This window comes from Lissotriton helveticus, chromosome 3_1 (assembly GCF_964261635.1).
Source record: "Lissotriton helveticus chromosome 3_1, aLisHel1.1, whole genome shotgun sequence".
Classification (NCBI taxonomy): Eukaryota; Metazoa; Chordata; class Amphibia; order Caudata; family Salamandridae; genus Lissotriton; species Lissotriton helveticus.
Genome location: NC_136061.1, coordinates 45,979,737 through 46,556,452, shown reverse-complemented (window position 1 = coordinate 46,556,452; position 576,716 = coordinate 45,979,737). Strand labels below are relative to the sequence as shown.

The 576,716-nt window shown below is 46.6% G+C and overlaps 2 protein-coding genes across 7 annotated transcripts in view; both read right to left on the bottom strand.

The window, feature by feature from the left end:
* Positions 1-190,164, bottom strand: part of NHEJ1 (non-homologous end joining factor 1) — a 1,839,518-nt gene extending 1,649,354 nt beyond the window's left edge. For 4 of the 6 annotated variants that reach the window (XM_078679206.1, XM_078679207.1, XM_078679208.1 and 1 more), the window contains exons 1-3: positions 190,011-190,164; positions 132,194-132,378; positions 32,750-32,959 (exon numbers count right to left, since the gene is read on the bottom strand). In XM_078679206.1, the coding sequence (XP_078535332.1) occupies positions 32,750-32,959; positions 132,194-132,373 (390 nt within the window). In that variant the 5' untranslated portion in view covers positions 132,374-132,378; positions 190,011-190,164. Of the gene's footprint in view, positions 1-32,749; positions 32,960-94,548; positions 94,655-132,193; positions 132,379-190,010 lie in introns of those variants that run through there. The other 2 variants (XM_078679209.1, XM_078679211.1) reach the window with 2 other exon arrangements.
* Positions 190,165-312,351: 122,187 nt separating this feature from the next.
* SLC23A3 (solute carrier family 23 member 3) lies at positions 312,352-576,438 on the bottom strand. The gene is made up of 12 exons (XM_078683500.1): positions 576,248-576,438; positions 479,759-479,910; positions 476,738-476,832; positions 455,681-455,739; positions 413,404-413,585; positions 411,157-411,280; positions 402,882-403,083; positions 372,095-372,348; positions 353,273-353,378; positions 346,281-346,448; positions 320,623-320,718; positions 312,352-312,966 (listed from the first exon to the last, which is right to left on the bottom strand). Exons 1-12 carry the CDS (start codon positions 576,353-576,355, stop codon positions 312,632-312,634), a joined length of 1,881 nt encoding a protein of 626 aa, XP_078539626.1. The 5' UTR covers positions 576,356-576,438; the 3' UTR covers positions 312,352-312,631.
* Between the last annotated feature and the right edge of the window lie 278 nt (positions 576,439-576,716).

Genomic DNA, 576,716 nt, shown 5'->3' with positions numbered 1-576,716 from the left:
ACCCCATTCTACGTTTGTATTCGTTTGATTTCAACAAAGCCTTCCGCAGCCTACAACCATTTACTTGCATTTAGGCAGTTCAAGTACGTGCTTTTCACCCTATTGCACGCACAAAATGATACACATCAAAACTAGTAAAGAAACTATAACTTGCCATGCCAAATGAAACGCATTATTGTATTCTGCACTACGTTCTTACATTTAAAATTCCATTTACCCCTATCAAGCCTCTAACAATTCACCATATTTCTACGTGCTTTTTACTCCATTTCACGTTTGTATTCATTTTATTCGCTTGCAGATGGGCAGTTCAACACAGCCTTCCCCCAGCCTGCAGCCATTTACTTGCATTTACGCTGTTCAAGACATCCTTTCCCCCACCCTACAGCCATCGACACTGTTTCCGCTTTCATTAGAAGTAGACTGTTACAAAGCACAGGGACACTTCAAAAAGATACTAAGCAGGCGCTGCCACGTGTTATTTCAGTTTAGTGATAAATGGTCACCCCATCACAACATCCGCTGCTTCGGATACAAGAAAACAATCTCAGCTGCGTGATCTCGACTTCCACTAACTTTACTTATGTACTTTTGTATTTATTTAGGCCTTTTAATATAACGCACACTTTACCCGAAGGGTGTTAGAGCGCTTCACAATAGGAACGAAAATAATACATGGTAAGAGCATTACACGAGAACTGATTACAAAAGCAGACGTTGAGTTACATGGCAACGGAGGTACTAACAGGGGTACTATGGCCTCCTGGGTGTCGGTGCAACTGCACTTGCTGCATTATCGATGCTCACTGACCGTTTGAGGACTGTTATGCGTGTTTCTGGGCCCCCATCATCGCCATGCCCCCTCCCAAGGCTGATCGAACACCCAGAGCGCGTCTGAGGAACAATATAAACTGCCCCCGCTTCAGGTTGAGTAGGCAGGCTGACTTGACACAATCTTACTCTCGTAGTGAGCTGCCTGCTGTGGCGGTGATAGTGGGCGCGGCAGTAATGAAAAAAAATGTGCGCACGTTCTCGCACAAACTGCCTCTATCCTACCAAAATCCAGCCCAACCCAGTGTCTTACAGTCCGCCCACCACAAACAAGGGTCTAAGGCTGCCGCAGCACACAATGCAGTACCACCATTAACAATTCTATGAATGCCTAAGACCCCTAGCTCGCATCCCCGCCACCCCACATATACTTGAGCCCCCACTCCACCTCATGGAAGAGCACACCTTTTACTCCTGGCTCCCTTTGCCCACAATCCCTCCAAACGCTTTCATATTTTTCTTCCCTGCGCCTGCAGCCTCCCGTGGGCCCGCCTTCCTCAGACATTGCACCTAACTTCCTCGTGCTCGTCCTCAACACCCCCCTCCCCGTCCCACCTACTGTTGTCTCCTAGACACCATGCCCCTTGCCCTGTTCTGACGTGACAGTACAGTACTACTACCAGAGTAAATTAGTACTAAACATACCTGTGGCGAACAGACTGACAAAGGCTCACTTGAGACAGCGGGAGGCGTGGGACGAGAGGCAGGGGCACATTCACACGGGCTGCAACAGCATTCACGGCCTTTTGTTTACTCATTATTAACCTGCCTCGTGTTACGCATACTAATTACTACGAGTCAGGTTGAGTAGGCAGGCTGACTTGACGCAATCTTACTCTCGTAATGAGCTGCCTGCTGTGGCGGTGATAGTGGGCGCGGCAGTAATGAAAAAAAAAATTGCGCGCGTTCTCGCACAAACTGCCTCTATCCTACCAAAATCCAGCCCAACCCAGTGTCTTACAGTCCGCCCACCACAAACAAGGGTCTAAGGCTGCCGCAGCACACAATGCAGTACCACCATTAACAATTCTATGAATGCCTAAGACCCCTAGCTCGCATCCCCGCCACCCCACATATACTTGAGCCCCCACTCCACCTCATGGAAAAGCACACCTTTTACTCCTGGCTCCCTTTGCCCACAATCCCTCCAAACGCTTTCATATTTTTCTTCCCTGCGCCTGCAGCCTCCCGTGGGCCCGCCTTCCTCAGACATTGCACCTAACTTCCTCGTGCTCGTCCTCAACACCCCCCTCCCCGTCCCACCTACTGTTGTCTCCTAGACACCATGCCCCTTGCCCTGTTCTGACGTGACAGTACAGTACTACTACCAGAGTAAATTAGTACTAAACATACCTGTGGCGAACAGACTGACAAAGGCTCACTTGAGACAGCGGGAGGCGTGGGACGAGAGGCAGGGGCACATTCACACGGGCTGCAACAGCATTCACGGCCTTTTGTTTACTCATTATTAACCTGCCTCGTGTTACGCATACTAATTACTACGAGTCAGGTTGAGTAGGCAGGCTGACTTGACGCAATCTTACTCTCGTAGTGAGCTGCCTGCTGTGGCGGTGATAGTGGGCGTGGCAGTAATGAAAAAAAAATGTGCGCTTTCTCGCACAAACTGCCTCTATCCTACCAAAATCCAGCCCAACCCAGTGTCTTACAGTCCGCCCACCACAAACAAGTGTCTACGGCTGCCGCAGCACACAATGCAGTACCACCATTAACAATTCTATGAATGCCTAAGACCCCTAGCTCGCATCCCCGCCACCCCACATATACTTGAGCCCCCATTCCACCTCATGGAGTAGCACACCCTTTACTCCTAACCTCCTTTGACAACAATCCCTCCAAACGCTTTCTTATTTTCCTTCCCTGCGCCTGCAGCCTCCCGTGGGCCCGCCTTCCCCAGACATCGCACCTAACTTCTTCGTGCTCGTCCTCCTAGTACTAAACTTACCTGTGGCGAACAGACTGACAAGGGCTCACTTGGGACAGCGGGAGGCAAGGGAAGCGTGGGACGGGAGGCGAGGGGCACATTCACACGGGCTGCAAGAGCATTCACAGCCTTTTTATTTACTCATTTTAAACCTGCCTCGTGTTAAGAATATTAATTACTACGAGTCAGGTCGAGTAGGCAGGCTGACTTGACGCAATTTTACTCTCATGATGAGCTGCCTGCTGTGGCGGTGATAGTGGGCGTGGCAGTAATGAAACCACCCCTCTAGTGACGCTACCATTGTTATATCAATAGATGCACGTTACATTAATGCAAGACATATTGCATTACTAATGCTATAGATGTCACATTTCCAAAAGTTAAAAATATTCGCATTTTACATAAATAAACTATTAAGTTAGATATTTTCAAAACTACCACAAAAATAAACAAATTGCTATTTACAATACTAATAACTCTAACTATTCGAATGCGAGACCTATTGCATTGCAAATGCTTGTTTTATTATGGGTTCGTTCGACCTGTCTGAAGAAGAATGTTGGGTTTGACCGAAAATTGAGATGGGCTGGGCAACTGAAAAGTGGGTTTTACCATCATGCGATACCTCTGGTGTGGATACATGTGATTGGACAGTTCGTAAACGTAAGGTATTTGTCTGGAATGTGATTTTTGGCATAAAAAGGGATGACTTGCTTTGTAAAATTGAGCAGTCTCCTGAGAACTCATACCGTGTTGACTTCTAGGACTTCTGTTACTGGCTGCAGCCAATAAATTTGACCTTTGACGCCACCAAGAAGAGTCCTGTGTCTCTGTGTTCTAAGACAGGTGATACCCGAAGACTTTGGGCGTGCCCCTGGCGCCGCCGGGTCTTAAATAACCCGGTTCTTCAGTTGGCGCTTCCAACGTGGGGCGACTTCAGTGGTACTGGTCCAAGCCTGAAGATCGTGAGGAGCTTCGTGAGGAAATTCTGGAGGACGGCCACCACTTCATCGACCCCGGCATGTCGAATGTGGACTGAAGGTCTTTTCTGCGAGGCTTCCCGCTTTCCTGACGGCTACGAAGGACTGCTGCCCTGACTGTCGCCCTGTCTTGGACCCATTTGTGATGCTTTGTACGGCGAGACGATAGACGGATCTTCTGGTGGCGTGACTGATACCTCAGTTAAGTATAAGTGGGTCGCTCCCAGTCCTTAGTTTTTGGTCCTTTGGTTCTTAGTTTGTTTGGTCCCTAGTTTTGATTTGAAAATTGCAATTTCCAAAGCCGAGGGTCTTGTATATTTACGAGTGTATCGGTAGAGATAATCCCATGAAGTTTGAAGCTCGATTAGTGAGCGACGATGCCTAATCGTAGCAAATTTGGTACTTGGTTTGGTTGTGGTTGCAACAGGGATTCCCGATTGGAGGATTCATGTCCGATACCTCCAGTTGGAACTCCGACTTATGAGCTCTACTCTAAACACGGCATGGGCCCCATTATGTTTATTGAAGTATGGGTCCGAAACACTAGGAAAGACGGTGTTTTAAAATGGCCACATCATGGTAGCTATGACACAGAGATTCTAGATAATTTGGAAGTTAAATTATTTAGGAAGAAAGCCCGGCCGGCAATGTTTGACTCCTTTCGCCTTTGGCGTAAAGAAGCCAGACAACGAGAAATTAAACAAGCTAAAAGAGATAAAAGAGAAAAGGATGTATCAATAATGCAAGCTGCTAGGCAGTTTAAGGAAGACGAAGAAGATAAAGCAATTGAGGTGTCAGATAGGCAACATAATATGGCTATTGATAAATGTTACCCATCATTGCCACCTATTCTTGAGAATGCAACGTAGGACCCTGAGAAGGATCCTTTGATGTCACATTTGTTGAGATTGCCACCCCCTTATGCACAGAGTGCTACGGCACCTCCGCAACCTCCAGTTGCACAACTTCTTGTTGCTGCTCAACCACCGGCTCCTCCTCAGCTGGTTTTTCCTCCTACGGCGCAGCCTCCTCTGGGGCCGCCGACTTTGCTATCGGTTTTGTCTGGAACTACTTTGCCTTATTCTCCTGTACCTTCAACTTCTCTTGCTACTAACCCTACGCTTCTATCGCCTCAAAATACTTTGTCTCCTGTCCTTATGACAGCTTCTCCTTCTGCTCGACAACAAATGACTGATACTGTTACTGGTCTTTTGTCTCCTTTCTTTGGGTCATTATGTATGACCCCTGTTTCTGCACGTAAACAAATGCGTAGTCAGCTACCTGGTCCCGAAGAACGGGCAGTGTTAGATCTCTTGGCTCGCAGATGGGTTTCGAATGTTTCAAGGTATAACTTAGAGTCAGTTATGGATGTTTTCCAGCAGTGGGAAGCACCCAAGCAAAGGTATATTTTTGATGTTATGTGTACTTTCCTTCGTGAGGAATGGGAAGATAATGATTTGGGTTCAGTTCCTGTAGAATTGCTAAATGTTCAGTCTGAGTTTGCGAAAGGGACGATAGTGGGTCCCGGAATTGAGAATGCAGTTGCGATGGTACTTGCGTTAATGAGCGATTTCCCTTCTCAGCGACTGTTTGAACCTGATTCCGCAGTTAGGAGGAAAGTGAGACAGTATCCGATGAGAGAAGTTCCTCCAGTGTGGCGTGATGCGGTAGCTGCTGGTCCGAATAATGTTCCCCCAGCTATACCAGCACATTTTCAAAAAGTATGGGTACATGTGCCATGGAAGAGAGTAGAAGTTTTGGCCCTTAAACAGTCTTTACCTGATCTCCTTAAAAATCCAGCTGGCTATTACAAAGAATTGTCCCAGACAGTTGACGCATGCATCATGAATTTAGCCGACATAGATATGCTGTTGGGTAATGTAGTACCTCAACCTCTGTGGGCAAAAATTCGTCATGAGGCTCATGCAGTTGAATTAGGTGACACATGGCTCAATATTGCTGCTGCAGACGCTAGACAGGTTGGTGGTGTTAAACCTGAGTCTTTAGTGGCAGATCTACCTGTCAGAATTATAGATCTTATGAAAACAATGATGCCAGCGTTACGAGTCAATTGGGACAAGTTAGCAGCTTGTAAGCAGAAGAAGGACGAAAGTGTATCTGATTTCTTTACTAGGTTTGAAGAGACATTTATAGATCATAGTGGTCAGGATATGAGTACGGAAGGTGAGCAAAGATTGTTCGTAGATAAGTTCGTCTTTAACTTACTGCCTGAACTATGTAATAAGTTGAAAGATTCTGAAAGTTCTTGGACTGTTTCTTCGTCGGCCCAAATATTGGCAACTGCACAGTACTATGAGAATAGGGATAAGGACGAGAAAGATAGAGTAGAGAAAAAGACTAAAGACTTAAAGACGAAGGTTCTTTTGCAGCAGGTGTATCCGCCTCACTCGAATCAGCAAGAACCACAGCAACGCCCACAGTTTCAGCAACCTCCGCCATTTCAGAGACCGCAACAGAACGTTGGGTATTTTCCTCCAAGACACCCTGTAAGGAGGAAGGTCATTATAAAAATGAGTGCTCTGTTTTACGACAACGCGCGAGTGGTATGCCGGCCCCGAGAGGCCGTGGTGGTTTTCAGCAAGTGTCAAGGGGTAGAGGACGTGGTGTGTTTCCTCAGAACAAACGTTCCTTTCCGCCGCAGAATTCTATGAATTGCTTTGATCAATAGAAAATTACATCTGGTCGGTCGACTCAGTACTATGCCGATGACTATTATGTCGAAAGTGAGAATGCTGACTATAATGATTGCTAGGACAGCCATGGACAAAGAGAGGGAGTAGTGTTGGTTCCAGTAGATCAGAGTGGGCCTTATGTTGCAGTAGCCACATCAGGTGTGGTAGAGCCTTTTCTTTTGGATACTGGTGCAGCGAAGAGTTCTATCATGCACTCTAAACTCCCTGGCGCACCTTTGTCTGGCTTAACTAATGTTTCAGTAGGATTCTCTGGCGCCCCAGTTCGTAACCCAGTTTCTAGTCCCTTCTCTCTTTCTATAGGGCCTTGTGAATTGGAAGCACCTCTCATTTTAACGACAGGTTGTGGTGAGAATTTGTTGGGTTTGGATTTGTTGAAAAGGTTGCATGCAACATTATGTTGTTCTCCTTCGGGAGTACAGCTTACATTGGGTAAGAAAGTGATCTCTCCGATGTATTTGTCTAAAGATCGGCTTCCACCAGAATTGCGTTCTCTCCCTGATACTCTTTGGGCTACTGGTCCTAATGATGTGGGTCTTTTGGAGATTCCACCTTACATTGTAACGCTTAAAGCGAATGTTAAAATGCCGCGTATTCCCCAATATCGGATTTCTAGCGATGGTGAAAGAGCGCTTTTAGCGATCATCTATGATTTGATTGGGAAAGATGTGATTGAAGAAACGAGAGGTAATGTGTGTAACAGTCCCGTTTTGCCTGTCCTGAAGCGCACTGACTCTACTCAGCCACCTGTTTATAGGTTTGTGATCGATCTTAGAGAGGTTAACAAGATTGTCGTGCCACAGTTTCCAGTTGATCCGGATATTACTGCTTTGTTGACTTTGATTCCTGCTTCAGCTGCCTGGTTTTCGGTTATAGATCTGAAGAATGCTTTCTTCAGCATTCCAATTGCCGAGGAAAGTAGAGATATTTTTGGCTTCTCATTAGGAGGCCGAAGCTTCCGGTTTAAGAGAGCTCCCCAGGGCTATTGCGACAGTCCTATTTATAGCCAGGCTTTGAAAACTCAACTTGATACACTTGTGTTGCCTGCTGGTGCTGCTCTTATTCAGTATGTGGATGATCTGTTAGTGGCCGCTGATGATGAGAAAACTTGTAAAGAAGCTACTCTTTCTTTGTTGCGACATTTGTCGGACTTGCATCATAAAGTGTCACCTTCTAAGTTGCAGTATTGTCGCCAAGAAGTGACCTACTTAGGTCATCTCTTGTCAAAGGAGGGAAGAAGGTTGACCCCAGAACGAATTCAAGCGATTGCGCAAATGACTGTACCAAGCACACAGAGAGAAGTGCGTGCTTTCTTGGGTATCACGTCGTATTGTAGACAGTGGATTCCAAATTTCTCTCTATTAGCGAAACCTCTGTTGACTTTGACTTGTAAAGATACACCGAATCCTCTTCCGTGGTCTGACGATTGTCAGAAAAGTTTTTCTGAGTTGCGTGATGCATTGTGTTCTGCTCCTTTGTTGGGTACTCCAGACTATAACAAGCCTTTCACATTGTATGTGCACGAGAGAGAGGGATGTGCGTTGTCAGTGTTGACACAATCTTTTGGGGACAAGCAGCGTCCATGTGCGTATTTCTCGTCGACTTTAGATCCGGTAGCTAGAGCATTGCCGAGTTGTTTGAGAGCTACAGCCGCAGCTGCCGTTTCTATTCGACAGTCTGCTGGACTGGTGATGGATAATACGTTGATTGTGATGGTTCCACATGCAGTGGATACCTTGTTAAATCTTACCAAGACTGAACACCTTACTAGTGCGATGTTGTCGGGTTATGAGTTGACACTTTTGGCTAGTCATGTGCATATCAAGCGATGCAATATATTGAATCCAGCAACATTGTTACCGACGTCTCTGGATACAGACGGTCAGGAACAGCATGATTGTTTTTTGAGGACGGAAGAGGAGACGAAGGGTAGGATTGACTTGAAAGATTCTCCTCTTCCGGATCCTGATGGTACGTTATGGGTTGATGGTTCATGCTACAAGCTTCCGAATGGTGATACGACTGCAGCATATGCCGTCACGGCATTAAGCACAGTTGTTGAGACTGCACGAGTGAGCTATAATTCAGCACAAGCAGCGGAATTGATTGCATTAACAAGAGCGTGTGTTTTGTCTGAAGGAAGGAGAGTGCATGTGTATACCGATAGTCAGTATGCGTTTGGTGTTGCCCATAGTTTCGGACGTTTGTGGAAAGAAAGGGGATTCCTCACATCCCATGGGACTAAGATTAAGCATGGACAGTTGGTGAATGAGCTTCTCGAGTCACTTACTTTGCCGAAGCAAGTGGCGATTGTGAAGTGTAGTGCTCATTGGAAGGTTACGGATGATGTTGGCCGTGGTAATGCGTTTGCGGATGAAGTTGCGAAAGACACAGCAAGAAATCTGATGAGCCGAATGTATGTTTCAGGCCCTGCGAGATGGATTGGTGATGTTGGAATGTGCGAAGATACGATTGAGTGTGTGAAATCAATACAGGCTGAAGCTACTGAAAGTGAGAAGAATGTTTGGAGAGAAACTACGGGTAGATTGGATTTGACTGGTTGTTGGGTTGAATTGTCAGAACACCAAAGATGGATGTTGCCAGATACGTACGTGCTTGCAGCGGTTACTATGGCACATGGTTTGTCTCACATTAGTGTGAAAGGGATTTGTAAGTTGTTGGCTCCAGTATGGCAGAATGCTGGAATTCCCAAATGAGCGGAGAATGTGGTCAAGAATTGCATGGTGTGTTTGATGTATAATCCTGGCAAGGGAACCCCAACTCCAGCAGGTCACTTTGCTCCTCCGACTTATCCGTTCGAGGTTTTGCAATTGGACTTCATCCACATGGAAAGGTGCAATAATTTAAAGTATGTCCTTGTAGTTGTTTGCGCCTTTTCTAGATGGGTAGAGGCATACCCCCTAAAAGACAATACGGCCTTGTCCACAGCTAAAGTCTTGCTCAAAGAATATTTCCCTAGGTTTGGGTTGCCAAGGATGGTGTGGAGTGATAATGGAAGTGAGTTCGTGGGGAAGGTGATGAGGAGAGTGTGTGAAGGGTTGGGAGTTCACCAGAAATTCCACGCTGCGAATCATCCCCAATCAGCTGGTTTAGTTGAGTGCTATAATGGCACGTTAAAGTTAAAACTGGCTAAGATTCAAGCGAGTTCTGGTCTTCAATGGCCAGATGCTTTGCCGTTGGCACTTTTGTCAACTAGAACTACAGTACATTCCCAGATTGGCCTTAGTCCCTATGAAATTGTTTTTGGCCGTCCGGAGAATGTGTGGGGAGTACCGAGGCCAGTGAAGTTTAGTGACATCGAATATCCTGTGTTGGTGGACTATTTGTATGATTTGACGGCTAAATTGCGTGTCTTGTATCAACAGGTTCATGAAAACTTGCCACCAGCATCGGTGGATCCAGGTCACACCATCAATCCCGGTGACTGGGTCCTAGTGAGGAATTTTCAGCGGACCAAAAACGAGCAGCCCCGCTGGACCGGCCCCCACCAAGTGCTCCTGTCCACAAGGACCTCAGTGAAAGTTTTCGGGAAAAAGAACTGGATCCACGGCGTACATTGTAAGAGGGCGCCGTTGCCTCTGCCGTACGACCAGTGGGTCCGTGAAGGTATTGCAGATTCAGAGACTGAAAGGGTGCCGAAGTTTGCACCATTTAGCGACGCTGAGTTGGTGTGGAGAGGCTCCAAGAAAGAAAAGGATGATGTCCTTCAAGAAGCTGTGCCTGTGTCTCAAAGATTAGACACTACTGAGCCTGAACGTTTGTTTCGTGATCACACAGTGCCTGGTAAAGGCCGTTATAATTTACGACCGAGAAACAATTGACAATTAAAGTTTAATTTTTTTCCTCCTTTTGCTTTTGGAGAACTGCACTCTCTCATCCAAGAAACTGTTTTGGCCTATTTTTCTTTTTCGAGCTGCCATCCGAGCTCAGCTGTAGGGTCGCGGTATAAAGACTTGGGATTGCAGGCCATAGACACAAGGTCGACGGTTCTGGTTGGTTTCAGGGGGTTCCCTGGACTGACAGACCCATTCCTTAGCACGGAAGAACCAACTGCCGCGAACAGCACGGTTAGAGGATGGAGTTTCCTGGGACAGAGAGAGCTGCTGAGAGAAAGAACTCTAAAATGAAACTGTGTAAATTAATGTACAGCAAATGTTTTCTGATAACATGTGTCCTGATGTTTTTAAGCATGACGTTAGCATTGGCGGGTGGGATTGTTTTCGCTACCCAATTGACTTCTGCACCCACCTCCCAGCCTATGTCTTTTTCTACTGCTACTTCTGTGCATTCTTTTCATGTCCTACCTGAACACGAGCAGATTAGAAGGTCAGAATTTGTACATAACACATTCATACAGCTACTACACCAGCATCAGTTGGTAGTGAACATTACTAATTGCTGGGTGTGTGGTCTTATGCCACATACTACAGGTAGAGTTGTTCCTGATCTGGCTTTACCGTTTAGTCAGAATGGGTCGATATGGGCTTTTCAGACTATGTTCATTTACGCCCTGGAAGTTTATCCTCTACATTCCATGAGAGATAACTTAAGTAATCAAGCTTTGGTGAAGGGAGTTATGAATATGAGCAGAGATATCGACACGTATAGGACTATTCCTTAGGAAGAGTTAGCGGCTTATGTTGGATGGAACACGACTGGTTACAGTGTTAGTCTGAGTGAAAGGCAGAACCGAAAGAGGTCACCTCCGATTTGGGTCGTACCCCACCGAGGTCAATTTTGTCTGCAAGGTATTGGCAAAAATCTGAAAGCTCAGCTGGGGAAGAGTGTTTGTACTCAGACGTACGTTTTTACGTCTCAATCTTCCCCGACGTTTTTGGCAGCTAAGAAACATATTTTGTTTGTTACAACAGAGCATATACATGGTTGCCCCCTGATTTTTCGGGAACGTGTTATGTTGGATACTTGTTGCCTCCTACGTATACTGTTGCTTCAGATTACCACAAGACGAGAGTTGTTAGAGGTGTCTTCGATCAGGAAGATACTGCTGGACAAGAAGTGGGAGACTTCTTTAAGGGTTTCTTACCGTTTTGGGGACCTATGGCTAACAGTAGAGGTTTACGACAATTGACGAGAGTGGTTGAATACACCATAAACGAAACTGCTGGTGCCCTTAGTAATCTGACGATTCAGAAAAGGGGGTGGTGATGAACAGAGTGTCTGAATTAAGCAGACCACTCTTACCCAGTCCAAAGATCAGGGCTTGATCCATCACCGTTATTTAGCTCACTGCCCCATCCCAGCTCAGAACCTGGCTATATGCAAATTAGTCTGTCCCTGGCCCAGTGCATCATGGGAACAGGGCAGACCAAACTACCAAGCCAATTCTTCACCAGAAAGGATACAAGCTACCGGGGACTGGTTTCTGGCATTTCAGCCTCGTCGGCCCGGCTTGCTTGAATCCTGATGGAGCAGTGAGCAAGGGACTCATGTCTGAGTATACCCTGCCACACCTATAGTGGCCAAAAACGATTCAGAAAAGGGGGTGGTGATGAACAGAGTGTCTGAATTAAGCAGACCACTCTTACCCAGTCCAAAGATCAGGGCTTGATCCATCACCGTTATTTAGCTCACTGCCCCATCCCAGCTCAGAACCTGGCTATATGCAAATTAGTCTGTCCCTGGCCCAGTGCATCATGGGAACAGGGCAGACCAAACTACCAAGCCAATTCTTCACCAGAAAGGATACAAGCTACCGGGGACCGGTTTCTGGCATTTCAGCCTCGTCGGCCCGGCTTGCTTGAATCCTGATGGAGCAGTAATCTGACAGCTGAGCTTCAAGCGGATCGCATTATGACGTTACAAAATCGTATGGTTTTAGACGTCCTACTCGCAGATCGAGGTGGAGTATGTAAAGTGATCCAATCGAGTTGCTGCGTTTTTATCCCAGATAATGCTCCGACAGTTTACGAGGTCATTTCCAGGTTACATAAGATCTCCGAGTCTATACAAGTGGACAAAGGAGATTGGTCGTTGATTGGATGGTTTTGGGAACTGTTATCGACCTGGGGATGGAAGATTCTGATGATCATTGGGATGGCTTTAGCGATTCTTTTCCTGTTCTGTCTTTGTGTGCAGTGCGCTCGTGCTTTATGTGGCCTCTGTGCTACTACATGTGCAAGGAGACCTGTCCCAAGAGGGGTACTAAGTAATAGGATTATGCTCCAGCAACATCTTGATGATCTGATGAATATAGACCTGGATTCAGATTGACGTGAGTTTAGGTTATTGCCTATGTAAGGGCAAAAGGAGGGTCTGAGGTTCCGTGAATTCTGAACCCGTTCCATAAAGGTCATGGTTTTGTTATAAATTTGATATTAGCGAACCGTAACTAGTTAGTGCGGCAAGTATGAGTGTTTGTCATGTTAGACTGATGGATTCACTACGTATTTAGGGATTTCGTTCTGAACCCTTGGGTTCCATTTTGCGTATGGCAGCCATTTTGTGGTTGCCCTCACATAGGCCGATGACTGTGGCTGAACAAGTCCTTTAAGTACATGTACCTCCATTTTGACCTGAGTGAACTGACCCTGTTGCCTGAAGCTGACCTTGTTAAACCAGTTCCTGCCCTTTAGCTGATCAAGATTAAGGATCAGCGCACAGGACATCGTAAAACTTTATTGCACACAAATATGCCTTATCCTACTCACACCTGTTTCTGCTCCTTTCTTTATGGTCTATTTACGATGGGGATGTGCCTTTTTTTATTATGGGTTCGTTCGACCTGTCTGAAGAAGAATGTTGGGTTTGACCGCAAATTGAGATGGGCTGGGCAACTGAAAAGTGGGTTTTACCGTCATGCGATACCTCTGGTGTGGATACATGTGATTGGACAGTTCGTAAATGTAAGGTATTTGTCTGGAATGTGATTTTTGGCATTAAAAGGGATGACTTGCTTTGTAAAATTGAGCAGTCTCCTGAGAACTCATACCGTGTTGACTTCTAGGACTTCTGTTACTGGCTGCAGCCAATAAATTTGATCTTTGACGCCACCAAGAAGAGTCCCGTGTCTCTGTGTTCTAAGACAGGTGATACCCGAAGACTTTGGGCATGCCCCTGGCGCCGCCGGGTCTTAAATAACCCGGTTCTTCAAATACCAAGTGAATGCCTTCAATTACAATGCACACTCCCACAAAAGTATCACAAATTTCAAGTCACCAGTTGACTTTACTTCACAGGGAGCTGATTGTGGTCTCGGCTAGTTTCATTGCTACTGCAGTTATAATGTCCTGGTGTGGGGTTCATCTGGGAGCAACCTTTGGGGGACCCCTCTCGAAACAGACTAGTTTTTTGTAAATTACCACCCAATGCTCTGCTATTTAAACACAGGTGCACTGAACCTGTAGTGTTAGAACGAAGAATGGGTTTGGATAGGTAGGACAAGGTCTATACATTCACTTCCCACGCCGTATCAGGTGTGTGGTCTGGTGGGTGCCCAATACAACTCTTACAACTCTACCCGAACGCCTTTAAAAAGACCCTGTTGAAGTCTGTTCACCAATCACAGTGGAGCACATTCAGAGTGATGTGATGTGTGATGGGACTTATATAGCGCGCTACCACTCCAAGGAGTATCTTGGCGCTTGGATTCAAGAAAATAACAGGTAGTGGATGAAAATCTACCAGTATAAGAAGCACATCATATGAGTCCCATGCATTCGGAGTTGGAGAGGGAGTAGATCCATGTTTTTAGGGACTTTCTGAATTTTTGTTCGGTAGTGGATTGATGCAGGAAAGAGGGAAGTTTGTTCCAAGCTTTCGCGCCAATGACTGCATGGATTTTCCTCCTCTAGTAGACATTTTGAACCTGGGGACAAGGAGTAAATTGGCTGTGGAGGACCTGAGTGATCTTGACGGATGATATTGTTTAAATTGTTTGCGCAAGTACAGTGGGCCGTGGTGGTGAAAGGCTCTGTAAGTAATGGTGAGAACTTTAAAAAGTATGCGCTTGTGTATAGGGAGCCAATGTAATATATCCAGAGCTGTAGAGGCCGAAGATTTCCTAGGCAGTCTGAGGACCAGTCTGGCAGCAGCATGTTAGACCATTTGGAGTTTATGCAGGGCTGATTTATTAAGTCCTGCATAAAGACTATTACAATAGTCCAGCCTAGATGTTATTAAGGCAACAGCTACTGTACGTCTGGCGCTCAGGGGAAGAAGATCAAAAAAAATTCTAAGACTCCTTATGATGCCGAAACATACCCCTGCTACTTCCTTGGCTTGTTGGTTAAAGGTCAGAGTGTTATCGAACTTTATGCCTAGGTTTCGGGCTGCATTGATAGTGTTGGGAGGGGCTTCTGCCTGTTCAGGCCACCAGTCTTGTGGCGAGAAGCAATTATTGGGTCCAAAAGGAATGATTTCAGTTTTGGACGAGTTACACTTCAAATGGTTCTGTGACAACCATTTAAAGGTTGCTGACAGACATTCTTTTAGTGTTTGTTCTGCGTTAGATTGATTTTTGTCAAGGGTCAGAACAAGCTGAGTGTCGTCAGCGTAGGCGACAGTACTAATGTTAAAGGAGGAAATTAGGTTTAGTAGGGGAACCATATACAGGTTAAATAAGGTAGGGCTTAAGCTAGAGCCCTGCGGAACCCCTGTTTTAATGTTTTTTTCTTCTGAAGAAAAATCGCCTAGCCTTATGATTTGGTGCCTGTGTGCTAGATAGTTTTTAAACCATTCGAACACGGTTCCTGCTATGCCTGCATTTGTAAGGCGATGTAAAAGGATAGCATGGGATACCGTGTCGAAAGCTGCCGAGAGATCTAGTAGGATCAGGACAGCATGTTTGCCCTGATCCAGGGCAGCACGAATGGTTTCAGTGGAGGACAGGAGTGCAGATTCAGTGGAGTGATGGGTCCTGAAACCTGCTTGACAAGGATGTAATATGTCATTTTCTTCAAGAAATGCCATTAATTGTTTATTTGCAAAAGATTCTGCAATTTTACAGATGGCAGGAAGAAGAGAGATGGGACATAGATTAGAGAGTGTAGTAGGGTCTTGTGAAACCTTTTTCTGTAGTGGTTTCACTATTGCTACCTTCCATTGAGGAGGAATCTCCCTAGATTGGAAGGAAGAATTTATGATAGCGTTGATATAGGGGTTAGCTTCCTGAGATATGGATTTAAGAAATGAGGGGGGACAGGGATCAGAAGGGGATCCTGATTTAAGGGTAGAAATTCCCTGTAGAGTGTCGTCAAGAGTGATGTGATTGAATTTTTCCCATCTGGGTTGATGGGGCTCGAGAACAGTTTCACTCTCAGGTTCTATTGTTAGGAATTGGGGAAAGTTGATGATGAGCGTTTCTATTTTTTGGGTGAAGTAAGAGGCTATGTCGTTACATATAGTCTAGGACGGGGGGGATCTCTTGGGTAACAATATTAGGTTTAGTGAAACGGTTGACGATTTTAAAAATGTATTTTTGATTGTTACTTGCTGCTTCAATACGGGAAGTAAAATGGTTAGTTTTTGCATCCTTGATGGAAGAGTGATATGATCTCCTCGCTGTCTTATATATTACTTTAGCATGATTGTCATAGTTCCGTCGCCATTTGCGTTCTAAGAGTTTAATTCCCACTAATTGCTTTTTTAGGGTGTCTGAAAACCAGGGGGCCGAAGTTTTTCTTTTTCCTATGGGATCTCTAGTTCTTTCTGGGTTTCCGATGTTGTTACCAATGTCAGTCATCCAGTTTTCAAATTTTTGATAGTCTGTGATGGTGTTTCCCGAAAGAGTAGGTTTGCTTTCCTTGGCCCAGCTCGTAAGATCGGGATGATTCATAATTTTTCCCCAATTGGGTAAAGCGTTTCCCTTTTTAGTTGCCTCTTTGGGCTTCAATTGGCTTCCTGTGAGTTCAATATGGAATTCAATGAAGAAGTGATCGGTCCAGGTCTGGGATCCTTAACCATCATTTTATCCAAATTAGAGCTAATGCAGTCAAGGGAATGTCCAGCCCTGTGAGTGGTTTTGAGAGTCTTGAGGGTTAGTCCTAGGATCCCAGAGTGGGATGATATCACTACAATTGTGTAGAGGCTGCAGAAACATGAGCTTTATCGATCCACAGCCTGGTCACCACACAATTCCAAGCTGTGAAGGTATTTCTTCTAATGTTTGAGAGGATATTTTGCCTCCAGCCATCCTCGCCATTCACCAGGACTACAGGCCCCGTTCATCCCTTCAAGATCAAGGTGAATGAGAGCCCTCGCCCCCCGACCAAGGGTCGGTGCTGCATGAGATGCTACTGGTGGTCTCTGCTCATCTGTGATGTTATCCTCAGAGTCCCGGCCAGACTCCATGCTGGACAATACGACTGAAGGAAATAATAAAATCAAGTAAATCACTCGCTGGTATTACTCATAATCCCTCCTAGGGTCTATTAAAAACTCTTACAGATCGCTCTTCGAGCAATTCCCCCGTTCCTTAGTTCAAGGTATGCAGCCATTGTATCCAATCCAATCCAATCCAATCCAAAAATTCTTTATTTCGGTCTTTTTAGACCATAAAAGATACATGCAAAATACATTAAAACAGCACGTTAAAAACGATTACATTAGTATAATACAATAATTAAAAACAATTGCCAAATTGATACGGACGTAATAAAGATAAAAAAAATAGATCATGGTTAGGAAAAGCTTTTCAAATCCTGATTAAGAGCACAATTCATACTTTTAAGAAACAGATTCATATTGTCAACATTTGTGCCTTTAACAGTTTTTTCCTAATCAACCACATAGCCATAATGCATTTCGCTACTGCAAAAACTATGTGGGGCAGGGTACTGGTTCTCAATACTCTGTACGCATGCATATGGCGCCTGAATCCCAGGTTCCTACATAGAGGGACCAGCCAGTACTTCCTTGGTCTATGATATGCAGGACAAAAGAAGAGAAAATGGGCTTCATCTTCGTCATGAGAATTACAACCTGGGCAAGTTTTATCGTCGCTCTGGAGCCATTTGCAGGTAAAGGATTTAATAGGCAGAGTGCCATGCCTCCACTGTATAAACAATTTCCTGGCAAAAATGGGGAAAATTATGTCAATAAAACATTCAAAATCATATGTGTTTTTGGATTGTAAAAAACGTTCGGTTAAGGTGCCGTTGTTAGTTGCGGTCAGGATAAGTTCTAGGCTTTTTTCCTTGTGAATTTGGACTAGGCGTTTACGAGAAAGCCTCTGGCATCCTTGTTCTGGAGCCTCCCAAAGCTCAGGCAAATCTAAGCGATAGAATTCCTTCTTGACAAATGCCAGCCAGGGAATTCTGTCCCGCTTATTCAGATCCATTACATGGGTAAGTTCACTCCTATATTGTGTAAGCTCACTGGTGGACCAGAGCCTATGCCAGAATCTTAATGGCTTGGACTCTAGCTCGGCAGCGATGGACGGTAAACCCACGTCCAGTCTTAAGGGAAGCAAAGGAGTGCCACGTGGAAGGGCCAGCAGACGTCTAAGAAAGGTGTTTTCCACTACCGCAAGATCTTTCCCCGCTTTATGCCCCCACAGCTCGCTGCCATAAGATGCTGCTGCTTTTGCTTGTGTCTTATACATTTCCAGAGCAGGACTTATGGGTTTGAAGGTGGAAGTATTTACGACCTTCAAAATTGCACCAGATAGTTGCGACAACTTTAGCCTAGATCTGGCTATTTGGGGGTCCCAGGATAAATTCTCATGCAGTGTTACCCCCAGATATTGGAAAGTTGTAACCCTTTCCAAAGTGGCTGAGCCCAGAATGGGATTGGGTCTGACTTTTGGGGATGAATTAAAGATCAAGAACTTGGTCTTCTCTGTGTTGATCTCTAGACCGTGTTGACTACAGAAAAGACCAAATCCATCTAAAATCCGTTGGATCCCCATTGGGGATTTGGAAAGCAGGAGCGTGTCGTCAGCAAACATAATAGCTGGCACCCTCCTGCCTGCCAAAAACGGGGCGTCATTGTCCTCAACATTATCAAGGTGGGATATAACGCTGTTAACAAAGAGGCAAAACAGGGTCGGCGCCAAGACGCAGCCCTGCCTTACCCCTCTGAGAACAGGAAACCTTGAAGACAATGCGCCGTCCCTCCCACACCTGACCTGCGCATAATTGCCATCATGGAGTCTAATTATGGCATGGAGCAGCTGGGATGGAACACCCAACTCCTTTAGGACCTCCCATAGTTTTTTCCGCGGGACCAGGTCGAAGGCTGACCTCAGATCCACGAACACCATGTATAGTCTCCCGCCCTCAATCCTCACCGTTTTCCAATACAGGAGGATGAGGCGGAAGATCTGGTCCATGGTGGACGTGTTCTTTCTGAAGCCAGCCTGGAGGGGACTCAGGATTTCATTTACCTCCATCCATTCGAGGAGATGGTCCAGAAGGAGCCGAGAGAAGAGTTTTTGGGGGACATCTATGAGGCTGATCGGCCTGTAGTTGGCTGGGAGGAGAGGAGAGCCCTTTTTGAAAATTGGCACCATCTCTGCTCCCAGCCAAGTACAGGGGATCTCCATACCTCCCAGGATGGCATTGAAGATAATAAGGAGGTACGGGGCCCAGATTTCAGGTTGATGTCTAAAAAGGTCACCAGGCAATCTGTCCAAACCCGGGGCCTTCCCCATTGCCAGTCTCTCTACTGCACTGACCACCTCTCCGAGTGAAAATTCCGAACCAGCTGCAGGGGTGGATGTATCATCACAGGCCACTACATGGGCGGGCTGATCAGTATCCTGATACAATTTGCCATAATGGGCTTCCCAGGCAGATGGTGCAATATTAGGCTCCACTGCGGGTTTAGCTTCTCCCGTGCCATTATTTACCAGGGACCAGAATTTTTTCAAGTCCCTGGTTTCCAATGCAGAGGAGAGATCCCGCCAGTGGTTCCAATCCCACTCCGACTTTGCCAGAGCCAAGGCTTCATTATAGCTACGTCTAAGATTGGCGACCTTTCCCTTGTCTGTTCCTGCTTTAATTGTGGCAATTAGCTCTGTCTTCACCTTTTTACAGGAGGAATTGTACCATGTTGGAGTTCGGGTCTGTTTTCGCCGAGGTACTACCGCTGGATGAAAAACCTCAGCTAGAGATCCCACAAGGTTTGCATGTATATGGCCGAGTTGATCGCCAAAATCAGATGATCTAGGTTGATTAATTAGTTCATCTATTTCTGCAAACCTTGGGAGCGCTATATCAAAGATCTTTCTTATATTTTCCTCTGAGCTAATTATTTTCGCCCATTTTACCCTTCTCCTATTAGAACTAAGAACCAGATTTCCTGGGTCGTCACTGGGATTGGTAGATAGAGACTCAGGAGCGGGAGCAGGATGTTTCATATCTAACATGAGTGCATTATGGTCGCTATCTATTCTAGGGGAAACTCTGAAGTCCTGAACCTTTGACCATAAGCTAATATCAACAAGGATATAATCCAGCCTGGATTCATGATCCCTCCTGTTAAAGGTACACACAGAGGGGCTGTCTGACGCAGTACGACCATTACAGGCCCTCAATGCGTAATTCAAAGTGAGGGACATGATTTGCAACGCAAGGGGTGACCAGGATTTGGGGTGGGGAGATGAGCAGGGTGGAACACCCCAGAAGTCATCTTCGGAGGTGAGGGCACCCTCCTTTAGACCTTCAAGAGGCTCGAAATGACAATTAAAATCTCCCCCCATCACAATTTTGTATTCGCTTGGCAGTGAGCACAGAAAGGATGAAAGGTTTTCCAGAGTGGGCGATTCCTTAGCTGCACTGACTGGACGGGAGTATACATTTATGATCGCCAATTTAACTGCATTGGGCCAACTAAGAGGTACACATTGGATGTCCCGCGAGAACGTAGGAACGTTTTCCGCAACACATCCAATGTGACTAGCCACCCAAATCGCCAGACCACCCAAAGGTCTCCCCCTTCCGCTCCAGCTTGCCTTAATTTCAAAAACTGCGAAACCCACTCTAGTCACATGGTCCCTTGACCACGTCTCCTGGAAGAGGCAGATGTCGCTGGAGCCTACAAGAAGATCCCATTCTGCCCCATGAATTTTGTTTGCGATACCTGCCACATTCCAAGAGAGGATCTTTAGGGTTTCAGTCACAGATTTGGAAGGGGGCCCCTCAGTTGTTCCAGATGCAGTGCCCATAGCAAGGTATGCGGGCAACCGTTCATGTGATTCCATGTTGCGGTCAGCAGTAGATGTTGTAATTGGGACACCTGGGGCCTGGGGAATTAGGATGGTGCCCATTTGGCTCAATGGGAGTGTACCTTCAAGGCCCCTGGGGCTAGGGGATTTCAGACTACCATCTTGGAGTGAGCCCAAGTCTCTGATAGCGATGTCAGCTGCCCCGATTCCAATCCCCTGATCAGCAGATTCAGCTGCGATGACCTGGAAGGACTGAGCGGGAGAACCCCTTCGAAGTCAATCCACCTCATCAAGGCAATTGAATCTGTTGGAATGTACATAATTTACAGTGGCAGGATGAGCGTTATACCTGGGCCTATATCTGGTCCCATCCACAGCAAAACCCACCCGAGTCCAGCCATCGTCCCTCCTCATAGGTGGCTTACATAAGTTAGGATAGAAATATGAGAGAGGGACCAGCTCAATGGATGAGTTACCCACATTTCCCAGCCAATTACATACATAGGTGACAACCTGGGGGCTCTTGAAGCTAACAATTATACAGTCCCCATCGCTTTTCTTGGCAGTATAGCCCACCCATGAGACCCTTCTAACCATAAGAACATCGCCTTTTAGGTTGGATGGTAGTGGCCTTTGGATGTTTAGCCAGCTAATTACCTTATTACGTAATGAATCGTAAGACTCAATGACGCCGCTGGCCAGTTCTGGGACCCCCATTAATATCACAGAATAACTCGCCGCCTCGGGGGGCAGGTTAACTGCCTTGTGCCTGGATTTGGGGTTATCCTGCTGGTTAGAAGTGAGGACTGGTGCATTTGGTAGTTTACCCTGAGTAGATGAGCTGGCCGGGGCTGTTTGCATAGGTCTCCTGGGGGGGAATGGGGGGCACTGACCTGGGAAGTGGTATAGGAGCGGTTTGAGGGACAGGAACTGTACTCATGTTACTAAGATCCCCCTTAGTAGTAGAAGGGGGTATTGGAGCAAGAACCATACTAATCTGGGGGCGGTATTGAGATCCACCAACACCTCCATATAATCCCTCTGGGCTTACTTCTGTCCCCAGGTGTCCACTATTGCCCACACTTGATTTCTCAATCGCTAGAAGTCTCGATTCTATTGAATCCAGCTTAAGAAAAAGGGGATCCAAAAGAATTTTGAAGGCAGCGGTGAGTGAGGCAGTGAGAAGATCTGTGGAGTTAGGGATAGCCCCACCAAAAATAAATGGCTGAGTGAGCACAGGTACAGATGTAGTGGGTGAAGTACTTGACAATACCCTGCCAATTTCCGAGCTATGAGAGTCTGGTACACCCAAGTTTTCCTCCAAAGTTGGTGTGAGGGAATCAATTTTAGCCCTTTTGGCGCCTTTACCCGATCTGGTTATTTTCCTTTTCGCTATAGGGTCCTCTTTGCGACCTGTATGCGCCAAGATATTTTCAGCCCCACCCTGCTTTCCCATCAATGTAGGCTCCACAACGGGGGAGAGCTCTATATCACTAATAATGAGCGATGTGTCTCTATCCCTTGGCAATGCTACCGGTGTCCGTAGTTGTTGTAGAACAGACTCAATTGTTTGATCTATACTGTCCAATAAGGATATGTGGGTAGCATCAAGCAAAAGCGGTGTACTAGTATTTGTTGATGGACCTGGCGATAACAAGCAAGAATCTCCTGCGCCCTCTTCATTCAGGCCATCAAGCACAGACATACCCTTACCCTTACTGGTTACAGAATTCGTTTTCAGGAGAAATTTGTCCAAGGTACCTGACACTGCAGATGCAGCCTTACTTCTAGTTTCCCTGCTGGCCATTGTGTAGCAACCTGCAATGGTACGACCGGCACAAACAATGCGCCTGGCCGGGGAGATGGGGCGTTAGGGAGGTGGCCAGGCCCGGTCTCTACCGTTCTCTAACGGCCTCAAACGGCCCGCCCTTTGCCCGGGCTTAGCCCGGCGCCAGCCCGCGCGCGTCTCGCGATGTGCGTCTAAGGGCGTAGTTCTATAGCCAATGGACTGTGAGGGCGTGTCAGCAGCCGCTTGGATTCCTGGGACTCGCAGTCCCGCTGGTGCGCCGATGGTATAATTTGCGCCCTTTCAGGTCCCCCCGCAGCCTCCTGACAGATGAGGGCCAAGTCCAGGGCAGAACAGCTTCCTCGCAACTTCGAGCGGCCATTGTATCCACACAAACCTAAGCGCATGTTGGCGCTATTGTTTTAATGAAATAGAAAGCATGAAGGAATCCATGTCTGCAGCGGTTCCCCCTGCGGAGTCTTCCTGGGGTCGCCTCTTTAGCAGCGCGCTCTTGTTCCCTCCTCAGTGTCACTGTGGCCAGGTCACCAGGGGTCACACTGAAGGGCCTTCAGAGACCGCTCACGGGCACAGACCACGGGGCTGCTTCATGGAGTCCACCGCTTCATAAAGAACATTAACTGCAAGGAAGGGAAGCCGTGGATCCTTCCAGGCCTGTCCATCATTGTGGATTCTGATCGCTGGATCCTCCGGTTACAACAAATCTCCACCCTCAGTCAAGCTTTCCTAAGTCACCAGGGACAGGTCACCTGGGCGGGCTCCTTCTGTTCAGCGTCCATGCCCACGGTGCGTGGGGCTGTCGGCACTTGCGGCCATCTCTACATTTATAATACGCACATCAGAATATTATTTATTCTGAAGTTGTGTAAATCCCTGGTTGGGCTCTTATCTTCAACTCTCTCCTTAGCTCTTTTGTACAGACCCGCAGTGGCTGCAGCAGAAGAGGCGCGACCCTCCCTCGACATGCTTCAATCCAGGAGCCCCAAAGAGTGAGATCGGCCACTGTTTACTCCAAGAGCTCCGTATTCACAAGCAGTGTCCTAAAGCGGAGGTGCTTCGGCTCTGCTGAGACGCGGGGTTCAGGGTGTCCCGGTTAAAGGTGAGATACCCCCAAGATCCAGTCCCCGTCTTTCACTCCCCACATCAATTATATTGCAAAATCTGCTCGCTACCAACTGCGCCTTCTTTGGGGAATCCGTCGCTTCTTCCCGGAGCAGGACCTTATAACCCTGGTGCAATCGCTGGTCCTCTCTAGACTAGACTACTGCAATTCTCTACTTACTGGCCTCCCCAAATCTCACCTGTCCCCACTTAAGTCTGTCTTCCATTCAGCAGCTCGTTTCATTTATGGGGCCAAAAGAAGCGATCACATCACACCGATGTTATCCACCCTCCGCTGGCTTCCCTTCGAGGCTAGAGCTATCTACAAGGCTGCCTGCATTACCCACAAAGCCTTGCACTCCTCATCTCCCAGCTACCTAGCGAATAAACTGAAACTCTCTGGTGGCTCTAGACGTTCACGCAATGCGGAGAATCTACTGCTTGAACCTCCCACTTTCAAGAAGGAAAGAACAATGGCCCAATCCTTTTCAGGCAACGCAGTGAGAATCTGGAACTCCTTTCCACCTCAGCTCCGGACCACCGCCTCCTCCCAGGCCTTCAAAAGGGACCTCAAAGTTCTCCTCCTCCAGAGACACCTCCAAAAGTAGCTCACGTCCTCTTGCTATTTGTGAGGAAGACTTCCCACTACTGATAATTTCTACTTTCCATGACCATGGAAGTGCCTTCCCAGTGTATGCCTGTGATTGGAGGGTCTGCCTTTTTGCAGTATTTTACATGTACTGGTGTTCGGTGCCCTTTTGTAACATGCACACACCACTCTGCCCTTGTAACACACGGCTGCTACCTCTCACATGTCTTTACCTTTGATACTTGCAAGTGCCACCTTGCTCACGTAACGCTTGTTCCTGAGCCTGAGTGTCTAGCACTTATTGCAGGACTATACCTCTAATTATACTCGTTTTTCTCTTATAACTGCACACTTGTCACTTTCATTTCCTCTTGTGCACTTTTGACTACCTCATGTATTTTGGTTGCTCACAATTGTCACTATTACCTTTACTACCGCATGTATTTTGGTTGCTCACAGTTTTTACTACCTCATGTATTTTGTTTGCTCACAATTGTCACTATTACCTTATGTAAGTAACGTATGTTTTTGCAATCTGTTCTTTTGTAATGTTTCTCATTATGTTTCATTTCTGTTCCTAATGTGAAGCGCTCTGACGCCTTCGGGTAAAGTCCGCGCTATATAAAAATGCATAAATAAATAAATACATTTCAGCAGTTGAAAGGGCGCTGGGAATCTGGTGCTGGAAGACGAACGAGCGTTCATGGTGGAGGGTGGGGGGGCGGGGGGGTCACCAGGCCCAGTTGTTGTCGGTTTAAAGGCCTTTGTTTCCGCAGCCGTATTGATGACGGTGCTTCTCTTGAAGGTAAGTCTGCCGTCCACCAGGAACTAGTCGAGTCGTTTTTAGGGCTGGCTTGGCAGTGTCAAACCTTCGCAGGCGCGTCTTGGGGACTTGGGGTTTTGGTGAACTGTGAATCAGCATCTTGAGCAGTAGAAGTCACATTACGGTATAAATCATGTACGGTATAAATCATGTACGGTGTAAATCATATTAGACGTTAAAACATAAACCATGTTACGGCATGAATGACGTCACGGTATACATCATGTGACAATGCAGTCGTCCGCGCGCCCACAGCAAGCCTCGCGCCAGCTCAGTCTGAAAGGATCGAGTACAGGAGTCGTGTGTTTGAATCCCGGCCAAGGTTCAAACTGAACCAAAATATCCCCCCTCTCAGCAGTGTCCAGCCAGACCCCGGCCCAGAGTCCGCAGCCGAGACCCGGAGCGTTCCGCCAGGACCCGGTGCGAGGAGGCAGCAGAGAACGAGGGGCCTGGAGCAGCGAGCATCAAACCCAGAGCCTCGGGAGGCAGTCAAGATGCTGCTCCCTCATCGGTATGAGGGATACCGGATGGGCTCACCCAAGAATCGCCCCCACCCCAGCAGGCAGCGGGTACCAGTCCTCCATGGCACAGAGCACCCAGCCCTGCAGCCCCCAGGTGGGCGGGGTCTGTTGCATCGTTTGCACCGGGCACGGGGGTCGCAGGCCCCTGGAATACAAAGCCCATGTCCCCACAGGGACGAAAAACTCCTGCAAGTGTCACCACTTCCTGTTGTAAGCACATCTCGAACAGATTCGACCTCCTCTGCACTTTGAAAACCGAATATACAGACGTCCTCTGGACCATCCTCTTCTGCAGGCGAGATATCAAATGTATTCCTTCTTTTACTCCCTCTTCAGTCCTATCTCCAGGAAACTTCAACAAAACCTGTATAGAAAGTGACGGAAGGCCACGTGTGGTCAGGAATAATTCACAGACAATGATGACATGCTGCCATCTACTGCTTCATTTAGGTAGAACTGAACACTAATGTGAGCACAAGAAGGAAAGATAGGGAACGCTCACAGGAGGCCAAGAACCCCAAGAGCAAAGGTCTGGCTTATAACTGAAAGAGCCTCTCTGGGACTGCTCTCAATAAGTCATCATAAAGGTCCCTGAGACGCTCATACTTTCACTCATCCGTCCATTCATTCATCCACTCACATATTCATGCATTCAACTCACTCTGCCAAACACAACAAGACACATACAAACTACAATAGGTGATCCTTAGGGTACATGGTATGCACGAGAGCCGCTGGTATCTGCGTCTCAGAGCACTTCTCACATTCTCGGAGTATTCATGAAAAGTAGAAAATGTAACCCAAACGTAACGCTTCGAGACTGCTACATTTGTTGGTTTTTCACAGGGCACATTCGTATATGGGGATCGATGAACGTAAACCAGCCTGCCAGTTGCGTGAGGCGACACTGCCCCTTGCTGGCCAAATGCAAAAACAACAGTTGATGGACAGAATGTAGAACAATGTCATACATTCACCCCAGTACAGAGATCTAGGCCTAAATCCATCGTTTTTTTGCTCACCATGCCATTCCAGTTTGTACCCAGCCATATGCAAATCAGCCTTGACCCTGTGCCCCATGGGAACAGTCCAGGCCAAACTGCCAAGCCAGGTCCTCCCTGGACTGGAAACAAGCATCCTAGGACCGGTTTCGGGCTTTCAGCCCTCATCAGCCAGGATAGCTTGACTCCAGTGGCATGGAGAGCACAGGACTGATGATGGAATAAACCCAGATCAGTTGACTGGGGGTGAGTGTTTGATTTGCTCAAACGCTCCGTCCATCATCCCCTTTGGTATCGCTTTGTTCGCCCTAAGTTGGCAGGGTATGCCCACACGTGGGTCCCTTGCTTACTTTGCCACTGGATTCAAGATAGCCTGACTGATGAGGGTTATGAACCCGAAAACCGGTGCCAGGATGCTTGTTTCCGGTCCAGGGAAGACATGGCTTTGCAGTTCGGCGCTGTACTGTTCCCATGAGGCACAGGGTCAGACTGATTTCCATATGGCCATGTCTGAACTGGGGTGGTGGAGTGAGCTAAAGAATGATGATGGATTACACCCAGATCAGTTGACTGAGGGTGAGTGTTTGATTTGCTCAAACCCTCTGTCCATCATCCCCTTTGGTAGTGCCTTGCTGGCCAAACACAGAACTTCACGTGACCCAAACAGCCACTGCACAGGACTACTTGAAGCACTCTGCGGCAGATGAGGTGAGAAAGCGCATACATTATTCTCCCAAAAATATTAAACCTTTTCATAGCTAGTAAGAACGCAGCCCGTACTTCGCAAAGTCTTCTGCACGTGAGTCTTCGCATTAAAACGGGGCGTTAAAGTGGCTTTTCTAATGTTAAAAAAATTGTCAAAATCAACCCAATTTTAAAGTCGCGAGGGATGATTGGAAAGTTAACTCACAAGAAACCGAGCATTTATTTCAAGCGCTATCTGCAGTTCCCGAGGAAGCGCTGTAAGCGTGCGGTGAAAAACGGCTCCAGGGCGTTAACACGGGAAAAGCAGAAAAGAGCGCGCACTGAGGGAGTAAACTCGGGGAAAGCGGGAAAGCACACAAACGGAGGGAGTAAACACGGGAAACGGAGGGAGTAAATAAGGGAAAAGCAGGAAAGCATGTGAAGTGAGGGAGTAAACACGGAAAAAGCAGGAAAGTGCGCGAACTGAGCGAGAATACACGGGAACGGCAGGAAAGCACGCAAACTGAAGGAGTAAATGCGAGAAAAGCAGGAAACACAAACGGAGGGAGTAAACATGGGAAATGCAGAAAAGCGCGCGGACTGAGGGTTGTCGACAATCGGAATGAACCAGATTACTAGGCAGAAAAAAAGTGCATGCCCGAACTACAGTGTGTAACAGGGACTGATCTCAGTTTGTGTCACTGCACCCTAGTGCCCCTGCCTGAGGTCAGACTAACATAAATGCCAACATTTTAGAGCAGACAAGTGGGAGATTTTTATAAAAAATAGTAGAGAGAATGTATTTTCCCACTGACTTACATTGAAGCAGAGGCAGCCAGAATCGTGTCTATTATATCAATCAACAAAAGGTCCTTGACAAGAAACAAATGCACAGTCTTCAAATAATTATAGGCCACAATCAGCACTATAATAGCTAAGGAGTCCAGCTGGACCCTGAGTTTAATCAATGACATAAATAGAAAACATTTAAAAACGACATGTATGTAGTGGGACACAATCCTGTATCCACAACAAACAACAGGGCTGAACAAACAATATACAAGGGTGACAGGCAATTTTACAATTTTTGAGAAGCTAGTGCAAGAGTGCACAAAATCAATCTAGATTTACTCTTGTAGTAAAAATGCAATTATGTGGCACAATAGGGAACTAGTGTTTAAACTACAATATCTGTCGACGGCGTTTCGATCCTAAAAAAATGAAGGATCATCATCAGGACAACCAATGCATTGCCTACTGTACAAGCCTATTTTAGGGGAAGATTCCAAGGAACCATGGATTGCATGTTGCTTGGATATGGGCCAATTCCGTTCTCGTGGTTCAGCTGGAGGGGGCAGGGCCTCGGGTACCTAGATGGTAAGTGAAGTCCAGATAAGACGCTGTGGTACTACTTCTGGAGGGGCCAGTGGAAAAGAATCCGCGTGCGATTAAGATTACAGGCGGTGGCAGATAGTGCAAAATTACAATTCCAAAAGGTTTTGTAAATGGCACCGTGGGTTGATGTGGGCCCTGGTTTAGGCGAGCCTAGATCGAGGACCGTAATTTACGTCCCGTCTAATGGAGCCGCTAAGGTCATAAAAATCCGGAGTATTCAATATTTTAATTTGCCCGGATACGTGTCAGCACATTTGTCCGCCCGGATTCAAGGCAGGACCTTTGTGTTCACGATGGAACAACAATCAACGTCTAGCGTGCAGAATCGTAACCTTAATATGGCCGCTCCTATGGAACCTTGTCCCATCTAAAAATGGCCCCAGATCCGACCACCACGTGGGTATTAGCCTCATTCATTATGGCCGCCGTACTATTTCTATGCCTTCTACATGCAACCTGACGCCTAATCGGTGCGATTCTGCACGCTAGCCGTTGATTGTTGTTCCATCGTGAACACAAAGGTAAGCTCAGTTCTGACGCTTAGCTCCTTCCATGCCATCCCTGATACGTTAGCCGTAATTACAAGCCTTTTATACTAACGTTGATTAAATCCTTTATGGTTATAGGCCCAGCCTTGAATCCGGGCGGACACTGCAAAATGTGCCGACACTTCTCAGGGAAAATTAAAATATTGAATACTCCGGTAAGCGCCATTACCTCCGCCTGTCCAACTCTTACTATCTAGCTCTCAGGTGTAATCCTAATCTGGTTGCCCTCTTCTTTTAGGATTTTTATGACCTTAGTGGCTCCATTAGACTAGGCGTAAATTACGGTCCTCGATCTAGGTAAGCACCCCGTTCCCTGTTGTCCCCACCAGTTACAATTACAAGGAAGCCCCAAGGAGTCTTGGCAGACAACTCCCATTCCTTTTTAGGCCCGCCTAAACCAGGGCCCACATCAACCCAAGGTGCCATTTACAAAACCTTTTGGAATCGTAATTTTGCACTATCTGCCACCACCTGTAATCTTAATCGCACGCGGGTAAGTGCAGCTATCATATAATTTTCAAGAATTTTTTTCCTACTCTCAGGCATATATCTAACTAGGTGACTTTTATAGATTCCAAGCAACATGCAATCCATGGTTCCTAGGAATCTTCCCCTAAAATAGGTAACTCCTAGCCCCTTGACTCCCGCCTTCTTCCCTCCTTAAATCCCCCATCCCCCAGTTTTATGCACAACATCACGCCCAAACACGGTATACTTATTATAGGTCGTTAGATCACTGGTAAGATACTATGGAAGAATGTCACTGGTTATTGCACTCACCTGCACGTATGACCGTGTATTCCACCTTAAGGCATGGCGTGAAAACTTTTTTGCTATGTACTACAGAATGAATTAAGAATTTAAACAAATGTCCTGTTTTTTTGTTTTCCCCATTTTATTCACAGGCTTGTACAGTTGTTTTCCCCATTTTATTCACAGGCTTGTACAGTAGGCAATGCATTGGTTGTCCTGATGATGATCCTTCATTTTTTTAGGATCGAAACGCCGTCGACAGATATTGTAGTTTAAACACTAGTTCCCTATTGTGCGACATAATTGCGTTTTTACTACAAGAGTAAAGCTAGATTGATTGCGTCCACTCTTGCACTAGCTTCTCAAAAATTGAAAAATTGCCTGTCACCCTTGTATATGGTTTGTTCAGCCCTGTTGTTTGTTGTGGATACAGGATTGCGTCCCACTACATACATGTCGTTTTTAAATGTTTTCTATTTCGGTCATTGATTAAACTCAGGGTCCGGCTGGACACCTTAGCTATCATTAAAAAAAAAAAAAAAAAATTAAATCGGTGCGATTCTGCACGCTAGATGTTGATTGTTGTTCCATCGTGAACACAAAGGTACTGCCTTGAATCAAGGCGGACACCGCCAAATGTGCCGACACGTATCCGGGCAAATTAAAATATTGAATACTCCGGATTTTTATGACCGTAGCGGCTCCATTAGACGGGACGTAAATTACGGTCCTCGATCTAGGCTCACCTAAACCAGGGCCCACATCAACCCACTGTGCCATTTACAAAACCTTTTGGAATCGTAATTTTGCACTATCTGCCACCGCCTGTAATCTTAATCGCACGCGGATTCTTTTCCACTGGCCCCTCCAGAAGTAGTACCACAGCGTCTTATCTGGACTTCACTTACCATCTAGGTACCCGAGGCCCTGCCCCCTCCAGCTGAACCACGAGAATGGAATTGGCCCATATCCAAGCAACATGCAATCCATGGTTCCTTGGAATCTTCCCCTCAAATAGGCTTGTACAGTAGGCAATGCATTGGTTGTCCTGATGATGATCCTTCATTTATTTAGGATCGAAACGCCGTCAACAGATATTGTAGTTTAAACACTAGTTCCCTATTGTGCGACATAATTGCGTTTTTACTACAAGAGTAAAGCTAGATTGATTTTGTCCACTCTTGCACTAGCTTCTCAAAAATTGTAAAATTGCCTGTCACCCTGGTCTATTGTTTGTTCAGCCCTGTTGTTTGTTGTGGATACAGGATTGTGTCCCACTACATACATGTCGTTTTTAAATGTTTTCTATTTCTGTCATTGATTAAACTCAGGGTCCAGCTGGACACCTTAGCTATTATAGTGCTGATTGTGGCCTATAATTATTTGAAGACTGTGCATTTGTTTCTTGTCAAGGACCTTTTATTGGTTGATATAACCAATACCCTTGGTCCTTGCTTACCGAGTGGGTTCCCTTGTTCTTCTTACTAGAATCGTGTCTATTGGCATGCTCGGTGACAGATAATCAGCTTGTCAGTTTAATAATAGAGTTCTGAAATCGGTTTGTGAAGCTGTCAAAAATAAAATGTTGTTTCATTAGATTTTACAGGATGGTATCGTGGGACGAATAGGGGAGGGTACTAGGGAGTAGAGTTCAAAGAAGCCGGTGTACTCACACTAAAATGCATTTAGGCAGTACTCCCATCACATCATGAGACACATGCATACTTCCACAGCACAACCCCACCCACCCCGGATGCCATATACAAGTAGGGTCATCAGGGATGTAGCTGGAGGGGGATTGGGTTATAACACCCTAATAAATGTATTCTCTGGTAAATAGTTGGGTACAGGTGCTCTCAGTTGGGTTTGGGAGGTGTCTGTCAGAATTCACCAGGACTTTTTACATACAGTCCTTAAAAACATATACACACACTCCAGCTCTCAGTTTTGAACGTTTTAAAAAATGTTGGTTATTTTAAAAAATATTGTGATTTCTCTTACTTAGTACCCCTACCAATCTGCATTCCTCTCCATTTTCACTGACCTTTAAGCCCCTCTAATGTGCCTCGCTTGTGGTATGTTTTTTAACATTATATTGTTGAAAAATCTGAAACTCACACCCCTAATCTTAATGACCAGGCTACACCCCTGAGGGTTATCATATGGGACCAAGGCATATAATGCATGTCCCGGGCATTCCATTTATAAACAAATGCATACTAAGAGTTGAAGACCACCTAACCCACCCCCACCGTCAAAGCTACTCCCTAAAGAACTGGCAGCCAGTGGAGTTAATATTCCCGTGCGTCTGACCAACGGGACCAGACTGGCGTCCTAATTTCCAACTATGGGTCAGGGCACCAGTCAGTGACTCCTTGGGGCTGGGCAGCCGTGTAAGGGGCACACTAACCCGACAGAATGAAGTGTGGCTCACTGGTTAGAGGAGGCAGACCCTGAAGCAGAGGTCAGACCCGGGACCAGGGTTCAATTCCCGACGCGGCAGGGTCTTGAGCCCAAATGTCCACGGACTCGATAATTCTCGCTTCGGTGCCCACTGGAATCACGGGTTCACACTCTGCAACTCTGGGCAACAGCTTGCTTAATCTCCACTATCCCCCCCCCCCCCTGTGGCGGGATGCCTGGCTTTCACCTTGGGGATGCCCAGTTCGGGTTATCTCACAGGGAAAAGCCAGGACGGCTTCCCAAAGCAAGCGCCTTGAGACCTTGCGGTGAAAAGGCGCTATATAAGAACCTTTGACATTTGACATCTCAAGAAAGAGGAAAAGCAGTCTGCAACTCCTGAAAATCACTGTCTTTGCTGACAGACTGACTTTCCATCCTCGACCAGGGGCAGTCAGAGTCTCAAACACCAGGACATAGTGTCTCAGGGGCAGCTGAGGTCACAATGTGCCAGACTTACCATTGCAACACTGGCCTCAATGCAGCGGAAATCCCAGTAGAAGGGCAGGCCTGAGAGCTCACTTTTCACACGGATGGAGAGCTTGCTGGGTGTCTGCTCACAGGTGAAGGAGGCGGACTCAGTCTGTGACCCGTCTAGTAGAGGGTTCATCAGCTCCGATAAGTGCTTCAGGAAGGAGGAGACGGGAGCCTTGAGGCGCTTGTTCAGTTCCTGCAGAGAGAGGAGACATGGAGACATTAGGAACTTTGAACATCTCAGTGGATAGAATACAAGTTTTAAGGATTAAAAGAAGTAGATGGTCCCATACCAGCAAACAGACCAAGCCCGTGGCCAAAAGTATATTTTCAGGGGGCATGGCCCTCAGCTATGATCAAACATTAATGCTGTACTCTATGGGTGCATTCTTTCACAAATACTGGTTGTCCGTTCTAAATATCGATCCCCAGAATCTCGTGGGGCAAAATATCCGAGGGAAGTGCATATAGGGAAGTGTAGATTTACTATTGCTCTACATCTTCATACCATGAAGATATATGCATATCGTGTAGGTACCTATATGTGGAGTAAGGTATAGAAAATGTGTACCTCCTTACAGGTCGATATATTGGATTGCATATTCAGTCATCAATATTCTGCGTCATCGGTATGCTGGTTTTGGTATTCAGGGTGCACACTGTGCAATTCCATGTGAAGGAATGCATGGATTTTTTAAGGTAAACAGTAAAGCAAGGCAAACACGAGGAGATGATGGATGGAGCACTAAAATGTTTCAGACACTCACCCCCAGTCACAGATCGGGGCTGAATTCAGCATCATTCTTTAACTCACTTCGCCACCTCAGTTCAGACCCAGCTATATGTAAATCAGTCTTGACCCTGTGCCTCATGGGAACAGTCCAGCCCAAACTGACAAGCCAGGTCTTCCCTGGACCGGAAACAAGCATCCTGGGACCGGTTTCGGGGTAACACCCCTCATCAGCCAGGCTAGGTTGACTCCAGTGGCAAAGTGAGCAAGGGACCCACGTCTGGGCATACCCTGCCAACTTAGGGCGAACAAAGCAAACACAAGGAGATGATGGACAGAGAGCTGAAACTTTTCAGACACTCACCCCCAGTCACAGATCTGGGTTGAATCCATCATCATTCTTTAGCTCACTTCGCCACCTCAGTTCTGACCCAGCTATATGCAAATCAGTCTTGACACTGTGCCTCATTGGAACAGTCCAGCCCGAACTGCCAAGCCATATCTTCCCTGGACCAGAAACAAGCATGATGGAACCGGTTTCGGGCTAACACCCCTCATCAGCCAGGCTAGTTTGAATACAGGGGCAAAGTGAGCAAGGGACCCACGTCTGGGCACACCATGCCAACTCAGGGCACACTCAATCAACTTTCCACAATCCAAAAGCAGAGGGGTGTTAGTTGTAAAGTAGGCTGACTCGTAACTTTGTGCATTTTCTAAACTGTTGATTAGTGAAAAGCAAAGGTTGTGAATCTTTTTTTTTCTTTCTTTAACATAGTTGGCCTCAGTATGAAGCCCTCCCTCCCACATCTCATAACTCATGGGGTGGATGTCCAGCCACCACACTCAACAATTGTTTTGCTGTAAGAAGTCCTATATGGGACACGCTGCATAAGGAAATCTTCACACCTGGAAGGCCCGAAAGGATAAACTTTACCTCATGTAAAAATAGGAAACTTCATCTGCTTCATTAAGTGTGGAGCTTCCTAACTCCACCCAACTTTGTAAGAGAAGTTTTAATATAACGCCCCACTAATTTAAAATAACCTTAGAGAACTTGGAGCTTATTTATCAGGATTAGCTCCAATCAGTGTTTTAAACATTTTCAGTCTGCAACAATGGTAAAAACTAAATAGAATGAAAAGGTCATTTTACCGGGGAGGTTGGGAAGGCCCCAAAATGAATTTCACTGTAAGGGTGAAACAAAAGATAGATAGTTCAATTACATTTGGTCAGCACCATTCAAAAGGTGCTGACCAACAGGAGGCCACTCTAGACATCCACAAGCAAAACAGCTAGGCATGGTAAAGTATAGGCGATTGTGTAGGCCTGGGATGGGTCTGTTAGAGGCCTGTGACCTGGCCAAGGATACTAGTTACATCTCCAGATAGAAGAGCCGTAGATGGGCATGCAGCAGCACAGTCTCCAAGGCTCTGATTGGTGGTTACACAGTTTGCATCTATGATCCTGCTCTGTGATAGCATCTCTTGTTGCTGCAGCTTGCATGGTACCTCATTTGGATGCTATAGCGTCCTCCACGTCTGGAATAATGGACATTCTCTATTCTTTAACATGCAGTAGACTCCTCGCATACAATCATCAAGGTGGGACCCGCTATGTGGTAACATTGTTTGGACAAGCATACACTTTTCTGAGTGGTGAACGCATAAAGCATAGTAGGTCTGCCAGATGTACTAGAAATGGAAAAGCATTATGTGCAGAGGGATTGCTTGGCGTTATTACAGGTGCAGATAAAAGTCAAGCTTCATGTTTTGAAACAGTTAAGAGATTTCCATATATAAATGTCCACTAGAGAGCAGAATCACCTGCTTAATAGAACATGGACTTCTCAGCAAGCAAGTTGTACTGTCGAGCAACTACACCAGCAAATGTAGACATGGCAGTTATGCATTAAAAGAGAAGGTGTCAGTACATCTCACCAAGAGTATGAATTAACAAATAACAAAGGGGAGGAGGGGGTGGGGGCAATGCAATGCATTTTGCAAAAAACACTGGATCAAGTAACAATGGTTAGACCATATAAGGTCTTTAAAGGCCACTATGTAAGGTGATTCTGTGATCTTACATTTAGATCCCTTTTAGAAAACAGCACAATTGTGCATTGAAATCACTTTGGGCCAGATGTATTGGCAAAAACATGATAGACCATTACTTCCACTTAAAATCTCAACTCGCCTTTTTCTCTATGTGTATCTAGTGCTTATTTTGCTCCTTTAGGCTCTCTTACTTTCTCTATTCTCTTCCCAACTCCTAATCTCTCTCCCCACAGCCCCCCACAACCTTTTCCCCACAACCCCTTTCTGTGTGCTGCCAGACCTATCTTCCAATTCCCACCTCTCCTGCTCCCCCTCTTTCTGTCTTTATTTACTCTCATTTCTCTCAATCTTCTCTGCTCTTCTAGAACATTTTCTCTATATCTTCTCTTCTATCTTTTCTGTACTTCTCAATAGGTTTTATTCTCTTTCTAGCCCTCTCCTCCGTAGACTATGCATGGCAACTGAAACATTTTCTTGGCTGTGCACGGCCATTAGTAGTACCTGCCACCTTTCTATGACCACTGCGATTTTCGTCATTCTCCACAAACCATCCTGTGGGCCTCCTAGAACTGTAGAAGGTCCCTGCAGCCATGGAACAAAGAAGTTAAAGCAATGTGGTCATCATGTCCCTGCAGCTGGTTATCAATTCTTATTGGATAAAACATCAGGCTGCATGGATTTGGTTGGTTTTAACTGATTTATGGCAAACAAAGACTGGTTGACCTCTACCTTCACAACCTTCACAGTGTGTTGGACTTCAAGAATTCGTCCATAGCACTGGAAAAGAAAATGAAACACCAGAAACATTTTCTTTTCCAAAATCAAAGTCAGGATGCGAGGGAAATGCTTCCCATGAGTCCCAAGTGTGATTTTTTTGTTTTGCAGTATTGTGCAGCAAGCTCTGATGTTACACAACAAAATAAAAGTGTAAGCAGGCTGTGAAATTGAAGTCTGTGGAGATCCACATTTGTCCTACCAAACAGTGTTCCTTCACTTCTCCCACCAACAACAGTACTTCATTTGTGTGATTCAGCTATTGCCTGTGAAATGAAAGGCTCCCCAAACCCTCAGGACACAAAGACACATCAAGATTTTGCCTTGCAAATCGACCCATTCTGGCAATATGGGCAACTACAGTATTTAGGCTAGGGCTCGGTCGGCACCCAGGAAAAGCCTGCGAGGCCATGACATTTCAGAAAACCAGCCAAATACTGTAGTCTGGGGTGGCTAGGTCTGCATGGATCCCAATATCTTTTCTTTCCCAGAATGCCCTGCAAACACTAAACTTTGGCTAAATCACAGCTTTTCCTTATATTTCTGTGAAGGAAAATTCTGTAATCTGTGAGGATCCATAAGATTCTTACCATCCAGCATTTCCACACTTCTCCCAATGAAAACGCTACCCCAAATGTTCACCAAGCATTATGCATTTAGTACATCGACTACAACCATAAATTAGAGATAGATAAAGCAGAATTTCAAATGAGTCAATACATTTCAAAAATACAGATTCATACTCCATAGATTAATTACAATATATAAAAATCAGAAAATGTTAGCCGATGTTCTGCGGAGATGTCTAGAGAGATCAATTATAATTCAAATGTTTTCAGTCTCGAATGCAGAGATTATGGTTTACAGAATATTTTGTTCAAGGAGATGAAACCTCAGCATGTTGAGCCTGGCAGGGTTGCCTAGATATTAAACTATTTTTGAAAGATAGATAGCCTGTCATAGCAGCTCATTGTGACATGGCAGGATGTCAAAGACCACGACAATTGGGAAAGAGGGTAGAAATACCATGTGGTGTACTCGTGCTCATTGTTGGAAAACGAGGTAGTATCTGTGAGGCCTGCACAAATAACATGACACATTTGTCCTTCACTGGGAACTAAACACCCTAGGGCAGCGCCTGACTCTCAGAGGGTAGCGTTGTGGAGGCGTCTGAGGTTTACTCAAGGGAGGTGGTGTGGGCTAGTAATCGCCATTACAGGTGCACAGCAAAAACACTCAATAATTGATTGTCCAGTCTGTACTTTGCTTTATAAAAGTAAGAGTACATTTATTAAACACACACACTACTGAATACTATGCACCAATTTACAAATATACATAAGCTGTTGGAATTACTTTTTGACCTTGCATAACATTTCCACCCTTCAACCAGGGGAGGTGAGGTCTAGCACCACCACTCCCATGATTGCACATCATCTTGCCCCCTAATGCAACTAGTTGAACATAACCTGGGGCGTGGGGCCTGCGCACTGGCATCATCCCAGTGGCGACCCACCCCATCACCTCAACAAGCATTACAAATGGGTACACCTGCCTTGGTGACACATAACCCTGATTGAACATCTACTATCGAGCAAGAAGTATACATCTCTACACCTGAGGGGCTATCAATCTGAGTTGTTCTTCACCTAAGCACATCAGCAAGAATACATGTTTAAGCATCACTTAGACTGGCAGTACTCATCACAGTTGTTAACCATTATCATGTATTGCAATAAAAACCTCTTAAAATGCATCAGAGATAAAATCACAGGTTTAAGTAAATAGAGTCAGACACCGTAGCAGGAATGTCTAGCCACTTATATCCACATTGCTTATGACTCCACCTTACACATGTACTTCACTTTACATATGTGACTTTCAGTCCCACCTAAAAAGAAATAACACTGGTCAGTATACGAAACAGAAATACCATTTAAAATGCACTTCTTGTGAAATTGCACCTCTTTGCCTCCAGGGGATGCCCTTCTCTAGACTTCCCCAACTCAGCCCTTCATCCCTTGGCAAACTTCTCCTCACACCACCAGCTGTAGAGCAAAAGTTCCACCCCAAGAGATGTTCAAATAACAGCGGAGCCCTTAAGGGGTTATTCTTTCTAGTCCCCAGGACACCTAGGGTGAGACTTTTCTTCTTTGGGATGCGGGGCTGTGTTGCTATTGCAGCTCCCCCTGCCCCTCCGACAAATGAGGGTCAAAGGTCGCCTACCATCCAGGGGCCATATCTCAGCCCCTGGGGGTCCGATCTTCTCCATTGTCGGGTCTTCTTGATCCTGGTGGCACCCCCCCTCGCCCCCCCAGCCACGGGGAGCACTCTCGTTCGCCCTCAGGGTCTCCAAGAGAGTCCCATTCTGCAGGGAGTGGTCTTCACTGGCTCTCTGCGCTAGCATTTCGCCTGTCTCCTCTCCTGCGCCACTCTTCTGCTTGCACAGGGGACCAGACGGCTGCTCACTGGTCCTGGACTCTTCTACTGGCGCTGTTCAGATTCCTGGGACAGTCAGGGGGGTGCTCCTTCGAACTGCCCATTGCGCCAGGCTCCAGCACCTTCTGCCTCTGCAGACCACACCCCAGAGAGCTTCTCTTCCTATGCAAGCACTTTTAAAAGTTTAGTAGGGGGGCTGGCAGGAAGTCTCTGTTTGGCCTATCAACCGGCGACACATCACTTCCCTGCCTCTGCTCCCTCCTTCTTGTCCAGCCTCTGGGTTTGTTCAAACATGGCATCTTCCAGTGTCTCTGGCCACATGCTCCCCTTCCCCCCAGTGCTGCCTTCACCTTTGTTCAGCATGGTGCCTGGCACCCAGCGACAGCGGGTGATGGATTGGCTTGTAGCTCCACCTATCTCCCTTCCTTGGAGGGAAGATCTTCGCTCAGGGAAGAAAGGGCATTAATCTAACCTGCTAGAGCCAGACCCCAGCCAGGGACTCTGAGAAATATGACATTTCCGGATGACCCGAAAACAGTACAAATATGACTTTGGACTCTGCAGAATACTTCTTTTCACCTCCACTACAATGGACTCTAGTGCGTGTCTGGAATCTGTAGGCCTGTGGAAGTCAATCTAGCCATGGGCCCCATAGGGGAATAATGAAGTGAAAACACAGTAAAACACACTGACATTCCCTGGCATGTTTCTTTCCAGTGTATAATGCCTATTCCAGATCACCACCCAATTCTGCCTAAGTCCTGCCACACCATTCAATTTGTAGCTGCTCCTGGACTGCGCACGCTAGGTATCTCCCCTGCGCAGCCCCTACACGTGTGCACACGCATGTACACATGTGTCTGCATGTAACCAGCCCGGTGCCTCATACTCCAGCTGCTGCGCAGCGGCCTAGTCAAGTCAGGGGTACACCAGTAAAATCTCCATGCAATCTCCTTCATTATGAGTTTACTGTGTGTGAGTCCCAGATTATGAGGCTCCCCCACAGTAAAAGCTCAACAATTAGGTGCTCAAAAAGCAAACATTCGGGCGGCCCTTCGTGTCAGAACCACCTTCTAACACTCATGCAATATTTGGCAGGTACTGATGTGTTTGAAAATATGGAAATAAACAACAGCATAGTGACTAATTTGAGCTGAACCTTGATAAATTACCAAAGGGACAGAACGTGGCGTCTGTCTATGAACTTATTAAATGGATTGTGGCATTAAATGGATTGTGGTACGTTGGAATTGTAAGAAATGTTTGAGCAACAAGAAGAATAAAAGATTTTAAAATGTAAATGACATTCTAATTGGATTTTTTTGTGTGGACAATGTTCTATTATGGAACAAATGAACTATATTTGAGATTAATATGATGTACTGAGTGCACATTATTTCTGATATATACCATATATACCATATGTAAAAGGGGAGAAGGGAGTTTAGCTAATGCCCATTGAATTCTTGGAAAACCCTCAGCAGTGACTGTGAACTGGTGTTGATACCACCTTTCTCATCAGCTCCTCACACACAACGCTGTGGCTTCCCTTCAGGGATCCATCTTATCTCCTATTTTTCAGCATCAACCAAAGTCTCTTATCAAACCAGATTAAATCTTTCAACTTCATGTTACAACTAATCAGGTGACACCCAAATCATTTAAAAAATGGATGGTCGGAAGACCTCTACAATTTAAAACTTGATGACTGCCTTTAGGCCAGAAACCCATGTATGAGGAATAACCATTTAAAGCTAAATACTTCAAAGGCAGAGTATGACCTGAAGACAAAAGCAAAATTACCAATCTACTGCCATATGGCCTAAGGAACGTGAAGCCCCTCCCACAATATCAAGAGAAATCAGAAACCTAGGGTTAACCAGGGATTCAGACCTATACTGGATACCACACAATGTCAAACAGAGTACCTCCACTCAATGAAAACACTACGCGGCTTCCTTGGATACCAATAGAAACTGTAAACCATTCACACACTGGTAGTCTCCTAGCTTGACTATGCCACCTTGGCAAGCCCAAAGTAATCAAATGAAAAATACAATTAATCCAAAATGCTTCTGAAAAATGACTTCTCACCTTCACCCTAGAAAACTCATAACTTCAGTCTTGCCATCACTCCACTCATTACCTATAGCAAGAAAGGCAGGTTCAAGGCTCTTTGCATTGTCCACAGAGCCTCCAAGGTAAAGGAGTGCTAGACCTAAAAGCTAAATGCAAGCGATGCAAACAAAACAGGACACTGCGTTCCAGGCTAGCACCACTTATCATACCATCTTACAGAAAGAAATCCAATGGAGGCACTACTTTCTCAGTGCAAGCCTCTGGAATTAACTACCAGCCAGAATAAGAAGACACCTGAAGCATATACACTTGAGAGTTGAAAACACGGCTATTTCCAAGACAACTACACCACCACACATCCCAGCAACAGAACCTGGAAAGACATTTGCACCCTCAAGCTCAATCTTCAGCTTACAATCCAAAGATTGGGAACAAACCAATTAGAAAACTACTTTTGATAGGCAGGTAAGGTATGAAGGGCTGACTATGGTTCACCAAAGGGGTAAGTAGCTCATTTCTGTCCCACACTAATACCATAACTCTCAGAGGTTGGAAGCCAACTGTAACTTACACCTCTTACATTCACACAAGACATATCTGCAGTGAGGGTCGTCCATTACCAGTACTGTAAATATCAACAAGAGAGAGGAAACCAGATTGAGCTAGTTTACTTCCTCACTCAGACATGTGTAATCAAAAAGAACTGGATAGTGAAATAATGGGGACCCCCTCTAGAGGTTACATTCAGGTCAGGGAGTAGAGGGGAAAGAAAAAGACAAAACAACTGAAAAATGCTCCCTCCTGACCTATAGGTACTTTTATCGTAGGAATAGTCTCTCAAACACAGGGCATACACTAAATGTCTACACAAAATGTAAAAAAATTTCATTTTACTTTATTTTACAAATAGAAAGATTCTTTTTTTCTTTTTTTAGCATCATTTTCCACTTATAGCATTTATAAAAATATATATATATATATTTTTCCACATAAAAGTTTCGTAGAAATATTATTTCACCACAATGAAACAATGCAAAATTATCTTTGGTTGGTCAGTTTTACATGAACACTAAATCAATTAATAATGCACAAAGCAGGTAGAGAGCCGCACACACACAACACATACATTCGAACTAAACATCCATTCCATTACACAAACAAATAATGTATCCTATAGCATTGGGTCTGATGTCCAATTGATGACCAAAGTCATTAGGTTTGAAAGAGGGGAGATGGTTGACGCGTTTCGGTGGAAGGAACAGGAGTACGAACCACCTTCTTCAGGACCAGTCAGATACAGTGCGATATAGGAACTCTAAATCTGGGGTGCAGATCTTTCAGAGAGACAAAGCGCGGATATAACGACACTACTCAAAATTGTGGGGACCTGTCACGCGATCTGGTCTATTGTACGAGGAGAAGGAGCCAGAATTCTGCTACTATATTGATAAAGAAATACGTGCAGCTGTTTGCTGTAGAATGTATTGGTAGTCACTAACAGGCAGGAGGCGGCTGACTGTAGTCTCAAAATTCGCCTTGTCTTTAGCTAAAGACCTTTTCAAATGTTTATCCGTAGCTATGCAAAGCCACAACCGTCTAAAAGCACGATATATCTTTAGAATGCCCACACGTCTGAAGAGCTTGAAGTTTCTAATCCCCTTTGTTGACCGCCACCGCCATCATCCTCGGGTAGTACGATACTCGGGTAGAAAGAACTGGCTGTTTGGGAAACCAATAGGTTTCTTACGAAAACCCTCACCCACCAACCGAGTTGGTGGCATGCTTCATCAACAGGTCCCACCCAAGGCGCCGAGTGCACCATGGGTATGCTTCAACGCCTGAACTACAGCGGAGGTTTTTTTTTGGTGTGTTGTGATAGGTGCAGTGATTAACGATGTTAAAACAATCTATAGAGTCCCCTTCAGATAGTAGAAAATAACTTTAATAGTGGGGCCGTATGACAGGGTTAAAAAAAATTGGCAGAGTATTATGTTTTGTCTCAAGTATCCTAAATACTTGTCTACATGTTTCAGCCAGACTGTATCCTACGCTGGCTTTCGTCAGGACCAGGGGTTAAAGGAAGTGCGTGACTCAATCAATGGAGAGTTTCCAAGACTGGGGTGCTAAAAGTGTGTACACGCTCAGGTATGGTAAGTTGGAGGGAAACGATTTGTTTCCTCCTGCTATTTCTTTGTAAATCCTGTGAAGAAACAAAACACACAAACAATAATCGTCGTGACACAAATGGGACATATACTATAAAACTAGAGACAGGCATGTACTCATGTGCCACACACGGTGTCAGGCTCGATCTATAAATGATCACATAGAGTGGTGACAAAATGTACACCCATGCATGCATCGCAATATACGGGTGTACGGGTAAATGTAAGCTCAGGTATCGTGATCCGTGGGGACTGAACCCTGCGCCTAGAGAGGAGTGGTTGGTCTATCTAACAAATGTAGCTATAGGCTTACTACTGCAGTTTTTCAAGTTTACAGCATGGATCCCGCCGGGGGGCAGTGCCTGTAGTCACACGCCGAAATAATAAGGAAACACGGTTAGCATGCCGGTGTCTGCTTAGTGACACACGGCGTGGTGCGATCCCAGTAGGTGAGACCGGGGGCTATACTTACATCATCAAGGTCCACTACCCTCCACTTATACCTGTTGCGGCCTGCTTTCTGGATCCCGAGAATATATGGCTGCTCAGGGGACCGTCTTTTAACACCGGGTTTCCAGCGGCCCGTCCTTGATGCCCGCATCGTGACGTAATCACGCTGGGGCGTGGTTTCGTTAGTAAGACCTAAAAGAAACACTCTATCTAGGGCTGTGTGCCTGTATTGTCACTATTCTCTCGACTATTTTAAATGTCACTTAGATTGATTGCCTGCTAATTACAATGAATACAATTAAATATGATTGAGTGAAAAAAATATACAAAGTAAGAACAGAACTTGAGTTAAATGTTAAGAAATAGATTTGGATGTTTCTAGTAGGGTGCATGTCTGGGATGGCATAAGCCAGGCAGTCTTTTCTAAGGTGTATGTACTCATGTAAGGGCATTAGGTATATTGTGCCCCAGGAATGAATTGAATGGTGAACATTTACCAATATCTTGCCAAGAGCCTAACTTGTAGCTCTTTAATAATGGATAGTAGAATACCAATGCGATGTGCAAGGTAAACTAGGATGTTAATTTTGTGGTATTATGTGTCCAAAATCTGAGGACGGTTCATTCAGATAATTATAGTGTAAAGATCTCATAGGGGAGTGTGCGTCTTTCTTGCTGTTCTTGGAGGTTTTATGTACCATGAAGTGAGTTCCAAGGGATGTTGTCATTCAATCCCTTTTTGTGGCTCGAAAGGCAGTAGATCCAACGTTGTTCCTTGATTAGTAACAGGTTCTCCATTGTTCCATATGTAACAGTGATCTGTTCTATGACAACCCATCGCATGTCGTTTGGTGTGTGTCCCCGGTTTGAGGGAATGGTCGGTCATTCTGGTGGTGTTCCTGTTGCAATGGATATTACTCCTGTGTTCTCCAATTCGTAGTTTTATTTTTCTGCTTGTCATGTCGATGTATCTTAGGCCACATGGGCACTCAATCATGTACACCACATGTGTAGAGTTGCAATTGGTGTGTTTCACCAAGTGCCAGGTCTTTCCTGGTTCAAGTTCCAGGGTATTTGTGGCTGTGGTTAGGTGGCATACGTCACCCCAGGGGAGTGGCCTGTGATACTAGGAAGGCCCCACGCATTGAGGACTGATGTATCTTTTGTTTTTGGAGTCAGTCTAGGGCATGTCGAGATCATGCGGTCTTTTAGTCTTTCTGCTCAATTGAATGAAAACAAGGGCTTTTCCCACTTCAGTCTGCCCGTATTCAGTATATTCCAATGCTTGCTAATGATTTTGATCATTTTGTTGGAAATCATGTTGTAGGTGGTCACGCAAGTTAGAGGGGTCGTTATGTCTGTCCTCTGGTTTTTCTTCCAGCAGTACATCCCTGTTCTGGTTCCTGGCTCTTTTTCTGAACCTTTCTATTATTCTGTTGGGGTAACCTCAATTTGACAGTTTCTCAGATAAATGTTTTGATTGGTCCCGGTAGTCCTCTAGGTTACTACAGTTCCTTCTGACGCGGAGGAATTGGCTGTATGGTAATTTCTCCCTCAAAGATCGCAGATGGAAGCTGCTGAATTTGCGGAGTGTATTTCTTGATGTTAGTTTATAAAAAGTAGTTGTTTTGAGGTGGCCATTTTTTTGCCTCAGGTTAAATCAAGGAATGTGAGTTTTTCCTTGTCTGCTGTGCTAGTGAAGTTCAAGTATGAGTCACATCCGTTAAGCCATTTTATGAACAACAAATCTAACCCCTTCAAAGTGCAAACCTTTTCCTAAAGATGATTAGATTGGAATTATATTATTTTATTTTGTTGTTTAAATTATTTGCTTTTATGTTTTAAAATGTAATTGTTTATATTATTTGTAATGTACTTTTATTTGGAATTCCTTTTTTCTAATATAGATATTTTATAATAAAGTTTGTTTAGCTGCTAATGTTTTTTTTTTAATTGTTGAAATATTTTTGCTATATATCCCATTTGTGTATTTAGTTTAAAGTATTAATTTTAACGTATTAAATCTATCTTTGTATGATCATTATATTGGTTAGATTAGATATTTATGCTAGTTAGGTATATGTTTGCTAATTATAACTATTATTAATGTTTTAATTTGAAAAGTTTAGTTATTGTAGGCATATTTTGTTTAAATATATATGTGCGAAAATTCATTAAAAATACTTAAAACAATTTTCTTTAAAATAGTTTAATAATATTATGTAAAGTCTATACTCATTAGAAAATGTTCAAACTTTTTTGGGGTGATATTCTGCATTACAATATTTTTTACACTCCTTTTTTTATTTACATTAGAAATATGACACTAACATGTAGGTCGATAATCTTGTTCACTATATTTTGTCTTATATAATTATGGAAATATTCTTTCCACTCAAGCCACTTCAATGGAGGCTCAGCAGATAAAGACATAAAAGGCACAGGGGGAGTAAGTGAAGATGTGTGGGAAGCACACATTGTGGTAAGAACAGTGAAAATATGGAAAAATACTTTACAATCTTAGTCTTAGTATGCTGCTGTATAGCAGAAACGATATGGAATTATGGTAAACAATACACACCAAACTAAATAGTCTCCAACCAGTAACTCCAAGATGTGACTAAGGAAAATGGCAATATAATACCTCATGCAAGAACAGTGGTGCGGTGGTGGCAAAATAATCATTAAATTCCTATTTCCGAAAACAATTCAGTTACGATGAACCGTCCAGAGGAGAAGAGATGAAGAAACTGCCTAGAAACAAAGAATCGGCCAACAAAACTGGCTGCTTGCTGGGGTCACGCAAAGCAACTGGCATAGAGACGTCTATTTACATAGGCCCAGGCACTGAACATGAACACTTTACATGTTCACAGTTAAAGTTTACACCTTCTTTAGATGATGATTCTTGACACATATTTCCTTGTGCACCCATATGGGATAATATTCTCTGAAATGGCTTTTGTTTACGTAGCCATATTGGGCCAGATGATGGACGCTCATCCGCTGACAAGTAGTCGGCGGTCCCACCCGCCAAATTATGATTCGATCTCTGAGTAGGCAGCCGGAATCATGTATTTTTCTGTTGCGGTTTGTGCTGCAGCCCAAAAAGGGATGTTTTTAAACATACAGGCACCAACGTGGTGCCTGACACACAGTGTATATATGTTGGGGAAGGGGGGGGGGGGCACCAACGGTGCCGCCCGGGTCTCATTGCAAAAGCCCATGGCCGACGGGAGCCTTGCCAGGTGCTCCCAAATTCCCTTTCCGACATCCTTTCCATGCTGGTCGGACCGCATGGAAAAGCGGTCGGAAAGTGACGGTGCCTGTAGGGAATACGATCCTACCGACTGGCTCCTTGAGCCTGTCAGAATCATCGGTCAGTCCCCCTGACCGATGCAGTCCGACCGACCACATCATAATGCGGCAGTTGGACTGCTCTGCTCGATGTCGGTTGGACCGCCACTGACGGCCTTTCGGTGGTAGTCTGAGCGCCATCCTAATGAAGCCAATTATAAGGGCCTTGAAAAGTCTGTAACAGGACTAAGTTCAATGTTGTTTGTGGTTATCTGTTTAGTGACAGCTCTGCAAGAGTAGAATAAACAATACCAGCCAGACTAGAACTCCGGCATAGAGAGAATGAGAATATACTTGTATAAAACACTCCCAGCCCTTTGTTTAAAGAGAGGAACATTTTGCAGCACTGTCGAGGTCACCCCATGAAGGAATTCTAGACCAGCTGAACTCTTCTGTGATCCTGAGAAGAAGGAAGGCCTGCTCTATGACAGAGGCTGGATTCACAATGACACACACCCTTAAGAAATGTCGAGTTTGACCACTCTAGGGCATTACGGATGATCCACAAGCCCTATGCATATTAGGATATGAACTGCTATGTGAGAGTATAGATGCAATTATATGTATTCATATAGTCAATGTAACAGCACAATGGTTTAACTGTCAATTTTCTTTACCAGTCTCGTAATGCTGATTACTCAGTTTTGTTTCCTTCTAATAATCATTGCAGCCCACGTATTTTGCACAAGAATCTTATTGCTTCAATAAATGTTTGAAGTGCCAATTTGAGTATTTCTCCTGTCTCCCTTTGGGCATGCCTAAGTCTTTAACGAAATGGTAGAATCTGTTTCCCAGATTTCCTCGGGAGTCAGGGTTATCATGTTCTGAGGGTGCACCTACCATCCGGCAACTAGTAAGGATTAGAGGTCCAGATGGCGCACTGTGAGCTAGCCAGGACGAAGGTCAACATATCCTGATGGTGTGCATGGACTCCGTCCAGCACAGTTTTGATGTTTATGTTGTACAAATTCACAGTCTTACTGGCACAGTAAGAACTGTACGACATGGCGCTACCAACGTTCTAGCTTGGGTACTTATTTAATGCGTCTCCCGGGTACTATTGCTTTTTTTGTGCCCAAAGCCCTACTGACCAATTGACTAGAGACATCCATAGTCTGAAGGAAAAATCCTCCTCAGCAGTGGTCGGAAACCCCTATTTTTAGCTGAAAGTTGTTCAAGCTTGAATATTTAAAAGAAACAGCCCGCAATAGCTACCCTCCCTGAATCCCACATATTTAAATGGCTAATTCAGGACAAGTAGTTCTATCAGTAAACTGCAGACATGCTTTCACCCAACTGTTAACATAACATGGACTCACTCAAGCGGGACGAGATGTTACCTTCGTGGTGGAGGCCCACCAAGTGTATACAACAGAGGTACTCTATCCACGGGTTACATTCCTGGCAGTAAATGCCAACACTGGGAATTTTCAACACATGCACTGAATGAGCAGTACTAAACACATGTAGACCACATGAGGATTTAGAAATTCCATTAACATATCGGGAACAAATTATTTGAGTCCTAGGGGCCCTGCTACATACTTTAGAAAATGCCAGGCTGGGTCGCCTCAGTAATGAGGGAGCCACATAGTCGGTCCTACCTAGCCATACACCATATCTACAACCAGGAGTTCTCACGGAAGCAGTACTGATAATACCATACACACAGTTGCACTATACAGACTACTAATTCAATTAGTTAAGCGAACAATAACCGCACTCTCAGCAACTGCTGTTCAAGCTGCACAACCACAATTGGCTATGCCCGGATTTGGTCCAGAAACTATTAATGCAATTATGGGTAAGGTTTCAGCCAGACGTGATGAGAGTTCATTCTCCACTGCGCGTGATGTCCTTTGCAGTATCTCTGCCTAAATGGAATAAGTCCTCTATTGGCCCTACTATCTGCTCCAGGAATTGGGCTAGGGCTAACCTCACAGCCTTCTGCAAGGACTTAAGTAACTCTCTTCCCGTTCCGAAGAAAAATATAGACGCCTCTACACAGATATTACAAGCTGGCTGACAGTGGCCAGTAGTGATCATGCACCCCCCCTAAATGGTTCTCAGGCGACCTGAAAATTGCCAAACGGAACCTCTGGCAAGCAGAAAGAATACGGCAGTCGAGATACGCGGCAGACCTGGAAAAAAAAAAAGTACACTCAACTTTGAAATTATAAAAATCTTTTGCGGCAAACTAAAGTAAGCTTTTTCACAGGTAGAATCATGAATGCCTCCAATAAATCTAAAGACATTTTCAAGATTGTCTCTGATCTTTCTAACCCAGACCAAGTCACCCACTAAATATTTGTGTGATTCTCTGAATGCCGTTTTTGTAAATAAGATTAAGGCCATTATGAACAGTATCCCTGTCCACCACTTAATAATCTATCCGCTGACGTGGTGAGTAGTCAAATGCTTACCTGCCTCCCTAACCTAATGGAAGAGGACCTAGTACTCCTATTGACAAAGGTTAAGTCTGGTTCACCAACTGACATCTGCCCCTGAAGGTCTTGAAAGCAGTATGTATTTGGTTGCCTGACCGTAATCTGTCAATTTGGGGGTGGTTCCGCAGTCCTTTAAAAAAGGGATCACTGCTCCAATCATAAAGAAAGTTGGGGCTGATCCTACGGATATGAAAAACGTCTGGCCCATCTCGGTTTTACTCTATTTTGCTACATTACTTGAGTCCCATATAGCCTGTCATCTAGGTCTATTCATTGAAGAGTCAGGCTTCTTGGATCCTGCACCAGCAGGATTTCGACCTGCACACTCTACAGAAACATTGATCTTGTCTGCTGTTAAAGGCATTCGTAAAGAGTTAGATAATGGCAACATCCTAATCTTAGTGTTATTGGACCTGTCTGCGGCCTTTGATACGGTCGACCATATCATACTGGCTGACCGGATTAGGGCCGCAGGCTTTCGAGACTCAGCACTGAACTGGCTTCTCTCCTTTTTGAAGGCCAGATCTTAATCAGTCAGGTTTCCTCCTTACTTGTCTACAGAGGTGCAACTGGATTGTGGGGTTCCTCAAGGCTCTTCACTGTCGCCCCATCTTAACATCTACATTTGCCCCTTATTAATGCCCCCAAAAATAAAGAAATCAGCATCTTCAATCATGCAGACAACATGCATTTTTTTTTAATGATTAATGACAGCTCTTCATCTCGCCACTTGTTTCAGGATACCATGCGGTTCATCCGAGATTGCATGAACAGCAATCATCTGAAGTTGAACCCTGATAAAATGGAGCTAATTCTCACAAAAAGTAAGGTGAACTATTGGTGCCCATCATTCTGACCCAGCGAGATGGGCTATCCCAAACACCCAAAAAAGGTGTAAAAAGCTAAGGTGTCATAAAAGATGTAGAACTTTCTTTTAAGCAGCAGCTAGGAGCCGTGACCTCTACTTTCTTCTGCCAGCTACATCGCATACAAAAGAAAAAAAAATACTTATTAAGGAGGCTTTGATCCAAATAATTGTAGCTCTAGTTATGTCTAGATTAGATTACGCTAATTCAATTTACTAGGGCCTTCCTAAAATCCTCCAGTGCAGGCTCCAGCTAATTCAAAACCAGGCTGCTTGTCTCATATACACCTTGCCCAAACATTGCCACATCTCCCAGGCAATGATGGGCCTTTAATGGCTGCCAGTTGTACAGAGATCCATGTTTAAAGCATGATTTTGAAGTCCCTCTACCTGACCTACCCTGCTTTTGTGAAGTCAAGCATCACAAAATACTGCCCAACCAGAGCTTTAAGATCTAGCAACTTGCCCCTCTTGACAACTCCGCCCTGGAAAAAACAAAGAATTGGAGGGTGCAGGTTTGCTGTTATTGCCCCTCGAGTATGGAATAGCCTGCTTTTGGACCCAAGGTCCTCCTCGAATTTTACTACATTCGGAAAACTCCTGAAAACACTGCTTTTTAGACAGGCTTATTACTAAGGGAGGTTGAAGTTGACTGGCTACCTAGCGCCAAGAGACAGTCTGGTGGATGTGCGCTTTATAAATGGACAGCAACATAACATAAAATAAGTGTATAAAAAACCCAGCTTGAATTGTTTCCCCATAGGGGACCCCAAAAAAATCATAGAATTGTCACAATGTGCCTGCCTTTAGGGATGGTTGGCCCGGTACATCATTAATGCCATTGCACATGGCACACCATCGATGGCTGCCTTGCCGGAGGTAGTAAAACAGATTTAAACTGATATAGAACAGCCCAGGCCCCTGATTCGGGGATACAATTAATGGGAACTTTTGCAACAGTATCCTCAATGATTTTAGAAGTCTTTTGTGCACTAGCACAACATTTCAACATGTACATCACAGTTCAATACAAATTAATTAATTATTTTACATAATTTACAGACTCCATGAATTCTTTTGGTAGAAACTTCTTTATTCATGCAAAGTTATCTTCTTAAAATGAATGTTTTCTGCCTTAATTCACATGTAGCAACCGCATTTCATCATGAAGACCGGACTCGTCCTGAAACTTTTCTTTCCCATAATCGCACATTGTAGGTTTATTCATTGAATGTCACTTGCAAGGTTTGGATCGATGACAACCTCTAATATACAGGTATCAGACAACACCTGAGCAGCTTTAAAGATGGTGTCTCAATAATCAACTTCCCGAATATGGATCTTGCTTTTTGTCACCATCCTTTTATGCAGATCCCAATAACACTGTAAGCTCAGTAGCTCTCACAACGCCAATTGGCATGTTCCCAGTTGAATTGCCTTGGCCTCTTTATGTAAAATGTCTGCAGTATCCTCAATGATCTTAAGTAGTATAAAAAGGGAAGCAGCAGTATTGGCAATAAGCCAACGCCTTGCACAGGTTGCACCGGGAGACCAAGGGCGTGAACTACCTAAAATAATTGCAGAAACTTATTCCTCAATAGTAAAAGATAATTTGGGAGCCAGACCTCATAAACCACAACTAAAGGGTAATTCCGATAAGGATAACTCGCAACAGGCACCATAGTCTTCTAAAAAATGCTGGGATAATAAGAACAATACAGAAAAGACTAAACCGTAAGGTGGATCTCCTCAAAAGGAATCCTCTGAGAAGCGCTACAACTTGCATAACCGTGAAATAATCAAACAACCTGATAGGCATCAGAATAAGGATATACAGGTTTCTCGTTCCTTTCTGGAATTGAACAAAATACACTCGGAGAGTGGAGGAAGATCAGCGCGCAAGTTGGAGCAATACATGAAACCAAACAAGGACTCACAACACTCTTCTGACTTCATAGTAAACAAGGAAAAAAAACTTCCATAGCAAAAGCCTCAGTTTAAAAATGAAGAAGGTAGCTGAGATAAAAGTTTAACATGTTCACCGGAGGATGGTTTTCATCTGGAGAGTTTTTACATAATAGGGAAGAGTACTTACTACTGCACACACACATTCCTTTTTATACTGTTTTAATGAGTTTTAAATTCCTTTTCTTTATAGGTTGCTCCTTCTTTAATCCATCAATGTTGTCCTGATGAAGACCCGCTTAAGAGGCTCATAGTGGGGGGCGTGATTTGGACGCCGCGGAAGATGGCGCCTTAGGACTTCACCTCCTCCCTTGGCGTTTATTCCCTGATGTAATCGTAACGCTAATAAGGGTGCTTTTCAGGTTTAAAAGGCGGATTATTAAATCGGAAGGCAAGGGCTTTAATCCGCTGTGTCTCCGAGCGAAATCCATAGCCCAGCGACCGGGAAACCAACGACCAGTGACCAGCCACGCCGCAGAGTTCTCACGAGCGCTCTCATGGGCATTGTATTGGCGGCATGTCCGGAGCAACTGGGCTGAACGGGAGGCAAGTAAGACGCTGACCAAGCACCGAAAGTAAGTGGAATCTATGCATCCAAGCGGCTTCACCCCTTGCACAATACCGACACAGAGTGTAGAAAGAGCCTCCGCAACCCGCGCGCCCATGACGGCAAACATTTATGTAATGGCGGCAGTGATCTGAGAAGGAAAGGCGCCAAACTCATATCTCGAGGTCGGAGATAAGAATTGGGGCGCTCATGGCTCTTATTTGAACACTGGGAAAGAGGCGCTTAGAATAACCCTGAAATCAGCACGAACACAGGAACAAGGCACACATAATGGCAGCAGTGTTCAGAAGAATGTAATCAGACACCCAGTACCAGATCAGAATAATGCCGTTTTTGCTACTACCTCTGCCCAGCTACTGTATTAAAACCTGCCGACACTAAGCAGAGTCGCATAGAATTTCCCTAAAAAACCAGCGCGACCACAGAGGCAAGGATGCACGTAATGGCGGCGGCGGCCGTGTTCATGTAGATCGGGCGTGCAGAATCGGATTGTGAGCACTGCTCCGGCTTACCCACTGATATAAAGCCTGTTAGTGAGATATTCGATCACATGAACATTGAAAGTTATGAAAATTATACACATGAAGGACCTTCCAGTCTCTCCAGATAAGACGTGGGGACAAAATGGCGGCTGCGCTGACAGGCTCACGTGTGTGTAATTAGGCTGACGTGGGCAGGTGAACACCCTCTGGATCTGCTAGTGTAGACAGAGGTTAACGATGTCAATGATGAGTGCACTGACTTATGTAATGGTCATACAGAGCCAAGTACCAAAGAGATAGCGAGCTGATAGAACAGCATTAGGAGCATCTGGAAGGCAGCAAAAGGGGCTCCTTCATCACCGTTGCCTTGTGGAAAAGCCGGCTAACATGGAACCAGAGAAGGCACATCGTGCGATAGTGGAATGATGAACAGGCTATTTTAGAGGCAACCAAATCACTTTGGTCTGGCTGAGGTGCTTCAAGGTATATCAAGTGAATATGGCACAGCTGGTGTTGGTGATATGAAATTGGGGTACGAATATGTGCAATTGAAATAACTAACCCTGGCTAAAGGTAGTTAGTGCATACTACATGCCTAGTTGAGACCCAGTCATTGGCACGGACCCGATACTGATCTCAGTTCAAGACAACATACAACACAACGCAACTCAATTCGCCTGTGAATACTGACATCCAGCAGTGTACTCCCTCGTTTCCGGAAGTTAGACAAGCGCCAGTTAACGAAACCCCTATTCGACAACAAAGACCCCAATGCTTCACCATGGGCATCATGGGTGAAAAGGTAGAGAAGAATCTCAAGAGGCTCAAAGCAGACCCGCCAGTGTCGCCCATTAAAGAGAAGAAAGACATTAATGAAACAATGGACATGATTTTGAACAAGCTGGCAGAAGTACATGAGGTGACCAAGTCCACAAAGGAGGAAATCATGGCCATAAGACAAGATATTCGGGATACCAACTCTAGGCTGTCGGAGTCCGAGTCGAGAATAAGTCAACTAGAGGATTCTGAGAAGGAAGTTTGTAGGTCCCTCAAACACCTCACAATGTCTTCAGATCATATGTCAAGGAGGCTATCGGAGTTAGAAGACCGCAACCGCAGGGGAATCCTACGCCTTTTTGGAATACCAGAGGGCTCAGAGGAGTCGTATGGATCCTGCATCGCCTGTCCTGAAAGTCTGGTTTGCAAAAGCCACCAACCTCAACTTCCGCCAGCCACTGGAGTTCGATAGGGCCCATAGAGTTCTAGGCAGAATTACTCCAAATCAAAGAGGTCCGAGACCAATCATCTGCAAGCCCTTAAGGTTCCAGCACGTTGAACAAATTTTGGATTTTGTGCGGAAGAATAATCATATTCTATGGAAGACGAGTAAGGTATACATCTCACAGGACTACAGCAAAGAAACAGTGGATATTAGGAAGGCCTTCCTTGCACTCAGACCGAGGCTAGGTTCCATGGGATACCAGTATGGATTTGTGAGGCCCGCAAAATACAGAGTGATCATCAAAGGCTCTCCACAGATATTCTCCGATCCAGCAAGACCGAAGAGTCTCCTGGATGGCCAGGACGAGCATATCATGGACACCTCAATTGCATCGGCACTTGATCCACCATAGTATCCTTGCAAAGCTTTTGCATTATACATTGTAATTCATTATTTTCTGTCCGTCTGTGACTGTATGGCAATAGGAATGTCCGATGTTCTACTTTATCTACCTGTTATACCCTAACTAGTTGGGTTCGAGTTGATTGTTCTATGCTAGCCACGGGCGCGATAGTCTTGTGCCTTAAATTACCCTAGTTGATTAGGCAATAATCTATAGCAGCTCTTCCATTGACACATGATGCCTACAGCGAAAGTTTGTCTCTTTCCCTATTACTCGTAATCCGAGTGCAATTCATGGTTATATGTATGTTTATGGAAACATGGTTGTTGAGGGTGTTATACGCCCTAAGGCTTCTGTAAGTTAGTCAGGTACAGGTTCAAATGCACCTAAATGATATTGCAGTTAGTCAAGTTCAGGTTTAGATCTTAAGATATCTTTGTGTCTATGCCAGGGGAGGGACGCCATTTTCCCTCGTCACCATACCTGCTAGACTAAAGATGGGTGGGATGGGTGGGCTGTAGAAGGTTGGGGTTAGGGGGTAGGGAGGGTGGGGGCTAGGGGAGGGAGGGTGGGGGGAGGGGAGGGGAGTTTCATTTCTGTTTGGTCGGTTTTCTTTATTTTACATGCAGTTGCTACAAATTGTTGTCTAGGTTGGTCGGTCACTGTACTTGGCGAGACTCGCGAGAAAGTCACTGCAAAATACGAGTGAATTCACATAAGGTATTGTGGGCAATAATTTTGACATGGGAAGTTGAGGACCCTTATTGGCGTGGGCACTGGTTCGTGATGTTGAAAACCGTTACTCAAGAATGTCTACCACTGGGTTATGTACACTATGTAATGTATGCAGTATTTTTGAATGGTGCACCCCACAATTAGTACACCGTTTGGTGTGTCCACTGTGGACAAAATGAAAATACTCTCCCTGAATGTCAAGGGCTTGAATCAGCCAATCAAGAGACAAAAGGTATTGGACTATCTGCGCAGGCAGAGGGGAGACATTGTCCTTCTGCAGGAAACTAAAATTGATGCTAAGCAGTTCTATACACTAAAGAATAAATATTACTCCGAGGTTGCGGGATCTGAGGCAGTAGGAAAAAAAAATTGAGTTCTTACGTTAATTGCGAAAAAGTCGAATGTTGAGCTGCTCTCGTCTACGGCAGACAATAAGGGGAGGTGGGTTACAGCTAGACTAACCAAAGACAACACGGAATTCTATGTCACAAATGTATATGCTCCAAACACCAGTGACTTACATTTCTGGTCGGACCTAGCTAAGCAGATTGGAACAATCCCAGACTCGGCCGTACACATCCTGGCCGGCGATTTTAATCTCCCCATGGACCCTACCCTTGATATAGACTCCAGGTGTTCTTTCCGACTAAATAAATCCCACAAAGCCTTCACTAACCTATGCGACCGTTTCCACCTTGTTGATTCCTGGAGATTACAAAATCCCACAGGTAGGGAATACACATTCTATTCCTCCCCACATGATTCTTATTCTCGTATTGACTATCTCCTTATCACACAGAATGGCATCCAGAGAATAGAAGACACCGTCAATAGAGCCGAGGGTCATGTCGGACCATTCTTGCATCTCCCTATCTATCACTAATGTGAAACCCTCTTCCCGACAATCGTCCTGGCGATTCAATGAAGAGATACTGGTAAAGGAGCAGCACCGGGTCACTATCCAGCCTGCTATTGAATCGTACCTAGCCCTTAATAAACAGGGGGACACTTCTGAACTCATCCGCTGGGAAGCCCTTAAAAGCACTATTAGGGGAGTATGCATCAAAATTCGGTCGGCAATGAATAAGGATCACACCAAGACACTAGAAACTCTAGAACGTGAAATATTGATCTTAGAAAATAAACATCAGACAGACAGGGATGGTGCGATGTTGAATACACTGGCTAACAAGAAGAATGAATATAATAAGATCGTGAGCGAAAGGGCTGGGGTATGGTTGGATAGAAGAAGGAGGTTTAAACTTTGTGAATCTAATAAGGCAGGTAAGAGCCTGGCCGCCTACTTGAAATTTAAAGTTCAGAAGAACACAATCAATACCATTAAAGATGCCTCGGGGGTCGCCTACTCAGAGCCGGATAAGATTGCGGAGGTGTTCAAAGACTTTTATGAAGCTTTGTATGCCAAAAATAAATCGGCAGAAGAGAACAAAATTCAAGACTATCTAAACGGGTGTGAACTCCCAAGTCTCTCCCCGGAAGAACAACTAATCCTTAACGCACCGATCGAGGCCACTGAAATTGAGAAAGCGATTAAATCGCTAAAGAGCGGGAAGGCCCCCGGCCCGGACGGGTTCTCGGCTAGATTCTATAAAGCCTTCCCTTCCCTCCTGATTGAACCTCTTCTCCACCTCTTCCAGGAAATAAATGACTCAGGAGAACTAAAAGGCACGCTCTCTGAAGCCATAATCGCGGTTCTTCCCAAAGAAGGTAAAGATCCCTCTCTCCCAAAAAATTATAGGCCCATTTCCCTCATTAACCTTGATTGTAAAATCCTGGCCATGATCCTCTCCACCCGCCTACAGCAAGTCCTCCCTAAACTAATTCACCCCTCGTAAGCAGGTTTCTTAAAAAATAGACTGCCCAGCGACAACACCAGGGTATTGGCAAATGTTCTGGAAAAGACGAAACTCCTTGACACCCCCACTGTGGCAATAACCCTGGATGCCGAAAAGGCTTTCGACAAAGTCGACTGGACTTTCCTGGAGGCAGTCCTAAATAAATTCAATCTGGGGAAAACGTTCACGAAATTAGTGATGTCCCTTTATTTCTGTCCCACGGCGAAGGTAAGAGCAGGTGGATCTTTCTCCTCCTCCTTACATCTACAACAGGGGACGAGACAAGGGTGCCCCCTCTCCCCCTCCCTGTTCCTGCTGGCAATTGAACCATTCCTCTATCGCATAAGAAATAACGATGCCATAGCTGGTATTCCATTTCAAGGCTGTAATATAAAACTTACCGCTTATGCGGGTGACGTACTAGTTGTTTCGGAGAGAGCGGAAGAGCCATTCCTGCACTTATGTCAACCATTGATGAGTTCTCTTGTGTATCGGGATACAAATTGAACAAAGACAAGACGGAGGTCAAATTAATTAACATAGGCAGCAGAGAGATCATTGGGGACTCTGGTCTCACTTGGCAGCCACGCTGCTTCAAATATCTAGGACTAGACTTTGACAAAGATCTACTCTCCACTTTAAAAATCAATGAAAAATTAATCCTGAAAAAGATCTCCACCTTACTGGTTGGATGGTCACCCAAATATCTATCATGGTGGGGCAGGGCAGAAACCCTTAAAATGATGTCCACGCCGTTGGTGAATGACTTGGCCAGCATGTTACCAATGACATTCACTGATGACTTCCTTACCAAAGTAGACAAATTGTTTAGTAACTTCCTATGGCAGGGCAAGAAAGCCAGGATATCACTGAAAAAGCTACAGCTAGCTAAAGAAAAAGGTGGCCTGGGTCTTCCCTCCTTTAGGAATTATCAGACAGCATTCCTTTGCAAACAGGGGACAGAATGGCTAATTGATGCCCTGTCTTATATTCCACTGTGGATAAATATTAAAAAATCCATCATCGACAACTCACCACTGCCGACCCTGCTGACCATGGACCTCTCTCGTTTGCCTCACTCCAAATACATTATGCTGAACACCAGGCGTGCTCTCTTGAGACTTGACCAGGCCCACAGATCAAATCTAAAAATTAAGAAATCCATGATGACATCCCTATGGCGGAACCCTTACCTTAAAATGGACAGCAAAACCCTATATTGGGACTCTTGGTCCAAGAAGGGCATTACTATGGTGAAAGATCTCTACGAGGGGACACAACCCCTACCCTTCTCCACACTTCAGGCTATACATGACTTAACACTCATGAACTTTTACGATTTTTTGAAACTGAAGGCCAGTATATCCGCACATTGCCTTACTCCCCACACACCCTGGCTCATGACTCACTTGCCACGACTCCTAACGGCTGGCCACTTTGTATCTAAAGTGTACAAACTGCTCCTCCCTCTACCTAGGAAATCACACAGACAAGTTGAACTCAAGTGGGAAACAGAACCCAACTCCACGGGCATTGTGCTTGACTGGGACACAATTCATAGAACTGCCTTCTCTAATAAGGTATCCCCAATCCTCTCCCAGACAAAATACATGTTACTGAATAGGACATTCTGGACCCCGGATAGACTATTTAAATGCCAATTACGAGATAGCCCCACTTGTTGGAATTGCCAGTCTGGAACTGGTGACCTAGCCCATATGCTTTTCCACTGCCCCTCCCTACAAACCTACTGGGGGAAAATCTTTGATTGTATACATGTTTTCAAGGTGCAACCTGTGAGGGAATTTGTATATGTCATATTGGGGGCCCTTGAACCGAAATTGCCAAATGCACAGGATCGCCAGCTACTAGACTTGATGCTCACACTGGCGTGGAAAGTGGTTTATTTAAATGGAAAAACGCGTCAGAGGTCTGCTTTAAAATCTGGCAGGACTGGCTATCCTTCCTGAGAGGAGCTGACAACCCGGCGTTGCACGCTTCCCCTTGGCGATCCTCCAACAAGAGACTCTGGAAATCACTTGACGCAACCTCTTTTCATTTTGATCCCCCGTGATATATCTCTTAATGCTGTAACCTTATACGGTACTAGTGTATAGCATGCTTTGTTCCAATGTAGATGAGTAACCTAGTGTATGACCCACTTACTATTCTGTCTCGCTTACATGTAACGGTCCCCTGTGCCTGACCTACCGTTGACAGCTTATATCTGCATATACCTGTACATTTATTTTATTTTTTATTTCATTTCATTTTGTTTTCTACGTCTCCATGTAGTTCTGCCTCCAGGCATCAACAGATTCTTGTATTTTAGATTTATTTCAGTTTTGTATTGTATTATCAAACAGCGCATTTGATCTAATTCTTGTATTTGATGCCTTATTGTATGCCTTTTCCTTTTCTTCAATAAAAACGATTTGAATAAAAAAAAAAAAAAAAAAAAAGAAGAGGCTCATAGTTACCCTCTAGGGTCGATACATCAGCATATTGTACTGCCTTGATTGGACAGCTTGTCCACAGCAAGGGTACGTTGATTTAATGAATGTCTATTGTTTATTGGAAGAATACTTTTAGTATGTAATATGTTTTCCAGACAGGCTTTATCGTATATAAACTGTATTTGCTAAGGGGCTGTCTCCTTTCTTTCCTTTCGTAAAAATTCATGCACAAGCACCCTTTCTGAGCACATTGTTATGTTCACTGGAGCGACCAATGTGTAAATAGTGTATGAATATTGTTGATTATCAATATATACTTTAGATAGTTGTTTTGGATTTATTGGAATTGAACACGGATATGTTAATTGATTAAATTATCTTGAATGTTTGGTAGGACTATTGTTTTCTGTACCAACTTTACCTAGGTTCTTCGGATTTCACTGATTTCATGGGATTAAAGTTAAGCATGCCACACATACGAGGACTCTGTTTCTGAATGGGGAGTGGGCTCGGACTCTGCTGGACAACGCAGCAGAAGTCACAATAATTTGCCAGAATCGTATGGAGTGTCTGGTGGCAGTATCAGCAAAGGACTACGTCTTGGTGGAAACACCAGACCAGAGAATTAAGGACCTCATTACAATGGTGACAGTCAGGCCGTCGACAGACCATCAGTGGGGGTCTGACTGAATGAATGAAAATTTATAGAGAGCAACTTAGCCCAAGGGCGTCAAGGCGCTTAAAGGATGGTACAGCTGCTAGTGATGTGAGAAGATGCGCCGACTACTGGTAGGCTTCTGAGAAAAGCCAGGTTTTTAATGCTCTATGAAAAAGCGCGAGCGATGTTTGCCCTTTTAGCTCAGCGGGAAGCGAGTTCCACAGTCTTGGAGCGAGGGAGGTAAGGCCCTCCCTCCCCATCTGGCTTTGAAAACTCGAGGGACAGACAAAAGTTTCCTATTGGTGAAACGTAGAGCCCTGCTGGGCGCATAGAAGGACACAAGGGACCTAATATCTTCTGCTCCAAACCCATGCAGGGCGCTGTGGGTGAGGCATAAGATCTTAAAGTTTATCTTGGACTGGTTTGGAAGCCAGTGAAGGTCTTTCCTTATTAGGGAGCCTGATGAAAGTCTTGGGCGTCAACGACAAACCTGGCCGCCGCATTTTGCACTATTTGTAGGCGTTGAATCAGCTTTTTATTTATGCCTAAGTATAGTGCGTTGCAGTAGTTTATCCTTGAGGAGACGAGGGCCAACGTAACCTGCTTTCGAGCTTCCGGGGTGAGATAGTGTGTAATCTTTCTCAAGATTCTAATAACACCACAACAGGTTGAAACCGTCCTACTGACTTGCTTGTCGAAGGAGAGCGCGGTGTCCAACATTACACCCCAGTTGCGAGCAGAGGGGGAGGGCAGAGGACAGGCTCCAAGAGCAGAGGGCCACCAATCGCTCGACCAGATCTCCTGTTTGCCCCCGAAGATAAGCACTTCGGTTTTCTCCCCATTTAATTTCAGGAAATTCTGAATCATCCAGCACGAGACTGCTTCCATACAATTCCTGAACTTAAGGGCGGTGGTACTCACCGGTTGGGAGAGGGAGACCATGATCTGGGTGTCGTCAGCGTATGACAACACTTCCAACCCGAATGATCTTACTGGCGAGTGGGGCCACATAGATGTTAAAGAGCGTGGGGCTCAAGGACGAGCCTTCAGGAACCCCACACTGCACAGGCTTAACGGGGGAAAGGAAGTCACCCAGCTTAACCCTTTGTTTTCGTTGGTTGAGAGAAGATGTTAGGAGGCTCAGTCCTGATCCATTCACTCCCATCTCCCTAAGGCGAGTAGCCAGAATGGAGAGGGACAGGGTATCAAACGCAGCTGTCAGGTCGAACAGTACCAGAAGGGTGGTCTGGCCACTGTCGACCTTAGTGCGGATGTTATTGATAACCACTTTGAGAGCGGACTCAGTACTGTGTGCCCTCCTGAAGCCATGCTGAGAGGGATCCAGCAGGCTGGAGTTATCCAGGAAGGCACTCAGATGATGGTTGAGATGGGCCTCGAGCATCTTAGCGGGGGCAGGAAGCAGGGATATGGGACGAAAGTTCTTCAGGATCACAGGATCTAAAGAAGCCTTTTTTAGGAGGGGCTTGACAATCGCCATTTTCCAAGAGGCAGGAAAGGTACCTTCGGAGATTGCTAAGTTCATCACCTCCAAAAGAGGGGGCAGCACTACCTCCCTGCACTCTTTAAGAATCTTCAAAGGACAGGGGTCAAAAGGGGATCCAGATTTGAGCTTATCCAGAAGCAGATTCAGTTGTTCAAAGGTGAGAGGGGGAAAATTAGAAAAGTTACTACAAAGTCCATTAGCTTGGCCTTCAGCTGTAGGATCCATCGGGGAAGCTGAGGCCTCTAGATCTAAATTTAGCGTCTCCAGGGCGGTATAAATATCCACTATCTTAGTGTGAAAGAAAGTGGAGATCTGGTCGCACAGTTCCTGGGAAGCCACTATAGGGTCTGGTGACTGGAGGGTGGACAGAGAATCTATGGTCTTAAACAGTTCACTAGGAGAGGTAAGGGAAGTCGTCAACTTAACAAAGTGGGCATTTTTTTCCGCAATCACCGCTGCTTTGTACCCCTTAAGGAGGCTTTTATGTTTTTCCTTCTCCCTCGGATCAAGATGCAACCGCTAAAGTCTCTCTTGTTTCCTACAGCCCTGCCTTAGCAGTCTGAGGGTGTCTGAGAACCAGGGAGCGGAAGGTCGTTTGCTAGCGGAATAGTGCTGTTTGACAGGGGCAAGAGTATCAACGGCGCTCACAATGGTATTAAAAAGATCAAGGGCAGCCGTGTTGGTGTCCCTCATCACAGAAGTCCGGAGACTGGACATGAAAGGTGCAAGTGCCTCATTATTAATTCCCCTATAATTCCTTTTCGATTCCCACTTACTACGGTCCGATAGGGACACAGAAGGATGGTGGAATGTAAGTTCAAGTGGGACGGTCATATGATCTGACCATGAGAGGGGAAAAGGGGAACCTATTGCTAGCCTAGAGTCGTTTGTGAACACCCCATCCAGTATATGTCCAGCTGAGTGGGTGGGGCTTCGCACTCTTTGTGGCAATCCACAGGAGGCCAAAGAGTCTACCAAAAGAGAGGTATCACCAGAGTTTATATTTTCCAAATGGAAATTAAAGTCTCCTAAGATGGTCATATTAGGTCTGTCGATATACGGTTCAAAGATTTTCAGTAAGTCATGACTGAATGCAGATCTAGGGCCCGGGGATCTGTAAATCAGGAGGCCAGAAAAGGAAACAGTAGGAGAGGATTTAAGAGAAAAATACATGGCCTGAAAGGAATCCAGAGGGGAGGGGAGGAGCTCAGTCCGGCATTTTATAGAACTTTTATACAATATGCCCAGTCCACCCCCCCCTACGACCCACTCTATCCATTCTTGCTGGGGCATATCCCTTGGGGATGGCATTTACAAGCTCGGGCTCTGTGAATTCAGATGCCCAAGTTTCAGTGATAAAAGCCCATGAGGGTTGTCTTTCAGAGATAAAATCCCTGAACGCAATATTGTTCTTAACTAGGGACTGTGCGTTGATGAGGAAACTAGTTTCCTTACTCAGTGAGGGAGGGTCTAGCTTCTTAGGCGTGGGCTGCTTTTTTATAGGGACTGAAGTGGTGGAGAAACTTCCTTTCTTGGTGCAACTACACTAAAAAGCACCGAGCAGCATCTCTGGAAGGGACGCATGATGACAGGGCTGCCAGAGGGGTTTTAATGCCTGTAGCTCCTATAAGGAATAGAGAGGACATACTAGGGCGTGGATGTGTATAGCGCCAGCCTCCCTTGTCCCTGGCGCTTCCTCGGCGCAGATGGGCGCAGACGGGCGCGACTCCGGCGCGAAGATGGCGCGAAGATGGCGCGACCGCTGCGCGGAGGCATGTCCGTCTCCTTTTATGCTGGAGACTAGACTGCGAACATGATGGCCTCCCACCTAAGATGGCCGCTGCAATGTTCCACCGCCCGGGTCCGTGAGACTCAGCACCGACCACATGCGGGGTAGATATTTAGATACTGGCGCATTTAAGACAAAGTGAAAGGTGAGCTTATAACAAGGTATTTAGAGCGAGTGGCACACAAAGGAGTCACAAACAAATTAACAGTAGGGCACACAGCACATCTCCAGCTTCCGCCTCAGGAGGAAAACAGCAAAGTCTTGCGCCTACCCTAGCTTGCTCCTTTTATGCTGGCGACTAGACTGCGAACGTGATGGCCTCCCACCTAAGATGGCCGCTGCAATGTTCCACCGCCCGGTTCCGTGAGACTCAGCACCTAACTCGGCTGGGCACCGACCACATGCGGGGTAGATATTTAGAAACCGGTGAATTTACGACAAAGTGAAAGGTGAGCTTAAAACAAGGTATTTAGAGTGAGTGGCACACAAAGGAGTCACAAACAAATTAACAGTAGGGCACACAGCACATCTCCCGGTTTCCGCCTCAGGAGGAAAACAGCAAAGTCTCGCGCCTACCCCAGCTTGCTCCTTTTATGCTGGCGGCTAGACTGCGAACATGTAGGCCTCCCACCTAAGACGGACGCTGCAATGTTGCACCGCCCGGGTCCGTGAGACTCAGCACCTAACTCGGCTGAGCACCGACCACATGCAGGGTAGATATTTAGAAACCGGCGAATTTAAGACAAAGTGAAAGGTGTGCGGGGTAGATATTTACCCCGCACATCCGCACTGACTGTCCGCCGCGTTCGACACGGTGGATCATAACATCCTTTTCCGCCGTGTCGAGCAGGCGGGCATCCAGGGCGTTGCTCTTGAGTGGGTCAAATCCTTCCTCACGGGAAGAACACAGGCGGTCCGCCTAGGTCCCTACACCGCCAAACAAAGGCCCACGTCCTGTGGTGTCCCTCAGGGTTCTTCCCTTTCCCCGCTCCTTTTTAATCTCTATCTCCGGCCACTAATTCAGTCACTTTCAAAATGGGATATCGTCACCTATAACTATGCTGACGACCTACAAATCATCTTCTCTCTCAACTCCCCACATGCCATCAAAACTTTCCATGGAGCCATGATCCACATCCAACTCTGGATGAACCAGAACCAATTGAAACTGAACCCCGGTAAAACCGAGCTCCTCCTCCCAGGGCTCAGCCACGCCTACTGGGGCCCACAGTCTGGCCGCCAGAGTTTGGATCTCCCCCTACCCCAGTAAAAACAGTAAAGAGTCTGGGTGTCATCATTGACACCGAGCTCTCCCTCAAGGCTCAAGTTGGAGCGGTGATTTCCTCCTGTATGTATCGACTTCGGAGGATTCGCAAAGTTCGTCACCTTCTTCCCCCGGCGGCACTCACCCAAACTGTTATTTCACTGGTACTTTCCCGTCTGGACTTCTCTAATGCCATCTACCATGGTTTACCGCAATTTCTGATACAACGCCTTCAAGTCGTCCAGAATCAAGCGGCCCGCTTGATTCATGGAACCCCCAGATGGCAATCAGCTAAGCCTTTGCTCATGAGCCTTCATTGGCTCCCAGTCGATCAAAGGGTCGCCTTTAAGGTGGCTTGCCTCACTTTTAAACCACTTCACGGTCCCGCTTTCTTAAAATCCCTCATTCACCCTCACTGCCCCACACGCAATCTTCGATCTGCCCACCGCGATCTGCTGATCATCCCCAAGAGCAAAACTAAGAGATTCGGCGGCCGCCGTTTCTCCCATTTGGCTCCTGTGCTTTGGAACCTCCTCCCTCTCTCTATCAAATCCTCCCCCTTCCTCCCGAACTTTAGAAAAATGTTAAAAACCCATCTTTTCCCCATCTCTGGCTAGATCTTGTCATCTCTGCTTCCCCCCATCTGTTCTGTCTATCAGCGCCAGGAAGCTTCGGTGTCAGTGCGCTTTATAAAATACACTTAACATAACATTTAGATACTGGTGGCCAGGCCCTAAGCTGTCAGACGCAAGACCGCTGGCTCCGCCAGGATCATATATCCAGACGGAGCGGTTGTCAGAGCACGTCCCTGAATGGTGGCGATCCCAAGGCAGGCACTGCCATCAGGATTACAATATGCCTTTCTGACAGCTTTTTTCATGGCGGCAAGGTTGTTGGAAAGAAATAGGAGGGCCCCAAACAGAGCCTGCAGCCATCATAGGCCACTGAAAAGTGGCCCTGGGACACGTAGTGCCCCCACTCAAATCAATGCCCCGTGGGCCATGCACGACATAGTACATGGCACAATGTCGTGCAAGGACGTGCAGGAGGTACTGCACGGTGTCTGCATATACTGTAGCCTTTTACCATGGTTGCAGCATGCCCCCAAAGATTTTCCGCCTGCCAGCCCGGTGGTCACATCGTGATCCGTCGGTCTGTTAAAGATTGCAGGGATCTGTTAGCATGAGCTGAAAGCCATTTTTTACATGGCAGCCATCTTAGTTAGCCATGTGCTTTCTCCCTCTTCCAGAGCCTTGCACATGCTCAGAGGGGCCTAGCTAGTAGAATGCACCTGCTCTTATATTATAACTGTCTTTCTGATGTAAGGAGAAATATCTCTTATCCCACTGTATTGAGCAAGCACATTTTGTATACCCATATTATTCATTTTGCATGCTGGTACATGCCAGGACCTCCCCTTCGTTTTATGCTGAGTAATGTTCCCTAAGCATATATAAGGCCCCTGTTTTCTGTACTCCTTAGAATGCCTCCTACAGTTGCCTGAGGGTTCTGTGTGACGTAGTCTCCCTCATGTGAGGTTAATAAATATGTCTTTTGATATTACAGCTTCTGTGCGCATCTCTTCTTTGTTGGTTTAAAAGGACCAGGTGTATCGTTAGACCCCTGAGAAGATTTCTATTTTCTTCAAATTGCGCTCAATGTGGGGCTCATCAGAGAAGCAGCTAGGGAGTGATCTTGACAGGAGACATGAATCTACGGAGGAGGACAGGACAGGACTCTACTAAGGAGGTACCCTGTGCACAGAGATTCTCGGTCTCTGCAGCAAAGTATATTTCTGATCTTCCTGGTTTGATCCTCCAAAATGTTTACCGCTCCTGACGGAGAACATTTTTGGCGTGAGTATTCTAAAAACGACTATTAGGTCATTCAGAACTTGGCAGTGAGAGGTTGGAGATTTGTGCTTTGAGAGCTTTGGAAAAGTCGTAGACGTGATTTGTTTTGGTTTAGGCCAAAGATTATGGGATATGGAAATATATGAATTGCAATTTGTGTAGGCAGGTAACGAAGAGATTTTTCTCTAAGTGCCACTGCTGTATAATATTGTATATTCTGCAATATTTTTGGGCATGCCTGTTTCAAGCGCACATCGAAGAATGTGTCGCTTTTTGGAGGTACCATAATGGGATTTGAACCAAATCAGCCGGCTATCCTAGAGGGGACACCTAAATTGGTTTAGGATTAAAAAAAAAACGTATTTCTTCCTTGGTGACTACATACCCCATGGAATTAAAAATATGTATATAAAAAGGATCCTATTCTGTGCACTTTTATAAGTGGAGATATGCAGAGCGTTTTATTTGTGTTCTGCCAGCCAAAACTAGTGAATTTGGTGTATTTTGGCTTCTTGAAAATTGAACAGTCTTTGGGCTGTTTCTTTTTTTGTGTGCAGTCTTTTGGGCTACTTTTGAGAAGCTTTTCTGGTAAATAGGACTTACAATTAGTATTTACAAACAGTTTGGTTTCAGTACAGTCTGTGGGCTGTCTTTTGTTTTGTCCTAAGTGTTGGCTTGTGGGCTAATCGTGTGTTTAAATGTCTACGTGATTTGACATCGGTGGCATTGTGTTAGTAAATAGCGATTGCGCTCTTTGTGCAAGAATGACTAGCCTTAAGCGTGCTGTATTGTGTGATCTGAGTGTATGACCCCCTTCTGTAAATGTCGGGAATGAGCTCAATGTGTTTATTTTTTTGCTGTCATCATTCGGTTATGCAAAATGTCCTTTACTAATAAATAAAAAATCCAGAAACAAATTATGTAACATATGCTAAATAGCTGCACGCTACCGTTAAATTTGACAAAGTAAGACACTATACATAAGTGCAAATTGCCACAATGCTAAAGATAAAAATAGAATTCACATTCAATAGGAATAAAATAGGCCTCAAAAACGAAATTGTGTACTTTGTAATAATTATGACTAACATACAAAATGTTACAGCATTTTCCTTAGATACATTGTATTACATATTAAAAGGCATTCACATCTGAGTGAATTTGGTTGTTGCTGAACTAAATACACAGAGAACAATAGATTTGATTGCTTTGAAATGCCTCAGTTTTTAAATAGACTGTGAGGTGCTTACTTTCAGCACTGGAGAAAAAAAAGCTTTCCAACAGCTGTGTTTAAACTGTCTCCTTGAGAAGAAGCTGTTTGACAAAACAAATGGGGATTTAACTCTGTTAGGGTATTACAAATACAGAAAAAAAGCTTTTTTTCCTGAGAAAGGCGTGAGAATTCGACGCCTGCTGGTCCCTTGCTCACTTTGCCACGGGATTCAAGCTAGCATGGCTGATGACGGCTGATTAGCCAGAAACAAGTCCCAGGATGCTTGTTTCCGGTCCAGTGAAGAAATGGCTTGGCAGTTCGGGCTGGACTGTTCCCATGAAGCACAGGGTCATACTGATTTGCATATGGCCATGTCTGAACTGGGGTGGTGGAGTGAGCTAAAGAATGATGATAGATTAAACCCAGATCAGTTGACTGGGGGTGAGTGTTTGATTTGCTCCAACGCTCCGTCCATCATCCCCTTTGGTTTTGCTTTGTTCGCCCTAAGTTGGCAGGGTTTGCCTAGACATGAGTCCCTTGCTCACTTTGCCACTGGATTCAAGCTATTCTTGCAGATGACGGCTGATTAGCCATAAACCGGTCCCAGGATGCTTAGTTCCGGTCCAGGGAAGACATGACTTGGCAGTTCGGGCTGGACTGTTTCCATGAGGCACAGGGTCAGCCAGATTTGCATATGGCCATGTCTGAACTGGGGTGGTGGATTGAGCTAAAGAATGATGATGGATTAAACCCAGATCAGTTGACTGGGGGTAAGTGTTTGATTTGCTCCAACGCTCCGTCCATCATCCCCTTTGGTATCGCTTTCTTCGCCCTAAGTTGGCAGGGTTTGCCCAGAGTTGGGTCCCTTGCTCACTTTGCCACTGGATTAAAGCTAGCCTGGCGGATGACGGCTGATTAGCCAGAAAACGGTCCCAGGATGCTTGTTTTGATTTGCTCCAACTCTCCGTCCATCATCCCCTTTGGTATCGCTTTGGTCAAACAACAGCTGCATAAATAGCATATGGCTATTTCTGATTGCAGGCCACAGCAAGGAATGCTAAAGTGCACTAAATCTTAAGTCAGTGCAAACACAGTATAAAACCCTGCATTTCAGACTGCTGTTTTCAAAATTAGAAATACAGTTTCATTATTTTGGACAAAAGTTAACAGATTGAAAGTAGGGATTTTCCTTTATTAATGCCTTTTGGCATAACCAAATCAGAGATTCTGATGTTAAATAAGAACTGTCCTTTAAAAAGTTTCAAGTTCGGCTTCTGTGCTTAGGGTTATAAATGAATGAGTTTATATATGATAGGGAAGGGATGAAGCTTGCTTTTCATATGTGGAACAATCAACAGGGTTGGAGTTATTTTTTTTTATTATATGAAAAAAATATATATTTAAAAATAAGTGCATTAGATTCGTTTTTTGATCTTTATAAAGTCTAATCATCATACTGTGAATTCCTAGCATCATAGTTGAATTTAAGCGGCGCTTTATCACAATGGGGGGAAACTTACATGAGAAATGTCACTTTACCCAGGCGTACAAAACTCATTTACCGTATATATTTCTGAATCCCCATCTCTGGGATATGTAGAGGACAATCTGGGTATAACTATTATGTAAAAACATTGTAGGATATTCATTTTTAAGTGCCCCAAACATCAAAGTCGAAATTGGGCAAAATTCACTATTTAAAAGCAGTTCTGCCACTCAGAGCAGCTTTCAAACTGCTCTTATGCTTCAGTAAATGCAAACATTTAAGTATAAAACAAATAGCTGACCTCTGTACTGCTAGAAAAGTATAACACAGACTGCTCACAATTGAAAATGAATATAAAAACCAGCAGAAGTTATTAAGCATACCTCTAAATTACTGGGAAACAGGAATAACAGGACTGCCTTTCAGCTGTGATTCTTCATAGTCACTTTGAATTGGAAAAGCAGCATGGAAACCCTTGCATACAAAATAGGACAGCTGGTAAAGGGGTAAAGGTTGAGTTCTACATTTAGACGCCTAGCAGGGCTCAGAACAAGGTTTGCCTTTGACATTTTGACCTCTGAAACTTTTTGAAAGACGAGGTGACAGCGCAGGGCGAGAAAAAGAAGTTTTGCTTAATTTTGTTTTGGCAAAAGCAAGTTTTTATGCACTCATATGATCAGAAGGCAATATAATGGTATATGTGAGCTATGATTAACAGATAGCTCTGCCATGTATACAGCATTAATGCTTTTAGTTTGAAGATTACTGTGCAAGGGCGGAGGCAATGGGATTTAGTTTGACTTCATGTGCCCTCATTGTCTAATTAGTATACTTGCTAAAGGGATTCGTGGTTGGTTATTAATGTTTCTAGCTAGCTCATTGGGTTATTTACCTCCATCAAGTTTGTTTATGCCCAGTTACTACAAATAGGGGTTGATAGTGAGGTGTGGCGCCGCGGCCAGGGTGACTGACTCCGGAATCTGGGGATCACGGTTCGATCCCCGGGGCCAGCGGCAGTTTAGCCCGGCACCATGTGACTCTGGGCAATAGCTTGCTTAATCTTCCCAACGGCCCCCAGCGCCTAGAGACCCTAACGGGTGATGGCTCGCGCTTTACAAATGTGGATGATTATAGTGTTGACAGAAGTGAAACCTGTTTCAGGGTTTCCTACTGTCAAAATGGGAGGAGGCTAGCTCCTCTACAAATTAAGGGTAGGCACATTTATGTTTTTTCTCTCTTTTTCTTACTTTTCTTTGAGCCTGTCTAAGCTGTCTGTGAATTAGCTATGAGACATTTAATTGGCTATTCAGTAATACGGTTTTAAAAATTGTTAGCATTAATACAATGAATACAATATATATGCTATGTTACTTCCCATCCTGTCTGATTTTTTTTATGAAAGGATGAGTAGTCTAGATTGCGGTTCCCTTATTTAATCTTTAAGGGGAACTAGATGTGGGCAGTTTTTGTTCTAAAATTCTCAGGTGACAACACCATAATTATTAGCTAGTCCGTGTAAATAAACTAATAGTTCTTATTAGAGCGGAGGTTGCATAGTTTTGATTGTGAAAAGTAGAACGCAGGAAAGACGCCCATGTGATCCTTAGTAAATATTTTTGAAGAAAATATTGTTTTATAGGAGTTTGTCACAACATGTTCTGCTGGAGAAAATGTACCCACTATGTTGAAGTTTGTTTTCTTTTAGTTCTTTATGTAATAAGAATCCCTGTTAAATTTGCAGTTTTAGATTTTCCTGCTGCTCCTAAAACATGAGCATGGTCCTAAGCATACAATGTAGGTGCTTTTATTAAGAGAAATCATTTTAGAACTGTCTGCAGTCCTGTACAAGTGATATAAAGTATATAAGTAAAAGTGTAGAACATTTCCTTTTTCTTGAGGGTCTTCAGATTAGTAATGTAGGAATGCACCAATGTAAGTATTTAGAGTATGTCTGTATTGTTTTTCTCTTTTCCTCAGAATTTAGTAAATGAACACAGACTTCCTTGGCTGCTTGGGATTGGGTGACTTATTACTCGTCAGTTCACTAAAACATTCCTTTTATATTTACCAATAGGTCCAGGCTGTTGTTTTTTGTACTCTCACAGATGAAAGTGGTTCTTGGGTGCCTTGCTAATGTATGGGGCGCCCCCAAGACTAGGAAGTATTCTGAGATTATCCTCTCTGTTGATAGACCATTTCTGTGCCTTGTCTAAAGACCTTTTGTTCTGTCCACCAATAGATATGTGCTACCTTACAACCATTGCCAGAGGGGCCCAGACATCAGATCCAGCCTGGGATCCAGCACCAGTCCAGCTTGAAGCCAAAGTGAAGGTAACCAGCACAGGCGTTGCTGCCAACTAGGACCTCAGTGAAGGCGGAAGCACTGGGATATAAAGTGTGTACCCCTGCCACTGTCTTGGGCAAAAGACAGGGTCACAAATCAGAAAGGAGGAATCGTGGATCAAGTTTTTGATGCCCAGCTGAGAGTCACAGACCGACCAGAACTGTGAGGAGGCTTTGCTTGAGGTGACCCCTTTTGAAACAAGGGTTGCTTCAGAGATCCCAGCATCAGGCCTCTGAATCCTGGTCCCAAAGTGAATGCAAGTTTGCACCTTTTTGTTTGTTGATCAAAAGTATCTGGGCCACTGGATGCAATTTGTGGCCCCAACAAAAGAGCAAGGCGCCAGCAGAGCAATATAGGAGTTAGAGAAGGACATGAGTTTAGGGTACAGGTGCTGTGTCTCTGGTGCCTGTTAGATTGAAGTGAAGAAAACTGGTGCACGGCCTGAGACACTGGGCAGGATCGCTGAGGGCATTTGCCCTGGGCCGGGGGGGGAGAGGGGAGAAGGGGGGCGATAGCCCTATCCTGAAAGAAGAAACTTTTCCCTTGAAACTGGGCTGTGATTCTTGACTTGCGAGTTGTTCAGCTCCACCGTGGAAACAACAAGAGCCAGCCCGTGAGGCTCAAACGGACACAGGGAGAAAACTCCCCTCTGGCTGGTTGTATGGCTGCTTCAATTTCCGAAGAACTTCTTTTTTGTTAATAATGTACCCCTTTGGACATCCCATTTTTGAGGAGGTGCAGCCCTTTGCGGCTCCTCGTCCTAATTCCTATGACCCTGTGAGGTCCTCCTGGTCCTTTGGAGCCAGGATTGTTTTTGTAATAATCTGTCTGACTTCCTTAATATTTGCATTACTTATAATGTTTATTCTACACAAATAACGTTTTTCTGAGCAATTGAAAAATGTTACTTTGCCCTCCCCCTAAAAATATGATTGATATTCTAGCCCTCATAAAACAAAACACTGGAAAAGTCTATTGAAAATGTTTTTATTAGATATGTGCTGTTCGCTCTTCTGAAATTGAAATCAATGGTCACTTAAATGCATAGGAGCCCTGACAATGTTTTTACTAGATGGATCTAGGATTTGCTTTTTGTTGAGGGCTGGAAAAAAATTGATAATTCTGTTTGTGATAATAGTCATTACTCTCTCCTTAATTATGACCCAATGCTCTGTTCCCTTTGTACTCCTGCTTATTCTTATATATATCTGCTTACTGGAATTTTTAGAAAAATACCCACCTAGCAATGAATTAGGATATTGATAAATTTATGAGAATAAATGTGCAAAATATTTTCTATGTTCCTATTAGATCATAGGAATGTCTTTAGCTCATGCTAAAAGGACCATATGTTAAAGATTGCAGGGATCTGTTAGCATGAGCTGAAAGCCATTTTTGACTTGGCAGCCATCTTAGTTAGCCATGTGCTTTCTCCCTCTTCCAGAGCCTTGACATGCTCAGAGGGGCCTAGCTAGTAGAATGCGCCTGCTATTAAGTTAGAACTGTAAGGCTATTTGTGCTGATGTAAGGAGAAATAGCTCTCCTCCCACTTTGTTGAGCAAGCAAATTTTGTATACACATGTGTCATTTTGCATGCTGGTAAATGCCAGGACCTCCACTTAGTTTTATGCTGACTAACGTAACCTAAGCATATATAAGGCCCCTCTTTTCTGTACTCCTTAGAATGCCTCCTACAGTTGCCTGAGGGTACTGTGTGACATAGTCTCCCTCATGTGAGGTTAATAAACATGTCTTTTGATATTACAGCTTCTGTGCCAATCTCTTCTTTGTTGGTTTAAAAGGACCAGGTGTATCAGTGAGACCCCTGAGAAGGTTTTTATTTTCTTCAGGTCGGACTAACCAGCATCGTAATGATGTCTTAAGTTTCTCAAGTCAATTGTATGAATATCAAATCCAAATGAAGGGCGATATATCTCTAACTATTAAACATTCTCTTTTAGGAGAATTTTTTATCTGGTTATGACATTCTCTTGATTGAAAAGGATTATCCACCTGAGTTTGTTAGACAAGTCCAATGGGGACATACATACAAGGAGTGGACCCTTGCACAAGCCCCAGCGTTATACCGCAACCACATAGATTCATCTTACCGTACAATACCCATAAGGTCCAGCCATCAAGTGCAACCACAATACTCAATTAAACATGAAGCCAAATAGGTTAGAGAAATACTCACAATCCGTAAATACCAGAGTGTAATAGAAAGTTGCACCTCACCAATGAACAATCCGTTGTTTCCAGTAATGAAACCAGATCATTCAAATCGCTTAGTCTTAGGCTGTAGACAATTGAAAAGGGCTAGACGCACATTTTGCAGTACAAAATGTGCATGGTGTTGCACTAATGAGCAACATAGTGCGCAAGAAATACAACACCATGTTAGAAATCTCAAACGGGGTTTTTCGGCCAAACATAGTGCCTGATAGGAGGTAGCTGACTTAATTTACCACCTTAGGCTCTCAAAAATTATTTTGATGATTGCTACAAGGATTTAAGAATGGCCCTGGGTTGTCCTCAGCCCCTATAACAGAATTGTTACAAGCTTTTGAAAACAAAGCATTGTCCTATTTCGATGACACATACTTAACAGGTGATGACTTAGCAACGCACTTTGAAAGAGTATATCATATAATCCTGGGATTTCCTCGATTAGGTTACAAATATTACTTTAAAAAATTGCCTGTGTCAGTGTCCTGCTCTTGGGATAAGAGTTGTCAAATGAAAGCAACACATTTCTTAGAGAGGTGTGCACTTTTACAACCATCAACAACAATAAAAAGGCTACAATCAGTTTTCTGAACTTTGATAGAACATATATACCAGATTATGCACAACAGTTTCAACCATTTTATGTACCGATTCATCCAGACTTCTCACATACATATTGGACACCAGTACCCACACAAATCTTGCGTTCATTACAAGCCGACATGCTAGTTCCAAAACACACACACACACACACACGTAAACACAACAAACTTGGTAATCCATGTCGTTGCGTGGACCACAGGATACATATATGCCACTTCAGCAAGGGTGACACTGTACCAATTGCATATACATTGCCTGTATATTCAAATGCAGAAATGTGTATTGCACCAGCAGAAGAAATTCTGACTGGTGTACAGACAACGGTAATGAAAGAAAGATTATTGGCTCAGGGAAATTGTGGTAACCCTGATTCCAGCTTTAGAGGCTGTCACGATAGAAAGTGTTTCCAATGCAAATGCCTTACATCCAAGATAGATACAGTGGGCCAACTCACTTATCTGCAACAGATGTAGAGTAGGTCTTTGACTATACACTACAAACACAAACATACCTACAATATTAACAAGAATATCATCTTCCCAGTGAAATAATGCCTCTAGATAGATATGCCTTTATAATTTATACTGATGGTTCCCCACGAACAAACTACCAATACTCTGCCGCTTGCACAGAGATAAAGGGCAAATTGAGGAATTAAAATTCCAACCTCCCAAAACATTCACGCAGAGTCTAGATGATTACACTGCACAGCTGGCTGAACTGAAAGCTCTAATTGTGGCACGTGGAAATACTGATCCTGAATTTCCCACACTTTTAGTGTGTGATTTGTATTATGGTGTCCAGTCTTATCATGAGTATCTTTACCATTGGAGCCAGAATGGATTCAGATATTCTAAAGAGAACTCTATCAAGCATAAGCTCCCGGGATAGGTGGCAAAACTTAAAGCAAGTTTGCCGCAGGCACATGTCATTCACACAACAGGGCTAAAAAAATATAAAAATGTTACTAGACCAGAGTAACCTGAATAATCTACTCAACCTAACTGTAATGTAGTTGACCTGTGAACTGGTCTCAAATTGTGTGATCCTAGGCAAATATGTTATCTTAAGGAGCCGCCCTTTTCTTTATTATCATATAAGAGAGCACCTTCAAATAGGCAAGTTCCCTATTTCTGCTGTACAAAAACTTTTTTTCTAGTCTATTTAGTAGACCAAATGTTTACTACATGTATAACAAGAATCTAGCCCATATATAAGGGTACTCAATTCCTGGTTTGCCTCTTAGTTCACTAACAGCATTGTCATCTGGTCAGGAGCAGTAATAATTCCCAGTTCATATTTAAAAACACATTTTTCATAAATATATTTCCAATGCATGATGTGGTAGTGCATTGTCATTTACAGATCGCATATTTTCCATTGAAATGGCCACAAAACCTCCCCACTAACATGTAGTTTTACTGATAATAGCGCATAAACAATTTTTAGAAATTGGGTTTCAGCAAAAAAAATTAACATTTGCACATCACCAAGTAAAGTGTTCTAATTTGTTTTGATCCTATACAAATATTCAACACAGAATTATCAAAAATGGGTCTTCATAACTAGTGAAATATATGTGAAATGTTTGAACAATTCACTTTGTTATTTCAGTGTTGTGTTAGAAAAGAACCTGACTTATTACAGCCTTTCATTTAATATGCTTTGCACAGTTCAATTGTCACACAGTTCATTTTACAAACTCCTCTGATTAAAGTCACAAAAAAAAATGTAATAGGATACGATAAATGTTGACCTCTGTCTCTAAAAGCCAGCAGATGTGACAAGATAACAGGATTTAATTGCATTTTTATAGCTCTTTCATTTTCATCTTGTCACATTTGCTCCAGAAGGGGCAAATATTCCCTAGAACCGACAATGCAAGTGGGCGAGGGGATTTTTCGAGCCCAGCACACTGAGCCAAAAACGTTTAGGAATATACATTGAAGGGAATTCAGCCGATGAATCTGCCAAGGCAACAGTGCAAACTGCTGTCGTAGCTGCAGTGACTCATTCCAGTACGAGGACAGATTGAGACATTATGAAGGCTGTCACATCTTCGTGCTGTACACCCCTTTCCAAAACATTTTCCAGCAAAATACTCCTACCAGCTAAGTGCACAAAACATTCCATTTGCTCATCTTCCTGGAGTGGAGGATAGAGTAATTTCAAATTCAGATCACGTTAGAATTAGTTCTAGCAGCACAAAGGTCTAGCATCTGCTCACGCAGGGGAGTCAGCTACAATGTAATTATTGCAGCAACACTACTGGTGCCCAGGTCTATACAAACAGACAATGGACTGTGTCTTTTAACGTAGCATTTGTCAGCAAATAAAGGTTTCCACCACAGGAAGCCTACCACAGACACCCCTCGTGATCGTAAACAATCCTCTGGCTTGTGTTTATTTGGAGAACTGCAGGTCCCTAAAAACTCTGTTGGCTCTTTTAAATACATCATGCTAGCAGTGGATTTCAGCTCTAGATTCCTATGGTTATGGCCACAGCGATCAGCCCACACTCGAACTGTTATAAAAAATGTCAAGTCTGTATCAGGACATATGCAGTAGCTGTATTCCATTCAGCCCAGGGTCCAGCGTTCGCCTCTAGGGATTACCAAGACACCATGGAAACATTGGGTGTGACTGTGCACTATTCCTTGCCATACCATTCGGAGGGAATCACGGTAGTGGAGAAGAAAAAACATGACTTAAAGTAGTCTTTAACAACTACAATATTAGGTTCAGGTCGTAGTTGGGTCCAACACCTGTATGGATGGTACCGAAAACCTTCTGCTAAGAAGATCCTTGAGTGGTTGAACTCCCGATAAAGTCCTTTTCCGGGGTTAAGATGTGGTTTCCAGACCTGGACAGTCCTAGTACAGAGGCGGCAGAAATGCCTTTTTATATCAGTGAACGTTTGGTTGTCTTACAGGAACTGAATGACTTCTGAGGCCAGCAAAGCAATGAGCTACAGAAACAGTCTGCCACTGGCAAAGTGCAGGCAGTACCAGTAGCTCCTGGCTGTATTCCGGAATCAGTGATCTACTGCAGGAGAGGATTGTGGAATTGGAAGGTATTCGGGCCATCCTACGCCTGTGTCAGTCCTGGCTGTTGAAGGTACTAGACTGTAATTTTACTGACCATTTCTGGTAGCAAACACGAGATTTGTGTCTATAGATCTCATCAAACCACACCATCTGGCCGGTTCTACATAGTAGGCCAAGAGGGCTCCCGGGTAGTTGCCTGCCTCCTCTCACTACCTTACAGGAAATCCTGCTACAAGCTTTAACCAACATTAAAGTTTCTTCTCCCCAGCAGGGGACATCTGACACTGTTGTTGTATTACATTCTGTTCTCTACTACCAATACAACACAATCAACATGTGTGAATTCAAAGATTTCAACAGCGCAAGAAAACAACAAAGTTGTTTACTATACACCACCAATGGAGTTCGACCAGTTCTACACAGCTTAACAAGCCCTCTACGTTTGCACAAACAGCATCAGGCTATTTTATCTACATTGATTACTTTTCTTCAGAATCATCAGACCCACCTCCGCAGCGGGGAACTTGTGCATTTAGAATTTGGCTAAGAAAGACATACTTTGTACCCCTTGGATTTAGATTTCCATTTCATTGCTTTTCCTTTTTGCTGGTTTGGTGGCAGTCTTCTTTTTGTTTCTAAATGGACACTATCTCCCAGAATGCTCAGTGGTTCAAGTAATTGACGGATTTGTTTGGGATAAGGTGCCCTATGATATATTTTGACCAACAGAGACATTGAACATTCCTTATGTTTTTACATTTCTTTGAGTGACTGCATCACTCCTGGCAACATCTCCGATGATTGGGATATTTGTACAGTAAAACAAATGCTTGAGAATTTAGAGTATTATACTGTATTTGAAAACGAAGATAGTAGTACATCAAATTATGATGACTTGATCTGTTTTTACCATTATGCACACCATTTCTTACACAAAGCAAGTACTCCATGTGTGGTATTTATTTACACACAAGGGGGACAATGCCCTATATACCCCAATTGATAGCTCCAAGACATCAGCACAGAAGTTTAGATATTTTTCTGGTCAACACTCCGTAAATCCTGACTCTTACTACAATAAGCTTCTCCCTTTCCCTGCAAAGAAAAATATGCTGACTGAGACACAGCTAATTTACTCAACTGCCATTATTTCCTAGTTGTTAATACAAGGGTATGACTTTTGGAAAGACAATGTTGTTTTAAAATTGGTTTTGAGAACTAAAGACTGACAAGATCAGGGCAATGAGGCTTTGTTTAAAGTATGCCTTATAACAAGCCAAATGATTTTCCTGAACAAAAAACTGCAGCAAATGTCTTGTCTCGGCTTAGGCAAGATAAAGGCTATAAACACACCAAATATTCCCAAATGTGCATGTTTTGAGAACGGTCAACGATTCAAAAATTACATGGAAGAAACATTCGACAACATGCTTCAGAATGGTACACAGAATTCTTTGCATTCCAGTCCAGAGGGTTGGTTAGTGTGGCCATTACATATTAATAGATGCCATGCATGTTTCCTTAACAGTAGTGAACAATGGTACGACTATATTATCCACTAGGATATTTTCGTTAAGTAACATTGTGTCATCTGCCATTGACACCGTAGAGTGACATGGCCCTTTAACAACATAGACAAATACAACTTAAATCTATCATGCTTTGGAGCTGGACTATACAGACTTGTGAAATGGTTGTGTTCCATGGAAGCATTACAATGCCACATGTCTATTTTTTGCCATACAATTTGACAAAAGAACAGATCATGGCACAAAAATACCCCAACTACACAATGTTACACACTGAAAAGCTAGAGAAGTTAACATTCACTGTAGCAGGGACTCACATCAGATGATTGAATAATACATGGCTTTATTTCTCTGCCAATTTCAAGCTTTCCCTTTAAGAATGGTTTACAACACTATCAGTTCAGTTCATAAACTTTATTCGGATACCTTGATGGCCATAAAAGCACAATATCATAACAAGAAAAATAACAATCTGAGAGTTTGAGAACACACAACGGAATAATATTACACAATGTTTTAATAATTTAAATTTACAGATTTATAATTACTTCATTGGTGATAACAAATTGATAAATTACTAATATATAACATTAAAATATTTTACAGTCATGCCAAAATAGAGTCTCAAGGATCAGACCTGGACTTACGTGCTCTAACAGCAATTCTGAGGAAAGTGCTTATACGAAAGATCAAATCTTCATCGTCCAGAGTTACTATACACAAATAGGCCTCATCCAAACTAATAGGCCGTCTCTTTTTGAAAAAAAGGTTTAAAAGCCACTTAGAGTATTTGATATAATATTTACAAAGAATAAAACATTTATAATTGATTGACCACTTCTCCCATCACAAGTACATGGTGTATGATTGAGGTTGGGGTGGTAGCCAAGAGGAAAGCACAGTGCAAATCTGACAGTTCTAGCTCTTAGACGGAATAACAGGCTCCTTTCCCAGCGGCTCATAGGTAAAGTGAGATATATATGCAAAGGGTGATAATACTGTACAGTGGACATATATTTAAGTACAGAAGATTCAGTGGATTCTCGATCCATCCTTTCTTTGTTGTATAAAGAATAAAGGGCATCTCTCAGTTCCTTTTTGGACATACGTTCGACTGTACTTGGATCTAAGAAAATATGTTCCTTGTTGATACTGCGCAAATTGTGTTGCACTCCACTCAACCAAGGGATATCCATCCCTTTCTCACACATGACAGTCGCTAATAATCTCTCGGGTAAGGGAGGCAGCCTGGTTCTTCCATACTGATAGCCAAACAAAAGAGCAGGTCAGGCATGTATAAAATCAGATATACAATTAAGATGGAGTTCACTGTGATATATATATATTGGGGTGTAGAGATAGGGATACTCAGCAGTTTCCTACAAAACCTATTTTCTTCCTGCTGGATGCATGAACTGTTTGCGATACCCCAAATCTCAGCCCCATATGTGGCCACAGAAGTACACTGTAGTTTATAGATTTTCTGAATAGCTAAGATGGCTCCAGTGGTCCTAGGACGGGGGAGACCCAGAATTGAATTGGTGGCCTTTGAGAACTTGCTCCTGGAATGGGATAAATGCTCACTACTGGAGCCGTTCGCAGCAAAGACCAACCCAAGATAAGGGAATGAACGAGCACATGTCAGTTTTTCGCTATCCACTGCGATAGAGCTTATCTCTCGCTTCCCAGGACCACAACATATTAAAAAAGATTTGTTTACATTGACACACAGATCCAAGCCATCCATAAACCTTACGACATTTTGTACTAAAATACGCAGAGAATTTGGAGTACGGCCTATGAGGACTGCATCATCTGTGTAAAATAGCACAGGGAGAGGTTTCCCATTGATTATGGGAACATCTTGGGTTACAGTTTTCAAAGAGCTGTTCAACCCTTTAATATAAATAATGAAGAGAAGGGGGGCCAAGACGCAACCCTGTTTTACCCCCCTTCCTACTTTGATACCTCCCGAAACCTCTCCACCCATGCTAATCCTCACCTGTGCCTGGAGATCTTTATGAAGGTACGCTAAAAAAGTTTAGCAACGGCTCATCCAGCACATTTGCCAGAAGGATTGGCCACAGCTTTGAACTATTGACAAGGTCAAAGGCTGTGGACAAATCCATAAATGCCAGATGGACCGGAGACTTCCGTGCAATGGTGTATTACCCAATAACCAAATTAAGATTGAGGCATTGTTCGAAGGTGCCCACCTTGCTCCGGAAGCCTAGCTGGCATGGCTCTAAAATATCATTTTCTTCTGTCCAGGTTAAAATTCTATTATAGAGAACTCTCCCCAATATTTTTTGGGTGTTATCTATCAATGATATTGGTCTGTAATTACTCAGCTGGGACATGTCTACTTTTTTAAAAATTGGGACTATAATAATCTTAGCCCATGTTTCGGGTATTAGTTAAACTATTAAAAACATTCAAAAGTAATGGTGCCCAAGAGTCTGTGTTCCATTTAATTAAGTCCATTGCCAACCCATCTGGCCCTGGTGCTTTGTTCCCTATACTCTGTTGGATGACCTCTTCTACTTCTATGACAGTTAGCTCTATGGTGGCCAGTGGACCGGGCTCGTAATGTTCTGTTTCTGGTTGGGGGGGTGGCGTAAAGTTTTGAAAAATGGTTTTCCCATGACTCGCTGGAAATATTACAGCTGATGGGGGATGATAACTGGCCCATTGAACGGAGGTCCCGTACTGCGGACCAAAAGATATTGCCATTTTTTATGCTAGCTGCCTCAGAAAGGGGTTCCCAACGTTCAGTCAGGAGGAATTTCTTCCTATTCGCAATCGTTGTATTATGTTCCCTCCTTGCCAGATGAACGTCTATAAAATACCTCGGATTGGCTGACAAGACCCTACGTAAATTCCTTTTGGCCAATGTACATTCTTGGTCGAACCATCTAGGAGTACTCCCTGCTGGGAGTGCAGGTTTTGTTAGCAGGGTTTTTGTGGCTTGACAAACTTTAGTAAAATCCTGAATTACCTCAGTATGTATAGGTTGAGATGACAAGCAGGAGTTAATAAGATGCCTATGTGCCTTAATTAGTTTCTTAAACACTTCGCCACTATCGACACCCTTCCATATTAGTGTTAGGTTATCAGTAGAGGGGATCAAATTCATGGCCCGCGGTCATTCTGAAACACGGGTCTGGGAGCAGAGCTCAATACTATTTTGATAGGATTAGGATCCCCATGATCCGTGCGATAACCTCTGCAGCCTTTAATTGGTCTTCGAGAGAAGGGGAGATGAAAACAAAATCTATTGTTGAACAACATCCCCTTCCCTTGATTGTTGGATGTTTACGGCCGGTTGCATTGTGGCCTCCCACCAGATCCATGACATTGACTAGATTATGTGATCTTAGGAACATAGCCAGTTCAGCGCCCCTGCGAGTAGATGGTCGAGAGTTGCTCATCCCCACATCGTACCCCTTGGTAGTAAGTTTGGCATTAAAATCACCCCCCCCCCCAACAAGATCCCATTAGGGCCCCCCATATTGAGCTGGGTATCCAAGTTTGAAATAAAATCAAAAAGCCCAATGAAGTTCTTATTAGGAACGGAGTAAAAGTCATTGTTATAAAAGTTTACCAGTTGAAAACAAACTCTCCTTTTAAAAAGCACAACTTGATAATTTTGGCTGTTGGTCGGAAGGGCCTTAAAACTACCGCCAGCAACCACATTAATCCCAATAAAAAGGCCCCCCGACGGTCTCCCCATTTTGGGACTTGGGGCTACCACACTGAAGCAAGGAAAATAGAAATTTTCGGAGGCCCAGGTCTCCTAGAACATGACTATATCATGTTCCTTTATTGTGTGCAACCAATCCTGATTGTCGAGCCTAGTTCGAAGCCCCCGCCACATTCCAGCTTAGGACGCTCAGATCTGTGCCACTGCTAGCCCTAGAAGTCACTTCCCTATCTGTGTGTTTATGGGATATGGGGCTGGTGCCCAATCTGGCCCCCTAATAGACCTGTGTTTTGGGCATCACGGTGGATGTCAGTCCTGAGCGTCCAGGTTGGAAAGTGCATGGAACCTATTGGCTGTCAGAACAGTTATGTCAGGATCCCTTACTGGTGTAACTAGTGGTTTATAGAAATAACCTAAGGGAAGTGCGCAAATATCTGTGTTGACGGCGAAGGACTGCTCTCTGGTGGTTAGTAAACGGCGGACCGTTTGCAGGTTCCGAAAGTTGAGAACAATACAGTCGCCGTTAATATTCTTACTTGATTGGCCAACCTACCCTGGCATAATAATTTCATCCATTGAGGAAGGGTTGAAGTTTTTATGTTTGCATAGCCAGTCTACAGATTTATTTCGTAGATCTGACCAGGACTCCCTCTGACCCTCAGCGAGATTTGGGACACCGGCCAGAACTAGCACATACGGACTAGAGGCAGGTGGTAAATTCAGGACATCGGTGTTTGGACTTGTGCGTAAATCCCTAAGGGGCTCTCTGGTGTTTTTAATGGGGTCAACTCGGTGATACCAGACTGGGGCTGGTTACGATTTACACTCCCTGCGACCGAGTTTAAATAATTTATATTGTCTAACCTTGATGTAACCTGGTTATCTCTCCCAATGGAGGTAAGGTTAGGCACAAAATGGTCTCCTCGGTTTCGACAAGATACACGAGGTAGCAAAGGGTATGTCTATGGGAGGGGCAATACCAATTGGTTGCAACTTGTTACCACATCTATCAGCTACAGATAAGTGTTATGGGGTTCCCCTCCCCCGCATCAGTAAAAACATTATTCAGCTTCCCCCCGCTTAACTTGTTCATGGCAGAGTTCAAGTGCGTTAGTTTCCCCCAAAGCAAGTCAAAGTTCTTGACAACTGCCTCCGTTATGCAATCCAGCCTTATTTCAAACGCTTCCATTGCAAGTCCCAAAGGTGCAGTACCCATATCATCCTCATTACGTCTGTTCTCCGGAGTAATATCTGTCTTGAGTCGCGAAAAAGTTTGTGCTGACAGTCTCGTGAACTTCCAGACTACTAGTTGGTAACCCACTTTTGGCATTTTTTGGTTTGGGTTTGGGCTTAGTATTTACAGTGTTTACAGCATTTGTCTTCCTTTTGACTGGTTGAACAGCTGGTTTATGGTGTCTGTGAGATTTAGCAGCATGTCCCCGAGTGTTAGTGCAGGGCATGCCTGAGGCGTCAATGTTAGAAGAGTCCAGAAGTGGCGAGGGTGGACTCAAAATAATAGGACTAGCTATGACTGGTGATGCGCTCACTGTGTCTGGGCAGAATGTATTGGAATCAACTTGGCCCCTCAGCGACAGACGAGACTGTAGCGTGGCTGGGTCCAAGGACAGTCGTCTGTCTGTCAACTGAATCTCATGCTTAAGGAGCGACTCAGCCCTTACGGTAAAAGCATCCAAAGTCCCGGTTACCCCTCTCTGCTTACTCATTGTAATCAATGATGGCCAGTTATCCCTAGTATAGCAGTGTAAATCCACCAGACAGCAAGTTAGAGTCAATTGTGTACAAAGTGCTTCACATTACCTAGCGCCTGAGTGTTCCTCCCGAGTCCAAAAACCAAATAAGGTGGCCCAGCCCAGCCTCCTTCAGCCTCTGTCGGGCCCGCCCTTGGTCCGGGCTTCGTCCGTGCTCCGTCCTGCGTCACGGTGGGAGAGGCTGCGCTATGAGCGCATTGGCCCCGCCTCCCCCTCACTCGCGGCAGATGTTTTGCACAGCAGTGCACTCTGGGGATTGGAGTCCCAGAGTGTGCAGACCTTCAATGGCGCGGGTTGCACAGCGGTGTCAACGTGGCCCCTGGGACCCTTGTCCCACCAGGGTGGAGTGGAAAATTGCGGGAGGGCAGCAGCAGCAAAAAAGCACCACAGAAACTAAAGGCAGTAAAAGAACACCCCAGAAGAGCAGAGTCCTCCTCTCTCACGAGGTGTAATTTTGAGTGAAGTAAAGTGAAGTGCAGAGTCCTTCTCTCTGCTCCTGTACCAAATTGGAGAGGGGAAACGCCAGTGGGAGCGCCCTCACCTGCTCCCCACCTCTCTCTCAAACTGTACACAAAGCAAAGCAGGGGAAAACGATAGGTGGTCTCCCAGTTCTTTTCCCGGCTTTGCGCTACTTATTTACTTAATTGGCTCCACTGTGTCACGTGTTCTCTTCCCAGCTTGCCCCCCTCGCACCTGCCCATCAGCCACAGCTACAGTGCTGCAAGGATTTATAGGCTGCGGGCGCTACATGCGCCTGGAGGCCTACCGGCTCGCTCAACCCACTTTGGCGTCCGGCTCAGAGGCTTGGAGGCTCGGGTAAAACAGAGTGATGTCCTCCTCGCTCTGGCGTTCAGCGCTGGTGTCTTTCTTCCTCGTCTCTCCTTCCCTTCCCTCTCCTCTCCTCTCACAGAATGGCCGACGCAGCCTGGAGCAACACTATCAAGTAGGCAGACATGAAGCGCTTAGGGAAAGATCTGTACATGAGGCATGGGTCCTGCCTTTCACTTACTAGCGTAGAAATGGAGGTACCGAGGTTATTCTTAGAAGTACAGACTGTAAGAACACTTTGAGCCATTCTCTAGTAAACTCCCCGGGCAGGTGTAATTCGTCCGGCATTCAAATTGCTTTCGAATAGTAGTTATTTGATGTTGAACGGCCAAGGCTGCTGTGGGATGAAACCACGAGTACCCTACGTGGTGACTGTTTCCCGGGTCGTTAACTATTGTACACAAGTGCTCTTTCCACCTGCCCGAACAGTCAGGGAAGCAATAATTTGGCCTTCAATTCCAATTTCAAATGTGAATTTTGATGGTTTAAGCCAACTGAAAGCCATTTTTTTTCTGAAGGAAGTGGCATTACCATCTGAATTGAAAATTTTTTGTTTTCAAATTTCAAGGTCTTTTTTAAAAAAAAACACTTGTTACTATGCACTAACCTCTCACACCATTTTGGAGAGCTTGTGCACTGCATTTTAAACACCTCAAATACTGCAGGAGTAGTACACTTTTTTAAAACAATTGGCTCCGATTTTCTAAGTACCTTCCAGGCTGTCTTTGAAGTGATTCCATCTTTCATACGGTCCATACTTGGAAGCATTTTTGGAGGCTTACTGCTTGTCCTGTTCCTCATTGTCGGGACACTAGCTTTATTTTATTTGCTGCTCCATGGATGTTCCATCACGCCGCCAAATAGGGATAGCACTGCCAAATGGGCTACTGTGTCGGGAAAGGACGATACAGTATTTTGGCGCACCCATGATTCAGGAACTTAATGATAACTGTCTTATCCTTTCGGCCTACCTGGTAACATCGTGTGCAGACTATATTCCACTATTTGCTGTGCACTTTCGAGCATGCCTTGGATATATTCCTTGGGATGCAACCAGTCAAAACTATGGGTCCGTTGAAAATTCATCTGCAAAGTTGCCCTGTGCAATTGCAGCTGCTGCAAAACACATATCATGAGCCTTTCTGGGATGCCCGGCACTTGGATTTTCAGATCCTGGCTCGTCCTTTGCGGATGCACTAATGGCTGTCACATCTTCAGTTGCTGCTGAAGGGGCTGGATTTGACCATGTTTGTGCATTAGAATTTGTGAGAGGGTTGTCAATAGAAACAGTCTGCAGCAGCTGGGAACAACAACGTTGTTTCCTATGCTTCTCAGAGTATTTAAATAATTGGGCATTTTTGAACAGAGCTTTATTTTAATTTGGCAATGTTTTACTTACAAAATTACTTTTATGCGCTTTTATAAAGTAGTTTTTTTAATGCACTTAGGCTTTCATTCTAATTTTAAAACTAAATAGCGCTGTCCTTTGAAGACTTTCTTAGCTTTAGTGACTTATTTTAGTACATGTTTTATGAATCTTTTTAGTCAACTTAAAAACAAGGAGTGGGTGTTGTGTGGTTACATAGGCCCCGGGCACTGAACACCAGCATTTTACATGTTCACGTTGATAGTTGACACCTTTTATAGACAATGGAGAGGCCCCATTACTATGGACCCCTAAATCATGGCCAGCCGATCTGGGTACCCCCCCCCCCCCCCCACCGCTACAGAAACCTGTGTTAAGAATCTAGGCATTTGCCTGGAACAGGCCCTTACTTTGAAGGAGCACGCTGCTCAGACAGCTGGTTCCTGTTTCCACACACTGGATTTGCTGCTCAGAGTCTTCCCTTTGCTCCCTGATTCAACTCGGAAGACACTGACCCAGGCACTTATTTAAAGCCGTCTGGACAACTGCAATGGTCTGTTGGTCTCTGCTAATGAGTCCTCACTTAGCAGACTGCAGATAGTCCAGAATACAGCGGCTCGTCTGGTCCTTAATGCCCCTTCCAGGACAGCCTCACATCCCCATCTCTATCAGCTCCACTGGCTCCCTATACGAGAACGGGTGAAGTTTAAAGTATGCTGTATCATACATAAGGCTCTGCTCAACCTCGGTCCCACTTATCTTTCTGACAAATCCATACCTTATACGCCTTAGAGGTCACTTCGCTTGGAATCCAAGTCCTTTCTTGAGGTTCCCTGAATAAGGAAGGCGAGATTGGGCGGGAAGTTCCTGTCCTACCTGCACCCTCGCTATTGGAATGAACTTCCATTACATCCGAGACAATTTTCGGAACATCTTCAATTCTGGAAGCAGCTCAAGACTACTCTCTTTTGTTTTTGATTCTCAGCAGATAGTTTTCTACATGCCGCCTGTCCAAGCGCAGATACCCCTTTGGGGGTCGATTCTGGAGGTATACAAATAAATAAATGACTCGACACACATTTGCTTCAGCACCCGTATTTCATAATATCCTCCTTACATTTACAAGTCTTCATAGGCAAATTATCAGGGCCTTGAACATTCTGTAACATGACTAATTTCACTGTGCAAAATGTTGTTTGCTGCGGTCTGTTCGGCAACAATTCTACAAGAGTAGAACGTACAATATCAACCAGACTAGAACTCGGACATTGAGAGTATAAGTGAAGATTATTATAAATACACCACCAGCCCTTTGTTTAGAGAGAGGAACATTTTGCTGGCACTGTCAAGGTCACCCCATGCTGCAATTCCAGTCCAGCTGAATCCTGTTACAATCCTGAGAAGGATGGTGTCATGCTCTCTGACAGAGGCTGGCTTACCAATGATACATACCCTCAGGTAATGGCGAATTAGAACACTCTGGGTCATTCTGGAAGATCCACTAGCCCTATGCATATTAGAATAGGAAACACAAGGTAGGAGTATAGATGCAATTATATGTATTCATATAATCAATGTAACAGCACAATGGTTGAACTGTTATTTTTCTGTACCATTCTCGTAATGCTGATTACTCTGTTTTGTTTCCTTCGGTTAATCATTGCAGTGCACATATTTTACACAGTAATCTCATTGCTTCAATAAATGCTTGAAATGCCAATATGAATATGTCTTGTATCTCCCTTTGGGCATGTCCAAGTCATTAATGAAGGGGTAGAATCTGTTTCCACGATTCCTTTACGAAGTCAAGGTTGTCATGTTCTGTGGATGCCTGCACATACCATCCGTTACCTTGTAAGGTTTAGACATGCAGATGGCACACTGTGAGCTAGCCAGGACAAAGGTCAGCATATCCAGAGGGTGTACATGGACTAAGTCTTGCACAGTCTTACTGACATAGTAGGATCGTCAGACAAGAGGTCATAAAAGGTGATTTAGATAAGCACGATGTGCACACACAAGTGCTACTCCAGAGTGGATGGACTCATGCTACGATCCTTCCGTGCACACTTCCCAAGCAGACGTGCAATATCAATTTCCTCTTCTACCGAATTTCTCTCATTCACCAGTATTGTATCACGCACATCACAGGCCTCGAAAAATCCACTTGCAATGTTGAGTGAGATTTTAGAAGGACAAGCTATTTTTAGCATTTACTTGACCTTGCTGGCAAATTAATTTAAACTTGAAGGGACAGGTGAACTGTTCATTCAGAAAGTGAATGAGCAATAAAGAGGCCCTTAAATCTTGTTTTTGTCTTGAGACATTTGCTGTCTGTTCAAGGACAGAGGTCAAATGTCAGTTGATGCTTATCTGTTCCTGGAAAATGTTTTTTACTTTTCTTTCTCTTATTATAGTTAGTGCCTTTTGTCAAGTGAGTTATCTGGTAATTGTAAACAAAAGGCTAAACATTTGTTAGTTTTGTTTGTAACATGACATTTAAACAGCTTGCAAACGAAAAGTACAATTATTTTAAAATATATCTGGAATTATGAAAGAACCCAATTTAGTAATTCAGAAGTGTGATGCAAACAAAGTTTACATAGGAGCAAAATACATCAACACTTTACTTGGTGATGGCAAATGACAAATACTTGCCGAAGTTTGATTTCAGACATAGTACACTATATAGTTTTAAAACAATCCTTGTGTGCATTTCAATGTACAATCTGCTGATTGCAAATGACTGTGCACTGATAATTTATGCTTTAGTTATGTATTTATTAAAAGTGACAGTTTTTAAACAAGCGTTCAGAAATATTCCTCCCCCTGCACTGATGACAATGCGGTTAATGAACTGAGGCAAGTCAGTGGTCATGTGTATCCTATATGTGGCAAGATTTGTATTATATATGGAGCGAGTCTTAGACTATTAAACTAAACAAGAGTTTTCTGTGAAGCACACAATACGAACTTGAGTATTTGAAGGTGATCCCATGTGAGAAAGAAGAAAATGGCGCCTCAGTGAATTAAAACACTTGCCTAGGATCACACAATTTGAAACCACTGTATGGGTCAAGAGCATTATAATTAGGTCGAGTAGATTATTCAACTCACTAAACCTGCAGGTCTAGTAACATTTTTAGGATTTTTCGAGGCCTGACATCAAATACAAAACAATCAAATTGAAGATCTGGGTGTTGTAAATTGGCAGCAATGGGTTAGCATTAGCAGAAGCCATCTATAATTAGAAGTTATCTTATCCGCTTTGTGAAAGCCAATTTGTATTTCTGGCAGCTATTTTGTTTGCCATGTGCTCTGTACTACCTTTCTGTTAACTGCTCTTGTAGTCTGCCTAGAGACAAACTATGTTTAGCATCTTCCACTTCTCTAGAATAAATGTCAGGCTATTTTTGCTGGTGTATGGAGAAGTAACTCTCCTCCCACTTTGTTGAGCAAGTAGATATTGTATGCCCAACTTAGTCATTTTGCATGCTTACATGAGCCAGGACTGCCCCTTGCATTTATGCTTAGTATGTAACCCTAAGCATATAAAAAGCCCCAGTTTTCTGTACTCCTCAGACTGCCTCATTCAGTGCTAAGGCTTCTGTGTGACGTAGTCTCACTCATTTGAGGTTAATAAATATGATCTTTTATATTTCAGCTTCTGTGCCAATTTCTTCTTTGTTGGTTTAAAAGGACTAAGTATCAGTAAGACCCCTGAGAAAGGATTTTTGATTTCTTCAGTTAGCGTTCCAACATGGATCTCATCAGAGAAGTGGCTATCTCAGGGAGCGCTCTTGTCAGGAGACATAAATCTACTGAGGAGGACAGGACAGGACTCTACTAAGGAGGTACTCTGTGCACGGAGATTCTGGGGATTCTCTGTCTCTGCAGCCCAGTATATTTCTGATCTTCCTGATTTTGATCCTCCACATGATGTCACCCCTGACTGAGAACCTTTTTGGCGTGAGTATTTTAAAAAGACCGTTAGGTCATTTAGAACTTGGCAGTTAAAATTTGGACAACCATTTGTTTGGTAAGAGCCGTTTTACGGCACTTGTAAGTTTGAAGCCTTGTATTTAGTAAGGTAGTTTAGAAATGCTTACTACGGCATTTGTATATGAATTGGCCAAATATTGAACTCGTCCTATGAATATGTAAATGTACTTGTCGCGATACATATAGGCAGGTAATGAGGAGATTTTTCTCTACTTCTAAGAATATTTGAACGGCTCAACGTACGAAGAGTACTTTACGAGCTTCTTTGATTATAATACTGCATATTTTGCACTATTTTTGGCATGCCTGTTTCAAACACACATCGAAGAATGTGTTGCTTTTTGAAGGTACCATAGTAAGATGTGAATTAAATTAGCCGGCTCCCTTGAGGGAATATTTAAATAGGTTTAGGTATAAAAACATATTTCTTCCTTGGTGATTCTGTATCCCCAGGGAATTAAAATATGACAAAATACATACAAGGATCCTTTTTCTGTGCAATTTTACGAATGGAGATATGCAGAGCGATTTTTTTGGTTTTCTGCCAGCCAAAGCTCGTGAATTGAGTGTATTTTGGCTTCTTGTAAATAAAACAGTTTGTTGGACTATTTTTAGTCTTTTGGAATACTATTGAGAAGCGTTTCTAGTAAATATGACTTACAACTAGTATTTACAAATGGTTTGGATTAAGTGCAATCTGTGGGCTGTCCCTTGTTTCTGTCCTAAGTGTTGATCTGTGGGTTAAATGTGTGTTTAAATGTCTATGTGGTTTCCCCATTAGTGCAACTTCTGTAAGTAAATAGTGATTGCGCTATTTACGAAATAATGGCTATTAAGCGCGCTGTATAATGTGTCCTGAGGGTTTGACCCCTTCTGTATATGTCTAAAATAAGCTCAATGCATGCTTGTATTTTTTCATTGTTGACATCAGTTTATTATGGAAAATGTCATTTAATTAATATTAAATAAAAATTAAATAAGAAATCCAGAAATTAACCATATGATATGCTAAAATAGCTATATGTTGCTATTTAATTTATCGAGTAAGCAATTATGCACATGTACAAACTGTTAAATGCTTAAAAGATAACATTAAAATTTACATTCAATAGGAATAAAAGGCCTCAAAAACGAAATTGTGTGTTTTGTAATAAATTAACAATTATAAAGCATTTTCCTTAGATACATTGTATTAGATATTAACAGGTAAACACATCTGAATAAATTGGATTTTTCTGTACTGCACACACATTTTAAGACTAGAAATGTCTCAGTTTTAAATAGACTGCCACCGTGCTCACGTTTCAACACTGAGAAAAGCTTTTACTGCCGCTAAGCAAACAGCTGTCGATTTTGTAGGCCACGAATAGACAGGAATGTTCACTCGGCCAGGACTTTCTCAGTTAAACACGGGGCAACATTTTGCATTTCAGAATGCGGTTTTAAAAAAGTTACAAAAATCAGGTTCATTATTTTAGATATGAGGAAAACGTTTAAGGTAGGGACTTCCATTCTTAATAGTTTTTTTTATAAGCATATTCTTGGTTCTGTTGCTAAAAAAGAAATCATTTTAAAAAAAAGTGGCACAAATGTTTTTCATGTTTTAAGTTAGGCTTCTGTGCTTAGGCTTGTGAATGAATGCGTCTAAAATGATGGGCAAGGGATGCAGCTTGCTTTTCCTATGTGGAATTATCAAAATGATTGGTTTTATTAAAAATAATTATTAATTATGGAAAAATTATTTAAAATAATAACTGCTTTTAAATTCGTTTTGAATATTTATAAAGCTTAATACTCATACTATGACCTCCTAGCATTACAATGTAATTTAAGTTGTGTTGTACTGCATAATGAGGACATTTGCATATGAAATTTCACTCTGCAAAGACGTAAAAAAACTCATTTTTATGAAGGTATATATAATTATTTTCAATGTCTTACTCCTGGGCTATGTCATGAACATTCTGATAATTAATATTATGCAAAGAAATTATAGGATATTCATTTTTAAGTGCCCCATTTATCAAAGTCGCAATTGGGTAAAATTTCACTATTTAAACAGTATTCTTGCCTTTTAAAGCAGCTTTTAAACTGCCTTAGGCTTCAGAAAATGCATACATTAGGTATAATACAAATAGCTGACTTCTATATTGTTAGACATGTATATTGTACACTGCTTATAATTGAGAATATATATAAAAAATGAGCAGAAGTTATTTTCCTAACTCTGGAACTGACAAACGGGAATAAGGTTGCATTCGCACACACACAGAATAGCAGCTGGAAGAGTTAAATGTCAGCTCTATATTTAGAAGCATAGCATGGCTCCAAGAAAAGGTTTGCATAACATTTTGTTGTTGGCAAAGCACGTTTTTATGCCCTCATATGAATATACCACGATACAATTGCATATGTAAGCTTTGCCATATTTATACAGCACTAATGCTTACTAGGGCTGAGCCAATTTAGTTTGAATTCATTCGCCCTCATGTTTTATTTGTACATTTGCGAAAAGGATTGGGAATTGGGTATTCATGTGTTTTTCTAGCTCTCTCAAAAGTGCTATGTACCTCCTATAACTTTGTTTATGCCTAGTTGCTACAAATAGGGGTTGACAGAAGTGAAACCTGTTTCAGGTTTCCTCAAGTCAAAATGGGGGAAGGAGGCTAGCTCCGCTACAAATTAATGCTAGGTAATATGTATGTTGCTCTCTCCTTTTCTCAAATTCTTATAGCACAAATATTTTTGAATAGCGCAGCAACAATTGTGCAGAAAAACGTTTTTAAAATGCGTCCACGTAGACCAGGTAAAATATTAAAAGAGGGGAATATTTGTCAAGAAATGTGTAAAGAAATATTTTATAAGTCAGAGGCTTTATAAAGTCAGGAAGGTGGCCAGGTTTACTCTCTGAATGAATTACAAATAAATCTCAGGAGTTTACAAAGCACAGAATAGATGATCTGAGGGGGTAAAATATTTTACAAATATATAAACATTGATGAGAACGCTTTAATGTCCAAGTTAATTCACCCATTGTGTAGCAAGCAACTAGTGTATTACTTCCTTCCACAGCTAAAAATTCTCATTAAAATCAGAGTTTAATGGTACCATCGACATTACAGGTTGAGAAAGTTATGAAACAGATCAGAATATTTGAAAATTGAGAAAATGCTCATCCCGTTCTGGTGCACTGTAGGGTTTTTTTGTTGCACTTATCTCCCCACTTTAGGCTCTTTTTTAGCTTTTAAATGCTGGTTTTCAACTCTGACAGTGCACTGAGGCCTGCTACCAAAACAAGATGACGTCTAATTATACTACAGGTGGCTTAGGACTAGCACCCCTTCAAGTCCGTAGTAAATGGTACCCCAAGTACATAGGGCCTGAGTATTAAAGAGGGTCCCAAAGGGCTGCTGCATCTCTTATGCCAGACTAAGGGGCAAGCACACACATTCCACATAGATGCCCATTGCAGGCTGCGTAACATAGTGCAAGCCATGAGTGAAAACATGACATGACACACTCCTGTGTGTCATGCCAATGTAAATGCTCACCCACACTACCACAAAAGCGAGCATTCGGGGTGTCCTTGTGCCTCTGTAATTCTGTTGGGATTTACACAGTGTACCTCTTTTGGGTCATCTATATAGAGCCAGCTTCCTGTATGCACCAGAAAGGAAAAAAAAAAGACAACCACCAAACCATTATTAAATGCTGCACATTCATCATAACACTGGGAAAGAAAAACTTATAGTAATACTGTTTTAAACATTGTTAGCATTAATAAAATGAATAAATATATAGGTTTTATTACTGCCCATCCTGTCAATGACAGGTTCAGTAGTCTAGATTGTTCTTCCCTTATTTTGATCTTTAAGGGGAATTAGATGTGGGTAGTTTTGTTCTACAAGTCTTAGGTGATTACACCATTATTGTAGTTGTTGCAAGGGCATTGCTAGTTTTGTTGATTAGCTAGTCCGTGTAAATAAACTGACAGTCCTTATTAGAACCGATGTTGCATAGTTTGGATACAAAGTAGAACGTAGGGAAGATGCCATTGTGATCCTTAGAAAAAAAAATATTTTGAAGGAAATATTGTTTTATGTCATGTCATGTCAAAGGTTCTTATATAGCGCCTTTTCACCGCAAGGTCTCAAGGCGCTTGCTTTGGGAACCCGTCCTGGCTTTTTCCCTGTGAGATAACCCCTACTGGGCATCCCCAAGGTGAAAGCCAGGCATCCCGCCTCGGGGGGGCCGTAGTGGAGATTAAGCAAGCTATTGCCCAGAGTTGCAGAGTGTGAACCCGTGATTCTAGTAGGCACCGAAGCGAGAATTATCGAGTCTGTGGACATTTGGGCTCAAGACCCTGCCACGTCGGGAATTGAACCCTGGTCCCGGGTCTGACCTCTGCTTCAGGGTCTGCCTCCTCTAACCAGTGAGCCACACTTCTCCACCATATATATAGCTAAGAAAACCTGTTAAATTAGCAGTTTTTGATTTTCCTGCTGCTCCTAGAACATGAGAGCATGGTCCTAAAGCATACAATGTAGGTATAGCACATAAATCTTTCACACCTATCTCAGTTCTGAGCACTGAAGCGGACTATGATTGTAATCATTTACATGTAGGAGTAAGGGTAAGATGTGTTAGTATATCTCTGCATTTTATGTTGGTTTGTAGACCTTGTATACCCTGTAAAGCACTCTGATACCCTCACGGGTCAAGACATTAAAATAAATAAATAAATAAGAAGAATCATTTTAGAAGTGCCTGCAGTCCCATTGTTAAATACAATGAATTGTTTTTGTACTAAATTGAAGGAAACTAACAGCTGTGTCAAGTTTTTATATCTCCAGGTTCTGCGGGATCTTCCAGAGTAAAAGGAAGAGTCATAATAACCTGCAGAACGGTGATAAAGATGAGTCCTAACTCCCATCAGTGACAGCTACAGATGAAGGGCAGACGTCTTGGACCTACAGTCCCAGCATCCAGAAAGTAGCAAGGCTGGACAGCGATCGCCAGCGCGCCATCAATGGCATCTCCAAAGCATCGTGCTTGCTCCATCAGACAGCATTGGACATCAGACAAGAAGGAGGAACTGGTGCCCTGTTTGCCACAGAACCAGAGTTTCAGTGCAAAAGAGCGAAAGAGAAGCATCCCTGTTGTTGATGGCAGGGCTGGTTTGAGGCTTTAGTTTTCTACCCGTCATGTGCTGGTAACCTCAGACAACACGCTGTCCCTTGAGCCCCTTGTCCTGAGTTTTGGCCACCCCCCTTTTCTTTGCTCCAACGGAAGGGCAGTGCACCGGAGGATCCAAGATTGGCAAAAGGCACTACATTGTGGTACCCATGTTGAAAGGAAAAATAAAATGAAAGAGCAGCCCGAGCGTCCTCTGACATTGAATAACGAGTGTTGGAGCCTGAAAATGTAGCTGAACAGGAAATGTTATTGCTTTTTCTGTTTAAGTAGTACCTGGTTCTGCATGTGATGTTCTGTGCCCACGAACAACGAAGAGCACAATATCTGTAGTGCCTGCCGCAGAGGAGAGACACTGGTGCACTGCATTGAGACATTGAGACTTTCGAGTGAGCTGTGAGTGTTTGCCAGGAGGGCACTCCAACAGATACTGAGAAGCATTATTTTCATGGAAGGCCTGGATTGAGAGGCCCAACATGGAAGAAGACAATGGAAGCAGATTTGATGGACGATAGAAGCCTCGCAAAGAGGCTTAGAACAGACTTTGGCATAGTTACAAGTGTTTCCAGTGCCACTGTATAAAGTGGGTGTTGGATATGTTCCCATTTGACTGAACTGCCATGGTAGAAGAATAGCCTCTAGTGGCTCCGCCCCTAGCATCCAAAATGGTCCACTAGAAACAAATTTGTGTGACTGTTCTTACTGTTCTGCTGGCATCGTTTTAAAGTAATGTTCTGTCTGTACTCTGATAAAGGGTATTCCCATTTCACCTGAGAGCATTGATAAGGATCGCCACTGTCTCACCGGAGTATATAATAGTCACTGAAATGCATAGGAGCCCTGAAGGTGTTTACTAGATGATTTTAGGATTTGCTTTTGCTTAGGACTAGAAAAATGATAATTCTATTTGTAATAGTGGTCATTACTTTCTCCTGCTATCTGAATGCTAATTATGAGCCCATGCTTTGTTCTCTTTGTAATCCTGCTTATAGCTCAGGAAAATGCCCACCTAGCAATGAATTAGGATATTGATAAAATTATGAAAATTAATGTGTAAATATTTTTCTATGTTCCTACGTGATCATAGGAATGTCTTCAGCTAATGCGTAAGCGGTCGTCTGTTGTAAATTGGCAGCAATGGGTTAGCATTAGCAGAAGCCATCTGTAATTAGAAGTTATCTTATCCGCTTTGTAAAAGTCAATTTGTATTTCCGGCAGCCATTTTGTTTGCCATGTGCACTGTCCTACCTTTCTGTTAACTGCTCTTATAGTCTGCCTAGAGACAAAATATGTTTAGCATCTTCCCCTTTGCACATGCCCAGAAGGGCCTAGCTAGTAGAATGCACCTGCTTCTCTAGTATAACTGTCAGGCTATTTTTGCTGCTGTATGGAGAAGTAACTCTCCTCCCACTTTGTTGAGCAAGTAGATCTTGTGTGCCCAACTTAGTCATTTTGCATGCTTACATGAGCCAGGACTGCCCCTTGCATTTATGCTTACTATGTAACCCACATTCTGTCCATCACTGTTGTGTTTGCAATTACCGCTCCAAGTGTACTGGGGATGCTCAGACGTGAGTCCCAGGCACTCCACACCACTGGAGTCAAGCTAGCCGGGCTGATGAGAGGTGTTACCTCGAAACCGGGCCGGTCCTCGGATGCTTGTTTCCGTTCTGGGAAGGACATGGCTTTTGTAGTTCGGACTGGACTGTTCCCATGGGGCACAGGGTCAGCGCTGATTTGCATATCGCCATTTTCTAACCCAGGGTGGTGTGGAGTGGAAAAACGATGGATTTGGGCCCAGATCTTTTGACTGGGGTGAATGTGTGAAATTGATCCACATTCTGTCCATCACTGTTGTGTTTGCAACTATGTAACCCTAAGCATATAAAAAGCCCCAGTTTTCTGTACTCCTCAGACTGCCTCATTCAGTTGCTAAGGCTTCTGTGTGACGTCGTCTCACTCATTTGAGGTTAATAAATATGATCTTTTATATTTCAGCTTCTGTGCCAATTTCCTCTTTGTTGGTTTCGACACACTGATCCGCCAGAGCTCGGGATTCCCTCCTCTGTTTGAGGGAATCTCCTACGCAACAGAGTGCGCCCGCCGGGGCGTGGTGCTGGCCCGATCGGGGCTTCCTGCTGACCGCTGTGCCGTGGGAGAGGTGATCCCCCCCCTGGTCCCGCAAGATGGCGGCCGCCCCGGAGCTCTGGCGGCCCCACTACACTGTGTCTACCGGGAGCGACTTGACCCGGACGGCGGAGGTTTTCCGCACTGCCCTGTGCCCCTCGTTGGACTTGCTGGCTGCCTGGGTCGACGCGGTGGAACCCCCGGGCGGCCTCTGGAGCGGCCTCCGACCTGGAGAGAGAGCCGCGGCGGGGGTCACTTCCGGTCGGGGAGTGAACTACGGGACTCCCCGGCTTCAGGGCCTGCCGCAATCGGATCCTCGCTCGCTCGGCTCCCCTGCTGCTGGGGCTGACCACATAAAATGCCGTCCCTGACCCTGGTTGGACCCCTTCATCGGGACGCACGGCCGGGGACCTAGTGAGGGTGAGGCCGATCACCGGACACCCGGTGAGCTACGTTTGCCTGGAGCCCTGGGGTTAGACCCCGGGAGCCCTGTGTCCCCCGATTCTCGCTGGCCTGGGGCCGGAAATGCCCACCTGGATTGGCCCTGCCCTTGCCGAATCCGTTAGACGCTGTGAATGGGACTTGAGGCCCCTGGTAGTGTGCCGCCCTCACCTCCATACACGACGCCCCTGCTCCTCCGCCTGGCCCGACCCTGGACTGGCGGCTGGCCTCCGTCTTAGCTTCAACGCTGGGAGGGAAACCCCTCCTCTCTGAGATCCGCCTGCGGCTTGCCGACACAGGGCCCCCAGTGGACACAATTGCCGCGCCGCGGTGTGGACCTGGTCTTTCTGGGAGTCGCCTCGTGAGCCCTGTTGACCCACCGGGATCGAACCGAACACACCTCACGGATCCTCTGCCAGGGAGGTGACCTGCGACTCTGTGCCCACGCTCGGACGTCGCGGACAGTGCCGGATTGGTTGTCCCCCGGGGATGCGATAGAGTGTGCTCCTGGCCCGCCCGACGCCTTGGTAGAGTGTGGACCTTCACCTCCGTCACTGACTCTGGTGCGCCCTCTTGGACTCGGGGCCCCAATACCCGAGAGGATGGTGTACGGCAAGGGGCCACGTGGCCCTACTCAAAGACAGATCACTAGGAACTCCTGAGCTGCCAGGGTCGACAACAAAGACGCGGCCCCCTCGACCGACCCGAAGCTCGCTTCCTCTACTCAGGGGCCGAAGACACTTACCCTCGAAGACGTAATGGAGGCTATCGCTGGTGTTCGCTCCTCTCTAGAAACTCGCATCGACTCAGTGAACATAGAGGTGACCCTCCTGCGCGCCGACCTGCGTAAAATGGACACTAAGGTCAAAGATGTCGAGGTCAAGACGGCGGCTTTAATTGATGACACCTCCACTCTCCAGCAGCAGGTCGCTCAGCTTCAAAAGCAGCAGAAACAGATGGGCGAGCAACTCGACGACTATGAAGGGAGGGCGAGGCGAAACAACATCCGCATCTTGGGAGTTCCGGAGCGAATGGAGCCGCCCTCGGCCGACCTGTTTGTGGAATGCTTGGTCACGACTCACCTTCAGCCGAAAAACCTCTCAAACTACTTCTCTATCGAAAGAGCACATAGGGTCCCGGGTGGCGCACCTAGGCCGGGTGCCCCCCCTCGCCCCATCATCGCGAGGGTCTTTAACTTTAGGGACCGATATGCCATCCTGCAGGCCGCCCGCTCCGGACCACCCCTTCTTCTGGAAAATGCTCGCATCTCTATGTTTCTGGATTTCACGGTTAGAGTGCAGGCGAGGCGCCGCAGCTTCTTGGAGGTCAAAAAGGCACTGCAAGACAATGGGGTTAAATACTCCATGCTGTTCCCGGCGAAACTATGTGTAGAACGCGATGGTAAGACCTGGTTCTTCTTCTCGCCAGAGGAGGTGTGGGACTGGCTGGAGGGATGGAGCAGAGTCGGTGGCTCCCCGCGACATCGTACAGCACCAGACGACCCTACGAGAGAAGACCCCCCGCCTGGGAGTCAGGACCTCTTCACAGGACCTCTTGAGAACGCGGAATGAGGTGTCTCCATCAAGGAGGCCTGGCTGAACATTATTTGGTCCCTTGTTGTTTGAGAACGATCCGGGGGGGAGAGCCTCCTCTTTATGCACTGCACTGGTTCCTGAGATCTTCTCTTCCGGCCGAGCCCGGGCCGTACCAGCTGCCTCACAAGTAGCTTTTCTATTATGTTATTGTGGTATAAATTGTATGACATGCCCCTATTAGTGCATTACATTCCTATTGCCTTTACGTCGGATGAGCGGCACTGCCGGCTCACTTGCTAACCCCAAAATGAGTGGGAGGGCGACAGGCACTCTGCCGAGTTGGGGTGTGGATAGTTCTGAATCCGCGGGCAGGGAAGCAGGGTGGGGGGTTGGGGTGAGGGGTGGGGGGGGGGGGGTGGTTGGGTTAATTGTGTTGTTGTTATGATGTTTACTTTTGTGCTCCGCATAGCTTCCGGTGGTCACCTATCATTGTTGATTTCTCCCTTAGCTTCCAGCAGACTGGTTCATTGTTGCTTTCTCTTGCTCGCCCGAGATCCTGTACTGCAGGGTCCCACTCTTAGACAGCCGTTGGGCACCCGGGGTTCACACGTCTCGACTATCTTCCAGTTTGATACCATCCCGACTTTTGGCTGTCCCGTGGGGCTCCTGTTTAGGCGACCTACTATTTAGACTCTTCACCCCTACAGCCATGGCTCACCGACTCTCTAGCTCCCTTACGGTCCTCACCTGGAACGTCAATGGACTGGGTCACAAAATAAAACGAAGTGTGGTCCTCCAGTTCCTTAGACGCCACTCCCCCGACCTAGTCCTGTTGCAGGAGACCCAACTGATTGGCAATACTTGCCAGGCAATGCAGAGAGGGGAGTATAAGCTTTTGATCCACGCGGGGTTCACAACTGGGTCCCGGGGCACCGGGATTTTAGTTAGGAAATCTCTTGCACTTACCTATTCACGGTGTTGGGCTGACCCTTTAGGTCGCTTTGCAGTGGTAGAGGCCACCTGGGAGGGACGCCCACTAAACATAGTCTCAGTATATCTTCCACCGACCTTAGTGCATGACTCTCTTAAAGATCTGGGTACTCGACTGGTGGGCCTACCCCCGGGTACCCTAATAATGGGAGGGGACTTTAACACTACCATGTGCGACGACCTGGATCGTAGACCCAAGAACAGCTCACACCGTCAGGCCTCTGACCTGGCTGACTTTGCCCGGGGCCCTGGGACTAGCGGACATTTGGCGCTTTCACTTTCCAGACACGCCATCCTTCACTCGCTACTCCAACGCACACAACAGCATGTCGAGAATTGATCATTTATTTTGCCCCAACGCTGACACCGGCCACTTTACCCGCCCACGGCACCTCCCACGAGGTATATCCGACCACTCACCACTTATGGTGGACTTAACATATAACCGGCAGATAGTACGGGGATCAATCGTTATTAATCCCTGGCTCCTACGGATCCCCGACATTAGAGAGGCGTTGAGGGAATGCACAGAACACTATTTCAACGAAAACGTTGGCTCAGTGGACTCGGCTGTTACCCTTTGGGAGGCCTACATAGCGGTGGTGAAGGGTGAGGCACTAGCCCTTAAAGCAGGTCATCTGCGCAAGCAGGCTGAGCTCGTCTCGAAGGCAGAATCGGACCTCATCAGCCTTGAGGTATCCCACAATACTGCACCCACGGACTCCACTGCTGCGCGTCTCCGTACCCAACAGTTGATCTATAGGGCATTGGCCCAAGAACAGGCACAGGCACGTCTGCTTCACACTCGCCACCGGGTCTACGAACACGGAGACTGTGCAGGCAAGATGCTCGCATGGCTGGAGCGACGCGACCAGGCGACGAGATGGGTACCTTCCATAGCCGCCCTGGATGGGTCGGTGGTAGTTGACCCCCAGGACATTGCCGAGGTGTTTGCCGCTCACTACGAAAGGGTATACACCGCTGCCAACGCCTTGGACGCGGACATTTCAGTTGAGGAGCTCACCTCGGCGCTCTTCGCTGTAAACTCCGGAAAAGCCATGGGCCCGGACGGAGTACCGATCGAATTTCTGAAGGAGATGGCCGCTGACATTGTCCCCCACCTCCTGGGTATGTTTGTGGAGAGCCTGGAACTGGGTGTGCTTCCCCTGGACCAAAGGTTGGCTTCCATAGCTGTCATTCTAAAACCCACTAAACCTCCCACTGCCTGTAGTTCCTATCGGCCGATCTCCCTGATCAGCACGGGAGCCAGGCTTTCTGGCTAAACTGCTGGCGTCCCGTCTTCTCCTCCTACTCCCCTCACTGATACACGATGACCTGTCCGGTTTCCTGCCGGGCCGGAACACAGCGCTGAACCTCCATAGGGTCCATAATGTGCTGAGCCGACAGCACTCCCTCTCCCAAGACGCTGCTATATTATCCCTGGACGCAGCTATGGCGTTTGACTCAATTGAGTGGTCCTACCTGTTCGAGGTCCTCTGCCGCTTTGGCTTTGGGCCCATCTTTATTGCCTGGGTACGCCTCCTCTACACGGACCTTTTTGGACAGGTCCAAGTTAATAACTTCACGTCTAGGAAATTCCCTCTCCACCGGGGTACCAGGCAGGGCTGCCCTCTCTCTCCCCTGTTGTTCGCCCTTACCCTGGAGCCGCTGGCTCACTGGGTTCACACCGATGTCTCCATCCGAGGCCTGCGTTGGAGTGACGAGACTGTGGATAAAATCTCCCTATACGCTGACGATATCCTGATCTACGTATCGTCTCACAGTCCTCCATCAACAGCCTGTTCCACGTCCTCACTAACTTCGGTAAATACTCCGGCTATGCCATAAACTGGTCCAAGTCGGTGCTGTACATGCTACATGGCCCGCCACCTTGCTTGCCTCGGGGCTTCTCCATTACGCTGGCCTCGGACGGTTTTACCTATCTAGGTATTTTCATCACTCCAGACTCCACGCAATTCTACGACCGCAACCTACTAGGCCCACTGCGTAGATTGCATAGCGATGTTGCCCACTGGCGATCGCTCCCGCTCTCTTTCCTGGGCAGGGCGGCATTATTCAAAATGCTGGCGCTTCCCCGTTTCCTGTACGTCCTCCAGAATTGTCCTTTTCCCGTTCCGGACTCGTAATTCACGACTGTGGAGAGTGAGCTCCGGGGATTGCTTTGGGATGGCGGTGCCGCTCGGATTGCTCTCTGTAAGCTGTTTCAGGGATGGTACGACGGGGGAATAGCCCTCCCCAATCTCCGTCTCTACTACTGGGCCTCTCAACTTGTGGTGATCAACCACTGGATCCACGGTTCTCCGCTTAACCCAGCCTTCCTTTTGGACAGAGAACAAACAGGACGGGAGGGCTACCTGGGGGCCCTGTATAGTAAACCCACCAGAACACGATACATTGGGCCCATGGCCCACACAGTGCGGATTTGGCACATAGCCAACAAAAAGCTAGGGTGGGCAGACAAACTAACCAAGGCCTCGCCTCTATGGTCCGCTCAACGACTGGGTTCCCTCTGCTTCTCCCAGGGCTTCGACAGGTGGGATGCGATTGGGATCTCGGAGGTCAGAGACCTGGTTCACAAAAACAGGCTGCTGTCCTTTGCCGACCTACAAGCCAAACACTCCCTGGCACCCACTGAGTTTTTTAGGTACCTGTAAATTACACATGACCTGCGTGACGCATTTCCGGACTTTGCTTCCATACCCGCCACCTCCCCTCTAGAAGATAGGCTCCTGTCAGAACCTCTTCCTGAAAAGGTCATCTCCCTTACCTACCGTAAACTCTGCAACAATCTCCCTGATTCCTTCTTGCCGTTGAGAGCTAAGTGGGAGGTAGACCTGGGTCCCCTAGACGAGGATGACTGGAGATCGGCACTGATGTCTCCGAGAGAATCAGCCATATGTCACAGGTTCCGGTTGATACAACTAAAGGTGTTACACAGAGCGTACATATCGGCCCCCACACTGGCTAGGATAGGTCGGAGACCGGACGCCCTATGCCTCCGTGGCTGCGGACTCCCTGGAACCTTCTTCCACATCCTATGGGAGTGCCCTGTTATACAGCGCTTCTGGACGGCCGCCCGGTCTAAGATGAGCCGATACCTGGGTAAACCCCTACCCGATTCACCTAGGGAATGCATCCTTAACATCTGGGGCCCTAACGACCTCACTGCTCCGGAGCTACAATGGGCCTCACTGGGGTTTCTACTGGTTAAACGGTCCATAGCAATGGGCTGGGGCTCCCCTGACGGGCCACTGGTGGTGGGCTGGGTAGCCGCAGTGGACCAATGCATGATATCAGAGAAGACTGTGTATAAAGCGAGGGGCTGCCCCAAGGTGTGGGACAGGAAATGGGGACACTGGAACACTTACCGGGGCGAACTGTGTGACTCTCCAACGGCAGAGCTGGCTATGTCCAGAGGGGGTTCCTGAGACGCTGTGTGTGGGCTGAGGGGTTTGTGACTTGTCCCTACCGAGACCGTTCAATGTCAATCTCCTGTGTAGAGGTTCTTTTTTAGGGTGTTGGGTATCAATGGACCAGGTGCGAAGCGCTGCGACCGATTAGTACTGGACCACTCAACTGGCCTACTGATCTTCCTGACGAGCGCTGCTGTTTTTTATTGTTTCGTTTTGTATTGTGTTGTTCCAACAAAATCTTGTGGTTTGATTGCTTTATTTGGGTCCATCGTGATTACAGACATCTAGCCTACATTGAGTTATTAATCTGTGACGCCGTCCGCCCTCAGGGTTGTGGACCGAAAGGCTGTGTATTTCATTGTCGGCCGCCCTACGCTCTTTGTTTTTGCACACTTGATCACGGATGTGACTGTATTATGTGTATTTACATGCAACTGCCACAATAAAAAATATTTAAAAAAATAAATAAAAGGACTAAGTATCAGTGAGACCCCTGAGAAAGGATTTTCGATTTCTTCATGGGTAACGTCAGCACACGATCACCACAAACTAACAAAATACCACAACAGATTCCAGACTCTGCAAAATAAATCACCAAGCGAAGTATGACAGCCAACATGTTCCAGCCTGTGTTCACCTCAGTACAGGGCTGCAGAAATCCAATCTACGTCAGGAGATGCAAAGTCTTCGGTTAACTGTATAGGATTGAGGATTGCTCTTCAATTTAAATACCACCTAACAAAACATACACAGTGCATTAGACGGCTCCTTTCCTAACTGCCTGGTATGGATAGGTCTTAGCCAATATTGTATCTCTCATCTGCAGGTGGTCCAAAACTCAGCTGTTGCCTCATTCTTGGCATGCATCCAAGACAGTTTGTCTCTTAACATCTGCCTTCCCTTCAATGGCTATAAATCAGGAAAAGAACTCTCTTTGACACTATGTACAGTTCATAGACCTCACCTTTATTCTGGCCCTTTATTTATCATGCAAAAGAAATTGTTCATTACTTTCCAGTACAAACTCTATGGTCCTCAAATGTCCATTAGCTTCAGGTCCCAGGTTTTCACCTCTCCCAGGCTGGAGATCGTTCATTATTTCTTTCTGCCAGCCAAGCATTGGAATTCATTTCCAGCTCACCTGCGACCCATCACCTCTCATATTCAGTTAAGGAAAGATCTGTAAATATGGCTTTTTTAATTGAAAGTTTAATCCTGCTTCCTTACTCTTACGTCAGTCCTCCTATTTTTTTCCCTAGAGTGAGCACACCCATTCTGGGCATCACTGTGCTTTACAAATCCTAAACTTACTAAGACTAAATTAATCTCATAATGCAGCTAGAATCTTATCAGAACCCCCTCTATCACACCTAGGTACAAAGAAATCTATATACAAAAGATCTGCCCAGTAATTGTATTTCACCCACTAATGGACTGATAACATTCCTATTCAACAGTAAACTAGATTATTCCAACAAACTGCTTATGTCTCACAATCATTAATTTTCCTCGCGAGACAAGATCCTGAACTTTACCACACGAAGACTGAACAATACCCCAGACACACTCACCTAAAGCCACCTGGCTGGTAGGCTCTGCAAAAAACAGAGCCCCCTATAATGTACTAATACCGGTATTTAAGGCTACCTAAAAGATTGGCAATGAACTACTTTCCTTCCACCCTTACCCACTATGACAAGCGATCTGCCAGTTAAAATCTGCATGCCTCACCAAACCACCCAGTCCATATATTGAGGCTTTCGACCTTCTACCTCCTTGGTGTAATCCTCCTTAACCAAACAAACAAAGCTAGCCTTTCCATTCACAAACTTAAACCATCTCGAAGTCAACCTCTGGCACTGGAAGGCAAAGGCTCCAGATGCACTAATCTCACATACACACATATCATGAATATGAATATTTTCAGTAGATTTTCTTCCTGTGCGTATGCATGCTTGTGGGTACAGAAGTTTTCAGCCGATGTTTCTCATTATGTTTATATCGGTTTACGCTGCTGATACTCACATCCATACTCTCAATTTGGGTTTGCCGTTAATCCTGCATCAGCCTAATATACTACGTGCGGTCACTGATAAAAAATATTTCTGGGCAAAATATTATGCCGCATAGTAAATAAACAGGCACACATTGCCTCAGCCTAAAGCTAGAAATGGAACTTTCAATTAATGCGGACGCGCGCATTAATTGAAAGGCAGTGAGATTTGTAAGTGAGACTGTTTTTAATCTGCACCATCACTTTTGTTTTTAAAATTGCACAAACCTCAAACAGCCAGCTTTGTTAACAGCACTCACCTCGGTCCACCACGGGCTTTAGGCCTGATTGATGTGGAGGGTATTGGGCGGAATCAGTTCTCCCTGATCACGTGCTATTGGCAGGATAAGTAGAGGCGGAGCTCCGACGGTCACGAGATCTAGAGCCTGTCCACTGCTTCAAGCAGATGACAGGCAACCCGCGCAGCGGGCGTGCCGCTGGCGCGCCAAAGGCAAGCTCGTCTGCGCCCTAACGGGTCCAGGGGCCACGACCCCTGGCCAGTTGGCAGCACACAGAGTTGTGCTCTCATCGGAACAGATTTTAGCTCTCTGTCCCCCTATTTTAAAAGGATGTCAAATACTTTCACCCGATAATACAGCTAACAAAACATGCTCTAACTGCAATTTCTCCCACTCAAATCATCAGCCTTACCCCCCTACTACTAATAGTTACATCTCGCAAACTCCTCACACAGCTCCCCTCACTGAGAACTTTCTGTTTATCAGTCTAAACTGTAGCTCACTCCCTAAACACAAACTAGACATTTTTAACCTTCTCTGTGAGGAACAGCCAGATGCTCTTTTCCTTACTGAGACTTGGCTTCATGAGAGCACTGAAACAGGAGGGGGCATAGCCATTATCTTTAAAAACCATCTACAATGCAGATTTGATCCTTTGGACATCCTGAACTGTGAAGCCGCCCTTTTTAAAATTAGCACTTAACCCAAACTTTACGCTCTCTGGCTTGCTTGTTTACCCCCCCCCCCCCGCCTTTCCCAGCAACATCACCCCTTTACACTTGAGCTCCAAAAACGTTTCTCTCTTAGTGACCTAAATTTACATTTAGATGACCTATCCAATTCAACATGTAACAATTTCATTGCTGATTTAGCCGCTCTAAACATCAACTTACTAAACTCTGGCCCTACGCATAAAGCAGGGCATCTGTTGGACCCAATTTTCTCCAGTCTCTCTTAAATTATATGCAATCCTGCAATTCCCATTTGTTGGTCTGACCACTTCCTTTCTAAATTTAGTCTCACCCTGCCAATCTCCTCCACCCCTTCTTTTCCTCCTCTGATGACCCCGAAAAGGAACTGGAAAAAACGTGACTTAATTGCCTTAAATAACGCTTTATGTTCTAACGTCCCTTCGGCTGACCAACAAGCTGACTTTCTTGCTATGAATACACATAACTGGATCTCCAAGGCCATAGATTTCTGTCTTCCTCTCTCTTATAAAAAACGTAATAATCATCGTCCCCCAGCACCATGGTTTAAAGACTCCCTTAAAGCTGAACAACCCAAATGTAAAGCTTTAGAGCGGAAATGGCGGAAAAACTATGCACCTGAATTTAAACTCATCTACATCAAGGCAAGAAATAATTACCACAATTTATGCAATATGGCTAAGGCTACTTTTATTTCTAAAACCATTACAGAAGCCACCAATCGCTCTAAAACTCTTTTCGGATTGGTGAGAGATTTGGCGTGTTCTAAAACAATCGCAAACCCTCTGCCTTTAAATGAGCGTCAGTGTGACACTTTTGCTCAATTTTTCACAGAACAAATTGAAAAAATTCATTTGGAAATGGCTAACTCAAACTTATGCAGACCTCCTCAGGTCCAATCTGCTACCTTGCCCTGGATCTCACCCCCACCTGACATTACTACTACTTCACACTATGAAGCCACCCCAAAGTCCCCCGCCCCTACAGCATACCTAGACTGTTGGCCACTTTTAAACTTTTGGACTCAAAATCATCTTAGACAAAGTAAAATCTGGCTCGCCCAATGATCCCCTCCCAATCACCACTATGAAACAACTAGATATCTGCAAGTAATTCTTAATACCCTGAATGCTTCACTGCTAGAATCCACGGTACCTGCACACTGGAAACACGCAATGGTGACTCCCCCTCCTAAAAAAAAAAAAAAAACGACGGCAGACCCTGATATTCTTGCCAATTACAGACCCATTTCTCTCTTGCCAGCCTTTTCCAAAATCCTTGAAAGACATGTCCATTCTCTTCTCTCACAGTTTACCGAAAGGATTAGTTACTTACCTGTAATCCTAGTTCTCTTCCAGGGGTATCCTCATCAAAGTCATAAGCATTAGAATATTCCCGCCCATGCGCGGGACCCCGGAAACAATATATTATATGTGCCCCACATATATATAGACATATATATATATATAAATATATATATATAAAAGTAAGCAATTGCAGCCAAATAAACAATAGAGCTGGAATATGCAGTGAAGAATTTCCACAATACAGTGCATTTTGCATTAGAAACATGAGAAACAACACCAATGCTTGTTTAGAAACTGTTTTAATGCTTAGAAAACAGTAGAAATTCTCATAACACACTGTAAGCATATACAGCTCCCAGGCTGCATTGCAAAATCCCAGTCTAAAAAAGACTGAAAAGCTAACCTGTAGCTGAATGTACTAAAACTGACGCTGTGCCTTTAAGGCACCTCAGCCCCTAGCTTCCCATCATGCCTCAGGGGTTACAGTTAGGTCAGTTGTTCTTTTCGGAGACTGAAAACCAAACCATGGTAATAACAGGTTAAAAAACATCTCCTATGTAATAAACAAAGTCCTTTGCCCGGGGAGGCGGGAGGGTTGCTTATGACTTTGATGAGGATACCCCTGGAAGAGAACTAGGATTACAGGTAAGTAACTAATCCTTCTCTTCCAGGGGATCCTCATCAATAGTCATAAGCATTAGAATAGAGTAGCGAGCCTCACCTCATCCCTGCGGGCAAAGGAATCAACAGATAACATTCATATCCGTAGGCCCAAAAAATAGGCCTTATTCTACCCAAATAGGTTTCTCAAGGAGGCTTGCCCTACTTGAGAATCCGCTCTGGAATCAGACTCTAGGCAATAATGCCTTGTAAAGGTATGGACTGATTTCCATGTCGCAGCCTTGCATATTTCAGACATAGGAATGTCATGCAAAAAAGCTATTGTGGCTGCTTTCCCTCTAGTGGAATGAGCTTTGGGTGATTGCAACAAAGGTTTGCCAGCCAGCTGGTATGCTAGTTTGATACAAGAGACAATCCATCTGGAGATGGATCTTTTGGCTGCTGCAAACCCGGTCCTCATAGCACCATAATTGACAAAGAGTTGGTCTGTCTTTCTGGTGTCCTTAGTTTTTTCTAGGTAAAACTTTAGCACCCGTTTAAGATCTAACGAGTGCAACGACCTCTCAGCTGGGGTCGATGGGTTAGGAAAAAACGAAGGAAGGGTAATCGTTTGATTTATATGAAAATCCGATACCACCTTTGGAAGGAAAGATGGGTGAGCCCTCATTACCACTCTGTTGTGGTGAAACACAGTGTAAGGTTCCTTGGTGCAGAGTGCTTGTATCTCGCTAACCCTGCGCGCAGAGGTTATTGCCACCAAGAAGGCCGCCTTCCAAGTGAGATGCTGCAAGGAGGCCTTGTGTATAGGCTCAAACGGTGTAGACATCAGTCTGGAGAGAACCAGGTTCAACTCCCAGGGAGGAGAAGGATTTCTCACAGGGGGATAGACCTTCTTTAATCCCTGAAGGAAATCCTTCACCACCGGGACCTGAAAAAACGATGTTTGTGTAGGTGATTTTCTGTACGCTACTATGGCGGATAAATGAACCCTAATAGAAGCGTATTTCAACCCTGATGTCGCTAAGTATAGGAGGTATGGCAGGACTACCTCTTCTTGCCCTTTGGTGGGATCAAAGCCATGGTCTTTACACCAAATGAAAAATCTTTTCCACTTGAACGCATAAGACGTCCTTGTGGAAGGTCTCTTTGCCTCTCTTAAAATATTCATACATTCCGGAGGCAGATTTAAGTGTCCATATTGCAAGACCTCAGGAGCCATGCAGTCAGGTTCAGCGACGGGAGGTTGGGATGCAGGATCCTCCCGTCCATCTTGCTCAGCAGGTCTGGCCTGCAAGGCAGACGTCTGTGTGGACACAGCGACAGATGTAACAGATCTGGATACCACCATTGTCGCGGCCAATCCGGAGCAATTAGGATCATGTCCATGCTCGATCTGATGAGCTTGGCCACCACCTTCGGAATCAGTGCCAGAGGGGGAAAAGCATAAGCGAACATTCCTGTCCACTCCAGCAGGAGAGCGTTCCCTTGCGTCCCTGGCCGGTGGAACCTGGACGCAAAGGCGTGGCATTTGGCGTTTTCGTCGTCCGCAAATAAGTCTATGTCTGGACGACCCCAGCAACGGAAGAGTTCTTCGACCACTTCGTCGTTTAGCACCCAGTCTGGCTGATCTTCGAAGTGCCTGCTGAGTGAGTCTGCTTTTGTGTTTAGCTCGCCTGGAAGGTGCACTGCCACCACCGACAGTCCCCGAGCCAGAAGCCAGTGCCAGATTGTCTGGGCCTCCAGAGACAGAGGGCGAGATCGAGTTCCTCCCTGCTTGTTCAGATAGAACATAGTTGTAGTGTTGTCCGTCTGAACCAGGACTTTGTCCGTTGTTATTGCTGGAAAGAACGCTTTGAGCGCCAGATGAACTGCTCGAAGTTCCAGCATGTTGATGTGGTATGTCTGAAGGTTGGTCGACCAGCGACCCTGAATCTGAAGATGACCCATGTGAGCACCCCAGCCTTCTAGAGATGCGTCCGTTACCACAGACAGCGAAGGAAGAGGTTGCTGAAAAGGGACTCCCTGCAGGACATTCCGAGGGCGAGTCCACCACTGTATTGAGGTCAGTGCTGCTTGAGACAGGATGATTCGATCCTCCCAATCTCCAGTCGCTTGTTCCCACTGATCCTCCACCGACTCTTGTAGAGGCCTCATCCTCAACCTGGCGTTCGGTATTAGGAAGATGCAGGACGCCATGGAGCCCAACAGAGACGCTACGTCTCGAACCTTTGGACGAGGAACCTGAAGTAACTTTTTGCATTTTTGTCCCATGGAAGAAAGTCTCTCTTGCGAAGGAAACGCTCTTCCTAACTTTGTTTCTAGAACTGCTCCCAGATAGTGGATAGTTTGTGTGGGCTGCAGGATCGATTTTTCTGAGTTTACATGGAGGCCGAGCCTGTGTAGCTGTTGGAGACACAGGTGACAGTCTTTGGTGGCTTGTCGAGGCGACGGACTCTTCAGGAGCCAGTCGTCTAGATATGGGTACACAAAGAGACCTTTTTTGTGTAGACACGCCGCTACCACTGCCATGCACTTGGTGAAGACCCTTGGTGCGGATTTGAGTCCGAAAGGAAGCACTTTGAACTGGTAATGCTTGGACCCTACCAGGAACCTCAAGTACTTTCGATGACCTGGTGTAATAGGAATGTGGAAGTACGCGTCTTGTAAATCCACCGAACACATCCAATCTCCGATCTGTAGATGAGGACATATTTGGTGGAGTGCCAACATGCGAAACTTCTCTTTGACCACCACTTTGTTGAGGAGTCGAAGATCCAAAATTGGTCTGAATTTGCCTTCTTGGTCTTTTTTGGGGACAAGGAAATATCTTGAGTACACTCCTTTCCCCCTTTGGGATAGGGGTACCACTTCGATTGCGTTTTTCTTTAAGAGGACGCTCACTTCCTTTTTGAGGAGCTCTAGTTGGTACGAGCGAGACTTTTTTGGAGGAGCCGGTTGTGGTTTCTTCCTGAAACGTAGCGTCACGATACTCCAACTCAATTGTAGATCCCTCGTTAAACATCACCCAGAGGTGAATACGCTTCTCCAGGAGGAAAATCCTGACGTACTGTTCCTCTGTGAAACATGGCTCCGAGACGGCATTACTACCATCCCTAACCTATCGCTCCCAGATGAATACCACCTGGTCACCATTAACCGCGAATCTCGCGGCGGCGGCATCGCAATTATCTACAAAAAACTCCTGACTTGCTCGTTCATTAAGGAACCCCTCCAAGACTGCGAATGCGCCCAATTTAAAATCAGCGTGACCCCCCAATTTACGCTTTCCGGCCTATATATTTATCGCCCTCCAGGCCAGGCCACTAGATTTATTAACGCCCTTCTCGAAACTGCCACTGTGCTCACCACTAAATCCGCTAATTTCACCATCCTAGGTGATCTAAACCTGCACTTTGATGCTGCTGGCGATCACACCATTACTAATCTTCTTGCAGACCTCTCGGCACTGCAACTGAACCCCCTTGTCCATGCTCCCACTCATATAGCTGGACACACCCTAGACCCGATCTTTTCCAATCTACAAGAGGTAGTGACAGAAGCTCCCACCCCTATGGGATGGACGGATCACCATCTTATTACACTGAGAGTTCCGGCACCTCAACGTCAGATTAAACCTGAATCCTCACAGCGTCTAAAAAGACCCTGGCACAAACTCTCCCCCCTCGCCTTACATGAAACTCTGGGAGAATTCCAATACGATGCTAACCAGAATATAGACGCGACCTATACCTCGTTTACCAACTGGATCAGTAATGGCCTCGACACTCTCATTCCGGCTAAACTGACTAAAGGGCGCAACACACCCTCTAACCCGTGGTACGACGACACCCTTAGGGCTATGCGCAAGGAGTGTAAAAAAGCCGAACGCCGATGGAGGAAACACTATGACAACCAGGATAAGACAAATTATCTATCCACCCTTAAAACCTACCATAAAGCTATTAGATCATCCCGTGCTTCTTTTTACTCCAACAAAATAAACTCCAACGCGAACCCTTCTAAAATCATATTCAAATTAGTGAAAGAGCTTCAAAACCCTAGGGCACCCCCACCAAAAATCTCTTCTCATGAGCAATGTGAGCAGCTCGCTGTATATTTCATTGAAAAAGTCCAGAAAATTTATGCGACCTTCCCACAGACCGCTCCTCTCTATGAAGTCCCTAAGACCACAGCCCCTCACATCTTACCTCTGTCCCAAATTTCTGCCATCACTGCAGCAGACCTGCTCAGACTAGGAAAGAAAGTGAAGTCCGGCTCCCCAGCTGACCCCATGAGTCCTTCTCATTTCCTGGACTCGATGGACTTTTTTCTATCCCCCTTGCTGAAAATTCTCAACCTTTCCTTCTCTACAGGACTTGTGCCCATAGCCTGGAAACAAGCATGGGTTTCACCGATAATTAAGAAACCTTCCCTCGACCCCTCTAAACCAGAAAACGTCCGGCCTATATCCCTTCTTCCCTGGGTCTCCAAAATAGCTGAAACACATGTTAATAACATCCTATCGAAACATGTGGAAAGTCATGGAATCTTGGACCCCTCCCAAAATGGCTTCCGTGCAGGTCATAGTACGGAATCTGCCCTGCTAGCCACTACGGAGCATCTCCGGGCGATTCTAGATGCCGGTCATAGTGCTGCGCTGATTCTTCTTGACCTCAGCGCAGCCTTTGACACGGTATCCCACGACATCCTTCTGAAACGTCTGGAGACAACCGGTGTGACTGGCCTCGCTCTTGCATGGTTCCAATCCTTCCTTAAGGATAGATCCTTCAAGGTCTCGGCTCCTCCTTTTCTCTCTAAACCCCATCCCATCGCTCAAGGTGTCCCCCAGGGATCAGCGTTGAGCCCCTCACTCTTTAATCTATACGTCCAGCCACTCACGGACGTGGCTAGAGAGTGGGGACTCACGCTGGTCTCTTACGCTGATGACACCCAGCTGGTGGTCACCCTCTCGGAAAGCCCGTCTCTCGCAGCATCCAGGTTTAAAGAGGGTATGACTGCAGTGGCCCGCTGGATGACGGACAACCACCTCCAACTCAATGCCGGAAAAACCGAGGTTCTCCTCCTAGGCCGGAACAACAGCCTCTGGAACGAGCACTGGTGGCCGTCATCCCTAGGCGCCACTCCACTCCCCAAAAACTGTGTCAAAAACCTGGGAGTCTGGGTGGATGCCAACCTGGGCTTCCAATCCCACACTAAAAAGGTGGCAGCCACCTGTATAGGCCTTTTAAGAAACCTCAGACCCATACTTGGGCTCTTCGATTCTAAGGCCCGCCAGCTTATCATCCAGGCCACCATTTTATCGCGCCTGGACTATGCCAACGTTCTCCTTCTAGGAGCCAACAAAGCGGAAACAGCAAGGTTCCAACGCATTCAAAATGCGGCAGCGAGAACGCTGGTTGGACTCCCACGCAGATGCTCAGCCAGAGCTACCATCCGTAAGCTCCATTGGCTGCCGGTGGAACACCGAGTTAAATTCAAGGCCTTAGTCACAATCTTTAAAATCGTCAAACAAGGAAACCCCCCTCTACTTCGTAGCCTTGTCCAACCTTACGTTCCTGGTCGTGCTTTGCGCTCTACCAATCAACTCCTTCTCACAATCCCCAGGATTCGACTCTGTCGATCTGGAGGCCGCTCCTTTAGCGTCCTTGGCCCTAAACTATGGAATGATCTCCCCTTTAGCATTCGTTCCATAGACTCCCTCCCAGCCTTCCGTAAGGCAATTAAGACTCACCTATTCCCCACTTCCTAGTCTCCTCCCCCTCCCCCCCTTTTTCCTCTGTTTGCGCGCCTGTCTCTTAGCGCCGGGACACCCCTTTGCCGGGGTAGCTGTTGCGCTTCACCAAATCTAGAAATAGAAAAATAGAAAATATCCATTGCGCAGTATATTCAGCACCCACCGATCTTTCGTGATGCTGACCCACTCTGCCAGATGTTGTGCAGCACTTCCTCCCACTGGAGTGGGTAACGGTGACAGAGGAAGCCACTGCTCAGGCCTTGCCTCCTCTAGGTGTGGTAGAGGACTGATGATGCCCGCCTCTACCTCTGCTTGACCTTCCTCCTCTGTATTGTGGCTTTCCTTGCGGCTTGTTTTGAGACCATTGAGGGGTTTGAACCCTCTGTTGGCCTCCCCGGTTCTTGTTGGTCTTGAAGCGTCGTTTGAACGGTGCTTTCTGTTTCTCCAGACCTACTGCCTTTACTGTATCTAACTCAGTCTTCATACGGGCCATCTCCTGATCGGCATGCTCCCCGAAGAGTGAAGATCCGGAAAAAGGCAGATTGAGGATGCGCTGCTGTGCATCTGGCTTGAGCCCAGTTAAACGCAGCCAAGAGGATCTCCTCGCACATATCCCATGTGAGTAGTTATGACCAGCTAGAAGGGCGTTATCTGCTGATGAACTAATCATTTGGTTTGCCACCAAACAGCCCTCCGTCACGGTCTCCTCAAAGTCCTTCTGGTCCTCCTTGGGCAATTTCCCTTTGAATCGTTCCATGGAGTCCCATAGGGCTCTATCGTACCTTCCCAGAAGGGCTGATGCACTAGAGACTTTTAGGGATGAAGCTGCTGTGCTGCATACCTTGCGTCCCCAAGAAACTTGCGTCTTGCTGTCTTTGTCAGGAGGAACTGACGAAGAAGGAGCGACTGTGTGATTCTTCCTAGCTGAGGCTACAATAACTGAGTCCGCTGCAGGCTCACCTTTAACAAAGATAGGATCTGAGTCAGCCGGCCTATATTTTTTCTGGATACGTGCCGGTACTGCTCTGATCGTTGCTGGTGTGAGGAAAACCTCTTTGATTGGGTCCATTATTCCTGGGACTAATGGGAGCAATGGCCGTGCATATGATTTGTGATGAAGAGTCTCAAAAATCACAGTAGTGGACACCTCTGGAGTGGTCATTTCTATATTCAGCTTGTGAGCACCCCTTTGCAAAACGTCCAGATACGTGTTGACGTCGTCCAGAGGGGAAGCTCTTGAGCGAGGGCTGTCTGCCAGCGTCGGAGAGTAGTCCCCTTTAGAAGATCTAGGCGAAGATGGAGGGGAGGATGATGGAGTTCTTCTACTCCTGTGGTGAAAATGCTCCTTCCTCACCAGTGATCTCCTAGGTCGTTCCTCCCTTCGAGGAGAACGTGATCTCTGATGTACCGGAGATCTCGATCTCTCAGTCCGTACCTCCTTTCTCGGTGTTCGAGATTTGGGTTGCTCCCTCCTTGGCGATCGGGAGAACCTAGGGGCATGCGACCTGTCCTCTCTTCTCTCTCGTGAGCGTGATCGGTGAATGGCAGGACTCTGTCCCTCTGCCACTTCTGCTTGCTGAAGAGGAGACCCGTGGACTGGACTCAAGTACCTTTGAAGTCTCTCTGGTGCCTTAGAATCCTTCCAATTACGCAAAGGAGCATACCATCTTGGCGAGAGTCTTATATGTGAAGTGTAACCCCGCTGGGGATTCTTCTGAACCGGACTCCTACTCCTAGAAGATGACCCAGTTGAACCCGAGGCACTTGAGGAGGAATGGAGCGAAGCAGATTGTGTCACTAGGACTGTCGAAGGCACCGAAGGCGATCTCCGTCTCACCGGTGTTGGAGGACGTCTCAAAAGCCTTTCCCTCGACGTCGAACGCCTCTGCGGCGTCGACGGGGCGATAACCTTCGGCGTTGAATGCTTTGACGATGATCTGTGGTCCCTCGACGTCGATCGGTGATGATGCGCTGACGGCGGAGTCATCTCCCTCGACGTCGAACGGCGTTGTCCTGCCGTTGACGGAGGTCTCGACGTCGAACGGCCTAGTCCTGCCGTCGACGGAGGTCTCGACGTCGAACGGTCTAGTCCTGCCGTCGACGGAGCTCTCGACGTCGGCCGACGTTGATCTGTCGGCGACGGAGATGTCCTCGACCTGGCATGTGGCGACAGCGGAGGATCGGACATCCTCGACGACGAGCGCCGACGTGCCTTAGATGATCCCTTCCTCGACGACGATCGTCCGAGGGGGCTCTTGCTCCTCGACGCCGAGCGCCTCCGTGGAGACGTCGACGGAGGTGTTACACTCTTCGAAGCCTGCCGACGTCGAGACGACGGCGAGTGTGATCTGTCTCTCGACGCCGACCGTCGCCTGGTTGACGGCGGCGGAGATGACTTATGTCTTGACGCCGAACCTCTCGTCGACGGCGATCTCGTGGCTTCTCTCGACGCCGATCGTCGCCTAGTTGACGACGGCGGAGCTTTCTTCGACGACGGCGAACCTCTCTTCGACGACGATTTCCTCATCGACGCCGATCTCGACGTCGACGGAGCTGTTTCTCTCGAACTGTCCATCAGATGCCGTTTTTTCAGCGCCGAGCCCGGTGCTGAGGTTGATGGACGCTCTGACTTGCCTTTGGAGGGAGTTCTGGGTCTCTTTGAACTCTTCCTCTCTGCAGATCTTCCTCTCATGGATCTCTGGGCCAGACCATAGAGCCTGTTCCTCTCTCTGTCTTTAAGTGTTCTGTCAGACAGTTTTTTACAATGAGAACAGTCTTTAGGATCATGATCCTCTGGCAAGCATAAAATACAGACCTCATGAGAGTCCGTTTTTGCCTTCTTGTGGCCACAAGAAGGGCAATCATCAAATAATGAGGGCATCCTGAAAGGAAAACCTCACAAAAAATTAACTGCTAAGCAGTTATTTACTTGACTATGATGTGAAAAGTCAAAGTAAAACAAAAAATTGTTCTTTAGAAGATTTTCTGACTGAAAAAGGCAGAAAAATGTGGAGCTAAGTATCCTGGGTCCTTCCTGAAGGAGCCGGAAAGAACAACTGACCTAACTGTAACCCCTGAGGCATGATCGGAAGCTAGGGGCTGAGGTGCCTTAAAGGCACAGCGTCAGTTTTAGTACATTCAGCTACAGGTTAGCTTTTCAGTCTTTTTAGACTGGGATTTTGCAATGCAGCCTGGGAGCTGTATATGCTTACAGTGTGTTAAGAGAATTTCTACTGTTTTCTAAGCATTAAAACAGTTTCTAAAAAAGCATTGGTGTTGTTTCTCATGTTTCTAATGCAAAATGCACTGTATTGTGGAAATTCTTCACTGCATATTCCAGCTCTATTGTTTATTTGGCTGCAATTGCTTATTTTTATATATATATATTTATATATATATATGTCTATATATATGTGGGGCACATATAATATATTGTTTCCGGGGTCCCGCGCATGGGCGGGAATATTCTAATGCTTATGACTATTGATGAGGATCCCCTGGAAGAGAACTAATAATATTCTCCACCCCTCTCAATCCGGTTTTCGTGCCGGTTTTCTCCACTGAGACAGCACTATTAGGAGTCACCGAGACTCTGCGTCATTATCTTGACGCAGGCAGACAGTCGCACTCATTTTGTTGGACGTCAGTGCGGCTTTTGATACGATCTCCTACCACTTGTTAATCCACACACTAAAATCCTTTGGCATATGCAGCTCTGCTCTGGACTGGATTATCTCCTTTTTGGACAACCGTACATTTCAAATCGTCTCGGCCACAGCTTGCTCTAACATTTACGCATCACCTCATGGGGTGCCCCAGTGCTCGATCCTCAGCCCACTGCTCTTCAACCAGGCCAGTTTAACTCTCTTCACTTATGCTGATGATTCACAGATTATTTTTTCCCTCTTTAATTCCAACCCCCTTGTACCCTCCTGTCTTAAACAAAGCCTTAGTAGTATTTCTAATTGGATGACCCAAAATCACCTGAAGCTGAATGGTGAGAAGACTGAGGTTCTCATCCTGGGCAAGAAGACATCTGGATCCCCTCTCACTGGCCGGTTGAGATGGGCAACCTTCCCAAGCCAACTAGCCATGTTCCGAACCTGGGCGTCATTATTGACGGCTCGCTGTCCATGCACCAGTAAACCGTTAAGGTTATAGCGTTATGCTTTACCATCTTAAAATGGCTCAGGGAAATCTTATGGATGCTGCCTGTGACCACTCAAAAAAACGTATTCCACGCCCTTATTGCATTGCGGCTCGATTACGGTAACATTCTTTACCTGGGCTCAAACAAGGCCGTGATCCGCAGACTTCAGCTTGTTCAGAATTCTGCAGCTAGACTCCTCTGCAGAATTCCCAGGGCTTCCTCTATTTCTGGACATTTACGTGACTTACATTGGCTCAGGGTGGAGAACCGTATCTAGTTCAAAGCCCAGAGCTATATGTTCAAAATCAAGGCAGGCACTGAACCTCAGTACCTTCAAGCACTTGTCCGTCCCCATGTTCCTTCCCGTCACCTACGGTCTAAAACCATGGGCAATTTTGTTGTGCCCAGGGTCAAACTTTCCAGAATGGGGGGGGGGGGGATGTTTTTCTTACCTAGGTCCTTCTCTCTGGAATACTCTGCCTCCTAACATCCGCAAAGATACTGACTACACTCACGTTCGCAGAGCTCTTAAGACCTGACTTTTTGATCAATAAATCCATTTGACTGCCCCACGATATTTTTTGCTCCCTGTCTGAAATGGCGCCGGGAAACACTTTTTGGGTAGCTGAGCGCCCTACAAATCCAATAAATATATAAAACAGTTGCTGATACACATCAAAGGCCTTTGTCCAATTACAGAAATAGTCATGCTTTATATGGGTGTATATTGGAACAACCATTCAGAGGTTTATTTAGGGAATAGTTCAGAAATTTTAAAACAGACACATCATTTAGTGAAACAGGATGAAATGGAAAGCATTCTCCACTTGAGGTCATAGTCTTAAGAGAAGTTTTGGATATAGATGACCCTAACACCTCTGAAACCATCTTCCGAGCCAAACTTAAAACCTGGCTTTTCTCCGGACTCTAGTTTCCCCTTCATCTCCTTCTTTTTCACTTCCCCTTTTTCACTTGGGTACCCCTGGATTTTAGCGCCGGGACACCCCCTAGGGGGTAGCTGCGCGCTCTACAAACTCCATAAAATAAATAATAAATAAATAAACACCTGGCCGTAGATCCTGGATCACCGATCCGAACAAGCATTTGCAATGCAATAGGCCTTGCATTTACACGAGTTTGAGCTATTGACATTGTAAAGGACAATGCCTTTAATTTATGTTTTCAAAGGTGTTTTTATTAATAGTTTGAAGAACAGAAAGAAAAAAGAAAGAAAAATATGCGACAATCCCGAACAACTTCCCACACAAGGGGCATATGTAAACGTAAAGTCAGGCGGTAGAGATGGCATGGACCAAAGGAGCACGTACAACCAATCTCGGAAGCCACAAGTCCAGGAAAGAACAGGAAGCCTAGCTCACTACCAGAATGGAATAGCACAATGTTGGGGCCATCAGCTGGATTAGGTGCTAGTGCATAGTCAAAACAGTGAAAGAGGCCAGCGTTTCCCTCGGCTCCAACCATCCCACCGCCTCAGCCGTAGGTCGGGGCCTTGCCGAAACCTAAACAAAAAAAAACCCTACACCACCCTTATTCCCTCCCCCCTCCCCAGTTATGGTAGCTATATTCATTCATACACAGTCACTTGGGTGGACAACAGTTACACTTGGAATAAATGAAGGGCTCGCACCATAGGAGGGCACACCGCAGACGGCAAGCCTTTAGAAAGAAAACGAACCAGGGGGCCCCAGCGAAACGGGAAGTTTTTAAAGTTGCCCGGGAAGACCTCAGCCATGCGTTCCATGCTTAACAACTTCCATAATCTCGCATGCTACAGTGAGAGCGCTGGAGCTTCCTTCTTCCATGCCGCCGCTAGGGTCAGTTTGGCCGCGCCAATACAAAGCCAAAGTATCTTTTTATCAGCCCTGGTTTGGTGTTCAAGATTCGGATCCCGAAGATCCAGCAAAACGTGGGCCATAGAGTCCGCAAGCGGGTAGCCCAGAATCTCCTTAATATGGGATAGGATCTCCTCCCAATAGGGATGGATGACAGGGCAGTCCCACCAGATGTGCTTGAAGTCTCCCAACAGGCCACAGTCACGCCAACATCTGTCCGAGGAGCCCAGAAAAATCCGGCTCAACTTAGCAGGATATAGGTACCAGTCCATCATCGTTTTAAGATGGGCCTCCCTAAGCTCCACCGAGTGGTTGTGTTAAGCTATATCATGCCATAGATGGAACCACTCCTCATCTGAGATATTATGTCCAAGGAGTTCTTCCCAAAGGGACATGTATCATGGTCTGGGGGAGATAGTCGTAGAAAGCAGGAGGCTGTAAAGGAAGGAAATGACCCCCCGCATGGTGGATGTCTTAAAAAGGGAGGTTTCGAAGGGGGTAGGCGGCTCTGACCGAGGGGGACAGCGCCCAATGGAGTAATTGGACATGGTGGAACCGCTCCGACTGTTGGACCTCGTAATCCCGTCTACAGTTGTCAAAAGTGAGTGGGGCGTTGCAGTGGAACAAATGCGTGAGCGCTAGGCAGCCCCCTTCCCTCCAGGCATCAAAGGGACCCTCGCGTGTAGCAGGTGGAAAGGCAGGATTAAAGTGTATAGGTGTAAAGGGGGAAGGGAATGTCGTCCAACGTTCATCACTAGAGACCGAGTCCCATACTTTCAAAGTAGTGCTGGTGGGGGTACTAATGTAAGCATTCAGGGGCCTATCACTTTTAGGTTTCCAAATCAAATCCCATATTGTTCTCCCCGCTACACTCCTGTCCATGTGCAACCAATGCTTCTCCGAGGTAGGCTGGAACCACTCCACCAACACCCGCAATTGTGCCGCCTTGTAGAATAATTGCATATCGGGAAGGCCTACCCCTCCCTCCTTCCGCGGACGTCTAAGAACGTTAAACGAAAAGCGTGCACGACCCCCCTGCCAGATAAAGTGGAGCATCAGTGTTTTGATACGGCGGAAGAAGTCCCTCAAGAACAATAGGTAGCGCCTGGAAGAGGTATAATAGCTTGGGAAGCAGGGTCATTTTAAGCGCGTGGATCCGCCCCAGCCAAGAGATGTACAATGGCCGCCAACGGCCCCGGTCTCCCTGCAACCTCTCTAATAGGGGAGGAAAGTTGGCAGAGTACAGTTTCCCAATCGTGGGAGTCAGATGGATCCCCAGGTACAATATTGAGGAGAGTGTCCAAGGCAGAGGCGTAAGTGGCCGAAGACGGTCCACCTCCGCTGAAGAGAGCGTGAGGTTGAGGATATAGGATGTATCGTGGTTAACCTTAAAGCCCGCCACTTCCTCAAAGCGCGACAAGGCGTCTTGAACATGGGGAAGGGAGTGAGCGGGGTCCGAAAGGGAAAGCAGGACATCATCGGCGAACAGGGTGATCTTGTGTTGTTCCCCAGTGAAGTGCAGTCCCCGAATGTCCGGGTTCTCCCTCACAGCGAGTGCCAGGGGTTCGATGCTCAAAGCAAAAAGCAGGGGGGGAAAGGGGGCAGCCCTGCCTAGTACCACGCGAATGTGGAAAGAAGGCCGACAGATGGCCGTTAACCATTACCCTAGACCGGGGGCTGCTGTAGTTTGCTTTGAGCATCGCTAAGAATTTGCATCAAGGCCTATTAGGACCGCCGGAATCTTGAATCTATTGGCCTTCTCTATCAGATGGATCACTCTCCTGGTGTTATCATGAGTTTGGCGCCCTTTAATGAACCCCGATTGGTCCGGGTGGATAAGTGCCGGCATCAAATCCTGAAGTCTGTGAGCGATGATGGAGAGTATAACTTGGCATCCACATTAAGGAGGGCTATTGGTCTATACGAGGAACATTTAGACGGGTCTTTCCCTGGTTTGGGGATGATCGAAATGATCGCCTCTGCCATGGAGCCCGAAGTCGTGCCTGTCTCTGCCATGGTATTAAAAAGTTGCACCAAAAAGTCAGCCAATTCAGAGGCATAGGTTTGATAGAAAAGAGCCGTAAACCCATCTGCTCCCGGGGCTTCAGTGCTTTAATGGCATTCAAGACCTCCCTGGTAAAGGGAGCAGTGAGCAGTTCGATCCGCTCCGCGGATACCCGGGGGAGCGGGAGTGCTTCTAGGTAATCCCTTTGTCTCCCTGGGTCAAGGACTTCCCCCGAGTACAGCACTGCGTAAAAATCCCCGAAGAGGCCCGCCTTGGTCTCGTCACTATGAGTTAAAGTCCCTGCTGCATCTCGGACTCCCCCCCCCCCCCCACACACACATATTCCCTGTCCCTCTTGTCCCCGAGTTGGCGGGCCAAGTGTTTCCCCACCTTATTCCCCTGTGAATAGGAGAGGCGCCGCAGTTTCAGCAAGGTGAATTCCGCTCTGTTATTGTAGTGAGCCCTGAGTTTGCCCCTGACAGCCGTCAGTGGTCTCAGCGTCTGTCTGGAGGGGTTTTGTTTGTGCATCCGCTCAAGAGAGGAGAGTTCCCTCTTCAGCTCCTCCCGTTCCGTCCGTCTCAGCTTGTTAAGGGCAGCATTAAGTGACAAACAGCTGCCCCGTATCGATGCCTTGAAGGCGTCCCACCGAATAAAAATCGAAGTATCAGACTCGTGATTAAGTTAAAAAAATTCGCGAATAGCCTTCCGCACCCCTTTACAGGATGTGTTATCGCGGGCGAGGGAGGCCGGAAAGTACCACTTGCGATGAACGTTGCTTCCCGCTGCCCAGTGTAAGCAAACCGTGAGCAAACTATGATCAGAGACAGACAGGGGAAAAATGTGGGCTCCCCGCAAGTTCCCCCGAAGGGATTGGCTCAGAAAAATGTGGTCTAAGCGAGAATAAGAGTGATGAACATGGGAGAAGAAAGTAAAGTCTATAGACTGGGGGTGGAGAAAGCGCCAAATATCGATGAGACCCATGTCCCCCATCCTCCTCTGAGTCTCTGTGGAGAAAAGGTCGGTGTCGGATCTTTGGTGATGAGAGCTGTCCATGTCTTTGTGCCATACCAGGTTAAAATCCCCCATCACTATCAAGGCACCCTCAACGAATTCCTCCACAATCCTCAGCAGGCCCTGTACAAACCCATTCTGACCTACATTGGGAGCATACAAGGCCATAAAAGTGCACAACTTACCGAGGAGCATCCCCTTAACCATTAGCCAGCGGCCCTCCTTGTCGCTACGCACTCCCATAGGTTGGAAGTGTAAGGACGAGCGGTAAAAAAGGGCCACTCCCCTATGCTTCGTGGGGGCTGAGGACCTATAAACGATGGGGAATTGCTTATGCTTAAGGCGGGTTTCATCTTTCCAAGCCAGGTGAGTTTCCCGAAGGCCCACCACGTGTAACTGATGATCAAGGATATACTTCCAGACTTTCTGGCGTTTCTGGGGGGAGTTCAACCCTTTCACATTCCAAGTACCTAATGTGAGAGGCATCACGAAGTTAGAGCCCCACCCCGCTCTACAATCAGTAGTGTTCTGGCAGACCTTCCCCTCCCCAGCCAGGACCAGAGCCTCTCAACCCTCCCCCAATCGCAGGGGTAAGTAGGGCCTGACAGTTGACGCCCAAAATAGCACCACGTCATGCCAGGAATAACCCACAACCCCCTTCCCCCCTCCAGTCCACCCAACACAGCACATTCGAATCCTGTCGACCACCACGAGTCACACACACAAGTCCTTTTGCTACCACCACTACCCTCCCAACCCTTCTCCCCCTCTCTCTCCCCCCCCCAAACTTTTAGCAAAAACTGGATCAAGAAAGCGGTGCAAGAGAGAACAACAAAAGGCACCGCAAAGGGCCCCTTCAACAAAGACCGTTGAGGTCGGGGTGGCATGACCAGACAGTGTCCACCCCACACACATGTCCGGGGTGAAAAAACCCAACAAAACAAAGTGAAGCAATGGAGAGCCTCTAAAAGAAGCAAATATTGAAGATCAGAGGAGCTGACAGTCCCAGAATGTGGACGTCCGTTGGTACCATCAAAGATGGGGGTCATGGCAACAGTTAGTGTCCCCCCAGATCCTCGGACCGGGGCGTCTTCCCAAAAGTACATAATTACCCACGGTGCCTGAAAGGGAGATGTCCCTCCGACGCCAGCCAATCTACCTCCCTGGGCTCAGGCCGCTGAAGAGCTATCTTGTGATGGCGCCACCGTCACCGTTGCTACAGAGGCAACTGCTGCACCTCTCTCCTGCAGGCTGACTGTGGGATCCGGCCTCCCCGATGCAGTAGCCCGACCCACTCTTTGCCAGGACGGGGAGCCCCACCTCTGCCTCGGCGGGGAGCCACCTCCTCTCGGAGAGGGGGCAGCATCATCCAGGCCCAGGAGGTCCTTGGCATCCTGCAGGGATCTGACTTGAACCAACCTGTTCTGCCATGTGAAGATAAGGCGAAAGGGATGGCCCCAGGAGTAGGCCACATTCTGCTCGCGCAAGAAGGCCGTAACAGGCCGAAAGTCCCGTCTCTTCTGAAGCGTCGAGGCCGCCAGGTCCTGGAACAGCTGGGGAATGTGGCCCTGAAATTGCAGTGAAGAAATCACTCGAGCCTTTCGAAGTATGCGTTCCTTCAGTTGGAAGTTGTGGACGCAAACCAGGATATCAGGGGTGGAGCCCCTGCATCCCTTGGCAGACCAACTCTATGGACCCTGTCCATACGAATCTCGTGGAGGTCATCCTCTCCCAGGATCTGCAGGAAGAGAGCCTCCACATAGCCCCGCAGGTCTCCAGCCTCACCGTCCCAGGGCACGGCTCGGATGCGGATGTTGTTCCGGCGGGACCTGTTTTCCAAGTCCTCCACGTGGGCCTGGAGGTCCAGATTCTGCTCCGTGAGCCAGAGTACATCCTGTTGGAGTTGGTGCACATCGCCAGCCAGCCCTAGATCATGTTCCTCCAGCGTGGCCACTCGCTCCCCAATGCCATCTACATCCCTCCTCACCTCGCGCAGATCTGAGGCGAGCGGAGCTCCGAGATGTCCTCCTTTACGGCAGAGAAAAGTTCCAACATGAATGCCTTAGTGGCGGGCGCCTCATCATCCTTCTGTCTGGGCGAGGAGCTGGGACCCGGAGACGTCGTCTCCTGGGTTCCCCTCGGTGGGGCATCCTTGCCTGGCTTTTCCTTACAGGGTTTGGAGGACATTGCGCCGTCCCTGTCATACCCACTCCAGCGAGACAGAGCGTCAGAGCAGACCCTTCTACCCACTCGAAGGCTACAACGTGTAGAGTAGGCTCCACGTGTCCCCCTCCCCGTTGCAGCCGTGAAGCAGGGGGCCGACCCAATGGAAGAAACCACCTTAGATACCGTCGCTCCCCGGGATCCTTTACTCACGCCAGAGTCGAGGTGGTCCAGGCCAGTCCACACCAAGCACCCGCCGTGTCAAACTCGCTGCTCTCTGCTACTCTGGGTCAAAACTCACAGTCGGGCTCCTCCTGTAGCAAGGGCGTTGCACCAGTCAAGGCCCCGATGGCCGTCCCAACAAGGGACAGTGTCCGGGGGCTGGGCAGGCCGTGTTACCGCCGTGTCGCTCCGGGAATTCTCCCACAGGGGTCCGCGAAAAGGTAGGGCCGCTCACAGGCCCAGGCAGGCTGGTCGGGTCTCCCCCGCAGCGGGGCGACTCCGCTGTCAGAGACACCCACAGTCCGGGGGGGGGGGGGGGGGGGAGGGGCAGGGTGGGAGAGCGCTGCAGTACACCCGCTAGGCCGCCGATCCCCGGCCTTTCCTGCCAGCCCCCGCCGTAGCCGACGATGTGTCCTGGGCTTCACCTCCGTTGCTCTCAGGGCCAAGAGACGAGCACTCCCGTCGCCGTGGCCTCAGAGTTGACCACGTGGAGCCGGCCCGGAGCTCCGCTCCGCTTCGTCCCCGGGCAGTAGAGTTAGGTCCCCATGGCCACGTGCAGCAGCTAATCAAAGCAGAAAGGGGAGACCAATAAGGCCATACGGAACATTGGGGGCACTGTGCCTAAAAACGTCTCCGAGAGCACCCAGACTGGGAGTTGCTAGGTTCCCCCGGATGCTGCGTGGGCACTGCTGACCCCCGCCACCTGCCAGGCGGCCTCCGCTCCCGGTCCCGTGCCAAACCGCAGCTCCCAGCGGCTCCTCACAATACTGCTGTAGCGCTACTGAAACCCAGGAGCTCCACGCAAGAGAAAGCGTCCGGGGCCAGGAAGGCGCGCCCCCGCAGCGCTGCTGAAGGTCTCGTCCAGGGCTCCCCAAGGAAGCCGGGCCGATCCCAGGTCCGGGGTCAAGCCAGCCAAGCCCCCTCCGCCGTAGGGTCTCCTCGCTGTCGGGGCAACACAGAGTTCGAGGGAGCCGCGGGGGGGGGGAGGAGAGTTCCGCAGCACCTCCGGTCGTCACCTGAAGGCCGCTGATCCCCAGCCCCGCTTGCCACCTCCGATGCAGCTCCGTACGTCCCGGGCTCCCCTGCAGCCTCACCAGGGGCCGGGGGTGATATCGCCAGCAACACCGCAAGGGAGCAATGCGGGGAGGCAGGTGCTCCAACGGAAGTGCGGGTCACTCTGCAAGACGTCTCTCCGAGCGCAGCGGCGCTCCTCCCTCGGCTGCCCCGCTCAATCCAGGCCCCGGACTTCCAGTGCTCCGGAGGGTCAACTCACACCGCCGGACACAGCTCCCCCTCCCCAGGGTAACAGCGGCCAGGTAGGACAATGAAATGCGTGCAATCCAGGGGCTATAACAAGGCTTAGATAATAATGGTGGCGCCGGAGGGACTCTGCAACACGTCCTACTCTGTCGCCATCTTGGCCACGCCCCATGTTTTGGTTTTTAAAACATAAATAAAAGGCATTGTCATTTACAATGCCAATCGCTTAAACTTGTGTAAATGCGAGACCTATTGTATTGCAAATGCTAGTTTTTGTGGGTTTTCGTTTTCACTTTTCCGCAAGAGTTCTCCAACTTTACTTTCTCTCGCTCACCAGGCCTTTCTGCCCTCTCTATTATCCACCTACCCTCCCTCCCTCCCTTCCTCATTCACATCTTCTCGCGTTCAATGTCTGTCGCCTCAATCTCTTCCGTTCTCTCCCACTGCCTCCCACCCCGCGCACATTCTCCTCTTGTACTCTTCTCACTCCCTGTCCTTTCTCCATCTCCATCTTTCTCTGGTAGCTCCTGTGCTCCCTCTCTCACGTGCCATTTCTACCCACACAGATTTAGTCGAAGCACTGAGAGGTGCGGGTGGAAGGAGGACCAATGAGGAGAAAGAATGGTGTAAGCACCAGCGAGTTCCATGTCACAGCAATCGATTGATGCTGTCTGGACCACTTCTGGAGCGCCCCTTTGCTTCAAGGGCATTCTGTCATCCCTAAATAACAGTAACCGGCCCATCAAAACGTGTTGTTCATTAATGTATGCGTTCGTCTGTGACGCCGCCATCTGACTGTACTTGCCTGGCTGCGTGCCCCGCCCATTCACACCCCCAACTCCCCTTTGCTTCGTGCTCAGCAGTGGCCTTACACATCAGTTTGGAGCTCTCTTTAATACAGGTTTGGGTGTGTGATTCCCTAGCTCACCTTAAAATCTGTAGAATTAAACCGAAGCACAGCGCCAATAATTGGCGTTTTAAGAAGACGCGTCGGTCACTGTGACGCTTACCCCATGAAAACTTGAGGCTGAACCGTATGAATTCCCAGACATGTCAATGGCAGGCTTAAGGGGAGAGGGGTGGCTTAACGGCTAGAGCGGCCGACTTTGAAGATGGGGAACCAGGCTCGAGTCTCGGCAGGGATGCTTAACATCCTGTGGTTGTGGGCAAATCGCTTAATCCCCCCCTGCCAAAAATGAATGTGCCCGTCTGTAATGTACCCGCGGTGCTCGTGTAAAGCATTCTGATACCTTTAGGTCGAGTTTGCGCTATATAAAATTACAATTAATAATAATGGAGCAATCAGGCTCGCGGATCACTGTTGTGGAAGATGGGAAGAGAGTAAAAGTGCATAAAAGAAGCTGTCCATAACCATGTTCGCGCCAGACGACGATATGCTATACATATAGCTCCCTTGTATTTAAACCACATTATTATCACAAATGCACTGTAGGTTAGCTTTCAAGCAGGGGCCTCTATGGTCTGAAAACGTTTGTACTACGCCATAGTCGTGCTGCTTCTGAACTTTACCTCCCTGTCGTCAGGTTAATAACATAACATTAATAAAAACCAAAAGCGGCTAAATAAAGAGCAGGAGAAGGTACTCCTGCGTTCCTGGGGAATTATCGACGGGTTTAGCCAGCTCGGCTGTCCGCGCCGGCCAGAGGAAGCCCGTAAGAACGGTACACGGTCTACGGACAGTGAGACTGTACACGCTGTGGTGTCCCTGTCAAAATATGTGGGGGAATACGTTCGTTTTCATAAGCTCCTCTGGTTCAGCCTTTGGAATAATAAAGTACCCACCAATTAAGAAGGCAAGGGCAAAGAATTCCCGAAACAACAAAGGAAAAAATGTCCGTTTAAATCAGTTTTCTGCCTCTGTTGAAGGAGAGAGATGCTGGGTGAACGTTGGGGAAGCAGAGGGAGGGAGTCTGGGAGGAGGATCACTGGCTGTGTGGAGAGGACATGGCAGCAGGGTGATCTCTTATCTTTATGGGGCCATGTGTTTGGCCCCATAAAGATAAGAAACTACTTTGCGAAAGAGCAAAGCAGGTGAGCCAGTCCAGTTCGGAGACAAAGGGCGTGAACAGAAAACCCTCATTTCCAATGGCAGGCCACCGTTTAGCATAAACGGTGACGCCAGCCAATGGAAATGAGGGGCGGGGCTTAAAGCCCTTTTCTAAAAGTCCTCTCCTACAAAATCTCTAGCGGAGTCGGAGCAGAGCTTTTGACAGAGGGTGAGAAGAGGCCCTTTCGAGACCCTTTTGAGGGTGTGGTCACGTTCACTGTGATCTTGATAATCGGCTCAATCAGGCACTGGTAAAACGAAGAGTAATAACGTGAAATGACGACTTTTCAAGTTGGAGTGGCACGTTTTATTATCACAAACACATGTGCATCAATAAGGCATATTGCTAGAGATCACTTTTAAAAGCTCTGGCTTCACTCTGCCAGGAAGCATGCAAGGAATCAATTGTCTCTAAAAGTATTGCGATGCAAACAGAAGTGGCTATCTATTAAAAGACGACTTTCAGTGTAAAGAGGAAACGTTAAGAAGGCATTAAAAAGCTGTTCAAGGAAATACGTTGCCTTTACACAATGTCCCTGAAGAGAACCATCATTGCAGGTTTAAATATTTTAGCAAGAATAAAATACCAGAGGTTAAGATTCTTAAAAAGGCATATTAGAATTTTAGCTTGATTATACAAAGTACATTTCTATCAGGCCTAGTGCCTAAAAGCACCTGCCTAAGGGAAAGAACCCTAGAAGATCTAATGCTAGAAAGATATCTTTAGCTAATGCAAGGAATTGGGTATGGATGAAAAAGCACTTATCAAGTTGAGATATTTAAAAGAGTTTAAGCTGCTATCTCATTCAGGAAGGCATCACATGGTAGAGTAGGGTTGCGCGTCCCAAATCAGATAGCCAGTTGACCGGAGAACCACCCAAAGAGTCAGCTTGGAAAGTTCTGCCTTCTAATTGTGATGGTGAATCTTTTATACCTGAAATCACAGAACTGACACAGTCCTGACGTACTTTCTGACGCAGGTGGCTTGACCGCATTGTCCTAGGACGGGGGCGGTCAGGTGTCCTAACGGTCGGTTGGCCATGCTTGACCGCAGAACAGTGTGAGAACATCTTGTTCTGTACATATTTCTAAAAATGTATGTGTGACCGGAATCTTACGCTAGGTGCTAGTTTTGCAAGAAGTTGCGGCTTATTTCGGCAAGCTAAGTTTCAAAACAAGACTTCAGTGGAAAGTCCCAGAAAATGTGTCAACCTCCACCAGCTGGGTCTTGTATACGTGTATGTGGGCGTTGGCCTTGAGGCTGTGGAAAATTACTGTACTTCCCGTCAGGCCAATTTACCACGTTATTTTTCAGTGTAGCAAAAATGCATTTTTAACATTATTGTGGCCTACTGCACACTATTAACCTAAGGCATGTCTTTTTGGCCTTTGCCTTGGGTCTATAACCCCGGGATTCAGGGATTTTGTGGGATCTAATTTGTTGATCATGCATAGCAAAAATTGAGGGTTTTAAGCATATTTTCAGGTTCTCTCTGATAGGCCCATATGTGACATTTTCTCTATCAAGGCAGCTAAGAAGTGCTCTTTTTGGTGATCAGATGGTAGAGCGTGATTTTAACCCTTCATCACTTTGCGCTGCACCCCACGCGAGACCTAAAAAGGAGATGCGGGAACCAGGGCCCTGAGGCGGAGGTCTCTTAGGATTCTGCCGCTCTTTTTTCTCTAGAGCCTCACATGTGTAGTGTCTCTGAGACCTAGTTTTGTTAAAAATGGAGGGGAAGCTTGAACATATCTTTGTAGCTTGCTTTAAATCTTTAACAGGGCAAAGGGACAAACAAATCTAAGTTACATATATGCCTACTCCTTTGGAAAATACATAGACTACTTCTTCAGGAGCAACACGTGCATAGCCACGGCAGGATCAAGAGCGTTTATTTTATGTAGATATACATGGTTTACTGCAGATGAAACGTGGCGTAGACTGAACAAATTGCACACCTGCTGCAAAATCAAACATCATATACCAGTCTGATTATAGTTTTCATCCGGGCAATCTATACAGGATTCTTTCTGCACATACAATAAACGTACTACTCACCTTGGATCGTTCCTGGACCACCAGAGCATCTGCTTCCTCGTACCACACACCACTGAGGTCAGAGACTAGCAGAGCGTAGCCAGTATCGGTGAAGCAGACCTTGGCCATGAAGCGAGAGCTGCCGAAAGAGACTGGCTTCCAGGGATCTGCGAGAAGACATGAATCCAGATCCTGCATCATCTGTCCTGCAAAAATAGAACACATGCAGGGTTAGGAGGTAGAAATGGCCAGATGAACACAGTTACAGCAAGCCACCACCCCCACAACCAAGGCCAGGAGGTACTGGGAACACCTTCACATGTGGAATCAGATTTAAAAAATGACTCAAAACAACACAACTCAAAACAAATCATTTCATATGAAATACACAGTTTCCATGCAAAATTGGAAATCTATTTTTGAAAACACCAATTAGGGCAATTAATATTGTTAGGTGTCATCATTTGTATAATAGCACCTAAGCCTTATTACTACGTTTACTTATGCAAATAACACAACCTAACCAGATTTATTGATCATATTGTGCAAACATTCCTTTAGTCGGGAGTTTTTTTGATGCATTCAGAGTGTCACTTGCCTGGTCAGTAGCACGATTGCAGCTTCGAAATTGTTTTTGGAATGGGACATTTTTCCTATTAACAAAGCAATGAAAACCTGACTGTTGCTTTTAAGTAAATGAAAATAAAGCTAACTAGTTTCACTGAACCTTTGAAATAAAGTCATAATTTCTATTTCTATATTATTTATATGCCAATAGTACACCAAATTATTTAAATTAGAACAGATTTCCCTTTAAAGTACACCAACTACTCAAAATACAAAAGGCACACACGCATAACAAAAGGGAAAAGAATGAGAAAGGGAACAAAACTCGCACCTCTCACCAATAAAAGATCTAGGATTAAAACAATATTGCTCACAACCAGCAATACTTGTTTAAGAAAACATAACGAGTATTTCCAAAAGATTCCAGGCTGCCCTTATCTTTTAAAAGTAAATAACATCAAGGCTGCTTAACCACATTTTGAAACCATTGTTGAAATTCATTTCGGTTGCCGAATCATCCTTTTTAGCAAAACATACAAGATGGACAGAATGTTGCACAATGGCAAAACATTCACCCCCAGTCACTGATCTGGGTTTAATCCATCGTTATTTTGCTCACCAAGCCACCCCAGTTCAGACATGGCCATATGCAAATCAGTCTTGACCCTGTGCCTCATGGGAACAGTCCAGACCGAACTGCCAAGCCAGGTCTTCCCTGGTCTGGAATCAAGCATCCTAGGACCGGATTCTGGCTATCAGCCGTCTTCAGCCAGGATAGCTTGACTCCAGTGGCGCAGTGAGCACGGGACCCACGTCTGGGCATACCCTTCCCAAATAGGGTGAACAGCAAAACACACAAGATGATGGACGGAATGTTGCACAATGGCAAAACATTCACCTCCAGTCACAGATCTGGGTTTAATCCATCGTTATTTTGCTCACCAAGCCACCCCAGTTCAGACATGGCCATATGCAAATCAGTCTTGACCCTGTGCCTCATGTGAACAGTCCAGACCGAACTGCCAAGCCACGTCTTCCCTGGACTGGAATCAAGCATCCTAGGAGCGGGGACTGGCTATCAGGCGTCTTCAGCCACGATAGCTTGACTTCGGCACCCACATTCAGATGGAGGCTGATGATGAATCCCAAGCTACTGTTGAAGCCTCACACATCTGTACCATGCATCTGTTTTGTTATTGGTTGAGATGGTACTGGCCGCTGCATAACTCTGGAGCATGTGCCCCTGTCCCGAATTATGAAGCATAAAGTCTTTGGTGAGCTTTACTTTTTCGGCCTCATCACACTATGACAATAACACATGTATGTCCACTAGAAACTGATTTGAGACAAGGGTTGGGATCTGTGGGTTGGTGGGTCACACCCAGTGAGCCCCTCCATTAAGTAGAACTACAATGAATGTTGATATTCATCATAATAGATGACCACAGTAATCATTTATTAAACTCTAGTATACAATTTTTCAAACTTAATAGAGAAAACAATACCTCTAATATAGACAGGTGGAATGCTTTTAGGGACTTACAGTGCAGAGGTAGTTTGCGTCTGAGGTGTGCTCCTTTTTTAGTCAAGTCAAAGATTCTTTATTTCGCTGTATATCAATTGCATAGACCGTGCATAAAATACAAACTACGTTATACATTATATTTGAGCTAATAAGCAAAATAGGACTATCTGTACAAAACGTAAAATGATACATTATTAATAATACATAAAAAGCCCTCCAGCATTGTATAAAACTTTAAGTGCATCGTGCCATCACAATACAATTCATTATCACAATACATTATTAAGGTTTATCTTACAACCCTTTCTCTTTGTGAACTCCTGCTCTTCAAAGAGGACCAAAGGGATGATGCTAAAGAGTAGCATAAAAAAAGTTTAGCTTGAGGCAAATGGCGACAGCCTTCATCCCGTCGTGGACGTTGCTCTTGGCGAAGTATTTTCATGGAGGACAGAAAAGGTTCATGTGTCATTATGTGTTAGATCGTCACTGCTTTTCTAAAAGTTAGTACTTCAGGTGGTTTGGTCTTGTATTAATAAGTTAGTTAATTTTACTCGCTTTATGTGCATATATTGTAATTCAATTGGAAAATTAGAATTTCCCATTGTCCTTATGATTGCTTAATATCCACATAGGCAACCAACGTTTATAGGTTTGATCATCTTCTGTTCAAGATAGGTGTATCCATTGTATTTCCTCATTCACTCCTTGTTTCGTACTGGATGCCTGTAAATCAATCTTTGTTCGTTCCTTAGTAGCCGTTTCTCACTTGCTGATGGTGGCAGTTTCTCAACTATAAACCAAGAAAAGTCATTTTGTATGTGGCCTAAAGACAGAAAGTGATGCATCATTTTCGTGATGGTTTTTTTGTTGTTTTTTTTTTTACACCAGAAGGTACTTCTATGCTCATTGATGCAATATCTAACTTATTCTTTTGGTCACGCCGACATACTCTAAGCCATATTTGCATATAATTATTTATATCACATTTGTGTTGTTGCAGTTGGTAAGTTTATTGAGGACCCAGGGGGTGCCTAGACCCAAGTCTAGGTCTTTCGTAGCCTTTGTAAGTGGGCAGATATTGCACTTGCCGCAGGGATGGTGGTCGACCATCTCGGGTAAATTCCAAATCGCTGCCTTGGAGTGTTGAGTTCTCCTTCTGTTTGGGCCTCGTATGCACCAGTAAGTCTTTAAGCGCTTTTCCTCTCCTGAACACAAACACTGGTCTCTCAAAATTGAATGGAGGCTGATGTTAAAGTTTTCCAGTGCCATAAGACTATCTTTTTCATTGCATTGGAATGTGTATAGTTATTCTTATATAGCGCCTAATCACGAACAGGTCTCTTAGCATTTTCTATAGACTTCTTTAAGATAGGTTATAGCAAAAACTACTGAACAGATTTACAACAAATTCATCAGGAAGCTAGATCTTAGTCCAAAGATTGCGCTTTTTGTGATTTAGTATAAATCATATTTTGAGATATTAAGGGTAAAAAATGATTGTATATTTTAGCAGTTGGGCTCACAAGAGTCCTGGGAGTGTCCTGCAAGAACGCGAAATAAAAAAAAATATGGAGGCCTGTGATTAGTCGAGAGGCCAATTTTGCCTGTCAGTCTTCGCGCTTTTGCAGGAGCAAGAGGCTCCCAGGCTTCTCACGAGTGATCGCTCTGAAAGGCTGGCTGTAGGAATTTTAGAAATGAAAAATGGCTGCCATAACCATTTACTGTGAAAAATTGGAGATGTTGTGGAAATGAAGTAAAAAAGCTTTATAAGGATAAGGGGGCAGAGAAATGGCATGCTGTCCCCCTACATTTAGAGAGGAGGTGTCTAGGATAACTACTGTGAAGATAATACATTTATATTGTTTTAAAGTTATTTTTATGATCTCATAGAACCCTCACGGGATCGTGAATAGTAAAAAGTAGAGGAGTCCTCAGTATACTCTATTAGTAGGAATGCATATTGTGGTCCTTGTTTTTGAGAGAATGTGTGTGACAGGTAAGTACTGCGCTGATTAGAAGGGTAAATATATTTTTTTAATTTTACGATCTAGCATGACTCTTGATAGTTCATGAAAAATAGGAAGGAGGAGGTGATGTTTGAATACACTCTGCTATACGCACTTGTTACAGTATGAAGGAGACTTACTGAAGATTGTGTTTATTAGAATCTATTTATGCTTATTGGTTTGAGAAGAGTTGTGAGCAGAGTTAAGGCTCATCCAAACACCCTATACCAGTCATCTGAGAGAGATGTCTGAAAGGAGAGGTCAGTCTCTCTCCACACCCTACTATACACCCATCATTACAGTGAAAGGTCTCAGCAGAAAGGCCTGTCCCTCCACACATCCTACTACACACACCCAGCATCCGACAGAGCGGTCTGAAAGGAAAGCCCAGTCCCTCCCGACAACCTACTATGCATACCTATCATTACCGAGAGAGGTCTCAGCAGAGGGCAGTCCCTCTGCACACCCTACTATGCTCACCTGTCATCTGAGAGAGCTCTAAAAGGAGAGGGCAGTATCACCCTACTACACACACCTATCATTATAGAGAGGTTTCAGCAGAGAGGCCACTCCCTCCACATAACCTACTATGCACACCCGTCATCTGAGAGAGAGGTCTAAAAGGGGAAGACAGTCCAGTCCCGTCCCATACCCTACTACACACCAGTCATCTGAGCGAAAGGTCTGAAAGGAGATGCCAGTCCCTCTCCACATCCAACGGGAAATAGCCTTTACTCTGTGGTTTTTACTTTGGAGTATATTTACCACGCATTTATTACTTCAATTAAACTGTTTCCACACTAGTCTTAACATTGCAAGACTTTACCATGCATTTTGAACACTAGGTGGCAGTGTTCAACTATAAAACAGGACGGAATGCAGAAGGTATAATAAACAGATTAAACATTATATTTACAATAAATGTATGCAAAAACTGGTGGTGAGTCTACTGGGACGTTCCGGGAAACAGCCTTTTCCACAAAGTTTTTCCTATGAAATACTATTACTGCACATGTTTTACACCGTAAATATTGTTTCTATGCATGTCACTACAATGCATGTTTTCACCACCCAAATTCAGAAACTGGGAAGGAAAATTTATAAGAAACCCTTTCCTTTTGTTGTTTTCCCGCCTGCTGTTTGATATACAAAGCCATTTTTCTTTTGTTGTCTGCGCCAAGGGAAAAGGCTAAGTATATGGTTCCCTACTGCCGTTTAATAAATAAGACCTCATTTGTATATAGTAAACACATTTTAAATTGTACTGTATCTGTTAAAAGGCTCTTTTTAATATGTTTCCAAGGTAATTCAGCCAACATGGCGCAGGAGATTAATGCAGAACACCGTAACTTCAAGAGCACTGTTCCAGGGAATAAGGCTCCTATCTCTCTTCTGTGCTTCTACAGCTTATTCTCCCTTCATGTATATAGCATTAGCGGCAGATTAGGAAGAATACAGATAACATAGAAATAAAATTAAGAAAAGAAGAGTACCACACAACTCAGGGAGAGAGTAGTAAGTACGTCCGATTTGTTGAACAATTGAACTGCCGTTAAGATTAACACCAACCAAGGTGCCCCTTCTTCAGACCAAATTAATGTTACTGTAAAAAAGAAATTCATCAGACATTTATTGTTAATATTTAACCCATTCCGTTGGCCGACGCGAGCACCACCTGCCCAGTGCTGCGCACGACCGTAGGCCGACGCAGCCCCGCCCACTCTTTACAACTCCCACACAGTGGCGAAATTCGCGCCGCGGGTAACGAGTTAATTTTCCGAACTGTAATATTGTTGTAGCTATTTTTTTTTTTTACCTCTGCTGTTTTGAAACGTAGAAGTCCACTAGGTGGCAGTGTTACTCTGTGAATACTGGTTAGTACGTCTGATCATAAAAGTAATATGAAATAACTCAAGTAATGATATGCGTGTTGACCGCGTGCGTGCTCATTATTTGCATGGCAAGTGTATTTTCAATGTATGCCAATGTAAAAGCATGCTATTGGTATGCTTGGTAAAAACTACGATGTAAAGATATGTGTAGTAAAACCATGCGTGGTAATGTCATACATCACATCCAACTATACACGCCCATCATTACAGAGAGGTATCAGCAGGGAAGCCAGTCCCTCCCTACACAGTACTACGCACACCTGTCATCTTAGAGGTCTGACAGGAGAGGCCAGTCCCTCTCCATACCCTACTATGCACACCCATCATTTCAGAGAGGTCTCAGTAGAGAGGGCAGACCCTCTACACAACCTCCCATCATTGCGAGGGAATCTAGCCTTTTGCTAGATCAGTTGACTTCAAAGGTGGGGAACCTGGTTTGAGTCTCGGCAATGGACATCCTGTGATTCTGGGTAAGTCACCTGGGGCCAGATGTAGGTAGGGAAAATTTACCGATTCTTATTTACCGAATTTTACCGATTCGGTAAATAAGAATCGGTAAATAAGAAGGGGGGAGATGTAGGAACATCCAGATGTTCCTTTTACCGAATCGGTAAAAATCGGTATTTACCGATTCGGTAAATACCGACCGGTAATGCCCATTCATTCCTATGGGCTTTGAAGCCCATAGGAATGAATGGGCATTACCGGTCGGTATTTACCGAATCGGTAAATACCGATTTTGACAAGGGTGCAGGGGGTGTCACTTTGACACCCTCTAGCACCCCCAAAAAAGGTTCGGGGGCCATGCGGCAGGCATACCTGCCCTAAGGGCAGGTCTGCCTGTCATATGGCACAGGTGTGCATGCACACATGTGCATGCACACCTGAATCGGTATTTTACCATTAAATTGAATTTGATGGTAAAATACCGAATTTGTAGGGCTTGTGGGACTCAGAAGAGTCCCACCTACATCTCAATTTTACCGAATCTGTAATAATACCGGTCGGTAAATTTACTGACCGGTATATTTACCGATTCGGTAAAATTACCGCATTGGCCTGTTTCCTTCCCCCTACATGTCAAAAGCCAAATACCGGTCGGTAACGGCCGAATTCGGCCGTTACCGACCGGTATTTGGCTACCTACATCTGGCCCTTAATCTCCCCGTGCCTAACAAAAATGAATGTGTCCACCAGTAACAAAACTGGGGCTCATCTAAAGCCCTCTAATACCCGATGTCTCTAGTCTAGTTCTCGCTATTTAAAACTCTTGAAAAATTTTTTTTTAAAAAAAATAGATCGGGAGACATGATTTGATATCAGAGTTCACAATAACTGAGCAGATTAACAATTTCTATTGAATATTTATGTTTAATAAACACACATTTTACAAAGATTTTGCATACTGAATTATATTCTGTTTTGATACTGTAAAAGAAAACATTTTTACTAAAATAATCCACTTTGGAAAAAAAAAGGTAAACTAATGTTAGTTAGGAAGAATGAAAACATCCGCTTTTCGTTTTAAAGCAAAAAACTTAGAAGTTCACTGAAAAAAACTAAAGTTAAAGTAACATTATAGTTAGGTGAATTTGTCAGTGTGAACATTAACATTTTAAACAAAAAAAAAACAAATCACCAGTTATAGCTAACTATAACTTGCGTTCCCGCCGTGCACTGCTTATGACTGCACATTCATCACTTTTGATGTTCTATGATATCATTTATAACATCACTGATGTTATTGTGTTGCTCCAAATTATTGCCAAAAACAAGTATATCATTTTGGAAGTATCGAAAACCCACATAATCCTTAAACATCTCCTTCGTGAGCATTTGGCCGATACTAAACCAAATGGCACGCTCCTAAAGCAAAAAGACCCTTCAGGAGTCACAAAGGAGTATAGATTGCTAGCTCAAAACCACTTATTCGTATGAAGCTGACATAGCAAGTGTGGCAGACAATGAAGTAACATCAAGTGTACTTAACATTTCATTTATGCTGGAGAAGAGGTTCTCTGCCAGTCCATAAATGCGGATTCAGATCATGCAAGTCAATGCACAAGTATAAAAGGGGTTCATCCTTGCGTGCTAGGACGACAGGAGTCAACCAATCTCATCTTTCTACTGTTTCAGTTACATCCAAGTTACATCCAAGTCACACAACTTGTCGAAATCCCTCTGCAAATCAGTCTCAGAGATAATGGCACTCTTTTCACCTTGTGTGCAAACAGTGTGGACACTGTTCTTCATACTACTCCTCGTTCAAAGCCTCTCAATTTTCCCATTCAGCCAACACATTGGGTTCTCCACCCTTTTTTTTGGGCCGTAACACTCATACATAGTACTTTGGACTTGGTAATCAAACAATCTGGATGAATGGGGTCTAAAAATATGTCCAGCTTCTAAAGTCATTCCATTCTAAGAAATTTGACTCCCTCTTACACCACAAACTACACATTGAGCTTTCTATTTCCTCAAACTTGAATAAGCTGTCAAATTGCTCTTCATTCTCAATTTGCTTTCCTCCATAAGCATAAATCTTCATGCTCGAGTTCTTAAACCCTTGTGGATTAAACTTCTTAAAAACTTCAGAGCCAATCAAAGTAAAGTGACTCCCGAATCAGCCGTTGATAGCGCATGCACATCATTAAAGGTAACATTGAAATACCTGACATTTTTCACACAAAATTCAAACACTGCAGGAATGCGTGGAATAGAATGGGACGCGTGGAATAGGTAATACCAAGCATGACTATGGAAGGCTTAAACTCATGGAAAATGGGGCTAAATAGTCAAATAGCGACAGCCGGAAAAAAACTTGAAGAGCATCAAACACACCAGCATAGTATTGCGACAGCTTTACAACCTACACAAGACTTGACAAGACAATATTCTAGAAAACGAGCAGCTACACCACTCAGAATGTAGGCAATTATTGCACAGGGAAGGAGATAAAGCTCATGGATTATTAAACTGGCTACTCAGCAGAGAGATTACCAGCAGCCTAAACAGTCAGGGACATAACAGACACCTACAATATTAAATTAATAACATGTTTCAAGCACACTATTAACACCTTTACATGCCACCCCTGCCACAGAAGGGTGTGCCTTCAATCCAACATTGCATGCACCCCATCTGCCTAGGCAGGAATAGAAACTCCTATTAAGAGAAATCCATAACTCTACAAGAAATTAAGGGGGCTTTCAAAAAGCGAAAAGTCCAAGCCCAGAAAGACTGCTGGAGTGCGTGGTAAAAAGGGTTTACTGATATGGCGGCAGATCAACTGCTCCAGGTATACTATGAAGCATCACAGACCCTAGAGCTGCCTAAATCCAGGAGGGAGACCACCACAATCGTCCTCCTGACAAAGCTAAGGAGGGAGCCACACGATTGTAAATCATACTGCCCACTATCTATGCTCAATTATGACAACAAAATATTAGGGAAAATCCTAGCTACCCGCTTAAAAATAATAATGGGGGTACTTGGGCAATCAGACCAGAATGGTTTAATACTGGGCAGATCGCCAGCTTTTAATATCAGATGCCTGGCTAGAGTATTTGGAGCAGTAGAGAGAGCGAATCAAGAAATGGCAGTGGTATGACCCGACACTGAAAAAGCATTTGATACAGTTGCATGGCATTATCCGTTTGAGAAGCTTACACTGATGAACTTTGGGCAGTACACTAGGCCACTGGCAAGGGTCCGCACTAATGACACAATCTTGGAGGAGTGGAAATTGGGCAGAGGCAGCTGCTTTCACCCCCGCTGTTTTCATTTGCTATTGACCTCCTGGCATGGAACGACGTCCTCAACAAATGGGTGATACGCCCATGGACAGCAGAAATATAGTGTCATTATATGTTAATGATTTATTGGTTTACTTGACCAAACAGAGTATCCTTGAACGCTTTACTTGGAGAACTAGGCAAGTTCTGCAGACAGGTCTAAAAATTAATAAACAGAAATCTTTGATATTACCCATGGGGGTCTAAGCAGAGCATCAACTCCTAAAACTGGACATACTCTGGGAACTCTCCTCCTTTAGACATCAGAGGATTCAAGTGACTAATGACCAGAAATGGTAAATAATAGTGTGTAAAAATTGCACCAGGCGGTAGGCGTCCCTTTAGCGCACTGCTGAATTCAAAATTGAAGACTGTAATCCCTTTTCTCGTGGTTTGTAATGACCAACTGTACTCAATTATCATGGTTTATTCCATATTGAATTATTTCATTCCAATATGCATTTACTCTTTCAAATGTTTTGTTTCCCAATATAAATCATTTATCCATGACTACATTCATGACAAATATCAATCGAAATGTCATTATCCCAATGCATTTCAGGCTAATCTTAGCCCTTCATCAGAGTATATATTTCTGAAAGAAAAAGTAGGACGAAATGAGAAATCAACTCCTGAGGCGCTTTACAGCCTATCACTGTGTATTCATTGCTTAGTTCGTGCCCGGATATTAGTGTATTTATTTAGAGTGTCAATATGTCAGCGGCTGTGAATGATATAGTTGCGCTGTGTGTCAGTGACGCTGACACAAACAATTAGACGTGCCCCGTTGTGTGCAAAATGCACACATGCACATTTATGAATGCCCCCAATGTGACTGGTGTCTAGGAGCGTTTTTTCTGTCAAGTGCGCTCGCGGTGATGATTAGACGCTGCTGAGATAAACCACAACTGGTGTAACAATATGAATATCCTCAGTGAATGAAAAGAATGGCATTCTGAAGTGAGTTACAATCTCCGGTTCGTCGTGAACCCAAGTAGTGCAAAAAAACATTATGCAAACTTATGTTGGCAGCGAGCTGACCCATGTTTGAGACCATGCTTAGGAAATGTTGTCAATAAAATGCATGGATTCGACATGTGACAGTAATCCGACTTACGAAAAGACGTGTGTTTGCAAACTTGCATCCTGCTTCTTTGCCGATAATGGTGGGGGTTTTATGCTGGGTGTTAAGAGCATGCATGGACAGAAAAAAGGACATGCATATGTATGCAATGTGAACCCGCCATATTGGAAGTGTGTATGTAAAATAAATTGACCATGCACTAATGAGTGGAGTGTGAAAAGCAAAAATAAAAATAAATGAGTTATAGCAACACAACTGTGTAGATTATGAACAATCAAAATATAACGTGTTCATAACAATGAAAGTCTGTTAAGAAGGCGCGTCGAGGCTTGCATCTTTAACCTCTTGCACGCTGCGATAATTCTCCCGCTGTGCGGGAGAATTAATGAGTGGGCGGGGTTTGGCTATGATATAGTTGCGCTGTGTGTCAGTGACGCTGACACAAACAATTAGAACGTACACACCCACCGTGACGTAGGACAGGCGGGGGCCGTCCTAAGCACAAAAGGAGTTAAAGAAAACGATTGTATTCAATGCAGTTGTTCAATCCATGTGGTAAAAATTTACAGTCTTTTGATCCAATAGGTCTTGTGTTACAGCAGATACTTTCGGTTGTCTCCCCCCATCTGTAAGATCCACAGTTTCCAATATTATGTAGTGAAGTTAGCAAATGCTGTTATTGTACGCCATAAGATGGGCAGCTATGACTGACTTAGTATTCTTAGTTCTTATGTTACTCGTGTTCATTCAGTCTGACTTTAATTTTACGTTCTGTTTTGCCCACGTAAACCAAGCCACACAGACACCGCAACAAGTACACTATGTCTTTCTAATCACAGCTGGCTGTTGTGTGTATTCTGATCTTGGTACCTTTCAATGAGTAGTTGAAGTAATTTACTTTTATGACACTGTTGCAATTGTTGCAGTTCAGACAGGGAACAGCTCCTTTTGTATGCCAGTTTGCCATTAAGGTCCTTTTTGTTCTCTCCTGGAAGCTCATTGATGTTCTTGCTGCGCTCATATGCAAACATGGGAAACAAATCAACAATTCCTTTGAAATCCGGCTCCATTTATTTTTATTATTTTATTATTTTATTATTTAAAATTGTATAAAGCGCATAGCTGCCTCAGTGACGAGGCGTCCCTGCGCTACCCCAACAATGACACTGAACCAGCTCCAACCCAAGAGAGCGGCCTACGCAGAGAAAAGCCAGGTCTTTATGGCCTTTCGAAATGCTAGATGGTTCTGAAGGCTTCTGATAGACGTAGGAAGGGAATTCCATACTTGCGCCGCCTTGACCTTAAACGAGCGGCCACCCGTTCTGGCTCTTTGAAAGCGAGGAATGCAAACTGAGCCAGAGTTGGCAGAACGCAAAGGGCGATTGGGCACATGTCGGACCAGAAGATCCGCTAGGATCGGTGGACTTTTATGTGTCAAGATTTTATGGGCTACGTACAGCGTCTTAAAATTAACTCTTTTAGCTATCAGCAGCCAGTGGAGTTGAGGCAGGAGGTTTGTGACTGAGCAAGATTTGGGCAATGCAAACAGAGCACGAGCTGCCGTATTTTGGATTCTTTGGAGACGAGAGATGCAGGATTTATTAGCACCTAAATAGAGCACTTTCCCATAATTCAGTCTCGATAGTATTGTAGCTTGAAGAATAGTTAGACGCACTTTAGGGGAGAAGTAACCAAGAAGCGGTTTCAGCCCTCTCAAAAGACCGAAACATGAACCCGCTAAGGCTCTAGACTGCACGTCAAATGAGAGCTCACTATCGATCCAGAATCCCAGGTTCTTTACTGCCTTCTTTAGCAAGGGTGCAGGTTGTAATTTATCAGGCCACCACTTTTCTGACCAGAGGGCCCCGTCTCTGCCCATCACCACAATTTCCGACTTGGCGGCATTCAGCTGTAAGCAGTTTGCCGTCATCGAGTCAGAAATAGCTAAAAGGTCCTCACCAAATTTCAGGAGGTTGGCTTGACACTCTTTAGAGAAGGCGATAACTAGCTGGGTGTCATCGGCGTAAGAAACCAATGACAACCCTCTTTTTTTTGCTAACAGAGCTAGGGGTTGCACATAGATATTAAAGAGCGCAGGCTTCTGAGAGTGGAAAGGTGGAACCACCACTTGAAAAGTTCGGACTTCCAAGAAGGACTGGAACCACGCCAGAGCCAGCCCTTGACTCAGATATCATGTAGCCAACCTAGAAGAATGTCATGGGAGACCATGTCGAAGGCTGCTTTTAAATATAACAGAATCAAGGCCGGCGAGTTCCCGACATCTAGGCAGCTACGAATATCCTCCGTCACTGCCAACAATGCTGATTTCGTACTATGACGTGGCCGGAACTCATTTTGTGAAGGGTCCAGCGTATTATTATGCTCCAAAAATTCCGCTAACACTGTGTTGACATAACGCTCAGTAACCTTCGCTAAGAAAGGGAGCTGGGAAATCGGCCGAAAATTGCTCAGGTCCGTTGGCTCCAGAGATGGCTTCTTTAAAAGAGGTACCACTTTTGCGTGCTTCCAGGCTGCCGGGAGTAATGCAGAGGATAGAGACAAATTCACCAATTCCCTTATAGCTGGTGAAATTGAGTTGAGAACTTGACAAGGCTGATCTGGTCTCAGCGGGGCAGCTGGCAAGCCTGATTTAATTTTGAAGCACAGAGCTTCAGTCTCAAGAAGCGAAAGTGGAGGAAAGTGGCACAGAGTTGTTATAGGGACATTTGGCCTGTCCTCCAGCTCAAAAGGATGATTGATAGACGAGCCGATTACTGGAGGGGAGACAGTTGACAAGTTGTTGTAAATGCTCTCAACCTTCCGCTCAAAAAAAATCAGCTAGTTCATCACACTGAGTGTTGGAAGAAATGTAATAGAGGCCCGATATTTGTTTTTGGCCTCAGTGTCGTAGGTACGCCTCCATAATCGCTCTAATTGTTTACAAGCCTTTCTAGCCTTAGCCAGGGTTTCATTAAACCATGGATTTGAAGGGCCCAAATTGTACCATTGGCCAATGTTTGTGGACGATTTTCTTAAATCCGGAGCTTTTGCTTGAAAATTTTGATACTAGAACTACTCTGTTGGATTTATTTGGCTCTTTGTGGGGAGCTAGTGGCTGGTTGCGAGTTTGGTTAAACGATCTGGTTACAGCTCTGTGTAGTATTTGAGGTGGATAACCTCTGTTTTTGAATAGTTCAGTCATGTCCATGTTCATTCCTAATTTATCCAGATCAGAAACAATTCTTTTGAGTATGGAAAGTATGGAAAGTGTACTATGGGTGAATTCTGATGTAAGCTGTTGAAATCTAATAGTGTTTCGATCTGTTACTTTTCTGTGTATGGTGGTGTAGAATCTCTGATTTACCATAGATACTGATACACCAAGAAGCCGAAATTTTCGCTACTGATTTCGTCAGTGAACCTGATGCAATCACTGATGATGTTCAATGCGTCAATGTCCAAAGTTAATTAATTTCTAGAGCCATTCCACAGTACCAAAATGTCGTTGTGTATCAAAAGGTACTAAATTTACTTTTCCATAGGTCGTTAGACAGAATATAATCAGTTTCAAATTTATACATTGTTAGAAATGGGGTTGCCAATTCTACAGGGGTTAGCATGGAGCAGAGCGGGCAGGGCAAACTCCTGAGGACATGTGTGAAGCATCAACGCAGTACCCACAGACGACACACCAAGCACACCACAAAAGAGACACGACACTGGGTTGGAAGTAAAAGAATAACTCATGTATTGTCTCCAACCTGCAAAGGTAAAACACCGTAAAGCACAGTAATCACAATAGGGCACCCAACGGGCGCCAGGGCAATGTACACCAGGGGGATTATATACAGGGGTGAGCAGAAAAAGAATAATAGGTAAGTGAGTCCATTAGTGTCCAGCTGAAATAAAAAGAGCGTCAACACCTGACATAAAAAATCAGCAATGTTAAGATGAGGGAAAAAAACACTAGGCATCAGCCTTTGGGCAGATCAGGATGAGATAAAGCATTAGGCAGGCAAGCACATCATGCCTGAACTCATTAGGCAGGTACCACTGTGCACATATAAGTGGCATCAACAGCTTTAGCCACAGGAGGAAGACCTCAATTGGGGGCAGTCACAACAGCACCTACAGCGCTCAGGCCAGCAGCAGGCAGTACAGTTCAGGCAATTTGGGATCACCCAGGGCTTCTGCGGCACAGCGCTTCCACGATTATAGCGCTTAGCAGGTGGCACTCATCCAGGGCCAGGCAATCAGTTCCTTAACAGCACAGCGCTTCCCAGATCATAGCGCTTTGGCTCATAGCGCTTTGGCACACAGCGCTTCCTCTAGGCACACAGCGAAAGGGGGCGGACAGTCCCAGCAGCAAGCCCCAGGGTAACACACCTCACCTCCTTGGGGGGTCCAAGATGCTCCTTGCCTTCTAGGTGCTTCTTTGTGCAGCGCTTGCGTGGCGCAGGGTCCCGGCAGCTTCTGGGACCTATGGGGGCCCTCCTTCTTCAGGGCCCCGGGGGACACAGCAGTAGGCACTACTGGGCCAGGTCAGCAGGTAGTGGGGTCATCATCAAAACAGGGTGGTAGGCTTTCACCATCCCCACTGCAGCATGGCCCTCCTCCTACACAGCAGCCTGAACTCCTGAAGTGGGGATTCCACTAGCCCTGGGGACAGTAGGGGGGTCCTAGATGGGTGCAGGGTCCAGCACACAGGCCCAAGTGGCGGTATCCCCTGGCAGCAGGTCCCCTCACATTCCTGTCCCAGCTCTGTCTCTGCACATGGTGGCACATCCCCCTTATTTATACCCTCCTCCCAGACAGTGCCAGCAGCTTCTGGAATTCTCTGGCAAGCTGGTTTAAACTGTCTCAGGGGGAGGAGTAGAGCACCCTGGGTGCCAGGCTTGTCCTCCAAATGCTGGGGTGGCTGGGTACCTAACAACTAGACCGCTAACCTACCGCAGTCAGGTGGCACAACGCACAGCCATGGCAGCCATTTCAGATACAGCATTTCATTGGGGTGCATGTTTACAATGGGGGTTAAATCAGTGCACAAACCCTTGCATGACATTACACATTACACAGGGCATCTCATACCTCACATGGCCTATACAGTGACCTTTACCATGGGGGAGACATCCTGAAATTAGGGGGGCGAAAAGCGAAAAAATTTTGGGAAAAGGGCCAAGTCCAACACACATGAAGAGGTTCGCTTAGCTCGGGCGCTGCACAATTGCCCATACACGTTTCCGTGAGTTGTAAGAAGAACTCCTGATTCCAACAAAAGTAACTGTGATAATGCATAAAATGTAATAGCTGCAATAGGAACATCTTAAGATCTTTTTCATGCTACAATTGATTATAAAATGTGCAACTGCTTCCATGCCCAGGTCATGAGGAATTGAGGTGTACAAATCTTTGACATCAATGGTGCACATAAGAATGTCCTGATCCCCATTTATTTCCAATTCCAATTCATGAATTTTCTGTAAAAACTCAGAAGTGTCTCTGATGTAGGTATTCATTCTGGGCACCAGTGATTGCGAATGGCGGTCCAGGTATTTACCTACTGGTTCAGGGATGGAACCTCAAGTTGAAACAATAGATCTGAAGGGTGGTGTTACCGGGTCTTTGGGAATTTTCAGTAACATGTGGATGCCTGGACTTCTGGGATATTCCTGTATCAAATAACGTTTGCCAGATTCTGTGATGGTTCATTTGGTGATGGCCATGTCTATAATCTGTTTTAATACTTTCATGAATTCTCCTGTGGGGTTGTAGTCCAATTTCATGTAAGTGGATGTATCAGAAACATTCTAATTCACCTTTAGGTTGTAACAAGAAGAATCCATTACTACCAAAGCTCCCTTTAGTCTGCTTTACGACAGACGACAGATGATAGCAGGATTCCTGCTCAATCGGGGTATAATCGCCATTTTCTTGTTTGGCAGGTTTGTTTGGTGGGTATTTTCGGTTTTGAACAAATCTTGTGTCTCTTTTTTGACAATGGTCTCAAAAGAATTCAGTGTTTTATGGCTGACCGGGGCCATACAAGAACTTCTTGGTTTTAAACCCATTAAGGTTCCTTTATCTTTGGGTTGTTGATCACCAACTATGATCTCAATGACGTTCCTCAGAATAAGGATCCACATGAATTTAAAGAGACTGACTTTTGCTTCTAAGATGTTAGCATGGTACGTGGTAACACAAGATGTACCCTTTTGAAGAATGTTAACCCAAGGGATCAGAGGATATATTGATTACTAGGTTTGTGTCATTTAAGATTTGTGACTCCTGATTACACTCTTGGATGTAGATGGATCCATGTTTGTTGCTGCCCTTTCCCCGCCTAGTTCGTCGTGTGCTAAAGGGCCTACCCCTAAAAAAGGAGCTCCAGATGTTGTTTGTATTTGTTGCATAGCCGCTGGATAGGCCTGCTGGTTTATTCAGTCTTCTTTTGTTCAGACTTCAGCCCAATTATACACTACACCCAGTTTATGGTCAATAGTATCACGTATAAACTTCCTGAATTTACGCTTGTTGATTTCCTGGGTGTGTCTAGTTAACTGGTTGTTGATGTCAGTCAAGGTCTTGGACCAATTATCTGCATTTTTTTGGGATGAGAGTTCGCTTTTTAGTTAGTTACTTTTGCCGGTAAGTTGATCCAACATTTTCGACAGTTCTTCTACAATTAAAGGATTAGATCCAATAAGCATTTGTTCAAAACTTCGTTCCATCTATCTATAACATTTAGAGTCGTTTTTGCATCGTGATGGTTTTAACAGAAGCCTGAGTCCCCTCGGTATCCATTGTACCCAATGGTATCTTATAAGGGTACTAGCATGTAACTGTTGACTTATCTCCTGCTTTGTCAAGTACAACAGTTGCTTGGTGTTGCTCAGAATCGAGCCTCTACCAGAGGTAGTCGTTTCAACTTCGCCAATTAAAGAATAAAGTCTTCATTATCTGAGAATGCAAATGTGTTTGCCCTTTTATCCATTAATGGAAATGTCGTAAGGCATGATTTGTGCTGGGTGCTTTGATCAGATAGGAAGCATGAATGGTTGAAATTAGCTCACGCAGTCTTTTTTGCACTACTTGGGTTTGCGACGGACCAGAGATTGTAACTCAGATTCAGATTCAAATACTTTATTCGGTTAAAAAGCAAAAAATAACCATAAAAGTAGCATAAAAAGGTACAGTTTACAGAGGAGTCATGTGATCATTATTTAAAATCACCCAGAAGGAAATAACACCAAACTTAGGTACATGTGTACAACATGATGATTAATTAATTTGGATCGATTTACGACATTTAAAAACAGATTTAAAAAATTCAGCAACTGAGGCTACCATAAAAACAGTTTCCATTTTCTGGCACTCTAAAAACGCTAAGCGGCATCTGTATATATTTAAGTCTTTAAGAATAGGGATGATAAGTTTCTTTCGAAAAAAGGTGTAAAATTTACAAAAAAATAAAATATGTATATCAGATTGTGGGGACACATCATCACATGGACAAAAGCATAAATCTTTCGACCAACAATTCATCACAGGAAAAGATAAAACCCTAAAAACAATGTTAAGTCTAAACCGGGTTAGAAGGAAACGCTCATGGTTGGACATATACAATGATAAGTATGGCTGTAGTTTCTCTCCACATAGAGTATCCTGATGAGCAGAAACAGTCTTTTTTCTCGCCTCCTCTAAATGTCTTTTGTCCCTAAGATGGGTAATACACAAATTTTTCAGGTCTCTTCTTGATATGAATGCCATTGATAAGGGATCCTCAAAGTATTGGGCACAACTTAATTCTTCGAGAAAGTTTCTGACATAGCATATCCATTTGAAATCATTAATATTGTCCAATGCTAAAATGTCCTTTAAAATGGCCCGGTTAACCACACATTCGTCATTTGTCCAAACCCTATGCCAAAGAAGGATTGGCTGGATCTTAATCGTATCAGTAACATAAAGCACTCCCAATTCAGCATGGCATATCATGGTTGCAGTACTTTCAGGCACGGACAAGATGTAACGTAGAAATTTATTTTCCATAGTTTGAATTGAACTAATATTTGAGTAACCCCACAAACCTGATCCATAGGTGGCTTCCGCTAAACAGGTTGCCTTATAAATAGTTAAAATTTCCTTTATGGGTTTTTTCCCTAATTTTTTCATAAAACATTGTAGGGCCATGATAGTTTTGGAAAACAACAGAGATCTAGCATAAATTGCACTAGTCCATGAGCCACTTTCATGAAACAAAATTCCCAGATATGGGAAGATGGAGGTCTTTTCTAAGGGATTGGAATTTATAAAAATTGGCTTCAGATGCTTGCTTGTTCTTGACCCACAATACATAGATAGAGTTTTGGAGCAGTTAATTTTCAAGTCTAAGCCAAGCATGAAGCTATTAAAAGATATAACCAAAATTTGTAGTGCCATTGGGGTTCGTGCCATCAAAACAGCGTCGTCAGCGTACATCAGGGCAGGGACAGGCCTCCCACCCACCATAGGCATGTCCCTACCCTCCTGCACAAGACGTTTCTCCAAGCCATTTATATATAGCAAAAATAAAAAGGGGGCTAAAACGCACCCTTGGCGTACACCCCGACCAATCCCAAATTGTCTACTACATTCTCCATCTTTCCCATGACGGACACTTGCAGTGGCCCCGGAATATAGATCTCTCAAGAAGCATATAATAGCATTGTCTACCCCCAATTCAACCATAATTGCCCACAATTTATTGTGTGACACACAATCAAAAGCTGACGATAAGTCAACAAAAGTGAGGTATAGACGTTGTTTTTTAACCCTTATATACTTCTGTTGCAAGATAAACAAATTCAGTCCTTGCTCTATAGTCGCTAAACCCCTTTGGAACCCAAATTGAAAATCACTTAGCACCCCATTATCTTCTGCCCAGATTTGCAGCTTATCTAAAACCACTCTCCCCAAAATTTTTATAGAAGAGTCCAATAAAGAAATTGGCCTGTAATAAAGAAATTGGCCTGTTTGTAACTCATATCAGCATGCCATTAATTTCATTCACCGAGGATATTCACATTGTTGCACTAGTTGAGGTTTAAATCCGGCAGCGTCTATTCATCAACGCGAGTGCAATTGACACAAGAAACGCTTTCGACCACCAATCCCATTGGGGGCATTCATAAATGTGCACGTGTCCATTTTGCACACACGGTGTTGCATTTAATTGTTTGTGTCAGTATCACTGACACACAGCACAACTTTATCATTCACAGCAACTAACATGTAGACATGGTTGGTGTCTGTCAAAACTACAATAACTTTATTGACACTCTAAATAAATACACTAATACCTAGGCACAGACTGAGCAATGAATACACAGTGGTGAGCTCTAAAGCGCCTTGGAGGGTAATTTCTCATTACGTTCTACTTTTCTGCTAAGACCTGCCTGAAATGCATAGGGATAATGACAATTTGATTGATATTTGTCATGAATGTAGGCATGGATAAATTTATATTGGGAAACCCAACATTTGTAAGAATAAATGCGTATTGGAATGAAGTAATTCAATATGGAATGAACCATGATAATGGAGTACAGTTGGCCATTACAATCCTCGAGAAAAGGGATTACCGTCTTCAATTTGGAATTCAGCAGTGCTCAAAAGGGATGCTTCCTCCTGGGGGGAGCCAATTTTTACTCACTGAGACACGCTTCTGATCAGAAAGCGCTTCTTTGGTGAACGCTAATAGCATACAGCAATACAACAACAAGAATACAATTTGGCTATAGATAGCACACAAATACAGGAGTGCGTGAGCCAATTTCTATCCTTCGTAAACAGTATTAAACCAAACAAACCTTTAGCATAAATACAAAACAGATAGATTATTGGATATCCCTAACGGTCTCTATGGCGGGTAGAATAGAATAGCTTCAATGTAGGTGGTCCCCAATGCTTGTACTTATTTCAGTTTAGTATGTTCCTGATCCCCTGTGGAATACTTATAAAGCTCAAATCGGCATTGATCCGTCTGAAATGGATAAAGAAAAGGAGCAGAGTTTACATTGAGACACTGCAGTGTATATACAAACAGGGAGAGCTCTAGATCCCTGACCTGGAAGCATATTACCAGGCCTCGCAACTACAATTCATTGCAGGCTCGTATGGTATGAATAATGGCTTCGAAACGGCCCTACCTAAAGGATCAAGAACACATTCCAAACTCATACAGACCACATATAGAAAGAGGGCCACGCAATTGACAGACAAAAGGATTTTGAGATTAGCACTGCATGTCTGGGATCTGTTTTATATGCACTGGGGCGAGCCTTGCCTTACTCCTGGGACAAGCCGCTTTGGGATCTCCCTGGGTTCCAGCATCTAGACCGAGAACCGAATGAGACACTGGAAAACAAGAGCTGCTGTGACGTGGGTAAGTTGTTTAGCGATGGACGCATGCTCACATGGGCCTGGGCATAGGACTTCTTCCAAGTGGGAGATGGACAATCCATGCATTACTTGGCAATTCTCCAGATCGACCGAAAAATATATGGCACTCATTATACTAAACCAGGAGTCTCAGCAACATTGACATTACTCCTACAGACAGATGGGAGTACAAGGGTAATAACACGCCTCTACCAGGCAATTCCGGCATAAACTGTTAAGCCTGTGTTGCACGTCAGACAGAAGTGGGGAACGGACTGCAATGTGCAGTTCCAGGATAAGCAATGGCAGGAAACACATTAAAACTGCATCTAGATATTACTTGGCTGTGTGAAGAGAGGGGAGAACATGGCGACTAGCTAGGAGGTCTGGTCAGGAGCTCCGTTCAATGAGGTGTGCAAAATACAATCGTAACGGTTCATGAAGTCAAGACCTTTATCAGAATAACACCCGAATAAATACGGAAACATTCAGGGCACTGTGTTTCTTTCCAACCTGTGTGTAATTTTTTAAACCCTCTCTATAGAGAAACGCTGGTGCTCCAAAAACGACTTCCGTGTCAACACTGCATCGGAGTAGAGGCAAAGGCGAGATCCTGCGGGAAGCTGTGTCCCTACCTGCCGAAGGAGTGTGGGAGTAAAGGAAGCGTTTGGGCAGAAGCAGCGGCTGGGCTGCAAATGCGTTGGAGAGTAGCGGCGAGAGTGATCTTTAGAGGTCCACCCAGCAGCTAATTTACACGGAACTTAGGGACACGAAGATGCTGTGAAATGGATGAAAATGAGAAGGAAGAGCTGAGAAAATCAGTGCCCATGAATTTGGTAGGGAGACGGGGAATTGGCTGTCTTAAACCTTCTAACCAATTCGCCGTAGGAGGATCCGGTACAATCAGTAGTCCAAAACTTGGATTCCACAAAAGATGTTCTAACAGATTTAAAAAAATCTTCCGAGTAAAGAATCTACTAAAAGTCGCATTCAAGGCATAAGTTACGCCCTGAGGAATAGATGCTTTGTCTCAGACCCTTTAGAGAAGATAGGTCAAAACCCAACAGGGAAAGAACAAGTAATTACTCCAGGTGGAGACAGAATAAAAAAACAACAACAACAAGCAGTGGTGTCTGAAAATAAAGCTGCCAAGGCTGCAACATTTGAACAATCCAGAAAAGGAGCCAACCTAAAAGTAACATCCTCCGTCCGCTCCTCTTTTAAAGTGCAAGAAAAATTGGTAACTAAAAACTCAACACACAAGGAAGGAAACGTTAATAAAGAGGCACAAAAAATGCAAAAGGTGATATTTCCTCCAAGTAATAAAAGAGTGGAGTCCACAAATCGTTTTCAAGTCCTAATGTCGAGAGACTGTGAAGAATAAGGCAGATTAGATGCTCAGGGAGGATAGGAGATAGGAGAGTATTTACATCAAAATATGCCTTCTAATGACCAGGGAAGAGGCTTGGAGTCACCCTTGCAGGGTGGGATGGACAACTTGATGGGGTCACTAATGAAAGAAATGAAACTGAGTTTTGTGAAGTCAGAAAAAAATCTGGAAATAATTCAAGCAACTTGTGAGGCATTGGTGTCTAAGGTAAACACCTTAATGGATCATGTATCAGCCATGGAATACACGGTGGAACAAACTAGGGAAGAGGTGAAAGCCCGTGAGGAAGATATCGACAAGCTGAGAACAAGCGAAAAAGAGCTTAGAGAAAAGATTGAGACTTTGGAGAACAATTGAAGAAGGAACAACATACGAATAATAAATATTCCGGAAGGTCTAGAAGGACAGAACATAAAGAATTTTGTAGTCAATTTATTGAAAGAATTCTTTCTAGAAATAGAGGAGAAAATTTGAGGAAGACATTCAAAGAGTACATTGAGACCCTTTCAGACTGAACATGCTGAGGAAAAACGTTCGAATATACTTGTGAATTTTAAAACTTATACTCTGAAAGAAAAGATTCTGAGCAGCGCTTTCAGAATAGGCATGTTCTTTAAAGGCGACTACGACTTTAAAATTCGATCTGATATATCCAGATCTACACAAGACAGACAGTGGGCGCTGGGGAACTATATGCAAAAATTGAGGTCACTAGGAGCAACAGTTCAAATGAAGTTCCCAGCCCTGTTAAGGATTAGGTGGAAAAACCAAATAAAACCGCAGGAAGCCAAAAGAAGTAGATAAACTACTAGAACAAATAAAAGCACAAAAATAAGGGCCATTTATTGTATAAAATAAGGCCTCATGACAACGGAGCTCAAAATAGGGCAATTAGTATTGTCCAATGACAGTAGGGAGGGTTATCCAGGGAAGGGTGAGGGGTGTAAGTTTATTTTTTAAGAGCACAGTTTTCTGGTTTGTTTGGTGGGTAGCACTGGGAAAAAAAAACAAAAAAAATATTGTCCGATATGCAAGATATAAGATTAGCTAAGATCACGGTAAAATGTACAATAGTGCTAATATTATTAAAGAGGGCAAGGGAGAGAGAAGCGGACAAAGATGGATTAATCTCTGGGTAAAAACAAAATAAAGATCATAACTTGGAATGTAAATGGGCTCAGAGTGAGAAGACGTCAAAATGTTTTCAAATATCTAAAAATAATAAAAAGTGATGTTATAATTTTACAGGAAACACATCTTTTAAAGTCTGAGTGGTCGGAAATGATAAAACACCAAAAATGGGTGGAAAGTTACGTTTGCACAAATCAGACTTGTTGTATTAACCCCTTTCATGTGTCGGGCGGCCGGGGCCGTCTGACGTCACGGTGGGCGTGTGCGGAGGACAGCCGGGGGCCGTCCGAACTGCGCATGCGTCATTTTTTTCAGCACCGTGGTAGAATGTCCGCCGCGGCAAAGGAGTTAAGTGAGTGGCAATAATCGTTAAAAAAACTTTTAAAAAGTCATTGTAGAGGAGTGCATAGATTCAAAGGGTAGATGGGCTGCCACCCAAGATTAAACTAGAGGGTAAGTCTCACTTTGTTGTCGGGTATTATGGCCCAAATACAGACGACCCAGCCCTGCTTCAATCTCTATATGCTCAATTAATCAATATATCCATTCCAATTATTTTGGGAGGAGATTTTAACTTATTACTAGATCCCAAAAACGATAGATACCCGCCAGGGAGAGCTTTAAACCTACCTAAAATGTGGGAATGTATGAACAGATTTAAAGGAGATCTGGGTCTGGTTGATATTTGGAAGAGCAAAGGCGATCAAAACAATAGATTCACTTACAAAAATCATAGGTATGGTCATGCACCAGGAATTGACTTTTTCTTGATAGACAAAATGTTAAGTAAAAATGTAATAAAGGTAGAACATGTACTTGCACATCTATTCGACCATTCTTTAGTCTATATAGAAATAGGTCAGGGTCACCTTCAGGGCGAAGGAAGATGGACTCTAGATCGTACACTTCTTTTGGATGAACAAGTTATTGATTACTTCCAAATTAACTCCAATGGAGAAGTATCCACCCCAGTAGTATGGGACGCCTACAAAGCAGTTGTTAGAGGCCCTCTGATTGGCTTAGCAGCAAAAAGAAATAAGGAAACTAGACATACAATAAGTTAACTAGAGTTAGATATCCTGGATCAATATAAGACTTATGAAGTAGGAACCTCTAATACAGAACAAGATAGAGCAAAACAAGAAATCTCTAAAAAGAAGTGTGACCTGTCAAATTATCTGGAGGAAAGGGTAAGAAAAAGATGGGACTCCAGCAGTCTATCAAATTATGAATATGGGGAAAATAGTGGGAAACACCTTGCATGGAAAATTAAGACCGATTCTAACAGGAACAAAATTCTGACAATACAAGGTGACTATGCTGGTGGAAAGGTAGAGGATAGGATAGGAATAAAGAAAGCTTTCATAGATTTCTTTCAATCCCTATAAGAGGAAGATCTATATAAATTCGGTCATCCTAAATACTTTAAAAAAAAATCAAATTAAAAGTATTGGGTACAGCTTACAAGTTATGGTATTAATTAAGAAGAGCATGGAAGATTCCATACTATTGTCGGTGAGCACCTATTTGGAGGTCACCGGGAACCCCCGACTGCTTACAAGACTAAAGGAGGCAGGAATAACAAAATGGGGACAACTGTTTGACTCAGAAACCTTGCAAAGTTGGAACTCATTGCTAGAAGGAACAAATGGAAAATTATCTAGGTTTAAATATTATCAGCTGGCGAGTTGGGCAAAGGATCAAGAGAAATTCTTAGAAATTACAGAGAAATTGGAGAATGAAATACAAAGTGATCCAACAAGTAGGGAAATATCAAAGTGGTACTGGCACTTGATACAGACAGGAGACTATGAATTCACTACCCCAGATGACGTATGGAAAAAGATCTTCCCAGCACAAGACTTACAACATCAATGGCAAGTATCCTGCACTTTATGGCAAATTATAGTTCTGCACATCTTGGGAGAAATCATCTTTTTACTTTACACAGGTCATATTGGACACCAGAAAAACTATCCAATACGAATAAACAGGTGGTGAAAAAATGGCCAAAATGTAGGGACCCAAAAGCGAATGACACTCATATGTTCCATTTGCGTTCGCAACTTGACACATTCTGGGAAGAAGTGGGTAAGATTCTTGATAACGTTTTAGAAACAAACATTGAGGTAAGCACGCTTACTATTATTTTTGGTATTAATGATTCCCCTCCTGTATTAGGTAAAAAACAAAAATACTTATTATGTATGTTAATTCTATTGGCCAGACGCGAGATATGCATAAAGTGGATACTTGCAACTCCTCCTAATGTAGCGGAATGGCTTCACTCTGTAGAGGTTAGGAAACTAGTTAAGTCCAGAGGAAAGAGTAACAGGACCAGATTTTGTGAACTATGGTATTAACATGAGGTAGGGTAGGGAGGGATGTCCAAGGATTACACCCTACGCAAAACAACACATTCGGGAGAATCGTCATGGTGGCCCTGTGATCGATTAACCCATGGAATTTGTAGGTTCCTAAGACATGATCCAATTCTGATACAGAAGGGCAGTTTCCACTTAGCCGGAAAAATTAGAGAATATTAAAACAGAATGCTCTCATGAGAAGTGATCTTGTCTATCAATACTGTAATAGCATAAATGAGGACAAAAAAAGACATTACTCATACATACAGATTGGGGCACAAGGATAATAACACGCCTCTTCCAGGTAATTTGGGCATGAACTGTTAAGCCTGTGTTGCACGTCAGACAGAAGTGGGGAACGGACTGCAACGTGCAGTTCCAGGATAAGCAATGGCAGGAAACACACTCATTAAAACTGCATCTAGCAATAGCAGGTTTAGCATCATACAATTCAGTCTTCGTACATATATAACCTCAGCCATACTCCACAAACTCAGAAATACGAAAGATTGTTTATTGTAAAGCAGCAATACATGAAAAATGCACAAAAAAGCAAACATTGTAATATAGGGGCTTCTATCTACCTGGGTTTAACAATAGCCTCCAGATCGCCAATTGTAGTAGATAATTAATCATTCGCCACTAGGTGCCGGAGCGTGTGGAGGGGCCAGCCGTGGACCTCTTCACTGAGGAGTTAATCACTAAAGATTTTCGACCAAAACAGCTCTCGAACTATTTTTCAATTGAATGGCCCACCGGGTCCCTGGGGACGTCCTAAGCCAGGGGTCCCACCCCGACCGCTAATCGCTAGAGTCTTCAATTTCCAAAAGACCGGGATCCAATACTCCAAACAGCGCAAGAAAATCCACCAGGTTCACTGGAGAATAGTGTGATATCCTTCCCAGATTTTACAATGAAAGTCCAGAACCAACGGTGAAGTTTCCTGGAGTTGGAGAGGGCTCCCAGAGAAAAGAACATAAAGTACGCCATGCTCTTTCCAGCCAAACTGTGCATCAAAGCAGACGGTAAGAATTGGTTCTTCGCCTCCCCGGAGGAGGCATGGGACTGGCTGGAGGGCTGGCGACAAGTGGGAAAACCTGGTAAAGATAAACATGCCGAGGAGAAAGGGAACAGACCTGAACCCTCTCGAGGGGCAAGCAGCGGTCCATCTGATGGAGGAGCAGACATGAATCCTGACAGCTGAAAAGACACTGAGGTCTACTTAACAGTGGATGACTTGATGTACAGATAAGGGGGTGGGCTGCACATATGTGAGCAGGGGGGTGTTACTATATTTGGGGGGGGTGGGGGTCTCCTTACGGGACCCCGGCTGTGACACTGCCTTGACTCCCGCAGCAGGTGGGGGATGCCCCTAAGACACTACGCTGATGTTACCTATGCCTGTTCGGGCTGTGGTCCACACATACCATGCTCGCCTTCCAGTTCTGTTGATCAGGTCAGGCAGGGGGAAGAGAGGCTGCTTCCGAGGCACGTTTCCATATGGAGAGTAGGTAGTTTGAAATCCACTGGCAGGGGGGCAGGGAGAGTGGGTGCGGGGGGGGGACAGTTGTTGGGGAGGGGGGGGTTTAGTTTTGTTTTTTTATGCATGGGTTACTCCACATCATTCACATGCACCATTCACCTCTCGCATCTCCACACAGGGCCCACATAGCCCCACAATGTTCATGAGGCTGGCCAAATTACACCCCACTTCTCGGCTCGCATGGCAGGCATAGGGCCCAAGCTGCTCATACTGACCCTATTGAAATGGACCCGCTGTCCAGATATCTCCCTCAGGAGGGCACGATGGCTACACATCTAGTAGAAACGTCACTGACGGTCCTAACTTGGAACATCAAAGGGATGGGTGATAAAATAAAATGGGGGAGGAGGGAGCTTGCAGGCAGCGAGGATGGCTGCCTAATTCCCTAGCTCCGCCAGCGCCACCGACTATCCTGCATTATCCTTCTTCAAAGCAATACATTTTTCTCCCTTCCCGCATCGGAGGTTCCCGGGAACCTTCCGGACCGACGGAACGAGACAATCACTGGAATACGAGGCGGCGGAGTGTCGGTGATAAGACGGGCGGAAGTGGGCCGCAGACCGCGGTCCCCAGTGATTCCTGGAGCCGGGCGACGTCGCCGGGCGTGCGGCCAGGAGAGGTGAGCCGGCCCCAGGGTCCCGAGTGCCGCATCCGGAGCTACAAATATCCCGGCTCAGGACCGACCCTGCATTGCGGTCTCCTAAGAGAGGCTGGTGGACACACAGCAAGGGACTGAGACCTCTGGGGGAAAGGGGGAGCATGCCGCTCTGATAAGGCGCCATTTCGGGGCCCCTGGCGCTGCAGTGTTGGGGAAGCAGGCTTGGTGTGATGGGCAGTGCAAGGGCGTAGCGGAGACGCTCCAACGGCCAACTAGTGTCGCAAGGTGCCGGCGGTTGGCAACATAGGAGCGGCTACCTATTCTGGAGAGTCCACGGCCTCGGCGGATTAATTCGCAGGGCGTCTCCGCCACCGAACCCTTTCTACAGCAACATACTTTGGAGCTGCATCACATATCCTCTGGATGACCTCCTCAGCTGGCCAAGACTCACGCTAAGCGGGGCCAAGTTGGGGACACGGACAGGCGGAGGCGGTAGCTGTTTGGGGGCTGTGCCGAGGCGGACAGCGGCATACGTGGAGTGGGGCCCGGATCGTGGGTCGGCCTTCCCATATCCTAACAGGTCCTGCTGGGTGAGACCGGAGCAGGCTTCCACTGTGTCGCCATAACTGCTGGACTGGGAGGTTAGTGACAGACGCTGTGCAGGACCAAGAGTTGTCCAGCTCCAAGGGTGCACGCCGGAACGCACGGCGGCCTCTTTCCTCCCCCCTCCCCCTTGGGAGGCATAATTCCCCCGCTGAGACTCACAGACACCGACTACCGCGCCAACATGGGGAAGGGGGATAAAACGCAGAGCAAACTCCCCTTTTCACAGCGGCGGCTGCCGACGCAGAGCCCTCCAACCCAGCACAGTGAGGACACACGGCCGGCAGAGGCCCACGCGGAGGACTCAGACCTAAAAACTATGCTTCGTTCGATGGAGCAGAGTATCCAATCCATCATAACCACCCTGGGATCCAAGATGGACGCAATGTCCTACAGAATGGACTGCATGGCGGAACGTCTGGATAAACATGCAGAGAAACATGATATGGCTGAACGAAGAATCACGGAAGTAGAGGAGGCCCAGACGGAGCTGGACACTGCTCACAGGCGAGTGGAGACCCTCATGAGATCCTTACAGGACAAGACGGAAGATTTGGAGGTGCGGTCTCGTCGCTGTAATCTCCGAATCACGGGCCTGCCGGAGTCCACTCAGACTGGTAAAATGGAACTCTTCGTTGAGCGGCTGCTCACCACCCTCCTGGGGGAAGGGGTGTTTTCAGCGATGTTCGTGGTGGAACGAGCACATCGATCTCTGGGCCCACAAACGAAGCTAGGGTTGCCCCCTCGCCCAATCATAGCAAAACTGCTCAACTATAGGGACAGGGACACAGCACTCAGGCTAGCAAGAGCCAAAGGGGATCTGTAATTTGAGGGCTCTGCGATCTCCATATTCCCGGATTTCACAGCCAGAGTGCAGGAAGCACGTAAGCACTTTGCCCCCCACAAGAAGCGCCTCAGGGAACTGGGTCTAGACTACGCGATGCTGTACCCGGCCAAACTGCGAGTCAATAGACAGGGCCACTCGCACATTTTCACCGACCCTACGGAGCTCCAAAAGGCCTTGAAAACATGGTCTAAGGAAAAGAGGAATGGCAGGGCGGACCAGCAGGCGGATAATGACAAGAGCCAACTGGATGAGCAGGAGTGAAGTGGGGGTGACGAATTGTTGGAGGGGCGGCTCCGCAAGGGGATCCTGGTTGCAGCGGAGACCCCTTACCGTGCGCACTGGCTGACTTTTTGCAGATAAGTGACGGCTGGATTTTGGGGTGTTGCGCCTACCTGTCTGAAGTGTTAACAGTCCAAGACGGATAGAGACATGGAGACTTGCTCCCTAAGATCACTCCACTGAGGACTGAGCCTGCTCCGATAATGGGGATGGAGAGATAGACATTAATCTCACGCAGAGTATAACAATATAGTATATGACTTTGCTCTGATTATTATAATGGTGGTGCGTGGCGGGGGGGGGGGGCGGGGTCATGCCTTTGCAGAGTAGGCGCTGACTTGCGACCTTTGCCCCCGAGCGCATTGCTATTGTGGGTGTTGCGAATGTTGATGGGGTGGGTTGGGTGGGTTGGGGACTGGCAAGGCCAAATTGGGGTGGGTCTGCTGTGGGAGGGGGGTGGGGCTCTTGGGAACGTTGTTGTTGCACTGTTGTACTTTTTGCCTGCTACCATGGCCAGCACTGGTCTTACGCTCTCCAACACTATGCGCAGACCTGGCGCACACTCGCCGTACACGCTACGCGTTCATTACCTGACTCGGTCTGGTCCGTCTAGCCTGGCTCCCTACTGGGCGTGGCGTGTCCTGCTAAGTTTGGTCTCGAGGCTATCGCACATTAGCTTGGGGTATACACCACCTTACTTTGAAAATGGCTGAGGCTAGTGCACAGAAGGCGGAACACGCCATCGATTCTATGAGGACTCTGACGTGGAACGTGAGGGGTCTTAACGACTACCGGAAGCTTAGAAAGGTCTTAAGCTATTTACGCAGACCCCATATTGACCTGGCACTTCTACAGGAGACCCACCTACCTATCACTAGCAAAATGCTTACGGCTAAAGGAGTTGATGGTTGCAGTGTAGCGGCGAGGTTTACTACACACTCCAGGGGGGTGATCACATGGGTCAATCCACTATCTAAACTAAAACTGACGTCACTTGAGGCGGACACGGAGGGTCGCTATTTAATTTGTAGATGTGTGGGTAAGGGGCATGATCTATTGGTGGTGAATGTCTACCGCCCTAACTATGACTCCCTTGACTTTTACGCTATGCTGGCCCAGAGGTGCAGGGCACATAATTACTCCAAGATGCTTTGGGGGGGGTGATTTCAACTTGGTGTTTAACCCTGATCTGGATAGGTCGGCAGGGCCCCCCCAAAAACCATCGGCTGCCGCTCTAGTCATGCAGTCCGAACTAGTTAAACTAGACCTCCTGGACGTATGGAGAAGCCGACATCACTTGAGAGGTGGGTACACACACTATTCGGCCTATCATGATATCCATACCAGGATTGACTATTGGTTGGCTTCACAGCCGCTCGCCCATAGTATCAAGGGATGCATGATATTGCCGCGCACTCTATTGCATCACTCCCCTCTGCTTCTGATATTAGAAACACCTATTAAAAGAATCCCTCCGTTTACATGGCGCTTCCCCCCGTATTCATTGCTGGATGAGGTTTTTAGGGGAGAGATGGCTGAAGAAATCAACAACTTTTTTGAGCTCAATGTGGGGACTGTCGATAGTTTCCAAACAGTGTGGGAGGCGTTCAAGGTCTTAATTCGTGGGATAGCAATGTCTAAACATTCCAGTGTCCTCAAATCCATAAGGCAGAGGCTGCAGCACTTAGAAACCCAGTTGTCAGATTTGGAATCGAGGCAGCGGGAAGAGCCCGATGGGGATGCGGCTGAGCAAATCAAATGTCTAGTCACCGAATATAACGAAGAGGCGGACAGGGAGGTACAACATATGGGTAAATATGCCGTAGCCCGCACCTATGGTGAGGGGGAGCGACCGGGCTCCCACTTGGCTAGAACCGTACGTGGTGAAAGACGACCACTACTGGTTGGCGAACTGGTGTCGGGATCAGGGAGGGTAACTCACGGAAGAATCGGAGATAATTGGGGAATTCAGGAATTACTATTCTGGTCTTTACGAGTCCAAATCCTTCCGAGTTGAGGAGGAGATTGACGATTATCTAAGCTACTTAAATATGCCACTACTGTCTAACTCACAGAGAGAATTCCTTATGATGCCCATTCAGAAGGAGGCGATCGCTGAAGCGCTGGAGGGGATGCGGTCCGGAGGTGCCCCTGGTGCAGACGGACTAACTGTGGGCTTCTACAAGGCATTCAAAGACAAGCTGATACCGTTTCTTTCCACCCTTTTTGATGACATGTGTGGAAGGAAGTATGCCTGACTCCATGAGGGAGGCCCTACTTGTTACCCTTCTGAAGCCAGGGAAACCCCCCAATGAATGCGGATCCTACAGGCCGCTATCCCTGATAAACGTTGACGCGAAATTATATGCCAAGGTGTTGGCAACACGCCTGGCTTTGCTCGCGCCGGAGTTGGTCCGACCAGAACAGGCTGGCTTTGTCCCCAACAGGAATCTCACATACAACATTCGCAGTGTTCTGGGGATGATGCAACATGTGAAACCGGAGAACAAGGCCCTGGCGGTTTTCCTTGACATGGAGAAGGCCTTCGACTCTGTGGAGTGGCCCTTCATGTCAAGAGTACTCCGAAAGTTTGGGTTGGGAGAACCCTTCCTACAGATGATAGGTGCCCTGTACTACAAGCCTAAGGCCAGGTTGCGCATCGGTGACCAGGTCACGGACGCCTTCGACATAGGCAGGGGCACTAGACAAGGCTGCCCCCTTTCCCCTTTGCTGTACACCCTGGTGGCAGAACCACTGGCGTGTGCGCTCCAGGAATACCACCGGAACGAGGGTATCAGTTTCCCCGTGTATAAGATCTGCATTTCCACTTATGCAGACGACACATTGTTGTATATCCGGAACCCAGAGACAAACCTTTCTCCAGTGCTAAGGGAGGTAGTCCGGTTCGGAGCTCTCTCTGCACTAAAAGTGAATTGGAACAAGTCGGTGGCATTCCCGCTGACTCCGGTGACGCAGCAATTTGACATGGAGTATCCACTGCAGTGGTCTACGGAACCGGTCAGATACCTGTTGATCCAACTTCACCCGGATCCGGACATATTGGTGCGGGAAAACTATGGCGTCGCATACACTAAGCTGGTTGAGGATGTGGATAGGTGGTGCAGTCTTTCACTGTCCCTAATGGGACGTATCGCTCTAATGAAGATGATTGTGTTGCCCAGATTCTTGTTCCTATTTAATAACATCCCAGTTGTCCTGTCTAAAGTCTTCTTCAAAACATTAACACAGACTCTTATAAGACTTGCCTGGGGTGTCAAACAGCCCCGAGTTCAATGGAAAGTTCTTATGCTCCCGTATGACCTGGGTGGATTGGGTGCACCAGACATGGAGAGATACCACCGAGTTGCACAAGCAACACATCTGCACACATGGATACACGGGGATCGCAATATTCCACACGTGATATTGGAACGCTTGTTTGCGGATCCACTCCCCCCTCCAGCCACAGTATTCCAGCCGGTTGATCGCCGTGTGGGTTTACTGGACTCCATCAAGACTACAAACCATGCCTGGCACGCGCTGGTGAAGGAGCAAGATTGTGTACTGCTGTACTCCCCACTTGCTCCGATAGAGTGGGCTGTTTGGCTGGCGCCGCTGCACGATAGGGGGGTCACGAGCGCCCTGAATCAGTTGGGTGTTTTCACATTGGGAGACCTGTTCAGGGACAGAGTGGTTAAATCCTGGGACCAGGTCGCACCCCCCGGTGTAGCGGTCACGCTATTACAGCGCTTTCACTTTCACAGAGTGCGAGCTGCATTCATGGAACTTTTGGGTTCAGACATGGCCGAGCCCCCAGAAATCCCAGAAATTACGTATGCGATTAAAACACACTCGTCGCGCAAATTGATCACTCATTTATTTAAAATGGGGTCCCAACACAGGGAACAGCAACTATCAAAGGCCCGGCTGGAGTGGCAGCGTGATCTGCACATACAGATTGACGATGTAATTTGGAAATACTGTTGTCAAAATACCAGGAAACTGTCACTTAATGCTAGACACAGACTAATCCATTTTAAATACCTACAACGCGTATATTACACGCCAGAACGTCTCCATAGATACGGGTTCCGATCAACTGCCGAGTGTGAATGCTGTCGTGCCCCAGTAGCGGACTTCATGCATATGGCATGGAGTTGCCCCGGTATTAATACGTTTTGGGAAGACATCTTCTCGGAATTAAGCCAGATATTGGATACAGAGCTCCCTATTGACCCCGCGCTAGCATTTCTGGGTTACTCCAAGACACTCCCAGTGACAATACGACGCCTGGCAGATATGGGCCTGCTGATAGCCCAGCGAGTTGTCGCAATTTGCTGGATGCGGGGCCCCTTGCCGACGAAACGACGATGGGCTAGGGACATGCTCTTCAGTAGTACCCAGTCACAAACTTATAGTGAGCTCCTCCCACCCGGGAACAGGCCTAAGAATTTTTGGGGTGTATATCACACTTATAAACACGCCAAAGACCGCGCAGAACGGGAACAGGATGGGACAGATGGCAGCTCGGAACTGCAGGAGGAGGTAGTTGGCCCTGGAGACTAGGCATTCATTCACTCCATTAGTGTTACATGGGGAGGAGGGGGGAATCTACCAGCACTACACAAGGGACACGTAGGGCGCCCCAGGGGCGGCGAGTCTTGCTATATACACTTACATACGGATGTACACTGAATTAGAAGGCTGACTGACCGATCATGCTTTTGCGGTGGGTCGAGTGGGGGGGGGGGGGGGACGGATGTGTGGACGGCATTATTACTGATTGTTGAGGGACCGAGTAACGGCCGCATTTTTGGAGATGAACAACATGCGAGCGGGCAGTTTGGGTGGGGTGGGGGGGATGTTTGGGGACAGTTCATGTATTGTTTAGTGGGTAGGATCAATACTTGCTTACATCATGGCGTAGCGGTCACAGCGCTATTACGTGCCAAAGGTCTTCCTTTCTCTGGGAGTCAAGGTGGGGCGGGGGACATAGGCACGTCATGAGAACTGGAGTCGAATGTATGTACTCTGCTACACGCCGCCGGACCCCCGGGTTGTCGGCTTATTGGCTGTGGTTGCTCGATACAGAGTGTGACCTTACTGCCCATGTCTGCTGCCGGCCCTCCGGGTTGTAGGCTGATAGCTGTGTGTGTTGAAGATACCCGAATAAAGGTTTTTTTTAACTTTAAAAGATAAAATAAAATGGGGGATTGTATTTCAGTATCTCAAACGTCAGGCTCCCGAAATACTCCTCTAACAAGCAAAGCACTTGGTGGGCAACTATTGTAAAGCCCTGACAAGATGGGGGTACAAACTCATAGTCCAAGCGGGATACACCTTGGGGTCCAAGGTGTTGCGGGGATTCTGCTCATGCACAGAACTATGCACAGGAAACCAGGACTTGAGTGAATTGTGGTATACCAAAAAACTCACCTCAGTACCCAGAACCCCTATCCGACTAGCATCAGTGTCTCATTAACTCTCCGTACTACAACGAAGCTACCAATGATTAGACAACCCAGACCAAGCGACTTAGGGTACTCGCAGGAATGGTGGGAATCAAGAACACTCTTTTGTTTTTATTCTCATACCACGCGAGTAATCAGAGACACAGAAAACTTTAAAATGTTTATTTTTAACTACGTGCTCTAAAATGCAGTATTTTGGCTAACATAAGCAGCCATATGATTAGAAATAATACAATCAGCATTGATACAATTCCATAAAACACAAAGGGAGAAATCATATTACAATGATAGTGGAAACAGGTCGTATAGCACCTTGTGAACCACACTCCCCTGCTAGGAACTAGGTTTTGTAATAATAGAAGGTCTCTCAGGCTTAAATGGGGAACCCCATACCTCCAAGATCGGCAGAGGTGAATCCCATCTCAGGATCAGCAAAGCTCTCTGTTTCTGGAAAGGTTTTTTTCTCCAAGTGCTAAAATCATGTATGCAGTACAATATTAAAAGCACTAGAATTTCAGTTGGTTGCAGCTGTATGCGTATTAAGTTTAGAGCATGGGCCGATCAAACCGAATCAACAGCATACATTGTTATTAATGTGAGAAGTTGGCCTGATATGTGATGTCCACTATTCTAGTGGGCACCTTGTATCAGTCCAAACAACCCTTATGGTGATGGTTGTAAAGTCAACCTTTGGTGATGGTTGTAAAGTCAACCTTATAGACCAGCTATCCTAGTGGTAGCATGGACAAAGCAGTCTTAGGCTAAACTCAAAAGGCCATGTGAAGCCAGCTGTTTTACCATATGCAATCCCTTTAATACCAAGAGAAATGACACCACACAGGTTGTATATCAAAATATATATGTATTTATTTCTAACACAATCCTCTGAACTCTTTATGAGGTCAGAGGCACCAGCACAATACAAGATACTTAATTAAAATACAATAAGTTGCATAAAATACAGTAATGCCCTAGGGGCACTTCGAACCATATACCAAAATAGTGGTATAAGCACCACGTCACGAACAAAGGAAAGGCCTAGGGCCTGGAGAATCACTGGGGCTACACTGTACTACCAATGGATAGAGAGCAGGAGGACCACGGGATGCGCGTGCAGTGTCTTTACACGCACGAAAGTTACCAGAGAGTTCGAATGGGAACGAAAGAAATGGAAACTAGTTATTTTAGAACACTTCCGGATGGACTAGGGAAAAGCTACTTGAAACTAGGACACTAGGATAGTCAATACCCACAGGAGTACCGAAATACTCACGTTACCTCACCCACAGGAAGCGGGTGCATAGGTGTCAAAGTGTGTCGGGTTTCGTCGCTGATTCCTATGGAGCCTTGGAGAATGATGCTGCAGGCGACCAGGAGAGAAGTGTCCGGTTGGATCCAAGGGCGGATCGAGGATGAAGAGTACCTGAAAGCAGAGGGGACAGAGTCTGGGTCACTAGCCAGCGACCAGGATGGAACCAGGAAGGAACCAGGCGATGTCGCGAAGCTATCAGGTGATGTCGTGAAGCTTGTCTCTGCAGCCACGTGGATCAGGAGGTGTCGACGACGACCAGGAGCTGGATACGGACTGTCCCACGAAGGATCTCGCTGTCGGCGGTGTCGGCCTCCGGATTTGAGTCAACAAGCCTTGGCAAAGGAAACCCACGCAGAAAAGGAAGATGGCTTCTTAATCAGACCAGCAAGGTCTGATGGGCTGCTCCGTTTCAGGGGAGCAGGGGCCAGTCTGGAGCAACCAGACCAGCATTGTAAATCAAAGGTTTCGTCGTCACTGAGGCCACTAGCCAACGGGCAAGTTACCGGACTGACGCGTCGAGCAGGAAAATGCAGAAGGGCCCCAAGCAGAACTCGTGGAGTGTGGAGGGCTGATCTTCGGTGCAGTTGGTGCTCGGGGCTGGGGCTTCTCAATCCCCAATGCACAACTTCGAGGGTGCCTCAGAAGTTGCACGGAAAGCAATTCGCTGGCTTTCCAAGATGGCCGGTCCCACGTCTCTCGTCGCCTCCACGGGTCTCGGCTCTGCTGTGACTGTGGATCGGGCCGTTGGAAGTCTGGAAGTCCGGGTCTTGTCAGGCTCTGTGCTCGGGCTCCGGCGGGAACGTCGACAAAGCAAACCGTTGATCGCTTGATGGCGCCTGCTTGTGCAGGGTGGTCACTCCTTGACCACAAGGGAGATTCTTCAGTCTTCTACGCTGAGTAGGATGTCGAAGGTCCAGAGTTTCGTATCAGAGTTTCAGTCAGGATAAATCTAAAGTCTTGGGACTCAGCTCCTACCTATATACCAAATTTAGGGGCTGGATTACCTGCTAGGTCCCTCCTATGGGTGGGACCCAGGAAGGGGGTGGTTACACCCCTTTCCCTTTGTCCAGTTTCGCGCCAGAGCTGGGGCTGGAGTGCCCCAGCATCGGTTTGAACTGGACTATGCATGGGACACCTTGTGTGCCCCAGGCAGTGCCTCATTTCATTCAGCCCTCCCTGCCCCAATACACAGGGGTGGGGGAATCATATCGCTCGACGCCCGAACCAAGTAGATTGTTATAACGGGCAAGAAGATTTATTGTCTAATTAATCCATTGGGCAAGTAGACATTAAATAACTATAAAAATACGAGCTGAGGCACTCTGGAGCTCACAGGCTTTGAGAGGCTGGAAGCCCGTGACTGGGCCCTAGCCAGTGATTGGTTGGGGAAGTGTTGAGCCAAACGTCAGTGTTCTGCGTGAAAAGTGCGGGTTCCATACTGGTGCTGCCCACTTGCTTAACACAGCTGCTGAAAATCCAAGGGTGGGCCAAGAGGTACGAAACACTTTTTCCGCTGCCTATCTGCCGCCGGGTGACTTGATCCCCTGTTCAGTGCTATCCGTCCAAGGCAGGCCACTCTACTCATCTTTGGTGCACTGTGGTGCACTTCCTGGAATCGGGAGCGGCAGGTTGCTGTCTCAGACACACTGTATGCCCCACTCCCCCCCACACTGGTGTAACATTAGCCCCCACGGTGCGGGGGAGGGACTCTGGCAATTGTGCACGGGCAGTATGTCTTTTAATTACTTTTCCCTACGCTACCGGATCCCTCGGCAAGTGAGTCAGTCCAATAATGGTTTACGCAGCGGTCACATTGGTGTGAACTGTGATGCTGCATGTTATGGGCTGGGTTCAAGGAGCGTGGCGCAGGGTGAAACGAATGGTTAACATAATTTACAATATGGTTGGAAGGAGCCTCTCCAGCGATGCCGGGCGATCAATGAGGCGCCTGTTGCAGTTTAACAATGGAATCAGTGCAGCGTTGATCATGAGTGAAACACGATGAAAGGAAGTTCGTCATAGAGAGATATTGACCTTAACTTTGTCTCTGCTTTTATGGACGAGGTCGCATTCGGGCCAAGGAGAAAACTATCATACTTTAAACACCTGGCAGGATTTCAGAAAATGCCACCTTGCAAGATTATGTGTGCGCTGTAAATAGATTTCTTTTTTAATTGCATCTTTTTTCCTGGAGTTTTACTAATAAAGTTACGTTTGAATAAAAGAACGGCCCCATAATGCAGCAGACAAAGTATCTTTGTGATCCAGGCAATCCTGTATGTGCTGCATATTTCACCCTGTTCACTCTTGGCATTGAAACGTCGCAACCCAAACGAGGCCTCCTTTACCCTCCCCCACAGTCTTGCCTTTTCCTTATTCCAATCCCCCCACCTCTTCGCTCCACGTCTTGTCGCTTCATCAGTGCCCACACTTTACTTCCCAATCTTGCCTAATGTCCGTGTCAATTTTATAGGATTTAATCCTGTCAGAAACAGGTTATTGTCCACGTTTTGGGCTTGTTACTGTTATCGTGTACCTTTTATTTGGTTGCATTTTCAGTCTCCTGTTCCTATTCTAAACAGCCCCCACCGTGCACAGCGCTTTGGCGGTTTGTGCTAAGTAAGCAGAGCCACTGTAATAAAGCGGCACGAAAGGTCTAATTATGCAGCAAAAACAAGTCCATACCAGATCCATGGAAAAGTGACTCTTCCACCTGTGTGAATTTTTGTCTTAAGTCGACATAACAGTTTGCTTTTCCATCCCTACATAATTTGCCACTGGATGTTTTTCCTGTGTGCCCGTCTTTGTGCCTTTTTTATGCATGTTCCCATTTTGAAATATCTAAGCATCACTCCTTAGAGTGACCCTTTGAATGCTCAGCTTCTGAAAGAAATAAACTGATTGAACAAGTTGCTTCAACGTTAAAACTGTATATTTCACACGGCTTCCTACAACTCCCATGTCAACATCCAGCAACTGAATTGCACGATTTTCTTGAAGATAACAGACACACCTGGGTGGACAGTGGGGAGCTGGGGACATTGGAAGGAGAGCGACAAGTGGCAGAGAACTCGGATTTTAAAGAAAAGAGTGACTACTTTGTAAATCTCAGTGTGAGAAACTTGCACATCTATTGCTGAGCTGCACCTCTGTTAGGGAAGCGTACTCTGCTGGCGCCATTACTATACCAGTACTCTGCACAAGAGAACCCTGTACTGCTACTGCCAGTGCTGCACATACTTCTTGTGTGAGAGAAGAATGTGAAGATCTTGCAGTGAATGCACAATAATATAATCGCACCACACCTGCCCAGCAGTGTAAAAGGAGAGATTGAGTTAATTGCCCATTACTTCCTCTTGTGTATTGTTTAGTTGTGGATACTGCCTCAGTGTATCACAGCACCTCTGCTATGTAATGTTTGCTCCATGAACAGTTCATAAACTCTGCCAAGAAGTGCAGTTCTTTCCATCCACACATTAATCAGAGCACCACATGTGAGTATTTTTTAAACCAGAAATCTATAAGTTGGCACCAGTATGGAGAATACCCTTCTGTCCTACATGTTCATATTTTAACACACACAGTCTGTGCCAAAGACTCATCAAGAAATGTAATCAATTACCAGTCTGCACTCGGCCTTTAGGTACTATTTTTCTACATTTAAAAATCTGACACATGCCAGTATGATAATTGGGTGCAGTGCACAATGATGCATCTACATGCATGCCGTACAACCAGCCCGTACAACAGTTGCATTTAAGGGTGCATGACTGTGCACTGCATAATTGGACTTGCATTGGAAATATATATTGGACAGTATGTTGCACTGATTTCAGTGCAGGTTCTCTCCATGCAAACCTACATTAGTGAGTTATGGAGTAGGTAGGGCAAGCAAATATCTTCCCAGGACAAGTAGATTTCTGTGACATTTTGTCCCTTGGCCAAGTAGATTTTTTTAAAAATTTCCACACCCCTGAATACACTATGGCCTGTATTGGGTGGTGCTAGCACCTCCCTGTAGGAGAGTGGGGTCTGCAATTCTATGGTCACCCCAGATTTTTGCTTTTTGCTTCACTGGTTTACGACTTTCCCTGGCTGTGGGCCTACTAATCAGACCCACAGCCTAGCTGTTCTCTCTCTAAATTGACAACCATGTACTTTAGGTGCATTTACCAATTGGTACTGGGCCACCTTATCAGTCCCTGTACAGTGTACCTTAGGTATCCAGGGCATAGGTGTACCCAGGGCCTACCAGGGCCTGAAGCATGTATTATGCCACCCCTGGCTGGCCATCTAAAACTGACACAACTGGCTGCAAGACAGCTGGGGCAAGGTGGTGTAATCACCCTTTGCTATAGATATACTATACCTATATCTAACCCTAAAATGGACACATATATACCTATCAGTCACTCCTATGGCAGGCCTTATCAATCCTGAAGGCAGAGTGCTTGGAATTATTTGAGATGGTGCTCTTGCATGAGCTGAGCCCGTCTGCAGCTTGCGGAACCAAATCCTAATAGCTGTTCCATGATAACGCTATACCATATACTCTTAAGTGCATTATAATCCTCGCGGTTAAATGCTAACTCTGGTATAACATTATCAAAACATGTCGAGTAAGGTGTCATACAAATTGGAATACTACCCCCTCGCCAATTCTGGCGACGGGTATAGCATTCCACCCTTCTAGAGGGACACGACATGTAGGTAACTGTGAACCCGGTTAAAGTTAACTCGAGCCTTGGCATCACAAAATGGATGCTGCCACCACAGACACAAGTCTGACCTCCTGCTGCTGGGAGTCCTTCCAGCGAGGGAGGCTTGGACAAAGGGTTTCCTGCCTTGGGAGGTGCTAGCACCACCCCAGACAGGATTTTGTGTATTGGGTAGGACAGGCCTGAAAGGAATGAGACATGCCTGGGGCACACAAGGTGTCCTGTGCATACACCGGTTCAGACCAGTTGCTGGGGCACCCCTGCCCCAGCTCTAGCGCGAAACCGGACAAAGGATAGGGGGTGTAGCCACCCCCCTTCCTGGTCCCACCCAGGGGAGGGACCAAGTCAGTAGTGCAGCCCCCTTTAGGAAAATAAAGGTAGGAGCTGGTCCCATTCCAAATTAGATTATCCTGAACAACTTTACAAGAAGAAACTCTGGACTTCGACGTTCTGCTCCACAGAAGACTGAAGAATCTCCCTTGTGGGCAAGGAGTGTCCACCCTGCAACTGCAGGCACCATCAAGCGTCGAGCGGCTTCACTTTGTCGTCTTCCCTCGAGGATCCAGACTTCAGAGCCCGACGAGACCCGGATTCCCAGACCTCTCCGACCTCAACTCACATCTGCAGCAAAGCTGAGACCCGTGGGTGAGACGAGACACGTGGGACCGGCCATCTTGAAAGAAACTGCACTTCGCTTCCAGCACGACTCCCGAGGTAAACTCGACCAAGTGCTTTGGGGACTGAGAAGCCCCAGCCCCGGGCAGCTCCTGCACCGAAGATCAGCCATCCAGCTTCCACGAGATCTGCGTGGGGCCCTTCTGCTTGCTTGCTGCTCGACGTGTTGTCTGGTCACTTGCCGGCTGGCTAGTGGCCTCCTAGACGACGAACTTTGAAATCTTCACTGCTGGTCTGGTTGCTCAAGACTGGCTCTTGCTCCCTTCCAAAAGAGGAGCACCCTGGACCCTCCAGACGCCGTTACCACTCACCACGTGGGTTGCCTTTGCCAAAGCCTGTTGACGCCGAATCTGGATCCAACACCACCGACAGCAAGAGCCTGCGTGGGACAGCTCGTGCCTCCATCCTGGTCGTCGAAGACACCTCCTGGTCCACGTGGCTGCAGAGACAAGCGTCCACTCTTCACCTGATCGCGACGACAGCATCTGGTTCCTTCCTGGTTCCACACCGGTCACTGGCTAGTGTCTTTGAACACTGTCCCCTCTGCTTTTAGGTCCTCTTCTTCACTGATCCACCCTTGGATCGCACCGGACATCTTCCTCCTGGTCGCCTGCAACCTCTTTTCTTCCAGGCTCCATAGACTTCAACGCGAGAACCCGACACACTTTGACACCTATGCACCCGCAGCCCATGGGTGAGGTAACGAGAGCATTTCGGTGCTCAAGGGTAGTTTAACTGTCCTAGTGTCCAGATCCACAGTCGTTTTAGTCCTAACTAGTCAGGATTGTCCGTACTCACCTTTAACTTGAACTGTACTCTCCATAGACGTTGTTACGCATCTCGCGTGTGAGTTCACACTCTGCACACGCGTCCCGTGGGCCTCCTATTACTTACCTAAGGTGAAGATAGCATAGTCCTAGCGAACCTCCAGCCTCTGGACAGCTCCATTCCTTATATCGACTTTCACATTCCATTTACTTAGTATATGGTCTGCCGTGCCCCTAGGGCACCATTGTAATTTTGTGCAACTTATCGTATTTTTCTTAAGAGATTGTCATGTGCTTAGTCCTCTGACCTCATAAAGAGTTCAGAGATGTTGTTATTAATAAATATAGTGTTTATTTTCATAACAACATGTGTGGTGTAATTTCATCTGGTATTCAAGGGGTTATATTGTGGTAAAACAGCTGGCTTCACATGCCAAAAGAGTTTAGCCAAAGACTGCTTTGTCCATGCTACCATTAGGATAGCTGGTCTATAAGGTTGACTTACAACCAATCACCATAAGGGTTGTTTGGACTGATACAAGGTGATCACTAGAACTAGTGAGCATCATATATCAGGCCAACTTCTCACATTGGTGGCAGTGGTGGGATTTGAGCTTGCTGTTGTTTTTACCAAATATCTTGAAATATCATTTGAAAGATCACATAAGGTACTCTAGGTACATATAACAAGCTTAGAAATACTCGGAGTTCTACTGAACCAGCTGTTGTAGTAGAAAGGGCCTAGCACACCCTGACTACAACTCTTAGCAAGGGATCAGTAGGAAAACCCATAGTGTAGGTAGGTGCATCACTTACACCTCACTAGAAAGCATGTCTACCCATGGAGAGTCTTCAGAGACTCCCCTAGTAGTTAGTGACCCTCCACAGGTCCTTTCCAGATATGCAGCTCTCAGTTTCTAGGAGATGAGACAATTGTGTGCCTCCAGGAAATTGAAACAGGGTTCTAACCCTACCACTCCTTTTCTGTTAGGCCTCTTCGAGACATATGATGCCAGAAGGGCTGCTACTGCAGGCCCCTCTAATCCAGATGGGAGCATGCCCCCCTTAGAAGGTACACCTGGTGATCCAGACTCTAACCTCCCTGAAGCAGAGAATGAAGATAGGGAAGAAGGGGATGTATCTGGGGATGAGGCAGAAAATGGGCAACCTTTAGTCAGCAGACTTTCAAGGGCCAACTTAGACCTACATAGGGAAGGAACTGGGGGACCCCCAGTGCTGACCCTTAGCAGGCCTAACTTTGGGGTTGGGAGAGATAGATCTCCTTCTAGGGACTGCAATAGATCTGTGCACTCTCATGCATCTGCTCAGAGGAGAATGACTTCCCCTCAGAGGAGAGAGTATGAAGCAACGATGAGGGAGGCTAATCTGAGGATCCAAAGGGAAGAACTTGCCCTTGCCAAGGAAAAGCTTGCCTTTGCTAGAGAGCAACAGTTGAGTGGGTAGTCCCCACTGGTGGCAGCAATATCCCTAGGGACAGAGAAAGGGGGTTTGATACTAGAACCCTGAGTAAAATAGTGCCCTCCTATAAGACAGGAGATGATATCCACAAGTGGATAACTGCTCTGGAGAGGGCCTGCAAAGTACAGCAGGTACCCCAGAGTCAGTGGGCAGCTATATTGTGGCTCTCCTTTGAAGGCAAAGGTAGAGATAAGCTCCTCACTGTTAGAGATGAGGATGCTAATGCTTACCAAGTCTTGAAAACTGCACTGATTGATGGGTTTGGCTTAACAACTGAACAGTACAGGTTAATGTTCAGAGACACCCAGAAAACTCAGGCTCAAGATTGGACTGCCTTTGTTGATTGTGCCACTAAGGCTTTGGAAGGCTGGTTACTGGGAAGTAAAGTTACTGATAACACAGGATTGTATAATCTAATTATGAGAGAGCAAATCTTTAATAATTGTCAGAACCAGTTGTTGCATCAGCACTTGATTGACTCAGATCTGACCTCTCCCCAAGAATTGGGAAAGAAGGCAGACAGAAGGGTCAGGACAAGGGTCAAGCAGCAGAACCAGAAGCAGGGTGGTGGCCAGAAGAAAGCAGACCAGAAGGGTAATAATGAGAATAAGCAAAATGACCAGAAGTCTTCAACAGGGCCCCAACAACCTAAGGAGGGTGGGTCCCAGAATTCCCAAAAGAAGAAGAATGATGGTCCTAAGAAACCATGGTGCCAATACTGTAAACGTAAGACTCACTGGTTTAGTGAGTGCACCAAGAAAGGCCAAACTCCTACCACTACTGTCCCTAAGACACCTGCACCCCCAGGTACAGTTAGTAGTGGTAGTGTACCTCTCAAGGCTATAGTTGGGTTAACCCTGGGAACTGAGGTGGGTTCTAACTTAGTCAGGATCCCTACTCAGGCAGTTCTTGTTTGTACTGGGTACATGGATATGACCCCTACTATAAGTCCTAGTACTCTGGGCAAATACAGGCAAACACCTTTAATCAATGGAAAAATGGCTCAGGCCTACAGGGACACATGTGCCAGTGTCACTATGGTGACACCAACATTTGTGGACCCTGATCAGATTATGCTAGGTTCAGACTACCTAGTGACCAATGCTAGCAATGTCACTACCAATCACAGTATGGCAGTTGTTAATTTCTCCTGGGGAGGGGTAACTGGCCTCAAAAGGGTTGTAGTTAGTTCAGCCCTCCCAGTAGATTGTCTTTTGGGCAAAGATTTGGAATCCTCACTGTGGTCAGATGTGGAGTACAGGACTCATGTAGAAATGCTAGGTCTCTCCTCACATGTCCTTGCTGTGACCAGGACACAGGCCAAGAAATGCCCAGCTGAACTGGTGCTGGATCCTGGAAGAATGGACCAGACACTACCCAAGAGGAAGAGCAGTAGGGGTAAGGCTGAGCCTTCCCCCCCTGCCTCAGGTTGAGGATCAGTCCTCTCAGGAGGCTGACCCAGAGACCCCAGAAGGAACTGTCCTAGAAGAGCTTGAACCTGAACAGGTTGAGTTTCTTGGGACAGGGGGACCTTCCAGGGCAGACTTGAGGCAGGCACAGTTAGACTGTTCCTCCCTTGAACCCCTCAGACAGCAGGCTGCTGCTGAGGCTGCAGGGAATGCTACAGGTGCCCACAAAGTATATTGGGATGATGGACTCCTATACTCTGAGGCAAGGGACCCCAAACCTGGTGCTACCAGGAGGCCGGTCATCCCCTTGTCTCTTAGAGGTTTCCTTCTCACCTTAGCCCATGAGATTCCCCTTGCAGGTCACTTAGGCCAGAACAAGACTTGGGACAGGCTTGCCCCACACTTTCACTGGCCTCATATGTCTGAGGACACTAAAGAGTTTTGTCGCTCATGTGTCACCTGTCAAGCCAGTGGCAAATCAGGTGGCACAACAAAGGCCCCCCTTATACCACTACCTGTGGTGGGGGTACCCTTTGAAAGAGTGGGGATAGACATTGTTGGACCAATGGACCCCCCAACAGCATCTGGGCACAGATGTATACTGGTGGTAGTGGATCATACCACCAGGTATCCAGAAGCTATTCCCCTTAGGACCACTACAGCTCCTGTTGTGGCCAGGGCCCTACTTGGAGTTTTCTCCAGAGTGGGGTTTCCTAAGGAGGTTGTCTCTGAAAGAGGTGCAAACTTCATGTCAGGATACTTGACTGCAATGTGGAAGGAGTGTGGTATAAATTACAAATTTACCACACCCTATCACCCACAGTGCAATGGGCTTGTTGAGAGATTCCAAGTAGGGCCCTGGCCACAACAGGAGCTGTAGTGGTCCTAAGGGGAATAGCTTCTGGATACCTGGTGGCATGATCCACTACCACCCCAGCAGCAGGAGGTCAGACTTGTGTCTGTGGCAGCAGCATCCATTTTGTGATGCTGAGGCTCTGGTTAACTTTAACCGGGATTAGTGGAAGTAACATATCTTCTCCCTCTTTACAATTCAACAGGCTCGGAACTGTTCACTGCGAGGAAACTATGGTTAACTGACTACTGAAAAAAGCTGCCGCCGGCGAAACTCATTCCGAAGCCCGGGCAACAGTGACTGTGATTAATACCGGGAACTAGGCCTCGCATTTCAAAAAGACTTTTTCCATCGGTTCACGTTGATAAAGAATCGGGTCAGCTCACCATACGACTTCTTTATTGGGAATTGCACCCTGTTAGTGTAAAGATTTATATATGGTCCTGAGGAGAACTCCGCAATTAGGGAGTTCGAAACGCGTCGACTGTAGGTGGCTTAGTGTCATTAACTAGGATTAGAAGGACGTCGTTTCAAAAATTTAGATTAGTCTCTTCAACTGTACATTTGTATTTAACATGGTTGTACTATAAAGGGTACTAGGGTACATCAAGTGTGAAGAAATACTCGTTTTGACACAATGCCATTTTTCTTTGTTTCATTTTGTATGTGAGGATGGTATGTTTGTGGAATGAATGTATGAGATTGTAAATACAGAGAGGTTGAATTGTAAATATGTATAGTTATGTTTTGTCATTTCTATAGATTGTATTCAATTGTACACTTTTGTATATGCACTAAATAGGTCTTTTCTCAAAAATTCAAAAGAATTAAAAAACTAGTGGAATTAATAAACCATTAAACTAGTGACGTTATATGAAACAGACCAATATGTTTTATTCATATGGGTTCTAGTCGACTGTAGAGAACAAGGAGCAGTATTGGCACGTGTTTTTGTTTACTTCAGGATTGTTAAGGCCTGCCATAGGAGTGACTTATAGGTGTATATGTGTCTAGATATAAGGTTAGATATAGGAATACTATATCTAAGCAAGGGGTGATTACACGACCTTGCCCCAGCTGAGTGATCAGCCAGTTGTGTCAGTTTGGATGGCCAGCCAGGGGTGGCAAAAGATATGCTGCAGCCCCTGGTAGACCTTGGGTGCACCTATGCCCTGGGTACCTATGGTACACTGTACAGGGAAAATAACAAAAGAGTGTTACTTGGTAAGAAACACAAAGATAAATGAGCACAAGGGGTCAACAACACCAATTAGGTTTGTTTAGAAAGCCCTCACTCACCGACCTGGTCGGTGACATGCTTCATCATCGGGCCCCACTGGGTGTGACCGAATGTCACCCCAGTGTGCTTCAACGCCAGATTTACTGCGGAGCGGGTAATGTGAAGGTGTGAAGGCTAGGTGACAAATTACGTGAATAGAGTGATGTGGTGAATTAAAAATGCCTTGTGTGTATCAAAAATTGATTTAATGGTTGATCACCAAGGGCATATTAAAAAATGTGTTGGTAAACAAGGTCAACTAAATTGGATGGCCTGTTTCCAATAACATTACGTGATAGTGAACGGTCAACTTGTTTCTGCCAATGTTGGTGTAGTTAACCTGGCATTCGTCAGGACCTAATGTGATTAAGCCCCGGCGGTGTGGGCACGCTAAGGCCCACCCTACCAAGGGACGTGAAAGTAAAAATATCTGTCGAAGTGCAATGTAAAGGGGGCTTCACCGAGTAAAAAACGGGAGGCACAGCCCTTCTGGTCTCAGGATCAGAGACTCCAAAAATTAGATGCACTTTAAAGGAGAGAAAAAGTTTCACCCCATAGACTGCGGGAGGGGGGTGATGGCGTATTTGGCACATCGCCCACGACGCCAGGCACCCGTGTGTAAACCTGACCAGCCCTCAAGACCGCGTCTCGACACTGTACAGGGACTTATAAGAGTGACCCAATTCCCAATTGGTGATGTACCTAAAGTACATGGTGTGAAATTTAGAGAGAGAACAGCAGGGCTGTGGGTCTGATTAGCAGGCCCACAGACACATTAATTCGAAAACCAGTGAAGCAAAAAGCAAAAAAATGGGGTGACAATAGGAAAACAGACCCTACTCTCCTACAATTATGACCTTGAAGACTTCTGCACACAGTGTACAGACTAAGGGTGCGGTGTAAGTCTAGGGATGTGAAAAACAGACCGTTGTCATGCGAAGAAAATCAAGCAGTTTAACTTACAACAACAGTTACATGTGGCATCATGTGCAAAAGCTGCAAAGTGGCAAAATGGCGTTTAAACTTCTAATACGCTTATGCTAACATAGAAATGTGTGCAAGCAGAACCCTGTCTTCACTACAAAGGCACTGGCATTTTAATTAAGAAAACTCTTGCGTTAACTCCACACCACATATGAGCAGAACCCCAGGGTAGGATTGCGGTCTTGGAGGCAAGTTGGGAAGGGAGGCCGGTCAACATCATCTCGGTCTACTCCCCACCAGCTCTAGGTATGGAAAACGCTTGCGGACCTTGGTACGGTCTTGCTCGATCTCCCGCTCGGAACGTTGATCTTAGGGGGAGATTTTAACATGACAGTAAATGATCAGCTAGACAGACAACCTGCATGCCCCCCGACGAGCCCCAACACACACGTCGGAGTTTCTTATTGCTATGGGCATCACTGATATATGGCGCCACTTTCATCATGACCTGGCTTGATTCACATATTACTCTAATGCACACAAAAGCCTCTCCCGTATAAATTACCTCTTAACCCACTCGGCTAGTATTGGGAGTTTCCGGGAGCCGCGCTGTCTTCCGCGGGGAATCTCAGATCACTCCCCAGTCTGGGCCGAACTCACAATAATCAGCGGCAGAGAAAAACAATATCCATTAACCCATGGCTACTTACGGTCCTGGACATAAAAGAACGCCTGCGAGTGCACTCGGAAAACTATTTTAAAGGACAATGTTGGCTCTGTCGACTCGGCTCAGACAATATGGGAGGCCTATAAAGCGGTGGTGATGGGACAGGCACTGTCACATAAGGTGGGGTACATCAAAAATACAACAGGCACAGATTGAACAAATAGAGGCCGATCTACGGATTCTCGAGGCAGAGCATATATAGTCCCTTAGCAAGGCCAATAGGCATAAACTACAGGTCAAGCAGCTTGAGTATAAAGCTATAGTCCGTGAAAAGACTGGAGTCAAGCTGCTGGCAACGCAGAATAGGCTATACAAGCAAGGGACAAGGCTGGAATGTTGCTGGGCTGGTTGGAAAAAGGAGGGAGGTGGCCGAACGATGGGTCCCTCAGTTAATTATCAGTAGTACACTGACCCTTTCGGACCCACAAGAGATTGCAGAGGCCTTTGCAGATTATTTTGAACAAATCTATACTCCCTCAGTCATCACTACCACCGAGGATTCTCGTCGATTCTTGGTGGACTTACCATTGCCTACCCTGTCCACCAGCGAACGGGACTCCTTGGAGGAAGAGATCACTGATGAGGAAATCCACAGGCCGATAGGTAACATAGAATCCGGGAAGGCGATGGGCCCCAACATGATCCCTATTGAATTCCTTAAATCCACCATCTCCATAATGACACCCTATCTGAAGGACATGTTTAATGAGAGCTACAAGAAGGGGTTTTTGCCGGAGGATCAGAGGCTTGCATCCATTGTAGTAATCCGTAAACCGGTGAAAACCAGGGACAGCTGTGGGTCCTATGGACCGATTTCCTTGATCAATGCTGAGGCTAAAATCCTTGCGAAATTACTTGCTTCCCGGTTGGCCCCTCTCCTCACCTCACTCGTTCATGTGGATCAGTCCGGCTTTATGCCGGGCTGCAGCACGGCCCTTAACCTCTGTAGGCTCCATAATGAGATCAGCCACAAACACATCAGAGAAGAAGATGCCAAAATATTATCTTTAGATGCCAGAATGGCGTTTGACTCGATCGAGTGGCCATACCTCCTTGACATGTTACAACGCTTGTGGTTTGATCCAAAGTTCATGGGCTGGGTTAGGCTGTTATCTATAGATCTCAAAGGACAATTTAAAGTTAATAACCGCACATCCCGAGCATTTCCACTGAAGAGTGGCACCAGACAGGGTTGCCACCTGTCTCCTTTGATTTTTTCACTGATACTAGAGCCGCAGGCGGCATGGGTCAGAGTTGATGTTTTAATAAGCGGGTTGAAATGGGCTAAGGGACAAGAAGATAGGATATCCCTCTACGCCTACGATGGGCTAAGGGACAAGAAGATAGGATATCCCTCTACGCCTACGATGTCCTGCTGTATCTCGCAGCCCCCACGAAGTCACTTCTTAAAATCTTAAACATTTTCACAAACTTTGAAAAATACTCAGGGTACTCGATCAACTGGTCGAAGTCGGTGCTTTTTCCACTACGTGGGCCGGTTACGAGAGACTCCCACCGAGATGTGAGGTGGCGGTGGAGGGGTTTCGTTATTTGGGCATCTACATCACCCTGAATCCTAACATCTTCCATACTAAAAATCTAGCTGCAGACATGGGCAGGCCGCGGAGCGATGTCAAACACTAGAGGACTCTGCCTATGGGTCAAGCTGCCCTTTTCAAAATACTTGTGCTCCCTCGGTTTTTATATATACACTTCAGAACTGTCTGAATAAAATCCCGGATTCCTATTTCAGGAATGTCGAGAGTGAAGTGAGGTCCTTGCTGTGCGATGGGAGGGCGCCCCGCATAGCCCTGCATAAATAAACCAGGAGCTGGTACAATGGGGGTATTTTTAGTGGAAGCACACAACTTTGAACCAATCAAATCATCTCCTCAGAGAAACAAAAATGTGGGTTGAGTGTAAACATCTCTCTGTAGTACTCTGAAAGCCCTTTTTCGTAGATCAAACAAGGTCCAGCAACAGCTGTGCTGTCAAAGTAGACATGAAAATGCACGTGGATTACTGTAGCCCTGGACATCAATACTGCTCTCAAACAACTAACTACACTCTGTAATCTACTGTTAATAATGGAAACCAAAAGGGATATGCTGCAGAATTATCAACTTATCTAAGTCACTTCAACAGCATTCCACTGCCATATACATATGGGTCTGAAAGATCAAGCTTGTTAATTCTTTTATGCATGTAGGTGAGCCTTCTTTAGGTAGCCATACTGGGACTGGCTCATGCATCTTGATAAACAAACAAAATAATCATAGCTGTTTTGTGAAAGCACACAACTTCTTCCAAACCAAAACGTAATCCTGACAGTCAACATGTGGGCAGTACCAGAGACAAACTTTGTTGTACTCATGAAAACTCATTTTTAGCTTTATCACATAAGGTCTGGAGACAGCTGCATGTTCAAGAAGGATCTAAAAACATACCTCCTGCGCATATCATTGCTGGTGCTTGTGAAGAACTCTAAAATGTTTGTTTATATTCACAAATTTAGTAGGCAGTTTTAAAAAACTGAACAATTCCTCCATCACCTTCCCGGAAGACTGGAAGCATGCAGCTGTTATGGCCCTCCACAAGAAACTCTCAGCCAACCCAAGTCAACTGAACAACTTAGATCCCATTTCCCTGCTCTCCCACCCAAACAAAGTGATAGAAAAGGCCATCAACTAGCAACTCACAAGCCACCTCAAACTACACCACCTACTGGACAACATTCAGTCAGGTTTCAGAAAGATCCACAGCACTGAAACAGCACTTATTACTGACATCAGGAATATTTTGGACAGAGGAGAAACAGCAGCCCTCATCTTGCTCGACCTCGCCGCAGCACTCAACTCAGTTGTCCACAACACATTCGTCAGAAGAATCTGTGAGATAGTCATCCAAGGATCCACACTCAACTGGATCTGCTCCTTCCTTATAGGAAGAACCCAAAGAGTCAGACTGCCACCCTTCACATCAGAGACCAAGAACTTGATCTGTACAGTCCCCATGGACCATCCCTCAGCCTCATTCTGTTCAACGTCTACATGACACCGCTTGCTAACATCATCTGATCCCACGGCATCTCCATCAATTGCTACACCATCACCATCATTGACTATGTCTATGATACCCATATCTCATCAATCAATCAGGGATTTCTGTAGCGTGGCTACTAACTTGTGAGGGACTCAAGGCACTGGGGGAAGGAAGATCAGGCTGCTGATCTGTCTGGGCCCTGGGGTTCAGGCGAAGAGACATGTCTTGAGATCCTTCCTACATTGGGTCAGTGACGGGGATTGCCTAAAGTGGAGAGGCAGGGTGTTCCACACATCTTGGCAGCAAGGTAGGAGAAGGATCTGCCTCAGGCTCTGGTCTTGTGGATCTGTGGGACGGTGGCCAGGGCCAGTTGGGCAGAGGTGCCTGGTGGGTACATGGAATCAGCGGTCTAAGTGGGCAGGATCGGCATGGTGTGTCTCTACTTCTTTAATTGAATAGATTCTATTCCCCTACTTTATTATTTTAAACATGCGTCCCAGGATGTCAGAAAGAGCTATGGCCTATAGATAAGGCTCAACTTTTCGTGACTGTTAGGGGATGGGCGGGAAGCAGAGAAGGATAAGAACTCTGAATCTTCCTTCTTGCCCAGAGAAGAAAGGGACAATATCCACTTCTCCTGCTCTGCTGCTAGCAGCTGCACCCCTTCTCTCTTTCTTCCTCTACCTATTATTCCCTCTCTGTCTCTCCTCCTCCCTTGCTGAAAGATTTGACTTCAAGTAAAGATTTTCAACCTCTCTTTCCTTCTTTTGTTTATTTGTTACCTTGTGAAATGGATTCAAAAAAGAAAAAACACTTTTACGGGAAATGCTGTCTCGACAGAGAGAAAAAAAAAAAGGTGAAAAATAGGAAAAATACCTAAATAAAGCATGACAGACCGGGCACTAAGCAGCCAGATTGGTTTTAATCACACCCAAACACATTAGTGTCACTTTACAGAGTTTGCCAATAAAGCGATACTTTTGTTTTCTTGTCTCTCTCTGAACGGCATTGCTCCCCATATGAGGAAGTGCACCATTTCTGGAGGTACTGCAATACCTGGTTGATGTATAGGAGTAGAAAACCTTCAATGTAATCCTCCTTAGCTTTTTCCTTATTTTAATTATTAAAATGTGTACCGTGCCTCTATGTACAGGAATGTGAACTTTTTAAACCATACTGCTTACATTTAGTAAGGATATAAGCTATGGACATGGAGAGAGATTCCTTTGGCGCAGGGGGAAATTCTTGAACCTTCTAGTGTGAGTTTTGAGATTATAAAGCTAAGGGTTGTTGACTTAGAACCCGGGATTTTGGAATCAAAATGGAGACGGACGCGTCTACTTCGGTAAAGTTTCTGAGGCTCTTTTACCCAGCTCTTTAATTCACCGGTCAGGAGTGGGCTAAGATGCTGCGTTTGCACCAGGTGAAGTGTTGAGTTTTGATTATTGCCATTGTGATGTGTGGGAACAATTGATGGACAGAATGCAGAACAATGTCATACATTCACCCCAGTACAGAGATCAGGGCCTAAATCCATCCTTTTTTAGCTCACCATGCCATTCCAGTTTGGACCCAGTAATATGCAAATCAGTCTTGATCCTGCGCCAGTCCAGTCCGAACTGCCAGGCCAGGTCCTTCCTGGAACTGGAAACAAGCATCCTAGGACCGGTTTCAGGCTTTCAGCCCTCATCAGCCAGGATAGCTTGACTCCAGTGGCATGGAGAGCACGGGACCCAAGTCTGGGCATACCCATCCCACTCCGGGTGACAAATGCAAAAGGAACAACTGATGGACAGAATGCAGAACAATGACATACATTCACCCCAGTACAGAGATCTGGGCCTAAATCCATCGTTTTTTTTTACTCACCTAGCCATTCCAGTTTGGACACAGCCATATACAAATCAGTCTTGACCCCCAGCCCTAACTGCTAGGTCCTCCCTGGAACTGGAAACAAGCATACTAGGACCGGTTTCGGGCTTTCAGCCTTCATCAGCCAGGATGCCTTGACTCCAGTGGCATTGAGAGCACGGGACCCATGTCTGGGCATAATCTTCCCACTCAGGGTGACAAATGTAAAAAGAACAACTGATGGACAGAATGCAGAACAATGTCATACATTCACCCCAGTACAGAGATCTGGGCTTAAATCCATCGTTTTTTTGCTCATCATGCCATTCCAGTTTGGACCTAGCCATATGCAAATCAGTCTTGACCCTGCACCTAATGGGAACAGTCCAGCCCGAACTGCCAGGCCAGGTCCTCCCTGGACTGCAAACAAGCATAGTGCAGGGCTCGACAAATCCACTCGCCCGCTCGCATTTGCGAGGGAGAATGGATGAGGACGAGCTATTTTTAGGTCCTACTCGCCCTTTCTGGCGAGTAGGAAATCAAACTAACTTTTGTCTTCTGTCTATGAAAACAGAGCAAAAGTGACAAGATAACACGATTTAAAGGCATTTTTATTGCTCAAAGGAAATGAGCAATAAACATGCCTTTAAATCTTGTTATCTTGTCACTTTTGCTCCGTTTTCAGAGACGGAGGTCAAGTGGGTTGGAGTCAGGTCGAGGGAATTTTCCATGGTACTAGACCTGCAGGACTAGTACCATTTTTCGGATTTGTCGAGCCCTGATAGTGTGGCCATTGGCTTTGATCATTTGAGGTGTTTCCTTTGTAATTCAGTGTATATATCTTTCTGATCTCTTGCAGGACGTCCCATTATATCTGCTTGGGTCTTATCTCATATTATTTGCTGCTCATCTATTCATGGTATTATTCATGCATTTAACTGTTGCATTTACCAAGTGTGTTAATATTGCTTGCATATAAACATATAAATCTCTATATACATTTGAATGTTGTTCATTTGGCATCTGGGAAATTTTTGTTAGAGAGCATTGTGTAAAATAAACCCCAACCCTTATTCTAAAAAGAGAGTCTTTGCATTTTGTAAAATAAAACCCTTTTCTAGGTGTTGTTTTTGTGTTCGGTCTCCTTTTTCGCCGTGTGTGGGTTTGAACCACCTGTGGGAGATTCTGTATTATCTTAAAGGCGAAGCAAGACAGTATTTTAATGTCAATAACTCATATTAAACCTTAAGTAAACATGTGTATCCATTGGCTGAACTAAATAACGTTATGAGATGTAACTGGAGAGTGAAATGCCAAAGGCTCAAAATTGGAATGTTTTGAGCATTCTGTTCACACCTCTGACTTCGCCTACTGATCCACTCCTCTGGTTATTCCAACCCTCAGATTCTCCGCCCATAGTTTCGCAACTTTTTCCCCCTACTTCGACCACTGTGTGGAATGAGAAGCGGTGGTTCAGATATGCTGGACCTGCATCGTGAAAGGCTTTGTAGGCATGTGTGAGGAGCTTGAAAGTGGTTCTTTTGTTGACTGGGAGCCAGAGGAGTTTTCGAAGGAGTTCAGTGATGTGGCTGCAGCGGGTGATGTTGTGGACCACTCTGGCAGCAGCATTTAGAACATTCTGTAGTTTCCTCTCCTTCACGGACAAGAGAACGGGCACCAGAACCAACTTCACCCACTACATGACCATGGTAGCACAATGGATGGGAGCCAACTGCCTAAAAATCAACTACGACAAGACTGAAATACTAGTCTTCAGAAACAAAAGCTCCCCATACAAACACCAACACCCACTGACCACACCAGAAATTAAGGGATCATCATGGACGACTACCTCAACACAGTGAGCCCCGCCCGCTTTCACATCCTAGAAATGCTACAAAAGATTTTCAAGTGGCTGCCACAAAACACCAGGTGAACAGTCACGCAAGCATTTATCACACTATACTGGAATCTTTAAACAGCTCCTACACAGACTTCAAACCATTCAGAATGTAGCCGTGAGATTCATACTCAACCTCCTATTCCGCACTAACATCTCCCCTCACCTCCTACTCCGCACTAACATCTCCTCTCACCTCTGGGAGCTGCACTGATTCCCCATTCACAAACAAAGCCAATTCAAACTCCTGACAGACACCTACAGAACCGTTCACAACAATGGACCAGCAAACCCAAACAGTGGCATACACTTTCACCAGCTTGCCAGATCCCTTATGCTCAGCCTCACTCTTACTCGTACACCCTCCTTATTCACATAAAGAGGTCACTCATATTCTTACATTGTTCCCAAAACATGGAACGACCTACCACAACACATCAGAACCTCCTCCTCACTTTGCGACGTCTGCAAGAAGCTGAAGACCTGGCTCTTTAACCCCTGCATGCTGCGCACATTTTAGCGCTGTGCGGCGATTGAATTATTGCAAGGGGTTAATTATCTCTTTGGGACTACACGTCAACACACCTACGCAAACACTTAGATACCCCCAGTGGTGATTAGTGCGCTCTATAAATCAACTTACCTGAACGAGTTATGAAACAAAAATTAAGAACCTCCTTGTAATCCTGGAAACAACCAGAGTGCCCATCTCTAAGCAATCAGAGTCCCCCAAAGAGTCTAGAGAATGAACTCATTGATATAAACCAAGGTTATATGTTTGGAGGGGATAGGCAAGGTTTTCAGGTTGGGTAAATGACATTTGCAAAGAGCATTCTGCAATGTTGGCAGAGCAGCACTGTCAGCTGGTGTTAGTAGTGTGTGTTTATGTTTGACAGTTTGGAGACTCTCAAAAGTTTGTACTTTGGTAATTGTTTATATTACACTGAAATCCTCTCTCAAAAGGAAGTCATTCTACCCTTAACTTTAATGGTCATCAACAAATACTTTACAGACAGCGAAAATGCATGTAAAGAAATGTATTCTTGTATTAACAGTTTTCCAAGTTTGTTTTCTTTAACTAGCAAGAGCTTGAAGATAAAAAATACCTGGCCAGCATGCACACCCTAGCCATGGCATGCTGCTACTTATGTCTCACCGCCCTCTCCTAAATGATTCATTAATTTCATGGATGCTCTCCACACTCCCCCACTCAGTTTTCTGCACTCTGCCCAGCCCCTCCGAGGCTCATTTTTCCTGTCTATCTCCTCAGTTCACATCCACTCCCACCCGTGTCTAGGTTCCCCCTCGACCCTCTGGGGCAAGGATGACCCTCCAGCCCCCACGCCCCCTCAGACGGCGTGTCTGTCGCAGTGAAGGCGCCCCCCACCTGCTCTGGTCCGTCACCGCACTGTCCTCCGTGACAAGAAGCCGCCTCAAAAGTTCCGCGCGAGCCCGTTCCTACCCACAAACCCGGAAGACGGTTCAGGATACGTCGAGAGTGCCGACTCAAGCTCCGCCTTCCGGAGGCGGGGCCAAAACCGCATGGCCTAGGCTGCGTCTGGGTGGCCGGGCGATCTGTCGCTCTCCCTTCCTGGAGCAGAGGCGCACTCCTGGGCCCCGAGAGCCCGCCCAAGCTCCGCCTTCCAAAGGCGGGACCAAAACCACATGGCCTCGGCTACTTCTGGATGGCCGTACGCTCTGTCACTCACCCTTGATGGAACTGAGGTGCAACCAAGAGCCCGCCCAGGGGGAGGGGCCGACACTTTGAGGGCCGTTGGAACAGGCGATTCCCTTATTTAGGGGACAGCCTGCGTGAGCCGCAGCCAAGACAGAAAATAAAACAGTTAATATTTAAATAATGGCTCTTTCCAGCACATACTATTCTACTCAACTACTTAACCAGTCTTGTAAATAATTATTTAAAACTTCAAATATATTTAACTTAAATAATAACATATTAGCCACCCAACTGCACCAAAAACTTACTCGCTGTTTAATAAAAATATTACAAAAATAAAATGAACCTCAATGATATGATACATTGTATAATTTGAGTATTTTTTAATAATATAAAATATTGAATACTGAAATTAATTTTAATTTTTTATGATTAAGTTCAAATGAAAAAAAACCAATTATAATTTAAACAGTATCCACCCTAAACACCACAACTCAAGGAATACATAGAAAGAATACATTATAAATATCTCTAAATATTTTTAAAAGGGTAACTGTAGTGACGGTCTAGTCTACGCACGTCACGTCGGCGACGTGACGTGCTGGGGGGACACAGGCTGCGCGCGCAACAGGCGAGAAGCGCGAAAACGGGAGACAGAGAGCCGGCAGGCAAGAGAGGCTCGGCGCTCTCTAGTACCTATTGTATTAATAAACGAGGTTACACCACTACTGGCTCCAGTGTTATAATTGGTGGCAACTGCATCACTACAATGGCGACGAGGGTGGGATGACGACCCCCCAGCAAGAAGAACCACCAAAACGACCACAAGACAACAAAGGGAGCACCAGTGGCACAAGGACCACTAAAGAAAGAACTCAAAGGACGTAAAGTCGAGAATACCTCCGAGTACAACAACAGGTACCCCAGAGAGCGCGGCAGAGCTCAGGAGCACCCGAGGGGGCGGCACAGGGAAGCGGAAACAGGGGGGACACACCCCAGGGACGAGCAGATAGCACACCAACCCACACCGCGGCCCGCAAGACAGGGGCAACCGCGCTGGATAACGCACCAAAAAACGAGGGGGCTGACGCAGGTAGTCCCCACGCCCAAGCAAGCGAAGAAGACCAGGACGACACACCAGGGAGTCCCAGAAGCCAAGGAAGTGCGCAACTCAAGGTAAAGAGAGAGAAAATGAGCGCGCAAACTGGATATGCGATGGCGCCTGTGCCGTTCTTGCCTCGCCCCGGAGAACCCCTCATGAAGTGGGAGGACTGGAGAGAGTATATAGACAATTTCATAGGAGTTCTGGAAGATGAGAACGAGGAAGTGTTTAAACCCCAAAGAAAGAAACGCATCTTGCTACTGAACCTTGGCCCGGAAGGTCTCAGGATTTACAAGAGCCTTGTACCGAAACAGAGAACAGCCACAGACGATGATGTATATGCGCACGCACTTGACGACCTTAACGAACACTTCAGACCGGCAGTGTGTGTGTCGGTGGACAGGTTCAATTTCCAACAGAGGAAGCAGCGCCAAGGAGAAACGGTGGAGGAGTACGTGGCGGCACTGAAGCGGTTGGCGTCCACGTGTAAGTACGACAACTGGGAAGAGGAGTTCATCAAAGACCAGGTGGTGATGCACACCACATGCACGACAGTACAGGACAAACTATGGGCCAGCGGAGACACCACACTGAAGGAGGTGTTGGTCATCGTCAAAAGGGCCGAATTAGCACGACGATGTGCTGAAGTAACGAGGAAAGAAACAGCGTCCAATGCTATGGTGAACAAGATAGACGACGAAGGACCTCGCAGAGAGTATCAGAACAAGAAGCCAATGGAGAGGGGACCCAACAAGTGGCAAAGCAACGCAAGTACATCAGGGAAACAAGCAGGGAGCAACAAAAAGCCATGCTACAGGTGCGGGAGCTGGTCGCATGAAGCGCACGACAGGAAGTGCCCCGCATTTCGCGCCAAGTGCATGTACTGCGGAATAATCGGCCACTACGAGAAGGTCTGTCGGAAGAAGGCCTCCAAGGGCACAGTGAGATACGTGGGTCAAGGCGACGAAGATCAAGACAACGATACAGAGGAGGATGTCGTCACGGTGATCTACATCGAAGACCAAGTGCTGAGTGCGGATGGCCAAGTCATGGGCAGAGACGGAAGGAGGACTATGAAACCTGTCCTAGAAATGGCAATAGGAGGAGTCATGATCAGTGTGGTGGCAGACACAGGATCGCCCTTCACAATCATCCAGAGAGCAGTATGGGAGGAGAAATTCGCACCGCGACTAGGCCCAGAGCTAGAAAAACTAGACATCCGCCCTGTCACGTACAACGGAGACCGCATACCAATGGCGGGATTCAGGCCTTTGAACTTTGAATTTCGTGGCCGGTCAGCATACTGCAAGCTCTACGTATCGGAGAGAGGCCCGTCGGTCTTAGGATGGCTAGATCAAGGCGACCTGGGCATCAAGCTGGATCCGGGAGGCAAGGAACAAATACTACTAACAGACCAGGAGGCGTTGCCCGATCTTGACAAATGGAGGAGTGAATACCCCAAGGTGTTCGGGGGCACAGTGGGAAGGCTGGAAAAGTTCGCCCACAAGATCATCTTGAAGGAAGACGCCGTACCTGTAGCCCACAAAGCTAGAAATATCCCGCTAGCAGTGAAGGAAGCAGTACGGGAGGAACTCCAAGACTTGGAAAGGAAGGGGATCATAGAGCCCATCACATGCGCCGAGTGACTGGCGCCCTTGGTAGTAGTTAAGAAACCCAGTGGAAAGGTCCGGCTGTGCGTCGACTTGCGGGAACTGAATAAGAACATTGTGGTAGAAAGGTTCCCCTTGCCCAGAATAGAGGAGATGCTGGCCAGCACCAGGGGAATTAAGTGGTACTCCACCATAGACTTGACCTCTGCTTACTATCAAATAGCTCTGCACCCGGAGAGTCGGAAGCTTACATCTTTCATCACCCCGTTTGGGTGCTATCAGTTCCGCCGGATGCCATTTGGACTGGCCTCAGCGGCGGCGGTGTTTCAAAAGCTGATGCACCAATTGTTTAAGGATATCACTGACGTTCAATATTTCCAGGACGACATCCTGGTGATGGGAAGAGACTTACCTGACCATGACGTGAAACTTGGAAAAGTATTGAAGATCCTAGAAGGAAAGGGACTCACGGCAGAATGGTCCAAGTGCCGGATAGGGATGAGCTCGGTGACCTACCTAGGGCATGAGATAGGAGTGCATGGAGTAACTCCTAAAGCAGAAAACGTTAGGGCGATCTGTGAAGCACCATCCCCCACCAACAAAGAAGAGGTCAGGTCATTCCTGGGAATGGCAGAGTACTATGGAAAATTCGTGCAGCACTTTGCCTCAAAGACTCATCACATGAGACAGCTGACAAAAGACAACACGGAATTCTGTTGGTCAGAGGATACACAGAGGGAATTCGAGGTCATCAAAAAGGAAGTGGCAGGAGCGATACCACTCCAAGGGTACGACCCTCAAGGCAAAACCGTACTGACCACTGACGCCAGCGATAAAGGACTAGGCGCTGTTCTCATGCAAGACCGAGGGCAGGGGAAGCTGGAAACTATTAGTTTCGCCTCACGCACACTGAGCGAAACAGAAAAAAAGTACAGCGTGATAGAGAAAGAGATGCTGGCAGTGGTGTGGGCTACCACGAGATTCAGACAGTTCCTGTGGGGCACACGGTTCCAGTTGCGGACTGATCACAAACCGTTGCTGAGAGTGCTAACGTCGAGCGGACACGCAGATGCTACGCCCCGAATATCAAAAATGACCCTGAAACTACTTGAATTCAGGTATGATGTGGAACATATATCAGGCAGCAAAAACAAAGTTGCAGACTATTTGAGCAGAGCGGCGGCTATGGAACCAAGTGAGGAAGACAAGGCAGGGACAGAAGAGTGGGTGGCACTAATGGAGGATCACGAAAAGGTCATCAGCCTTCAAGAATGGAAACAGGCATATGAGGAAGACCAGACATTGGAAGAGGTGAAGGTATACATCACCCAAGGATGGCCTGATAAGAGACACACCCGTGGGGAACTCAACCCCTACTTTGAAGTCAGGGAAGAACTGTCCATGGACAACCAAGGAATATTCGTGTACAGAGGTGAGAAGGTTGTTCCCCCAACAGGCATCATCCCCAGACTGCTGGACATGCTACACGAAGGACACCTAGGCATCGGAAAACTCAAGCTGAGGTCCAAGCAGGACTATTGGTGGCCAGGAATGGATATAAGAGCAGAACGGCATGTAAGAGATTGTGCGAGGTGCCAAGGTGCTGACAAGACACTCAAACCACTACGCCCAGCACTAGGTACATTCGAAACACCAAAAAATCTGTGGGAAGAGCTGTCAGTCGACATCCTAGGCCCGATCCTAGACACACAGGGAGTCCAAAAGTATGTGTGTGTCCTAGTCGACAAATTTTCGAAGTGGCCAGAAGTGAAGATTGAGGAAACCATGGACACAGACACAATAGTTAAATTTTTGGCAGACACCTTTGTGAGGGAGGGCATCCCGAAGTCCATCCTCAGCGACAATGGGCCCCAGTTCAGATCGGAGAAATGGAACGACTTCTTGCAAAGAAATGGCATCCTGGCGAAGCACACATCCATATACCACCCGGCGGGGAATGGCCAAGTTGAACGCTTCAACAGGGTAGTGATGGGGTCAATCCAAGCAGCCATCTCGGATAACAAAGATTGGGAGAAGGACATTTGGCACATGTTGTGGGCATACAGGATCACTCCCACAGGCACTGGCTATAGCCCCTTTCGGGTATTGCGTGGCCGGGAACCATTCACCCAAGACAATCGGGTGTGGAAAGAAAAGACAATAGTAAGCGAATGGTCCCCTGCAGTGGTGCGTGCTAACATAGAGAAAGCACAAGCGGTATACACGAAACATTACAACGAGCGGAAGAACGTGAAAGGCACTGAACTGAAAGAAGGGGAATGGGTGAGAGTAAAGTTGCCCACACTACAAAGGAAGGGAGAGAGCAAATACAGCAAGCCCATGCAGGTGGAGGAAATAAAGGGAAGAGCGGCCAGATTGAGTGATGGCAATGTATGGTCACAGGACCGCATGGCGAGATGCAATAAGATCCTAACGTGGGACTATGGAGGAGTAAGTGAAGAGAATGGAGAGAACGGGCTCGGCCAACAAGAACATCAGGAGGCTGAACCTGAAACAAGAGGAGAAGAACAGCGACAGGAGGAGGCGAGAAACATCGAGCAAGATCAGAGGGTTGGAGAGAACCGGAGTGGGGTGAACGGACAAGTAGAGGCACGAGGAAGCAGAAGGAGTGGCGAGGAAGAGAACCACACCACCCCGGTAAGACTGACCCGGAGCGGCAGGGCGGTGATCAAGCCCACAAGATTCAGAGACTATGATCTGAGCGACGGACTGTAAGTTACAAATGTTATGTGTTGGAAAAAGGGAAGATATGTAGTGACGGTCTAGTCTACGCACGTCACGTCGGCGACGTGACGTGCTGGGGGGACACAGGCTGCGCGCGCAACAGGCGAGAAGCGCGAAAACGGGAGACAGAGAGCCGGCAGGCAAGAGAGGCTCGGCGCTCTCTAGTACCTATTGTATTAATAAACGAGGTTACACCACTACTGGCTCCAGTGTTATAATTGGTGGCAACTGCATCACTACAGTAACATTGAAACAATGATGTTCAATAATTAGGAACATTAACAATGATGTTCAATAATTAGGAACATTTGAAAACATTTAAATAGATTGCAGTTTAGAAATTGAAATATAAATCACCACCCATCATCAATCCCTAACCAACACATGAATCAAATATAAAAGCAGTGAAAACTTAAACATTACTAGAAACAACATCAAAAATACATTAAACCTAAAGCAAAAATGTTACAATATAAATAACGCTCCCTGTTCTCTGCTTTTACTGATTTTATAGAGACAAAAACAGTTTATTTTCCTGCCTGTATTTATTTATAAAATGTGAATCTCAGCAGAATGTGGAATCTTTTTTGAGAGATTCTAAATACTGTCAGTAATGACTGCCAGGCCAATATATGTGTAGAATGACAGGCAACAGGTTTAAAAAAAATGGCATTTTAGTAAAAAGGCATAAACAGCTGTAGATATGGACAACTTTGATACCAATGCCTTCATGTTTTTATATAAGTACATTGATTTATCATCTGTGGGTGTTCCTATCATTGGAACCTATCAGGCATGAATACACATTTGTCGGACATATATGTGCCGATATACTAGTTTCAACTTCATGTATTCACAAAACCCAACATCAATATGGATAAATGCAGATAGATTTAGCAAAAAATAAATATGGATAAATACAGAAGTAAATGTAAAAAAAATAAACCGGAAGCCCTTTATATCAACGACAACTATATTAAATATGCTAAACTTACTTTTGAATTTATTTCCCACAATATTTTCCCAGCCACAATATATTGACCGCAGTATTATTTATGTAAAAAACAGAGAGGGACCATTTACAAGTGTCAAGGGAAATTGGGTACTTTCAACCAGAAAAGAGATAATCCCCTTGACCAAACTATATATTATGAATGCCCAATAATTACACTATGCATGTTGCATTTTTTGAACACGCCCACAGTTCGTCAAATTATTAGTCATGAAATACCATAGTCAATTCCTACAGTCAAATAGTATTTTATTTAAAAAAATTACAAGTTGAAAAATTAGAAAACATATGAAATCATACTTATGATCAAAACAACACTTTAAAATATAATTCATACAATAAAGAGGAAAATTAATCAGTTCAAATTACAAATACCCTTATGACCAGCATAACAGAGACAGCAACACATGTAAGACAAAACACCTTGTCATTTACTATTGCACATTATGTGGAACTATAACTTTAAAACACATCTAGTTATACATTGATCTATTTAGCATCTACAAGTCTATGTTGATCCTTAGATTGTGCCTATAGATGCGTCAACGCGTTTAGATGGTTTACACTTATATTCCCATCTTTATCAAGAAAAAAATGATTATGATTCTCCCCTTAATCCTGTTGTTTTTGTGGCCCCGTGTCTGCTTTAAAAATGGTTTGAACTACAGCGGACCTCCGAGGCTTTTAATCCTCTGCTCTCCACGCCGCCTTATGTTGCGCGGCGTTCTACCGGGAATCCAAGTGTCGTCCTTTGCAAAGTGAACTAGGGGCATAGTGAGGTGCATAGTGAGTGAGGGGAGGGGAATGACAGCCACAGCCCCCTGGACTCCTAATGAGCACTCTGTTCACCTGCAATCCCATCCTGGTGCTCATCTCTGCAAGGGAGAAGTGTCTGGATTGACCAGGATACGCAGTTAGGTCTCTGGCTGAGTAGTCCTGCACATGAGGCAGTGTGCGGTTGGTTCATGTCTATGGAACACATAACCAATCACTGCATGGCTTTATTATGAAGTTATGCAGTGTTTGGTTATTTTGTCCCTTTGCTCTGCTCCCTCCATCTGGCCTCTTCCACTAATGGCATTGCACACATGGGAGTGGTGGAGGAGACAGAGTGGTGGCTCCCAACCAAACTCCTCCAGTCATGACACCCGAATTCAGAGGTGGCAGTCGGAGATGGCGCTACGTACCACTACAACGTTGTAAAAAATATAAGAGGTAATAAGTAAGACTGTGAATTAGGAATGTTTGATTAAAATAAGATGAAGTAAAAATTTCAGAAAGCATTAAGCGAATGGGAACTGGACCTGTATTACTTTGTCGAAGAGAGACTAGTGACTTCTAAATCAATTCCAGTCTCATTCATAAAATTGTTTTTGTCGAAGTCTGCTGCTAATGTTTAGTCTGACAAGATGTACAGGGTTCATGCAGGTCAGGCCCCTGATGCTAAGCCAGTTTCATACTTAGTCCCAGACATATCAAGGCAATCATGAGCGAGGTGCACCTCAGCGCATGCATTAAAACAATCAGTACTGGGGGAGGAGCCTAGCGCGAGACCATGATGGCCGTGTAGGAGCTCGGCGCCGCTGACCTTCTTTCCCCAGCCCTATCATCCTGCTAAAATCCTGTTCCCCAACCCTACATCTGGAATGAGCAATTACAGAGACGAACCCCGGCCGCTTTTCCGGTCCACCTGCGGCGCCCGGTACCGGAGCTGTGTTGTCTGGCGGTGCGGGACCCTCACCCATCAGAAGCCGGGGCCTCGCGTATTGAAAGTGCCCGCCGCCGAGGTGATCAATATTGGGGCCGCACACTGAACGCCACGGGTGAGGCCCCGTGAAAGACTCCGAACTTCCCCGGGTGCGGTGAGTGTGCCCTATTGTGCACGCATGGACGGGAGGAGTTGGCGAAAGATGGGAGCGCCGAGAGATTTACCCCGGCGGCCCGTGGTATGTGAGAATGGGGTGGCCCGGCCAGCAGAAGTGGCGCGGCGGCCCTGGCAGGCTGTGGAGAGCAACATCAGGGGGCCCGGAGTGGGTCCCTGGAAGTTCCTTTTTTTTTTTGATACAGTTGACCCTCATCGGGACATAGTGCCTGTCCTACATTACATGGCAGGAGCGAGCCCCATGAACGAGTGGTGAAGGGGACACGCCCACTGCCTGCACAGTGTGAGGAGCTGCAGTGAAGCTGGGACGACCAGTGTTGGAGGAGGGGTCCATGATAACTGGATGCGGCCCGGCCCCGGGGGTGCCTTCATTGTCTGCACTTGGCCCAACCGCTGCGGGGGCAGGGCGCGTGGACTTCATCTGAGGCCGCGACTTGGGTGCAGTTCCCAGCAGATCCTTCATGCGGACTGAGTGACAGGTGGAAGCTCTTGATAACAAGCTGAACACGGTCACAATCGAGGTGGGATTGATACGAGCGGATTTAACTAAAGCAAGCGAGAAAGTAAATTCACTTGAAATCAAGACGGCCAGCTTGATCGGCGATGTCGCTTTGCTGCAGCAGGAGGTAAGAGACCTGAAGACCTCAAGATCCCTTACAGATCGCAAACTTGATGATTATGAGGGGAGGGCCAGGCGCAATAACATTCGCATCCTCGGGGTGCCCGAAAAATCAGAGGGACAAACTCCGGGCCTGTTTGTTGAAGACATTATCCTCAACCATCTCAAGCCCAAGGGACTGAGTAACTTTTTCACAGTTGAGCACGCGCACATGGTGCCGGGAGGAAGGCCCAGGCCTGGAACTGCCCCTCGCCCAATCATTGCAAGGGTCCTGAACTTCTGAGACAGAGATGTGATTCTACAGGCAGCACGAGCTGGGTCCCCCTTCCGATTAGAAAACGCAACGCTTTCCTTTTTCCCTGACTTTACCCAAATGGTGCAGAAACAACGACAGAGCTTCCTGCGGGTGAAGAAGAGGCTTAGGGACAAGGGATTGAAGTATGCTATGATGTTCCCGGCCCGCCTCCGTGTGGAACTTAATGGGAAGGTTTGGTTCTTTGTTAACCCTGAGGTGGCGTCGGACTGGTTGGATGGCGTGCTTTGGAATGATCCGGAAGAACGGGATAGAGGTGGCATGGATGAATGACTGGACTTAGCATAAGAAGGCCGTGGGATTTAGAGTGTCGTATTGTTCGGGTGGGGGGGTCATCACATGGCCATCACATGTTTAGGGAGGCTGGGGGGGTGCTCTCGGTCCTCCTTCCCTCTTTCTACTTTTAGTTCAACTGTAGATTAGTGTTTGGGCGACAGGCACACTGCTAGTTGGGGATGGGCATTGGCCATATGCAGGGGTGCAGGGAGGGGGGGTTGATAGTGACGTGGTTTTGTGAAACTGGGATTGTATTGTTTACAGTTGTATGCAGAATTTGTTTTCCTTTTTTTCTTGGATCTGGTGACATGGCCAGGATTGATCTGATTTCTCACCACTACGATGTCTGTTGTTAGACGGGGATCGGGGATAAATGTCCTTAACTGGAATGTGAATGGTCTAGGGGATAAAATTGAAAGGGGAATGATAAGCCAATTGATCAGGAAACATGCCCGGATGTGGTGTTGCTGCAGGAGACACATTTGGTCGGTAATCGTTGCATGGCCTTGCATGGGGGGGATATAAGTTAGTGGCTCATGCCGGATTCACCACTGGGTCCAGAGGGACGGGTATCTTGGTGCGAAACTCCTTCCCCTTGACTGTTCAGGCCACGTGGGCTGATCAGCGTGGGATGTATATTGGCGTATCGGGGTTGTGGGAGGGAAGTATTGTCACTTTCATGTCGGTTTATGTTCCACCGAGACTGCAGGCTGACACTTTTCGGGATTTGGGGGGAATATTCCTGACTCTGCCCGTGGTTCTCCTGGTGATGGGCGGGGATTTCAGTGCAGTGGTAGATGGTGAGGTAGATAGACACCCAACCCGAATGTTGAAGCCGTACCAGAGGTGGCTTCCGGATTTTTAGAAACAACAGGGCTCGTCGATGGTTGGAGGTTGAAAAACCTGAGTGGGGTACACCACACGCATGCTTCTGCTGCACACCACACCCACTCCAGAATAGACTATGTACTGATACCTGCGGCTCATGCGGCTTCGGTCCGTGAGGCGTGACACTTGGGTAGGGGAATCTCTGATCACTCGCCGGTTTGGCTACGGATAGAGGTTGGCCAACCTGATGTAAGTAGGACTGCCCCTATAAATGCATTGCACTTCAGAGATTCCACCACCAGGAAAGAGGTTGTAGAGGGTACGGAAAGGTACTTTTCATGAAAACTCAGGATATGTCGATTCGGCATTGATCCTATGGGAGGCCTATAAGACAGTTATTCGAGGGGAGGTCTTGTCATTGGTCGCAGGGAAAAAGAGAAAGGGTCGGGCTGAAGTGGACCGGGTGGAGGCGGAAGTGACCAAGATGGAGATCGCAGTGTCCAGTGATGCGACACCAGAAGGGGCACACCGATTGAAACTCCTTCAGGACGAATATAGGGGACTAGCTAAGGATAGGGCCACAGTACAATACGCAGACACCCAGAGCAGGATATATGAACAAGGCGATAAGGCTGGTAAATTGATGGCTTGGCTTGAGACGGAGGAGTGGGCGTCGAGGCTAGTGCCGGAGTTGCGGAAGAGTGACACTGATGGTATCACTGATCCGCAAAGTATAGCAAATGAGTTCGCAGAATATTATTGTTCAATATATACATCCGCAGGTGTCTATACAGAGGTGGACAATGCGGCCATGATAGACGACATTCGTATGCCAACACTATCAGAGGAGGACCGGAACTATTTAGATTCCTCTCTCACAAACGATGAAGTGGCGCAGCTGTTAGAGGCGTACATTCCGGGAAGGCCATTCGCCCAAAGGGATTCCTGTAGAACTGTATAAATTGAGTGCTAATAAGCTAGCTCAGTTTCTTAGCACCATGTTTGAAGAGAGCAAAGACAGGGGGCAGCTTCCTTATCACCAGCGAGTGGCCAATATTGTTGTCATCCACAAGGTGGGAAAACCCAGAGTGCACTGCTCCTCCTATAAGTCCATTTCATTATTAAATGCTGAGCCTAAGATACTGGCGAAGCTCCTGGCAACGAGACTAACTAAAGTCATCACCACTCTTATACACCCGGATCAATCTAGCTTTATGCCACGTCGTAATACGGCCCTTAACCTACGAAGACTGCACGGGATACTTGGCGGTGCCTCAAAGATACATGAGCCGGCTGCGTTGGTGTCCTTGGATGCCACCATGGCCTTTGACCGGGTTGAGTGGTCCTACTTGTTTGCGGTCTTGGGGAAGATGGGCGTCGGCCCTGAGTTTATTACTTGGGTCCGTATCCTGTATGCGGATCTGTGAGAAGTTGGCCTGGTATATGATGTTCACTATTCTAGTGAGCACCTTGCACCAGTCCAAACAACCCTTATGGTGATGGTTGTAAAGTCAACCTTATAGACCAGCTATCCTAGTGGTAGCATGGACAAAGCAGTATTAGGCTAAACTCAAGAGGGCATTTGAAGCCAGCTGTTTTACCATATGCAATCCCTTTAATACCAAGTGAAAGGACACCACACAGGTTGTATATCAAAATATATATATATATTTATTTCTAACACAATCCTCTGAACTCTTTATGAGGTCAGAGGCACCAGCACATAACAAGTTACTTAATAAAAATACAATAAGTTGCACAAAATACAGTAATGCCCTAGGGGCACTTCGAACTATATACTAAAATAGTGGTATAAGAATCACGTCACGAACAAAGGAAAGGCCTAGGGCCTGGAGAATCACTGGGGCTGCACTGTACTACCAAGTGATTGAGAACCGGAGGCCCACGGGATGCGTGTGCAGTGTCTTTACACGCACGCAAGTTACCATAGAGTTGGAATGGGAACGAAAGAAATGGAAACTAGTTCTTTTAGGACACTTCCGGATGGACTAGGGAAAAGCTACTTGAAACTAGGACACTAGGATAGTCAATACCCACGGGAGTACCGAAACACTCGCGTTACCTCACCCACAGGAAGCAGGTGCATAGGTGTCAAAGTGTGTCGGGTTTCGTCACTGTTTCCTATAAAGCCTTGGAGAAAGATGCTGCAGGCGACCAGGAGAGAAGTGTCCTGGGTGGATCCAAGGGCGGATCGAGGATGAAGAGTACCTGAAAGCAGAGGGGACAGAGTCTGGGTCACTAGCCAGTGACCAGGATGGAACCAGGAAGGAACCAGGCGATGTCGCGAAGCAATCAGGTGATGTCGTGAAGCTTGTCTCTGCAGCCACGTGGACCAGGAGGTGTCGATGACAACCAGGAGCTGGGCACGGACTGTCCCACAAAGGATCTCGCTGTCGGCGGTGACGGCTTCCGGATTGGAGTCAACAAGCCTTGGCAAAGGCAACCCACGCAGAAAAGGAAGATGGCTTCTTAATCAGACCAGCAAGGTCTGATGGGCTGCTCCTTTCCAGGGGAGCAAGGGCCGGTCTGGAGCAACCAGACCAGTGTTGTAAATCGAAGGTTTCGTTGTCACAGATGCCACTAGCCAACGGGCAAGTGACCGGACAGACGCGTCGAGCAGGAAAATGCAGAAGGGCCCCACGCAGAACTCGTGGAGTGTGGAGGGCTGATCTTCGGTGCAGTTGGTGCTCGGGGTTGGGGCTTCTAAATCCCCAATGCACAACTTCGAGGGTGCCTCAGAAGTTGCACAGAAAGCAATTCGCTGGCTTTCCAAGATGGCCGGTCCCACGTCTCTCGTCGCCTCCATGGGTCTCAGCTCTGCTGTGACTGTGGATCGGGCTGTTGGAAGTATGGAAGTCCAGGTCTTGTCAGGCTCTGTGCTCGGGCTCCGGCAGGAGCGTCGACAAAGCAAACCGTTGATCGCTTGATGGTGCCTGCTTGTGCAGGGTGGTCACTCCTTGACCACAAGGGAGATTCTTCAGTCTTCTACGTCGAGTAGGATGTCAAAGGTCCAGAGTTTCATATCAGAGTTTCAGTCAGGATAAATCTAAAGTCTTAGGACTCAGCTCCTAACTATATACCAAATTTAAGGGCTGGATTACCTGCTAGGTCCCTCCTATGGGTGGGACCCAGTAAGGGGGTGTTTACACCCCTTTCCCTTTGTCCAGTTTCGCGCCAGAGCTGGGGCTGAAGTGCCCCAGCACCGGTTTGAACTGGACTATGCATGGGACACCTTGTGTGCCCCAGGCAGTGTCTCATTTCATTCAGCCCTCCCTGCCCCAATTCACTATAGCCTGTCTGGGGTGGTGCTAGCACCTCTCAAGACAGGAAACCTATTGTTCAAGCCTCCCTCGCTGGAAGGACTCCCAGCAGCAGGAGGTCAGACTTGTGTCTGTGGCAGCAGCATCCATTTTGTGATGCTGAGGCTCTGGTTAACTTTAACCGGGATTAATGGAAGTAACATGTCTTCTCCCTCTAGAATGGTGGAATGCTACCCCCGTCACCAGAACTGGCGAGGGGGTAGTATTCCAAAGCGTATGACACTTTACATGACATGTTTTGATAAAGCCAAACCAAAGTTAGCATTTAACCGCGAGGTTCATAATGCACTTAAGAGTATATAGTATGGCAATATCCTAGAACAGCTATAAGGACATGGTTCCGAAAGCTGCAGACAGGCTCAGCTCATGCTAGAGTCTCATCTCACATAAAACCAAGCACTCTGCCTCCAGGATTGTTAAGGCCTGCCATAGGAGTGACTTATAGGTGTATATGTGTCTAGATATAAGGTTAGATATAGGTATACTATATCTAAGCAAGGGGTGATTACACGACCTTGCCCCAGGTGAGTGATCAGCCAGTTGTGTCAGTTTGGATGGCCAGCCAGGGGTGACAAAAGATATGCTGCAGCCCCTGGTAGGCCTTGGGTGCACCTATGCCCTGGGTACCTATAGTACACTATACAGGGGCTCACAAGGGTGACCAAATATCCAATTTGGTATGGGTGACCCAATATAAAATTAGTTATGTACCTAAGGTACATGGAGTCCATTTTACAGAGTTAGCAGATAGCCTGGGGTCCTGAATATCAGGATCCCAGGCCAACTAAGTCGAAAACTAGCTAAACACAAGGCAACAAATCTGGGGTAACCATAGTCAGGTATCCACCTTCCTACAGGATCCACTTGACAGGGTTGTAGTGAACAACCGAAAGTCTGCTGACTTTTCCCTGGGTAGAGGTACGAGGCAGGGATGTCCTCTGTCCCCACTCCTTTTCGCCCTGGCTCTTGAACCATTGGCGGCATGGGTCCGTTGGGACCGGTCCATTAGAGGGCTGCGGTGGACGCCGGACTGGGAGGACAAGATCTCGCTCTATGCGGATGATATACTGCTTTACCTTACCACTCCCAGGGAATCTCTGATTTGTTTTTTAGATGTGCTTACAGTATTCGGGAGGTATTCCGGATTCGCTATCAACTGGTCGAAGTCAGTGCCATTTGTCCTTAGTGAAGACCCTCCTGTGGTCTCTAGTTCCTGCCTATTGCAAATTGAGCCGGTGGGATTCCGTTATCTCAGCTTATACGTGACCTTGGACCCGAAACTGAGATATGCCAATAATTTGGGCCCCCCATTGGCCCGGCTTAGGAAGGATGTGGCGAGGTGGTGTAGTGTAGTTTCTATATTCCCAATAGGCTCTGCGCTTTGGAATAATATATTCAGCAGTGTAGACGTAGGACTGAGGTTATCTAGGTCTCTACTGACTATATTAGACTTAAGGTTTGCCAGCTAGCTCAGAGGTCACTAGAAACTTTCTCGAATAAACGAGGAGGAGTTTAACCTCCCTGGATAGACAAGAAGGGATTAGCTTCTGACAACCATAAAACATGACAACGTTGCTCTCCCTGAATAAGAGTATATCTCTAGAGTTGTGTGAAAACAATAGACAGCTATTTCACTCAGTCAAATGTGCGTACTTAGTATCACCAGAATGCAGAGAAAAGAGAGACGGGCGTTTTCAATAAAAGGTGTTATTTATTGAGCAGTCGTCTTCCTCATACAAGAGAAATGAATTGCCACGATTGTAATGCTCATGGTAAAGTAAAGTGCGTACAGTAAAAGGAGGATTATAAAATAATACTGTAAAAGCATTGATATGGTTTCTTAGCCATATGATACTTTAAAATAGATCAAATATATACATACATATATACATTGACTAATCGTACTCAACTGGTGCTTCTAAATACGCCTACCCTGGTGTACCTGACCTAAGCCTAATACGTGGGAAGGAGTAAGTAAGTAGCAGTTTAAGTTAAGTTTGTTTTGCCAAGAATCTGACTCAACAATTCTCTGTAAGGGTTTAGTCAGTTCCGTACCTGGGTAATAGAAAGCAGGAAGTCTGGTATCTCTCTCTCAGGACTCGATATCCCAGCAACCCGCAAGGGTAGGCTGGAAACACCGGAGCTGGATTTCTCGGCAGAAGAAAAGACAGCGTCTTTCTCAGCGCGTCAAAGAGGAGGGGCAGCGTCCGTGGGCTCTCGCATCAGCTGGGCTCTCGGGCAAGTAGATAGCTGCTCTGCTCCAAATTCACCACTGTGTGTTTGCTTAAGGCAACGTTGGTATATTTATACCTGAAAGGTGCCTGGGTTTGATGTAAGGTTGGACATAAGACGTCAATAAAGATGTCACTAAGAACTGGCCGTTCTTACAGTGCTTTACAGGAGTTCTAGGACGATATCAAAACAAAAGCAAGGGGGATTTCCCAGGTTGCTGGAGGCTTGGTTTTGTTTAGAGAACTCGGTGTGCTTACTAGGGGGCCGGAGAAGTAGCCTTGCTTAATGTGACAGCACGTGCTACGACTGAATTATGGATATGATTATTATGCCATTGTACGGATATTATTCATTATAACCGGACAAGGGTATAAAATAGGAATATCGATTCAGGTTTCCTAGATAAAACACTACAGTGGAAGGCGTTGCCGCTTTCCCTTCTGGGCAGGGCGGTGCTGTTCAAGATGATGGCCCTCCTCCGTTTCCTGTATGCTCTTCAAAATGCAATGGATCCGGTTCCATCGTCCTACTTTAAAGAGATCGAGACCCTCCAAAGGCAGCTACTGTGGGATGGCAATCCTCGCATTGCCTTCGCTAAGCTCTCTCTCCCCTGGTATGATGGGGGATAGGCTTGCCTGATTTGCGGAAATACTATTGGGCCTCCCAGCTCGCGGCGGTGAACCACGCAATTCACGGGTCTCCCGGAGACCCTGGATATGTGATGGATCGTGGACAGGTGCCTGGGGGGGTCTTTATGAGGGCGTTATATGCCAGGAAAGCCGATTTCCCCTCGCCGGACCATCGGCTCACGCAGTACAGGTGTGGCACGCAGCGACTCGACATCTTAAGTGGGACGGAAAGCTGACCTTTGCGACCCCATTATGGCACTCGGAGAGACTGGGCAGCCTGTGGAAGACAAAGGGCTTCGACAAGTGGGATCTCATTGGGATCTCTCAGATCAAGGACGTCTGGGGTAAAGACGCAATACATACGTTCGGTGCCCTCCAGGAAAAGTATCATCTGCAGGAGAGTGAGTACTACCGATACCTTCAAGTTAGACACGCTCTGCTCGCATACATTCCCAGAGGCACCGAACTCGCAGACGCCTCCCCCCTGGAAGATCGAGTGTTGGACGGGCTCCTCCTGGAAAAGACCAATTCGCTAATATACAAAAAACTTATTAACAATATGGGAGACCCAATGGCAGCCACTAGGACATAATGGGTGGCTGATGGCTTGGAACTAGACGATGAGGATTGGAGGGAGGCAGTCTCTTCCCCAAAGGTAGTGGCTATTCAAATGAGACTTAGGCTGGTGCAATTAAAGATTCTCCACAGGTCTTACATCACGGGGCCACGGCTGGTACACATGGGTCGGGCGGAGAGTGGGGCGTGCCGGAGGGGATGCGGAGAGCTTGGAACATTCATGCATATTTTGTGGCATTGTGTGGACATACGGGAATATTGGGTCCAAACTCATGAAAAGATGCGAGAGGTGTTGGCGACGGAGTTACCACTGGAGGCTCGAAGGTGTGTCTTAAATGTCTGGGAGCCTACGTATTTGAGTGCTTTCGAGAGACAGTGGGTGACTCTGGCCTGTATGATTGCTAAGCGTAACATCGCTCAGTTGTGGGGCGCCAGTCAGTCGCCCCTGATTGGGAGGTGGATGGAGGACCTGGACTGGTGTATGTTCAGGGAAAGATCGGTGTACGTTGCTAGGGGCTGTCCTGCGAAGTGGGGGAAGATTTGGGGACCCTGGAATAGTTATCGGGTGATATTTGTGTTCCACCGGTTGTTCGGGACGAAGCAGTAACCACTAGCCCCCACGATCCCTAAACGTGATTCTGTATGTATCATTTTGTAATTTGGTGAGATTTGTCTGACACATGTAGGAGTGATATATGTCACCCGATGCCTTTTCTTTTTGGTTTTGTTAATAAAAAGAATTTTAAAAAAAAACAATCAGTACTACTGCTGTAACTGAAGCCACCAGGTAGAGCAACTTGATGTTGTGTGCATCTCAACAAGGCCTCTGTGTCTTTCCTGCAGTGCAGTATGGCATGCTTACTGTTTACCTGTTCCCTCATGAGGTACTTTCCAGATTTATATTCAATAGCTTTAATCAGTCACTTTAAGAGTATATGAATTACTCAAGGTAATTTGCAGAATCAAATATGCAGTATTTCCTAAAACTACCAGGGCTGGTACTTCAAGGAATAGGGTAGCTAATTTGACTAGGCAACCACCATGTAGTCATGCTGGCAAAGAAATGTAAGTGGTTGAGTTAGCAAAAGTTGACAATTAGTGAGTTGTGACTCTTTAAAACATTTTCCTAATAGTTTTAATAGTGCACCACATGTATCTTTTTGGTTAATGAGCTTCACCGTTCTTTCTTACTTACTGTGTTACATGAGTGCCAAAATGGCAGCGTGGCCAGGCAGGCCCTGCTGTCATGAGTCATGATGAGTCAGGACCCAGGAGGAAGTAGTGGTAGTAGTACGTCCATAAGTTAAGTAAGAACCCCAGTCGTGTTGTGGTAAATTTGGTAAGATATAGTGGTGAAGTGCTTATATTAAGCAGTGCTTAACTCACTGAACTATGGTGGATTTGGACTGTGTTTGTTGTTTGTGACAGATTTCTGTTTCCAACCCAGTCATGTTGTGGTAAATTTGGTAAGATATACTAATGATGTGCTCATAATAGGCACCGCGTAACTCACTAAACTATGGTGCATTTGGATTGTGTTTGTTGTTTGTGACAGATTTCTGTTTTCTGACACAGCGTCTGTGTTTTAAAAAATGAATACCATCCTCACCTGTTTCTGTGTCAAACAAGCTACAAAATGGCGGCGGAGCAGAGCCGGCCTTGCATACGGCTGACTCTCGAGTCATGGTGAGTCAGGAAGAGGTTAGTATGGCATTTAAAAGTTTGCAATGTATTGCATTTGCTTGGGCTCCCTAATAAAAGGGCTCCATTCATCTCACCAAGCGAGCAGGCTGAATGATTCTGGACCTGGCCTCTTCATTGAGATGCGCACTGGGGCCCGGGCTCACCTCTGACTTGAAGGAAAGTTCAGCTGCGGCAGCACCAGCACAAAGATTTTTGTTTTGCAACTGTTTTTTTATGGTCCTCCACATGACAGCGCAGGTGCTAAGCTGGAGTCTGGCGGGGAAGGTGCATCCCGCTTTCTGTATGTGCTTAGCTTAGCCATGGTAGATTGTGTCTGTGTGATCATGCAACATACATCACTGAAGCTTCTCGACGACGCTGTGTGCATAGGCCTGGATGTAGTTCACGGAGTTCCGCTATGCAGAACTCCGCGAATTGACAAAAAGAAACTCTGCGGAGTTCCACAAGTGGCGGAGTACAGCGTGAAGTGCTGATCACCCTGATTTTTCTGCCGCTTGAGTAGAATTCTACCAGAGCAGCAGCTCGTGCTCGCCAGCTTACCGTTGGCGAGTGCGAGCGAGGAAAAACTTTTGCAGCGGAGTTTTCTACACTCCGCGGAGCACGAAGTGCAGAAAACTCCGCGAACGGAGCGGAGTTCGCCGACCAGGCCTAGCTCAATTGTACTCATGAAGTAGCAATGCGTCATTGTAGCACTAGTCGGATGAGGCATGAGGACATCTTTCACCAAGAGGTTTACTCAGCTGATACCTGACAAAATCTTTTTGTTTTCAAATGCCAAGGAGAAAGGATGTTTCTGTCCTGCTTGCATTTACTCACCGCTTACTGCCAGCACATTGATTTGTTTCTTTTCTGCACATAACCAGGTGTTCGGGGTTACTGTCCGTAGAATAAATATGCAATTGCTTGTGTAAAAGACAAGCATCCAGTACCTCATTCTCTCCCCCTAAATTCCACAGCACTGCTCTAGTAGTTTGTTTCCTTCGGCAGGGTAGCTGTGTACTTTTTTTCGGCAAATGTTGCGACACTGTGGAACACCCTACCCCCAGCAATTCAGCTAGCCCCCTCTGAAATCTGCTTCAAGCGGTTGCTAAAGACTTGGCTCTTTACCCAACCGCGCTAGGCATCATTACTTCAGTCCTCTTGGTTAACTGTGTTCTGTCAAGCGCCGGGACACCTCCTTGTGAGGTAGCTGTTCGCGCTATATAAAATGCCGTATTATTATTATTATTATTATTACTGCCCAGTGTTTATGTCCTGACAAATGAATTCAGCCTAATAAAACTGCTGAAAGCAGGTGCTTCCGCCCCTTCCTAATGCAAGCCATGCAATAAATACAAACCATTTGTCAGGACAGAAACACCGGGCCTGGTAAGAGATGACTTGGCGTGTAGCCTCAAATGTAGTCTGTTGTGGTGTAACTTTGAGAAAGGACAACCCAGCCTTGCCTCTGATGCAACCAGCACTAGTCTTGTGACCAGGCCTGGGATGAGTAGAACTGTGCTGTGCAGCTTGAACTACAGCATGCAGTGGTAGAAGGCATCATGTGTATAACTAGTATGTTTATACAGGTATAACATGCTGAAGTAGCTGCTTACTTGCATAACAATGTCAATGCCATGTCATAATTGAATTGTACCAGTTGTACCACAGGAATGAACTGCAGAGAATGCATTGGGTGTCATGTGTCACTGCAACATGTAAAGCCTTATGCTTTAGAAACTGCAGTAAGTTGTGACATAACCACTACCTATGCTACATCAATTACCATTCTATTTGTAGAAGTTGTTCTATAGTTTTTGGGAACTGCTGAAGGAATGCTAAAGCTGTCCTCGCTGGCCCCCAGGTGTTGGCTGTGCTTGTGCTGTACACTGTGGCTGGCTGCAACGCCACTGGAAGGACGTGTTCGAAAGTGGATTATTAGTAGTGATAAGTAGTGAATTACCAGTAGTAATTCGGCCGCACACATAATAAAAGGGTGTGTCAAGGTTCAATAAATTATTCCCTTGCTTAACAATTGGTAATTGGCAGTGAGCAGGCAGGCCTAACTTAGGAGACAGGTATTTAAAGCATTTAAAAACACCAAATCATTAAATTAAGTAAGCACAACACACAATAAAAATCCAACTCCAATGTATAAAAATATTTAAAACTTTTATAAACAAATAGACACCAAAACAACAAACATTAAATGTAGGGAACAATAGACATGAATTTTAAAGAGTAAAACACTTTCTAGTGCTTAAAAACATATAGCACCACTTTGGGACATCTGGTTGCACTTGACTGGAACAAAGTCAAAGTTTGAGGCCGACCTGCGATGGATCCCTGGTCTGATACACTAAGTGGGAGGCCCCGGTCAAAACTTTACCTTCACATTCAGAATTTTTTCTGGAGGATTTTTTTCTCGACGACGAGCGGTCCCCTGCAGCAGGCCGATTTTTATACGACTTTGTTGGAAAATCTCTCCAGAGGAGCTGTATCAGGCTAACCCGACCTACTGGTGTGACTAATTTTCATAAACCCTCCCCTTCCAAACCTCTCCCTAATCTAATTACAGGGCTCCTGTGTGCTGGAGCGGCAGGGGGGTCAGCCTGTGCTGTTTTAAAGTGACATTCACCCTTTGAGGACCCGTTTGGTTATCCCTCACCCCTTTCCTGCTGTCTGCTCTGAAGCTTGTAATTGTCCGCTCACAGGAAACCCATTGTCTCCCTAGCAGGGCTTTTCACATCTCATTAGAGCAGCTCTGGCTCAGCCTGGGAAAGGCTAGCCAATCAGGAGAGAGCAGCTGAAAGGCTTCTTTTTTGTCATAGTTATTATAAATCTAACAGAGGCAAGTTGTTGGATTTATTTTAACTTTTAATTTGATATGTTGAAGTATATTTTTATATGTCGCCTGTCAATATTTATACTGAATTAAAATATTACAATGGTTTTTTTGTGGGGAATGTATTTATTTGCATTTTCTTAATCACATCGCAAAACCACATTAGATATACAAAGCATCTCATTTTTGTTTTCATTACAGATAGAGCGAGGTGAAACAATATTAGCACATAAATAATCAACAACGTCGAATATTGTCTGTCAACGGAATCCCTCTTCTCCCCTCCACCCCCAGCCCCCACCCCGGTTTTCCCCCTATCCCCCAAACTACTGTGAATACGTGAGTGCAAGGCCATAGTAAGTTAGCCATGGCTCCCATATTTTCCCCCAAAAATTTGGGCATCCCCTTGCTTTATATCTTGTTTTCTCCCCCAACATCCAGCTGCCACTCTCTAAGCCCTCGCCATGTCTCTCTTGCCTACTACCAGACCCAGCTGGAGCAACATTATCTTTACTTTGGGGAGATCAGTCTCCGTGGGTATACCCAGCAGAATGGTTATTTCAATATAAGCTCCAGTTCCTTCAGAAGTGTGCCCCAGTATAACTGTGCATGTGTGCATCCCCAAACAGTGTGAAAGAAGGTCCCTTTCTTGGTTTTACATTTCAAGCAGTTGGGGGACTCCGCTCTACCCATCTTACACAGTCGGGCTCTGTCATAATAGATTCTATTTAAATACTTACATTGAATCAATCGCAGCCTGGATCTAATGGCCACCTCACTAGGGTGCGTCATGGCCATTTCCCAGTCTAGATCTTCTATGTCTCCCAGGTCCGCCTCCCAGTGTAGTCTCAATTTTCGCAGTGGGTCAGGTGTATTGTACATGATTGCCCTATAGGTCCACGACACTGCTTTCCCTCCAATGTCGCCCATCAAGAGTCGCCCTTCTAACTGGGCATACTCTGGGAGGCCCTCCGTATCAATATGTTGCGCCCGCCAGGCATGCCTCAGTTGCAGATACTTAAAATGTTGCATCTTGTTCATGTCATATTCTAGCTGGAGGTATGGGAACGTCACCAGGCTTACAATATATTATGGCCTTAAGCTGGGAAATGCCCACCAGATTCCACTTCTGAAAGCCTTTCAGCTTGACAAATTCCTTGAGTCGTGTTCCCACCCAAAGCGGGGTTTCCTTGGTCACCCAGTCTTCCCACTTCATGTGCCTCTCCGCCTTTTTCCATGCCATTATCGCTTTTTGTGCGGCCTGTAACAATTTTGCAACACCCTTGCCTTCGTAAAAGTAGTGTGAATATGGCCTGTTGAGAAACTACGTGTGTTCAAGCGCGTACGCAGGATGATCCCTATCGCCGAAGGCCCATTCATTGATTACTATCAAGTGAGCCGCCCAATAGTAAGCCCGTATATCTGGCAGGGAAATGCCACCGCTTTATTGGTTGCATTGTAGCTTCCCCAATGCCGCCCTAGGGGGCTTCCCTCCCCAGAGGAACTTTCTCAAATTGTCATCAATTTTAATGAACACCTCTTCCGGGATTGAATGGTAGGTATTTTGCAAAACATATAAAAACTTTGGAAGGGTTATCATTTTGAAGAGCGCTGCTCTTCCAAGCAGTGTTAGGGGTAGGAAAGCCCATTGGTCCGCATCTAAATGGAATTCCCCCAGTACCTTGTACAGGTTCCACTCCAACGCCAGTTGCCTATATAGCGTAATGTGGATATCTAAATATTTTATCCTCGTGGATGCGACCTGTAGTTGGCTGTGATAAATAGCATTCATGACCTCTTGCCCTACTGGGTAGACACTTGATTTTTCCCAGTTAATTCTATACCCTTCTTACTTGCCATAGTCCTCACAGCTAATATTAGGGAACTTCATTCCAGGGCGTGTAACATATAACAGTATGTCATCAGCATACAGAGAGATGCGTTCATCCAGGTCATCATTGTCATTTACTCGAAAGCCAGTTATGTGCGGGTGTGCGCGAATGATGCATGCCAGAGGTTCCAGAACTATCGCGAATAGCAGAGGGGACAAGGGGCAACCTTGTCAAGTGCCCCTATTGATTGGGAATTTCCGGGATGTTACCCCATTGACTCTGATCCTAGCTAACGGTCTTTCATACAGAAGGGCTATATATCTCCTGAACTCTGGACCAAATACCAGTCTATCTAGTACAGCCATGAGAAATGGCCAATGGACCGTATCAAATGCCTTTTCGGCGTCTAGGGACAGTATGAGGTGCGGATCAGTCCTATGTTGCACCAACTCCAACCAGTTGGCGACCCGCCTTGTATTGTAGTTCCTATATCCCTGATAGGCTGTGCGCATTGAAATAATATACACTATAGTTTTGACATAGGACTGAGGTCAGTATGTCTCTATCGAGTACATTAAACTTAATTACTTGTGTGTGCCAGCTAACTCAGAGGTCACTAGAAACTTCTCAAATAAACAAGAAGGGATTAGTTTCTGACAACCGCATAAACATGGCAAATTTGTGTCCCTTAGAATCGGAACAGTCTCAGAATCGTGGAAAAAATACATAACGGTTTCACTCAGTCAATCGTGCATGCTTCGTTTCTACAGAGTTACACAGAAATAGATAGACGGGTGTTTCAATATAAAGGGTTTATTGAACAGTCTTATTTCACTTGCAAGAGATATGAGCTGCTACAATCGTAAGACAGAATGCGAAGTATAATACGTACAGCGTTAGAAGTAAGATAAAATAATACTGCAATAGCATGGTTTGTAGCTATGGCATATATTCATAAAAATACATACATTAATAACACAGGCTAAAATATAAATACTCATCTGGTGCTTCTAGCTAGTTCTACCCCAGTGTACGTAACCTAAGTGTAGTATGAAGTATGAAGTAGGTGCTGTTTACTTATAGTCTATTTGGGCTATAGTTTAGATTGGTGTTGTCAAGATTTGCCAAAAGTCCCTCTAGGTTCTAGTCCGCTCTATACCTTAGAATGAGAGAGGTTGTGTGAGAAGATGGCCTGATATGTGATGTCCACTATTCCAATGGGCACCCTGTATCAGTCCAAACAACCCTTATGGTGAGGGTTGTAAAGTCAACCTTATAGACCAGCTATCCTAGTGGTAGCATGGACAAAGCAGTCTTAGGCTAACACTTCAGAGAGCATGTGAAGCCAATTGTTTTACCAATAATAACCCCTTGAATACCAGATGAAAGGACACCACACAAGGTATATATAAAATATATATGTATTTATTTCTAACACAACCCCTCTGCAGTCTTTATAAGGTTAGAGTTCGAGATACAGCACAAGTAACTTAATAAGCATACGTTAAGTTGCACAATTACAGTTCTGCCCTATGGGCCTCGTAAACCATATACTAAAGAAGTGGTATAAGAACCACTGCAGGACAGGTGAACAGGCCTAGGGCCTTGGAAATCGGTGGGGCTACACAGAGTAACCGAAGGTTAGGAAGCAGGAGTCCCACAGGATGCGTGCGCAGTGTCTAAACACACACGCGGGTTCTCATAGACTTTCAGTGGGAACGTAAAGTTTAGAAACTAGTTGATTTCGGACCTTCCGGGTAGACTACGGGAAAACCCAGTTAAAGTAGGACACTTGGATAGTTATGAACCAGGCAATGTCGAGATGCAATCAGGTGATGTCGTGAAGCTTGTCTCTGCCGCCACGTGGACCAGGAGGCGTCGACGATGACCAGGAGCTGGATACGGACTGTCCCACAAAGGATCTCGCTGTTGGCGGTGTCGGCTTCCGGATTGGAGTCAACAAGCCCTGGCAAAGGCAACCCACGCAGGATATGAAGATCGGCTTCTTGTACAGACCAGCAAGGTCTGTGGGGCTTCCCTTTTGCAGGAAAGCAGGAGCAAGCCCAGAGCAACCAGGCAAGCAGCGTTGATTCAAAATGGAGTCTTCAAGATGGCCACTAGCCATCGGGCTAGCAACCGCGAAGACGCGTCAAGAGGAAATGCAAGAGCAGGCCCCACGCGGCACTCGTGGAGTGTGGAGGGCTGAGCTTCAGTGCACTTACGACTCGGTGTTGGGGCTTCTCAAGTCCCAATACACAACTTCGAAGACACCTCAGAAGCTGCACAGTTTAGCAAAGAGCAAAATGACCAGGTGTCCGGTCCCACATCTCTTGTGTTCGCCACGGGTCTCAGCTTTGCTGGAGGTGTGGGTCAGGGTCGGAGAAGTCTGGAAGTCCAGTCCTGTGAAGCCGGGGTGTCGGGATCCTTCAGGAGCGTCGACAAAGCAAACCAGCAATTCGCTAGGTGGTGCCTGTTTGCACAGGATGGTCACTCCTTGACCACAAGGGAGATTCTTCAGTCTTCTAGTTGCAGTAGAATGTCGAAGGTCCAGAGTTTCGTTTCAGAGTTTCAGTTCAGGATAATCTAAAGTCTCTAGACTCAGCTCCTACCTATATACTGATTTGAGGGGCTGGATTCAGGTAGGTTGCCCCCCAGCCGCTACACGGTCCTCCTGTGACGCTGCCCCCGCTGTCACCTCTGCCCCTGCCGCTGCCTGGTGCCGCGTGAGTCCCCTCTGTTGCTCGCTGTATTTTCATTTTTTTACTGTACTTTGTGATTACTTGTACTCCCCTGTTGTGCCTTGTACCCCCTTTGCCTTCTATGCCCCGTTGGTCCCCCGTTTTGCCTCCTGTGTCCTCTCACCCGTTCCCCCGGTTCCCTCTGTGCCTTCTCCCCGCCGCTGCGTCTCTGCGGCCTGCCCCCACCTTTCCCATTCGCCGCCCCACTCCCGCCTCCCAGCTGCCCCTCCTTCCCACAGCCCCTCATATGGAGGCCGCGCGTCGGTGAAGGGAGCGACTCTTGACCCTGTCCTCAGGTAGGTCACCCCCCAGCCGCCACACGCTCCTCCTGTGACGCTGCCCCCGCTGTCGCCTCTGCCCCTGCTGCTGCCTGGTGCCGCGTGAGTCCCCTCTGTTGCTCGCTGTATTTTCATTTTTTTTACTGTACTTTGTGATTACTTGTACTCCCCTGTTGTGCCTTGTACCCCCTTTGCCTTCTGTGCCCCCTTGGTCCCCTGTTTTGCCTCCCGTGTCCTGTTACCCGTTCCCCCGGTTCCTTCTGTGCCTTCTCCCCCCGCTGCATCCTGTGGCCCCGCCCCCCGCCGTTCTCATTCGCCGCCCCACTCCCGCCTCCCAGCTGCCCCTCCCTCCCACAGCCCTTCATATGGAGGCCGCGCGGCGGTGAAGGGAGCGACCTTTGACCCTGTCCTCAGGTAGGTCACCCCCCAGCTGCCGCACGGTCCTCCTGTGACGCTGCCCCCGCTGTCGTCTCTGCCCCTGCCGCTGCCTGGTGCCGCGTGAGACCCCTCTGTTGCTCGCTGTATTTTCATTTTTTTTACTGTACTTTGCGATTACTTGTGCTCCCTTGTTGTGCCTTGTACCCACTTTGCCTTCTGTGCCCCCTTGATCCCCCGTTTTGCCTCCCGTGTCCTGTCCCCCATTCCCCCAGTTCCCTCTGTGCCTTCTCCCCGCCTCTGCGGCCCTGCGGCCCCTCCCCCACCGTTCCCATTCGCCGCCCCACTCCCGCCTCCCAGCTGCCCCTCCCTCCAAAAGCCCCTCATATGGAGGCCGCGCAGCGGCGGTGCGCCAAAGGCAAGCCTGTCTGCGCCCGTCCGCGCCTGGACCGCGCCCAGCGCCAGTACCCCTGGCCCCCACCGGAGCCAGGGAACTCAACTGAGATACGACTCCTCCGCACTCAACACCGGACACCAACCCGCCTGCTACAGAGCGACCCCGAAGCAAACCCAGGGACCCTTCACCTGTCAAGCCTGCAAATTCACCTGCCTCCGAACCTGCAGACCACCCGCCAGACCTCACATCAACAACAACCACCTCAAGTGCATCCTACTCAACACCCGCTCCGTCCACAATCACGCCGTCGAACTCTGGGGCCTCCTCGACACAACAACACCAGACATCGCCTTCCTCACAGAAACATGGATGAACGCTTCCTCGGCCCCCGACATCGCCATAGCCATCCGGACGGCTACAAGATCACCCGAAAGGACCGCATCAACCAAACCGGAGGAGGAATCGCCATCATCCACAGGGACACCATCAACATCACGACCAACGCTGAAGACACACCGCCGAAGACAACGCCGAAGACACACGCCGAAGACACCGAAGATTCATTAAAAGGGTTTATTGAACAGTCTTATTTCACTTGCAAGAGATATGAGCTGCTACAATCGTAAGACAGAATGCGAAGTATATACCGTACAGCGTTAGAAGTAAGATAAAATAATACTGCAATAGCATGGTTTGTAGCTAAGGCATATATTCATAAAAATACATACATTAATAACACAGGCTAAAATATAAATACTCATCTGGTGCTTCTAGCTAGTTCTACCCCAGTGTACCTAACCTAAGTGTAGTATGAAGTATGAAGTAGGTGCTGTTTACCTATAGTCTATTTGGGCTATAGTTTAGATTGGTGTTGCCAAGATTTGCCAAAAGTCCCTCTAGGTTCTAGTCCGCTCTATACCTTAGAATGAGAGAGGTTGTGTGAGAAGTTGGCCTGATATGTGATGTCCACTATTCTAATGGGCACCCTGTATCAGTCCAAACAACCCTTATGGTGAGGGTTGTAAAGTCAACCTTATAGACCAGCTATCCTAGTGGTAGCATGGACAAAGCAGTCTTAGGCTAACACTTCAGAGAGCATGTGAAGCCAATTGTTTTACCAATAATAACCCCTTGAATACCAGATGAAAGGACACCACACAAGGTATATATAAAATATATATGTATTTATTTCTAACACAACCCCTCTGCACTCTTTATAAGGTTAGAGTTCGAGATACAGCACAAGTAACTTAATAAGCATACGTTAAGTTGCACAATTACAGTTCTGCCCTATGGGCCTCGTAAACCATATACTAAAGAAGTGGTATAAGAACCACTGCAGGACAGGTGAACAGGCCTAGGGCCTTGGAAATCGGTGGGGCTACACAGAGTAACCGAAGGTTAGGAAGCAGGAGTCCCACAGGATGCGTGTGCAGTGTCTAAACACACACGCGGGTTCTCATAGACTTTCAATGGGAACGTAAAGTTTAGAAACTAGTTGATTTCGGACCTTCCGGGTAGACTACGGGAAAACCCAGTTAAAGTAGGACACTTGGATAGTTATGAACCAGGCAATGTCGAGATGCAATCAGGTGATGTCGTGAAGCTTGTCTCTGCCGCCACGTGGACCAGGAGGCGTCGACGATGACCAGGAGCTGGATACGGACTGTCCCACAAAGGATCTTGCTGTTGGCGGTGTCGGCTTCCGGATTGGAGTCAACAAGCCCTGGCAAAGGCAACCCACGCAGGATATGAAGATCGGCTTCTTTTACAGACCAGCAAGGTCTGTGTGGCTTCCCTTTTGCAGGAAAGCAGGAGCAAGCCCAGAGCAACCAGGCAAGCAGCATTGATTCAAAATGGAGTCTTCAAGATGGCCACTAGCCATCGGGCTAGCAACCGCGAAGACGCGTCAAGAGGAAATGCAAGAGCAGGCCCCACGCGGCACTCGTGGAGTGTGGAGGGCTGAGCTTCAGTGCACTTACGACTCGGTGTTGGGGCTTCTCAAGTCCCAATACACAACTTCGAAGACACCTCAGAAGCTGCACAGTTTAGCAAAGAGCAAAATGGCCAGGTGTCCGGTCCCACATCTCTTGTGTTCGCCACGGGACTCAGCTTTGCTGGAGGTGTGGGTCAGGGTCGGAGAAGTCTGGAACTCCAGTCCTGTGAAGCCGGGGTGTCGGGATCCTTCGGGAGCGTCGACAAAGCAAACCAGCAATTCGCTAGGTGGTGCCTGTTTGCACAGGGTGGTCACTCCTTGACCACAAGGGAGATTCTTCAGTCTTCTAGTTTCGTTTCAGAGTTTCAGTTCAGGATAATCTTAAGTCTCTAGACTCAGCTCCTACCTATATACTGATTTGAGGGGCTGGATTCAGGTAGGTCGCCCCCCAGCCGCTACACGGTCCTCTTGTGACGCTGCCCCCGCTGTCACCTCTGCCCCTGCCGCTGCCTGGTGCCGCGTGAGTCCCCTCTGTTGCTCGCTGTATTTTCATTTTTTTTACTGTACTTTGTGATTACTTGTACTCCCCTGTTGTGCCTTGTACCCCCTTTGCCTTCTGTGCCCCGTTGGTCCCCCGTTTTGCCTCCCGTGTCCTCTCACCCGTTCCCCCGGTTCCCTCTGTCCCTTCTCCCCGCCGCTGCGTCTCTGCGGCCTGCCCCCGCCTTTCCCATTCGCCGCCCCACTCCCGCCTCCCAGCTGCCCCTCCCTCCAAAAGCCCCTCATATGGAGCCCGCGCAGCGGTGGTGCGCCAAAGGCAAGCCCGTCTGCGCCCGTCCGCGCCTGGACCGCGCCCAGCGCCAATATCCCTGGCCGCCACCGGAGCCAGGGAACTCAACTGAGATACGACTCCTCCGCACTCAACACCGGACATCAACCCGCCTGCTACAGAGCGACCCCGAAGCAAACCCAGGGACCCTTCACCTGTCAAGCCTGCAAATTCACCTGCCTCCGAACCTGCAGACCACCCGCCAGACCTAACATCAACAACAACCACCTCAAGTGCATCCTACTCAACACCCGCTCCGTCCACAATCACGCCGTCGAACTCTGGGACCTCCTCGACACAACAACACCAGACATCGCCTTCCTCACAGAAACATGTATGAACGCTTCCTCGGCCCCCGACATCGCCATATCCATCCGGACGGCTACAAGATCACCCGGAAGGACCGCATCAACCAAACCGGAGGAGGAATCGCCATCATCCACAGGGACACCATCAACATCACGACCAACGTCGAAGACACACTCTCCACCGCCGAACACCTACACTTCCAGATTCACACCGACCCCAAGACCACCCTCAGAGGAACGCTCATCTACAGACCCCCGCGCACACAATTCAGCGAAACCATAGCCGACTTCATCAGCCCACATGCCCTGGCCTCACCAGAATACATCCTCCTAGGGGACCTGAACTTCCACCTGGAGAAAAACAACGACAACACCACCACCACCCTGCTCGACAACCTCGACAACCCACACACCTCGCGGGCCACACGCTTGACCCCATCTTCTCCGCCAGCAACTACGTCTCCTTCAGCCACCGGACTACACTGGACAGACCACAGATGCATCCACTACACCTTCAAAAAGAATACATCACACCACCGCACGCAACAAATCCCCCGTAGATGCTGGAGCAAAATCACCACAGACCAGCTCCTCTTGTTGTGAATGTATCTAGGACCCTATTTAAATATTCCCGATTCATGCCCTTATATGGTTATAACAAAACATATCCTTATAAAGGCATAGCAATCATATCCATATTTAGTCATAGCCAATGCAGTCCAAATACGGCAAGGCTACTCCCATAGACTCCTAGAAAGTACAACGCGTTCTTTAAACAAACCAAGCCTCCAGCAGCCCGGGAAATCCCCCTGCTTTTGTTTTGATTTGAACAAGAACTCCTGGAGTCCAGAAAGAACTGTAAGATCTTAGTGACGTCTTATGTCCAACCTTACGTCAAACTTGGCACCTTCCAGGTATAAATATACCAACGTTACCTTAAGCAAACACACGGTGGTTTGGAGCAGAGCGGCTATCTACTTGCCCGAAGCCCAGCTGATGCGAGAGCCGAAGGAAGCCGACCCTCCCATTTGACGCACTGAGAGAGACGCTGTCTTTTCTCCTGCCGAGAAATCCAGCCCCAGTGTTTCCAGTCACCCTTGCGGGTTTCTGGGAGATCGAGTCCTGAGAGCGAGATACAAGACCTCCTTCATTCTATAACCAAGGTACGGAGCTGATTAAATCCTTAAGAGAATTCTTGATTCAGATTCTTGGCAAAACTAACTTAACTTAAACTGCAGCTCACTTACTCCTTCCCACGTACTAGGCTTAGGTTAGGTACACCGGGGTAGGCGTATCTTAGAAGCACCAGTTGAGTAAGTTTAGTCAATGATTTTATGTAAGTATATATTTTATCCGTTTTAAGTATCATATGGCTCAGAAACCATATAAATGCTTTTACAGTATTATTTCATAATACTCCTTTTACTGTACGCACTTTACTTTATAACAAGTATTGCAATTGTGGCAATTTACTTCTCTTGCACGAGAAAGAGGACTGCTCAATAAATAACAACTTTTATTGAAAACGCCCGTCTCTCTATTTCTCTGCACTCTGGTGAAACTAAGCATGCACGAAGACTGAGTGAAATAGCTGTCTATTGTTTTCACACGACTCTGGAGATATACTCCTTGTTCTGGAGGGAGCAAAGTTGTCATGTTTATGCGGTTGTCAGAAACGAATCCCTTCTTGTCTAATCAGGAAAGTTAACTCCTTCCTGTTCATTCGAGATAGTTTCTAGTGACCTGGATGAATACGCTCCTTTCGAGGTCGTTGAAATTCCACTAACATACCAAGAGCACCTGCTCTGGTTTAATAGCGCCCTAAAACATCAAAATCACATTACCAGGCTCGGTCAACTAGGTAGACCAGGAGCCACATGGCCGGTTCTAGCCAGCTATACACCACATCCCGACATTGAAAAAATGTCCAGTGAAGAACTTTTTGTTAAACTAAAAGAACAACCTTTTGCACTTGCCAGAATCATAGAAAAATCCTATGAAGAACTAGGTAGAGATAGTTTGGGTGGGAAACCACTAAAACCACAACTAATTGAAAATCCTGAAAAAACCTTTATTAAAAATAATCTCAATACTTCAAAAAAGAAGTGGGAGGGTAATAAACAAACTACTCCCAGAGAAAAACAGTTTCATTCCAGAGGAAGGTCTCCTCAACGGAGAGATAGATCTCCAGAACGAGGAAGCAAGTCTCCCTACAGGGAGCCCTCTGAGAAAAGATACAACCTTAGAGATAGGGATAAATTAACAAAACCTGTCAGATATCAAGATAATGATACCCGTCCCTCTTGATCTTTTCAGACTTCCTCACAGAAATCGGAAAGAAGAGGACGGTCAGAACACAAGGAAGAGCACGTCAAGTCCAAAAACAAGGAACCTCCTCATCAAAGTAAAAAATTACAATTTCCAAAAAAGAAGGTAGCTAGTATTAAAATTAAACATGCCGAGGAGACAGTGGACACAAGTGAAAAACGGAGAGTGGGCCCAGACAGTGCTAGACAGTGCAGCAGAAGTGACCATAGCTCGCAAGATCCTGATGAATCTTCTGGAGACAGTGGACACGAATGAATACATTCAAGTGGAAACTGCAGACACCAGAGTTAGCAAACCCCATAAATTATATAAAATAACATTACGTATAGAGGGGGACAAAACTAGGAAAATAAAGGGTCTCTTTTGGGATAACCTTTCGGAAGGCTATGATATCCTTCTAGCAGAAAAAGACTGGCCACCAGAGTTTGTCAGGGAATGCCCACATGGCGAAGAAATGATTATGCCTGCCTTCTAAAATCACATTCCAATACATAAAAAATACACATTTGCAAGAAAATGGGCAGTAGCCCAAGCCCCTGCATTATATAAAAATCATGTAGGATGGGAAGAGGATTCTCCTCACCATAAAATCCAGTTAAAAAATCAACCGACTGCACAAAGGCAGTATCCTGTTAAGCAAGAAGCTAAAAAGCAAGTCAGGGAGATCCTAGATCAACTTGAATATCAGGGGGTGATTGAAACATGCACCTCACAAATGAACAATCCTTTGTTTCCTGTCTCCAAGCCAGACGATTCATAACGTCTAGTTTTGAGTTTTGGACTACAGACACCTAAACTCCTGCTGCAAAACGTTTGCAGTACAAAACTCACATAGGACAGCACTAATGAATAACATTGTGCGCAAAAAATAAAAATATAAAACGACATTAGATATCTCAAATGGTTTCTTTTGTCAAAACATTGCACCAAAAAGTAGGTATTTGACCGCTTTCTCCTGTATGGGGGGGCAAAAACAATTCTGTCGACTCCCACAGGGTTTCAAGATTAGCCCAGGATTATTCTTAGCAAGGGTAACAGAGTTACTACAAATGTATGATGATGAGGCATTATCATATGTTGATGACATCTATCTTACAGACGACGACCTGGAGACACACTTGAAAAGAGTGAACACCATCATACTTGGGTTCGCATCTGAGGGTTATAAATTCAACTTTAAAAAGTCATGAATTGCCCATCTAACTGTCCTGTTTTTAGGATATGAATTATCAAGTGAAGGCAAAAGCCTAGCAGACAATTTTTTAGAGAAATGGGCAGTACTCCAAGCTCCAAAAACGCTGAAGAACTTACAATCAATACTAGGTTTCTTGAATTTCGGAAGAACATACATTCTAAATTATGCAGAGAGGGTTAAACCTCTCTAGGAATTAATAAAACCTGATTTCAAACCAATTAATTGGACTCAGAAACACACAGAAATGTTACGAACATTACAAACAGACATGTTAACTATAACAAAACTGCAAACACGCGCAAATGAACGCAACCTTGTAATCCGAGTCATCCCAGGAAGATGCGGATTCACATACCTGAACTCTAATGAGGGAGAAACGGTACCAATAGCTTATAAATCACACTTGTACACACAAGCTGAAATGAAATTCAGTTCTACTGGAAAAATTCTGACTGCGGTTCAAACTGCTGTAGCAAAAGAAAGAGCCCTAGTCCAAGGGAGAAACATTTCTGTTTTAACAGCAGTATCAGCCCTTGAGGCAGTAGCGAGACCACGCATTCCAAATACAGTGGCATTAGATCCAAAATGGATACAATGGGAAAATTCTCTTGCTGCAGAAGACGTGAAACATGCTTTTAATCCGAAAATGAAAAGACTAGAAGATCTAGAATACGAACATGAATATCCTCTGCCAATCGAAATTCTGCCTCTCGAACAATACACCTGTGTAATCTACACGGACAGATTTGCACAACACTACGTTGTGAAAAAACAAGTTTACAATGCAGTATGCGCGATTGTTAAAGGTCGCTGGCGCTTAGGTAAATTCAGACCGATGGTCACCAAAACTGAATCAATCAGAAACTGTACAGCTCAGCGAGCTGAAATAAGATCTTTAAAGATGGCGCTTGAAAATGCCAATCGCAAATTCCCCATACTAATAGTGTGCGATTCGCATTACTGCGTCCAGTCTTACAATAATGACATGCAGACATGGATCAAAAACGGTTACAAAGATGAAACTGGTGCCACAATAAAGCATAAAAAACTTTGGGAACAAGTAGTTCTTTTGCAGAAAGAACTACAAAAGACTCACGTGATACATACACTGAGTCATCAACGTGATGGCGTTCACGTTGCAGGGAATTCATTGGCTAACAGAGCCACAGCGGCAGCTGTCAAACCGGCTTCCGTAGCTACAAAAAAGCGTACTAAAAAACATATAGACGGTGAAACGCTACTAGCAGTAAAAGCCTCAATGGAAGGCAACTATGCGGCGTTACCTTTAAATTATCCACTCGGAAATAAATACATAATTGATGCAAACTCCGTTCCTTTTGCTCAAATCCCTGGAGTGGGGGATAGAGTAATTCCAAACACGAACCGGAGGGCTTACTTGGTTCAAGAAGCACACATGGGAATGGATCTGAGGCACCAAGAGATCCTGAAATCTCTAATAGAATTACAATCAAAATACTGGTGGCCGGGGATGAACGTGCAAATTTACAAATTTGCAACGGATTATCAGGACCGCAATAGAGATTGCAGTGGTGAACCGGACGAGACACCAGCCCAGATACCTTTATTAGAAAGCATTAGGCTATCTATACGCAAAAATCCAGATGGAAAAAGGCGATCCCATAATTATTAAGACGAGATTCATTTAGATGAGGCCCCAGCGCTCGGCTGACGCCAGAACTGTTATAAAAGATTTGCGAGTCTTTATCAGCACATACGCAATTGGCATGCTACATTCTGACCAGGGTCCTGCGTTTAGCTCTAGGGCTTACAAGGAGGCCATGGCCAGCATGGGCATTGCATTGCGGTACTCTAGTCCATTCCATCCCGAGGGAAATGCGGTAGTGGAGAGAAAAAAACGGGACATAAAGCAATCTATAACGGGGAGGGTATTAGGTTCGGGTGATGGGTGGGTCAAACATCTAACAAGTGTCCAACGTAGTCTTAATAATCTGCCAAGAAATTCTCTAAAAGGTATCACTCCATACAAACTTTTGTTTGGTACTAGAATGATCATTCATGACCTTGATCGTCACACTTCAGTGGTGAAAGGAAATGACATCAAAGATCGTTTGGCTGTTTTACAGGACTTAAATGAAACAAGAAGAAGTCTAAGTAACACAAAGCTAAAGCCAACGACCACTGAAGAAAAACCACCTGTCCCAGCAAGACCTGTCTGGATTCTAAAGATTGGGGATCTAGTCAGAGAAAAGATCGCGGTGAAGAAGGAATTTGGGCCTTCTTAGAGAAAAGCAGTACCTGTCTTAGCTGTCAGCGGAACAAGATCAGTAGTACTACCGCCACTTGCTGGTAAAAAGGAGAACAGAGTTGTATCAATCGACCTGGTAAAACTACAATCATGTGGCCAGTAATAAGTAGTAGGCCCAGTGGACTCCCAAGAAATAGCAGAAGACCAAATCTTGCTACAATCCAAGAGGTTCAAACTGAGAGACTAATCACCTTTGATAAACCTACAGTGAACAAAATAGGACTATGCAACAAAGCCATGGAACTTGTGCCTCTTGAAACCCAAATTGCAACAGTTCGTCAAGAAACTCCAGTCTACAATGATGTAGCCTCTGAACATACATATCCAAAGATAAAAGAAAATCCGGAAGCAATTCCAACAATTGACAGAAATGTATCTGGCTACTTCATCAATTTCGATGACTTTTCGGATGATCCAAGTGAACATGAAGAAAAGCCAGCAACAAAAACTTTCAAAGAAAAAGTGACTGAACTATTTCATCAACTCAAAGAAACATATCTGATTTCACCATGGATTAAATTATGGATTGTGTTAGGTGTACTCTTCCTCCTACTTGATTTTATGTTTGGGTAGATTTATTGATGGAAAATATAGTAAAATGGACACAGCAAGTCAGAACATCAACTTGGCCCTAATGCCCCACAGATCTTCTCACATTGAAAAAAGAGAACTGTCATCAGTGAACATCACAGCCAATCCTATACCAGGATACTCTGGTAGTAGCAGAGCGCGTTATTAAACAGCGATAAATAAATAGCATGGGACAGATTCCCATGAAACAGATTCCTAGAAACTCTCAGTGACTCATTGGGTCAACTTCTCATTAGATACCCACACTTCACTCTCCTGGGTGATTTTAATCTGCACCTCGAATCCAAAACCGACTTACAGGCTCTTAATTTTCACCAGACCCTGGAAATTTTTAACCTTCAACAAAGGGTTAAACAGCCCACACACCAAGCTGGACACATACTAGATGGGGTATGTACGAACTTTCCCCTTCTAGCAACCCAATCTCCTGTCCCACAAATATGGACCGATCACTGTCTGATCCCGTTTTATATCAAAACCTCTCGCCCCCTGAATGCAATTAAATCCAGTTCACATTCGGAAAACTTCGTTAACTGGAAAATGGTAGAGGAAAATTTCAAGCTTAAGCCTATCATCCAAACGCCGATCCCTAATCTTACCGGCGACGTAGAACATGACTCAAAACACTTCCAGAGCTGGATGCAGCATGAGATTAAAGCACGTGAACCACCCAAACGTCCCCGAAGAACGGAGAAAAAACCTAAGACAAATGCCCCCTGGTTTACTCCAGAATTAGCCAAAGCCCATCTATTATGTAGAAAAGGCGAACGCAAGTGGCGTAAAACTTACGATACGGCAGACAGAAACTCTTTTATCCAGCTGAGGAAGATATATCACTCCAGCATAAAAATTGCCAAGAAAGATTTTTATATCAATGCCATCAAGGATGCCAAACAAAAACAAAAAACATTGTTTTCGATAGTCAAGACTTTTACCCATCCCAGAGCATTACAGCCTGAAATACCCCCATCCCAAGAGTTCTGCAATCAAATAGCTGACTTTTTTGAGGAGAAAATTGACTCAATACAGAAAAAGTTTCCTATACCCCAAGTCGCTCAGACTTCTACCCTCTCTGATCAGGGAGATAACTCAATTGGAAGTCTTAAAACTTTCACACCGGTCAGTCTAGCCCAAACACGGGACGTAATCCTAGCCTGTAAATCAGGAGCACCTTCGGACCCGTGCCCCCCAAGAATTCTCCATCAGTTAATTGATGTGGTGAATCCAATCATAAACAAGTTGTTAACTCTTCCCTCAATACAGGTATCGTCCCACGTGAATGGAAACAGGGAATAGTAAAACCCCTGATGAAAAAACGTAATAAATCCCCCTTAGACCTCACTAATCTACGTCCAATATCACTCCTCCCAGTTTTGGGAAAAATCACTGAACAGATGGTCTATAGAGAACTAAAAAGTCATATAGAAGCATATGACGTCCTCCATCCCCAACAGTCAGGTTTCCGTCCCCATCACTCTACAGAAACTGCACTGATTGAATTGACAGACTCTATAAAGCTGCTACAAGATCAGAGAAAGAACGCCGTGCTGATACTACTGGACCTCACAGCAGCGTTCGATACCATCTCGCATTCTATACTGTTGATCAGACTGAAAGATATCGGTATCTCAGACGTGGTTCTTGCGTGGATAACATCCTTCTTAACGGACAGATCTCAAACCATTGCCTTGGGCCCTTTCCTTTCTAAAGAGAAGAGGGTTCGGTCTGGAGTCCCTCAAGGTTCCATTTTGAGTCCTCTTCTCTTTAATGTGTATTTGATCCCACTTATCTCCCTGATTGAATCATTTGGCATACTCGTAACTTCGTATGCCGATGATACTCAACTCATTGTACCATTAGATGAACACTCCACTAAGGCCGAACAAAATCTTAAAAACTGTCTGAAGGCCGTTTTCCACTGGATGGATAAAAACCACCTGAAATGTAACGCCAGCAAGACAGAAATCCTCCCAATGGGAAATTTTTTTAATTTCTGTCCTAGCCTATGGTGGCCAGAGGACTCCACTGCTCCCCCCCAGACCATAGCGACAGCAAGGAATCTCGGAGTCCTGTTCGACACGGAATTATCCTTCGACCAACATGTCAGGAATGTGGCAGGTCACTGTTTTGGCATCATAAAATCTCTTAAAATCTTTTTTGACTTTTTACCCACTGACTCAAGAAAGGCTGTAGCAGTGGCTCTTATCCTTGCCCGCCTCGACTACTGCAATGGTCTGATGGCAGGTGCAAAAAAATCTACACTAATAAAACTTCAAAGTGTATTACATTCGGCAGCCAGATTAGTTTTAAAACTACCCAGAAAATCCTCAATATCAGCTGCCTTAAAAACTCTTCATTGGCTCCCTTTGCATAAAAGAATATTTTTTAAGATTCTAATCGTCGCATTTCGGGCATTCAACAACACAGGCCCTAAATATCTCATCAGGCGTTATCCCCACTACAACCCTTCTAGAACTCTACGATCCTCTAATGATAATCAAATAAAGCTAGCTAGGTTTAACCTCAAAACCAAAGGTGGCAAAACCTTGACTTATCTGTCCTCTAAAGCCTGGAACTCTATGCCCAAAAATCTCAGGTCCCAAACCCAAGAAATACAGTTCAGGAAGCTACTAAAAACTTGGATTTTTAATCTCCCAGACGAATATATCATGGCCGCCATTTAATTTTTTGCTTATGTAGCTGACTGCTTACCATCAAACAGCGCCAAGATGCTCCTTTCGGAGCGACCGTTGCGCTCTACAAATACCACTACAAATTACAAATTACAAAACGGATAACGAAATCTATGGCCCAATTGAGCTCTTGAAATATCCACACCAGTTCAAGGTTTCCTTAAGTGACTTTGTGACACCAAGTACGTTCTCTGATGATTGGGACTTTGAAAATATTAATAATATGATGTCAGATTTAGAAATGTCAGCAAAATTCACAGAACATGACTATTTGCAGGGTTCATCGAATTATGAAGTAATGTACTGTTTTAACCACTATGGTCATCACTATTTGCATAAATCTGCTAATCCTAGAAATGTTTTTACTTATAATCAATGGGAACATTGTCCAACACCGCCAAAAGGCAGTTCAAAAACATTTTATGAGAAATTCCCATACTTCTCAGGGTTTAATACAACTGATCCAGAAACGTTTTATTTTAAAAAGTTAAATAAGACAGGAATGAAAAACATGTTGACAAATACTAAATTAATTTATTCTGAAAAATGTAATGAAAAAATGTCTACATTTGGTTTTGAATTTTGGAATAATAATATTGAGACAAAAACAATCTGGGGTACAAAAGACTGGCAGGTACAAGGTATAGAATCATTATTTAGAGCCTGCATGATCCCAGAACAGATAATATTCCTGAATGACACCATTCAACAAACAACCTGTCTTGGCTTAGCCAAGATAAAAGACTTAAACAAACCGTCTATTCCAAAGCCCATACCTGATAGTAATAGCACGACAGATGTGGAGATAGACGTATCCCACGTTTTTCACCAAAACAGAACAAATCCTGATTGGAAAAAATGGTTGATCTGGCCCACAGACACTAATAACTGTCAAGATGGATTCCTGAACAAAACACAGGGGTTCAAACAGACCAGGCCAAACCCAAGATATTCCCAGAGACAACATCCAGGGATAGTTACAACATACAGTGTAGGAAAACTATGCCTCGAATGGCTACAGAAATCTACACTGCAGGAAATTAAGCAACACTTAACTTTACTTAAAGAAGGTGCTAACTTGCGAGATTTCATATTGGGACCTCGCAAACAGTGTCAAAAACGTTTCATATACGCCGGTATCTACGCAGCTTACAACGAGGCTTGGAAAGTAATGCAAATTGAAACTGCTGAAAAAATACGAGAAATTGATCGTATTAATTTGGAAAAATGTAAATGGATACTTGTATAGCGCACTACTCACCCGCAAGGGTCTCAAGGCGCTTGTACGAATACCGCTGTGGAACCCATCCTGGCTTTCCTTGTGAGGTGTCCACTCCTGGGCACCCCCAAGGTGGAGGCCAGGCATCCTTAGCGTTGTGGGGGCCGTTGTGGAGATTAAGCAAGCTATTGCCCAGAATTGCAGAGTGGGACTCCATGATTGGAATAGGCACCGAGGCGAGAATTATCAGGTCTGTGGAATTTTTTAGCCCAAGACCCGCCGAGGCGGGGCATTGAACCCTGGTCCCGGGCTAGACCTCTGCATCAGGGTCTGCTGTCTAACCATTGAGCCACACTTCTCCATAATCCAATGGGTTAACGACTCTGTCCTCCAGAATTTATTCACTGGACAGCATTGTATCATCTGCCATTAATATAATAGAGCAGGACTTGCTAATGTTACAACATGGCCAGTCCCAATTACGTTCTATTGAACAGCTAGGCTGGACGTTACAAAATCTGCGTTCAGGTCACGTGCTATGGCGTCTAATCAACAATACGTCATTATTTTCTATCTTTAACCTTATAGATAAACAAACCAGTTTGGCACAAAAAGGAGCATTGAAAAACTTGACAATGTCAGAGAGACCTGTCATTGAATGGATAATACATGGTACAATTACAATTCCGATAACAACTTTTCAGTTTCAATATTGCCAAAAGTATATACCAGCAGGCCTGTATGAAAGGTTGGGTAAAGAAAACATCAAATCAACCTGGAAATTACCTTATACACATAAATGTTATATTGAAGGGAAAAATAGGTATTTCTTAGTGGTAATAACTGTAAAAATGCACTAAGCGGTACACTTCTGTGTCAAGGTATTAACTTGCATGGAGCCTGCGAAGGTTCATCAAATAACCTTTCATGTCACCTGCATGGCACTCCTGCAACACAGGTAGAGCCTTTTTTCAGACAGCTTTCCAACGGCAGCTACGTTGTAATAAAGGACCGCAGCTGTTGTGACATGGTGCCAGGAAAAGCCTATCTTGTAACCGTTACTTCCAGGGTCATTTGCTGTATGCAAGTATTGTAACCAAACAGCAATCCAGACAAGGAGGCAACATTATGGCCTTCTGTGAATATCTCTTCTATTCGAATTAATACTTTAAGCAGAATGAAGTCTATTCTTTTACATAAAAACTGTTCCTTTAACATCGTCCAAAGAGACGTATGATCTGCAAGTTGCAAGGACAGAGGCAGAGATACATTCCCTATTATCGACAAATTCGTAGAAATGTTAGGTCAAATTTTAAACATGTCTGATACCAGTGGCATCGCACATGTATTTAAGACCATTTTTTCTGGACTGTTAGCACCCTTTGAAACAGTTCTGGGCATCTTCCCGAATTTTGTGCATTCTGTATTCGGCGGACTGCCTCTTCTTTTGGGACTCGTAGCAGGAATTGTATTTTTGTTCCTTCTGCTCCGATATGGCAAGTCAAGCCCCAGACAAAACTCAGGCCATGATGGAAGAAACGATCCTGGCTATACGTTACAGAGAACGGATCACTAAAGTCCTCGGCTTTGCCCGGCTAAGAGATCTGAGTGCTACCTGGTTTCTTTCATTCAGACCAATCTGGCAAGATTGAATCTTACCTGTGCTTCGATGTCTGCTATGCGGAGAAGAATGCGTGTTGTACGTCTGTCTTACACTACCATCAGCAGTACCTATGGATATCGATACTTTGCTTGGTTCGGTAATGGCTCATGCAACGTGTTGCCCCCAGCGGCTACCTATTCTGATGACGGCATTCGTTGAGACTTCACCATTACGATTAGGTGGCGGTGAAGTACGAGATGAAAGCAGCACCACACAGGTACAACCTTCTGTGAGCATTGCTGATCCAGACATCGATGATAGCAATGATTCTCACATATGCACAAATTCAGCTTTTTCTAACTTGGTCGAAGTTTCACCTACTGTTGTAGACCAATTCTTCGCAAGCCTGTCTGATTTGATGTTCTCTCCTAACAACGAGAATAACTTTTAAAACAACGAGCACACAGCGTTCCCTGAATTCTGAATTTGGCCTTCATTTTTTGATAAACAAGACTACTGAAAACAATTGGAACTATTTTTTCCCCTGAAAGCGAAATTATTTTTCCATTTCCAAAATATTTACCTTTTTTCTGGCACACAGTACTCTGCTTAAAGTAGAACTATTCTTAGAGAACAGAACTTCTATTTTGAAGCTCTAGAGACAATATTTTGATTCAGCCTCTAGCACATGTACAGTATTGTATAAATATGTGATGAAATGGTCTCGACCTTCTTTTCTGTATTAAGAGCCATTTCATAAATGTAATTTTCGCAATTCATTCAGCCAATATTTATGTATGTATTATCTGAATAATACCACTGATTGAAAACCGTACAGTACAAATACTCATTTTCGTGTATATAGCATATACCATTTCAAATGCATTTTTTGTATTTTGGGGTGGGTTGGAAAACACATGCATCGTTATATATGTTTAGTATTACTTGGTATTTTAGTAATGATTGACATAATACGTGGAGTGGGTGTTGTGAATGTATCTAGGACCCTATTTAAATATTCCAGATTCATGCCCTTATATGGTTATAACAAAACATATCCTTATAAAGGCATAGCAATCATATCCATATTTAGTCACAGCCAATGCAGTCCAAATACGGCAAGGCTACTCCCATAGACTCCTAGAAAGGACAACGCGTTCTTTAAACAAACCAAGCCTCCAGCAGCCCGGGAAATGCCCCTGCTTTTGTTTTGATTTGAACAAAAACTCCAGAAAGAACTGTAAGTTCTTAGTGACGTCTTATGTCCAACCTTACGTCAAACTCGGCACCTTCCAGGTATAAATATACCAACGTTGCCTTAAGCAAACACACAGTGGTCTGGAGCAGAGCGGCTATCTACTTGCCCGAAGCCCAGCTGATGCGAGAGCCGAAGGAAGCCGACCCTCCCATTTGACGCACTGAGAGAGACGCTGTCTTTTCGCCTGCCGAGAAATCCAGCCCCAGTGTTTCCAGTCACCCTTGCAGGTTTCTGGGAGATCGAGTCCTGAGAGCGAGATACAAGACCTCCTTCATTCTATAACCAAGGTACGGAGCTGATTAAATCCTTAAGAGAATTCTTGATTCAGATTCTTGGCAAAACTAACTTAACTTAAACTGCAGCTCACTTACTCCTTCCTACGTACTAGGCTTAGGTTAGGTACACAGGGGTAGGCGTATCTTAGAAGCACCAGTTGAGTACGTTTAGTCGATTATTTTATGTATGTATATATTTTAACCGTTTTAAGTATCATATGGCTCAGAAACCATATAAATGCTTTTACAGTATTATTTCATAATACTCCTTTTACTGTACGCACTTTACTTTATAACAAGTATTGCAATTGTGGCAATTCACTTCTCTTGCACGAGAAAGAGGACTGCTCAATAAAACAACTTTTATTGAAAACGCCCGTCTCTCTATTTCTCTGCACTCTGGTGAAACTAAGCATGCACGAAGACTGAGTGAAATAGATGTCTATTGTTTTCACACAACTCTGGAGATATACTCCTTGTTCTGGAGGGAGCAAAGTTGTCATGTTTATGCGGTTGTCAGAAACGAATCCCTTCTTGTCTAATCAGGAAAGTTAACTCCTTCCTGTTCATTCAAGAAAGTTTCTAGTGACCTCTGATCTAGCTGGCATTCATAATTAAGTCTAACATATTCAGTAGAGACCTAGTCGACCTCAGTCCTATGTCTAAACTATCGTTTATGTTATTCCAATGCGCAGAGCCTATTGGGAATATAGGAACTACACTACACTCTCATCACTAAGCCAGAACCCGCCAGCCGACACCGCTGACACCAACGATGCAGCCCACAACCTCGCACAGTGGATCACCAACTGCGCCAACGACCTCGCCCCACTGAAGAATTCCCCAGGCAGGACTGGAAACAGGAAACCTCATGGTTCACAGACGCCCTTAAAGACTCAAAGAAATCTTGCAGAACCTTCGAAAAAACCTGGTGCACCGAACAGACAACAGAAAACCTGACAGCCCTCAAGAACGCCACCCGCGAACACCACCATCTGATCCGCACCACCAAAAGGGCATCGTTCAAAGAGCAGCTAGACAACAACACCCACAACAGCAAGCAACTCTTCAGCATCGTCAAAGAGCTCTCCAACCCCAGCGCCAGCAACCACGACATCACCCCATCGCAAGACCTCTGCAACTCCCTTGCCACGTTCTTCCACCGCAAGTTTGCAGATATACACGACAGCTTCGGACCCCAGACCCCGCCTCCAGCCACCGAAGCCCCAACCCCCACCATCACCCTCAGCGCCTGGACCCCCATCAGCACGGAAGAAACCACCCACGTCATGAACACCATCCACTCTGGCTCCCCCTCTGACCCTTGCCCCCATCATATCTTCAACAAAGCGGACATCATCATCGCACCCCACCTCCGGAACGTCATAAACAACTCCCTCACGTCAGCCACCTTCCCTGAGAGCTGGAAGCACGCAGAAATCAGCGCCCTTCTGAAGAAACCCACAGCGGACCCCAAAGACCTCAAGAACTTCCGTCCCATCTCTCTCCTTCCCTTCCCGGCTAAAGTCATCGAAAAGACCGTCAACAAACAGCTGACTGCTTTCCTCGAGGCAAACAACTCGCTCGCCCAGTCCCAGTCCAGATTTCGAGCCAACCACAGCACCGAAACAGCCCTCATCGCAGCCACCGACGACATCAGGACCCTGATGGACCTCTCGGCAGCCTTTGACACCGTATGCCACCGCACCCTAACAAACCGCCTCCTCAACACTGGTATCCAAGGAAAGGCCCTGGACTGGATCACCTCGTTCCTCTCCGACAGAACCCAGAGAGTCTGTCTCCCTCCCTTCTGCTCAGCAGCCACCGAGATCATCTGCGGAGTACCCCAAGGCTCCTCGCTCAGCCCTACCCTCTTCAATATCTACATGAGCCCCCTCGCCGCCATCGCACGCAAACACAACATCAACATCATCTCCTACGCCGACGACACCCAACTGATACTCTCCCACACCAAAGACCCAGACACCTCCAAAACCAACCTCCAGGAAGGAATGAAAGACGTCGCAGAATGGATGAAGCTCAGTTGCCTAAAGCTGAACTCAGACAAAATGGAGGTCCTCATCCTTGGACAATCCCCATCCGCCTGGGACGACTCCTGGTGGCCCACAGCACTGGGCTCCGCACCAACACCAACGGACCACACACGCAACCTGGGATTCATCCTGGAGTCCTGACACAATGACCAAGCAAGTCAACGCCGTCTTGTCATCTTGCTTCAACACCCTGCGCATGCGCCGAAAAATCTTCCGATGGATCTCCACCGAAACCAGAAAAACCGTCACCCAGGCCCTCGTCACCAGCCGACTGGACTACGGAAACACCCTATACGCAGGAACCACAGCCAAACTTCAGACTCGACTCCAACGCATACAGAACGCCTCCGCACGACTCATCCTCGACATCCCTCGCCACAGCCACATATCCGCCCACCTGAGAAACCTGCACTGGCTCCCCATCTGCAAGAGGATCACGTTCAGGCTCCTCACCCACGCACACAAGGCGCTACACAACAAGGGACCTGAATATCTCAACAATCGCCTCTCGTTCTACACGGTATACAACGGTAACCACGCATTTTTTACAACGCGGTACCGTTACCACGCTACTTTTACCACGCAAGTCGTTACCACGACTTGCGCTGGGGGGCGCTCCAGGATAGTAAATAGTTTAATTTACTATCCAACTCCTTTCCCTAGAGTCCACGGGGACTGGAGTTGGAATAGTAAATTAAAAAATTTACTATCCAGCGCCCCTCCACGCAAGTCGTTGTAACGACTTGCGTGGTAAAAGTAGCGTTGTAACGGTACGCGTTGTAAAAGTACGCGTGGTACCGTCATACATCCGTTCTACACCCCCACCCGCCAGCTCCGCTCCGCCAGCCTCACCCTCGCCACCGTCCCACGAATTCGCAGAACCACCACCGGAGGAAGATCCTTCTTCTACCTGGCAGCCAAAACATGGAACTCCCTCCCCGCACACCTACGACTGACCCAGGACCATCTCACCTTCAGAAAACACCTCAAGACCTGGCTATTCGAGCAGTAGCAACACCCCCTCCCTTCAGCGCTTTGAGACCCTCTCGGGTGAGTAGCGCGCTCTATAAATGTATTGATTGATTTATTGATTGATTGATTACCTGCTAGGTCCCTTCTATGGGTGGGACCAGGGAAGAGGGGTGGTTACACCCCTTTCCCTTTGTCCAGTTTCGCGCCAGAGCTGGGGCTGGAGTGCCCCAGCAACTGGTTTGAACCGACTATGCATGGAGCACCTTGTGTGCCCCAGGCAGTGTCTCATTCCTTTCAACCCACCCTGCCCCAATACACTATAACCTGTCTGGGGAGGTGCTAGCACCTCCCAAGGCAGGAAATCAATTGTCCAGGCCTCCCTACCTGGAAGGGCTCCCAGCTGCAGGAGGTCAGACTTGTGTCTGTGGCAGCAGCATCCATTTTGTGATGCTGAGGCTCTGTTTAAGTTTAACCGGGTAAAGCTACACTACATGTCTTCTCCCTTTAGAAGGGTGGAATGCTACCCCCGCCGCCAGAACTGGCGAGGGGGTAGTATTCCAAAGCGTATGACACCTTACACGACATGTTTTGATAAAGCCAAACCATAACCCCGAGGATTATAATGCACTTAAGAGTGTATGGTATGGCTATATCATAGAACAGCTATAAGGACATGGTTCCGAAAGCTGCAGACAGGCTCAGCTCATGCTAGAGCGCCATCTCACATAAAACCAAGCACTCTGCCTCCAGGATTGTTAAGGTCTGCCATAGGAATGACTTATAGGCATATATGTGTCTATATATAATGGTAGGTATAGGAATACTATACCCAAGCAAGGGGTGATTACACAACCTTGCCCCAGCTGAGTGATCAGCCAGTTGTGTCAATTTGGATGGCCAGCCAGGGGTGGCATAATTCATGCTGGAGCCCCTGGTAGGCCTTGGATGCACCTATGCCCTGGGTACCTATGGTACACTATACAGGGGCTCACAAGGTGACCCAACATCCAATAAGGAAGGTACCTAAAGTACAGGGAGTCCATTTTACAGAGAGAGCAGATAGCCTGGGGCCCTGAATAGCAGGATCCCAGGCCAACTAAGTCGAAAACCAGCTAAACACTAGGCAAAAAGTTGGGGGTAACCATAGTCAGATATCCATCTTCCTACAGGTTAGACTCTCTTTCCGGGTCTCGATCTCTAACACCCCGCAAGGGAGTCAGAAACACTGGAGCTGGATTCTCTGCGAGGAGGATGACAGTGTCTGGTCAGTGCATCAGTCGAGGATTCGACTTCCTTCCAAAGTTGCCGTGGCGAACCGCGTCGTGCAAGTATGCAGCCAAGCTGAACAGTACCGCACTTTGTCATGGCAAGTGAAGGTATATTTTTACCTTGAAGGTGTTTAGGAAAGCCAGTATTGATGTAAAATTCAGGCAGATGAACTTCACGAATGAACCCCTAAGGAGTAGATGTTCATGCATAATAAATGAGTTCTTGGAGAAATCAATATTCCAAGCAAGGGGAAGTCCTAAAGGCTTAGGAGTCTGGTTTTCCAGGAACCTGTTGTGACGTGGATGAACAGATGTAGGTGGCCATGCCTGTATTTAGTTAGCATGGATAATGCCTAAATAAGGGTAGGTTTTCTATGCCTAAATATGGGCAATGCGAATTGTGCCTAAATAAGGACATAAGTCGGGAAACCTATATACGGTATCTAAATCGACACATAACAGTCTAAGATTGTGTCTCGTCGACCTGTAAGGCATAAAGCCCGACTGGTCCCTATGGATGATTCCAGTTATAACCTTGGTTCATCTGTTGGCCAGTATTCTGGCCAAAATCTTAGTCTCCATATATATGAGGGAAATGGGTCTATACGAACCGCATTTCTGTGGCGGCCGCCCCTCTTTGGGTATCACCAAAATAGTAGCAGTCTTCAGGAAGTGCACCCCTATCCCGCGCCTCCAGATACATCAGCAGTAGATGCGTGCTAAAAAAGACCCCATGCTGTTTAAAAAATTCCGGCAGGAGCCCGTTAGGACCCGCAGACTTTCCTGTTTTCATCTGGCCTATGGCGTCTACAATTTCTCCTTTTGTCAACTTTGCCTCCATCGCTTGTGCTTCATTGGACTCTAGTTGGAGGAGTTGCATAGATTGTAGGTATGTGTGTATCTGTTCGGTGCCTGCTAGAGGTCGTTTTGTATAAAAGACCTCATAATATCCAGTGAAAGCATGAACTATCGTGTCTGGGGTCTCGTGAATCTCATCATCTTCCGTCTGTATTTGGGCTAGCCATCTGCTTTCCATCTCTTTCCGGCTGCGCCAGGCAAGCAATCTGCCAGTTTTATCACTGGCATCATACAGTCTCCTATGCATGGCTTGTATCACGAGTTGCACGTCTTTTTTGGCTAGCGCGAGTTACTCATGCTGCAAGAGTTTCAGCTTTCTTAACCGGGAGACATCATCTCCTGTGCAGGCTAGCGATTCGGTCTGTAGGAGCTACACTTCCATTTTCTCTACCTCCGCGGTCTCTTTGCGTTTCTTATGCGCCATCATATTTTGAGCATTGTCCAGGAGGACTGCTTTGTAGGCTTCCCACAGAATAATGGTGGAGTCTACCGACCCTACATTTTCCCGGAAGTATAAATCCGTGTCTACTCTAAGCTCCTGGGTCACCTGGGGGTCTCGTAGTTCCCAGAAATTCAATTTCCATTCTCTAGTTTGGTGTTGTGACTGTTCACCTATTGTTAACCATAGGGGCGAATGGTCCAAGAGACTCCTCACTAAGGGCCAGATGTAGGTGCCCAAATACCGGTGGAAACGGCCGAAAATACCGATTTTCGGCCGTTTCCGACTGGTATTTGGACATTGTTATGTAGGGGTGTTGAAAACATACATATTCGGTAATTTTACCAAATCGGTAATTTTACCGAATCGGTAAAATTACAGAATCGGTAAATTTACTGAATCTGTAAATTTTAGCGATTCGGTAAATTTACCGATCGGTAAAATTACCGAATATGTATTTTCAAATGTAGGTAGCACTGTTAACAGTGCTACAGGGCTTTCAGGATTCGGTATTTACCATGTAATACAATTACATGGTAAATAACAAATCCCTATGTACATGCACATCTGTGCATGTACACCTGTGCCATGTGACACACGTACATGCCCTTAGGGCATGTATGTGTGTCGCATGGCACACAAGCCTGAAACAGGGGTGCAACAGGGTGTCAAAGTGACACCCTGTTCCCCCTGTCAATTCGGTAATTTTACCGATTCGGTAATTACCGAATCGGTATTTGCTATTGATTCCTACGGGCTTCAATACCGAATCTTACCGAATCGGTAAAAATTACCGATTTTTTATCTACATCTAATTTACCGATTCATAAATACCGAATCGGTAAAATTCGGTATTTATGAATCGGTAAATTAGATTTACCTACATCTAGCCCTAAGTATTCAATCCTTTGTATTTCCCCTACTTCTCCTGCCAGGGTAAATATCTAGTCTATTCTCGAGAATGCCGTATGAGCACTGTTCCCTCCAATCTGCGCGGATGCGCGGCTGCACACATCTATCGCCTGGAGCGCGCATTGTAAATTACTGAGCGCACAGGCAGCTGAGGACCTTTGCGCCGCTGCTTCTAAAATGCGTGCGGCGCGAAAACTGTCAGATTGTCCCTTTTTGTAACTAATCATGTTAATCGCGGCGCCTGTCAATCGCTGCGATTAACATGATCAGTTTAACCAAGGCACACAATCTGCCCGGCTGTTCAGTGTTGTGCCCTATTAACAAATGAAAGGCCGCATGTCTACAACCATGTCGTGCTGGTAGACTTGCTGCCTTTCATTTGTGAAAGGCAGACCAAGCAAGCAGGGGACAGAGAACCGGAATGGGTGTCTCGAAGCCGAGGGTTGTTAGGGTGAAAGCGTGGTTGCGGGCCCATAGGCAGACATGCAACCCTCCCGATTCGGGCGGGAGACTACCGATTTAAAGGCTAGTCTCCCGCCTCCTGATTCATACATCTAGAAACCCGATGCCAGCACTAGTTGGAGTACCTGCTGCTCTAGGCTGCAAAATATCTAAAACACATTATTAATGGGATGTTTCAAAGATGGACTAGAGTTTCTGTTCATGCCATGACAAGAATAAATGCATTTTTGAGCCGGGATATTTTAGGTTAACCGGTTGCATTAAAAGTTTCATATTAAATATGATTGCTAAACGAGACATTGCACAATTGTGGGGCGCTCCCCGCCTGCCGACGGTCTCGGTGTGGAAGGAAAATATGGATTGGTGTATGTTTAGAGAGAAGACGGTGTACGTGGCACGAGGTAGGCCCCAAAAATGGGGGACAATTTGGAATCAATGGAACTCCTACAGAGGGGATATATGCACACCACCCCTTCCTGATGTACCCGATGATTCACATTCGCCCTAATCCTTACGTTCCACGACTTGTTTTGATTCATATGTGTTAAAATCTCTAGTCTATTTCCCCCGATTCTGCCCCCCCCTTGATTTTCGTTCATTGACTTGCATTGTAATGCTATTGCCCTTTCCTTCCTGCTCCGAAAAAGCGCCTGTATTGTAATGTTCTTTTTGCATTTATTGTTTGTTTTCTTTATAAAATAAAAAGAGTTTAAAAAAAAAAAAGTTTCATATTATAGGCAATGCACGTGTCCCTGTGCTAAGAAGCTGTAACTCCTGAAGACTTCACCCTAAACAAGTATGATGTCTTACTACGTAACAATGGTTTGAAGAGGCCAAAGATTCAGGTCTTTAGGGGGGTGCACAGGTATTCAGAGTGGGATTCTGGCCGCTGTGCAAACCGTGTAAAGGGGAAAACCCACGTAAGGATGAGAGAAGGAAATCTCTGTCTAGAAACGTGGTTAATTGGCTGTGTCAGGTTTCCTAACATACACTTGGTAAAGAAAAATATGTCTTTAACTGGACAGCTAAATACATCATTAACTAGTATGAATTACCTTGTGGGAAATCTGATATATTTTTAACTCCCAATATGTAACATGACATGTTCGCAAAGTCTGCTTTTTAAACCATAAATGTGATAAACCTAGTCGTCCCTCTGGTGAAGCCATGATCTACCATTAAATACACTATTGTGAAACATTACCCATGAGGCTAAAATTGCTAGAAACTACGCTACATGCCAGCATTTTTTTAAATAAACATTTGAGCTACTATGGTCAAGGAAGGGACTTATTTAGCCAGCGTTGAACCTGGTATCATGTTAGTCGCTACCTATTTGATATCCGTTGTCCTACCTGTTTTCAGCATTATATTTTCTATTATAGCACCCAACACATACACCCACAAAATATTATTGTAAGGTTATTGAGCGAACACAGACCTTCTGGCTCTTTTGAACATCTGTGCTGTAGTAGAGGATGCATAGGTGACAAAACGTTCATAACCAATATACGATGACCTTTTATCTCACTTTACAGTTATCTTTTGTGCGTAACCAACACCCGGACTGAGCCATGGGTGGCAGTGCAGTCTTTCGTCCTTTCAATGTGGAGCAAGCAACTGGAACATACATTTGTATTTGGTCCCAAAATACGAAGGAGACCCTGGTGCAAAGATACTACTCAGTAATGAGGGTTGTCTGCACTGAAAGAGTACTGTGGAGTAGTGTGGCTCAGTGGTTAGAGGCAGCAGACCCGAGAGCAGAAGTCGACCCGGGACCAGGGTTCGATTCCTGACGCGGCAGGGTCATGGACCTGGGCCAGTGGACTTGATAATTCTCGCTTCGGTGCTTACTCTAATCAGGGGTTCCACTCGGCACCTCTAGGCATTAGTTTGCCTAATCTCCACAACGGCCCCATCAATTCCGGGGATGCCTGGCTCCACCTTGGGGACTCCCAGCAGGGACCAACTCACAGGGAAAGCCAGCACGGGTCCCTCAGAGTTATACAGCGCCAGGAGACCTATGGACAGGTAGCAGTGAGCTTTACAAGCTCAAATACATTTACATTTACATTTAAAGCATAGTAGAGACCAGCACATACCCTTTCTATTCATCACGTCTAAAATGGGAAGGCGGCATGTGCTGCATTGCCCTTCTACCAGCTGGAAAATGTCAGCACTTGTATTGGACAATGAAAGCTACCTTTCCCTTAGGCCAACCAAGTGCAGCTGTTTCTAGTGCTTTTGCTCTGCACCCTACTAGCAGGTTTCTTCTTTCTGAGTGAAATTATTTTTCGCTGTTAGTCTCGTATTCTTAGCATCATTCTTTCTTTACTGAAGTCTATATTTTCAGATCTCTTTTCATAATGTTGCACTTTACACTTTGCACTAGTTGTCGAAATGGGGGAAAAAAGTAGGGAACTGTGGGCGGAGAATCAGAGGGTGGGAATAACTTGAGGATTGGATCAGTGGGCGGAGTCAGAGGTCTGGCCAAACCCACGCATATTTCTCAATCTTATCGAAGTTGAAATGTTGGCATGTATGCATAGGAGGTCTGTAGGTGGTGGCCTCAGTAAAGATGGTTCTTGTAGCTGCAAAGACTCAAGTCCAGAGGCTGTTAAACCTCTCGCTAAGTACTGGGCAGGTTCCACAAGGATGGAAAAAGGCACTGGTCAAGCCGCTCAGGATAAACACCACTATCCCCTGGAATGAGCTAGCCAACCTCAGACCGATATCTCTGCTTCCCTTTCTAGGCAAAATCATTGAAAAATATGTAAACAAATACCTGTCTAGATATATTGAATCTGCAGGAGTGTTAGACCCATCACAATCAGGCTTTAGGCCTAAACACAGCACTGAGACCGCTCTGATGTCAGTCGCAGACGATCTCCATATGTACCAGGATGGGGCTTCTCCGCTATCCTGGTACTACTGGATCTGTCTGCGGCATTTGACACCGTATCCCATTCCATCCTTACTGCCAGGTTAGCTAACATCGGCCTGAAGCACGAAGCCCTGGCATGGTTGAGGAGCTTCCTAACAAACCGCACCCAGCAAGTAACCATGGATGCATATCGGTCAGAGGAAGTTGAAATCTCCAAGGGGGTGCCACAGGGCTCATGCTTGAGCCCCACGCTTTTTAACATATAAGTGGCACCCCTAGCTAACATCATGAGAGTGTATGGATTCGTCCCAATATCCTACGCGGATGATATGCAACTCCTCTTTCCTTTCAAGACCTTCACTCCCGAGGTTAGGAACTCCTTCTCCCAGGGCATGAAAGCAGTGGCACACTGGAGTCCTCCAACTATCTGCAGTGCAACGTTGGAAAGACAGAAGTCATGTTGTTTGGTGAGGTAAAACTACTCTGGACTCCTGACTGGTGGCCACAAGACCTCGGCCCAGTACCTGAGCCTAAACAAATAGTCAAGAATCTGGGAGTCCGGCTAGATCAGGAACTGACCCTCAAACAACATAGCAACCAAGTGGTGGGAACCTGCTTCCATGTAATTGGCATGCTGCGTAAAATGTTCCCCCTTTTACCGAATACAACTAGGCGGACGTTGGTACAAGCTCTAGTCATGAGTCGACTAGCTTATTGCAATGGTCTGCTACTATCTGCCAACGAGGGAGTCATGACAAGACTTCAGGTGGTCCAGAACACGGCTGCCCACCTGGTCCTGAACGCCCCTCCTCGCACGCCTTCAAAACCCCTACTGACAAAACTTCACTGGTTATCTGTCAAACAGAGGGCAAAGTTCAAGGTATGCTGCACCATACATAAAAGCCTCAACGGAATGGGGCCTGCATACCTGTCCACCAAATTTGTTCCCTATACACCCTCTCGGTCACTCAGGTCGAGCGAACAGGGCCTTCTCTGTGTACCTAGAGCAAAGAAGGCCAATCCTAACTTACTCTCATTCCGCAAACAACTGAAAACCCATCTATTTGCCAGGCCCATCTAATTCTCAGTCTTTTTCCTACCTCCCCCCAGCTCTGTTCTCCATGCATTAGCGCTTGGACGCCCATCGGGCAGCAATCGCGCTTTACAAATCACAATACAATACAATACAATACAATACAATACACGGAAGTAAGGCCCTATCAGTAGCTGGCCCTTCCCTTTGGAACAGTCTCCCAAAAACTCTCAGGCTATGTGTGGATCACCTTCCTTTCAGAAAAATGCTGAAAACATTCCTGTTCAATCATTAGAATGCTGCAATTCTAACTCTTCCTCTTAACCAATGTGGTAGAAGTCAAAGGCGCGGAGATACTCCCCTGGGAGTCGAAGCCAGCGCGATACAAACATGCAAATAAATAAATAAATAAATAAGTGGCGGGGTTTAGAATACGTTGGAGGGCCCTATTGAATGACAAGACCTGAGGAGATGACTAGACTGAATACATAAACCCAAAGAAGATTTTAACTGCTGTAAAGCACCAGTAATGGAAGGGCACGAACAGGCACTTGTGTGTCAAGTTCAGTAGGTCGAAGACAGGCATCGGTCTTCCTGTAATTTAACTCAACCAGCGCTGAGCTCAGCAGCAATTACTGGGGGCCTAGTTTGTCGAGAGCAGCATTGTTGCAGCAATGTGATGTAACACTAAAATCTCACGCTGCCCAGTGAGGATTTACATTGGCATTGCCACGGTGTCCGCTGTAAGCATATGTCTGGGCTGTATTCCTTTCTGACATTTGACTTCTATTGGGTGGGTGGGAGAGCAAATGACAGCTTTCCAAACTCTGCCTGTATGTGACAGTCACTCCGTTTTTCTCTACGCCCTGTTGTGTTGCGTACAGCTGGACAGGGCCCTGCAGCCTGCTCTTTAGAAAGTGATTGAAAGGTTCATATGGATATACGCTGGGTTAGGGGCAACTAAGGCAGCTGGAGTGAAGCAAAGTGGCGTTACGTATCCACACCCTGAGGGTAAACGTCCCAATCAACTAAAAAACTTCCAACTGAATAATTTTTACCTCAATTGGGGTCCCAATCATTGTATACTCTCATGCACACTGGCAATATCATCTTGCTTGATTTAATCCCTTTGGCTATCAAAAGAAACCTGCGAAGATTAGGTAATTATGGTGCAGGTATGTTTTTGTATTGCAAAACCAAAGGTTCAAAGAGGTTTATCATATAATTTGCAAGTGGGACATGAAAAACTAGAGGTTGTAGATAACGGTGTCTATGTAAGATGAAGCTTATCAATCACCATGTTCATAAGGTGCACTTCACAAATTTAAGGAATAAAGCCTAGGCCCACAAAGGTGCTCTTCAAAATGTATATAAATCAATGGAAAGAAAACATTTTAACCATTTATTACATGTTTATAAAAACAAAGATTCCACATACTCTTATCAATACTCTGGAATATACTCCTATTTCTAACTGGTATTTTTTAAATCTTTCGGACGGGACAATCTTACAAAAATGTTGTAGCTTTAGCTCTGCTATATGGTTACGAATTCTTAGCCTAGAACTTGGGTTCTCTAGCTTTTTCGTGCAAGCACTGACAAATATATTCCACTGGGGATACAAACATCTCCACGCACCAGTTTCGCCTTCAAGGTCACTTCTTAATGTGAACCTCGTTATTGGACCTGCTGATAAAATGATTCTTTTTAGAAATTTTAAATTTACACTTGAGAGTTTGGGCTGCAATATGGATCTTCTTAGGTTTGAGACTCCAGGGCAGCTGCCTCATTATCTTGAAGCCCAAATTCTTAGGTTACACTTCTCTTGAGACATAGAAAACTGTGGCAACCTGAAAATATCAAAAAGGTTTACCCCATATATTCCATTTGGTCAAATCCAACCATACCTCTCCCATCTCCTGATATTTAAAATTTATGGATTGTTAATTTTTATCAGTTGGGAGTTAAATGACTCGATTGAGGTCTATACCAATTCTAAATAAAGGACAGATGTATGTACTATTGCATTGACTACCTTACATTGGTAGAACTGAGATTTTCCTCTCCATTTGCCTCCTGCACATTCCATTTTTTGCTTCACTTTTCTCTTCACTAGCAGCTATTCAGTATTATGTGACACCCTTTCACATGAGATATCACCTCTATTGTACACTGGAACTCTTATGACTTGATATCTAATATAGCCTTATAGCCCGACGTAGAGGGCTATATTGGCTATTAAAGGCTCGCTCCCGCGTTAAAGGCCGAGCTGAAGGCGCGGGACTTTAACAAGGGACCGGGACTTTAATAGCCAATATAGCCCTGCTATGAAGGGTTATAAGGCTATTAGAACATTCTGCCACTAGAGGGCAGAATGTTCTAACAAATAAAACAAAGGCCTCTCAGAGCTCGAGAGGATTTAAATCCCCTCGAGCTCCGAGATGCCTTTGTAAAACATTGGAATATTGCTCTGCGGGCCTTTACCGGCCGGTAGAAGCAGGGAGAACAATGGAGCTCCCAACATTCCAATGTTCTAATAATGGTTCCAGTGTTGCTTATGAATTTCTTGAATTTATTTTCTGGATGCTACAAATATTTCCATTCTGTCATGTTTCTTAATCTCCGAGGTACAATCTTGGAGACCATCATTCAGGATCACATCCGGTTTCAGCCTCTTACAATACGCGGCTACAAACCCACGTTTGACCTTGTTCCCAATCCCGTTGACATTCCCATCCCCCCCCCACCCGAGTGACCTCAACCGATACATTCCTACTTGGTAGATTCCTTTTTTGTTCCAGAAAACCATAATAAACTCACCCCTCCATCCCCCCCACCCCACACTCAACCCTCACCCAATTGACTCCCCCACGAGTCAACGTGACCAACTTTGTCGCTTGGATCAGGAGAGGTCTTTCGAGCACCCACCCACCCCAACTGTTAAACCTTTAAATTAAATTACTCTCAAATACACAAAAAAGAAAAGAAAACTGCACACACAAAGGGAGGTGGGAAAGCCCCTTTCTCTGCTACTGCCCGTACCACTCTCCGAGCCCACCACTGCTCATCATTCGGCCACCTGTCCGTGTCCAATTTGCGTCTCCGCACCAGCTATCATGTCCGACACCCCCAGGTTTTCAAGAAGGTTAATGTTCTGCATGAGTGGTGATCTGTGGTGATGACTTGGTTCGTACAGTCAGCCGACCTTAGTTGGGCTGCTTCATCTCCCGCAAGTCTCTTGCAATGCCTTCCCCTCCGTGAAGTGCTCTCGGAGTCCAACGCTCTTGGGGTCCTGCCCGTGGCCCCCCTGGTGTCCTATGGAGTCGTCCTGCTAAGGACCCTCTGGAATGTCTCTCCGTTTCTCTATTCGGGCCTCTGCGTCCGGGGCTTGTTACTGCGTCCACTCTGGGCCTTTCCACTGGGCGATCGCTGAGTCCCCGGGGGTCGGCGCACCGGCCGTTCCTCAATCCTGTGCCAAGCACCTTCCGGTGTCGTAAAGAACATTGTCTTGGCTTGATATATCACCTTCAGTTTTGCAGGGAAAAGAAGCATGAAGGTGATTTTCATCTGTCTCAACTTATCTTTGACCGAGTCGAACATTTTACGCTGTTTCTGGACTTCTCGCGAGTAATCCGGAAACACCATGATTTTGGTATTGTTGAGCCTGATTTCCCCCTTCTTTCCAATACCTTGAAGGACAAGGCCACGGTCTTGGTAGTTCAGAAACTTCACAATCAGCGGTCTTGGCATTGCCCATACTGGAGGCCGAACCCCTGGGATATGGTGAGCCCTCTCGATGATGAAGCACGGCGAAAAGTGCATGTTAGGCAGGGTGTCTAGTATCCACTGTTTCAGAAAGGCACTGGCATCCGTCCCCTCGACGTTCTCCGGTAAGCCGATACAGCGGAGGTTGTTCCTTCTTGCCCTGTTTTCCGCATCATCCACTCTCCACATTACCTCATTCATGGCCGTCTTCAGTTCTGTAACCTCCTTCCGGAGGGTATGCGTAGTGTCCTCCACCTCAGATATTCTGCGTCAATTTTAACTTCAAGTGCCTCCCTAGAGGAGCGGATGGCCTGAAGGAGAACATTGTTGTCTGGCGCATCCATGGTGGAATGGATGGAATGTTGCACAGTCCTAGGATGCTTGATTCCGGTCCAGGGAAGACATGGCTTGGCAGTCTGAACTGGGGTGGCGTGGTGCGCAAAATAACAATGGATTAAACCCAGATCTGTGACTGGGGGGAATGTTTTTCCAATGTGCAACATTGCGTCCATCACCTTGTGGGTTTTGCTGTTCACCTTATGTGGGAAGAGTATGCCCAGACGTGGGTCCCGTGCTCACTGCGCTACTGGAGTCAAGCTAACCTGGCTGAAGACGGCTGATAGCCAGAAACCGGTCCTAGGATGCTTGCTTCCGGTCCAGGGAAGACATGGCTTGGCAGTTCGTTCTGGACTGTTCCCATGAGGCACAGGGTCAAGACTGATTTGCATATGGCCATGTCTGAACTGGGGTGGCGTGGTGAACAAAATAACGATGGATTAAACCCAGATTTGTGACTAGGGGAGAATGTTTTGCCAATGTGCAACATTCCGTCCATCACCTTGTGTGTTTTGCTGTTCACCCTATGTGGGAAGGGTAGGCACAGACGTGGGTCCCGTGCTCACTGCACCACTGGAGTTAAGCTATCCTGGCTGAAGACGGCTGATAGCCAGAAACCGGTCCTAGGATGCTTGATTCCAGTCCAGGGAAGACATGGCTTAGCAGTTCGGTCTGGACTGTTCCCATGAGACACGCAGTCATGACGGATTTGCATATGGCCATGTCTGAACTAGGGTGGTGTGTTGAGCAAAATAACGATAGATTAAACCCAGATCTGTGACTGGGGGGAATATTTTGCCAATGTGCAACATTCCATCCAACATCTAGTGTGTTTTGCTGTTCACCCTATGTGGGAAGGGTATGATCAGACGTGGGTCCCGTGCTCACTACGCCACTGGAGTCAAGCTTTCCTGGCTGAAGACAGCTGATAGCCAGAAACCAGTCCTACGATGCTTGATTCCGGTCCCGGGAAGACATGGCTTGGCAGTTTGGTCTGGACTGTTCCCATGAGGCACAGGGTTAAGACTGATTTGCATATGGCCATGTCTGAACTGGTGTGGCGTGGTGAGCAAAATAACAATGGATTAAACCCAGATCTGTGACTGGGGGTGAATATTTTGCCAATGTGCAACATTACGTCCATCACCTTGTGTGTTTTACTAAAAAATGCTCATAACTACTCCTTTGATAACAGCAGTGTCGATACAAGTTTTTTAACCTAGAACAGAATAAAGACATTCTTGATGAACACCATGGTTGAGGAACTACTAAATGCTGTGGCAATGCTCTCTATAGAGAGATACCTTCTTAAGAGAATCCAGACTTAATGTTCAAGTCATTGATAAGTTTGCTGCTATGAAAGACAAGACTTGCTGATTTTGACTACAAAAAGTGAACACCGTGTTATTCCTAACATTTCTAGAATGTTGATGCAGTTGCACTCATATTTATAGCATGTGGTGCTCCAAACATGTGGATATATTGCATTGAGCAATATTGCATTTAGGAAGCTGTATTACTGCAGAGAGTTCTATGCTGATTGTAACATCTGTGTATATATGTACTTTTTGTATTGCGGGAATCTGGTCAAAAGGGCAGATAAGTTCAGGTATTGGTCAAAGAAAGGCAAGCATACTGGTAGCTTGTTAGTAGTTGGGTACTGTTGTGGGGATGTATGACATTACATCGCATGCCTTTACAACGCATTTATTACAACGCAGTCCATTACAATGCATAGTGCTTTGGGGGCTGGATAGTGAATAGTTTAATTTACTATTCCAACTCCAGTCCCCGTGGACACTAGGGAAGGTTATTGGATAGTAAATTAACCTATTCCCTATCCTAGAGCGCCCCCCCTGAGCAATGCGTGGTAATAGTTTTCGTTGTAATGGTTGCGTTGTAAAGGCTCTGCGATGTAAAAGTTGCGTTGTAAGTGTTGTTCACCCTTTTGTGGTGATGTTGATGGAGACAGAATTGTCCCTGAGCCTTGGTTCATAGAAAGAAAATGTTATGCCTCGTAGTCTGTAGTGATGGTGTTCTGGTAGCAGAATTGTGTGAGCTTGTCTCCTAGATATGAGGGTTGCTGCTGTGCTGGAGGTCATGAATGCTCTGCTGACCCACTACATCATCAAAACGAGCTGTATCATTTACAATGTTTGTAAATGATGCAGCTGGTTTTGAAGATGTAGTGGACCAGCAAGGGGACTTAATGGAGTTGCAGCAGGAAGGGAGTAATATGATCCTATTTCTTTATCCCCTGATTAAGATATGAAGGGCCTTGTAGGTTGCCCTAATTATGTTTATGTCTCGCTGTCTCATTGTCATAATCCGACACATCACAATAACTTGTATTTCCTCAGCAGATTTAATTTGTAAAGGTATTTCTATAACCAAAGCAACCTGTGCGATACTAAGCAGTGTTATGTCAAAGTCAGTTATGAAGGTCTCTGGCTACAGAAAAGGGCAGCTACCTGATTATCATATTAAATGTTTTTATTGATGTGATAACTACACTGTATTGGCATGAAGAAACTGTCAGCTTTTCATAAAGAGAACAAAGGCTTTCACCATTTAATTTATATACCACCTTTGATCAAAGCAATTTACATTTTCATTTTGCAGTGCCCATGTTTATAAGATGATCAATATGGCATAAAGATGTTCAGCTTTACCAACCCAATGCAGTGCAGAGACAACCCTGCGTGCAGTGCAGGTAAGATCATTGAAACCATTGCTTGTCGCACTAAACAATTTTAATTCAGTGAGATACGGAGCATTTTTACGCGTTTGAATATTAAAAGCTGCATTTTCACAATTGCTTTATAGACCTTCTTGCTTTTTCAAATTGCACAATTTCTCCACTTTATTTTTAACTTTTTCCCCGTAGAACTCCACCAATCGGGCTCCCTTACTTCGTATGCTCACGGCACACCACTCACCCCAATGTTTACGCCCTACCACTTTCAAATGTCACCAGCCGCCACTGGTTCTTTATGAATTATATGTTTATATACTTAATTGACCAATGGTTCAGCTTATTCATTTCTGTACTGTATTTTTTTAGTAAACTTGAGCCCATATCTGTTGTTCTTAATGAAAATGCATGACGTGTACTACTAATAAAATGCATGAAATCTAAATCAAGTACAAACAGGTCCATCAAGGAGCAGATAAGGACTAGCATGCTCCCAGTCTAAGTAGTTAGTGAACATTAGAGGTAGAAAAGGAGACACAGGTTTGCATGGTGATTGTTGCACAGTAAACAAAAAATGATGGAGATGAATATGGCCCAAATTACTTACCAAGGGTTGAGATAAACTGTAATATTCTCAGACCAGGGGCGGCTCTAGGCTCATGGTGGCCCTGGGCAGGGAGCGTAGGTAGGGGGCCCCGGAAGAGTGGGTCCGGGCGGGGCAGGGCGAAGCGGAGCGTGGAGGCCATTAAAGAGGGGGGGGGGTCAGGGTGTTTGGAAGTGGAACAGAGCCGAGGCCACCAAATCCCTGCCAGAGGCCGCCACGCAAATATGTATCCATCCTCAGAGGATTATTATATTAAGGATATATATTGGCATGGTGGCCCCGGCGGTTTGGTGGCCCTGTACAGGTGCACAGCTTGCACATGCCTAAGGCCTGCCCTGCTCAGACTCTGCCTGAATAACAGTGCCATTCCTGCTTCCCTGCAAAAGTTCAAGCCTACTTTTCATCTACAGAAGTATGATCCATCCATCTCAGAGAATTTAGTCAATGTTGCCAATTCCAACCTGCTGCGGAGACACAGAGTAGACTAGAATGCATATTGGGACTGTGTCAACACAGTTAAAAGATTGGGAGGTAATCCTATTTGGCAAGATACTTGTCAGACTACTCCTTGCTACTGGCTATATATAACTGGGTGGGAGATTCCCCACTGAGCCCCAAATGATGAATATGAGTGGAGGTTGAAATAGACATATCTCTTTCTCAGTGGTTGAGGGATAGGCTTCTTCCATACTCTGAAGAGAATTGGGGTAGTTGAAGTGATAAAACCACTAAATGGGAAGGGAATAAAAGAATAAGGCATAGGGTATCAAAATGCAACGTGAGAAAAAGCTAGCCTCCCTGGAAGAGAACTTAGAGAAAGTAGATGTGGATCTCCTGCTGCTTTCTGAAAAATGACTGAGTGGACTGAGTTAAAGAAGGAAATTGGAGGCGCCTGGCAGACTAGATCATCACAAGCATGTTACCTATCACCCGAGATTACACAAAGAAGGGGATACGTCAGGTGGGCTACTGTCATGGCTTATTAACCGAGAGACACAGCGCACACCTATAAAGCCAGTAAAGGACACACATTAGAGAGACATCCTAACACATGCAGGTTTAAATGAAGCTTTTGCCTTGCATCTGCAAGAAATAAATACTCAGCCTCAAGCACACAACCCCCAATGTGTGGATTTATATTTCAATGCTCCTAACTTCAGAAAGGTCACATTGAATCAGGAAGAATTGCTTGCTGCTCCTCTCACCAAGGAAGAAAATACAAGCCATGCCCAAGAATAAAAGATCAGGGTTTACCAGTTGCATTTTATCACCTCAAAGCCGGGCAGTTGGCAGAGAAGTTGCTCGAATTATATTGTATTGTATTGTAATTGCATTTATATAGCGCTTACTACCCCTGACGAGGCGTCGAAGCGCTTTTTCGGCGAGTAGCACGCTACTCCGGGACCCAAAAGAGGATTAGTGTTGAATTAGTATAGTGAAACATGCAAGTACATTTTAAGTGGTGGATAGGTTAGTCAGTTATTTGGATTTGGAATGATAGCAGAAGGATAGAGGACAAAGGTTTGTATTTATATAGCGCTTGTTGACGCACGCTATTCAGGAAGCCTACAAAGGATTAGTGGTGAATTAATATGGCAAAATATATAGTAATTTTAGTGGTGGATATTAGTCAGTTACTTGGAGTGAGATGGATAGCCGAGGGATAAAAGGGGAAGAACGATTTACATTCATATAGCACTTGTTACTCCTGATGGGTGTTGAATCACTTTTCTGGTGAGTAGCACGCCACTCCGGAACCCATAAAGGATTACTGTTGTAAATGGGTATAGTAAAAAATATGAAGTAATTTGAGTAGTGGATATGTTATTCAGTTATTTGGGTAGTATATTAGTATAGTTTAATAATGAATTTGAGAAGTGAACGTGTTAATTTCGATTGAAAAGGATAGTGGAGGGATAAAAGAGTGAAAGATAAAAAAAAAAAATTAAGGTCTTAACAATGGGAGGAGGCTTTTAGATGAGTAAAAAGGAGTTTTGGAGGGGAGGACGCAGAGGAAAGAGTTTAGAAAAGTTTGTTTTAGGGGATCGGTATAGTAAAAGAGGTGTCAGATGATTCAAGGGGGGTAGAGTAGGAGATAAAAGGTGGTCTGTTAGGTGTAATTACAGCAGGGAGAGTGTGTCTGAATGGGATGTAGTTATGTATGGTGTTGATTGGCGTTGTGTTAGTGATGAGTGTATTGGTTAGTGGTATAGGATAGAGTTGTGTACTGTTTGTAGGTGATGGTGGATATGTGTGCTAGTTGGGATAGTAGGGTGTGTAGATGTGGTTTGGCCATCCTTTAACCAACCATGAAATCAATCCTTGTAACACCTTATCCTGTTTTAATGCCTCTTTTCATTCTTTTTCCTTTGTACACTCCTTCTCGTCCGTCATTGTACATGCCAAGACACAAACATCATCTTCTCTGTCCTCCTCCACACTTACCCCCATGGGCAACCTTGACAAAGAGTATGCTGACATTTTTTTCACCCCTGGTATGTATTCCAGCAGACATTGAAATTCCTGTAGCCTATAATGCCACTTAGCTATCCTTGGGTTTGCCATACAGGCTTCCCGAGTGGAGAATAAACTGACCTAAGGTTTGTGGTCCATTCATAACGTGAACTCCAAACCCCAAAGATACTTTCTAAAGTAGTTCACACCAACACGCCAGGGCTTCACTCTCCAGGGATGTGGAATTTTCTTTTAAGTCTACTTGCCCCGGGGACTAAAAGCAACAGAAATCTACTTGTCCTGTAAAGAGATCAACTTGTCCTAGCTATTTCCTAAATTGATTTGCTGGTCTATGGGTGCTAAACCTCTTGGTTTTTGTTCTCACACACCATAGGCTTAAGTATTCCCATACACCTGACACAAACTTATGAGTTCCTTCCCTCAACTCTTACAGTATAGCATACAATTTCACCCTCTATTTCTTTAACTCCCCATGCTTTCCCCCTGCTCTCCCACAACAGCCTACATGTTTTGTTTAGTCTATTCTCTCACAATGCAGTATTCCATTTTTGCTTCACTATTTTACAATGGAAGCTCAATTCCTTTCATTGCCGCTTTCTCATCACAGGTTCAAGCTTGCCTGATGGTATCCACTCTGTCGCCAGCAACGCCATTCCCCTTTTCTTCCAATCTTTTACCACAGGCCGTCTCCAGAACTCTTTCTATATCAGTCACCTACCTTTATTTACTACATATCTATTTTTCTTCCAATTTCTAAAAATAAGCAGGCTCTCTTCTTTCTGCACAGCCACTCTACAGGCTCCCCTTTCCTCTACTCTTTAAATAACCGCTCAATTCCACTTCACTTAATCCCAGACTCCATTTCACTTCCACACCACACCAGAGGCCCGTTCCCATTCATTCTCCAGCACACTGGTTCAAAATCTCCCTTTTGTTTCGTGCCAGTGCTCCTACTCCCTTACCACCTTCTCACAGACCTTAGGCTGCCTGGAATACCTTTTTCAACATGTGAATTGAGCTGTGACTTCACAAAGTGGTAATGCAGTCGGAGGCGAACATACATGCATCCCAACCACCTACTATTGCACTAGAAAGAACGCCAAAAAGTAATGTGTTAATAGTCATCTGAAGTGGTAATAGCCACCCTGATCTGCTAAAAAAATAAGTTGATCTCTTTTTTTTTGGCACTAGATTTAAGTGGGAACAAAAGGGACTGTGTTTTGGTGTCTTTGACTTGATAAACAAACCAATAATTTACTTCATTTATTCCCAACAATATGGGTTTGAGAAAAGTGATCCATGGTAGTTGCTGATGCAATTTATTTATTTATTTATTTTGAAAGTTTTATGGAGCGCGAACAAGATCCTAGCGGATATCAGAGCGCTATACAAACAGTAAAAAGTTACATATACAAGCAAAAATAGTAGATCCACACAGAGGTACAGAGAATCTAATAAGTGTCTTGTGGTTAAGAGCTAGCTGCCTTTCACCACCTTGATTCAGTTCAAATGAAATTCAAATTAAATTCAAATGAAACGGTGAATGAAGCTGTAGGGGAAGGATTTTGTTGAAACAAAATAAAGGACCTTATCCTGACTGCCGTTGGAAATGGAAAGGGTATGCAGATGTTGCGGCTATAACATTTTCCGATAGTCACAATCACTGCCATCAGTCAAGACACATTAATGTAGATTAACAACTGACAAAGAACACTCCATTCGGTGCCAGATTAGCAGTTGGAAACCGTTTTTTGTGCACATTTAACTGTAACACCAATTGGCTTAAATAGACCTGTAAAAAACATACTTCCTATTTAGTTGTGATTCCACAGGTCGAACTGGAATTTGCCCTGCATGTGAAAATATGTGTCACTTGCACTTTTCCGAGTCATTGCTTCTTGCATCCTCTGTTTACAGTGTAAGCAAGACGGGGTCGGGCTGTAGTCAATATGGAAACTCACTCGGCACACTGCAAACAATCGCAAGGCGGACATCTAGGTTTCCCATGGCAGATTTGGTTAGCTGATGACTACGCAGTGAAGGTGGCACTTAAACAACACCTTTTTACTCTGTATTACATCAATCAATCAATCAATGAATCGGGGGTTTGTAAAGCGTGCTACTCACCCGTGAGAGTCTCAAGGCGCTGGGGGGAGGTGGTGGGCCCAGATCGGTCGAAGACCAGGTCTTGAGGTCCTTCCTGAACGTGTGCAGGGTCGGGGAGCGTCTGATGTTCACCGGGAGCTCGTTCCAGGTCTTCAGGTCCTTCCTGAACGTGTGCAGGGTCGGGGAGCGTCTGATGTTCACGGGGAGCTCGTTCCAGGTCTTGAGGTCCTTCCTGAACGTGTGCAGGGTCGGGGAGCGTCTGATGTTCACCGGGAGCTCGTTCCAGGTCTTGAGGTCCTTCCTGAACGTGTGCAGGGTCGGGGATCGTCTGATGTTCACTGGGAGCTTGTTCCAGGTCTTGAGGTTCTTCCTGAACGTGTGCAGGGTCGGGGAGCATCTGATGTTCACAGGGAGCTTGTTCCAGGTCTTGAGGTTCTTCCTGAACGTGTGCAGGGTCGGGGAGCGTCTGATGTTCACCGGGAGCTCGTTCCAGGTCTTGAAATCCTTCCTGAACGCGTGCAGGGTCGGGGAGCATCTGATGTTGACAGGGAGCTCATTCCAGGTTTTGGCTGCGATGTAGGAGAAAGCTCTCCCGCCGGTTCTGTTTCTTCGGATGCGGGGGACATCTGCCAGGGCGAGGTCGGCGGAGCGAAGGTTCCTCTTGAGTACGTGGAAGGATACTCTCTCGTTGAGGTATTTGGGTCCGATGATGTTGAGGTATTTGTAGGCGTGGGTGAGGAGTTTGAAGGTGACCCTCTTCTCGATGGGGAGCCAGTGGAGGCCTTGTAGGTGTTGGGTCATGTGCTCATGGCACGGTGTCCCAAGGACGAGTCTGGCTGCAGGGTTCTGGATGGTTTGGACCCTGTGCAGAAGAGTCTTGTTGATTCCGGCGTAGAGGGTGTTGCCGTAGTCCAGTCTGCTGGTAATGAGTGCGTGGGTGACGGTCCTTCTGCAGTCGGGGGGATCCACTTGAAGGTCTTACGAAGGATGCAGATGCGGTTCATGGAGAGGTAGGAGTCAAGGATGAAGTCGAGGTTCCCAGCGTGGTCTGTAGGGGTGGGCTTCCAAGGGAGGAGGGCCACCAGGTGTTGTCCCAGGCAGAGGTGCAGGGACCAAGGATGAGGACCTCTGTCTTCTCTGAGTTAAGCTTCAGGCAACTGTTTTTCATCCATGCAGCCACTTTCTTCATACCTTCCCGGAACAGAGTCTGGTGTCTTCGGGATTCTTTGTGAGCGAGAGGATGAGCTGGATGTCGTTGGTGTAGGATACAATGCTGAGCCCATGCTGTCTGATGATGGCGTCGAGGGAGGCCATGTAGATGCTGAAAAGATTGGGGCTGAGTGATGATTCCTGGGGTACTCCGCAGTTGATTTCCGTGGGTTTGGAGAGAAAGGGAGGGAGTCGGATCCTTTGAGTTCTTGAGTTCTGCCGGAGAGGAAGGATTGGATCCAGTCGAGGGCGGTTTCTTGTATTCCCGCGTCGTGCAGTCTGGCTGTGAGAATGCGATGAGAAACGGTGTCGAAGGCTGCGGAGAGGTCTAGAAGGATGAGGGCCGCGGTGTGTCCCTGGTCGAGTAGCATGCGGATGTCGTCAGTGGCTGCAAGGAGGGCGGTCTCGGTGCTGTGGTTGCGCATCAACAAATCTTTCATACTGCCTCAACAATTTTCATTTTTACTCGCACCAATATGGTATTTTTTCAACTAAGTTCTTTCTTGCACCCTGCTTAAGTGCTTTACAACCGCCAGAAGTCTTGCAGACTCCTAACAGAACAGCCCACACATCAGAGATGAAGGTGTGCAGTAAAGAACTGGCTCAGTGGGAATACACAAATATCAGATGTATTTAGTTCTTTGAAAGTGAGACGAGGTGACTGTGTCCTATATAACGTCTGTAGTATTGTGGCCCAGGCCCAGGGGCCACAAAAAAAAAGCTAGACCGGGAGGCACGTTAGAGGTGGTGGCCAGATCGTAACTGAGCCACGCCCAGAGCCCTGGACTATTTATTTGCACGCCACGTTCTCTCGCAATACGCCGGTCTGGCCCATTATACAGCACGCTTACAAGGGGGCTCCACTGGGGGAAGGGCAAGGGGGGAAACAGAATAAAACATACAGTTGCTGCAGACTCCGGGCTTCTGGCTGCTCTCAGGTTCCATGTCTCGGGTCGCCCCAAGAGCTGAAGTGGTGGGTCTATCTTCCGTGTCTGAGGATGTGGGCTCACAGGCTTCACCGCTGTTGCATGGGAGTCCATCTGAGAAAGTCTTGTTGTGCCCTTCGGGCATCGGGAATTCGACCACTTCATCATCGGGGACTTTCTTGAAGAATGATATGTTGCTGGTCATGCTCTCATGTCCTCTTTGGGCAGTTACCATTGTGCCTTTTATCGCAGTCACAGTCCGGGGGTTTAGTTCGAAGGGCAACCTGAACTTCCCTCCAGGGTGGCGGTCTCGTACTAGTACTCGGTCACCAACGCCAATTGGGTTTTCTTTGGCTTGTCTTCTCTGGGATGCTTCATTGTTCTTCTCTCGCTTGGAGAGTGACTGCTTCGGAGGGTTGAGCGCTTCGGCCCACGCTGGATGATGCGAGATAGTGTCCGTCGCGGCCCGACCAGCCGGCTTGGGGTGATGCTGGTAGTGTAGTGAGGGGTGAGCCGATACTCTCACAGGAACCGATACATAGCTTGCTCAAGATTGTGTCCGTCAACCAGGGCAATTTGGACTGTTTTGTTCAGGGTCCGCATCAGGCTTTCCACCTCCCCATTGGCCTGGGGCCCCCTTGGCGTTATCTTGTGGTGCTTTACTTTGTGGGAAACTAGATACTCTGCTATTTCTGCACTGGTGAACGTTGGTCCATTGTCAGTGCGGAGTTCACCAAAGAGTCCATGAGTCGCTATGAATTTCTCCAGTTTGGGAATTACCTCTGCCGCAGCCGTGGAGAGGACGAACTCAACCTCTGGATACCGTGAGAAATCATCCATCAGAACCAACATGTACTTCCCTCTAGGTAGGCTACCAAAATCAGCACTCACTCTCTCCCATGGTGCGTTTAACCACATCAATGCTAAGGCAATTCCCGCTTGGTGCTGCATTTTTTTAATCCCATTGTTCATGACGAGCTCAGCTCGTCATGAGCACACAAGCAGTGTACTGCATGACGAGCTGCGCTCTTCAGGAGCATGGAAGGGGTTAATGCTGCTTCTGTGATGACCGGTGCCGGTTTGCTTGGCAAGCTCGTCGCTAGGCATACAGGGCAGTGCTGCACCACTGTCTCTATCCATTGGTTCAGGCCAGGGAACCAGACCTTGCTCCGGAGGTGGTTTTTCGATTTGACAATCCCTTGATGAGCACCATGTGCGAGGAGGGCTGATTGATGAGTCAGACTCTCGGGTAGGACAAGACGCGGGCCTCTCAGAAGACAGCCTCTGGCTGACACAGACAGTTTGTAACAGACTTGGTACAAGGACTTCAAGATGGCCTGGGCTGCTACGGTACGGAGCGGTGTAGAGCTCTGTAGGGAATTCCAGTCTCCTGAGACGACAGCTCGGATGTCGATCTGGTTGCAGTCATCATCTCGCATGGCTTCTATGACCTCCTTTAGGGACAACGGGAGCGGTCCGGACCTTTCCACTACCAGCCTTATGTAGACTTCCGTGGCTGCTGCTTCGGTAGCTTCCGGAGGAATGACTGGACGGGTGTGCCGTGACAGGAAGTCTGCTGTGTTTCGGGTGCCTGGTTTGTATTCCACTGTGAACTGAAATTCCAGCAGCTGTAGGACCCACTTCTCGATCCGTGGGTGACGGTGAGACGAGGAGCCTTGGAATAGTGGGATCAGAGGCTTGTGGTCCGTGAAGACTGTAAACGGGTGGCCATACAGGTTTATATGGAAGTGGTGGCACCCCCAAAGGATCGCGATGGCTTCTTTCTCAATTTGAGAATATCGTTCTGTAGCCGTGAAGGTCCAGCTGGCGTAGGCAACAGGGGCCCACTCTTCGCAGTCATGCTGTTGCAATAGGGCAGTGCCTAGGCCTGCAGGGCTGGTGTTAACCACCAGTTGGGAGTTGTGCCGTGGATCGAAGTATACTAGCGTGGTATCGGCAGACAGTGCAGCTTTTCTTTGTTGGAACAGCTCTACTTGTTTCGGACCCCACGTCCAGTGGCTGGTGGTTTTGGTGAGGTCTCAGAGTGGGCCCGTTAGGTCGGAGAGGTTTTTGATGAAACACCCACAGTATGTAACCATGCTCAAGAAACTGCAGACTCCTGACACTGACGTCGGAGCAGGCGCCTCCTGAATGTCCTTCACCTTGTCCGGGTCGGGTCCGATTCCTTTTTCTAAGTACTGGTATCCAAAGAAGCTGATGTCCCGCTGTAGGAACTCACACTTTTCCTTGTGTGAGGTCAGCCTGCTATCACAGAGGCGAATGAACACTGCATGAAGCCGAAGGAGGTGCTCTTCTAAGGTGGGGGCGTGCACCAAGTTGTCATCGCTCACATTGAGCACTCCATCCAGCCCTTGAAGGACATTCTTGACGATGTTCTGGAACACCTCGGCTGTGCTCAAGATTCCAAAGTTGAGGCGGGTGTAGCGCCAGAGTCCGGCGTGGGTGGAGAACGTGGTGATCGGATGGGAGTCAGGGTGCAGGGGGACCTGGTGGTACCCTGAGCAAAAGTCCATCTTCGAGAACCATTTGGACCCTGCGAGCCCGTCAATAATGTTGTCTACCGTGGGCGTCAGGTGACGTTCTCATTTGATGGCGAGGTTTGGGACCCTCATGTCCATGCAGATGCGGACTGCATCTGGCTGTTTTTTTTTTTTCAACAACAATGGGGGACACCCACAGAGTGGGGCCCCGCACCCGTTCAATGATCCCAACGTTCTCTAAGAGGTGGAGCTCCACTTCTACCTTCGGACGGAGGTAAAAGGCAATCCTTCTGTGCCTGAGAGCAAAGGGGGCTATGGACTTGTCTATATGTAGCTGGACAGCTGGGCCTTTGAGGCATCTGATCCCCACAAAGAGAGATGTGAACATCCTCAGCAGGCGGTCTAGGTCATTCATGGGCATGCACGGTGAAGGCGAACTGGATGAGGATGAGATCCTACGCGGTGCGACAGCTGAGCAAGAACCCTGACCCTTCTTGCGATACGTAGACCTTGGCCTGCTGGTTTGTGTGGTCATGAGAGAGATCCGCCTGAAACACACTGCATAGTTTGAGCGGCGAGTGGATGCCAAACACGTACACTTGCACTTTGATGCTGCGGAGGGAAGGCGGTTTGGGTAGGCTCCGATAGACACTGGTGGCCATGAGGTTGATGGTGGCACCTGTGTCAATAGGCGCTGCTACCGAGTGGTCTTGCACCCCGATCATGCACATGGGTGCCGCATGCTGGGTGGCTGAGAGGGTATTCAGCATCTGTACCACGTGGACTGTTGCCACTTTGTCTTCGTCCATGTTGCTGCTCGAGGAGTTGTCATGGAGAGGCTCAAGGGCTCTCACATGGCATTGCGGGCCTTTCAGTTTCCTTCTTGGTGTCAAGCGGCATACCTTGAAAAAGTGATTCAATTTTCCGCACGCACTGCAGGACTTTACTTGGGCTGGGCAGGCGCCGTCATGGGGGTACGGCCTCCACATCACCCACACGGGTGATTCCTTTGACCTTGTTTGGAGGCGTGAGGGGATGGCTTACTGGACTTCGGCTGGGTTTCCCGGGTGTCAGTGCGAATGGCACAGACTGATTCTTCCTTGACTGCAACGGCGGGCTTGAGCTCCATGTGGGCCGCTCTGGCGTTAGACAGTTCTTTAGAGCGCCCTAATGTAAGGATGTCCCTCATTGGCTATTGTACTCCTGCAGGACACGTTCGCGCAGCTTGGAAGAGGCGCAGCATCACGACTTGCGTTGTCCGCAGCATGGGACTGGCGTAGGCCGGCAGGGCAGTGTAGAGGCAGCGTGCCACACAGACTTCCTTACCGGGCGTAGACGTTGGTGTGCGGTGTCTGTGAGCGCACTCGGCTTACAGTGCGCCACAGCGCCACATGGGGTCGGAGGCAGAGACCAAACGTGCGCACTCTCTATGTTCGGAGCGGGGCGGAGAGCCTGGGCTAAGAGACAGGGGGGTGATCGTGCGTGGCAGGCAGGAGACCAGCACAGCCTGCTGGTGCAGGAGGGGATACCGGGAACGAGGCTGGAGCCCGCAGGCTGAACGTGCAGAATGCGCACAGGGACGCCTCTGGAGAGGGTGACGTCAGCTGACACGGTGAGTGGGAGGCGGTGCTGCGGGGCGCTTGACCACCTCGTCGCCAGTGTAGTATTGTGGCCTAGGCCCACAAACAAAGAGAGACCTGGAGGCACGTTAGAGGTGGTGGCCAGATCGTAACTGAGCCACGCCCAGAGCCCTGGGCTATTTATTTGCACATGTCACGTTCTCCCGGCGTACGCCAGTCTGGCCCATTATAAAGCACCTTCACAGGGGACTCCACTGGGACCACTCCTTACACAGTGGGAAGCGTGGTGGCTTCCACCACCCTCACAACATTACAAAGTCCTTGTGTTTCTGCAGTGCTCTTGTGTGTCCGCTGCCCCCTGGACTCTCTGATTTTCTGGGAGAGAAGGAGCTTACCCATTAGACTACCCTTGGGCTCTTTTTGCTGATGTGGAGAAACGTTCTTAAACAAAATAGGTAAACTGCGCGCCAAAGAAAATTAAAACATGTTATAATTTCCTAACTGAGTTAACCAACAGAAAGAGGGGCTAAAGATCCACAAGTTTACTAAACTCAACCCCTTATCTCAGCCTAGAATGCAGACCCAGGCTGACGGCCAACCAGAGCCTGCAAAACATTTCTCTCCATTGGCGACATTTGCCTCCACGTTTCTCATTGATTTTGATCAGAGTCGCCTCAGTGCCCGCTCTGTTTACCATATTTATGGGTGAAAACAGTTACACACAACGATTTTTAGGCTGCTCATTAAAAATAATTGATAGTCAGGTTATAGTAGGTGTAAGGGGTAGAAAGAATGTCTGCTTGTCCGTCGGTCAAAATAGAGCTTAAAACACCTTGGGCAATTATCGCCGGTTTAGCGGCCGTTTTCGGCCGCTAAGCGGTGATAATTTTATCGCTCTATTAGCAAGCTGTGGCTAACTGATGTTAGCGACAGCTTTTAGGTGATAGCGAGCAGTTTGGGTCCCGCTTTGCATGTCAGCGATATTTATCGCTAATAACATGCAAAGTGGGCGTACCCAACCTGTTAGCAACTGAAAGCAGTCGCTAACGTCGCTATCGCCTATTAGCAAGGCAGGCGTAGCGATGGAAATATTCCCGCTATCGCCAAAAACCAACACCTGCTCAGACCAGTTCTTAGCCATGTTATCCAATGGGAGGTGGATAACATGGCTAAGAGCACTTTGTCGCTAATGCGTGAATATCGCTGTATTCTCAGCGATATTCACGCATTTCGCCTGATTTTTATCGCTTTGGAGATAAACCTTGCTAATAGCAAGTTATCTCAGCGATAAAAAACGGTGATGTGCGGTGATAAAAATATTGCCGCTAACCCTACTTAGCGATAAATAGCGCTATTTGTTGGTAATATGCCCCCTTGTCTCTGACAAAAATCTATATGTTCCGGGCGTCAGGCGATAGAAATTCCCTACCCCTGCTCTCAATGACAGAGTATGTTGCTTTAGCGCCCCGCAACGAATGTGACGTAAAGGCCACCACTTCATCCTTGCCATTTCTTGACTGCATCAACAGAGCTTCAAACCCGTATTAACTTGCATCCATCACCACTATGCGTGGATCATGCATATCAAACGGCTTGAGTGCCATGGCATCTGCAATTTCTCCTTGTATCACACAAAATTCCTTATCCACCTCCTAAGTCCATTCAAATCTAACTCTTTTTTTAACAACCCCCCTATACTTTTCGTACTTTCTGCACACTCAGGTACAAACTGTGCATAAAGTTAAAACATCCCAACAAATGATTGCAAGTGATCCTTATTCTGGGGTACAGGAAAATCCTTGATAGCTTTTACCAAGCTTTCCTTTGGTTCTAGTCCTTTTGCTGGTAACTTATGACATAGTTAACCCACACTGGTCATGCCAAATTGTCATATACTCGCTTTCAACTTAACCCCTTTATCCTTCAACATAGCTAAAACCAATGCCCAAGACTTGTCATACTCCACCTCATCCATCCCAAAATCCAATATGTTATCCTGAAAACATTTCACTTTGTCAGCATCCTTTAACATGGGCTCGATCAGTCGTTGAAACACGGAAGACGCAGAAGCTAACCCGAAGGGCTTGCACCTGAATCTAAATGCCGCATTGGGTGTGACAAAGAATGTCATATGACTTCCTGTACAATGCAATCTGATGGTATGCGGAAGACATGCAGAGTGTAGTTAAAACTCTTGCACTTTTGAGCATGGACAGCATTTCGGTGATATTGGTTAGATGATGTCTATCAACCCATATCCTTTCATTAAGACCTCTCAGGTGGATACACATCCTCAAGGTATCATTAGGCGTCCTGGCCAGAACAACCAGTGAAAGCCGCATTAAGCTCTCTATGGATTCTATGTCAGGACCGGAGGCTTCGGATTATGCTATTCTTCCTTCGCTTTATTACAAATAGGAAAAACACAGAAGCCTTAGAAAAGCTCAAAATCCATGTCCAAACTGCAGGAAACTTGGAAACAAACAGCTTTAAAGTTTGTAAATCCAGGACAAACTACAGCTCCCATGAGCCTTCCAACATTAGTCCTTCTATTATGTCCAATCCAGGTACTAAAGCCAGTCCCCTCTCAACCTTCTTCCTCTTTCTTCGCTGCTCACGCAGCAGTCAGTTAAGTGTTTTTTCCCTATTTCTAGATTAGGGCCTGGGGCGATTAATTTCCCTCGGCGGGGGTGTGTGGGGCTCTGTTGATGATTCTTGATGTCATTTTTCTCCTACAGAGCCCTGTCGCGGGAGCGCTCTCGCTCCTTTCGCGACGTTTGCCCCAGTGGCGGTGCGGTGTTTGAGGCGCCCGCCAGAGGGCGCTCAGTCGTCTCGCCTGCTCCTCGGCGCGCTTCCCTTCCTGCTGGGGGGCCGCGCTGCGGAGCAGGTCGGGCCCAGAGCTTTGCCCTCTCCACCCCTTCTACGCCCGGTGCTCCGGGTCTGTATCTGGCCCTGCTTTCCTGTCCCTGACGCCCTACGGGGTCTGTATTGGCGGCTGAGACCGCGGTGACGCCGGTAGGCGAGTGCACGTTCTTCTGTACTTCTGTGTGGTGCAACGCGCATTTGGGGTGGTTCGGCCCGGTCCCTGTGTGGAGGGCCAGCGCGTTGCGGGGGGTGTCGTGCTGCCCTACCTTGCCAGTTATTTGGCCCAAAACGTTATTGCAGTCTGTATGGTCTGCCCATATTCTGATTTGTCTGACGCCCTCTGTCAGGGGGGTAAGGTTCTCAGCGCTGTTGGGCTATAGGCTTCCTTTTACTGCTTTGCAGCCAGAGAACAAGATGGTTTCTTTTGATGCTTATTTATTTAATACATTGATGGTTCGTATTGCCTGGTTGGTTATTTATTTATTATTCACTTATCTCCTATTTACAGGATGAGAACTTTTAGCATCGCCAAAATGGTTCTTTTGATGATTATTTACTTGATAATATGATGTTTCTTTTTTGTCTATCTCCTGTTTACGTGATGGGACCCTTTAGCAAGCGGTCGACAGCTTCACGTACAAGATGGTTATTTCTTCTCTCCTATTTGCATGAGGGGCACTTTATCATGCGGTCAACAGCTTCCTATGTCGCTGTACGACGGAGGCGGTGGGTCCCATGGCGGATCGCCTGTCTGCGCGCTTTGTACAGGAATGCGCCAACCTGGTCCCCCTGCGCCACTCTCGGGCCCTGAGCCTGCGGCGGGTGGGAGACCGCACCTCCGTCCCCGGGACCGGTCTTCCCTGACACGGGGACGCTGGTGAGTCAATGCGCTTTTGGCGCCCTCGAGCTTGGCCGCTGCGCCAACCCAAGCCAGTTCCGGCATGTTGGTCCCGGGTGAGATTGGGCATCCGCGGTCCGCCGCCTGGGCGCCGGTTGACACGGTGGCGAGGTTCGTGGCAGGGTCGCCTGCGTAAGCCTTTGGAGGGTAAGGTGTCCCTGGCACCAGAGTTAAGCGCAAAGTGGCCACCTTTTCCTCGCGGAAGGGCATTGCCCGCCCCTGCCGGTCGTGCCGAGACACATTGGCGCGGTTGGGCCGCAACGTAGATCCTCGACATGGCGGAGGAGGCGTAAGCCTATGGCACGGTCGTTTCCCCTGAGTTTGCCTAACTGGGCTCAGAGAGTGATCCTTTTTGGGGAACGCTACCTGCTCCCTGTCCACCGCACGGCGGAGGTCTTTGCTTATTAAGCTGGACCCGCAGTTACTTGCCTTGGCTTCTTTGGAAGCGGGGTCGGTGGCGCAGGGCGGCCTCTTTGGGGAGCCTTTCCTTGTTGTACTCGACCATGCAGGGCAGCAGGCCACCGGTAGGGGGCGAGGCTCCGGCAGGGGCCGGTACCAGACCTCAGCGTACTTCGGTGATGTTTTCACCCCACGAGAGGCCAACGCTTGGCGGTCGAGGCTACCGCTAGACGCCTGGACCCAACAGTCCCCACGGTAAGTGTCCTGTCTTCGGACCGGGTCCTCATGGCGGGCAGACTCGCGGCCTTTTACGAGGAATGGGCGTCGCTTACTACGGGCGCCTGGGTTCGCGAACCGTGCGGGGTTTCCGCATAGCCGCCTGCTACCAGCCCTTCTTTCAGGCTTCGGCCTCACGGCCGATGGTGTTTTCCGAGCCCGGCGCGCGCTTGATAGACGGGGAGGTCTCGGAGTTACTCCGGAAGGGGGCCATCCGCCTATCAACGCGGCATCCCGATGTTTTTCTCAGCAATACCTTCTTGGTGGACAAGACGGATGGCGGCGTTCCTCCAGTTTTGCTGGAACTGTGTGTTCGGGTTCACCTCCCTTCCCTTCGGTCTTTTTCCTCGGCCCTTAGTGCTTCACGAAAGGTGCTCCGCCCGGTGGTGGAGTTCCTGCGGGGACAAGGTATTCGGATGATCGCTTACCTTGCCGACATCCGTTTGATGGCCCAGTGTCCAATGACCTTGGCTGGTCCCCTCAACAGGAGGTTTTGCTTCTCCAGAGACGGGTTTCTTCGTCATCAACGGATCCAAGTCGTTTCTGGTTCCGTGTCAGGCCATCGCGTTCCTAAGTCTTGTCATAGACTCAGTCGGGGCCTCTCTCAGTCTTCCCTCAAGGGAGGTAGCTAGGATCAAACATACGCTACGGCAGACGATTTCGAGGGATCGTACTTCTGTCATCCGCCATTCGGCGATTTTTTCCCAGGGCTGTTGCACTACAGGGCGCTCCAGCGCCTTCAGACCCGACTCCTCCGAAGGGACATGTTCTACGACCTGATGCGCCCTCTCGGAGGGCGTGGCGGTGGAGGTGTCCTGGTGCCTCTCCCGTATGGCGGCTAGGTGTGGCCGGGAGGCCTTCGGGTCGGTCCCGGAAGTAGGGATGGTCTCCGATGCCGGCGGGTCGGGTTGGTGTACCCGCTGCGGGGAGTTCTCCACAGGCGGCGCATGGTCCTCCGATGACCAAGGTTACGTGTACACTGTTGGGGCTCTTCACAGGGTCTTTTGCGATCCGAGGTTGAGCCAAGGATTCAGTGTGGTCCTGCGTCCTTTTGGTGATGGACTACGTCTCGGCTGTCTGATGCGTCGATCACCTGGGGGGTCCTCGCTCCCGAGCTCTGGCGGTTTTTGGCAAGGGGGTTCTGGGACTATTACCTTGCACGTCACGTGTCGGTGGCGGCAGTCTCCTTGCCGGTCCAAGCCACTCAGGTAGCGGACTGGCTCTCCCGCTACATAGAGGTTGCCAGTCGGCGATTGCTGGACGTCCCAGTTTTCCAATGGCTGAGTACCCGGTGGGGTCCGATTTTCGTGGGATCTATTTGCGTCCTGGCTGTGCCACCAACTCCCAAGATTTTTCGGTTGGTCGCCGGACTCTCTGGCAGTTGTCTTGGATGTTTTTCCCCCAGGATTGGGGTCGGGAGGCTACCTTTGCGTTCCCTCCGTTCTCACTGATGGTGCGACGGCGACTCCGGTTCGCCGTCAGGGCGTAGAGATGGTGTTCATTACGCCGCTCTGGGGGTCTCAAGTCTGGTTTGACGTTTTTTCTGGACCTTTCTTGGGTTTTTCCAATCCTACTCCCCCTGTTTTCCTCATCTCGTGCTCGATCCAGATTCGGGAGCCACGTTCCCTTGTCGTTCAGGGCTCTCTCCGCCTCATGGCACGGAGGCTTCCGGAGACGTTGGTCGCTCCCGGGCCTTTCGGGATCGTCTGGGAGCCCGCTATCCAAAGCCTGGGCCGACAGTTCGGCGAATCGATACAAACCCGCTTGGCTTAAGTGGCTGCGTTGGTGTGTTCGGAGAGACTTGGATCCCGTGGTCGCTGACCTCGTTTCGGTTTTGGATTTTAGCCGCATTGGCAACTACGCGCCTGGCTAATCAGAACGATTGCCGCTATGCGTCCCGCTGTCTCAACGGGACGCCAACCTGGGGAGGGTTCTCCAGTGGGGGAACCCCCTTTCGGTTGCAGGCCCTTGCGAGGCGTTCGTCTCTCTTTAACCCCGGTGCCTCGGTATTCGGTTCATTGGGACGTCATTGTGGTCTTGCACCTACTTTTTGTCCTGGCAAGCTACAGCTTGTTTATCCTTACTGGAACTTTCAGCTACGTTGGCTGTGCTCTTGTCTTTGGTTTCTTGCCGGCGTGTGTCGGATGTGTGCGCCTTCGCCATTTCGGCACGGGTCTTTTTTCCCCTGACGGGGGTCCCTTCTATAGTGGGACGTCGCACGAGGCCGGCGTCACGTACTATGTCATACCCAGCCTTTGTGGACACTCCCACGTTGTGCGTCGTACAGTCTTTGCAGGCTTATGAAACTATGACGTTGGACATCTGCCCTCCGGGCTGACAACAAATTGCTATTTGCCCTGCGAAAACCACACAGAGCAGTCTCTTCCCCCACTATTGCGAGGTGGGTGCGTGGGGTCATGCAAGAAGCAGGCATTGATACTATATGTTTGGAGCTCACTCAGCCAGGGAGGCCATGGCTTCTAAGGCGTTCAGTGGGGGCTCGTTTAGAGGATTTGCTGCGACCAGCCGGTTGGTCCTCTGATTCCACGTTTACATGGTTTTATTTTAAACCGGTGGTGGATTTAGTTCATTTTGTGGTGAGTAAGCTTTGAACTAGCATAATCCGAAGCCTCCGGTCCTGACATAGAATCGAAATTTGCCTAGCTTATGTAACGGTAAGTTTCAATTCTATTAAGGACACGGAGGCGAGGATTATCCCACCCTGGAGTTCGGCGTTGCGAACCCACCCGTATCTCAGTAAGTAAACTGTTTTCCATCTTTGCGTGGTGCATGTTCTAATGCCAGTCTTGATGATGTTCTCAACTTGCGTGCTGTCAGTTCTGTTCTCGGTGCTTCTCTTACGTTGTCGTTTTTTCCGCTAGGAAATGACGGCTCCGAACAGGACCAATGAGGAGTGTGCGTAACCAGCGCGAAGAAAGAGGAAGAAGGTTGAGAGGGGACTGGCTTTAGTACCTGGATTGGACATAATAGAAGGACTAATGTTGGAAGGCTCATGGGAGCTGTAGTTTGTCCTGGATTTACAAACTTTAAAGCTGTTTGTTTCCAAGTTTCCTGCAGTTTGGACATGGATTTTGAGCTTTTCTAAGGCTGCTGTGTTTTTCCTATTTGTAATAAAGCGAAGGAAGAATAGCATAATCCTCGCCTCCGTGTCCTTAATAGAATTGAAACTTACCGTTACATAAGCTAGGCAAATTTCGATTCTATTATATTCTGTTGATATAGCTTTTCAAGCGCTTCTCTCAACTCCGCCCTCATAGAAATCGGGACATGCCTGGCCTGGTGAACAACAAGTTCTACTCCTATTTGTAAATGAAACTGATGAGTGAAACCTTTCATTTTTCTTATTTCACCTCCAAATACGTCTGGAAAGGCTTCTGTCCAGACACACTTTTTTTCAGATATTAGTCCCACCATATCCTTCCGCAATATAACCTGTTCATGACCATTCAGATCTTACTCTGATCCAACCAACCCAGCACATTTGAACCTTCTGCTGCTACATACACCATACCTTCTGCCTTATTCCCTTTAAAATGTAATCTTGCATCAAATCCCCCAACACTTCAATGGCTTTCCACCATGTCCTACCAGTTTCACCCTGGACTTCCTTATTTGTACATTGTGTAATTTTCCCCATTCTTCCGCTTTTATCAAAAACACCACATAAGTGGTTCCCCCATTTGAATTACCAACCGCTCTCGGACAGCCCTCAATTTATAAGCTGAAGGCTCGGTAGCCAGTGCAAAAATATTAAAGGGGAAAGGATACACCCTCGTTGCATCCCCCTCTCCAGTTCAAAGTCTAGCAAAACAACTTCTCCCCTATGTACTCTTGCCAGAGGCCTAGTACACAATAGTTTAATCCACTTTATGTATTGACTTGCTAAACACATATGTTGTGGCACTTCCCACATGTAGGCTCAATTCACAGTATCGTAGGCTTGTTCAATGTCCAACAATGCCAAGGCATACTCTCCCTCCAGCTGCGGCGCATGTAACATATGTGACAGCCTGCAAAGCTACATCCATTGTTTCTACAAGAATAAATCCACGCTGGCCCTCTTGTACTATCTCAGTCAGGGATAACCTTGTTTATTCTGTTCTCAAGCACTTTCCTGAGTATCTTCTTGTCTATGTTTAGCATGGACAGCAAGTGAAGGCCTCCAGCTCCAAGTGGTCTCTGTCAGGCTCAGGGATGAGTACTATCAATTCTACTGCTGGGACTCACTGGTGTCTAGTGGGTGGAATGTTGAAGGTTGGAGGGAATGTGGAAAGTATGGGTGCAATGTATTCCTTTGAACGTGGGCAGTTGTTTCTACCTGGCTTCCCTGCTGGCAGTATTGAATGAAGGTGGAAGTAAAGCTTACTTACATGGATCTTTGGCTCCTGTGATCATTGCAACCTGGCACCTTTCATTGGTGACCAATCACAGCTTGAGTCACACTACAGTGCCCCGGGGAAAAAGTGGGGCTAGGTAATAGTTCATTAGGCAGCAGTCGTGCTGCGCCTCGTTTCCAAGAATGTATGGACCACATAGGAAATTGGATGCAAGATAATTGCTTAAAACTTAATTATTCAAAAATGGAAGTTATGCTCTTTGGAAATCCGTCCCTAACTTGGTGAGACAGTTGGTGGCCCAATCCCATTGGCCCTCTTCTGACACCCTCTAATGAAGGGAAACATCTTGGGGTTTTCTTTGACACTAAGCTGTTATTCGAAACTCAGATCAATCACGCCACATCGGCATGCTTTTTATCCTCAAAATAATGAAAAAAGTACTTCCGTTAATTCCTTTTGATCCAAGGAAAACAGTGGTCACAGCATTAATTGCATCTAGGCTGGACTCCTGTAAAGCCTTACTTACCATTGCGACAAGCGCAGCATCCACAAACTTCAGATGCCTCAAAATGCTGGGGCGAGAGTCCTGTTTGGGCTTTCTTGCCATGATGTGTTCTCCAGGGCTATCACGGAGCCACATTGGCTGCCCATCTGCAAACGCATTCAATTTAAAGCTTTATGCATTGCTTTTAAATCTAGACATGGCCTTGGTTCGTGGCAACTGTCACAAATTTTCTAATTTTACATTCGAGCCAGACCACTTAGATCATCAAACAGTGGTTTTTTGATCATCCCAAAGGCACATTAAGTAAAATGGGGAGGAAAAAGCTTTGGCTACACTACCACTAAGCTCTGGAAGTCCCTTCCTGTATCTCTAAAAAAAGGAACACAATTTGCTTAAATGTAGGAAGGGATTGAAAACCTGGGTATTTTAGAGTGCCTCCAATGTAGCCACCTGTCAGTTGATTAAGCTCTTAGACACCTCTGGGTATAAGTAGCGCTATACAAATTCTTCATTTCATTTAATTTCAAATGGAGGTATGGCCACTACTCAGGAAGTTCAATCAAAGGATTCCACACTGCCTTCAGGCACCAGCCCAGTTCTGCAAAGCTCAGGGGGGTCACGCAATTTCTAGACCTGCTTCTGTTCGCTCTCAGAAGTGCTCTTTAGCCCTGTCAATTACTCTCACCACTCAGGTTCGATCGATGCAATACCACCTGGCAACACAAGGTCGTCGGGCCAGGTGAGGAGAGGACAGTTGGTCCACTGCACTGTGGGCACAAGAGGAACAATCGATTAATGGGTGATGAAGCAGGATAGCCTCTCGGAAGAAGGAGGTATCCCGTAGGACACATGTCGATCAAAGTAGGGCCCAGTCAATCTGGGCCCTCCGGAGCATGAATCCGCGCCTATCTGGAAATGAGGCACAACGTCTGGTGCGCATTGGTATTAGTCGCACCAGATACTTCTAGTCACGCACAATGCAGAGTCGCAAACTCATCACCTCTCTAGAAATGAGGCATAACGTCTGATGTGTGTTGAGCTGAGTCGCACCAGACAATTCTGGTCACACACAATGAAGAGATATCAATTACGTTCCTCCCTAGAAATGAGGCACAAAGTCTGGTGCACATTGAGCTGATTTAAACAAGACAATTTCGGTCACACGTAACGAAGAATTGCAAATTCCATACCTCACTGGTAATAGGGCACAACGTCTGCTGTGCATTGAATTGAGTTGCACCAGAACATTCTGGTCATAAACACAGGCACAAGTTCAGTGGTGTCATACGAGGTAGAATGAGGCACTGCTTTGGGTACGCCCCCCAACTCTGAGGGTCACAACATGTGAATCAGACACCGCACGCAATGAGTATGCAGTTGGCATGTTACATGAGAGAGATGCGGCATGATCGATGAATCGGGCCATGCTCAGCTCCGCAACCGCGGAATCCGCTCACCACCAACAAGACGCTTATGCATATCGAGGCCCCTTGATACAGGAGCCACACTCCTGAGATGTGGGAAATGGTTTTTGGGCTCCGCACCAGAAAATCCTGTCTCCAGGCACAATACTTAGTTTCATGCTCACACCACGCAACCAGTGGGAATCCAGCAGATGATGTGGGCATGTAAGAGAGCACTGCTGTCCAGGGGCATATTTCACCTTATCACTGTTGGCGCCCGGCACACCTTTCAAAAGATGGCCGGGCATAAACAGTGATAATGTGCCACATTATGGTGTATGTGCTGCCCTGGGAGCAGCTGCGAACTCGCGCTGCCCCGGGGGCAGCGCATTAATATGAAAAAACAGAGCAGCCGCTCCATATTTTCACAGTGCAGACGGCACCTGCCTGCACATTCAAAGCGGTTTAAAGATACCCTTGTATGCTGGTGCAGTCAGCGACTGCACCCGCCTGCAAGGGGATGTCTGGGGTGTCTATGGGACCCCTTTACTCCCCTACAGAGGGCTGCTGTCAGGAGGCACACTGACAGTGCGCCACCTTTTAAATGGTGCACTGTCAATGGTCCTCATGAGGGTTCTTTGACTCTGCACCCACGTCTGTAATATGGCACGGGCGCTGAGTCAAAGGAACTCCCTCATTTGCATAGAGTATGCCCCAATGCAAATGAGGGAACACCCTCTGTTGATAGCGCAGGCACTTCAAGTGCGCCACCGCTATCAGTATTATAGAAGGGGACGCACAAGCATCTGCTTCCCCGTCTTTAATACCAAAGTGCACCAGGGACTTGTAAAGCGTGCGCATATATAATACGGCCCCAGGTGTCACAGGTAGATAGTGTGGTCCATCGCGGAAGGTCTTTGATGTAAATGTAATGTAAATGTGTTGGACTTGTAAAGTGCACAGCTGCCCGTAAGCGTCCCGGCGCTGAAGACCGCTGGGGAACCCGTCCTGGCTTTTCCCTGTGAGATGGTCCCTTACTGGGTATCCCCAAGGTGAAACCAGGCATCCCCGGCGACTTGTGGGGGCCGTTGTAGAGATGAGGCAAGCTTAATGCCCAGAGTTGCCGAGTGTGATCCCTGGTTAGAGTAGGCACCGAGGCGAGAATTGTTGAGTCTGCTGACCCTGGTCCACGAACCTGCCGCGTCGGGAATTGAACCCTGGTCCCGGGCCGTTCTCTGCTTCTGGGTCTGCCGCCTCTAACCAGTGAGCCACACCACTGCGCCTGAGACCTCCACCAGAGAACAGGGGGCAAGCCAACAAGCCCTTGGAGAGCACACTTCAGGGTGCCACACAGCAGCAGGTAGTCTGTGCCGGCGAGCCACTATTCAGGAAGGGTGCATGGTTCCTTCCAATGTCAGTAATCCTTTGTGTGCACACTGATTCCTCTGGCAGTGTCCACCATGCAGTGCCAGGGTCTCCGGTCCCACGTCCCCACATGTGTCTCTTCCCTGCTGAAGTAAGGCACCAGTTGTTATACTGTAGTGTGCCTTTGAAGTTGGGTTGGTTCAGAGGATTTCCCTTTGAATCAATGATGTCCCCCCTAAATTTCAGTCCTGTCTGCCATCGGGCAGTGGAATGCAGATCTTAATCTTTAGTGGGGCCATTCTCTGGCTCCCAGAGGCCAAGTGCCAACACCCCTTCCTTCAATATATCCAGCCAGGCCCTCAAATGGTAGAGGACTGTTGTTCCAGTTGCATGCCCAATGTTTATAGCTGTGTCTAGAGAATGTAAAGATGTGCTCCCCCATCCTCTAGTGTGGACTAGAGTCAAAGTAAAAGACACACAGAGAAATGCCCACTTTCTAGAAGAAGCATTTCTAAGCTATTAATGATAAATCCCTCCTCACGCCAGAAGAGGGTTTGCCATCGTGAATCCAATATTAGGAAACATTATGAGGCTGCTCCACCGTAAGCCACGATTGCAACTTGAAGTTATTTAAACCATTCCCCCATGTTAATCTTTGGAAGAGCAAACCTCATAGGTAGTGAAAACACACTGGGCAGGGAGCACTCAGGTGTACCTGCCCTGCCTTTCACCTACCACTTGCTTGTGTTAGTGAAAGGCACCCTTAGCCTTGGCCATTGATTTAGAAAGTCCAACCTGAGCATAGGTGCAATTGTGCACCCAGAGGCCTGCAACAGTCGGCTTAACACATGTTTACAAACGCCATAGGTGCAAGTGCGTCCACACAGGCCTGACGTGGCAGGTTTGTGACATGTTTAAAAACATCAGGTATGCACCCCTTCCTAACATGTGTAGGAAGGGTGTGCGCACGCCCACACTGCATTTCCAGTGGGACTGTGCCAAGAGCCCCAAGGCCACTAAAAGAGAATCAACCAAACCCATGTAGAAAAAGCAAAACGTTCAGGGAAACACTACCTCTTGTGTGTCAGGTCTGACACTGACCTACACCTGGAAGGGTGCTGCTGCTCAAGACACCTGGGAGATTGGGTCAGGCTACTTCCTACAGTATGCTAAGATTGGACAGACGGCAAGGGAGGTGTGACCCACCTTCCCTAGGTGCCTATGCCCTCAAAAACAATGGGATAATTGTACGTATTAGCCAACTGTAGGAGATGGATATCTACTATATATAGAGCATTGTACTCGGACAGACCCCTAATAAGATTAAAGGAGCAAGATAGGTGGCAGGCGAGCACTGCTGGACACATTACAGATACGAAATAGGAAAAGGTAAACATGGAGTCAAGGAGGTGTCAAGCAATGCGCTATTAAACTTATTCAATCGAACTATGTTCATATTGACTCTCTGACCCTAGAATCTGCACCAAACTGTGTAAAATATTCCCCAGGTGTTCTTCTAGATGCCCTAGACCTCTGGAAGAGGATGCTGATTTTATACATATCACTTGAAGCTGTAGGATTGTGCGGGGCCTTTGGGAGGCTATCTAGACTAAGCGTATGCATTGAAATGGCCTTGCAGTGCTCCTTACGATTATACACTGTTTTCTTGAGCTCTTACTGAAAAGAGGAAAGAGAGACAGAAAATGTATAATGTTAGACATGGTTCTAGCTAAGCGAAGAACGGCTACAAACTGGGTCGCAGTTGGGCCACCGAGGATTGACTGTTGAGTTAAAGATATGGCGGTGTGGGCCAATTGCAGAAGACCTGTTGATGAAAAGACATCCAGCCAGATGTGTTTGGGATGAGATGAAGATTTCCCTAGTGTGAGGCCACCATGACTCCATCTGGAGGGATGCACTGAGATCAAGGATAATTATCAGTTGAGAAGAAGGGGAGAGGGTTCCGGGAGGTGAACTGGCATAGTAATGTATCATTCGGAGAGGGTCAGAGAAAACACAAATGCGTTGTTTATAGCTCACATTGGCTGGGAAGCTGCAGGAAATGCAAGGCTTGTCTTCTAAATGATGAATCCAGGGGCTGGGCAGACAAATGAAACCTGCATTTTGGCTCTGAATATTGTCATCAAAAACTTAGATGGATGGTGCTCCCTGAGGGATGCTCTCATCGGGAAGTAAGGGCAAGACGGAGAGCGGGGAAGGGCAGTAGTGTATTTTGAAATGATTGAGATTGTTTGTTGTGCAAGAACGGACTGATACAGTTGCAGATATGATTGAAATTGTATTGGACACTAAATGTAATTTTTATGTAGTATGTTAGTTACGTAAATGATGTTGCTCACATGTGTGGAATTAATAAAAACAAAAAGTTGTCACTTCCATCCTAATCAGTTTGATGGCCTCTCCTTTTCAGTGTGTGCCTCTCAATAGTAAATAGCCCCAGCCCCTCACTTAGGAAACATTGCCACCCGACTCATTTTTCATCAGAAACTAAACACTTGTTGTGAGAGGCTGGCTCAGTATATGATGTACACTTATGTAAGTGGACAACTTGCACTGATCCAGACAACCCTTATGGTGATTTTAGTGGTCTTAGACAACCTTAGAAAGCTCTCTAAGTGGTAGTTGTAGAGAGCAGCCTTCAGGCTTAGTCCCGAAGGAGTGGAATGCATCTTGTTTTACCAGAACATAATCTTATAGTTATAGATTAAGTGAAAAGAACCACACAGTGTATTTATAAAAATATGTATTTATTATAAGACACTCATTAACACATACAGATATCTTCTAACCGGAGATATACACAGTGCACACAATACTTTGCAATAGAAACAGGTAAGTAGCACAGAATACACAGTGGTCCCCAGAGGGAGACCAAACCATATACTAAAATAGTGGTATGCGAACCATGACTCGAGTCAAGACAATACTCAGAGTGCGTAGAAGTGCTTGGGACCCAAGGTAAGTATCTAGGAGCCCCACGGAGGTCGTGTACAGTGTAGGAACACTACTGCGTTCTTTGTACAAATCAACTTGTGAGTCGCCAATGCAATTTAAAAGAAAGAGGACCCTTCCCAGTGGACCCTGAAGAAACCATGTGGAAGACAAGAGGTTGGAGAGCCACCCCTTAGGATCAAGGATACCTGCACCAGGGAAGCCGAGTGCATAGGTGTGAAATTGCGCCGGAAACCGCCATTGAATCCAATTGAGGACTTCACAAAGATGCCACTGATGGAAAAAGGTGAAAGTGTCCGGGGGAACTCAAAGGTGGATTCAAGTTTGAAGAACCTGCAAGCAGAGGGGACAGAGTCTATGCCACTCAGGAGTGACCAGGAGGCTGGAAGACGCATGCCCCCCAATGCAGGAGAGCTAACAGTGACCTTGGAACTGCAGCTGTGTGGACCAGAAGACGTTGTGGAAGACCAGGGTCATGCACAAACTTTGCCACATCCGATGTCAAAAGTTGAGGGGTCGGTGTCCGGCGGTAGCACCAACAAGCCTTGGCAACTGCAACCAATGTGGAAGTTGAAGAAGGTGCAATGTCTAGACCAGTAATGTCCAGGAGACTCACCACAAGCAGGGGAGTCAGGGCAGGCCACGTGCAATTAGGGGAGCCCAATGAAGTCAAATGTGACCGACAGGACCCACAGGACCTGACAGGACCCACAGGCCGGAGGCACTAGAGTCGCAAGAGGACCTCGAGCAGCTTACAAAAGAAGCAGGCCAACAGTGCAAGCGATATGGTGCGGTTGAAGATTCTGGTCACTGGAGATTCTTGAGGCTGGGGCTACTTGGAGCCCGAAGATCTCAATGGAAGGAAGCTAACAAGACTTTGCAATGGCAAGTCGACGCGGTTCCCAAGGGTTTGGTTCCTGCGGCTCCGACAAGAGATACTGGCCTTAAACTTGGTGAGAGGACAGGGCAGGCCTCGAGGGATGTGGAGAACCACCACCTGTGTTGCTGAGCCTTTTTGGAGTCCATAGGAGTCCAGGCTCAGCAGTCCGGATACCTTAGTTGCGGTACCTGCAGATGCAGGGAAGTGACTCCTTCACTTCAAGGGAGATTCCTTCAGGTGTCTTGGATCCCCACAAGCCTTGAAAGGTTTCCTTTATGGAGCACAGGCACTAACGTTGCAGCAGACGAGCAGGGCGAAGAGATCCGGAGCAGCAGGAGTCTTGATGCCCAGACCGAAGTTCAGAGTGCCTAGACTGTCGAAGTTGAAGTGGTGACTGAATTGAATCGTGTCCCTCAACGAATCTAGGGACCCACCCTCAGTTAACCCTAGGGAAAGGGCTGGGACGATTCAAGGTTCCCTCCTAGTGGAGAGGTTGGACAGTGGGGAGGATACTTCCATGTCTTTTGTCCAGTTTCGCACCAGAGCCGGAACCAATTGCTCCCCTGAGCTGGTTTGAACTGGACTATGCAAGGAGGGCACCTACTTGCCCCTCTAGTAGACTGAGTGACACTGGCAAGCGCCCCCACCCGGCCGCAATACACTAAACCCTGTCTGGGAGGTGGTCACACCTCCCTGTGACAGGGTACCTATTGATCTGCCTTCCCCTGCTCGAGCTTGGCTCAGCAGCAGGAGCACAGAATCGTGTCTCTGGTCGGCAGGAGCCATGTTGTACTGTCCGGGTCCAGAAGACTGATACTGGGAGCACTGAGGGCCTCGGAGGAGCTTTACAGTGCATGGAATAATACCCTCCCCACCGTTTACAGTGTCGGGGTATGGTTCTAACATGTTTGATACCAAACACGACAGGGTTTGTTACAGCCAGTGTAGAGATAGTCATCGCGTAATAACAGGGTGCCCCTCTATGAGTTATATTGCTGCCTCACAACCTGGAAGAATGGACTTCGAATACTATAAGGGTGTCCTGTTCATGCAGGGGCACCCGAGCACTTAGAACCAAGCACCCTGCCTTTAGGATTGGAAAGGCTTGCTTTAGGGGTGACTTATAGGTTTTAAGTGCAGTGACCTTATATATAGGGACACCTATATCTTTTGTAACTGGTGGTAGCATCAGCTAACACAGGCAGCAATTGCAGGCCAGTGGTTACAGTTTGAGTGGTCCCTCATGGGTGGCGTAATGAATGCTTCAGCCTGTGGGGGACCCCTGGGATACCTATGCCCTGGGTACCTTAGTACCATATACTAGGTACTTATACGGGTAACCCAGTATCCAATCTGTTATATACCTGAATACTTACCATATCCATTTATGGGAGAAAGCAGAGAAACTGGGGTCCTGATTAGCAGGATCCCAGTCAGACTTGTCAGAAACAGCATAGCATCAGGCAAAAAGTTGGGGTAAAAGCAGATCCTACTTTCCCACACTATTCTTTTCTTAGCATAATCAAGAAACATCGCAAATTAGATACCACTCCAGAAGACCATCGGATGACAACTGCACTTAACCCCTTGAACACGGTTGGAATTCCCCCGCGGTGCGGGCGAATTCCATGCGTGCGCGGTTCAGACGGCCCTTGGCCGTCCGACGCCCACCATGACGTCGGACAGCCGGGGGCCGTCCAACGCATGCAAAGGGTTAATGAATACTAAAATAAATATTCTTTTTTTAAAAATGTATTTTTATTAAACAAAAATCAACAAATAAACATCATCAGGTGACCTACGCATAATTTTCCTGAGATTCTCAATGACATTCCATACAGTCAAGCTATAACACCGTTATGACAGTTAGTGAATCAAGGGGACTCATGCGCCTCCACATCCTCATGACATGCTGGTGCGGCACAAACATCTCCCCTGTAATGATTCCAGGCCTCCCAGACTTTACCCCACTTCCTCAGGCATCCCCTAGCAGAATAGACTGACCTCTCCCTAAACATACACAAGTCTAAGTCTTCCCTCCATTTCTCAACCTGGGGCGGCTGGCTAGCTCCCCTCAATTGGGCGATATTACGCTTCGCTATCATGTATGCCAATGTTGACCATTGCTGTTTATATGTGTTTCGGTCTGTGGGTTCCCAGACATTAAAAATACATCTGCGGGCCTCAGGCCACAGTTCCATCCCCAGGACCTCCCGCAAAGTACGGTGTACCTCTCCCCAAAACGCTTGTACACTACAACAGTGCCACAATATATGCATAAACGTCCCCAGTTCTCCACATCCCCTCTTGCAGTCTCCGCTCTCCACACGGCCCATACGGACCAGACAGGGCCCAGTGACATATGACCTATGTAATATCTTTAGTTGCACCAGTCTAAGCCTCATCTGGATTGCCATCACCCGCGGGGAGGAAATCGCCTCTTGCCAGTCTTCCTCATCCAGCTCCAAACCATCTTCATTCCAATATCTTCTTAATGTAACCAATGGGTCTTCCATATTATTTATAAGTTTCCTATATATCAAAGAGATAGTTTTCTCGGTAAGTTGCCCATCCAGAACTCTATCCTCGAGGGGGGAAGCATCAGGGAGTGTCGTGCCCCTGGGAATGTGGGTGAGCAATGCATGCCTAACCTGGAATTAGCGGAAACACTAACGGTCATCCAATTGATACTGCTGTTTGGGGGAATCAAATGTGTGTATTGTACTCTCACCCCAAACATCTTTTATGTGTGTGATCCCTATAAGGTTCCACTTGCCGAACCCCTTGGACTTCCATAAACTTCTCAACTTCTCTGAACTCCAAAGCGGGGTAGCGAGTGTGAGTTTCCCTTCGCATTTGAGGTGTCTGTTGGCCGCGTGCCAAACCTGGACGGCATGCGCCGTGGGTCCTGTGAGCAACTGTGAAGAAAATCCCAGTGAAGATATAATTTTTCACATTGCTGATAATTTGGTTGTTTACAACAACAATTATCCCACTTGTGATATATTGTTGGATGAAGTTTCCTTTACAGTTTTTGCTGATTCTTGCTCTCCATTTACTTTGATTAATGAAAAATATTTTCTGGAAAGGTATAAAGACAAGAATTACAAATTTGTACCACCTGACCCCGGTGGCTATAACAATGATCCCATACCATTAGTTGGAATGCTAGTTATGCAAATAGGATTCAAAAATAGGTCTACTGTTGGAAATGTTTACATAACAAAACGTGGTTCAAATTTGCTAGGGTGGAAACACCAAAAGGATCTTGGGATCAAATTAGATCCCAATGCCCCCGAACCAGTCTATCTTGTTGATGAGTTCATAACAGGATATGACATTTGTGAAAGATTTCCCAAAGTTTTCTCCAACAAGCTGGGGTTACTTAAGGGCTACCTCCATAAGATTAAACTCAAAGATCATATCAAACCAGTTGTTCATAAGGCTAGATCAGTCCCTTTACTTCTACATACCCCCTTGAAAGAAGACTTGTATAAATTGGAAGTCAATGGAATTATTGAGGGAATTGGGAGTTCAGAGTGGGTCGCCCATTGTTATAGCATCCAAAGAAGGGGGTAAGAGCATCAGGTTTTGTGTTGATTTAAGAGACCTTAACGTTAACATATGGGTTGATAGACTTCCTCTCCCAAACATCAATGAGATACAAGGTGCCACGTACTTCAGTGTTTTGAATCTTTCGTCAGCATACCATCAGGTAGCTCTTCACCCTGACTCGAAAGCTCTCACATCTTTCATTGCTCCTTTTGGAGCATATCGTTATTGCAGGATGCCCTTTGGATTAGCGTTCGCTGCAGCTGTATTCCAGCGTATCATGCAGCACATTTTACAGGGCATTAATAAAGTTCTGTGCTTTCAGGACTATATTCATATGTATGGTGAATCAAAGGAGGAAAACAACAAGGTTCTTGAGGAGTTTCTTAAGAAATTGAGCAGAGTTGGATTTACCACACAAATAAATGCTAAATTGGTGTACAATCTGTGGTTTACCTTGGCCATACCATTACCAGTGACGGGATAAGTCCCAAGCCTAGCCTTGTCGATTCAGCTAGATTGGCCCCTGCACCATCCAACAAAGAGGAACGTAAGGCGTTCTTAGGTTTAATTGAATATATGTCCAAATTTGTGAAAAATCTTGCTGAGTGTGTACATTCTCTAAGATCTTTGTTAAAGAAAGGTACCACATTTGAATTGCCAAAAAGAATTCGCTCATATCAAACAAGCCATTTCCGATGTTCCTTTGTTAAGTTTGTTTAATCCTAATGCTAAAACCTTTTTAAGCACTGATGCAAGCATGAAAGGATTAGGAGCATCCCTCACTCAAAGTGTGGATGGTGAAGAGAAAGTTATAGCCTTTGCCTCAACAACCCTCAGTGTCCCTGAACGCAACTACTGTACCAGAGAGAAGGAGGTTCTCGCTTGTTTTTGGGCAATTAATCATTTAAAAAATGTTCTGTGGGGCATTTCATTCTCTATAAAGACTGATCACAAACCCTTGATACCTCTATTCTCCACAAAGTCTATTGAAAAGGCCCCACCCCGCATCTCCGAATGGGTGTTCGGTTTACAAGGGTTCAATTACAACATGATTTTTGTACCAGGAGAAAATAATCTGGTTGCAGACTGTCTAATCCTATGACTTCCTATAGCATCGGAGGATGTCTATAATGAATTCTCAGACTGTAACATTCTTGCTATTGACATTCCTGCAATTAATAAAGATGAACAGATGAAATGTATCCCAGATGATGACACTTGCTCCTCTCAAAAAATTCACCTGCAAAGGGTGGCCTAATAACATCAAAGATGTTCCAGAGAATCTAAAGCCTTTTTGGATTGTAAAAGACGAACTATCCATAATTGGTAATAACATACATCGATGCAATAACATTTTACCACCAAAAGGCATGTATGAACGTATTATTCAAATTGCTCACGGAGGTCACCCCGGCAGAAGTTTAACCAACAGCAAGATTATTTATTTATTTGTGCAATTTATATAGCGCGCAAATACCCGAAGGTGTCTCGGCACTGAAAGACAGAAAGCAAAGCTGATGGAATAATTAATTACTGGTTGAAGAGCCATGTTTTTACTAGCTTCCTGAAAGTAAGAAGGGAGGGACTGGCCTTGATGTAAGGGGGCAAGGTGTTCCACAATTTGGCTGTGGCAACTGAGAAACATCTGTCTCCCCATGATGATTTCTTAGTCCGTAAGATAGTTAGGAGTCGGTTTGAGGAGGAACGCAGGGGTCTTTTAGGGGTGTACAAGCATAATGATTTTCTTAAGAACGCAGGGCCGGAGTTGTTTATTGCCCTGTTTGCAATACATAGTGACTTGAATTTAATTTGATTCCTGATTGACAACCAATGGAGCTGGCGTATTACAGGGGAAATAGATTTGAACTTGGGCGTGCCTGACAATATTCTGGCTGCTGCATTTTGGGCTGACTGCAATTTGTTCAAAACTTTCTCCTGGGCATTTAGAAGGAGGCCATTGCAGTAATCGATCTTGGATAAGACCAATGTACACATGAGTTTTTTCCTGCGCTCAGAGGGAGAAGTTTCTTAATCATTTTGAGGGCGAAAAAAGATGATGAGACAACCGCATTTGCATGGTGGATAAGAGAGCTTATCGTCAAACATCACTCCCAGATTCCTAACCCTAGTGACAGGCTGTGGAGGGGCTCCCATCTCAGTTGGCCACCATGTTGGGGACCAGCTGGGGGATAAGCTACCGAAGGTCATTACTTCCGTTTTGTCGGAATTTAACTTCAAGCTGTTGCGTGACATCCAGAGGCTGATGTCTCGCATGCCCTCTTGAAAATTAGCTGCCACTTCCATCATTGTGGACTGCCAGCACAAGTTGGGTGTCGTCGGTATACGATGTTAACCTCATACCATGGGTTTTGATGGTCCTTGCCAAGTCCGACACGTAGATATTTAATAAGGTCGGACTTAGGGAAGATCCCTGAGGCACTCTACATGGGAGGGAAAAAAACGGGGAGTAAAATTCACCCAGCTTGGCCGACTGAGTGCGGTTGGCAAGAAATGATGTTAGTAAAGCCCTGGCTTTTTGTTCAATGCCAATGGCAGCGACACGGTCGATCAAGATGGTATGATCGACCGTGTCAAAAGCCGCAGACAAATCCAACAGGATAAGGAAAGCTGCTCCACCTCTATCCAAGATCATCCTGATCTCGTCCGAGGCCTTGATGAGGGGTATCTCAGTCCCGTGACCCTTCCTGAACCCGAATTGAGTATCATCGAGCAGCTTATTATTGTCGATGAATTGAGCTAGTTGCCTATTCATTAATTTTTCAATGATATTTGATGGAAATGGAAGACAAGCTATAGGTCTGTCATTTTTTTTAAACAATTTTTATTATTTTCAGCAAAGTAAACAGTCACATTGACAATCAGTATGACAATAGTTCAATTAAGATGGAGTGTGTAGTTTTGCAGCATCATAAGACATAAGCACATTATCTCTTGAAATAGTCCATCACGTCTTCCCTTATATCTAGCAGTTTCCTTAATCACAGTCCCATTCCCCCCCCCCCCATCCTCATCTGAGCTATCTTCATCATCTTCCGGCAGTGGGTCACAAATCTCCTACTGTATACATTCCAAGCAGCCCAGACCTTATTCCACTTACGAGGGCATGCTCTGTTGACATACACTGCCCTTTCAGTAACCATTAATAAGTCCATGTTCTTGCTCCATTGCGCCAATTTTCGGCAGATCTGCAGCGCCCTATTTTTGTGCTATATCTCACTTTGCCACCATGAGTGCCAGTGTGGCCCAAATCAGACCATACCTAGACAAATCGTTTGGATCCCATACATTCAGGAGACATTTGCGTGGTTCTGGTGTTAGTGAGACCTTAAGTGTCTGTGAAATAGTACGCATCACTTGTCGCCAGTAAGCCGCAATGTGTGGACAGTCCCAGAGGGTGTGGAACAGGGTACCTTCAATGACGCAGTTTCGAAGACAGTAAGGATGCGGGGCTCGCTGGAGTTTGTGTAGCGTGGCTCGAGTGTAGTATATACGATGAAGGATTTTTAATTGTACCAGCCGAAACTTGGCTGAGATGCCTACCTCCCTTGGTGACGCCAGCGCTTCGTTCCACTCTGCGTCATCCATTTCGCCCACCTCTTCCACCCATCTCTCACGCAGTTTCAATGTGGGGTCTATCAGGTTATGTAGCAGTTTTTTATAGGTAAGGGAAGTGGCACTATGTTGCATAAAATCAGTGAGCAATCTATCTCCTAGTGGCAATGATTCAGGGACCTCGGTGTCTGGTGGTAATGCCTGTACTAGTGCGTGTCGAATCTGCACATACCTATAGGTTTCATTCGGGCTCAGATCATAATGTTGTTGGAGCTGGGTAAACGAAATTACTGTGCCCTTATCCCATAAGTCTCCCACCGTGGATATTCCTATGTTGTCCCACTGTGTAAACCCTTTGCTCTTTCTCAATTGGCCTAGTACCTTGGTCTCCCAGAGTGGGGTAAGTTTGGTAATTGTAGCCTTCCAGCCCAGCTTTGCCTGCGCTGCGTGCCAGATCACAGTTGTTTATTTCGTGGGCCCTATCAACTTCGCTACTTGACTTCTGTTATAGAGTGCTGAAAGCATACCTTCTGTACCCAGTTGGACCCAATCAGCTCTGTAGGCTGGGTCATCTCGGGGCGCATGAAACCATTGGTTGATGGTTTTGAGTTGGGCCGCCCAATAGTATAATTGTAAGTTTGGAAGCGCAATTCCTCCCTCATACCAACTCCTGTTTAGTTTGATGTGGGCGATACGAGCAGGTTTGTTGCTCCATAGGAGGTTAGACACCAAAGCCGTCACCTGGTGAAAATATCTCGGGGCAATTGGGTAAGGTGAGTTTTCTAAGGCATACAGAAACCTCGGGAGGGCCATCATCTTGTATAGCGCTGCTCTACCGAGGAGCGTCAGTGGCAGCAATGCCCAATGCTTCACATGGGTCCGCAACCGGTCTAGAGGCGGTTTAAGGTTTTTTTCAAAGAATTCAGTGTGACTATCTGTAATATAGATGCCAAGATATTTAAAGGAGGTTGTAGTTCATAGGAGCGGGCAGTCCCTGTCCAACAGGGGGGCCGGTCCCCTCAACACATAAAGGACCGACTTCGACCAGTTGATCGTATAACCCGACGTCATCCCATAGGTGTCGCATATTGCCAGGAGTGCGGGTATACTCCTGTCTGGATCCGTCAGGTACACTAACATATCGTCGGCGTATAATGACACGCGATCCTCCCATCCCTCCGTCCAAGTAATACCTTTTAATAAGGTTGTGCTCCTAATCAGTGCCGCCAGCGGTTCCAGCACTAGGGCGAACAGTAGTGGCGAGAGGGGACATCCCTGTCTGGTCCCTCGTGCCAGTTGGATGGTACGTGAGATGTGACCATTGGCCACTACATGAGCAACTGGATTGGCGTATAGAAGGCGCACCCAAGCTATAAACTTGGGGCCAAAACCCATATGGGCCAGCACAGCAAATAAATGTCCCCATTCCACCATGTCGAACGCCATTCTCGCGTCCAGGGAAAGGATTACATCTGGTTCTAACAGTGACGGGGCTCTCTCTAGGACTCCATGTATCCGTCTCAGATTGAGAGCGGTATTTCTATGTGGCATGAAGCCTGATTGGTCCGGGTGAATTAGGAGCGGGAGATGTGTCATCAATCGGAGGGGGTTTGCCAGGTTTCGGTATCGCCATTATCGCAGCTGTCCGTTGGTCCCGCGGGAGTTCTGCCCGTGAGAGACTCTCCGTATACATAGCTAACAGTGTTGGACTGAGTGTATCCGACATGAGTTTAAACCACTCAATGGGGATCCCGCTGGGACCAAGGGCTTTTCCAGATTGTATGGCGTGTATAGCTATCTGTATCTCCTCAACAGAGAGGTCGGCTTCCAACTCTTGGATTGCCTCTTGGGGAAGCGTCCTGGTCACTATGTGTTCAAGAGACTCTAGGGCTGCACTTTCCGTTACTCCCCGTTCAGAGGTATAGACCCTCTCAAGATGATCTGCTAGCATGTTCACAATCTCGTCGGGGTGCGTGTGTTGTTGTCCCTCGGAGGATTGAAGTTGCTGTATACCTCTATTGCTCCCTCCCTTTTTTCCTAACCACGCTAACATCTTTCCTGCTTTATCTCCCATGTCGTAGACCCTATGGGACGTAGCCGAAATATTGTTAATCACCTGCAGTCTGATGTGTTCCGTGTATCGCTGCTGGTGTAAGTGCAAGTTATGTGCTGAGTTTGCCGTGGGGTCTGACATATGGGCCATATTCGCCCCATGCAGGGATAATTCCAGCTCCGACAGTTCCTGTCGCTGTGCTCGTTTGTGTCCTGAAATGGAGGACATTGCCTGCCCACGAAGGACTGTTTTGTATGCCTCCCAAAGAATTGAGGGAGAGGTCACAGATGCTTCGTTTTCAGTGAAGTAGAATTTGGTCGCTTTCTTGAGATCTTTTTTGACTTTGGGGACTTTCAGAAAATTCGGGTAGATTGGGTATATTCTCCTCCTTGTTTTCTCCCGGCTTGAAAGGGTCATCACCACTGGAGAGGGGTCCAATATGCCCCTGGGGAGTATATCTACGGTGGCCACATCCTGTATTCCGCCACCCAACATAAGGAAGTAATCTATGCGGGAAAGGCTGTTGTGTACTGTCGAGTGATAGATGTATTGTGTCGCAGTGGGGTGTTTGTGTCTCCAAATATCCGCTAGGCCCAAGGCTGCCAGAAAACCCCGGAAGCCCGAGGGAGCAGAGGCACCTGTGCGCACCGGGAATCTATCCAATACTGGGTCTACCACTGAGTTGAAGTCTCCCCCTATGATGATGTCACCCTCTGGGAGGTTCAGCAGGAACTCTCCCAGTGCTGTCAGGGCTACTGTTTGAAGTGCTGGAGGGATGTATACTGACACAACATTCAAGAGTCGGCCCTCCCACTGCCCATGTATTGCCGCGAAGCGACCCTGGTCATCCACTTTGTGTTGTAGGAGGATGAACGGCGAAGCCCTTTTCAGCAGGATGCCCATCCCCCTAGAGCCAGAGGTAAACGCGGAGTGGGCCACCATTTTGTAGCCCCGGCGATCTAGCGCCTGACAAGCCGTACCTGTGAGGTGTGTTTCTTGCAGGAGCACCAGTGCCGGGCCCTGCCGTTTAAGTGCTTGCAATACGAGCTCCCTCTTGATCTTGTCACCCAGCCCCCGCACATTCCATGTCAGCAGCGTTAGGGGGGAGACTGCGGTCTGCAGCAGTGAATCAGTGTGGGCGTGTGCCGGCGAGTGTTGTGTCACAGTGAAGTGATGCGAGTGCGGTTAGCCCTATCTCTCCCATAAGTACCATATCTGTGCTGCGTTGTCAAACGATACTTGTGAGTGTCTTGTCGTGACTTGTCAGATCGTGAGAAACAGAAACAATAACAATAACAGTTGAAATTTCCCTCCTTCCCCTCCTCCCTGCCTCCCTGCTCCACGGACTCAGAACCGCCCGCCTCCCCAACTTAGAAGAGTGCTTTGTCCCATCCCCACCCATTGTACTTGCTTGCGGGGGTAAGGAGTTCCGCGATGGCAACGGCTCCATCTGCCCTCCTTAGCTTCTCCCTGTCCAGTGTACCAAGGGCAGCACGCCCAATATGATAGTTTTATGCTGACATAGTTGCCTTAGCCAGATCCTCGGGAAACCGGTCACTGTTCGTCGTCGCCCAGCCCCACCTCCGACGAGTGGTCTGGATCATTCCTGTCCGACGCCTGTGAATCCTCTCGGAGTTCGTTTCGCTGGTGTCGTTGCTGCTTGTCAGTGCGAGGAGTTCGTCCCACCTGTCGCCAATCTTGGGCCGCCCCAGGCGTGTCAAAAAACATGTTTTGTGGTCAGCTACCACTCTCAGCCTCGCCGGGAAGAGCATTGAGCAAGGCAATTCCTTAGCCCGCAGGGATTTCTTTACCTCTGTGAAGGTCTTCCGGCGTCGGGCCACTTCAGCTGTGTAGTCTGGAAAAAAGGCAATTGTTGAGTTCAGTATCTTGATAGGGGGAGAAGTCCGCGCTGCCTGGAGTATGGCATCTCTGTCCCGGAAATTGAATAGTCTGGCCAGCACCGGTCGCGGTGCAGCACCCGGCTTCGGTACTCCGCCGGGTACCCTGTGCGCTCTCTCCACTGAGAAAAAATGCGAAAGACCCTTGGGTTGCAGTTTGTTCTTGATAAGGTCTTCGACATACAGATCCATAGTTCGCTTCCCCTCCGACTCTGGCAAACCCAAAATGCGAACGTTGTTGCGCCTTGAGCGCCCTTCCTGGTCGTTCAGTTTGTCTTGGAGCTGTTTGTTGACGGCTTCCATGCGTGCCATTGCCAGTTGTAATTCCGACGTATCCTCCATAAGAGATTTAGTGACTACCTCCACTTGTGCCACTCGTTCTGTCATCTTATGAAAGTCCACTCTTAGTAAATTGACATCTGTGGAGATAGAGCCCACCGTCGTTTGGACACTGGATAGTGTTTTCATTATGTCTTCTAATGTCACTTTCTTGGTACCGTCACTCTCCGGGCCTTTCCCTGTAGAGGTGCGGTTTTCTGGATGGAACGCATTGTTTTTGTCGTAGGCGAATTTATCCAGCTTCGCCTATGTTGCATTATTTCGCGGCCCTCGTCCCGCCATGATTTCTGCTGCTTGCTCGTCACGCACCCCCACTGCGCGCGTTATCATGTTGAGATCCCTCCGAGTGTGGACGGCGCAGGCGACGACGCCAATGGGCTCCTGCAGGCAGCCAAGGAGGTCAGGCCACACTCAAGTCAAGTCAAGTCAAGAGATTTATATAGCGCGCTACATACCCATAGGGTCTCAAGGCGCTAGGGGGAGGGTGGGGAATTACTTGTCGAATATCCAAGTTTTAAGTTGCTTTCTGAATGCTAGGTGGTTCTGAGTAAGGCGAAGGTGAGTGGGAAGTGAGTTCCAGGTTTTAGCTGCCAGGTAGGAGAAGGATCTACCTCCCATGGTGGTTTTGTTGATGCGAGGTACAGTGGCAAGGGCTTGGTTGGAGGATCGCAGCTGACGGGAGGGGGTGTAGAAGGACAATCGTGTGTTGAGGCATTCGGGTCCAAGTTCGTAGAGTGCTTTGTGTGCGTGGGTTAGGAGGCGGAAAGTAATCCTCTTATTTACGGGGAGCCAGTGGAGGTTTTTCAGGTGACCAGAGATGTGTTCTTTACGCGGGATGTCTAGTATGAGCCTGGCTGAAGCGTTCTGGATGCGTTGGAGTTTTTTCTGGAGTTTTGCGGTGGTACCGGCGTATAGTGTGTTTCCGTAGTCCAGGCGGCTCGTGACCAGTGCGTGGGTGACTGTTTTTCTAGTTTCGGTGGGGATCCAGCGAAATGTTTTTTTGAGCATGCGAAGAATGTTGAAGCAAGATGATGAAACGGCGTTGACTTGTCTGGTCATTGAGAGTGAGGAGTCCAGGATGACGCCCAGGTTCCGTGCGTGGTCCGTCGGGATGGGGGCTTTTCCAAGGGCTTCTGGCCACCAAGAGTCATCCCAGGCGGAGGGGGAGGTGCCTAAGATGATGACTTCTGTTTTGTCTGAGTTCAGTTTCAGACGGCTGTGCTTCATCCACTCGGCTACTTCTTTCATTCCTTCGTGTAGGTTGGTTTTGGCTGTGTTAGGGTCTTTGGTGAGTGATAGGATCAGTTGAGTGTCATCCGCGTAGGAGATGATGTTGAGATTGTGTTGGCGAGCGATGGCCGCAAGGGGGCTCATGTATACGTTGAAGAGGGTGGGGCTGAGTGACGATCCTTGTGGCACGCCGCAGATGACTTCAGAGGCCTTTGACTTGAATGGTGGGAGGCGGACTTTCTGTGTTCTTCCGGTGAGGAACGAGGTGATCCATTCTAGTGCTTTTCCTTGGATTCCTACGTCTCTGAGGCGCTGAAGAAGGGTGCTGTGACAGACTGTGTCGAAGGCAGCGGAAAGGTCGAGGAGGATGAGGGCGACTGTGTCTCCATTGTCCAGTAGAGTTCGAATGTCGTCTGTTGCTGCGATGAGGGCGGTTTCAGTGCTGTGTTTGGCTCGGAAGCCGGACTGTGAGGAGTCGAGGGATTTGTTGGTTTCGAGGAAGGCGGCGAGCTGGTTGTTGACGGCTTTCTCAATGACTTTGGCCGGAAATGGAAGAAGCGAGATGGGGCGGTAGTTTTTGAGTTCGGTGGGGTCAGCTGTGGGTTTTTTCAGAAGGGCGCTGAGTTCTGCGTGTTTCCAGCTTTCCGGGAAGGTGGCGGAGTTGAGGGAGTAGTTGATGACATCTCGGAGGTATGGTGCTATGATGGAGTCTGCTTTGTTGAAGATGTGGTGAGGGCATGGGTCAGTTGGGGTTCCTGAGTGGATGGAGTTCATCAGGCGGATGGTGTCCTCAGTGGAGATTGGGTTCCAGTCGTTAAGGATGTTCAAGGGGGGTGAAGGTCCTGCAGAAGATTGGGTGGGTTGGTCTTCGGGACGGTTGTCGAAGCTGTTGTGGATGTCTGCGATTTTGTTGTGGAAGAAGGAAGCTAGGGAGTCGCAGAGGGCTTGGGAGGGGGTAATGTCGTTGGAGTTGGCTGATGGGTTGGTAAATTCTTTGACGATGTTGAATAATTCCTTGCTGTTGTGGGCGTTGTTATCTAGACGGTCTTTGAGTGCAGCACCCGGCTTCGGTACTCCGCCGGGTACCCTGTGCGCTCTCTCCACTGAGAAAAAATGTGAAAGACCCTTGGGTTGCAGTTTGTTCTTGATAAGGTCTTCGACATACAGATCCATAGTTCGCTTCCCCTCCGACTCTGGCAAACCCAAAATGCGAACGTTGTTGCGCCTTGAGCGCCCTTCCTGGTCGTTCAGTTTGTCTTGGAGCTGTTTGTTGACGGCTTCCATGCGTGCCATTGCCAGTTGTAATTCCGACGTATCCTCCACAAGAGATTTAGTGACTACCTCCACTTGTGCCACTCGTTCTGTCATCTTATGAAAGTCCACTCTTAGTAAATTGACATCTGTGGAGATAGAGCCCACCGTCGTTTGGACACTGGATAGTGTTTTCATTATGTCTTCTAATGTCACTTTCTTGGTACCGTCACTCTCCGGGCCTTTCCCTGTAGAGGTGCGGTTTTCTGGATGGAACGCATTGTTTTTGTCGTAGGCGAATTTATCCAGCTTCGCCTATGTTGCATTATTTCGCGGCCCTCGTCCCGCCATGATTTCTGCTGCTTGCTCGTCACGCACCCCCACTGCGCGCGTTATCATGTTGAGATCCCTCCGAGTGTGGACGGCGCAGGCGACGACGCCAATGGGCTCCTGCAGGCAGCCAAGGAGGTCAGGCCACACTCAAGTCAAGTCAAGTCAAGAGATTTATATAGCGCGCTACATACCCATAGGGTCTCAAGGCGCTAGGGGGAGGGTGGGGAATTACTTGTCGAATATCCAAGTTTTAAGTTGCTTTCTGAATGCTAGGTGGTTCTGAGTAAGGCGAAGGTGAGTGGGAAGTGAGTTCCAGGTTTTAGCTGCCAGGTAGGAGAAGGATCTACCTCCCATGGTGGTTTTGTTGATGCGAGGTACAGTGGCAAGGGCTTGGTTGGAGGATCGCAGCTGACGGGAGGGGGTGTAGAAGGACAATCGTGTGTTGAGGCATTCGGGTCCAAGTTCGTAGAGTGCTTTGTGTGCGTGGGTTAGGAGGCGGAAAGTAATCCTCTTATTTACGGGGAGCCAGTGGAGGTTTTTCAGGTGACCAGAGATGTGTTCTTTACGCGGGATGTCTAGTATGAGCCTGGCTGAAGCGTTCTGGATGCGTTGGAGTTTTTTCTGGAGTTTTGCGGTGGTACCGGCGTATAGTGTGTTTCCGTAGTCCAGGCGGCTCGTGACCAGTGCGTGGGTGACTGTTTTTCTAGTTTCGGTGGGGATCCAGCGAAATGTTTTTTTGAGCATGCGAAGAATGTTGAAGCAAGATGATGAAACGGCGTTGACTTGTCTGGTCATTGAGAGTGAGGAGTCCAGGATGACGCCCAGGTTCCGTGCGTGGTCCGTCGGGATGGGGGCTTTTCCAAGGGCTTCTGGCCACCAAGAGTCATCCCAGGCGGAGGTGGAGGTGCCTAAGATGATGACTTCTGTTTTGTCTGAGTTCAGTTTCAGACGGCTGTGCTTCATCCACTCGGCTACTTCTTTCATTCCTTCGTGTAGGTTGGTTTTGGCTGTGTTAGGGTCTTTGGTGAGTGATAGGATCAGTTGAGTGTCATCCGCGTAGGAGATGATGTTGAGATTGTGTTGGCGAGCGATGGCCGCAAGGGGGCTCATGTATACGTTGAAGAGGGTGGGGCTGAGTGACGATCCTTGTGGCACGCCGCAGATGACTTCAGAGGCCTTTTACTTGAATGGTGGGAGGCGGACTTTCTGTGTTCTTCCGGTGAGGAACGAGGTGATCCATTCTAGTGCTTTTCCTTGGATTCCTACGTCTCTGAGGCGCTGAAGAAGGGTGCTGTGACAGACTGTGTCGAAGGCAGCGGAAAGGTCGAGGAGGATGAGGGCGACTGTGTCTCCATTGTCCAGTAGAGTTCGAATGTCGTCTGTTGCTGCGATGAGGGCGGTTTCAGTGCTGTGTTTGGCTCGGAAGCCGGACTGTGAGGAGTCGAGGGATTTGTTGGTTTCGAGGAAGGCGGCGAGCTGGTTGTTGACGGCTTTCTCAATGACTTTGGCCGGAAATGGAAGAAGCGAGATGGGGCGGTAGTTTTTGAGTTCGGTGGGGTCAGCTGTGGGTTTTTTCAGAAGGGCGCTGAGTTCTGCGTGTTTCCAGCTTTCCGGGAAGGTGGCGGAGTTGAGGGAGTAGTTGATGACATCTCGGAGGTGTGGTGCTATGATGGAGTCTGCTTTGTTGAAGATGTGGTGAGGGCATGGGTCAGTTGGGGATCCTGAGTGGATGGAGTTCATCAGGCGGATGGTGTCCTCAGTGGAGATTGGGTTCCAGTCGTTAAGGATGTTCAAGGGGGGTGAAGGTCCTGCAGAAGATTGGGTGGGTTGGTCTTCGGGACGGTTGTCGAAGCTGTTGTGGATGTCTGCGATTTTGTTGTGGAAGAAGGAAGCTAGGGAGTCGCAGAGGGCTTGGGAGGGGGTAATGTCGTTGGAGTTGGCTGATGGGTTGGTAAATTCTTTGACGATGTTGAATAATTCCTTGCTGTTGTGGGCGTTGTTATCTAGACGGTCTTTGAGTGCAGCACCCGGCTTCGGTACTCCGCCGGGTACCCTGTGCGCTCTCTCCACTGAGAAAAAATGCGAAAGACCCTTGGGTTGCAGTTTGTTCTTGATAAGGTCTTCGACATACAGATCCATAGTTCGCTTCCCCTCCGACTCTGGCAAACCCAAAATGCGAACGTTGTTGCGCCTTGAGCGCCCTTCCTGGTCGTTCAGTTTGTCTTGGAGCTGTTTGTTGACGGCTTCCATGCGTGCCATTGCCAGTTGTAATTCCGACGTATCCTCCACAAGAGATTTAGTGACTACCTCCACTTGTGCCACTCGTTCTGTCATCTTATGAAAGTCCACTCTTAGTAAATTGACATCTGTGGAGATAGAGCCCACCGTCGTTTGGACACTGGATAGTGTTTTCATTATGTCTTCTAATGTCACTTTCTTGGTACCGTCACTCTCCGGGCCTTTCCCTGTAGAGGTGCGGTTTTCTGGATGGAACGCATTGTTTTTGTCGTAGGCGAATTTATCCAGCTTCGCCTATGTTGCATTATTTCGCGGCCCTCGTCCCGCCATGATTTCTGCTGCTTGCTCGTCACGCACCCCCACTGCGCGCGTTATCATGTTGAGATCCCTCCGAGTGTGGACGGCGCAGGCGACGACGCCAATGGGCTCCTGCAGGCAGCCAAGGAGGTCAGGCCACACTCAAGTCAAGTCAAGTCAAGAGATCTATATAGCGCGCTACATACCCATAGGGTCTCAAGGCGCTAGGGGGAGGGTGGGGAATTACTTGTCGAATATCCAAGTTTTAAGTTGCTTTCTGAATGCTAGGTGGTTCTGAGTAAGGCGAAGGTGAGTGGGAAGTGAGTTCCAGGTTTTAGCTGCCAGGTAGGAGAAGGATCTACCTCCCATGGTGGTTTTGTTGATGCGAGGTACAGTGGCAAGGGCTTGGTTGGAGGATCGCAGCTGACGGGAGGGGGTGTAGAAGGACAATCGTGTGTTGAGGCATTCGGGTCCAAGTTCGTAGAGTGCTTTGTGTGCGTGGGTTAGGAGGCGGAAAGTAATCCTCTTATTTACGGGGAGCCAGTGGAGGTTTTTCAGGTGACCAGAGATGTGTTCTTTACGCGGGATGTCTAGTATGAGCCTGGCTGAAGCGTTCTGGATGCGTTGGAGTTTTTTCTGGAGTTTTGCGGTGGTACCGGCGTATAGTGTGTTTCCGTAGTCCAGGCGGATCGTGACCAGTGCGTGGGTGACTGTTTTTCTAGTTTCGGTGGGGATCCAGCGAAATGTTTTTTTGAGCATGCGAAGAATGTTGAAGCAAGATGATGAAACGGCGTTGACTTGTCTGGTCATTGAGAGTGAGGAGTCCAGGATGACGCCCAGGTTCCGTGCGTGGTCCGTCGGGATGGGGGCTTTTCCAAGGGCTTCTGGCCACCAAGAGTCATCCCAGGCGGAGGGGGAGGTGCCTAAGATGAGGACTTCTGTTTTGTCTGAGTTCAGTTTCAGACGGCTGTGCTTCATCCACTCGGCTACTTCTTTCATTCCTTCGTGTAGGTTGGTTTTGGCTGTGTTAGGGTCTTTGGTGAGTGATAGGATCAGTTGAGTGTCATCCGCGTAGGAGATGATGTTGAGATTGTGTTGGCGAGCGATGGCCGCAAGGGGGCTCATGTATACGTTGAAGAGGGTGGGGCTGAGTGACGATCCTTGTGGCACGCCGCAGATGACTTCAGAGGCCTTTGACTTGAATGGTGGGAGGCGGACTTTCTGTGTTCTTCCGGTGAGGAACGAGGTGATCCATTCTAGTGCTTTTCCTTGGATTCCTACGTCTCTGAGGCGCTGAAGAAGGGTGCTGTGACAGACTGTGTCGAAGGCAGCGGAAAGGTCGAGGAGGATGAGGGCGACTGTGTCTCCATTGTCCAGTAGAGTTCGAATGTCGTCTGTTGCTGCGATGAGGGCGGTTTCAGTGCTGTGTTTGGCTCGGAAGCCGGACTGTGAGGAGTCGAGGGATTTGTTGGTTTCGAGGAAGGCGGCGAGCTGGTTGTTGACGGCTTTCTCAATGACTTTGGCCGGAAATGGAAGAAGCGAGATGGGGCGGTAGTTTTTGAGTTCGGTGGGGTCAGCTGTGGGTTTTTTCAGAAGGGCGCTGAGTTCTGCGTGTTTCCAGCTTTCCGGGAAGGTGGCGGAGTTGAGGGAGTAGTTGATGACATCTCGGAGGTGTGGTGCTATGATGGAGTCTGCTTTGTTGAAGATGTGGTGAGGGCATGGGTCAGTTGGGGATCCTGAGTGGATGGAGTTCATCAGGCGGATGGTGTCCTCAGTGGAGATTGGGTTCCAGTCGTTAAGGATGTTCAAGGGGGGTGAAGGTCCTGCAGAAGATTGGGTGGGTTGGTCTTCGGGACGGTTGTCGAAGCTGTTGTGGATGTCTGCGATTTTGTTGTGGAAGAAGGAAGCTAGGGAGTCGCAGAGGGCTTGGGAGGGGGTAATGTCGTTGGAGTTGGCTGATGGGTTGGTAAATTCTTTGACGATGTTGAATAATTCCTTGCTGTTGTGGGCGTTGTTATCTAGACGGTCTTTGAGTGCAGCACCCGGCTTCGGTACTCCGCCGGGTACCCTGTGCGCTCTCTCCACTGAGAAAAAATGCGAAAGACCCTTGGGTTGCAGTTTGTTCTTGATAAGGTCTTCGACATACAGATCCATAGTTCGCTTCCCCTCCGACTCTGGCAAACCCAAAATGCGAACGTTGTTGCGCCTTGAGCGCCCTTCCTGGTCGTTCAGTTTGTCTTGGAGCTGTTTGTTGACGGCTTCCATGCGTGCCATTGCCAGTTGTAATTCCGACGTATCCTCCACAAGAGATTTAGTGACTACCTCCACTTGTGCCACTCGTTCTGTCATCTTATGAAAGTCCACTCTTAGTAAATTGACATCTGTGGAGATAGAGCCCACCGTCGTTTGGACACTGGATAGTGTTTTCATTATGTCTTCTAATGTCACTTTCTTGGTACCGTCACTCTCCGGGCCTTTCCCTGTAGAGGTGCGGTTTTCTGGATGGAACGCATTGTTTTTGTCGTAGGCGAATTTATCCAGCTTCGCCTATGTTGCATTATTTCGCGGCCCTCGTCCCGCCATGATTTCTGCTGCTTGCTCGTCACGCACCCCCACTGCGCGCGTTATCATGTTGAGATCCCTCCGAGTGTGGACGGCGCAGGCGACGACGCCAATGGGCTCCTGCAGGCAGCCAAGGAGGTCAGGCCACACTCAAGTCAAGTCAAGTCAAGAGATCTATATAGCGCGCTACATACCCATAGGGTCTCAAGGCGCTAGGGGGAGGGTGGGGAATTACTTGTCGAATATCCAAGTTTTAAGTTGCTTTCTGAATGCTAGGTGGTTCTGAGTAAGGCGAAGGTGAGTGGGAAGTGAGTTCCAGGTTTTAGCTGCCAGGTAGGAGAAGGATCTACCTCCCATGGTGGTTTTGTTGATGCGAGGTACAGTGGCAAGGGCTTGGTTGGAGGATCGCAGCTGACGGGAGGGGGTGTAGAAGGACAATCGTGTGTTGAGGCATTCGGGTCCAAGTTCGTAGAGTGCTTTGTGTGCGTGGGTTAGGAGGCGGAAAGTAATCCTCTTATTTACGGGGAGCCAGTGGAGGTTTTTCAGGTGACCAGAGATGTGTTCTTTACGCGGGATGTCTAGTATGAGCCTGGCTGAAGCGTTCTGGATGCGTTGGAGTTTTTTCTGGAGTTTTGCGGTGGTACCGGCGTATAGTGTGTTTCCGTAGTCCAGGCGGATCGTGACCAGTGCGTGGGTGACTGTTTTTCTAGTTTCGGTGGGGATCCAGCGAAATGTTTTTTTGAGCATGCGAAGAATGTTGAAGCAAGATGATGAAACGGCGTTGACTTGTCTGGTCATTGAGAGTGAGGAGTCCAGGATGACGCCCAGGTTCCGTGCGTGGTCCGTCGGGATGGGGGCTTTTCCAAGGGCTTCTGGCCACCAAGAGTCATCCCAGGCGGAGGGGGAGGTGCCTAAGATGAGGACTTCTGTTTTGTCTGAGTTCAGTTTCAGACGGCTGTGCTTCATCCACTCGGCTACTTCTTTCATTCCTTCGTGTAGGTTGGTTTTGGCTGTGTTAGGGTCTTTGGTGAGTGATAGGATCAGTTGAGTGTCATCCGCGTAGGAGATGATGTTGAGATTGTGTTGGCGAGCGATGGCCGCAAGGGGGCTCATGTATACGTTGAAGAGGGTGGGGCTGAGTGACGATCCTTGTGGCACGCCGCAGATGACTTCAGAGGCCTTTGACTTGAATGGTGGGAGGCGGACTTTCTGTGTTCTTCCGGTGAGGAACGAGGTGATCCATTCCAGTGCTTTTCCTTGGATTCCTACGTCTCTGAGGCGCTGAAGAAGGGTGCTGTGACAGACTGTGTCGAAGGCAGCGGAAAGGTCGAGGAGGATGAGGGCGACTGTGTCTCCATTGTCCAGTAGAGTTCGAATGTCGTCTGTTGCTGCGATGAGGGCGGTTTCAGTGCTGTGTTTGGCTCGGAAGCCGGACTGTGAGGAGTCGAGGGATTTGTTGGTTTCGAGGAAGGCGGCGAGCTGGTTGTTGACGGCTTTCTCAATGACTTTGGCCGGGAATGGAAGAAGCGAGATGGGGCGGTAGTTTTTGAGTTCGGTGGGGTCAGCTGTGGGTTTTTTCAGAAGGGCGCTGAGTTCTGCGTGTTTCCAGCTTTCCGGGAAGGTGGCGGAGTTGAGGGAGTAGTTGATGACATCTCGGAGGTGTGGTGCTATGATGGAGTCTGCTTTGTTGAAGATGTGGTGAGGGCATGGGTCAGTTGGGGATCCTGAGTGGATGGAGTTCATCAGGCGGATGGTGTCCTCAGTGGAGATTGGGTTCCAGTCGTTAAGGATGTTCAAGGGGGGTGAAGGTCCTGCAGAAGATTGGGTGGGTTGGTCTTCGGGACGGTTGTCGAAGCTGTTGTGGATGTCTGCGATTTTGTTGTGGAAGAAGGAAGCTAGGGAGTCGCAGAGGGCTTGGGAGGGGGTAATGTCGTTGGAGTTGGCTGATGGGTTGGTAAATTCTTTGACGATGTTGAATAATTCCTTGCTGTTGTGGGCGTTGTTATCTAGACGGTCTTTGAGTGCGGTTTTCTTGGCAGATCGGATTAGTTGGTGGTGTATGCGGGTAGCATTTTGAAGGCGTCCTTGGTGCTGGTGTTAGGATCTTTTTTCCAGGCCTTTTCGAGGAAGCGACAGTGTTTTTTCGATTTCTTAAGATCATCGTTGAACCAGGATGCGTTTTTGCTGCTTAGCTTGATTTGGCGTTTTTTCAACGGTGCGAGGATGTCGGCGCTGTTGGATAACCATTGGGTGAGGTTGATGGCTGCTTGGTCGGGGTTTGAGGAGAGGGCGGGGGGTTAAGTAGAAGCGAAGAGGAGATCTGGTCGCTGGTGACTTTGTTCCAGTTTCTTCGCAGGGTGGGTTGAGGATGGTTGTGGATTGTGGTCTTATTGTAGGTAAAGTGAACGCAGCTGTGGTCCGTCCAGTGAAGAGCTGTGGTGTGACTGAATGAGATATGTTTGCTGGAGGTAAAGATAGGGACGAGCGTGTGACCTGCGATGTGGGTGGGCGTAGAGACAAGTTGTTTGAGTCCGAGGTCGGCGAGATTGTCCAGGAGGGTGGTGGTGCAGCTGTCGTTGTTCTTTTCCAGGTGAAAATTGAGGTCTCCCAATAGAATGTAGTCCTCGGAGGGGAGGGCGTGTGGGGTGATAAAGTCAGTGATGTCGTCACTGAATTGTGCACGGGGTCCTGGAGGCCTGTAGAGGAGGGTGCCTCTGAGTGTGGTCTTGGGGTCGGTGTGGATCTGGAAGTGAAGGTGTTCGGCGCTAGCGAGGTTGACGTCTGAGTTAGTTGAGATGCGGATGGAGTTCTTATGAACGATAGCGATGCCTCCTCCTGTATGCTTGATGCGGTCCTTTCGGATGATCTTGTAGCTTTCCGGGATGGCAATGGTGATGTCTGGGGCTGATGAGGCGTTCATCCATGTTTCTGTTAGGAAGGCGACGTCCGATGAAATGGTGTCTAGTAGATTCCAGAGGTCAATGGCGTGCCTGTGGACCGAGCGGGTGTTGAGTAGGATGCATTTAAGGTGGTTTTTGTCAGATATCTGGTTGGTGTTAGTGGATGAGGAGTTGTTCTTGGTGCCGTCGAACTTGCAGGAGTGGCAAGAGAAGGGTCCATGGGTGTGTCCAGGAGCGGCTTGGACACAGTTGGGGGAGTGCACAATGGCGCCACCCCCCAGGTTTACTGGTTCAGGCAATGGTCGGTGCTGGTCGTCAGGGGAGTGCAGACGCGTGGACCACAGCCGCCCCCTGCGTGTTCCAAGGCGTGTATGCTGCGTTTTTTATTTATTTAATTATTATTATTTTTTTATTTAATTTTTTTCCCCCTTTTTTACAGGTTGTAGATCACTCCACTGCCAAGCCGGGGAGCGACCGTGCAGACCGGCGCCCTGTGACGTGGTTGCTGAAAGGGGTCTCGTCCGAGTAGTGCTGAGCGTTCGCCGTGGCGTCTCCCTCCCCAATTGCTGGTCACGGGACCCACACCTTCACCGGGTCAACCGCGCTGGATCGCAGCAATGTGGCGTTTCAGTGTCAGTGCAGTGGGGGAGAGCAGATGAGGCGTGTGCGAGGGGCACTAGAGCCGGCCCCCGTCCCGGCACGGGCGTATCGCACAGCACCTCCAGGCCGATCAGTGGCGCAATCTCCAGCGTCGCGTCTCCTTCACCTCGCTCCGCTCAACATGCACTGCAGCAGTCTCTCCTTTAGGCGGAATTGCCTCCGATCTCACCCGCCCCGGCTCCGCACCGCAGGACCCACGTTTTGAAAGGGGGGGTATCCGTCGGCGGTCACTTCCGGTCCACGCCACCTGGCCAAGCCTTACTTCCGCCCAGATAGTCACAGACGCGAGTCCGGAGCCGCCACAGCCACGACAGGCCGTCTCCGGATGCCGCAGTTTTCGTCTGATATCCAACGTCGGACTGGCCTCAGAGTTACTTCGAGCAGTGCCTCTCAGTCCCCACACTCGGGATCCGCCGTCGGGGGAACAGTTGTGTCGGATAAATGTTCGGATTTATGCGATGGAGCCGTCTAGCCTCTCGCGCTCCTCGGTCAGGCAGCCACCATGTTCGGCCGCTAGCCACGCTCCAGGTCTGTAATTGTTTGGTTCTAGCGGATCAAGGTTGGATTTCTTGAGTAGGGGTTTAATGATGGCCTTTTTCCATACTGAAGGATAAACACCAGTGCTGAACATTGTATTGCATATGTCTGCAAGGATATTGGCGATGGGATCCGGAATCAATTTGAGAATGGAGGGGGGAGAGGGATCCAGATTTAATAGATGGAAGAAGCTCACGTATCTGCTCGATAGGGACCTGAGCAAATTCAGAGAATACGGTGGAGTGGGAGGTCTTAGTTGAATTATAGGGGGTAAGCAGATCTGAGTTAGCCTGGGTGACGAAATTTGAGTAGATATGAGTGACTTTCTCTTTAAAGAAATTAGCAAGAGAGTTACATAAATCGTACGACGCTTCCATAGTCGAACCTGTTGGAGGTGTGGAAAGTTTAGTTACCACTTGAAATAGTTCCTTGGTGGAGTTTTGGGCAGATTCAATTTGGGTTAGGTAGTATTTACTTTTTTTCAAGGTAATCAGATGTTTATATTTTGTCATTGCCTCTTTATATAATGTTTTAGCGTTGTTATTATAGTCTTTGCACCAATGTCTCTCTAAGTTCCTGCAACGTTGTCTCTTAAGTCTTAACTCCTCTGAGAACCAAGGTGCGGAATGAACCCTTCAGTTCGTAGAGACCCTTTTGGATGGCACTAGCATAGAGAAGGTGTTGTCTAACCAGATAGAGTAGTTATTAGATGCTATTTTAGGGTCTACCGAAGGAGTATAATGGCGAGAGGAGAGCGATGTTTGCAAAAGCTGAGTATCGATGTTATTCCATGCACAAATGTGTTTAGGTGTGTGAGAACCCATATCCCTAGTGTTGGATTTCTTAGTCCGAATGGTGCAGGTAATTGCAGAATGGTCGGTCCAGATCATAGGGGTAACCGACAGTAAGGAGATGTTGGGATTATTGGTAAAGAGACCATCCAGTGTGTGTCCTGCCCTGTGAGTGGGTGAAGTAACTAGCTGATTTAGGCCCAATGATAGGAGGTCATTAATGAGGGAGGAAGATTCCTTGTCACTGGGAGATTCTAAATGAAAGTTGAAATCTCCCAGGATAGTATAATCTGATATTCCTGCCATTGATTCTAATAAAGTATGGAGTTCTGCAAGAAAATCAGTTCGCGAGCTTGGTGGTCGATATAATATGGTTCCTTTAAAAGATTGAGTGTTGAGGAGGAGCTTCGCGCGCAACCGGAATGGTCGCGTGAGCACAGGGCTCCCGGACCTTCGCCGCCTCCGCCACTTATCCTGCATCTTATCCTGGCCACGACGACGGGTCGTTACTGGCACAACCTGGCTGACCTACTAGCTGTTTTCATATTCCGATTTGGATTTTGGGAGCCGAAGTTACGGGCTCCTGAACTTTTCTGGCCTGCTCCTTGGTGCTGGCCCGGGCTTGATTTCTCTGCCAGCCGGGCAGTAATCGAACAACAACGGCTTGCCCGAGACTCCTTGCTCTGCCATTCACTTTCGGTTTCGTTTTTGGCTTTGAGACCTCTCCGACTCTGGTTTTCCCTGACCTGCCCTGGTCACATTCTGCTCTCCTGCTTCACCTCGAGTGCTGCGCTGGCCTACTGTGGTTCATCGTGTGGTGTGAAGCGCCCACTTTATCCTAAGGACCCGCTTTGGTTGCATCGAGTGTAGCCATTTTCACCAGGTCCAAGGCTCCCCTCCGGGGCGCTGTACCCAAGATGGCCACCAAGCCCGAGGGTGAGAAACGCAAGATCAAGCCGGCTCTCCGTGGGAGATCCGTACAGTCAAATGTCATGGACAGATACACTCTCTCCAAGGGCTCTCCGGGGGGAACCGAATAAACCCCCGAGCAACGTCGGAGATGATTCCTTGACGGATGAGGACCTGACGCTGCGAGATGTCATGGGCGCCATTGCTGGCATGAAGGCCTCGCTGGGTCAACAGTATGAAGCCCTGGCCCACAAACTGGACACAGTTGCTATTGATGTCACTCTGATCAGGGCAGATCTAGCTAAGACCAATGAAAAGGTCAAATCTCTCGATTGAAGACCTCCAGTCTCACTACCGATGTTACTGATCTACAGGCGGAGGTCAGTAACCTGCGATCTTCGCACAACTTTTTCTCCCGACGCCTGGAAGATTTTGAAAGCCGTGCACGACGGAACAACATTTGTGTGGTCGGTGTCCCTGAAAAAACGGATGCCTCTTCGATTGACCTGCTTGTAGAGGGCCTTGTTGTGAACCACCTCGCTCCCAAGGGTCTCAGTAAGTTCTTCACTGTGGAACGGGCTCATAGGATACCGGGAGGAATGCCCAAGCAGGGGGCCACCCCGCGACCCATTATTGCTAGGATTTTCAACTTTCGGGACAGAGACGCTATCCTGCAAGCGTCGCGCCAGAGTGGTCCCACTGCCTTTGAAAACACTACAGTGAGTTTTTACCCGGACTTCACCCAGCAAGTACAGAAACAGCGACTGGGGTTCCGAGGGGTGAAAAAGAGATTGAGAGACAGGGACATGAAGTATTCTTTGCTCTTCCCGGCCTCGGCTACGTGTGGTGTACGAAGATCGGACATTCTTCTTTAACCATCCTGAGGCTGCAGGAGACTGGCTTGACACACTGCCCATGCGACAAGAACACTCTGAGTATTCCGGAGGGGCTGAGGGCGGCCCGGTGGAGCAGGAATAGGGGATGGGATCGGCTCCCGAATCAACATATTGACTTTCAGCAGTGGTTTGATGCTATGCAATTTGTTTGCTACTGTACTGTCTTTCGGGGGTGGGCGGGGGGTAGGTGAGTCTTCCCTCCTCTAGGGTTCTTTTCGTAGATTAGTTGTGTGTTAGGGCGACAGGCACACTGCAAGTTGGGGTGGCTTTTGAGTCTCACGCAGGGGTGCAGGGTGGGGGGGTATGATGTTGAGGTCTGTTGGGGGGTAGAAGGGGCGAAGTTACTGTTCTTTTGTTTCTCTCAAGGCAATGTACTGATGATCTCCTGTAGTTCTGTGTTGCATCTGTTGTGGGATGGGGATGGGATTGGTTTCTGGGATGGGGGATAGGGGATTGAGGTTATTGTGTTGGAACGTTAATGGGTTGGGAGATAGGATAAAACGGGGAGTGGTATTACAACTGCTACGTCGTTTATCCCCTGATGTAGTGTTGCTACAGGAGACGCACTTAATAGGCAATACGTGTCATGCTATGAACAGGCGTGGTTATCGTCTCTTAGCGTCTTATCGTCTCCGGATTCACCTCTGGCTCTCGGGGGGTTGGTATTCTAGTCAAGAACTCCCTCCCACTTCAGGTTGACGATATTATCCTCGATCATTGAGGGCGGTACGCCGCCATTGTTGGGCGCTGGGAGGGGAGGGTCATCACCCTCCTCTCTGTCTATGTTCCGCCTGGTCTACAGACTACTACTTTTGCCGATTTGGGGAAAGTGATCCTGGGAGTTCCAGAGGGTCAGCTGGTGGTGGGTGGAGATTTTAATTCAGTGGTGTCCGGGATGTACGATCGCTACCCTCCTAGGGAAACTGCGAAGTCTCAATCCTGGTTGGGTGGCCTCTTGGACACTCTGGGACTGGTCGATTGCTGGAGATTGCTCCACCCGGGGCAGTTGCAATACACGTTCCATTCTGGTGCCCACGGTAGTCTCTCAAGACTAGACTATGTGCTGGTGCCCTCTCCGCAGGCCTCCTCTATCAGGGAGATTAAACATCTGGCCAGAGGTGTTTCGGATCACTCCCCATTGTGGTTGGTCATGGACACAAAGCTGGGAACGGAGGGTCGGGTGGCTCCGATTAACCCCTGGTACCCCCGAGATCCTAGGGTGTGGGCGGAACTGATTAAAGCGCTAGATCATTACTTTGCGGAGAATGTGGGTTCTGTGTCCTCCTCTGTCTCACTGTGGGAAGCGTACAAGACTGTCATTCGGGGCCAGGCCCTTTCCTAAGTTAGCAATGCTAAGAAACGTAAACAGGAGGCGGTTGTTCGAATTGAAAATGAAATAACTGCTTTGGAGGGGGAGTTGGATTCGGGGGTCACCCAGGATAGGCTGCACCTCCTTGGTCTCAAGCAACTCGATTATAGAGCACTGGTTACTGATGCTGCAAAAGTAATGAGCAGAGAGCAGCTAGGACGTCTGTATGATATGGGTGACAAAGCGGGGAAATTACTCGCGTGGTTGGATAAGAAGGAGTGTGCTAGTCGTGTGGTTCCGGTGCTTGAGAGTTCGAATGGAGCGAGAATAACTGGCCCTGCTGAGATAGTGGAGTGTTTTGCGGAGTATTTCCGGGATGTCTATTCCCCTGTGTCAAATAGACCTGAGCAGGACTCTCGGCTACTTTTGCGGGATATCGCGTTGCCTTGTTTGTCCGACCCTGAAAGGGAACTCCTCGATGCCACACCTACTGTTGAGGAGGTGGCGAATGCCATCCGTGCGGTTCGGTCGGGGAAGGCAATGGGCCCGAATGGACTCCCCATTGAGCTCTACAAGCTTCGCCCGGATACGATGGCCCCTTATCTCAGGTCGATGTTTTTGGAATCGTTGGAAACGGGTTCCCTCCCTCCTGATCAAAGACTGGCTTCTATTGTTGTAATACACAAAGAGGGGAGGCCGCGTGACCGTTGCACCTCATATAGACCCATGTCTCTTTTAAATGCCGAGCCTAAGATCCTGGCCAAATTGCTTGCTAATCGCTTAATAACCATCATCGGTGACTTGGTTCACCCCAATCAATCCGGTTTTATACCACATTGCAACACGGCACTGAATCTCCGGCGCCTGCACGGTGCCCTTGCGAGGGCGGCGATGTTACGTGAGCCGGCCATTTTGGGTTCTTTGGACGCCGCAATGGCGTTTGATACGCTGGAATGGCCATATCTTTGGGCGGCTCTTGCGAAGTTCGGTTTCGGCCCAGTATTTATTAGCTGGGTGAAGTTGCTCTACACTGATCCTTTAGCGCAAGTGGTAGTAAACGGCCGAGTGTCTGCTCCATTTGCCCTTGGCAGAGGGACGCGCCAGGGTTGCCCCTTGTCCCCACTTCTTTTTGCTCTCGCCTTGGAACCCCTGGCGGCCTGGCTGAGGTGGGAGCCGTCTTTGAAGGGCATTCGATGGACTTCAGACTTTGAGGACCGTGTGTCCTTGTACGCGGACGATATCCTGTTGTATCTCACGTCACCTCGGAAGTCGTTGATAGTCCTGTTCGACGTCTTGAACTCTTTCCGTAAAAACTCCGGTCTTGTTATTAACTGGTCTAAGTCTTGTATCTATGTTCTCTCGGGCGACGCTCCCCTTTTGCCTCGTGGATGTCCTATTCAGGTGGTGCGGGAGGGATTCAAGTATTTGGGGATCTTTATCACCTTGGACCCCGTACTCCGTTATGAGCGTAATTTGTTGCCCCCGCTCCAGCGCCTCAAGTCTGACGTTGCCGCTTGGCGTAGGCTCCCTCTATCCCCTCTAGGACGGGCGGCATTGTTCAAGATGATGTCGCTGCCCCGGTTCTTATATGCGTTGCAGAATACTTTCGACACTGTGTCTGCTAGCTACTTTCGGGAGGTTGAAAGTCTACAGAGGCAATTGCTATGGAAGGGTCGTCCCCGTGTTGCCCTCGCGAAGATGATACTCCTGTGGTATGATGGTGGAATCGCGCTTCCTGACATTCGTCGTTATTACTGGGCCTCTCAGATGGTGGCGATTAACCACTGTACTTATGGTCCCGCGCCAAATCTGGCGTTTTAGATGGATAAGTGGTTGTTGCCCGGCGGGGACTACAACAGGGTTCTGTACGCAAGATCCGCGGGGAGGGCACTCACGGGCCCCACCAGGATAGCAGTACAGGTGTGGTATCGCGCCACGGCCGCCCTGGGTTGGACGGATAAATTGACTCGAGCGACCCCGCTGTATGCGTCTGAGAGACTGGGGTCCCTATGGAAAACGAAGGGATTCGATAAGTGGGACGTAATTGGTATCTGCAGGGTGACTGATGTGTGGACCAAAGGTAGGGTCAAGACGTTTGAGGAACTGAAGGTAGAGTATGATTTGAATGCTAGGGAATGTTTTCGTTACGCACAAATTCGACATGCGTTGTTATCTGTTTTTCCAGTGGGTGTGGATATACCGGAGGCATCCCCGCTTGAGGACCGTATACTGGACGGGTATGTCCCAGACAGCACGATTTCGCTAATATATAAAAAGTTGATAAATAACAGGGTTGACCTTCTATGTCGCCTCCGAGAGGCTTGGACTAGTGACGGCTTGGAGCTAGACGATGAGGATTGGCAGGCGGCAGTGTCTTCCCCTAAGGAGGTGGCAATCCCGGCGCGCCTTCGGTTTGTTCAACTCAAAATTCTCCACAGGATCTATGTTACTGGGCCTCGTCTGGTGCATATGGGATTTTCTCTGGATGGGCTGTGTAGGCGTGGTTATGGCCTCGTGGGTACCTTCCTCCATATAATCTGGGAATGTCCTGCGGTGGCGCGTTATTGGACTCGTGTGCTTGAAATTATGAGTGAGGTCACGGGTGTGACGTTGATGCCTGAGGCTAGGCGGTGCTTGTTGAACATGTGGGAGCCGAATGATTACAATGTGGCGGAGCTTCAATGGGTAACCCTGGGCAATATGATTGCCAAGAGAGACATTGCCCAATTATGGGGTGCCCAGAGGCCGCCTGCGGTTCTGGCGTGGAAACAAAACATGGATTGGTGCATGTTCAGAGAGAAGACGGTGTACGTTGCCCGTGGCAGGCCTCGTAAATGGGGGAAGGTCTGGAGCCAATGGAACTCGTACCGTGGTGAGATATGTGCTCCCCCCCAAGCGGACTTAGACACTGAACTGCTTCCCTCCCAACCTGATGTTTCCTCCGTAACCATTTAACCATTTCTCCTGTTTCCGATTCCTCTCCCCTGCCTCTCCCGAGATTCTGTCGATTGTATTGCATTTGTATGTCCCTATCCTCACATTGATGTGACACATTTATGAATGTACTGCCTTGTGCTGTTTTTTCTTTTATGTTCATTTGTTTTTCACTTTAATAAAAAGAAATATATAAAAAAAAAAAAAAAGATTGAGTGTTTGAAAGTATGATAGAAAAGGTTAATGCCTCACAGACTAGGGAGTTAAAGGTTTTGGTTTTGATTGTGTATTAATCACAATAAATGATTGCTAAACCTCCACCTTTCTTTAATGTCCTATCCTGCCTAAGTATACAGTAGCCTTCCGGTGTGGCTACGCAAAAATCAGGGCCCTAGGAAGGATCCCCCAGGTTTCAGTAGGGAATAGGAAATCCAAGTTCAGATTGATGAGAAAATCTCGTATTTTGAGCTTATGTTTAGGCAGGGAGTGGACATTTATAAGTGCAAAATTGATAGTGTCTGGTTTAATTAGGGAGGTGTGTATGGTAGAAGAGCGTAAAACCCTTGTTGGTTCTATGGAGAACCTGCAGTTAGGACATTTGTAAAGTTGCTTATTGCATAAAGCATCATCTTTCAAGAGGGGGCAATGATGATTATTGACAGTATTGTTGAAGTCGATTAGCTGGGAGCTCGAATAGAATAAAACTATTCGACTTGGAGTTATGTTTTGACGGGAAGGGGGACAGGCCCTGGGCCCAGTCGAGGAGCAGACGGGCTTGCCTTTGATGAGCCTTCGGCACGCCAGCGGCGTGCCTGCTGCGCGTTCGCGGCATTTGCCATCTTTGTAGTGATCTGGCTGGCTAATTGGGTGAAAAACTATACCGCTAACCTCTCCAAGATGGCGGCTGTCAAAAGTAAAATTACCCGTAGGTATTCGCGTAAGCATTCAGCCTTCAGTGCAACCTGTGCTCTGTGTCTGTCTTAGCTCGCTCGCGGCATTTGCCGCCTTTGTAGTGATCTGGCTGGATAATTGGATGAAAAACTATACCGCTAACGTCTCCAAGATGGTGGCTGTCAATGGCCCTATCAGGAAGTGAGGCACTCTTAAAGAAAGGCTGTCCCCCGTAGTCTCCCTCCACATCAAACAGTCCGCTAATGACTGGCGGTGGAACGGGGAGACTGCAGGGAGCCGAGCGCTGTCACCGTGATCAGGTAGGTTTAAGCAATTTTTTTTTGGTGGCAGTAGAAAACAGATAAAACAATGAAACGGCGCAAATGTATTACAAAACTAAATTAAATAAGTAAAATTACCCGTAGGTATTCGCGTAAGCATTCAGCCTTCAGTGCAACCTGTGCTCTGTGTACTGGTTTCCCAACATGGTCTCTTTATCTGTAGTTGTAGTAAAAGATTGCTTTGCATGTGGGTCAAGTGACAAAACAAAAATTATTTGCAAAGCTCCTCTTCTTCCTGTTCCTGTTCCTTCAAAACCATGGGACAAGTTAGGACTCAACATCATAGGTCCTTTCAATACACTTAGTCCACAGCAGAGATTCACGTTTGTGCTTATTGACTATCATTCACATTGGATTTGCACTAAATTTGTCACTTCTATTACCACTATCACTCTCATTGAATTCCTTACGGACACGTTCTTCGTCAAAGGGATTCCTAACACCACTATCACCAACAATGGTGTTCAATTAACTTCTGCGGATATGAAACATTTTATGAACATGTTGTCCATGACTCATATTAAATCTCCCCTCTACTGTCCCAAAGCCAACTGATTAGTTGAAAGGACCAACAGAATGATTAAAGACACTATTCAATTGGCTTGTGTCGCTAAAGAACCAGTAGATGAAGCCATAAAAAGATTTTGATGGTCCTACCATACTATCGCCAATAGCATTTCTGGAATCTCTCCTTTTACTTCTCTCAAAGGGAGGAATCCTGGCTCCAAGTTAACTCCTAGCTGGCTAAATGGGGGATGTCCAATGTGGGTTGACAGATCAGCTGTTTTGGACAAATTTGCTGAGCATCAATCTGAGTACAAAGGCAAATATGATCAAAAGTGGGGAACAAGTAACAGAGGTTGGCGCACTGGTCAATCGGTAGTAATCAAAAGACCTTACACAGCTCATTCTAAGACCTCGTCTTTCTCCAAACCTTTGAGGATAAACAAAGTTAACAGAAACTCTGTTCTACTGGAAGATGGAAGCACTTGAAGCATGGACAATTTAGCTAATTTCCCCAATGTATTCATACCTGACAATAATGGTCCGAACGAGTCACTGGACACTTTTCCTATGATTAAACCATCCAAAGATATCAGAAGTCGCCGTCCTCCTTGTTGGAAAAATGACTACCAAATGTTATTTCTTGAGCTGCAATTTACCATTGTTTTCCTTTGGTTTTGTTTCCTTCCCTAGTGAGGGCGATGTGTTGTAATAAGTTGTAAGAATCCTTGATCTTTACCTTGGTTTTCCCCTTCTTACCCCCCTCCCCACTCTTCTACCCTTGGTATCTCCCTCCTTGGAACTTTTGATGTGAAGCTCAACTTAGAATGTTGGCACACTGCTTGTCAGTTGGTGCTTGAGAACCAGTGAATAAAGGGCGTTACTTTTTGGAGTTTTCATTTTTCTCATAACACGAACACCATATTGAAGATGAGGCTTCTAGACCTGGACAGGTTCCTCTACAAGAGGTCTCTTTATGTCTCCTTGCCTTTGCTGGGCACAGAGGTGCTGTACACAGTACTCCTGACGAGACCTTCAGCACCAGGTTCAACACTCTACATTTGGCTTCTAAAGCCGAAGACCAGATTGTAGATGAGGCCTCTAGGCCTGGACACGTTCCTCCACAAGAGGTCTCTTTATGTCCCCTTGCCTATGCTGGGCACATGGGTGGTGTACAAACAAACAGACACAGATTCCACTTTTAGTCAACAAGATGTTCAGTCCACGCCCATTGGGCTATTTATTCAGTACACAGACTACACGCCGGGTCAGGTTAGTGATGGCTGTCCATTGGTGCCAGCCTAGCTGCCAAGATCCTTGAAACAAAATGACACATATGCTGAAGGAGTCCAGAGTTTCTACGTAGAACTGTACAGTTTCTGTGAAAAATGAAACCCCAACATTGACATCAGGCCTCCACAGGCTGCGTGCCTCCAGCTGCCACTAGAGAGACCCCGCGGAGAGCGGACGCCCCTCTGTACTGGAGCCGGGGACCGTTAGCACTCGGATTGGATGTCTCCTTTGGCATCACTTAGGTATAGTCCTATGACTGGCTCAGTCTCCACACTGGGTGGCTTTTCTAAGAGAATGGCACCCTCTTCCGAGGAGGCCACCTTCTCCTCCTCCCTGGGGTCCACCTCCAAGTCCGGAAGGCAGAAAGTTCTACACAGGAAGGTATCATTTAGGCGGGAAAGGCAGAGCCACCTCCTGAGGGTGCGTGAGAGGCCGTACACGCGCAGGGTTTCCCTCTTACGGGCCTGGACAGAGTCGTTGTCGGAGTCTGGCGTCCAAAGGGACAGTTCGGGCAGTAGCCCCCGCTCCTCCAGAGTGCCTGAAATGCAAACACGAGACATGCTGTGAGGACTGTGAGAAAAGAGACTCTCGAAGACCAATGGGGGACATTGAATGCTTTGTCAAGAGTTTCACGTCCTTCATCTTCCTGTAGATTTACCATCATCACATTTAAAAATAGTAATACTGTTTGTATATGAAAAGATTGAATACACAAAGAATAACAGGGTTTCTTAAACTTGTTTAATTTTTTTTTTTTGTGTATGGTGGGAATTTCTGCATCACAACTTTGTGTCTTCTAAAGTACAAAGAAATGACCTTCTGTGACTCCAAATACCCAAGCATTGATGTAAATGCAATGAAGATTTGGAAAAAAGTGAAATGACATTTGCTAAATTCGTACCTCACTGGTTGTAAGTGGACAGTTATACCTCAACATGTGCTGGAACGTATATTATATGGCCGGAGATCACTGCCAGGAAAGCAATGAGCCTGTGTAGGGGTGTGTGAGGCTCGTGATAGGGGGAGGGAAACCCCTCTGAAGTGGACCATGCCGGTAACAGGTAGTTGAGTGAGACTGTATAACAGCGCACAAGGCCAGTGGCAAGGGGTGAGTGAGACCTCGCTGAAGTGTACCATGCTTGTAAGAAGGAGATGAGTGAGACTGTATATCAGTGCTTGAGGCCACTGACAAGGGGTGAGCGAGACCTCACTGAAGTGTACTATGCCGGTAACAGAGAGATGAGTGAGACCGTACAACAGCACACAAGTCCAGTGACGAGGGGTGAGTGAGACCTCACTGAAGTGTACTATGTCAGTAACAGGTAGTTGAGTGAGACTGGATAACAGTGCACGAGGCTAGTGACAAGGGGTGAGTGAGACCTCACTGAAGTGTACTATGCCGGTAAAGGGAGATGAGTGAGACTGTATAACAGCGCACAAGTCCGGTGACAAGGGGTGAAGAACATCTCACGAAAGTGTACCATGTCAATAACAAACAGTTGAGTGAGACTGGATAACAGTGCACGAGACCAGTGACAAGTAGTGAGCGAGACCTCACGGAAGTGTACCATGCCGGTAACAGAGAGATGAGTGAGACTGTATAACAGTGCACAAGGCCAGTGACGAGGGGCGAGTGAGACCTCACTGAAGTGTACTATGCTTGTAACAGGGAGATGAGTGAGACTGTATAACAGTGCACAAGGCCAGTCACGAGGGGCGAGTGAGACCTCACTGAAGTGTACTATGCTTGTAACAGGGAGATGAGTGAGACTGTATAACAGTGCACAAGGCCAGTCACGAGGGGCGAGTGAGACCTCACTGAAGTGTACTATGCTTGTAACAGGGAGATGAGTGAGACTGTATAACAGTGCACAAGGCCAGTCACGAGGGGCGAGTGAGACCTCACTGAAGTGTACTATGCTTGTAACAGGGAGATGAGTGAGACTGTATAACAGTGCACAAGGCCAGTCACGAGGGGCGAGTGAGACCTCACTGAAGTGTACTATGCCAGTAAAAGGGAGTTGAGTGAGTCTGTATAACAGTGCACGAGGCTAGTGACAAGGGGCGAGTGAGACCTCACTGAAGTGTACTATGCTTGTAACAGGGAGATGAGTGAGACTGTATAACAGTGCACGAGGCCAGAGAAAAGGGGTGAGTGACATCTCACTGCAGTAGACCATGCCATGTATAACAGTGCACAAGGCTAGTGACAAGGGAATGAGTGAGACCTCACTGAAGTGTACTATGCCAGATACGAGGGGTGAGTGAGACCTCACTGAAGTGCACTATGCCGGCAAAGGGAGATGAGTGAGACCCTATAACAGTGACAAGGAGATGTGTGAGACTGTTTAACAGGGCAGAAGGTCAATGATAACGGGTGAGTGACACCTCACTGAAGTGCACCATGCCTGTAAGAAAGAGATGAGTGAGACTGTATAACAGTGCGCAAGGCCAGTGATGAGGGGCGAGTGAGACTTCACTGAAGTGTGCTATGCCAGTATCTGATATGAGTGAGACTGTATAACAGCGCACAAGACCAGTCACGAGGGTTCAGTGAGACCTCACTGAAGTGTATCATGCCAGTAACAGGGACATGAGTGAGACCGTGTAACAGTGCACAAGGCCAGTGACGAGGGGCGAGTGAGACTTCACTGAAGTGTACTATGCTTGTAACAGGGAGATGGGAGAGACCTCACCAAAGTCTACTATGCCAGTAATAGGAGAAGAGTGAGACAAAATAATAGCACACGAGGCCAGTGACGAGGGGCGAGTGAGACCTTACTCAAGTGTACTGTGATGGTAACAGGGAGACGAGTGAGACAGTATAACAGTGCATAAGGTCAGTCACGAAGGGCGAGTGAGACCTCACTGAAGTTTTACTGTGATGGTAACTGGGAGAAGAGTGAGACTGTACAACAGTGCACAAGGCCAGTGACGAGGCGCGAGTGAGACCTCACTGAAGTGTATGAGGTCAGTTATGAGAGGGTGAGTGTGAATACATAACAGTGTAAGAGGCTATTAAGAAGGCGATAAATGAGACTTCACTGAGGTGTATGATGTCAGTGTTAAGCAACGAGTGAGACTCTATAAGACTGTTAGAAGCCATCCATAAGGGGATGAGCCCGAAAACACTGAAGAGTGGTAGGCCAGTAACAAGGTGAGGATTGAGCCTCAATAATAGTGTCTGAAGTCGGTGATTAGAAACGAGTGAGACTCTGTAATAGTGTAAAACTCCAGTCATAAGAGGATGAGCGGGACGTCAGTGCACTGTATGAGGTCCGTAGTAAGGAATGAATGAGACTCCATGATAGTGTAAAATGCCAGTGATGAGAGGATGTGTGAGGCTGTATAATAATGTAAGAGTCCAGTCATAAGGGGATGAGACACCAAACAGACCTTCATAAGAGATAAAGTCCAGACCAACGTGACCAATGTCAAGGAGCTGTTAAACGTCATACAGCAATTCGCAACACCCACCTGCGAAGCCACGGACGTCAGGCCCTCCCAGGAACTCTGCAACAAGCGTAGCTCCAACTTCCATCTGAAGATTAAGGCCCTCTACAACAACTTCAGCAAACCAGCACCGGACACTAACCCCCTCCCCACCACCGCTGACAAGCCAACCATCACGTACTGGGTAGAACTCATCACCGCAAGCATGAAGAAAAATCCCCAGGGGTCTCAACGGACCCCTGCCTGCCTCACATCTTCCACAGGGCCGCCGCTGTCATGGCACCTGAACTAGGACGGACAATAACCTTCTCCCTCAGATCCAACATCCGCCCAGACGACTGGAAACAGGCGGAGGGAAAGCCCCTCGTCAAGAATACCACAGCCGACCCAACAGACCTGTAAAACTACCAGCCCATCTCTCTCCTCCCCTTCGCACCCAAAGTCACTGAGAGACTCGTGGACACCCAGCTGACCGCCTTCATCGAAGAAAACTCCATCCTCAACGCTTCCCAGTCCAGATTCTGCAGCAACCACAGCACTGAGACCGCCCTCCTCGCCACCACTGACGACATCTGAATGCTTCTAGACCAGGGACACACAGCGGCCCTCATCCTTCTAGACCTCTCCGCCGCCTTCAACACCGTCTCACATCGCATGCTTGCAGCCAGACTTCACGACGCAGGGATACAAGGAGCCACCTTCGACTGGATCCAATCCTTCCTATGCGGCAGAACCCAGAGAATTTGACTCCCTCCCTTCCTCTCCAAACCCACGGAAGTCAACTGCGGAGTGCCCCAGGGGTCTTCACTCAGCCCAAAGCTCTTCAACATCTACATGGCCCCCCTCACCGCCATCGTCAGACAACATGGGCTTAGCATCGTATCCTACGCCGATGACACCCAGCCCATCCTCTCGCTCATGAAGAATCCCAAAGACACCGAACTCTGCTTCCAGGAAGGAATGGAAAACTTGGAAGCCAGGATGCAAGACAACTGCTTGAAGATCAACTCGGAGAAGACCAAGGTCCTCATCCTCGGACCCTGTACCTCCGCCTGGGACAACAGTTGGTGGCCCTCCGCCCTTAGGAATCCACCCTCCCCGAGAGACCACGCTCGTAACCTCAGCATCATCTTGGACTCTTCCCTCTCCATCAGCCGCCATATCAACGCCGTTGCTTTCACTAGTTTCGACTGTCTTCGCATCCTCCATATGACCTTCAAATGGATCCCCTCTGACTGCAGAAAGACTGTCACCCACACACTCATAACCAGCAGACTGGACTACGGCAATGCCCTCTGCACCGGAATGAATGGAACTCTTCTACTCAAACTCCAAACCATCCAGAACGCTGCTGCCAGGCTCGTCCTTGGGACTCCGCATCACGAGCACATGACCCAACACTTACAAGGCCTCCACCAGCTCCCCGTCGAGAAGAGGGTCACCTTCAAACTCCTCACCCACGCCTACAAATCCCTCAACAACATCGGACCCAAATACCTCAACGAAAGAGTATCCTTCCATGTACCCAAGGGAACCTCCGCTCCACAGACCTCGACCTGGCCGAGGTCCCCCGCATCTGCAGAAACCAAACCGGCAGAAGAGCTTTCTCCTACATCGCAGCCAATACCTGGAACAATCTCCCTGTGAACATCAGATGCTCCCCGACCCTGCACACGTTCAGGAAGGACCTCAAGACCTGGCTCTTCCACTGATCCAAGCCGCTGCCCCCCCACCCCCCTCAGCGCCTTGAGACCCTCACGGGTGAGTAGCGCACTATACAAATCCCTGATTGATGGATAAGAGTTGAGTAAGACTGCACAAACGTGTAAGAGGACAGTGATAAGAGTTGAGTAAGACAGCATAAACTTGTAGGAGGCCAGTGATCAGGAGATGAGTGAAACTCCATAAAAGTGTAAAAGGCCAGTAAATTGTAAGGGGCCAGTGATGAGGGATGAGTGAGACTCCATCAAAATTTAAGGGGCCGGTGATAAGAGTTGAGTGAGACACCATCAAAGTGTAAGAGGCCAGTGATAAGAGATGAGTGAGACAACATAAAGGTTTAAGAGGCCAGTGATAGGAGTTGAGTAAGACTGCATAAACGTGTAAGGGGCCTGTGATAAGAGATGAGTGAGACAACATCAACATTCAAGGTGCCTGTGATAAGAATTGGGTGAGACTCCATCAAAGTGTAAGGGGCTGGTGATAAGAGATGAGTGAGACTCCATCAAAGTGTAAGAGGCCAGTGATAAGAGATGAGTGAGACTCAAAAGTGTAAGAGGCCAGTGATAAGGAGATGAGAGAGACTCCACAAAAGGGTAGGAGGGCAATGATAACAGATGAGAGAGACTCCATCAAAGTGTAAGAGGCTGGTGATAAGACATGAGTGAGACTCCATAAAAGTGTTTGACGCAGTCTCACTCATCTCTTATCACTGGCTTCTTACACTTTGACGCAGTCTCACTCATCTCTTATCACTGGCTTCTAAGTGTAAGAAGCCAGTGATAAGAGATGAGTGAGACTGCGTCAAAGTGTAAGAGGCCAGTGATAAGATATTAGTGAGACACAGTCAAAGTGTGAGAGGCCAGATAAGAAATAAGTGAGACTCCATAAATGTGTAAGAGGCCAGTGATAAGGGATGAGTGAGACTGCATAAAAGTGTAAGAGGCCAGTGATAAGGAGATGAGGGAAGCTTCACTGAAGTGTGTAAGGCCAATGATAAGAAATTAGTGAGAGTCCATGTTTGCTTGTTAGTTTATTTATATAGCACGGCTTATCAGCCATGAGGGTTTCTAGGCGTTGTCCATGGGCACAGGAAATCTAGGTGAATTGCCCAAATCACACGATGTTGCACTGACACCGAGACTCGTAACACAGATCCCCAGCTCCCGAGCTGGCAGCTCTGACCCCTGCTTTTTGTGGAACAAACTACCTAGGCAGTAATTCTAATGAAAGGACCAGCACTAAAGTTGAACAGTTTCAAGTCGTAACAAAGTTTATTACAGTCACATAAAAAAATACATGTATCATACATCAATAATTAAAAATATACCTTCCATAGAAAGTACATATACATAAATAATATCATAAAAAATTCGTGGACATAAAGGAATAAGTTGTGTGTCGACGCGTTTCGGCGACCAGCGCCTTTCTCAAGACAGATTACAACTTTCAAAAACAGAAGTGAACTAGACACAATAATTCACGTCACAGTGGTTAGAATTTCAACACTGTGGGGATCCATGTGATTCATAAAACTGAGTTACCATTTCTGTTTGAGAATAATTCTAATCAGAAAAGGTTCTAGTTATAATGGCAAAGCCAGGTACTCGGATACTTCAGCACATTGACTATTTGGGTCTTTATTCCCAGGATTCAAGGACTTCCTGCACACGGAGATCTTAGATTACGTCGCCTCTCCAGTCTATTTATTATACTTGACGAGCTTGAGGATACCAGCGTTGTCCGACAATTCGAGAAATCACGAATGTCTATGTTTTCAGATAGGTCGCTGTCTAATACTCAATGTACTACAGGTGGCAGTTCTCAGTTACAAGCCTCAAATATAGGCTCCTTAAGTCTCTGCGTTGTAGCGCGATGTGAATATACAAAGTATTCAGACGATAGAAGCCACTCGATTGAATCCTTTAGTTTCTTAGATGGAAACCGCATAGAGGCGAACTTCTTACTCGGTCAGGGTCCTTGATGCAAGCTCTGACCCCTGCACCACATCCTCTCCCTCTCTCCGCTCCATAAAAGTGTAAGAGACCAGTGAAAACGAGATGAGTGAACTTCACTGAAGTGTGTATGGGCAGTGATAAGGCATGAGGGAGGTTCCATAAGGATGCATGAGGTCAACGAGAAAGTGAGGAATGATATTCCATACTACTGCATAAGGTAAGCAAGAAAGGGTTAAGCAGGACTTGACTGATGTTGTGTTTGTCATTATCACACAGAATGTTCGGGACTCAAGTGTGTAAGGTTAGTTTGAGGAAATGAGTGAGACGGCATTGCAGTATTATTATCCAGTATTGAGGAGAATGAGTAAGATGAGGGCAATCATGAAAACAGGGACCACCATTATGGACGTCTGAATTTACTACTTCTGGTGTATTTATCTATATCTGACACCCACACAACACATTGGCTGCACAAAGCCTGCTTCTCCCCCTACACCCACACAACACATTGGCTGCACCGAGCCTGCTTCTACCCCTACACACACACAACACATTGGCAGCACAAAGCCTACTTCTCCCCCTAGTCCCACCCCTGCTTATACAATTTCACAGTGATCATTCCTCAAAGCCCTGTGTATCACCAATCTCACCAACATATTCTCAATGCCATCAAAACCACTTCCTATAAATAGGATGTCTTGCCATTGTCCCTCGTGAAATCTCTCCCCGCGGACGTTCCCTTACATCTACACGACATTTCGAACACCTCCAGAAGCTCTGAAGCCAGGACAGGCACTCCCACTCCTAAAGAGACCTACTCTAGACTCTGATGACCTCTCCAACTCCTGGTTCAACACTCATCCAGCCTTCAATGGCAAGATCATTCAAACAGCAATCCATGTTCAACTCGAAGATCACAAGCTAACCATCTCCTGATTGACCATCAGTCTGGATTGGGATCACACTGCAGCATGGAGGTGGCTCAATGAACAGCTCCTTGTTGGATCCCATGGGATGGCCTGTGGGAACTCAAAGTGGCCAATGCCATGCAAGCTTTTTCTCACCTGAGACAGTGTTGTCTAGGAAGAAAGAGAACACAGCGCCTAGGAGTACAGGAGACATCAGCAACGACAGAAGGAGAAGATCCAGAGAGCCAGAACCTAGAGGAAAGAACATTGTATGAGTAACTGATGTAGCTGCAGGTGTATAAGTATCTAAGGCACAGCAACTTAAAGGTGATGGGGTGACAACAGTACAACTAAAGTCCTACAGCACCAGCACCGCACCTGCACACGCCTCGTAGACTCTAGTGGTAGCTCTTTTATTTCTCATCACTGACTCACACACTTCATGGCATCTCACTCCACCCCTCCACTGTTCACATACACCTCATTGCATCTCACTCCACCCCATCACTGTTCACCTACACTTCATTGCATCTCACTCCACCCCATCACTGTTCACATACACTTCATTGCATCTCACTCCACCCCATCACTGTTCACATACACTTCATTGCATCTCACTCCACCCCATCACTGTTCACATACACTTCATTGCATGTCACTCCACCCCATCACTGTTCACATACACTTCATTGCATCTCACTCCACCCCATCACTGTTCACCGACACTTCATTGCATCTCACTCCACCCCATCACTGTTCACATACACTTCATTGCATCTCACTCCAACCCATCACTGTTCACATACACTTCATTGCATCTCACTCCACCCCATCACTGTTCACCAACACTTCATTGCATCTCACTCCAACCCATCACTGTTCACCTACACTCCTGCTTCTCGGTTAATGCCACATTTTGGCTGTAGCAGTGTTTGCCAGCTCCTCGGTTAATGTCACACGTGGGTGTAGCAGTGTTTGCCAGCTCCCTCCTGCTCCTGGGTTAATGCCACACTGTGGCTGCAGCAGTGTTGGCCAGTTCCACACCACTCCATAGGTGGAGTGGTGTGGCTCACTGGTTAGAGGCGGCAGACCCGGGAGCAGAAGTCGGCCCGGGACCAGGGTTCAATTCCCGACGCGGCAGGGTCAGGACCAGGGTCAGCGGACTCAACAATTCTCGCCCCGGTGCCTAATCTAACCTGGGGTCCCACTCGGCAACTCTGGGCATTAGCTTGCCTAATCTCCACAACGGCCCCATCAACGCCGGGGATGCCTGGCTCCACCTTGGGGATTCCCAGTAGGGACCATCCCACAGGAAAAGCCAGGACGGGTTCCCCAGCGGTATACAGCGCCGGGACGCCCCTTTGCTGGGGCAGCTGTGCGCTTTACAAGTATACGACATTTAACATTTAACATTTAATGCAACACTGTGGCTGTAGCAGTGTTTGCCAGAACCCTTCACCTCCTTGGTTAATGCCACACTGTGGCTGTAGCAGTGTTTGCCAGCTCCCTCCAACTCCTGGGTTAATGCCACACTTTGGCTTTAGCAGTGTTTGCCAGCTCCTGAGTTAATGCCACTCTGTGGCTGTAGCAGTATTTGCCAGATCCCTCCAGCTACCGGGTTAATGCCACATTTTGGCTGTAGCAGTGTTTCCCAGCTCCCTCCTGCTCCTGGGTTAATGCCACACTGTGGCTGTAGCAGTGTTTGCAGCCCCCTCCAACTTCCAGGTTAATGCCACACTGTGGCTGTAGCATTGCTTGCCAGCTCCCTCCAGGTCCTCGGTTAACGCCTCACTGTGGCTGTAGTAGTGTTTGATAGCTCCCTCCAGCTACCGGGATAATGCCACTCTGTGGCTGTAGCAGTATTTGCCAGCTCCCTCCTGCTTCTCGGTTAATGCCACATTGTGGCTATAGCAGTGTTTGCCAGCTCACTCCAGCTCCTCAGTTAATGCCACACTGTGGCTGTAGCAGTGTTTGCCAGCTCCCTCCAGCTCCTCGGTTAATGCCACACTGTGTCTGTAGCAGTGTTTGCCAGCTCCCTCCAGCTCCTCGGTTAATGCCACACTGTGGCTGTAGCAGTGTTTGCCAGCTCCCTCCAGCTCCTCGGTTAATGCCACACTGTGGCTGTAGCAGTGTTTGCCAGCTCCCTCCAGCTCCTCGGTTAATGCCACACTGTGGCTCTAGCAGTGTTTGCCAGCTCCCTCCAGCTCCTCGGTTAATGCCACACTGTGGCTGTAGCAGTGTTTGCCAGCTCCCTCCAGCTCCTCGGTTAATGCCTCACTGTGGCTGTAGCAGTGTTTGCCAGCTCCCTCCAGCTCCTGGGTTAATGCCACACAGTGGCTGTAGCAGTGTTTGCCAGCTCCCTCCTGCTCCTCGGTTAATGCCACACTGTGGCTATAACAGTGTTTGCCAGCTCACTCCTGCTCCTCGGTTAATACCACACTGTGGCAGTAGCAGTGTTTGCCAGCTCCCTTCTGCGTTAATGTCACACTGTGGCTGTAGCAGTGTTTGCCAGCTCCTGCGGTAATGCCACACTGTGGCTGTAGCAGTGTTTCCAGCTCCGTCCAGCTCCTCAGTTAATGCCACACTGTGGGTGTAGCAGAATTTGCCATCTCCCTCCTGGGTTAATGCCACACTGTGGCTGTAGCAGTGTTTGCCAGCTCCCTCTAGCTCCTCGGTTAATACCACACTGTGGCTGTAGCAGTGTTTGCCAGCTCCCTCCTGCCCCTGGGTTAATGCCACTCTGTGGCTGCAGCAGTGTTGGACAGTTCCCGAGTTAGCGCCCCACTGTGGCTGTAGCAGTGTTTGCCAGCTCCCTCCTGCTCCTCGGTTAATACCACACTGTGGCTGTAGCAGTGTTTGCCAGCTCCCTCCAGCTCCTCAGTTAATGCTGCACTGTGGCTGTAGCAGTGTTTGCCAGCTCCCTCCTGTTCCTTGGTTAACCTCATGGGTGCTGCTGACGAGCTCAGCTCGTCACGCCCGTTGGAACGTTCGCACGCGGGGCTAATTTCCCCGCTGTGCTGAACGTTCCAAAAACAGGTGCAGCAGTGACGAGCTGAGCTCGTCATGAGGGCAGCTCCGCTGCACTTCATGACGAGCTGAGCTCGTCACCAGCACGGCGGCACCGCGCACGGCCCCCTCCCCCAGCAGCGAAGGGGTTTATGCCATACTGTGGCTGTAGCAGTGTTTGCCAGCTCCCTCCAGCTCCTCAGTTAATGCCACACTGTGGCTGTAGCAGTGTTTGCCAGCTCCTGATTTAATGCCACACTGTGGCGGTTGCAGTGTTTGCCAGCTCCTACCTGCTCCCGGGGTAATGCCACACCGTGGCTGTAGCAGTGTTTGCCAGCTCCCACCTGCTCCCGGGGGTATTGCCACACTTTGGCTGTAGCAGTGTTTCCAGTTCCCTCCAACTCCTCAGTTAAAACCACACGTGGGCGTAGCAGTGTTTCCCAGCTTCCACCTGCTCCTGGGTTAATGCCACACTGTGGCTGTAGCAGTGTTAGCCAGCTCCCTTGAGCTACCGGGTTAATGCCTCACTGTGGCTGTAGCAGTGTTTGCCAGCTCCTGCCAGCTTCTCGGTTAATACCACACTAAGGCTGTAGCAGTATTTCCCAGCTCCCTCCTGCTCCTCTGTTAATACCACACTGTGGCTGTAGCAGTGTTTGCCAGCTCCCTCCAGCTCCTCGGTTAATGCCGCACTGTGCTGTAGCAGTGTTTGCCAGCTCCCTCCTCCGTTAATGCCACACTGTGGTTGTAGCAGTGTTTGCCAGCTCCCGGGTTAATGCCACCCTCTGGCAGTAGAAGTGTTTGCCAGCTCCCTCCAGCTCCTCAGTTAATGCCACGCTGTGGCTGTAGCAGTATTTGCCAGCTCCCTCCAACACCTGAGTTAATGCCACACTGTGGCTGCAGCAGTGTTTGCCAGCTCCCTCCAGCTCCTGGGTTAATGCCACACAGTGGCTGTAGCAGTGTTTGCCTGCTCCCTCCTGCTCCTCGGTTAATGCCACACTGTGGCTATAACAGTGTTTGCCAGCTCACTCCAGCTCCTCAGTTAATGCCACACTGTGGCTGTAGCAGTGTTTGCCAGCCAGCTCCCTCCAGCTCCTCGGTTAATGCCACACTGTGGCTGTAGCAGTGTTTGCCAGCTCCCTCCAGCTCCTCGGTTAATGCCACACTGTGGCTATAACAGTGTTTGCCAGCTCCCTCCAGCTCCTCGGTTAATGCCACACTGTGGCTGTAGCAGTGTTTGCCAGCTCCCTCCAGCTCCTCGGTTAATGCCACACTGTGGCTGTAGCAGTGTTTGCCAGCTCCCTCCAGCTCCTCGGTTAATGCCTCACTGTGGCTGTAGCAGTGTTTGCCAGCTCCCTCCAGCTCCTGGGTTAATGCCACACAGTGGCTGTAGCAGTGTTTGCCAGCTCCCTCCTGCTCCTCGGTTAATGCCACACTGTGGCTATAACAGTGTTTGCCAGCTCCCTCCAGCTCCTCGGTTAATGCCTCACTGTGGCTGTAGCAGTGTTTGCCAGCTCCCTCCAGCTCCTGGGTTAATGCCACACAGTGGCTGTAGCAGTGTTTGCCAGCTCCCTCCTGCTCCTCGGTTAATGCCACACTGTGGCTATAACAGTGTTTGCCAGCTCACTCCTGCTCCTCGGTTAATACCACACTGTGGCAGTAGCAGTGTTTGCCAGCTCCCTTCTGCGTTAATGTCACACTGTGGCTGTAGCAGTGTTTGCCAGCTCCTGCGGTAATGCCACACTGTGGCTGTAGCAGTGTTTCCAGCTCTGTCCAGCTCCTCAGTTAATGCCACACTGTGGGTGTAGCAGAATTTGCCATCTCCCTCCTGGGTTAATGCCACACTGTGGCTGTAGCAGTGTTTGCCAGCTCCCTCTAGCTCCTCGGTTAATACCACACTGTGGCTGTAGCAGTGTTTGCCAGCTCCCTCCTGCCCCTGGGTTAATGCCACTCTGTGGCTGCAGCAGTGTTGGACAGTTCCCGAGTTAACGCGCCACTGTGGCTGTAGCAGTGTTTGCCAGCTCCCTCCTGCTCCTCGGTTAATACCACACTGTGGCTGTAGCAGTGTTTGCCAGCTCCCTCCAGCTCCTCAGTTAATGCTGCACTGTGGCTGTAGCAGTGTTTGCCAGCTCCCTCCTGCTCCTGGGTTAATGCCACACTGAGGCTGTAGCAGTGTTTGCCAACTCCCTCCAGCTCCTCAGTTAATGCTGCACTGTGGCTGTAGCAGTGTTTGCCAGCTCCCTCCTGTTCCTTGGTTAACCTCATGGGTGCTGCTGACGAGCTCAGCTCGTCACGGCCGTTGGAACGTTCGCACGCGGGGCTAATTTCCCCGCTGTGCTGAACGTTCCAAAAACAGGTGCAGCAGTGACGAGCTGAGCTCGTCATGAGGGCAGCTCCGCTGCACTTCATGACGAGCTGAGCTCGTCACCAGCACGGCGGCACCGCGCACGGCCCCCCTCCCCCAGCAGCGAAGGGGTTTATGCCATACTGTGGCTGTAGCAGTGTTTGCCAGCTCCCTCCAGCTCCTCAGTTAATGCCACACTGTGGCTGTAGCAGTGTTTGCCAGCTCCTGATTTAATGCCACACTGTGGCGGTTGCAGTGTTTGCCAGCTCCTACCTGCTCCCGGGGTAATGCCACACCGTGGCTGTAGCAGTGTTTGCCAGATCCTGATTTAATGCCACACTGTGGCGATTGCAGTGTTTGCCAGCTCCCACCTGCTCCCGGGGGTATTGCCACACTTTGGCTGTAGCAGTGTTTCCAGTTCCCTCCAACTCCTCAGTTAATGCCACACGTGGGCGTAGCAGTGTTAGCCAGCTTCCACCTGCTCCTGGGTTAATGCCACACTGTGACTGTAGCAGTGTTAGCCAGCTCCCTTGAGCTACCGGGTTAATGCCTCACTGTGGCTGTAGCAGTGTTTGCCAGCTCCTGCCAGCTTCTCGGTTAATACCACACTAAGGCTGTAGCAGTATTTCCCAGCTCCCTCCTGCTCCTCGGTTAATACCACACTGTGGCTGTAGCAGTGTTTGCCAGCTCCCTCCAGCTCCTCGGTTAATGCCACACTGTGGTTGTAGCAGTGTTTGCCAGCTCCCGGGTTAATGCCACCCTCTGGCAGTAGAAGTGTTTGCCAGCTCCCTCCAGCTCCTCAGTTAATGCCACACTGTGGCTGTAGCAGTATTTGCCAGCTTCCTCCAACACCTGAGTTAATGCCACACTGTGGCTGCAGCAGTGTTTGCCAGCTCCCTCAAGCTCCTGGGTTAATGCCACACAGTGGCTGTAGCAGTGTTTGCCTGCTCCCTCCTGCTCCTCGGTTAATGCCACACTGTGGCTATAACAGTGTTTGCCAGCTCACTCCTGCTCCTCGGTTAATACCACACTGTGGCAGTAGCAGTGTTTGCCAGCTCCCTCCTGCGTTAATGTCACACTGTGGCTGTAGCAGTGTTTGCCAGCTCCTGCGGTAATGCCACACTGTGGCTGTAGCAGTGTTTCCAGCTCCGTCCAGCTCCTCAGTTAATGCCACACTGTGGGTGTAGCAGAATTTGCCATCTCCCTCCTGGGTTAATGCCACACTGTGGCTGTAGCAGTGTTTGCCAGCTCCCTCTAGCTCCTCGGTTAATACCACACTGTGGCTGAAGCAGTGTTTGCCAGCTCCCTCCTGCCCCTGGGTTAATGCCACTCTGTGGCTGCAGCAGTGTTGGACAGTTCCCGAGTTAACGCCCCACTGTGGCTGTAGCAGTGTTTGCCAGCTCCCTCCTGCTCCTCGGTTAATACCACACTGTGGCTGTAGCAGTGTTTGCCAGCTCCCTCCAGCTCCTCAGTTAATGCTGCACTGTGGCTGTAGCAGTGTTTGCCAGCTCCCTCCTGCTCCTGGGTTAATGCCACACTGAGGCTGTAGCAGTGTTTGCCAGCTCCCTCCAGCTCCTCAGTTAATGCTGCACTGTGGCTGTAGCAGTGTTTGCCAAATCCCTCCTGTTCCTTGGTTAACCTCATGGGTGCTGCTGACGAGCTCAGCTCGTCACGGCCGTTGGAACGTTCGCACGCGGGGCTAATTTCCCCGCTGTGCAGAACGTTCCAAAAACAGGTGCAGCAGTGACGAGCTGAGCTCGTCATGAGGGCAGCTCCGCTGCACTTCATGACGAGCTGAGCTCGTCACCAGCACGGCGGCACCGCACACGGCCCCCTCCCCCACCAGCGAAGGGGTTTATGCCATACTGTGGCTGTAGCAGTGTTTGCCAGCTCCCTCCAGCTCCTCAGTTAATGCCACACTGTGGCTGTAGCAGTGTTTGCCAGCTCCTGATTTAATGCCACACTGTGGCGGTTGCAGTGTTTGCCAGCTCCCACCTGCTCCCGGGGTAATGCCACACCTTGGCTGTAGCAGTGTTTGCCAGATCCTGATTTAATGCCACACTGTGGCGGTTGCAGTGTTTGCCAGCTCCCACCTGCTCCCGGGGGTATTGCCACACTTTGGCTGTAGCAGTGTTTCCAGTTCCCTCCAACTCCTCAGTTAATGCCACACGTGGGCGTAGCAGTGTTTGCCAGCTCCCTCCAGCTCCTCAGTTAATGCCGCACTGTGGCTGTAGCAGTGTTTGCCAGCTCCTGATTTAATGCCACACTGTGGCGGTTGCAGTGTTTGCCAGCTCCCACCTGCTCCCGGGGTAATGCCACACCGTGGCTGTAGCAGTGTTTGCCAGATCCTGATTTAATGCCACACTGTGGCGGTTGCAGTGTTTGCCAGATCCCACCTGCTCCCGGGGGTATTGCCACACTTTGGCTGTAACAGTGTTTCCAGTTCCCTCCAACTCCTCAGTTAATGCCACACTGTGGCTGTAGCAGTGTTAGCCAGCTCCCTCGAGCTACCGGGTTAATGCCTCACTGTGGCTGTAGCAGTGTTTGCCAGCTCCTGCCAGGTTCTCGGTTAATACCACACTAAGGCTGTAGCAGTATTTCCCAGCTCCCTCCTGCTCCTCGGTTAATACCACACTGTGGCTGTAGCAGTGTTTGCCAGCTCCCTCCAGTCCTCGGTTAATGCCACACTGTGCTGTAGCAGTGTTTGCCAGCTCCCTCCTCCGTTAATGCCACACTGTGGTTGTAGCAGTGTTTGCCAGCTCCCAGGTTAATGCCACCCTGTGGCAGTAGAAGTGTTTGCCAGCTCCCTCCAGCTCCTCAGTTAATGCCACGCTGTGGCTGTAGCAGTATTTGCCAGCTCCCTCAAACACCTGCGTTAATGCCACACTGTGGCTGCAGCAGTGTTGGCCAGTTCCAGAGTTAATGCCACACTGTGGCTGTAGCAGTGTTTGCCAGCTCCCTCCTGCTCCTCGGTTATTACCACACTGTGGCTGTAGCAGTGTTTGCCAGCTCCCTCCTGCTCCTCGGTTAATACCACACTGTGGCTGTAGCAGTGTTTGCCAGCTCCCTCCTGCTCCTGGGTTAATGCCACACTGTGGCTGTAGCAGTGTTTACCATTTCCCTCCAGCTCCTCGGTTAATACCACACTGAGGCTGTAGCAGTGTTTTCCCGCTCCTGATTTAATGCCACACTTTGGCTGCAGCAGTGTTTCCAGCTCCCTCCTGCTCCTGGGTTAATGCCACACTGTGGCTGTAGCAGTGCTTGCCAGCTCCCTCTAGCTCCTTGGTTAATGCATCACTGTGACTGTAGTAGTGTTTATCAGCTCCATCCAGCTACCGGGTTAATGCCACACTGTGGCTGTAGCAGTGTATGCCAGCTCCCGGTTCAATGCCACACTGTGACTGTAGCAGTGCCTATCAGCTCCCTCCCACTCCTGGGTTAACACCACACTCTGGCTATAGCAGTGTTTGCCAGCTCCTACCAGCTTCTCGGTTAATACCACACTAAGGCTGTAGCAGAATTTTCCCAGCTCCCTCCAGCTCCTCAGTTAATGCCACACTGGGCTGTAGTAGTGCTAGCCAGCTCCCTCCAGCTCATCAGGTAATTCCACACTGTGGCTGTAGCAGTACTTGCCATTTCCCTCCAATACCTGGGTTAATGCCACACTGTGGCTGTAGCAGTGTTTTCCAGCTCCCTCCAGCTCCTCGGTTAATGCCACACGTGGGCGTAGCAGTGTTTCCCAGCTTCCTCCTGCTCCTGGGTTAATGCCACACTGTGGCTGTAGCAGTGTTTGCCAGCTCCTGCCAGCTTCTCGGTTAATACCACACTAAGGCTGTATCAGTATTTCCCAGCTCCCTCCTGCTCCTCGGTTAATACCACACTGTGGCTGTAGCAGTGTTTGCCAGCTCCCTCCAGCCCCTCGGTTAATGCCGCACTGTGCTGTAGCAGTGTTTGCCAGCTCCCTCCTCCGTTAATGCCACACTGTGGTTGTAGCAGTGTTTGCCAGCTCCCGGGTTAATGCCACCCTATGGCTGTAGAAGTGTTTGCCAGCTCCCTCCACCTCCTCAGTTAATGCCATGCTGTGGCTGTAGCAGTATTTGCCAGCTCCCTCCAAAACCTGAGTTAATGCCACACTGTGGCTGCAGCAGTGTTGGCCAGTTCCAGAGTTAATGCCACACTGTGACTGTAGCAGTGTTTGCCAGCTCCCTCCTGCTCCTCGGTTAATACCACACTGTGGCTGTAGCAGTGTTTGCCAGCTCCCTCCTGCTCCTCGGTTAATGCCACACTGTGCCTGTATCAGTGTTTGCCAGCTCCCTCCTGCTCCTGGGTTAATGCCACAATGTGGCTGTAGCAGTGTTTGCCAGCTCCCTCCTGCTCCTCGGTTAATGCCACACTGTGGCTGTAGCAGTGTTTACCATTTTCCTCCAGCTCCTCGGTTAATACCACACTGAGGCTGTAGCTGTGTTTTCCCGCTCCTGATTTAATGCCACACTGTGGCTGTAGCAGTGTTTCCAGCTCCCTCCTGCTCCTGGGTTAATGCCACACTGTGGCTGTAGCAGTGCTTGCCAGCTCCCTCTAGCTCCTTGGTTAATGCATCACTGTGACTGTAGTAGTGTTTGTCAGCTCCCTCCAGCTACCGGGTTAATGCCTCACTGTGGCTGTAGCAGTGTTTGCCAGCTCCCTCCTGCTCCTCGGTTAATACCACACTATGGCTGTAGCAGTGTTTGCCAGCTCCCTCCTGCTCCTCGGTTAATACCACACTGTGGCTGTAGCAGTGTTTGCCAGCTCCCTCCTGCTCCTCGGTTAATACCACAATATGGCTGTAGCAGTGTTTGCCAGCTCCCTCCTGCTCCTCGGTTAATACCACACTGTGGCTGTAGCAGTGTTTGCCAGCTCCCTCCTGCTCCTCGGTTAATGCCACACTGTGGCTGTAGCAGTGCTTGGCAGCTCCCTCCTGCTCCTGGGTTAATGCCACACTGTGGCTGTAACAGTGTTTGCCAGCTCCCTCCTGCTCCTGGGTTAATGCCACACTGTGGCTGTAGCAGTGTTTGCCAGCTCCCTCCTGCTCCTCGGTTAATGCCACACTGTGGCTGTAGCAGTGTTTGCCAGCTCCCTCCTGCTCCTCGGTTAATGCCACACTGTGGCTGTAGCAGTGTTTACCATTTCCCTCCAGCTCCTCGGTTAATACCACACTGAGGCTGTAGCAGTGTTTTCCCGCTCCTGATTTAATGCCACACTTTGGCTGCAGCAGTGTTTCCAGCTCCCTCCTGCTCCTGGGTTAATGCCACACTGTGGCAGTGGCAGTGCTTGCCAGCTCTCTCGGGCTCCTTGGTTAATGCATCACTGTGACTGTAGTAGTGTTTGTCAGCTCCCTCCAGCTACCAGTTTAATGCCACACTGTGGCTGTAGCAGTGCTAGCCGGCTCCTTCGAGCTCCTTGGTTAATACCACACTGTGGCTGTAGCAGTATGTGCCATTTCTTAGTCAATGCCACACTGTGGCTGTAGCAGTGAATGCCAGCTCCCGGTTTAATGCCACACTGTGACTGTAGCAGTGCCTATCAGCTCCCTCCAACTCCTGGGTTAATGCCACACTATGTTAAAATCTGGATTGTGGCGTAAACATTATCGGCGCCATCTTGTCCTTTTCAGATCCATACGTGCGCGTAAGCAGCAACCATTTTGATTGCCATGGCCTCTCTGCCCACTCCCGATAGCCAGCGTCTCTCTCTCCCCCTCACTTCCCAGCCTCGCAAGCATCCCCGACAACCCCCGGTCTCTCCTGCTTGGGTCATAAACGCACCTCCAGCGCGACCCTGCCTCCGAGCCACATCCCGTGCTGAACCCCCCTCACTCTTTCATCTCATTCATAGAACAGGCCCTTTTGATAACCTCTTCCTCCCTGCCCGATTGTCCGGCCTGACCCCAGGCCATCACTTAGCTCAGCAGATGCAGTTTATTGCCCCCTACAGTAGGACCTCGCCCCACATCAAAGGAGCGGGGATTAATCAATGCCTTCACCCCCCTAGATCGGACCGATCGCCCACATTCCTGTTCCCAGCGGAATGTCCAGCTGTGCGATAGCCATCATGCTGTGATTTGGGTGGGGACCTCTACTGTAGATATGTGTGAGAACGGGCCTGAACCGGGGATTCCAAAGATGCCTTTGTGAACTTCAAAGCAATACCACGGATGTCATAAATGTAATGAAGCCATAAACATGTGTATAAGAGGCCAGGCCTCAGAGATGCGGTTAGAGCACCTCGAAACGATACCTCGTTGTCTGATCTGATGTGTTCTGCTCCGTCGGAAATAAACTCCTGTTTCCTGCCTTCCAGTCTCCAGCGCCTGCCTTTTTATTTGATAATCGTGAGTTGGGTGAGAAGCGGCTAACGCCGGGCAAACCTTGAAAAGGGGTAATCGACCTGATCTGCCTGAACCCTTTTGTTTACAATTGGTGCCCAACGTGGGGCCCATCAGCGACACGTGGATCCAGTGGGAGAGGTCCTGACGACGGAATGAACGACTGCAACGATCGGGAAGTGCACCTGCCCGATAGACCCTCGTCTGGCAGCCGATCATCCGAACTTCACTGGTTCCGAGCAGACCTCTCTCGAGTGATCGGGCGCTGGAATCGGAAGACAGGAAACTGTCCATGCTGTCCGGGTAAGGTCGTGTAACACGACAAACTGTGAAATATTTGATTGATTGATTGATTGGAAAATACTAGTATTACTCTCCGAATTATTGGTTCTCTTGGAGATTCTCTGTCTACAAATGGAGAGGAATAGAAAGTATTCTCTCTTCCTTTGCAGGTAGTGAAGGGTAGGTAACGCAGGCCTTTGCCCCCGTTGTAATCCGTCGTGCCTATCTTTCTCCCCCACTGATTGATTGTTTGCCCGAACATTGTTTGTTCGAGGATTGCTTTCTCGAGAATTCTCTATCTACAAACGGGAAGGATAAAAGTATCCTGTCCTCCTTTGCGGATAGTGAAGAATAGGTAACGCAGGCTTTTGCCCCCGTTGTAACCCGTCGTGCCTATTTCTTTCTCGCCACTGATTGTTTGATTGAACGGACATTGATTGTTCGATACTGGTTCTTTTGAGGTATTCTCTGCTTACAAATAACGTGGAATAGAGATATTCTGTCTAGTCTTTGTAAGCAGTGAAAGGGTAGGTAGCGCAGGCTTTTGCCCCCGTTGTAACCCGTCGCGCCTATTTTTCCTCATTTGATTGATTGATTGTTTGCCCGAACATTGACTGTTTGGAATTGGTTCTCTCTTTGGGTATTCCCTATTTGCGAATACTGTAGAATAGAAATATTCTGTCTAGTCTTCGCAAAGTAGTGAAGGATAGGTAGTGCAGACTTTTGTCCCCATTGTAACCCGTCATGCCTATCTTCTCCCCATTGTTCAGTAGTTGGTTCAGCCCGGACCGCTTATTAGAGGTGGATCATCCGGCCCCTCTGGAGGGCACCCCTAATAAGGATATGTTTTTAAAGTATGGACTAGTCGCCGTAGCTTATAGTAAGTTATGGCATAAATATACTAAAAAGGATCAGGAAAATCAGTGGCCACTGATAGGATCCTTCGATGACGCAAAAATAAGCGTGCTGGAAACAGCCCTTTGTAACAATAAAACAACGCCCACTATGCTTGATAGTTTCGGCATGTGGCGCAAAGAAGCAGAGCAACGAAAGAAAAGAGAAGAAGCCAGAATAGGAAAAGAGTTACGAAAGGCAGCCCACCTGACCGCTAAGAAACTAGAAGAAGAAATAAAAGAAAGAGAGGAGGGCAGGCAAAAGCAGGAATCTGAGTCGGTAGGTCAATGCCCTGTTAGGACCCCCTCTACGCTCTACCCTGAGCTGTCCTCCAAACAACGGGCGAACAATGAGTTACTGCTAGGTCCTCCGATCATCTACATGCCCCCCCCATATGCCCCCTCCCAACCTCTAGTACAGCACCCGCCAGCTCCGAGTGCAAATGAGAATAACCTTGGAGCTAGTACCCCACCGGCCTCCGCACCGGCCGCATTAGTAACGACATCAGATGAACTCGAGACTAGGAAGCAGCCACCAGCCAGACTGAATAGATTGAGCAAAGATGAGCGGGATGGAATTGACAAGATAGTAAAGACACTGGTAGAACGGAAGGAGAGCGAAGAATACACGATAGATATGCACAATTCACATGCTGGTAGCCACAGACGGTATTTCATGTTACGGTTTAGCTACCACACCCTGAACGCATATGAGGATAGGTATCAGAATCAAGGTCCTGCTAAACTGACAGCTTTATATAGAAAAGTCAATGTTGGAGACGAGGCTGAGCACGACGCGACGGACCTCTTCATGCAAACGCTTGAGGTCTTCCGCCACCTCACGGAACAGAAACCAGAAGTTAAGATTACAGTCCCTGAAACGACTGGGTCCTCATCAGAAGTAGCCAACACTATGATGCCTATCAGAGAAGCCGCCCCCTACTGGGTTCCCCCGCGAGGTCAGGGAACAAACGACGATATCAACCACGCAGATGCGAAGGGGAGGGTTGTGTACAACTGGGTTTATCAACCATGGGATCGGCAAGATATTTTAACTTTTAGGCAAACCCTGCCCGATTTAAGAAAGAACCCGACAGCATTTTATACCGAACTAGGTACAGCCTTGGGTTCAACAATAATGACTCTAGCGGACATTGACTTGTTTTTCGGGTTATGTCTGCCGGCTGACGTGTGGAAGCAAATCCGGAAAACCGACCACACAGATCTGTTCGGACATACCTGGAATCAACTCAGTGAACTAGATAGACAGCGAGAGCCCGGAAAGAAACCTGTAAAAGACATACTGGAACTCCCGGACAAAATAGTTCACAAGCTAAAGACATTGATCCCAGAGAAGAAGGTAGACTGGTCGATAGTCACGGCTTGCCGTCAGAAACCCCAGTAAGACGTATCAGAATACTTCTCCCGATTTGAGACGGTGTTCTCCGACTACAGTGGCCAAGACATGACCACTGCAACCGGACAACACCTATTCGTGCAAAACTACGTAAAGGGTCTATCGCAAGAGGTCTCCCAGAAATTACAGACGAGCGAGAGTAGTTGGGGGGCCTCCAAACCTGCAGCTATCCTTCAGATGGCTCAGTACTACGAACACCAAAAGAACGAGAACGATAGGGCGACTGAGAAAAAGAAAAAGGACTTGAAAGAACGAGTGATGATTGCTCAATTGCAAGGAGTGACGACAGGAAGGGAACAGTATAGAGGAAACTACCAGTCGAATGCCCCTAGAAATCCACCCCCTAGAGACCGCACACCCACACCCGGCGCTCCACGAACGGACCTCGATGAGAACCAGTGTGCGTTTTGCAAAGGATTTGGCCACTGGAAGTCTCAATGTCCGGTTCTTCTGGAAATGATTACAAATAAAGAGACGAGGGACATGACGAATGGCCCCAAGACTAGAGGGCAGGGACGAGGGCACACCCACGACACCAACAATGACAGACCTGGCAGACCGAACACGTTTGACCGTCCCCGGCAGAATCAGTGCCAACAGTCTGACTGCGACAATGCCCGCGACTTTGCATAGGACTGCCAAGGGCAAGGAAGGGATCCAGTCGAGCTCTATGTTGACCAGCAAGGTCCTTATGTCACCGCTAAGGTCCTAGGTACGAAGTCTCCATTCCTGGTAGACACTGGCGCAACACGTAGTGCGTTATCTAAACGACTGATTCCAAGGGCACCCTTGTCTGACTCACACATAACATCAATAGGCTTTGATGGAACGCCCTCCACTAACCCCTTATCCGCACCGGTTTCCTTCGAGTTGGACAGTAACCCCACTGACACGACGTTTCTACTTTCCTCTAACACCCCCGATGCCATTATGGGACTTGACTTACTGAAGCATTTCCGAGCTACTATCAGGTGTTCACAGGACGGAGTTCGAGTCATTCTGTACGATAACCCGACTCTGCTCAGACCTCATCCCGCACGACACATGTTCTCCATCTCTGACGCTGACGCATCCTTACTTGACTCTCTACCTCTGTATCTGTGGGCTAAAACTGACGCTGATGTAGGACGAATGATGATCGACCCTGTGCGCATAACTGTTCGCCAAGATGCGATACTCCCAAAACTCCCACAGTATCGGATATCGCCCGAAGGTGAGAAGGCATTGGTAATGATAATCCAGTCCCTGGTAGGGGCAGGAGTGGTAGAGGAAGTAGTCAGCAACATTTGCAACAGCCCTATCCTACCCATTGTGAAGAAGCAGGGCGAGGGAGATGAGAAAGCGTACCGCTTCATCATCGACCTACGAGAAGTCAACAAGGTAGTTGTACCTCAGTACCCCGTGGTCTCAGATATCGCCACCATTCTGACCCTGATTCCTTCCACAGCCACCACCTTCACTGTAATAGACCTCAAGAACGCTTTCTTCTCCATCCCCATCCACCCAGACAGCCGCTACCTTTTCGGCTTCACGTTAAAATCCCGCTCATATAGATTTTGTAGAGCTCCCCAAGGTTACACAGAAAGTCCCAGCATCTATAGCCAGGCCCTCAAGAGGCAGCTGGACGCCGTTCAACTACCGGAGGGAGTGGTGTTGATACAGTACGTCGATGACATCCTTTTGGCGGCCGACACCACTCCACTTGCAGTCACAGCCACCATCCAACTCTTGCACTTCCTTGCGGAAAATGGCCACAAGGTCTCCAAGAAGAAGTTGCAATTCTGCCAACCCCAGGTCACCTACCTAGGCCACCTCTTGTCCAAAGACGGGAGAAAGCTTACACCTGATCGAATCCAGGCCATTCTAGACACCCCTGTCCCAAATACCCAGAAACAGGTCCGCTCCCTGGTAGGCCTCACCTCCTTCTGCCGGCAGTGGTTGCCAAATTTCAGCCTCATTGTAAAGCCACTACTTTCCCTACTAGCCAAAGATGTCCCCTTCCCACTCCCTTGGACCCCCGAATGCCAATCCTCCTTCAAAGAACTTCGGGACGCCCTTTGTTCTGCACCAGTCCTAGGAACCCCTGATTACACCAAACCCTTCTCTCTCTACACCCACGAAAGGGAGGGGTGCGCTTTGTCTGTCCTGACTCAAACTATTGGCCCCAAGCAACGACCATGTGCCTATTTCTCTGCCACCCTTGACCCCGTAGCGAGAGCCTTGCCTGCCTGCCTTCGAGCCGTAGCTGCCGCTGCTGTCTCTATCCGACAAAGTGAGGGGGGATCGTACTCTCGAATTCCCTCACGGTATTGGTGCCCCATGCTGTTGACACCCTCCTAAATCAGACTAAGACACAACACCTGACTAGCGCACGACTGACCGGATACGAACTGACTCTACTTGCACCCCACATCACGCTGAAAAGATGCACCACACTGAACCCAGCCACCTTGTTGCCTCTGCCCGAAAACGACCCAAATGTCCCCCCTATACATGACTGTGTGACCCTCACAGACGAACAGACTAGGAGTAGAGTTGACCTCCGAGACACCGCCTTCACAGACCCTGACGGAGAGCTATGGGTAGACGGCTCTTGCATAAAACTCCCCGACGGCACCACCTCAGCTGCCTATGCAGTTACCACAGCCCGAACTGTAGTTGAAACCGCCCGCATCATGCAACGATCCGCACAGGCGGCAGAACTGATTGCCCTCACACGAGCATGTATTATAGCAACAGGGACTACGGCAAACATTTACACGGACAGCCAGTATGCCTTCGGAGTGGTTCATCATTTTGGACTCTTGTGGAGAGAAAGGGGATTCCTGACGTCCCACGGCACGCCCATCCTCCACGGAGATCTAGTCTCCGCCCTGATTGAAGCAGTTCTCCTCCCCAAACGATTAGCTGTAATCAAATGCCAGGCACACAGGAAGGTGACAGACTTATTCGGACAGGGAAACGCGCTGGCCGACATCACCGCCCGAACCACAGCTGAGAATAGGACGACGACACGCATGTATGTGACCAGGTCACAAGCAGAAAAATGGACTGACGCTAGGGAAACGATTAGGGACATCCAGATGGCCAGCTCACCACACGAATTGACTGAATGGACACGGGTGGGAATGAAAGACGATGAAGGCTGCTGGCGGACAAAGGACACTAACAAATGGTTGCTACCCAATTCATACCTGATCCCCATACTGACTATGGCTCACTCCCCTGCACACATAGGATCCGCCCCCATGATGGAACTCATCTCCAAGGTCTGGCACAACGACAAAATCCCCGACTCAGCCAGACGCCTGGTCCAGCAATGCCTTATCTGCCTGCAACATAACCCTGGGAAAGGAACTGTGGTACCCCGGGGAGGGTTTGGGGTCCCCGACCATCCTTTTGAGGTCCTCCAGATGGACTACATCCAACTAGAAAGAGGCCAAAGCCTGAAGTATGTATTAGTCATTGTGTGTGCTTTCAGCAAATGGGTAGAAGCCTATCCAACCCGTGATAACACTGCCATGACCACTGCCAAGGTACTGCTGAAAGAGTTTTTCCCTCGCTACGGTCTTTGTCGAATTCTATGGAGCGACAACGGCCCCCACTTCATAGCTGAAGTTATCCAACTAATCTTGAAAGGGTTGGGGGTAAAACAGAGGTTTCATGCAGTCTTTCACCCCCAATCCGCTGGCTTAGTTGAGCGACACAACGCCACACTGAAACTAAAACTGTCGAAGATAGTGGCCACCACAGGACTTAAATGGCCAGATGCCCTCCCACTGGCATTGCTATCGATGCGCTCCACTCCCACTAAGCACCATTTGACCCCCCTACGAGGTTGTATTTGGGCGACCGATGAACCTCTGGCCTGCCCCTAAACCGACCTCCATTCACGACGTCCCGGACGTCCTACTGTCTGATTACTTGTGCAAATTGACTAAAACGTTGTCTGTCATTCATCAGCAGGTGCAGCAGGCCATCCCCGATGCTTCCAGGGGTCCGGGTCACGATATCCAACCGGGGGATTATGTGCTGATCCGAAATTTTCAACGGGCGAAGAGTCTGGAACCCCGGTGGACGGGCCCCTGGCAAGTACTGATCACCACCCGGACGGCTCTTCGAGTGGAGGGGAAACGACACTGGCTGCACGCACACCACTGTAAGAAGGTCTCCTCGACCCTGGCCACGACAGAAAACGTCAGCACCCAAGAAGAACTGCTGAACAAAGACCGGCCATCACTGAACTGTTATCCTGATACCGAGGCACTCGAACTTGCAAAAATCTCTGATCCCACTGTGCCATCCAGGGAAGGGTATTTCCTGCGTCGAAAGGAGGGAGCTTCGGCTAAGTAGACCACAGACTGAGTTGAATCTCAGAACGGTAGCCTAAACACAACCAAGGGTTACCCGGAGAGAAGCTAAACGAAGTCTGCGGTTCTGCCCACTACCGAGCACCTCGAAGATGATGGAAGCGCCAGATAAGAAGATGATGGAAGCAACCGGAAATACCCACTACCGGAACCCAAAGACTGACAGTATACACAAATCGAAGACAATTGCCCTTTTCATTGTCCTCCTCTTTTGCCTCCTCCTCATGACTTCCTTCTGGATCGTGGAAGAGAGCGCACCCGCTCATCAGATGTTGCTGACCACTGCACAGCCAACCACTGTGAAAGAGCATCACCTGATCTCCCTTTCGCCTCAGCTCCGAGAAAGGCGTAAGGAGTTCTGGAACAATTCCTTCGTGCAACTGTTGCACCAACACAACCTTGCCGCCAACGCCAACAACTGCTGGATCTGCGGGTTGCTCCCGCATGCCACCGGACACTCCATCCCTTTCATCCCTTCCCCGTTCTCAGTTCATGGCTCCTGCCATGCCTGGTTGATTCTCTTGCAAGAGAGCTACAAGGACAACGCCACTTCTGGTCAAACAGTGTCACACTTCTACCATGGGTTCTGGCTGAACAAAACCGGGAGGACATCTGCTCCCTTTTGTCCTTTGACCTCTGGTTCCTCCTTCCATATGGACATCCCTGCCAAGGAACGAGTTGAAATGCAGGTGTTCCATAATCCAGCCAGACCCACCTTCTCCTACCTACGGAAACGAACTGCTGCCACTCTGACTGTGGCTCTGTCTGTTATCAATGTCACAGGCCTCGTGTGCCTCGAAGGCCTGGGAACGCAGCTGGTGGGTCGCAGTTCCTGCCACATCACCAGAACATTGGACTCAATTGATCCCCCCTCCTTTGTTGCTTCTCCGAATATGTACATTGTTTGTGGCACCAAAGCTTACACTTGGCTTCCAAAAAGTTGGGGGGGTTCTTGCTACATCGCCTTCGTTCTCCCTCCAACGTACGTGGCCCCAGCAAACCATCACCGGCAGAAGCGCGCAAGAGACATTGAACAAGCCGACTCCACCGGAGCACAGTTCCTGGATGCAGTGAAGGGACTTGTTCCTCTGTGGGGCCCAATGGCAAACAGCAGCGCCATCCGACACCTGACTCAGGCAGTAGAAACGACCATGAACATCACGGCTGGCATCCTCACTAACAATACAGCCGAGCTTCAGGCAGTCCGCCTGGTGGCTCTTCAGAACCGCCTTGTTCTAGATGTGGTTCTAGCTGACCGTGGAGGAGCATGCCGCATCATCGGATCCAGCTGTTGCACCTACGTGCCAGATAACTCGCCCTCAGTCTACAAAGCAATCGAGCACCTCCACAGACTTTCCTCAGAGGTTCACCAGGAGCAAGAAGGATGGTCGCTTGGGAGCTGGTTTTGGGTTACTTTGAAGGACTGGGGATGGAGGTTGTTTACATTTATATTGATACCGGTCGTGGTACTGTGTGGGTGCTGCCTAGGTATTCAATGCTTGCCACCTTTGTGCTCACTCATCGCTAACTGCATGTGCCCTAAGACTCCGAATCTCGACACTGAACGTATGAACGCTTTGTATGATATCGAAATACGTAATATAATGGGGATAGACATAAATTGACAAGCTGGCTAGATATGTTGAAAAGGGAGGACTGTTAAAATCTGGATTGTGGCATAAACATTATCGGCGCCATCTTGTCCTTTTCAGATCCATACGTGCGCGTAAGCAGCAACCATTTTGATTGCCATGGCCTCTCTGCCCACTCCCGATAGCCAGCGTCTCTCTCTCCCCCTCACTTCCCAGCCTCGCAAGCATCCCCGACAACCCCCGGTCTCTCCTGCTTGGGTCATAAACGCACCTCCAGCGCGACCCTGCCTCCGAGCCACATCCCGTGCTGAACCCCCCTCACTCTTTCATCTCATTCATAGAACAGGCCCTTTTGATAACCTCTTCCTCCCTGCCCGATTGTCCGGCCTGACCCCAGGCCATCACTTAGCTCAGCAGATGCAGTTTATTGCCCCCTACAGTAGGACCTCGCCCCACATCAAAGGAGCGGGGATTAATCAATGCCTTCACCCCCCTAGATCCGACCGATCGCCCACATTCCTGTTCCCAGCGGAATGTCCAGCTGCGCGATAGCCATCATGCTGTGATTTGGGTGGGGACCTCTACTGTAGATATGTGTGAGAACGGGCCTGAACCGGGGATTCCAAAGATGCCTTTGTGAACTTCAAAGCAATACCACGGATGGCATAAATGTAATAAAGCCATAAACATGTGTATAAGAGGCCAGGCCTCAGAGATGCGGTTAGAGCATCTCGAAACGATACCTCGTTGTCTGATCTGATGTGTTCTGCTCCGTCGGAAATAAACTCCTGTTTCCTGCCTTCCAGTCTCCAGCGCCTGCCTTTTTATTTGATAATCGTGAGTTGGGTGAGAAGCGGCTAACGCCGGGCAAACCTTGAAAAGGGGTAATCGACCTGATCTGCCTGAACCCTTTTGTTTACAACTATGGCTATAGTCTTGTTTTCCCGCTCCTGGGTTAACACCACACTCTGGCTATAGCAGTGTTTGCCAGCTCCTACCAGCTTCTCGGTTAATACCACACTAAGGCTGTAGCAGTATTTCCCAGCTCCCTCCAGCTCCTCAGTTAATGCCACACTGTGCTGTAGTAGTGCTAGCCAGCTCCCTCCAGCTCATCAGGTAATGCAACACTGTGGCTGTAGCAGTATGGATGGATGGATGGATGGATGGATGGGTTTTTATATAGCGCAATATCACCGCCAGGTCTCAAAGCGCTTTGCATTGGGAACCCGTCCTGGTTTTTCCCTGTGAGATAGCCCCTACTGGGTATCCCCAAGGTGAAAGCCAGGCATCCCGCCGCGGGGGGCCGTAGTGGAGATTAAGCAAGCTATTGCCCAGAGTTGCAGAGTGTGAACCTGTGATTCGAGTAGGCACCGAAGCGAGAATTACCGAGTCCGTGGACATTTTGGGCTCAAGACCCTGCCGCGTCGGGAATTGAACCCTGGTCCAGGGTCTGATCTCAGCGTCCGGGTCTGCCTCCTCTAACCAGTGAGCCACACTTCTCCACTCCACTCCAGTACTTGCCATTTCCCTCCAACACCTGGGTTAATGCCACACTTTGGCTGTAGCAGTGTTTCCAGTTCCCTCCAACTCCTCAGTTAATGCCACACGTGGGCGTAGCAGTGTTTCCCAGCTTCCTCCTGCTCCTGGGTTAATGCCACACTGTGGCTGTAGAAGTGTTTACCAGCTCCCTCGAGCTACCGGGTTAATGCCTCACTGTGGCTGTAGCAGTGTTTGCCAGCTCTTGCCAGCTTCTCGGTTAATACCACACTAAGGCTGTAGCAGTATTTCTCAGCTCCCTCCTGCTCCTCGGTTATTACCCCACTGTGGCTGTAGCAGTGTTTGCCAGCTCCCTCCAGCTCCTCGGTTAATGCCGCACTGTGCTGTAGCAGTGTTTGCCAGCTCCCTCCTCCGTTAATGCCACACTGTGGTTGTAGCAGTGTTTGCCAGCTCCCGGGTTAATGCCACCCTCTGGCTGTAGATGTGTTTGCCAGCTCATTCCAGCTCCTCAGTTAATGCCATGCTGTGGCTGTAGCAGTATTTTCCAGCTCCCTCCAACACCTGAGTTAATGCCACACTGTGGCTGCAGCAGTGTTGGCCAGTTCTAGAGTTAATGCCACACTGTGGCTGTAGCAGTGTTTGCCAGCTCCCTCCTGCTCCTCGGTTAATACCACACTGTGGCTGTAGCAGTGTTTGCCAGCTCCCTCCAGCTCCTCGGTTAATACCACACTGTGCCTGTATCAGTGTTTTCCCGCTCCTGATTTAATACCACACTATGGCTGTAGCAGTGCTTGCCAGCTCCCTCCGGCTCCTGGGTTAATGCCACACTGTGGCTGTAGCAGTGCTTGCCAGCTCCCTCGGGCTCCTTGGTTAATGCATCACTGTGACTGTAGTAGTGTTTGTCAGCTCCCTCCAGCTACCGGGTTAATGCCATACTGTGGCTGTAGCAGTGTTTGCCAGCTCCCTCCTGCTCCTCGGTTAATACCACACTATGGCTGTAGCAGTGTTTGCCAGCTCCCTCCTGCTCCTCGGTTAATACCACACTGTGGCTGTAGCAGTGTTTGCCAGCTCCCTCCTGCTCCTCGGTTAATGCCACACTGTGGCTGTAGCAGTGTTTGCCAGCTCCCTCCTGCTCCTCGGTTAATGCCACACTGTGGCTGTAGCAGTGTTTGCCAGCTCCCTCCTGCTCCTCGGTTAATGCCAAACTGTGGCTGTAGCAGTGTTTACCATTTCCCTCCAGCTCCTCGGTTAATACCACACTGAGGCTGTAGCAGTGTTTTCCAGCTCCTCGGTTTATACCACACTGTGGCTGTATCAGTGTTTGCCAGCTCCCTCCTGCTCCTGGGTTAATGCCACACTGTGGCTGTAGCAGTGTTTGCCAGCTCCCTCCTGCTCCTCGGTTAATGCCACACTGTGGCTGTAGCAGTGTTTACCATTTCCCTCCAGCTCCTCGGTTAATACCACACTGAGGCTGTAGCAGTGTTTTCCAGCTCCTCGGTTTATACCACACTGTGGCTGTATCATTGTTTGCCAGCTCCCTCCTGCTCCTGGGTTAATGCCACACTGTGGCTGTAGCAGTGTTTGCCAGCTCCCTCCTGGGTTAATGCCACACTGTGGCTGTAGCAGTGTTTGCCAGCTCCCTCCAGCTCCTCAGTTAATGCCACGCTGTGGCTGTAGCAGTATTTGCCAGCTCCCTCCAACACCTGAGTTAATGCCACACTGTGGCTGCAGCAGTGTTGGCCAGTTCCAGAGTTAATGCCACACTGTGGCTGTAGCAGTGTTTGCCAGCTCCCTCCTGCTCCTCAGTTATTACCACACTGTGGCTGTAGAAGTGTTTGCCAGCTCCTGAGTTAATGCCACACTGTGGCTGTAGCAGTATGTGCCATTTCTCAGTCAATGCCACACTGTGGCTGTAGCAGTGTATGCCAGCTCCCGGTTTAATGCCACACTGTGACTGTAGCAGTGCCTATCAGCTCCCTCCAACTCCTGGGTTAACACCACACTCTGGCTATAGCAGTGTTTGCCAGCTCCTACCAGCTTCTCGGTTAATACCACACTAAGGCTGTAGCAGTATTTCTCAGCTCCCTCCTGCTCCTCAGTTAATGCCACACTGTGGCTGTAGCAGTGTTTACCAGCTCCCTCGAGCTACCGGGTTAATGCTGCCTCACTGTGGCTGTAGCAGAGTTTGCCAGCTCCTGACAGCTTTTCGGTTAATACCACACTAAGGCTGTAGCAGTATTTCTCAGCTCCCTCCTGCTCCTCGGTTAATACCACACTGTGGCTGTAGCAGTGTTTGCCAGCTCCCTCCAGCTCCTCGGTTAATGCCACACTGTGCTGTAGCAGTGTTTGCCAGCTCCCTCCTCCGTTAATGCCACACTGTGGCTGTAGCAGTGTTTGCCAGCTCCCTCCTGCTCCTCGGTTAATACCACACTGTGGCTGTAGCAGTGTTTGCCAGCTCCCTCCAGCTCCTCGGTTAATACCACACTGAGGCTGTAGCAGTGTTTTCCCGCTCCTGATTTAATGCCACACTTTGGCTGTAGCAGTGTTTCCAGCTCCCTCCAGCTACGGGGTTAATGCCACACTGTGGCTGTAGCAGTGTTTGCCAGCTCCCTCCTGCTCCTCGGTTAATGCCACACTGTGGCTGTAGCAGTGTTTACCATTTCCCTCCAGCTCCTCGGTTAATACCACACTGAGGCTGTAGCAGTGTTTTCCAGCTCCTCGGTTTATACCACACTGTAGCTGTATCAGTGTTTGCCAGCTCCCTCCTGCTCCTGGGTTAATGCCACACTGTGGCTGTAGCAGTGTTTACCAGCTCCCTCTAGCTCCTCGGTTAATACCACACTGAGGCTGTAGCAGTGTTTGCCAGCTCCCTCCAACTCCCGGGCTAATGCCACACTTTGGCTTTAGCAGTGTTTGCCAGCTCCTGAGTTAATGCAACTCTGTGGCTGCAGCAGTATTTGCCAGCTCCCTCCAGCTCCTCGGTTAATGCCACACTGTGGCTGTAGCAGTGTTTACCATTTCCCTTCAGCTCCTCGGTTAATACCACACTGAGGCTGTAGCAGTGTTTTCCAGCTCCTCGGTTTATACCACACTGTGGCTGTATCAGTGTTTGCCAGCTCCCTCCTGCTCCTGGGTTAATGCCACACTGTGGCTGTAGCAGTGTTTACCATTTCCCTCCAGCTCCTCGGTTAATACCACACTGAGGCTGTAGCAGTGTTTTCCAGCTCCTCGGTTAATACCACACTGAGTCTGTAGCAGTGTTTTCCCGCTCCTGATTTAATGCCACACTGTGGCTGTAGCAGTGTTTGCCAGCTCCCTCCAGATCCTCTTTTAATGCCACACAGTGGCTGTAGCAGTGTTTGCCAGCTCCCTCCAGCTCTTCAGTTAATGCCACACAGTGGCTGTAGCAGTGTTTGCCAGCTCCCTCCAGATCCTCGGTTGATGGACACTGTGGCTGTAGCAGTGTTTGCCAGCACCCTCCAGATCCTCGGTTGATGGACACTGTGGCTGTAGCAGTGTATGCCAGCTCCTGGATTAATGCCACACGGTGGCTGTAGCAGTGCTTGCCAGCTCCCTTCAGCTCTTCCATTAATGCCACACTGTGGCTGTAGCAGTGCTTGCCAGCTCCCTTCAGCTCTTCCATTAATGCCACACTGTGGCTGTAGCAGTGTTCCCAGCATCATACCAGATTCTCAGTTAATGACACACTACTGCTGTAGCAGCGTTTGTCAGCATCATACAAGAACTTCAGTGAATACCACATTGGGTTTACAGCTGTGTGTTTTCACATCCGAACCCCCCAACTGAACCTTTCCATCCATGAGGGATGATGGTGGCAGAGCACCACGTACTACTTCCAAATCCCAGCAACCACCATGCACAACATCCACAGCATCACAGGACCTCTCTGAGAACCATCAGACAGACTCAGCTGGTGAGGACACAGATGTACATCATAGATTCATATGTCTCAATAGCACTCAGTTTTCTGTACCAGTCACCATATCCTGGTTCCCTTCTGAACCTCATTTTAAGAAGTATTACCTGTTACTAACCTGTGGACAGATAATCCGGCGCGCTGGTCAGCCAACGCGGCACCAGCAGGGCCATGAACATGGTGAACCCCACGATGAAGATGTTTCTCCCGGAGCCAATGTCAGCATACTGGAAGAAGGAGATGCCCACGCCCACTGCCAGTCCATACGTCACACACAGAACACCACCTACAAAGGGCAAGAATGGAGTCAAAACACTCCTCCAGTCAATCCTAAAATACTATTGATAGGCGTGAAGATCTGGGGCCTCAGGAACACATCCTTTTTGCGGGAGAAAACCCTGCAATTCACAGAATCACAGGGTGTGTGACTACAGACATTCTTTCAAATGTACTAAACCCATTTTTGCTATTTGGTGACAGGTCACCAAATCCCAAAACTGGTTTAGAAAAGCATAACAAATGGCTATTTGGAAGGTGCGTGTTTAGGGTGTCCCTTCCTGAAGGTGATTTGTCATATGTGTTAAGTTGTTTGCGAGTGAAATCCAGTCACAAAACATTGAAAAGTTACTGACTCCACAGTTGGACAGAATGTAAAAAAATGTTTGTTGTGGAGTAGACAGTGGTCCACTTCCAACTCTCAAACGTAATTTTTTTTTAATACAGTCTTGTGTCTTTTAAGGAAAACAAACTGCATTAAGAATTAAAAGTTTTCTTTATTTCAATGGGATCACAGGAATAGAGTTGTGCAGACAATCATCCCTGTGATGGCATCCAAGCATAGTCGCTATTTGTGACCTACCTCCTGAACAATGATGAGGTAGGTTGGATAGCAACCCATTATGATTTAGAATTGTCTAAACCGACTTATTAGAACATAGGTCGGATCGCAACATTCTTTCCAAGAACAAAAATTCAGTCCGAAATCAGCAATCACTTTTTTGAAGTAAAAACTTTGTATATCTGGGCCCCAGATGTTAATAAAATGTTGTACTGTTTGATACGGCTTATAGTGTAAGACAGCACAATGATGACATCTCTGGCATGACACATGATGAAAACCTCTTTCTTATGGTATCACATAACGAAGAATCTATTCTATTGTGTAACAAGTTCCCTAACTCAGTGGTGTACAATAATAAACCAATAGCATCTCTCTCATGACATGCTCCAATGTCAAGCATTATATTGGTAATTTCTCCAGTGTGATACAACAATATAATGACATTTGGAATTTATATAATGAACACATGTCTATGGTGATAGCATCTGTTCTGTCGTTTAATATGCAGATAGCATTTCTGCGGAAAAACAACATGCTGATATTATCTGGTGTGTGCAATAACATTCTTAGTGCATTTTCAAGCATGATATGGAAGCTTGTGAGCATCTCTGGCATGATATGGCATGCTGATAACATCTGTGCTGTCATGTAGCATCTGTACAGAGCTGATCGCCTCCCAGATGTGAACTAACATGGTGAGAGCATTTCAATGTGCTGTTGCATAGTGTTGGCATCCATGATGCAATAGCAGATATCTGCTATGCTGGTACCATATCCTGTGTAACTTAATAGATTGAAAATAACTAAAACATTTCCAATATATAATATAATCTATTGATAACATTCATGACATGCTAATCTGAAAGAGGCTATTAGTTATAGATTCCTTACCATTGAATTACCCCCAGGCATCAGACTGGATCCGGAGAATTTTTTCTCAGCAGTACCCCTGCCCGTTGATAGGTGGCGTTGGTTGACTCCGCGTTCATCGTCATGATCGCCGGGATGACGTGGCAGTATCTACTTAGACGCCACCCCTGCGCAGTCGTCAATTCTTTCTTTTTCTGCGTCAGCCAAGTGCAGATCCAGAGAGAGGGGTAGCCGTAGTCACTTTTTGACTAAAACCTTTTTGGATTTTGTCAACATTTTTTTCGGGTCATTTGACTCTTGGTGCACGTAGTGATGTCCCATCGTGGGATTGGCTGCAAGCCTTGTGACTCCTGTCACTAGCTGATGCCTCTTGCGGATCCACTACTCGTGGGCCTCTGGTGCTTGGAGCGCGAACACGACCCAAAATCGTGCTCCGACTATAGAGCCATGAACCCGAAGTCTTTGCGGGAGCGGTCCCGAAAGCTTCTGGAGGCATGGCAGTCAGCTCCACGCCGCTCGAGGTCCCGGTCAAGAGGAAGGTTGTGGGACCGGTTGCAGAGCCACCACCATAATTTGACATCAAAGTCTTCGTCGACCAGGTAAGTCGAAGCACAAGAAGAAGGCAAAGAAGCATCGTCGCTCTTTGCCTTCAACCCGTCTGTCGACCAACGCAACGCAGAGCACAAAGGGTCATCGTTCTCCGGCTCTGCCCTCGGAGACTGCTGGGACAGCTCCGAGCTTCTCTTCCTTCCTGGGAGCTGGAGCGTCCCCTGCCCAGCTTTGTGCATTTTACAAAGCCCTCCATTCCATCTTTGGGCAGCCTGACTCTGCCGGCGTGCCTTCGGGCCCGTTGATCGGTTGGGGGCCCTAGGCCTTCGATGCCGGCAGCTCCGGCCTCGGCGCCGCAGGGCCCCCAAGGATCCAGGCTTGGATCTGGGTCGCTGCCGGTCGGCCTCACAGTACCTTCCCCAGTGCCAATTCCTCTGACAACGCCCCCACCACCTCCGATGTCCTGTGCCTCCCTGGCTGGCATCGACCCCGGCCTCCCCCTCGACTTGGACTCGGAGAGGGACCGGTGCAGGGGGACAGCGGTACCGGCGGGTACTTTTATATTGTTGTTCTTCCCTGGCATTCCTTATCGCCCTGAGTGGTGACAACAGGAGGGTGTGGAGGACTGGGAGTGGTCTGTTGAGATTCTCGCAGACCAGCTTGAAGAGCTAGACTGGAGAGAGGAGTTGGGTATTGAAGTGGTCTCGATACTTCCCCAGACCTTGGTATGCTTTCTTTCCCTACCGTGGCTATGGAGGAGGGAGCTTCCTACGATGTGGTGTTTTGTAGGGAGGCTGAGGCCTTGGGCCTTGAGCTTCCTACGGTGGCAGTCAGGACTAACCTCCTGAATGAGTTGCTTCAGCCGGCAGCACCCTCTTCGGAGCCCTCGCTGCCTTTCAATGAGACCCTCACTAACGTCCTTCTGTGCTCCTGGGCCAAGCCAAGGGGCTCCTGTGGATAGGATGATCGCCGACGCCACCGCCCGGCACCTGGCAACCCACTTTTCCTCTCCCAACCCCCTACCCCGAGAGCTTGGTGGTCCAAGCCTCATCTTCGAAAGGAAGTGCTTTCCCTACAGCTCTTCAAGATAGGGAATCCAAGAAGCTGGACCATCTTGGGAGGACATGTTTTTTTCTGCCAGCTTAGGACTGCGGTCGGCGAACACCGCATGTCTCTTGGGCCGTTACACCCATTCAATTTGGCACACGGTTGCGCAAGGGCTGCCACAGTGCCCTGAGGAGGTCCGGGCCGTGCTCGCCCACGATGTTGCTGAGGTTCGAGACGCAGCAAAGTTCACCATCCGGTGTGGGCTGAATACCGCTGACTCACTGGGTAGGACAATTTCCATGTCGGTAGCCCTGAGGCGCTATGCCTGGCTGAGAACATCTGGCTTCTCTGGGGATGTCCAATCTACCCTTTTGGACCTGCCCTCTGATGGCCACTTGCCAGTGGGCGGCAGGATCCGCCATCACCTCTCCCAATGGCACAGCATCACGTTGAACTACCCTTTGAGACTACCCTTCCCTCCTTGCCACGGACACTCCATTGCATGTCGGAGGATCACTTGGCCCTTCTCTGTCAGGAAGTTACATCTCTTTTGCCAAGGAAGCTATTGAGCGAGTCCTTGTGCCAGATGTAGGTCGTGGTTGTTATTCCAACTACTTCCTGGTACCCAAGAAGGATAAAGACCCTGCGTCCCATTTTGGATCTCAGGGACTTCAACCGCTACCTCTGGAAGAAGTTCAAAATGTTGATATTAGCTTAGGTCCTGTCTGCCCTCGACCCTCTAGACTGGATGGTAGCATTGGACTTGCAGGACGCTTACTCCCACATCCCCGTCCTGCCAGCCCACAGGCGTAACCTTCTGTTCACGGTAGACCACAAGCATTTTCAGTTTGATGTGCTCCCCTTTGGCCTTAGCAGCGCCCCTCGGATGTTCACGAAAGTGATTGCGGTGGTCGCAGCTTATCTGCGCAGATCAGGGGTTCCAGTCTTCCCCTATCTCGATGACTGGCTGTTGAAGGAAGTTCGCCATGGGCTGTGGTCTCACATCTTCAGACTACGGCGGACCTTCTGCACTTTCCTGGGGTTCACTATCAACCTGCCGAAGTCACACATGATTCTCTCTCAGAAGCTCCTTTTTCATCGTAGTGGTTCTGGATACAGCACAGTTTCTGGTTTATCCTCCCGAGCAGCGAGTCCGGGATATTCAGGCTATGATACCAATGGTTCTGAGACTGCTGGGCCTCATGGCCTCCTGCATCCTGCTGGTGGATCATGCCAGGTGGCATATGCAGGCTCTGCAGTGGGACCTGAAGTTCCCATGGGCGCAGCATATGGGGAATCTTTCCGATTGCGGATCAGGATTAAGTCAACGGCAGATCCTTCTCCCTTACCCAACCAGATGCGTCACTCAGGGGATGGGGCAACCACATGAGAGAGGCGGAGATAATAAGGCTTCTGGTCTCCGGTGAAGTCCGGGATCCATATCACCCTCCTGGAGCTCCAGGCGATTTGTCTTGCACTGAAGACATTTCTTCCTTATGCCAGAGGAAGGGTAGTGCAGGTGTTCACGGACAACACCACCGCCATGTTGTACTACAACAAACAGGGCGAGGAGGGGTTGTGGACCCTATGTCAAAAGGCTCTTTGCTTTTGGACGTGGCTGGAACATCAGGGCATGTCCCTGGTGGTTCAACACCTGGCAGGCTCTCTGAACGCCAGGGCAGACAAACTCAGCTATTGGTGCATGATGGATCACGAATGGCGTCTTCACTCAGATGTGGTGCAAGGTCTCTTTCAGCAGTGGGGAGAGCCTTGTTAAGATCTGTTTGCCAACGAATAGAACACGCAATATCAGCAGTTCTGCACATTGGAATTTCCAAGGCGGCACTCGCTCGGCAATGCTTTTCGTTGCAAGTGGAATTGTGATCTTCTCTACGCCTTTCCGCCTATACCACTTCTATCCAGAGTGCTGAAGAAGATCAAGTTTGACCGTGCCCAAGTCATTCTTGTGGCTCTGGACTGGGCACGAAGAGTCTAGTATCCTGAGCTCTTGAACATGGCCATCGATCCTCCGATCAGACTGCCTCCTCTTCGGGAGGATCTTCTGTCGCAGCAGCAGGGGACGCCGTCCACCCGAACCTGTCCAGCCTCCACTTCCTAGCGTGGAGATTGAGCGGCGGCAGTTGACAGCCGTTGTCCTTCCTCCCGAAGTCTGTAATGTTATCTTGGCAGCTAGGCATCCCTCACCTAAAACGGTTTACGCATGGTGCTCAGCAAAGGCAGTAAATCGCCTTTCTGCCCCTCTTTCAGAGGTTCTCCTCTTCATTCTATCTTTGGCCCAGCAGGGCTCTTCTCTGGGCACCCTTAAAGGCTATCTTTCAGCCATTTCAGCCTTTCTTTGCCTGCCTGATCAGCCTTCTCTTTTCAAGTCTCCTATTGTAAATAGGTTTCTTAAGGGCATTACTCACTTCTTTCCTCCTATTCCTTTTGTAATGCCCCAGTGGGACTTGAATCTGGTGTACCTTATGTGTGCTCATTTTGAGCCACTACATGTTTGTCCTCTCAGACTCTTGACTTTAAAGACTGTTTTTCTGGTTGCCATTACCTCTACTCACAGGGTGAGTGAGCTTCAGGCTCTATCTTCTAAACCTTCTTTCCTTGCTGTCCATCCGTATAAGGTTGTTTACCCAAAGTGGTTAACTCTTTCCACATAGGGCAGACCATCACTTTGCCCACCTTCTTCCCTCCCCCACATCCTTCCAAAGAGGAGGATAGACTCCACCGTTTGGATCCAAAGCGTGCATTATAACTTTATCTGGATCGCACAAAACAATTCCGGGTAGACGATCAACTCTTTATTGGGTATATAGGCACCAAGAACGGTCAGGCCGTGCAGAAACTGACCATCTCTCAATGGGTCGTCCTTTGCATTAAGATCTGTTACTTCTTGGTAAAAAAGGAGCTTCTTTAGGACTGAGTGCCTATTCCACCAGGGCGATGGCAGCCACTACTGCTCTGAGACGTGGAGTCCCCCTCGGCGACATCTGCCAGGCAGCCACATGGGCATCATTGCACATGTTTACTAAACATTACTGCTTGGATAGTCTAGTCTGGATAGACAACTTCTTTGGCTGTTCAGTTCTCCAGGACTTTTAGTGTGAACTTAGTTTGCAGACCCACCTCCGGGGTTGGTATTGCTGGGGTATCTATTCTAAGGTAAGGAATCTATAACTAATAGTCTCTTTCAGATGAAAAAGTTACTTGCCTTCGGCAACGATATGTCTGTAAGAGACATATATTAGTTATCGATTCTTTACCGCCCTACCCATCCTCCCTGTTCTGCGAACTGATTTCTAGAGTAAGAGACTTCCTTTTAGGGCCCTATTTTTGTGCACCAGTGGTCAGTGTCTTGCATGGCTCTGCGCTTCTGGCGTGGAATGTTGCGTAAAAGAACTGACGTCAGCGCGCTGAGGCGGCGTCTAAGTAGATATCGCAACGTCATCCTGACGATCATGACGAAGAACGCGGAATCGACCGACGCCACCGATCGACACGCAGGGGTGCTGCTGAGAAAAAATTCTCTGGATTCAGTCTGACGTCTGGGGGTAATTCTAAGGTAAGGAATCTATAACTAATATATGTCTGTTTCAGATATATTGTTACCGAAGGTAAGTAACTTGTTCATTACATCTGTTGTGTGAAATAACATGCTGATTGTATTTTCCCAGAATGCTGTATTGTCGCTCTTGCACACCAGTTTTTTGCTTCAAGTGGTGGGAACTTGTTGCTTTCACTCTGCGTTTCATACTGAGCTTAGCATTATGACTAATACTGATATTAATTACCGTGTACTGCTATTGGAATGGTGCTCAGAAGCTCCACCGCCCTGGGGGACACTCCCAGAAGAATACACATCAGAGCACCCACCATGACAGAGTGACGCGAACCCACCTGAGGATAGAGAACAACAACACATTATTTCTAGACCTTTAATATGAATTACCTTTCTTTCAGCAATGTTGTGCTTGCAGGATTGCGGTTAGCGATGGTGTCATGAGGATATACCTGGATCACCTGTATTTATTTATTTAGTTAAGGTTCATTATATATAAGGGATAAAGTACCCCCGCCATACATTATAAGGATATTGCAAGTCCAAGGAGTTCCAGAACAATATTAAGGGACAGGGCAGAAGGTTGAGTTCCTTTATAAGGTTATGGAATTCCGAGGTGACTTGCAATATCCTTATCATGTACGGCAGGGGGTACTTTATCCCATATATTAGATGGACACATAATCACCTTGCTCACAAACCCCTTAAAACCTTGGTGCCTAGCTCTGGCATATGAAAGAGAGTGCATGTATGCAAATATGAAGTATTAAAATAGAACCTCTAGTGCAAAATTTAACACATCAAAAACCTGTTCAATATTTGTTACAAAAAGATATTATAAACAGTTCCATGCAAGTCAGTAAAAAAAAAGCTGCAGTAGTTTAGACTGTATAGAAACATGTAGGAAGGTAATAACTTTTCTATAATTATCGAAGGAATGCAAAAAAGAATCATGTTCTTTCTGCTAGTCACTGTAAGCTAGAAGAATAGAGCAGATGAAGGGAAAGCAATGTTTCATTTTTGTTGCTTTAAGCAGCTGCTCAATGCTCTACCCTGCCTTTCACATCGGTTGCTTGCTCTGGCAGCAGGCAATGTGACATCAGAACTCAACTGCAATAAGTTATTACAGTTGAGTTCTCATGTCTTTTTTTTTTTAATCGGCAACTTAGTGTATCAAAAGTCACCGATTATAAAGAAATTTGAAACAGGCATTCATACAGGAATTGTGTGAATCCCATGCATTATAGCACTAATATGTCCATGGGGTGACAGTACTACTGAATATCAACACCAACAATATTGTGGCTTATTAATTTCGAGAATGGAATATTGTGGGACAAAATATCGAATGATAAGTGCGTATCGGGAAGTATACATTTACTATTTCTAATTCCTCATCAACGTACCTTGAAGATACGTGTACTGTGTAGTTACGTATGGATATATGACGTTACAACGCACACTTTTACAACGTATACCTTTACAACACATTTTTTACACCGCAACATCCATTACAACGCACACCATTATAACGCATACCATTACAACGAATTCCTTGAAACTACCTTTACAACGCATTCCACTACAACGCATACTACATTGCCAACGCATACCATTACAACGCATTACATTACATTGCATATAAGGTAAGTGTTGGTAGTGTAGGGGTAAAAATTACTATTCTAACTCCAGGGGGTGCAACAGTAGGGTAAGTGTTGGATGGTAAGTTATGCGTTGTAATGGTATGCGTTGTAATGACTGCGTTGTAATGGTATGCGTTGTAGTGGTGTGCGTTGTAGTGTCATGCGTTGTAATGACTGCGTTGTAAATGTATGCGTTGTAATGGATTTTGCGTTGTAAAAGTTTCGTTGTAATGGTAGTGCGTTGTAAAAATTGCGTTGTAAAGGTTGTGTACCGTTACGTATACATGAAGTTAGGTGAAGAAAAGTATAGAAAATCTAGACCTACAGATTGAGATTTTATTTTTGAACTTCTGTCTCATCAATATTGTTGACTCGATATATTCAGGGGGCACACACACAGTGTGTCAGCATGCTTAACAATAAACCTATCTGAGAAGACTTAGGTGTACATTTGACAGCTAAGGAAAAAGTAAATGAAAAGGAAAAATTGTATACATTTATCACAATAATGACCATTTGAGAAGTGAGAAAGAACTGAGACTGGGTAGGTAGAAGGAAAAGTATAATGAGTAAAGAACAGGAGAGCAGAAGAAAAGTCTCACCTTTACAAGAGTTTGAGCTATTGGCATTGTACATGACAATGCCTTTTATTGATGTGTTGCTTTTAAAACAGATACATATAAGGCATTGTCATTTGCAATGCCAATAGCTTAAACTCTTGCAAATGTGACCTATTGCATTACAAATGCATTTGGCGGCCGTGCTATAAATATAAAAAAGCATTAGGAGAGAGCGTGTCCTAACAACAGGCAGGACAAAGCTATTTGAGAAAGTAGTGCTAGAAGCCCACCGGGTAACTACACTAGTAACAGGGGGTGTCGCTATTGGAGGTTACAAAGTGAGACAAGGCGGTACTAAGGAGGGACTACTAAGCCTTTTGACCAATCGACAACCACAGTTTACATTGGACAATGACATAAGCCAATTAAAAATATGAGCTTCAAGTCCCTACCTGAATACAGCATGCCTCGCAGAGCAGTTGCAAAGACATAATCAAAGCAATCCAGTGTTGTTTAAGAGAAACTTTCTGAGCTTTTTTGGGGAAATGCCACAGTCTTCTCATCTGAGTTCATTGAGGGGAGTGGGCCAGAGTGTAGGGGCCACTGCAGAAAAGGATGTAAGTGTGACTGCAGGGGTTTGAATTTCTTGTGTTCAAGGTGGGCGGTTTCTTTACTCTCAGATTTCTTGCCCCATCAGAATGAGTAATAGCGACTGGAGATACGTAGGTTATCAAACAGGCAAGCGTAAATGTAATCCTTGCATCCAGATCTCTCATACCGTGGTAACATGCTCACATTTCCTCCCTGGAGTCAGCTGATAGGTGGGCTGCAGAGGTGAAGCGGGTCTCTGAGAGGCTGGAGAGCTCACCTCTCTTGTGAGTACAGCGTTGCCATAATCCTTATTTGAGATGCCAGTGTCTTGTATTATGGATCGAAAGTCAGGCTGAGACTCGCACCATCGCCATGCACTGCTAATTACCCCACATATTACATCACTCACGACATCTTCTAGGACATAATTGATAATATCACTGCAACATTTCAAATGAAATTATTGAAGAGAAAATTGAGATACATATAACTATAACTGTTGAATTTCTGTGGTTTTTAGAGTTTAAAATGATGTGTTGTCACTGAACACCTAACTATAACAATACTTCAACCGTTAAGAGCATATTTACAAGAAAGTGGCGAAGTGCGTTGTTAAGCCAATCTCAACGCTCTTCATCACTTTTGAAACGCATGGCTGCACCATATTTACTAGAAAATGGTGCAGCCCTGTGTTTCCCCTGAGCTGGTGCTAAACTTAGCAGCCTAGCGCCAACGCCCCCTTTCTCAAGCACTATGCAAACGCGCCTCCTGGTTCTCTACTAGTTGGGATAGGAAGTTCCCTTGGCTCTTGAGGGTCCTTGGGGGCCAACTAGCCCTCCTGTTACCTCCAGTAAGATCCACGCAGGTAGGTTGCTGAGAGGTTGTCAGAGACCACGCCCCTTTTCTTCACCTACTCTGTAAAAGCACATTCTGGCGCACTATTCGTTGTGGGAAGAAGTCACCTTTAGTCCTAAGGCCTGCAGGAGGCTAGGGGACCTCATCCCCCCACAAGCAGTGCACTGAGAGGTGCTTTTGTAGAGTAGCTGAGAAAGCGGACGTGGCGTCCAACCACATCTCAGCAATCCTACTGTTTGGGGCTTGCTGGAGTTAACAGGTGGTCTGGTTGGCCCCTCAGCAGCCAGGAGGACTTCATCCCTCAACTAGGAGCAAGCCAGGAGGCATGTTTGCAGAGTAGTGGAGAAAGGGGGCGGAATTGCGGGCCTTTTAAAGAAAAAAGAGGGGCTCTGTTTCCCCCTTCCTGGGGTCGATTTCAGTCTCAGGGATCCCATCCCCCGGGACGAGTCTTTCACAAAACAAATTAGAATAGAAAGGGAGGGGGGCTGTGCGCCAACCCCCCTCAGGCTGATTTCGACCCCAGCGACCCCATCACCTGGGCTCTCCGTTGGGGACCGCGGAGGGCCTACAGGACCCCGTGGTCCCTGCCGGTTCCCCACCTCCTGTGGGAGCCGGCACTGCTTTGGGATCCCGGGTGCTGCTGACATGCAGCTCCTTGGGTCCCAAAGCAAAGTGTTTGTTTCCCTGCACGCTTTACAATGAGCAGGGAAACAGACACGGCTCTGCTTTCAGCATTCGAGAGCAATTTTGCTCTCGCTTGCTGAAAGCAGAGCAGGTTTGCCACCATAGGAAACTGCAATGTCCTGGGGGTGGGCACCATAGGACATTGCTGGAGTGGGCCCTGGGGGGTGGCGGTCCCCTGGACCATGTAAGGCTCCACGAGGGGGGGGGGGGCTCCTTTCTTAAGTAAGCCCCGGGGAGGTGGTGGTCCCCGGGGCTGGGTCCACAATGGACCCCCTTCATGATTGTATTTGTGCCACAGTGAGACTGCGTGGTGGAGGTGAAGCCCCTCGCACACATGATTATTATGTTAGCCCTGGAGAGGGGGCCGTCCCTAGGCTAGCTGTAAATACACTGTACTACCCTATGTTTTACAAATATAGTGTACTACAGTACATTTGTAATTTTTTACCTATTTATTTCTTTACAAAAACGGCTGCAGAGTACAACGATAATACCTAACTACTTAAAATTTAACTAAAAAAGCACGGGTCTCTGTAAACTGCTGTAAAAATTAACAGAAACATATAAATAAATGTAGGGGCAACAATAAAACCTACGACTTACCAATATCTAAGACCCTAACACAAAACGCAACGAAAATGTGCTAAAAACTACACAACTGACTTTTACGTTTTGGAAAGACAGCCTTAAACCAATTCCGTATTGCCTTCTCATTAGCATCTACCATGGTATACACCAAAGAGACCACAGCATAACGCTGCAGAATATATAACTAAGTATTTTAACTCTCATAACTTTAACAACACTTACACTATTTATAGCTACTACCAAAAATTACCATTTACACTTCATAATCTATATTTCTGCCACAGTACATCTACATAATTTCACCCACTTTCCTGCTTTGTCTGTTTCAAGGACCACACTCCACTGTACGCCACTCCAATCTATGCCACTATATGCTATTTTGATAGATTCTATGCAATTTCGCTCTACATCACTCCCCTACATGCAACTCCACTCTATGCTTATCTTCTGTGTGCCACTTCACAATACACCACTCTACTGTACAGCATAACACTATTCCACTCCATTCTACGCAACTCCACTGTACGCCCTTCCACTCGACGCTACTCCACTGTACCATATTCCACTCTATGCCACTCTTCGCTATTCCATTGTCTGACACTTCACTCCATGCCACTCCACTGTACTCTGCTCAACAACACTGTACTCCACTTAACAACAGTTTACTTCCCTCCACTCTACCACAGTGTACTCTACTCATAACACTACACTGTACAACAATGTACTCCTGTCAATGCCAGTGTACAGAACTCTACTTTATTCTATACCACTGTACGACACTCTACTCTAAAACACTCTATGCAAGTTAAGCATGGGCGGCAAATCCAATACGTCCGCGGATTTTTCGGATTTTTGGTGAATACGCAATCCGTGTATTTTACGTATTTTCCACAAAATCCGAAAAAATCCGCGGATGTAACGGGTTCAAAAGTTGAACCCCCACCCACTCATGTAATGGCGCCAGCAAGCTGCCAGCGCCGTTGTGAAATAGTTACAAAGTTAGCTTGCACAGGAACCACTAGATAAAACGAAGCAGGTGCTGCTTTATTTTATCTAAGTGCTTCCTGTGCAAGCTAACTTTGTAACTATTTTACAACGGCGCTGGCAGCTTGCTGGCGCCATTGTAAACACACACATGGTCGCTGGAACTAGTTGAAGCTCAAATGCAGTGACTCATTCATCAGCCCAGAAACAATCAAGAGCGTCGTCGAGGCTGGGCAATGTGCCTTGAGTCTCTGTATCTTCATCTGCTGCTCTGATCGGCCTCTGACCTTTTATACACACAAGAGGCATGTGCACTCGCATGGAAGCCCCGTCCGTTTGGCCATGAGTAGGCACATTGTGTTCGCACGGGTTTCTGCACGTTCGCGAGCGTTTTGTACAATAAAACCCTCGCGAACTTGTAGAAACCCGTGCGAACACGCAAAAAAAAAATACGCTAGGATCCGCGGATTTTGCATATTGTCGCAATCCGCAAATACGCAAATCCGCAGATCCGCGGATTGCCAATACGCAAAATCCGCTCATGCTTAATGCAAGTCCCTCTACGCCGCTTCACCTCATTTTACTATATTCTTCTCTATGAGACACTACTCCACTCTACTCCATTACTTCATGCTACACCACTCCACTGTAGGCTACTATGTGCCACTCAACTCTATGGCCGTCTATGTCACTCTACCATACTGGACGGCACAGTACTCCATGCACCTCCACTGTAAAACACTGTAATCCACTTTGTGGCACTCAACTCTACTCCACAACAGTTTCAACACTCTATAACATGCCAGTCAACTCCACTGTACCATACCCCACTTCACCCTACAACACATTACTGCACTTTGTACTTTGTATGCCATGCCAGTCCACTCTACTCCTGAGCATGATACACTACTGTGCAACATGTTAATCCACTCTACGCTATTTACTTCACTGGACTCCACTCCACTCTATTCCACTACACGACACTTAACCCCACTCTATGGAACTGTAGAACACTCCACTCTACATCTCTCCACTCTGCCACACTCTACTCCACTCTTCGCAACTCCACTCTACAAGACTCTACTACACTCTACACCACTGTACTCCACTGTATACACCTACACTACACTGTAAACCTTCTACTCCACTTATGCCACTACATTCCCCTGTACAACACTCCACTCTACGACACCATCCAACACTCTACGACACATAACTCCACTGTAATGTACAACACACCACACCAATATATAACACTTTACTCACCTCTACTCAACTCATGCCAATTTACTATACAAACCACCACTGTACTCTATGACACGTTTCTCCACTGTATGCTATGCCACTCCACTCAACTCCTCTCCACTGTACTCCATTCCAATCTATGACAGTGCACTATACGAGAATCTCCTCCACTCTACTGTACACGACTGCACTCACCTTAATGCCACTCCACTTGACCAAACTGGAGTCTATGATTTGAAACACATTTTATTAAAAATAACATTCAAATTCAATGATAAAACAACAAAGGGTAAACCTATGTTATAGTTAGGAAAAGTTTATTTTATTCCTTCTATACAAACCAAACTTAAACTATACAAATATTAGAAATGCTAAAGTTATAGTTATACCTTAAATGTATAGTTAACTGTAATTGTATATATTATTTCTATAGAAAAAAAACTTAAACTACACAAATTAAAATAATTCTAAACTTACACCTTATAATTATAATTTACCCAACACGTTCAAATCAATATAAGTCGTGCACCTCCATACACAGTGCTGTGTATGTCACTCACTACACTACATTAACTATATCTCTACACTCTACCATGCACTTCCTACAAATAATGTGATTTGTGATGTCATGAGTATTGTTCATTCATTCATTCAAAAACTTTATTCGGTGAATTAATATAAAAACCATAAAAGTGTGCAATAATACAGCATAGTCACAAAAATAAATTTAAAACAGTTCATTAGCATAATCACATATTAAAAATACAATTCTAGTGGTAGTACCCTCAATCAGTTATAATTCAGCATCATAAAATCTTCTCTAAGAAACCGACAGAGGCTTTAGACCCTTCCCGGTTTCCCGATCATGGAGTCATTGTAGTCATATTTTTAATCGAAAATTGGGGGGGAACCGGTTAGTCTAGTTGCCTCATAATTTAAGGCCTGGAGGTATGCTAACTTTTTCCTTCTTCCTATAGCCATTGTAATAAACGTTCAGACAAGCAGATATCACTTTATTCCAGGGCACATAAATAATTAAAAGCATTCTGATAAAAATTATAATTGCCAGTTTTAAACAGGGGGGCTAAAAAGCGTTTCCTTAGGTCTTTATAAAACCTACAAAATAAGATAAAGTGCATTGCGCTCTGTCAGGATTTGCCATCACACGAACAATTTGGATAGTTTTTAGTCCATGTCACACTTTGTGGAAAGGCGACCTGTACATGGAGCGTGTCTAAGCGCAGTCTGGTGAGACAGAATCTATGTTGGCTATTTTTGACAGCTGTCAGATAGTAATGCGGGCCCTCATGCACACACTGTTGCAGGTATCGAGCTACCGTGGTTTTTTTTACTATCATTTAGTTCTCTGACCTTTTCCCTGTGTCCCATAAGTATGGTCCTAACCTCTTTTTTCGAGAAAATAAGAACCTTGGCTGTATCCGTTACGCCTATATCCGGATTTAGTTTTCTCAGACACACATCCAAATGGACAGCCATTTTTTCTTCTTCCGGGCATCTAGCTTGAGACAGTCTAGAATGATCTTCTTCGTAAACTTTGTCCCTATTTTTCTCCATATATTATGCCATAGGATAGTAGGCCTGATGTATAGGTCATCTTTTAGACAAGGGACAGCCATCTTAGAGTAAGGTCATTCTTACCCTGTATTCTAATCTGATTCGGGCATTGTATGCTATTTGGCCTTGTAGTTTTTATATTAAGAGCTAATGCCAGGGTAGCGTGATCACTGGAGGCATTCGGGATAGCAATAAGAGAATCTGTTAGGCTTTCACCATTTTCTGTCACCAAAACATGATCAATAATAGAACTTCTACCATTCCCGTAATATGTAGGTACCTCAGTTTCCCCATCCCCAATACATTATGCCATATACGAATCAGATTGTACTTATAAATCACTTCATTTCAAACTTCTCCATACAGATTATGCAGAAAATGTGAAAGTCATCGCCATTTGTTTTCAGGTCCTTGTCTCTGACATTTGCTAATATTAAAATCTCCTATGCATCCTTAATTTCAGCTAAAAAACAATCAAGTTCTTTACTTAAGTCCATTATTACAGTCACTTTAGTTGTATCAAAGACATTGGTATAAAAGTTAATTATAACCAAATTAGTCCTTTCTTCTGTAATTAGATGGATCAACTGAAAATAAGGGGAGGACAGGAAGAACCTTAAGCCTTCCATTGAGGAGGTTATTGATATTAACACAGCCAGGCCTCCCTTAGCCCGTCCCCCCTCTGAAGAAGTAGCTGGGGTTAAAAGTGTCATGACACCCTCCACAGAGAAATCATCTATTGAAGGCATGCTAGTTGGGCTTTGTTGATAATCTCTAACAGTCTGTATTTAATAGCTTGTATTTTATTCCCTCAATATGCCAAGTCTTCAATATGGTTTTAATTGTTTTCATGGCTTGGGAAGTTGGAAAACTCAAAGTCTTATTCTACGAATTTTTTATTTTATCCTGGACAACCACTGGCACGTTTGGAGGGTCAATTGCTGGAAAGGTCAATAAACCTAGTTCTGAGTTATTTAGGGCCTTTTCTTGGTAGTGATCTTCTGGGGTTATTCGTTGGATGCCCATTTCCGGATTAACTATTGACAAATTTGCAGCATGTACTTTAGTACAATTATGGCCCTTTACTCCATCCCTCTCTTGTTGTCAATCCTGGTCATTGTAGTATGAGAGAGGAAGGTACCGATTTGCTGTCGGTATTGCGGTCTGGAATTTATATTTAAATACTAGGTCAAATCAACAATCGTTCTGGGCATCTAGAAAAAGTTTGTTAGATGTCTTTTTAGGTACAAATTGTGGGAGATTTTGATTTTTAGCCATATACATTTCAGGCCTATATAAATACCCCAGGGGTTCAACTCTGATATTCCTATCGATATTGCTATCGTCAGGTTTATTAGCGAAATCAGAGAGGACAGTTCTTGCCACAAAAAGGGGGACGGAAGTTCACCACAATACAATCATCTTTACCAATTTTCCTTGAGGGTCCTATCAATCAAACTCTTCTCACCATTATAATTTTATTAGCCAGACAATTTGTTTTAGCTAGTCAGTGTATCACCTTATTTTTTAACTCGTGCCAGATTTCCATTACATTGGGCCTTAAAATGGGTACGTTTCTCAACATAATTACAAAAGGCGTTTATTCCGGTGGAAGGTGTAGTGTTGTCAGGGGATTGAAATTTTGGGATTGTTAATGTTTAACATTTGTGGGGAAGAGAACCACATTTTGTGTAATAGTCGTTTCTGGGGCTGTTGGTATCAATTTTGGAACCACACTGTTTCCATGGGGGGCTTCTCTCCCAGTAGGCTTTCCAGTAAGTATTTTTAGATGCTTTAATATTTCCTTGAGAGTTACCTCCAGCAAACTGATCCCAGATTTTATAGCGTTATGGCGTCCCACTCCTTCTTGGGGCAATCCTCTAGGATTGAAAGCCTATTATGCACATTTTTAGAGAGCAATCTATTATTTTAGTAGGCTTCTTCACTTTCTCTTTTGTGTCAGGTCTTGGTATCTTAATTTTAGAATTCAACTATTAAAAAAAAGAAAATATACATCTAGGAATCATTAGAAGGAAACTGTGAATAAAACATTTTGAGAGATTTTCTCAGTCATCAGTATTAGCTGTCATACATGCCTGCACAAGTTCTAATGAACTAGGCTTGGCTGGCATATGGAAAGAATGTGAAGAAAAGGACCCAATATTAAATGACAAGAGTGAGGGATCTAACACTGACACTATCGAAGTCTTGAGCACAGCAACCACCAGCTCCATGTGAGCAGAGAAATCAAAGTGAGACACAGAAATACCAGGAAAGGGGGCAGGCTGCCAAAGAAGGGCATTGTGCCAGCTGGAAAACTGGCATAATATTTAGGTTTATTCACCTCTTCAACCCAAGAGAAAGCAAACCTGGCTCTTGCAAAATGCATAAGTGACAAAGGCATTGACAATTCTCTGATGGTTAAAGGTACAAGAGCGAAGGTAGCGGTTGTATGTCAACACAACGCAGGCTTTTACCCCGCATGCCATTACAACGCGGGGATTACAACGAAAGTCGTTACAACGACTTTCGCTGGAGGGCGCTGGTTAGTGGAATAGTTTAATTTTCTATTCCAACTGCCGCCCACGTTGGCAGTAGGGAAGGTGTTGGATAGAAAATTAAACTATTCCCTATCTACAAGCGCCCTCCAGCGAAAGTCGTTGTAACGACTTTCGTTGTAATCCCCGCGTTGTAATGGCAATGCGGGGTAATCCCTGCGTTGTTATGGCTGTTCTCCGAAGGTAGCAACTGTCCTACACACCACAATCATTCTGTTAGCCAGTGCACAACAACACACCTCACAATATGATTTGGCTTCTAAAATATCTTAACTGACCCAACCCATGATACAATTTGAGATATTATAATTGTGGATGTCAATAGCATGGATATAGGTTTACCTGTAATCACTGTACCCCATTGAATCATATGGATATCTCCAAGAAATTAAATACTTCAAGAATAAATAGAGCTACTCCTAGGAGTGTCCCAGCTGTTAGACTAGTTCTTATTTAGATAAGTTACAGGACCCCGGAAGAAGTCAGTCTAAGGAGAAATTGATGGGCGAGGACACTTATGCGCTATACAATGCAATTTTTAATTTCATTTCATTTCACTTTAACAATATAGTATTGCACTTTACTTGTATGTATACACCTGAGGGGAACCACATCATTTAAGGAGAATATTTGCCAATGGAGATTGGGTTTCAATAAAAACTTGGTGCCAAGGTTTTAGCAGTGGCAACCCCTCTAAATGTGTACTAAATACATCTAGTTATATCGTGATTTGAAAAAAAAAATTTGAATTGATAAATGTGTTTATAAGTTGATACGGAATCTCTATTCGGAAGGGGTGTGTTTGGGACCATAATCCGCTCGCAAAATATTGAAAAGTTGCAGACTCTCGAGTTGGGGTGGGTCTGATCACCTCCTGCATGCCAGCTGAATTAGTCTTGCACCCTAAAAAGTAATAACACTTAAGCCTGAACAATCGCAACCCAATATTTAATCTGTGTACTAGTTGTATAATTCCTTTGATAAAAGGCATAAAGCGCTGGGTGACTGATATTATAGGATTTTACCATAGGTCGATAGGAGCATCGCAACCAAAATTATTATTATTAACAAGCATTTCTAAAGTGCTACGTTCACGTAAACAGGAGTCTTGGCGCCGGTATGTTACCTCTCAACACATGAAATCTTCTCCAGTCTATCACAAAGAGTTTGGTCAAAATCAGGTTTCTACTTAGGGAACAGCCATGTTTTAGGCTCTTTCTAAGCTGTACAGGTTCCCATTAGTTCGTAGAGAGGCTGTAGTTTGTTCCATAGCCGAGCTTCCTTAACCTGGAAGGACCCATCGCCAGACCGTACCTTGGAACCAAAACTTGGAACGCAGACTAGGTTAGCTGACTGAGGGCCAGATGTATCAAAGGCTTTTAACCATTCTGTGTCTATGGGAAAATGTGTTCATACATATGGCCCTAAGGTCGAAGACTTCGCTGAGGCCTGCGGTGACTGGATTTTCTTTGTTGTAGTGCAGGCCCCATACCATTTATGGCTTTGAAGACTATACACAATGCTTTAAAGACACATCCTTCTTGAACTGGTAGCCAGTGGAGTTCTCTTAAGGTGCCTGGGGCAGAATTAAATGTAGATCTGCCATTGCTTGCACCCTATCCAACCTTTTCAGTAAGTAATCTGGGGCACCAAGCAGTAGCACGCTGCACTAATCGAACTCACTTCGGACTGTGCGTTATACCACCAGCTTCCTTGCAGGTTGTATGAGTAATCGAACCGTCTTTCTTATGATTCTCATCAGCCTGTAGAAGGTCACTCTTGTCTTATTAATGTGGGTTTCCATTGATAGTTTTTCCTTCATAGAAATCCACAGATTTGTAACTGTACGTGCAGGTTTAGTAGTCTCAGTATTGCTCCAGGTCCAGAAATTGCCCGGCAATGAATAGAGCATTTTTGTGGGCGAGCAACATAAAAACCCTGTTTTACTCCAGTTAAATTTTAAAGTGTTCCTCTTGAGCCACTTTGCCTTCTCTTTTTGGCAAATATGTAGTTTATCTTTCTGAGTCGTACTATCATTGTAAATAGAGACAGGATCAACTGGGTATTGTCTGCACAGTTCACAAACGAAATTGCATTTGACTTAATCAGAGTCAGTAAAGGACGAAGATACACGTTAAAAAGAATAGGGCTTAGCGCCGAACCTTGGGGTACCCCATGGGTGACTTCCTTAAACTCAGATCGAAAGGGCGGAAGTGCAATTGCTTGATGACTATCTGACAGCTAGGATTTCACCCAGTTCAGAAAAGTACCTTCCACCCCTATATCGTCCAGTCTGCTGAATCTCCAGCGCCTTGAGACCCTCACAGGTGAGTAGTGCGCTTTACAAGTTTTCTGATTGATTGATTGATTGATTGAATAGTATCTGATGGTTGACAGTATCGAAAGCAGCTGATATCCGATAAAATCAATACTGCCACCAGCCCTCTGTCTTCCATCATCCACAGTTTGTCCATGGCCTGAATTAGTGCTGTGTCTGCACTGTTTGCTGGTCTAAAACCAGTCTGTATAATTTCTAGGATGTTATGTTTTTATAGATACTTAATTTTTTTTTGCTAACACATTTTTGTCGGTTGTTTACAGGGTTTGGAGACTGAGAGATAGGTCGGTAGTTACCGAGGTCTTTTCTGTGCGCTGATGGTTCCTTCACCAGTGAGGTAACTAATGCTTTTTTCCAAGCATGTGGCCCAGTGCAGTGCACAGGGATTGATGGCAATCCCTTAATAAACCTGAGTATAATTCATCCACTCTTTCCTTCCAGAGCAACAGCAGGATTGGGACTAGCAAAGAGTACAATATTGCTTATTGTCATCAGCACATCAGTTTTCCATCATGGAATACTGCAGGAAGTTTATATCATTTGGTTTGTAGCTTGGCTTTCCACTCTAGGTTTCATGGCACATTTTCAGGAAAACTATTGACTATAATAATAAATTAGTCTTCTTTATATTCATTGTATGTAAATTTAATTTAGGTAGACCTCTTGAAAATCTGGAATGGATTCAGAACTGCAAGTCCTACAGTGGACACCCCATGTTCATAGAAGTACCCCAAGACCGGTTTCTGCCTTGAAGTCAGACACCACCCCCCTTTTCACAGACATGCCTAATCAGAACCATACGTGTTTTTTACGCACGAGTGATAGTGTCTCACTGACTGGAGACTCGAACATCTTCGTCCTCAAGCCGAGCAGCTGCATTCTGCCAACCCTGTCTTCTGCAGCCCAGGAATGTACCATCCCAGCAACCACCCCTCACCATTCCACTCCCCAAGATGGCGGTCCATTGGCACCTCTAGTCCAGCCCGTGTTGCTGAGGTGAGCCTCCCACTGCCACCTCTCTCAGTTGTGGATCACATGCTCATGACTTTGCTACTTTTTCTCTCACTTCATTTTTCTTGACTTCCTACCATGGGGTGGTGACCCAACAGCCATAGTCCCTCAACCTTTGTGGCCCCTTCTGGACTTCCTGCCCCTTCACTGCATACCCTGATATCATCTCTTGCCTCTGCTTTCCCTCAAAGCCCTCAGCTGCCACTGGGGAAGAGTCAACTAGGGCCTCAATGGCGAGACATTCCACTTCTCATTTTGTGACATTTACCATTCGACCCAACACTTTAATATTTGCCTGTGGGGCTATAGTGCTATGTTGGTTCACTCAGTTATGTTATGTTAGATTGATTTCTAGAGCGCACATATACCCGGAAGTGTCTTGGCGCTAGCTCAACCGAAACCTCTACCCAAAGTTCCCTGATGTTCACCTATTAACAGAACTAATGTGAAGAAAAAGCCTCAGTATCCAAAGTTCATAAGGAGCTGCACACCCAGGTTTTTAAGGCTTTCCTAAAGGGGAGCAGATTGTTCCTAGATTGTGGATGGAGAGGCATGGCATTCCAGATCTGTTCACTCAGTGGAACATGGGTCAGATATTTATACCCACCTGTTTCAAAAGGTACATGCCCTATAGGGTGCAGACAAGAGACTCTGTGGGCTCACCCTCATCTGGCGAAAGATCCCTGGATGAGAGAGGTGCACTTCTTTCAAGTATAAATCTGGGATTATAAACAAGGATGTCACTCCCATATCATTGCCTCTTTGCAGAGAATTGCTGTTCTGAAAATGTACCCCCTGACAGAATTTCCTAATCATTGTCTTGTGGATTGATCCCTTGATTGGTGGATCCCATGGCTGCGGTGATCCTCTGCATCCACTCTTCTAATGGTCTGCCCCTGGGTTCATCACATCTGTCCCTCATGTAATTCTAAGCCTTTACAAGGGTGACACTAAACCGTCTCCAGGCTGGTGTGCTTCCAGCTGTGGATACATGCTGGGGACTGTAGAGTACAAAGGACACAAGGAAGAGCCACCCTCATCTACCTAAACTGAAACCAAAAGGACCCTGACTACAACAATGCAACAGGCAATCTGAATTGTGTCAGGAAGACACCCAAAGGTGTTAACTAGTGGGACCAACACATATAATTGTTTTAATATGGTACCTGCACACTTACAGTAAAAAATACATAGAATGAATGCATAACGCAAAGTAAATATTCTTTGATTTTAAGGCATTTAGGCCTCTTGTTTGGACCCCACCTTGTAGGGAGCCAGCACAAGAGAGTTTAAGAATAAGGTGGCACACCACCAGCCTCTGAGGAGGAGGGAGAGGGTGTAGGAGCCAGCACACAAGCGGCTCGGTGAAGGTCTATTCTCCATCGCCTTTTCTTCTCACTTCTCCTTGTTCTTAATGGTTGTACCAATGATGAGACATCCAGGAGACTGCTAATTGTGTGCAGTCCTCCTGTGGGTCCTCCGTGAGGCGTGGTAATTCTATCATGGTGACATACCAGTGGCAGAGGAAAGAAAGGCAGGCTGATTGATGGAGGCTCCTGCTGCCCATGAGCAGAGCGTTTCATAGGAAGTCAAATGGGAGCTGGTCTCTGAAGAAGATGGCAGCGGGTGGGTGATGCACTCGGCCATCGACTACCAACTCTGTAGGTGGGTTCGGAGCTGAAAGGCTTTGTTCCGCAACAATTGCTGTATGCATTGTATTTTTCACACTGGGCCATCAGATCTAGCACATCACTTAGGTGGACCCAAGAGGTTTTATGGGGAACTCGTGCCGTAGACGATCATATGTAAGTACTGCTTCAACAATTTATAGCAGAGGTCCTCAAACTTCTTTGCTCTGAGTCCCCCTATGGAAAATGTTTTGAAGTCGGCCCCCCCTCCAAAACTTTATGGCAAGACTTGGGCGAGCGGAAGTGGTAAAGTTGAGCAAAGCTGAGTGTGGGGATCTCATGTGTTGTGAAGCCGAGGGTGTGACAGCGACCAAGGTGCCTGCTACCTGAAAGAAATGTAATTGGGTTCAATTGGTTAATCCCCAAATAAGCCTGCTTGTGACCCAGTGTAAACCTTAATTGATGAAGTCACTGGAAGTTTCATGATGACAAGTGACATAAGGGTGTTGGATTCTGGAAAATATAATTTTAATGGATACTTATAGAAATGCTTGCACTAGGTACAGTCTGATTATCTATTACTAAAGACATGCTTGTAAAAAGCTCTTGTTTTATCATAGACACTTAACCCAGAGCCACTGGAAGTGTAGGCTGTGGCTCTTTTCACATAATTATGGATCTTCCACATTTGCCACATAAACCATCACCTGGTGCAGAAACTGCAGATTTTAGAAAAAAATACTTCTAGCTCAAAAGGATCAAAAGTTACTAAAATGTGTTGCTGTGTTCCCACTCAGTGGAAGGCCCTGCACAAAGGTTAACTGGCCACCTTTCACCTGCTTATTTCTTTATTTGTTAAACTGGTACTAATGAGGTAAAATATTTTCCCAAATAGTATTATGTATAAAAAGTACAAAATAATGAAGTAATAGTGTCAGAAAATATGCTGCATTATGTGCATTTTCTTCTTGCATAGTTTTGTCAACACTGCTGCTTAATTTGGGGCTCCCCTGTCACATAATTCCCGTGGCTCTGACTAAACCATTCTGCAGCACCATATCTTATACTGTGTATACAGTTTTAAAATAATGATTTACATATTCACATTCACAGGGCTTTATGTTACAGGAGGGGACCTGTAAGACTACATACACACATGCATTCCCTTTTCCCCACTGCGACACCAGGATTCAATTCTGTGACTGTTTGACCTCACACAGGCCTCTGCAATGATTGCATTAACAAATTGTAGTCTCATAACTATTCATTCTATTTCATTTCAATTCAGATGTGTGTTATTTTTTCTGCAGTTACCTGCAAGTGAAAAAACAGAACAAAATAGTTAAAGAAATGTTGTTCTTTTTAATCGTGTCTTTGACCCTGCCTTGAACTTCAGCTGCTGCTGGTAAATGAAGAAACGCAGTAAAATAACAAATTCCTGCTTCCAGGCTATTTTTATTTACAACTTCTTACTGACGCATTCGCGCCCCCCTGGGAACACTGCCACGGCCCCCCAGGGTGGCGCGCCCCACAGTTAGAAGACCTCTGGTTTATAGGTTAGTCTCCTGGAGAGAAGGTGCGTCACCTGCCTGGTGTGTGTGTGAGCTGCAAAGAGTGAGGAATCGTGAGAGTGTTTCTGAATTCCCCATTTTGCCACCAAGCTCTGCAGGGCATATGCCTAAGACAAGCAATGCTGTGTGAGCTCCAATTGCAAGTACTTATCCATCAAAAAAGAAAATGAAGACCAAAAACCTGATTTATATCTCGGCGGGCAGGTTACTCCATCACAACGGGGATGGCTATCCTATCTGCAGAAATATAAATCCCATTATATCCTATGAAATTCATATTTCCCGTCCACCGACATATAAATCCAATGATATCCTATGGGTTTTATTTTTCGGCGGGTTGGGTCATCCGTCACCGTTGTGATAGAATAACGCATCTGCCGAGATCTAAATCAAGCCCTTAGTCTCAAGGCAGACTTTCGAAGAGTTGATAGTTTTCTGACACCAACTACGGCTCTGTAGTTTCCAGTTCAGGCTACAAACCAGGTCCTCACCCGTGTACTATATCTCCCAACCCAAGCACTCCGAGACATCAAGATTACAACTTGTGGCACTTCACAAAACCCTTTCAGTAGGTAAAATACAAACCAGTTGTGACACCCGGCACTGTTTGATAATCAGTGTGGTCCTGGTACATAGGTTCTATGTTGTGCCCCTCCAAAATGTTGCCTCCCACTAACCTGACTACAAAGCCCCATCCCCCAAACGTTTCATCACAACTATGTTCTGAAGGTCTCTCGAGGGTGACCTCCCTAATGTTTATCTCCCAGAAGGGACCACGCCCGCCACCATCTTCCACCCCGTGGGATCTCATCCCACAATGAGATGGACAGACTGCTCATCGAGAGGCTTGCATGATAAACGGGAGGAGATGTGGGCTAGTGGCTAGTGTGCTGACATCGTTAGACTCTGGTTCAGCACTTGATCAGGGATATAGTGTTAGTTTGAAACAAATCACAATGTGTTGCCTAGGGCAACTCCAATTACATGCTCAGATGCTCCATTGCATCCTAATTGGTGTAATGCAGCCTCACCCAGACCTCTGATATCAGATTATTTGATGTACATCACCTGAAATGCCTGCTTCAGTACACATGCTCTTTCTACAGCACGCATCCTTTCCTTATAGGTAGATCTATGCTATATGAAACACCTCAAAAGAAAACAATGTTCTGATGGTTTAGGAATCAACCAACAATGAAAGGTGAACAAAGCTGTGAGACTACCTGAGTGATTCCAACGCTGCAGGCGTTGGGAATACTGGAGGCCGCTCCGGAGATGCTCCCCAGCGTCCCACTCACGATGTTCCCCACAGCTTCCATGCACACTCCGCGGTTGCAGGCCTGGCGTGGGAGGGAGGGTGCTCGTAATACCCGTGTGCACAGCACGTAGCAGCCAAGGGAGTTTATGCTAGAAGAGATAGCCATGACAACGCCCGCAGCCACTGAGCGGGTACTGAGCAGCGGCCAGCCCAACTCACCTACAAAGAAGACAAGGAGACAGAGAAGTTCATTAATATGGAGGAAACTTTCTCCAAGTAAAAGCTCACATATCCTGAGAGGAAGCCCCACGATGGAGAAGACCTACAAGCCCAAGAGTCTACTCCTTAAGTCGTAGCTATTTGTTCTGCATGTGTACAGCTAATGGATGTCAGATATCCCTGGCTCCAAAGACTTTTTAATGTCCTTTTGACCACTAAAGGTTGCCTTTGAGCAAGAACCCATCAGCTGCGAAGTCAGGGCATCTGACATTTAGTGTCCTTTTTTCATCTTTACAGAACCATTCCATACATTTTTGCATTTACAAGTACATGTATATTTTAAGTCTACTTTATCATATTTGGGGATTTATTTATTTATTTATGAAGTTTATGTAGCGTAAACAAGACCCTTGCGGGTATCAGAGTGCTTTCAATGTTCAAGGTGACACATATAAATATAACATCATCATCAAGGAAGGGACATGGAATGGGTGAATCCCCTCAAGAGAACACCTAAGCTCCCAGGCCTACAGCAACCTAAACCAAATAATCACACAGTCTGAGAAAAATAAGCATGTGTGCAGATTATGGGGTAGATCTTGTCCTGTAGAATAGATCATGAGTTCCACAGCAGGAATTTGTTCCGCAGTATCCTTTTGACATCTTTCTTCATTGGAGCAGTTGAGGGGTTCATTCTAATCGGAAGTAGTAGTGTGTTCCCAATTCTCAGGCCAATACCTCAGAAGGCTTGGTTATATGTTTTTTTTTAAATAAAATGTTTGTGGTTTTAGCAGTAGGGAACTGGAGCTCTTAGAAACTCCGACGCCCCCTGATACCTCTAGTTTTTATGCACGTTATCTCTGAGTGTTGGAGTGGAGGGATTTGTGGGTCATGCAGGCAATTTTCAAAGGAATCCTTGTCTCATATGGAAGCCAGTTAAGAGATTCCAGATCAGAAGTGATGCATTTGTTTCTTTTCGATCGTGTAATGAACCCAGCAGCAGAGTTAATAGAGGCACTTAGTGGCGCAAGCTTAGCTCTGAGTAGGCTGCATATGGTTCCACTCCCATAGTATAACTTGGGAATCACTAGAGCTTGAACAGTTGACTTGCAGTCATCGGAGGTAGGAAGGGTTTAATTTTTCTTAAGATGGTCATGTGAAAATTCACTCCTTTAGTGGCAGAGATGATGGGCTCCTGCATGTTCAGATTCCCGTCCAGCGTTGTCCTCAGAGATCTCTTTGACTCTAAAGTGTGTGGTACGCAGTTCAGCGACATCAGTTGTCTCATCCAATTTGCGATGTCTGGGGAGTGGGGCAATTTGGAGGAATTCTGTTTTTAGAGCATTTAGTTTGAGGTGGTTAGCAGTCAACCAGTTTTGCGTTTTTTGGAGGGTTTAGTTCAGAGACTTAATATCTTCGGGGGAAGATGTTTTTAAGTACACTTGGGTGTCATCTGCATACATGTGAAAGTGGATGTTCAATACATTCACCAATTCGGATAGAGGTTCCATGAGCACGTTAAAGATAGTGGGTGAGAGCAAAGACCCTTAAGAGACCCCAAAAATGACCTGTGTGTGGTTGAATAGGGACATATTGACCTCGATTCTTTGAGTTCTGTTGAGAAAAGAGGTAAACCAGTTAAGAACAGACCCCGATAGTCTCATCCTATTTTTGAGTAGGTCTAGGAGGCTGTCATGTTTGACAGTATTAAAGGCTGACGAGTGGTCAAGGAGGATAAGAAGGCAGCATTGGTTCTGATCCAGCATTCTTAAGGCCTCATCTACTTTGTGTGTGAGCGCCGATTCAGTGCTGTGGCCATGGCGGAAGGTGGATTGGCATTGATCTAAGAGACTGAATTGGTCAATGTGTTTGCACAGTTGTACACGTACACATTTCTCAAGGAGCTTAGCTAGTGTTGGAATCGTAGAGATTAGGTGGAAGTTGTTTAGGTCTGTAGTATATATTTTTTTATTGGCGGTAACCTGCCCCGCTTTACGGCAATCAGGGATTGCTCCTTGGAGTAGTGAGGCATTAACTATTTTAGTCTACATAGGGAGTAAGGACATTTTGATCTGACTAAAGACTTTCGTTGGTCAGGTCGGTAAAGTGGTTTGAGGGTTTTAGTGCTGTTCGGATTTTGAGAACAGCGCTTGCCTCAAAAGTTTTGAATGTACTCCATGAAGCATTGTCAGTCAGTGAAAATTCTTTATTTTGCAAAGTTTCTAATGCATATTAAGTACTCAAAAAACACCCAACATTAATAAAAATATACGTATAGTTTGTGGTATCTAATAAAAAAAGGTTAGAATCCATATATAAAATCCTAAATTTAAAAAGACAACCATTATAAAATTGTAAAGTGCATTGTGCCATCAGCATTAATCTACAGTCGCCTCACTTTTGACCTTCACTCTCCCATTCTGTCATGGCCCTTCTGCTACTCAGAGAGGACCAGAGAAATGAGGCGGTAGCATGACATACAAAGGGATTAATCTATAGTTTAAAAAAAAGGAAGAGCAGGGCGACATTGTTTAAAATGGAATTTATGCATAAGAGGGAGAATAAACATTTTTGTTTGTAGATCGTAAAAACTGTAAATAAAAAACATAAATGCAAATCGGACTGGGCTGACCCTTCATCACAGGGACAAAGTGGCAAATCGTTTAGCGAATACATCTTATTTGGAAAAACCATCATCAAAGGAATGAGATTCATACAGAACTTCACTAGAAAAAACGATGTTGGGGATTTGACACAAACACTAAGGGCCTGATTCTGATGCGGGTTGGAAAGCTTCCCGACCGAATCGATTTGGAAATGGTTTCCGACCCACTCGGATCGGGAGAGTCCGACCGACGGAGTACGATGCATCCGGATGCTTCCAGATACGATTTGGTTGGACTCCCGTTGACTTCAATGGGAGCATATATTCCTAGCCGCATCATAATTGAGCCATGGGTCGGGAAGACACGTTCCCGATCCAATTTGGAAGGAGCAAATGCCATTAGGAGGCCTTCCTAACCGCATCAGAATCAGGCCCTTAGTATGATTCGCAGACCTGAGTGGAGAGGGGGCGCATAAGGGACATCTTTACTGAGGGTTTTTCTCGGCTTGATTCTCCTCTCCTGCAGTCTTCTCTAAAAAGATGTGTTTAAATCTTGCTTTTGACACAGTCATACAGCTGGAGGGATTAACATACAGATCTCCCAAACCCACAATTCCCAGCGTAGATTTCACATATTGCAGCCAAGCGATCTCATGTACATTCTCTAGGGCTAAACAGTCCATAATAATATTTTAGGCCAGGTTAACAGCGTCTCTTTTCCAAATTAAGTGCCATTTCAAAATGGCTGCTAACCTCAGATGCCAGAAAACTATGGGCCTCAAGTTCAATATGGCAATTATAATTTGAACAGTCACGTGGGAGAGCTAGCAATCTTTTATAAAAACCATCTTCTCATTCTTTGTAAAGGGTGAATTGTCGCCATACCCCACACCCCATCTCCATTTGTTGCTGTGCAGATAGTTCTTGCGGCATGCACCTTTTTTATTACCCTGATAGGCTTAGAGCCCAGCTTCCTAATGAAGCTAAAAATGTCCCTTACACTTTTTTCCATAACTAGAGCTCTGTTGTCCACCATGTTTGACTATGTGTGTTTTCTATCGAACTAGATCCCCAAGTAAGAAAAGGTGTCCACCACGGCCAGCCTGCGTGACTCTATATGGAACGCTGGAAGTCTGTTGAGGTGTACCCCTGCCATAAATACGAAGGATTTAGATTCATTAACACGAAGGTCCAGACTAATCATAAACTTTGAGTAGGCCTCTATAAGTTTTTGTAGTGCCACCCCAGTTCTTGCAATTATCATGGCATCATCTGCATAAAGCAGTGTAGGGAGAAGCTCTGCATTAAAAACGGGTACATCTTTTGTAGACCCAGTCATGGCTGCCTGCACCCCATTAGTATAGATTGAAAATAAAAAGGGGGCAAGAACGCAGACCAGTCTTACACCCCATTTATTAAGAAATCCCTTGTGCACTCCCTATTCCTACCATAACCAACACGTAGGTTTCTTGGGCATACATCTGACGAATGAAATTGATTATAGCTGCCTCTATGCCCATCTCTTCCATGATAATCCATAGCTTAGAGTGGGTAACACATTCAAAAGCGGCCGACAGATCCATAAAGGATATATAGATCTGCCCGGGCTTCGCCATCGTATATTTGGCTATGGTCAAATGCAGCTTGAGGCATTAGTCTATGGCCCCTTGCCTTTTTGGAAACCGTATGAGATGGTATCAGAATTGTCCTCTATCTGGCCCAATCCTCTAGCCAGTTCAACAAAAGGCTCTGTGCTGTTTAACAGGGGGATGGATCTGTAATTTTGAGGATTGGACTTGTCCCCCTTTTTGTAAATGGGGATTACTTTTGTGCTATTCCTTGAGGCTGGAGGACCAACCTACATATGATATTAAAAACATTGGTTAGAAGTAGAGGCCAAAGCTCTTTGTGGGGTAAGAAAAAATCTATTGGGACCCCATCCGGACATGGGGCCTTTGTAACAATACATTGAGCCAGTCCCAATCTCACCTCTGCCTTATCGAAGGCCAAAATCTCCTTATAAGTTAGCTGCAGGAATTTTCAAGGAAATACCATGGGCATCGACAGCTCCAAATATTTGCTCAAAATGAGCCACCCAAACATCCTCAGCAACATGTATGTCTAGTGTCAGATCGGTGTCGTCTCTGAGGGACGGGGCATTAATCACTCTCCAGAAATTCCTGTAACTACTTGACACAGGAACTCCCACGCTTTCTCCTTCAGCCCCCTGATTCTGGCTTTCCGTGCATCACTATATGAAATGCGTAATGTCCTCACCAATTTTTGATCTTGTGGGATGGTTCTAAGAGCAGGTGTCGCCTGGGAGGAGTGCGACCGAAACAGGTTACTTTTGACTTCAGCCAGTATGTCTAAAAATGCTAGCAATAAGCCTTCCAGATTGTGATCTGGAGCTAAACATATCAAAACCTCACTCAGCTTTTTTGAGATTATCAATGGAACAACTCACTCTTTGTTAATCTTTTCACATTTTAATAAGTACCCATTCTTCCTTGCTAAAATTGGATTGTGTACCCGCCGCCCATACCACAGTGCAAGAAAGGGATGCATGATCTGCTTGGGTTATTCTACGACAGAGGGCTTCTGAAGCTAATATACAATCTATGGTAGAACCAGACTCCATGCTCCCATATGTCTTTGGGAGTAAACCGGTGTCAGGAGGATCTGGCGTATTAATTATCTCAAGATTCATAGTTATTAAAAGCCTATTAAGCGAATGACCATGCTCACTATGAGGGAAATGGGGAATTGCATCCCCCCTCTACATCAGCTATTCCACACACAGACACTGTCATTCTCACAACCATGCCCGTTGAGGTCACCCAGCCACAGGATATAAATACACTTCTGGTCTGCTTCGCTAATGGTGGTGATTTCCCTTTCCATATGACCAACCACTGAAGCCATAGTCCCTCCAAAATTATTATTATAGTAGTTAATCAACAACTAATCCCAGTCACCTGAACCCTCGTATAATAGAATATGATAATGGGGAGTAGAACTAAAAAAGTTATAACTTTGGCCTTAGTGTGTTTGCTATAAGGGTCAAAATTCCACCCTTCGCTCTACTCATCAAGGAATGAACTGCTGCAGATTGGTCCTCAACCTCCCCCACCGCAGCCGCATCCCCAAACACCTACAAAAACTCCACTAGCTCCCAGTCAACAAAAGAATCACCTTCAAGCTCCACGCTTACAACGCCCTCCAAGACGCTGGACCTGCATAACTGGACCACCGCCTCTCATTCCACGCACTCACCAGCCACCTCCACTCTGTCCAACTGGCTCTGTCCACCGTCCCACAGATCCACAAGACAAGGACCGGAGGAATATCCTTCTCCTACCTCGCCACCAAGTCCTGGAACGCCCTGCCTCTTCACCTCAGGCTCTGACCGTCTCTGACACAATTCAGGAAGGATCTCAAGACCTGGCTCTTCGAATGTCCACACTTCGACCACCCCACCCCCCAGCACCCCGATACCCTCACGGGAGAGTGGCCGCTCTTAATAAGCACTGATTGAGTACAAATATTTTTTATTTCCTAAAGAATAAGAATTGGCAGGACTTTGATTTATTGAGCTGTGTTGGTTGTTTTATTGAGTTCTGAGTCTGTAAGCCCACACCACCTCCCTGTGTAAGCCTAGGATGATTCCTCCTGAAGCTCAAATGTAAAAAGAGTGTACTTGGTGTTTAGTTTTTGCCTCAATAGAAAGATTATGTTTCAGTACACCAGTGGTAAAAGGCTATAATTATCTGCACTTGGACTCCTGAAAAAGCTCCCATAAAGGGTTTAGGCATCGGGCTCAGGACTGGAGAATGCTAAAAACATCTCTCTAGTGTGAAGTGTCAGCTTTGTTCTGTAGTGTAGGCTTCTACTGTTAGGGCTTTTGAATGTGTGTGTGATGTCATAAGGCATGATGTCACGTGCAACTCCGGTCTCTTATTCATGGTCGGGTGTGGGATTGGGTAGAGATTGATTAAATATGACCTGTCATATGATTAAACATGACCTGTCATATACTCTCTGGTCTGGTTTGGGGAACACGGGGTGCTGTGGTGTGATGGGCATGACTTCCTCCAGTCCACATAGAAAGAATGCAGATAGTGCTCTTTGTGATACCCCAGCAACTTCTGCACATGTGCTGATGGCAGGAGATGCAGTACAACATGTCATTTAATTTGCACTGGTCCAGTTAGCGACCTACTTGTAGTCTGATCAAATCAATCAATCAGTCTTTATGAAGTGCGGGTTATCACCCTGTAGGGTATCCAGGCTCTTGCTGGTTCCGAAGGATTATTCCAACAGCCAGGTCTTGAGGGCCATTCAGAATTCCCCAAGTAAGGTGATGGTCGGCAACTGCATGGTGAGGCTGTACCAGGTCCTTACTGCAGTGTAGGAGAAGAAGTGTCCTCCACTTCCTATTTGGTAGATGCAGGGAGTATGGGGAAGTGAGAGGGAGGCACAGCGTAGTCTTCTAAATGGCTGGTGGAAGTTCAGGCGGGGGTTAATCTAAGGAGGTCCTTGGTTGTGTAAAGCCTTGTGTGCGTGGTTCAGCTGCTTGAATTGGCATCTCTTCTGTTCTGGGAGCCAGTGGATTTGCCTGAGGTTGGGTGTGATGTGGTTTTGTCATTGAAGGCCGAGAATGAGTCTGGCTGCAGCGCTCTGTATGGTCTGAATTCTCTGTAGGAGGGGTGCGGCGATTCCTACGTAGAGGGCGTTGCCATAGTCCAGTCAGCTGGTGATGAGGGCCTGTGTGAAGGTGAGTCTTGCGTGTAGGGGTAGCCCTTTGAAGATCTTACATAGCTTGCACAGAGTGAGGAAGCAGGTGGAGGAGACGGGGTTGATCTGTAGTTTCATGGTGAGCTTGTTGTCAATGATGATTTTGAGGTTTCTGGCATGGTTGGAGTTTGGGTCCTAGGTTTGAAGGCCACCAGGAGTCGTTCCATGTGTTGCCGAAGATCAGTACTTACGTCTTGTCTGTGCTCAGCTGCAGGCAGTAGTTCTTCATCCAGTTGGCGACGGTTGTCATGCATCCTTGGAAGTTGGTACTGGTGGTGGTGGGGTTGTCAGTGAGTGAGAGGATGAGTTGGGTGTCGTCTGCGTAGGAAATTATGTTGAGACTGTGGCTAGCAGGGAAATATGCAGGGAAATATGCGTTGAAGAGCCTGGGGCTGAGGAACGAGCCCTGGGGGACACCATAAGCAGCAGCGTTTTTTTCCTTGGGGCGTGGGGGATTGACCCTCTACTCCTGTTGCCACTACACCCACTACATGTATCATTATTCACTGTGGCCACAGCGTTTTTCAAACCTGTCTGCCAGTATCTGGGTAGGGCAAGGTGTGGCCAATCCTGCTGATTGTATAGCCTGGTCCGCATGACTAGTTAGACAGATTTGTTACTGTGCCCACCAGACATGCATACTTTTGGTTTCTGAATCGGGTCGCTAAAGAGCCAGGGAAATGCATCCACGCTGCCCCAGTCTCCGCTTAGTTTTTTTTTTTTTGCAGAGTTTTATATAACACGAACTAGACCCGAACCGAATCAGTTATCAGAGCGCTTTACATAGCACCAGTTACGTTACATGAGGACGGACACACATTCAGAGGCACAGTTGCGGTGCGGCCTGCATTTAGTAGGTCTCGGGGTGGGCCGGGTTTCTGTGGTGGAAAGAACGGTGAGTGGGAAAATTTGGGCAGGAAGACACCGGCAGGAATGTCTGGGCAGCAGCGTCTCTAGATCAGTCTGGATCAAAGAGGAACTGGAGGCCACAGGCAAGTGGCAGACTAGGTGTGCAGGTGCCTACTGATGTGGTCATGCTGTGGCCATTAAGTAGATCCTGGGGTGTGTTAGGCTTCTGTTGGCGGGAAGAACGGTGAGTGGGAAAAGCCCGGCAGGAAAACCCCGGCAGTAGTGATGTCACTGGTTCAGTCTAAAACAAGCAGGAACTGGAAGCCACAGGCAAGTGGGAGGCTAGGTGTCTATTCAAGTGAGGATGCAACTTTTTCTAAGAGTCTTCCTATCGTGTCTCCTTTTTTTGATCACCTCTTCAGGTCTGCCACACATTGTCACCCTCATTGTATAGACTCTTTCACTGCACAGCCTTCTCCGGGGTCATTTTTGGACAACTGCAGTAATTGCTTCCGGTGTTGGCGTATGACCACCTCCTATGTATCTTTTCTGGGTTTGTTAAGGCTGATTGTTAATGGTTTCTTCACTGCATAAAATGTTTGTACGTTCCATCAGTCTACACATTGTGTATTTAACAAAACTTGTGCCAGTGTCTACTCGTGCTAATTCCTTTTGTGGTTTTGGATTAACCTTTAGCTCTACATTTATGTCAACTTTTGACACAAAAACCTTTTGTCAGCATGGAAGTCGATCTATGTTGCTTCTGATACCTGCATCACGTGGACATGCATGCTAGAAAATGAGATGTGTCCACAGGTGAAACTGAGATACGTGAAAAGAAACAATAATATAGCAACACCACCCAACTAATGGGATTAAAGGGAGCAGCAAGGAAGAGCACTGAATAAACAGCCATAGAGGGAAACAATGAATCCATTCTGTTAAGTAATTTTCTGCATTTATGTTTTCAATTAAAATGTACTATTTGCTAAATTAGATTTTTACACTGGAAAATACATGTAAACACGTATGCAATGCTGTTGCCAGAGGAAGGAGTTTCCTAGATATATACAAATGTGTTTTCTATAACAAGGTTACATGGGCCACACTTAGAAGCTGGAAGCCATCTTGTTGAAAAAGGATGTCCCCCTTGTCTCCTCCGCATATTTCCTTGACTGTTGTTTGTGCAGCACATACTCAAGCACAATATTATTTGTTTATGTTCATTCTCATTGTTCGTGCTGTCTTTGATGAACCTTCCCCGTCTCAGTCACAAAACTGCAACTATTTCTTCACGGTCTTTCCGCGGGATCACTGTGCTCTATCCATTCATATGACACGCTGTTGATTATGTATCTTGTTTGTTCGACCAAACCTGGATGACAATAGCATAGAGAGGTCACAACAATTATTCATGTAGAGGGATAGGGCTCAAATGCTAAAGCAACATGACATTTTATGAGTCTGTGCTCTGATGTGCTGATTAAATTATACATTTTCTCATACCAGAGTGATTCTACCGGTGTGTTAATTTTATATGTGAAAATAATGTATAAAAACTCTTGATTTTGGGGGTGAGCCAGAAGACTTTTCCATTCTACTAGGGAGGACAGAGGAGTTGAGTACCTTCAATGTGACTTGGAGCTGAAATATTTTGGCCTCCTTTAAGCTGTAGTAGTGGGCGCACCAGCTCAGCTCCCACACAGACTTAGCTGTAAAGAAGGATCACGCGTCAACCTCCACTCAGTGTTGGTCCACAGTTCTATTGAGATTCAACTTTCCATCTGACGATGATCATGCCAATTAAAGTAGACCTTCCATGTTCCAATGCACAAGGCGGACCTATAGAAAACATGCATACATTTGGCGGACAGCCATACAAGGTGTTGAAAGGGTCAAGTCCTAAGTTACAGAGGAAGCAGGGTAACATTTTAATGATGGCAGCTAGACGCAGCTGGATAAGATATGTGTTCCTTAAAGACCGCCCTGCAACATATGCACTCCTGATACCCTTGGAGATTCAATGTGTTCCTTAAAGACCAACCTGCACCATATGCACCCAAGATACCACTGGAGATTCAATGTGTTCCTTAAAGACTAACCTGCACCTTATGCACCCATGATACCCTTGGATATTCAATGTGTTCCTTAAAGACCAACCTGCACCTTATGCACCCAAGATACTCTTGGAGATTCAATGTGTTCCTTGAAGACCAACCTGCACCATATGCACTCCTGATACCCTTGGGGACCAACCTGCACCATATGCACCCAAGATACCCTTGGAGATTCAATGTGTTCCTTAAAGACCAACCTGCACCTTATGCACCCATGATACCCTTGGAGATTCAATGTGTTCCTTGAAGACCAACCTGCACCATATGCACTCACGATACCCTTGGAGATTCAATGTGTTCCTTGAAGACCAACCTGCACCATATGCACCCATGATACCCTTGGAGATTCAATGTGTTCCTTGAAGACCAACCTGCACCACATGCACCCATAATACCCTTGGAGATTCAATGTGTTCCTTAAAGACCAACCTGCACCATATGCACCCATGATACCCTTGGGGATTCAATGTGTTCCTTAAAGACCAACCTGCACCTTATGCACCCATGATATCCTTAGAGATCCAATGTGTTCCTTAAGACCAGCCTGCACCACATGCACCCCTGATACCCTTGGAGATTCAATGCGTTCCTTAAAGACCAACCTGCACCATATGCACCCAAGATACCCTTGGAGATTCAATGCGTTCCTTAAAGACCAGCCTGCACCATATGCACCCATGATACCCTTGGAGATTCAAAGTGTTCCTTAAAGACCAGCCTGCACCATATGCACCCAAGATACCCTTGGAGATTCAATGCATTCCTTAAAGACCAACCTGCACCATATGCACCCCTGATACCCTTGGAGATTCAATGCATTCCTTAAAGACCAACCTGCACCATATGCACCCCTGATACCCTTGGAGATTCAATGCGTTCCTTAAAGACCAACCTGCACCTTATGCACCCATGATACCCTTGGAGATTCAATGTGTTCCTTAAAGACCAACCCGCACCATATGACCCATAATACCCTTGGAGATTCAATGTGTTCCTTAAAGACGAACCCGCACCATATGCACCCAAGATACCCTTGGAGATTCAATGTGTTCCTTAAAGACCAACCTGCACCATATGCACCCAAGATACCCTTGGAGATTCAATGTGTTCCTTAAAGACCAACCTGCACCATATGCACCCCTGATACCCTTGGAGATTCAATGTGTTTCTTAAGACCAGCCTGCACCATATGCACCCATGATACCCTTGGAGATTCAATGTGTTCCTTAAAGACCAACCTGCACCTTATGCACCCATGATACCCTTGGAGATTCAATGTGTTCCTTAAGACCAGCCTGCCCCATATGCACCCCTGATACCCTTGGAGATTCAATGCGTTCCTTAAAGACCAACCTGCACCATATGCACCCAAGATACCCTTGGAGATTCAATGTGTTCCTTAAAGACCAGCCTGCACCATATGCACTCAAGATACCCTTGGAGATTCAATGCGTTCCTTAAAGACCAACCTGCACCATATGCACACCTGATACCCTTGGAGATTCAAAGTGTTCCTTAAAGACCAGCCTGCACCATATGCACCCTAGATACCCTTGGAGATTCAATGCGTTCCTTAAAGACCAACCTGCACCATATGCACCCATGATACCCTTGGAGATTCAATGCGTTCCTTAAAGACCAACCTGCACCATATGCACCCATGATACTCTTGGAGATTCAATGCGTTCCTTAAAGACCAACCTGCACCATATGCACCACTGATACCCTTGGAGATTCAATGTGTTCCTTAAAGACCAACCTGCACCATATGCACCCATGATATCCTTGGAGATTCAATGCGTTCCTTAAAGACCAACCTGCACCATATGCACCCATGATACCCTTGGAGATTCAATGCGTTCCTTAAAGACCAACCTGCACCATATGCACCCCTGATACCCTTGGAGATTCAATGCGTTCCTTAAAGACCAACCTGCACCATATGCACTCCTGATACCCTTGGAGATTCAATGTGTTCCTTAAAGACCAACCTGCACCATATGCACCCCTGATACCCTTGGAGATTCAATGCGTTCCTTAAAGACCAACCTGCACCATATGCACCCATGATACCCTTGGAGATTCAATGCGTTCCTTAAAGACCAACCTGCACCATATGCACCACTGATACCCTTGGAGATTCAATGTGTTCCTTAAAGACCAACCTGCACCATATGCACCCATGATACCCTTGGAGATTCAATGCGTTCCTTAAAGACCAACCTGCACCATATGCACTCCTGATACCCTTGGAGATTCAATGTGTTCCTTAAAGACCAACCTGCACCATATGCACCCCTGATACCCTTGGAGATTCAATGCGTTCCTTAAAGACCAACCTGCACCATATGCACCCATGATACCCTTGGAGATTCAATGTGTTCCTTAAAGATCAACCTGCACCATATGCACCCAAGATACCCTTGGAGATTCAATGTGTTCCTTAAAGACCAACCTGCACCATATGCACCCAAGATACCCTTGGAGATTCAATGTGTTCCTAAAAGACCAACCTGCACCATATGCGCCCATGATACCCTTGGAGATTCAATGCGTTCCTTAAAGACCAACCTGCACCATATGCACACCTGATACCCTTGGAGACTCAATTCGTTCCTTAAAGACCAACCTGCACCATATGCACTCCTGATAATGTGGAAAAGTAAATTTTGCCATGTTCTGTGTCCCTACGTGTCCTCCATCTTATGTTATGTGTGCATGATTAAATATGCATATGTATCCCCCATGTTTGATTAAAGACGCAATTACAGTTGTGTCCATCACTAGTATGCCAGTTTCCAGTTCTCGTGAAAGCTACGAGTATCAGGCCTATGTAAAGTTACGTTGCCACGTTTCTCAGTGTGCACGTTATTTCATTGTAAAGTCCCCGTTTCTAGGCCTCAAAAGGGCCCGGACACCAGATTCAGCTCCTGTCTCCTGAACCCTCGCTGAGGAGCGATACAGCCCCCACCTGTATCCTCGACCCTTCACTTACTTCCTGCCTCACAGTGCCCGGCTCAGCCTGGCTCTGCCTCTGAGTCTGCCAAGAGTATGTTATGATTCTAGTTATCAGTCCAGCCCTCCTTCTCTGCATTCCTAAGCTACTGAATCGCATCAATAGTTTCCGTCATTGTCTAGCCTTTACGTCTCCATGTAAGAGAAATACTGCATTTAATGGTCATTTCATATTCTTCATCACGCACTACATGTAGAATAATGCATGCTCCAGTCTTAGAGTCCGTTAGCCTTTACCCCGATAACTTTTGGATTCTATCAACATGTTCTCTAAACATCAGATACTAGATACTGTTTAGGTACATGTCGCCCTGACTCTCCAGACTTCAGTCTCTGCTCCTAGCACAGAGTTCATAGCCCCCAGCTTCTCCTAGTAACACGTCATTGTCAGTTTGCGCGCACCATTAGGTTAGAGGTCCCGGCTCCTTAGGTAGCCCCCTCCATGTTTCCGCCCCATTTATGACATATTCTGTTACGTTTACATCACATGTCTATGTATACGCCCCTGTTACACCCATTTTCACCCTTATCTTTCGCGACTGCTATTGACCACACCCACTGCTCCGCCTACTGTATTCATTGTAAAGTAACTGTTTTAGTATATATATTTGTGTACTGCTATTAAATGTTACCCATTCCCTTACGCCGATTCTGATCCTGCCCCCGGCAGCGCTGCCATCCTGTTCCCGTGCAGGTTGTCCTGTTCCTGTCCTTTATGCTGTATTAAACCTGCAAACTCCTACTACCTCGAATCTTGACTCTTATTTATTGAGCTATCTGTTATTGCTATGTCCAGTAAAACCTAGATCCGGTATTATTTATTTATATACCACATAATGGCGCCCGAACAGGGACTTGCCCTTTCCCCACGCGCCGGTGAAGCCACGCCGGCCCCCTGACCCTCTGCAGCCGTGACGGAACCATACCGTGCACGTGCAGATATTTCTGCTTCAAGTATCCCTCAGGCTCACGGAGGAGACGGAGGTGGCGGTCCAGCATCCAGACGAGGCGGTGGAGGAACGCGGCGAGTCCCGACCAGAGCCCAAGCCGAGAGTCCAAGGTCCGAGGTATCCGGAGGCCCACCCGTAACAGAAGTCCGAAGCTCGTCCGTCCGGCGTCAAAGCAGTCCAGTCCAGTCTGAGGCCTTCCGTTCTTGCTGCCCGGTGAGTACCATTGCTGGGGTAGTATCTAGACAGGGTCAATCTAATTGACTCTGGTCCGTGGGTTGGTGGTACACAGACCCACAAACGAAGTGTCCACTTCGGTGGATGCGGGTCCTGACGTGTCTCTTTATGAGACCGGTAAGTTTCGTACTGTTTCAGCAGTGCATCTAGTTTCTGTTCTAGTCAGTTCTGTTCTCGAGAAAATTCATGTATTCTGAGTATTCCAGGTAGTATTCTGTTCGAACTGTTATTTTAAATGTTCTTCATGTATTTTTAATGTCGTGGTATGAAAGTGGTGTAGTTATCGTGTTCGTTGTGTATTGTATTGTGTCTAGATTACAGTTCAGTCATGCCGTTATTTTCCAGACTACGTCAGTTAAAAACCAGAAAAGGTCTGCTAGAAGCAGCAGTTCCTGTCCCGCCTAGGGACAGTCCAGGTCATTTTATGTATCAAAAGCATGGCATAAGTGCCATATTATATCTAGATTTATGGGTAGAGTATACCAAACAGTTAGAAGAAAAGTATAGATGGCCCGTATCGGGTACATGGGATGCCGAGTGCATCATGCGAGTAGAAGAAGCATTATGGAAAAAGAAAGCCAGACAGTCACAGAAAGATGCCATCGAGTTATGGCGCAAAGAATCTCATAAAAGAACCGAAAAAGAAATCAGAAAGTCAGAACTAAGTAGAGAATCTTTGGAACGAGCCCAAGAAAGGGAACTAATCGAGATAGGTGAACGAGTTAAAACAGAACAGTCAGACAGACAGAGACATGCCCTTATTAAGGGTATGTATCCTCTTCTTGCCGAGGGCTTGCCAAAAGCGACCCCGGAGGCATCCAGTAATTTTCCGCCACCACTAGTTCCGACTAAGCTACGTCACAAACCGACCGCAGCTGATATTTTTATTTTGTCCTATTTGGACGACACAGTCCCGGAATATGCAAATCCTGTTCCGCCAGCTCCTGTAAATAATGTAAATCCTGCTCCTCCAGTCACCGGAGTACCCGCTACGGTACCCCCGGTCCAGCCTACATTACAATTTCCCACTCTGCCAGCACGAAGAGTATCAGTCGACGATTCCAGCATAGGGGCCGCAGGAGGAGGTCCTCCTGGTACCCCGCCGCCACACCAACGTAGAACGTTGGCCGAGTTACATGAATGTGCGTTACAGCGTACGCCCAAATTTAAGTCCGTTGCAGAAATCCGACGAGCTCTTACTGAATGCCGCTATGATCCAGTTGCAGGTGATGATAGTACAGTAATATATTCCATCCGTGTAAGACGGGTGACCGGGTATTTAGACACCCTACCAGATATGAAAGGAGATCTAGACAGAATATATCGTTTCATCCGTACAGGGGATGATCCAGAAAGTATTGGCGAAGCCATGTCTCAAAGGAAAGCTGAGATCCAGCTCATGTTATTAAAGTTCCTGATTAATTGTCTAATAAGAGAACAAGATTCCCCGACTAAAGATCAGGCCGAAAGGAAAATCCTGACAAGGTGGAGTGATAATATAGCCGAGGGTAAACACAAGACTATCAGTAGTATAGAGAGTATGTACAAGAAAATCCGTAAAGAAATAATAAAGTTACACGAACAACGTAAAGCAGCACAAGTAAACGAGAAAGAAAATGACTCTTCTACTGAAGAGGTAGAGGACGAGAATCCCGCCAGAATAGCGTATGTAGGAAAATCTAGATTTCCAGACCGACATTCACGTCTAGACTACAAGAAAACTGTTCCTCATCCGGCACCAGAACAAGGTTCTCTAGAACAAGTATTTCAAGCTACCGATCACATTCTGAAGTCACGAATCGGTTATAGTGAGTTAAGTACTATGCATGAACAAGAACTAGTCCGATCAGCAGTCCGATGGATTACTGATTCTACCACTTTTCCAGACGAAATAGTGGCACAAATGTTTCTGAAATTGCCCCCAGCCGAGCAACGACTGGTGGGTATGTATATGATCCAACACCTCATTACTCTGTATGAGGGTCAACATTCTGATCCAGGTCTGTTACATGATGTCCTGAACGAGTTACTCCAGTATAGATGGAAAGGTTTAGGTACCGATTTAATTAGTGTCATTCTAGAACAGCGCCACAAATATAGAACGTTTTTGAACCCGCATTTTGTTCATGTCTCACCCCCAGAAAGTAAACCGTTTTACATAGACAGACAGAATCCGTTACGAGAAGTACACCCAGTTAGGACAACAGATGGTGAAATGCAACGAGTGTTTGTTTACACTCCGATTACAAAGATGGAACTCTTAGAGATGAAGAAATTAATTCCCTGTCATGACAAAGATCCAGCAGGGTTCCACCGAGAATTAAAAGACATGCTCCGTATGGGAGAATACACGTATCCAGATATAATTAAAATGTTAAAAGTCTTATTGCCCGCAGGGGTATACGAGAAACTCAAGGAAAAAGATTGGGAGGTGGGAGAGAAAAAGATCGATTGGGCAGTTCTAGAAGCTGAAGATAAGATACGAGTACCAGGTACCGGTCTAGGAGAGAAATGTAAAGAATTACCAGAACTGTTAATACAAGTTTTGCCAAGATTATTAGCCACTAAAAAGGAAGACTGGGATGCAATCTCAGCCTGTAAACAGAAACAAGATGAAGACACTAGTGATTTTTATTCTAGATTCGAGAAATGCTTTAGTATCAACAGTGGCCTCAAGACGAGTAGCGAGTCATACCCTCATCTTTTTGTTACTAAATTAGTCGAGAATTCAAGTCCACAAGTTAAGAATCGAGTTTTGAAAGTCGAAAGTACCTGGCAAGCTAATACCCCGTCCCAGATGTTACAGATGCTTCAGTATCACCAGAATAGAATCAGAGAAGAGCAAGATCATGAAAGAAAACGTATGAAGGACACGAAAATGAAAGTGCTGGTTGCACAATCTATTCCACAAGACAGTCAGAAGAGGGGTACGAATCAAGCCAGTCATCCTGCAGTTCCCGTTAAAGGGACATGCAATTATTGTAAACAGCCAGGTCATTTCATAAACGAGTGTGCAGTTCTGAAACATAATATAGCTACTGGTAAGACTAAAGAAAGACCACGTCCGCCTAGACAAGAACAAGTTTCACAGACTTCTCAGCCACAGAATGCACAACAGACAGTTCCAGCACCGCAGCCTATCGCTGCAACACAGCATGTTACACAGCAGATGTACCAGTATGCGCAGTCCGAGTATCCAGAGTATCAGCCGTATTCATGAAACAGCCTAGAGAGGGAGGTAGGCTTGCCTCTCATCGAGATTCCTGTAGATCAAGAGGGTCCCTATGTTCATAGTCAAGTATTAGGGAAAGACAGAAAGTTTTTGATTGATACAGGGGCAAGTAGGACCACCATCAGTCACGCCGAAGTTCCAGGGGCTCCGCTCTCAGGCTCAAGAAATGTTTCCCTTGGATTTTCAGGAAAACCTATTGTAAATGAGATATCTAAGCCAGTTACTCTAGAAGTAGGTCCATTGTCCCGCACTACTGATCTGTTACTTACGAAGTCATGTCCAGAAAATGTGTTAGGTATTAAAACACTGAAAGAATTAGGTGCAGTTATTTGCTGTTCCCCAGAGGGAATACGACTGTTCCTACGTGACTTCAAGGGTCACTATGTATTATGAGATTTTGATCCGAGATTGTCTAATGTTCCGCAGCATCTATGGGCGCAAGGTCCAACTGATGTTGGTTATATGCAAATCACACCCCATCGTGTGACTCTCAAACCAGGTGTAGTGTTACCACGAATCAGACAGTACAGATTGCCACCTGAGGCTGTAGCAGCCTTATCCAAAATTATTGACGAGCTCATGGCTCAAGGAGTAGTTGTAGAAACTGACTCCAATGTATGTAATTCTCCGATCATTCCAGTCATGAAACGTACTGATCCAAATGCACCCCCAGTATATCGATTAGTGATTGACCTTCGAGAGCTTAACAAATTTATTATTCCCCAGTACCCAGTTGTCCCAGATATCTCTTCCCTATTGACAGCCATTGATTCTGAAGCCTCATTTTTCACAGTCATAGACCTCAAGAACGCGTTTTTCAGTGTCCCCATTCATCCAGACAGCCAGTTTCTTTTCGGATTTTGTTTAAATGGAAGGAGCTATATGTTCACACGCGCTCCTCAAGGTTTCACAGAAAGTCCTAGTATTTACAGTCAAGCACTTAAGAGACAACTAGACAATATTCACATGCCAACTGACACTGCCCTGCTCCAGTATGTCGATGATCTACTGATCACAGCCCGTTCTGAACGTGCTTGCGAGCGAGCATCTCTTACAGTCTTGTATTTCCTTGCCGAGATGGGGCACAAGGTGTCCCCTTCTAAGCTTCAATTCTGTGTCCAGCAAGTGATCTACTTAGGCCACTTGCTGTCCAAGAGGGGTAGGCAGTTGACACCCGACCGTATCCAGTTAATAGCGAGTCTTTCTCAGCCCAAGACCCAGAAGGAGGTACGTGCTTTTATCGGCCTTACTTCTTACTGCAGACAATGGATTCCTCAGTATGCATTTCTAGCTAAACCACTGATACAGTTAACGACACAGGAGGCAGCCGTATCGACTGTCCTCCCTTGGACATCTGAACATACACTTAGTTTCAATGAGTTAAAGAAAGCTTTATGCCAAGCTCCAGTTCTAGCTACACCGAACTACAGTAAGCCTTTTACACTTTTCGTCACTGAACGTGAAGGTACAGCATTATCTGTTCTCACACAAGATCAAGCAGGACAATACAAGCCCTGTGCTTATTTTTCGAGTACATTAGATCCAGTAGCCCAGGCTCTGCCTGCGTGCCTCAAGTCAGTTGCAGCCACAGCACTAGCTATCAGACAAAGTGATTCCATAGTATTAGGACATTCCTTGACAGTACAAGTTCCACACTCCGTGGAAGTTCTTTTAAACCGAACACAGACTCAGCACTTGACAATTGCACGTTTAACAGGTTATGAACTGACACTGTTCCAGCCACACATAGAAATCAGACGCTGCAACGTTTTAAATCCTGCCACACTGTTACCGTCAGTTACTTCGAATCATGCCACACACGACTGTGTGGAAGTAGTTAACATTATGACAAAGCCAAGACAAGATCTGACAGATATTCCATTACCAGATCCAGACCTGACACTTTATGTGGATGGTTCATGTATGAGAACAAGTACAGGAGAACTAGTAGCCGCGTATGCAGTGACTACTGACACTGAAGTTATTGAAACACACCGTATTGACACCTTGTCTGCTCAAGCAGCAGAGCTAGTTGCTCTGACTCAAGCCTGCATACACGCCAAGAACCTGAAAGTTAATGTTTACACAGATTCACGCTACGCATTTGGAGTCGTACACGACTTTGGAGTGCTCTGGCAGGAGAGAGGTTTCATGACTTCTCATGGAACCAAGATTCAGCATGGTCTCCTTATTCAAGCTCTGTTAGATGCCATACACCTACCGACATCTATTGCTATCATGAAATGCAAAGCACATACGAAAGTTACTGACACTATTTCTCAAGGTAATGATCTAGCAGATCGCACAGCCAAGCTTACAGCACAGACTCCAGACATTCCAGTTAATAAGACACCGACATACACTCCAGATCCGACTACCTGTATGACAGTTAAGGACCCCACTCAAGATGTCATAGATATCCAGTTACATGCTACTCCCGAGGAAATCAAGAAATGGTCCGAACAAGGAGGGGTCCAGACAGATCAGGGATGGGTAACGAAGGGTAAAGCCACATGGTTTCTCCCCGACTCCATGGTTCAAGTCATTATCAATACCGCACATAGTCCAGCACATTTAGGAGAAAAAGCTATGTTAGACAGTATCCAGAACATTTGGTTCAACAAGCATTTACGAGCTGCAGCCAAGCAGAAAGTCCGTACCTGTATGATATGTTGTCAGTTTAATCCAGGTAAAAGTGTCCCGGTGGAACAAGGTGGATTCCAGCCCCCTGACCACCCTTTTGAAGTCCTCCAGATGGATTATATTCAGATGGAGCGATGTCGAGGTTTCAAGTATGTCCTTGTAGTTGTATACGCTTTGTCCAGGTGGACAGAAGCATATCCAGTCCCAGATTACACAGCCGCGACCACTGCCAAGCAGTTGGTTCGTGAGTTCTTCCCCCGTTATGGACTCCCTAGGGTCGTGTATTCAGACAACGGCCAACCATTCTCATCCGAGCTTATGAAACATATTTCCCTGTTGTTAGGGTACCAGTGGAAGTTCCATTGTGTACGCCATCCGGAAGCAGCCGGTCTCGTAGAGAGACATAATCAGACCCTGAAAATCCGAATTGCAAAAGTATGTAAAGAGAAAGGTGTGGACTGGCTAGTAGCTCTGCCAGTTGCCTTATTTTATATGCGCATGGTCGCACATTCCAGATCAGGTCTGTCCCCTTATGAGGTCGTATTCGGCCGCCCCCCTAACATGTGGGGTACACCTAGACCTCGAAGTATTACCGATGTTTCAAGTAATATGCTGACAGATTACCTAGCTTCCTTGATGTCTGCCCTCAACTCTTGTCGTTCACAGGTTGCTGCCGCATTTCCAGACAATACCGAGGTGGCACCGCATGAAATCGTTCCCGGATCCATGGTTCTTGTCCGAAATTTTGATCGTTCAAGTCCGCTGGAGCCTCGCTGGAAGGAACCCCGACAGGTCCTCCTGGCCACCCGTACTGCCGTCAAGCTGGAAGGCAGGAAGGGCTGGGTGCATCTGTCTCATGTGAAAAGATTTTTTGGACTAAAGCCTGTTTCAAAGAACATTTCCGAGGATTCTAAAAACTGCCAAAGTACTATTCTTAAGGACTGTCCCGCAAAAGACATTGCTACGAACCCTTCCCTGTTAGAGAAAACTCCGCAGCAGGAGTATAAGCTTAAACTAAGGTCTAATAAAATAAGTCAGCCAGTTTGATTGTCTAAGTCCTCCCCTAGGTGAAACGGTTAGACCGGTTTCTGGCATGTATATAATAGACCCCCACAGAGAGAGAGTTAGTGAGAACTCTAGAAGTTGCACTATTATTTTATGTTTTCTGCTATATTCCAGCATTATAATTTCCTGCACAGGTTATGCTTTTTATTTTTATTTTTCAGTTTCTCATGTAAATAAGTCTGCTAATGTTACAGTAGAGCACACGTTTAGTGATCTGCCTCCTCATGAACTCTCTTATCGTCTCGCTATGCGAAATAATTCTTTTATCCGCATGTTACATTATTCACACCAGACCAGCAATGCCACTAATTGTTGGGTGTGTGGTCGACTCCCCCCTTTCCAGACACCGAAGGGAGTTCTGCCACTCTTTCCTTATCCATTTTCACATAATGGTTCGTGTGGAGCATGGTCCACGTTAACGTCATCCTCAACAGATATGTCTTTTCTGAACAGTACATGTTTCCCAGACAAGCAAGGTCTTCCCCACAGAACAGGGTTAGATCTAGAAAATGAAGTTTATAATTTGGGTAATTATTCTTCGAGTTTTATGGTCCTGAATGTTCAGTCTGATTCTACTCCAGACTTACCTGCCATGTCAGTACTACCAGTTAAAGGCGAATTATGTGTCCGAAAGAATGGTTCCGTACATGTAGGCCATAGTGATTGTACTACTATCGTCAAGTATAGTGACAGTAGGAAATCTATTTTCAAAGCTTCACGTCATTCTTATTTTGTTTGTGGTCAGACCGCATATGTTCGTCTGCCCCTTGATTGGGATGGTACATGTTACATTGCCTTCCTACTGCCACCAGTTTTCCTAGCCCCACCTGACTATCATAGGAATTCCCACCTAGTACATACTAGACACAAGAGAAATCTCCCGATTGTCGATTATACTGAAACTGCTCTAGAACAATACATAGATATCAATAAAGGTGTCTTCCCCTACTTAGGTACTGTTGTAAATAGTAAACTGATACGTAGATTAACCAGAACACTCGAAGCAGTAGTGATTGAGACTACTTCTGCTCTAGGTAACTTAACCGAAGAACAATCCTTTATGAGAATTGTCGTGCTCCAGAATCGTCTCGTCCTTGACGTCATACTGGCCGATAGGGGCGGGGCATGTAGAGTCATCGGATCTAGTTGCTGCATTTTCATTCCTAATAACGCACCGTCTGTTTATTCAGCTATTACCAGACTCCATAAAATTGCCCATATGTTACACCAAGATCCAGGCACCTGGACATGGTCCGGTTGGTTCTGGAATATAATTTCCGCCTGGGGATGGAAAGTATTGTCATTTCTGGGTATTGCAGTAGCGATCATATTCAGTTGCTGCCTCTGTATACAATGTGGCCCTGCGATTTGCGGCATTTGTGCTACATCTTGTATTCCTAGTCCCAAGTCCCGTCCTAAATCCCGTTCCAAGAAAATTCGAGACGAGCAAATGATACTGTATGAAATGATAGATGGTATCATGAATATTGATGTTTCCTGATGGAAACGTAGTGACAAGGAGGGAATGTGGAAAAGTAAATTTTGCCATGTTCTGTGTCCCTACGTGTCCTCCATCTTATGTTATGTGTGCATGATTAAATATGCATATGTATCCCCCATGTTTGATTAAAGACGCAATTACAGTTGTGTCCATCACTAGTATGCCAGTTTCCAGTTCTCGTGAAAGCTACGAGTATCAGGCCTATGTAAAGTTACGTTGCCACGTTTCTCAGTGTGCACGTTATTTCATTGTAAAGTCCCCGTTTCTAGGCCTCAAAAGGGCCCGGACACCAGATTCAGCTCCTGTCTCCTGAACCCTCGCTGAGGAGCGATACAGCCCCCACCTGTATCCTAGACCCTTCACTTACTTCCTGCCTCACAGTGCCCGGCTCAGCCTGGCTCTGCCTCTGAGTCTGCCAAGAGTATGTTATGATTCTAGTTATCAGTCCAGCCCTCCTTCTCTGCATTCCTAAGCTACTGAATCGCATCAATAGTTTCCGTCATTGTCTAGCCTTTACGTCTCCATGTAAGAGAAATACTGCATTTAATGGTCATTTCATATTCTTCATCACGCACTACATGTAGAATAATGCATGCTCCAGTCTTAGAGTCCGTTAGCCTTTACCCCGATAACTTTTGGATTCTATCAACATGTTCTCTAAACATCAGATACTAGATACTGTTTAGGTACATGTCGCCCTGACTCTCCAGACTTCAGTCTCTGCTCCTAGCACAGAGTTCATAGCCCCCAGCTTCTCCTAGTAACACGTCATTGTCAGTTTGCGCGCACCATTAGGTTAGAGGTCCCGGCTCCTTAGGTAGCCCCCTCCATGTTTCCGCCCCATTTATGACATATTCTGTTACGTTTACATCACATGTCTATGTATACGCCCCTGTTACACCCATTTTCACCCTTATCTTTCGCGACTGCTATTGACCACACCCACTGCTCCGCCTACTGTATTCATTGTAAAGTAACTGTTTTAGTATATATATTTGTGTACTGCTATTAAATGTTACCCATTCCCTTACGCCGATTCTGATCCTGCCCCCGGCAGCGCTGCCATCCTGTTCCCGTGCAGGTTGTCCTGTTCCTGTCCTTTATGCTGTATTAAACCTGCAAACTCCTACTTCCTCGAATCTTGACTCTTATTTATTGAGCTATCTGTTATTGCTATGTCCAGTAAAACCTAGATCCGGTATTATTTATTTATATACCACAATACCCTTGGGGACCAACCTGCACCATATGCACTCCTGATACCCTTGGAGATTCAATGTGTTCCTTAAAGACCAGCCTGCACCATATGCACCCATGATACCCTTGGAGATTCAATGTGTTCCTTAAAGACCAACCTGCACCATATGCACTCCTGATACCCTTGGAGATTCAATGTGTTCCTTAAAGACCAGCCTGCACCATATGCACCCCTGATACCCTTGGAGATTCAATGCGTTCCTTAAAGACCAACCTGCACCATATGCACCCATGATACCCTTGGAGATTCAATGCGTTCCTTAAAGACCAACCTGCACCATATGCACCACTGATACCCTTGGAGATTCAATGCGTTCCTTAAAGACCAACCTGCACCATATGCAATCCTGATACCCTTGGGGACCAACCTGCACCATATGCACTCCTGATACCCTTGGAGATTCAATGTGTTCCTTAAAGACCAGCCTGCACCATATGCACCCATAATACCCTTGGAGATTCAATGTGTTCCTTAAAGACCAACCTGCACCATATGCACTCCTGATACCCTTGGAGATTCAATGTGTTCCTTAAAGACCAGCCTGCACCATATGCACCCCTGATACCCTTGGAGATTCAATGCGTTCCTTAAAGACCAACCTGCACCATATGCACCCATGATACCCTTGGAGATTCAATGCGTTCCTTAAAGACCAACCTGCACCATATGCACCCCTGATACCCTTGGAGATTCAATGCGTTCCTTAAAGACCAACCTGCACCATATGCACCCATGATACCCTTGGAGATTCAATGCGTTCCTTAAAGACCAACCTGCACCATATGCACCCATGATACCCTTGGAGATTTAATGCGTTCCTTAAAGACCAACCTGCACCATATGCACCCATGATACCCTTGGGATTCAATGTGTTCCTTAAAGACCAACCTGCACCATATGCACCCATGATACCCTTGGAGATTCAATGTGTTCCTTAAAGACCAACCTGCACCATATGCACCCATGATACCCTTGGAGATTCAATGTGTTACTTAAAGACCAACCTGCACCAAATGCACCCAAGATACCCTTGGAGATTCAATGTGTTCCTTAAAGACCAACCTGCACCATATGCACCCAAGATACCCTTGGAGATTCAATGCGTTCCTTAAAGACCAACCTGCACCATATGCACCCATGATACCCTTGGAGATTCAATGTGTTCCTTAAAGTCCAGCCTGCACCATATGCAACCAGGATACCCTTGGAGATTCAATGTGTTCCTTAAAGACCAACCTGCACCATATGCACCCAAGATACCCTAGGAGATTCAATGCGTTCCTTAAAGACCAACCTGCACCATATGCACCCATGATACCCTTGGAGATTCAATGTGTTCCTTAAAGACCAGCCTGCACCATATGCACCCAAGATACCCTTGGAGATTCAATATGTTCCTTAAAGACCAACCTGCACCATATGCACCCATTATACCCTTGGAGATTCAATGTGTTCCTTAAAGACCAACCTGCACCATATGCACCCCTGATACCCTTGGAGATTCAATGTGTTACTTAAAGACCAGCCTGCACCATATGCACCCCTGATACCCTTGGAGATTCAATGTGTTACTTAAAGACCAGCCTGCACCATATGCACCCATGATACCCTTGGAGATTCAATGTGTTCCTTAAAGACCAACCTGCACCATATGCACCGATAACACCCTTGGAGATTCAATGTGTTCCTTAAAGACCAACCTGCACCATATGCACCACTGATACCCTTGGAGATTCAATGTGTTACTTAAAGACCAACCTGCACCATATGCACCCCTGATACCCTTGGAGATTCAATGTGTTCCTTAAAGACCAACCTGCACCATATGCACTCCTGATACCCTTGGAGATTCAATGTGTTCCTTAAAGACCAACCTGCACCATATGCACCACTGATACCCTTGGAGATTCAATGTGTTCCTTAAAGACCAACCTGCACCATATGCACCCATGATACCCTTGGAGATTCAATGCGTTCCTTAAAGACCAACCTGCACCATATGCACCCATGATACCCTTGGAGATTCAATGTGTTCCTTAAAGACCAACCTGCACCATATGCACCCAAGATACCCTTGGAGATTCAATGTGTTCCTTAAAGACCAACCTACACCATATGCACCCAAGATACCCTTGGAGATTCAATGTGTTACTTAAAGACCAACCTGCACCATATGCACTCCTGATACCCTTGGAGATTCAATGTGTTCCTTAAAGACCAACCTGCACCATATGCACCCCTGATACCCTTGGAGATTCAATGTGTTCCTTAAGACCAACCTGCACCTTATGCACCCCTGATACCCTTGGAGATTCAATGTGTTCCTTAAAGACCAGCCTGCACCATATGCACCGATAACACCCTTGGAGATTCAATGTGTTCCTTAAAGACCAACCTGCACCATATGCACCCCTGATACCCTTGGAGATTCAATGTGTTCCTTAAAGACCAACCTGCACCATATGCACCGATAACACCCTTGGAGATTCAATGTGTTCCTTAAAGACCAACCTGCACCATATGCACCACTGATACCCTTGGAGATTCAATGTGTTACTTAAAGACCAACCTGCACCATATGCACCCCTGATACCCTTGGAGATTCAATGTGTTACTTAAAGACCAACCTGCACCATATGCACTCCTGATACCCTTGGAGATTCAATGTGTTCCTTAAAGACCAACCTGCACCATATGCACCACTGATACCCTTGGAGATTCAATGTGTTCCTTAAAGACCAACCTGCACCATATGCACCCATGATACCCTTGGAGATTCAATGCGTTCCTTAAAGACCAACCTGCACCATATGCACCCATGATACCCTTGGAGATTCAATGTGTTCCTTAAAGACCAACCTGCACCATATGCACCCAAGATACCCTTGGAGATTCAATGTGTTCCTTAAAGACCAACCTGCACCATATGCACCCAAGATACCCTTGGAGATTCAATGTGTTACTTAAAGACCAACCTGCACCATATGCACTCCTGATACCCTTGGAGATTCAATGTGTTCCTTAAAGACCAACCTGCACCATATGCACCCCTGATACCCTTGGAGATTCAATGTGTTCCTTAAGACCAACCTGCACCTTATGCACCCCTGATACCCTTGGAGATTCAATGTGTTCCTTAAAGACCAGCCTGCACCATATGCACCGATAACACCCTTGGAGATTCTTCCGGGCTCATTCACTCGTCACGGCCGGCCGGAACTAGAGTCCTGGGTAGCGGCGCGACTAGATACCTGGGGTGGCTTATTGTGCAAACTCACCACTGCAGAAGTTCGAAGTATTAATAGAAGACTTTGGAATACCACGGGGTCCTTTATGCTTCGTGCGTTATTAACGTGACGATTCCATCAAACATGGCGGAACAAACATACTGAGCCCGTCACGTTGCAGTTACTGCAAACTTTACTAGCACATGGAAGAGGCAGGCATGCGGTGACAGCAATTTATAGCTCCCTTAGACCTGACCCTGCCTCCTTATTAGCATCACTGCACAGGTACTGGGACTCTGGGCTGTAAATTACTATGAGTGATAAACAATGGACACAATGTATTCGGTATACCAAATTATATCCACGAACGGCAGGTTAAAATATACACAATTCAATTATTTGCACCACACCTACTCAACGCCGCACAGGCTGGCTCGTATGTACCCCACCTCTACCGATATCTGCCCTCGCGGCTTAGCTGCAGAAGCAACATTTCTTCACATGGTCTGGACCTGCCCATGCCTTAATAGTTACTGGACTGACATAGAGTCGCTTTTAGCAGAAGCCAGAGATACGTCACTGACTGCCCAAGGCCTACATTTCTTACTTGGTGTTACTAAACGCCACTCATTACTTCTTATGTCCCCCACGGTGTAATCCTACACAATGGCGAGAATACGTGTCGTTCATAGAAGATAGATTGAATTAATCCAACTCAACCTGGCCGTGAGGCGGTTCTCCGCTCTTCAAACTTGTTACAGCACACTGTCGCAGAATTGTGTGCATGATATGCCTCTGGCAGATATAGCTGTATTTGATATGAGCTCAGCCTAACACACATATATATGCATTTCAATAGGACCCGCCCCACTCCCTGTCTCAAAACATTCATGCATTACTGTCCATCCCCGTTTACACATGGTCTGCGTCACAATGTTAATGTAAGCTAGATGTGATCGTACAATTTCAGGCGAATAGCAGCTTGGTTGTAACACAAAAAAGTGAGAGAAAAGCAAAATTGACTGTTCTATTTGTTGGTTATAGTGTCTATAATACTTAATGGCATGCCCCAAATGTTATTTATGTTTCCTGGCACAAGCATTCCACATTGCTTGGTACCCCACTGTGAGTCGATTTAACAAATGTCATTGGGATGATTTGTGTAGTAAAGTTGGCAACGTTTGTAACATGCTGAACTTTGTGAAAACCAATAAAGAGAATTTAAAAAAAATGAAAGGGTCAAGTAAACTGCAGCAACAGCCAATCCACAGCCATCACTAATGCATCAAAATCTTATATCAACTCTTACACACAGTCTACACAGGCCTGCAGTAGTGCCCACTGTGTGGAGGCAGCCACTCTGTAGAGATATCAGTCTTTAGAGATGTCCTCTCTGGAGGAGGGAAACCCCCTCCAGCAGATGGCACAAAGCTCTTATCCCACATGGGCTTAAACTATTTCTTTCTGAAGCATTCGCTTGAGCTGACTTCTTGGAGAATTTATCCCAGGGCCTCATAACTGAATGGCGGATGTTTAATAAAACCCTGTTATTACATACCATATCTTGCTCTAGTTTAAGTTTTATGTTCTATGTTCCATGTTATGTGTTCATTTTTATGTTTCAGGTCTTTTGATTCTGTTTCCAAACGAATGTACAGTGCTCTGATACATTTGGGTCACGTTGGCGCTTTATGAAACACTTTACATAAATAAAATAAATAAATAAAAGATTCGCTCTTGATTAAAATATTTCATCATGAAAGGGCTGCAGTTCTCTGAGTGCAATTCAATGTCCATTAAGCTCTCAAATTGGTAGGGATTTTACCCATGTGCTCTTTACTTTAAATTTCAGTACATATATATTTCTTGTAAAACTGATGCATTTTATGATGGAAACTTTATAAAAGGAATAGTAGCTTGGAATTCGCCTAGAGGAAGTGACTACTGTTTGTTTACGCTACTTTTTATGAATGATTATACTTTTATTTTAATGACTTTTTCAAGTAATTTTTTTAATTAATTAGAAAGAAAATGAAATAGCTTAATGATGGACAGCTTGGAGACCAATGCGGTGGTGGGGTGGAGCGGGGATCTAGGCAGTTATTGGCGGAAGCCCTGTTTCTGCCCCTTCTAAACTTGACCTAAGGTTTCTATTGGATGTTTGCAATGCCAGTTTCTCAAAGCAGGGAATCGCGATGTCTGCGGTGCAGGAATTATTTAAAAACATTTTATATGGAAATCGTTCTTACCTACCTAAACCAGTAGCTACCTGTATATCATTTTTCTCCAGCCAGAAGTACATCGTTCACAGGGCCCATCCCACTGACCCAGAACTCTCATCTTCCTTCTTTTGTGCCAAAAGGCTTCTCCAGGAAGACAAGGCACAGCTTCCAAGTGGACCAAAGGAAAGGGTTGTGTATGCCCGCCAGAGCGGATGTATGACGTTACAACGCATGCTATCACAACGCATGCTTTTACGACGCAAGTTTTACAATGCAAGTCGGTACAACTACTTGCGTTGGGGGGTGCTGGATAGTGAATAGTTTAATTTACTATTCGAACTCCAGTCCCCGTGGATAGTAGGGAAGGTGTTGGAAACCATTGCCTATCCTAGAGCGCCCCCCAGCGCAAGTCGTTGTAAAAGTTGCGTTGTAATGGTTGTGTCGTAAAGGTACTTCGTTGTAACAGTTGCGTTGTAAAGGATGTTCCCCGCCAGAGCTCATAGGTCCCATCTTGGAAACGGAAGTGAAACTACAAACCTCACAATGCAAAGGGCTTTTGTCTTGAGATGTAACTCTCAGAGATAAGCACTCTCGAGCAACCTAGAGCACTGACTGTGGAGAGTGTGGCCTACCATAGAGAGGGTGCACTCTAGAGTTGGCCTCCCTCCCCCCTGCAGTGTATGAAGGCTAGAGGTGTTACACATGACATTGGGTTACCTAGACCTGACTAGGCCTGGGGCTGGGGCTGGAGCAGGTTCAGCCGACGCTTCACCTCATTTGACAACAGTTTATATAGAAAAGCTGCCCATGCCACGTACCTGGGTACGGGACCCACAGCCAGGGCACAGCCTGGGTGCTGTTCTCTGCAGCCAGCAGCCTCGATGACGTGAGATTCAGGTCCAGCGGAACGTGAGCATCAGTGATGGAGGAGGCATTGTAAGTGTCCGTCCTATCCACAGCAGCGTAGCTCCAGCGCAGGATGAAACAGCCAATCCACAGGCAGGACACAGACAGCAACACCTGGTGGCGAAGAAGAAGGTGAGCGTGCTGTCCCGTTCAAGAATGTGGACAGAAGTGCATCAGAGCGTCTCTATAGTAACAGGCCACCAATGAAAATAAGACATTAAAGTCAACAAAATGTCTTTTTTTCCGCCCTTAAACATTATATAATATACTTCAAGGTTCCATGAAGAAGTCCTAAGCCAGTGAGCCTTTGTTTACCTAAGCTGTTGTAGAATTTACCAGTGATTTCTTGTTTGGATGCAACCTTTTTGTTGAGAGTGGGACACGCAGTTCAGTTTGTGTCTCCATTTGCCTTCCTCCCCTGACTCCTGGGCCAGAATGATGAAAGGATTTTACAGCAAAAAAACTTTCTGATTCAGAAAATCACACAATCACAAAAAGTAATTTCTTAATGCATTAAATGTAATGTACCACTAGCCTTTCTGAATCACAGAAGGTGTCTTTGTAACATATCACAATTAGAAGAGGCATCAAAGGGGCACAAACGTCACATTCAGGTACATGCATCATTGAAATGTTTTGCGATTCCTTATTTGCGATTCTTTACTTGCGAATCGCAAACGGGAAATCGCAATGATTTTCGCAGATTTTTTTTGCGATTCCTTAATTTAGCGAAAATGTGCAGATTTTCGCTAGATTAAGATTCATGCATATTAACACTTCAAATTGCGATCGCAAATGCCATATTTTTGCGATTCGCAATTTTACCGACTTCCTAAACGCTTGATGCATGTGCCTGATTGTGATTTGAAATTATATATATTAATGGTTTGTGAAGGCAAATGCGGCCACCTATGTCAAACAATTGAAAAGCTTCGCCTCCTCAAAGGAGGTGGTAAGTCATTCGCAGAGTGAAATTGTGTCGCGGCGTAAGGAGGGGAATCACTGTCTTCATACCCCAAATGGCTTTGGAAAAGGGAAATGTGAACACAGTGGTGGTGATCTGTTGCTCCTTGCAAGCCACCATCCCTGTGTTCGCAGCCAATGACAGAGGTTTGCAGATAGCAAACTGACTAATTTATCTTCAATAGGGCATTTGTTTTGCGACTGGACATTTTGTGATGCAACGTATTCATACATAGTGATGTAGCGTTAAAGTTTGATGACGGTTGCCTCTATCAATTCTCATCATTAAATGAGATTTACAACAATAATTTGTGAGATGTTCTACTGCATTGTAAAAGCATGCAGAAATGTTTTGAAATGTGAAAGATGTCAATAAAGAAAGAGAAAAAGTTATTTGCGTGTGCAATGTAATCACGTTTTCAAGAATCCAAACATATTTAACCTAGAAAATGTGCTGCTGATGAATACTAAATGTGGCAAATGAAACTAATGCTTAGGTAATGAAACATTTGAGAACGATTTAAAATGCCTAGTTTAAAAGATGTTCGCCAATATGAAGATTTGCAGTTTTGCTTCAGTATTGTGTGATGTAAACGTGTATGTCAAAAGTGGTATGTACATTAATTTGATTGAAAAATGAATAACACATGCAATATCTTTAGTTGTACCTTATATTGACTTGTAACTTCTGAAGAAAAGAATAATGAGTGAATTAACTAAGGAAACTGAATTATTCATATTAATGTGTGTTTTATATTAATCATAACCAAATAGTGACTCAGCAAGTTTTCATGTAGGCCTGAAATGCTTCTTTTTCCTCGTTCGAAAAGCAGAAACTAAGTGAAATAGTCATTTCAGATGCTGTGAGAACTTTTCATGCAGTTTCATTCTTATGCTTGCAAACAATAGATTCTCTCTTGATTTAGCAACACTTTTGACAGAAATGAATCAGTACAATTACAACCCAGAGAGAGGGTCTGGGAACGGACAGACAGTGAAAAAAGTAAATTTTCTTACTTACGAGGCAAGGATGGAATTATAAAGTTATTGAAATTGATAATTTTTCAAAAGGATTACTTAATGCTCTGCGTTTCTGGGTGAGGTATTGATCGGTAAACATCCTTTACAACGCAACTTTTACCACGTAGTGCCTTTACGACGCAACTTTTACAACGCAAAATATTACAACGCATTGCACTGGGGGGGCGCTCTAGGATAGGGAATAGGTTTAATGTACTATCCAACACCTTCCCTACTGTCCACGGGGACTGGAGTTGGAATAGTAAATTAAACTATTCACTATCCAGGGCCCAAAAGCACTATGCGTTGTAATGGTATGCGTTGTAAAACTTGCGATGTAAAGGCAGGCATTGTAAATGTATGCTTTGTAACGTCATACATCCGTATTGATCACACCATGTGCAGCCCACTGTGGACAACCAATGCAAACCATACCGTATGATGGAAAGAATACTTTGTTATTGGCCGTAAACTGAGAACCTTTGGAAGTATAATTACCCCGTTGGAGGAGGAGCCAGGGCTCGTTGTCATTTTCAATTTCCCTGCCTGGCATGCTGTCGGACTGAACTATGATTTTCTTTCCTATGCCAAATCCATTTGAACTGAATTTTCCGAACTGCATCTACCTGTACTTTATGGGCTGATAATGTGTGCAGGTGTAACTCTTTGGCTGAAGAGTTTATGGACTCATACCGGTGACTCATTGCGCTTCAACTCTGCATATTTGGTTTGTATAACCTACATGCTGAAACTTTACTTTTTCCATGTTCTCTCTCTCTCTTCTTTCCCTAGGTAACCAGCAAATGTTGTGTTTATTGAATCATCTTTATGACATTGTGTGACTGATTGTACTAAATGATTTTCTATTAAATTGAATCTATGTGATGTATGTTCTTGAGCATTCAATTTGAGGCTTAGATAGATGGTTTTCAGAAGCAAACATATCGTATTTGAGTCATTTTTGGAATGAACCTTTTGTTGTAAGTCTTATTATTATTACAATTGACATACATGATTGTATGTTGTTAGCATGAAGTTGGCATTTTCTTATTCCAGGTCCTCATAGGATTTGCCTCACGGTCTCTAAATATCCAAGTCCCTGTTAGCTCACATAAAAGATTAATTGGAGGACCAATGGCAGTTTAGTGTTATGTTATGGGCCCAAAAAGGAAATAGAGTGTGACATTGAGAGAGATATATATATGATACAGGTATAATGAAACTTTTTACCCATCATTCCACTGCATTACCAGTGTAGGAAAGTGCCCCTTTTTGACATGGTTTCCCCCACTTTTTGCCTGGTACCTGATGTGATTTTTAATGAAAGTGCACTGGTTTCCTGTCAACCAGGTCCCCAGTGGCTGAGCTCTTTCCTAAAACTGGGCAATTGTACCCCTAATTTGTAAAACCGTTAGCACCCTCTGTAAGTTCCTAGATGATGGTACCCTGGTACCTAGAGCCTGAGGTACTAAACATGGTCCCTAATGGCCGTGGCACAAATTGTGCTACCCTAAGGGACCCCTCACTAAGCGCATGCATGACTGCCATTGCAGGCTGCATGTATTGGTGCAGACAAAAGTGAAAACACAACATGTCACACCAGTGTGCCATGTCCCCTACCACTGCATATGATATTTGTCAGTCAATCATACAGCAGGCTTGACAGCCCAAAGGCAGGATTCCTAATATTATATGTGAGGACATATCTGCATGAGCAGATTTGCCCTTGTGCTGGTCAGTCATATTGCTGCCAGTGCAAGTGACCAGGAAAACCACCCTAAATCATGAACTGGACACTGGTGAAAAGGAGTTCCCCAGATACAGATGACTTTACTGAAAATAGGGATGTTTGGTACCAAACATCTTGTCTTGATAAACCCATCTACCGACACTGATGCCAGTGTTGGATTTATCAACACACGCACTCAGAGGGCACCTTAGAGGTGCCCCCTGAAATCCTAACAGCCTCTGGTGTGCTTGCTGACTGGAATCTGCCAGCATGCTACCCAAGACAAGTTTTTGACCTTCAAGGGTAAACATCTTTTGCTTTCAGGAGGTCAGAAACAAAATCCTGTCTTGGAAGAAGGTGTAATCTCCCCCTTCCACAGGATGGCCTGCTGATTAGCCTCCTTGGGCTGGCGAACTTCAAAGGAGCTGCCGCCTTTGGAATGCGAATATGGCTTCCCTCACAGGAGAAGTAGCCAACCCCCCTGTCCAGAGCACACTTGACACCTGGACAGGTGGGAAAATTATCTAGTCATGTAGGCGTGCCGCCCCCAGGCTAGTACCACCCATAAGGGGGGCTAACTGTGTGGTGGACATTCATTTTCAGAGGTAGCCAGCTTTTTGATGGTACACATAGGAATTGTGGGACAGGGTTAAGCCCACTTCTCACAGGAAATGGTCATATAGGGGGTGTAGTGACCACAAAGGTCAGTAGCCTATTGGCTACTACCCTACACCCCTCTAACACCCCTAAAGCCGGTATTAAGGGGAGTCCCTGACACCAGACAAGCAGATCCTGACAACCTAACAAGAGAGACGACACTGAAGAGCTGCTAAAGTAGAGGAGACTGAAGGGAGCACCTGAATTGGCCCCAGCCCCGCCGGCCTGTCTGCAGCACTCGTCAGAAACTGCTCCAAAGTCTACTCGTTCTGCAGCTGTGACTCCAGAAACTTGTGAGCACTGCCTGCCCTTGAAAAAGGCTCAAGACCTCCTGTGAATAGAGGGCCTGTCCAGCACATACTCCAAAAGGAAAACCCTGAGGCCTCCTGAACCGCCAAAACCCGACACCTGAAGCAACCACTGGCTGGTCGCCTCCGGCCTTAGTTGAACTGGACCAGCATTGCCAATAAGGTTCTCCAGCACTCCAGAGCCGGAGTCCATCGTGGTTTCACCCCTCCTGGACTCCCTAATGTCGCCTGCAGCCTCTACACAGGCCCTCTCTATCGCGACTGCTCCAGTAAGGAAAATCCAGATGCCTAACAACACCTCTGCACCCGTCGCCCCTGGGCCTTGGAGGAAAAAAACAAAGTTGCCCGCCGCCCCCGAGTATGTCGAGGCCTGAGCCCACTTGCTGGTTCAGTCCGACTGCTTTCCTAGCCAGAGCCTACACTCTTTTTTACACAGACCGAACCCCACCGAAAGGCATTGGACTCCAGACGCTGATTTGCAACCTTCACCCAGCCGCCCTCGTGCCGCTGGTGGTGTACTGTTGGTGCTGCCTTGCCCACTCATCACCTAAACTCCTGGAGACTTGTCCTGTAAGTCAATGTAAATGTAAATGTACAGGAATTTATATAGCGCCAATCACCAAGCGGTTTCTAAGCGCTTGCTTAGGGAACCCGTCCTGGTATTCCCCTGTGAGATAACCCCGGCAGGGTATCCACAAGGTGAAAGCCAGGCATCCCGCCGCGAGGGGCCGTTGTGGAGATTAAGCAAGCTATTGCCCAGAGTCACAGAGTGTGAACCCGTGAATCGAGTAGGCACCGAAGCGAGAATTGTCGAGACCATGGACATTTTAGAACTCAAGACCCCGCCGAGCCGGGAATTGAACCCTGGTCCCGGGCTGACCTCTGCTTCCAGGTCTGCCTCCTCTAACCAGTGAGCCACACTTCTCCAATGTACTCTACATGTTTGCAGAACATATTCTTCCTTCCATAGGATAACATTGCAGAACTCAGAATCAGCACTATGTCCACTTTTTAAACTGAAAAGGATTTATATTTAAAAAAGTACTTACCTGAATGAATTTTCTCTGATGCCTAAACATATATAAAGATGCTTTCTATTATTAAAAATTGGTGTGGATCTCCTTCATAAGTCATGTTGTAATTTATTGATCATTGTGTTCATTTGTAAATGTCTTACACTGCTCTGTGTTAAGCCTAAGGCTGCTCGACCATACTACCTCTTAATAGAGCTCTTTGGAATTGCATAGCAAGCCTTGTTTACTAGTAAGGGAACCCCTAAACTGTTTACACAGTATATTAGATTATTGATATAGCACATAAAGAGCCAGCTTCCTACACCTAGGTTGTTTGGCAATTTTCTAACATTTCTGACTTCTCCATTTGTACATGAGGTCCTTGGTCGCCCCTTGCTCTATTCTGGATTCTAATTCATGTTGTCACCTTTTAAATTAAAACGTAGTCGAAGATGAAATGCCAGGGTTATCCTCGGTCAGAACGGAGCTAGTAAAAGGAGCGCTACTGAGCGTGGACCACTGATTGGTTGTTTGAAGGGAATGGACTGAGAGCTTCTGGGCACAAATGAAAGGATGGGTTCTAGGTGCTGTGTCAGCACCTCATTCCCTCAAGACCTCAGTGGTGAGGGGCTGCCCAGGGGGCTGTGAGTAGAAGACAGATAGTTGATTGACAGATTGAATGTGCTCTTTTCAGAATATGGTGAGGAATCAGCCAACTTTATTTGACTCCAGGATAGACCCCATGGCTTATAACTCTAAAACCTTGTAGCCGCTAGTCTTTAAACTGGGGTTGAAGTTCTTTTGATGCAAATAATTGTTTTGTGAATATTTCCCCGCAGTTCCTTGACTTAGCTGGGATCTCTCAGAAATGGGTGTAATTTGGGCCTGCATTTCCGCAAGCGGTGCTTTTAAGCTCTTGTTTTAAACTTGCACTCAACTCATACTGGACTGGAGTGAGCACAGAAATGTGGCTGCTCTTCATCTTTACATCACATCCAAAGTATTTACGGCCACTGATGTTACTACTCCAGGATGATTCCACGCAGGATGTTAGATGGGGCCAGAAGCAATTGCTTACCAGACTACCCCTCATCTCCAACAGAGGGCCTGAATTAGATCTTGGTTGACGGGTTACTCCATCACAACAGTGGCGGAAATCCCGTCTGCTGAAATATAACTCCCATAGGATATCCTGTTTTCTATATTTTGGCGGACGGGGTATCCATCACCGTTGTGGTAGAGTAACCCATTCACCAAGATCGAAATCAGGCCTAGAGTCAGCATGTTCATGCTTAGTGAAGGGCTGGATCCAAGACTTATGATTTGAAGCAACCATGGATAATCCCTGATTGCGTGGTGGGAGCAGTCTAGGTAAATATGAATCCATCTGAGGGAAGCTTGAAGTACTGCTTAGAAGATTCATTTAAATGTTTATTTTTTGCTGTGTGCATGTTCCTTATATTCTGAATGTGCATCAATATATCTTACCGTCTACTACTTTTTCTCTTTATTGCTTCTGTTTAGATCCATTTTGAGGTTTTTAACTTTTATCCTCATGGTTTATAAGACAATAAACATGTAAGGTATGTAGGCGGTTAAACAAAGAAGTCTTCATTTTGATATCTTTCTGTAATTGATCCAATGGACCTTTTTACAGGGTCAGATCATTCTAAAATGTAATAGAGATAACCTTACAAACAGGAATGGATTTAGCTTCCCATCACCATATGCAATTTTATTAATTTGATATTTGTTGTTTGTAAATTATAAGAAATAAAATAATTTAAAATATGTATCCACCACAGAGAAGGGAAACAAGACTGTGCGTATTAAAAGCGTGACAAAGGTCTCAAATGTTTATTTTCCTTCCTTGGGGAACAGCAGAAGAAACATTTAGAATCTGTCCTTCTGTAGCAACCATAACATGAAAATAGTAAAGCATAATAAAATATGTTTAATGCCACCTGTGTAGGATTCCTGATTTTTAAAACCCCACTCCAAATTGTTCATACAGGTGAACTATAATTGCAACTTTTTTGATAACTTTTGTAATTTCTTCCACTTTAAAATACAACGTCTGCCTTTTCTAGAGCATTAGAAACCCCTTTTAAGTCGTGATTTAACAACCCAATACTTCAATGATCATTTCCAACCATAAAACTCCTCCTCAGATAAGATTGTAGCTCAATAATATAAAGCTTGAATATCATTGCTATAAGTCACCTTCTTCTCTTTCTCAGTGGGTCCTGAGGCATGGATGCATCTGTTAAGAGGTCCATACCAGGTCCCTGAGCGAGAAGAGAAGTAACTCTCACCAGAATCCCCTACTGTGTGATGTCATCATTCCCATAAATGTGGATGATGTCATTTCTGGGAAGCAATACACTAATCAGTAGATTAGAAGCCTGAAATCCTAATCTCCTCTTGGTCACAGAATCTTGGAAAGCATGCACAAACATAAGCCCATGTTAAAGGACATGAATAGGTACCTGCTTACCGAGAGCATGCGGAAGGCTGGGAAGAAGGTCTGCAGGAGGCAGCCCTTGGGACGGTTCCAGGTCCAGAGGGGTAGGAAGCAGCAACGCAGGTTCTGCGACAGCAAAGCCACCAGGACGACCAACCTGCAAGAGAAGGAATGTCTACCACTTTATAGTCTCAGCCGCCTCCCATGACCAACCTCCAATCCAATCAATAGTTCTCCTGTGTGTCTGAGAAGACACTTTGCGGATTTCCACAGAAATTTATAATTTAAGAGACAAGGAAAGAAAGCACACGAGACAACTGAATCATTGTTACTGTAAGACACCTCTCTATGGGGTAAATGTCTGAACACGTACTAATGGCAAATCCTGGGATTCGGTAAATCGCAGGAAATGTAGCCAGTAAATGGTTTTGGAATGTACTAAATCAATTTAGTGATTCGGCGGTAACAGCTTACAAATTGTAAATGAGTTTAGGAAACATACTAAATTGGTATTTGGAAGGGGCGTGTTTAGGAAACGTGGTCGCAAAACATTATTATTTTACCAACTACTGAAAGGTATTGGTAACCCTTTGGTGAATATTCCAAAAACATTTTACTCTTAATTTTTTTTTCAAAAACGTGACTTTTATAAAAAAATCTGACTGTTGTTTTTTAAACGCAGATAATTTTCCTGTGAGGCCACCATCCTTGTGATGGCAGCAAATTATAGTGGATTGCAATTGGCAACCTACCTGGTCAATATGCAGGAGGTAGGTCAGATTCTGACCCACTACCATTCGAATTTTTAAGAACTGACCTGTTAGTACATAGGTCAGTTCTAAGGGCCTCATGTCCATAGAATCAAAATAATAAATCATAAATTATGACTAATAGTGATTTGCAATTTTTAATATATTTCTTATTTGGAATATACTAAAATGGATTTGGTAAATATAGTCCCAATTCGCGCACTGACGTCTTATGAATGCATTGGTATTTTCTGAACCGACCTATTCACATTAGCTATCGAAATACTGAATTGTAGTAGGTCGCAATGTGACCTACCTCATTACTATGTAAATTGTAGATCGCAAATTGCGATCCACTACTTGTGGCCCTAATCACAGGGATAGAGTCCTGCTGGTGTCGGCATACCACCATGTCTATGAGTGCTTTCAAATAAAGCAATGAAGGGCATATTATCAAGGCCAGGTGTTAAAATTATCTTCATCCTTCCTCTTTAGCGGCAGGAAACTTGCGCTAAAGCGTCGATAATGGGCTTGATAATATGTCCTTGTGAATTCCCATAGCAGCCCAGGTTCTGGTGTTAACCTGGGCTGCTATGGGAATTCACAATGGCATATTATCAAGCCCATTATCGCCGCTTTATCGGCAGTTTCCTGCCGATAAAAGCGGCGATAATGTAACGCCCTTACTTGATAATATGCCCCTCAGTTTTTAGATATTCATCCCATTTTTCTTTAGAGGAGAACGGGATGCTTTTAAAAAACTGAAAAGTTACACAAATCTTTGTGTAGGAGTAGGCAGTATTCCCAGGAACCCCGCCTACTTCTACAATAGGTTTTTGACAACATTCACAAAGGGGAAGGACTCTCCAGGGGACCTCTTCCTGTTTCCCTGCGGCTTACCACCTCCTTTGAGTTAGCAGTAAAATGTTAATGTTTTGTGTTCACAAAACATTAAAGAATTTGTATTTGGAAGGACGCCCTAAACTCATTCTAAATACCTTTTCTGAATCATTAGCTTTAGTACATTCCAAAATGTCTTATTTGTTGCAAACCCACAGATTCACCACATCTGATGGTTTAGAACCATTAAAACAGTATGTACATGAGGCCCTTAAAAATCTTTACTGAGGGCAATAATATTGTTTACAAAATACGACCAGTATTTTGCAACCAGTAAATAGAACATCTGGTCCTGCAACATAAATACTAGTAACAGAGTGCATTCAATTTATTTGGAAATTTTGTACAACTCTGCATCACAATTGTGTGATAGTGCAAGTTTTATTTATTTGTGGTGTGTTAGGGCCAGTGCCTGGTATACTCGTATAATTAACTAGCTTTCCTACTTTCCTGAAAGCAAAATGGATGTATGGATTCTCTTAGATGTTGGGTCTCTTGTTTCCTTTGCTTGTTTAGATTTTGAAAATTTTTGGGATCACTGTTATGAAAAATTTGAAGATTTTCAATCTTTTTTAGTGTGCAATTTTTGAGGTGGAACCCCAGTATAGTTACCAACGTCAGGCCGACGTACAGCAGTGCTGCGCCCCAGTGAGCCGAGCTGGCTAGAGCAGCCTCCCGGTAACTGGACAGTCCGATGATCGACAGCGTGGAGGCCAGCACCATGGGCCCGGAGCGCTGGACGACCAGACCACACACGCCACTGATGGCGAACAGCACCTGCAGCATCCCAGCAGTGAGCGTGGCTCCAGAGACCTGAGGAAGAGACCAAAGCGCCATTGTGCATCTGGTGACCATCCACACTTGTTAATGACATCACTTCTGGACCACATGCCAGCAGCATCCGAAAGATCACTCTGGACCACATGCCAGCTGCATCCGAAAGATCACTCTGGACCACATACCAACAGCATCCGAAAGATCACTCTGGACCACATGCCAGCTGCATCCGAAAGATCACTCTGGACCACATGCCAGCTGCATCCGAAAGATCACTCTGGACCACATGCCAGCTGCATCCGAAAGATCACTCTGGACCACATACCAACAGCATCCGAAAGATCACTCTGGACCACATACCAGCTGCATCCGAAAGATCACTCTGGACCACATGCCAGCTGCATCCGAAAGATCACTCTGGACCACATACTAGCAGCTTCGAAAGAGCACTCTGGACTACATGCTAGCAGCATCCGAAAGAAATCTCTGAACCACATCAGCAGCATCTTAAAAGGACACTGGAACACATTCTGGCGGCTTCTGAAAGAGCACCTTGGATCACATGCCACCAGCATCCAAAAGAGATCTCTGGACCACACGCTAGCAGCTTCCCAAAAAGCACTCTGGACCACATGCCAGCAATATTCTAAAGTCTTTTAGACAACAGTGGCCCCTGTAGAATGGAACATATGGGAAAAATTAATATAGACTCAGTCGTTACTATATTAGGTGGACATGTCCAGCCGGACAGAGGTCTGATATTTACTTTTAGGTGATGGAGAAATTATCACAAAACAATACAAGAAGTGGGACACACGCCTGTGCTCTACTTAACAAATAGAAACAATACAAAGCAGGGGAGAAACAGCAAACAGGGGGCTTAGGCAAAGCTTTTCAGTTTGTTGTACATGGAGAATAAGCAATGACAAAGGCAACAAATCTCATTGTACACCTTTACAGTTAAGCATACAAAAAGTTTGGGTGTATAAGGTGTTTCAAAGTGTTGATGGTGTTTCGATCCAGCATGGAAATAAGCGGATCATCATCAGGACATAGATAGTATGCCTAATAATTAGAAGCCTCATATGCTGGGGGGCTTGGAGGTTGGTGGCAATCATGAGGAATCGCCAGGGTTATTGCTGGCGGCTTGTCGGGAGGTCCAGTTTAAATTGTGGGCCATAGAGATTAAACTCGGTGCGCTTGTGGGTGCGCAAGGTTATTCAATTTAGTTGAGATTCCTGTTAACACTCGAAGAACTATAACGGCACGATGGCCGGTGTCATGTAGTCAGCAGCGGCTCAATAGCGGAGTCTGCACAGTGATGTGGTGCACCCGGGACCACATGCTAGCACCATCCGAAAGAGCATTCTGGACCACATGCCAGAACAATCCGAAAGAGCACTCTGGACCACATGCGAGCAGCATCTGAAAGAGCACTCTGGACCACATGTCAGCAGCATCCGAAAGAGCACTCTGGACCACATGTCAGCAGCATCCGAAAGAGCACTGTGGGCCACATGCCAGCAGCATCTGAAAGAAATCTCTGGATAACATGCTAGCAGCATCCGAAAAAGCAGTCTGGACCACCTGCCAGCAGCATCTGAAAGAGCACCGTGGACCACATGCCAATAGTATCTGAAAGAGCACCCTGGACCAAATGCCAGCAGCATCTGGAAGAAATCTCTGGACCACATGCTAGCAGCGTCCGGAAGAGATATCTGGACCACATGCCAGCAGCATCTGGTAAAGCACCTGGGACCACATGCCAGCAGCATTCAAAAGAGATCTCTGGAACACATGCAAAGCAGCAACCGAAAGAGATCTCCGGACCACATTTAGCAGCATTCGTAAGAGAACTCTGAACCAGATGCTAGCAGCATCCGAAAGAGCATCCTGGACCACATGCTAGCATCATCAAAAAGAGGTCTGATCCCTTGCAGAATGACGGTACCGGTGTCTGCTTTAGAAATTTGGACTTGACAAAGGCCATAATTTTCCTGTAAGTAGATGTTACTTACATCTGACTTACTTCTGAAGTTCTAGGATTAAATCAGATCTCATGGAGAAACGGTTTTGTGGTTTGGACCTAAAGATAGAACCACTTTAAAAGCGGGCACTCGCCACATCTGATATCATAGGTGATCCTTCCCTCCTCTTTTGATTGTGGTCTCCAATAAAGTAAGGTGCTGCTGACTGCACATGTTATGTCATTTCTTGTGTGCTGTGCATCTAGTGTTTGCTGCCTGTGTCTGTAGTATCTGTGAGGCAACGGAGAACCCTGGTGTGCAGCGCAGTCGACCAGTCAGTTGGAAGAGCTCAGAAGGGCTACAAAACATATTCCTGGTGTGGTGCTATTACATGGAACTTGCCTTAATAAATTAACTTAAAGCTTCAACTACGGGTGGACTTCCATGCATCTTAACACCAGGCCTTCTAGATGAATGTTTGACTTCTATAAACTCTTCTCACACACCTCCTTGACAGCTCACGCCTTCTAATACGTTTATGCAACATGTCTACTTCAACACTTGACTGAATTGGAATAGTGCGCACAACAACCTTTGAATTTCAATACTGGGTTACAGTTTTTTTTGTGGTTCTGTTGTGCTCCTGGGACAACGTTCCCCGGTCAAGGACGTTAAACGTAATGTGTGTGGCCGCACATCACCAATGTGTCCCCCTGGGCACTACTTGTGTCCTCTCATGCGAGGTCCATGAGGCTTTAGGGAGATAATAACAAACATCTTCTCCAAAGAGAAAACTATTGGATAAAACGCATGGACTCTTTAAAGCCTCATGGATTAAATGATAGCATGGAATTCCAATGCTATCCATAAGGGATCGATAGATTCCTCAGTATGACTTATAAGATCTTTTGATCTAACCAGATAATTCTGCATGATCTCTTAGGTGTCAATTTTCTTTATTAATTAATCTACTTGATTTTTTCAATTTTGCAATATTTGCAATTTCACTGCATTAAGTTGACGAAGACATCTACCTCTCTAAGATGTCTGCTACATACCTCGGTCCTGCATTGTTGTTCTAATGTTGTATCTATTGCTTTAAAGATACTTCAGGCACATAGTTTCAATGACTTACATGTTATTTTATGTTAATGTTAAATTGCTTTTGTAAGGCGCACAGCTACCCAAAAAGGGTTTCCCGGCGCCAGCCAGAGGATGGAAGCAGAGCATAGAATTATTGGTTAAATAGCCATTTTTAAAATTCTTGCGAAAACTTCCAAATTTGTTTTGAGGCGAAGAGATGCATGCAAAGTGTTCCACAAGGTAGGACCGAGAAAGGCAAAGGAGCGACCTCCCATCCGTGAGAGTCTGATCCTGGGAACCAAAAATGTTCCCTGACTAGTGGAACGCAATTGTCGTGAAGGATAGTAAGGTTGGGCTAGGGCCTGCAGGTACAGAGGAGCAGTACGAGACTTGATCTTAAATAAAAGGCTTAACGCTTTAAACTTGACACAACTTTACACTTTCAACCAATGGAGATCGCGTAAGTAGGTGGAGGTAAATTTGGGAATTCGGCATGATAATCTCGTTGCCGTATTTTGCACTACCTGTAGCTTCCGCACTATATCTTTGTTGGCCCCTTGATAGAGAGCGTTGCCATAGTCCATTCTCGAGGTCACATGCCCTATTTTACTGTCAATTTTCTTTATTAACTAACCTTTCTTTTTTTCCAATTTAACTGCATTAAGTTCCCTAAGATGTTTGCTACACAACTCGGTTCTGCATTGTTGTCCGAATGTTGTATCTACTGTTTTAAAGATACTTCATGCACATAGTCTTAATGATATATATGCTCAATTTTCAATTTTTTTACCGCATGAACACATACTATCAGCGCGAAATAGGTGCTGGACACATTAACCTTCTCTAAGATGGCCGCCATACATCTATCATCCTAAGTCCATCATCTATGTCTATATTTAACACACTTCTTAACTCATGGTGTACACTCCTGTCTCGCTAACAGACAAGGATTGACAACACTGCTACACGCGATTAACACCGTCAGGTAAGTGTATTATCGCTCTCGCTATAAGCGACATCAGACTCATTCAATCAATCAATCAATCAATCAAGGCATTTATATAGCGCACTACTCACCCAGAGGGTCTCAAGGCGCTTGGGGGGGGTCCGCTACTGTTCGAACAGCCAGGTCTTGAGCTGCTTCCTGAAGGAGAGGTGGTCCTGGGTGAGGCGAAGGTGGGTGGGGAGGGAGTTCCATGTCTTGGCTGCCAGGTAGGAGAAGGACCTTCCTCCTGTGGTGGCTCTTCGGATGCGGGGGACGGCGGCGATGGCGTGGTTGGTCGATCGAAGCTGGCGGGTCGGAGTGTAGAAGTTGAGTCGATTGTTGAGGTATCCTGGGCCTTGGTTGTGCAGGGCTTTGTGTGCGTGGGTGAGGAGTCGGAACGTGATTCTCTTGTTGATCGGGAGCCAGTGCAGGTCTCTCGTGTCCGGAGATGTGGCTGTGTCGGGGGATGTCCAGGATGAGTCTTGCTGAGGCGTTCGGGATCCGCTGGAGTCTCTTCTGGAGTTTGGCAGTGGTTCCGGCGTAGAGGGAGTTGCCGTAGTCCAGTCGGCTGGTGACGAGGGCCTGGGTGACCGTCTTCCTAGTCTCGGTGGGGATCCACCGGTAGATCTTGCGTAGCATGCGCAGGGTGTTGAAGCATGACGAGGAGACGGCGTTGACTTGTCTGGTCATGGAGAGGGAGGAGTCCAGGATGAAGCCCAGGTTTTGTGCGTGGTCCGTTGGTTTGGGGGCGCTGCCCAGGGCGGGGGGCCTCCAGGAGTCGTCCCAGGCGGAGGGCGAAGATCCCAGGATAAGGACTTCCGTCTTGTCTGAGTTCAGTTTCAGGCGGCTGTTCATCATCCACTCGGCTACGTCTTTCATCCCTTCATGTAGGTTGGCTCTGGTGGTGTCGGGGTCGTTGGTGAGAGAGAGGATCAGCTGGGTGTCGTCGGCGTAAGAGATGATGTTGAGGTTGTGCTGGCGTGCGATGGCCGCAAGGGGGCTCATGTAGACATTGAAGAGGGTGGGGCTGAGCGATGAACCCTGGGGGACTCCGCAGATGACTTTGGTGGCCTCTGATTTGAACGGGGGGAGGCGGACTCTCTGTGTCCTTCCTGCGAGGAAGGAGGTGACCCATTCTAGTGCCTTCTCTTGGATTCCGACCTTGCTGAGGCGCTGTATTAGGGTGCGGTGGCAGACGGTGTCGAATGCAGCTGAGAGGTCCAGGAGGATGAGGGCCGCTGTTTCCCCGTTGTCGAGCAGGGCTCGGATGTCGTCAGTGGCGGCAATGAGGGCGGTCTCGGTGCTGTGGTTGGCCCGGAAGCCAGACTGCGAGGGGTCGAGGGATCCATTTGTCTCGAGGAAGGCGGCCAGCTGCTTGTTGACGGTCTTCTCGATGACTTTGGCCGGAAACGGGAGAAGCGAGATGGGGCGGTAGTTTTTGAGTTCGGTGGGGTCCGCTGATGGTTTCTTCAGTAGAGCGCTGAGTTCGGCGTGCTTCCAGCTCTCCGGGAAGGTTGCGGTGGCGAAGGAGATGTTGATGATGTCCCGTAGGTGGGGTGCGATGATGGAGTCGGCCTTGTTGAAGATGTGGTGAGGGCAGGGGTCGGTTGGAGATCCGGAGTGGATGGAGTTCATCGTGCGAAGGGTTTCTTCGGTGTTGATCGGGGTCCAGGCGCGGAGGGTGGTGGTGGAGAGAGCAGGTGCGGTCGTGGGGAGCGTTGACTGTGTGCTGAAGCTGTTGTGTATATCCGCGATCTTGTTGTGGAAGTAGGAGGCGAGGGAGTTGCAGAGGTCTTGCGATGGGGTGATGTCGTTGTTTCCGGCGCTGGGGTTGGAGAGCTCTTTGACGATTTTGAAGAGTTCTTTGCTGTTGTGTGCGTTGTTGTCTAGTCGTTCCTTGAATGCGGTTTTCTTGGTGGTGTGGATCAGTTGGTGGTGTTTTTGGGTGGCGAGCTTGAGGGTGGTCATGTTGTCTGGTGTTGGGTCTCTGTGCCAGGCTTTCTCGAGGGTTCGGCAGTTCTTCTTGGAGCTCTTGAGTTCGTCGGTGAACCATGGTGCTTTCTTACTGCCGGGTCTGCTGGGCGGGGTCCTCAGTGGGGCGAGGTCGTCTGCGCAGTTGCTGATCCACTTCGTGAGGTTGTTGGCGGCCTGGCTGGGGTTCGCTGAGCTCGCGGGGGGGTCCTGGCTCAGGGATGCGACAAGCTGGTCGGCTGTGATCTTGTTCCAGCTTCTGCGTGCAACCTGTTGCTGGTGGTGGTGGATCGTGTTCTTTTTGAAGCTGAAGTGGACGCAGCTGTGGTCCGTCCAGTGGAGTCCGGTGGCGTGGCTGAAGGCGATGTCCTTGCTAGAGGAGAAGACGGGGTCAAGCGTGTGTCCGGCGTAGTGGGTGGGGGTGGTCACCAGCTGCTTGAGACCGAGGTTGGCGAGGTTGTCCAGTAAGGTGGTGGTGTTGTGGTCGTTGTTGTTCTCCAGGTGGAAGTTGAGGTCCCCGAGGAGGATGTAGTCAGCGGAGGGGAGGGCGTGCGGTCTGATGAAGTCAGCGATGTCTTCGCTGAATTGTGTACGTGGTCCCGGGGGTCTGTAGATGAGGGTGCCTCTGAGGGTGGTCTTGGGGTCGGTGTGGATCTGGAAGTGCAGGTGTTCGGCGGCTCTGAAGGTGTCGTCGATGATGGTCGTGACACGGATGGTGTTCCTGTGGATGATGGCGATGCCTCCTCCGGTCTGATTGACGCGGTTCCTCCGGGTGATCTTGTATCCGTCCGGGATGGCGATGGTGATGTCGGGTGCTGAGGAGGCGTTCATCCATGTTTCTGTGAGGAAGGCGATGTCTGGTGATGTAGTGTCGAGCAGGTTCCATAGTCCCACGGCGTGTCTGTGGACGGATCGGGTGTTGAGGAGGATGCACTTGAGGTGGTTGCTGCTGGATTTTGGGTTGGCGGGTGCGGGTGCCGTGCGGGTCCGGATGCAGGAGTACTTGCAGGAGTGGCAGCTGAAGGGTCCGTGTGAGCGTCTCGGGGTGGCTCGGTAGCAACCAGGGATCCGGCCGGTGTTGAGTGCGTTGAGGGCGGCGGCGTCGTAGGTCTGTCGGGGCGTCTTGCATCGGCGGGGGCCAGGGGTCCTGGCACTGGACGCGGTCCAGGCGCGGACGGGCGCAGACGGGCTTACCTTTAGCGCGCCTTCGGCGCACAATCGGCGCACAATCGGCGCGCCCGCTGCGCGTGGGAGTGGGCATCATAAGTGAGGAGCCGGGAGGGCGGGTCAGCTGGGGGGCGTGTCCGCCGGGAGTCAGCGGCGGCGGGAAAAAGTGGCGGCCCAGCGGCGGCTGGGGCGTCCAAGGAGGCAGCGGGCAACCGGCAAAGCGATGCGGGAGTAGGCAGGAGCAGCGGAGAGTGGGGGCGACCTCGCCTGCAGGTAGGCGCAGTGGTCACTCCCTACACCTCGGGCGCGGGCCCCTTAAGAGAGGAGCCGGGAGGGCGGGTCAGCTGGGGGGCGTGTCCGCCGGGAGTCAGCGGCGGCGGGAAAAAGTGGTGGCCCAGCGGCGGCTGGGGCGTCCAAGGAGGCAGCGGGCAACCGGCAAAGCGATGCAGGAGTAGGCAGGAGCAGCGGAGAGTGGGGGCGACCTCGCCTGCAGGTAGGCGCAGTGGTCACTCCCTACACCTCGGGCGCGGGCCCCTTAAGAGAGGAGCCGGGAGGGCGGGTCAGCTGGGGGGCGTGTCCGCCGGGAGTCAGCGGCGGCGGGAAAAAGTGGCGGCCCAGCGGCGGCTGGGGCGTCCAAGGAGGCAGCGGGCAACCGGAAAAGCGATGCGGGAGTAGGCAGGAGCAGCGGAGAGTGGGGGCGACCTCGCCTGCAGGTAGGCGCAGTGGTCACTCCCTACACCTCGGGCGCGGGCCCCTTAAGAGAGGAGCCGGGAGGGCGGGTCAGCTGGGGGGCGTGTCCGCCGGGAGTCAGCGGCGGTGGGAAAAAGTGGCGGCCCAGCGGCGGCTGGGGCGTCCAAGGAGGCAGCGGGCAACCGGCAAAGCGATGCGGGAGTAGGCAGGAGCAGCGGAGAGTGGGGGCGACCTCGCCTGCAGGTAGGCACAGTGGTTACTCATCCATATGTATTGGAAGGTACTATTTAACAGCGCCGCATTTATTTTATTAGATCCGAATACCTGGCACATCTCAAGCAAGCATATTCGTGCAATGTCTCATAAATTCCCAATCTATTTCATACCGTGTACGCGTGTAACTTTACTCCGTGGCACCACGACTTGCAACTGTTTTCACTTGGTTTCCTTGCTAAACTTTATTTTCCTGCTTTAACCGATTCTGGACAGACGGTTCTTCTTAAAAGGGTACTATTCAACCAACACTTGTTCGTCATAAAATTACGTTTCCACTGTTCATATTCACATTTAACATACCACCCCGTCATTATCTATGAACGCATGATGGCATGACACACATTAATCAACCCATCATAATACGCTGTATTGTCCCCATATAATACGTTTGTTGTTACAGATTTTTCCCTGATGAAGGGTTTGTAACCCAAAATGCATTAGATAAATAATGAGACAGTTATGAAAATGAACGAATGAAGATTATAACAAAAGTGAATACAACTTTTACAAAACCATAAAAATGCAAAAAAAACTTTATTTGGAAGAACTTTCTTTGACAAAATTGGTTAAAAAATGGAAACCTCGCATGAGAGGACACAAGTAGTGCCCAGAGGGACACATCCAATTGGTGATGGGCGGCAACACACATTACTTCAACACTTGCACACTTGTTTCTGATGGACACATCTGCCTGTGGATTCCTCACCTTTTGAATTACCCCTGTGCCAGCATTCCACAGAAACTTTTTTCTAGCTCTCCCACGGCAACAAGGACGTCATAATGGCTCGGCCCCGCTCGTGACTCCGTATAACGTCACCAGAGCAACAAGAAGACCTCATCGGCGTGCTGACGTCAGTTCCCTTTTTTCTGCCCCGTCGACGCGTAAAGGTTTTCTGGGACTCACCATTTTCTTCACAGGTACTTTGTTATCTGCTATTTCCATTGGTGTAGCAGTGCTATGGCGACATCGAAGAAGTCAGGTTTCAAGCCTTACAGAGAGTGTGGGGGTCATATGTCTATCACTGACCCCCATGAAGACTGTTTGTGGTGTCTTTCTTCTGACCTCAAGGTCAGAGGCTGCTCCAGTTGCTAGAAGATGAATCCGACGGCTTTGAAGGAGTGTGAGTCTAAGCGTTTAATGGCGAAGGCAAGAAAGGAGAAGAGGGGCCGAAAGAGGTCAAAATAAATGTCGTCAACTTCGCATACTTCAAAGTTGAGGAAAGACAAGATGAAGAGAAGGAACGGTTCCCGACGTCGTTTATCGAAGGATAGAGTTTTGAGGTCTCCGGCTTCGCGATGTCGCTCTGAAGATTTCATTTTGCCGTCGCCTTCTCCTTCTCCTCAAGCAACTCCGGCTCACTCTCTGACGCCGAGGGGTTCTCCAGCACAGTCACCAACGCCAAAGGGTTCTCCGGCGCCTATGTTATCTCCAGCGCCAAGAGATTCTCAGGAGCCTAGGATGTCTTCTCCTGGGACTGCAACCTCTCCTGTTTTGGGTCCGACGTCCCCGACGCCTACCCGGCCTTGAGTGGATTCAGACTCGGCTCCTTATCCACCCTGTCCTGGACCTGGGTCGGATCCTTCGCATTTTCTTAATGTGATGTATGGCATGTTTGCCAGAGCAGCGGCCCTGTGGGTCCGCTTGAATTCAATTTGGGTGTTCCTCAGTAATATGGCCAGGCACCCTTCGTACGCTGTATTCCGACGGCGCCGTCCTGGCAGTTTCCCGCTCCGAGGTTTTCAATGCCGCTTTCGCAGACTCCGGCACCATCTAGTGGACCTTCTTCCTCTCTGCTTTGATCGGTGCCGTTGCCTACATCAGAGGCTCTTTCTTCGACGCCAGCACCGGTGTCTCCGGCGCCCTGCTTTGCGACGCCGATGCCGGTCCCGAAGCTGCGGTCAAGAAGAGAAGCCCAAAGGCTGTTGGAAGAGGAAGAATTTCAGCTGGGGGAAGCTGAAGATGGTGAACTTGAAGAGTCTGTTGATGAGTTTGAGGGCTTCAGGAGGCGAGTGGTCTAGGCACATCCCCAGAGTGGCAGCATTCATCACCAAAGGCCTTGCCTTCTGATGATGAGGCACCATACCATGCTGTTATTAGGAAGGCTGCTGAACTTTTAGACCTTCAGTTGCCTACTGCTGAGTTCAGACCAAATATTCGACTTGCAGGATGCATATTTTCACATCCCCATCCTGAAGTCACACAGGGATGTACGTCGTTACAACGCATGCCTTTACAACGCAACTTTTACAACGCAAGCCGTTACAACGACTTGCGTTGGGGGGCGCTGGATAGTGAATAGTTTAATTTACTATTTCAACTCCAGCCCCCGTGGATAGTAGGGAAGGTGTTGGATAGTAAATTAAAACTATTCCCTATCCTAGAGCGCCCCCCAGCGCAAGTCGTTGTAATCACTTGCGTTGTAATGGTTGCGTCGTAAAGGTACTGCGTTGTAAAAGTTGCATTGTAAACGCTGTTCCCCGTCACACAGGAAGTATGTCTGTTTTACGGTAGGCTCTCAGCACTACCAGTTTACAGTCCTTCCGTTCAGTCTTACTTCTGCGCCTCAGATCTTCACATAGGTGATGGCGGTGGTGGCAGCTCATCTCAGGAAGTCAGGGATTCCTGTTTTCCCCTATCTGGATGACTGGCTGCTCAAAGCGAAGTCGCCAGAGATGGTGCTTCATCATCCTCACGTGACAGCACGGCTGTTGTTCAACTTGGGCTGCTCGATAAATGGGCCCAAATCGTACCTGGTGCCCTTCACAGGGCAACCTGTTCATAGGGGCAGTCCTGGACACGATTGTGTGTCGAGCTTTCCCGCCTCAGAGGATTTTCGACATTCAAGAGATGATTCCTTTGTTTCACGATGGAGCGGTTGTTTCAGTCCTGAAGGTCCTACGCCTGCTCGGTCTGTTCGCTTCCTGCATTCTGTTGGTCAACCATGCATGTGGCACATGAGTGCACTACAGTGGTGCCTCAGCAGGCAGTGGTTTCAGCACAACGGAGATCTCAGGGAGATGGTCAGGATCTCCAGAGACACTGCAGTGGATCTGTCTTGGAAAATGTGGAGGACAATCTGTTGCAAGAGAAGCCCTTTCATCTTCCTCCACTGGTGGCCATAGTAATCATGGATGCCTCCACTCTAGGGTGGGGTGCTCATCTGGGGGATCTGAAGATCAAAGGCCTTTGGTCTCCGTAGGAAAGGTTGTTTCACATCAACCGTCTGGAATTACGGGCAATACGTTCGGCTCTCAAGGCCTTTCTTCCCTCCCTTCGCTGTCAGTCGGTTCTGGTCTTGGCAGACAACACTACTGCAATGTGGTACATAAACAAACAGGGAGGAGTAGGGTTGTGTCATCTCTGCAGAGTGGCTCTGCGACTCTGGTCTTGGGCTCAGGACCATCAGATTTGTGTGATGGCAAATCATCTGGCAGGAGTGCTAAATGTGCGTGCGGACAATCTTAGCCTCGGCCGATCACGAGTGGCGGCTTCATCGGGAGGTGGTCCATCACATCTTCAGGATGTGGGGGTTTCCTCCGTTGGACCTGTTTGCCATTCACGAGAATGTGATGCGAGGAGCATTGGGGGACGTGTTTCAGTTGGAATGGGGTTCGCAGCTCCTTTATGTGTTTCCTCCCATACCCTTGATTCCTCGGGTTCTGAGGAAGATCCGCCAAGACCGGGCCCAAGTCATATTGATTGCTCTGGAATGGCCGAGAAGGGTGTGGTACACAGATCTACTTCACCTCTCTTCGCACCCTCCGCTCCGCGTCCCTCTGAGGGCAGATCTCCTCTCGCAGCCTCTGGGGCTGGTTCTACACCCCCACCCCCACCTCCAGAGCCTGCACCTTCATGGCAACCTGAGTTCTGTCGCTCTTTCCCACTGGATGTGGTGGATGTTATTTTATCATCAAGGAGACACAACACCAAATCTATTTATTCCTCCAGGTGGCCCAAATTTGTGGAATTGTGTTGAGAGAGGTCCACTGATCCGTCGAAGACCTGTTTGTCTGATGTGCTTGGTTTCTCTCTTTCCTTGGCTCAGCAGGGTTGTGCTGTGTCCACGGTTAAGGGTTATTTGTCGGCTTTGTCGGCTTTCCTCTGTTTGCCGGACCAGCCGTCTTTATTTAAGTCCCCCATTGTTATGAGGTTCATTAAGGGCCTTACCAATAGGTTTCCTCCCATTCCCTTCATTATGCATTAGTGGGATTTAAATCTTGTACTCCCTTTCCTAATGGGTTCTCCGTTTGAGCCTCTTCATAGTTGCCTGTTGAGGCTTCTTTCTTTCAAAACGCTCTTTCTGATCGCTATCACCTCTGCCAGGAGGGTCTGTGAGCTTCAGACTCTTAGTTCTAAGCCTCCGTTTTTAACCATTCATGCAGAAAATATAATTCTCAGGACCAGGCTGCTTTGCTGCCTAATGTGGTTACTTCTTTCCATCTAGGGCAATCTGTTACCTTACCTACCTTCTATCCTTCCCCTCACCCTTCCAAGGAGGAGGAGAGACTTCATTGTCTGGATCCTAAGAGGGCTGTCAGCTTCTATCTGGACAGAACCAAGGATCTGAGACTGGATGATCAGCTCTTCGTGGGCTACGTTGGGCGAATGAAAGGCAAGGCTGTCCACAAGCGAACATTCTCCAGGTGGATCATCTTGTGCATCAAGATCTGCTACGCCTTGGCCAAGAAGGAACCACTTGAAGGTATTAGAGCTCATTTGACCAGAGCGAAGTCTTCTTCTTCTGCTTTGGTTAGAAGGGTTCCTGTTGTTGACATTTATAAGGCAGCAACATGGCCTCCGTCCACACCTTTGCGAAGGATTCAGTGGTTAGGAGGGATGGCCATTTTGCACGCTCTGTGCTGCAGTATTTTGTGGTATTAGTAGGTGGACACCCTCCTTCGGGAGCGGGACTGCTGTAGGATTCAATTCAAAATGTGCGGAATCCACAGGCAGATGTATCCATCAGAAGAACAAGTTACTTAACTTCGGTAACGCTTTTTCTGGTGGATACAGTATCTGCCTGTGGATTCCTCACTGAACCACCCTCCTCCCCGTTGTCCACCTTCGTATATCAAAAGAGTTTTTAGTTATTTGACATGGTTATTTCTCTATGTCTTTTGATGCCTTGCTATTGGGGTTTAGGAAATGCTTTGTTTCTTTGGCTTTTCCTATTTTTCTCTATGCTGTGTGTATTTATGTATATATTGTATACTGTGTATACTCCAATTATGTTGTCGGTCCACCCGTTCACCTTGGAGGCACGGAAAAAATGGCTGACGAGGCCTTCGTGTGGCTCCGGTGACATCATACGGAGTCTCGAGCGGGGCTGTGCCATTATGACGTCCTCGTTGACGTGGGAGAGCTAAAACAAGTTTCCATGGAATGCAGGCGCAGGGGTTTCAAAAGATGAGTAATCCACATGCAGATACTGTATCCACCAGAAAAAGTGTTACTGACGGTAAGTAACTTGTTTGTTAGGTGTATTAAACTGACTGCTGTAAAACCCAGAGGAAGGGAGAATGCTGTCTCCCAAAACACAGCAAGTTGGTTAGGAGGGATTTGATTTCATGAATTATTCTGCTACTAAGTGTTAAGACTCTCAGCCACATGCATCTCTGAACCTTTGGTGGATGTTAAAGACTAGAAATCGGACAAAATGTACACAATTGCACTTCGCACTTCCTTTGGACTATTTTGTTTTATTGCTATAAATTTGAAAGAATAGACAATTGACTTTGTTATGCAACCACAACCTGTGTAATGAAGTTTGAAAGCTCTGCATACAACTTTCTGCTGTTGGAAAACTTTTTGAATTTTAAAATATTGCTATAAAAAGGCTGCCACGAGTGATTTATAACTCAGATATGTGTGGTGAAATCAAACGAGCCAAGTGAAGGTTTGGTATTAGCAATATGGTATTGGAGTGCGTGCCCTTTACCTCTATTTCCACCAGCACTGCAATATTCATTTTTAAAAATCTACTGCATCTGTCAGTGAAGCACAGAGAAACAAATGAGCATGGTTTGTTAGACTACTTTCCCAATCTTGCTTGAAATGTAATGGCCTATAGCCAGGGCACAAGTCGTAAAAAAAGAAGTGGGGGGACGCTGTCACCGGAAGTGACGTCAAAACACGACGTGACGTCACGAAAGGTGCCGAGCACCTCGTCCCAGATAGGCCAAAGAGTGAAGTCCAGCTGTTTGGCAGGGGGGACGCCGGTAAAATAAGTGGGGGGACGCCGTCCACCCGCGTGGTAGCCCGACTCGAGCCCTGCCTATAGCAGAATTGTGGCGAGAGTCGAATAGCACCACATTACGCATCACAGTCAAAAGTGGTGACCACGCCCACTTGAGTGATGGCTCCACCTCCAATATTTCCATTTTTGGTCAAAGCAGCGCTTCCAATCGCTGACTGACCAATGCTCACGGAGTACTTGGCCACGCCTTTAAGCACATTCTAGAGCCAACTTTCTTCTTTTAAATAAATTAAGAAAACATGAGTGATCCATGTGTGACAATTGGGGAGTCCTGGAAAAGTTTGTTTTCGACATCGGACCTTGATTCGCATTTAATAACTTATTATCATTGAACAGGTACTTGAAAATAAAAGATAAGAAGGAGCGGTGATACCTCCCATTTAGTGGAGAAATCATTTGCTGGTTTTGAGGTAAGTGAAGAATCATAAATTTAATCCAGCAATTTTCAAATGAGAGGAAAAAAAAATTATGAGTATTATGTTCCTAAACGTTCGATGTAACCTTGTTTGCAGAACAAAAGCTTCTTTGTCAAGTACAATAGTGTAAGAGCGCTGAGCGCAGCAATTAATAGGATTAAATCGAGTGTCAGAGAATACATTTAAAGAGCATCCTTTTTAGTTTTGCTTAATTGACACAAAATTAAGTGATTAAAATGAACAAATGTTTTTTGTATTACATGGTAAAGATTAAACATTTAAAGGGATTAATTTGACTGGAAAATCAATCTGGTGATGTGATTACATTGGGATTTAATTGAATTTGATTAAGAGGCAGTCAAGTGGAGAGGAAAAATGTTTCTTTTGGTTTTTAGGCAGAAAGTGAATGTTAGCCACCTGCTATAGACGTGTCTTGATGGCTCAGATTGGTGAAATGTATAATGTCGAATAAAAAAAGTTGTTTGTACGGTAAAAAAATAAGCCTATTAACACCCCATGGGCAAATATATTAGCAGTTTGGCTGACTTTGTACTGTGGAATGTATAAGATACATACTTCTGCAGTACATAACACAGAAACATCTTCTTACAAGGGCAAAGTGTATTTAATGGGCCGCGGAACAAATACCAAACATGTGTGGCATATGAGTTTTAGGATCAGAAAATACCAATGCAGCAATGACATTTCTTTGTAAAAACCGAGCAAATTGATTTTGACGCTAAAACAAACTGATTTTGCTTCAAATCTGTCCCATCTCACATTTTAAGAGTGGAGGACCATGTTTAGTTCTATCTCTTGTTACAAAAGGAGCAAAAATGGTGTAAATGAATTTGCTCTTTTTTGCACTCGTGAACATTTCTCTAACAAGGGCCTGGGCTTGCATGAGTCCCTTAATTATCATCATGTGTGTTCATCTAGTTGTTTCATTTGAAATACAGAAATCTACACCCAGTATGCAACAAGTCGAGAAAAGATGGCTCAGGTCCCTACACAGAAATGTTCCACTGGTGCACAAACATTGCAAATCAACTTTGCAGTTCTAAATTGTATTGTGGGTTCGAGCACTTTTTTACGTTTACAAATATTCTTAGTCTGAGGGACCCGCATTATCACCACACACAGGGGGAACTCCAGCCTTCAGCCCCCAGACTGCCTTGCTGTTCTTTGCGCCTGGAGGCGCCGCCACTTTCCCTCGCGCCTGGAGGCGCATAAATGCGATCGCGGCTTCCGCTTCGCGGGGCGCGCCCGGGCCAAGGGCGGGCCCGTCCTTGCCCGTCACTGACTGGAGGAGGCTGGGCTATACCCTTTTCATCTGTCAGCAGCCAACCCAGTGCACATCAGTAGACTGCATGCCCCTCAAAGTAAGTGACAATTACTGAATAACCCGGGTGGATTGAGGCAGAGATGCAGCCTGTGCTCAGGAGTGCTTAGAGTATTGTGTTTTGGGTGGTTGTATGTTCTTACTTCGCATTCCGTTGCAACGCATGCCTTTACCACGCATGCGTTACAACGGAATGGTATTTCTACGCACTAGCTTTTCCTCAAATTCTTGCGTGGTGACGTCATACATCATTAAGAGAAAACGGAAGTTTTTCCCCGTTTTCTCTTAAACAACGCTGTTTGCCTGCATATCCCGACGTGACTTCTGCTGAGTTCTTTTTTTGGGGCGGAGACCCCCCCCAAACCCCTTTTTTTACTTTTAACCTTTACCACATATGCCTTTACTACATACCTCGTAGTAAAGGTATGCGTGGTAAAGGCTTTCGTGGTAACCACGCATGCGTTGTACTACATGTGTGGTTAAAGTATCCGTGGAAACAGCCGCGTTGTAGTGGCCGTTTTCCGTATTGGGTATCAGCATAGAGAATTTGAAATTGCTTTGTGTCCTGTGCAGTGATAGTAGTGGTGGGTGAAGCTCGCTTGGGTAAGTGCATTTTCCAAGCAGGCCATGGGGAAAAGGAAGGAACCCCCCATGGGTTTATCCCCGAACACACCCAAGGGCACTATTGACTCTTTCCTAACAAAGGCAGTGGGAGCAATTACAAAAGAAATCGATAAGACAGAAAGACGGCTCTCGTTAGGCAGGACTGGATCATTTGCGTTGACAATAGAAGGGGACCAGGCATTGGTTGGCACTGGTAGCCGGAACTGTGGATGGAAATGGACCAGGATCTACTCCGAGCCTGAGGCTGGGGGAGGAAATATAAGAGATCTGCAACGTAATGAGAGTCCCAGGCCCAATACCAGTTCAAATAACCAAGCAGCGGGGCAGGTCACACGGAGCAGGGCCTCGCTGTCCACTAGTCGATGCACTGATCAGAGCGGTCCGCCAGCCCCAAAGAGACAGCGTAAGGTGCAGAGAAAAATAGCACCGATGCCGAAGGAAAATCCTAAAGACCAGACTCTAGGGGCGCCATGGGACTGGGCACAGATGGAGAAGAACTCTGGGGGTGTCTCAGGGAAAAAATCTAGACATTGGTGGCTGGCCTCTTAAAGGATTTTTTAAGCGAACTATTGAACACAGTCAATGACATTAAGGTATCTTTGTCGAACATTGAGAAAGCATTGCCCCCGGATGCCCAGTCTAGGCAGGAAGTTGTAGTTAATTACACCTGCCAAAAAGAAACAGGTTTGAATGTTATGCCACGTACAGAGATGATCTCTGAACCCCAGATCCCTGTGGTGGCCATGGATAAAGCAGGGCACGGGGAACGGAGAGACTGGGGGGTGGGGATGTTGAGAGCTGGCGTGCTGGCTCAACACAGCAGGGATCCAAATGAAAGAGGTGATCAGGGTGGATCTCATCACCGGGGGCAGCGAGCTAGCGGTGCCGCTCAACCAGACCCCAATAACACACAGAATTTGCCGGTAATATACCTCCCACTAGCATGTTGCCCGTACACAGTGGTATTAGTGGGGGTACCAGGTCATGATAGTTCACAGGAAGAATCTAGCAGCCAGTTGATAAATAAGGCTACCCACTGGTTAGGGAAACATTTTGGGGTTAATAGCTGAGACCACAGACATGTCCTGATGGCGAGAAGGGTTGCGTGGATAGGCAGGACTAAGAAAATATTTGAAGGAGATTGCGTGAATGTCACGCTGAGGTACCCTTGAATGGTCCAGAAGATTTTGTTCTCATCCTCGCAATCATATATGGTAGACTCTGGGATCAAACCAGTAACATTGGGGTTCTTTTTTAGACCCCCATCCACATTTTTATTCCCCAATGATGTGGCTACACAGGGAGCGGGTCTGAGTTGGAGAGGGGGCCCATTGCAGTTAAGAAATGCTTTCACTCCATTAAGGGACCTGAACGACATAGATTGACTTGTAGAGGGAGTGAGTGTGGTAAGATGGGAGGATATTCAGGCAACACAGGCCAAGGTTCAAAGGGGGAGGGAGGAGGACTTTGATGGGGGAACTACTGACACTGATGAGGAATATAGGGACCCCAGGGTAAGCCGGTCTCTCAGCACAGATGGGGATAACAGCGACGCCACAGACCTTCAGGCGAGGCGAAATCTGGATGACTTAAAACTTATTTCGTGGAACGTGGCAGGTTTGGCGAGTAAGTTTCAGGATGAATAGTGGCTCCGTTATATTAGAAAGTTTGACATAATAGCCATCCAGGAAACATGGGAACCCGTAAATACATTCTTTTTAGAAGGGTACAAAACCTTTTTTTGTCCAGCAAGAAGGTCCAGTGTAGGGAGAGCCAGCGGGGGCCTAATTATGTTTGTAGATTTAAAGATACAAGGGAGGTGGAAGCTGACCCCTTGGGAGTCGGAAGTAGTACAGGGTCTAACATTTGTCACTAAGAACAACAGCTTGTCATTTATTAACTTCTATAACGCACAGCAAAATTTGCAGGGACCAAAACCCTTTGAGGAATTAAGCATTTGCTTAGGGAAACTACATGCTGAAGCACGTGCCCATGCACACTTAATAGTAGTGGGAGACTTTAATTGCCACCTGTGTCCTAATTTGAGGGTGGCTGAACGTGACTGGCAGGCATGTACACTAAACAAAGGGCCACATGTGGAGCACACTAAATCAGGAAGGGAGTTGAGTATACTTCTAAATACTTTTGGGCTCACCCATACAATGGATCAGATTGTCGGACACCCAGACACACCTGTGCCCCCTACGTACAAGGGTAGAGGTTGCGCGTCATTCATAGATTTTATTTTTGTCTCTCATACCGTGAGGAGATTAATTACTAGTTTTAATATTAGGCATAGTATATTTAGTGACCATAATCTGGTAACTTTGTCACTGGGAAGAGGTGTGGCGCAGCAGCCAGGGTGCCTGACTCTGGACTACGGGGTTCACAGTTCGATCCCTGGTGCCGGCAGCAGGTTAGTCCAGCACATTGTGACTCTGGGCAATAGCTTGCTTAATCTTCCGAGGGCCCCCAGCGCCGGGACACCACTTCGGAGGTAGCTGTGCGCTTTACAAATACTGGTATTTCTTTTCATTTCACTTGCCGCTCCACGACAGCATTTGATCACGCACAGTCTGACGGGGGATCAATCTCGGTAACGGATCAAGGCAGACGGCTGAGATGGGCGCAGGTTGACACAATTGCCTTTAATAAATCTCTTTGTAGGAGAGGTCAGCAGGATATACAGAATTGTTTGGACCTAGATACACAGGGACAGGAGTTACTTCAGACATACACAGCTATTGCGCAGTTAGTGGATAGCCTTTTAAAAGTACCTGCACCCACACGCCTCAGGGACGTTCCAGGATGGTTTGATGGGCAATGCTCAAAGGCCCTTAGAGACCTAAAGCGGGCACTTAAACATTCACCCAGAGATAAAGGGTGGATTATGACCTGCCGTAAAGTGTATAAGCAGGCAGTTAGGACGCGGAAATGGCAACTTCAAGTGAAAGCCTGGGAAGATCTGGAAGAGGCCGCTGAGCTTAAGGATTCCACCCGATTTTGGAAAGTTATAAACAGCCCCTGTTTTAAAGATTCAAATAACCCATGTCTGACCCATAATATTTTACCTGAGCAATGGTTGGCTCATTATGAGGGTCTGTGTAATCAGCCCCGGAGAGGAGATGAGCCACAGTTACAGATTAAGGATCAGAGAACTGGTGTTTTTTTTTTACTATAAATGAGGTGAGATTAGGAATAGATTGCCTCACACGGAATCCCACCTGATTTGTTCCCCAGTAATCCAGAGGTATGGCAGCCGATCCTGGTGAGGGTACTAAATGCGTCAGTTGCAACAGAGATGCCTCCCTCGTGGTCAATGGCAACCATTGTTCTGATATTCAAGAAATGGGATAGGAATAGCCCACACTGTTATCGCCCAATATCCTTTATTAATGTAACAGCGAAGGTTTTGGGTAGAGTGGTGCTGAATAGGTTGTCTGATTGGGCAGAGACCCATGGAATAATAACGGATGTCCACTATGGGTTCCGCACGGTCAAATCTACGGTCGCACAATGCCTAAATCTCTATTTGATTAATGCAAAGTACACTATAATCAAAGGCGGGGGGCTTTATCTCGCCTTCATGGACCTTACCGCAGCATTTGACTGTGTAAATCGAACAAAACTGTGGAAGCTTATGGGATCATTGGGGGTGGACCCGGCCCTAATTAATGTACTCAAGGCTCTACACTCCAACACCTCTGCTGCAGTAAGATATACACAAGAGGGGAAGATTACAGATTAAGTGCTCAAGCGGGGTCAGACAGGGATGCATTTTAGCTCTTTTTTTATTTATATTATATATTAATGGTCTTGACTCGACATTAACCGCATTACAAGTTGACTCCCCTAAAGTAGGCTCAAGACCAGTCCCCGTGCTACTCTACGCGGATGATGCGGTCCTCCTTGCTCGTACACCCAATGCTTTGCCGATCCTACTAGATGGGTTTGTGGGGTTTATGAATGATTTGGATTTGACACCTAATCTAACAAAATCCTATATAATGGAACCAGGGAAAAGGAGGAGGAAGGGGAACTCTTATGTAGTGGGCACACACATTCTGGGGAAAGTACCGGCTTTCTCATATCTAGGCATCTTGTACGATGATAAATTGAGTTTTAAGCAACTAGTGGAGAGTAAGTGTTTAGGTTTGGCAAGGTTCACGGGAGCAATTACATCCTTTGCTCACAGGTTAGGCAAGTGGTCACCAGGGACAATCCTAAAATTGTGTAACTCATTCTGTAGTTCAAAAATTCTATATGGAAGTGAAGTGTGGGGTTTTACAGGGACAAGCGAAATACAGAATGAAGAAAACAGGTATTTTAGGCAGTTGCTGAGAGTCCCCCAAAGTACTCCCTCGTTTATTGTTCATGAGGAGCTGGGGTGTAAGTATATTTCTGACCTCGTGGCGGTGTAACCCCTCCTGTGTTGGGTGAACATGTGGTCCAATGAGGAGACAGATTTTAATAGGAAAGTAATTTAAGACTGTCTCTCCTTGGATCGTGCGCTAAAAATCCCGTGGTTAAAATATGTAAAAGATTCCCTTACTATGCTGGGCAGGGCAGAGCTGTTCGGTCGGTCGGCTGGATAAGATGAATCCACGGGATAAGGTTCTTATCAAAGATCAGTTTTTTAAATTAATTGGGGCCCACAAGGAGGAAAATGAACTGAAAAAGCCCACAGTCAGAAATTACATTTCAGTTAGGTCAACACAAAGTACAGAACCGTACTTAACTGTTTTAACTTGCGCTCATGATAGATTTTTAATTACACGCTCAGATTGAACTTGTTACACCATTTACTGGCCGTACCGGCGGGGTATACGGCACTTTCTGTACATAAAGGACCCTGTGGCTGCGACAATAGGTCTCCAAAGGATACCCTCCACTTTGTTCTTTTGTGTCCGTATTACTCATTCCCGAGAAGAGCGTTTCTTAAGGGGCTTTTAAGGAAGCATCATGTTAAACAGGCCGGGGTGGCCTTACTCTTTTTAAAACTGTCCCATAATGCTTTTACATTATCATGTGACACAAATTTCTTAAGATCTGCTCTGAAGCTAAGAAACACGAGGAGAACATAAAAGGAAGAGATCTTTAAGTACCGGAAGCATTATTTGGGAGTGTGCGTGGTACACCTTTTATTGTTTTTTAACGTTTGAAGATGCTTCTGAGCATTGCTCTTATGTTTACGTGGTGCCCTGATTTCCCTGTCTTCTCTAATTTTATTATATGATGATCAAATGTACTGTATTGTTGTGCTGATGAACTTTCATCTTTTATGGTCATATTTTTTATATATGCCGAATAAAGATTATTAATATTATTGTTGGCAGAAATATTCCTCTTTCTCTATCTCCCACTTTTTGTTTCTCTATCTCCCACTTCCTGTTTCTTTATCTCACACTTCCTGTTCCTTTATCTCATTCTTGCTGCTTCTATCTGAATCTCTGATTTCTCCCTTTTCAATGTTTGCCTCTTTCACTTTCTTCTTTTTTCTCCTCTCTCAGCGCCTCCCTCTATTCCTGTAAGTCTGATGATGAAAACTGAGTGCACATTCAGCACCGACACAAACTAAGCACCGCTGCGGCTGCACCCCGATGGCCATGAATAACAGGGGTGCCCTAATGGTTGTCAGGAGAGTGAGGGGTTGCAGTTGGAGGCCCCTGGCACCCTCTTGCTTTTTCTTAACCCCCTTGCCAAGGTCAAACATTCTGCCCCTCTCTAGGAGGAAGGGGGTTATTATCCCACACCTCTCCGTAAAGGAAACGTGTCCGAAGTCAATAGGAACTATTCTTATTTCTATTAGGAACCACCCTAGTCGAACTAGCAATGAACAGCTACATTTGGTAATAACAAAGAGCCTGGGGCTGTATTACAGAAAGTGCACTGGGGTGCAACGGGCCCTGGGGTGCAACGGGCGTTTGTGCCAGCCTTGCGCACACTGGGGCACTTTGGTATTAAAGAAGGGGTCACAGATGCTTATGTGGCCCTTTCTGTAATATCGATAGCGCTACCGCACTTAAAGCACCAGCGCTATCTTCAGGAGATGTCCCCTCATTTGCATGAGCGCATGCCCATGCAAATGAGGGAATCGCTTTGCCTCTGCAGAGGCAAAGACTCTCTCAAGCGGTGCCCTGACAGTGCACCTGCCTGCAAGGGGATCTCTAATCTCCCTTCAAAGAGCAGGCGGATTGCTGCCTGCACTGTGAAAACACCCAGGCATCCTTCTTCGAGCAAAAAATACAAGCTGCAGCCAACTCGGCCAAAGAAACTTACCGCATAGTACGTCTCCTTACCAAAACCCCAGATCCTTTGCCCATGCCAGACTCTTCAGGCACCAGATGTAACCAGCTAGCTGAGTTCTTCTCTACAAAAATTTATAATATCCTCAAATCCCTCCCTCCTCCCAACACCCCACCGCCCCCCGTCATTCCCCTCTCCGGTTCAGAGGCCCCCTGCCTCCAAACCTTCGATCAGATTACCATAGAACTTTTCTTGACCACTCTACAATCAGTCAAGAGCGGGGCTCCATCAGATCCAGCTCCTATGAGTAAACTAAAACTGGTCGCCCCCACGGTTGCCCCCCCCTTCACTAATCTGATCGATGCTTCCCTGTCACTGGGTATAGTCCCAGACAACTGGAAAAAAGCCATGAATGAATGAACCGAATCTTATAGTGCGCAAACTTAGCCCCATGGGCGTCAAGGCGCCTAAGTCAAATAAATCAGCGAAAATCCCCCATTCTACAGCCTTCTCTCATTGATATGCCCTCTTAAAAAGACAGGTTTTAAGAGCCTTTTTAAATGTCTCAATTGTGGGAAGGGTTTTTATTAGGATAGGGATAGAATTCCAAAGCTTCGGAGCAGCCACGGAGAAGGCTCTGGCTCCCCATCTAACTAGTTTAGCACGAGGAACAACCAGTTGACAGAGTCCCGAAGAACTAAGATCTCGTATGGGGACATAGCGCATGAGAAGGGAGCCGATGGCGCTCGAAGGGCCTTCCGTCAGGGCTCTGTAGACAAAACACAGAATCTTGAAAGAAATTCTTTGGTGAACAGGGAGCCAATGAAGTTCTTTCCTGGCTGCAGTGGCAGAGGAGGATTTAGGAAGGGCCAGGACAAACCAAGCTGCAGCATTCTGCACTATCTGCAGTCGGCGAACAAGACTTTTATTGGCTTCAATATACAGGGAATTACAGTAGTCTAATCTAGATCCTACCAAAGCAACTGCAACCTGTTTACGAGCCTGGGGGGAAAGATACCCACGGATTTTATTGAGTATCCTAATCACACCCCAGCAGGTAGCCACGGTCCTGTTGACTTGAAAGGTCATAGAGAGCGAGGTATCGAATATTACACCCAAATTTCTGGCAGAATGGGAAGGAGTGGGGCAGATGCCAAGAGAAGGTGGCCACCACTCATCAGACCAAGCATCTTGGTTCTTCCCAAAAATCAACACCTCCGTCTTTTCGCCGTTCAGTTTCAGGGAATTTATAGTCATCCAGTCTTCCACATACTGCATGCATACCCTGAAACTGGCAGCAGATGACCTGATGGAGGAGTGAGCCAGTGACACCATTATCTGGGTGTCGTCTGCATAGGACACCACCTCCATCCCCTGCGATCTTACTAGTCTTGCAAGGGGAGCCACGTAGATGTTGAACAGGGTCGGACTTAAGGCCGACCCTTGTGGCACCCCACACTGCAAAGACTTGGCAGGGGAGAGGTGGTTCCCAAGCATCACTCTCTGCTCTCTTTCCAACAGGAAGGAGTTGAGGAGACTCAAGGCCGACCCCGCGACACCAGCCTCCCTAAGCCGAGATGTCAGAATGGCCGGGGAGAGGGTGTCGAACGCTGCCGTGAGGTCCAACAAAACCAAGACCGTGGTAAGACCAGAGTCCACTTTGCGTCGGATGTTATCGACTACATAGATGAGAGCGGACTCAGTGCTATGGTGTTTTCTAAAGCCATGTTGCGTGTTGTGAAGGTATCCAGATGACTCCAGGAAAGAGGACAAATGCAAATTAAGATGCGCCTCAAGCATCTTGGCTGGAGCAGGAAGAAGGGAGATCGGCCTAAAGTTTTTCAGAAGGGCCGGATCGAGGGATGGCTTCTTGAGGAGAGGCTTCACAATAGCCTTCTTCCATACCGATGGAAAAGAGCCCTGGATAATGGCCTTGTTCATTATCTGAAGCATAGGGGGCAGGAGGCAGTTTCTACACTCTTTAAGTTTTTTCAGAGGTAGAGGATCCAGGGGGGAAGCAGATTTAGTCTTATCCAGCAACAGGTTCAAGCCCTCCAAGGTTAAAGAGGGAAATTCTACCAAGGAACAGAGGGGATCTGTGCCTAGGGAGTCCAGATTGGAAATGACAGGTGGAGCGGCTTGATCCAGCGCTTGGTATTTGGCTTCCAAAGAGGTATGTATATCAAGGATTTTATTGTGAAAGAAATCGGAGATGTTATTACATAGTTCTTGCGAACTGACTACGGGATCTGGTAATTGCAGGGAGCATAGGGTGTCGGCGATTTTAAAGAGCTCCCTAGAAGAGGAGAGGGAACTTGTGAGGTTGGAGAACTAATCCTGCTTCTCTGTTACCACTCTCCGTTTATATTCCCGCAGTGTCGACTTGTGGGCCTCACGGTCGTTCAAGTCCCAAGATTTCCTCCATTTTCTCTCACTACTCCTACAGCCCTGCCTCAAGAGTCGCAACTGATCAGAAAACCAAGGTGCCGTAGGTTTCCGACGAGCAGCATAGCACAGAGATGAGGGAGCGAGTTGATCCACTGCATTAGCAATAGAATCCATCAGATCTTGAGCTGCAACAGTTGCATCTTTTAGAAATAAAGATTCGGAGGTAGAGACAAAGGGAGCAAGGGCCTCATCCGAGATTTTCCTAAAATTACGCTTTGGGATGAATGGAGCAGTTTCCCTATTGATAAGGCATGTAGCCGAAAACGAAAGCTCTAGTGGCACGGCAAGATGATCAGTCCATACCAAAGGAAGTGGGGGGCCGGTAGAAAGCCTGGCATCATTAGAAAATACTCCATCAAGTATATGACCAGCCTTGTGGGTGGAGCATTTAACAAGCTGGGCAAGATCACATGCTGCAAGCGAGTCAACGAGAGATATGGTGTCCTTTGAGTCAGCCTCATCCAAGTGAAAATTAAAGTCACCAAGAATGGTAAAGGCGGCTTTTCCAAAGTAGGGTTCTAATAATGTCAGTAATTCAGATGGGAAACTGGCTCTAGGACCAGGGGGTCTATATAACAAGATTCCTGAAAACGAGGCCGATGGAGAAAGGGTAATACAGAAGTAGAGGGCTTCGAACCGATCAGAGGGCATTGAAAGAGATTTTGTCAGGCAGGGAAAGGAGGATTTAAGGAGAATGGCAATACCTCCTCCTCTACGCAGGGGTCTATCCTGCCTGTAAAGAGAATACCCATCAGGAATGGCCAAGATCAGGTCATGTCCTGAGGTATCTGAGGCCCAGGTCTCTGTAATGAACACCCAGTCTGGCTGTCGTTCGTCAACAAAATCATGGAAGGCGATGTTGTGCTTGATGAGCGACCGAGCATTAACCAAAAATCCCGATCTCATAGGTACTGGAGGTAGTGTCGCCAAGAAATAAGAGGTTACAGTACCTATGCAGGATGCATCAAAAGGGGCTGTACAAGCCCAGCATCTAGAGGAGTGCAGGATCCCCTCAGGTGAATAGCGGTGAGAGCAGGGCAAAGAAGCAGGTCTAAGTGCCATAAGGTCTGATTTTGAATACCTGGTATCATTCGAGCGAAAAGGGGATAGCACAGAGTCCAAGCCAGCCCGCAGCCCGTCCTCAGCGCGGACGGGCGCAGACGGGCAGAACTCTGGCGTAACTCCGGCGTCAGTCTGGCGTCCCCGCTGCGCGTGGCCGCTGCGCGTCAGCATGCCTACCTTTATGTCCGCCTAGCAAAACAGAAGTAGGACTAGAGCGCACGAAGGAACGCTCAACTCAATATGGCCGCACGAGTCAGGGGCAGGGACCCGCAAATGCGGTGAGTTTTATTCTTTTAAATGCAGGTTAGGGTGTCAGCAGTGCAAGTATGCGAGGCCACAAATTTAAAAACAGGGGATTAAGTGACTAACAGAAAATTAACCTAGCAGGTAAAAACGGGTAATTTAAAACGAAGAGCTTCAAACAGACAAGCGCTGCAGAAAGGCGGGACGCTGCAATAGAGCGAACTGCCCGAAATTGCCTACCTTTATGTCCGCCTAGCAAAACAGAAGTAGGACTAGAGCGCACGAAGGAACGCTCAACTCAATATGGCCGCACGAGTCAGGGGCAGGGACCCGCAAATGCGGTGAGTTTTATTCTTTTAAATGCAGGTTAGGGTGTCAGCAGTGCAAGTATGCGAGGCCACAAATTTAAAAACAGGGGATTAGCAGCCTGATTCATCAAGAAAGGAAACAGCGACTCTCAACTAGCGAATCACAGCGAATCGCAAATGGAAAGGCGCAGATCGGAATTCATCATAGATAGCGAGTAATCTAAGCGATTCGCACACGGGCGCTAAAATCGATAGCGAGAAAATGAAATCGCCGAAAAAGTCGCAAAAACCCAGATATTCCGTCTCTATTTAGCGCCACGCAAATCCACATTTGCGACATCTCGCCAGTAGCGAGAACTCACCAACGGGAAGTCGCTTTACGAGCGCCGTGATGACGTCGCAACCAGGAAGCAGCCAGTTGCCACACCCATCCTGAACTGCGAGGCTGACCGCGAGTCTGCAGCGAAACTGAGAGCTCCTACCGGGACACCTCCAAAGTAGCGCTAGTCACCCTTTAGCGACAGTAGCAATGACAGAGGAGACTGCACCCGGGCCCAGTGACAGCGGGCGCAAGAGAAAGCTCAAGTTTACCGAGCCGGAGTTGGAGCACCTCATCGAGGGAGTGGTTGAAAACCACGCTAAACTCTTCGGAAAGGACTCCCGGAGGGTGCCAGAGATGGAGAGACGTCGCATCTGGCTAGGAATTTCTGCCAAAGTGAACGCTGTGGGCGTGACACACAGGTCACTGGACGAATTAAAGAAGAGGTGGTACGACCTCCGAGGTCGTGCCAAGGAAAGGGTGGCAGAGAGGCTGGGCGAGACATCTGGTACTGGGGGCGGAGACCCTACTGTCCCTCCCAATACCCCCATGGAGGACCGCGTGGAGGACACCCTCGAGACAGAGGCATGCATAGGTGTCACCAACCTGGACTCATCCCGACCCAGCCAAGACAGCCAAGGTAAGTGGCATGCGACTGCGACCCTGTCCCCTACCAATGGCCATGGCCCTATAGCCTCCCATATGCATTCCAAGTCATACAAACAATGCACATGAGATCATGGCCACAAGCAATGTCGGACATGTACACTGCCCATAATGTAAAATAACCCCAAAGCAGCCAGACGTAACCCAAAATGAGCTATCGCTAAGCTGTACGTGTGACAGATACATGGCATTAATGTAAGTCCAATTCCCCTCACAGGTGGCGGCGACTACAGCAGCGACAGCGACATGCTGCAGATCGCTGAGTCAGAAGAGGATGCGGAGGAGGTGCCAACACCAACACCTCATGCACCATCAGGCGTAGCCCCACACACCGCAGCCAGGCCAACACCAACAGGTCCAGCACCATCATTGGCAGCACCAATCCCTGCAGCCAGGGCCAGAGCAACAGTGCCAGCAACATCCGGCGCTGCACCTAACCCTGCAGCCAGGGCCAGAGCAACAGTGCCAGCAACATCCGGCGCTGCACCTAACCCTGCAGCCAGGGCCAGAGCAACAGTGCCAGCAACATCCGGCGCTGCACCCAACCCTGCAGCCAGGGCCAGACCAACAGTGCCAGCAACATCCGGCGCTGCACCCAACCCTGCAGGCAGGGCCAGACCAACAGTGCCAGCAACATCCGGCGCTGCACCTAACCCTGCAGGCAGGGCCAGACCAACAGCTTCAGCACCATCAGGTGCTGCACCTTTGCCAAGCACAACTCCACCACCCGTGGCACCATCTACTCCTGGTGCATCAACTGCGGTGACTGTGCACACACCCACTGTGGACAGCCAGCAGAGCAGCCATGTCAGGGCTTCCCACCATGACACATCACACAGCAGCAGGAGGGGGATGGCTGTGCGCAAGCCAGGCATGAGCACTGAGCGTCGGATGCTACGCATTCACCAACAGCAGGCACGACGGCAAGCGGCCATCCAGCTGCAACTACATAAAATTGGCCGCAATGTGGCCAATGTGGGTGATAGTATTGAGCGCATGGCGGCGGCCATGGAGGCCAACACTGCTGCAGTTATATCGCAGCGCACCTCCGCCCGCCGACGCCACCGGCAGCTCCTAACGCGCCTGACAGCCTACACCCGCTCAAATTACATAATGGGGAATGCCACCTCCCAGCTATCACGACGGTGCCTGGCGCAGCAGCAGCAGCTGATACAATGTGTCGAGGATGTTGGACGGGTGCTGGAGCAGGTCACCACTGCGGTACTGGCACTCCATCCTACTGGTGAAGGCAATGTGGGGAGGGACGACACCAGTGAGTGCGCCTCCAGTGCCAGCAGCTTGTCTGCCTCAATGGTTGGCGTGTTACGCCGCAGCACCAGGCCCACTGCAGGGACACGTGCCGTCCCAGAGGAAGAGCCAGAGCGTCGTTTGGGGGCTGCGCGGCGGAGGCGCAATTGAGTTCCTTGCAAGTTGCCTAGATAATGCTGATGAAACAAGCATGTCCAGTGGCTAGTTAGGAGCAGTATGGCGCAATACTGCTGCAATATTATGAATGTATACTTTACGTTATTATTGTGGATTTAACAATAATATTTATTCATGCAACATACATGGGCCTCCTGTCATTTTTTACATTGCCATGCAGGAGTGAATGTTGGGTGAGTGGATTGTGGCCTTCAGAAACTGTTCATAGTGATGTGGTTGCGCCGTCTGTGTCCTTCAGCAGGGTTCTCCCCGCGTGCATGCCGCACATGTGCTGGTGGACGGTCGTCCCCTTCAGACTCACTGCCAGAGATCTCGACTGGTATCCGGCGCTTGGTTGCAATGTTGTGTAATATTGCGCAGACAGCCACAATGCGGCAGCACACATCAGGACTGTAGTACATGGCCCCACCTGTCTTGTGCAGTATGCGGAACCGGCTCTTGAGTAGGCCGAATGTCCGTTCTATACAATTCCTTGTCCGTATGTGAGAAACATTGTACCGCCGTTGCTGTGGTGTAGCCGGGTTGAGGTATGGGGTGAGGAGGTATTCCCGGAGGGCGTAGCCGCTGTCACCTGCATGTGAGGAGCAGAGGGTGAGTGCCTGAGCTGCGCAGCTACATCATTGCAATGTGTATTTGTTGACAATGTGTACTTACCAAGTAGGTGTCCTTCCCCAAATTCTCCCCTGGCCAGTCGTGTGTGGAGGCCGCTGTGCCGGAATATAAAAGAGTCATGGGTACTCCCTGGGTACTGGGCCACGATGTCAGTTATGGTAGTCTTGGCATTGCAGACCATCTGTATGTTGAGGGAGTGGTATGACTTTCGATTCCGGTACATGTACTCCGTCGCAGCTGGGGGGCAGATGGCAATGTGGGTGCAGTCTATGCATCCTATCACAGATGGGAAATGGGCCACATTGTAGAAGTTTAACTTTGTCAAGTCCAGTTCCTGTTGGCTGGTGGGGAATCTGATGTGTCGGTGTAGCTGGGTGAGCATTGCGTCAACAAAAGTCCGGAGGCAGCGTGACATGGTGGGCTGGGATATCCCCCCTGCTGCGGCTACTATCCCCTGGAAGCTACCAGAGGCCAGGAGGTGCAGGCTACACAATACCTGTACATGTGTAGGCACAGCATTGGTCCGCCTTGTTGGGTGCTGCATCAGGGGGTCAAGGTCGTGTATGAGTTGAATTATCATGGCCCCATTCAACCAGTACTTCGCATAGATCTGCTCCCTGGTTTGTCCCAGCAGGGTGATCCGCTGGCGGAATATCCTCTCCTGTATTCTGCGTCTCCTCCGTGCTGCTCGCTGTAGCCTTCGCCGCCTGACCACCATGTACATTCCTGGCATTGTGAGACACCAACTGCTGCTGCTGTGTCTCCTTATGTGTGTTTGGTCAGCCCTGTCCCTGTTCCTGATTGGCCAACAGTTTTTCCAAATTTTCGCAAATCACTTTTATGGTTACCACCTGCTTTGGGTTGTCCTTAATTTGCGCGGCGCTAATGGAGATTTTGAGGTTTTTCGCTATTAGAGAATTTTCATGAATTCCGATTGCGCTAGTATTGCGAATTCGCTAACTTTATTCTCTAATTCCGTGCTTTGGCGCAAATTATTAGCGAATTCGCAATCTGTGTTTTGCGCTTTGGTTATTTTCTTCATGAATGCCGATTTGGGTAATTGCGGGCGCAATGCCATTTTCGCAGCTATTGCGCCCGCAATTTAGCTTCATGAATCAGGCTGTAAGTGACTAACAGAAAATTAACCTAGCAGGTAAAAACGGGTCATTTAAAACGAAGAGCTTCAAACAGACAAGCGCTGCAGAAAGGCGGGACGCTGCAATAGAGCGAACTGCCCGAAATTGCCTACCTTTATGTCCGCCTAGCAAAACAGAAGTAGGACTAGAGCGCACGAAGGAACGCTCAACTCAATATGGCCGCACGAGTCAGGGGCAGGGACCCGCAAATGCGGTGAGTTTTATTCTTTTAAATGCAGGTTAGGGTGTCAGCAGTGCAAGTATGCGAGGCCACAAATTTAAAAACAGGGGATTAAGTGACTAACAGAAAATTAACCTAGCAGGTAAAAACGGGTCATTTAAAACGAAGAGCTTCAAACAGACAAGCGCTGCAGAAAGGCGGGACGCTGCAATAGAGCGAACTGCCCGAAATTGCCTACCTTTATGTCCGCCTAGCAAAACAGAAGTAGGACTAGAGCGCACGAAGGAACGCTCAACTCAATATGGCCGCACGAGTCAGGGGCAGGGACCCGCAAATGCGGTGAGTTTTATTCTTTTAAATGCAGGTTAGGGTGTCAGCAGTGCAAGTATGCGAGGCCACAAATTTAAAAACAGGGGATTAAGTGACTAACAGAAAATTAACCTAGCAGGTAAAAACGGGTCATTTAAAACGAAGAGCTTCAAACAGACAAGCGCTGCAGAAAGGCGGGACGCTGCAATAGAGCGAACTGCCCGAAATTGCCTACCTTTATAAAAAGCCATAGTCAGGGCACTCCTAAAAAAAAAACACCTCGACCCCATGGAACCATCAAACTTCAGACCCATCTCTCTCCTCCCGGCCATCAGCAAAGTGGCCGAGCGTATTGTCAATCACCAACTTTCTCTCTTCCTAGAATCCAACAAACTTCTGCGCCAATCCCAGACGGGGTTCAGACCAGGACAGGGAAAAGACACCGCTTTACTTGCCGTGGTCGAGGAAGCAAGAACCATCATAGACCAAGGAGGATCAGTGGCAGTGATCCTCCTTGATCTGAGTGCCGCCTTCGACGCGGTCGACCATGCGATCCTCATCCACCGGCTCAGCATGGTAGGAGTATCCGGCACTGCCCTGTCCTGGATCAAATCCTTCCTGGAAGGGAGAACCTTCCAAGTGTCTGATGGCGCGGTCAAATCCAAAGCACTCCCGCTTCCGTGTGGGGTCCCCCAGGGCTCATCCCTGAGCCCCACACTATTTAACGTTTACATGTCCCCGTTAGAAGACATCACAACACCATTCGGCATAAAAACAGTTATGTATGCCGATGATACACAACTGGTGGTGTCCATCAACCAATCGAATAAAAGCCTAGACAACCTGGCAGCCTGCCTCGAGAACATCTTCCAGTGGATGTGCGAATCACGCCTTAAACTGAACGGCGAGAAGTCCGAGATCCTCTTCCTGGGAAACCCTCACAAACTTCCCTCATCCCTTATATGGCCAGACTGTATGGGTCCTCCTCCCACCCCCAAATCAGAAGTCAAGAGCCTTGGCATCTGGTTAGATCAAGACCTTAACTTTAAATCTCAGGCCAGAAAAACCGCAGGCACCTGCATTGGCCTTATCCAAACAGCTAGGAAGGTTCTCCATCTAATCCCCTTCCAATCTAGGAAGCTGCTCATGCAGGGCCTAGTAAACTCCAGATTGGACAACGGAAACGCCCTTTACTTGGGGGCCCCCGCCTCTGTCATTCACAGACTACAATGCGCCCAAAATGCCGCAGCCAGAATTCTAACAGGGTCAACTAACCTTTCACAAGGCAAGATGGCCGCTGGTCAAGAGCTCTAGGGAAGAGCTCTGGGGTCAGGGATCTCCTAAATGGAATAAATCCCCGATTAACCCTGAAAGCGACCCAGATTGACCAAGGGCATCACTGCAGGAACAGTGCGGATCTAAATCAGAAGGCTCAGGGAGAAAATCACGTGAGACAACAAGCGGGGTCAGTAAACAACAAGGCAGACCCTGCTTACCGGACTCCACGGACGGCGGACATCGGAGGACTAGCATTGCGGCTGGACACTCGGAAGGAGGGCGGATCCGCGGCGAGTGCATTGAGAGCCACCCGACATCATCTGGGCTGTTCGGTGGTCGAGATAGGAGGCTTCCGCGCTGGGAAATGCAGGGGGTCTGAGACTGCGCCTCCGACGACGGAGGATAAGATCCGGTCACGGCAATTGGGAGGAGCGGAACAACCTCGGAGAACGACGGACAAGGTGCGAGCGCCCCTGCCCCATCGCGCGGCGCGGCGCCCCCTTGAATGCATTCTGAGTGTATCTACTCGGAGGAGCTGAGGGCGAACGGAGAAAGCGGCACGCCTGACTTTAAAATGGCGGCCGCTGAAGACACTCCCTAACCTCACGATCTCCTCGGCAATGCCCACAACTGCAACGAGCAAGAGAGAACAGCGGAGGGGGTTTGAGCATACGGAGGATGAGATGAGCAGTCCTCGTACAAGAGCGGAGAAAGAGAAGGGGAAGGAAATGGTATAATTGCCACAGCACCAGCAAAGAACTGGGCCATAGACACTGAAAGGGGACTGTGTACTCAAAACCACCAATAACATTAACGCAGGGCATAGACACTGAAAGAGGACCATGTACATAACAAAGCAAAAGGGAACTAACTACAGAATTGGATAGTAGAAAGTGCACTCCCCCACAGAATATCAATATCAACAGAAACAGAAACGGCGGACATCTTGTAATGGCTAGCTCCACCCCAGACTTCTCCTAACTCATTAATGGATAGTTAACTTAATACCTATGGCACGGTAACTGAACTATAAAGGTATAATTGGAGTATATCAGAGGAAACAACACTCCACGAAATACTGGTACCTGATATATTTTCTGATATATTTTCCAATACTGGGGCCAATACTGGGACCACCACTGTATTCTGGCAAGGGACCAACTCAGATCAAATCATCATAAGACTGACAACAGGAAGTGAAAATGGATGAAAGATACCGAGGGACGACTGGCCCTAAAGCGCAGAGCATAAAGTATCCTTCTACCCTATCCAAAAATGCTGCCAAAAAGTTTAAACACAACACATTGAGAAAAAACCCGGACACACTGTTCGCCGACCCATACTTCGATATAGTTAAAGGCACCATAACGAATGACTTGATTTTCCACACAAATAAAACAGCGAAATGGCGCAATGCCATCACAGAAATGCTGATCATAAGAAGTATGAAAAACATCCCACATGGCACAAAAATAATGACCACTCAATCAAGAAGCTGCAATGCTGAACTATGCATCACTTTATACAAAACGGGAATAGTGCTGATACAAGCTGCTAACAGGGACCTTGAGGAATTCGAAAAGATTTTCCTAACAATAAAAGAAACGCTGGAGAAACCAAGATACCAACTACCCTTGACCCCACGTGAAGTCACGTGTGACAACAGTGATAATACAACTAGAGACGTCAACCGACCCGGGGACCACAAGACTCAAACTTCCAGCTTTAGAGATATAACTGAAAGTGTAAATGCAACCCATGAGAATAATACAGAAAGAACACAGAGGTCTTCCAAGCGGGCAAATGAAGAGCAGGGCCAGGTCCAAAGAGAAGAGATGATGCCGCCACCAGTCGGTGCAAATCTGCCTGATGAAGACACCTCAGCTCCTAGCGAGTCACTACAGGACTCGATACCACGCTCAAATCTGATATCAGAGTCGAATTTATCCCCACCCACAAAGTTATTACTTAGACCACACAACATAGATAACTCTCAGGACACCTCAAATAGAATCGAGAACAACAACCCTACCGAAGATACAAATGATGGAACTGTGAGAATGAGAACAGATCAGTCACGGAGAAGAACAAAATGCACTACCCGAACTGGCAGATCTATCCACACCAAGAAATCATCCCGAAATCAGAAAGAAATTAAGGAGCTTCAGAAAATAGTAGGCAACTTGGCACAAGGCTCGATGAAAATCTCACATGCAATCGAAAAGATATGGGAGTTGACGGTAAGCACGCACTCTAAGGTCTCGCATATCCAGGATCTAGTACTCTCCGCACAAAAAAGGAATGACGAGATGGCTTTGTCTCAAAAAAATAGGCTCAACAGACCAGACAGGATAAACCCCTCATCAAATGAAGAAACCTGGGCCTTACTCCGAACCTATGATCAACCAGCCTGGGAGAGGGAGGAGAGAATTAAAACTGTACCAATTGATTCTAATAGAACTTCCAGAAAGAATGACAGGAAAGCAATCCACCTCAATCTACAACATATCCAGTTAACAGCAACTGAATCCGAAACTGGGAACCTCCTTAACTCGGATAAACCATTGAAGTGCCTTCTACTCAACTGTCGTTCAGCAACTAAACATGCATCAGATATAGCAGCCCTCATCATCAGTAAGGAAATCGACCTGGCAATACTTACGGAAACATGGCTAAAGGAATCATCTGCTCCTGCTATTGATCTCCTAGTACCACCTCATTATAACATTGTGAGATTAGATAGGCTAAGAAAAATAGGAGGAGGTATAGCCTGCATTCACCGATCAGAGATAGACGTCAACTTGATACAAGCCGACCCCTTAGAATCATGTGAATATCTGGGTCTGAATATAAAATCCTCAAGCAATCAAAAATGCAACTTGCATGCATTTTACCACCCACCAGGAGAAAACACCAAGTTCACAGAGGAACTAATAGAGATCATAACGGCCAATTCCAATCCAGAAGTCAACAACATATTCCTGGGAGACTTTAATTTACACTGGGACGACGGCAATGACAAACTGGTTAATTTGGTTAAAGAGTTCCCCACCGAACTAAACCTCACACAAGCATGCACCCAACCTACCCACGTGCAAGGAGCGACCTTAGATTGGATTATTTCAAGAAACAAAGAGACATCAATCCATGCTATAGACCCTTGTGATTGGTCTGACCATCACGCCATAACATTCGTGATTCCCTCAGTGAAAAAGGGTAGGACTGTGCAACCCCACAAGACCAAAAAAATTGACCCGAGATATAAGAGAAGCGAACATTGAGCTATTGGCTGAAAGATGCGAGAGAGGCCTCAAGCCACCCAGCGACATGCAGAATGTAAGCGAACTGACTGATCACTACTTAACCTCAATTGGAAATATCGTCAATGAAACTATGCCACTAAAATTGAAAAGGACCACAGATAATCCAAAGAATCCGTGGTTCAGTGGGTCTCTGAATGAAGACAGGCGCAAGCTGAGAACAGCCGAAAGAAAATGGAGACAACACCCTTCCTCACCAGAGCTGAAAGGATTATAACAAAAAGGTAATCAATTCCAAAAAAGAATTTATAAGAGCAGAACTTGACAATGCCAAAAACAGACCAAGAAAACTCTTCGAGATCCTAAAGCAGCTATCCGATAAACAAGCCAAATCAACTCAAGAGAACGCAAAAAATCCATTAAGCTGCGAGGAATTCTCCACATTTTTCTTAGAGAAGACCAAAGCGCTAGAGGTAGAGCTCGCAATGGCCGCAAGTATCCTCCCGACCCAACCTCGACCGACGAGCGAGACCGGCATGATAACAGAGAGTAAGGCAAAAAGTGAGACAAAAAATAAAGCAAACTGGGACACATTTGAACTATATGACCATGACGGGATCGCCAAAACGCTGGCCGAAATCAGACCGAATAACCACTACCATCACCCTTTGCCTGCAAAATGTGTAAGAGAAATAAGCCACATTGTGGTTCCAATCTGGACCAAAATAATAAACGCTTCACTTACACAAGGGATCCTCCCTGACTGCCTAAAAACAGGACAAGTAGTTCCAATAATCAAAAAACCGACAGCGAATGCATCAGATCCGAATAACTACAGACCAGTAACTAACATCCCTCTACTGGCCAAACTAATTGAGAAATGCGTGCAGAGCCAATTGAAGCAACACATCACCAAGTTCTCCCTACTAGACGAATGCCAATCAGGATTCAGAACAGGGCACAGCACAGAAACAGCGATCCTGCACATTGCTGATGACGCACTACAAGCCCTAGACCAAAATCAAGCATGCCTATTGATTCTCCTCGACCTGTCTTCTGCGTTCGACACGGTAAATCATGAGGCACTTCTGATCAGGCTACAGGACAGGATGGGATTATCCGGAAACGTCCTGAGATGGTTCAACTCTTTCCTAAGTAACAGATCTCAACGATTCATGGTTAACCAAGCAATCTCAGCCCCATGTCCTAACGCAATTGGGGTCCCGCAAGGCTCAACACTATCCCCAGATCTATTCAACCTGTATGTCGAACCCCTCACAGACATTCTTCGGAAATCAAAGATATCCTACCACATGTATGCAGACGACACGCAAATATACTTAAAGATCGCCTCCCTTGAAGACATAGATCTAATCAATGAAACACTAAGGATGACTGTACAATGGTTAACTTTGAATCATCTGAAATTAAATGCCCAGAAAACCGAATTCTTGCTAATCTCACCTCCAAGGAGCCACCCTGAAATAAAGGAATGGACCAAATTGGTGACTGCGCTAAACTGCACACCCACCCTAGTCAACTCAGCCAAATCACTAGGAATCACATTAGATGAGAAACTCGACATGAAAGCCCACATTAATTCAATGGCAAAAAGTGCCCGCTTCCATCTGAGCTACCTAAGAAAACTAAAACCTTTCATCTCAGAAGCAGATCTAAAACTAGCTATACAATCCCTAGTAATATCCAGGATCGAATATGGTTGCTCTACCTTAACTGGCCTACCTAAAACTTCCACAGCACCACTAAAAGCCTGTCTCAACGCTGCGGCAAGACTCATCACTGGATCTAGGAAATTTGATCATATATCGCCTCACCTGAAAGCACTAAACTGGCTACCTTATGAGGCTAGAGTTCAAATGAAGATAGCATGTATTACTCACAAAGCGGTGCACCATAACACGCCAGGATATCTAGCCAAGAAAATTAAGCTATCGGGAGGAAACAGACCAGGGAGAAGCGCCAAAGAGCTGCTGTGAGACCAGCCTTCTTCCGAAAGAAAAAGACTTATGACCGAGCATTCTCTGGAGCTGCCCCCAGAGTCTGGAATTCACTCCCCCCTAGCATTAGGAAGATTCAAAATATTGTACAATTTAAACGTGAAATGAAAAGCCTAATGATGAGTAAATACCTTGCATAGGGAAGCCGACAGATCGCTGGTATGAACTGTTTCATCAACTGAAGGGTGGCCTCCACATGAACACTATCTCTGACAGGAGACTGACGCCACACACAAGCCGCGGCTGTATCCGCCAAACTATATAATCTATATAACCTCTACCTCAACTTATCGATTGATAATGGTCTCTATCACTTCTTTTTACCATTTGCACATGTGTTTGGAATATATATAGTTAGACACTCTCTATAGCCATAGTCTCTGTTATCTCTTATTTATCTGTTGTATATCGATACCGAACTGGAAATGTGTAACCTTCCTCGATGTTAAGCGCTCTGATACCCATGGGTCTTGTTCGCGCTATACAAAACTCTAAATAAATAAATAAATAGACTAAATCAAAATGCTCAGCGAAACCAGCCCTCAAAAGCCTGCCCTGGCTTCCAGTTCAACAAAGGATCACCTTTAAGACTTTCTGCATCTCAATCAAGATAATGCACGGTAGAGGTCCACCGATTCTGAGCTCCCTTGTCAAACCCCATCAGTCCAACAGGCAACTGAGATCAGACGCCCTCTCCTTGGCCAGCATCCCCAGAATCCATAAGACCCGTTCTGGGGGGAGATTGTTCTCGTATAACGCCTCAAAGCTATGGAACTCCCTGCCAATCTCCATCCAAAGAGAACACAACCTACTGGCCTTCCGTAGGCAACTTAAAACATGGCTCTTCCCATAGTACTCTTCCCCCTCCGGAAACATAGGTTGACCGACAGCGCTGGGACGCCCTAGGGTAGCTACGCGCTCTACAAATCCGTTTCCAAATTCCTACAAATCCGTTTCCAAATTCCAAATGTTTCACTTAAATGCGCTGCCCCCAAGGCGGAACAAGTTTGCGGCTGCCCTGGAGGCAGCACATTGTATGTAGTAGGGCGCACTCTCTCTGTTTGCGCCCATCGCACCTGTTTTAAGGTGCGCCAGGTTCAAACAGGGAAGGTGCACCCTAAAACATAATATTGCCCCAGTTGTGCAAAACTTTTTTTTGTTTGCAAACTACTTGATTCACAGAATCCGGCCGTTCTCGAACTGAAAAAGGCATTTTTTCAATATACAAATGCCTAATTTGTGATTTGGTAACCTATTACTGAATCACAAATTGGGTTTCCAATTCGGTAGTAGGAAAGGGCATGTTTAGGGCGTCCCTTCCTAATACCGAATCGCAGGGGTATGTATGAATGTCTTGTGACCGAAATGCCGTTGCAAAACATTTGCATTTTACCACTTACTTCAAGTAGGTGGTAACCCATTCGCAAACAGGAAGAGGCCCCCAAGGAAGTGCGTAATTGAGCCGGTGGTTTCCAGTGCTTGGCACTGGCGCTTAATTGTCAGCGCTGGCACTTATCCCAGTCTGACACATGGTGGCGCTCTTTGTCTAGTTTAGTGTTGAGCATAACAACAGCTGTTTATTAATTCATTTGACAATTAAAAGGACTAATACCTGCCTCCCATGCCATTCTTTTTTTATTGTTTACAACAAACAACAGTACAGATGTCACAGGTAGTGTAGACTTAGAGTCACTGTAATCATTGATGTGGAACACATGGGTTGATTTCAATAAATAGCACCTCTCTTGGTTAGATTTCTCCTGCATGTTACAGTTCTGGTTCGTCAGGGGTCCCATGCCGGTCTTAAGGATTTGTGAAGCTGCATTAGTCTGAATTGTCCTGCTTTTTGAGTGTGATGGTTAGTAGTTTGTGGGTTCTGTCATGGGCAGCACTGGCAAGAGCAATCGCTGCAGTGCCTTCCTAAAGAGGGCCCAGGCACTTTTGTTTAAAAGGTTTTTTAGCACTGCCCTAAGAGACCTCTTCCCCTTTGAAACACATAAACGGCTGCCTTTAAAAAAAGAAAAAAGATTGCTTTATTGAAAAGCATTCGCAGACATGGTGGTCTGCTGCCCCTGTGACTTTTGTGATCCCCAGTGGGTCACAAACTTAGACTTAACTCAATAATATTGATGAGCTAGGTATCTTTGCGACCCACTGTTAATCGCAGAAAGTGTAAAACCTTCTTTTGTACATTAGTGTTTGCAATTACCAAATAGCAAATCACAAAAATTCGCAAATTGGCAATCGCAAACACTAACAGCCTGATTCATCAACGGGCCGTTTTGCGTGGCCCTAATAGCGAATCATAGCGACTCGCTATTGAGGACACGCAAAACGGTATTCATGTAGGAATTGCTAAATAAATAGCGATTCCTACATGTTCTCTATTTGCGAGTAGCAATTTGCTACTCGCAAAAAAAGGAATAACTCCCCATTCATTCCTATGGGCCATAAGGCCCATAGGAATGAATGGGGAGTATCCCTTATTTGCGAGTAGCAATTTGCTACTCGCAAATCAGATAGCGATTTTAAGGGTGCCAGGTGTGTCCAAAGGACACCCTGTAGCACCCCTAAAATGCACATTTGAACAGGTGTTGCGCACACACATGTCCAAAGGACATGTGTGTGTGTAACATGCAAAAGAAAAAAATGCACTAAAGTGTTTTTTACACTATTTACGCAATTTACCACCAAGTCAGACCTGGTGGTAAATTGAGACCAAATATTGCGATTTCGCTATTTCTATTTGGTTGATGAATTGCATTTAAGGAATCTCTATTAGAGATTCCTCAAATCCAATTCCTCGCAAATATGCGATTTCGCTAATAGTGATTTTTGCATTTGGGATGATGAATACCAAATGCAAAAATCGCACTCGCAAAGGGCCAGATTCTCAGAATCTGGCCCTTTGCGAGCGCAAATCAGCTTGATGAATCAGGCTGCTAGCTTCGTACATCTGGTCCTAAGAAACTAGGCCTGGTCTGTGCTCTCCATGCTAAGGATGGGTATTTATGTAGCGCTTACTACCACTGAAGAGGCGCTGTACCTTCTTTCGGACAGGCAGTGCACTAGTCCGTGCGGACCAAGGTGCCTAGATGAGACCTCAAGTGCTGTAGTTCAGCAGAAGTGGCACCCGTCCATCCTTTGTGCCAACCCTGGCTGCTGGAGTTTACCTTGTGAACCTACAGATATTTTCACAAGGGTGAACGTGCAAACTGCCAGGCACAAGTCAGGGGCAGCGACGCCTTTGCACGGTTTGCTAGTGGACGTACACAGAGATATACATACAACTTAAGTATATACCTGTATTACACAAACTTTGCATTGTCGTAAAAAGTCAAATCCATTTACACAATTTTGCTGTTTGTGAAACACGGAATCGAGTAAATACATGTTGCAGCGGACCTTCTTGTGCGAAGGTTTTTGCACCAGAGTAAGACTAAGGAAGTGTATAGTGGGGTCACTGGGGTACACTAAATCTTTTTACAAATGTAATTGGTATTTAGCAAAGAAACACTCGTTCAGGAATAACGTTTTAAATTATGCAAAACAAATTAAACGAACTGATGTTGCCTTCAGCTAAGTCAATATCACATTTGTAAAGTTGCAAAATCGATTATACCCTTTTCTTAACTTTTAAACAGAACAAATTCTGTTTGCCTTTGTAAATGAACTTCATGTTTATACGAATTACACACACCTCCTCCCAAAGGCTTCCAGACACTATAAACAATGTAAGAGTGTGTTATATTCATGCTAATGTAAATCACGTGTATTTGCGCAGACTGTAATAAGAAAGCAGTAGTCACACGAGTACCCACCTCCTGGAGGAGCTGGTGCCAGCAGGGCGGCTCGGGGCACGCCAGCGGCCCCTCGGTATCTGAAAGGAGACGGACACAGCCAGTTATAACATATACACAGTTTGATGATGTTTAGCATGTGGTCAGGGTGAGGGGGTTAGCAATTGTGTCTGTAGGTTCTCTTCCCCATCCCTTCACTGACAGGAGACAGGACACGCCCAGTTATATTACCTGCACAGTTTGATGAGAGTGATGAAATATGCAGACATGTGTATACATTTCAGTATTTGTAAATACATTTTTGAAAAGCAATTAGATATTGTGAGGGGCCCAAATGCATATTCTACCTTTTTTGGTGTATATGTGAGGTATGCACCTGTGGTTCCGTGTGAATATGGTTTGAGTCTGTAGTTGAGAGAGTGCTGCGCATGAATGGTTGTGTAATGGGATCTGACCTGTCAGATCAGATTATTTTTGTAGTTAGGACTTGCTATTTTAATGTATTGATATTTATGTATTGTTAGCATATTTTCTAAAGAAACTGTTCGTTTTGCTAAAAAATTAAAAATAAAATAATCATTTCATCAACTTTTATTCGATTATAGGTATGTATAATCATAAAAAGTACTTTTCCAAAAAGAAGAAGTTTTTAAACATAAATCAGAGATTAAAATCATTAAACAAAGGGTCACAAAACTTGAATCACTGTGAAGAAAGGAGTTTCGAAATAGTGATACTGTTTCTGCGGAAAAAGGAAGAATACAGGTTTAGGTAGTGATTTTGCGACGGGTTGATATTACTGTTTTAAGAAAAATTGCTATCAGTTTTGCTTCATGCGGGGATTTCGGGGATTGTAAGTGGGAAAGTGCTAGATACGATTGTCTTATTCCGCTAAATCGGAGAATAGGAAGAATCCATGTTTTTCTTGCTGGTCTGTAGTATTTGCAAAAAAGAACGACATGGATCGTAGATTGTACAGAAACTCCATCGCAAGGACAGCTCATCAAATTTCGGGACCAGTTTTTCGTTTCCGGAAATGAGACCAAACGATGAAAGAGGTCAAACCGGAATCTTGTGATTAAAAATTTTTCATGGTTCGACAAAAAGTATGTCAGGTAGGGCTGAGTGAGTTTCCCTGTCTGCAATATGCAAATTTTTTCGTTTTGTGTTTTGGTAATCTCGGCTTGATTGCGGAGTTCCCTTAGATGGCCCATACATATTTGCTTCAGCTGTCTCTTCGAGATGTCTTCGATAGAGGGTGGTTCGAGAAAGTAATGCTCACAGTCAATGTCTACAAAGAATTTATGGATGTAGGTAAGCCACGGAATTTTCCGCCAGTGTACTAGGCCAAGACAGTCTGTGATGAGGGAACGGGTAATATGACTTTCGGGGTTGCACCATATACGCTGCCACAGAAGGATAGGCTGGCATCGTATGGTGTCAATAATGTACTCCACACCAAGCTCCCGGTGTGAAGCTGAGGTCGGGGAACTTTGGGGAAGGGCTAGGATGTACTTGATGAAGGTGTTTTCAGTGACCTGGAGTTGGTCAATACATCCATAGCCCCAGATACCTGCTCCGTATGTAGCCACGCTGTGGCATTTCGCATAGTATATGGTTAACAGTTCCGCTGGAGCTGGTTTGCCTAGTTTCCTTGAAAAGGTAATTAGTGCTGATGTAGCACGGCGGAAATTAAGATTTCTGGCTTCCACTGCCTTACGCCAAGTCATTGTGTCATCCACTAGAATGCCCAGGTATGGGTACACCGGTGTTTTTTCTAGTGTGCTGTTGTTAATGAGTATGGGCTTGGAGACTCTTTGCCTTGGGCCGATGTTCATTGTAAAAGTTTTTTTAATGTTAACTTTAAGGCCTAGAGAGTCCATGAAGGTCACATATTTGTTAAGTTGCCGTTGGAGTTGGTTCGGGGTCCGTGCCAGAATGACCGAGTCGTCGGCATACAGGAGAATGGGTATCGGGCGGTGAGCTATCTGTGGGAGGTCCTGGCTCCCTTCCAGCATAGCCTGTTCAAGCCCATTTGTGTATAGGTTGAACAGGAAGGGAGCCAGTACGCATCCCTGTCTTACTCCTCTTGAGATTTTAAAGGGTCGTGATAGTTCACCGCCAGTGCCAAATCGAACTCGGCCTTCTGCGTTGGTGTATAACTCTCTTAGGAAGGCTAATATGGGTGGGTCCACTCCGAGATGTTCTAGGATCTGCCATAGCTTTGCATGCTGTACGCAGTCGAACGCCGCGCTTAGGTCTACATAGACCAGGAAGATGTTGCCTCCTTTTGCGCGCGCGTACTTTCCAGCCAAGAGGACAAGATTTAGGGCCTGTTCGACCGTTCCGAGCCCCTTCTGGAAGCCATATTGCAGGTCAGTGATGATGTTGTTCTCCCGGGCCCAAGATTGTAGTCGGTCCAGGAGTATTCGACCTGCAATCTTGCCCAAGGAGTCCAGAAGGGAGATCGGCCTGTAGCACGCTGGGTCGTTACGGTCCCCTTTTTTGAAAATGGGCAAAAGTGTCGATGTTGACCATGAAGGGAAGAGACCGATTGAGACGACTGCGGCCATGACACATGTAATTATTTTCGACCAATAGTCGACGTCGTGTAGGAACAAGTCCATAGGGACCCCGTCTGGGCCGGGGGCCTTGCCTGTTTTTGAGGCCTTGATTGCCTTTCTAACCTCATTTAGAGTAAAGCGTAGGTTGATTGGATAGATGTTGCTCATTGCCCGTTCAGGTTCCTGTATTTGGATTGTTGGTGTGACATCCGTTGATATTCCGAAGATTTTTGAAAAGTGGGAGACCCAGTCATCCTCAGTTATTGCCACATCAAGATGGTCAGGGTCGCTGATGTTGGCCAGGAGAGGTGATCTTATGATCTGCCAGAAAACAATGCTGTCTTTCCTTAATGCGCTATCATGTAGTCGAAGCCATAGATCTTGCTTTATCTGCTTTTTACGATTTTTCCGGGCAGTGTTGTAGGTTTTCCTTAACTGGGAAATTTTTTGAGGGTCTCTCGGTTGCTGTCGTAGGGTTTCTTTGAGAGACGTAAGGGCCTTCCGGCATGCGGTATCGAACCATCTCGTAATAGGGAGTTTTCGCTTGTTTTTTGGATTGATGAAAAGCTCGTCCCTTATTACTTCCTGGATGTTTTGGAAAGAGGTGACTATTAATTCTGGGGGTGCCTCGGGGGACAGACAATTGGTTAGCCAGAGGTGTGTTTTTTCGAGAACCCTCTGTGTCATCTCCTCCGGATCGATCTTTGTCCATTTAATTGCATACCCGTTCAGCTTCTTCATGGCAAGCGATTGTTGGTCTAGGGAACTAGCTTTTGGAGAGGGTATCCCAGCTTGCTTCATGTTGATTTCCACACTGAGTGGATAGTGGTCGCTGATTGGGTTGGACCCAATTTTGTAATCACTTAGTTGCCCTTTATAAGAGTTTGAGGCTAAAATATAGTCGATGGTTGACAGGCAGCCTCGCCCGTGAAAGGTGGGTAAAAAGGCTTGCTCCGGGTTGACTAGTTCGTTGACAAAGTCAAGGTCTAAGGTGAAGAGGATTTCGTTTAGTTTATTGCCCCCTAACGTGTGCACAAAGTGAGGGATGGGGTTTCCAAGTTCGTTCTTAAGCCCACAGTTCCCATTTTTGTGCTTTGGGCACAGCGTAAGATTAAAATCGCCACCCCAGATGAGATAGATTGTGGATTTATTGTTTGTTTTTTGAAATGAGAGTAAGTATGCGACTATTTCATCTAGGTGTGAGCAGCATTCCACGTTGCCTGAGTTGTTATAGTAATTTATGTATATATGTAGATCTCCTTCCGTTATTGTTAACTGTGTGATTTGTATGATTTGAAAGAACGGTGTTTCCTTTAACAGTTTCACAGTAAGTGGAAGGGTATTTGAAATGAAGGTCGTAAGCCCGCCTTTTGGTCTGCCCATACTACTAGGTACTGCTTGAGTAAAAAATGTTTTATAGCCCGCTAAATGAAGTGGAGTTGTACACCAGGTCTCTTGTAGGCACAGAATTTGATGGTTTTTTGCTGTGTCAAGCCATGAGGAAGAGGTTATTTTTGTAATTAGGCCTGCAACATTCCAATAAGCGATAGTCAAAGTCAGGGTTGAGAGTTCCGTAACGGTATGTGGTGGTTTTATCGGGTTCTTATTAAAGGCTACGGGTTGCTGAGGACACAATCCCGAGTTGGTGTCAGCTTCCGTTAAGGGGATAGTAGTTGGAGCCTTGTTTGGAACGTTAGGTAATCCCTGACAGATATATGGAGGTTTTCCAGTTTTGGTGAAAGAAATATTGTATTGTTCCTGCAATGTGATTTCGTGACTCGCTTGTGGTGACTCTGGGAATATTAGGTACTGGTTAACGTTCAGTGATTGCAATGTAATATCGGTTTTAGGATGTCTCGATGTGTCCTTGAATGGTCAATCAACCATTTCGAGACAATCAAAACGGTTTTGAGTTGAGAGGCCCTGCCATCCTTCATAGGTTTGAAAGGGTCTTTCTTGCCAGTAGGGCCTCTGGCGTTCTCTGGGCCTTTCTCTCAGTCCACCCCTACCTACATAGTCATATGTGTATTCCGTCTGTTTCCATGGCACTTGGTACCATGGCTCCTGGTTCCATGGTTCTTTGGGAAGCTGGTGCCATGACCAGGGTAGAGGGTTACGTTGATGTTTTGCTGGCGGATAGAAAAAGGAGAGATGACGGGCGTCAATCCCCCCTTTTTTATCAAGCTGAGGCCAGGCACAGATGTAATCCACTGTTGAGGGATCTCTGCATGTTACAATGATGCAGTCTCCGCAGATTGACTTTGTCGTTTTGCCTAACCAGGCTACTCTACGGGCTGTTGTGATCCCTCCGGATAGGTGGGATTCGAGCGGTCTATTGATGCTTAACCACTGCATGGCTTTGTTTTTGAGAGACCATGCAGTTTCGGGTGTGTCATCAGTTAGCTCTGGTACACCTGTGAGAACTATTGTGTAAGGAGTGGCTTCCGGAGGCAAGTGGGCAGGGCGTCTAGCTGCTGTGGGTTTTTTGGATGTGTTTTTGGGGGTCGTTTGAGAGGGCAGTGGTTTAAATGGAAAAGTTTCGGGCCTTTTTCCTGAGCAGGCTCTATTGCTGTCTGTGTTTGTCACTGGACCTGGGGTGTCTATCATGACTGAATCTGTGTTTACTGTTTGCTGAGTGGGTATAGCGGGAGATTTCTCTTTCTGAAGTTGGGGCGTTTTTATTACAGATTTAGGTAATGAGGTGTTTTGTTTGTAGTTTTTCTGTGCTAGTGACGGAAGATTTGTGTGATTGGCTGTTTTCTGTATGTGTACTTGTAGCTGTTTTTTAGGTGGCTGTGACATATTATGCTGACCCTTTGTTTCTATACGGGTGTTTGAGTCTAGAATGGTAGCCGAGATGATAGTTAACTGAGCTTCGAGATTCCTGATACTGAGTTGAATGGGCTTTAGGTGTTGAAATAACAGATCTTTTATTGTAGTGAGGACTTGTGAGGTAGCTCTACAAGTTTTGCATTGGTTTTCTAAATGGTCATTGGAAATTGCCTTGTGAGGTTGGTTAGTTACTGGGAGAAATGGTATGCTATGGGACGCTGTAGGGTTAGAATGGGTTGGCACCTGTTCTGTACGCGGGACATTAGTTGGTACTTCTTCAGTGGTTGCTGTGTGGGTTTTTGGAATTGCTCCTTCCCTTTCCCCTTGTTGATGCTGGTTATCATATGCTTGGGCATCCCCCTGGGTGTGACAGATAGCTAAATCAGGGGTTGTTTCCAAATCATCAAACGTAATGGAGAGATCTGACTCGGACTGTGTAACGGAAAGGTTTACTACCGACGGGACTGAGTTTGTATCTGGTGCTAACAAAGACGTTGGAAGTGAACAGTTTTGTGTATTAAGATGGATCGGGGTGGTGGCGTTTGCAATAGCGCCTAGAGAGGAGCGCTTCGCATTAGCACTCATGAGATCTAGTGATACTCTCTTTTCCATCAGAGCTATACTCTGGTTTATTGTCTCGTTGACCCGTGAGATGAATAGGTCGATGGGGCCTGTTACTTGGGCTACTTCATGTGCATGTTTGGATTTTGGCTTAGTGGAGCTCCTTGTTTTCGGTGGCATGATGAATACCTACTTGCGAGTTCAGTGATGTAAGAGGGGTGGCCCGGACCGCTCTCTATCGGGCACTAACGGGCAACAACGGGCCCGCCCTTGGCCCGGGCTTCGCCCCGGGCTGCGGCCCGCGCGCGTCCCGCGATGCGCGTTGTTGGCCTCGTATAAATCAGTAAGGAGTGAAAGGGGGCGTGGCACTGGGAGGGGGCGCGGCTCACGCGGGAAGAGGAAACAGCTGATGGACTTGACGCTGTTCCTCGCAGTCCCGGGGCCGCGCCTCTCACCTCCTCTGCGGCCTCGCGAAGGCTTCCTCCTCCCTCTGGTGGGACGATGCTTTGGGCAAATGGAGAGCTACTCCTGTAGCGTGATGCAGGTAACAAGGGAACACTCGGTCAGAACCTCAATACGAGCGGCACCCACGCAGCGGGGGCCGCGAGAGGTTTTAAGCTCCTTGATGGGGGCGGGCACTGGGAGGGGGCGCGGCTCACGCGGGAAGAGGAAACAGCTGATGGACTTGACACTGTTCCTCGCAGTCCCGGGGCCCCGCCTCTCAGCTCCTCTGCGGCCTCGCGAAGGCTTCCTCCTCCCTCTGGTGGGACGATGCTTTGGGCAAATGGAGAGCTACTCCTGTAGCGTGATGCAGGTAACAAGGGAACACTCGGTCAGAACCTCAATACGAGCGGCTCCCGCGCAGCGGGGGCCGCGAGAGGTTTTAAGCTCCTTGATGGGGGCGGGCACTGGGAGGGGGCGCGGCTCACGCGGGAAGAGGAAACAGCTGATGGACTTGACGCTGTTCCTCGCAGTCCCGGGGCCGCGCCTCTCACCTCCTCTGCGGCCTCGCGAAGGCTTCCTCCTCCCTCTGGTGGGACGATGCTTTGGGCAAATGGAGAGCTACTCCTGTAGCGTGATGCAGGTAACAAGGGAACACTCGGTCAGAACCTCAATACGATCAAAGAATGAATATACATCTTTACATGTTTTAATTGGTGTGTCAATGGTCAAGCCAGAGTATCCTATTGAGTATTCGACGTATATCACATATTGAAGTAAAACAGGTAGAGATATTCTTTCTGTGTGTATATTGGTCTTCTTTCCCCTGGTTCTCTACCTAAATTTGCCTTTCTGAGGTCCCCTTTTGATATATTGGCCGATGTTTAGCCTGTGGTCAGGATGAGGGGATTAGGAATTGTGTCTGTAGGTTTGATTCCCCATTCCTTCACTGGCAGGAGACAACACACGCCCAGCTATATATTATATGCACAGTTTGATGATGATGCTGTTTAGCATGTGGTCAGGATGAGGGGATTAGGAATTGTGGGGCATATTACCAACGATTAGCGATATTTATTGCTAACTAGGCTTAGCAACGAATTTTTTATCACTAAGCATCGCCGGAAATTATCACTGCGATAACTTGCTATTAGCAAGGTTTATCTCCAAAGCGATACATTTTCAGGCGATAGCGTGAATATCGCTGCGAATACAGCGATATTCACGCATTAGCGACAAAATGTTCTTAGCCATGTTATCCACCTCCCATTGGATAACATGGCTAAGAACTGGTCTGAGCAGGTGTTACGCGAATATTTCCAACGCTACGCCTGCCTTGTTAATAGGCGATAGTGACGTTATCGACTGCTTTCAGTCGCTAACAGGTTGGGTACGCCCACTTTGCATGTCATTAGCGATAAACATCGCTGACATGCAAAGCGGGCCCCAAACCAATCGCTATCGCCTAAAAGCTGTCGCTAACATCAGTTAGCGACAGCTTGCTAATGGGGCAATAGAATTATCGCCGCTTAGAGGCCGAAAACAGCTGCCCTTATTTGCTAGGGGTGCAATGTGGTTCAGCATAGGGGTCGGTTTCCTTCGATGACTGAGTCTGCTGTACAGGGACCAAGAGATGAGAGTATGTAAAAGGGGACTGATATCACCAGCTATCCAGATTGGAAGAGGAACTCTTCAGGGGTGTCCACTCTCCCCCTTTTATTTGATGTTGATATAGCTCTCTGGCCTGTGCCCTGAGGGCGCTGGCACTGGCTGGGGTGTTCCGATGGGTGGAGAATGGCACATTGTGTCCTTATATGCAGATGATGCCCTGATATACCTACGAGAAGGAACGTCCACTGAACCAATCCTCTTCCCATTGATGGCAGTACTGGAAGACTTTGACAAGGCCTTGGGCCTCAAAGTGAATTGGGATGAATACTGACTGTTTCCATTGACTGCCAGGGACTGGCAGGAAGTGGGCTTGCCCAAAAACAGTACTGCATTTGGCGACTGATACATTTAATTACCTGGGAGTGCACATCTATCACAGGATCTGTTCGAGGGTAACCTAGGGCGAGCTGTTACTAAGATCAGGAACTCCCTTCCCTTCTGGAGCTCCTTACCATAATCTACATTTGGCTGCATTGCAATCTCTAAAATGCTAATACTTCCTTGGTTACTATATTTCTTCTCACTGCTCCCACTAATACTGAAGCAGCTCTCTTTTTAACAAATTGTGCTCTCTATTATTATTGGTAACTTGGTCTAATGGGAGACGCAGGGAGAGGTTGACCGACCTTTATCTCCCCCAGGACGTGGGTGGCCCGGCTGCACCCAACTCTGAGCTATAATATGCAGCAGCACAACTGCAGCGGCCAATAAGATGGATAGTGGGGTCTGCCAACCCAGAGACCCGATTATGTGGGCACACTTATACGGCCTGTGCATCGATTTGGAACTCCATGCCCTCTGGACATCCCTACCACTCTCCCCATTAGGTCATGTGGCAATCGCAAAAATGGTAAACTTTGTCACAACTGCTATACTTCGTCACAGCCTTCTTCAAAACCCTCCATGGCCTGTTATCACACCTAGTTTAGGGGGTGCGGAAGGAAAAGAGTGGCCCGCTAGGGTGCAACGCCCATTGGTGGAGGGTGGGCTGGGGGCTCCTGACAACGAGTTATACTGTGATAATGCACAACTGCAGAGTCTGGAAGAGGAGCCACCTGCCGAGAGACATGAAGTGACGTGAATCCTAAGTAACACACTCATCCTGACTTGGCTAACCAACATGGCCAAACCGACACCACCGACTCCAGCCTTGATGAAGGCAACCAAATTGTATTGCCACCAGTATGTAGACACACATGGACACCCTGCCCTGTGTGCACCACACCTGGATCTGTGGTCATTACGGGAGGTCCAGGTGGATGCAAGATACCACGATGCACAACTATGGAGAGAGCCGGAGTGACACAACCGGGAGATGTATTCTGTGCTGGAAAACTACACACATTTCGAAGACTGGTGGACCTATACAGTATACCACAGAGACAGTTCCTGATGAAATTCAACACACCATACACACCAACTGGGGAATGGGCCAAGCGGAAGCACCCGCCCCTTCACTCCTAGCAGACTCCTTACCCATGGTACGGGTAGGACAGCAGTAACAGTAATATATACCGTACTGTTGGCAAGACTGCAGACCCCAGCCTAAGACATACAATTACATGGGGGCAGGACCTGGGCAGAGAGCCCTCAGCCAAACAATGGGAAACCATCACAAATATAGTCAACAGAGCTCCCGTGTTGCTAGACTCCGATTCACACAACGCCATGATGTACGCCTGACGTACCTCACACCACACCTCATGCACAAGCTTTTCAGGGGGACATCCAATGTCGGCATAATGCTGCCGCTTCCACCATATGGTATGGGAGGGCAACATGCATGAGTGACAGTGCTGCAATTCATCTTGGAAATAGTGGACCACCCGTCAAGTCAAGTCAATAATGCTTTATTCGACTTTATGTTACAAAATCATAAAAGCACAGATTTTTTTTAAAAAGTTAAAAGAATCTTTACAAGATTAAAAGACATTATGTAAAAAAACAGGTGATAAATTCATTAACTGATTGAAATATACCATGAACGACCCTGTAGCCTGTGTAAAAGAGAAAAAACATCATATACAGGTTTACGTGTTCGATTCAAATATAAGATGGTATATATTCACTACGTACGACCACTCACATTGTGTTCCGGATAAGGGGCGTCATATTCAGGCTTACATGTTCGATACAAATATGGAATGGTATGTATTCGCTGCTTACAACCGTTCACATTGTACTCCGGAACCTGATAACTAGCTTTAAAAAAGAAGAAACTACCTTGATTACAATTTCAGTCTCCAATTGTTGTAATTTAAAAAATTCAACCCTGCACCTGTTTAGCCCCCAACTTTTAAAAATAGGGATCAGAAGGCTTTTTCTTGGACACAAATAACATTTTCAAAACAGGATGCTGTGCATGTTGGTTTGGGGGGATATTTCATCACATGGGCACTTAGGCAGATCCTTTGCCCAGTCATTGATTTCTGGGAAAGTTATCAGTCTGAGGAAGGAGTCAGTACAGAAGCGAGCCAATAGCATCCGTGAATAACTGCTTGGTTCCAGTAACCGATACGGTTGGATCCCCTCACAGGTAGTCATCAGCTGATTTTCCATGACTGAGCGTTTCACCTTTTCGAAGAGCCCCCCAATTCCCAGCACACCTCAGCTGTACCTCTCAGGCCTTCTGCCAAGACCCAACAAAGACTAAATGCTGTGTAAATCCATAGACTTAGCACCGGTGCTCTTTAAGCGCTGCATAGCTATGTCCTGGAAGGCGGTTCAGCCCCAGAAGTAAACTGGTGGTTACATGACCTACTGAAATGGGCTAACGCGGACACTACTGCATTACTCTACACAGAATACAAAATGGATGAGGGCCTATGGGGTGTATACATCACAAACCTAGAAGACAAAACGACATCAGACCCCCCTAGCTGTGCAGACACACCGCAGACAAATAAGTGCAAACATCCTAGGTAGGATCCACTGTACTCAGAACCTAAGCAGCCACAACAGGGACTAGTCGAAACATATGAAGAACTGAGCCCTCCCTCCCAGTGGAGGGAGGGATTTAAAAGGGCAACTGATGAGGAAGGTACCGGGGATGAAGGCAGAGTCAGGGATAGGGGTAGGAACTGCACTGCGCGGGTGCAATGATAAACAAACTCCAGAGAGGTTAGCGACGCACCAACGGTAGGGCCACTGAGGGTACCCCCAAAACTGACTATCATAAGGCACCCCTAACCAGTGTGGACCTCCCCTCCTATCCCTGGTGTATATAACATGTAAAAACCCTCAAGGAACAATCATACCCTGGTGATGAAATACTGTCCGATGGCCTGTGAGCGACAAGGGGGTGGGGGGATTGATACCGATGCGAGCACACCACCCACTAGTCGTGGCTCATTACGTAAGCTCGCATGAATGGTTTATTGTTACGACTCAATAGAGAAATAACAATAAAAAAGAGTGAGGCCACCCTTCTGGGAGTGCTGGAGCCAGCAGCAGCACAAAGAATGCCATGGGTCTTACCTTGATCATTGGAGACCCTTGAGCCGGACCTGAAAAATGTTGAAACAAAAGCCTGAAATTTGTTCCGAAAATCTAGCAGCTTAAATGCAGGCTCTGGGTTATAGAGCACATTGATTCAGGTGACAGAATACTAGCCACCAACTTCAACATGACATCACAAGCACTACTGATGTGCCTTGTTCAGTACTGTGCTGGGTAAGTTCCTCTCGCCCTTTTTAGGCTTCACCTGCACAGCGTGCAAAGTCTCTTGTATTTAAATAATAAAATCTTAAAAGGGGCGTAGAACCTGCCCCTTAGTTACCTTAACTTACCATTCGTGGATTCCAGCGTCTCTCTACTTTACTAGCTTCTCATTGGCCAGCACGTCGTCTGCTTTCCCTTTCTGCTGGGCATTTGCAGTCCATGCCGTCACTTGGACCTTGGACCAAGTACAGCTGCCAGACACTGGCCACTGGCCAGTGTCCTTCCACTGAACACATGCTCCCCAAGGTACTTTTTTTTTACTTTTACAAATGCACTGTCTAGGAATGCACATGTCTGCCGCCCATCTGCTACAAGCTATCCTCCATTCACCACACTTCTTGTGACAATCCAGGGGTGGCCAGACCTTGTAGAGTTGTTGTCCCCTCCAAATGAAATGACTTGTTATAGAATATTTCAATTTTTAAAAACTTTCCTGGATATTTATTAGAATTGTATCTGTTATAAAGTAAGTCTTTTTTTTACTGTATTGGTGTATTTTTGTGGACCTCCGTTGGAGTTCCGTAACAAATAAACTAATTGAATTGAATTGTAGAGTTTCACTCTGCGGAGTTCCGCAGTTACCTAAAAACGCTGCGAGATTGTGCGGAGTTCCGAGCGGCAAGAAGGCGCATGTTTTACGCCGCCGATGCGTCACAAAAAGTGACGCATCAGCAGCGCAAAACTGACGCAAGGCCTCATAAATAAGGCCCTTGGATTCTTTAAAGTTGCCGGTAGAGCTATACCTGCGGGCGATTGTTCCAAATAATGGTTATCTAGATAGTGGAGGTGAAGCCGGTCCTCTTGCGCTGTTACTCATGTACATAGGAGGCAGAGCCATAAAGACTTTGCCATAAGGCCCTGTTAACTGGGCACAGGCTGTGGTCTCTTGGTCTTTACTTCGAATTGTCCACACAAAGTGTGCGGATGTGCAAATACAGCGCCCAACAACGGGGTTGATCTGCTTCTAGTCAAGTCAAAGAATTTATATAGCGCACTACATACCCAGAGGGTCTCAAGGCGCTTAGGGAGGGGAGGAGGATTACTTGTCAAATATCCACGTTTTAAGTTGCTTTCTGAATGCTAGGTGGTTCTGGGTAAGGCGAAGGTAAGTGGGGAGTGAGTTCCATGTTTTAGCTGCCAGGTGTGAGAAGGATCTACCTCCCATGGTGGTCTTGTTGATGCGAGGTACAGTGGCGAGGGCTTGGCTGGAGGAACGTAGGTGGCGAGAGGGGGTGTAGAAGGACAGTCGTGAGTTGAGGCATTCTGGTCCGATATCGTAGAGTGATTTGTGTGCGTGGGTTAGCAGTCGGAAAGTGATCCTCTTATTGACGGGTAGCCAGTGGAGGTTTTTCAGGTGACCAGAGATGTGTTCTTTACGCGGGATGTCTAATATGATCCTGGCTGAGGCGTTTTGGATTCGTTGGAGTTTTTTCTGGAGTTTAGCGGTAGTACCTGCGTAGAGGGTGTTTCCGTAGTCCAGTCGGCTCGTGACCAGAGCATGGGTGACTGTTTTTCTGGTTTCGGTGGGGATCCAGCGAAATGTTTTTTTGAGCATGCGAAGAATGTTGAAGCAGGATGAGGAGACGGCGCTGACTTGTCTGTTCATTGAAAGTGAAGAATCCAGGATAACGCCTAGGTTCCGTGCGTGGTCTGTCGGGATGGGTGCTTTTCCAAGGGCTTCCGGCCACCAAGAGTCGTCCCATGCAGAGGGGGATGTACCTAAGATGAGGACTTCTGTTTTATCTGAGTTCAGTTTCAGACTTCTAAGTATTCCCACTTTGGGGTGATAAGGGATTAAAGGAAGTAACATAACATAAGATCACACACTTTGTTCAAATGGAAAGCTTGAGCAATTTAGGTTTAAAAAAATCTGAATTCGTAGCTGCCATGTAACCTAATTTCATGTGTCACCCAGCTGGCCGATCATGACTTTTTACTACTATTGTACATCATAGGATTTGTCATTGACCGCTTGCTAAAATGTGTATTGGTGTAGAGCTCCAATAATGCCACCGGCTGCTTGCTGGAGGTAGGATTGGATGCCCCCTACAAGTGTTAGAGAATTGCCGAGAAGTGCCAGTGCTAAGCAGTGTGGTAGTGCTGTCTCGTTAGAAGTGTTAGAGTCTTGCAGAGAAGTGCCAGTGCTAAGCAGTGTGGTAGTGCGGTCCCGTTAGAAGTGTTAGAATCTTGCCAAGAAGTGCCAGTGCTAAGCAGTGTGGTAGTGTTGTCCCGTTAGAAGTGTTAGAGTCTTGCAGAGAAGTGCCAGTGCTAAGCAGTGTGGTCCCGTTAGAAGTGTTAGAATCTTACAGAGAAGTGCCAGTGCTAAGCAGTGTGGTAGTGCTGTCCCGTTATAAGTGTTAGAATCTTACAGAGAAGTGCCAGTGCTAAGCAGTGTGATAGTGCTGTCCCATTAGAAATGTTAGAGTCTTGCCGAGAAGTGCCAGTGCTAAGGAGAGTGGTAGTGCTGTCCCGTTAGAAGTGTTAGAATGTTGCTGAGAACTGCCAGTGCTAAGCAGTGTGATAGTGCTGTCCCGTTAAAAGTTTTAAAGTCTTCCAGAGAACTGCCAGTGCTAAGCAGTGCGGTAGTGCTGTCCCATTAGAAGTGATAGAGTCTTACAGATATCTACCAGTGCTAAGCAGTGTGGTAGTGCTGTCCCATTAAAAGTGTTAGAATCTTACCGAGATCTGCCAGTGCTAAGCAGTGTGGTAGTGCTGTCCCATTAAAAGTGTTAGAATCTTACCGAGATCTACCAGTGCTAAGCAGTGTGATAGTGCTGTCCCGTTAAAAGTTTTAAAGTCTTCCAGAGAACTGCCAGTGCTAAGCAGTGCGGTAGTGCTGTCCCATTAGAAGTGATGGAGTCTTACAGAGAAGTGCCAGTGCTGAGCAGTGCGGTAGTGCTGTCCCGTTAGAAGTGATAGAGTCTTACAGAGAAGTGCCAGTGCTAAGCAGTGTGGTAGTGCTGTCCCATTAAAAGTGTTAGAATATTACCGAGATCTACCAGTGCTAAGCAGTGTGGTAGTGCTGTCCCATTAAAAGTGTTAGAAATGTGCAGAGAAGGGCCAGTGATAAGCAGTGTGGTAGTGCTTTCCCGTTAAAAGTGTTAGAATCTTGCTGAGAAGTGCCAGTGCTAAGCAGTGTGGTAGTGCTGTCCTGTTAGAAGTGTTAGATTCTTACAGAGAAGTGCCAGGGCTAAGGAATGTGGTAGTGCTGTCCCGTTAGAAGTGTTCGAATCTTGCAGAGAAGTGCCTGTGCTAAGCAGTGTGGTAGTGCTGTCCCATTAGCAGTGTTAGAGTCTTGCCGAGAAGTACCAGTGCTAAGCAGTGTGGTAATGCTGTCCCATTAGCAGTGTTAGAGTCTTGCCGAGAAGTACCAGTGCTAAGCAGTGTGGTAATGCTGTCCCATTAGCAGTGTTAGAGTCTTGCCGAGAAATGCCAGTGCTAAGCAGTGCGGTAGTGCTGTCCCATTAGAAGTGTTAGAATCTTACAGAGAAGTGCCAGTGCTAAGCAGTGCAGTAGTGCTGTCCCATTAGCAGTGTTAGAGTCTTGCCGAGAAGTACCAGTGCTAAGCAGTGTGGTAATGCTGTTCCATTAGAAGTGTTAGTATCTTGCAGAGAACTGCCAGTGCTAAGGAGTGTGGAAGTGCTGTCCCGTTAGAAGTGTTAGAATCTTGCCAAGAAGTGCCAGTGCTAAGCAGTGTGGTAGTGCTATCTAGTTAGAAGTGTAGGAATCTCACCAAGAAGTGCCAGTGTTATGCAGTGTGGTAGTGCTGTCCCGTTAAAAGTGTTAGAATCTTACTGAGAAGTGCCAGTGATAAGCAGTGTGGTAGTGCTATCTCGTTAGAAGTGTAGGAATCTCACCAAGAAGTGCCAGTGTTATGCAGTGTGATAGTGCTGTCCCGTTAAAAGTGTTAGAATCTTACAGAGAAGTGCCAGTGTTATGCAGTGTGGTAGTGCTGTCCCGTTAAAAGTGTTAGAATCTTACAGAGAAGTGCCAGTGTTAAGCAGTGAGGTAGTGCTGTCCTGTTAAAAGTGTTAGAATCCTGCATTTTAACGTTTCACGATGTTCACACTGCCAGGAAAAGCGTGGTCACTATGTGTGTACATTCTACCTGCATGCACTGGGTGTGCTAACGTAAGAATGCCTACAATCACGACTGGCATGAACTAGATTTGTGTTTGAGAGTTGATTTAACCACCTGTTTATACTGTGTGTCTGTGAGACATGCGCACACTGGGTGTGTGTCTGTAAGCATGTACTGGCCGAGTGTGTACAGAGGCAGAAGATAGGTGAAACCTATTGGCTTTGCCAATGATTGTTTTAATAGTAATTCCTTACAGGAAAACCCATAATTCATACCCTATTTAGTCAAGCCATCCTCGGTTCATGCGTGCTACCCCCATGAAGCAAAGCTCTATAGGAAGACATCCTTACACCGGCTTCCGGTAGCAGAACTTATTCTCACCTTATGGCAACAAATAGAAGCGTGTTCTTCATTGGCTGCCTTCTTGCATTATTTGTAAATGTATTTTTGGTTGTTTTTTCTGTTTATTATCCCCAGTTTTGTGTTTTTTTTAATTATTTTATGTTTGGGACAAGTAGTCTATTCAAAAGTGGAGTTTTTGAAGAGATATTTGAAGAGCAATTGCTAGAAAAGTGATATTTTTTAAATATATTAAACACAAGTGAAAGACATCATGAACCCTAGCCTTGCTGTTTCACATTCAACGCTCAAAATTCAGCCGACAGTCTGTGTGAGCGTAGGCAGGTGATGCCCTCAGGGTGTCTCTGTTATATGGCAACTCCGGAGACTTACCTTTGTATGGCCTGGGCAAGCTAATATGCCTTTCATTGTGCCACTTGGTTGCTAGTTGTTCTGTATAAACCTGTGCAAAGATTCTGGGGGCATTTTTACAAGAACTTAACGCCACTTCAGCGTCAATGTTTTGATGTTATGGAGCCTGTTTTTTTAATCGCAGTATTTACAAGTTGCCACTAACTGCAGTTAGCGGCACTTTTCCAGCGTGAACGTTAATTTTGAACATTGGCACTTCTGTTAGCGGGACTTAACGAAAATGAGATGCAAGGTGGGCTGAGCTGTGCAAAAACTGCCGCTAACCCCACTTTGCGAAATTTACAATGAATTTTGCGTACGGCGATAACCCCACCAAAACTGCTGCTAAGTCAAGTTATAGGCAGTTTTTAAGACCAGGAAATAGCTGGTCTTAAAATTTGTGCCAACACTTGGGTCCACATATAAGATGTTTGGGTGCTGGAGAGCGCTGCAAGGAACATTGCTGCGCTGCCCTGTGCCAAAACAAAAGGTCAGGGATGTGCCCTATCTATAATATGGGGTTCATTCCTGGGCCCCATTCATGAAAAGAGTTGCATCGCTGCGATAAAACAGTGTTGCAACAATTTTCACTGCGCCCTCCTTGCGACACCATGGATGTGCTGTATTCAATGTACGGCGTTCCATGTCGCAATCAATGACCGATACGTCTGGAATTCTGACGCATCTGGCAGCGCTAAAGTCATACATTGCTACAGGTGTGTCGCAAGCATGATGCAACTATAGCAATGCATGGGGCCAGTTAATCTTATGGCACTGCGTCACCCTTACGCCTGCCATGACCAGGCGTAACGTTTTGACACAGTGGGGTTCTAGAATAGTGGCAGTGAAATCTGAGAGACTTCACTGCGCCAATCCTACGGAGCTTTGTTGCGTGGGACACATACTCTACATACATCATACCTGAAGCAGGTATATTGTGGCACAGGGTTTTACAAGGTCACACATTTGCTTAAATGCGTCACTTTGTGTGAACTAGTGGAGGGTGCGTGTGAACCAGTTGGCCTTCTTGTTGTTTGCCCAGTTTATCCTTGAGGGGTGCAAGGGTGTCTGTGCAGTTAAAGATCCATCGGTGGAGGTTGTCCGCTGCGGTGTTGGTGTCTGTAAGCGTTGGTGGAGTGGTGGTGCTGAGGGAGGTGACGAGAAGTTCTTCTGATGCCTAGATTCAGCTGCGACGTGGAGAGGGCAATGGTGGTGGTGGTGCACCGTGAGCGTGGTGAAGGCGTGATGTATACAATGATGGTTGGCCCAGGAGAGTTTGGTCGTGTGGCTGAAGTTGAATGTTCCCACTGGCGGATAAGATAGGTTGGTGCGGTGACTAGCTGCTTGAGTTCAATATTGGTGAGTTTCTCCAGGAGGATTGTGGTGTTCTGGTCACTAGGGTTGTCCAGGTGAAAGTTGAAGTCTCCGAATGGGAGAGCCTGGGGTGCGATGAGGTCTATGATGGGGTCGGTGAATGGGGGGGTCATGGTCAGGGGGCCTGTAGACGAGGGTGCCTGCTGAGGGTGGTGTTGGGCTTGGTCTGGTTGTGGAGGTGGAGTTTTTCTATGTTTTCCGTTGGGTCATTAGTGTGTGGTCAGTAGGAGTGTGCTTTTTGTACACAATTTCAATGCCTCCTCCTGGGTGGTCAGGGTGGTCCTTGTGGGTGATGTTGTAGCCGTCAGAGATGTTGATGGCAATGTCCGGTCTGGAGTAGAGGCTGGTCCAGGTTTACGTGAAGAAGGCGATGTCTGAAGAGTTGGCGTCGAGGAGGTCCGAGATTTCTGTGGCATGTTTGTGGAGGGACCACATGTTGAGGACGATGCAGTTGAGACGGATGGGTGCGCTGTTGGTCGGCTCGGCGACGAGAGGCGCTGGTGTGTTGATGTGACAGAAGGTTCATTTTCAGTTTCAGCAAGCGAAGGGTGCAAGGGTATTCTTCGGTGATGCTAGATGGCAGGTAGAGTGGCGTCCAGGGTTGTGGGTGATGAAGGTGCTGGGTTCATAGCAGGGGAGGGTCCTGGAGTTAGGTTCCCTTGCACTGGACATGGTCAATGCGTGGACAGCGCAGACGGACTTGCCTTTGGTGCACATTGGCGCACAAGTGGCACACCCTGCTGCCCATGGCTGCACCGCGGTCGCCATTAAGTAGTGCTGCGGGGGGGGGGCTGGACAGCTGGAAGGCGGGAAATGCAGGAAAGGACACTGGAGGGAGCAGGGCTGTGGGGGATCGCAGCATAAACGAAGGAAAGGACATGGAAAAAAGAACTGTACACAAGCACAGGAAAGACAAAGCCAAAGAAAGCAAAAAAACAAAAATACAGAGACAAAGGTAGAAAGCAACTGAGAAGAGCAGAAAGAGGGACAGTAACAGAAGTGACGCTCTACCACTGGACCACGTATGATGAGGCACAGGCAGGAGCCTGTGGGCTCAGGAGGGCCTTGAACAGCTGATCTCCGGGTTAGAGAAACCAGCAGCAGCAGACGAGGACAGCAGCAGTAGCTACCAGATGGCACTGCGCTGTTGGAATATCAAGTCCACTAAGGTTAAGTCCCCCGCACACCCATGAGCTCACTACCAGGAGGCGAGGAAAGGCAGCACCACCCGGTTGCCACTTCCGATCTAACAATGGCGACCAGATTCTGTGTTTCCCAGTTCCCTTGCCAGTAATGGAAGATCAAGCCGCATACCCAAGGACCTGGGCCCGAACTGGCCCCCATGCCCCTGGCACCTGCTGCCACCAGTGGACGGTCTCAGCGACTTGATCCAGTTGATCCAGTTAGTGGTGTCCCCCAGCAGTCTTGTGCAGTGTCCCCAACAATGTGTGTCCTCCGCAGTGCGGGGATTACTCAGGGCAAAGTGTGCGCCACCCACCAGTGCTAGACCTGGGCCCGACATGACCCCCATGCGTCCTCTGCTCCCCATCCCATTTTCTCCTCACCTGGACATCAACACTGGTGCTCAATCAGCCTCGCTCTCTCCAACTCTAGGACTCAGCCAGCAGGAGCCTCAGCCAGGTGGGAATTCACATGCCTGGGTACAGCAGCTGCCGGCAGGTCCGCTGGGGAACCTCCCGATGCAGGTGATGCAACAGGGCCGCCTTTGGCGTGAGGTTGCAGCCCTCCCGCTGCACATGTTTGGCGCAGCTCGGGCCTCACCCTCCACAGCGTCCGGGCTTCACCACATCCTTCGGCAAGGCGCAGCCCACCATTGGCAATCTCCTCCTTGCACACCGGTGTAGTGGTGGCGCATCTTCTGCGATGCAGACCTCCCAACATTGGTACGCAGAACTGCCTCTACCAATCACAGCTCCAAGGGGCACTAGGTGGTCCTCTCACACAGGTCAGCAACGTGTCTCCATGTGACCTGCTGGACTTCACCACCCGGTAAGGGCAATTGTCGATGCCTCAATGTCTACCGCCATGGCCCAAAGGCTCGGTCCCGACATGCCTGCCTCCACCGTCAGGCCGCAGCATGGCCCAAAGGCTTGGTCCCGACATGGCCTGCCTCCACTGTCAGGCCGCAGCATGGCCCAAGGCTTGGTCCCGACATGGCCTGCCTCCACTGTCAGGCCGCAGCATGGCCCAAGGCTTGGTCCCGACATGGCCTGCCTCCACTGTCAGGCCGCAGCATGGCCCAAGGCTTGGTCCCGACATGGCCTGCCTCCACTGTCAGGCCGCAGCATGGCCCAAAGGCTTGGTCCCGACATGGCCTGGCTCCACCGTCAGGCCGCAGCAACTCCACAGCACCTCTGCCTCGCTCTCCGGGTCTCAGACGCAGGCCCAACGGGGCCTCCAGGCCCCATGGACTGTCCACGCTCCCAGCCTTAGGTTGCCATGGTGTCACAAGGGAAGCGCTATGAAAAGTGATGCATCATTGGTTTTACCCAGCGATGCGCCTCTTTATATATATGAAACCCTTTCCTCTTCTCCTCAAATTCTGGCTGGTCATACTGGCTGTTGGGGACTTTGGGGGTGGGTTGTTTACATGTACTGAGCCTTCCCAGGCTGCTCCATTCTGCATTTCATTGTTTTTATTTTATTTTTAACATTAGTGGTAGACTTATAAGCTATTTTTGCCTCTCGAGGCAGAAAAGTGACCTAACATGATTTTTTTGCCTTTAATGGTCCTTTTGTCATTTTTCTCTTGCTAGCAGCAACATTTTTAATGCCTTGACGCTAGTGTTAGTGGCAGTTTTCGCGCCGCGAGCAGATCTTATCGCCATGTAACGACGTATTGTAAATTCGTTGGTACCATGGCGGTAGTTTTCAGCAATTTGCGGCTGTAAGAAAATTGCAGCTAACTGACCCTAGTTAGCGGCAATTCTTGTACATATACCCCCAGGTGTCTTATCCTATCGTCCAACACCATTTACAATGGTCCTTTGCGGGTTGGATGGGTGTGGGGGGCAGCACTCCGCCTTATAGGCTATCTTCAGTTATCACTCATACAGAACTTACCATTTCCACCATTAGTAGGCGCCAGCAAGAGTTGTCTGCTGAGGATCACAGCTGGAATCAGGAGTTCAAAAGATGGAGCTTGAACCAGTGGTAGCCTGCAAGGAAAGAAGTCGCGGTTATTTTGCGTCACCTTCTATTAACCCATGCTCCTTCCTCCCGACTCACTCCGCCTTCTGCCCCATGGCCCTCAGACATGTGGCCCCTGTTCTGTCAGGCCTTTACCGTGCAATATTTTGCTAATCCCAACTTTGAGAACAGCATTGGCTACCTATAGAGAAGCATGTATGCTTAAGCTCTCTGCACAACATACAGCGCCATGACGAAGGTCGGACCGTATTCTACGTCACCTCATTCAGCCATCTTGCCCTCCCAGAATGCTATGCTCCTCCAATTTGAGGTGACCCTGAACACCTTAGATCAATGGAGTTAGACAGGGAGGCCCCTCTGTTTAGTTTCTAGCAAACAAAGTATGGAACAGTTTCCTCTCCAGAAAATGGTTTTAGTAAACAGCTCAGGACGTAGCTCTTTTAAGAAACAAATGCGGGCTTCATACATAAGTAGTGAAGTCTCTCGGTGCTGAGAAGCCCTGCTGGGAGGCAGCTATGCACTTTATACATTGCTGTAACATGACATAACACAACATAATGTAACATAACATGACATAATATACAGATTGGACCTATTTATTTAAGTAATTTAATACTTCCGCTGTGCAGCTGCTGCCATATACTCATACTTCCTGCATTCTATATTACTTTCATTGGATTTCCAATAAGAAAAACTTTACACATTTACTAGCTCAGGGTAGCATGACTGAAAAGACAGCACCTTAAGGTAGGAAGTTGGGCCTAGATGTAGGTAAATGTGAATTACCGATTCATAAATACCGAATTTAACCGATTCGGTATTCATGAATCGGTAAATCAAATGTAGGTAGAAATTCGGTAAAAAATACCTAATCGGTATGATTCGGTATTTACCGATTCGGTAATTACCGAATTGGTATTTGCCATTGATTTCTATGGGCCTTGAAGCCCACGGGAATCAATGGCAAATACCGAATCGGTAAAAATACCGAATTTCCAAGGGGGACAGGGTGTCACTTTGACACCCTGTTGCACCCCTGTTACTGGCTTGTGTGCCATGTGGCACACAGACATGCCCTTAGGGCATGTCTGTGTGCCACATGGCACAGGTGTACATGCACAGATGTGCATGTACACTGGAATTCGTTATTTACCATGTAATAGTATTACATGGTAAATAACGAATCGGTAATGGCCTGTGGCACTGTTTTCAGTGCCACCTACATCTGTATTTACCGATTCGGTAAATTTACCGATTCTGTATTTCACAGAATCGGTAAATTTACCGAATCGGTAAATATACCGATTCTGTGCATTATGCCTACCTACATGTCAATTCCCAAATACCGGTCGGTAACCGCCGAAATCGGCCGTTACCGACCAGTAATTGGCGATCCTACATCGGGCCCTAAGTGTTTAATAAGCCAACTACCACTCTTAGAATCCCCCTCTCACATCCACCCAACGTTCTACCCACCATTCCAAGCCCAGCACTCCAACCCAACCACCACCCATGCTATAACATAGCCTGGATAGGGTATGCAATATAAAAAAGCAATGCAGCTCTTGATCACACATGTTTGGATGTTTTAGATTAAATGAACTGTCACAATGACTTGATGATGCATGTTGTTAATAGGTGTGGTGTGATAATTCAGATGTGTACAGGGAACTAGCTTCTGATCCTTTTTTGACTTACTTTCTCATTGACCGCTGTAATGATCTTTGGAGCTTTAGAATCTGTGGAGCAGATGTGACCTCAAGGGATATACAATAACACATTTATAACCCCACTATAGAAATTGCAGATTGTGAGGATTTAAGAGACTGAGGGCCATAAGTAGGTAATTTTGAAATACCGAATTTTGCCGATTCAGTATTAAGAAATCGGAATCTCAGATGTAGGTAAGAATTCGGTATTTTTGACCAAATCCTTAATATTCGTTATTACCGAATCGGTAATTGAGATTTGGTAATAACCAATACCTACCCATTCATTCCTATGGGCTTGGAGGCCCATAGGAATGAATGTGAAGACATTTGGTATTACCGATTCGGTAATACTGAATCGGTAATACAGGGAGGTATTTCAAGGGTGCCAGGGACTGTCGCACCCCTGAAATGTGCATGTGTGCACATGTGGCACACATGCATGCCCAAGGGCATGGATGTGTGCCACATGGCACTTCAAAAAAAGCAAGAAAGTGCTTTTTAAAGGAATTCGGTAACTTGAAGTTGGTGGTAAATACCGATTCCTTAAGGCCCAAAAGCACTCTTCTATCTGCTTTCTACATAGCATTTAAGGAATCGGTATTACTGATTCCTTTAATTGCAAGGCAATTACGAATCAGTATTGAGGAATCGGTATTTACCGATTCCTTAATACCGAATCCTTCCCTACATCACGAATGGCTAAATACCGGTCGGTAATGGTGAAATTTACCAAATTTCACCCTTACCTACCGGTATTTGGGCCACCTACATATGGCCCTGAATGTATCAGTTTCTATTTCGGACATCTAGTTCAGGACAGGGTATTAGTTAAGAACCGAGAGATAGCCCAGTCTGTACTACATCACTTCTCAATAATATTATAATATTAAATTTATGTTAGAATTTGATGAAATCATAGAGAAAAGGGCCGATTCTGCACTTAACACCAGTGGCGACTTGATTTTTATATCCTGTTCACAATACTGAATCTCCTCCCAAGAGACATGTTATGAGCCCCTCTCTTCCAGGACATTACATTGGGTCAATTTCGTAAATTAGCTGCAGAGTTTCTACTATGAATATCTATCCTGATCACCAACAGATGTGTGTGTGTGAAGAGGACTTGGCATGGATCAGACCCATGGTGGGGAGCCCTCCTGGCTGCAGCTGGCACAGGAGGAGGATGCTCTGGTCCCATCTCAATGATGGCGCATGACGGTACCTGCTCCCCAGGGTGGTCTGCAGGCTGGTCGAGATGCCGCTGCTGAAGAGGCTGGTGGCCAGGAGGTGGTTCCGGGTGGGTCTGTCCACGGGCACGTACTGGAGCAGGAGGCCGTGGTACACAAACAAGAGCGAGCTCTGCACCAGGAGATGCTGTGAGAAAGGAGAGAGCAAGGAGACTGTGAAGGCGTGATCCTGCTTGTGGTCCAGGCTCTTTGCTCCTAGACGCAGTCTTGGTGCATTGAAAAGTAGGCTGCAGAGGACAAGATTGTTACACAGAGCACATCACACAGGAATACAGATGTCAAGCTTCAAGTCATAGTGTTTGATATTCTGAATCATATCCTGTGTATGTTCGTGTTTTGCATAGGAACAATAAGGTAAACAGCCTTTACAACGCAACTTTTACATCGCAGAGCCTTTACAACGCAACCATTACAACGCAAACTATTACAACGCATTGCTCTGGGGGGTGCTATAGGATAGGGAATAGGATAATTTACTATCCAATAACCTTCCCTAGTGTCCACGGGGACTGGAGTTGGAATAGTAAATTAAACTATTCACTATCCAGCACCCCAAAGCACTATGCGTTGTAATGGACTGCGTTGTAATACTTACATTGTAAAGGCATGCGATGTAAAAGCATGCGTTGTAATGTCATACATCCGAACAATAAATATGTAATCAGGTAAACACAGCAAGACACATCCAACCGGTACACCCCCCTTCCTTCACCTAAGACTCTCAAGGCCTCCAGGTATCTCCTCTTCTTTGGTCCTCCTGCCTCCATTTTGGACCCCTTGCAATGAACTTTCTCATTTTGTTTCTCCCACATCTACCAAGAGGCTGTTAGATGAATCTAAACTCTGGAATGTTCATGTGTCCTTCACTCAGACCCTTCTTCGCGTCCATCATGGATTTGATGGATTTCGCGGGAGGAGTCATCTTTCGCCTCCATTAATAGATTGTTGTCTATCTTGGACTAAACACTGCATAACTTCCAAAACCCCAGGGTCAGGCAGCAGGGATATTTGACTTATAAGATACATTTTATGTACTAATTCATTTTGTTTGTCATTGTTATGGTTCGTCCACAACTGCATGGAAGCCCATTATCTCTGTGACTAAAAGAATGAATGCAATCAGCTTATTTGTCGCCAAAATACACATGGAAGAGAAGCCCATGCTTGGTTGTGGTGGCAAATACATGTATGCTTGTTACTAATCTGTTACATTTCATGGTTATTCAAAGCTATAGGTTAAGGAATAATTCTTTATGGTTCCAGGCTACATTTGTGTGTGTGATTGAGGAGGTATTCAAGTCAGTAAAAGAGCTGAGATATGTCAGACAGCCCCATCCACTTCCCCCCACCCTCCTGGCAGGGGTTCTGATAGAAGTCCTCATCTGTTAAGGACAGAAAGTGTATTGGGCATCGGAGGCGTTGCTATCAATAGTACAGAAGGTGCAGTGGAATAAAACGATGCCCTCATCCCCATCCAAACAAGGACACGCGGCCATTCTCCTTGCTTGCATTAAGGTGCACAGTCCCTTTGCTACACTGCTGTTGGGCGCATATTTTATAATGTAACAATTGTTAACCTGAGCAAAACACGCATAAAGTAGAAGCACATATGAGAATACAGGTTTCTGTGATTTCTTCTTGTTAATTCCAGAGACATCATATTTTTAATATTCAGTCTTCATGGTATATGTTTGTCCAAGCCACAAGATTGGCAACACGTGTTTCGTCTGTTTGGCGGTTAGCCACAGACTTCATCAGGGCACTAGCAACAATATCCTTAAAGCCTATAATACTGATATCCAGTAAAACACTAATCTCAATAGGCCAAATTCCTTATATTAACAAGCAGCGTAACACACCTAAAATGTCATCATCCGTAGTGGAGGGTCAAGATGGACCAGGTATGCTTCAATTCTGGTTGCAACGAAGCGCACTGTTATATAGTTTAAAATAGAGAAATATCAATATAGGACTAGCTAGGTTGTGTTAGTGAGACTCAGGAGGTACATCTGTGGGCAAACCATTAGGTTTGGTCATGAAGCCCTCACACACCAACCTAGTTGGTGTCATGCTTCATCATCGGGCCCACCACAGTGACACAGAATGTGTCCCGGGTGTGCTGCGACTCCAGATTACTGAGGAGCTGGTATGCTTACTGAGTGTGCAGTGATTGGTGAGTATGAACGTGAAAAGTTAAAAGCTATACAGGTGGTCCCAGTTCCCGAGGGTGAAAGGTAAATTTTAATATCTGGGCCCCTGTTAGCAAGATAAAAAGGCTTGTGGACGATGTGGAGTGTATTAAGAGCTCCTACGTCCTTTGTGGTCTACATGTTTCAGCCAGGCCTTTTGGTTAAAACTGGCTTTCCTCAGGACCAATGAGTATGTGTGGGTGACAATAAACTATATTAAGTGACTTGGTGTGTGGTAAAAAGTGTCGCACTCGCTAAGGTGCTGTACGTGTTAGAGGGGGATTCCCTCTGCTTTACTGTACATTGAACATAAAGACATTACAGACATACAAGGGAGAACCAGTGAGAATGGTATTTTAGAAAACACAACTTATTGCCGACTTCTAGTGTGCGTGAGCGACCTAGAGCGGCAGATAACGTGACCATGAGCGTTTTCCATGGCTGTGGTGAAATATGGCGGAAAAGTTTTAAAACGCAGTGGCGGTGGTGGGCTACACCGCGAAACGAGCATAGCGTGATGTACAGGTAAGTATGGTACATAATTCCTCACACTTGCTACTTGCTGTTAAAGCCTCATGGGTCACTTGGCAGGGAGGGGAAGATGACCCTAAACATTGTAAAAGGCCAGAGTTAGGATTGTACCTGTGGAGAGAAGATGCTGCTTACCCAGAGCGTCGTGAAGATTCCACAAGTTTACTCACGGTAATTCCGATCAGCGTGCTCCTGCGACCTATCGTCCTGCTCCAGTGTCCCGAGTGAGATTGCATTGCTCAGGCACGGGCTTAAATAGCTTGTTCTATTGGTTGCACCTGGAGATGAGAGGAGGGTGCGGTCGCGCTGGCCCTAAGTGCGCGTGTGTAAGGAGTCAGTGCTGAACGCGTCGCGCATGTGCGAGGGTCAGTGCGGTACCGTATTGCGCATGCGCGTACTGCAGACGCGTTCACACTGCGCTTGCGCATTTGAGATGTTGCAGGAAATGGGACCAAGTAATGATGGCCAGTGATGGGTGAATAAAACGATAAAAAGCAACTATTAAGGGGAGTCAATAAAGTCAAAGTTAAAGTTAAAAAGGCAACTACAGAGATGGGACAGACCACGAGTCTGAGAGTGAACAAGAATACAGTCTTTTTTCTGCATGTAGACAGGGGTATTTATTTGGATAATGCATTCCACGGAATGGAATCATTAAGCCCCTCTATGTGGGTTGAAAGGCGGTAAATCCAGCGTTGCTCTTTGGAGAGTAGGGTCTTCTCATTGCAGTTGGATAGTGCGAATTGTTCAATCACTGTCCATGAGAAGGCCTGTTTGTTGTTTCTTTCTGGGTCTGGTGGATACCAGTTGGTCTTTGAGATTTTGTGCTCTTTTGTATGCAAACCGTGGGGGATCCCAATTTCTGGTGCCCGAATTGATGATCTTCCAGTTCTTGCGGATTATGTTTGAGACCTGGTTTGAGGCGGTATTGTAGGTGGTGACACATGTCATTGTGGGCCAAACAATCCTTAATGCATGGGGACTGCCCGAAAAAACAGGCCACCAACCATGTTACAATTGCAGCGTCTGCCACCTGACCACCCCTTCCCAGACATTATCCCTGGAAAACGGAAAAACCTGGACACAACGACAATTTACCAACTGCAACTCATCCAATTTAATATACTTGATCACCTGTCGATGTGGCCTGAGGTACATCGGCATGACCACCAGGAAAGTCAGAACCAGGATGACTGAACATAGAAGCACAATGCGCTGTGGAAAAAACATCAGCAAACTGACTCAACATTTCATCACCCAAAATCACACTCCAAATGACTTCTCATGGACAGTGATTGAACAATTCGCACTATCCAACTGCAATGAGAAGACCCAACTCTCCAAAGAGCAACGCTGGATTTACCGCCTTTCAACCCACATAGAGGGGCTTAATGATTCCATTCCGTGGAATGCATTATCCAAATAAATACCCCTGTCTACATGCAGAAAAAAGACTGTATTCTTGTTCACTCTCAGACTCGTGGTCTGTCCCATCTCTGTAGTTGCCTTTTTAACTTTAACTTTGACTTTATTGACTCCCCTTAATAGTTGCTTTTTATCGTTTTATTCACCCATCACTGGCCATCATTACTTGGTCCCATTTCCTGCAACATCTCAAATGCGCAAGCGCAGTGTGAACGCATCTGCAGTACGCGCATGCGCAATACGGTACCGCACTGACCCTCGCGCATGCGCGACGCGTTCAGCACTGACTCCTTACACACGCGCACTTAGGGCCAGCGCGACCGCACCCTCCTCTCATCTCCAGGTGCAACCAATAGAACAAGCTATTTAAGCCCGTGCCTGAGCAATGCAATCTCACTCGGGACACTGGAGCAGGACGATAGGTCGCAGGAGCACGCTGATCGGAATTACCGTGAGTAAACTTGTGGAATCTTCACGACGCTCTGGGTAAGCAGCATCTTCTCTCCACAGGTACAATCCTAACTCTGGCCTTTTACAATGTTTAGGGTCATCTTCCCCTCCCTGCCAAGTGACCCATGAGGCTTTAACAGCAAGTAGCAAGTGTGAGGAATTATGTACCATACTTACCTGTACCTCACGCTATGCTCGTTTCGCTGTGTAGCCCACCACCGCCACTGCGTTTTAAAACTTTTCCGCCATATTTCACCACAGCCATGGAAAACGCTCATGGTCACGTTATCTGCCGCTCTAGGTCGCTCATGCACACTAGAAGTCGGCAATAAGTTGTGTTTTCTAAAATACCATTCTCACTGGTTCTCCCTTGTATGTCTGTAATGTCTTTATGTTCAATGTACAGTAAAGCAGAGGGAATCCCCCTCTAACACGTACAGCACCTTAGCGAGTGCGACACTTTTTACCACACACCAAGTCACTTAATATAGTTTATTGTCACCCACACATACTCATTGGTCCTGAGGAAAGCCAGTTTTAACCAAAAGGCCTGGCTGAAACATGTAGACCACAAAGGACGTAGGAGCTCTTAATACACTCCACATCGTCCACAAGCCTTTTTATCTTGCTAACAGGGGCCCAGATATTAAAATTTACCTTTCACCCTCGGGAACTGGGACCACCTGTATAGCTTTTAACTTTTCACGTTCATACTCACCAATCACTGCACACTCAGTAAGCATACCAGCTCCTCAGTAATCTGGAGTCGCAGCACACCCGGGACACATTCGGTGTCACTGTGGTGGGCCCGATGATGAAGCATGACACCAACTAGGTTGGTGTGTGAGGGCTTCATGACCAAACCTAATGGTTTGCCCACAGATGTACCTCCTGAGTCTCACTAACACAACCTAGCTAGTCCTATATTGATATTTCTACATATAACCAGGGGACCCGGACTAGCTTACCTAGTCCTCTCTCTCCCTTTTGATTTGTTGATATAGTTTAAAATTACATCAACAGTCGTAATTGGTCACGGTAGACCATAGTATCCTAAAATCAGCAAACTGCAACAACGATGTAACATGCGTCTCCTCGGTGGCGTGAGGAGATAATATTAAGGATATTGTTGCTAGTGCCCTGATGAAGTCTGTGGCTAACCGCCAAACAGATGAAACACGTGTTGGCAATCTTGTGGCTTGGACAAACATATACGGTGAAGACTGAATATTAAAGATATGTTGAATATGGAATAAACAAGAAGAAATCACAGAAACCTGTATTCTCATATGTGCTTCTACTTTATGCGTGTTTTGCTCAGGTTAACAATTGTTAAAGTGTATTGTATGTGGACTTGTTCTTCATTTTACAACGTAGGCCAGTCGTTGTATGCTGACCTTGAGCACTTACGCTTTTTGTGAATTTGAACTGCGGATACCTGTATACTTTCCTGCGTATGCTCTCCTCTACTGCCATATCTTGTTAGATCTCCACATATTTTATAACTGGGACAAAATGGGACATCTCTTCCTGGCCTTTTATTTCTCATTTCTTTGAACAGGACAAATGGCCAGGATGCTCCCCAATAGTCACCAGATTGATTGATAACTAAACATCAAGTGTACTCTATATAATTCAGGTTTCCGGCTAGACTCTCTGATCATTTACTGAAATGGCGCCTAGAAGGAGCACTGCTTGGGCTTGGTACTGGCCAGCCTTGCAAACAAGTGACTGAAGCTTGCCAAGACCGACCCTGAGCTTGCTATTCTGCATTGAGGTACACATGCCTCTCTGCACAGGCCAGTGATTCACCTGGGCATTGGACTATAACTTTACTATGCACTCTAAAGATTTTGTTTGACAGCCCCAGTGTCACTTGAGGTGTAATGTGGGCATCTTTGGGCTGACTTCCCTGATGTCATTCTGCAGGTCAAGGTGCTGTGAGAGTTAGCCATCTTGGCAGCCATTTTGGGTGCTCCTACTAAAAGAGCCACAGGTCTGCGTGACAGACCACATTTCAGTAGTCTGTGTCCGGGTCACTCTGGGTCAAGGTGCTGCGGTGAGTTAAGCGGCTGTGAGCGCTGGCCATCTTGGCAGCCATCTTGGGTGCTCCTACTAAACGAGCCGCAGGTCTGCGTGACAGCCCACATTTCAGTAGTCTGTGTCCGGGTCACTCTGTGTCAATGTGCTGCTGTGAGTCATGCGGCTGAGAACGCTGGCCATCTTAGCAGCCATCTTGGGTGATCCTACTAAAAGAGCAGCAGGTCTGAGTGACAGACCACATTTCAGTAGTCTACCTCCGGGTGGTCACTCGGGGTCAAGGTGCTGCGGTGAGTCATGGGGCTGTGAACGCTAGCCATCTTGGCAGCCATCTTGGGTGTTCCTACTAAAAGAGCAGCAGGTCTGCGTGACAGACCACATTTCAGTAGTCTGCCTCCGGGTCAACCTGGGTCAAGGTGCTGCGGTGAGTCATGCGGCTGTGAACACTGGCCATCTTGGGTGCTCCTACTAAAAAAGCCGCAGGTCTGCATGACAGACCACATTTCAGTAGTCTGCCTCCGGGTAGCTCTCATGTACACCTGATCAAATATTGACACTTTCCAGTAGGCTCTAAACATTCGGAGACTTAAGAAGCTGTTATGTTAGCTTCTCTATAGCCTTTCAGACAATCAAAAATATAAATCAATCAAAAAGCCTTTATACAGCTCACAACTGCTTCATAAGAGGCGTCCCGGCACTATCAGCAAGAGAGAATGACAAAATGGCAGGAGCGGCCCTTGCAGGTAAGAGCGGTGAGGCAGGGTAGGGGGGACTCAACAGACCACGAGGGAAAATTAATATTTATTTAATGTTCCCACGTCACCACCTGTCGAGTCCCGCAACCCCAGCCCACCACCCACCACCCACCGCTCTTACCTGCAGGTGCCGTTCCTGCCAAATGGTAAGCGTTTAACAAGATCTAGACTTTATCAATAAAGAAAGGATTTTAATGTTTTTTTTAAATGAGCTCAGAAAAAACCAAACAAAGGCTGACAAGAAGTGCATTCCATCATTTGGACGTCAGAAAACAAAAACATCTGCCTCCGTGACTGGCCTTCCAGCTCTTTGGCACCTGCAGAAGTTTAAGATTGTTCGTTTATAGGGATCAACATTGCTGGTTAGGACTTAGATAGTGGGGGCCATATCTTGAGAAGGCGGTAATGTCGATGTTAAATGCTTCAAATTTCATATGATTTGGCTGCTGTCAGCCAGTGTAGATGATTCCCATGCTGCGAGATGGATTACTGATGAGGAATTCTCAGAATCCGTCTTGCTGCAGTCTCGAGTCTTTGGATTAGGGAATCATAAAGAGCCAAGTAGAGAATAGTTGCATAATCCAGTTTTCTGCGTTACCATTGTGTGAACAATCATTTTTCAAGTGTCTTCCGGGCACCAGGTGCAGCATTTTCTTCAAAGATTTAAGTTTTGCAAAACAAACATCAGACAGGTGTTGGGATTGCGATGAAAATGAAAGGATCAAATTGAATATTATTCCCAAATTTCTGGCGGAAGAGGTGGGGACGGGCCAGAATTGGAGCATGCGGACACCTCGATCCAAAGAAGAGGATTTCTTTTTTTTCTGAATTTAATTGAAGAAAATTGGCATTCATCCATCCTGCAACTTCCTTTAAGCACTGTTTGGAGGTAGTGAGGGCAGGTTCTTGAAAAGCCAAGAGAAGTTGGGTGTCATCAGCATATGACACTACCTTCACACCCCAGGATTCAGTCAGCCAGCGGTTCTAGATGCAAATAAAAAAGAGTGGGGCTCAGGGCTGAAGTAAAGGGGTGGAGAAGAACTAACTGCGATCTGTCCTCCCAAAAATTATTTTAGCCACGTAAAAGCCTTGCCCTGAATGCCTGCCAAACTAATTCTATCCAAAAGTGTAGAGTGCGAGACCGCGTCAAACGAGACGGCGAGGTCAGGTAGAACAACCATGGCAGATCGGACTGAACCAAATTTTCTTTGATAAATTCTGAACCCTGAGCGAAAACTAGATTGAGAGTTGTGCAGTGGGGTATTAGATTCGCCTAAAAAAAGTGAGCTGCCTATTTGCCAATTTCTCCAAGATTTTAGCAGCCATCAGTAAATGAGAAATTGATCTAATATTATTTAGTATAGCCTGGTCCGTTTTAGATTTCTGTAATAAAAGAAGTAGAAACACCCTCATATAATCAGAGGTAACCAGACCTGATTCATGCAAATCATTCAGAATTTTGTTTAACACAGTTTTGAGGGTTGAAAAAACCATCCTTAGGGTTTGGGGAGGACTGGGTTCCCCGGTGATCCAGATTTGCATTTCTCAAGTTACCTAAGAGGCTCATCCTCTAAAATAGAGGGGAAGTTAAGTAGCGGAGGCCCCAGATTAAGCTCTAATTCCTCTTGAAAATTAGAGAGGATTACTATGGAGAATTTACCATAAATATTCGGGATTTTCTTATGGAAAACATTTGATAAATAATTGCAGATTCCTAAAGATTGGCAAATTTTGCTATTTGCAGCCTAAGGGGAAATAAAGGAATGGGCAATTTTTAGAAGCTATTGTGAATTAAAGAGGAAAAATAATTTCTCTGAGATCTACAAATACATTTGCAGATTTGCATTCACTGTAGATTTATAGTTCACTTTAGCCTCAGAGCTATAGGATTTTCTCCATTGATGCTCCACATTTTTTCATTTTCTCTTTTCTTCCTTTAAAGAGGATGAGAACCAAGGAGCCATAGGTTGTGATCTTTTAGCGACCTGAATCTTTAACTGAGCCATGGGATCAAGGGCAATAATAGGCAATTATTAAAATTTGACACATCAGTATTTAAAATACTAGTTAGAGGCAGGGTAGAAGTTTGAAGATTTTAGGAGAAGGGCAACTTGAACCTTTGTGCAATGCTCTAGAAAGCATTGGGGATAATCTTTTGCTAAATTTTGCGTAAGAGCTATTTCTTTTCTTTAATACTTTGTCCGACACCTGTGATCATCTCATGTCTCAGGTATTTTGATCTATTTCTAAATCGAGGTCAAGTTACAAGTGGACACATTTTCTTTGGTATGCTGCTGAAGGAGTCATATGCATTATATTTTACTACCTACACTTTCACTGCATCAAAATGACTGTTAAATTGAAATAACATTGAAATGAACATCTAATTGACTTGGCTGGTTCTGTCGATCAGCAGAAGAGATTGTGAGAAATCTATAAAAATGAATATCCAAATAAATGCCACCAGGTCAAACATTACCGCTATCACAAAAGGCCCCACAAGATGGAAATAAAAGTAAAGGCACTAGAAGATCAGCTCCATCAAATGTGCACCTGAGGTCAAGGAATAAACACCCGAAGCACTAGAACAAAGAGCTAGAGGACAGAAGCTGAGCAACAATGCATGACTTTATGGGATACCTGAAAAGTAAATTACTGTATGACATCCTTCTTTAGACAAAGCCCACCCATCCCGTAAACCTACAAGGTGCACATTCAACTAACTGTGCTACAAAGGAAAATGATTTGTCTAAAAGGAAAGTGTTTGGCCAAGAGACGAGCCCTGCGAAAGTACGCCCCACGCTATGAATTACAAGAAATAGATATTCTGCTTGACACAATAATAATAATAATTGGGCCTGTGACTGTGAAGAGCCAAACACATAGGGATTAAGGGTATAGCACCAAGAATTCTAAGTGCTACATTTAAAAAGAAATCTGTTTTAGCCAATTCTGCATTGGACACCCACAAATGTGAAGTATCATTTTACTCCGAAGACTGAGGGGAACACTGTGATAGGACATTTGTGCCGGCACTGTGATTCCACATAAAAATATGTGGAAAATGTGTTTTTTTCAGCTATGGTCTCCCCAGGTGTCTAGTATTCAGAAATGTGTGGGTTTGGTAGTTTCCCAAGGTGGCCGCAGAGCCCAGGGCCAAACATCCAGGTTACCCTCCGTGCAAAACCAGGTTGTTTTGTGATAGGTAATTTGAGGTTTGCAGGGGATTCTGGTTAGAAAAACTTTGGGGGGTCCACACAAGCCATACCTTGCTGGACTCCCCTGGGTGTCTACTTTTCAGAAATGTTTGGGTTTGGTAGTTTCCCAAGGTGGCCGCCGAGCCCGGGGCCAAAAACCCAGGGGACCCCTTTTGCAATACCAGGTCGTTTTGTAATAGGTAATTTTGATGTCCCCTCAATACATTTTTTATCGGGAGACCTGGGGGAACGCTGGGTGGTAAGAAATTTGTGGAGCCATGGAGATTCCAGAACTTTCCTACACAGAAATTTGAGAAAAATTGGAATTTTTCAGCTAAATTTGAGGTTTGCAGGGGATTCTGGGTAAGAAAACGTTGGGGATTCCATGCTAGGCATATGTTTATGTTTGGCATTTATAAAGCGCAACGTATACCCGCGGGCGTCTTGGCGCTGGAATATTTGCATGATTGTTATTCAGTACGGCTTACGGTGTCCAAGGTAATTTGGAGGAACAGCTATTAGTTAAACAACCAGGTCTTTAGTTTCTTGCGAAACTGCAGGAGGGACGGGCTTAATCTAATATCTTGCGGCAAGGTGTTCCATACCTCGCTGGACTCCCCCGGGTGACTAGTTTTCAGAAATGTGTGGGTTTGGTAGGTTTCCCAATATGGCCGCCGACCCCGGGGCCAAAAACCCAGGTGACCCCCCTTGCAAAACCAGGTTGTTTTGTGATAGGTAATTTTGATGTCTCCTCAATACGTTTTGGGCAGTTTCCTGTTGCGGGCACTAGGCCTGCCCACACAAGTGAGGTACCATTTTTCTCAGAAGACTATGAGGAATGCGGGTGGGTGGAATTGTGTGGATCCACACAGATTCCAGAACTTTCCACCACAGAAATATTAGGAATTATTTATTTTCTTTACAAAGTTTGAGGTTTACAAGGGATTCTGGGTAACAGAACCTGGTGAGAGCCAGACAAGTCGCCCCATCCTGGATTCCCCAGGGTGTCTAGTTTAAAAAAATGTATAGGTTATCCTAGGTTGCTGTAGTAACCACAGAGGCAGTGGTTAATGAATAAGAGCCTTTATTCATGGGAGTACATCTTCACAAGTGTACAGCAACCTCCAGCTTCTTCAACTGACTGTCTTCATAGAATCTCTCAGTGATGTCATTCTATGGCATCACTGAGTTCTAAAATGAAAGAATGAAATCTCCACACATCTCCCCCCTTATAAGGAATTACAATGAAATACCAATAGCTATACACATTAAAATTCATAACAGGAAATAGAACATTCAAATATTATAATAAATAAAACCAAAATAATCACTCAAAAGAATTTGGAACATCAATTTTGCATAAGTTACCCATGCTCTACTTTTTTCCATCATCAAGAGTTACCACTGAGTACATTACCTTTATTACTCTTTGTGGTCTGGAAAATGTACTTTCTCCTTTTCTCACAAATCCCATTTTCTTTGTAACCACCCAGTCACCATTAGCAATTTTACCATCCTTAACCCCTTTTCTTCTGTCATAATCATTCTTATTTATTTCGTGGGACCCCTTAACTCTTTCTGCAATTTGTTCTCGATCTACCCAGACCTGATCTTTCTTTTGCAGCCACACAGGAGATTCTTTGGTTGCCGGTTCTCTTCCTTTTAAAGCCATAAAAGGTGACACACCTGTGACAGAGTGGGAAGTCACCCTATGAGGCCAGATCATTTTGTCTAATTCTTCTTTCCACCTTAAACCATTACTCAAAGACAATTGAATATTATCCAATATGATGCGATTAACTCGCTCAACTAATGGTCTGTGGTCTGAATAGCACCACCCTTTCATGCTTAATACCCAAACCTGTAAGAATCCTTGCCATCACAGTGGAAACAAGTTAAACTCCATCGTCTGTAACTGAGCACTTAGGTATTCCTTCTTCCAAAAATGCATTCCTTAGAAATTCAATTTCAACTTCTGACGTAATATGTTCTACAGATTTCACTAGAAACCATGTACTGTGGTAATCAACTAAAACAATTAAAAATCTACTTCTTACAGCTAACCTATCAATTGGACCCAAAGAATCCATCGCTAATTTCTCCCAGGGTCGATTAGGAACACCTACACACCCCAGTGGTAGTTGCCGGATCACTCTGCATTTGTTGCTATTACTACACCATTGGCAGTCTTTTACAACCTCTTCTACCTCCCTATTCATTTCAGGCCACCAAAAATTCTGTCTCAATCTTCTTTTACACATGCTTCTCCCTAAGTGTCCGTCGTGTACAAGTTTGACTAATTTCCCTCTGAGCATCCTAGGTGGAACTACACGATTACATCTCAAGACTTTATTCATTTGGATACTCAACTGATCTTTGACCTTCAAATATTTCTTTAATTCTTCATTCAAAGTCATCACATTTTTCCAACCATCACGTATGACATCCTTAAGCTCCATATACTCCCTATCACTATTCAAGTCTTCATCCCACTCTTCTTGTTTTAAGGCCAAATCTAAATCATTGATAATGCATAGAGATTCCACTTCAGATACTAAGGAAGAATCCTCTTCTTCTCCCTCAACCGGCATGCGCGACAAGCAATCAGCTATGACATTCTTGTTACCCCTGACAAAATCAATTGAAAAATTGTAATCCAACACTGACAACAGCCATTGAGAAATTTGTGGAGTCACATTCCCTTCAATACCTTTTCCGCCTTTGAAAATGTGCACCAAGGGCTTGTGATCAGTCCTGAGAACAAAAGGCAATCCCCATAAATAAAATCTAAAATGATTTATTGCCCAACAGCAACCCAAAGCCTCCTTCTCAATAGCAGAGTAAGATTTCTCTGCTCTCTGCAAACGTTGTGACGCAAACCCAATCACACTTTCTCCATCTGCTGTTCTCTGGGTTAAAACAGCACCTAACCCTATATTACTAGCATCAGTCGTCAACATAGTCTTCCTTGTCACATTGAAATGAGCTAAGGTAGGTGCAGTAACCAATGACGTTTTGATCTTCTCAAATGCTGCCTCACATGAAGCATTCCATTCAAATGACATTCCTTTTTCTAATAACATTCTCATAGATTCCACAGTATCCGAGAAATTAGATACAAACTTTGAACAGTACTCAGCTAGGCCAAGGTATGATTTTAACAAATCTTTGACTGATGGTTGTAGGGCATCTACAATTGCTTTCACTATACTTTTTTTGTTCTAATACCACTGGCAGATATCTCATGACCTAGGTAGTTTACTTGTTCTTTTCTCAGTTGGCATTTTTCTTTCTTTATAGTCAACCCATGGTCAGCAATTCTTTTCAAAACTTCACTGATTGATTCATCATGATCTTTAAAAGATCTACCCACGACCATTATGTCATCCTGAAAGCATAAAACGCCACGTATTCCCTGAAATATGTTCTGCATAATCCTTTGAAACACCGCAGAGGCTGAAGCTAACCAAACAGCATACAGCGGTATCGGTAAGCCCCTAACGGCGTGACAAAGGAAGTTAATGGTCGTTACTCCGGATGCAAATTTACCTGGTGATAAGCAGCGGACATGTCTAAAACGCTAAAAATCTTTCCACCACCCATCACGCTCAACATCTCCGTTATATTCGGTAGTGGTTGCCGATCAACCCATATGTTTTGATTCAAGTCTCTTAAGTCTATACATAGACGAATCTTATTTCCTTCCTTGGGTGCGACGACAATCGGAGCAAGCCATTCCGAAGATTCGATTGGCTCAATAATTTTACATTCAAGCAATTTATTAAGCTCCTTTTGCAACGGTTCTCTCATTAACAAAGGTATGGGCCTAACTTTATGCACTACAGGACAAGTATTCTTTTTCAGGATAATGCGGTGAGTAAAATATTTTAGCATACCCAAATTATCAATAAATACATGAGGAAATGACATCATCAAACTCTCCCCCCAGTCTGAATTATCTTTTAAAACAGGTAAACTGCATTCTTGTGCAGACTCTACCACCATCACAGATTCTGTAGCATTTGGATCAAGAATAAAGTTCAGATCTTTTTGATGGCGCCATCCTAAAAGATTAGATCCATCTTCAGTCACATATAGTCTACCACGAACACTATTACTTTTAAAAAACATGTCCATCCATTCCATACCCACAATGTTTATCCTTTTTCCACTATATCGCACAGCACTTATATCGGAATGTTTTAAATCCTTCAGGTTTTTCTTCAATTCCCTCTGGTAAACTTCTTTAGACATCAATGTAAAGAAACTACCTGAATCTACTAACACCTTAATTTCAGTATTCCCAAAATTAATTCCACAATGGGGTTTCTCTAACTTCTCCGTACTTTCCATCTTTGTATCTTTATTCTCATTAATAATCACTTTATGTTCCAATACATCGCATTCATCTATTGAAAGCATCAATTCCTCTTTTATCTCTCCCAAATTTTCCACAGTCTTTATACTGGAGGTCTGACCTTTAAATCTACACATCTTAGCCAGATGACCCTTCCTTCCACATGACCTACATATTACATTCCTAGCACCACACGCAAGACTAGAGGCAATGTGCCCAGGACATCCACACCTGTAACATGTGACAGAACCTGGTGAGAGCCAGACAAGTCACCCCATCCTAGTTTCCCCTGGGCGTCTAGTTTTCAAAAATGTATAGGTTTGCTAGGTTTCCCTAGGTGCCGGTAGAGCTAGGTTTCAAAATCTACAGCTAGGCACTTTGCAAGAAAAGGGTCTGTTTTCACTGTAAAAATGTGGTGTGTCCACGTTGTGTTTTGGACCGTTTCCTGTCACGGGGACTAGGCCCACACAAGCGAGGTGCCATTTTTATCGGGAGACTTAGGGTAACACAGAAAAATGTAGAGCAACTGTTGTTACATATTGACATTCGATGCATTTCTGCCTTCCAAATGAAAGAAAATGTGTAAAAAAGAAGTCACTTTGAAAAATGTCCTATAATTCACATGCTAGTATGGGTACTCACAATTTTGGATATGTGCAAATAGCTACTGTTTCTAAACTCTATATTTTGTTCCAATTTCAGAAATACACAGGTGTCTTTCATCCCGATTTTTTACTATATATATATTTTCCCAAATTAATTGCTATATACCCGGTACATAATAAAAAACCATTGCAAGACGCTGCTCAGTTATTGGCTCTGGGTTCATCGGGTTCTAGATAAACCTACAAGTCCTATATATCCCCACAACCAGAAAGGTCTAGCGGATAACAGTATATTGCTTTCGAACATCTGTCATGATTAGGAGCAGTTACAGGTGAAAACGTTGGCACAAATGGCTGTTTTTTTCAACTCATTTTCAATTTTTCCTATTTTCAACTGTTAGTTTCTATAAAGAAAACTTGAAGGATCTACACAAATGACCCCTTGCTGAATGCAACTTTTTGACTACTTTTCTAAAATGTATAGCTTTACAGGATCCATTATTGCTTTCATACCCATTTCTGCCAACTGGAAGAAGGTTGAAAGCACAAAAAATAGCAAAAATAGGCTATGTCCCAGTAAAATGCCAAACTGTGTAAAAAAATGTTGGTTTTCTGACAAAAGTCTGTCAGTCCCTGTCAGTCCCTGACAGCTTAGAACATTTTGACTTCAGCCCACAAGGCCTTTTATTTTTTTTATTTTTTTTGTGTAAACCTTTATTTGTACAAAAAGGAAATACAAATCTGGGCCTACAACCAGACCGGCCGGCCACGATACAATAGAGCAATCCAAAAAATACAGAAGAAAAATATACAGATACAATCAGGATAATATGCAGTCAATACAGTTCGAAAAAGGAAGGGGGGGGGAGAATCTGGACGGCCCACAAACAGGAAGAAGGAAGGTTAATTTTTATAATATTACAATAAGGAGTATAACAGGCTCGGATACAGTATAAATGAATCCAGGTTCCCAGAGCAAACTATTGGCCATAAGAAAACTAAAGGGGCAGCAATGCGGAAAATTATCACTACAGTCTACATCAATACGAAAGCAGATGCGGTTAATTCAAATCAACATACAAATAGACTCATCGTGTGCACCTCTACCACCCAATAGCACAGCAGAGATAGGACGATGGAACCGGAACACTAACATCACTAAAGCCAACCCGTCATACTAACCCTAGGGAGAGAGAGAAAGAGAAGGGGAGGGGAAAGAAAAGGGGGAAAAAGAAAAATACAGACTGAAAGAGAAGAGCGCCGCGCAGAGACAAGCATCCCGTAGTAAGGACACAGAAAGAGCAGGAGTATTAGCAACAAGGAAGGGATGGGAGTCGGCACTGAAACGCAGCATAGCCACAAAAGGAGGGAAACAGCAATCCAGACCCCATCCCTATAATACCACGGGAGGCAGGGACAGCCGCGGCTCTCCTATAAAGGGACACAAAAGGGCCATAGAACAAAGGAAAATAAACCGGGAAAGAAAACCCATCCCACCCATCCCACCAAGCACCCCTGCAGAAGGCTACGGCCTACCCCCCCAGCAGCGTGCCTGTCGCCCTAATCCCGAACCCGAAATATAGGAAACACGAAAAAGAAAAAGAATAAGGACACAAAAAGAAGAATAAGAAGACAAAAAAGAGATGTGAGGGAGGAGTGAAGAAGTAAAAACAAAATGATCGGCCTCAGCCCTCCGCCCAACCAGTCAATCGTAATACGTGTAGACGAAAGCGATACAACTCGAGCATCATAAAACGTACAAGGGGGTCACCCACCGCACTATGCACACGGGAAAGCTTGCCATGGATATGTATACCAGCAATCCACCGGAAGCAATGTATCTCACCCCAGGCCTTCCTTAGCTACATGCAACTCCCACCATACGACAGCGAGAAGCGAACAATTCGGTGCAAGGCAATCACACGAACAAAAAATAGTCCGATGAAGACGTAGGCCAGGGAGGGCAATCCATAAGCAAAAGATCAAAAGTCCGGGTATACAGTGCAAGTGTCCCAACAATATTAACAGGGGCAGGAAAAGACAGGAGTACAGTCTCGCCGCTCGGGAAAGCGGGGGTTCCCCTGCAGAGCAGAAACCCGACCTCATCAAGGCAAATAGATGTAGCAAGCCATCATGTTTCTCGGACACTCGAGTAGGATCCGACCCCAGAACGACATCCGGGCCCCCAAACTCCAAACAGTGAAGCGCAGGAGGTGCAGAAGCCAATCGTTCGCATACCTGTCGACGGCCAGTGGCAGTAGTTCTCAGCGCGGCCGAGGGGGGTGAGGCAGAAGCATCACCGAGACGAGAGGGGACCACGAGAGACCGGCCCTCTAAGATGGCGGCGGACCGCACCGATACCTCAGAGGCAATGGGGGTCAAGGCCGCATGCAAGGACCGCAGTGCTTCCAGAACGTCGCCGATTGTAGGCTCGCGCACACATGTCCAGGCCCCCGTGCAGTCCAGTAGTCCAGGTCCGCCGTCCGGAGGATATCCACGGTCTATTTCGATGGCCGCCATTTTGTGGATTCAGGCTTGTCACCACCTCCCACGACTCCCGGATCAGGGCCTCAGATGCGGACCTCCACAGAAACCAAGGGGGTCCCGCTATGGCAGCCTTGGTGCAGAAAGGAGAGCCGCCAAAGTCGGGTTGCAGCCTGCAATACCTTTGGCGTGGTCGAAGAGCAGATCCCGGGCGCGAGGCTCCAGGATGGACGGACGGAGCCGCGGCAGGGGGGCCCCCTTCACACGAGCAGCCCTCGGTGCACCGTGCCCCACACCAGCTCCACGGCTGCCAAGGCAAGTCCGGATCAGGACCACCGGAATGTTCGCACAACAGTCTCCCGCCAGCGGCTCACGCTCTCGGCCGGGGCCGACGCGTACAACAATGCCAGGCTGGGTCATCACCGCGGAGGCCCTGGTTCCTCAGGGGGCACAACTTCGGAGTAGCGGCACGTAGGAGCCTCCAGGTCAGACGGTGAGTAAGAGCAACACGTTGCGTTTCAATCTCTGCTCGAGTGCATCGTCCCGGGGCAGGATATATGGCAGGATTTGAGAGTCAGGCCGGAAAGCTGACGGAGCCGAGCTACAGAGCGACCATTACGATCGCGAGCTTGGCTCCTCCCCCCCCACAAGGCCTTTGTTGAAACGATTTGCAGGGAAAAAATCAGATGCTTTCATTTGCAGCACTTTTGTTCCAATTAAAAAAAAAAACAATGTTGCTGTATTTTGGCTAATTTTTGGGTCCCCTCCAGGGGAATCCACAAACCCTGGGTACATTTAGAATTCCTGTGATGTTGGAAGAAAAGGACGTAAATTTGGCATTTATACCTTATGTGGTCAAAAAGTTACAGGGGCCTAAGCGCAAACTACCCCAAATAGCCAAAAAAGGCTTAGCACGGGGGGGGAGGGATGCCTAGCAGCAAAGGGGTTAACCGATCCATATGTAATATTTTTCTTGATTTTATCTGTGAATATCTTGATGCTTACAATCAAAAGTGCGGCAAACAAGTTGGTTGCCCTATGAATGTTTTTAAACAAAATTCTTAGGGATTCCAGACAATCATATTCTGTGTTGATGGTAATAAATGGAAAAAAATCAACCTATCGTAACGATTTCCTTTGTTTTTCAACTTGTTTTCTCATCTTTTGAGAACATTAACAGAAAAATGCTTAATTGGTGCATGTGCAATGGCCCTTTTGTTTTTTGCATATAACTTACAAATCAGTAAAACAAAAAGAAATCATAGATGGTTGGGGTGCTTTAATAAATTCTAACCACGGTAATTTCCATTATTTTTTTGCTTACTGTTCCACTACAGATAGGAACCAAGTTTCTGCTTCAAATGGAACAGGCCATGCCCTCTTTGTGAATGGCACTATTTTCAGCTCTTTGCAATCTCAGCTACAACTTCAGTGGTAAGATTAAATGAACTGCTGGTCAATATTTGAATCCTCATTGGTCACCGTGCAGATCCAACAAGCAGTCATCTATGTACACTTCACACCGCAGTCCACAGTCCTCAATCAGGAATCAAAAACGAGGCGTGATACATGTAGTTAGTGGGACCGAATACGATGTCAATTGTCTGAACTGAAGCTGCTGGGTGCTTCCCATAAGTGAAGAGCAAATCCATTATTTTATATGTAAAATAGACGTAATATAGAGTTTTCTGTTTATTTAGATAGATCTAATAAATGGTTTTATTGAGCACAAACTGGGCCTGAACAAATGGCAGAATGCTTTATGAAACAAAAGTTGCCTACAAGTTGGGGATTATAGAAATGATTTATACAGGCCCTGGGCCTAGTGCCCATGACAATGATGGTATATACATTGCGAGAGGGAAAGTATTAAGATCACAGTGAGCTCCAAGCGAGCCAGAATAAAGTTCCTGGGAGTTTCCTTGGGCAGAGCATTGTAGGGGATAGCTATTCATTAACTACAAAGTGAAGAAACATTTTCTCTTTCAGTTCCTTGTTGACAGTTTGAAGAGTTGGCAATGTTCTGAGTAAGGGGGGAATGGAGCCCTAGATTATGGGAGCATTACCTGTAAAGGCTTGTTTCTGTTTTTGTTCCTCTATTGAGGTCTGTTATTTCAAGCTGAACTCCAGTTATCTGAGCTCCAAATGGAATGATGGCTCCCTGAGATGAAAAGCTTCAGTGAAGTTGGCTGTTGTGATGACAAGGCTAGTTTGTACTGACATCTAGTGTCTTTTGGGAGCCATTTGAGAGACATTAACTGGGGTGTGATGTGGTCACAGTTCTTGTCTGTTGCAGGTGCTGCTTTGAGAGGGGCTAGATGGATGGTGTGTAATGACATGGCAGGAAATTGCCACAGTCTATTCATGATAGCACTAGGGAGTGGGTTAAAATGTTGAGGTCTTTGTTAGGAATGAGATGTTTGATTCCTTGAACATCTGCAATTTTTATTGCTTCAACTCTGGTTTCTAGGAATGAAGTGAACCAATTGCAGCTGGTGCCTTCCATGGCCGTTCTTTCTTTTAATGTAATGACAAGTAACTGATGGTTTACCATGTCAAATGCAATGACAAGTGATTGATGATTTACTGTGTCGAATGCAATGACAAGTGATTGATGGTTTACCGTGTTGATTGTAATGACATGCGAAAGATGATTTACTGTGTCGAATGCAATGACAAGTGATTGATGGTTTACCGTGTCAAATGTAATGATAAGCGATTGATGATTTACTGTGTCGAATGTAATGACAAGCGATTGATGATTTAATGTCGAATGTAATGACATGCTATTGATGATTTGCCGTGTCGAATGTAATGATAATCGATCGATGATTTACAGTGTCGAATGTAATGACAAGCGATAGTTGATTTACTGTCGAATGTAATGACATGCTATTGATGATTTACCGTGTCGAATGTAATGACAAGAGATTGATGATTTACTGTCGAATGTAATGACAAGAGATTGATGATTTACTTTCGAATGTAATGACATGCTATTGATGATTTACCGTGTTGAATGTAACGACAAACAACTGATTGTTTACCGTGTCGAATGCAGCAGAATGGTCCAGTAGGATCATGAGACATGAGTGGCCAGCTAATGGGATCCTCGGAGCATCATCAATGGTTTTTAGTGTGGCAGTTTCGGTGCTGTATCTGTCTTAGAAAAAGATTGAAAATCATCCAGCGTGTTGTCGGTAATGAACTGAGTTGTATCTGTGCCTCTCAGGAAATTGAAACTTGGTTGAATATTTGAAAACGTAGAGTTGCTTTGTGCTTTTTGGCTACGCTGATAATGTTGAAAAGGTAATAAAGTTAGCTGGATTGAAAAGCGTTGTGGTTGTTTAGGACTGGCCTGATGCAGGTTTAGCTGTATGCCAGGTTTTATTTGATCAATAAAAGAGTGAACATCACAAGGCCGAGTAGAGAGATTGCCTCAGTCAGCCCAATGTTAATGTCCTTGTTTACAGGTGTCCATGATCTGATTGGGGGGTGGCTTGAATGCTTCCACCCATGCAATGCAGTTCAAGGCTGAAGAACAAATGTCAGCCATATTTATATGTGGTAAATTGTTCTCGTTCGATGCCTGTTATTGATTGTGTGCGCTCGTATTTGTGATTAGGATGCAGGTGGTTGTTATTCTTTTACTAGAGATGAGGCTGGGTGAAGCAGCAGCAGCATGTCTACACAGTTAGCTTAAATGCAGATAGTGTACAATTAATCTCCATGTGGCTTATGGGCTATCTTGTGAGGGTGTCATTATTGTACTGCCATGTTTATGAGATGGGTCATTCTTGTGTCTTTAACTTGTTTAGTATTTTTCGACTTCATATTATTGCCTTTTTGTAGGAGAGATTTGGAGAAGGTAGTAGTAAATGGAAAATGCTACAGTTATTTTCTGAAGGAGCTGATTGAATGAATAGTATGCTACTTGGGGGGCATTAGCTTGAGAGTTGCCCTGTTGATGTGGTCCAAAGTTTCATCCTGTTTATGCTTTTTTTTAACGTTGGATGACATATTTATGACGTGCAGCTTGTTGCACTTGTAACTTATTTAGTTGTTTCTGGGGGTCACTTAAAAGTCTGCAGTGCGACCCTCATCTGGCCCATCATGGGCATATTAGAAATCCACCCGAGTCCCAACCCCACGCTGCTGTATGAAGCAGACAAGAACCTTTATGGGTCTGCACCTGTGCATGGAAATAGAAATAGGACAAATACAGTACTTCCCAGGCATTTGCTTATTATGTGCTGCCATTTTAATTTTGTACGTTTCAATTTAACATTGGATTCTATGGTACCATAACACTGTTATGGTAGTTAACTTCCTCAAATCTGATTTTAAGTGTTTACAGAAGGCAATAGAAAACATTTCTTGTTTTTGTGCACCTAACAAAATAATATCTCTAGTTATCCTAAGAGCAAGACTAGCTACTTTCACAGAAATAAAGCAATTTTTTGATTTCATGTATTAGCTTTATTCAGTTGGTTCTGAAGATGTCCAGAAACTCATCTATGCACTCGCAAAGTGGGGATTTTGTGTCTGAGCATTTTTTTTAATTAATAGCACATAATGCTTAATCTGTTTAAGGTAGCATAACCAGGTTTTAGTTGATATGACCAGGCTGGTGTCAGCATGCACTGACACTTATTTTGCAGTGACAGAAAGAAAAATGTGCTTTTGAAATTACATGAATATGTTTCCTACGTGCATGTTTCCCGTCTTTATCTTTCCATTTGCAGAAATCAATCAAAATAGAATTCATTTCATGCTGTTTTTATTTTTTGAGCTGGAATGTATCTATTAGTGTTGCTTGAAAAGGAAGCCATGGGCAGAATGTTCCTGTATTTGCAAAAAAATCAAGGCTCTTTGAGTCTGTTCTAAGCAGTTGTACTGTCTATTGCTTTTATTTGTTTCACAAATGCCATGTTCTTTTTAGGTTTTGCCTGCAAGTGCGCACGTAGTGCGCATGCGCTAAAAAACCTCTTGAGTTCTATATCGGATCGATGACCCGCCTCTGCCTCTCATTGGCTAGCTCCATAAATGGAGGCTAGCCATTGGGAGACAGAGGCTGTCCGTCACTCTTTGCCCGTCCGGACGCGAATCGGGGGCGTTCCCGTGCCTTTTTTTAAGTCCCGCCCCCTTCTTTCGTCAGCCGCCCCTTCGCCCCTTTTTTCATCACGGCATTTGTTTTTGTCGGCTTTTGTTTGCCGCCCCTTTTTTCGTCACCGCCCCTTCGCCCCTTTATTCATCACGGCATTTGTTTTTGTCGGACTAGCACTCCGTCTTTTTTCCGGTTGCAACACGAGGAGCAGAGGCAGCGTCTGGCCCTTAATATGTGAGGAGGTAAGCGGGGCGTAATTTAGCCTTACTTTTTTAATTCAAAGTTAAATGCTGCACACAATACTAAAATACTGTCCTGCCTGCTAAATGAGTTAACTTTCAAGTGCATCGATCAATCCACGATCAGCGAGGAAAGCAGCAGGCCAGGGACACCCCAGTGACGTCATTTCCCGGGCCGCGCTGTGATTGGCTGCAGGCCCGGGACACCCCCGTGACGTCAGCCAATCACAGCACGGCCCGGGACCTGACTTGTTGTTTTTGTTTGCAGCTGGCCATTCTGCTTTAACTATCATAATGCCGGCCGCGCTTCTTTCTTTCTACACGGCTCACCGTTTTCCCCTTGTTTTATTAGCTGACTAGCACTCCATCTTTTTTCCGGTTGCAACACGAGGAGCAGAGGCAGCGTCTGGCCCTTAATATGTGAGGAGGTAAGCGGGGCGTAATTTAGCCTTACTTTTTTAATTCAAAGTTAAATGCTGCACACAATACTAAAATACTGTCCTGTCTGCTAAATGAGTTAACTTTCAAGTGCATCGATCAATCCACGATCAGCGAGGTAAGCACACTCGCAGCATCTGATGGGTCTTTATGGAGCTGTTTATTCATCAGCCACTCAGTTTCTCGCTTCTCAAGCCCTGACTGAGCACACAGCTGAATAGTAGTACAAGATTACCCGTCAACCCGCCTACAATTCTTTTCAGAACCGTCTACTAAGATGAAAATGTGGTGCACATATCCCTGTTATTTGTAAGAACACTTGCTCATAACGCACACTGGCCAACCGCCTGGTAGGTCTGCAACCACTACATGCCTACGCACACCACCGAGCAGTTGCTGGACTGAAAACTCCCCTCCAGCATTAGAAGCAAAGGAGGAAGTGTAGTCAAATTCAGTTTATTTGTGCCTCCTTTTCAGAACAGAATAATATTTTTTGCTTCAATGTACTGTTAAATCCATGATGTCCTGGGCCTAGTCTCCATGCAGAGTATATATTCGTCAAAGCCTATTCCCTCCATTACAATTCCATATAAGTCCTGGGTACTAGCTCTTCGTTCATAATATTGCATACATTACAACCTATGACACTCTACACGTCTTTCCCACCAGCCCACCGTGCTTATGGCACGCAACAACTGGTTTCCGCCAGAAGTCTCTTAGCTGCTTTTCCTTCAGCTGCAGGTCTACCATTACACACAGTTTTCTTTACCTTCTTGTTTAACCAATCTGCATGCCTGTACTTGTGGCCCAAGCACTGGCAGACAGAGTCAGCTTAACCCCCTAGAACAGGACATGAGGACAAGACAGCCGTGCTATGCAGCGCAAGACCTGCATTGTCCTTCATCCTGCAATCTTTTCAAAGCCTCACAGAAGGACAGTGCCGCCCAGCAAGACCCCTCTGCCCGCACCTCCACTCCTACAGCCATGTACACTCACCAGCCATGGGCCTCACTACAGCGTCACTTGCCACTACCCTCTAGACTCAAGTGGACGTGAAAGAAGTTGTGGGCCTGGTTATGCCCCCTACCTGTCGCCACTGCTAATGAAAGTGACCGCATACACCTGGACATCATGGCATCAGTTAAACGAGGAATAGACAATCATAAGCCTTGAAAGAAGCTACGACCATAAAAGATACCATATATCAATATCTGCATTAGGAATCGGCAGAAACTACAGAATCCCTTAACTTCCTTCATTGGATTGAATGCTGCAAATATGTACCAGGCCCACATAAAGACCGTATGTGGCCTGCAACCATTCTTCACCCTTCCAGTTGGTCCCCCGTTAAGGGAGCTGAACCTAGATTGTACATTAGATTCTGGATGAACAACATGCATGTTTAAACTATGCTGATTAAATTACACATCAATGTACAACAAACCAAGAGAAATCTTGTAAAGAGCTACAGACTGTACAACAGGTTTTTGAGACGGCATGAGGTGGAGTAGGATTCCCACTACATTACTTAGTGTTTCTTCTGTTTTGCCAGTTTAGTGCACTTTTTCCAGGTCTAGTAACAAGGATCAGGGGACAGGCAGCATATACTTACAAGTAGTGTCTTACTAGGATAAACAGGATGCAAGAATCCCCCACCACCCTTTTAGGTCTCTCCCAGACAGCACATGTGCTGTCTCTTCCAGACCTTTTGTTTCCTACTAGTGGGCTTCGAGGCTGCATGTTGCAACCAGGTCAGACGGTGAGTAAGAGCAACACGTTGCGTTTCAATCTCTGCTCGAGTGCATCGTCCCGGGGCAGGATATATGGCAGGATTTGCGAGTCAGGCCGGAAAGCTGACGGAGCCGAGCTACAGAGCGACCATTACGATCGCGAGCTTGGCTCCTCCCCCCCCACAAGGCCTTTGTTGAAACGATTTGCAGGGAAAAAATCAGATGCTTTCATTTGCAGCACTTTTGTTCCAATTAAAAAAAAAAACAATGTTGCTGTATTTTGGCTAATTTTTGGGTCCCCTCCAGGGGAATCCACAAACCCTGGGTACATTTAGAATTCCTGTGATGTTGGAAGAAAAGGACGTAAATTTGGCATTTATACCTTATGTGGTCAAAAAGTTACAGGGGCCTAAGCGCAAACTACCCCAAATAGCCAAAAAAGGCTTAGCACGGGGGGGGAGGGATGCCTAGCAGCAAAGGGGTTAACCGATCCATATGTAATATTTTTCTTGATTTTATCTGTGAATATCTTGATGCTTACAATCAAAAGTGCGGCAAACAAGTTGGTTGCCCTATGAATGTTTTTAAACAAAATTCTTAGGGATTCCAGACAATCATATTCTGTGTTGATGGTAATAAATGGAAAAAAATCAACCTATCGTAACGATTTCCATTGTTTTTCAACTTGTTTTCTCATCTTTTGAGAACATTAACAGAAAAATGCTTAATTGGTGCATGTGCAATGGCCCTTTTGTTTTTTGCATATAACTTACAAATCAGTAAAACAAAAAGAAATCATAGATGGTTGGGGTGCTTTAATAAATTCTAACCACGGTAATTTCCATTATTTTTTTGCTTACTGTTCCACTACAGATAGGAACCAAGTTTCTGCTTCAAATGCAACAGGCCATGCCCTCTTTGTGAATGGCACTATTTTCAGCTCTTTGCAATCTCAGCTACAACTTCAGTGGTAAGATTAAATGAACTGCTGGTCAATATTTGAATCCTCATTGGTCACCGTGCAGATCCAACAAGCAGTCATCTATGTACACTTCACACCGCAGTCCACAGTCCTCAATCAGGAATCAAAAACGAGGCGTGATACATGTAGTTAGTGGGACCGAATACGATGTCAATTGTCTGAACTGAAGCTGCTGGGTGCTTCCCATAAGTGAAGAGCAAATCCATTATTTTATATGTAAAATAGACGTAATATAGAGTTTTCTGTTTATTTAGATAGATCTAATAAATGGTTTTATTGAGCACAAACTGGGCCTGAACAAATGGCAGAATGCTTTATGAAACAAAAGTTGCCTACAAGTTGGGGATTATAGAAATGATTTATACAGACCCTGGGCCTAGTGCCCATGACAATGATGGTATATACATTGCGAGAGGGAAAGTATTAAGATCACAGTGAGCTCCAAGCGAGCCAGAATAAAGTTCCTGGGAGTTTCCTTGGGCAGAGCATTGTAGGGGATAGCTATTCATTAACTACAAAGTGAAGAAACATTTTCTCTTTCAGTTCCTTGTTGACAGTTTGAAGAGTTGGCAATGTTCTGAGTAAGGGGGGAATGGAGCCCTAGATTATGGGAGCATTACCTGTAAAGGCTTGTTTCTGTTTTTGTTCCTCTATTGAGGTCTGTTATTTCAAGCTGAACTCCAGTTATCTGAGCTCCAAATGGAATGATGGCTCCCTGAGATGAAAAGCTTCAGTGAAGTTGGCTGTTGTGATGACAAGGCTAGTTTGTACTGACATCTAGTGTCTTTTGGGAGCCATTTGAGAGACATTAACTGGGGTGTGATGTGGTCACAGTTCTTGTCTGTTGCAGGTGCTGCTTTGAGAGGGGCTAGATGGATGGTGTGTAATGACATGGCAGGAAATTGCCACAGTCTATTCATGATAGCACTAGGGAGTGGGTTAAAATGTTGAGGTCTTTGTTAGGAATGAGATGTTTGATTCCTTGAACATCTGCAATTTTTATTGCTTCAACTCTGGTTTCTAGGAATGAAGTGAACCAATTGCAGCTGGTGCCTTCCATGGCCGTTCTTTCTTTTAATGTAATGACAAGTAACTGATGGTTTACCATGTCAAATGCAATGACAAGTGATTGATGATTTACTGTGTCGAATGCAATGACAAGTGATTGATGGTTTACCGTGTTGATTGTAATGACATGCGAAAGATGATTTACTGTGTCGAATGCAATGACAAGTGATTGATGGTTTACCGTGTCAAATGTAATGATAAGCGATTGATGATTTACTGTGTCGAATGCAATGACAAGTGATTGATGGTTTACCGTGTCAAATGTAATGATAAGCGATTGATGATTTACTGTGTCGAATGTAATGACAAGCGATTGATGATTTAATGTCGAATGTAATGACATGCTATTGATGATTTGCCGTGTCGAATGTAATGATAATCGATCGATGATTTACAGTGTCGAATGTAATGACAAGCGATAGTTGATTTACTGTCGAATGTAATGACATGCTATTGATGATTTACCGTGTCGAATGTAATGACAAGAGATTGATGATTTACTGTCGAATGTAATGACAAGAGATTGATGATTTACTTTCGAATGTAATGACATGCTATTGATGATTTACCGTGTTGAATGTAACGACAAACAACTGATTGTTTACCGTGTCGAATGCAGCAGAATGGTCCAGTAGGATCATGAGACATGAGTGGCCAGCTAATGGGATCCTCGGAGCATCATCAATGGTTTTTAGTGTGGCAGTTTCGGTGCTGTATCTGTCTTAGAAAAAGATTGAAAATCATCCAGCGTGTTGTCGGTAATGAACTGAGTTGTATCTGTGCCTCTCAGGAAATTGAAACTTGGTTGAATATTTGAAAACGTAGAGTTGCTTTGTGCTTTTTGGCTACGCTGATAATGTTGAAAAGGTAATAAAGTTAGCTGGATTGAAAAGCGTTGTGGTTGTTTAGGACTGGCCTGATGCAGGTTTAGCTGTATGCCAGGTTTTATTTGATCAATAAAAGAGTGAACATCACAAGGCCGAGTAGAGAGATTGCCTCAGTCAGCCCAATGTTAATGTCCTTGTTTACAGGTGTCCATGATCTGATTGGGGGGTGGCTTGAATGCTTCCACCCATGCAATGCAGTTCAAGGCTGAAGAACAAATGTCAGCCATATTTATATGTGGTAAATTGTTCTCGTTCGATGCCTGTTATTGATTGTGTGCGCTCGTATTTGTGATTAGGATGCAGGTGGTTGTTATTCTTTTACTAGAGATGAGGCTGGGTGAAGCAGCAGCAGCATGTCTACACAGTTAGCTTAAATGCAGATAGTGTGCAATTAATCTCCATGTGGCTTATGGGCTATCTTGTGAGGGTGTCATTATTGTACTGCCATGTTTATGAGATGGGTCATTCTTGTGTCTTTAACTTGTTTAGTATTTTTCGACTTCATATTATTGCCTTTTTGTAGGAGAGATTTGGAGAAGGTAGTAGTAAATGGAAAATGCTACAGTTATTTTCTGAAGGAGCTGATTGAATGAATAGTATGCTACTTGGGGGGCATTAGCTTGAGAGTTGCCCTGTTGATGTGGTCCAAAGTTTCATCCTGTTTATGCTTTTTTTTAACGTTGGATGACATATTTATGACGTGCAGCTTGTTGCACTTGTAACTTATTTAGTTGTTTCTGGGGGTCACTTAAAAGTCTGCAGTGCGACCCTCATCTGGCCCATCATGGGCATATTAGAAATCCACCCGAGTCCCAACCCCACGCTGCTGTATGAAGCAGACAAGAACCTTTATGGGTCTGCACCTGTGCATGGAAATAGAAATAGGACAAATACAGTACTTCCCAGGCATTTGCTTATTATGTGCTGCCATTTTAATTTTGTACGTTTCAATTTAACATTGGATTCTATGGTACCATAACACTGTTATGGTAGTTAACTTCCTCAAATCTGATTTTAAGTGTTTACAGAAGGCAATAGAAAACATTTCTTGTTTTTGTGCACCTAACAAAATAATATCTCTAGTTATCCTAAGAGCAAGACTAGCTACTTTCACAGAAATAAAGCAATTTTTTGATTTCATGTATTAGCTTTATTCAGTTGGTTCTGAAGATGTCCAGAAACTCATCTATGCACTCGCAAAGTGGGGATTTTGTGTCTGAGCATTTTTTTTAATTAATAGCACATAATGCTTAATCTGTTTAAGGTAGCATAACCAGGTTTTAGTTGATATGACCAGGCTGGTGTCAGCATGCACTGACACTTATTTTGCAGTGACAGAAAGAAAAATGTGCTTTTGAAATTACATGAATATGTTTCCTACGTGCATGTTTCCCGTCTTTATCTTTCCATTTGCAGAAATCAATCAAAATAGAATTCATTTCATGCTGTTTTTATTTTTTGAGCTGGAATGTATCTATTAGTGTTGCTTGAAAAGGAAGCCATGGGCAGAATGTTCCTGTATTTGCAAAAAAATCAAGGCTCTTTGAGTCTGTTCTAAGCAGTTGTACTGTCTATTGCTTTTATTTGTTTCACAAATGCCATGTTCTTTTTAGGTTTTGCCTGCAAGTGCGCACGTAGTGCGCATGCGCTAAAAAACCTCTTGAGTTCTATATCGGATCGATGACCCGCCTCTGCCTCTCATTGGCTAGCTCCATAAATGGAGGCTAGCCATTGGGAGACAGAGGCTGTCCGTCACTCTTTGCCCGTCCGGACGCAAATCGGGGGCGTTCCCGTGCCTTTTTTTAAGTCCCGCCCCCTTCTTTCGTCAGCCGCCCCTTCGCCCCTTTTTTCATCACGGCATTTGTTTTTGTCGGCTTTTGTTTGCCGCCCCTTTTTTCGTCACCGCCCCTTCGCCCCTTTATTCATCACGGCATTTGTTTTTGTCGGACTAGCACTCCGTCTTTTTTCCGGTTGCAACACGAGGAGCAGAGGCAGCGTCTGGCCCTTAATATGTGAGGAGGTAAGCGGGGCGTAATTTAGCCTTACTTTTTTAATTCAAAGTTAAATGCTGCACACAATACTAAAATACTGTCCTGCCTGCTAAATGAGTTAACTTTCAAGTGCATCGATCAATCCACGATCAGCGAGGAAAGCAGCAGGCCAGGGACACCCCAGTGACGTCATTTCCCGGGCCGCGCTGTGATTGGCTGCAGGCCCGGGACACCCCCGTGACGTCAGCCAATCACAGCACGGCCCGGGACCTGACTTGTTGTTTTTGTTTGCAGCTGGCCATTCTGCTTTAACTATCATAATGCCGGCCGCGCTTCTTTCTTTCTACACGGCTCACCGTTTTCCTCTTGTTTTATTAGCTGACTAGCACTCCATCTTTTTTCCGGTTGCAACACGAGGAGCAGAGGCAGCGTCTGGCCCTTAATATGTGAGGAGGTAAGCGGGGCGTAATTTAGCCTTACTTTTTTAATTCAAAGTTAAATGCTGCACACAATACTAAAATACTGTCCTGTCTGCTAAATGAGTTAACTTTCAAGTGCATCGATCAATCCACGATCAGCGAGGTAAGCACACTCGCAGCATCTGATGGGTCTTTATGGAGCTGTTTATTCATCAGCCACTCAGTTTCTCGCTTCTCAAGCCCTGACTGAGCACACAGCTGAATAGTAGTACAAGATTACCCGTCAACCCGCCTACAATTCTTTTCAGAACCGTCTACTAAGATGAAAATGTGGTGCACATATCCCTGTTATTTGTAAGAACACTTGCTCATAACGCACACTGGCCAACCGCCTGGTAGGTCTGCAACCACTACATGCCTACGCACACCACCGAGCAGTTGCTGGACTGAAAACTCCCCTCCAGCATTAGAAGCAAAGGAGGAAGTGTAGTCAAATTCAGTTTATTTGTGCCTCCTTTTCAGAACAGAATAATATTTTTTGCTTCAATGTACTGTTAAATCCATGATGTCCTGGGCCTAGTCTCCATGCAGAGTATATATTCGTCAAAGCCTATTCCCTCCATTACAATTCCATATAAGTCCTGGGTACTAGCTCTTCGTTCATAATATTGCATACATTACAACCTATGACACTCTACACGTCTTTCCCACCAGCCCACCGTGCTTATGGCACGCAACAACTGGTTTCCGCCAGAAGTCTCTTAGCTGCTTTTCCTTCAGCTGCAGGTCTACCATTACACACAGTTTTCTTTACCTTCTTGTTTAACCAATCTGCATGCCTGTACTTGTGGCCCAAGCACTGGCAGACAGAGTCAGCTTAACCCCCTAGAACAGGACATGAGGACAAGACAGCCGTGCTATGCAGCGCAAGACCTGCATTGTCCTTCATCCTGCAATCTTTTCAAAGCCTCACAGAAGGACAGTGCCGCCCAGCAAGACCCCTCTGCCCGCACCTCCACTCCTACAGCCATGTACACTCACCAGCCATGGGCCTCACTACAGCGTCACTTGCCACTACCCTCTAGACTCAAGTGGACGTGAAAGAAGTTGTGGGCCTGGTTATGCCCCCTACCTGTCGCCACTGCTAATGAAAGTGACCGCATACACCTGGACATCATGGCATCAGTTAAACGAGGAATAGACAATCATAAGCCTTGAAAGAAGCTACGACCATAAAAGATACCATATATCAATATCTGCATTAGGAATCGGCAGAAACTACAGAATCCCTTAACTTCCTTCATTGGATTGAATGCTGCAAATATGTACCAGGCCCACATAAAGACCGTATGTGGCCTGCAACCATTCTTCACCCTTCCAGTTGGTCCCCCGTTAAGGGAGCTGAACCTAGATTGTACATTAGATTCTGGATGAACAACATGCATGTTTAAACTATGCTGATTAAATTACACATCAATGTACAACAAACCAAGAGAAATCTTGTAAAGAGCTACAGACTGTACAACAGGTTTTTGAGACGGCATGAGGTGGAGTAGGATTCCCACTACATTACTTAGTGTTTCTTCTGTTTTGCCAGTTTAGTGCACTTTTTCCAGGTCTAGTAACAAGGATCAGGGGACAGGCAGCATATACTTACAAGTAGTGTCTTACTAGGATAAACAGGATGCAAGAATCCCCCACCACCCTTTTAGGTCTCTCCCAGACAGCACATGTGCTGTCTCTTCCAGACCTTTTGTTTCCTACTAGTGGGCTTCGAGGCTGCATGTTGCATACCATTGGTTGGCTTACGGTCACTCTCATTTGATTGCTTCTTATTGGTCAGCTGCTGTAGGCGTCCTTCCTCTTCATGTGTTTGTCTCACCCCTGGAGCATATATGCATTACTTGTGTCATTCCACTGTTTATTTATTTAGGCACTGCTTTTTTAAGCACTCTACCAGGATGCATCTTTTTTTTATTTATTTATTTATTTATTATTTATTTTTTGGTATTTATAGAGCGCATGCAAAGGCCCGTAGGCGTCTCGGCGCTGAGTATCTGAGTATTTACCCTGAAGAAACTAAGATGGTCTATTGATTAAAAAGCCAGGTCTTGAGTTGTTTACGAAAAGACCATAAGGATGGACTGGCTTTGATCGCAGATGGCAGAGAGTTCCACAACTTGGGGGCTGATACCAGGAATCTTCTATCACCCCATAGGACCGTTTTTGTTCGGGGTATAACAAGATCGCCTGAGCAGGATGAACGTAGTGTTCTAGATGGACGATAAGGAGTCAAATTGCGGATGAGATGAGCTGATCCTTGGTTATGCAACGCTTTATACACAATGCACAGGGTCTTGAATTTTATCCTGTTTTTAATGGATAACCAGTGCAACTCTTTGATGGTTTTGGAGGCAGAGTGATGTTTAGGGATATTTCCCAAAAGCCTCGCGGCAGAGTTTTGTATTGTTTGTAGTTTATTTAAGACACCCTCCTGTGCATTGAGGAACAGGGCATTGCAGTAATCCAAGGTGGACAGCACAAGAGAAGTGACAAGGGTTTTGCCCGCTTTATCAGGTAAAAAAGGGAGAACTTTTTTGATAAGTTTCAGTTTATAAAAAGCTGAAGAGGTGATCTGGTTAGCGTGTGGATGGAACGTGAGACGCTCATCAAAGATGACTCCCAGATTCCTCACTTTGCTAACAGGCTCGGGGGGAGAGCCCATCGAGGAGGGCCACCAATTGGATGACCACTCAGGTGTTAATTGTCCAAAGACAACTACCTCAGTTTTCTCTGAGTTTAATTTTAAGCAATTGGAGGCCATCCAACTCCCTATTGCCATCATACCGGCCCTGAGATCATCTGCCACTTTATAGCCATTGTTCTTGATGGCTAAGACCAGCTGGGTGTCATCTGCGTAGGATGTAAGGCTCATCCCAAAGGCCCGAATGACATTGGCTAAGCCCGACACATAGATGTTAAAAAGTGTCGGGCTTAGGGATGAGCCCTGAGGTACACCACATGGCAGTGACATGGTGGACGATTGGAATGGTCCCGTTGTAACTACCTGGGTTCTATCAGCCAAAAAGGAGGCCAGGAGTCTGCTGGCAGTCCCCTGTACCCCCAGACCCTCGACACGGTCAATCAGGATGGTATGATTGACCGTGTCGAAGGCTGCAGATAGATCCAGTAGTATCAAAATTGCTGTACCCCCAGTGTCACGGATGAGTCTGATGTCGTCAGCTGCTTTAATCAAAGCTGTCTCCGTCCCATGACACTGGCGGAACCCAAACTGAGTTTCGTCAAGTAGCTGGTGTTCTTCCAAAAAAGCGGAAAGTTGTTTGTTCATAGCCTTTTCGGCTATCTTGGCCAGGACTGGTAAGTTGGCTATTGGCCGATAGCTTTTGGGTTCATCCTTGTCCAAATGTGACTTTTTTAACAGAGGTTTTATAATAGTTTGTTTTAGACTTTTTGGGTAAATACCTGTTTTAAACATGGCGTTACATATGAAGGATATAGCCGGGGTAATCTCTTCCAAAACTGGCTGTAAAACTTTAAAAGGGCAGGGATCAAGTGCTGAGCCTGATCTAATGGTGGCAGTTATGTCCATAACCTGGGCTTCTGTAATTTCAGCAAACTGAGTGAGCGTGGGGCCAATAAGTGTGTTAGGTGTGCTTTCGGAAGAATTTTTAATGTTGGTGGTAAATGCAGAGTATATGTCATTAACTTTACTAAAGAAAAAGTTGGCCAATGTGTCACACAGGAGTTGGGATGGAGGAGGGGTCAAGTTGGGAGAATGACCAGCTAACTGTTTTGCGGTGTCATACAAAAGTTTATACGAGTTTTTTGCAGTTTCTATTTTGTGACTAAAAAATGATTTCTTGGCTTCATCAATCATTTGTTTATATTTGGTTACCATTTCCTTATATTTAGTTTTGGCCTCTTCGGCGTAATCTTTGCGCCAAAGCCTTTCTTTCTGCCTGCATTGTTGTTTCTGCTGTCTTAAGGCAGCTGAATACCAGGGGGCTGAGGGAGTAGATCTATTGCGGGATACTTGTTTAACAGGAACCAGTGAGGATGCAGCTGCATCAACCCAGTCATAAAATTGAGAGGTGGCTATGATTGGGTCTTGTGAGAAGGGAGGCATGGAGGCTACTAGAGAGGTTTTCAAATTGGAGCTGTCTATATCGTCCCATGCCTTGAAAGTTTGATTAGTGTTGCTGGGTTTCGGAGGAGCAACTAATTGGTGAGGGTTAAGTGATGCCATGATGACATAATGGTCAGACCAGGTGACCGGAAAGGTTTGTGTTACATGGAGGTCATTGGAATTGGAAAAGATGCCATCCAAAGTATGGCCCCTATCATGCGTTGGAGATTTGACCATAGAAGACAAACCAAAAGTAGTCATATCCCCTAGGAACATAGCAGTGTCCTTATCTTCAGGTTTATCAAAATGGAAATTAAAATCTCCAAGGACAGTGAAGGAATTGTCAAGAGCGCATGATTCCAGGATGGATCTAAGATCGATGATAAATCCTGTTCTTAATCCCGGGGGACGGTACAAAAGGATTCCTTTGAAATTATCAGAGGGGGTCAGTTTGACAGAGAATTGCAAAGCTTCACATGAAGGCAAGGGGATGATGTTAGTTCTGACAATGTAAGAGTCGCGTACAATAAAAGCGATCCCCCCACCTCTCCCTCGTGGTCTATCCAGTCTGTGGATAGTGAATCCCTTGGGGACCGCAATGACAATGTCTGGATCGGATGAGTTATCCATCCATGTTTCTGTCATGAACAGCATATCTAGGTTGTTGTCTTCTATTAGGTCAGTTATATCCTGGCGATGTTTGCCCAACGAACGGACATTTATAAGTGCCAATTGAAAAGGTTTAGAGGGACGAGTCTTAGGTTTAGTTGGATAAGATTTATGTAAGATAGGTATCTGCAGTTGACAACAGGGGCAGGTTTGGGGAGAAGCCAAACCTTCAAAAAGTATCGGGTCTAATCGGATGCAGGACTGTTGTATTAAAGGCCGTAGACCCTTGAGCGTATTAGGCGTATATGAGCCAGGGCAATCTGGGACACTCGGGTCAAGAAGACCAGGGGGACTGGCCCTCGGCCCGGGCCAGGCGCGGACGGGCGCAGACGGGCCCGCCTTTGGTGCGCCTTCGGCGCGCCGCCGGCGCGCCCGCTGCGCCCGCCCGCTGTGCGGACGGGAGAACCTGTTGTTTATATCCGCCATTAGAATGGGAGGAGAGAGGGCTCCCTTGTGTCCTTCTCCTCCCTCCGTGCTCCTCCCTCCCTTGTTGCTTTTCCACACCCACCCACCCTCATGCCCTCTCTGGTCAGGGTTGCTTACCCCCACCCGCCTTCCCTTCTTTGTGTTGCTTGCCCGTATCCGCCCTTACTCCATTGGTGTTTGTGTTGTTGCTTGCTCACACTAGCCTTCCATCCTTCTGCTGTTTTCCACATTGTGGTGTGCCTCCACTGGTCGGTGCCTGCCCCTCCCACTCTCTGTTGTTGTTTGCAAACATTCTGCTGTGCTTGCCCCCACCCACCCTCCCTCCTTCCATTGTAACTTACCCCTATTCTCCCCCCGTCCTCCGTTACCCATCAGCTTACCCCATTCCACTCTCCACTGTCCATGTGCCATCAATGGTGGTGTCATCATGCTGTTTTCTCACACCCTCCGTTGTTGGTGTTGACAGCCCCACCCCTCCTGTGTTGCCTCCTACCCCGCCAGCAATTTAAACAAGCATTTACAATGCAACGGTTTCGCCTTTGGAAAAGTTTGAGCTATTGGCATTGTAAATGACAAAATTTGTATTTATGTGTTGGTTTTGAAAACAGATAAATAAATGGCATTGTCATTTACATTGCTAATAGCTCTAACTTTTCCAAAGGCGAAACCGTTGCATTGTAAATGCTTGTTTCATTTACTATGGACGCCTTATTATAATAATACATACAAGTAGGTGCCCCTAAATGGTTCTTAATTAATGTATCATATTTATTTTTAAAACCTATTGGTCCTGTGTAAGTTATTTTATTAGTAGAGCCATATAATTTTATATTTTACAATACCTCAACTATAGTTTTTCTCTGCCTGAAACCTATAAAATGTGTCCTTTTTTGGATGTGTGTAAGTCTTCCTTTGCTTATATAACTGTGCAGATTCTTAATTAGTCTGTCTATTGATTTACACTTAGACTGTTTGCTTACTTCTACATAGGCAGACTCCATGTCAGTCCATCCATACTTAGACCGACTCTGGGTTAGTCTGTCTATTGATTTATACGCAGACTTCCTTGACTCTGGAACTGAGCAGATTTATGCCAGTCCTTTGGCTGAGTTATACTTTGGTTTTGGTTGATTACCTGCTTTCAATGTCTATTGTATGTTGATTCCCCTGCAATTTGCATTATTTGATACATGGTTGATGCTGATTTGAATTTGACTAATTAACAGATTATTGCCTTCTGCAATGTCTCTTAAATTGGAATACACCTTTATGATTTTGACTTTGAATTTGGTTCTGTGGAGCTTTTCTTTAATTGGACAGGGAGGTCCAATCCTGCGTCTCAACCCTTTTAATTTAATAATTAAAAGCATGTACAGAATTCTGGTGAAGTAACACGGGCAATGTGCCAATTTGCTTAATTTGCATAATTAAGTAACATACATAATTAGTGAAAATTCTTGACTCCAAAATTTGTCAGAAATTAGAAAATCCTGGAATCTTATAGATTAATGCCAGAATACCAGTTGGTGTTTTCGATAACATTAGTATTAATAGAGCCATGATTGTTGAGTTCCCTTGCTCTGAGTGTGCTGTCTTGTGAAGTATAATTTGGAGTAAAATCATTTGTTTTGCGCGCCCCATATTGTGTGTTATGTCAGTGGTGTTTTGTTTTGCACGTATATCGAAAAATTTATTGCATCGTAATGTGTTACGTGAATTGCTAAAGTTGTTTAAATTGTACTTTTTGTGGAGCGATATTGAGATTTCACGTAATCTAAGTGCAAAGATCTTTGGATTTATCCACAAGAATTACAGATTAATGGAAGTCTAAGATCTCAAGATGATATTATAAGGTTGTCTGCTTAATAAAGGGTTGTAGCGTCACAGCAGGTTATAGATTAAAGTCCTTTGAAATTCTTAATAGTATAGTTGTGTGTCAGAATTAATCCTGGGAAGTCGTGTTTATTCTGTGCACAAGGATAGGCATGCTGGCACAAAGTGTAGGTTGCAGCTGGTCTAGAGCCTATCTTGGTGTGATTGGAAGAACTCAAGGTGCTATCCCCTTTCTGTGATGCGTTTGCTTTTCCATACCATATCCTGGTAGGCAGACAAAGGTTTTAATTGTTTTGGTTATTAACACTATGTATTGCTTCTCAGGTCACGTTTTAAAATTGTGATTGGTGGTTTTCGCCTTACATGTATTGTGAAGCTAGTTTGAGCTTGCAGCAAGTGCACTTTTGAATAAGTCAGTGATTCCTTCCCATGGGGAAAGACTCTGCTCCTGGCTTGTAGCTCAGACCATGAGAAGCTCCTTACCTCAGGTATGCACATGTGCCTGTGGCTTAAAAAATGGAATAAAATTACTGTTGCTCATAAAAAAATGACAATTTAGTGTCACTGGTATGTTTGAAGTCAAAAAGATTGAGAATTTGAGAAGTGTCATGTTTGAGATGAAGCTGCAGACCAGACCTGGGCAGTTCAAAGCCTTGAATGAGTGGAAGTACGTGGCAAATGAGAAAGCACATAAGGGAATGTTGAAAGGACAAATTGGGAAGACTGTCCACAATTGGATGGGTTTGAGGTTGCATTTAAAGAAAAAGATATGGTGTTAGAGACTCTGGGTGTTTTACCTGCGATAACTGACGAATCAGACAAAAGGAAAACAAAAGATGAAAACAATAAAAACAAAAAATGAGAAAAAGGTTGAAATGGAAAAGAATGAGAGTGACTGAGTGAGAGGATACATTTATGGACAATTTGTTGATTGAAGTGAGATCACCTCCTTATAATGAGACGCAAGTGCATGTGGAAGAAATAGGAACAGGTGAGCTGAGAGTGAGGAAAGGTGAGGTGGAGGCTAGTTCATCTTTACAAAGTGTGACAAAAGTGAAAGAGATGAATACTTTTGAACTTAATGGAGATTTAGAACCGATGTTAGAAACTGGAATTTAAAATTACATATTTTAGGCATATCATAAATATGATTTGCCATTTTTGGGTGCAGAAGCAAGAAAATGTGCACATAATGCATTGGAGACACTTGCACAATTGACTTAACAATTAAATATAGATTTTAACAAAAAGAGAATTTGTGAAATATTTAGAATGAAATTGACAGAAAGTGCTTACAAAAAATGGAAAAAAGCTCCTGATATCCCGGAATAAAAAAAAGTAAAATCAAGAAAAATGTGTTGGCAATGCTGAGTGTGAAGTGGCTCTTGAAAAACGGTTTACGTTAAGTTAAATGTGTGGGTGTACTTGTAAAGCGCACTGCGACTCCATGGAGTATCCTGGCGCTGAAGACCCCTGGGGAACCCGTCCTGGTTTTCCCTGTGAGATGGTCCTTTCTGGGTATCTCCAAGGTGAAACCAGGCATCTCCGGCGAATGTGGGGAACCGTTGTAGAGATGAGGCAAGCTTAATGCCCAGAGTTGCCGAGCATGTTCCCTGGTTAGAGTAGGCACCGAGGTGAGAATTATCGAGTCCGTTTTGACCCTGGTCCATGACCCTGCCGCGTCGGGAATTGAACCCTGGTCCCGAGCCGTTCTCTGCTTACGGGTCTGCCGCCTCTAACCAGTGAGCCACACCACTCCACTGTTAAGAGAAGTGTTCTGTTCGGAGGAGCATATATGCATGCACCTTGGCTAAGAAGTGATCTTTTTACCTTTTCAAAGTGTTTCCTAAAGCTCAGAGAGGAGCCTGAGACGTGGTCTACAGAGGTGGAAAGAATTGTGACTATTTCAAAGGTACCTTGGACAGATTTGGATGGTTCATTTTCAAATGTTGTTCCCCGAGATCTGTGACTGTAGGGCAGTGGCCAGAGGAGAACCACAGAGTTAAGCCCACCTTATAACACCTTCCTCAATAGTTATGGGGAAAAATAATGGTGCTATCAAGCAATTGAAAACATTTTGGTCTAAAATTAGGAGAGCAACGCAAAATCTAGATGAGTCAGTACATGCAATATTATGAGAGACTGATGCAGATTTATGGACACTATAGTGGAGTTGATGACCCCTCTAAAGAAGACGTTTCACGATTTGTTTCTACATTTGTGTTGGGATTGCGTCCGATGATTAGTGCTTATATTCAGCAAAGTGTGATGTGCTGGTAATCAAAATTGTTAGATGAAATCCTTGCCTAAGCAAGTATTGTTGTGACTGTTGCAATGCTGAATAGAACACGATGAAGAAGAAGTTGATGGTGGCTCAAACAAAGTTATTTCAGAATGGTGGTCAAGGTGGTTTTCAGGCACTTGTTTTTGGTGCTAGTGTGTGTATACAAGGTGGATGTGGTGGTCCTCGTGGTAGTGGATTTAATAGCAATTCTATTGTGAACAATAGTGTTATAATGCACAGATGAGAAATTTTCTGTGCCACATCTTTTGGAAAAATGGGCACTGGAGACGGGAATGTAGGTTTAATCCAAAGAGATTTCAAATTGAGTCACAAATGGTTCTCCAAATGCAGCAAAATATGAATCACATGGCACAGAATGGGATGACAGAATCTCAGCTCTACCGACCTCTGTGCAGAACATGTAGAATCCAAGGAAATTCAATGGGAACTGGCTTTCAGCCCCAGTCATGCAACAGTCCAGAAAAAATATTATGCATGGATTTCAGCTAAATTTAACATTTCAGCCAAAGCATTCAGCGATAATGAACATTTTCCACAATTTGCAGCTACACTCAGTGTTCCTACAGGGCTGCCAGGAGGAATGCATGCTTTGTTTAGTTCTAGAGGTAGAACAGAAGTATGCTTTTGTGGATGGAAAAGTGAAAGGCCACACGGAATTATTTTTAATCAATTCAAACATTAACTATTCCACAGTTTGGCCAGTAGAGGTCCCTAACACTCCCAGGAAAAGAAATCCAAGTTGTAGGCATTTCAATTAAACAGGTGAAAATTGGTTAAATTATAAAAAATCATGAATTTATAATCAGCGAGACAAGTCCAGTTAATTTGTTGGGTCGTGATCTCTTGTGTAAACTGAACTGTGTGATTTAGTGCCCAGATTTTGTTGGCATTTAAAAACAAGATGAGGTCTCAGGTGTCAAAGTAAAATCACAAAAGACAAAGGTTAAAATGTTCCCTGTGTTCACTTTATAAAAACCTCCTCCAAATTGAAGACATACTGTGAATAAGGAGGTGCGGGAGTTTACAGGAAAAGAAATTGGGCTGATTAACAGTGCAGAGCAAGTGCAGGTTAGTGTAAACTGAATACAGTGAATCCACCTACTCCACAGCACAGGCTTACTGGTGAAGCGGAGGACGGGATTTCACCTGTCATTGGCAAAATAATTGAACAGGGCATTTTCTAAGAGGTGCTTGAGAGCCCATGCAAACTCTCCAATCATGGGAATAAAGCAGAAAATGGAGCATGGTGCATGAACTGCACAAAATTAATGATATGGGGATCCATGGGACAGAAACGGCCCTGGTTGCAGTGACGGAGGAGGCAAGAAGGATCTTGGATAACAGTGGTTCGACGGCCATCATTCTCCTTGACCTTAGTGCCGCCTTCGACACTGTAAACCACAACATCTTACTTCACCGTCTCAGTAAGGTGGGCATCTCGGGAATGGCAATCACTTGGCTGAAATCCTTTCTCGCAGATCGCTCCTTCCAGGTATTTGATAAAGAACACACTTCCCCCAGCAAACCCCTGAATTGTGGGGTGCCACAGGGCTCCTCCCTAAGCCCCACCCTTTTTAATATTTATATGAGCCCACTGGCTGAGGTCGTCCGCCCCTTTGGGGTGAAAATTGGCACCTACGCGGACGACACACAGCTAGTGGTAGCGCTAGACTCCCCCCCCCCCCTCAACTCACACCATGGCCTATATAAATGCCTGTAAGCAGTCACCTCATGGATGACTTCATCCTGTTTAAAACCAAATGGGGAGAAAACAGAGCTTATCCTCCTTGAAAATACCATTGGCAAGTCCATTGACCCAATCCGGCCCACCTGCCTGGGCTGTCCCTCCAAAGAAGTAATCAAAAGCCTCGGCATATGGCTGGACAAGGCACTCAATTTTAATCATCAGGCCACCAAGTTATCTGCTATTTGTTTTGGGCTCCTGATACTCCTGCGCAAGATCCTCCCCCTTCTCCCTTTTCACTCAAGACGGATCATGGTGCAAGGCCTTATCCTATCGCGGCTGGACTGTGGGAATGCCCTATACCTAGGGGCCCCGCAGTCCACCCTAAACAAACTCCAAATTATCCAGAACTGCGCAGCCAGGACCCTTCTCCAAATCCCCCGCAGAGTCTCAATTAAAACCCGACTGAAGGACCTCCATTGGCTCCCAGTAAAATCAAGGATTGCATGTAAGGCCGTGTGCATCGCCCACCGGTGCTACTGGGGGACAGGTCCCTCCATCAACCTCTCCCTAGTAAACGCCTATCATCCCAACAGACACCTTAGATCTGGGTCCTCCCACCTCACTACAGAACCTCGAGTCAAGAGAGCCAGGTGTGGAGGCCGCTCACTTTCCTACAACCTGGTCAAGCTCTGGAACACGCTCCCCCTCACAATCAGATCAGAGCCCAAACTGCTGACTTTCCCAAAGCTCCTAAAGACCTGGCTTTTTAACAAACCTGTGTAACTCCCAGCAGCTCTGCCTTTGCCACGACCTCCACAGCGCTGGGACGCCTTAGGGTAGCCATCGCGCTTTATAAATTATCTTTTCATTCATTCATTCATTTCATTCATTCATTCATTTCATCCTGTATTGTCCCGCGATACTGAATCCTGCAGTAATTGTATTTCAGATCCCTGAGGAAGCTAAGTGGTTCACTATCATAGACTTGTGTCATGCATTTTACTCGATTCCTCATCATGAGGATAGTCAGGGTTGTTTTGCATTCAGATTCTGAAATAGAGCCCTTGTTTGGTGTAGTATTCCACAAGGGTATACAGATAGTTCTTCACATATTTGAAAAGTTTAGATTTGCCCTGAGATTCAGTGCTGGTACAATATATTGATGACCTGATGATCATAGTCAGAATTAGAGAGGGCTGTAGACTTGCTACAATTGCTCTATTACCTTATTACATTATTTGGCGGAAAATTGTCATAAAGTGTCCCCTGCCAAGTTGCAATTATGTAAAAAAAAAAGTCATTTATTTGGGACACCAAATTAAAAAGAGAGTGAGGAAGGTATCTAAAGAAAATGTTTCTACCATTTTAAGAATGAACTCACCAATTAAACAAAAAGAAGAAAAGAAGTGAGGAAACACCCATTAAGAGTTCGGCAGTACCAATGAAGGAGACTTGGAAATATATATATATGCCTATAATTTTGGCGTTGTTTAACCAATCTGCATGAAATGTGCCCAAAAAAGTGTCAAAGTAGGTTCTCTGTGTCATTAGAAGTTTGGGGGTGATCCGTGCTGTGGAGACCGAGAAATAAGGGCGTGAAATAATGGTATGTTTGTAATGTTAATTCCCATAGGAAGGCGTTGTCGAACCTACAGCCCGAACCGCTGGACGGAATTACACTACCTTTGGCAGAAAGATAGATGTTGTTATGCAGATTGTGCTTTTTGTTATTTGGTGCAAATCCATTCAGTAGTTTTTGAGAAATGTAAGCTGAAAATTATAGATATATCTCTGGCTGTGGATATTTCACAACAATTTCGCAATTAATAGCAAATATGCGCTCTAACAGGAACGTTCTGATTGGCTGGACGCAACCTGAACAGAAAGTTGCCGCCACCATTTTATTGATCAGGAACGGTTCCCGGGGCTGAAAATTTCTGTGAAAGCTAACATAGGGGTCAGGGTGGAGGTACTCTGACCCCATTTTTGAGAAAACGGGGTATTAGTGACACAAATGATGTGTCCAAAATAAAAAATTTTAACCGCGAGCAAATATTGCGACTTCATCGCAAATATTGCGATGTCATCGCAAATATTGCGATGTCATCGCAAATATTGCGTCATCATTGCAAATATTGGCGAAAATATAAATATATATATATATTTGTACACACTCTCCAGTCACTGTCACAGACTCATGTATGCACTCACAAACTCACTCAGACACCTATACACCCATTCCCATACCCACTCACACACTTATACATTTAGTCAAGACCCACTCAGAGACTCAAGCACCCACTCACATACCCATTCAGGTGCTCATGCACCTACTTACAGACTCACTCGGAGAACAATGCACCCCTGTACAGACCCACTCAAGGACTCATGCTTGTGATGTGATAGATGAATCCACCCAGGGTGGGAATTCGGTTAGACTGTGCCCTGAGCTGCTTATGCGATATTTGTATCTGTAATAGGAATGAGATGTTTGATTCCTTGAATGAGTTTCAGCTGGAACTGAGTTCCTTTGGCTGGAGAGTTTTTTGGGTGTCTCTGTAGGTTGAGTCATCCGACGAGCATGAAGGCAATTGAGTTTGTGCAATGAACAATCTCATGGGTGTGTTATACAATAGTTAGGTTGTTGAGCCATTGTTTACAGGAATGTTGCTTTGGGAGAGGAGGGGAGGTGGCTCAAAGAGTAGGAACTCAGTTTTGGGAGAGTGTCTCATGAGTGTGTTATCCAATAGTTAGGTTGTTGAGCCATTGTTTACAAGAATGTTGCTTTGGGGAGGAGGGGATGTGGCTCAAAGAGTAGGAACTCAGTTTTGGGAGAGTTCAGTTTCACGCGGTAAAAAGTCATGAAAGCTTCTACTTTCTTGACCAATGAAACATGATTTGATGTAGAATTGTTCATGAAGAGTTCGTAACCAACCAATAAGAAATGGTATGCCATCTGTGTGTTTGTCACTCATGTTGCTGGGTATTCTAAGTACAAGTTGAAGAGTGTAGGCGATAGTATCAAACCTTGTGGGTCCCCTTGGTCCAACCTTGCTGGGTTGGCAAGAACATCTGCAATTTTTATTGCTTCAACTCTGTTTTCTATGAATGAAGTGAACCAATTGCAGGTGGTGCCTTCCATGGCCGTTCTCTCTTTTAATGTAATGACAAGTGACTGATGGTTTACCGTGTTGAATGCAAAGACAAGTGATTGATGATTTACCATGTCGATTGTAATGACAAGCGATTGATAATTTACTGTGTCAAATGTAATGACATGCGATTGATGATTTACAGTGTCGAATGTAATGACAACTGATTGATGATTTACCGTGTCGATTGTAATGACAAGCGATTGATGATTTACTGTGTCGATTGTAATGACAAGCGATTGATGGTTTACTGTGTCGAATGTAATGACAAGCGATTGATGATTTACTGTGTCGAATGTAATGACAATCGATTGATGATTTACTTTGTCGAATGTAATGACAAGTGATTGAGGATTTACCATGTTCGAATGTAATGACAAGTGATTGATGATGTACTGTGTCGAATGTAATGACAAGCAATTGATGATTTACTGTATTGAATGTAGTGACAAGCGATTGTTGATTTACTGTGTCCAATGTAATGACAAGTGATTGATGATTACCTGTGTTCGAATGTCATAACAAGTGATTGATGATTTACCAAGTCAAATGTAATGACAAGTGATTGATGATGTACCGTGTTCGAATGTAATGACAAGTGATTGATGATTTACCATGTCAAATGTAATGACAAGTGATTGATGATTTACTGTATTGATTGTAATGACAAGCGATTGATGATTTACTGTGTCAAATGTAATGACATGCGATTGATGATTTACCATGTCGAATGTAATGGCAAGTGATTGATGATTTACTGTATCGATTGTAATGACAAGCGATTGATGATTTACTGTGGCGAATGTAAAGACATGCGATTGATGATTTACCGTGTCAAATGTAATGACATGCGATTGATGATTTACCGTGTCAAATTTAATGACATGCGATTGATGATTTACTGTGTCGAATTTAATGACAAGCAACTGATTGTTTACCATGTTGAATGCAGCAGAACGGTCCAGTAGGATCAGGAGTAATGAGTGGCCAGCTAATGGAATCCTCAGAGCATCATCAATGGTTTTTAGTGGGGCAGCTTCTGTGCTATATCCGTCTCAGAAACCAGACTGGAAATCATCAACGTGTTGTCGGTAATGAACTGAGTTGTATCTGTGCCTCTCAGGAAATGGAAACTTGGTTGAAAATCTGAAAAAATGGAGTTGCTTTGTAGGTGCTCCTCTGTTTTAGACAGCAAATTCTTGCTTTAAGCTTTTTGGTTATACTGATAATATTGAAATGGTAATAAAGTTAGCTGGATTGAAAAGGGTTATGTGGTTGTTTAGGGCTGGCCTGATGCAGTTTTAGCAGTGTTCAGGGCTTATTTAATCACTAAAAAATAGTGAACATCACAAGGCTGAGTAGAGAGATTGCCTGAGTCAGCCCATTGTTAACCTCCTTGTTTACAGGTGACCTTGATCTGACTGGGGGTGGCTTGTATGCTTCCACCCAGCCATGAAGACTGAAGAACAATTGAACAATTGCCAGCCATATTTATGTGTGGTAAATTGTTCTCTTTCGATGACTGTCATTGATTGTGTGTGCTCGTGTTTGTGGTTAGGATGCAGGTGGTTGTTATTCTTTTAATGGAGATGCCTCATGCTGGGTGAAGCAGCAAAAGCATGTCTACACAGTTAGCTTAAATGCAGCAAGTGTGCAAACATTCTCTGTGTTGCTTATGGGCTAATTTGTGAGGGTGGCATGATTGCACTGCCATGTTTATGAGACGCTTATTTTTGTGCCTCTTGTTTAATATTTTTCAATTCATATTATTGCCTTTTTGTAGGAGAGATTTGTAGAAGGTAGTATATGGAAACTGCTACCGTTGTTATTTCTGTAGGAGCTGATTGAATGAATAGTAGGCTATTTGGGGGGCATTAGCTTGAGAGTTGCCCTGTTGATGTGGTCCAATGTTTCATCCTGTTTATGCTTTTTTAACGTTGGATGACATATTTATGACATGCAGCTTGTTGCACTTGTTACTTATTCAGTTTTTTCAAGGGACTATTTAAAAGTCTACAGTGCGACCCTCATCTGGTCCATCATGGGCATATTAGAAATCCACCCGAGTCCCAACCCCATGCTGCTGTATGAAGCAGACAAGAACCCCCTATGGCTCTGCACCTGTGCATGGAAATAGAAATAGGACAAATACAGCACGTCCCAGGCGTGTGCTTATTATGTGCTGCCATTTTAATGTTGTACGTTTTAATTTAACATTGGATTCTATAGTACCATAACAGTATCATGGCAGTTTGCTTTCTCAAATCTGATTTTAAATGTTTATAGAAGGCAATAGAAAACATTTCTTGTTTTGTGCACCTCAGAAAATAATATCTCTAGTTAGCCTAAGAGCAACACTAGCTACCTTCACAGAAAGAAAGCAATTTTTGTCTTGTATGTATTAGCTTTATTCAGTTGATTCTGACGATGTCCAGAAACACATCTATGCACTCGCAAAGTGGGGATTTTGTGTCTGAGCATTTTTAAAATTAATAGCACATAATGCTTAATTTAAATCTGTTTTTAGTTAGCATAATCAGGTTTTAGTTGACATGACCAGGCTGTGGTCAGCATGCACTGACATTTTATTTGCAGTGAAAAAATGTACTTTTGAAATTACATGAATATGTTTCCTACGTGCATGTTTCTCGTCTTTGTCTTTCCATTTGCAGAAAATAATCAAAATAGAATTCATTTCATGCTGTTTTTATTTTTTGAGCTGTAATGCATCTATTTGTGTTCCTTGAAAATGAAGCCTTGGGCAGAATGTTCCTGTATTTGCAAAAAAATCAAGGCTCTTTGCTTGAGTCTGTTCTAAGCAGTTGTACTGTCTATTGTTTTTATTTGTTTCACAAATGCCATGTTCTTTTTTTCAGTTACTATGGACGCCTTATTATAATAATACATACAAGTTGGTGTTCCTAAATGGTTCTTAATTAATGTATCATATTTATTTTTTAAACTATTGGTCCTGTGTAAGTTATTTTATTAGCAGAGCCATATAATTTTGTATTTTACAATACCTCAACAGTAGTTTTTCTCTGCCTGAAACCTATAAAATGTGTCCTTTTTTGGATGTGTGTAAGTCTTCCTTTGCTTATATAACTGTGCAGATTCTTAATTAGTCTGTCTATTGATTTACACTTAGAATGTTTGCTTACTTCTACATAGGCAGATTCCATGTCAGTCCTTCCATACTTAGACCGACTCTGGGTTAGTCTGTCTATTGATTTATACGCAGCCTTCCTTGACTTTTGAACTGAGCAGTTTCATGCCAGTCCTTTGACTGAATTATACTTTGGTTTTGGTTGATTACCTGCTTTCAATATCGACTGTATGTTGATTCCCCTGCAATTTGCATTATTTGATACATTATTGATGCTAATTTGAATTTGACTAGTTAACAGAATATTGCCTTCTGTAATTTGAATACACCTTTATGATTTTCACTTTGAATTTTGTCCTGTGAAGCTTTTCTTTTATTGGACAGGGAGGTCCAATCCTGCGTCTCAACCCTTTTAATTTAATAATTAAAAGTATGGACAGATTAGAATTTTGATGAAGTAACACCGGCAATGTGTCAATTTGCTTCCTTTGCATAATAATTAACATACATAATTAGTGAAAGTTTTTGACCCCAACATTTGTCAGATATTAGAAAATCCTGGAATCCTATGGATTAATGCCAGAGTACAAGTTGATGTTTTCGATTGTCGAACAACATTAGTATTAATAGAGTTGTGATTGATGAGTTGCCTTGCTTTGAGTGTGTTGTCTTGCAAGGTGTAATTTGGAGTAAAATTATTTGTTTTGCGCTCCCCATATTGTCAGTGGTGTTTTGTTTTACACATCTATCGAAACTGTATTGCATTGTACTGTGTTACGTGAATTGCTAAAATTGTTTACATTGTACTTTTGGAGGAGACATGTTGAGATTTCATGTAATCTAAGTGCAACGATTTTGGGATTTATCCATATGAATTACAGATCAATGGAAATCTAAGATCTCAAGATAATATTATAAGGTTGTCTGCTGATTAAACGGTTGTAGCGTCACAGCTGGTTATAGATTAAAGTCCTTTGAAATTCTTATTAGTATAGTTGTGTGTCAGAATTAATCCTGGGAAGTAGTGTTTATTCTGTGCACAAGGATAGGCATGCTGGCACAAAGTGTAGGTTGCAGCTGGTCTAGAGCCTATCTGGGTGTGAATGGAAGCATTCAAGGTACTAACCATTTTCTGTGATGCGTTTGCTTTTCCATCCCAAATCCTGGTAGGCAGACAAAGGTTTTAATTGTTTTGGTTATTAACACTATATATTGCTTCTCAGGTCACGTTTTACATTTTTCATTGGTGGTATTCGCCTTACATGTATTGTGAAGCTAGTTTGAGTTTGCAGCAAGTACACTTTTGAATAAGTCAGTGATTCCTTCCCATGGGGAAAGACTCTGCTCCTGGCTGGTAGCTCAGACCATGAGAAGCTCCTTACCTCAGGTATGCACATGTGCCTGTGGCTTAAAAAATGGAATAAAATTACTGTTGCTCATAAAAAAATGACAATTTAGTGTCACTGGTATGTTTGAAGTCAAAAAGATTGAGAATTTGAGGAGTGTCCTGTTTGAGATGAGGCTGCAGACCAGACCTGGGCAGTTCGAAGCGTTGAACGAGTGGAATTGCGTGGCAAATGAGAAAGCACATAAGTGAATGTTGAAAGGACAAAGTGTTAAGACTGTCAATAATTGATTGGGTTTGAGATTGCATTTAAAGATGAAGGAATGGTGTCAGAGACTCTGGGTGTTTTACCTGCGATAACTGGTGAATCAGACAAAAGGAAAACAATAAAAACAATAAAAACAAAAATGAGAGAAAGGTTGAGATGGAAAAGAATGAGAGTGACTGAGTGAGAGGATACATTTATGGACAATTTGTTGATTGAGGTGAGATCACCTCCTTATAATGAGACGCAAGTGCATGTGGAAGAAATAGGAACAGGTGAGCTGAGAGTGAGGAAAGGTGAGGCGGAGGCTAGTTCATCTTTACAAAGTGTGACAAAAGTGAAAGAGATGAATACTTTTGAACTTAATGGAGATTTAGAACCGATGTTAAAAACTGGAATATAAAATGACATAATTTAGACATTTAATAAATATGAATTGACATTTTTGAGTGCAGAAGCGAGAAAATGTGCACATAATGCATTGGAGACACTTGCACAATTGGCTTAAGAATAAAATGTGGATTTGAACAAAAAGAGAATTTGTGAAATATTTAGAATGAAATTGACAGAAAGTGCTTACAAAACAAGATATTAAAACCTCACAAAAAATCTTAGAGAGTTATTGGATAAGATTAAAGAATGGGAAGATGTGACAGGGTACAGAGAAACATGGAAAAAAGCTCCTGATATCCCGGAATAAAAAAAAAAGTAAAATCAAGAAAAATGTGTTAGCAATTGTGTGAAGTGGCTCTTGAAAAACGGTTTCCGTTAAGTTAAGAGAAGTGTTGGGAGGAGCATATATGCATGCACCTTGGTTAAGAAGTGATCTTTTTACATTTACAAAGTGTTTCCTAAAGCTCAGAGAGGACCCTGAGATGTGGTCTACAGAGGTGGAAAGAATTATGACTATTTCAAAGGTACCTTGGACAGATTTGGATGCTTCATTTTCAATTGTTGTTCCTCGAGATCTGTGACTGTAGGGCAGTGGCCAGAGCAGAACCACTGAGGTAAGCCCACCTTATTAAAACTTCCTCAATAGTTATGGGGAAACATAATGGTGCTATCAAGCAATTGAAAACATTTTGGTCTAAAATTATGAGAGCAACGCATAATCTAGATGAGTCAGTACATGCATTACTGATGTAAATTTACAGACTATATAGTGGAGTTGATGACCCCTCTAAAGAAGGCGTTTCAGGATTTGTTTTTACATTTTTGTTGAGATTGCGTGTGGTGATTAGTATAGGGGTGGGCGGAATTTGCGTAATCGCGTTACGTAAATGTCCGCGAAACAGTAAAGAATCTCCACGAACACGCAGAAATTACTTGTTCGCGATGCTTTTTTCCTGTTCGCAATCGCTGTTTGTGTGCTCGGGGGAAATATCTTGCAAACATGCATTTTGAGAACGCTAACAAGCAAAAGATTGCACGAACATGCAGAACGCCGAATTTTGGGCAATTTCGCATACTCCGTGGAACGCGAAATTACCCAAATTCTGCAAATTCCGCGAACAGAACGAAATTTACCGCCCAGGCCTAGATTAGTGCATCTATTCAGCAAAGTGTGATGTGTTGGTAATCAAAATTGTTAGATGAAATCCTTCCCTAAGCAAAGTATTGTTGTGACTGTTGCAATGCTAAATCGATCACGATAAAGAAGAAGTTGATGATGGCTCAAACAAAGTTATTTCAGAATGGTGGTCAAAGTGGTTTTCAGGCACTTGGTTATGGTGCTAGTGTTGGTATCCAAGTTGTTAATGCACAAGGCAATGGTGTGCAATTTGTACAAGGTGGATTTGGTGGTCCTCATCATAGAGAATTTAGTAGCAATGCTATTGTGAACAATAGTGTTAATAATGCACAAACGAAAATGTTTCCCTGTCACATCTTTTATAAAAATGGGCATTGGAAACGAAAATGTAGATTTAATCCAAAGAGATTTCAAATTGAGTCACAAATGGTTCTCCAAATGCAGCAAACTATGAATCACATGGCACAGAATGGGATGACACAGACTCAGCCCTACCGGCCTCTGTGCAGAACATGCAGAATCCTGGGACATTCAATGGGAATATGCTTTCAGCCCATTCATGCAATAGTCCAGGCAAAATAATATGCATGGATTTCATCCAGATTTCAGATTTCAGCAAAAGCATTCAGCGATAAGGAAAATGTTCCACAATTTGCAGCTACACTCAGAGTTCCTATCAGGCTGCATCAAGCCCAATGACAGTTCCCGAGAGGGGAGGAGGAGTGCATGCTTTGTTTAGTACTAGAGGAAGAACAGAAGTATCCTTTTGTGGATGGAAAAGTGAAAGGCTACCCGGTGTAATTGTTAATCAATTCAAACGCTAACTACTCCATAGTTTGGCCAGTTGATGTCCCTAACACTCTCAGGAAAAGAAATCCAAGTTGTAGGCATTTCAACTAAACAGGTGAAAATCGGTTCAATTATAAATAATCATTAATTTATAATCAGTCAGACAAGTCCAGTTAATGTGTTTGGTCTTGATCTAATGTGTAAACTGAACTGTGTGATTTAGTGCACGGATTGTGTTGCCATTCAAAAACAAGATGAAAGATTGTCAAAATAAAATCACAAATGACAAAGGTTAAAATGTTCCCAGCGTTCACTTCAGAAAAACCTCCACCAAATTTAAGACTGTGAGAAGTTGGCCTAGTATATGATGTTCACTATTCTAGTGAGCACCTTGTATCAGTCCAAACAACCCCTATGGTGATGGTTGTAAAGTCAACCTTATAGACCAGCTATCCTAGTGGTAGCATGGACAAAAGCAGTCTTAGGCTAACACTTCAGAGAGCATGTGAAGCCAATTGTTTTACCAATAATAACCCCTTGAATACCAGATGAAAGGACACCACACAGGTTGTATATCAAAATATATATGTATTTATTTCAAACACAATCCTCTGAACTCTTTATGAGGTCAGAGGCACCAGCACATAACAAAATACTCAATTAAAATACAATAAGTTGCACAAAATACAGTAATGCCCTAGGGGCACTTCGAACCATATACTAAAATAGTGGTATAAGAACCACGTCACGAACAAAGGAAAGGCCTAGGGCCTGGAGAATCGCTGGGGCTACACTGTACTACCAAAGGATAGGAAGTAGGAGGCCCACGAGATGCACGTGCAGTGTCTTTACACGCATGCAAGTTACCATAGAGTTAGAATGGGAATGAAAGAATTGGAAACTAGTTCTTTTAGGACACTTCCGGATGGACTAGGGAAAAGCTACTTGAAACTAGGACACTAGGATAGTCAATACCCACAGGAGTACCAAAATACTTGCGTTACCTCACCCACAGGAAGCGGGTGCATAGGTGTCAAAGTGTGTCGGGTTTCGTCGCTGATTCCTAGGGAGCCTTGGAGAAAGATGCTGCAGGCGACCAGGAAGTGTCCGGGTGGATCCAAGGGCGAATCGAGGATGAAGAGTACCTGAAAGCAGAGGGGACAGAGTCTAGGTCACTAGCCAGTGACCAGAAAGGAACCAGGAAGGAACCAGGCGATGTCGCGAAGCAATCAGGTGATGTCGTGAAGCTTGTCTCTGCAGCCACGTGGACCAGGAGGTGTCGACGATGACCAGGAGCTGGATACCGACTGTCCCACAAAGGCTCTCGCTGTCAGCGGTGTCGGTTTCTGGATTGGAGTCAACAAGCCTTGGCAAAGGCAGCCCACGCAGAAAACGAAGATGGCTTCTTGATCAGACCAGCAAGGTCTGATGGGCTTCTCCTTTTCAGGGAAGCAGGGGCCAGTCTGAACCAGACCAGCATTGTAAATTCAAAGGTTCGTCGTCTCAGAGGCCACTAGCCAACGGGCAAGTGACCGGACAGACGAGTCGAGCAGGAAAATGCAGAAGGGCCCCACGCAGAACTCGTGGAGTGTGAAGGGCTGATCTTCGGTGCAGTTGGTGCTCGGGGCAGGGGCTTCTCAATCCCCAATGCACAACTTCGAGGGTGGCTCAAAAGTTGCACGGAAAGCAATTTGCTGGCTTTCCAAGATGGCCGGTCCCATGTCTCTCGTGGCCTCCACGGGTCTCAGCTCTGCTGTGACTGTGGATCGGGCTGTTGGATGTCTGGAAGTCCGGGTCTTGTCAGGCTCTGTGCTCGGGCTCCGGCGGGAGCGTCGAAAAAGCAAACCATTGATCGCTTGATGGTGCCTGCTTGCACAGGGTGATTCAGAAAAGGGGGTGGTGATGAACAGAGTGTCTGAATTAAGCAGACCACTCTTACCCAGTCCAAAGATCAGGGCTTGCACAGGGTGGTCACTCCTTGACCACAAGGGAGATTCTTCAGTCGTCTTCTTGCAAAGTAGATCGTCGAAGGTCCAGAGTTTCATTTCAGAGTTTCAGTCAGGATACATCTAAAGTCTTGGGACTCAGACCCTACCTATATACCAAATTTAGGGGCTGGATTACCTGCTAGGTCCCTCCTATGGGTGGGACCCAGGAAGGGGGTGGTTACACCCCTTTCCCTTTGTCCAGTTTCGCGCCAGAGCTGGGGCTGGAGTGCCCCAGCACCGGTTTGAACTGGACTATGCATGGGACACCTTGTGTGCCCCAGGCAGTGTCTCATTTCATTCAGCCCTCCCTGCCCCAATACACTATAGCCCGTCTGGGGTGGTGCTAGCACCTCCCAAGACAGGAAACCTATTGTCCAAGCCTCCCTCGCTGGAAGGACTCCCAGCAGCAGGAGGTCAGACTTGTGTCTGTGGCAGCAGCATCTATTTTGTGATGCTGAGGCTCTGGTTAACCTTAACCAGAATTATTAGGAACAACATGTCTTCTCCCTCTAGAAGGGTGGAATGCTACCCCCGTCGCCAGAACTGGTGAGGGGGTAGTATTCCAAAGTGTATGACACCTTACACAACATGTTTTGATAAAGCCAAACCAAAGTTAGCAATAACCGCGAGGATTATAGTGCACTTAAGAGTATATGGTATGGCTCTATCATAGAACAGCTATAAGGACATGGTTCCTAAAGCTGCAGACAGGCTCAGCTCTTGCTAGAGCACCATCTCACATAAAACCAAGCACTCTGCCCTCAGGGTTGTTAAGGCCTGCCATAGGAGTGACTTATTGGTGCATATGTGTCTATATATAATGGTAGGTATAGGAATACTACACCTAAGCAAGGGGTGATTACACGACCTTGCCCCAGCTGAGTGATCAGCCAGTTGTGTCAGTTTGGATGGCCAGCCAGGGGTGGCAAACGATATGCTGAAGCCTCTGGTAGGCCTTGGGTGCGCCTATGCCCTGGGTACCTATGGTACACGGTACAGGGGCTCATAAGAGTGACCCAAATCCCAATTGGTGATGTACCTAAAGTACATGGTGTGAAATTTAGAGAGAGAACAGCAGGGCTGTGGGTCTGATTAGCAGGCCCACAGCCATATTAAGTCGAAAACCAGTGAAGCAAAAAGCAAAAAAAATGGGGTGACCATAGGAAAGCAGACCCTACTCTCCTACAAAGACATACTCTGAATAAGGGTGGGGGCGTGGCTTGGCCGCTGCTGGGAATGGACGTGTGAGCTCCGGGCTCCGTCCGGCCTTCCCGTTTATCCTGTAATTTAGCCCCTTCGCTGGCCCTGCTGGCCGGGGCTTGACCACATCCCTGCCCGCGACTTGTCGGGCTTCCCCTGGAGCAGAGAAGCTGTCCCGGCGGCAGCGCGGGGACGCGCTGGGCCCGAGATCTCCGGCGTGGCGCCGGCCATTTTGAGCGGCCTGGGTGTTCGGCTGCATCCCCGACCTCGGCTGGACGGGCGGCCGAACTGCAGAGCGAGCTGACCGGCCGCTAACTACCACGAGGGGCAGGTCGGTGACATCGCGACCGGAGCCCCGGCGGCGGAGGACGGGTGGCCCAGCGGGAGCGCTGGGGCATGGACGGCTAGCAGAGCCCGTGAGCTGAGGGGCCAGGCCGGCACAGGCGACGGCGGGGGCTTCTTCGACCCGAGCCCTGGGGCACCCGGCTAGACTCTGGGAGACGACGACAGGCGGAAGGCGCCTTGCTGCCCGGCTGCTTCCCTGATTGACCGCCGTGGACTTTGGCAGTGAGAGCCCCGAGGGGGCAGCGTGGGGGACCCCGAGGTATTTGGGGCCTGGGGGACTCCGCGGGGAGCTGTCGACGTGGGCGCTGCTGCCCTGAGGAGGCTGCTGGCTGGGCAGCGAGGTCCAGCCCCCTGGGACTGGTGCTGGTCTGGCACGCAGTGGCGCTGACCCCCTCTGGCTGAGACTGGGACCCACGCCGTCAAGGGGACACACGTATTACCGGCTGGCGGACTTCCTGCTGTGGGGTGTTGGGCCCGGAGCCCCCTGCGTTGTGGCGAGCGCGCCACAGGAAGCGACCCTAAAGCTGAGGGCCCGCCAACGCGTCTTGCGCCCTCAACGAAATAATTTTGGAGGGCACCCTACGCCTGCGGCCGGCGACCACCATGGGGAGACGCCAAAAGCCCCCGACGGATGTTGAGGAGGGAGCGGCATGCAGCCAGGGCTCTACAGTGGACATAAGCTCGACACCGGGCCTGCCACAGGGCCAATTGGAACAGATTTTGCAGGCCATTGCCGATACCAGGGAAGCATTGCGCCAGGACATCGGACAGGTGTCCACGAGCTTGGGGCTCCTGCGGGCGGACCACGGTAAGCTGGCGGACCGGGTCAAGCAAGCGGAGATTCGAGTGGACGCACTGGAACCGGTGACCAAGGTGACTGAAGCTGCGCTGGGGGAGCTGCGACACAGGGTGTACCTACTGGAGCAGAGGGCGGAGGATGCGGAGGGGCGCAACCGCCGCAACAATATACGCGTGGTTGGCCTGCCCGAAAAAATTGAAGGAGCGGACATGCTGGGCTACCTGGAGCCCTGGCTGCGCGACGTGGTGGCTCCCGAGGTTCTGACCCCGTTCTACACTTTGGAACGCGCTCACGGAGTACCCGCTCGCCCTCCTGCTGAGGGCCGGCCGCCACGACCAGTGGTGGCGCACTTGCTGCTTCACTACAAGGACCGTGACCTTATTCTGCGGAGGGCGAGGGCGCTAGGCCCCTACCGGGTGGACAACGCTCAGGTCTCCATCTACCCGGATTACTCGTTTGAGGTACAGAAGCAGCGCTCCACCTTTCTGGCAGTCAAGAAAGCTCTACGGGAGGAGGGGGTCCGCTACTCTCTTTTATTTCCTGCCCGCCTGCGGATCATGATGGATGGTAAATCCTCCTTCTACAATTCCCGGATGAAGTTTGGGACTGGTTGGAGCTCTGCAAGGCTGGTGCGGATGGTCGTCCAGCATCTGAGGAGCAGCGGAGGATGGCGCAGAGGCCCAAGCGGACCCGGAGACCCAGGAGGCGACCGCCGAAGGCTGGGAAGCCATCTGTCTCGCAGACTGAGCTGGAGCGCAAGGAGGCCCTTCGGGCGGTCTCTACTATTTCCAAGGCGGTGGCATCGACATCTGCAGTGGAGACGGGCTCTCGAGAGGGCTCCGAGGAAGTGGTGTCGGAGGAATCGGGTGCTGGTGGTTCCGGGCCGCCTCATGTCACGCCTGGGACTGCTGATGGCTTGTTGGACGAATAATCCTCTGGACCCGCCGTGCTGGTATTGTATTTGCAGCCAGACCTCTGTCTGGGCTTGGGGCGGAGGCATGTGGCTTGGGTGAGCGGAGAGATGTGTTGTTGCGGAGGGACTGCCTTCCGCCGTTGGTGATTTCTACCTCTGCAGGGGTGGGGATGTGGGGCATTTGGGGTACATTGGGGAGGGCCGGCCAGGTGACACGGGCAGCTCGCGGTCTGTTGGGCGTAGCGACAGGCCACCCTTCCTATCTCACACCTATTGTGGGACTCTGGTAGTTACCGGAGACTGTTATACTTGGGATATTGACTTTTGGATGGGTCTCTGCTGTTTGGGGCCTATTCTGGGGATGGGTGGGACGTGGGATTGTTGGGCGGTTTTCCAGAAATGGTTTTGGGATGTTGTCAGTGTGCCTAGACTTTTATCTTTCGTCCAGACTGTATTTGTTGCTATGAATGGGGACCCTACCTGAACTAAAGTGTGTGACCTGGAATGTGCGGGGACTGAACTCTATGCTTAGACGCCACAAGGTGCATGCTTATCTTGTTCGGAGGGGGATTCAAATAGCCTTTCTGCAGGAAACGCATATTGACCAGACGGAGGGGCGGGCTTTACAGCACAGGTGGCGGGGACAGCTGTTCTATACGGTCTATTCAGCTTTTGCGAGGGGGGTTCTGATCTGGGTGCGGGCGGGGGTCCCTTTCCAACCTTTGCAGGCACTGCTTGATCCCGAGGGGAGGTTTGTAGCTGTACAGGGCCGCCTGGATGGGAGAGACGTGACTCTTTGCAGCATCTACGCCCCAAATGTGGAACAACCTGCCTTTTTTGCACGACTATTGGGGAAACTGGCGACAGTACTGGCCAACACGGTCTTAATGGGGGGGGACTTTAATTCTGTACTAGATGTGGAGTTAGATAGGTCTCACCCTCCTTTGGCGCAGGCGGCAGCGCACAGGCTAGCGAAGAGTAGGGGAGAGTGGCAGAGTGGCTGGGGCCTGGTTGATGCATGGCGGACCCAACACCCGACGGAGAAGGATTTTTCGTTCTATTCCCCCCCACACGTGCTTCATGTTCGCCTTGACAGCATTCTGTGCTCGCCGGATGTTCAAAGCTTGGTCCGCCACAGTGAATACTTGGCTAAAACAATTTCTGACCATAACCCTTGTCTAGTAGTGGTCAAATGGCTGCGGCAACGCCAAGCTATACCGACCTGGCGGTTGAACCCGCTGGCATTGGAGGATGCGGTGTTTAAGGCCGAGGTAGGCAATGGGGTGGAAGGCTACTTTGCTGCTAACGCGGACACTGCCTCCAGTAGAGCATTAGAGTGGGACGCCTTTAAGGCAGTGGTTCGGGGAGTCTGTATTTCGGCTACCGCGAGAGTCCGTAGGACTCTTCTGCAGGAAGTTACGCGCAGCGAGGATCGTTTACGCGAGGAGGAGCGGCGTCACCACGTGACCCCTGACGCTCGTGCGGCGGTTTCGGCTGCGCGGGAGGAAGTGGCGACGGCGACGGAGAAGCTGCGCTGCTTCGATTATAAAGAGTTCCTGACTCGGGCTCATGCCGAGCGCGACAAGGTGGGCTCCCTCCTGGCCTGGCTGGCCGCACCGGGGACCTGCGGCACCCCGATTGTGGCTCTGACCACTCCGGAAGGGAACGAGGTTTACACCCAGTCGGAGATCAATGGCCAATTTTTGACATACTACGCGCGCCTCTATAGGAGCGAGATGCTGTGTGTGCCGGAGGAGCTGGATGGGTTTCTCCGGGCAGCGCGGCTTCCCCGGCTTGACCCCGCGCATGCGGATCGCTTGGGCGGGGACATATCTGAGGGAGAAATTCGAGTCGCCATTAAACACATGGCTCGTCGTAAGACCCCTGGCACAGATGGGCTACCGATCGAGTTTTATGCAGCCTACGCAGATATATTGATACCGCGCTTACTGACGGTTTACCGGGAGGCCTGGGAAACCGGGGTCCTACCTGCAACTGCTCGAGAGGCCTTGGTAATCCCCTTACTGAAGCGGGGCGGCGAAGCTAACTCACGCTCGGCCTACCGTCCACTGTCCATGCTTACGACGGACTATAAGATCCTGAGCAAGGTTCTTGCGACGCGGCTACTGGCCCACATGCGCGCTTTGGTGCATTCAGACCAGGCAGGCTTTATTCCCCAACGCACTACCGACACCTGTGTGCGCCGGCTGCTTCGGGTTATGGGGGGCAACGCTGCTGGTTTGCCGGGTGCCGCTGTCCTGTCGACCGACATTGAGAAAGCGTTCGACAGCGTCGAGTGGCCGTATCTACTTCGAGTGCTGGAGGCCTTCGGGTTGGGCGAGCGGTTTGTGAAGTGGACCGCCCTGCTTTATGCTGCGGCCACAGCTCGGGTCAGGACAGGGGCTACCATCTCTGCTCCGTACAGAGTGGCGCGGGGGACCCGGCAGGGATGTTCCCTGTCCCCCCTCCTGTTCGCGCTCGCCATAGAGCCCCTAGCTGCTCACGCCCGTATGGGCCAAGCGTATGAGGGCCTTCAGCTGAGAGGCGACACCCACTACATATCCCTCTATGCCGACGACTGCCTACTGTTTTTGGCTGACACGGATGTTGCCTTGTGTGGAGCTAGGCGTCTGCTGGCGGATTTTGGCCGATTGTCGGGACTGAAGGTCAATTGGGGGAAATCCTGCCTCTTTCCGTTGGTGCCGGGAGCAGACGACTCCCAGCCGGAGGGTGAGCTGCGATGGGAATTTCATTGCCTCCCTTATCTGGGCACGCACATATACCGATCACCGTTGGACCTCCTGGAGGGCAACATTGAAAGAGCGATCCGGAGCCTGCGTGGCTGCATGGGATTCTGGCGGACGCTCCCGTTGTCGGTCGCGGGGCGAGTGGCGTTATTAAAGATGGTGGCACTACCCCGTCTATTATATTTGTTCCGCACGTTGCTGGTCTGGATCCCAACATCGGTTTTCACCAGACTTCGCTCTTTGATTACCGAGTTCATTTGGGGAGCGGGCAGGAGGCGTGTGGCGCTGACCACGTTGATGCGCCCCAGATCAGACGGGGGACTAGCAGCCCCCGATTTTGAATGGTACTATTTGGCGGCACAGCTACAGTGGCTTACCCAAGCAGTGGCTTTGGAATTCCGAGGCCCGGAGGGGGCCGCAGGCGGCATCCTTCCGAGAGACGTTATTTCCTTTATAATTCTGGGCCAGAAGTTGGACCTTTCCCAGCTTACAGGGGAGGAGCAGACGATTAGAAACTGCTGGCTGCGGTGCCATAGGCGGTCTGGTGTCGCTCGCCCATATGCCCCCGAGATCCCACTAGGGATGTGCACCGCCTTCCCGCATGGGGGAGATTGGTCTGCGCTGGCGACCTGGGAGGAACTTGGCCTGCAAATGCTCGGTGATTTGTACAAAGAGGGATCGCTGCTCTCGTTTCAAGAGCTGCACGACGCTTACGGCCTCCCGAGGGGGGACTATCTGTTGCACGCCTCGCTGGTGGCTGGTATCCGGAGTCATTGGAAGAAGGGCCTTTCTGACCCGCCGACATCTGCGTGCTGTCAGTATATGGTCATGGCGGCTGGCACTCACAAGGCCATCACCTGCCTCTACCGGAGACTGTCGACTGAACCGTTGCAGCCCCTGGATGGGCTGAGAGCCAAGTGGGAGGGGGATATCGGGCGACCGATCCCTGAGACGACGTGGCCGCAGCTTTTGCGACGGGCATGGAAGGGCACTAGGAATGCCAGGTTCCAGCTGGTCCAGTTTTTCTCCCTTCACCGAGCATACTTGACGCCAGCTAAGATCTTGCGATATTTTGAGGGCGCATCCTCACTCTGCCTAGATGTGGTGTAGAGGACGTGGATTTTGCCCACATGTTATGGTCTTGTGTGAAGCTCACTGATTACTGGGAAGCAGTGGTGGCCAGCCTGAATGCTGTCACGGATCGGCACATTGAAGCGGATATGGGCGTCTGCTTACTGTTGTGGTTCCCTCATACCCCCCGCAATCGCATTACCAGCAAATTCTATGACTTGGGCCTGATACTGGCCAAACGGGAGATCACCATGCATTGGAAGTCTAGCCGGGGCCCAGTTACTCGCGATGGTGGTCCACTCTGGAGCGGTGGGCGAAGGCAGAGAGCGCATTAGGGCTGCGACAGGCCAAGCGACTAGATAGCGACAGGGCGTTAGAGTCGGCCAGAGCTTGGGAGGCCCTGGTGACCGCGCTCCAATTGCCAGAGAATGACCAGAGTGAGGATGGCGAGATCGCGACACCATAGGGTGGCTCTGCTGAGAGGTTCCCCGTTCCCGGTGCAATACACCACTGTGATATGTAACGACGAGATCCTGGGGGTTCGGGTCCCCCGCTGATATGCACTACCTACCTCCTCCCCTTGACTGGGTTGGGGAGGTGACTGCCTGTTGTTTATTAGCTGATAAGAGAGTCGAAGCTGGCGCACTGACCAGGGGGGTGGGATCCGGGGAGGGGGCGGTTACGGGACTGTTATCATAAACGGCATCTGGTCAAGAAAAGTACTGTTCTCCTGTATCATCGGATGTTACTGCATAAATTACTCATTGTATTGCACTGATTTGACCTAATATGCCAATAAAAATTGTTTTTGCAAAAAAAAAATACTCTGAATAAGGGTGTGGGAGTTTACAGGAAAATAAATTGGGCTGATTTAAAGTGCAGAGAGAGTGCAGATTAGTGTATACTGAATTCAGTGAATCCACCTACTCCTCAACACAGGCTTACTGGTGAAGCAGAGGACAGGATTTCACCTGTCATTTGCAAAATAATTGAACAGGGCATTTTATAAGAGGTGCTTGAGAGCCCATGCACCTCTCCAATCATGGGAATAAAGAGACACAGCAGAAAATGGAGCATTGTGCATGAACTGCACAAAATTAATGATATGGTGATCCTATGTTGTCCCACAATACTGAATCCAGCAGTAATTGTTTTTCATGGTCCTGTGGAAGCAAGGGGTTCACTGTCATAGACTTGTGTCAAGCATTTTACTCTATTCCTCATCATGAGGATAGTCAGGGTTGTTTTGCATTCAGATTCTGAAATAGAGTCCTATTTTGGTGTAGTATTCCACAAGGGTATACAGATAGTTCTTCACATATTTGAAAAGTTTAGATTTGCCCTGAGATTCAGTGCTGGTACAATATATTGATGACCTGATGTTCACAGTCAGAATTAGAGAGGGCTATAGACTTGCTACAATTGCTCTATTACCTTATTACATTATTTGGTGGAAAATTGTCATAACGTGTCCCCTGCCAAGTTGCAATAATGTAAAAAAGAAGTCATTTATTTGGGACACCAAATTGAAAAGAGAGTGAGGAAGGTATCTAAAGAAAACATTTCTACCATTTTAAGAGTGAACTCACTCCTAAACAAGAAGAAGAAAAGAAGTGAGGAAGCACCCACTAAGAGTTCAGCAGTACCAGTGAAGGAGACTTGGAAATATATCTATGCCTATAATGTTGGCGTTTTTTAACCAATCTGCATGAAATTTGCCCAAAAAAGTGTTAAAGTAGGTTCTCTGTGTCATTAGAAGTTTGGGGGTGATGCGTGCTGTGGAGATCGAGAAATAAGGGCGTGAAATAATGGTGTATCCACTCATACACCCATACAGCAACTCACACACTGTCAGTATCCCATAAAGCTACTCACACACCTAGTCACTCACCCATAGAGTCAATTTCACAGCCAACTACCTATACAGTTATGCTCACAACCACTCACTTATTCATACAGATGCTAACACATACTCACTCACCTATACAGTCTCTGACACAAGCACGCACTCACCAATACAGCCACTCTCACAACCATTCAGCCACACATACAGTCACTCAAATCAAATCAAATCAAAAACAGCTTTATTCGATTTTGCATGTAAAAATCACAAAAGCACTGAATAAAATATCAATTTAAAAATCACATAATCATCATATAAACTGTAGTCAATTTCTTAAGGGTTTAGATCAGTTCATAGTATTCCTGTATCTAATAATATTTTCTTTAAACATTGACACTAGATACATAATCAGTTCGTCTTCTAACATTTGTAATCTAATAAATGCCAGTCTGCATTGTCTCAGGCCCCATTTTCTTAACATAGGTAGTATGAATCTTTTCCTTTGTAAGGAATAGAATTTGCAAAACAATATACAATGGAATGTTGATTGTACAGAAATATTGTCACAAGGGCATAATATGAGATTTTTTGACCAAGTGTTTGCTTCAGGGAAGGTAACTAATATATGAAAACTTCCCCCACTAAATTGTGTAAGTAGCATACGTGACCAGCTACTTTGTATGAGAATCAAATATGGTTGAATCCCCTGTCCTTGAGGAATCAATTGATTAGTCATGACAGAGGTCTTGCTTTTCTCCATTAGCCAGCGTTTATTCTCTAGGGATTGGAGACAGATTTCTTTTAGCTTCTTCCTTGGTACTGCCACTTTTCAGTATGTCCGTAATTGGCCGGATTGATAATGTCACAATTCCGCCAATTTTTGTCCAAAACCCTTCATCCAGGACCAATGGGGTACCATCTGTCATATTTGCTCTAGGAATATCACCTGGCTGTTCTACTATTTCAGGGGTAAGTTGCACTGCAGATATTGGTGTAGGGCTGTTGGGTTTTAGCCGTTTTTGCTGTTTACCCCTTTTTGCGCCCCCTCCATGCTTTCTTTTTGAGATTGCTCCTGTTTAAGCTCCTGTCAAATATAGTTTGGGTCCAGATTCGGCTAGTGTCAACGCACGGGTTGATACCCCTTCATGTGCCCTGGTCAATAAGTTGGTGTTACTCAATGATTGGGCATTCGGGGGTTCGCCTGGCGATGTGTTCGTTATGTCTGTAGTAATTAAAACAATTTCCGAACTTGTGACCGAGTTATTTGTATCATTTAAAACTACATTTCTTTCCGGTGTTTTAGACTGTAAGATATTCCCCAAAGATGATCGTTTACTGAAGGCCGGATCCAAAGAAAGCCGGTGTTCTGTCAAGTCAATTTCTTTAGCTAACACTGACGTTGCTCTTATAATGAATTGATCAAGCGTGCACGCCACTGATCCCCTGCGAAGGCTTTGCTCCCTCTTCCTGTACGGCCAGTCATAGTAGAATTATTTGCAAGTCAGAAGAGGTGAATGGACTTACTGTGTGATGTTTTCTCCGCCGTTGAAAGGGGGATGGCCCACCCCAGCCGCTCCGGCCTCGAACGGGCTCAAACAGGCCCGCCCTTGGCCGGGGTTCGCCCTGCTTGCGCCCGCGCGCGTCCTGCGGTGCGTGGAGTGGGCGTCACTAAATGCGAGCAGGGAATGACGGGAAGAGGCCCCAGCTGCAGCTGATCCTGAGGCTACTGGTCCTCGCAGTCCCGTGCGAGCTGTCCCCGGTTTCTACAAGGTGAGGCAATCCTTGGTTAAAAGTCCCAGCGTGCACGGCAAAAGGTAAAACAACTGCTGCGAGCGGCTCCCGCGAAGCGGGGGCCGCGAGCAGTTAAGTGCTGGTAGTCAGGCAGGGAATGACGGGAAGAGGCCCCAGCTGCAGCTGATCCTGAGGCTACTGGTCCTCGCAGTCCCATGCGAGCTGTCCCCGGTTTCTACAAGGTGAGGCAATCCTTGGTTAAAAGTCCCAGCGTGCACGGCAAAAGGTACAGTCACTCATATACTCCAACACTCACCGATACTGCCTTTCACATATGCGGTTACTCACCCATATACCACTGACACATCCATTCACTCACCCACACATCCATACACACACTCAGTCACCCATATAGCTCCTCACAGACACACTCACTAACCCATACAGCCACGGACTCACCCACTCACTCATCTATGCAGGCAGTCAAACACCCCCTCATCCACCCACACAGAAACTCATAAAGGTACTCAGAAAACCAATTAATCACCCATGCAGCCATTCATGTACCCACTCACCAACCTATACAGCCACTTAGACACTAACTGACAGACTGATACAGACATTCACACAACCTTGTCACTCACCTATAGATTCACTTAGACACCTAATCACTCACTTATGCAGTCAGTCACATACCCGCTGAATCATCCATACAGGCACCTATATACCCACTGATTCACCAATACACCTTGGTTATATATTTAACTCTCATACACTTTTTAAAGACAAGACACTCAGAGTCAATGAATGATGTCCTCAGTGATGTCATTTAAGCTGTCATGAGTGATGTAATATGTGAGTTCATAAGTAGTGCATTGTGGGGGCGCGACTCATAGTTAGCTCAGCTAACTATAACTGCTGAATTTCACTGGTTTTGAATGAGTGAAACCTGAGTCTAACTATAATGTCTCTGTAAACTTTGTTTTTTCAGTGAATTTATATATATATATATATATATATATATATATATATATATATATATATATATATATATAAATAAAGATGTGTGTGTGTATATATATATATATATATATATATATGTTATATAAAAAATATATATATATATATTCAAACATACATCTCCTCCCATTCTGAAAGATCAGAGGACACAGCGGGGCTTCAGTAAACTTTTTAATGAAGGAATATGGCATAACGCGTTTCAGCGATTGCCTTCCTCAGATGCCTCCTTCATTCTCGCCCGTTCTCTCCAGTAAAGTCATTTAAATAAGCGCCTCCTATCCTCGTGATGGAGTGCGCACCTGGTTCACATTCCCTTACAGCTGCCACGATGATATCAATGCACCGGAACTACCGATCCCACAATGCAGCTTTGGTGATAACAAATAGCAGGGCAATCAATAGTTCATACTTGTGAATCCAGTAAAAGAGCTTGGGCATAAGTGAAATTAAAAAATTCTCCTGTCCCCTAATTCCAGCTCACCAATGTGTCTGTGGCAAGGGGTCGAGGACGCCTGTACAGTGACCATGTCCTTCCATATGACCGTGGACTGGCTTTGCCAGCAGCCTCCTTGCCTCCAAGGATAGGTTGCGGGTCATGGCAGTTCGATACTTCGAATAACTTCTCCAATTTGCCAACGTTGTCGTGACCACTTAAAAGAAGGGTCCTCGGTGCGTGCCATGGGCCAAACACGCTACTATTCAAACAAACATCTCCTCCCATTCGGAAAGATCAGAGGACACAGCGGGGCTTCAGTAAACTTTTTAATGAAGGAATATGGCATAACGCGTCTCAGCGATTGCCTTCCTCAGATGCCTCCTTCATTCTCACCCGTTCTCTCCAGTAAAGTCATTTATATAAGCGCCTCCTATCCTCGATTGAAGAAATAAAAAAACATCTAGATGAATGGTACCATCATAATTTACTAGATGCTGAAGAACACAAATTTCTCTTCAAAGAGAATGCAACGATTCCCACAATCTATTTCCTGCCAAAAGTGCACAAAACACTGATCGAACCCCCCTGGCAGGCCGATCGTGTCTTCATGTGACTCTTTATATGAGAATATCTCCTCGTATGTAGATCACTATCTTGCTCCTATGGTCAGAAACTTGAACTCATATATTCAAGATACCGGAGACTTTCTCCGAGTACTATCGGATATAGCCTGGAACCCATCGTATTTGGTGGTTACAATTGATGTGGTTTCTCTATATACATCCATTGAACGCACAATTGGATTAAATGCCTGTGCCTACTTCCTAAAACAGAGGAATATAAATGAACTTGAACACTGCAATGCTATTGACAATGATATGGATATGTTTAAATAATAACATATTTTTCTTCAATCATGACATATACCATCAACTGTGTGGCTGTGCCATGGGCATCTCCTTTTCCCCTAACTATGCCAATCTGACTATGGGTTGGTGGGAGAAGGAGGAGGCCTGGGGACCCAACAACAGCAAGGCCCTTGAAAAGATAATACTCTGGTCACGATACATTGATGACCTGTTCCTGATTTGGAATGGGAACAAGGAAGATTTTATGGAATACTTCGAATCATTAAACAATAATGAAATTGGACTCTCTTTCACCTGCACTGTAAGTCGTCGAAAAATTGACTTCCTAGACATTTCAGTATATATTGACAATGGAGAAATACAAACCACCCTGTATAGGAAGAAGACTGCCACCAACAGCATTCTTCATGCTGAAAGCTTCCATCCGAAGCCACTGATAAGGAGCATCCCCTTTGGGGAATTTACAAGGATGAAAAGGAACTGCTCTAAACCAGAAGAAGCGTCAAAAGAAATCCAAAAGAGTGCAGACAGATTAAAGAAAAGAGGGTACAGAGAAAGGGATTTGAGAACAAGTATGAGGAAAATTGAAGAAAAGACACAAACTGAAATTTTGGTTAAAAAATCATCACAAGCAAGTGACACAGAGAAAGACACGAATCAGCTAGCACCGGGATTAATATTTACATACAGCAAAGAAGCACACAAAATAAGACAGAGTGTTAAAAAATATTGGCCGCTATTGCAACAGGGTCAACATCTGGTCAATATCATTGGTCCCAAACCGAAAATCACTTTTAGGAAAGCACCATGGATAAAAGATGCAATAGTCAAGAGCCACTTTCAATCAAAAGGAAAAACAACGATGAACTGGTTAGAACCGCAACAGAGTGGCTTCAATAAGTGTAACAACTGCAAGGCATGTAAAATCGGTGTAAATAAAAAGGGCATAAGAGACCCCGACAGAAAAATCATCCAAATAAATTCAAAAATAACTTGTACAACACAATACGTAATCTATGTGATACAATGCAACTGTGACATGATGTACACAGGCAGCACAATCTGCATGTTGAAGAAACGAATTTTGGAGCACATCAGGGCAGTCAAAAATAAGGATCTATCATATGCAACTGCCAAACATCTCCTAAACTGCAAAGGCGGCGAATGGCATAAAATGAGTTTCTTTGCCATAGACACAGTTGAAGCGAATGAAAGGATGGGAGATCGCAAAAAGAAACCAAGGCAATTGGAGTCCACATATATCATTCGAATGCGGACGAAAAATCCGAGAGGGATGAATTTCGATGAGGAACTTTATGCCCACCTATAAGACAAATATGAACTAATTTAACTGATGTGATCTGTGTATACAACACTCCCCCTAACACCAGGAACACCACCAGCAATTGCATTTAAAAATTGTTAACAATGAATAATTACCGCCTGACTATTATGCCCATTGTTAGAATTACATATTCTGGGTACTATACCCATGATCATGCGTCTTAGTGAAGCTTTGAACCTAATGTACTATTGATGTCACAAATAGAAATGTACTATACAATCATAGACTATCAATATAGGAATCACTGTCATATTCTATGTATAATTGTCAGAATACATTCCTTAATAACTATACAATCATGTGTAATTAGGCCGAAGAAGTCAGCCAAATATGCCTGGTATTTGAAAAATGTGGAATCCACTGTGGTCTTAAAAACAAATGCACACTTATGACTGTCACAAAAGGTGTTCTGTATGTAATAATGTTGAAACTACGACTCCCAGAAGTCCATGGGAGGGTGTATTAATATGCAATGCTTTAAAACAGATGCAAAACGTAGTGCCACCTACCATGAGAAAGGCTGCCATGCCGAAACGCGTCGGTGTGACAGACTTGGAATCTGTGCAATAAATCTAAAAAACTCAAGTTCCAGAGTGCGGCGTCTTTTGTAGCAAAAAATTAATAAATATATATATAGGATGTTGAGTGCCCCGTCAAAAGCTTTGGACATTTGTGAGGTATGTTTTTTCACGGCCGGTCCTTGCCGTGGATGGGTGCACCAGCTCGAACAAGAAGAGGCATGGTAGAGGAACTTTTCTTCACCGCTTGCACATCGCCCCCATTGAAACAAAAACAGCGCGCCAAAGAGGATTCTCATCCTACTAAAGGATTGTAATGTGCTTATAAACATACAAACAATTACTGAACTTACTCAAAGGAGATTTTTCTTGTAATTCGTGGCATACATGTCCCCTCAAACACTGCAGCAGCACAAGATGGGAGGGGCTGCAGCAGGGACATGTGGTATGAATAAACCGAGGAAATGATGCAATTACAAGCCTCAGTTTTGTTTGTGAGCATGCCCAGGAAGAAGGGGCCGCAGTGCCCCGAAACGCGTCGGCGAAAATAAATCAAAATGAATCTTGGCGAGCTGAAGTATGCTGGGGGGATGTTGAGTGCCCCGTCAAAAGCTTTGGACATTTGCGAGGTGTATATATATATATATATATATATTTTTTTTTTGGTGGGAGAGAGCCTACAGGATAATAAATTGAACTTACCAACTTTGAGGTGGTGTGCGGCGTTTTCCTTGTTGGCGAAAGCTTGGAAATAACTTGTTGTGACATATATATATATATATATATATATATATATATATATATATATATATATATATTTTTTTTGTTTTTGGTGGGAGAGAGCCTACAGGATAATAAATTGAACTTACCAACTTTGAGGTGGTGTGCGGCGTTTTCCTTGTTGGCGAAAACTTGGAAATAACTTGTGACAAATATATATATATATATATATATATATTTATATATATATATATATATATATATATATTCCACAGCATTCTCCTTCGTAGGAAGTAGAAGAGGCGGCACAAAGGTACGTTTTGAATTCCATTTATTCAACACATTTGCATGACGCGTTTCGGTTACTACCTTCTTCTGATGCTTTGTGTCGACATAGTTCCACTGGTGCCATTAGCTTCTGTCTCGAACTCAACCACTGAAGTAGTGTTGACGGTGTCTGCAAAACATGGCACGGATTACACCAAAGTTCCTTTGCATAGAACTACGTTACCCAGCAGGCATTGTTCCACACTTACTGGTCGGTGGTCCGTTTACTCGCTTGCACTAATTGTCCCAACGTGCAGCCGAGTAGCAATGTTCGCTGACTTGATTTGAAGCCATGGCACTAAATTTGTCCTCGGAAAACAGAGTTCATTTCCCTCGCTCTCATGCCTCACATTGTCAACGGCTCGAAGGCTCGGGGACCTCGATGAAGTAAGGAGACCCCTCCATGAAGTATGAACTGCGTTTGACAGCGTCGTCATGCGGCCATTGATGTGTGCCGGCGGTCCGGGTCACTCCCATTTTACCCTTCCTTTAAGCATTCACTGCCTTAAGACGCTCGCTGAGAGGTGCCATCCCCGCGTGTAATGGGTTTCACGCATTGTATTGCACAGCATTCTCCTTCGTAGGAAGTAGAAGAGGCGGCACAAAGGTACGTTTTGAATTCCATTTATTCAACACATTTGCATGACGCGTTTCGGTTACTACCTTCTTCTGATGCTTTGTGTCGACATAGTTCCACTGGTGCCATTAGCTTCTGTCTCTAACTCAACCACTGAAGTAGTGTTGACGGTGTCTGCAAAACATGGCACGGATTACACCAAAGTTCCTTTGCATATATATATATATGTATATTTCATATATATTTATATATATGAAATAAAAAACAATTAACAATTTACATGATAATTAATTTATTAAATGAGTACCAATTAAAAATAAACATTTTGTATGTATTACTTAATTAACTTCCAACACAATACCCCTACACACCTAGCAGCCCACGGTTAAAATATAGCTAAAATCAATCAGTATAACACAATTTACATAATTATTAATCAATTAACTAGTTAATCAACAATCAATAACATCTGATAGTTAATTATTACTTAATTAATGTCCCACCCTATACCCCAGCAAACCCAGCACCCACCAACTAAAATGTAACTAAAATAAATCGGTATTCCATAATGTACATAATTAATTATCAGTTAAAAAATTCATTCAAAACAAATAAATAATTGCTAATTATTTATTGCTTAACTTCTTAGCCTATAGCCTATAAATCCAACAGCCCACATCTAAAATATTACTAAAATATAACGTTATTATGCAATTTCTATAATAAATAATTGATTAAATAATTAATAATACATTAATAATTAACAGTTAGTTATTACTTAATTAATGTTCCACCTTCTAACCCAACAAACCCAGCAGCCTGCACCTACTATATAACAAAAAATTATAATTAGCAATTTGAGCAAGGGGGCTAAACACCACATGAACACCCTAAGGAATCTAAAACCGTTCCCTCCTCAAGATGGATTTTAAGATGGCGGTGCAAGCTCTTGTGCTGCCTAGGCTAGACTATGGTAGTTCCACTCTCTTTGGACTTCCCAAATATAGCTTGGCCCCACTAAATGCAGCAGCTAGACTGCTCACTGGTTCAAAAAGAAACAAGCACATCTCCCCAGCCCTCAAATCACTAAACTGACTGCCATACAAGGCTAGAATACAGCTAAAGATAGTCTGCATGACTCACAAAGCCCTACATTTCAAGACTCCCAGGTATCTGGCTCAAAAACTAAAACTGTCTGGCAGTTGCAGACAGTCAAGAATTGCAAGTTCATGACTTTTAAAACCACAGATCTTTCAAAAAATGAGAACGAGTCACAGCCTTCTCTGCCCCAGTGATCTGGAACTGTCTACCTCTGGAAGTCACATGAATTTCCTCCACGACTACCTTAAGACAAGCATTTGCAATGCAATAGGTCTCGCATTAGGAAAGTTTGAGCTATTGGTATTGTAAATGACACATTTTTTATTTATGTTTTGTTTTCGAAAATAGCGAAATTAATAGCTTTGTCATTTACAATGCCAATAGTTATAACTTTCGCAAATGTGACACGTATAGCATTTGTAATGCAACATGTGTTGTGTTTACGTGACTTACATGTATTGATATTACACATAACAATGGCTTTAAATTTTTTTTCAATAATTAATACTTAAATAAAAGTTATTGTCATTTATAATGGCAATAGCTTAAAGTTTTGTAAATAACTTTTGTGAAGATTATGTTCAGTGTATTTTATTGTGCCGTAAATCCAAGAACAGAAGTGAAATATTAACATCTTTTTGTTACATTTGTAATAAAGCTTGAAACATTGAGAGAATATATTTGAACCAGGTGTTGTTGAATGGTTGCACAGATTGATGCTGTGGTGACACTGAGTGATGTTGTGATGGCGAATAAGTGATGCTGTGGCGTTCAGTGATGCTGTGGTAGCGCATAGTGATGTTGTGGTGCTCCTGAGTGATGCTGTGGTGGTGCGGAGTGATGCTGTGTGCTATGCTATGTTTATTTTTGCTATCCTATGTTTTGTTTTGTTATGCTATGCTATGTTTTGCTATCCTATGCTTTGATTTGTTATGCTATGCTGTGTTTTGTTATGCTATGCTATGTTATGCTATGCTATGTTTTGCTATGCTATGCTTTATTATGCTATGCTATGTTTTGTTATGCTATGCTGTTTAGTTGTGTTTTATTATGCTATGCTTTGTTTTGCTATGCTATGTTTTGTTATGCTATGCTATGCTATGCTTTGTTGTGTTTGGTATGCTATGTTTTGCTATGCTAATAATATGTTTTGTTTTGCTATACTATGTTTTGTTGTGTTTTGTTAATCTATGCTATGTTTTGTGTTTTGCTATGTTTTGTTATGCTGTGTGTTGTTGTTTTGTTATGCTATGTTTTGTTATGTTATGTAATGTTTTGTTATGTTATGCTATGTTTTGTTTTGCTATCCTATTCTTTGTTTTGTTATGCTATGCTATGTTTAGTTTTGCTATCCTATGCTTTGTTTTGTTATGCTATGCTATGTTTTGTTATGCTATGCTATGTTTTGTTATGCTATGTTTTGATATGCTATGCTAAGCTTTGTTTTGTTATGCTATGCTATGTTGTGTTTTGTTATGCTACGCTATGTTTTGCTATGCTTTGCAATGCTATATTTTGTTATGTATGCTATGTTTTGTTGTGTTTTGTTATGCTATGCTATGCTTTGTAGTGTTTTGCTATGTTTTGTTCTGCTATGTTTTGTTATGCTATGCTTTGTTTTATGTTATGCTATGTTTTGTTATGTTATGCTATGTTTTGTTCTGCTATGTTTTGTTGTGTTTTGTTATGCTATGCTATGTTTTGTTATACTATGCTATGTTTTGATATGTTATGCTATGCTTTGTTTTGTTATGCTGTTTTGTTGTGCTATGCTATGTTTTGTTGTGTTTTGTTATGCTATGCTATGCTTTGTTGTGTTTTGCTATGCTATGTTTTGTTATGCTAGGTTTTGTTTTGCTATCCTATGCTTTTTTTGTTATGCTGTGCTGTGTTTTGTTATGCTATGTTTTGTTATGCCTTCCTGGTGAGGGTGTGTGAGTGTGTGTGAGGGTGAGTGAGGGGGTGTGAGGGTGAGGGGGTGTCAGGGTGAGGGTGTGTAAGGGTGAGGGTGTGAGGGTGAGGGTGTGTGAGGGTGAGGGTGTGAGGGTGAGTGAGGGTGTGTGAGGGGGTGAGGGGGTGTGAGGGTGAGGGGAGTGAGGGGGTGTGAGGGTGAGGGTGTGTGAGAGTGAGGGTGTGTGAGGGTGAGTGATGGGGTGTGAGGGTGAGTGAGGGTGTGTGAGGGTGAGGGGGTGTGAGGATGAGGGGGTATGAGGGTGAGGTGGTGTGAGGGTGTGGGGGCTGAGGGTGTGTGAGGGTGATGGTGTGTGAGGCTGAGGGTGGGTGAGGGGTGTGAGGGTGAGAGAGTGTGAGGGTGTGAGGGTGAGGGGGTGTGAGGGTGAGGGGGTGTGAGGGTTGCGAGGGTGTGGGTTGCAAGGGTGTGGGTGTGAGGGGGTGTGAGGGGGTGTGATGATGTGTGAGAGGGAGGGTGTGAGGTTGTGAGAGTGTGAGGGTGAGGGTGTAAGGGTGAGGCGGTGTGAGGGTGAGTGAGGGTGAGAGGAGGGTGTGTGAGGGTGAGAGGGTGAGGGGGGTGAGGGGTATGTGGGTAAGGGTGTGTGTGAGGGTGAGAGGGTGTGTGAGGGTGAGAGGGTGTGTGAGGGTGAGTGAGGGTGAGAGGGTGAGTGAGGGTGAGGGTGTGTGAGGGTGAGGGTGTGTGAGGGTGTGTGAGGGTAAGGGTGAGGGGGTGTGAGGATGAGGGGGTTTGAGGGGGGTGTAAGAGGGAGGGGGTGTGTGGGTGTGAGGAGGTGTGAGGGTGTGAGGGTGAGAGGGTGTGTGAGGTTGAGGGGTGTGAGGGTGAGGGGGTGTGAGGGTGAGGGGTGTGAGGGTGAGGGGGGTGTGAGGGTGAGGGGGGTGTGAGGGTGAGGGTGTAAGGGTGAGGGAGTGTGGGTGTGTGAGGGTGTAAGGAGGTGTGAGGGTGAGGGGGTGTGAGGGTGAGGGGGTGTGTGAGGGTGAGTGTGTGTGAGGGGGAGGGGGTTTGAGGGGGAGGATGAGGGTGTGTGAGGGTGAGGATGAGGGGGTGTGAGGGTGAGGGGGTGGGGGTGGGTGAGGGAGTGAGGGTCCGAAGTAGGGAGTGAGGATGTGTGAGGGTGAGGGTGTGTGAGAGTGAGGGTGTGTGAGGGTGAGTGAGGGGGTGTGAGGGTGAGTGAGGGTGAGGGGGTGTGAGGGTGAGGGGGTATGAGGGTGAGGTGGTGTGAGGGTGTGGGGGCTGAGGGTGTGTAAGGGTGAGGGTGTGTGAGGCTGAGGGTGGGTGAGGGGGTGTGAGGGTGAGAGAGTGTGAGGGTGTGAGGGGGTGTGAGGGTGAGGGGGTGTGAGGGTTGCGAGGGTGTGGGTTGCGAGGGTGTGGGTGTGAGGGTGTGTGAGGGGGTGTGATGATGTGTGAGGGGGAGGGTGTGGGGTTGTGAGAGTGTGAGGGTGAGGGTTTAAGGGTGAGGTGGTGTGAGGGTGAGTGAGGGTGAGACGGTGTGTGAGGGTGAGAGGGTGTGTGAGGGTGAGAGGGTGTGTGAGGGTGAGGGGGTATGTGGGTAAGGGTGTGTGTGATGGTGAGAGGGTGTGTGAGGGTGAGTGAGGGTGAGGGTGTGTGAGGGTGAGGGTGAGTGTGTGTGAGGGTGTGTGAGGGTAAGGGTGAGGGGGTGTGAGGATGAGGGGGTTTGAGGGGGGTGTAAGGGTGAGGGGGGTGGGTGTGTGAGGAGGTGTGGGGGTGTGAGGGTGAGGGGGTGTGTGAGGTTGAGGGGTGTGAGGGTGAGGGGGTGTGAGGGTGAGGGGGGTGTGAGGGTATGGGTGTAAGGGTGAGGGAGTGTGGGTGTGTGAGGGTGTGTGGGGGTGTGAGGGTGAGGAGATGTGAGGGTGAGGGGGTGTGAGGGAGTGTGAGGGTGAGGGGGTGTGTGAGGGTGAGGGTGTGTGAGGGTAAGGGTGTGTGAGGGTGAGGATGAGGGGGGGTGAGGGTGAGGGGTTGTGAGGGTGAGGGGGTGGGTGAGGGAGTGAGGGGGTGAGGGGGTGAGGGTGTGTGGGGGTGTTAGGGGGTTAGGGTGAGAGGGTGAGTGAGGGTGTGTGAGGGTGAGTGAGGGTGAGAGGGTGTGAGGGTGTGTGAGGGTGAAGAGGTGTGAGGGTCCGAAGTAGGGTGAGAGGGTGTGTGAGGGTGAGGGTGTGTGGGTGTGTGAGGGTGTGTGAGGGTGAGGGGGTGTGAGAGTGAGGGGGTATGAAGGGAGGAGGTGTGTGAGGGTGAGGTGGTGTGAGGGGGTGTGGGTGTGAGGGTGAGAGGGTGAGTGAGGGTGTGGGGGTGAGGGTGAGTGAGGGTGTTAGAGGATGGGTGAGTGTGTGAGGGTGAGGGAGGGTGTGTGAGGGTGTGTGAGGGTGTGTGAGGGTGTGTGAGGGTGAGAGGGTGTGTGAGGGTGAGAGGGTGTGTGAGGGTGAAAGGGTGTGTGGGGGGAAACCTGCATGTGGTCACACTACGGAAGGAAAAACAATATTCTAAGAGGAAATGAAGCCACTGGGATCGATATGGAATCTGTGGCTAAAACTAAGTTAAAAGGCCTCGGGCAGTGAGTCTGGCTCCTAACACTGAGGAAAATCGAGGAACACCTGGAGTCTTGGTTTTTAGGAAAGCTACCCTGCTGGAAGAGAGGGAGTTTTGTTTGTAGCGATAATTGATGCAGTGTGTGTTCACTACGTTAAGGGACATATTGCTGATTCCTAACATGTTGCAGTTGAAATTGATATTATGTCGTGCTGAGAAGTGAAAAAAAAATAAGAAATGTGAACCAACAGCAATCGGAAACTCCAGATGCAAAGGTAGCTCTGCTGGTTAAGGTTACACATAGTGCCAGAAGTAAGTGCAGTACAGAGTTATTTAAAAACATCGGTGGCTTTTCTGACCAAAAGGTCTATTTTTTTGAATTATTTCAGTTTCGAAACATGTGACTGTAGTATTTTATTAGCAGGAGTAAGCTGACACATCAGTGACTGCGGTAGCTTACACAAGTTTCACTTCTGGCACTGTTGCCACTGGAATGTAACTATTGCCAAAAGGCAAGCGTTTGCCTGCATCATGACTGCACTGTTTCGTTCTTTCTTGAAATGCTACCCTCACTTGTTCTGAAAAAAAAAATTATTTGATGTGTGACTTCATAAAAAAAAGATTTTTTGTGGAAAGGAAAAATGAAGAAAAAGTCGGGATAATGAAGAAAAAAAAGTGAAATCCATTAGCCTGCAGAGAAGTTCATTAGCCGTGTCGCAGGTACTTGTTTATGGTAAAATGGATTCAATGATCGACGAGAGCCAACTGTGCAGCCATATGCGCCTAAATAAATTGTCTTGAATAGGAGGGTAACACAAAAAAACAACATCAGATGGACAGCAGGTGGACATTACAATTATTATGCAAAACTGCATTGCGACCAGACATGCCAATAGACCCGATTTAGGCGGGAGACCCACGATTCTTCAAGCCAAAAATGGCTTTCTTTTAACTATCTCCTGCCTGAAATTGCTTATTGTTCAATAGAAGTCAATAGGGAAATTATATTCTCCCTATTGCTATGTCAAAATCTCCCACTTCCCTGTCCTAAAATGTTGGTACGTCTGATTGCGACTGCTCTATCTGAAGGCATTTCCTTCTTGGAATTAATGTCCCAATGCTCTATCTGAAGGCATCAGGTTGTCGGGATTAATGTCTCGAGTGTTTCCACATCAAATGCACTTTCAAAGCCGTGCACCTCGACGCTGCGCACTTCGAATGGCTGGCTGCTGGGAAGGTTTAAGAGTTAGGCTTCTGCTGAGAGTCCGCCCAAACCTCGCTCAGTTGATTGCAGACCTCGGTGCCTCGGGGGCTCGGGGTTCCGTACCTCACGAATGTTTATGACTGGCTGACTTTCTCGCTTCGCCACCTGGATTTGTGAAGGCCTCTCGGTCTCTGCTGGGAATGTGCCCCGGCTAGGACCCGGCTGCTCTCCCCTATCACCCCTCTGACAGATGAGTCGGGGCTATGACTGGCAGGTCGGGATGGGGAAAGACATTCAGCTGGAGTAGGCTCTGTAACTGCTGTGAAATAAAACACTCTAAAACGCGGCGTGAAAAAGGAGCAGGAAAGAGCCAGGGCGGGCGGAAGGACGGACGGACGGGAATCCGCGATAAAAAAAAAACAAGCTGAGCTCTGATGACTAGTTCCTGCACCACTTGAAGTAAATGCACTGTCTGAGGGAGGCGCTTGTAAAGTCTAACCAGTGCTGAGGGGTGCTCAGCCAATGGCGTGCTAGCAGGGCGGAGCCCTGGAGGCGGCCGAAGGGCAGGGGCTACGAACCCTGCGCAGCCGCCGTCCTGCCCCGCCCGTGCACCACAGCAGCGATGAGGAGCGGCTATCTGAAGCAAGCGAGAGGGAGGCCCCGCGGGGGCCCGTGCAGGAGCGGACTCCCATAGACGCAGACTCCACCCTCCCTCCGCGCGCGTGTGTGTGCCTGCGCGTGTGCATGCGTGTGTGTGTGCGCATGCGTGTGTCTGTGTGTATCTGTGTGCCTGCGCGTGTGTCTGTGTGCCTGCGTGTGTGTGTGTGTGTGTGCGCGCGTGCCTGTGTGTGTGTGTGTGTGTGTGTGTGAATGTGGAGCAACAGATGTGCACGGCGCCGGGCTGGACGTGCGCGTCCACAAACCAGAATCGCCACGCGTGCCCGGTCTGTCTCCCTTGAGAGGCATCTCGACGACAATAGGTCTCGAGAGCGAGACCTAAAAAATGGCCTAGTTTCTGCCTTAAATCAGCTCTGGCCCACTGCTCATTGATTACCACCTGATTGACAATAAGATTGCTGGACAACTTTGAATCCCAGCACTCGCCTGCCATGCTCATTTATGTAGTGAAGATTATCTAATTTTTTTCTCCATGGTTTGTATCCCACATACCTTAACCATGTTGCACGACTATCTTGTGATATTATGTATAGTTTTGTAATACCTATCCAAATTGTTAAGCGCTCTGATACCCACCTGGGTCAAGTTTGTGCTACATATCACTTTAAAATAAATAAATAAATGAATAATTATTACACACTTTACATAATTAATAATCAGCCTGATTAGTCAAAACAAGCGGATTGGGTGACTTTAAACTGCAAGCCGAGCGTCCCTCATTCTGGCTAAAGGATCCTAAGGGTAAAAAGTTCAGAGAACAGAGATCAGGGGTGAGAGATTGACATAGGCAAGGACATTCAGGGTGCAATGTGAACCAAGTGCCCTAAGGTGGCTATAAAAAGTCATCCATTAAGTGGTGTTTAAAGAAGGGCACCGTAAGTGACACTAACAATCCAGGCAACAGCATTGACATTGAAAAATCCAACACTAGGGGCCTCATTTATGAGGCCGTGCGTCACTTTTACGCCGCCGGTGGGTCACTTTTTGTGACGCAACAGCAGCGTAAAAAATGTGCCTTGTTTCACCATATTTACAAAGTGACGCATCTAGGTAGATGCGTCACTTTGTAAACCCCTGCGCTACATTATACCTATGCCACATATAATGTATGCAGGGGGGGCGTTCTGACGCAAGAAAGGGTCAAAGAAGTGATGCCACTTCTAGGACACAAATGCATCAATTTCTTACGCCTGCCTCACAGCAGAAGTAAGACTGACGCAGGCCGAAGCCCCATGTGAAAGGACACATTGCTGGAGTTGCGTCACTTTTGTGACACCCTCCAGCAATGCGTCACTTTTGCGCCATACAGATACGTCAGAAATACTGTTTTCACGCAGCGATGCCTCACTTTTCATAAATGAGGCCCTAGGAATCTAGCAAGTGAGAGGTAAAAGCGAGCTCCATCGTGGGACAGCGGGTAACAAGCCGTCTGTTGCGTCACCTAAAGTTCAGGGGGGCTCCCAAACTCTGAATGACAAGTGGCCCATTTCATTGCAAAGCCAAAGAGAGGAACAGGGAAGAAATGTAAGCAACAGGCCAACATTGAATTAGCATTCTAATGGGTTCATGAGGCAAATATTGCAGATTATTCAGGAGACCCACTTTCTGTAGTGGGGTTTTTCAAGAGTGAGAGAGATTTGTCTATCACAAGAGCTTTATCCCCCTGATGCACTTACTTTTGTCTGAGTGGCTACGAGTCAACCTAGTCGTGAAATTCGGCGTTGGCCATGCAGCAAGAGTGGACTCATTATGAGATCTTTTCACGGCATGTCTTGTTCCAGTTGGTGCACCCCCACTCCCAGTCTCCCAGAAGAAGGGTATTAAAATCCAGAAAGCCTTCCTGTTCATCCGGTTCTGAGAACTCAGAAACAAGTATTCTCCTGAGTGAGTCAGCCTCTTAGTGTGACTCTAGGTGCTGCAAAAAGGCAGACCGTTAACGGAGGGTAAAATGGTAGAAATAATGTAAATCTGGGGTAACCTAGGGCAAGCCCATCCACTAACCAAGAGTGTATTTACTGGCATCGAAACTATCTTCTGTATACACAATCCTCAAGAATATGGTACCAAAAATCAAAGAGTTGCCTCAGTGCTGCTTGTCGAAGTGCTGTGTCAGGAATATAGTGGAGCCTGACACCTGGAGACCGGGATAAGGAATAGCACAATAAGCCTCTCTGCCTCCACGAGACAACAGAGGGAGTGTAACAGCAATCTCCTCGGGTGGCCCTGGTGTGATATTGTGGCACTCACAAGGCACCTGGTGGTAGTGCTCTCCACTGGGACTGAGGGGCAGATTTACAAACCCCTTGTGCCTCCTTTACGCTGCCGCTTTGTCACTTTTGTGACGCAGCGGTGGCGCAAATCCTGTGCCATTGTGCGGGGTACTTACAACATGTCATGTTGTAAAGCCCTGCGCCACATGTAGGCGTTCCTGCGCAGGAGGGGGGGGCGTTCACTCAGACACTTTTAGGCCCATGCCGCGTCAAAACCCTGCGCCTGCTTGAAGCAGGCGTAAGGATTGACGCAGCATTAACTAGTTAGGCCCCCCAGAGCATTGCTGTATCTGCGTCGCGCTTGCAACGCAACTCCAGCAATGCGCCACTTTAACGGCACAGATGCGTCACGCATCTGTGCCGTTTTGATGGCGGAGCTGTAGCACACAATAACTGGCGCATCCCTGCTGATATGCAGGGATAGGCCAGTTATTGTAAATATGCCCCTGAGTCTCCAAGATCAATGCCTTTTCTCTCGGTGTCACTCTAGATTGGGGGGTTGTGGCACTGCAGCCCCCATTACAGCACCAGCATCAAGAGCACACCTCTATGGCACCATCCATGCACCGCCAGCTCAGTGGGAAAATTGGGGGCACAAGCAGGCACGCTTCTTGTGGCTGTGGGGCAGGGGTGCATGTTGAGCATGGTCCCTCAGCACCATTCCCTACAGATGTGCCTCACTGAGCACTTTGTGCTCTCTATTGTAGTGCATTCATGATGGAGAAAGACCCTAGGAAGGCCCCTGGTAGATGGGACCTTTTACAGAATGGGCCCCTTGGACATGGCCAGACTCTGGCCTCAAAGATTGTGTTTTTAAAATACTACTTTGTTTTAAGCGGTGCCTAATGTTGTGTTGAGTTTGATACCCACTATGGTGCTGTTGTTGCCTCTGGTGGGCGGCCTGTCATCCACAAGGGTGGCAGAGGTCTACACTTCTGCCACCTGCTAAATGAGATCACTGACAGCCCTGTGTTGATCTCTGCACCTTCACAAGAGCTGCCGCCATGATGACTCCTGTAAAGGAGCACACGTTCTGGCCCTCGGCCATCATGTTTCTGACGGCAGTGCACCAACATTTTTGTTTTTCAGAAATAAACCCCCAAGCCTGGAACTTATTTCTGAAAATGAAAAAAAATATGTGTAGGGTGAATATTTTTTTTTTCCGTCTCTGGGGATAAAACAGAACCTAAAAATCGGGCGGGCCATCGGAGTAAATTTTCCGATAGCAGGGTCAGCAGGGGTAACACCATTGGAAAATGTATGTTCCACCTGACCGAGCGGGCACACCGAGTGTTTGATGGATAGAGTCACCTGTCACGTTTGCAATGGAGTACTCTGTCTGCCAAACTCTAAGTCAAGCACTATGCTTCTTATGCTCTATAAATATCACAACATGTAGATATTTCATTGGATGTGAGTGCAAGAAGTTAGTGAGTTGGTCAGGATGGAAGGACATGTATTTAAGTCCTAACCAGCAGGATGTCTACAAATCGACAGTGCACCAGGTCAATGTGTTTATGTTTCATGTTATTTCCTGTGCCTTCTCTACTGTTGGCCATGTTTTCTTCTCAGTCCTACTAGTGTAAAGTAAAAGTAAAGTCCACATATGTAAAGCGCACAATCACCCGTAAGGGTCTCTAGGCGCTGGGGGCCGTCGGGAAGATTAAGCGAGCTATTGCCCAGAGTCACATGGTGCTGGGCTAACCTGCCGCCGGAGCCGAGGATCGAACCGTGGTCCCCAGATTCCGGAGTCAGTCGCCCTGGCCGCGGAGCCACACCTCTTCCACACCCCACTGATGGCACGTCGTCATACATGCTAGGCACAGCTTAGAGGAGGCTGCTGTGATGGACTATTGCTATATGACCTCAACCTGAGGTCAACAGCCTTGGTGATATTCACTTTCACTTCTTTGGCCCACTGAACACACTCAACCAGTGTCCTGTTTGTGAGCTCAACCAAACTTGCGGGGGAGGGGGTACAATGCAATACATTGGTTTTATGATGTTACATTCTCTTAAAAACTTAACCATTTATTTCTATGCAAATTGCAGCCAGTGTCAGAAACTATTTATTTGGGATCCACCAACCCCCACATCATAAATATTCTCTTTAAAAAATGCACTACTGATTTGGTATTTGGTACTGAACAAATTTCTCCTCCCACTATTTGTTGAAATATCTTCTAACAAAATAGCATATCTGTTCTTGAGATCCAAGTCACTGAATGACCTCACAAAACAGTCACCAGTTTCTCCCATGACTTTAGGACTGACTTTACAGGTAGTAAAGGTAGAGTGACTGTTTTGAATTGTCTACCACTCCCAGAAAATATAGCACAATCCCTGATAATATCATCAATCTGGGAGTGCCTTCCTAACCACCAGAAGTCAGCACTTGTTATCAGCTTAGTCAGTGGTTGACCTCATGACCCTCATGCCCTAACTTTATGATTCTTTCCCTGAGTTAATAAGGTGGAATAAACATCCCTTGTATCAGCATCCTACCCGCTTCTATGGATCATTTATTAGAAACCCTGGCAAAAGTGTGTTTGGATTTAGCCTGGGTGGAGTTCGCGGAGTTCCCATACGTGGAACTCTACGAAGTGCAAAACAAACTACGCTACGCGGAGCTCCTTGAGCAGCGGAGTGCGATAGATAAATGCTGTTTATTGTGATTTGCAGTGCCAGGTGCTTGTCCGCACTGTGCAATCCTCGCGAATGGTACCATGCACAGCGCATGCGGGCGCTGCTTCCTTTCTGCCGCTTGAGTAGATTTTTACTCAAGCGGCAGCATTCTCATCGCAAACGGATGGTTTCTCAACGTGAGTGGTTGTGAGCATTTGCAACCACTCGCAATGAGAAATCTGACCGCCCGCTTTTAGAAATATCGCCAGGATGTTGAATTTCCACGCTCGCACTTGTCAACTTAATGTTGACGATCGCGAACGAGGAAAAATCTCGCCGCGAGGTGGATTTTCCTCGCTCATGCTCGCCAACTTGACGTTGACGAACGCGAGCGAGGAAAAAAACCTCCTTTTTCTGAACTCCACGAGCTTTGCGTAACGTGGAGAGCTGAAAACTCTGCAAACTTTGCGAGCGGAGCAGAGCGGAGTTCGCCACCCAGACTTAGTTTGGACCAGGAAGACTTACTAGACGGCCAACCTTGGAAAATATCCTTCCTCGAGTTCCTTATCTCTACTGATGTGTGAAACTGCATGAAAATATGTTTTAAAACTAATGTAATAGCTAACGGCATGATGATTTAGTTACTAGCATTGGGTTTTGGTGACACACAGGCCTGCTCAGCCAGCTCACCTCAGACATATTTAGCCTCATTCCGTTTTTTGGCATTCTCAATGAGGATTCATAAAATCACAAGTTCAGAATCTGATAATTTACACTTATGCATTTTTCTTGAAGCCCCTTTACGTTCATCTCTCAAAGTAAGATACTTACCTGTTAATCTACTTTTCGATGACTGTCATGTGTATTCTCTTTTGAAGTAGCGTATGGAGAAACCTATAAATGTCTTGCAAATAAAAGAGGGGTCAACATCAGATGGTCTCTGCTGTGAGGGGGCATGCTACTGCTTCGGACAGCAATATAGCAGTGCACTTGATGGGTCAAATAAATGTTTGCGGACTTCACATATGAGTACGTGTGTTTTCTCTTCTCTCTGACTCATAGTATCCACCCATTCCTCCTCTGAGACCACACACAATCCAGACACACTGACCACAGCAATCATCCACTCCTCATCATCATGATTTGTCTCCTCTGGTTCCTCGATTTCAGCAAGAGACATCGAAAGACGACTGTTCTCACATCTTTAGAACTCCATCCCTCAATCCTTGGTGTGTGGTCCTACCACATCACCAGTTAGAATGTAAATCAGTGGTTTATCATATGTTAACAAAGTACCCCAATAGCAAACAACTTACATTTCCATATTGCACAGCAACATGCTAATAACTTTCTCAGCAACTAAGTATATTCTTTCAGCTCGGTGGGATTTTCTAGATGCAAAACCTATAGTTTTGCCCTTACATGTTTTTTGTTGCAGTAAAACTGCTCCAAACCCCTATTTCTCTGACACAATTTTTCCTTCACCGATATAAACTCTTTCTTATACCTTTCATCGTAATTAACCTTTTCTCAACAACTACTTTATATTCTCTGTCTCAGTAGCATAGTCGTGAATACATGTAGCATAAAACACTCACCAACCCTGAAATTATGAAACATATTCTCTGTCAGTAGGCGTTGGTGCATTCATCAGAGCATCCACCATACCTGGGCTTGGTTCAAATATTCTATTAAACAAAATATGTCCCGAGAATTCAATTCTATTTTTTTTAATTCACACTTTTCCTTATTCACAGTTATCCCTATTTCGTGCAATATTTGCAGAACCTTACGTAACACCTTATCATGTTTCTTTTTACTTTTCCATGCTGTTAATGTCTTTATGGAAAGTTTCTGCACCAGCTTAAACATTATCCTCTGAAAACCTAACGCTGCAGATGCAAGCCCAAAAGGAATACTGCAGGTTTGAAAAGTTCCAACAGAAGACACCAAGGCCTTACAATTATTCAATTTAGGATCGAGTGTTTCCTTGTGGAAGACTGATGCAAGAACTGTTTGCTAAACCACTCAAAGCGTCCAAACATCAACAACAGGTCACCTACTCGTAGTAAAGGATGAGAGTCTATCCAGATTTGTTTTTATTAAAGCTTCTCAAATCAATGCAAATCCTCAAATAGCCCCTTTTTGTGAGCTATAACTAATGGAGATAACCGTAAAGATAACTTAATTGGTTCTATTATAACTAGATCACACATTTTTAAGTTCATCAGACAGATCTTACCTAACACTGAAAGGAACATATCTTGTTTAATTCTATATTGGTTTAGCACCTTCCTTGATGTGGCTCCTATGCCTAGAGCTCTGAGTGTTGCCTAACTTATTGTTAAACTCCTCCTTAAATTATTTTATTATCCTCTCTCCTATGACAACGTACTCTTCTCCAATCATCTAAACTTGTTCTTTACCTCTAAGTTTCAATCGCATACCAAACAATCTTTAATGATCCCATCCTAGAGTATTCATTCCTTTTTTACAACATAAATCTTCACTCAAATGGACTGATCTTTGAACTGTAAGTTCGCTTCAAAGAATCTTAGCAATTCAATCCTTCTCTCATTGTAGGATATCCCCCAATGTCTCTTGAATAACGCTTTGAATATGATAGTGATACACACTGCTGGATCAATACACATCTGTCAACCCATACATTAACATATGGATCCAGACAGTTGTCATTTGTAAATGCCAGACCAATATCTTTGTAATTGCTTTGATCATCTTCGCACTCTTCACTGACATTTTTCACGTTTACTTTCTGGTGTTGGCATAACCTTGCAAAATGCCCTTTCTCCCCACACATTTTACAAACGGTATTTTAGCTGGACATGGCAGTCTTCGTTTGTAATCATGGGGTATCAGCAGCTACAACATATATTCTTCTGTTTGAAGAAAGCTCCTTTCATTTCACTTATTCTATTTTTGTTATCTTGTGGGACTTCATGTTGTGTGTTTCATGTTCAGTTTCACCACTAAAACTCTCTTTTTATCCAATTCTTTAGAAGATTACTGTGATACCTCTATGCTTTTAACAGTGTCACTAGTACTTTTCAACAGTAGATTTTTTCAGACAACAATTTTTATGAGCCTCCTTTTCTCTAAATCCCACTCAGTTAGATTATGAATCACCTGAGAAGTAAAGCTTTCAAACTCACAGTCTGCTGCCAATACTCTTAAGGAAGCAACATACCCATTAATGGACTCATCTTGGCGCTGCTCCCTTTTACCAAACTGGGTCTGAACTTCAAAGGTAATTTCTAATCTTTTGACTGAATCGTGATGCTCATCCAATTCTTTCAGCTAGGTCCTGTTGTGGCAAATGAACACATGTTGCCTGTCCTACAAACCCTAAAGTATGTTCCAAAAGAAACCTTCTCCTTTCTGGGAAACATCATTTCTGCCCATTGCGCCAAGACACTTTGTAGATGCCTCAAACCAAATAATCCATTTTATGGGAAGATCTCCAGATGTTTCACTTACCACCTGCTCTGGGGGAACATGTGCAGGGCAGGGTTTAATTATGTAGTGTATCAGGGACCCCCTGGTAAGGATAAGAATCCTGGGTCTGATTATCCAAAATAAAAAGATACGGGCACGGAAGGAAAAAATAGATATAACAGCTTCAATACATAAAGAAATGAATAAATGTGCCTTTAAATAGCCGCTTATATCGTCTCTGTATGAAACTATTCTTATTTCACCAATACAGATGAGTGACTCCTTTCGAGTCCTTTGAAATTTTGAAAGTGCATAGATAAGTGTATTAGATGAATATTAGGGAATGCCATTAGAATGGGTGCGCTAAAACTTGAGACTATAGAAATAGATAATATGCAGAAAATACTAAAACTCACAATGGCTGCACTGGCAATTGAAATAATGTAGATTTTGCAAAACCCTTAACTTCTTTAAACCTCTTTACCCCTCTACCTTTTACTTTCTTTCTTCTCTTCTTTTGCATATAAGGATGCTTTTAAATAAAATAATGTTAATACGCGACTGAATGGATTTATTAAATATATCTGAAAGACATATACATCGCAAAACCGTGTACTAAGGACAAGGTTCTAGACAGATAGTTGTATCCTGCACTAATGTCAAGAAAAATCTAAACTTCAGCAACATCAGACATGTTTTATCTTGTAACCTGGCTATGTAAATGTACATTCTTTTGCCTGTAACACACAGTACTGAATGTTTTGAGAATCTAAAATATGTTTTGTTCCCTTTAGATATCTGGCTGTATAATATTTGTCCTGATGAAGACACAAATACGTGTCGAAACGCGTTGACTAACAGCCCTCCCATTAGAATCTGGGATGATCATATTTGTAATCCTGCATTTTTATCAGAACAAATGTCCCTTTTAAAAAACTGATCCATAAAAAAAAAGAGATAACATTTTTTATTGTATCGTGTATATCTAATGCATTAGTTGTGTATGCCTATATGTATTTGATTGATTGTTTTATCAATATAATAAAATTTTTATATATCAGTAAAGTCTAGTATTTTGTGTGTTGGCTTATATATACTTTATTCATTGAATAGCCTTGGGTTGCTCTTTTATAATTTTTGGCCTGGGTATATACCTTTGTACAGGGCAGGGTTTAACACACACACTTACCACCAGCTGCTAATGGGGCTAATGTGCAGGGCAGGGTTTAACACATAGTGGTGGGCGGACATTTCTGTTCCTCCCACGGAATGTGCGGAAATTTGCACCTTCCGCAAAGAAGGCGGAAACACGGGGCGCCTGAGAGTTGCAGGCACGCTGTGCCATTGAACCTAAATACCTAAATACGATCACCGCCAGAACCCGGCTATCACGCTGTACTAACAAATAACTATGATGCACTTTCGGACCGCGACGAGCACACGCCTCGAGAACCAACAATAATTTCTTCTCCTCAACCACGGAGTTACTACACGTTGCCACGCAGGATTCCTTAAAATATGACAAAGAGCACTCAAATTTGTCCCTTACGAGAGGCACTGTGATTGAAACAGGCTCTGTAGACAAACATGACACATTATTTCCCTGTCCTGATGATGATGCATGTATTACTCAGGTGCATCGAAACGTCGTCGACTTAAAGCCTCCATATGTTGGTTTGATCTCATGAATTTTGATCAACAATGGGTTGCTATGAATGAATTGTAGTCTGTAAAACCAAATAATAAGTACAGACCGCTTTTGTGCGTTTTCACACAACTGTTTTTGTCACTTGTTTTGTCTTGTTGTCTGTGGGTCACAGGCTGTGCCCACTTTTGTATATTTGTTTTATGTAATTAAAAAATCATTACTATACTTGAAAAATAAACACCTGTCCGGCTGGACAGAGGTCATATATACTATTTAGTATATGTCTATCATTTGTGCGATCCTCAATTACTAGGGTCTCATGTTCTGTACAAATGAACCTAAATACAACCAGCTGATAAGGAGAGCTTTTCGATTCAGGTCAATCATATACAGTCTGTTCAAGCTGCGGTGCTGGCAGTACCTATAACCGGTATCCAGGTGGAATCTTTATTCAAGGTGAGCTAAGACACATTGCCTCGCTGTATATGATTATAAATGCCCAACCCCATCTAAAATGCGCACATTTTTTTTGAACAGGCCACACACACTCTACATATAGTCCTGAGGAAGACCCCCCTTATGACGATGAATTTCCCGCAATATTATCTGGGGTCTAAACGTCAATGCCTACTTTCAAGTGTTATTGATCACCCATAACAATCGAGAATAATCAGATCGATTACAAGTCGGGTTGAATCAGATTTACATTTTTTCTCACACTGTGTCTAAATGTTTTATCTTGAATATATATTCATTTGTTATGTATATATTGTGTTGTGATATGTAAATAGGTTTATTTTCACTTCACGTTATGTTTCAATAAGTGTAAATACACATCATATGTCTGTGTGTGCATATATATGTCCTGTTCTCAATGCTTTGATAGCAAAGTTTTCTTCAAATTGGTTATAAAATCACATATTAGTTCAGAAGTACATGTGTTTTTTGGGCGTTATTTTTATTTCTTGCATTAAATGTTAGTCTCATCTGAGAAGAGGGACAAATTGAGTAAATAAGGTGGACGCTTTTTATAAGCTGATAGTTGGCAGAACCACTGTTCGCTTGAGGCACTAGGCTAGGCAGGACTCTCTCTGCACTGGTGACCCTGAGGAAGCACTCTCCTAGGCATGACTGTCTCAGCTCTAGCAAAGCTACATAAGCGTTAGGCTAGGCATGACTCTCAGCTTTGGCGACACTGCAGAGATGCTCGGCTAGGCAAGAGTGTCTGCTCTGGCCACCATGCCGTGGCGCAAGACTAGGCATGACTCTCTCAGCTCTGGCGACACTGCAGAGACGCTTGGCTAGGCATGACTCTCTCAGCTCTGGTGACCCTGCAGAGGCGCTCGGCTAGGCATGACTCTCTCTGCACTGGTGACCCGGCGGAAGCACTCTCCTAGGCATGACAGTCTCAGCTCTAGCAAAGCTCCATAAGTGTTAGGCTAGGCATGACTCCCTCAGCTCTGGTGACCCTGCAGAGACGCTCGGCTAGGCATGACTCTCTCAGCTCTGGCGACCCTGCAGAGACGCTCGGCTAGGCATGACTCTCTCAGCTCTGGTGACCCTGCGGTGACACTCGGCTAGGCATGACTCTCTCTGCTCTGGCCACCCTGCAGAGACGCTCAGCTAGGCATGACTCTCTCAGCTCTGGCCACCCTGCCGTGGCACTAGGCTAGGCGTGATTCTCTCAGCTCTGGCGACACTGCAGAGACGCTCGGCTAGGCATGACTGTCTGCTCTGGCGATCCTGCAGAGACGCTCAGCTAGGCATGACTCTCTCAGCCCCTGCCACCCTGCCGTGGCACTAGGCTAGGCATGATTGTCTCAGCTCTGGCCACCCTGCCGTGGTGCTAGGCTAGGCATGACTCTCTCAGCTCTGGTGACCCTGCAGAGGCGCTCGGCTAGACATGACTCCCTCAGCTCTGGTGACACTGCAGAGGCGCTCGGCTAGGCATGACTCTCTCAGCTCTGGTGACACTGCAGAGGCGCTCGGCTAGGCATGACTGTCTGCTCTGGCGATCCTGCAGAGACGCTCGGCTAGGCATGACCCTCTCAGCTCTGGCGACACTGCGGAGACTTTCGGCTAGACATGACTCTCTCAGCTCTGGGGACACTGCAGAGGCGCTAGGCTAGGCATGACTCCCTCAGCTCTGGTGACCCTGCGGTGATGCTCGGCTAGGCATGACTCCCTCAGCTCTGGTGACCCTGCGGTGACACTCGGCTAGGCATGACTCTCTCAGCTCTGGTGACCCTGCAGAGGCGCTCGGCTAGACCTGACTCTCTCAGCTCTGGTGACCCTGCAGAGGCGCTAGGCTAGGCATGACTCCCTCAGTTCTGGTGACCCTGCAGAGACGCTCGGCTAGGCATGACTCTCTCAGCTCTGGTGACCCTGCAGAGGCGCTCCGCTAGGAATGACTCCCTCAGCTCTGGTGACCCTGCAGAGACGCTCGGCTAGGCATGACTCTCTCAGCTCTGGTGACACTGCAGAGATGCTCGGCTAGGCATGACTCTCTCAGCTCTGGTGACCCTGCGGTGATGCTCGGCTAGGCATGACTCCCTCAGCTCTGGTGACCCTGCGGTGACACTCGGCTAGGCATGACTCCCTCAGCTCTGGTGACCCTGCGGTGACACTCGGCTAGGCATGACTCCCTCAGCTCTGGTGACCCTGCGGTGATGCTCGGCTAGGCATGACTCTCTCAGCTCTGGTGACCCTGCGGTGACACTCGGCTAGGCATGACTCTCTCAGCTCTGGTGACCCTGCGGAGACACTCGGCTAGGCATGACTCTCTCAGCTCTGGTGACCCTGCGGTGACACTCGGCTAGGCATGACTCCCTCAGCTCTGGTGACCCTGCGGTGATGCTCGGCTAGGCATGACTCCCTCAGCTCTGGTGACCCTGCGGTGACACTCGGCTAGGCATGACTCCCTCAGCTCTGGTGACCCTGCGGTGACACTCGGCTAGGCATGACTCTCTCAGCTCTGGCGACACTGCAGAGACGCTCGGCTAGGCATGACTCTCTCAGCTCTGGTGACCCTGCGGTGACACTCGGCTAGGCATGACTCTCTCAGCTCTGGTGACCCTGCGGTGACACTCGGCTAGGCATGACTCCCTCAGCTCTGGTGACCCTGCGGTGACACTCGGCTAGGCATGACTCTCTCAGCTCTGGTGACCCTGCGGTGACACTCGGCTAGGCATGACTCCCTCAGCTCTGGTGACCCTGCGGTGACACTCGGCTAGGCATGACTCCCTCAGCTCTGGTGACCCTGCGGTGACACTCGGCTAGGCATGACTCCCTCAGCTCTGGTGACCCTGCGGTGACACTCGGCTAGGCATGAATCCCTCAGCTCTGGTGACCCTGCGGTGACACTCGGCTAGGCATGACTCCCTCAGCTCTGGTGACCCTGCGGTGATGCTCCGCTAGGAATGACTCTCTCAGCTCTGGTGACCCTGCGGTGACACTCGGCTAGGCATGACTCTCTCAGCTCTGGTGACCCTGCGGTGATGCTCGGCTAGGCATGACTCTCTCAGCTCTGGTGACCCTGCGGTGACACTCGGCTAGGCATGACTCCCTCAGCTCTGGTGACCCTGCGGTGACACTCGGCTAGGCATGACTCTCTCTGCTCTGGCGACCCTGCAGAGGCGCTAGGCTAGGCATGACTCCCTCAGCTCTGGTGACCCTGTGGTGACACTCGGCTAGGCATGACTCTCTCTGCTCTGGCGACCCTGCAGAGGCGCTAGGCTAGGCATGACTCTCTCAGCTCTGGCGGCACTGCAGAGACGCTCGGCTAGGCATGACTCTCTCAGCTCTGGCGACACTGCAGAGACGCTCGGCTAGGCATGACTCTCTCAGCTCTGGTGACACTGCAGAGACGCTCGGCTAGGCATGACTCTCTCAGCTCTGGCGACACTGCAGAGATGCTCGGCTAGGCATGACTCTCTCAGCTCTGGTGACCCTGCGGTGATGCTCGGCTAGGCATGACTCTCTCAGCTCTGGTGACCCTGCAGAGGCGCTAGTCTAGGCATGACTCCCTCAGCTCTGGTGACACTGCAGAGATGCTCGGCTAGACCTGACTCCCTCAGCTCTGGTGACCCTGCGGGGACACTCGGCTAGGCATGACTCCCTCAGCTCTGGTGACCCTGCGGTGACACTCGGCTAGGCATGACTCCCTCAGCTCTGGTGACCCTGCGGTGACACTCGGCTAGGCATGACTCCCTCAGCTCTGGTGACCCTGCGGTGACGCTCGGCTAGGCATGACTCCCTCAGCTCTGGTGACCCTGCAGAGGCGCTCGGCTAGGCATGACTCTCTCTGCTCTGGTGACCCTGCGGTGATGCTCGGCTAGGCATGACTCCCTCAGCTCTGGTGACCCTGCGGTGACACTCGGCTAGGCATGACTCTCTCGGCTCTGGCGATACTGCAGAGACGCTTGGCTAGGCATGACTCTGTCTGCTCTGGCCACCCTGCAGAGGCGCTAGGCTAGGCATGACTCTCAGCTCTGGCGACACTGCAGAGACGCTCGGCTAGGCATGACTCTCCCTGCACTGGTGACCCTGCTGAAGCACTCTCCTAGGCATGACTGTCTCAGCTCTAGCAAAGCTACATAAGCGTTAGGCTAGGCATGACTCTCAGCTTTGGCGACACTGCAGAGATGCTCGGCTAGGCAAGAGTGTCTGCTCTGGCCACCATGCCGTGGCGCAAGACTAGGCATGACTCTCTCAGCTCTGGCGACACTGCAGAGACGCTTGGCTAGGCATGACTCTCTCAGCTCTGGTGACCCTGCAGAGGCGCTCGGCTAGGCATGACTCTCTCTGCACTGGTGACCCGGCGGAAGCACTCTCCTAGGCATGACAGTCTCAGCTCTAGCAAAGCTCCATAAGTGTTAGGCTAGGCATGACTCCCTCAGCTCTGGTGACCCTGCAGAGACGCTCGGCTAGGCATGACTCTCTCAGCTCTGGCGACCCTGCAGAGACGCTCGGCTAGGCATGACTCTCTCAGCTCTGGTGACCCTGCGGTGACACTCGGCTAGGCATGACTTTCTCTGCTCTGGCCACCCTGCAGAGACGCTCAGCTAGGCATGACTCTCTCAGCTCTGGCCACCCTGCCGTGGCACTAGGCTAGGCATGATTCTCTCAGCTCTGGCGACACTGCAGAGACGCTCGGCTAGGCATGACTGTCTGCTCTGGCGATCCTGCAGAGACGCTCAGCTAGGCATGACTCTCTCAGCCCCTGCCACCCTGCCGTGGCACTAGGCTAGGCATGATTGTCTCAGCTCTGGCCACCCTGCCGTGGTGCTAGGCTAGGCATGACTCTCTCAGCTCTGGTGACCCTGCAGAGGCGCTCGGCTAGACATGACTCCCTCAGCTCTGGTGACACTGCAGAGGCGCTCGGCTAGGCATGACTCTCTCAGCTCTGGTGACACTGCAGAGGCGCTCGGCTAGGCATGACTGTCTGCTCTGGCGATCCTGCAGAGACGCTCGGCTAGGCATGACCCTCTCAGCTCTGGCGACACTGCGGAGACTTTCGGCTAGACATGACTCTCTCAGCTCTGGGGACACTGCAGAGGCGCTAGGCTAGGCATGACTCCCTCAGCTCTGGTGACCCTGCGGTGATGCTCGGCTAGGCATGACTCCCTCAGCTCTGGTGACCCTGCGGTGACACTCGGCTAGGCATGACTCTCTCAGCTCTGGTGACCCTGCAGAGGCGCTCGGCTAGACCTGACTCTCTCAGCTCTGGTGACCCTGCAGAGGCGCTAGGCTAGGCATGACTCCCTCAGTTCTGGTGACCCTGCAGAGACGCTCGGCTAGGCATGACTCTCTGAGCTCTGGTGACCCTGCAGAGGCGCTCCGCTAGGAATGACTCCCTCAGCTCTGGTGACCCTGCAGAGACGCTCGGCTAGGCATGACTCTCTCAGCTCTGGTGACACTGCAGAGATGCTCGGCTAGGCATGACTCTCTCAGCTCTGGTGACCCTGCGGTGATGCTCGGCTAGGCATGACTCCCTCAGCTCTGGTGACCCTGCGGTGACACTCGGCTAGGCATGACTCCCTCAGCTCTGGTGACCCTGCGGTGATGCTCGGCTAGGCATGACTCTCTCAGCTCTGGTGACCCTGCGGTGACACTCGGCTAGGCATGACTCTCTCAGCTCTGGTGACCCTGCGGAGACACTCGGCTAGGCATGACTCTCTCAGCTCTGGTGACCCTGCGGTGACACTCGGCTAGGCATGACTCCCTCAGCTCTGGTGACCCTGCGGTGATGCTCGGCTAGGCATGACTCCCTCAGCTCTGGTGACCCTGCGGTGACACTCGGCTAGGCATGACTCCCTCAGCTCTGGTGACCCTGCGGTGACACTCGGCTAGGCATGACTCCCTCAGCTCTGGCGACACTGCAGAGACGCTCGGCTAGGCATGACTCTCTCAGCTCTGGTGACCCTGCGGTGATGCTCGGCTAGGCATGACTCCCTCAGCTCTGGTGACCCTGCGGTGATGCTCGGCTAGGCATGACTCTCTCAGCTCTGGTGACCCTGCGGTGACACTCGGCTAGGCATGACTCTCTCAGCTCTGGTGACCCTGCGGTGACACTCGGCTAGGCATGACTCCCTCAGCTCTGGTGACCCTGCGGTGACACTCGGCTAGGCATGACTCCCTCAGCTCTGGTGACCCTGCGGTGACACTCGGCTAGGCATGACTCCCTCAGCTCTGGTGACCCTGCGGTGACACTCGGCTAGGCATGAATCCCTCAGCTCTGGTGACCCTGCGGTGACACTCGGCTAGGCATGACTCCCTCAGCTCTGGTGACCCTGCGGTGATGCTCCGCTAGGAATGACTCTCTCAGCTCTGGTGACCCTGCGGTGACACTCGGCTAGGCATGACTCTCTCAGCTCTGGTGACCCTGCGGTGATGCTCGGCTAGGCATGACTCTCTCAGCTCTGGTGACCCTGCGGTGACACTCGGCTAGGCATGACTCCCTCAGCTCTGGTGACCCTGCGGTGACACTCGGCTAGGCATGACTCTCTCTGCTCTGGCGACCCTGCAGAGGCGCTAGGCTAGGCATGACTCCCTCAGCTCTGGTGACCCTGTGGTGACACTCGGCTAGGCATGACTCTCTCTGCTCTGGCGACCCTGCAGAGGCGCTAGGCTAGGCATGACTCTCTCAGCTCTGGCGGCACTGCAGAGACGCTCGGCTAGGCATGACTCTCTCAGCTCTGGCGACACTGCAGAGACGCTCGGCTAGGCATGACTCTCTCAGCTCTGGTGACACTGCAGAGACGCTCGGCTAGGCATGACTCTCTCAGCTCTGGCGACACTGCAGAGATGCTCGGCTAGGCATGACTCTCTCAGCTCTGGTGACCCTGCGGTGATGCTCGGCTAGGCATGACTCTCTCAGCTCTGGTGACCCTGCAGAGGCGCTAGTCTAGGCATGACTCCCTCAGCTCTGGTGACACTGCAGAGATGCTCGGCTAGACCTGACTCCCTCAGCTCTGGTGACCCTGCGGGGACACTCGGCTAGGCATGACTCCCTCAGCTCTGGTGACCCTGCGGTGACACTCGGCTAGGCATGACTCCCTCAGCTCTGGTGACCCTGCGGTGACACTCGGCTAGGCATGACTCCCTCAGCTCTGGTGACCCTGCGGTGACGCTCGGCTAGGCATGACTCCCTCAGCTCTGGTGACCCTGCGGTGACACTCGGCTAGGCATGACTCCCTCAGCTCTGGTGACCCTGCAGAGGCGCTCGGCTAGGCATGACTCTCTCTGCTCTGGTGACCCTGCGGTGATGCTCGGCTAGGCATGACTCCCTCAGCTCTGGTGACCCTGCGGTGACACTCGGCTAGGCATGACTCCCTCAGCTCTGGTGACCCTGCGGTGACACTCGGCTAGGCATGACTCTCTCAGCTCTGGTGACCCTGCGGTGATGCTCGGCTAGGAATGACTCTCTCAGCTCTGGTGACCCTGCGGTGATGCTCGGCTAGGCATGACTCCCTCAGCTCTGGTGACCCTGCGGTGACGCTCGGCTAGGCATGACTCCCTCAGCTCTGGTGACCCTGCGGTGACGCTCGGCTAGGCATGACTCCCTCAGCTCTGGTGACCCTGCGGTGATGCTCGGCTAGGCATGACTCCCTCAGCTCTGGTGACCCTGCGGTGACACTCGGCTAGGCATGACTCTCTCGGCTCTGGTGACACTTCAGAGGCGCTATGCCTGGCATGACACTGGCACCACGCTAAATCTCCTTCTAAAGCACTAGACTGGCTCTGAGTTCGTCCTCGTGGTCTGTCGCTTGATATACCCCTCTCTCTGCCCCAACCCCATGGACCTTACAAGAGCCCCAGCCTGTCCTGCTGTTCTTGCTCCAGCCCCACCCTCCTCTGAGCCCACAGTCCTTACCTGGAGAGCAAAGAGGGCGCTCAGTCCCCAGGGGGGGTCCTTGTGCACGGGGTAAGCAGGGGTGCAGGGGACCCCGGCGGCAGGTGCCCAGCAGGAGCCGGCCTTCATGGTGTCACTGGGCGCGGCTGCCTCCCTCTGTGCCCGGGCATGCAGGGGCAGCGGGCATCACCCCTCGCGGCGCCGCTGCCAGTGAGGAGCCCGCCTGGCGCAGAGGAGCAGAGACCCCGCCGGTGCCAAGGACAGTCCAGTGTGATCCTTTAACCCCTGGCCGCATCTTACATAAGCCTCCTTCGGCCAGTTAGCCATTAACCCCGCTGTTCCGGGTGGCTTCACGCAGGTTGTCCAGTAACTGGCTTTCTTTACGCGCCTCTCTTGCGCCAGGTGGGCTCACAAGAACAAGGGGCCGAGAACACCCTGGGACGCGGGCAGGAGAGGCCACGCACCGGGAAACCATTCGACCTTGCGTCGT

Coding starts and splice junctions, on each gene's coding strand:
- SLC23A3 (XM_078683500.1), bottom strand. CDS start 576,355: ATGAAGGCCGGCTCCTGCTGGGCACCTGCCGCCGGGGTCCCCTGCACC. Junction 403,084..411,156: donor CAGCCTTCCGCATGCTCTCG/GTAAGCAGGTAC, acceptor CTTCGCCACCAG/GTGTTGCTGTCTGTGTCCTG. Junction 312,967..320,622: donor CCTAGACAACACTGTCTCAG/GTGAGAAAAAGC, acceptor TTTGCATTTCAG/GCACTCTGGAGGAGCGGGGG.